This window comes from Leptidea sinapis, chromosome 1 (assembly GCF_905404315.1).
Source record: "Leptidea sinapis chromosome 1, ilLepSina1.1, whole genome shotgun sequence".
NCBI classification, from domain to species: Eukaryota; Metazoa; Arthropoda; class Insecta; order Lepidoptera; family Pieridae; genus Leptidea; species Leptidea sinapis.
This window is the reverse complement of record NC_066265.1, coordinates 19,002,445-19,553,246: the sequence shown is the minus strand read 5'-3', so window position 1 is coordinate 19,553,246 and position 550,802 is coordinate 19,002,445. Positions and strand designations below refer to the sequence as shown.

Below are 550,802 nucleotides of genomic sequence, written 5' to 3'. Positions count from 1 at the left end.
GATTAAAATGCTGAAATCCAAACAGTCTTACAACCCGTTTGGCAAGTATTTCGTTAAAGATTACTTCCTTCGTTTTGAGTTCCAGTATCAAGGAAGCCCACACGCCCATATTTTATTGTGGTTGAACGACGATCCACGTGAGACCGTGTCGGAAAATATGCCAAGAACCATCGATCTCGTGGAAAACTTAAGTTCGGTTGCTCGAGATGATGTGCCAAACAATTCTATCTACGCCAACCAGATACACAAACATACTTTCACTTGCACAACACGAGGTGAGACTACTTGCAGATTCGGGATCCCGTACTGGCCTATGCCCAAAACTCGTGTACTAGTTCCGATACCTCAATCTGATGGACGACGCCAAACGCTACAACAGAAGGCCAAGGACCTGCGTACTTCTCTCGGTGAACGTCGATACACAGGCATGGATGAGTTTCTTAATGCTAATGGTTTGACTTACGTTTCATACCTCGACACTGTACGTGCAACGTTGCGCAGACCGACTCTTGTGATCAGACGAAACTTCGACGAACTTATGACAAACATGTTCAATCCGTACCTTGCCGGCGAAATCAACTCTAATATCGACATTCACTTCATCTTGGATGAGCACAGCTGCGCAGAGTACGTCGATGAGTATATAAATAAATCAGCCCGTGGAATGGGTAACCTACATCGTGACCTTACCACGATGATGCAAGAGAATCCCGACCAGGACTACACAGGCCAATTGAAAGCGTTAAGTATAAAACTGCTTAACGCAGTTGAAATATCCTCGCAAGAAGCAGCATGGTATCTACTACGACAACCAATGAGTGAGACAAGTCGGCAAGTTGTGTACATCCCGACGGTGTGGCCGACAGAAAGACAACGCTGCCGCAAGTGTCGTCAACAAATGGACCGCGAAGGCATCGGTGGAGACAGCACTGATGTTTGGACCAAAAACATTATACAAAGATATGAAGAAAGACCTACATCTTTAGAACAAGTGTATTTGGCTGAGTTTGCTTCGTGGTATGCTAACGCTAATGATTTCATTGACGAAGAAGACGACGTGCACGTGGATGACGATGAAGATTCTGAAGCTGTACCTGAAGCGAGGATGTCGAGAGCAACAAAAGAATATCGCAGACGACTGTTCGGACGAGTCATACGATACAGGCAGTACAATATTGATGAAACTGTTAATTATAAACGCGAAATGGTTCTACTTTACGTACAGTTCCGCAACGAAATGTTAGACATTGTTGATCAAAATAAATTTTTACAATTATTTGACGACAACAAAGATACGATTATGCAACGCCGTAGCCTATACGAGACGAATTTTAACATTGAAAATGCGTGATAAAACTCTTATCCATGGAGAATTTGCAAGCACACCGAAACATATTCGTGGGCGTCGTCAAAGCTGTTTTCATCTTGAGTCCAGCTATTATCCAAAAAAATCAACTACCGGTGGCAACAGATTATCGGCATTCACGACAAACCATTTGGAGTCATCCACGTGATTCTATGCGGCGATTTCAGACCGAGCAAGTCCATGCTACGGCATGCCGATCAACCAACTTGGAGGACCAATTCTGTTGCAAAGCATTGACTAGTTTCCGCTGGTTCGTATTGTGCAACAAACTGATGGGAGGTTTTTCCCGACTCTAACCAAAATTGAGACCAAAACTGGAGACATTGGACAAAATCGGAGAGAGAACTAAAATCGATGACATCACCTTTAGAGGATCTTAAACTATCAAACATGTTTAAAAGTTGTAAATTAATTGTTAATAGCACATTCTTACTTGTTATTAATTATTTATGTAAAAATAATTTAGTAACGAGTGCTAATAAATTATAATTTACGAAAAAAAAAGGAATTTTCATTTACCCTTTGACAAAATTTAAGAAATTAATAATACAGTGATATTAATTCAATTCAAAAAGTATGCAATTTTTCATCAATGTTTCCTTATGACGTTATCACGTAAAATTATTATCCGTAGACCAAATTTAGAGACAACTAGTTTTTTTATGCTTGTTCAATCACAGTCATCGCTTCAGAGAGTGATGGCGCTTTAAGAGAGCTCTCTGCTGCAGCACAAAAACTATTACTGTCAGCATAGCCCCACAAAAAAATCGTATTAAAAATTAAATATAATTTTAACAGATTTTTATAAAACTATTTTTGACCCCATAATGATTTAAGAATACCTCTGTAGCTGTACCTACAACCAATAATATCAATTAATACAAATGTCTAATACCTAACTTGTAACGTAATACCTTCGTAGCATTATAGATCGTAGAAATATTATTCGTGCATAATAACTGTAATAAGCGTATGCCGAAAGATTCGTTCTGAAAAGAACATTTTATTTTATATAACGTAATATTAGCTCTGATAAGAACCATTTCACAATGCTGTACAACTGATAAATGATGTGAACTCATAGAATCATATAGATCACCAGTAGTCACTCATCGAAGTACAAGCATCGTCACGTTCTCCCGACGACCGCAGATATACTCACGTGATCAGTCATATGCTCCGCGTTACACAACCGCACAGCAAGGCCGAGCGTACTCGACTGACGCGTCGGGGCGTCGATCACTATTCATGCAATGAGCGACAGAGTAGGTGCCAAATGCTCATTGACATCGAATGATCGAGGTTCGACGCCAGTTTACACAAGCCCGCGCTCGCTGGCCGGTTTACTGCAATAGCATTACTTTTAGAGCGAGATAGAACACATAATATTATTCTCAATTCTTATTGAATGAAACGTTTTACTATTGGTCAAAATGTAAGATTTAGTATTGGTGTGTATTTTCTGAACTTGTAAATATTTTTTAAGTAACAATTGTAATTGGTTAACTAGTTTTAAGGATTTTGTATATATATCATGTAACTTTCTAATAAATCATTTTCCACATATTCCTCACAGTCAAACAGTTGTTTTATTTAACCGCCAAACGCTCAGTCTCTAAACCTCCCCCTGGAAGGCTAGACGCAGTAAGAACCAACCGTGACAAACAAAGCCGCCAATTAAGGTCGCGGCTAGTACCTGGGTAAGATAAAGCGAACAGAAAGCTAATTTGTTCGTAAAATACTTAGCTAGCATATTAATACTAGATTTGGCGGAGCCAGATGCTGATAACTGTGATAAAGACTACTCAGGAATCACAACCAGATCCACCAATTTGACCAATAACCCCAAACGAAATACCTACTTAGGGAAATAAAATTGGTAGATATTAAAAATCGCCAGCTTTTCATCTCATTAGGAAGGAATCAATGAAGGCAATAGTTTACATGACCTCGTAATTCAATGTTATCCTTCGAACCAAATATTAGTTTGTTTAAATGACTTAAGGAAGGTAACCCAGTGCAACATGATCTATAAACCATGTCGACTGATTAGCTTCTAGCCATGTTAGAGCTATTCGGGAATAGTGTGATGAAATATTTGTCTTTTTTTTTCTCTGGAGGATAGAAATACTGCGCTTCAGTCTTTATGGACACCCGTTACAATATTCTTAGAAATTATTTGGTCTTACCTCATAAATAGAATTTTCAAGTAAGGTAGATGGCTGTAGAAGTGAAGCAAGCGCCAGCAAATCTGTTCAAGTAAAACTTGCTCTCCGCCAGGGAAATTATCCAGGTCATAAGTTAGAGATCAAGAATCACCTCATAGCGATTTGGTTAAATATCTTGAAAAATAACTAGATCGTAAACTAACCTGAACCACACAACATTTTATGGAGAACCAGCTCAATATCAAGTATCGATGCCTTTAGTGGTTGTTGAAAGAAGATTAGGATTAAGCAAAAATAGCAAGTTGCTTGTTTTTAATGTACCTACACCGCATGAGTGTCTTACTTAAACATGATCTATACAGTGCAAAACACAATATTAAACAAAATCGAATGCGCCATGGCTTTTTAAATACTCAAAGGAATTTAAATATTGAAATTATGCATCCGAATCCACTGGCCTATGGCCGAATCCTAGTGACCTTAACTATGCTTGACCACAAAAAGAGACTTAAACGCCATTCAAGAATAGACTAAAATATACGTAAGATTTAATGAAAAAGGAGGTTTTTTGATGAAGAAACTACACTGCAGCGCCAATGCCTGTAATACATCTGCTCATAGCTATGCCAAGCTCAGCTGAAGCTGATTGCAGATACCTACCTATAATCAGAAAAAAAAAAAATTAGGAATATAATTTATTTTATTTACAGTTTCATAGTGCACAGAATCTGATTCAAATTCGAATATTTTTATTCAAAATAGGATTTACAATCACTTATTGAACGTCAAAAACTACAACCCATTCAAAAGGGACTGCTTCAGACCTAAGAAGAATGGGCGCAAGAAACTCAGCGGGCTTTTTTTTATATAAAATATGGATTACAATGTGATATCGTACAATAAACATTTATAATTAAAGAGCCTGAGGGTGTTCGCTTTAATCCCAGTCCGTGGTGTCATTAAGAAAATCGTTTATGCTATAATAACCTTTCCCACACAAACGTTTTTTAACAATTCTTTTAAATTTCGTAACACATTTGTTTTGTACATTTTCTGGGGTAGAATATTGTAGAAGCACATACATCGCCCAACAAAAGACTCACTAACTCGACCCAACCGAGTAGTAGGCATAACAAGTTTATGTTTGTTCCTCGTGTTAACATTATGAATGTCACAGTTTCTAGAAAATTCCTCAATGTGCTTATGAACATACAGAACATTATCAAAAACGTATTGATAAGCAACAGTCAAAATGTTTATTTCTTTAAATTTTTCTCTTAATGATTCTTTAGGACCTAGGTTATAAATCGCGCGAATAGCCCTCTTCTGCAGCACAAAGATGGTATTAATAATATACCATGGGACATAATACTATGAAAATAACTAAAGTATACTAATCTCGCCGTATCTATGTCAGTTAACCGTTTAATTTTCTTAACCGCATGCTGCAGAACTAAGCCTATTCGCCAATCCTTCAATATAGGGCCCCACTACAATTTGGAATCAAGAGTAATGCCAAGAAATGCAGCAGATTCCACTGGTTTGACCACCTCTCTATTTAATAAAATATTCGCATCTACATTTTTGACATTTGGCGCGGTGAATTTAATATATTTGGTTTTATGACTATTTAACAATAAGTTAATGGCGCTAAAACAGTACCTACACGATGTCAGATAGAGCATTGTTTACTTCGTTGTATAAAACTTGGCTTCGTTTCACTTTGAATATAAGTGAAGTGTCATCCGCAAACAATACCACCTTGTGTTTTTTTTCTACAAGGTTAGGTAGATAGATTAATTAGAAAAATCACAGCAAATGCTCAAAGCGTTCACTAAGGATGAATAATACACAAATAAAATTTGAAAACAAAATTTTATAAACTGTGCGGGACTCGAATCCACGACCTCTCCCGTTGCGTCCGAGTGAGGTTCAATCAAGAATCCTAAGCGGCACTGCTTTATAATTGGCACGGCGTATCAATTACGTCTTTAGTTTTTCTCATAAAAAACATACATCACTAATGGGGTAGATTTTGACCATCTATATAAAAAACCTATATAATTATATATTTTCTTAAATAGTTTTATCAAGCAATCAGTCGAGAGACTATGAATGATGATATGATGAGATGATGATGATGATGATGATTATGATGAGCTATTAAGGCTCTGTCCTTTGTGGTTTTTCCCTTATAGATCCCTACAAGAATAATTGCAGCGAAATTAGATTACTGTGTAAAATTTCCTTATTAGTTTGACATTTGGACTTTTTTGATTTAATATAGGTAAATATGGACGCCTTCTTTGATAATAAAATTCAAAATGTTGGAACAAACATTCAACCTCAAGCGCGCATAGTTATCGACAATGTGCTAACATTTTTAACGGAATTGAAAATAAATCCTACATAATTGAAGAGTGTTTACTTTAACCGAGCTCGTGAACTTACTGCCAAGATTTGTGGGGTAAGTTTGAAAACTGTTGGGAACATCAGGCGAGAGTGTGCTAATGAAGGTGCAATGTGTCCACGCCAAACAGTTTGTCAACCTCGCCCGGTGAGAAATTTAGATGATTTCAACAAATGTGTGATAAAGAGCATAGTTTCTACATTTTATTCAAGAGGTAAGTATCCCACAATTAAAAAGGTCTTAGAAAAAGCTAAAGAAAACATTAATAATCTAAAATGCAGTCATAACTCTATGAGGAATATATTGATCCATTTGGGATACAATTGCTTTGTTAAAAGGAAACGCGCTGAAATTATTCACCGAATTGCTGGGTAATTATCTTTTATCTACTCATACTTATACACATACAAATAAATATAAATCAAGGAGTTTCTAATGTAGGATTTTTATTTCTTTAATTTTAACTCATTTTTAACAATTTAAATTACTGGCAACACTTGTGATTCCTTAGGTGTTGCAGGAGACTGTGGGCGGCGGTAATCACTTACAATCAGGTGACCCATACGCTCGATTGTCCTCTCTTCGATTGTTTATGGAAAAGGACTTAAGGACTTTATGACTTCTTTTAAAGCGAGCCTTCAAAGGCACATACTCAATAATTATGAAATGTTTCAAAAACATATGTAGGTTGTTTTATGTCTTATCTATTTGCCTAACATTTAATTGCATTCTGTACCCACCATAATCATTGTTGTTAAGTACCTACTTTAATTTGTAAAATATTAATTTCTCATGTAAGTAACAATAGGTCTTAATGAGAATAAAGTTATTTAAACCTAAAGGAGGAAAAACGAGCGTAGGGGTCACCTGGTGTTAAGTGATCACTTCCGCCCACATTCTCTTGCAGCACCAGAGGAATAACAAAAGCGTTGCCGGTCATTAAGGAGGGTACACGCGCTTTTTTTAAAGGAAGGAGGAAGAAAGCTCATTCCACAGCTTTGTAGTACGTGGAAGAAAGTTCCTTGAAAAACGCACTGTAGAGAACCGCCACCCATCGAGATGGTGGGGATTATATTCTTATTTCTGGCGTGTCGTGCGAAGGTGGAATTCGGCGGCAGGAATAAAGTGAAACAGCTTTTCGGAACACTCCCTGTGGTCAATGTGGTGAAGACACACAATGAAGCGACGTCTCTACACAACGCAAAGTGATCCAGCCTTTCACAGAGCAGTCCTCTCTTCCATAACAAAAACAACAATAATTGGAAATTCTAATAAAAGTCCCTTTTATACGTCTGTGGTTTGGCTACAAATCATACCCGCGTTGTCTGCTAGTACAGCTAATACTCAAGAGTCTAAATCGATAAATTAAGAAATAATAAATATGAATTCACAATTGTCATTGTCAATTTGACTTAACGCGCGCGCCGGTAAACACGCAAATTTTGAAAATCGTTTAAATTTTTTACGTTGTTCTCTAGAAGAAGCCTTTCTAGTTTTTAGGTGTAGATTCATAAAAGTTTCTTGTTCCTACAAATAAGATATATTTATTAAGTTTGTATTTACGATGACAGATTTGCCTTACCAAGCTGAATATGCCAAGTCTGGCAGAGCTGGTTGCAAAGCCTGTAAAGAGAAAATTGACCAAGGATCTTTACGCATAGCTGTTATGGTGCAGGTATACTATTTTACAAAAAACTACAGTTTAAATTTCGTTTGAGATTCATAACATACAAGTTTACTTAGTAGCGCTATTTTCTAGTCTGCATTTCATGATGGAAAGCAACCTAATTGGCACCATGAAGAATGTTTTTTTAAAAAGAAATGTCCCAGCAGTATTGCTGAAATTGGTAATTTTAACAAGCTTAGACATCCTGACCAGAAAAGAATCAAAGAAATGCTGGGTAATTATCTATTTCTACTTATTTGAATGCTATTATATGACAACCCTTATAGCCTGTAATAAATAATAAAATATATATTAACTTTAATCTTAAAATAATTAAATAAAAGAAATTAAAAAAAAAAGTAACAAGATCATCCAGCCACGGCAATCAGCATGTCACAAGAAATCTACCAAATAACATAAGAATGATCATCTTCATATTATGTAATATTTACTAAATATCTAATATTTACTCTAATATATAATCTAATAATAAATATCTAATATTTACTAAGTATCTTGCCTCCCTGAACCTTATTTTAGGGAAGTGAACAAACCGGCCCACATTCCCGCCACTAGCAAGTGGCATTTAAGTGAGCATGTCACATGTCACAAGAAATCTACCAAATAACATAAGAATGATCATCTTCATATTATGTAATATTTACTAAATGCCTTTACTTATAATTTACCACTTTAGCACTTCTTCTCATGCTAAAATTGCAAAATGTGTTACTAAATGCGTTTTGTGAGTCATTGAATGAGTGTTAATTTGAATGAAATTGTGAGTTATTCTACATGTTTCTGATTTAAAATGAATAAGATTTGAAAAACTGACTTTTTTGCCAATTTTACAAAAAAATATTATTATTTAGCAATTTATGTAGACAGTATAAAGGAGAAAACTCCATTCACAATTGTATCTTCAATTATAGTTGATTGCACACTTTTCAAATTAATTAGTGTAGTTTGTTTTTTACATTATTATTAAGGTAGTTAGTTGATACTGAATGATGTAAATTAATTTATATAATAATTTTTTTAATTAAATAATTAATAACAGTTCCTTTATTAATCCCTAATAATCATTGTTTTTTGTTAGGTAAAACATTTGATTTACCTACTGAGAAGGGTTCCAAAAAAGGTAAAGGTAAAAAGAGAACAAATGAGACAACTGTACTGGGTATTTCTAATTACTCAATTGAATATTCAAAATCAAGCAGAGCTACATGTAAACATTGTGATATCAAAATTTGTAAGGTAAAATATTTAAACATTCAAAAGTATTTATTGTTAACCTTTTATTGATCCCAGTTCCTTAAACCTTGGCTTTACCAACCATGTTTTCATTTAAAGTATATTTTCTAGAAAATTCATATGGTTATTGTAACCTCAGTGGATCTATGTGTATTGACTATAATAGTACTAGCTGACCCAGCAAACGTTGTATTGCCGATATTAAAATCGCGATACAAAAGTAACTGTTGATCGTAAATGGGTGAAAATTTGAAGTTGTATGTATTTTTTAATGCTGACTCAAATTCAAACAAATTTAAAAATAAAATGTCAAAAAAATTTAAAAAAAAATTGTGTGGACCACCCTTAACATTTAGGGGGAGGAAAAATAGATGTTGTCCGATTACCGACCCAATATGCACTCAAAAGTTCATGAGAATGGGTCAAGCCGTTTTGGAGGAGTTCGGTTCCGCACACCGAGACATGAGAATTTTATATATTAGATTAGATATACATTTTCTTAGAGTTCATCCATTGTGTCATTGAAGAGTGGCTCAATGGCAAGTTGGCAGCGAAATGGCCTTGGTGAGTGACAATGAGAACGCAGGAGTTCCAGAGAGCAAAATGTATATTTCCCTCCAATTCTGCCTATGTGCTTTGGCTTCGCATTGGTTAAAATCCTTTTTCAAGTTTGCTGGTATTTTCTCTGTTAGATTCAACAATGTTGACCCAGGTCTCCTGAAATAAAAGCACTTTCAGCCAAAGGCCATTTTGCAGGAGTGGTTGTGACCTGCCTCAAATTGGCATTAGGCACGAAGAAGAATGGAATGAAGCATTCCATACCTTCAGCAGTGGCATCTGAATTCTCCAGCGAAAAACAAATCTGCTTTCACTGGTAGGATCGAGAAAAATAATGCATCTAAACCCAGTCTGCTGACTTTCGAGATTTAACCTTAAATTAAAAAACATACTCCTTTTATGCATGGTTTAATTCTTGCGAGTTAGATCCTATAAAGTTGTTTTATTTTGTTGTCATTTTTTTTCCACTCTATAGAGGCTTAGTCCTTGTAGTCCAGATCTCACCCTATTTTAACAGTATCACCCATTTTAATCGCCTATATCTTCCGTCATGTTAAATAAGATCCAGTATGTACTTATAGACAGGGATGAAATATAATATCTTTACCGGCTACATGAGTAGCAATTATTAAGAATAACTAGTGTGCATATTATAATCTATTTAAAATTTGTTGTATATTTCAGGATGAAATACGTATATCTAAAATGGAATATGATCCTAGATATGGTGACATTCCTGGGTGGCATCATGTTAAATGTTTTGCTGAAAGAAAGAATGAATTCTTGTTCTTTGCTGGCGGTGAACAGATTCCTGGCTTCAATAAACTTTCTAAGGAAGATCAGAAAGTTGTTAAGGATGAAATTAAGTATATCAGTTTTTGTGGCTATTTGTTTACTTATATTAGTATAATATATTTTTAATGTGTTTGATGTTGTTATGACAGCTGCATCAAAGAGGCATAGATTGTGTGAGGTATAGCATACATGAAGTATGTAGTCCATTATATTTTTCTATCAATATCACTTTTGACATACATACCTACTGAAACTGCTCTTTCTTTCATGATATCCCCATACAAACATGATTTTTCTTTTGTACATATCTGTTGCATGTACTAGGGATCAAGCTTAAACCATTTTGAAAGATTTTACTAATAGCATCTAACAAATGACTCATATTACTGTACCATTAACACAGGGTACATGCCCATTTATTGCTGATATTATCTTAACCATTGATAGATCTTAGTTCAAATTTTTAAGTCATTCTCATCATGTTAAATTTTCTTTATAAAATGTTTCATATCTGTTTTGTCCACTTCAAGGTTTTAATATTTTTCTGTTTTGTCAAACTATGTCTATCCTTCCCACTCTGCTGTACAAATTCAAATAAAGACTATAAGTAAGGAGTCAGCCCACATTTTGGACATTTTATTATATTATATATTAAAGCTTGTGTATTTTTTAAAAACTAAGCAATAGTTAAAAAATACTAAATAAAAATTGCTTATGGTTATAAAAAAAAACAATCAATAATATATCCAATAAATAATAATTTTATATGGAACGGTAAAAGATGTTTACATGATGAATGCTGAGACAATCACCATTATATTACCTAATTAGGGACACCAGGCGCTGATGCACCAGATCACAATTAGCACTAATAATGGCACATTTTTATCTACCGTGAACTAAGTGTGAATGTGTGAGTGAGTAGAACAAAGACTTACCCCCTTATTCATAATGGTCCGCTAACTTTAAACAGCCACTTAGGAGTGTTTTTTCTCATTCTGACTTAGGTCAATAGAAGAAGACAGAGTGAGAATTAGCAATGCCTTAAGCTAGCAGACTATTATGAATAAGGGGGTAAGAAAGGAAATTTATTACTATATCTACCAGCCACTCGCTATTGACCCCAGTGGCCCTTGATCATTAACGTTTAGGACAAAGCTGAATCATGATAAATGATTTCCCACACTTTCTGCTTTGGCCAATTTCTTTGACTTAGGTATGTCAATTATTCTATTTTTGTGCACTTTTTAATCTACGAAAAACATTCCTCAAGTTCTAGGACGATATCCTTCCCGTTTCTCTAGTGACTACCCTGCTTGCTTTGGGATGTTGTCATTTGTATTCGGCAGAGTATGTCCGATCCATCATCACTCCCGACTTTGAATTTTTTCGTCTATGGAGGTTTATGCACTTATAACAAGTTACGTAAACAAATACCAGGAGTTTGGCTGTTATATTTACTCACAAACTATATTATGCAACCTTACTGTAAGGCAAACTTGACGTTCAATGAGGACCTTCAAATTGTTTCCTTTATGAGTTTTGGAGGCCTAACGTGAGTATAGTTCACCTTGATGGTAAGTAATCACAATCGCTCATTCTCTTGCAACACCAGATCGTAAATATAAGCAGAACTGTGTCGAGATAAAACGGTAGCATGACTCCCCCACATTGAATAGTATAAGTTGACCAAACTTTGTCCATGTCAAAACATGCATGGTGAGTAATGATATAATAGTATTTATTAATTAGGAAAAAAAGGCATGCATTATGGATTACTTATTTCCTAATTCACCATTTTTACATCACTTCTTTCTCCATCCCGTTTCAACTTCTATTTTTAATGCTCATGAATTATTCCTCCTTGTGTTGCCTATCATAGTTTTTCTATGGTGTAAGTCATAGCAGACTATTTTTCATACCTAAACCATAATAATGGTCTATTACAACAGTACCATACAATAATTGTCGTGTAAAATTTGTATGTATTCTGATTTTTAGAGCATCAGCTGTGGATGGGGTGCCATTCAAAAAGCTGAAGGCGGAACCAAAAGATGCAGAAGAAGTGAAAAAAGAAAAAGATTTCGAAAAGAAACTCGAAAAGCAAAACAAGTTGTTCCACAAGTATAGAAATTTGTTAAGTTCACTAGGAAAAAGTGATTTACATGAATTACTTGAAGAAAACTCTCAAGATATTTTAAAGGGCAATGATGAGGTATGATCAGAGTGACTAAACTAGCCCTCATTTTACGATATAGAGGGAGTCTACAGCAACACAAGCCTGTATGGTCTTTATACTGTTATTATTGTTTACTTTTTCCTTCTAGTCAGAAATTTAAGGAAAAGATTGAAAAAATATTGCATCTTATTTTGAAAGAAAGAAAGGGAGAAATAATGTTTATTGACGTCATTATACATTCTGATAATAGTTCTTAAAGTTATACTAATGTAATTATGATCTAATGACGCCAATGGGCCCCCAACTCAGTATAGTTGTGGTTTCGAAAGAACCCACAACGCTGGTCTTCCGTGGAAACCCAGAGAGCGCTACTAACGCATAGTCCTGTCACACGAAGGTGTACGAACTATTAATTCTCCATGAGCACAAAGCACAAAAAATAGTGAAACTCGGATCTAAAATTAAAACTTACAACAAATAAAAACAATCAAACTTGATTTAAACTTCATGGTCTGGTTGTAAGTGGAAGAAAGTTCTTTGAAAACCGCACCTCCACGAGTTTACAAAGAATGCCTTAGTCAGACCCCTATGTTATGATCATTTAAGATTTTTGCTTCAATATACCCACTCTAAAAATATTTGTTATTTTTAGTGCTGTGATCACTTAGCAGATATGATGGCATTTGGGGTCCTTGAGTCTTGTCCCGAATGCAAGCAAGGACAGTTGGTGCTGGACACCTTCAACTACAAGTGCACAGGTATATTGTAATTATGTGTATGAGTATAAAATAAGTATATACAGATAAATATACGTAAAATAAGTGTAAATTAGAAATAGAATGTCAATATTCGCCTTACGCCTTACGACGAGCAGTTTATATTTAAACTACTCAGTAGTGATGACAAAATAATGGAACCTTCTATTATATCATACTAGCTGACCCGACAGACGTTGTTCTGTTCATAATAAAAAAAACTCTTGCAGGTAGAATTTCGTAAAATCATGATTTTTGAATTGAATAATCCTACCAAATTTCAAGTCTCTACGCCTTATGAGTATAGGTGGAAATCTCTTATATGTATATATAATGAAAATGTTCTTTGTTTGAAGCTCAATCACGCCTAAACCACTGTTCGTATCGACATGAAACTGGTTTATGGCTTATTTGTCGAATTCCAACGTTCCTTCATTAATTTATTTCTATTTAAAATTCCCGCTCAGCAAAGTGGGCGGGAATGGCTAGTACTATATATATAGATAATGTATGGGGAGGTTCTGGACTCGGTGAATGTGATAGTCCAGTCCTTATGTTAGTAAGAAAAGGGCATCATTGTGCTCTAACATGTTATTATTGTCTCGTAAGTAGACGTAATAGTTACGACATTCAAATAAATATATATTTTTGTAAAGGAAATTTAACCGAATGGACGAAATGTATGTACACAACGCGTACTCCCAAGCGACGACCGATGATCGTGCCTGTGTCGTATAAAGATGGCTCTGTGTTCAAGAAGTACAAACCCAAGGTCGATGAGAGAGTCTTCGAGAACCCGCCGCCGGCCACCATCATTGCCGTGAAGAAGGAGGAGTCGAATGGGTAAAAATTAAACAAAATGCTTTGCCCCTCTAGTTATTTCTAATTATAAGGCAAACGGTAATTGGCTCAACTAATGTGAAAACCAGCCGCCCATAGACGTCCGCGATATTAGAGTTTAAGAGAGGCTTTGCTGGCCTTGGAGGTGGGAGCATGCTCTAGGGGCTTGAAGGTCTCTAAGTTACATCGGTGAAATACAGGAGCTGGTAGATGGTTCTTTACAGTCGCTATCAAAAAAGTTTTTTTTTTATGAAATAGGAGGACAAACGAGCGTACCTGGTGTTAAGTGATCACCGCCGCCCACATTCTCTTGCAACACCAGAGAAATCACAAGAGCGTAGCCGGCCTTTAAGGAAGGTGTACGCGCTTTTTTTGAAGGTACCCATGTCGTATCGTTCCGAGTTTCTTGCGTAACACAGAGATACCTCATATCTCTTCGCAGCCCAATTCAAATCAAGCCGATCGCAGACATGATCTTTGATGATTCGAGCCGGTCTTCGTTGAATGCAGATTTTATGTTAACTTTATACAGATTTTTTCCTGGCAGATTCAAATTTTGGATTCTTTCTTTTGGTGGATAGTGAATGTCTGTCTAATTTTTTTCCACCCAAGGGCCGGCTCTCACCATAATACGTTAGTGTAGTGTAGTAAAGCCACAGCTCTCTGCGGTCCCTATCTTCGGCGTCCACTAAAGAACTTCATGTTTGGGAAACTTCGTATCTTTAAAAAATTTAACCATTTATTTTTATGTTTTTAATAGAGTGGTATTATCAGTGATAGGCTCCTTTGCACAGGATGCCAGCTAGATTATGGGTACAACAACGGCGCCTCTTTCTGCCTCGAAGCAGTAATGTGTAAGCATTATTGTGATTAGGTCCGTAGCTAGTGAAATTACTGGTCAAATGTCTCAAGATGACGAGCGCAATAATTGTAGTGCCGGTCAGAAATTTTGGGTTTATCAAGAATCGTGAGCGGCACTGCATTGTAATGGGTAAGGCTTATCAATTGCCATCAGCTGAACGTCTTTCTGGTCTTGTCCCTTATTGTCATAAAAAAAAAGCATACATATGGTAAAACTCAAAATGTGATGATTTTTTTGGTAAAAATTTTAGAGCGCCGAAAACGTTTCCTCTACCGCCGTTAAAGAACCTCCAATTCTTTATGTACGGAAAATTCAAGTCTCCAAAAGAGGAGATAAAGAGTCGCATATTAAAGATGGGTGGCCTCGTCACCAGCAAGTTGACCAAGACCCTGGCTGCAGTTGTGTCCACGAAAAAGGATGTAGAACGGATGCCAAGTAAGATGGAGGAAATTAGTAGTGCCGATATTGAAGTAAGTTTCTATCTAAATTGAATGCAGCTGGTATTTTCTATTATGTTCTTACTAATGAATTTTTACTTACTTTCTCTCACTTATGATAGTATATAAACATACGATGCCTCATTTGATAGTTACCTTAGCGGTTATTCACTGGTTATTCAGAATCGAAAAAATATTTTTTTATGAGTAAATATAAAGATGAGACGAACTGTCACTTGAGTGTAAGTGATGACTGTTTTCAAGGCTTCTTTGCAACACTAGAGTAAGTTGAATGTGGACGGATGTTTCTTGCATATCTAATTCCGTTAAAATAAACAATTATTTAATATTGTCTAAAGTTCGATGACAGAATAATAAATACATTTTTTCTCACCTCGATGAAAAGCTGTCTTTTTGTCCCGCGTACCAGGGACTAAACGTTTCATCCAGGCGGGGGAAAAAATCGTATACGCACCACGTAAGATAGTAGATCATTGCCAATATTCCGCGGGTGAGAATGACCTACTTCTCACCCTAAGTGCGTAATATACCATTATTGAGTATAAATGTATTTATTATTCTTTCATTTCAATTTTATTTATGTTAATGGCGCGATCGGATTGTAAAACTGTTATGATGAAACATATCTACCATATCTACTATACAAGTGGGAGGTTTGCCTGGTTGCCTGCCACCAAGCTACTGCTTGCAAGCTCTGTTTGTGTTTCGGTTAGCCTCTCTATTTGGGCTCTGGCGCTGAGTATTTTAGGTTCACTAAAGAATCCTGAGCGGCGCTGCATGTGTATAATCAGGTGAACGCCGTGCTTTTCTCTTTCATAAAAACGCTAAAAGATCGTTGGAATAACTTATTTCAATAATAATAAATGTAAATGCGCACAACTGCCAGCAAACTACGAATAAAGTTAAACTGTTGATAGGCTTTTTTCATATATAATGATTTTTTGAAAATAAAACCTTGAGGTGCACGAATTTGTCAATCAATAATTAACTTATTGCAATTTTCTTGTAATTTGTTCATATTGTAATATCGAATTTAAATTTTAAGGTGGTGGACGAAACCTTTTTGGATCTCATCGACCCCAAGACTGGGACTGTGGCCGAATCATTAGAGCTTATAAAACAACACAACATTGCGCCCTGGGGATCTGATGTACGGTTTTAGTCTTTTCTTCTTTATAGTATTTTGTTTCACTTTTTATCTCTTTTTCATAATTTTGTTTATTTCGACAGCCTACAAAGCGGGTTCCTCAAGACGTCATTGACGGAAAATCTATTCAGAAGTCTGGCAGCAACTATGCTAAATCTAAGTCTGGGGTTACAAAACTAAAAATTAAAGGTAGGTTTATAGTGTAATTACTTTATAGCTATATTTGATTTTTCATATATAGTTGTAAGTTGTAAATGTTTTAATGAAAACTATTGCTGCTAAATAAAATATATTCTCATGAACACATTTGGCCAGAATTGTTAAATTTTTGAGTAGTTTGTTTTACGGTATGGCGGTTGTTGAATGAAGTTCCTTTAAACCCGAACAATGGATGTAAGCATCCATAGTGTGAGCATACTATTTCGGTATGTAATAAAAAAAAATGAGAATAGAAGGTGATTTTCCTCTTACAGTTTTCTTTGTATGTGTGAGATTGTAGTAGGATTGTCTCCGCAGATCCTGCATCCCTGGATTCATTATATCCTTTGTCCACCTGTACCACCCCTGTGCACCCCCCCCCATACTTTGCTTTTACGAAGTTTGTGAGGTCCCTGGACTTTTTCCAGGTTTAATGAATTTCGTTGGGAGTTCTTATCCTCCCAGGTGCTACCTCCTTCCATTTAGTTAGGAGCCCATTCTCTTAGGATGTAATAAAGTGTTTCATTTTTATAGAGACAGTAACTACATTTAGGGAAATCCTTGGGCTCCATGGTATGTAGATGTTTGTAAAATCTGCGGTGGCCAGTTCAGCTCATTGCTTTTGTCTGGTATCTCTTTAAAAAGAGCACTTTTTTAAAGCATTTTGTCGTGACAGATGCGAATGATTCCTTTGCATGCTGACACTCATAATGTCAATACTAGAAATAAGGATAAGCTTGCTAGTTGTCTTGCATATCATGTAAGTTGACTTCATAAAGTCACAAATTCATTCAGAGGGTTATATATACGGTTTACAATAATGTCCCTGTTGACAAACAGAACTTACCTTTAAACAAATATAAATCAGTTCTGAAGAAAAACTTTAATATACAAAAGTGTACTAAAAATATCAGAATATCTTGAACTAAATACTCAGATTGATAAATGTAATTATAGTGCATATGAATTTGTAATAATCTGTTTTGAAAAGAGCAACCTTAGAGTTTCTTGCTTCTTCTTCGCTGGGAAATAAATGAAATATTTTGATTTGATTTAATGGTATAAAGCCATAATCAGCAGTGGAAGTTCGATACTTTTAGCTGTGTGATTAATTTAACTTTGTACTCTTCTTCTTAGTCGGACACTCTTGTCAGAGTTTGAGAGTGGTCGTGGTTGCGCTGACGAGGTGTGGTGGGGTGTTCGGTGGGTCAATATCCTTTCTGAGGGTAGATCTCCTGGCGATGTGCTTCCATTTCTGACGGTTAGAGGTGTTGCGAGTACACTGGACTATGGTGGACTCACTAGCCTTTGTGATGGCGTCTATCCAGCGGGTTGGCGATCAACCGCGTGCTCTCTTGCCTTTCACCTGACCCTGAACTACCAGTCTCTCCATCGAGTTCTCATTTCTAGAGACGTGACCAAAGAACTTCAGTATTCTTAGTTGCACAATTGACGAGTCTGTCTTTAATACGAAGCTCTTTGAAGATGGATACATTGGTGCGAAATGCCGTCCACGGGATCTTTAGGAGGCTTCTCCAGCACCACATTTCTAATGCATCGATTTTACGGCGGTCCTGCAGTCTCAGAGACCAAGTTTCGGCTCCATAGAGAAAGATTGGAAACACAAGGCTTGATCTAATACCACAGATCAGTATAATAATCCATCATATGTAGACTGAATGTTGTGCATCTAAAAGTATTTCTTTGCTGATACAATGTGTCTGAAGAGTTTTGTAAAGGTTTGTATTATGATGCAGGTGGCACTGCAGTGGACCCTGACTCCGGGTTGGCGGACGAGGCGCACGTGTATACTGACTTGAGTGGCATAAAGTATACTGTAGTACTGGCCAAGACCGATGTGGTGGCCGGCAAGAACTCCTTCTACAAGCTACAGGTGCTGGAAGCTGATAATAAAAAGAAGTGAGTACCTGGTCAAGTGATAATTGAAAGGCTTTTTGGCTACCTGATACCTCTTTTTTATTTTGAGCTTAATTTCCTTACATCTATACATATAGGTATTAACTTATAAATTTTATTTATTAGTATGTGTTAATATTTCCTTAGTTAAATAATAAAAATTGTCAGTATTGTTAATAATTTTTTGCAAAGTAAGGACCGATTTTAGCCGTAAAAACCTCCTCTATTAATTTCCACTCTTTCCTGTCACTTGCAATTCTTGTCCACATCCTTCCTGCTGTTTCGACAATGTCGTCGCTCCATCGCTTATTAAGTCTGCCTCGATTTCGTTTCCTGTTATTATTTTCTACCAGTTCATTACTACTTTGGAACCTCTTTCATTTTACTTTTAGCTTCGTTGGCATATTTAATTTCAAAAGTTATTTTCATGAAAAAAATACATGTCAAGCTTTTGCAACCTCTGTAGGATTTCTGTTATAGTTTCTTACAAAGATTTAAGATAGCTCTATAGTCTATACCATGTAATTTATGACGGCTTTATATTGGTATTTTGTTTTTTGGAAACTATGAAATTTTTGCTTGTTTTATCATTACGTTGATGCTCCAGATCTTCATGAGCAATTGTGTCGTATACGTGTCCCTAAATGTAATAATCTTCGCACACGAAAAAATAAAGTTTTCGTAGTCCCGCTGCATCGCACCGTTGCGCAAACCACCGTTGGCATCTATACTATCTTTAATTTTGATTTTTTTTGATTCATAGGACTTCCCTAGGTTCTGAAATACTAAGGTACGCGGAGAGCATTGAAATTGTATAATTCATTCATTTATTCTATAATATTTATTTTTTGTTTGAAATTTTTCCTTTTTGTGTTTCGTCTTATTAGTGTAAAGGCCGGAACGCATTACAGCGGCGCTGCGCGCTACAACTGCAGTAAGCGGCAGCTCGCGTCATTTCTGTAGCACTCTGCGTGCGAGCAACATTACAAGATGAGCGATAGTGACGAGAATTTGGTCATTATTTCTTTATTGTGTGCAGAAGAAGAACCTATTAACCGATGAGAAAAAAAAAATAAGATTTCAAAGTCAAATAATCTTTTTTCAATAAGGCTTAAACTAAGCGCTTTTGAATCGTCACTATAAATATTTCTTTTAAACTACTCTTTTGAATCGTCACTATAAATATTTCTTTTAAACTACTCTTTTGAATCGTCACTATAAATATTTCTTTTAAACTACTCTTTTGAATCGTCACTATAAATATTTCTTTTAAACTACTCTTTTGAATCGTCACTATAAATATTTCTTTTAAACTACTCTTTTGAATCGTCACTATAAATATTTCTTTTAAACTACTCTTTTGAATCGTCACTATAAATATTTCTTTTAAACTACTCTTTTGAATCGTCACTATAAATATTTCTTTTAAACTACTCTTTTGAATCGTCACTATAAATATTTCTTTTAAACTACTCTTTTGAATCGTCACTATAAATATTTCTTTTAAACTACTCTTTTGAATCGTCACTATAAATATTTCTTTTAAACTACTCTTTTGAATCGTCACTATAAATATTTCTTTTAAACTACTCTTTTGAATCGTCACTATAAATATTTCTTTTAAACTACTCTTTTGAATCGTCACTATAAATATTTCTTTTAAACTACTCTTTTGAATCGTCACTATAAATATTTCTTTTAAACTACTCTTTTGAATCGTCACTATAAATATTTCTTTTAAACTACTGAATCTATCATTATGTTTCCGAAAAAGCTCTTGAAAAGAACATACAAGGAACACAACGGCCACTCTTTTGAATCAATAGAGTATTTTATAATGGCTGTAAAATACAAAATAAATTAGTTTGTAAGGGGTAATCCAAAATAAATGAATATAATAAAATTATTAATTTATTAAATTTAACTGCAGTGCTAATTGGACAATTAAAAGATAAATAAATAAATCATTTATGCTATGATCTCTTTGTAGACTCAAAACTTGTATGCATTTACTCATTGGCATTTCATTTCATTCCATATGTTCAGGTGTTATCCTTTTTTTCTTATTACGTTATATATAGGACAGTATCGCAGATCCTTAAGGCAGGTGCCTCTTTCGTATAGATTTTGTATCGATTTCAGTGATTTTTTGTAATTCTGGGTAATTTAACTGTGGTAGTTAATTACAGTTAATTACCATGTCTTTAGTTATGATTAACTAATAAATTGTCTACTCAAAAATATTTTCTAAAAGTCATCTGTTTGAATGAAGCAACATCCTTGCTTTATGTTTTCCTTTTGTTTGTTTAGGGCGTACTTTATGAGGTTTATTGCATTCATTAAGCTGGTGCACTAAGATTTCTCATAAGTTCCCTTGTTCTTCGGTTACTATTCTTTATAACCTTTTTCTTAATTAATTTTATGACTCTAACGAAAATTCTACATGAGCTTCGTATAAATAAAACACTTTTTAAATGATTAAAACGCGTGTATTGTAACAGTTTATATTAGATTTATCATCATGATGACATCATCATCATGACATCACTCCCCCTGAAAACAAGATCTGGAAAGGTCTTGAAACGCAAAAAGCCAATGTAAATACACAATTACAATTACGCGTTAAAATCCATTAAAAGTGTTTTATTTAAATTTGTAACAATCACGTTAATCAAAGAAAATACTATGATCTTCTTGACAATATTTACTTGAAAAGGAAGAGGCGACTCATAAAATCTAAAAAGTTATATTGAAATGAATGAAATGAAAATGAATTTGAAAATGAAAATGAATTTATTTCGGAAGAAAAACTGACACATTCACACAAAAAAGTTAAAGAGAACAAAATATATGCTTAATCTAATACTTAACTTACTTAACTTAATACAAAAGAAACAAAAGCAAAACTTGATGTGGCAGTGGTCTTACAAAACTGGAGTCCACTCAGTTATAGTTGTGTCCATACACTATGAGCACAACACTGATTTTCAGTGACAGTGATATTCTTGTTTGTATTTTTGCATGCATTTTCTTTCAAATAAAACTCGTACTAAGTAACGGCGGTAATAAAGTTTTTTATGTGTAGATAATCCTCCATAATAAATTAAAGATTTTAGTATAGTAGATGTATTTGTTAAGGTAGAGTTAGGAGTATTTTACATGTTAATTTGGAAGAGTTAAACAGTGTGTTGCACTGATTAAGATCTCGTAAACAGTGATATTATAACATTTTCTAGGTTTTGGCTGTTCCGAGCGTGGGGTAGGATCGGCACACCAATTGGCGGTACGAAGGTGGAAGATTGTAAGACACTGCATGACGCTATACAAAAATTCGAAGATCTGTACATGGAGAAAACGGATAATCCTTGGGAGATGAAAGACGACTTTATGAAGGTGATGATAGTAATAACTAGCGCCTGTTCAAGAGCATGACGAATCGGCCTTCCATCTCTTCCCTAATACTTATAATATTTAATTTAATTTAGATGCCGGACGCGTACTACCCGATTGATTTGGACTATGGCGACGCAGAAGTGAAGGGCAAGGTGGAGGTCGATAAGAAGTGTGGGCTGGCCATGCCTGTGCAGAATCTCATACAGATGATCTTCGACGTCGATTCCATGAAAAGAACGCTGATGGAGTTTGAGGTATGGTATAAGCCATAATATTTATTAATGTTTGCTGAGTGTCAACCGAGATTCAAAAAGTATTTCCTTGATATGGTCTGAGCCTTATGTTGATGCCTGAACATGGTTCGTCTTGAAGCTTTGTAGCTCATGATGCTTGATCATAGATTTTATTATCACAGCAGTTCCTCCATGTGCTGTGCCACCGTGATGGAAGGTACTGTACATATCTCCATTATCAAGGATGTGTTCTGAGTACAATCGATTTTCCGCGTCCATAAAAGATTTTGATATTTTTCATGACACAGTGACAAGTCTGAAAAAAAATCTAACCGCACATTTCTGTTTGTAAATAATAATAATATGTTAGTTGATATTCATACAAACTATTTCTTCGTTATATTGTATCTATTATTGTTAGTAATCTGCTTAAAATCTTTGTTAAATTTGTAGGTCAAACTGTATTTTGTATTTAAATTAATGTCTTGAAATGAGAGTGGTGTATGCACCAGTAACTGGCATTCATACCAGATTATAAACCTATAAGACCATAATTATTTTTAATGTTTTGTATGTAATGCTGTTGGTGTGTCAATAAATAAATAAATACATATAATAACACCATTTATGTTCCAAATTATGGTGAGTGAAACTATAGGTGAGACATTTTACAAGTTTGTCAGTCACTTTTGTCATGAGCACCATTAAATTGTTTATTTATTGCTACAGACTATCTATCTTGTGAGACTGTTTAATAAATAGTTCTCACACTATTGATTCAACATTATAATAGTGTTTTTTTATTATTTATCCTTTAGAATATCTTGTCTAGGAAATAAGATCAAAAGGGATTTTTCTATAATAAATTTTAATACCACCTTTTATAAATTCACAAACAAGCTAACATTTTCATCATCTAACATCATCAAATAAATAACTGTAAAATTAAACAGTAAAAAGGTTACAATACTAAAAAAGAAACAAACTCCAAGCTTCTAAGAATAATTTACCCTCTCCTCCTTTCACTTTCTACACTTGATTATCTCCAGTGAGCTGATCATTTCCATTGACATTTGTTTTAGTGTATTCTTTGATATACAAGGCTCTAGTTTGGGACTGAATAAACTGGTTTTCTATTTATCTTTCCTGGCTAGTATCTACTTGTAAACTTCACCACAACTGAACAATCTTTATAATTGTATTTGGGCAATCTACAGTGTTGTGAGGTTCTGCACACTTTAGAAATCTAAATGATCGTACTGCATAACTTTATCTTGTTATTTAATCTTGTTTATTAAACTGTTTCACTAACCTACTGTTCCAGCTTGACACTGAGAAAATGCCGCTTGGGAAACTGTCCAAGAAACAAATAAAGTCTGGATACAAGGTACTTTCGGAGCTGCTAAAGCATCTGGAGAAGGGTGAACACAGCAATAGTAAAGTTATAGACGCCACCAACAGGTTAATTAGTTTTTCTATATGATATATTTATAGATCTACTCTAATAGTAGTAGTAATGATGAAATTTGAGGGATGGCTGATAAAAAAAATACTTTGTTAAAGAAAGTTTCTAAAACTTAACTGCCTACTACGTTCTTATATTTTAAGTTTCTTGGTTAAATTCTTTTTTTTTTAATTCAAGATAGTCATTTGTTTTAATTCGTAGAAATATGTTGATTGAAAATTGAAAGTTGAGCATCATGAATGATTAAATTTCTAAGTAAAGAAAGAAATACGAATTGATGACATATAACATTCACGTGATACGCCCTGTCTACCCTGCAGTGCTGCTCAAAATTTTTGCAAACCCAAAAACCTATTTCGCTCATCAATGTTATGATATAAGATGTTTTTTTTTAATTTCACAATAAAAATCGAATGAAAAAGATTACTGCTTAGCTGTGGAAAGAGGCCTGTTACCTTCATGCAAATATCTGTATAAACATACATCATAATTATATAAACTCTGCAGGTTCTATACGCTGGTGCCGCACAACTTCGGCATTCAGAATCCGCCGCTACTGGATAGTGTCGACGCAATTAAAAATAAACTGCTCATGTTGGACAATCTTCTGGAAATTGAGATCGCGTATAGTCTTCTACAAACGGGTAATTGAACTGATAAAATTAATTATAATCTATATTTATATAATATATATAATGAAAATAGTCATTGTTTGAGGCTCAATCACGCCTAAACCACTGATCGTATCGACATGAAACTAGCATTCTTCGATGCGAAATTTATCCTAGATGGTTTATGAAATCATAACATTACGCGGCGGCCATCTTGGAATTCAAAAATGATCGCAAATTCGTTCTCTGCACCCTCGAGAAACTCGGACCGAAATCCATTTTGTTGAAATCATAATTTTGCAGGGCGGCCATCTTGGATTTCAAAAATGATCCCAAATTCGTTCACTGCACCCTCGAGAACCTCAGATACGATATCCATATTGTTGAAATCATAATTTTTCTCGGCGGCCATTTTGGATTTCAAAAATGATCCCAAATTCATTATCTGCACCCTCGAGAACCTCGGATACGATATCCATATTGTTGAAATCATAATTAATTTTGTACGGCGGCAAACTTGGATTTCAAAAATAATCCCAAATTCGTTCTTTGCACCCTAGAAAACCTCGGATATAGCTGGGAACAGCGCCTCTATCGTCTCGCTTTTTCGATTCATCAAGTTTCAAAAAACAACTATTCCAAATAACTTTTTTACTTATACAAAAATTGTTGCAAGAATAATGAAATACGTGATGTTTTTATTAAATTCTTAATTTATATTTTATTTCTTCTTTCTTATTACATATTATAATCTAGTATTTCTTACAATTTACTGATTTAGGGAAATGTCTATTCACTTGCAACATTATTTGGCTGTCTTGTGTGCGTGTTGGCATATGTAAGTAGGTACGTAATGCACACGCACACATTAATTATAATGTTACTTCTATATTGAATTTATATATAATTGGAACTATGAATGAAACTATCGTTCTGAGCGTTATTATTCTATGGTTTATGGTATATTATTGTTTTATTGTATTTGTAATAAGATGAATAAAATTTAATTTATTTCCTTTTGAAATTCGCCCAGCCAAGCTGGCTGGAACGGCTAGTTATTTAATATGTCGAAAAAACTTACTGACAAAACATTCATAACATCACTCTTCACGTTAAACACTCTAAAAGTGTTAGAATCTTGATGCATTTTCTTTCGTAGTGCAGCTTATGTTATTCCATATGTCGAAATGTCATGGATACCTAAAATGTATTCTTCAAGCTTAAAAAAGTTACTGTCTGTTGAACTGTTTTAAAATATATTTTTTTATAGTTATATATAGTTATATTATAAGTTATATTTTACGTCTATTTATTGAAGGTACCAAGATAAAGGTGACTTATCAGTGATTTATGTTCATTACTATTGTACTATACTTACCAGTGGGAGGCTCCACTTTGCACAAGACGCCGGCTAGATTATGGGTACCACAAAGTAGTAATGTGAAAGCATTACTGTGGTTTGGTCTGAAGGGCGCCGTAGCTAGTGAAATTACTGGCCAAATGAGACTTAACATCTTATGTCTCAAGGTGACGAGTGCAATTGCAATGCCGCTCAGAATTTTTGGGTTTTTTCAAGAATCCTGAACAGTACTGCATTTTAATAGGCCGGGCGTATCAAATACCAACAGCTGAACATACTGCAGGTCTCGTCCCTTATTGTCTTAAATAAAACTGCTGCATAATTTCAGAGGAAACATTAGTGGCCATTTTTCCATACAAACGTTCTTCTTTCGGTCCTTATCCATATCCAAGGATAAAAAAAACCAAGGGTTTTCAACCTTTATCAATTTTATTATCAAATAATATCAATTTTATCATTATCTATGCTGTTTTTATGTTTTTATTTTTGTAAATGCTGGAGTAGTCCAAAAAGTGTGTAAAATACGGCTTTATCATATAGGGTGTAAACAGAGGTATCTAGTATACAAATCGGACTAAGAATACCAAAAATATTAAAACAGTCAGGTCCGACACTTCTTTCCAAAACTTACATAATTTTAACTCGTAAGAGTACTTAATTTTTGGAGGAGGAAATTGCCGAGAACGAATCCCTAGATTTAGAAATTTAAACTCACGATGTTTAGTTGCAGTTATCTTAGTTACTTATCGCACTGATTAAGCGCGACGTGTCGTCTAAATTATACTTACATTTTTAACAAAACAGGCTGAACATACATAAATCCTGGTCAGGATCAACTTAATCATATAAAATACTTATTCCAGACTCTGAAGATGGATTGAGTCCAATAGAATCCCACTACAAGAAGCTGAAGGCTGAGATTGCGCCGATTGACAAGTCCACGGATGAGTATGAGATGATAGCAGAGTACGTAAAGAATACTCATGCTGCTACTCACTCCAACTATACCCTGGAGTTGCAAGAGGTTTGTTGTGATATTAAAACGAAAGCGGAAAATATACGACCAGATAATATTATACGATTGCCATCTAGCCACTTAATGATAAATAATAGCCATATAATTCTCTACAAAAAAAATCATATTAGGTCTTCGTAAAGGATATTTTTATATTCATTATGAGTAGGGGATTAGATGCACTTAAATCCTAGGATCTATTGTGTCCCCTGCTTGCGCTAGCGCGCCTATCCTCAACTTCTTGTGTCTTCAGACAAAGTGCTTTGGTGAGATCGATGCTACTGACTAGGAGACGTGTGCCGGGATTTAAATTGTATTCTCTAGACCTATTCCTTTTAAGAAGCGTAGGATTCTCAGAGGGTCCAGGCCGGGTACGTCCTCTGCTTTGAGTGATGATGTTTTAAGACACCCCAGCCTAATTCTGGCAATGGCCTCGCATTCCAGAACGAAAAATTTGTAAAGGATAGGTAAATTTTACGACATTCCAAACAATTATATGTATTTACATGTGTAAATGTAGCTACTTAATATTTAGTGAAGACCAAATCTTTCCTATTTCAGTTTTTATTGTTCTCTTTGAGGCTTTGACTTGCAGATTATAATCTCGGTCATTGTTTAGTTGCTTCGCTGATTGAATTATTATTATAACTTAGAGCTGACCATAGACAACACGTACACAACAATAGTCTAGCATATAGACAATCAAAGTGTGCAAGAGACAAAGATAAAAAAGACAAACGAATATATTGTTATTGTAACCGATTTTGATTTACAAGTCGTAAACAGTCAATCACAATCACTAGATAACGCACACTGAAAGGGGCACATTTAGGGGTAGATATATATATATATATATTGGTTTTATGGTAAAAGGATTTATTTACTCAGGGTACTCAACTAATCTTTGTCACTTGCTAAATAACTATTATTAATGGTTCTACTTGTGAGTACGCGGATCTCTACTATTAATTGGTTAAAATGGTTACTTGGACCAGTCCTGTCGATTGATTTTTAAGATAACAGTTTCTATTATTCCACAGGTGTTCAAAGTGGTGCGAGAAGGAGAAGATAAGCGCTACAAGCCATTCAAAAAGTTGCCCAACCGTCGTCTGTTATGGCACGGATCAAGGACCACCAACTTCGCGGGAATACTTTCACAAGGTTGGGTCAATTTATTATGTAATATAATAGATTGGGGAAAAATTGTCATTTTATACGAAAACTCAAAACTTCGTTTTTTCAAATTTTATTGATATTTAATTATAGTATATATTATTATAGGCCATTTTCTTAGATGCCATAACTTAGATAGTGACATAGTTCGATTCGATCGAAGATTCGAATTTGTCAATAGTACCTAAATAAATATTTACTAAACTACAACACTCAAAGAAATTGATGGCTTAATTTCCGACACCGCCATTTGCAGGAAAATCTGTATACAGTTTTATTTTATTTTAAATTGAATCCGCTGTTCAAATTAGTGATTCCGATCGGGAGATTATGGCAAAAATTGAGTAAATAAATAATTACTATATTAATTTCATTTTGACGCATGAGATAAACTTAGGCGACATATGGGCATTCTGATTTGGTGACAAATTAAAAAAAATATATGCGGAGGGTTCTCTGAAATGCAGGTCTCCGTATCGCGCCCCCCGAGGCTCCAGTGACCGGCTACATGTTCGGCAAGGGCATCTACTTCGCGGACATGGTGTCCAAGTCTGCCAACTACTGCTGCACCAACACCAACAATCCCATCGGGCTGCTTCTACTCAGCGAGGTTGCTTTAGGGCAGATGTCAGTATTCTTCTTTCATCTCTTACTTATGAAAATTTGGACCAAGAGACAAAACTCCAAAAATTTATGTGTTTTCTTAATAGTTTGTCATTTGACGTGACTATGAAGTATATATTATAATAGGTATAGATAATTAACCATAACGGAAACGTAACAAAGGGCTTTAAAAACCTGGCTCAAAACAATGGTGGTACCCACACAAATAGTTAAATTTATTAAAGATTTGTATGTAGACAGTATACTTACAAAATATTGGACGATGAAACTATTACTTTTAAAATTTTAACTTAAATTGCATACTCTTCCTTATTTTAGGTTGTTTTGTTTTAAAGCTCTGTAAATTATGCTTTCAATGGCAACTTTTAGTTATCTCTTATTAGTAAAGAGTAATTATTTAGGTATACAATGAGTGAAATAAAAAAAATAAACAATTTATTATTTTTAAAGTGATATCCGTCACTTCTGAGATTCAAATTAAACCTTATTAATTTTAATATTTAATTACTTTTCGTTACCTTAATTGTTTGTGACCAAAATTTATGATCGATGCGGGACTCGAACTCGCGATCAACCACTCGCGCTCTTACCAACTGATCCAACTGTTCAAGTGACTCGTGGTTCGTAAAACTTGGCATGTCTTGTTCAACTCTCAGGTTGTGGCATCATTCATAAATTTTGGTTACAAATTTGTATTAAAAGAGTCATTTATGCAACTGTTGTGTAATAAGGAATATTAAAACACGAATGTGGGTTTATGATGTCATGGTTATTAGGACATTGGGTGTTTTAATGTTGGCAATATGCTAACTGTTTCAGAATCTTTAATATAGGATTTATAGCATGGGTGTAGATAAAAATACTTACACCAACTATATGTTTCAGGAAAGAATGCACGAAGAGTGAATACATAACGAAGCTGCCAAGCGGCGTGAATTCAGTTCTCGGTGTGGGGAGGACCCAGCCCGACCCGCAACAGGCCAAGGTGCTCGACGACGGACTGATGGTGCCTCTCGGGACACCCGTCTCCAATCCTGTGCAGTCTTCATTGCTTTATAACGAGTATCCTTTTTATATCATTAGGTAGCTGTTATCCGCGGAAACATAGCCCATGTGTTAATTCAGGCGATTCTATGTAATAAATATCTGAAAATATTTATGATATTAGTACCAATATTTTAATAATTATACTAATACTGGTATCAACACCGCTTTTACCAATGAGAGCCTGGTGTTCTGGCGGGTGACAACTAGGCTTGATTTGAGTAGCCGTACTGGAGCGTATCGGCTATACACATTTCATGTTTGATTCGAGGCTGGTAAACTAATTTTAGTATTTCTAGTGAGCACCTTAAAGCATAGTTTCGACAAAATGAAAACACCATTTACACGTACAATCAAAAAAGCGACCAAACTAAACACCATACACCAGTCATGACGCGTCCGAGCTGGTCGTGCCACGAAATTGGTTGCGCAACCAAATGGACACCAGCTGAGTAAGCCGGGCCGCACACCAGGCATACATTTGTAACTCGATAATTGTAGCGCTACATTTGAAACGCGACACATTTAACGCCCCCATACATTTGTACGTGAGCACGCACACCGAGGAATTATTTGTGGCGGGCGCACTTTGTAGCGAGACGTTGTCCGCGCTACACGAATTCAAGATCGAACACGTTCGTTTTTTGTGTTGCGTTGGTTTAAAATATGTAGTGGGTATTTTGTTTTGTTAAACTTAATTTAACTAAAATTAATAATAGCTTGTATGTATTTTCAGACATTCGATAATATAACTGGAACTTTTCTTCATCGGATTGTAATTCTTGCGAAATTTTAAAATTCCCGTACATTGTGCAATCTTGATTAAACGGATGAACCCAATAACGTCTTTTTTTTTCTCATTAATCGCCACATCAAGAAATCTTCGTCATCAGACGATGATGTCGACATTCTCAAAGCGGTGCCACGTTACAACTGTGTTTCCGATGTGCGCATTTACAATACATTTGTAGCGCATACAATTGTAGCGCAACGATTGTGGCGACGTAAATAACAAAATAATGTATGCCTGGTGTGCGGCCTGACTTACTCTCTATTGCGCTGTATACATTCATTTTTGGTAACGGCGAATGCTTATACTGTTGTTTCAACAGGCTTGTATGATATAAATGTTTATATCCTTTTTTAACTGTATGTATTGTTTCCACTTTCATCTTATAAACGCGTTGCATCTCTCTATTTTTTATTTCCTTTATAAAAATAAATTTCACTGGATTTATTAATAATTTGTTAAATAGGTGTTTAATTATAGTTTTGTTTTGTATAAAATTTAACTTTGTGCAAAGGATTGCGAAGCTTTTTCAAAATTGGTTATAATATAAGCAATAATGGCGACGTAGGCCGTGCCTTCTTCCCATAAAAAGTAGCTCTATTGTATGTTGTTTATCAATGAAGTAAATTTGTATGTAATATCCTGAACATGGTGACAGATTTATCGTGTATGACGTGGCGCAAGTCAACGTGAAATACTTACTGCAGACCAAGTTTAATTACAAGAAGTAAATGAAGACATTCCAGCTATTCCAGTTATGCTCATGTTACACTATTTAATGTTAAGCTAACATCATGTTTATGTTTTTTATTGGAGACTTGACGAAGTTTTTTTTTGATTTATGTGGCTGCTATAGTTATGTCTACTTCTACAGTGCCATAATTCATCGGTTCTTTAGGGGCAGATGAGTATAAGGTTTGTTCCTTTGTCATAATGCAATAAGCTAATAAGTACGAAACAGTCATTTCTGCATGACGTCAGCAGGCAGTTTTTACTATACAAACAATACTTTCAATTGGTGATTTTAATAGTCAGCTAGTTATATTACGTACTAAGATGGCGTACCCATTACTCAACGCGGGCTGTTTAACCTCTCTTTATAATTTTATACTATTTGAAATCTCACTGATTTTTATCATGTGTATTTTAATTATAATCATTAATTACAATTTGTTGTATTTCTGTGTTCGTTGTTATTATATATTCTTAAAATTCGAAAACGTTAACTTAGTAAACATAATACTTATAACATCACTTACAAGATTTGAATTGTTTTTGTTACGCACTGCTGTGGAACGTAAGAAGATTCAAGTATTTTTTAATTGCACATCACGTCGCAACATATAACTTAATTTCTTTATGAAGGATTAAAACGCGTGTATTTATAACTTAATAATTATAATTATAGTAATTCCTCTGGTGTTGCAAAAGAATGTGGGCGGCGGTGATCACTTAATACCATGACCCGTACGCTCGTTTGCCCTCAGTTCCCATAAAAAGGAGTTACTGAACAATAACAAATTAAACTGGGGTGTGAGAAATTGAGACAGATACGCAGGCGGTGCCAGGCGATTGGATGTGAGCCATCACATGAACAGAGGGCAAAGGCTACACCTATATGAGTGCAGTAGGCATAGATGTGTTACAGTTATTATTTGTACTCGTTTTAATCCTTTATAAGTATTTTATCTAATTTAAGTACCTTGCTTAATAATGTGATTTTATTTGATTATTGTTCTAGTTTTATTTCGAACATTATTTTCTTTAGTTTTTAATTTCTATTACATTTATGTTAGTACTTATATTATGATTGATTCTCAATAATTGTGTATTGAATTGGAATGTGATACAGTTGATTTTGTGTCGTTATCGATTAAATTGTTTTATATGAATGAAACTTTTTCTCATTGAGCATGTTATAACAATTATTATATACAATCCACTATACATTTTGCGTCCCAGAAGACGAAATTTGCACATGATTTTACGTCTACCTCTCATATTGTGCCCTGGGGGCATACTCCTAAAATCAATATTCGATATGTCGTGGCATTAGTCGTGTCGAATCCTACTCTTAGTTACATCGTACGTCGTATCGTCGAAACGATGATTGAACTAACGAAACATTTGATACTATCGGTTCTAATCCTACTCTTAGTTGTAAATGACAGTGACTAATATTGTAATTTGACAAATAATCAAACATCACTTTCACGATAAGCACAACGACAACTTCTAGGCTGTCGTTGCTATTATTGTTTCAAGTTGTAGTTGTGCTTTTATTGTGATTATGGAGTTAATTTCTTGAGTCTTTTGGTGTAAGCTTTAGTTTAGACGTATATCGTACTTTCGAAGTTGCCGTAACATGAACGGTATTTGCTAGTTTGCACAGTGATTAATCAAAGTATAGGTAAGTGATGACATGAGAATTACTTAAAGCAGTTGCATAATCATCGTTTTCATATAATATAAATTGTAGTAGTGTCTGTGATGAGATTATTAGATCCTGTGTTAATTTCTGTAAAAAAAAATCAGTCACAAGCAATTTTGAGATTTCTCCTAACATTAGAAGCCATCAAAGAATAAAACTTAGTTCGTAGAAGGAGAAGACAGCAAATGCGGGAAAATTTAAAATTGACTATTCCTGATGTTGACTTTGTTAGAAATTACAGGATAAATAAAAGTAATTTTATTTAGTCTGTAATTTAGTATTTTCTAAGTATATAGAACTGCCTCCTTCATAATTTTAAACGTCCAAGACTAATTGAATTAACCCGCCTAAAACTCTATACTATGTTTTGACACTTAACAGCGGCATAGCACCGATAATATTTAGTTTTTCAAAGTTTTCACATAATTCATTCACTTTACCATCCTAAAAATATCAAAATATTAGTTGGTTACGATAAACGATAAGAAATTAGGCCATATGTTAGAGTAGGGTAGGTGCGATACATTCGGAGTATTATCGTATCGTTCCGAATTATTCTGCGACATTGTCAGATATATGAAGAGAAGGACAGATTTATTCAAACATACTGTAGTGCATGTAAAGGTTCAATTCGGTATTTTTAATGCCAAAGGACAGGTAGGTACTCAATAAAACAAGAAAATTATGAATTATGAAGACGAGAGTAGTTATGATAATTTTTATAACATTTTTTATTTAAAATGATAAATGAAATTCACTGCTTATTAAAAATCAAATAAATAATGCACACAAAACATTACAAAATCGATAAATTCAAAAAGAAAAATTTAGAGAACCTTACTGTGACAACACCTGTGAATATAACTTTTGTGTTTGACATATTTATATGACGCACTTTATTACGAGCATATCATTTATTTTCCGAAAATCATTTAAGTATGTGGCGACAAGTCGTAATTTCTATCTATTTAGTTTTTGGCAAGATAAGTGAAGTAAGGATTCTCTTGCAAGTAGTACGAAGAAACTCTTGAAAAGCCCTATTAACCCGCTGTACATCATGTCTTAACAATGTAAGATATCGCAAAAAATAATCACAAGCTGTGTGCTTTTTTAAGGAATTAAGTAACCTATGTCACGAAACAAAATCGTATTATCATCAAGGCAAATAAATACTCACGGTTCAAATTGTTACAGCGCTTTTAGAAAGCATTGTGGATTTCTTCTAGGATAAATAGAAATGTTCATTTTTAAAATGAAGTGAACACATTTAAGTTGTCTGCTTAGGTATTCAATAATTTCCCTATATCTAATTGTACAGCTTTTATTCATAAATCTGTACGACTCCTGTTTTATGGGAATAAAAAAAAGTAAAATGCGAAAGGACTAGTTCCTTTCTCATTTGTTTATATAGAAGAATTGGAAAAATAATTGAAAATTATCGAAAAAAAAAACCACCGCGGAATACCAAAAATTTCAAATGGCAAAATTAAACAAATTTGTAACCAAATAAATATAACTTCTATGGTAAAAATTTAGTAGACAGTAGGGTGCTACGTTCTACATTATGCATAACGCCATTAAAAGCATTTTAAATCCTTGTTTTATCTGTCCTTTTAAGGAAGGTGTACGCGCTTCTTTTGAAGGTAGGTCATGTCGTATCGTCCCGGAAACACCGCACAAGGAAGTTCATTCCACAGCTTTGTAGTACGTGGAAGAAAGCTCATTGAAAACCGCACTGTGGAGTACCGACACACATCCGGATAGTGGGGATGATAACCTATCTTGTGGCGTGTCTTGCGAGGGTGGAATTCGGCGACAGGAATCAGATGAAACAGCTCTTCGGAACACTCCCCGTGATAAATGCGAAGAAGACACACAATGAAGCGATGGCTCTACGCAGCACCGAGTGCGTAGAGTCATCGCTTCAATCCTGCTCTGTGAATCCAGTCATTCACATAGCATTGGGTCCCCGACAATTTGAGCTGCTCTATGTTGCACGTCGTCAAAAGGTTCGAGGTGATATACTGGGGTGCGCCAGACCAGAGATAACAGCTATACTCCATATGTGGCCGGACCTGCGCTTTGTACAGCGCTAGAATGTGGGCCGGCTTGAAGTATTGCCGTGTTCTGTTTATGACGCCTAGTTTCTTTGGCTTTGCTCTCCAGATGGCCGCGGAGTTGGCAATCGCTCGAGATTACGAGACCCAGTATTCCGATACTAGGCGAGGCTGTACGGGAAGTGTTGTCGAAGAGCGGAGATACGACAAAAGAAAAGTAGATCCTGTAGATGAAGCCACAACCTGAGAGTTGAACAAAGCAAATAGAATAACGAGGCGGTACTCGAACGGATAAGTATTACGTTACCAGAAGATCACTTGCCAATCGACCATGGCGAAAGCCGTACTGTCGGTTGTTAAACAACTGGTGACCCTCTAGGTATACCAAGACTTATGCTCTCCATGATTTTGGAGAGCAGGGAGGTAATAGCGATAGGCCTGTAGTTTCCCGGATCCGAACTGTCTCCTTTTTTTTGGATCGGATGGACAAGGGCTGACTTTCATGAGTCTTTAGTCACGCCTTTTGTATATGAATGCCGGAATAAACGCGTAAGCACTGGTGTCAACTCAGGGGCACCCGTTCTACCACCATGATTGGAGACATGCTACCCGACCCGCTAGACTTCCTAACGTCCCGCGGAATGGTCGGCGGTGTTTTTCCGTCGTGGTCTAGAGTCGAGATGGAGGCAAAATGAGTGCACAGGAGTTCGGCTTTCTCTTTTGCCGTCTGGGCCAGGGTGTCATTCCTCATGTACAACGGCGGCAAATACCAAGAGCAGCTTTCGACAACGACCAGAACTTGCGTGTTCCGGTCGGGTATCTGGAAAGCTGCTCGCCGATTTTGATTTCGCACGGGCAATTTGCCGCTTAAAAAATCTGGAGGCACGGTTATACTTCCTCTATAGAACTTTACAGTTCGGATCCTTTGGGGCCAGCGCCGCAACCTTAGTTCGATACGCCTGATTTTTGCTGTCTGCTGCTTCTTTAATTGACGGATCGATCCAGGGCTGTGATCTGCCAACGATCGGTAATACAGAGCTTGGTATAAAAATATCCATGCCCTCTAGTATCACATCGGCTACTGTAACGGCGCAGGCACTAGGATCATCCGAAGGGAAACAAACCCTGCTCCAAGGGTAGGATGCAAAAAAGGAACGCATCCTATCCCAATCTGCTGACTTGTAGTGCCAAACGCGGCGGTTCGCAGGTAGTCTGCGACGTGGACATCGGATAGGCACTAGACTCCTGACCAGGCAATGGTCGGACATTCTGAGAGGGGCGTCGACAAAGACCTGGTAACTATGGGGATGTGTTGTCAGCAGAAGATTGTTGTGCCTTTTTTTCTGTAAAGCAATAATAATTTATTTACTCACAGATGACAAAGAATCATAATATCGTTCATAAATTTGCATGCATTATTGTGTTTCGGTTAGAACGACAGTTTAGCTTAGGCAATTACTGGGGTAGTGACACAGACGTACATTAAACCACTAGACCGCCTTCTAACCCAATCGCTTTATAAAGGTCGTCAAAAAATGTCTGAGTGCAGTGCCGTATACATAATAATAATAATTTATGTACTGAGAATATAATCACTATGTGATGTATTGGCTGTATGGTCTATGAACCTTAGTCTGGTTCGTATGGTACAAATTTAATAAAAAAATATCAAATAAAAATTTGGCGCCGGCGGCAGGCACTGACAGTGTTACAATTTATATTGTGCTTAGAACTTGAGACTTTAAAGTTAGTTTATCATTAATTATTTTTACTGTGTTTGTGTGGCTTACTTACTTAATATTTTCACGATTTTAATATAATTATGTTAAAATACAGCACTGGTTATGCTAAATCCAGCAAGTCTACTTGTGGCAAGTGTAATAAAAATATTGAAAAGAAAACCTTAAGAATTGCAGTTTTAAGGAAGGTCAGAAAAATTAAATTTATTTATTTGATTAAGACTTGTTCAAATATTATGATTTCTAAGTTAACTTCGTGGATATCATATATTTCAATCCAATTCCATGATTCATATTAACATTGTTTATTTGTATATTTTTTATAACAAATCTGCAGTGGCGGGAAAAAATTGGTCAATTCAAATTTTTAATTTTATACATTGTATATATTCATGTTTGTATAAGGGGTTTAGTCTAGATCTGACTATTTGCAACAGTGGTGGCTACCATTGCCATTTTATTCATGCCGATTACGGCTCATTACGTACTTCCAACCACTTCAGCTATATAGCGTATATTTTTCGTAGTCAATATACTTTCCGTAGTTCTTTCTATACCAGACAAAACATCAACATTTCCATATAGCACCTTTTTAAACTTTTTCACCTTTTATTATTATTTTTGTTCAATATGTTATGATTTTTATATTAATAAATTAGAAACTGCCAATCCATGCTTAGATTATATTATTATGTACTTACTTAAAAAAATATAGATAATGTATAAGTATGAAAATAATGTAATATTGACATTCTGTTTTGCAGATAAAAGGGATAAAAACACCAAAATGGTATCATGAACAGTGTTTTTTTAATAATGATTTTCGTGTAGGTGAAATAAATGAATTTGAATATTATAATACACTTGATAATAAAGACCAAGAAAGACTCAAGAACAAATTAGGTAAATATATTCATTTATTTAGGTTATTGTTTAAATTGTGGAAAAATATTAATTGTTTTCTCCAAGTTAATACATGAATCAACAGTTGTGGTGTTGAAAGAATTCTTAAAACACCATAGATAGATATATCACTTAGTGTTCATTCATCTTTATGTTTTATACAACATTTATTACAGGGAGTGTTTGAAATTGGGATGCCTACAAAGATTTAGCTTAGCTAGCTTTTGATAAATGTTATAATATATCCATCTTTATGTTCACATTTTTATTAAGATTTCACAGTTAATTTATTTTCTGTATGTACCCATAAGAAATGGTCTGAGGGACTATTGCTAATATATTGTTTTGTATGTGAAGTTTAGAAGCCTTATTCTGTTCTGCAATTTCAGTTGATCCTTATGAATTAAATGATAAAACAATTGAAAGAAATGAAAATAGGAGGTACCACAAAGCTGTACTCTCTGAATTTATGGTTGAAATAAGTGCAAATTATAAAAAAACTTGCAATGAGTGCAAAGCCAAAGTTCTAAAAGTAAGTATAATTGGACTTTATAAAATAATACTTTGAGAAACATCTTGTATGACAGTGATGAAGGTCAATATGTATTTCCAGGATGATATGTCATGGGTACCTTAAAATGAAGCACATACACCTTGCTAAAAGAACTACACACTACCATGTCATACCCATTTTATAGTAAAAACTAAGCAATTTTTAAAAGATGACCTTAGGTATAGGTTATCACGGGCTATTATCCGCTACTCAATGACTACAGTGCGCCTATTTTGCGTGGTGAGGTGGGCGGCTAATCCTGCCACCCCAGCTCCTCAAGGTATTGTATCAAACCTCTGATGTCACCCATGACATCGGGGAGAGTCCTCGGTGACCCCAGGTGTTTGGCCCGGTATGTGGCCACACTCCTACAGACACAGATGACCTTATAATAGGTAGGTACAGTTTTGGATAAAGAAGACAACCCTATTGTCGTCCGAATAGATAAGATTCATGTGATAGAAAGAGAAGCAATTTCTAGGTAAATAAAAATGAAGGTTAAAATGTGCAATCTGAATTACACCTTATTGTATGGCCTCATGAGTCCCTATTTCTTTAATTGATTTTACACAGTATGACTTCTGTACTTGTACTATTATATATTCTTTGCCACTGCTTACTCTTTTTTCATGTCTTCATAAATAACAGGAATGTGCCCGAGAAATCCTTTTGATGGGCTTTGACCATGTCATACTATATTCATCACCTATGGACCTAAAGATAAATTGAACAATGTTAAGTAATAGAAATAGATATAATGGCAGGACGGCCCTGGACTAACACTACATGTACAGCTAAATCTATGGCTACTATACAGTGTGTTGTTTTTTAAGTGGGACAGTATGGGGAAATCCTAAAGTATAAGAGATACAGGGAAACTATCTTAGGAAACATTAGGTACTTTTTTGTGAAAAAAAAATTTGGTATAGTCAAAGTTTTGGTCAAGTGTGAGTTGTCCCTAAAAATGATTAATTTTGATGAAATTTTTTTTTGATGCACATCTACTCAGTTTGATGAGGATTTTATTGTATGGGAAGAACCTTACCTTACAAATCTAATTAAAAAAAAAAACAAATTTTAAATTTGGAACTTCTTGAAACAAACAGTATTTTACTTGATATTTCATGGTTTAAAGTTAACATTATGTTAAGTTTTCGTCATGGAATTATCAAACTCGCATAACGTAAATTTAATTGAAGCGTATTTTGTAAATTATCGTAGCTCTGTAAATGCGTTACAGTGGTATCGGGAACGTTATCCGGACCGCGATCAACCGAACCGCAAAATTTTTGATAAACTGGTGAAAAATTTAAGAAAGGGAGGCTGTTTTACACTAAAACTGAAGAGACAAGCCACAGTAATAAATGAATTTACAACTATCGCAATCTTAGGATATTTTGAAGCCTACCCAAAAGCCTCATTGAGGGAAGCTGCTAACAATATCGGTGTGCATAGATCTACAGTACGAAAGGTATTGAAGGCTTACAAGTACAAGTGTTACATAGAAGGTCATCTTGTACAAGCATTACTTCCAGGGGACACTGACCGGAGATTAGCATTTTGCCAGTGGTTTGTAGCATGCTCGATTAGAAACCCGTCTTTTCCAAGCCGGATTATTTGGACAGATGAATGCAATTTTTCAAACAATGGCATGTACAATAGAAAAAATAAACATTTTTGGGCACGTACAAACCCCTTCCGAACTACGGCAACCCATAACCAGGTCCGCTTTTCCTTTAATTGTTGGTGTGCAATATTAGATAATAAAATCTTTGCCATTAAAATTTACCATGGAACATTGAATAGTCAAAAATATCTGGAAATATTAAACATGGCTGTGGATTTAGTAGATATGGCAATTCCATTAAATAATTTGAGTAATATCATCTACCAACAAGACGGCGCCCCTGCCCACAATAGTATCGCTACTGAACAGTTTTTAAATGAACATTTTCTTGATCGCTGGATGGGCACAAATGGCCCTATTAAATGGCCACCACGTTCACCCGATTTAACACCGTTGGATTTTTACATTTGGGGGTTAAAGGTCGAATTTATGCAGATACTTACAACTCGGTACAAGAGTTAAAAGACGCAGTGCATTATCATTTGAACAACATACATCACAACGCCTTGTCTAAAGCTACCAGAGGTGTTCTGAAACGCGCTCGTGCCTGCATGAGACAAGAGGGAGGGCACTTTGACAATTACTTTAATGTAAAATTATTTTATTAAATTTACCTAACTTCTGCTGTCCCGATTTTTTTCTTCCCATACAATTAAATGATCCTCTCATGAAACTGAGTAGATGTGCGTCAAAAAAAAATTTCATCAAAATTAATCATTTTTAGGGACAACTCACACTTGACCAAAATTTTGACTATACCAATTTTTTTTTTCACAAAATAGCACCTAATGTTTTCTAAGACAGTTTCCCTGTATCTCTTATACTTTAGGATTTCCCCATACTGTCCCACTTAAAAAAAACACACTATTTACGCTTAGTGTAATACATACAAAATTTTAATAAGAAGTATTTTCCCTCATGTTGAATTATTTTGCAGGTCCATGTAACATTTTCCTTTTTTTTTTTTAGGGTGACTTGATGATGCGTAAATTAGTGTATGATGAGAAAGTGGGTGAATTTTATACAAATTATCATGTTAAATGCCTCTCTTTAACTGATTATGGTGTAAATTTTGCATTTCATCTAAATGATTTACCAGGATTTAATGAGCTTTCTGAAGAAAATCAATCAAAGCTCAGAGAACAGCTAAAGTATGTGTTTTTGAGTAGTATTTAATAACTGTAGTAATTTGAATGTAGCTGTAATACAAACTCTAATTATTATTTTTAGTATGAATGAGGATATGCCAGACTCAATATGTAAGAAAATAAAATTGGACTATGATGTGAAGGATGAAGAGAAAGAAAATAAGACAAATTATCATTTGGTATTGTATGATAAATATCTCAGAGAATTGTCTAATGTTACAAAAAAGTCTTTTGAGCTTTTGTGCAAACAAAATTATATGAGGCTATTGAAAGGAAAAGACAAGGTAATTATTAAATATTACTGATGAGTTATGCAAATTGCTTAAATGATTAACCATTTACACAATTTGCATTTGTTTAATGTATATGACGAAGTAAGAACCTCCGTATCTATTGCTTTTAAAAAGTTTGACGTCACACTTGTTGACTTGTTGTTGGTCACTGATAATTGGGTCATCTAAATAAAACTGCTCGAGTATTTGATCACCCTCGTATATTCCACAGGCAACATAACGTCCCAAAGAGGTCCTTACCATACGACAGCTCGAGCACGAATGACTCGAGTGTCATTCAATATTGAAATCACAATGAGAGAATTAATTTATAAGAATCATTTCACATCGCAATGTTACCTGATTAAACTTAATAACTCTCGTTTTGATAATAGATGTGCTGTGTAGTATTTGCGCCGATATACATATTTCACAGTTTTAACAAAAAAGTTGAAACCAAACCTAAATAAAAAAAATAAAACTAGAGTGCCTAAATCATAAAGTAGGAAAGTGTATATTGAAATCTTTATTCATTTTAATGTCGTAATGTTCCTGCATAGGATACAGTTTCTCCAGATCTGGGTGTTTGGTATGATTATTATGACGACCCCTATAATCCAGTGGTTAGTGACCCTGCCTACTGAGCTTAGAGGTCCCGGGGTCGAATCCCGATAGGTGCAAACATTTATATGATGAATATGAATTGTATGTTTGTTACCGAGTTTTGGATGTTTATAAGTATTTTTGTATGTTTAAGTATGTATATTGTATTAAATTTATGTATTATTGTATTAAGCTATGCCAGTTTGGGGCAAGATAATTTGTGTAAGAGTGTGTCAATATTATTATTAATATCCGGACGACCGAGCCTTGCTCGGATTTTTAAGAATGTACATAACTTGAACAAAAAAAAAACTAATAGGACATCTGGATTCGAACCGGGGTCTTCTGCTTTCCGGATCACCCAATGTCCCATCTGAGCTATAATAGTCTTGTATATAGTGGCGAAATTTACCTTTGTATTCTAATGTTATTGTAGCTGTTTCTCATTCAAACATGGATAAAACCATTTTTTTTAAATTGAAACCTAGCTAGATCGATTTATCACCCCCGAAATCCCCTGCATACTTAATTTTATCCGAGATTCAGATTATATATATATATATATATATATATATATATATATATGCTCATTTAAAGATATAAGAGTACCTGGACGACCGAGCCTTGCTCAGATTTTTAAGAAGGTACAAAACTTGAACAAAAAAAAAACTAATACGACATCTGGATTCTAACCGGGGTCTTCTGCTTTCCGGATCACCCAATGTCCCAACTGAGCTATTATAGTCTTGTATAAAGTGTCGAAATTTACCTTTGTATTTTAATGTACGACATTTCTAAAATTGAAACCTAGCTAGATCGATTTCTCGCCCCCAAAACTACCTGTATACTAAATTTTATTAAAATCGTTGGAGCCGTTTCCGATATTATATATATGTACAAGAATTGCTCGTTTAAAGATATAAGATAAGATTATACTCTGAAATTTGTGAAGAAGTGATCATGTATAACTTCACTAAGATGGGACAGCCCATTTGCAACGCGCGGGATTCTACAAATTACAAATTTCTCCCAAACAGAATAGGATGTTATCTTATTACTCTTGTTAAATACAAATGTCAATATATCTAACATTGATTTTTCAGCAATTGAGCCAAATAGCAGATTGTTTGGCATTTGGTGCCCTTGAGCGATGCCCCAAGTGCAGAGGACAACTCCAACTAGAAACATTTTATTATGAATGCACAGGTACAGTACTTTTTTTAAAAGTTTAGGCACTGGTCCCACCGCCTCGCCGGCGAGAAGGCGAGTATCAGCTATTTTATCGCGCATGAAACATACAACAAAGACAGACAGACTAAGATCTTGTCTGAATAAAAGAGACGCACATATTATTATTGATCGCTGAGCGTTCACACTGCAGGCTAGGACTCCACTAGGACTAGTTAGTAGATTGTCACAGATGAAACACTTCAGTTGATCCGTGAGTGTTGAGACTGACATATACATAGATGCAGGTAAAACGAGAAGTGACAAAAGACATCGAATCCATTGATTTGATTATCGACGAAATTGAAGAAAGATATGCCATCTTAATTCTCAGGACTATTCAGATAGGAAAAACTAAATGATTACAGTTATGAACTTAGCCTTATCCAAGCAAAATTAGTTCGTTACATTCTCTTTGTAAGCAAGGAGTAGGGTAGGTTTGTCCTCACCCATGTTTCTACGTATGTAGGTATTATGTCGCAATATTTGAACTAGAGCTTCGTCCAGTAACGGCCGGTTTCAATAACCTATCTATGCTTAGTATAACTTACAGTTACTTACTTGAGTACTTAGTTTAACTTAGAGGTAGACAAATCTGTCCTTTTACGCACAGATTGGACTATTACTATATTGGACATAACTATGAATAGGTAAGATCTTGTTATTAAACGGTGATAGCAATGTATCCGTAAGTTAAACTAAGGATAGATAGGTTATTGAAAACGGCCGTAAATATACACAGTCCACAATAAAATATTTTTGTTACTTTGATCTTGTGGGGTCAAATGTTAAAGGATAAAAGTTTTTTAGTCATAACTAAATTTGAACCTGTTTTATTACTTAAGTACTAGTGGACTTTATAGTGTCGCTATAGAATTCATTATACAAATCTTTAAATATTTTCTCTTTACCTAAACCGTGATGTTTTAGTTGTTTTTAGACTATATTTTATAGCCGTTTACATTGGCCGTTCGTTGTGTTGAGTGTTATAAACATTTAACAAGATAAAAGTATGCATATAACATACAATGGACACTTATGGGCCTTATCTGGTGATTAAAAGAACTGATTGCGCTGCAAGTTTATTTATATTTATTGATTCACTGTATACTTATATATGAGCGGTCAGTCGTTGCGGAATACCTATTGATGATAAAACATTATCAGTCAGATAGCAATTCAATTTCAATTTATTTATTAAGGTACTAGCTGACCCAGCAAACGTTGTATTGCCGATATTAAAATCGCGATACAAAAGTAACTGTTGATCGTAGATGGGTGAAAATAAATGTCAAAAAAATAAAAAATAAAAATCGTGTGGACCATCCTTAACATTTAGGAGGATGAAAAATAGATGTTGTCCGATTCTCAGACCTACCCAATATGCACTCAGAATTTCATGTGAATCGGTCAAGCCGTTTCGGAGGAGTTCAATGTTTAACACTATGACACGAGAATTTTATATATTAGATTATTAAAATACAAAATAAGAATAATAATACAACTTGTACTTAAAAGATAGCTTACTGTGCCTGAACTAGGTACCTGTGTTTCAGGCCTAAAGAGCTTATATTAAAACTAAATAATCACAAAAAAGAAAAACTTAGTAAAGTAAAAAGGTATAAATTAATCTATAGGTTAAGTATATAAGTAAACAATGTCTTCAAAGTAATGACTATTAACTAATACAAATAAAATAAAGACAATGTTTATTTTAATACTATCTATTAGTAATTTTTTCTGTATCTTCATAGGACATATTTTGAAGTGCTTCATGAAGTGCCTTCTTCCAATGAATATAATTTAATTTTGATTGAAAGCATTATAATAATTATTCATTAAGTATTTTAAATGAATAATTTATTTATTATCGAGTGTCAATTCTGCTAGGTTTTGTTAGTCTACATGCAGGATGCATCACCCGCTCACGCACATGGCCTACAGTTAGGAGTTTATTTATTTATTAAAGCACACCTCATCATGTACAATACAATTTTCTTAAACTTATGTTACAATTAATAGTTCTAAACTATACCACAATTACGGTGAACATAAAAATTACAAAAAATACTCCCTAATTACTTCTGAAAAATAGAACAAAATAATAGTATCTAAGCTATAATAAAAACAAAATAAAAAATGAAAGTACAAATTATAACTTAAACTTATTAAAATAATGAAGACGAAATAAAAAAAGAAAAACTACTTATTTAACAAATGCAGATTGAGTACCAGCTAAGTGTTTAACAACACTTTCTTTAAACCTGACCAGCCCACCACCGAATATATCAAGTTCTGAATTGGTATCGTTTAACTTATTGTACTCGCGAAGAATTCGAGCGAGAGGTGCCTGAACAGGTTGGTTTTTACAGAAGGAACTTGGAAGATTCTCTTGATTTTGAACCTTGGGAATAAATATGGGACAGCAAGGTTAATATTCTGTAAGAGTATACTACCGAAGAATCGGCTCCCGCTGTTAATCAGGCGAGAATTCAGCGGTTCGGATGGTTGGATATTGAAAGGCTTACAATACATTAACTCTTAATTTATTAATTCATAAGATTTACGATTTCCGCAAAAAAACACCTTGTAGGTACACATTATTATTGATGATTTGCCGTGTTTGAATTCAATAAAAAAGAAGAAGTTAGAAAATTAATAGCGAGGACATCTTTGTTGGTTTTTTGCTGAAAGGTTGAATTTTAAATCTTAGATAATTTATACGTATAGATAGAGTCTCTTGCTGTTAGACAACCGATAAAAACAGGCCGGGAATATTAGTTTAGTGTGCGTGACAAGCTATATATAGAGGCTAGGTCTAAACTCATTTTATTTCGACGTTTTCACAGCTGTCAAAGTAGTCTGTCTAGACTATGAATGATCTAAGTTTTTTATAAACATTAAAGAAAAAAAAATGCAATTTTAATCAATTTACACCTACTGTGTCTTTAGGTGTATCACGGTACCTACTATAATAATAGGTACTTAGTTTAAAAAACTGTAATCTAATATAGATAGACGATCGTATGTTAATTGTAAGTTTGTTCCCTTTGGGTTTCGACTGCATTGATCAGATTGTGATCAAACTTTGATTGAAACTTCTGGGGACGCCCGCGACGGTTTCGCCCTAAAAATAGTTTCGTTCATGTGGCATAGCAACGAGTGCAGCTGGTTTGGTTTATAATTTAAATAAAAAAAGTCTTAAAGTAATTGTTTCCTGCATTATTTCGTTATTTATAAATAAAAATTCAAACAAAGTATTCTTTAAAATGTCTATCTTATCACGACAAAACTTTATTCTTCTTTATAATATGATGAGCTGACCCGACAGACGTTGTTCTGTCCGTCTGAATTTCGTAAAATCCGTTACCTCTACTGGGAGAAAGGTATATTCCTACCCAATTTCAAGTCTCTACGCCTTATGGTTCCGGATTATAAGTGGAAATCTCTTATATATAAGGAAATACATCAGCTAGTATTCATTCTACAGAAACTTTGACCTTACTGTTTTATGGCAGTTTTATAAATTTTTTAGGTTTGCATTATTATCCTTTGACCTCTGTGATAATATAATGATGATAATATTATTCTTTATCTCGGCGTCCTTTAAGCACACACGATTTAACCATTTCAATCAAGGAACTGTTAAGTTGCAATATCCCCAAACAAAATCATATCTTATATTCCTTTAGGTGACCCGACAGACGTTGTTCTGTACATAATAAATAAAATACTGTTTTTTATGAATTTGTCAATGATATTTCTTAACATCAAGAATTATTTCGTAAAACATGCTCCCTGTTCTTATAATGAAATTGTTTCACAGCCTGAACTGCCAAACCATGCGTCAATAAATTCTCTCATAGTAAATATGTCCATACAAAACAAATATTGGAAATAAAAATAATTATGGGTCCCAAATCGAAAGGAAAACTATCCTATCTCTCAAGTTGGACTAAACTGCACTCCACGAAGAAATCCCCATTAAAATCCGTTCATTAGTTTAGGAGTTCACTGGGAACAAACATCAGGACACTGGATTTATATAATACTAGATGACCCGACAGACGTTGTTCTGCGCATAATAAATAAAATACTGTTTTTATTATGAATTTGCCAATAATATTTCATAACACCAAGAATTATTTTGTAAAATATGCTCTCTGTCAATGGAGTTCTATATTATTTATAGAACGTGTATATTATTTATAAAACGCCATTGCTCCCTGTTGTTAAGTATAATGAAATTTTTATCATCGCGGAACTTTAACATTGTAATTATTACGACGGGTATTCACGATATATTTTTTATTAATTTGATGCCGATATTTCGATCCAATTGCATGACTCGTGGTCACGACGGAACTGCAGACTCGGCGAGAAACACTTGACACTAATAGTACATCAATCTGTCCACTTGGCGCCTAGTTCGTTTTGGTCTTTGATTCCCTAATTCACGACACACACTACTGACGACGTCCTTACTTTCGGATCTTTTTGTTGCATTCGTACTGCAGAGAGAGACCACGGGATTCCATGTTTGCGCTAGCCTTAAACCATCCTCTCTATTAAAATTGTTAAGATACTTTTTAATTTCTAAAGCTTCTCTAACAAGCCGTGGGATGTATTGGAGTTCAGCAGAAATCACTCGTGGGTTGTGCAGCTCGATCCAATTCCTGCAATTGGATCGAAATATCGGCATCAAATTAATAAAATATATATTGTGAGTACCCGTCATAATAATTACAATATAATGAAATTGTTTCACAAAAGAACTGTCAAACCGAGCGACAATAAATTCTCTAACAGAAAACATGTCCATACAAAACAAATATTGGAAATAAAAATAATGGTTCCCAAATCGAAATAAAAACTATTCTTTCTCTCAAGTTGGACAAAACTGCACCCCATGAAGTAATCCCCATTTAAATCCGTTGATGAGCTTAAGAGTCCACCCCGGACATCAACGTGACACGTAATTTTAATATATTGAGATGTACTAAACTTCATCCAAAGATGTTTAGCAATTTACACTCCCTACAATATTGCCTTCATAATATTCCGGATCTTATTTTGTAATACAATATTATTATCAACAGCTTAATCAATTTGTTTTTTAGGGTTTCAGAACGTCTGGTCAAAATGTGATTACCGAACGAAGACCCCTTCTAGAAAGTGTATGGAGATTCCCGATGAGATTCTACAGGAGGAAGTGTTCAGAAGTTATGTTCCAAGTATTGGAGTGAGATTATTTTGTGATGAGCCGATCGCAACCGCTGTTAAGCTTAATAATAATGTTTTAAAAACCAAGTGAGTATGTATATGTTTGTTATCCCACCGGGTTGTGTTTACGGTTCCGTATAGACTGACGGATGGACAGTGGACTGATCTATAACTTATAGAATTAATATTAATTATAAACAGGCGAACACTTTTTAACAAATTACTACAATGAAAGGAATACAATATTTAATTAACTAAGTAATACCGTATAACTAACTTATCAACACTTTTCACAATCTAAGACCCCGTTCACACAAAGACGATTCTATTTTTTTTACGATTCTTTTTTTTGACGGAATCAATGCCCATGTTCACACGCTTAACGAATCTATACTAATATTATAAAGCTGCAGTGTTTGTTTGTTTGTTTGAACGCGCTAATCTCTGGTACTACTGGTCCGATTTGAATGATTCTTTCAGTGTTGGGTAGTCCATTTATCGAGGAAGGCTATAGGCTATGTTTTTTTTTTCAAAATTAGGGATCCGTAATAAAATTGCTATTTTGTAACACAAGGTGTAAAATCGAAAACCTATTTTTGCGTGCGCTGCAAAAACTATTGACAATAGAACAAAATGATGTACAGGCTATAATTACTTACTTATTATTACTTATAAAACTATCGCGTGTGTTATATAAATCAATCCAGCTTGTCTGGTTGTTATGTATTTTATTATATTTATTTATTATTTAAATATGTGTTAAGAGCGACTCGGGCATCTGTGTAATTAGACGGTATTTCAGAGACCACAAACTCTGGGCTGTTATTAAACTTTTCAGTTTTTGATTACAGAGTTAAAAAGGAAGCAGTAAGCCTTCCACTAAAGAATGTTCAGTTCTACCTGTATCGTTACGATGCAGCAGAGCAGGAGGCACTTCGGCGAAGAATACTGAAGTTGGGTGGCTTGGTCACTAGTCGCATAGTGGACACTTTGGCAGCTGTTGTCACTACGAAAGAATCGCTGGAGAAACCTTCGAGGCTAGTTAATCAAATAAAACGGCTAGATATTCATGTAAGTATTTATATCCGTACGCCCGTTTGCCCTCAATAATATAATGTCCTCCATAATTCATAAAAAATATGTTTTAATTGCTTTCCTGTGCCATTCTACAAACAATATTCAAGAATAATTTGTGTGAGTTGTTTACAGTATTGGGCATTCACAGCTGACATTCTAGTTCCTACACTTGGCAAGATATAAATTCAAATTAAGCTATTGTGGTCTATGAGCATATGGGTGCCGCGAACCCATAAGATTTTCCCCTACGTAAAAATGCCCAACGCGGTTAAAGAAGTTTTCACTTCAAAAATCCACTGCATTATTAATTTTTATGCATTGTTGTTTAATTCATAATCATTAATAATAAATACATTTGACGAAGAGCGTCACTACCTGCCGGTTCGTCAAAATACTTTAAAATTTTAAATATCACATCTGAGTGCATATTATTATATTATTTTCTGATGTACAAAACAAACTAATATTACCAAAATTGGAGATATCAACATTTTTCATGCCTGCTTGACGTGGACAACGGAAAGCTATATATGTAAGAATGTTCTCAATCAATAGTTAACTTTAAGCAAATTTTATCTGAGTTGTTTACATGTCGAGCGTTTATTGCAGTGAAGACTTGTACCTTCATCCTCAGGTTAGAGCTGTTTCACCTGATTCCTGCCGCCGTAATCTACTTTCGCACGACATGCCACAAATTAGGATATCATCCCCACAATCTGGATGTGTGGCGTTCCTACACAGTGCGGTTTTCAAGGAGCTTTCCTCCACTACTCAGCTGTGGAATGAGCTTTCTTGTGCGGTGTTTCGGGGACAATACGAAATGGGTACCTTCAAAAAAGCGCATACACCTTCCTAAAAGGCCGGCAACGTTCCTGTGATTCACCTGGTGATGCAAGAGAATGTGGGCGGAGGTGATCACTTAATACCAGTTAACCCATACGTTCGTTTGTCCTTCTTTTTCCAAAAAAAGGTATTTCATTTCAGTATTACCTATGTCTTTACTCTGAAGAAATTAAGACGATTCGATTATTTTGTTCCAGGTGGTAGACGAGGCGTATTTCGCTGCAATTGAATCGTCTGAAAATATGAAAGTTTTTGATTCACTGGCACTTATTGAGAAATACAAGATAGCTGAATGGGGATCTGACGTGAGTACACTTTAGAGCTGATCATATAAAATTATTTATGTATTAAGCTACTTCGGGCCTGCGTTATAAAGCTAAAATTTGCATATGTTTTTCGTTGATATGACATGAATACCTCTCACTGCATATGCAGTTAGAAAGATTAGAGAGTACACGAATGGTGCGACCGCTAGATTAGTGTACTTCAGTTATTTTCACAGTATCATGACGTACGGTATTTTACTATGGGGTCATGCTGCTGACATTGATGTAGTGTTTGCTCTGCAAAAGAGAGCTGTTCGTGCTATATATCAGCTTGGTTATAGACAGTTTCTCAAAGAAAAATATGAAAATTTAATATACGTTCACAAAAATCGTCACCTTTTTGCTCTTAATAGTGATTTTCATTATTATAACACTAGAAATAAGGGATTGCTTGTAACTAATTCTAGTAGGCTTCATAAGATACATAATAGCTTTGAGGGTAAATGTATACACTTCTATAATAAAGTCCCAGCCACTGTTCAGGCATTATCTATAAATAAATATAAATGTTTTATAAAAAAATGGCTCTGTCGTAAATCCTATTATTCCACTGCTGAATATCTAAATGATCGGACAGCCTGGGACTTGATTGTGATTATTTTATAGCGATGGAAATGACTGTACAGTATTGTATATTTTTATTGAAAAGAGCGCAAAAAAATGAATCCTGAGAGAGTTTCTTGCGCCGCTTCTTCTTTCTCAGAGCGCCACTTTGCAAGAATTTTTTTGCCTCTCACAGCCACTATGTGGAATCAATTACTGGCAGCTGTGTTCCCGAACCGATACGACTGAGGGACCCTTCAAGAAAAAAGCATACTCCATATATACCTTAAAGGCCGGCAATGCAACTCTTTGCTGATTTCCATGGGCGGCCTTACCACTCCCCATTCCGTGAGCCTCTTGCCCGTTTGCCCCCTCTTATATAAAAAATAAATAAAAAACGAGAAGAAGAAATTTAAATGACAAATGCTTATGAATAAGAACATTATATCCATATCAAAACTGTCACTATTAGTTTTTTATATTTATCACTTTAAAAACAACAAATTGTATATTATACAAATATTAATTTGCAGGTTTACTCCCGTGTACCTGAAGATGTCATCAAGGAGAGACCGGTGAGGGTGTCTGGCGACAAATACAAAACGGGTCATGATAAACCGAAAATAGTCACTGTGAAAGTCAAGGGTATTTATTTATTGTCGAATACTGCATGCTTCGATTTGAGAGTTGACACTATCAAAAGCTGTCAAATTTTAACTTGTCACAGTTCTATTTAAGGAGATTTTTTGCCAATAGCAATTTAGGTAATTGACCACAACGGCACCTATTTCTGCCGTGAGGTAGTAATCTGTAAGCATTACTGTGTTTCGGTCTGACGGGCGCCGTAGCTAGTGAAATTACTGGGCAAATGAAACTTAACATCTTATGTCTCAAGGTGACGAGCGCAGCTGTAGTGCCGCTCAGAATTTTTGGGGATTTTCAAGAACCCTGAGCGGCACTGCATTGTAATAGGCAGGGCGTATCAATTACCATCATCTGAACGTCCTGCTCGTCTCGTCCCTTATTTTCATTAAAAAAGTCACTGCATGCTTCGATTTGAGAGTTGCTAAAATGCTAAGTTGTCACAGTTCTATTTAAGATTTTTTCCTATTAGCAATTAAGTAATTCACAGAGATTTTTCCGGAACTAGAGTCTATTTTGTGTGAAATTACCCCGGGGTTCGAGCCTTTGTATATAGTGCGAATTCTACACGTATCATAGCATCAAATGAACGTACATATGAATCTGGAAAATCGAAAACTTCCGTATCGAATGGTCATCATATCCCATTCCGTTACATTTTTGCCTTAAATATGTAGTGCACTTACTGATCCTGACCCAATGTGACAGTTCATAGAATTCGTCTACCATTAAATTTTTATACATTCAAATAAAATTTAGTACTTAAATTTTTATACTTTCAAATAAAATTTGAAAACAAAATTTTATGAACGATAGAGGACTCTACAACCTGAGAGTTGAACAAAGCATACAAGATTTTATGACGATACGCCACTCGAACGGTTAGCTCAGTTGGGAGAGCACTGGCACGGAACGCCGGAGGTCGTGGGTCCGAGTGTTTCAAATTTTATTCGTGTATTAATCCTAGTGAGGGCTATCACTTTAAAAACAATTGCTTTTGTATATTGAATTACTTTAAATAATTTATTGTATTATGTTTATTTAAAGATGGTGTTGCGTTAGAATCAGGCACTTGGCTGGAGGAAAATGCTCATGTGTACAAAGAAGGGTCGGACCACTACAGTGTCAACCTGAATCGTGTTGATGTCAGTTATAAGCAGATGGAGAACTATTCGTATAGACTGCAGCTTGTAGAACACGATTTTGAAAAAAGGTACTTTACAATGCAACAGTTTTCAGTGGACCCACTGAAATAATAGTTCCCTTTTTATGTACAATATTGTTAACCTTCCAGGTACGCTGTAACTATGTGGTGGGGAGAAACTGGTACTCTAGGAAGACTTACTGTAGAAGATTGCGATGAGAACTTAGCCCACGCAATAAAGTTATTCAAGAGGAAATTCTTTCAAAAGACCGGCAATCAATGGGACCGTCGGGACCAATTTCAGAAGGTTGGATAGAGTAAATCTTTTACAACAGTTTAACTTGTACGTAACGAAGATGGTGATCCATCAAAATATTTTTCTTGATTAGTGACCAATATATGAGAGCAAAAGTGAAGACGCATTGGGTATAGCACATAGTCCGACGAACACATGGCCGGTGGGGCAGTAAAGTCCTCGAATGGCGATCACAAGATGGACCGACGATCTGGTCAAGATCGCCGAAATACGTTGGATGAGGGCAGCGCAGGACCGATTGTCGTGGAAATCTTTGGAGGAGGCCTTTGTCCAGCAGTGGACGTCTTCCGGCTGATGATGATGATTACTTGAGAGCGGGTTATATAAGCTAAATCAGCTGGATAACTATTTATTGAATCTTCAGCAAATGGATTGCATGCACAAATAAACATATATTTATTAAAATAAAATATTAAGAAATAAGTATATATCCTACACAACTCCTGACACATGATACCTATCAGGGAACCAACTCTCTCATAATACTGCGGCATATTATGTTTTGGTGTTCTATTCTATTCTATTCTTCCTACTATGGCTCCTGTGGAAGGTATACCACAAGTTTGCCAATGTCACGTTAAGGTAGACCACCAATCTTAGAGTATTCTTTTACTAATTTTAATGGTATTGATCGGTGCTTAAGATTGAAACAAGTTTTATTTTCTTATACCTGAAACAAATATACATGCTGTTAGGACTATAAGGGACAAACACAAATATAATTACTTAAATTATTTGATATAAGTACTTAGTACTATTTACAACTTAATCTTATTTATTTTAATATATTTACACAAAATATATACAAAACTAGGGAGAGGAGACATTTAAAGGAAGTTGGGCGGGGAATTTCAGGAGGTATAAAATTGTATAAAGAAGGTTGTGTTAAAGGGCAATTGAAGAATAAATGATCCACGTTGTTGTTTAGTAGTAAGAACTACTTCTTGCGACATTGTCATTTAAGGTAGCCGCAGCAACAAAAACTCAAATACTCTTCAAAGCCATATTTTTAAATGTCTTTATATTTAATCAAACTTTAGTTATTTGAGTACTTCATAGGTACTAAATGGATTATTAAATTACTTACGTCTAATTATATAATATCTTTTAATTTTATAAAAATGTATAAATGATAACATTGTGAAACCCGACATGTTTCAGTACAACAGTAGTGTGTTGGTATTTAGACAATTTTATAACATATTTTGCATGTCAATTGACGAAACATATTGGATTATCAATAAAATTATGTTAACATCTTATGCACAATGTTTCTTGCAAATAAAATATCATTTCATTTCTGCTTAATTAGTTTGTAGACCCGGCAATAGAATTGAAATCGTTTCAACAATATGTGATCTGTTTTATATATTATATTTCGGTTTAAAGAACTTATTTTTCTCATTAAGTCTGTCGTCACTTACATGAGAACATAAATCAGTGAGTGAGAGGCGAATTTGCTCATTGCTGCTTTCCGGTTTTTAAGGCGGTGGTCCAAGTTACAAAATATAGTTTATTGTTATTATGATAAGATGTTTTTATTCATTGCTTTATAAATGATATAGGAGCCTTTTTTTGAAGATGTTGAGCGAAGTCGCTTCTCTAACAGTTTTCGGCAGCTTATTGTATAGCTGTGCTCCTGCAAATGTTATATTATTTTTACCATAGTTGGTTCTAATACTAGGTAATACAAGGTGACTGGCGCGACGTAATACGTATTTGTTGGTATTGTGTTTTGTTGTGAATGTTATATTTGAGTGAATGAGTCTATGACTTATCTTATATATAAGTATACATGTGTAGTAGTTGTAAAGTTGAATAATATCTAATAGTTTCTGTAGGAGTTAAGTAGTCATAATTATGTAAAATTTTTATTATATATTTATTTGTTGACAGCGTATGGGCAAGTACGATATAGTTAACACAGCAAAATTTGTCGATGATGAATCCGTATTGCAGTTGAAAATGAATATGCAAAGCTCTCTGCCTGCAGCTATCCAGCGATTGATGATACTATTGTTCAACATTAATGTCATCAATATGACCATAGCAGATATTAACGTAAGTTGCTTCACTTATAGCAGGAATAACAATTAATTTTATTAATGTATGAGGATGAAATATTGGGTGCTATCAAAATTCTCTAAAAACTACCTTTTTTATGACAGTAAGGGACAAGGCGAGCAGGACGTTTAGCTGATGGTAACTGATACGCCTTGTCCATAACATAGCAGTGCCGCTCATGATTCTTGAAAAAAAAATTGTTTGGCTCTAACAAAAACTACAATTGCGCTCGTCCCTTGACACATAAGATGTTAAGTCTCATATGGCGCCCTTCAGACCGTTACACAATAACGCTTACACATGTTACACAACTTACCTGTTGGGGAAAAATAAACATGATATAAATTGGGGCGGCACCACTACATCCCTCTCCACCATACGCAGATATCACTCCCAAGCTGTGGGTAAGAAAGAGGTTGAAAGATTTAGTCTAATTTTGTGCTAAGTATCTGTGTTCAACCACTTAAGAAAACCCCATTTGTTTTGTTACCTCTGTTCTAAAATACTCCCCTTGTAGGTACTTGGCCTTGGATCGGGTTACTGAGTCCTGCGAAATTTGTGCGCTTATCTAGAATAATTCCACAAACCTGAGCGTCACCAATAAAGCGAACAAGTTCTGATTTACTGACAAATTCCACCATCGCACAATATCATATAATAATACTACAAAGCTGTGGAATGAACTTCCTTGTGCGGTGTTTCCGGGACGATACGACATGGGTACCTTCAAAAAAAGCGCGTACACCTTCCTTAAATCGTGATCACTTAACACCCGTACCGTTGGTGACCCGTACGCTCGTTTGTTCTCCTATTCCATAAAAAAAAATATATGCTACAATCTTTAATATCAATCTGATCATCTGTATGTGTGGAGTTCCTCCACAGTGTGTCTTTAAGGAAAGTTCTTCTACATTCGACTGAACTCTGAATGAGATTCTTGTGCCGTGTTTCCAAATTGATCCGACATAAAAAGCTGGCAACGCTCCTGTGAGTGAGTGCTCTGGTGTTGCAAGAGAGTACAAATCCGCATGTTCGTTTGTTCGCCTATTCAATAAAAATTAATTTAACATATAATCTATTAATATAAGTTTCGTTTTGTTTAAAGGATTGTTTGAAGGTTGTAAAATTCTCTCTGAAAATAAATGACGGGGAAATAAATCCATAGGAATAAAATAATTTACAGAAACAAAACGATGCGGTAACTTTTGTTTATTGTTTGCTGTTATGGTATTTTTATTTATAGTAGATATTGTTCGTTCTAATGTTTTTTTTGCACTTGCATTTAAGATTTTAATAAATTGCCTGAATTGCATTTTTTTGTAGAGATCTATAGAAATTGGTGTCGGTTTTTTTGGGGCATTTGGTTTAAGAAACCCACTTATTTCTAAAATTCAGATATGGGATTAAAATTTTGTAAATATTGTGTTATATATGAACTATTATTGGTAGCGGTATTTAGTATGTAATTATATTTAACAACATCCTGTGTGTAGTCACGACTTTTTAATATCACCATATCGGGTTTGTAAATATAAAAGTAGTGCATTTGTTAAGAAAATAGATTTAGTGTGTGTTGTAGTATTAGGGTAGTGTAACGTTAAAATTATTTGGGCAGCTATATGTTTTTATTGTTCATATTTATTTTTCAGTATGACGCGTCAAAATTGCCCTTAGGCGTTCTTTCGCAGGAGCAAATTTCGAAGGGAGCTGAAGTGCTCTATGAGCTAAGTAGATATATTCCGAAGGGGAAGGTGTCTCAAAGTAAATTCAAGGAACTTTCTAACATGTGAGTCGCATCCCAATTCATAATAATTCATAGTTGTCAAACGATTTTTTTAAATAAAAAGAAAAGCAGAGACAGTAAGGACTGCCAACAGAAGTGAAAACTCAAAACAATGAGAGTAAGGCCCAGAACACACGGTGAAATGCAAATGCAACGAAACTGCAACTACTAGTTACTTTTGAGTTGCATTTAAGTTTCTGCCATAGATTCCTTAAAGAGACCACACATCACGCGACCAGTTTTAAACGCGGTGTAAATCAGTCGCATTGAAACCGGCGTGCAGGAAACTCGCGTTGCGTTTCATTCATTTTTTGTCTTGGCGTATTTTTTACAAAATGGCTGACGACGAACAAAACAACATTAAACTTGTTTTAGAAGTGCAAATATATCCTTGCTTGTATAATATCACACAATAAAGCTACTCTCGCAAGACTAAGACTGATGAAGCATTCTATCAGTTTCTTGTAATTCTTTGGCAGCCACAAACATACGACAGTTGATATTCTTCTCAATGTAGTGATGTATCCACATAGTTCTCTTTTTGCGCCTTCTTCTTTGTCTAAGATACAAATATATACCCACAATTTCTTCGTCACTTGAAGAACTCATTATGCACACGTATTTCTCAACGAAAACCGAAATGATTGTGGTTGCAGCGTGTGTGGAAAATGGTTGAAAGTGGTTTCAAATCAATAATTTCAAAAGGGTTTTGTTGCATTTGCGTTTCACCGTGTGTTCTGGGTTCTTACTGTTCTCTTAAAAATAAACTGCAGTCTGAATTATTTTAACTTCTTCATTTGTAAATTGAAATTATTAACATTAGTCTTGTTTTCACATAAAACTTTATAGCGATAGCAATGGCATTACAATATTGTATTTTTGATTAAAAAGAGCGCAAAAAAAGCTGGGAGAGTTTTTTGCGCCGCTTCTTCTCTCTCAGAGCGCCACTTGTTTCCGAAGCGGTAGTAGTATCTAGTAGTTATTAGAAATGACATCAAAAAGAATTCTAATGGAATCAATTTTGAGAAAATAAATGCCTTTTATGTCTTTTAATGGCACTCCAAACTCTATATAAAGAGAAATACTGATAATTTTAAATGTTTTTTATGTGATGTCATGAATAAATAATTTTTTTGCGCTTATAATGCAAACGCTGGCTGATCGTTACGACATAGATCAAAATATTTTTATTATTATTATCTATGTGTGCATCTTAAGAAGGTCTACAAAAAAGTCCGCGATGGTATTATCTCTTAGGGATAACCCACCATATGACCATTTTTTTTACCTTAATTTTACTTAATTCCCAAAATACATGTTTGCATTTAATATAGATCATTATGGCCCGTACACCGTGTAACTTAAATATTGGTATTTACATAGATTTTAATGAACTTTAATTTCATTGTTATTTTTTTATGAAAATAAGGGATGAGACGAGCAGGACGCTCAGCTGATGGTAATTAATACGCCCTAACCATATTACAATGCAGTGTCGCTCAGGATTCTTGAAAATCCCCAAAAATTCTGAGCGGCACTACAATTGCGCTCGTCACCTTGAGACATAACATGTTAAGTCTCATTTGCTCAGTAATTTCACAAGCTACGGCGCCCTTCAGACCGAAACACAGTCATGTTTACACATTACTGCTTCACGGCAGAAATAGGTGCCGTTGTGGTACCCATAATCTAGCACAATTATCATTGTTACGTTATCATATTCTTAAATTGATACTAATAGACTTATGGTTAACTGAAAGAATAAACAAATATGTTTTACATTTTTTGGAGAATTCGGTATTCACTTCAACTTCACCTTACTCATTACAAATGCTTAATTGAAAAAACAACCATCCAAACTGACTGTTATCAGCATAATTATCAATGTTAATAACTTATTTCTTATACATTTTCAGGTTCTACACTTACATACCACACAAGGGTGATATAAAAACGTTGAAAATTCTTGATAGTTTGAAAGATATCGCTGAAAAAATTGTAATGTTATACAACCTTCAAAACATACATATATCATACAACGTGCTAGTGGACAGTAAGTTCTAAATTTTTATCTTCAAATGTAGGCATAACCTCAAATTACTATACCAAAAATGAGGATCAGTAAAGTTACGGTGCAAATGCATAAAACTAATATCCATGTTATTAATTATGACATAAGAGTGATATGCCTTTATAAATTATCAAAATCGGACCATTAACTATTAAATTAATAAACATAATGCCGTTGATGTCCGGCTGAAAGTATGTCCGTGGGTGCATGTGACGTCACTGTGACGAAACGGATGCAACGGAGTGACGACGCAGTCTGTTACTACGTACATATAAATAAAGGAGAGTGTGACTTTTGGGCCTGATATTAACAAGTTGAAATATACTTTAAAAAAGGGTATATTTTTCTGATGTAAAATACAAAAAACTAGCTCAGTTTGCAATCGAAACCTAAATTAAAAAAACATTAAAGCAGTCCCATCGGCACCCGGAACGTGTTATTGTATTGCACTCGCAGATCGCTACATGTCCGCAGTGTATAGTTAACCCACAGGCTGCAGGTGTTTTATAACACCAGAAAAATCACGGGAATATTTTTTTAGGACTGTACTTTTCTTGAATAGAGCCCATGTCATGTTGAACTAGTAAATCGACGAAATATTTCTACTTTCAAAGTTTATTTGTATTTTGAGAATCACTTTTAAAAGTAATCGAACACATAACCCTAAGTTATACCCTTTGTAACCGTTCTTATTTGCGTTGATAGAAATGGAGGAGCCGATTAGTAGAATGGAATCCTGCTACAGCAGGCTGGATACCGAGATATATTCCTTAGATCCTGACTCAAGCGAATATAAACAAATAATGAGATACTCAAAGACTAACAAGTCAGAGATACATACATTCGATTTTGAGGTGGACGAGGTAATGTAAATAACTTTTATGAGTATCACTATTATTGCCTTATTGGTGATCGCTTTTATAATGAGTACTAATACTTAATAAAATGTTCTTAGTTTTAATTTAAACTAACAATGATTGCAGGTGGATCAGTTATTATATAATATCACCCATCGCCTTAAATACCTTAACAGTTTTAAAGCAAAGAGAAAGTAATCACATATAACAATAGAAAGCTAGATAGAGTTTACATTACCATTGCTTTGTTACACAAATTAAATTTGTAAACAAAATTTATGAACTATGCGGGGCTCGAACCCGCGACCTCTCGCGTTCTGTGCGAGCGCTCTTCCACTGAGCCAACCTTTCGAGTGATGTAACATTCATAAATCTCGATATTTCTTGTTCAACTCTCAAATTGTGGCTTCATCTACAGGATCTACTTTATTGCTCAACCCCAATATTTGCATATTAGGAAATTGACTTGAGATCTTGTTTTTTTGAGATCTAAACAATTTGTTATTTTTTAAAGTGATAACCCTTTAATAATAAATTTGTTTACAAATTTAATTTGTGTTTGCTCTGTTAATAACAAATTAATCTTAGTTGGTTTGTATCTTCTTGTCTAGATATTTAAAGTCGAACGTCATGGAGAATTGGATCGCTATAGCACATACAAATCATTTCATAATAGAATGCTATTATGGCACGGTTCTCGGCTCTCTAACATTGCGGGAATACTAAAGAAAGGTTAATATTTTATAGTATTTTCTTAGATTAACGCGAGTATAACACATTTATATATTACACTTTCTAAAAGATTAAAACGCGTGTAATTGTAACTGTGTTTTTACATTAGATTTTGCGTAAAAAAAAATTTTTAGCAGTCCCCCAGAAAACGTAATCTGGAATGGTCACGAAACGTCGGGTTAACTAAAATAATAATGAAAAATTAACTTTTACGAAAAATCTAATATCAATATACAGTTACAATTACACGCGTTTTAATCCTTTAAAAAGTGTTTTTTATTTAATATTTTATAATTCAATATGTGAACATCTCTTCAGTTTATTGTCTCATAAAATTAATTGTTACAATTACAATTTTTTTATTTTTGTTGATATTGTCAGTCAACATCTTTCGATATCAGTTTATTTTTTAGTATTGATTATTTCAGGTTGTGTAATTATGGATTTAAGACAGTGTTTACGTTCAGTTAGTGTAGTAGTTACATTCACAATTGCTTAATGATTCCAGGGGTTTGTCGGTCTTAGTCTTAAATATCACCTCATTTGATATTAAGTATCGAAATTTCACACATATCACTTTGATTTTTCAAATTTGATTATATTTTTTTATTAAAGTACCGAATAATATTTATGTCTGTACATCAGGTTTGCAAATAGATCCACCCAAGGTGAAACGAACAGGTGCCATGTTTGGAAAGGGTATTTACTTTGCTGACGTAGTCACCAAGTCAGCTCAGTACCTCAATACATCTCCCGAATTTCCTACAGGCATTTTATTTTTATGCGAGGTGGCTCTTGGAAAAATGTAAGTTTTGTTGCATATTCGATAAATCTTGACTTTACAGTTTATCCGCTAGTTCTGTTAGACTGCGAAATAATAGCCATAGATTATAAGCTTTTTTTATGGAAGAAGAAACCATGCATATTTAAGCATCACCGGATGGCAAGTGATCACCACGACCACGAAGCGTCGAGTAAACGTAGATTTTTAGAACTAATATCATGTAGATAAGTAAGGAATCGCAGTGTATGTTGAATTTTTTTGTCAAAATATTCCTTGCAAGTATAATATTTTAGGATTTGTACAATTCCTCCGAAGTGCGTGGCCCAGTACTAATTTACCCGATAGCTGATTATGTAGTATGTAAAACTTTGCTCCCGGTATCTTCGCAGATAAAAGTTTTGACTGTAAATGTGTAAATGACTATTTCTGGTTATAATAATTAAAATTGTAGATATTTATTAGTCAAATAAATAGTTATAATTTCAAGAAAAACGTATTTTTACTTTACTTTGTTACTTACCTATTTCTTCTTAATGCTTCTGTATTTGTATTTAGCCGTTGCTAGTATGCGACTTACCATTACTGGGAGAGTTTCTTGCGCCTTTTCTTCTCTATTAGAGCGCCATTTGTCTTTGAAATTGTGCTATTGATTTGATTAACATTGAATTGTCTAGGAATAAATAGAAATATTTAAAATAACTTCTATGACACATTTGATTTATTTAATACAAAATCTGGTTTGCACTAATTGTTGTACCTACTTGTAAACATATAGGACAGACATATCGTGTAATCATTAACTCACCTGAAGTACTGCCCCCATCAAAAAATAACTTTTTGTATTAAACTCGTTGCAGGAAGGAGTGTGTTGATGCAGAGAATATTACTGAGTTAGAAGATGGATATAACTCCGTGTGGGCGGTGGGTAAGCGACAGCCTGATCCAGATCTCAAGGAGTACTTAGCGGATGGCACTGTAGTACCAGTCGGAAATATTGAGCCCAATAAATTAAACGCAGATGTGACACTGATGCACAACGAGTATCCTTTTAAAAAAGAATTAAAAACACAACCATATCCTATCCGCATTGGCTTCGATATTTTTCTATTTAATTTTTTTTAAGAATCCCTCTCCAAGCACTCGCCTGTCTGGGGAGGGTACAGAACCGCACATGTCCGAGGACAAACGAGGCAGCAACACCACAGTTACGAAGACGTAGATATCTCGACCGAGCGATACAGCCTATTTAACATACTCCCTGTACAAATTCGAGTATTATTTTTTGCCTCATATCCAACATCCTAAAGGAGGATATCCGCTGTCGCCGTCTCAGCAATCTCAGGGTCTACGTGTGTGTGTACAAAAGTGGTAACGCACAAACGGATCATCTCATGGGCTGTGTTCAAATGGCAATAGACGACGTGCTTGATCAAATCGTAGTCTTAGGTGACTCCAATGGGCATAGTGCCGAAAGACTTGGTTACCTACCACAAACTACGCAGGGTGATCTTATGCATAATTTTGCATTGGCGTATGATCCGTCGCAATTAGTTGAGTTGCCAACGCGACTCGATGCAGATAACCAAACAAATAATTCATTCCTTTCAAATCATTGTTTAAATAATAAGATTAAGATAATATTTCCATAACTTTCAATCCAGATATGTTGTGTACAATGAAGCTCAAGTCAGCGTCAAATATTTGGTGCAAATAACTATGAAGTATTAGAAAACATTTTTTTTCTATTAAGCGGATTTTATAATAAAAATTTACGATTACCGCAGTATGCAAATATTATGACAAATACAACATATTCTTAACTAGATTCTCAACAAGCTTAGTAGAAATTTGCAGTGCTTCGGTTGTTGCTATTTTATTTTTAACTATGACAATTAATAAAAAATCAATAAAAACCATAACATTGTGTGCCTTGTATAAGGGGATTTTTACCAGAAGATATTATGGTTCTTACTTATACCTACCACTTGTATTTATCTTTTGCATTTTGCACATTGACGTACTATAAACAACTAGACCTCAATCGCCAAATCGAAAGGTCGTCAAAAAATTCCGAGTTTTTATCGCACATTTCGTCGGCGATGTATTTTGATTGAGTAATTGTAATATCATTATTTAGCGAAATGATCAAAAACTCCCAAGTTAGTTACATAATTTAGTTAATTTAAAGGGCCGCTTAACTGAAATGAAATAGGCCAACCTTTTTAAGTTTGAAGTTTTTCACTGAACATTTTGTTATTGCGTGACTTTGTATTCGAAGCGCAGTCGCAACACACCTGAACGAAAACTGTGCCTAATTGACTCGAAGGCGGAGTTTTGCTTCAGACAATTTTTGAGCGTGATTGTTATTCTAGTTGTTTATTGTTCGTGAATGATTTTGCAGAGTGTGTATTTTGCTTTTGTATTGTATTCATATAATGCTTTTTTATGTTATATAGAGTTGTCACAAGCATCGTATAGTAAAATATCTAAATTTTATTAAATATTATTATTATTTAATATTATTAAAATAGTAAGTACTAGCAAAAGTAATCAACATTATATATTTTGTTAATAACAATCGCTGAAATGGTTGAAACAGGGCACAGTCCTAGCCCCCCGTGATTATTATAAGAATTATTCTAAGAAAAAAACTCCCGAGGAAGGATTTTAGAGTGATGAAGAGATGAAGCCGGTAGTTGACGGGAATTTTCAAGTCACTTTATGGAAAATGTAAGAAATATATTGAAGTATAAGGGGACTTCATAGAAAAATATTTTATATACATTTTTAATACGGTATTCACTTTTATATTTGAGCCGCCCCTCCTAGTGTTATTAAAGTGTATAAATGGTAAAGAAGAATATGACTATATTGATGTACTTAAATCATGATCATCTTTCTTATTTATTGAATTTAAAACTTCATTCGACTTTATAAATACTCTATTTTTGTCCTAATTTTCTTTTTGTGAAACGGTATTTAACCAAGAGGTGCTTTACGGAATATAAAACGGTTTTTTGAAATGTGTAAGTTTGTACATAAAAAAATAGGGAAATTTATTTTTGCGTTTATGTCTGCGTTGGTCTGTTATCACACAAATAATTAGAACTTAATCCAAAATCGTCTCGAGAAATAGATTGTTGTAGTAGTATATACGGTTTTTCTTAAATCTTCCTTCATTTTTTATTACTGCAATTGAATTGCTTTTTATTGTGCCAAGTAATTTACGGACAGTATGCATACCACGTAGGCAATAAATATACCACTAATGTTTAAGTTGATAGTCATTGTCAGTAGATCAGTACCAAATATTACTTTACGAGTGATGTTTATGCATTTTTGAGATAACTGTGTTGAAAACTCGATTGACAGCAATTAACTAATGTGATTGTAATCAAATACAGGTTAAAGTCCGAAGAAAACAGCAACAACAGTGGTAAGCGTAGCTCCTTAGTATTTTGAATATTAAACCACTAGTTAACGCACACATTGACAAATCAAAATTGGTGACTAGGATTATGGGTGTGACTAAGGGAAAATTTTAGGTCCCACACCTTTGTCTACGTAGATTGTGTATAATTTAAATTAAGGACGCGTTTACGAATCCGACAAAAATAAGATATTTTTCGGTAGAGTTTGTGATGAAATTAAACTAAGTCTAACAAAACTAAAAATTGCCACAAATAGATTACTTCTTTATCTCCAATTAGCGGGAAATGTTTGCTTTGAAATTTTGATATTTTATGTCGTAAATACGATTATCCGTTACCTCTTCACACAAAATTGACGAAATGGGGCTTCATTCAGGATCATTTTTCTGCTACCACTTACACAATTTTGGCTCTTAAAAATTATGTAAGGAAAGCAGATATAATATTTTCAAAAACACGGGAAATGAATTAATGAATATCTAATAAATAATCTCAAAAAAAAAATAAAAATGAATCGTCTAAAATTCATATATATTTCTGATAAGCATGAGCTTTAAAGTGTGGTATTAAGGGTTATTTTATTTTGTCACTCTGTACGCATTGCACAGAAAGATCTATCGAAATAACCTCAGTCCGCGCTCGGCCGCCGTCGTGGGTAGACCCTGTGTCGGTTGTAAGCAGCAGCTCGTACTTGGAAAGATCGCTGTACGAACATGAATATTTTTTATAAGCTATACAATACTGTCTTTGATACTTTACATATTTTGTACGCAGTCAGATTTTCAATAAATTATATTGTTTCTGTATTTTTTGAAGAATTAGTGATTTTTAGGTTCATCTCTAAATATAAGGTCTAATCGAAATCCAAGATGGCGCTTATAAAATTGGCAACTTTTCTTCATGGGTGTCATTTTCATGGTTTTCGGGGTCAACAATAACGAATATCGGGTCAAAATCGAAATCCAAGATGGCGCCTATGAATTTTACCAACTTCTCTTCATGGGTGTTATTTTCATGGTTATCGGGGTCAATAATAACGAATATCGGGTCAAAATCGAAATCCAAGATGGCGCCTATGCAAATTACCAACTTCTCTTCATGGGTGTCATTTTCATGGTTTTCGGGGTCAACAATAACGAATATCGGGTCAAAATCGAAATCCAAGATGGCGCCGATGAAATTTACCAACTTCTCTTCATGGGTGTCATTTTCATGGTTTTCGGGGTCAACAATAACGAATATCGGGTCAAAATCGAAATCCAAGATGGCGCCTATGCAAATTACCAACTTCTCTTCATGGGTGTCATTTTCATGGTTTTCGGGGTCAATAATAACGAATATCGGGTCAAAATCGAAATCCAAGATGGCGCCTATGCAAATTACCAACTTCTCTTCATGGGTGTCATTTTCATGGTTTTCGGGGTCAACAATAACGAATATCGGGTCAAAATCGAAATCCAAGATGGCGCCGATGAAATTTACCAACTTCTCTTCATGGGTGTCATTTTCATGGTTTTCGGGGTCAATAATAACGAATATCGGGTCAAAATCGAAATCCAAGATGGCGCCTATGCAAATTACCAACTTCTCTTCATGGGTGTCATTTTCATGGTTTTCGGGGTCAATAATAACGAATATCGGGTCAAAATCGAAATCCAAGATGGCGCCTATGCAAATTACCAACTTCTCTTCATGGGTGTCATTTTCATGGTTTCCGGGGTCAACAATAACGAATATCGGGTCAAAATCGAAATCCAAGATGGCGCCGATGAAATTTACCAACATCTCTTCATGGGTGTCATTTTCATGGTTGTCGGGGTCAACAATGACGAATATCGGGTCAAAATCGAAATCCAAGATGGCGCCTGTGAAATTTACCAACTTCTCTTCATGGGTGTCATTTTCATGTTTTTTTAATAATATTAATTTATAATTAAATACTTTATTTGGTTCAAAAATACAGAAATCTTATTACTAATAACAATATTATGGACATTACAGAACCAAAATGGTGTCTAGTCAGCATTATGTTGGGAATTTTACTTCTCAACTCTGGTATTCTCTAGACGAGACACAGACTTTGAGAATTAAATATTTATATATTTATAATCCCCCAAGTCTACTGCTACCATAAACATTGGCAATAAATTTATATAAGTATATATATATATATACTTATATAAATTTATATTATTTTATTATTATTATTATACTTATATAAATTTTTATTATTATTATATATATATAAAATACAAAAAATAAAAAATAAAATTAAATCTGTTAGTAACTAATACACTTCTCAATTTAAGGAAAATATTAATAACATAACATTAAATCATAATATCATAACATTGGTAAGTAATCGGAAAAAATTTTCTTATAAGTAAAATAACGATAGGTATGAATAAATACTAGATAAGTCATAACTTTGACCTTTTAAACAAAATAAAATATATCCATAAGACATCAATAAATCAGCTATAAAACCCAATGATGTTCTATACACATATAAATAAATAAATTTAAATGTCTTATAAAAAATGGCTCTGTCGTAAATCCTATTACTTCACTGCTGAATATCTAAATGATAGAAATGACCGTACAATATTCTATATTTTTATTGAAAAGAGCGCAAAAAAAGAATGCTGCGAGAGTTTCTTGCGCCGCTTCTTCTCTCTCAGAGCGCCATTTGTTTCCGAAGCGGTAGTAGTATCTAGTAGTTATTAGAAATGACATCAAAAAGAATTCTAAAGGAATCAATTTTGAGAAAATAATTAATGTCAAAATTAGAATTCATTCATAAACTTAAATTATCTTATAAAAGGCCTGTCTAACAATATCCCACATGCTAAATTAATTCCTCATTACCTAAATATAGAAATATTTACGTTTCGACTTTTCACTCACAATATGTACAAAACACATTCCGTTACCAATCTAATTATTAAATCTCAAAATTTTATTTTGAAAGACCTATCTAATTGTTCTCTGCACCCTCGATAACCTTGGATACCGATACCCATATTGTTGAAATCATAATTTTTCGCGGCGGCCATCTTGGATTTAAAAAAACTGCGTTTACTGCACACGACGTCATGCGACAGAATTGCCATCTAAAATTCTAATATTTAACTACTAAATGAAAACATCAACCAATTAAAAAAAAAACATAGGTATTAAAAAAATAAAATTCAAACTTGCTAAAGTATCAAATTCATTTGATTCCCGCAATTAACTTTAAGTACGTGTATGTGTTTGAGCAGTGTCAGTGTAGTAGTGCGATTCGATACCTCTCTGTTTTGAGAACGCGTCCTTAACGTAAAATATTTGTTTGTAGACAGATAGGAATTAAACTTGTACTTAATTTAACTTGCTTAGCGTGTACAAACAGACAGGCAAGGTTACAATTTATTTAAATGTGCGTAACTGCACGTGTACGATTTTATTATAATTATATCAATAAATTAATGCATAGTTAAAAATCATGTTTGTTATATTATATTTTTTGTTGTGATTAATAAATTTTACTATTTTAGGTATTTATCTGTTAGCTAAAATCTGAAAGCGTTAGGTACGTAAATAACGCCTAATTCAATAAATTATACTGCGGTCTGCTTACCTACCTACATTTGTAACTAATTTTAATTGTAATAGTGAATAATTAATGAATTAATAAAATATTTATTTAGTGTATTTGTTGTCATTTTATTTTCTCTTATTTATAACAGCATTCCTACTTACTCATGTGATTAAATTAAACATAGAACCATGGATAATGGCTATTAAGTAATCGAGATAATCACCGTCGTATTTTCCGCTGAGATTTTGAGAAAAATTAAAAAATATATGTAGAACTGCTAATTCAGCACTACTACTTTTAAATAACGGAACGTAACAGAGAAAAGTGTATTCGTATTGAGAGTAATGTCCTAATTTATGCAACTAATACACCTATCTATTTGTTGCAAATAACAAGAGTCAGGACTGCCTAAGTAAAATGTGAAATTTAGTTTAGTATGAAATATGCAATGATTTGACATAATATGTTTGAAATAGTTATTACAATATTATGGCGACGAAGTATCTCATATATATTATAATCCGGCTAAGTTTGAAAGCGAACAGTTGCTTATAGCATATACTATAGTGGATTTCGGTTATCTCCGTTTCTGCAAGATTATAGCCGTCATCTGTCAATCTATCAATGACTGCACATTTAATACAATCGATTGAATCGCTTTTTCACAGAGAGATTCGCTAGCCGAGATTTACTGTACCGTTGCGAATAGCATATACCTACATCCAGGGTTGGGCAGTATTTGAATTACTTGTAATTAAAATACAAATACGTATTTGTAATTAGTATTTCAAATACCAGACGCTGGGGTATTTTGTAGTTAGTATTTCAAATACTTGTGGCTTCAAAATACGTTTAGCGATTCTATGGGTGCGTTCTCCATAAATGAGCGCTCGGCCGCGCGATAGCTCTAACTGACTTCTACGTCAAATACTAAATGTCAAGTATCTTGTCAGTTGTCATATTCACTCTTATGATACTCTATGATTATATCGTTATTTTTTACCTAATGTTATTATTTATTAATCATTGGTGACATTTGACAATAATTTACTCTGTTCTCTGATTCTCAGTGGGGATTGGACAGGGATGGGGTTATTATTAAATAAGTAAGAATAATTGGTTACTCAAATTTAAATCTCCGAGCAATTTAAATCACTTTCTCTTTCCGTTTCATAAAAGTATTCTGGAAATTTTATGTGCAGTTTCGATCATTGTTGTAGCATTTTCTACGGTTATCAATTTATTTAATAAGAAGTGAAAATGGATGCTGATAATATAATTAAGTGGAACAACAAAGAAGTTAATGATTTGTTATGTAAAGAAAAGATTTCAAGTGTTATTGTGGATATCTGCAGAACTCAAGACATTGATGGACAGTGTTTGTTGTCATTCATGGATAGAGATTTTTATGAATATCCGTTTGATAAATTAAAATTAGGTGAACGAAAAAGATTCATACTCTTAGTGAAAAAGTTACAAAAGGATAATAAAAATGCAATGTGCCAACTAGGATTATGTGACGAAGTCCTCAACCCTGCTACAAATATAAATTTTTTGGGCACAAATTTATCACATCTAAGTTATAATCTACACAATCAGCTGCAAAGAGAATTGTACACTCGAACTGAAGATTATGTATCCAATTACGCAGATAAAAGAGCATCTAAGTTAAGACCTGAAGTGTGGAAAACTGCTATTGCTATGGGTAAAGTCATAATTTAAACACTTGTCTTACTAGCTTTTTAGTAAACATTTCTTGATACCCTGCTGATTTCTCAGGCTATGTGTTCCTGGTAACATGGGTGACAGCAGTAGTCATGGTGATAGTGCATGATAAAGTGCCTGATATGAAGAAGTACCCTCCTCTTCCAGACCTCTTCCTTGATAATGTTCCACATATACCATGGGCTTTTGATATGTGTGAAATCACCGGATCCTTATTAATGGCAATTTGGTTGGTTGTGCTCTTCTTCCACAAACACAGGTATGATAAAATCATGTAAATCTATTATATTTCTTCTACTCAAAAGTTTCAAACCAAAGTTATTGGCAATTAGTCAAATTTCATTCCAATAATAATATGATATTTACTTTGTAATGGACATCTTTGTCTGTATTATAGATATATAATTTCATTATGTATGTACTAATTTGTGAAATAGGAATCTATTATTACACTTATTGTGTAAAATGCTTAATTCATTAAGTTTATTTAAATTGAATTTAATCATTGTATTGCAAAAAATATAATCAGTCCCAATAAATTGCTCTTAAAGAAGAGTAATTTATTGCAATTGCTTCTCAACAAGATCTCATTCTGGCCAGCTGAGGTATTAGGCTCATAGTATTTTAATTATGATGATTTTACACACTCTTATTTGTTATAAGTATAAAAAAAACTTCATTTATGTATTAATTACCATATCCTTGTTCTAAGTTCTGTGAGAGTCATACAAATTGTTATATCTACCCCATGATCTCTTTGTGTTAGAAAGCGCAAATAAACTAAAGGCTAATATAACTAAGACTACTATATATGTAATCAATTGAGCTGTAGTTAATCAGTAAGTGTCATCTTATTGTACTTTGTATTGTTAACAACACAACTGTTCTTTGTTTTAAAACATATATATTTTTGTGTATACACAAGTAAACATTGAAACAATGGATGAATTGTAAATAACTTGAGATAAAGCATATTTCATGAAATGTCTCTATCATGTAATGAGTAAAATAAGACTAACAAAATATTAAGGTGCTTTTATTTTGTAATAATAAACTAGTTAATTAATATAAATCTAGTATACAGTAATATAATAAGTAGATAGTCAATTTTGTGTGTTAACCACAAAAATACTCCACATTTATTGGATCAGCACTTTTGGACAATACTCAAGTTAATGCCTTACCTAGTATTGGAAGATTGGTTTTTGAAATCTTGTACAATTGCCAATTCTTGGATCATCCTTGCATCTTACCCTTGGGGCAGGGATTTTTTCATGCATGAAAAAGGATGAGTATGTGGAGCAATTGCTCAAAAATTGAACTTCATGTTCACTTTTTAGCGGGGAAAATTCCCCTCCTGTCAAAATTGATACAAATGTTCTAGCGGATTCTGAGAAAGTAAAATACCTGGATTTTTAACCTAAACAGAAGGCTCACCTGGAATTATCTCATTAAGAAGAAAAGGGATAAAATTAATAATAGTTTTAGAAACCTACACTGGCTTTTGGGTAGACACTATGTCTTGTCTGTTAATAAGCTTCTGATCTACATAATTTCATTTTGGGGCTCTGCCAGTAAAAGCAACATCATACTCATTCAATGTGTGCAAAACAACATTCTGTGTACAGTAAGAATTAGTGCCCCATGGTCTTCCAGAAATGACGAGATCCACCAATAGATTGGTGTTCCCAGTGTTTGCACTGAAATGGAGAAATTCAAAAGGAAATATTATGCTGATCGGCTCTTGGTCCATCCAAGTATTCTGTCCAGTTATCTCTTAAACTGTTCCACAGCAATGAAAAGGAAGGATGTATTCTAGGAAGGTAGTCCTGATAATGGTCTCTTCTAAACTCCATACTCACCTAACTCATCCGCTTCTAGTTTTGTAACTGATTGCAGATCAAACTATTAAAAGAGTTCAGAGTCCCGAAATCTGCGACCAATTCCGCTGTCATCTTCATATTCGTCATGTAATTTGGGTGCGAATATTACACCACAGTATAAGCCGAAAAAATTAATTGACGTAATGCAATGCAGAGTCCATTGCATTACGTCAATTAATTTTGTGCTTTGTGTTTGTGAACAACTCGATAGATTTGTGTTGCATAGTGAAGTCGCTTCATTGTGTGTTTTCTACAGAATTTATCACGGGAAGCTTAACGAAGAGCTATTTCGTACACGCCAGACAGTTTGACACGCCACAAACTTGTATCTTTATCATGCGTCGCACAACACTGATGCTATCTTCAGTAGTCGCTGTTAAAGGACGTCCCACACTCGGGTCATCATTGAGATTGCTACATCCACGCTTAAACTCGTTAAACCAATTGTGGCATGAGATGAGGCTTCATTAAAAAATGCTAATCGCAGCCTATCATAGCTTTGTTGTTGAGTCAAAACATAAGTCGAGACAACGAAAGTCATAATAAATCATTGACTAAAAATTTGCGTTAGGTTCATTTTGACGTGTAACAAGAGTTTCAGATTTACCGCCAATTCATAAAAACAAATGGCAAATAAATGCAATATACTACATAAGGTTACCAAAGAGTTCTAAAATTGAAATTCAAAAAAGTTTTCATTAGCAATGTTTCTAACGGGCCAGTTCTAAACATTTTCAGTGTTATCCACGTATGAACGATGCGGGACTCGAACCCACGACCTCTCCATTACGTGCGAGTGCTCTTCACTTCACTGAGCAAACCGTTCGAGTAACGTATCGTCATAACATCTTGTATGCTTTGTTCAAGCATCGTTTAAGCCACAACCTGAGAGTTGAACAAAGCATACAAGATTAAAGGCAGCAGAACTTATGCTTTAGCCTAGTCGATGTAAGAATACTAATCATTAAAATGAGTCATGATAATTAAATAAAAATGTAGAGCAAACAATAATAATACCGGTTTGTGATTTTAATTATCCTCCTTTCACTAGGACAAGTTCGCGGTACTATGTTTACGAATTTCGGGTGCTGTGTTAATTATTTTATGATATTATAAACTTGTTTTACAATCGTGCCTGGCCCTTTTTCGGAGAAATTTTACAAATGAGGTTGGTCGGTTGAAATTAAATTGTCAGTATTTTCCGGTTATTCAAATCAAATCAAAATCAGTTTATTCACGTAGGTCACGGAAATGACACTTATGAATGCCAAAATAAAAAAAAATCTTATTGAATCTATCGCTACTTCGTAAAGGGTTGAGCTAATGAGAAGAAGTAGCAAGAAACTCATTGCCACTCTTTTATATCAAGATTTACAATTACATCGATTTACAAATCACTTCAATTACAATATAATATGTAAAATGATGCAACAAACATACTCAAACGTCAAATAGTCCAATGTTAATATTATTAAGGTAGGTACCCTACTGTTCAAGTTAATGCCTTTACCACTTGGAAACACCGTCAAAGGAAGTCCATCACAAACTAATGATGGCATTTATATTATTAATCCGAAATCGTGTAATAAATACGTAAAGGTAGAAAATCGTACGAAAAATTTTCCTTCCCCCCAAAAGCCATTACTCAGAAATAAATATCCTGATGCAGGTTTTTTACTTTCACATACATGCTTTAAATTACATAACAATTAAACAAACATCCATAGCGTGGAAACAAAGACATGTAGTATGCAATTTATTTTAGCTAATAAAGTCGAAATGATGAGTATAAACGAATTCAGTAACATGATGGTAGGGATATGGCGTTTTAGGGAAGTGTGCGAGTTTATTTAAAAGTACCAATGTTTTATCCTCATGGAAATACAACGCAATGTTCTTGAAACCGCATTATGGAGGGCACCACACATCCATCTGGTGAGGGTGATAAGTTACACGCTTATCACCCTCGTGTCACTTGCGTGTCGTGAGAAGATGTCAAATAGACGCCGTGAGCAAACACTTGAATGATCGTTGTGCATGGTCTGCCGCCCTTACGATACGTAATGTATTTTTCACCTCTCCAGCACGAAAAGGGCGCTATTGCTACGTGAAAACTCGCAGCAAAAACGCTTTTTGTTGTGAGCGTGAGGCAAACTGATTTAAATTTCGAACCCCACGTGACCATACATCCGGGAATTACTCCGCGTTAAAAAAATAAACAATGCGATCCGGTGCGATCCGAAACTCATTTTAGCCTAGCGTATTATCTCATTGTCCCAAAAATTTATTATCTTAATTGATTCTGTTACTATATAACCTATAACACTCTTCTCGCTAGTCTAGTAAAGTTGTATGTTTCACAAGAGAGCAATTTTTTTTTTGTCTCGTGCCTTTTAATCACTCACTACCTCAGTAGTCTATATTAGAATCCTACTTCGCCAATTCGTGATTTAAAGTCAGGAATCAGCAAACAATAACTTTGCTCACTTGTTGAACAAATAACGATTGTCTGTATTGAGTTTAATACGTATTGTATGGAGTCGGTAGCAGTTGTTTAAAAAAAAAAAATTAGGAAAATTTTCGTTTCTGAGTAGTGAACACCCGAGTGTTTCCAGGTTCATTATCCTGCGGCGGTTCTTCGCGCTCGCCGGCACCGTCTTCCTGCTGCGGTGCTTCACCATGCTGATCACGTCGCTGTCGGTGCCCGGCTCGCACCTCAAGTGCGAGCCGCGTTTCTACCCGCCCGCCGACGACCTCACGGTGTGGGGGCGGCGCCTGCGCCAGGCCTACGACATCTGGAGCGGCGCCGGCATGTCCGTGCGGGGCGTACGTACCTGCGGCGACTACATGTTCTCGGGACACACCGTCGCTCTCACCCTGCTCAACTTCTTCATCACCGAATGTGAGTTACTACCTACCTTCAACTATGATTGTAGCACAACCCAGTCACAAAATCTTTTGTGCTGCATGGCCTCCAACTTTCTGCACCTAGATGTTATATTATGGTCTAATAGCCCGTGGACCTACGTTATTTTACAGAAGCTGAAAGTTTTTCAACGTATGCTCCCAACACAGGTAAGAACGATGGACCATTATGGAGTTTGGGTTATAGTGGATTTGGCAGGTAAACTGTACTAAAGGTGTGTATTATATATAAAAATCAGCTTTTATACTATGACGTAAGTAAAATTATTATTTCATGAGTCTGGCAAGGGGTTGCCACGATATTAAGTGTCTGGCAATGAATAACGTGATTTTTAATAATTTCGGAAGGTAATACCGAAAAATCGCACTTTATTATTTGGTGTATTTAGATCGGTATTTTACACACCTTTTGTACCGTTTACCTACCAAAGCCACGTCTGACAAAAGGTTGGCACTATCAAAAGTGTCTGGCTAATGAGGAAACATCATCTACTTATTACCTAAGTATAATATATAAAAATCAGCTTTTATACTATGACGTAAGTAAAATTACAATTTCATGAACATTAAGGGTGTCTGGCAAGAGGTTGCCACGATGGTAAGTGTCTGGCAATGAATAACGTGATTTTTAATAATATTCTGAAGGTAATACCGAAAAATCGCACTTTATTATTTTATGTATTTAGATCGGTATTTTACATACTTAGTACCGTTTACCTGCCATAGCCACTGTAACCCAAACCCCATAATGGTCCATCGTTCTTACCTGTGTTGGGAGCATGCGCTGACAGATTCAGCTTTTATAAAATAACGTAGGTCTGGGGTCCACGGGCTCTTGCCCTATTATGTCACCCCCAAAAGACTAAACTTTGTGCATTTACCACTAAAAATCCCCATTTTTCGTAACTTCTTCTCTTAATACCTCGCCTAGTACCAAACGATTGCCAATTACGCGGTCATCTGAATTGCAAAGCCAAATTGGAATTAATAAATAATAATAAATAATAAATTTATTACCAGAATTAAGATACATACAAAGTAATTAAAATTAACACAATACACTTTAACATAATTGTGAATATTTGAGTACCTTGTACGTTACATGTACTGAGTTTTGGCTCTGCACTAAGCAAAGGTGCTTGTGACACAGAAGCCGGGAAACACAGTTACTAAAGAAAGTTACTTCTATTTGACTCGCGGAACATAGCATGGAGATGGTAGAAAAATAATAGTATTAGTAAAATTAATGAAAATAAAAATAAAAACTTCTTAACAAACAATAAAGTGTGCGTGTGTGTGTGTGTGAGTGTGCGAGTGCGTGTATGTGTGTGTGTGTCAGTGATTGTGTGTGAGAGTTTCAATCCTTTTTATAAAATTGTCTGAATGATATTTCAGTTTCTTGATAATCTAGACTCGTTAAGTATAATTCAATTTTTCGTTTTGAATCGAATGGCATTCGAAGAAGGTCAATTATTTTTTAATCAAAGATGGTTTAAGTAAATTGCGTAAGTGTCCACGTATAGATAGTTTATGCACAAAACGTACTAATTATGATGCAATCTTGGTAATTAATTACGCTATGTTACGTAAACAAAAAAAGACAACTTTATTCAAGATTCCAGTTAAGTAAGTTTTTAAAAAAATGTAAGCGCTTACAATATGTGCATACTTTTGTTACAACCATCAATAATTTTATTTCAAATAAGAAATGATTCAATGTAAATAGTTTCTTATCGTGAGTTCGACTTCATTATCTATTACTCACGGTGTATTCATTTGAAAAATAAACATAAGTTATTTAACTGGAATTAAAAAATAAGTAATTATAAGTCACTCCTTAAGCTGAACTAAATTATAGATAGACTATATCCTGTTTGTAGCCTGTGGTATTTAGAACATTTTTTTTTATGAAAATAAGGGACGAGACGAGCAGGACGTTCAGCTGATGGTAATTGATAGCCCTGTTCATTTCAATGCAGTGCCGCTCAGGATTCTTGGAAAAACCCAAAAATTCTGAGCGGAACTATAATTGCACTCGTCACCTTGAGATATAAGAGTTTAAGTCTCATTTGCCCAGTAATTTCACTAGCTACGGCGCACTCAGACCGAAACACAGTAATGTTAACACATTACTGCTTCACGGCAGAAATAGGCGCCGTAGTGGTACCAGTTCACCAGTGGGAGGCTCCTTTGCACCTGTGCCTGTAGTCTGTAGTCAGCGCTCTTTAATATTGTTACTAGTAATGTTCTGTCAATAGTAAATGTTATTCAAATTCAAATTCTAATATTTTTATTCAAAAAAGGATGTGAAATCACTTATTGAAAGTCAAAAAACTACCACCCATTCCAAAATGAATGCCTCTCAGGCTTGAGAAGAATGGGCGCAACAAACTCAGCTGGCTTTTTTTTCATCAAAAATATGTTTTACAATTAAAGTAACATTTACAAAGTAACATTGTACAATTAAACTTATTATTTAATAGCCTGAGGGCGGTCGCTCCATTCCCAATCTGTGGTATCAATAAGAAAGTCATTTATGTTATAGTAACCTTTACCACACAAACGTTTTTTAACAATTCTTTTGAATAACGTAACACTTTTGTTTTGAACACTCTCTGTTATATTATGCACCTTTGAGAAACACTATATTGTGAGCACTAGGCTCTTTTTAACTTTTTGTTATTGTATTTTAAAGCATTCCAAGTATACCAGATAGATTGTGTATATTAAATTATGATTTATATTTTTTATACGTAATTATGTAAACGTAAAAAGTCTGAATTGATGCTAGTATTAGGGCAATCGTTGTGCTCGTAACCCAAATAAATTAGGAATAATAAATTCTACACATGAATAGTTAACAGTATAGCGAACTGTTAAATATTCATGTGCTAGATGTGTATTATAGAGACAGTCATAGAGTTAGTGACTAGTTTGGCCTCCTTACTGTAGAAGTATCAATATATTAAGAAATAAATTCCGCCGACAATCCGTTATAATGGCTCACGAATTTAAACAATTCCCATATTAAAATATTAACAACAGTATAATGATTATAATTGATGTAAATATTTAAACGAGTCTTTAACAATTCTATTCTAAAACATGCCATTGTTTGTAATACATTTGCGTTATTGAGTGTTTGTTTGTTTGGGTGATTGTGTGAATAAATGATTAATAAGTCCAGCCAGACACTTGGGTACCAGGCGTGACGTAACGATAATTAAACATATTTAAAATATTTATTTGTTCCTGCATTCACACAAACTCAAATAGGCCCAGTGTTCACCCACATGGTCATTTTCAAGGAACTCTATGAGATGGGAATCACCATATTCAACAGTACGAGGCTCCTTTGCACAGGATGCCGGCTAGATTATAGGTACCACAACGGCGCCTATTTCTGCCGTGAAGCAGTAATGTGTAAGCATTACTGTGTTTCTACTGTGTATCTAGTGAAATTACTGGACAAATGAGACTTAGCATCTTATGTCTCAAGGTAACGACCGCAGTTGTAGTGCCGCTCAGATATTTTGGGGTTTTTCAAGAATCTTGAGCGGCACTGCATTGTAATGGGCAGGGTGTATCAATTAACATCCACTAAACAACGTCCTGCTCGTCTCGTTTTCATAAAAAAAAGAACGAACTATTAATATCCTAGATCTGTATTATAGAGAAAGTACGTTTGTCAGCTGTCTTTCACGGGCGGACTTTTAAAAAAAAACAAAGGAAAAGTTCGTGCTTTTGTCCTAAAGGCCTCTCCGGAGAGAGAGCTTAGAAGGCAGTGATCACTCGCCATCATCTGAACTGCAGGTTCGGTTTTATACATAATTCGTTCCATGATGTAGTGCTAGGGAGAAATGGTCTGTGATAAGACCCAAGATTAGAAACCCGTGTCTCTAGAGTCTAGAAGTATCCCAACAGAGTTGCCAAAAGTGTAAATCGCAATTAAACGTCGTGATGGTACCTTGCGTGGTTGTCGAACCAGTGTTCATGTCAGTTGATAGTGACTAATCGCGCAATTGACCCACAAGATGTTGAGCGGCAATACCTCACCTTAACAGGGTCAATGGGATCCGAGTTGCGGGGCAATGCAATACGACCTAGGGAAGCGAAATGCGATGAGCCGATCACATCTCTCATGTGTCTGTAATTGAACTGGTACACTCCCACCCCATCCATCTATGCTTGAGCAGTAGTAGTTACAAATGCACTGCTCTTTGCAGAAGTACGTTTCCCACAAACTTGTCAAGAATCAAAGTCGACAACGCCACGGTTCTATTTATAGCTTTGGCTTGTATATCAAAAGTGAAGTAGAGCTTAAACCTATTAGCAATCTCATTATATTTTTTAACATAATGTACACATTTAAATAAATAATATTAAATATAAATCTCTTGTATGGGTAATATTTCACGCGTAAGGCTGTAAATTAAAGAACAATAGGTCGTCAAGATATTTTTTCTATTGAAAGCAAGAACAACAGTTTTTAATCACTCATGCGATTACCATTTAGTGAATGTATTGTTTATAAATCTGTACTTATAGTCAGAATGTAGACAGAGTGTGGCAAATATCGGCCAATTTTTCAAATAATACGAAATACCTGGACTATAAGTATCTATTGTCTATTAACGGCCGTTTTCAATAACCTATCTAGCCTTAGTTTATCTTAATAGAGGTCGACAAATCTATCCTTTAACTCTTAATTACATTTCAATAAACTATCAACAGATAACATTGGAATGTAACTTATAACTATATTGGACATAACTATGGATATATAAGATCTTGTCATTAAACGGTGATAGCGATATATACGGAACTAGAGATACGTTATTGAAAACGGCCGCTAAACGATCTTCTAAAGAGGTAAGCCCGCAGTTTGGTCTGCGTCGACTTGAATGATAAAATTTTTTTCTTCTTTTATTCTAGGTAAAATTGTGAATAACCAATTCTAGCCGATTTGGTATCTGGTGTTCCGTGCATCAGCTATTGCGGTTTATAACAAATAGCCGGACCTTCACGCGGAAATTACCCAGCCTAAGCTAAACTCTATTTTATGTTCCACCGTGTTGATTTCGTTACTTGCATCCAGCCTTAGGCATTGCAGTCAGAACCCGAGTAATGTCTAGCACGTACCAGTGCCCTGAGTTCAATTCTGTGGTGATATTATGTGTGGCAGTAAAAGCCGGCTAAAAATTCTACTCCATATTTTTATCGGATAAACAAAATAATTATAAACAATTTGTTTATCTAAAAACTGCATTTAGGTACGATTTAAATGCAAGATTGTTGCCAAGTATATCGATTATCTACATAAGCTATTGCATAATTAATACAATATTCAAAGTCGTATTTCTTGAATTCTCGTAGAACAAAACAAATGTTAAGTGGCCAATAATTAATTCTAGCTCTATCGAAAAATGGGTTTTAGTGTGTTCGAATATCACTTAAATATTTATATAATATTTTATTAGGAATTCTTCTCCATATAAACTGGACTTGAATCCTGACTAATATTAATTATTAATTCTTGAATACAAATTATTTGAAGCAATATTAGGATCCTTAGACAATATCACTTTATTTTATTCTTTCTGCGATACTCGCCCAGTTTGTGTGATACGGAATGGTAATTTATATGGGATTATAGGAGATATGTTCCTAGCTGACAAAATAAAAAACAAACATATAAAAAACAATTTAATTGAAGCTTTTGACCATACTTATTAATTATTACCTTCATGCTTAGGCAACAGCTTAAAGAATTTTGTAATTTTTTCTTGCTTGGCAATTTTAATAGGTCCTTCAGTTCAAACTGATATGCAGTACTGGCATTAGCAATTTTCCTCTAAAAAATAAGACTTCGTTCCCTAGACGGATCAATTTTCATAAAAAATCACAAAGCTCATTTGCCATTTTTAATCCTTCACTGGAACTTTTCAGAATTAAATGTCATATTTCCAGTGCTTGTTGCCTCTTCTTCAATGGGCTGTGAATTTAACATTTCCTCCAAGTCGATTTCAGTCAAATCTTCATCTTACATTTCAAGCAACTCCTGAATGTCACTTGATTCTATCTGTTCGTACCCATCTCGTCCTAATCCATTCACAATTTCGGCTATGTTGGTATTCTTTTTATTAATTTGCATTTACTATATACCGATTACATCCGCGAATAAAGAAATCTTTAGCCGCGAATATAGGAATTGGGTCACAATTTTTTAATACGCGAATAAAGGAAGCGCGAAGGAGGTGCGAATAAGGAGCTTTTACTGTAATTACCGTCAGCACCGTATCGAGTAGGTACGACGCCGGACGAAAAGGTGCGCGGCGACCACCGAACCGTCCGATGGTCTGGCCGTACGAACTTCGACCATGTGTTTAGGCCATTGGAATTGTGCCCATGTCAGCTCAATGTCATTGTATAAACAGAGGGGAATTCCGAGACGATATGTTAAGCACATGGGCTGCCATCTATATCGTTTTCGCTGCAGCCTGTTTATAATTTTATCTTTTCTGTCGGACTGCGTTGAAATTTGAGTCCTTCTGTAGGTATCAACATGTAATATTGTCTATGTATGACCAATACGAACAAAGAATACCCTGAGTATTCAATCGATTGATGTGATTTGACATCCTATGACAATAGATCTGCATTATAATTACTATTAGAGAAAAAAAAATCTGAGCAGCACTTTGCGCTTGTCACCTTGAGACGTAAGATGTTAAGTCTCATTTGCCCAGTAATTTCACTAGCTACGGCGTCCTTCAGACCAAAACACAGGAATGCTTACTCATTACTGCTTCACGGTAGAAGTAGACGCCGTTGTGGTATCCACAATCTAGCCGCCATCCTGTGCAAAGGAGTCTCCCACTGGTAAATGGATGTATGTAATCTACATTGGAAAAGATAATATGAAATATAATTAAGAAAAAATTAAACTCTTTATTTTTTCTTAATTTTGTTTTTATGCTGATATCTATTAAATAATCTAATTTAGTGTAATCTCCTAAAAAGGTCGTAAACATTGGCTCATGATTAATAATTTACGTTTGTAATATAAAATTAGTTCCATTACGATAGTATGTTTGATTTTGTCTAACTCAGATATACATTAGGGCGCTGACTATAGACATTAAAGTTAAGGCGACACTAAATACCAGCGACCTAGAGCGTTATGAGTTCACGGCTGCCGGCCCGCCATCTATGTAACAAGGCCAATATTTTCAAAATTCTTGCGTGGAAAACAGTTTATATGCTTATAATCCTCGTTATTCACTACTAATCTGAATAAATGAACCCACACAAAAAAGTACAAGCTGTATGAATAACTTTTCTGAGAGAAGTATCATAAAAATGCCTCACGCCATGCCAAAAAACTTGTTTAACTTCAAAGAAAAGTGGTAGTTCAAAAAGGCTCGGCAGTGTTAACTATAACCAACAGCAAGCATTAGCAACCTACAAATAAGACTTACGGATATGTGTAACAGGATTAAGTAGTGTTCATAGCTCCAAATGCTATACTTTCACCACAAAATTTGTCTAAAAACACCATGTTTGCGTGTTTTCTGGTTACTCTTCGCCTTAAGGGCTGACCTTTTATATTAGAGGAAAATTCCCTATGAACTACGCATAGTCCTGAATCATTTTGTAACGAATTAAATCGCGAAAAAATATTAAATAATGGCAAGTAATTTAGATTTAGAAAGGGAGAGTTAGATTAATTTGCTCGTAATTCTGACTACTGCTTTCTAAGTCTTGTTGACTTATTGCCACGAGGAAAGAGTGCGTCATAAAATAGCCCAAGGCGTTAAATATTGCGACCCCATCACACCACTCCGCGTCTGTTACTTTGAGAATGTGTTTGTAATTTATACAAATAATAGGAACTTACACGTAGGCTGTTTGCGGCAAAAATATGTGTGAAGGAAAACACTACACTTACAGATATACTGCTTGGAATTATTAACGACAAGATACGTGTCGAAAATATCGTGGGATGCTAACATTGAGACATCGGTATAATGAGAAAATAATTCATAAAAATAAATCGCATTGCGATTTTTGTCTCCCGTCTGCCTGTTTTAGGTATTTTTTTTATTGTAGAAATGTTTAGTTAAATGACTCGCAACAATTATACAGGGTTACCTCGTAAGTCGACCTTTATGGGGCTATAGCTTAGATCATTTCTGAGTGATTTGACTATGAAACACCCTATCCTAAATCCAATGGTTTTCAAGATAATCTAATTTTAAGTATTTTTCATAAAAAGTCCGTTTTTTGCTTTTTGTTGTATCTCTTTTTTGTAATCTGAGCCTCTGGTTTGTTTATACGTTTTATTTTAGAAGATGAATTGCTTTATCCATTTCAATTAAAAAAAAATACAGTTGCAGTATTCTGCATCTTTCTCGACTCATTTTATTAAATGAGTCGTGAAAGATGGAGAATCAAACAAAAATATACCTAAAATGTGTTTTTCTTTAATGGATACTTTAAAAAAAATATTATGGAAGTCTATTTGCAGATGAGCTTAAACACATTTCCATTTTGTCAGCTATATAGTTTGAAACCCGAGGTGTTTGGGCTTAGACTTTTAAAAAAATCTTGTGTCAAGGAGTAGTTACCAGGGAATTTTGCACAAAAAATGGTTATTGTTGTTTTACTATAACATTAATTTTAATTTAATTTGATTTTCTAATATTTCAGACATGAAGTTTGAAAACAAAATTTTATGAACGATGCGGGACTCAAACCCACAACCTCTCGCATTCCGTGCGAGTGCTCTTCCAACTGTCAACCTTGTCAACCTGAGAGTTGAACAAAGCATACAAGATTTTATCATGATACGTCACTCGAACGGTTAGCTCAGTTGGAAGAGTTCATGAAATTTTGTTTTCAAATTTTATTTGTGTATCCCCGAAGCGAGGGTTATCATTTAAAAAAAAAATGTTTAGACATGAAGCTCTGTATGTAATGGACTTATATACTTTTACAACGTTTTCCGTCTGTAACAAGTAACACTCGCTCTTTCCGTTTTTATAACATCGATGACTAAGACAACGTCATATTGAGAATCTAGTTTAGTCATAATTGGGAATAAGTGTTTATCGTGTGGTTGTTATTCGATAACAATCCGTTGTCGGGCTGTTATCTGTGAACCGGTGACATTATTCCTCGACGTAATAATATCAAAGCGCGCACGCGGAAGTAACGCTTGTTTGTCGTGTTCTGCTGCTGTGCCAACTAGATTATATTGCGTCTTACTTCAAATACAAAAAAATACTAAAGATTATAATCTTCGTACTTTTTAGTTAGTTTAGCTGGGCTGTTTTACGCACTTAGCCTCTTGATTGGGCCATTGAGCGTGTCCTTTCGTCCTCTTACTCCAACCAGCCCAGATAGTCCTAGAAGTTGTTTGAAATTGCTACAGGAGTGGTGATAGGACACCCCCTTGGGGACAGCCTTTAAATACTTTAGCTCTAATCGTAGTATTCACCACTATCTGGACCGCCCTTTTGCTATTTCGATAATCCATTTTATTAGCTTCACCTGTATGTATGTTTGTTGGTAATCGACTCATTTGGGCGCGATTTCGATCCACTTTAAACGGCCAGATTTCGTTCAAACTTCGTAGATTTATCGATGACCGATGACAATACATTAATTTGATAAAATTATTCCATTTTTCATTTTGCAAAATAAAATTTTTGTTAATTTATATAATATTCATCTATAAGGCAAGAATTGATGACAATTTTAAATTTCAACCATTATCTTTAATTTATTTAACTAATATTAGGCAATTTTCAATACAACACGCTATGCAGTATATATTTAGCTGAGAATGCAATTTTTTGTTATCCTATTTTTATTTATAATAATTTATTAATAAATCATTTCCGTTTTCAAATAAACCTGTCAAACATTTAGAGTGACCGCGTTATAATTTTTACTTCTTTCTGTTATTTATTAATCGTAAGTCGTATCACGCAATCCATTAACTTTGACCTCAGGGAACATTAAAGTAACGAAGGTAATTTTTCAATAATATTATAAATTTTCGAGCTTTTTTATATGCCTATTGGTAATTTGGAACTTACCAAAATCTAGTGGTTCTAGTAAAAGAAATACCGAGCCCGAAATAAAAAATGCGATCGATTGTATTATGCTATTCAGCCAAATTATAAAGCTCCACGTTCCTCAGTAAGTGTTGAGACGGGAGGGCTTATAAAGGCATAAAAGGCATTTATTTTCACAAAATTGATTCCTTTAGAATTCTTTTTGGTGTCATTTCTAATAACTACTAGATACTACTACCGCTTCGGAAACAAATGGTGCTCTAAGAGAGAAGAAGCGGCGCAAGAAACTCTCCCAGCATTCTTTTTTTTTGCGCTCTTTTCAATAAAAATATACAATATTGTAAAGTCATTTCTATCGCTATAAAATAATCACAATCTAGTCCCAGGCTGTCCGATCATTTAGATATTCAGCAGTGGAGTAATAGGATTTACGACAGAGCCATTTTTTTATAAAACATTTAAATTTATTTATAGATAATTCCTGAACAGTGGCTGGGACTTTATTATAGAAGTATATACATTTACCCTTAAAGCTATTATGTGACTTATGAAGCCTACTAGAATTAGTTACAAGCAATCCCTTATTTCTAGTGTTATACTAATGAAAATCTCTTTTAAGAGCAAAACTGGGCTCACATTTATCGCGTTCATACCGGGGATATAATATGCCATTAATAATCCCGATAAAGTTAGTCGATAAGTTACTACCATTTTAATTTGTTACCAATTAAATTGTTAATACCATTTTTATAGCGCAACGGCGAAGTGAATGTCTTAAAAAATATCGCGTTTATTGTGGCTACACTTACGCTGTACCCATTTACGCGTTAGTTGAAGGCCTTACAGTTGAAAGCCCAACAAGTTGAGCAGTGGTCTGAATTAATACATTTTCTCCAGAAACAAGTAAACATTATATATAAGTGGACTGTATATAGAAGGAGGCTCGTAATTCGCCTGTAGAACCCATACAGATAAATGCGATCGGTGATTGAGGAATTAGGAAGACAAACCTTACCTTTACTGACGTGCACGTCGGAGTTAAGATGGCCGCCTGTTGTTTTTTTCTGATACCAATCACTGTCACTCACTGGTGGTTCACTTATTTTAATAATTAGGTAGGGATCGTAAAGAGTAGTTTTCCCTGATATATCGAACGGTATGGAATGATTAATTATATATTATATTGTTTTATTTGTATATAAAGTTGTCGCTATCGTTTCCAGACACGTCGCGAAGCCTGTACCTGCTGCACATCCTGACGTGGGTGATGAACATGTTTGGCATCTTCTTCATCCTGGCTGCACACGAGCACTACTCCATCGACGTGTTCATCGCGTTCTACATCACCTCGCGTCTCTTCCTCTATTACCACACGCTGTCTAACAACCAGGCGCTCATGCGCAACGACTCCTCCAGGTATTACACGAGGTACTTCGCCATTCTGACTCATCTTTCATATCACTTAACGGCATTTGGTAACTTATTATATTTATTAATAAATGGCTCCCTCGACTCCTGTTAGATTCAATCGGTCGTGACCATGCAGGAGTTTAACACGTGAAACATCCGCATTAGTAAAAGTTAATTTTCAGCAAAATTATGTGCATCTTAATCCTTCTAAAAGTGATTTATTTAACTATGCGATACTTGTGGCAAACATTTAATTAAGCTTTTTGATATTGGCCATAATTTTTTTTAATGAAATTAAGGGACGAGACGAGCAGGACGTTCAGTTGATGGTATTTGATACGACCTGCCCATTACAATGCAGTGCCGCTCAGGATTCTTGAAAAACACAAAAATTCTGAGCGGCATTACAATAGCGCTCGTCACCTCGAGACATAAGATGTTAAGTCTCATTTGCCCAGTAATTTCACTAGCTACGGCGTCCTTCAGACCTAAACACAATAATCCTTACATATTACTGCTTCACGGCAGAAATAGGCGCCGTTGTGGTACACCCATAATCTAGCCGGCTTCCTGTGGAAAGGAGCCTCCCACTGCTGAATATGAATATTTAACAGCTTATTTCGCTACAAAACATTGTATTTATAACATTTTGCGTTTTAAATTGTAACAACACTTAATACTTCTATTCCTTCATCCTCTTTTGGCTCTGCTTTATCTTAACATTTCCACAACTTAGTAGATACCTCTTTCATTCTTTGGTTAATATTCTCCATGGTTTTTGACATTTTTCGACTAAGTATTGAAATCAAACTAGTGCGAATATTTAAGGCAAAAGAAATCACCATTTTGGGTGCCTATCACCTTTAATGGCATCGCTTTTACACACACAATCCAAAATATTATGCACTGCTTGGTATTGTTACGTTTGTACATATTTTCCGGTTAATTCATTTATTTTTTATGGGTCTCCTCTCCTACTCCTCTTTAGTTAGTATAATAATAATTTCACATTCACAAAAATCTACGTTATAAACTCGAATAATATTTGCTTTTGAGGTATTATGGCGCTTTATAGCTAAAAAGCTTTTTGTTTTGCGACAAAACTTTGTATGAAACTCGTGTGCATTGATCACGATATTCTCGGTTCTCTTGTCGTCTCAAACTTAGTGACTAATATAGAACACTAGTTTCATTATGTACTATTATGTAAATTTAAAGGCGTAGAGCATAGACTTTTGACATTTATGAGATGTTTTTAAGACCGAAACACAAAAGGAGTGATTTTTAAGAATTGAAAATTGTAAGCCAACCAACGGCGAAGACTTGAGACAATATTATGCAAACAAGGTTAATTGAGTCGTTATATCGTGGTCAGTTAACTGAATAAAGTTAAATATATGTGTGGCTTTCTAAGATCTTCATACTATCATTAACATACATCTATAAGAAATTCTCGTGTCAAGATTGTGACAGTTGCCATACTCTTTCCACACAGCTTGATCAATTTTATTTAAATTTTATATGCATCTATTTATTATTTACCAAAAATTATTTTAAATGGCAATACAACATTTGCCGGGTCAGCTAGTAAATAACTAAAAATTCAGACAGACATATACAGAGTAAATAATAGTTTACTATTATTTGTTTCAGAACCCGAATATGGTTTCCCTTGCTGTCATTCTTCGAATCGGAAGTCGACGGCATCGTACCCAACGAATACGAGAGTCCAATGGAGATAGCGAACAACCTGCGGCTGTGGCTGATTCAGCTGGTCACCGATGTCAAGACATCCGCCGTGGCGAAGATCGCGGGCACCAAGCTGCAGGAAGGAGCCGCCATGGGCGAGTACTCCATGGTCAAGTTGGTTGATGGCATCAAGCGGAACCTCAGTCTGATAGAAGAGTTCAAGAACAGTCGACAGCCTCTGGTAACCCTCGATAAAAATATTCAAGCAGGCTTACTTGACGAGATTCCCGAAAGTGAAGTAGTGGAAACCCTGAGGAGAGATTTTAGCAATCCGCCCTCTCCTGTAATGAAGAAGACCCTTTAAGGATATAAGAGGGTGATCGACAATTGTAAGGAGATGAGAACATAATGTCTGTGTGATTGTACTGCTGTGATCTTCACTAGACTAGCCGGTGTAGTTTGTGACATGATTGCAACTTGAATATGGTTCCGCAAATTGAACTTAATACCAACACACTTAAGAGTGCATATCAGATGTTTCCTCTATTATCTGGAATAAGTAAGCTGTCCCATCAACAGTAATAGTAATAACTAGTAGGATTGATAGGATTATTTCAATAACTTCAGTTCCAGCCCACTTTATGTTTCAAAAACATTTCGAGCAGATTGTTGTAAAATTATTACTTATTAATTATTAGAGGAAAAAAATAATGAATTGTAATAAGTCATCTGTGTGAAAGAAAATGAGAGCGCGAGATGTCAATGAATGATAAAGTATCATTTAAGTAACCCGAATACATTGACCATTAAAATAAATACTTCCATGTTAATGTACGATAGTCGTAATTAGTATTACATTTTTAGATACCTGAATGTTTACATTTCCATTTTAGATTTTATATTGTTATTCCATATTTATGTTAAGTTAAGAAATTAGTAAATTTTTAAAGAATTTATTTGCTCAAACAAATAATCATGAAATTATATTATTGTTTCGATTACCGCCAATATTGTTTTTTATTTCAATTTATTGAAAACAAAAATAATTTACTTTGTGAGACAATTAATCCATCATTCTTGTGTTTTGGTTTGAGTCTAGTAAAATTACTGAACTAATGAGGCATCCTATAGTGATGAGTGTGATGGCGCTTAGATTTTTTAGGTTCAATCAAGAATCCTCTAAGTGGCACTGCTTTGTAATGAGCAAGGAGAATATCGGTGCTATCAGATGAAGGTATTGCTTGTCTAGTCAATTTTACTTGTAAAAAATGGGCTTCATTGAATGTGGACTTTGACAAGTATGAAAGTAAAGAAAGGTACCAAATCAATATGGTATTATAAATGGGAATATTTATCAACGGGCGAGCAAAATGTTACCTCACTCTTTCTGTTACATCGTTAATAATCCGCCGCCAATCACTTTAATTGGTAGTAGTTGTCCAATATTCATCACATTAATTGATAGTCGTATTCAGAAAGATTTGTCATATAGTTAGAGTAAAGGAATCATGACATAAAAATGCTTATTGCATATAAGCATTTTACATTATATTTTGAAACTGTATTGGAAAAAGGAAAAAGTAAATCCCGCCTTCAGGTCTACAGTAACAGAGGTGGACACGTGCAATTCGCGGCTTGTTACGTACATTTGTGAACCGTGGCTTCTGCAACACAAACATCTCTATATGGGAAAATATCCGCCTGTTTCAAGCCATTATTCAATTCGATGACGCTTCATTGTGAGAAAAACTGGAATTGACAATGCGAAGTTGGACTGGAAAGTAAATGGGCATTTTAGAAGGTTGATAATCGAGGTGTGGGGCACAACAATTACGGTTCCTGATAAAAAAAATATCGAACACCAACTGCCTTTATCAATTGTTAAAAATTTAAAGCAACTAAAGAAAAAGCTGTCGAATGATAAACACTTAATTGGATTTTTATTCTAATTTACTTTAGTGACTCATACTAATCTAAAATTTACGGACGACTAATTATAAGTATTATTCAACCTCTATCTACATACCTATTATGGAGGCAACTAGGCACTACGATACTACTATATTAAATTGGATTAATTTAGCTGAAAAGACGAAATAGGAGTCTACTTTGTATCAATTTCTTAATTACCTTTTAAAAGGTTTCTAGAAAATTGGATTAATTAACAATTGCTAGTCAGCTGTTGTTTACCCGATATTTTTGTTGGTATTTGAACATATTGGTAAAAACTGAAATCCCAACGTTAGCATAATTCACATTGAATTAAATTTAAGTGATCACCTACCACCACCATCAAGAGGGCGTAATACATGTTGAATGAAAAAATTATGCGTGAAAGTTTCCCTCTCAGCTTCTCTCGAGCGTCATTTGTTTCTGAAGTGGTAGTAGTATCTAGTATATTAGATGTGACATCAAAAAGAATTTCTAAAGGAATCAATTTTGAGAAAATAAATGCCTTTTAAGCCTTTCATAATAAATATACAAAGAAACAGTTCTAGCAGAAATAAAAAATACAACAGTAATTGAAATTTATATAATAATAATGAAAAAGTAAATAATAATTATGTTATAAAATGTCTTCAATAATTTCACAAAATGATATACATATAAACTCATTACTTAATTTTTACAATAGCAATTTGTAAGCACTCAATAGAAATTGCTTGCAATCAGCACCTATGAGGAAGTTATATATAAATTACACATTTCATCTTAAAATAAATGTCATGAATGAAACTTGTAAAGTATAAGCAAATCGTAAAATACTTATAAATAGCAACATCATATAAACTTTCTTCACAATACTTTATTAGAATGAGATTTAGAATCAAATCCAAAACATGCTGAACTTTTGTAATAAAAGGCACAAAATTCTTACAAAAATCATTAATATAAGTTACAATCAATACTTTCAAATGACACAAGCATGATAACATTAGAATAATTAATTTTTAATAGCCATAAATGATATTTAAATTAATAGAGGCAGGCCATTTGACTATGTGTATATAATATACAAAGCTAACAATAAATTTAACAATGCCTTTGTTATATACAATGAATCAGCATTATAAGTAATGGTGAGTAATGAATTATAAATAATGAATTGAATGAGTGTTCACTTAGTGCTACATTTGAGCTGATAAGAGATGGCCAAGCATTTATTCGGCGGCAGCCTGCTCACTTTCTATAAGAGCCTCTGATGGATTCTCCTTTTTCTGATTGATTTCAATTACCTCTTTTTCATTTGACTGTTCGCGGGAGCTCAGAACACCATTCTCATTAACAACTTCATGTGATGAAGTATTTTCTTGTGACAAAGCCTTTGTTACAGTTGTTTCTTCCTCAGATTCATATTCCCCAGTATCACCCGTTTCATCTGGTTTTAGCCTATCTGGTGAAGTATCTTTTTCAACTGATGACTCTTTTTGTGAGTTTTCTGTGACTACTTCAGGTGTTTCTTCTGATATTTCTAGTTTTCCCTCATCATTTTGGTCACCTTTGTTCTCAGCTACAGGTGATTCATCATGTGATGTAGATTTCCCATTAGTTATTGATACATCACCATTTGCTACATTTATCTAGAATGATATTAAAAACATTTTTTATAAGTATAAATGGGAATTTCATAACACATATACACACATATTTTAAAAACAATACCTACCAAAAAATAAAAACAATATTATATAGGGATTATACAGTATATCAACTACAATACAGATAATATTTTATACCACACACCAAATTTTTATAAAATTTATAGTTTAACATACATCAGATAATATTTGATACCTTATCAGACTCCTGTGGTTCTTCTGTTGGAACTTCGACCTTTAAAAATTGTTCCAGAGTATCCACTTCATTTGCTAAATCAAATTGATCGTAATCCTAAAATATTAAAGGACCATGTAAAAGCTTTACTCATATGATAAAAGTAAACTTTGGTTAAATCAAGAGAGTTTTGTAAAAAACTAAATATAATAAGTTTACATAGTAATATATGAGTACAAACCCCGCAATATTCCTCATCATTGAACACCTGTGGAGGAAGTGGTGATCTAGGGTTGGGATCACTAACGGTACCACCGTTCGATTTAGAATTCGTTTGCATAAAATCTTTGTCTGCCTCTCGCCCTGGTTCTGTTATGTCAATTATTTCATACTTAATATTTTTTGAATCTAATATCATCAAGACACGCTGCTGTCTTTTTTTCACCTACAATAGAAAACTATTCGTAAAATGAAAACGAAACAAACACCGTGAATCACTTATTACAAAAGACCCTCCGACTTCATAGAATTATGAGATTCTAGTGCTCACCTCTTTATTCCCTGAAATACCACTAATATAAACTTTGACGACCATTGTATTTACGGTATTTAACAATGTCCAAAAGTGGTAAAATGTATTTTTGTAAAAATCGCACTCGACAAAAAAATAGACGGGCTTGGCTATTGTACCTACAAAGTACAATCTACATGTACAATCAAACACTTGACACTGACAGTTGACAGCTTGACACAGCTGTCTGGTAGTGGTAGTCTATTTTTTTGCTCAATCAAATTTTACCCTAAATTTCCACTTTCTTTGAAATTACGTCCAAAATAAATTCAAATATTATTTATAATATTAATATTTGAAAATGATCAACAACTATATTTTTATCTTCCTATGGATGAAAAAGAACTAAAAACTGTTGATTCCTTAAAACCAAAAATGAAAAAAATTCAGCAAAATGTAGCACGCTTTCTTGCAAAAGGTAGAGTCTGGCTATTGAAAGCTGTCCTTGGAATTATTTACAAACTTTTGACATGGCATCTCTAAGGCAACGTGACCATTTGACAAACAATATCGCGAATATAATGATCATTTTGTTTTGATATTTTGTTGAAGTATGTGCGTATTCTTGTAATTTTACCTGTAAAACTTTTATTTTGATTCATATTAATTATTATATTTCACGTATATTTAATAAATTTATTTTATATCTTTCATCATTCACCGTCTTCACACAAATCTTATGAATTTATACCTTTACATGCTTAGAATATTTAAATGGTAATATTAAATGTCAACGTCAATATTCCCAGTCATTGCTACACGGGACGAGACAGCGAACTCTCAACTCACTACACTGACACTGATGAAGGACCTCCGAATCACGACTGGTCCGAAACTAGTCGGTACCAACCATTTACTTAGTATCTTAGTATACTAGCGTAAATTATACTTGTTGATATTATGTTTATGGTACCTACCAACACCGATATGTTAATAAATAAATTTATTTATGTAGTTTAAACAGTTTAAATACCTAATATTTAAGATAAAAGGTGTTAGTTTCTCAATATTTGTATATACTGAGATTTGCACCACACCAGAGATGAGAATAATTCTCCATATTATCTGGCCAGACCTGTACCTTATAAGACGCTAAAATATAGGCGTGCTTGAAGTAAGGTCGCACTGGAAAGACACTTCGCACTACTGCATTCTTCGTAAACATTTTTGCGTTATCTTCCAGATGACTGCGAAATCAGCAGCTCAAGTGACAGGGAATGTTATCGAAGCGCGTTGATATGACACATGTTTTTTTTTGTGGTTAACTCGCAAACTTGAGACTTCTGAGAGTTTCATTGAATAAGGTTAATTCTACCACATTCGGTGACATTCTCAAAGGAGGACTGGATTATAAGACAACATTCTTTCGACACTGGTCGACAATTTCCCAAGTGAGATCTGCATAGCTGTGCCTATGAACATACATTACATTATTAAGAATATATTACGAATCAACAGTCAAGATGTTAATTTCTTTGAATTTTGCTCTCAATGATTCTTTAGGACCTAGGTAATAAATAGCGCGAATAGCCCAAGCTTCTGCAGCACAAATATTGTATTAATATCGGCAGCGCTGCCCCACAGCAATATACCATAGGACATAATACTATGGAAGTAACTAAAGTATACAAGTCGCGCCGTATCTATGCCAGTTAATTGTGTAATCTTTTTAACCGCGTATGCTGCAGAACTAAGTCTGTTCGCCAATCCTTCAATATAGGGGCCAAGAAATTTGGCAGATTCCACCGATTTTATCACCTCTCCATTTAACAAAACACTTAAGTACATCAACATTTTTGACATTTAGCACGGTAAATTTTATATATTTCGTTTTCTTGCTATTTAACAATAGGTTATTAGCGCTAAACTAGTACACGATGTCAGATAGAATATCGTTCACTTCGTCATACATAGCTTGGTTTCTTTTCCCTTTGAAAATCAGTGAAGTGTCGTCCGCAAACAATACTAGCTTATGTTTTTTCTCCATAGGAAGATTAGGAAGATCATTTATAAGGAAGAGGAACGGTCCGAGAATAGACCCTTGTGGTACCTCCATACTGAGAGGAGTTCCAGGGGATTCCTGAATTCTATTGTTTAGATATGAAATCAGAAGATCGAGCGTATGCCATAGTGACATAGCTTCCTGACCAGCGTTGAATGTTGAACACAATCAAAAGCCTTAGATAAATCACAGAAGATGCCAAGTGCATTCTGCGATTCCTCCCAGGCATTAACAATATTCTTGATAAGCTCAACACCTGCATCCGTTGTTGAACATCGCCTACTAAAGCCAAATTGTTTCAAATGAAGTAACTTATGAGAGTTACAGTAAGTAAGCATTTGGCTTAATATTATTTTTTCATAAATTTTACTAAGGGTCGGCAAAACCGACACAGGACGATAGTTTTTCGGGTCAGAAGAGCATCCCGACTTAAATATTGGTGTAATCTTACTATGTTTCAGAAGGTCAGGAAACACGGCATGATTAATACAATTATTAAAGACTATTGCAAGATATGATGACTATGACATCAATTATTGCACCTATTATTTTAACAGAAATAATAGTATAATAAAATAATATATCAGCAGTTTTTTTCATATCTAGAGATTTAAGTATTAATTTTTCTCCAGGGCTAACAAAACTAAAATTGAAACTTTTTTAACATTCTATAACATTTTCCAGAAGAAGTGACTTAGCAACACTGGTGGAGGAGACAAGATTGTTTGTGATAGAAACTGGAATCTCAGAAAAAAAAATCTCAAAAGCAACTTCCTGCTGAGATTGAATTATTGTATTGTTTACTGATAGATTGTACCTATTCAATGTTGCGGTCTTGTTATGTTATTCACAAAACAACAGGAAAAGAAAACAGCGACAATCATTTATTTATATAAAATTTATTCCTCACATTGATCGTACATAATTATAATGCATTTTGTCTAAATCGCAAAACAAATATTATCATAATTTTGCAAGGAATGTTTCACAGTCTTAATTTTAAATGTTTCTTTAACAAATAGGCCAATTATAACAGAACATTAATACAGCAAAGCAATTTAATAAACAATTTGCTTATTAAAATAAGCTAAATAATACGATTATAAAGTACATTTGAATGATAGATACATTACAAAGTGGAATTTATATACCTACTGTGGAAATTCTACAGCAGAAGTAGGGATATGTCCCACTGTATGAAAACAATACAAGTAAGTATATTTTCCCTTTCACCTCAACAGATAATATTATAAGGAGAAAAAGGCATTACGAAATAAGTATCTATTATAAAACATATTTGAAGTAAATAAGTGGTACGAAATACGGGTACAGTATATATGATATAATTTGAATATTCATCGCAATATGATATGATACCAATTCAAACAAACTAAATAGGTAGTTTTTTGTTCCAGTTTGACAGATATTAAATTAATGAACTAATCCTCTTTGATACGAGCACATAATACAAACAGATTCATATCCATGTTTTATTTTGACAAGAGGAATCATATACAGAAATTGTTAACAAGTTGATTACACAAACTTTTAAGATGCCGAAGCAATCAATTTAACTTCACTTTATTCAATACTCCGCGGCATGAAAAGACACATCGTGGACACCATTATTTAGGGTTTTTACGTCTGACAGAAATACACAAAATCTAAGTAATAATAATAATAAATTTAATGTCTCTTTGTGGTTGTAGATATTATAGTTGAATAAGGCTCAGGGGCGTAGCTACCGCTGTATCGGCCCCCGAAGTGCGTAAGCAAAAATTAATAAAACTTTTGCTGCTTGCCGAAAAAAAGGCAAGGAGAGTGTATATTTCATTCTTGTAAAAATTATGAAAAAAAAGACAGATAAATAAGTAATTATAATGAATAAAAAATTCTTTTAATTTTATGCAAAAATTTTTTTTCTTTAGTGAGAAATCCCTTCATTAGCCCCTCAAGCAAATTTTTATGCGGGGCCCCGCCAAAGCACGCTACGCCACTGACAGGGCTACAAGATAAAAAGTTAAGAATATGTCCATTCAAGGCCACAGCCCACAAAGGCATCATTAAGGAGCCTACAAAACCGTGTAAGGTAACATTTTACCCAGAATCATGAAAGTAGGTAAGAAACAAGATCATACAGACCATTATTCATTGTACGCATTTGTTGTTAGTATACATTTACATTCGCAGATCGATTTTGCGAGCTTTAAGAATTACCTATATACGTAATTGATCGTCAAACGACTTAGCGCAGTAATGTCGATCGTCGATATAATACAGTCGGAATGTAAACAGAAGTAGGTAGGTACCTACAGGTACTACGAGAGTACACATCGTTGTTAGTATGACGATTGGCCGGCGTCCAAACAGCTGTTAGCAGTTACTAAGGCGTTAAAGAATGTCGCATTCGCTTTGTTGTGATGTGTTTACGGCGACCGCTGCCTTACATATTATATTGAGTCTAAATACTGATAAAGTTCTCATCCTAACCGACACGTCTCAACTAATTCTACATTCAACTAGCATATTTTAGCCAAGTACGAAAGCTCTATAAGTGACATGATATTCTTTCCTTTCTTTTTAATATTTTAATTGACAAAAATTTTATGATCTATGAGTACAATGATTCTAAGGTGTTATCCTGAAATCTAAATGTCCTGAAACGAACTTGAAATGTAACTTAAAACGGTAGTGACGTAACAAATTTCAAATCCCTTCGAAATCCTAGCTTGCTAGGCATTTAATTAAAATGAGTAAACATTATTTTGCGATATTGGCACCGTGCGAATAACGTCATTGGCACAGGCGTGACTGATGGCTTGTCGGCAATACATTATGTGTGTGGGCGACCGTTCACACATACTATATACATGCTAATATTTATTACACTTTCACACAAATTATCTAGTCCCAAATTAAGCATCGGCCCGGTACCTTGCGTGCCTAATAATGATGAATTTAACATAATTTACATTTATAAGGACCTCGGAAACATTAATTCATATCTCATCATACAAATAACCCACTGGTTTCGGATTCGGGATCGGTAACAGGCTCACCAATCACAGGACCATATACATACAAACCTATCACAAATAAAATATCATATAAAACAATGGTATATTATAATATAAAATAATTTACAAACCGATTATTGGATATAATTAAATTATAATAAATGTATGTCTTAATATAATGCATTCGTCTAAAATTACACCGACAAAACTGTGTAAAAGCGACACTATAACTTGTCGAAAGTAAAAATACAATAATGAGTTGACCCCTCGGAATTATTGTAATAGACATAAACATATATATAATCTACTAGCTGACCCAGCAAACGTTGAATTGCCGATATTAAAATCGCGATACAAAAGTAACTATTGATCGTAGATGAGTGAAAATTTGAAGTTGTATGTATTTTTTAACGCTGATTCATAATCAAACAAATATAAAAAAAGTAGTGTAAAAAAAAAAAAAATTGGCGTGGTACCTTAACATTTAGGGGGATGAAAAATAGATGTTGTCCGATTCTCAGACCTACCCAATATATGCACTCAAAATTTCATCAGAATCGGTCAAGCCGTTTCGAAGTAGTCAGTATTTTTATGATTATTTTAATTAACCCGACGCTTCGAGACCTTTTCAGATCTCGTATTCAGGGGTACTGCGAAACACGAAAACGTTACAAAGATAAAAAAAACTACGTTTAAAACAACCGACTTCAAAAACTGAAATGTATCAAATAACTAAAAATTTAATTTAATACACCTCTTATGCAAACCTTCACCTTTAATATTAATAAAATATTATTATTTGTATGTGCTGCCTATTGCTAGGTTTTAAGTCGGTGCCGTAAAGGTAGTATTTTTTTTTATTTTTACGTTTTAGTGTCAGTTAATAATAATATATAATCAACTTGAATGAAAACTCCAAAAAAGAAACCGTACACAAAAAACAATTATGTCATCCAGGTAGACGAAAATTTTCATATAAATGTTCATAAAATTAAAACTACTGGGCCACACTAAGTAAAATTTTTATGGGACCAAATGGCATCTATTTCGCACCAAACAAAAGAAGAATTACGTAAATCGGATCATAAATCTCAGAGTAATCGGTGTACATACAGAAAAAAAAATACCGATCGAATTTATAACCTGCTCCTTTTTGAAGTCGGTTAAAAATATGTAGTATAATTTAACTAGATAAAACATAGTAGTATTCAACAAGTCTCTGTCTGCACTCGTCAGGTTGAACCTACATGATAATTATCTTTATACGGTTATTTAATTAAAGATACAATACTCTGTAGTTGAATTTGATATCGGACCACTGCCGAGCTTTTACTCATAACAATGGTTCTGATATACAATAGTTATTGTTTCATTAAGAGAGCCGGTTGGTATTCTAGAAGAGGGTAATTCCGACCAAATGACAATACTGGGCAGCACACTATCTCTAAAATATGGCGGTGACGTGAATGTTCCCCAACCGCTTTCAGATCAGTTCCGACCGCGCAGCGCTGAGAGCGAGATGAGAGTTTGTTTCGAGGCATTATTACTAGCAATGAAACTGATATCCGGTAGCTGTCCGGTAACCGGCCTATTCAAAATCACTTATTCAACGTCATTAAAAATATACTGCCTCAGATCTGAGAAAAACGGGCTCAAGAAACTAAGTGGGTTTTTTTTTATAAAAATATAGATTATAATGTAATAATATCCATTCTCCATTCCCAGTCTGGTATCATTAAGGGGGTATCATTAAGAAAATATTTTTTTTTAATGGTCAAAGGAGGACAAACGAGCGTACGGGTTACCTGGTGTTAAGTGATCAACGATGCCCACATTCTCTTGCAACACCAGAGGAATCACAGGAACGTTGCCGGCCGTAAGGAAGGTGTACGCGCTTTTTTTAAGGTACCCATATCGTATCGTCCCGGAAACACGGCACAAGGAAGCTCATTCCACAGCTTTGTAGTATGTCGAAGAAAGCTTCTTGAAAAGCGCACAGTGTAGGACACATATCCAGATCCACATTATGTTATAATAACCTTTCCCACACAAACGTTTTATAACAATTCTTTTAAATTTCGTTACATATTTGTTTTGTACATTTTCTGGGATCATATTGTTTGACATATTTATACTTCGCCCATATAGAAATCAAGAATATTTTTTTTAATGATTCTTTAGGACCTAGTTTATAAATAGCGCGAACAGCCCTCTTCTGCAGCACAAAGATGGTATTAATATCGGCTACACAGCCCCAAAACAATATACCATAGGACATAATTCTATGAAAATAACTAAACTAGTCGCGCCATTAACTGGGTGGGATGTTGAAGACGGCGATGATCTGTTACTGTCAGAAGATTTGTTGGAAGAGTTTTTTTTCTATACTTTATTATGTATTTATATTTATTCTATTTTCTGTCTGTCTTTTTCAATTTCAACTCCTAAATATTCTTATTTGGGTCTAACAAGATAGGAATTAGGTAGTTTGGATTTCTATGTAATGTATGTTCATAGGTGAATTTGCGAGAAACTGTCATAACCATAATGTTAACACCAGGAACAGACGTAAGCTTATAATGCCTACTACTCGGCAAAGTCGAGTTAGCAAGTCTTTTGTGGGGCGATGTATATGCTTTTACAACAGGATCCCAGAAAATGTTCAAAACAAAAGTATTACGTTATTCAAAATAATTGTTAAAAAACGTTTGTGTGGTAAATTTTTCTTGACTTTCTTAATGATACCATACCATAAGTTTAATTGTACAATGTTACTTTGTTACTTTGTAAATGTTACTTTAATTGTAAAACATATTTTTGATGAAAAAAAAAGCCCGCTGAGTTTGTTGCGTCCATTCTTCTCAGGCCTGAGGCATTCATTTTGGAATGGGTGGTAGTTTTTTTTACTTTCAATAAATGAAGTCACATCCTATTTTGAATAAAAATATTTAAATTTGAATTCTCCTACGGATTTAAAACGACTTCCCAATTCAGCTTTCAATGAAGCTCTCATATGAGCTAATTCCGGTGTTCTTTGTGCAGTCTCATTTTTGCCTAAATACTTTTTCTGGGCTATTCTATTCTTGGCTTATTCTGCACAGGCCATCTAAATTTGTATAATATTATATAAAGTAGGCTCAGCAATTATTATTTGTATAATTTTAATGATGGGCTGGGCGTTTCTTATCAGTTCTTCTCCTCATGTCATAGCCTCTTTACAAACTGATGTAACTTCATGACGATTACCGAGTGTTGTTGCAATATTTTATGTTATTTCTACTGCCTATTTTATTTCATTAGGAAAAGCAAACAACTACAACTTATAGAGTAGGTACATAAAGAAATAACATATATCGATGAAATATAATAAAAGTGACCAGGCGATTATTTCATTACTATTACAGATATCAAAAAACTTCAGTATAAAATCAGTTTGTGTGGGGTAAGACTGACTGATAGAATTCCGAATGCGGTAATACGAGCGCGCTGTGGTTTGAAGGAGGATGTTGTGACAAGTGACGTGGAGCGAATGAGTGAAGAAAGAATGACGCATCCAATATATAAGGCAAGAACATTCGTCGACCAAATTGGGGACGTTTTGAGAAAAGGAGAGGTCCGAAGCACCCGCAACCGGCGAGCATGTATGAAAAGAGTAATGAATGTAGAGGAAGCGCGTGAGGTTTGTAAGGATAGAAGAAAATGGCATTCTATTGTCTCTGACTACCGCGACGGGAACAAGGCGTGAGTGTGTATGTATGTATGTAACATCAGTTTAAAGTTTATTGATATCTGTAATAGTTACTTAATAATCGCATGGTCACACTTAACGATTACACCTGTATAGTTTCTTGTTATACCTAATTCTCAATTCCATTGCAGAACAACTACGCTAACGAACATAAGTATTAATATTAACACTTTAACAGCCGATCACGTACTGTGTACGGGCAGTGTCGATCAACTCGGTACGCCGATCACGTACTCCGTACGGCTTTGACTTTCCTATCGTCTGTTTAAATACCACGTGCCCGGTGCGTGAATGGCGTGTAACCCCGGTGTAGAATGACTCTTTATCTACGCACACATGTATGATTCACCGACGGGAGGTGCGGGGTGGAGACAGGACAAGCGATCTTTCACGGCGCGTCGCCAGTGCGCCCACGCCACTAACGTGAGAGTACGTCCTTGCATTTTGGCGCGAAATGGCTTCCGCTCGGCGCAGTTACCGGCTCGATTCTAAAGAAATTCTTGATGCTTTGGTAAATGATGTTGACTCAGACATTGAGGAAGACCCGGAAATTCAAATTGAAGGTAAATTATTGTATTTTATTATTGTATTTTTATTCAAATATACCCTTTTTGCGACGTATAGATTTTTATTAGTGTTTTCTCTCTCCAGAGGTAATTCAAGACTTACAAGAGGTGGTATCGGTCCAAGATGAAGTAAATGATGATGCTGACATGTCAGAAAACGTATCTGAACCAGACCAGGGACGGAGCCGGGGTCGCTCGAGACCTACACTTCGTGGCAGAACGAGATCGCGCGGCGGACGCGTTCGGTCAGGAGCGCGCTCGACCACCCGCTGTCGCGGCGGCAGACATGCAACAACTTCTATCAGGGAAATGGATGAAGGTAATGGATGGTCATACCAAGCAGCGGAGCAGCCGCCAGAAAATCCAGTATTTCAAGAAATATCTCGCGTATTAGCTCCGATTGATGAAAATTTGTCACTGTTCGATTGTTTCTCAATTTTTTTTCCTGATTCTTTTCGAAAGATGAAATGGCTTTTTGTCACCGCGGAAATCTAACTGCCTGTAAATGGAGAGATAAGCGTGATGTACTTATACTCACGACGAAACATGGAGCTAGCTGGACAGAGGTGGATGCAAGTCAAAGGTGTGGGCGTAACCAAAAAGGTGAAACCAGACTGCATCCTCGACTATAACCATTATAAAATTGGCGTAGATCTCAATGACCAATATGTGTCCTATTATTCGTTAAATAGAAAGAGTATGAAATGGTGGAAAAAAATGTTTTTCAATTTAGTAGCGCGTTCTCTGGTAAACGCTTACATTTTATACAATAAATCCAGAGAACAACGACGCCGCCTGCGATTCTCGCAGTTTCTGATGGACTGTGGTGAACAGCTGGTGGAAACTGCATCAGATGCTGAAGCAGGACCCTCCCGTGGTCCACATGCTGTCGGGACTAGCACGAGGCTCGTCGGCAGGCACTTCATGGAGAGGATTCCAAGCTCGGAAAAGAAAGATAAAGTCGCACGAGTTTGCAAAGTGTGTGCCGACATTTTAAAAAAAGAAACCGGAAAAAGGGGGCGCAAAGAGACCATTTATTACTGCCCAGACTGCAATGTTCCCCTGTGCTACTATCCCTGCTTCAAAATATTCCACACAAAAAAAAATTACGTTACATAATTAGCTCAAGTATGTAAGATTGTTTATGTTGGAGTTTTTTTTTTTTCGATTTTAGACCTCTTTTCTTAAATTTTTTTCATAAATATTATTTTTTATTACAAATGTTTTTTATTTCATCCCTAAAAATATAAAGAACAATAGTACATATAAAAAAAGAATAATAGACATATCACAGATAGTTTTTATTTTATGAGTCATAGAATATCGGCAAAAAACGCCGGCGTACCAGGGAAAGCCGCCTTTATAACGGTCGGCTGTTAAAGTGTTAAATGATTCCTGTAGAACTTTAATGATTGATTCGTTTGTAAAATAATACTTTAATAACTGATATATCGATATATTTTTAATAAATAAATAATATAAATTTATCGAAATAATTAATTTAAAAATCGTTTAGAATCCATGTTGTTGTAATCTTTAAAAAAAAATCTACAAATTTAAATTAAGATGAAGAACCTCACAAATCTTCGTGAAAAACATAGAAAATACTTAGTCTAAAAAGTCTTCAGTTCACCAATCAGAATTTTACAACCAAATTTAGTAATTTTAAACGATTGAGATCATATATGCCACAGGAATATTACTTGAAATGCTTGAAATAGAGCTTTTATAGTTCATAGTCTACCTTAGAAAATGTTATTTTTTTTCTTACTCATTATAGAATGTATCATAGAGTACTATTACCACTCTTTACCAATACCAATACTCTTTGAGACACTTGTATTATATTCTACTGAAATTATCACATATTAAAAAATATATATAAGTCGCTTGCATAGATGCTGCTCGATGCTTTTACGCAATTGCTATCTCTTTTACCTGAATGGGATATAAGGGATTGTCAAGCGGTTAAGCCACGCCTATAGCGGTTTACTCTATTTTGAATGTATGACCTTAAATTATAACACTGAAATCACAGTTTAGTTCATAGATTATTAGTGAGACGCGTAGCACTGTACAAGCTGCTGCTAAGTGGAAGGCACGCTTATCGCTTCCGATCAGTCGGCGCCGGTTGTCAGGTAACACCCTTACAGTGTGACACTTCAGACGGGAGTACCAAAGTCGGGGTCACCGTCGCCGTTGACGAGGCCGCACGCTTCCACGCGACGTGCAGATCCTATCCTGTAAAAACAGACTGTGTTGTTCAAAATGTATTTATTTTATTGAAATAAATTATAAAGAATTTAAAAAAATAAAATTAAGTGTTTATTGTATTGAAATACAAGTTCCGTCGGGTAAAAAATGCTAGCACACACGTAGTATAAAATCAGTACTGGATTTTTTACTGAAAGTTTGGATTCTTAATAATTTAATTGATGTTTAAATTTTACGGTAGGTACTTTCACTGTTACGGTAGTAACAGACCGCCGAAGGTAGTCCTAAAATTACCTAAAATTTCTCATTTCCTTTCTTGCTTTACTATCGCCATTCATTTTCATATTTCTATCTCTTGTCACTGAACTCGTCAACACTTGGGGCGTACTCGACGTTGACTTTATCACTGTTGATGCCACAGTCGCGACCGATGGAACAGCTTGTGTCGACGAAACGACAGCTGCCGTCGACGTGGGCTTCGTAGCGTTCAACGACGTAGCTGCGACGTTGCCGATTTGTGCGCTCGGCAGTAACGACGGCGCTGATTTCACTTGCGATGGCAGCACTATCACATCCGGTGAAGCGTTATTGGACTGTTCATCTAAAATGTAAATTATTATTATAATCGTTATAATAACAATAATATTGACACACTTTTTACACAAATTATCTTGCCCCGAGCCCTAAGCATATATGGCCTGTGTTATGGGTTACAAGACAATGATATATTTAATACAATATACTTACTTAAACATACATAAATACATTTAAACATCCAAGACTCGGAAACAAACATCCATATTCATCATATAAATGCTTGCACCTACCGGGATTCGAACCCGTTATATAAATGAATAAAATTTCTAATTCTTCCACAACTACTGAGGATTACAATTTAAGAATTTCCTTATTTACATTAACAAACTTAGCAACAACAGCAATCATATTGATTGGTAGTTTTTAAATTATGATTTTACAAATATGCGCCTCCGTTATATGTGACGTCTTCGTCTTCAGGGTGTCTGGCCATAATGTTTTTTTCTTCATGTAGATAGAGGAATTAATTAATCGAATTAATGAAAATTCAAACTAGCAATTTCTCAAAATCTACAGCATATTCCGCCCTTAAAGGCCGGCAACGCCTCTCTTGACCCCTGATGGTGCGGATGACCATGGAGGATTTACACATCACTTTTTAACACAAGGGCCTCTTGTTCGTTTGCCACCTATTATATAAAATAATATAGGTAAATACAACGGAAGGGGTAATTGCTATGAAGGTTTTCATTGGAATTAACATCCATCCCGCACAATTGACCTGTGTGCACGATGGTCGATGGTGCTACTTCATGCCCGTCCTCTGACTGCATGTCTCCGACGGCTGCGTACGCGCCCCTCACTCGCCAGTCCCGCGTGCGAGCCAGCTTGTCGGCCCCGTACACGGCGCCGCCACTAGTGACGTCATCCGAAGACTGAGTGTCCGAAATCGCGCTGTACGCGCCTTTCGTACGCCAGTCCTGAGTTATAATATTCATTTTTATTCCTTTAATCGGATAATATACGACATATGGTGTCTCCAATGCTGCCATCAGCATAATAATGCAAACAAAATTTGAAAACAAAATTTTATGAACGATGCGGGACTCGAACCCACGACTTCTCGGGTTCCGTGCGAGTGCTCTTCCAACTGAGCTATACGTTCGAGTGATGTATTGTCATAAAATCTTAACATAAATTTTTATTTGTGTATCAATCCTAGAAGTGAGGGTTATCACTTTAAAAACATAACAAAAACGTTCACGAGTTAAAGTTAGAAATAAAGTGAGATTTTAGATATGAACGAAGCCAGTGACTAGGTGTTAATTGTGACATGACGATATATTATTTTAGAATAAAACATTCTGCAATCAAGTGTCGCAAGGTAATAACAGGTGTTGACATGATAATTATTTATAACTTATTGGATACAAATTGTTTAAGAGTTTAAATATTGATGAAGACTTGATAAGCTACACACCTGTGCTTTCCGTTTCTTTCTGAGCGAGGCCGCTAGATGGACCGGCGTGGAGCAGGGCGTGAGACGAGGTGACAGACGCGCCATCAGAGGGGATGCGTAAGGTGACAGGTGGCTCACCTTCGCGTCCACCGGCTCGTCATCCAACTTCACCATCTTACATTGGAACAAACACACATATTATTAACGGGTCCATATTGGCTCACTTAAAGTTCTTTACCCGAAATTGTTCTTCCTAACTATTTGAAATCCGAATGACCGTAAAGTTTTCATTCATACTATTTGTAGTGCTACCGGCGATGCTCATAACAGTGATGTTTCCGAAAATTGTAATTAATAACATCATTAATGTAAATATATTTAAACTCCTACTGTTTTTTACCATAACGCTTTTATCCCTAAACATACTCACCATAATATTTTCACTCATACTCAAACCAAAATAAAAGTCTAACCTCCCCCCTCCCTAATCTGTTAATGGGGGGAAAAGCCTAGAATTTTGTTCTGGCACTCGCCGGCACTCTTATTACAACGTATTACACAGTTTTCAAGAACAACCAAAATAAAAGTCTACCCTCCCCCCTCCCTAATTTGTTAATGGGGGAAAACGCCTACAATTTGGTTCTGTTGTTTACGTTACTACGTTGGTTTAACTGTTCTAACATAACCTAACCAATTTTAATGAATTGTAGTTGATAAAATACTTGTGGTAATGTTATTCGAATACCGTCAAACCAAGTACCATTTTCTCGGCTAACATTAGATTTGAGTTTGCATGCTTTTTTACTGCATATAAAAGAGCCCACAGTCCGATTGGATGAATATACAATCGTCATTGGTTTTTTATGATGATTACAATTTTTTTGCCTTGGAATCATTCCTTTGCTCTCAGCAAGGGCAAGAGCTTGCTCGCGCGTACCCAATAGTTGATGGGTCCATTATGAATAAAAAGAAATCTAAACAAAAAAGATTTTAAATGAATAATAGTATAAACGATGGTTATATTGAAAAAATATAGGAAAACAAATAAAAGTATAATAGATGTTTATTGCTACTGACATTATGAAGTTGAATGCTTCGGAATTATTAACATTAGAGACAATTTAATTAGGAATTGTGATTGTTAGGATGAAAAATGTTAGGAAGAACATTTCAGATTTCCAATTATCGGAGTTGAAAGTTTAGGTGAATTTTGGCGCACCCATTATTAATAACATTAACAATTTCAAATCACCCATCTACTATGAAATGGATACTAAGGTGTCGTAATTTTGAGATAAGTTAATTGACAAAAGTAAGTATTCGTAAATCATGGATAGACTTTGCTTAGACGCTGCATAATACTAAAATACGATGGCGCAGTAGTGCGGGAGGAGTTACTTAATACAGGGTAGTCAAGAGAAAATTTTACGACTAAAACAAGCGAATCAAGTTTCGGATGGTACAGTCACGTATTTCGAAATGTTCAAGTGATGACAAGATACGACCTGGATGACAAATGTCCAAAATGGCGCCGCATGATAGGGAAAATAGACAACGTAGGAAACACGAAATATGTGGGAGTGGGAGGCACCTTTGCACAGGATGCCGGCTATATTATGAGTACCACAACGACGCCTATTTCTGCTGCTTATAACATTACTGTGTTTCGGTCTGAAGGGCGGCGCATCTAGTGAAATTACTGAGCAAATGAGATTTAACATCTCAGGTATCAAAATGTCGAGCGCATAGTGCCGATCAGAATTTTTGAGTTTTTCAAGAATTCTGAGCGGCACTCCTTTGTAATGGGCAGGACGTATCAATAACCATCAAATGAACGTCCTGCTCATCTCGTCCCTTATTTTCATAAAATGTATGTTGATCTAATGTTACTAAAAATTTGTTTATGTGTACCTCAAGCCTCGCTTCGATTTTGATGGAGTCATCGTCCATATCGAGTATGTTGAGATTGTTGTCGATGTTGTTGTACGGAGAGTACGGCACGTGTTGTTGTTGTAGCGGGGAGCCACGCTCGCAGTACTTCGGATAGTTCCCCTCGGCGTCGCTGCACGAACGATCATCGGACTCACACCTGTTCATATTAACATTTTAACTTGCTATACAAATGATTTGAGTTTTCTTTAGTGTTAATTCCGCCAGAGACCAGTGTCGTGCCCGATTTTGGCGAGACAACACGTCCTGAGGATGCCTCGTGTAGAAGCGAAATACGTGTCGAAATGTTTAAAGACAAATATTGGCGGAATTAACTCAAATCATTTGTATAATTATGGATTTCCGCAAAGTAACGCCTACTTCAATAAATTTTAACTTGCTTCCAACCAAACTCAACAACAAAAGAAATGCGAAGAATTTTTAGTGGTTTATGTTAAACATGTACTTTATTAAAGCCTCCGCAGACGATAGCATTTGGTTCACTGCTGCTGGCACACTTCTTTTCTTTACTTTTTGTTCAACGTTCGACTATCATAAAATATGTCAATTGAGATTTCCATGGGAGTTTAGCTAGGCTCTACTATATCTAAGAACCCGGCAATACTTCAAGACGGCCCACATTTTAGAGCTCTACAAAGTGCGTGTAGCATCTGACCCCAGTATCAGCCCGATCCATTTGACCGCGTGCAACACAGATCAGCTCGAATTGTCGGAGACCCAGTGCTCTGTGAACGGCTGGATCACTAGGCCTAGCGTAGAGACGTCGCTTCATTGTGTCTTCTACCGCATTTATCACGGGGAGTGTTGCGAATTCCACCTTCGCACGACACGCCATAAGGATCATCACCATCTGGATGTGTGGCAGTCCTCCATAGTGCGGTTTTTCAGGGAGCTTTCTTCCACGTACTACAAAGCTGTGGAATGAACTTCCTTGTGCGGTGTTTCCGGGACGATACGACATGGGTACCTTCAAAAAAAGCGGGTACACCTCTTGTGATACCTCCGGTGTTGCAAGAGAATGGGGGCGGCGGTGATCACTTAGCACTAGGTGACCCGTACGATCGTTTGTCCTCCTTTTCCATTAAAATAGCACCTGCGACACCGTCATAGAGCAACTCACCTGTTGTTATACAAGTCCGGAGTCCGCGGCGCGGTGGGCGTGACCCCAGAGCCGTCCCGTTCCTCGCAGAGGTCCGCGTCATCCGGGTACAGTGGAAATCTGATCCCGAAATGTTAAGTGTTAATAACTAATTGCACTATATAATTTAAAGATATATAGGGACAATAAATTCGAAAACACACTGTTTAGTTTTGTTACATACACATTTATTATATTCTACACTTATTTCTATTATCTTTATTATTGATTTGTATTCTTGTGTAATTTGTGTTATGTTGCCCTCCCTGTATTATTCCAACCAATAAGAGAAGATAATGCGCTGGATTCGAGAACAAGTGACGCTTAACTAATAACGGCGAAGTGCGGACTCTGGTTGCAAGCGCGAGAGGATGAAACAGGTTTTTCCTTAAATATTGTATTGCACTTCTAATAAGTGTGCCGGCCGGCTTTGTGAACTATTTATTTGGGTAATCAAACGAAGTGGATCAATAGACTAAATAATTGTTTGGTGTTGTGAACTGAAGAATCCTTGGTATCTACTATATGGTGTAAGTTTATTATAAAGTACACGTACGTGCATTCTCATTAGGAACTGGACAGGATCTTATTAATCCAGCGACCTAAAAACAACTACAAAATAATTACTATAACTAATCATTTAACACACACCAACTGGCGCACGCTACCGGCAAGGTAATTTTATCACTTATCATACAGTATTTTAGTACTGCTCATTATTATTATAATTATAGCCGTAGGTATTGTAGTTCCTTAATTACAACACCTACTTGGTTCGTTCAGTAGACACTCAGTACACTAGACAGTCGCGAATAAGCCGCAGTGATGAACGATGCAATGGTTTGTGAGCGTCTGATTTGACAATACTTTGGATACAATTGTTATTATAAACTGTTTATTCTACAGCTTCAAATATTTTCAAGTTGCGTTGATACAAAAATGCTCTAAGTATAATGATAATGATTTGACTCCGAGTTTATGACATTATCAACCGTTGATCCGGGATTATAATTAAACTACTACTGAAAAGATTAAAAAAAATTATAATTATAGATAAAATTTTAGGCTTTCGTCATTCATTTGATCAATGGAGAATAATAATAAAAAATCAATGCTCTTAATAACCCCTATATATTGAGTTATGATGAATGATATTATTAGTATTTAATCACAAATTATTCACTAAATAAATGTCTTTTTTATTGATGATGATGATAGTAAAATATTGTTGTAGCATGGTGCGGGTGACAGGTGAAAGTTTAAACATGACCGGAGATCGGGCAACTTTCAAACGAATTATTATTATGTACTGAATAACTATTCTCAGAGAGGAAAAACATATTCATAATTTGATTCGAAAATAAAATTAATTAAACGATAACACTGAATCGTCACTGGATTCATCATCTGACTGGTATAGATTAAAAAGCTCGTTAGTAACAGTTAAAAAACGATTATTTTAATAAATACTACAATGACATAAGTACTACTTGTGAATCGGTTAATATTTAAAAAAAAAATTATCTAACTCAACATAAGGTGTGTAAGCAACCTGTAGTTATCATCGGATAGCCTGTCGTCATCGTCGGTCGCGATGTACTGCACACACAGGGCACAATCTCCCTTCACGCTCTGCAAGGCCTGCACTGCCTCTTTGTGGCACGCCTGTCAATCATAATATAATTACCATTAATACAGTTTGATGGACTCATGTCATGTATGTTATATTTAATTCTAACGAAAGTACTAGATATCCCTGAACGAGATACCGTTCTTCTTACATCGCGATAATGAATGAATGGTTGGTGGCCTAGTGCCTAGGAAAATATACAATTAGGTCTCAGAAATAATGTTTTCATTAAGTTGGTTTCTTTTTCGGTACCTATCGCCGCGCTAAACATTGGTCCTTCGAGCCGGAACCCCATCCACACGGTTTCAAATTGCAAATAGGTACAAAACATTCTACCGTTGGCATCACTCACCAATTTAAACACGAAAATAGCGACACAGAGAATTTCAGAACTAGGTGAAATTTCTAGTCAATTCCGAGATGAAAACCAAATAGCTAGGTTACGGAAATTGATAGTATTGGTTTCCAAGGTTCATTTAAAACAAGATCTCGATCAATTGTCTCCTAAACAGTGTCTCCTCGAGTGTTGACATCCCTATCGTTCCTTGCGCAGAAGAAGAATTCACCGCAGAAGTGTACAGTGAAGACAGGCGTCATCCGCGCCACTTACATTTAGCTGATCCCAAATTTGGACGATCAATGTTTTGTTAGACGGAGTAGTCTCAATGAAATTCCAATTCTAAAGTTCCAATTGCGTGTTATATTACAACCTATGCGACAAAAATTATTTCGACTCGCAATATAATATTTGAATAGATTATCAACAACTATACACTAACCCAGCCCTACCTAAATTTGACAGACTATAGAGTAATCTCTAATTTTCTAGGCAAATAAAGGATACATATACAATGTTATTTATAAAAAATTGCATGGGGTCATGCTATTAGAATAAGTACCATTTATAATTGTATTCGTGACATGAAGATGCGCTACTAGTGTGTGCCTATTCTAAAAAGTTAGCAAAAGTTCCTTGACATAAAACTCTAAGGCAAGTTAACAAGTCAAACAACATAATATAAGTTTGACAGATGTTAATCAAAAATACAGGATGTATAATGGTAGCATTGTCGTTTTTCACAATATACACAAATAAGCCATCTTGAACTCAGATACTTATACCTACTAGCGCAGTTCCGCAATAAAACCGTACAGCTAACTTATATCTTTAAACGAGCAATTCTTGTATATATATAATCTGAATCTCGGAAACGGCTCCAACGATTTTCATAAAATTTAGTATACAGGTAGGTTCGGGGGCGAGAAATCGATCTAGCTAAGATTCAATTTTAAAAAATGTAGTTTTATCCGCGTTTTAATGAGAAACAGCTACAATAACATTAGAATACAAAGGTAAATTTCGGCACTATATACAAGACTATAATAGCTCAGATGCGACATTGGATGATCCGGAAAGCAGAAGACCCCGGTTTGAATCCAGACGTCCTATTAGATTTTTTTTATTCAAGTTTTGTACATTCTTTAATTTCCGAGCAAGGCGCGACCGTCCAGATATTCTATATTGGAATGGGGACTAAACCTAGTACCTTGCGGAGCCCCACACTACCTGCGTGAGATCCAGATCATCTATGGCGAGAATGGCATCTCCGACGTATAGCTCTCCTGTGAGCGCAGCCGGTCCACCATCCTCAAGCTCCGATATTAAAATAGGAACACCATGCTCACGACCTCCCTGCCAAATCAAGTGAAAATATATTATCAAATGCTGTATATAAGTAATTTTTTGTAATTTTATTATGTTAAAAAAATTTAACAAATTAATTAATATAAAATTACACATAGAATTTATTTGATTTTTATTGATTAATCTCGTAGGGAAAAAGTTGAAAGTGATAAATATTTATATATTCGTAAAGCTTTCAGACTCACAGTAACTGAGATGCCTAGCCCCAGGCTAGGGGATCGGCGGACCCGTACAGTACGCGGCCGCGAACGTTGTGGACTATGGGGCCGAGCAGGCCGCGGTGAGGTGCCCCGACACACGCGTACCAGAGTCTTATGGCGCTGAAGCAGTATCTCCGCTTCCACCTGCAATATTTTATGCATCTCTTTAATTGATACGTTTTACAACCATTCGGGTATTTAATTTACACCATCAATTGCGTTTAAAAAGAGAGTGTATTAATTGTGTTTAGGTTAGAAGAGCGCTGTAGCTAGTGAAATTGCTAAGCTAATAACGCTATGTCTATAAATGTGAATCCGGAATAGTGAGGCACTACGAGGTAATGCGCAGTGCGTATCAATTGCTCACAACACAAAAATATAGATTTTATAACCCCCTAAAAATATGTTCTAATAAAATAAACTATAGTTGTTGCTCTTTTTTTCTTCCTATTCTTCCTGAATAGAAATCAACTCTATTTTAAGTCATTTTTATTACCCACTTTTATTAATAAATATTGTTATGATTCCGAAGTCTGTTCACGATGAGAAGAACCGGCTTCTGCCATTGTCTGTAAATAGCCACATACGTTCGCTTTTGCCATTCATTCTCATGCATATAACGTTAAGACAATAATCAAACACACCTGCGCCCAGAGCGAGTCTCGCAGTTCCGACCGCATGTCGCTACCAAGCAACTGCAACTGTTGTATTCTACCCGCTAATTCTTTATCTAAATATTTTGTAGCCAGCCTGTAATAAAGAATATATTTTGTACAATTTTATACTTCCAGCTGTCCATAATAACGATTTTGAAATAAGCTTTGAAGGAGAATTTTGCCCCACTGTGGAACACAACAATTGGTAAATCAAACACTACAGTGAACGACTTAATACTCTCCTGTTTGCTTACAGTGGTCAGTAACTTGCCATATGGCAACGGCATGAGACCACTGTTTAGTATTCTGTTATTTGTTTAGCATACAAGACATTAATACTATCTATGCATTAAACGTTGGGGCCAGTTATCGTTATATCTCCAATAGCAAATACCTCCACTGCCAATCCCTAATATTAAATCAAGTCTAATGAAAGTCCTTAAAACAATCCATAAGATTATTTACGGGGCTTCCAAATTATCATATAGTTTAAGAGTATGCCATACTAATCCAGCAGATTAATACCGGTACTAGATCGTTACCTAGGATACTTATTAAGATATACTATGTAAGTATACTTAAATATACATGACTTGAAAACAAACACTCATATTCAAATACATACACATACCTCAGAGGTACAGATCATTTATTACAGGGTTATATTATATAACCATTTTACCAAATTCACTGAAATAGCCAAGATGATTGCGAAACTGAGTGGGATGGACAGACCGTCGTTGGGGCAGTAAAGTCCCCGAATGGCGACCACGTACCGGAAGACGCAGTGTTGGTTGGCCCCCCACAACAGGGACCGACGATCTGTTGGATGAGGGCAGGGCAAGACTGATCGTCGTGGAAATCTTTGAGGGAGGCCTTTGACCATCAGTGGACGACTTCCGGCTGACGATAATGATGATGATGATATAACCATTTTTAATGATATAAAGACATGCTCAACATCAGTGCAATAAGGACTGGCAGTAGTGAGCCTGACCAACCCTACGAGAGCAACATACTCGAGTGTAGTTGTCAATCACAACAGTTACCTCGCACCAAACAGTTCGGAATGCAGCGCCAGCACGGTGTCTCTGAGCGCGGCGTTCTCACGGGCCAGCTGCGCCGCTTCGGCCCGCGCGCGACTCGCCTCCGGCACGTTTCCCGCCGCGTCCCCACTGTCCTGACAACCACCTACCACGACACAGAACATACACTAAAATTATAAATATCAAGTTAACTGTAGCACTCACCACAGCACAAAACTAAGTGACGGAACCACAATATAGAATTGGAACATTACTTTAACTTCAGTCTTCATACCAGAGCGCCCGAATCGACGCACGCACACATAAATACGACTTACAAGGCCGCTAAGCAATCTTGCAAGTACAAACTTATTGATTATTGACGTGGTCGCTAACTATGAACTTCCCTGTTCCCTCGGAATTTCTCTGCATGCAATTTCTCAGAAATGCGGAGATCCTGGAGAAGAGAGAGGAGAGAATCAAAGTTACCGACATAGCGCAAATGATTGCGAAACTGAAGTGGGAGTGGACAAGGCACATAGTTCGATGGACAGATGGCCGTTAGGGCAGTAAAGTCCTCGAATGGCGACCATGTTCTGGAAGATGCTTTGTTGGCAGGCCCACCACAAGATGGACCGACGATCGCCGCAATACGATGGATGAGGGCAGCGCAGGACCGATCGTCGTGGAAATCTTTGAGGGAGGCCTTTTCCAGCAGTAGACGTCTCCCGGCTGATGATGATGAGTGCCACGCCGTACGCAGCCGAGACTGGTCGCTGACCGTGTTAAATTAGCTGCACCTCGCCGTCTACGTCGTCAAACTTTTTTTATGTAGGGACCATCCCTAGCCGTAGTATCCTAGATGTAGGTATAAATTTCAAGAAGACCGCTGAGTTACGCTACTGTTCGGGCTTATATTAATATCGCACAGTTTCAGTTTGCGAATATGTTCTCCCGACAGTTATATGAATTTTATTACTCCAAACGGGATTTCTTGAAATAATTTTGTATAAACGTTATAACATCATTGGTTGAGGATACAACTAGAGGCGACAAGAAATAACTTTTAACCAAAACATTTAACAAAATTTTAACAAAATGTTTCTAGATGCAGGTACCTATTTCATAAACACAATCCATTTTTGTTTGTAACAAGCTAACAGAATTTCGCTCTGATTATTTGCGCCAAGTAAAATGCAACACATAAATCTGACAATGTATATTTGAACAGAAATGCGCTCAAAGGCTCTCGATCCTGATCGGATAACGGCTCTGATTGCGGGCTACCGGTGCTCAACGATCAGATAACAGGGATTATATCGCCGGAGCACCAACATAATGGCTGTTTACAATACGAAATAAGGTACCCGGCTTTTTGTTGTGGATTTACAATATCGCTTGCTACATCATTCACTTTCCCTCGAAAGAGCTGTCGTATATTTATCGGAGAAATGATATATTATGAGATCACCTTACCATCACGGACTAGAAATAAGAAGGACTCCGCGCCGTGATATTAGCAAGTGAAGCACCTTTATGCTTGTGTGTGTGCGGTTATGGGGTTATACCAGTTACACAATTTTTCTCCCTTAAATATGGACAAATACTTTTATATTATTGTTTTTACACTTTTTCACAACGCACGACGTCATTTTTAAAAAAAATTATTGCGACGCAAACTGATCTGTCACAGACGATGGCAAATCTCATAATGGCGGCCGATCGGCTTATATTAGTGTAAGTGTGTGCGTGGGGCTATGTATTTGCACGTTTACCGGCTTGCTTTGGTGCCTCACTGTTATGTAAGGTGACACGGAGTCCTTATTTTTTTAATCGTCCGTGCTTACCATAAGCATTTGTTGCAGACATAAGGCTAAGCGTATGGTGAGACGCAGGTGATACGCAGCACAGCACAGTACAGTTTATGTAGGACAGGGCAGGCCAGGTAGAAATAGGCCACGAGTGTATGCTGCGACGCAACAATGACACTTTTGCGTCGTATAATGAATAAACGTGTTCTAGTTGACGAGGAAAATGAGTACATAGAATTAGGATGAGGTGAGCGAGATATGCTTTTAAAGTACGAGAAACTTTAAAAAAATATTTAAATACTCTAGGGGCAGTTTCTTTGTAAGCTGACGTGGTTGCAAGAAGTCGTTTATAAGTTTTTTATTCAACATACATAATATGAAAAACGTTTAATTTCTCGGCAATAATTAATTACCCACTATAACTCTCTAAATATATTTTTTCAATAGTCTGGATGGTTAGAATCATACAAATAAGGTTCACAACTGACAAATTTAATTAAATGATCTGTAATTGCAGCAAAATTGGACCTGCGTCTCAGCATACACTTAGGTTAAGCCTAAGCGATGAAACTTTATCACACATTTGGATTGTAAAATATCAGACAAAAGAGGGTTCAATATACCTGTATATACTTGAAACGTCAAGTAGGGTTATAATAGATCATAATAACATACCGGCTGATGCTGCTCGGGCCTGTATCAACTCGGTCCTCATATCTACCAACTCCGCCTGGAACAAATTTACCAACTATTTATTGATTCTATTACATATATAGCAGTATACTAAGTAACTACTACAGCGTTTGCGAATGATGTATTGCTATCACCGTTTAATGACAAGATCTTATCTATCCATAGTTATGTCCAATATTATTATATTATTAGTTATAGTCCAATGCTATCTGTCGATAGGTTATTGAAATGTGAGTAAGCGTAAAAGGATAGATTTCTCTACCTCTAGTAAGTTAAACTAAGGATAAATAGGTTATTGAAAAGTTCATAAAATAATAAAATTGTTTTATAATTTAAAGAATTCACTATTTTTATTAAACGAAACGGTAGCCGTCTCTATGTTACGTCATCAGGTCATGTAAGCAATGAAGTGTCATCTAATCAAGGTCTATAGGTTCTGGATTATATCAGAGCATTTGAATACATGTCTATAGAGTAACATGGTCTTCAGCACCTTCAAATTAACGAAAGTTAAAAATGTAACATTTAAATTTATTTTTATCGCGATCTAATAAAAATTTGATTTGAATTTGACTATTGAATGAAAATCCTTGTTTTTACAGTACTTTTGTATAACCTTAGGATAGAATTCAAAATCCATACGTGGACAAAAGTTTCTTAAAATCCGCAGTGTGGATGGAACAGCACTCAATCAAAAGGTATGTGACGGTGTTTTAGTTTGTGCTGTGTGTGCACACATATGTGTGATTTCAGCATTTGCGATCACATCAAATAGCTCTCCGAATACTTTGCGTGAAGAATCCTCGATGGATCCGACAATTCGATCAGAAGCATGCGGTCAAATGGTTTGAGTTGATACTGGGATGTCATGAGATCATGGATGTGAGATATATATATATTCCATAATTTAGGTAAGTAACCGGAATTTCGCTACGGCGATTGCTAGACTGTAGGCCGGCTGGAAGTAGGTATTGGTGTCCTATTGATTCCTCGATGACAATTTCATCACTTTGTCTTACATATGATATTAAGCGACCCCGTACTCTCCAATACATTCTGTTGTCGAAGAGCGACTCAAGGCTTTTTTATATACATTATATGAAGGTGCATTCGTTGTTACATTAGATTTCCCAGCCACTGTTCAGGCATTATTTATAAATAAATTTACTTAAATGTTTTAATTAAACAATGGCTCTGTCGTAACTCCTACTACTCCACTGCTGAATATCTATGTGATCCGACAGCCTGGGACTAGATTATGATTATTTTATATCAATAGCAATGACGTTACAATATTGTATATCTTATTAAAAAGAGCGCAAAAATTTGTTTCTGAAGTAGTACCTAGTATATTAGAAAGGACATCAAAAATAATTATAAAGGAATCAATTATGAGAAAATAAATGCCTTTTATGCCTTTTAATACATCTATATATAAACATAGCATTCATGAAGCCATCGTTCAATCAATGTGCTCCTCAACTAATATAAGATCGATAATAACATTAGATACAATCTAAGCTATAGTAAATTGTGATATATGGAGGATGACAGGAAGCGGTAACCCTGCGGGCGCAACGTGCGTCTACGATCACTGTTCATCAATGGTACCATGAATCCATAAATCATGGACAAATACATTCGCATTATAAATAAATGGCGATGTATATCTATATAACGTTAACATACAATAAACAACGTATGTATAATATTTTATGTAATCGAGGTTACTTTGCGGAAATCCATAATTATCCAAATATTTTGAGTGTTATTGAGTGTTAATTCCGCCAATATTTGTCTTCAAACAATTCGACATGTGTTTCGCCTCTACACGAGGCGTCCTCAGGAGATATTGACTCGTCAAACTCGGACACGAGACATCAATTGTCAATTATTGACACTCAAGAAAACTCACCACATCTGGATAAAAATATGTACAGTAACGAATTATATATTACAAGTGCTGACCCGGCAAATATTGATTTTTTTTTTATTATTTTGAGAGTTAGACCGTTTCTTGGACATTGCAACATTGCTTTATTTTTCTAAAACAAACGCAGCCTGAGTAACTCCTTATTACATCAGCTCCATGCCAATAAAAGTGCCGTCAAAATAGGTCCATCCATTTCAGAGATTAGCCGGAACAAACAGACAGACAGAGAAGAATTGTAAAAAAAGGGGTATTTCAATATTACAAACAGACACTCCAAATTTTATTTATTCTAAGAATAGATATGTAAGTCAAAAAAATATAGGTTTCAGATAAGTAATCAACAACAAATATACTAAAAAAACGTTCTCCGAAACAAGCTGCATCTTATAAGTATAATTCCGATCGGTTCATTAATTTTCGCAACATAACCGAAGGAAAAAAACAGCTTTCCATTTATGAGCGTAGATTGATTGTATTCGTTGGAAGAAGTAGGCACAGTGAATTAGTTTCACTCTCACTTTAATATCAGCTATAGGGAAGTGGCCATGTGTGCCTGAGTATACTTACATAGACGAACTTCTTAGCATTCCATAGTCAAAGTCATATGACACTGATGATGGGATACGGGCATCCTTATGACAAACTTATCACCTTTAGTGCTCACGTTGCTCTCTCTGCCTAACCAAAACTGTTGAAAACCTTTAAGAACCTATTAAGAATTTACAACAAATCTCTATAGTTCAGAAAGAAAAAAAGAAAGAAATCAATTTATTCTCCAACTTCAAGTATACAAGTAGCCTTATTTATTAATTTACATGAACATGCAGAAATGGAGTTCACCTCAGCATAATACTGATCATACCCACAGGTGATATGATCAGCGCTGGTCTTCCGGAGAACCCCAGATCAGCGGACTGTCAAACTACTCAAAGGTTATACTTTTTTTTTTTTTAATTTATTTAGTGGCACGGGATGCAAGTCCATAGGCCAATCAAAGGTTATACATATATGAAGGGTTACCATACTAAAATAATAATACCACAATAAAAAAAGTAATAACAACAAAACAAAAATTACATAAAATTTCGTGACTTGACCTAATTCAATAATTAGTACTATAATTAAGAACACACAACTAAAATAGCAATAACAAGTAATAATAATAACAAGTGAGTACTAATTGCGTGATTGAATGAGTGCTAATTCTGCTGATATTAATAAGAATCTCTCTAAGAAGAACTCATGACAAGACAAAAAGTACTTTAGTAGGATGATATGAGAGTTACTGATACTGTGTGTATTAAGTTATTATTATTTAGCATATAAGTAATCTATGTAGCCATTTCTTGTTGAGTAATCTAAAACCCAATAATAGTATCAGTAAAGTCAAGCGAATTTTGCCGCGTGAATCCAACACAAATAAATTTTTAACGATATAAGGAAAACAGAAAGGCAAAATTTAATACAATCAGTAGCTGTGAATCATTAACTGCTAGAATTCACCGAAGACGTCTTCGGGATAACGAAGTTAAACAGAGTTGACACAGCAATTAGGAAAGTGTTGGTAAGAATTGGCAAAGTACCTACTGCCTGAGTGGGGTTTTCCTAGAACCCCCAGAACGTCGGCCAGCTGCCAGTACTGTACCTGGCATGAGCATTGGGTAACAAACTAATTTCCGCTATGCGATTTAATATTCTTTTACAGTTAGTAAAATATAAGTTAAAACAGAATGGATTCTGCATAGGGAGTAAATCAAAATGGATACATCAATAAAATAAATTGTAAGTAGTACATTAACTCATTAATATTCACTATTTCACTATCTAAAATCTAAATCGTATCATTTGTTAGATCGCCAAGGAAGCACGGAAAAGCGTTAAGTATTGATTATCACACCTCTATATCCACAAAAATTGGTTTCTTACGGAGTCGATTACAACATAACGCAATGAAAATATCCCGACGCAAAAAATACAGTGCACAAAGAAGGATCTAAAGAAAAAATTTAACCGAATAGAATATTTATATATAATTTGAAATATCCATTAAAAAATTTATGAAGTTGCTTCCCAAAAATAAACTTTGGAGTCAAAAATCTCCGTATTTTCAGCGATGACAACATTATTTTTTTAAAGAATTGAATAGAATTAGTACTTTTCTAAAACTTAAACCGATCAATTTTATATGTAAATTTTATATGTAAATTTTTAATAAACAAAAGAAAATCAGTAAAATAAATGCCCATTTGCAGCTTAGCCACATAATCAACACAAATATTGTAGGGTTGGTTGTAGCGTTTACAATCCTACTAGTCAGTCCGCGCCTTAAGCTTAATCTCCTTAATTCGGGGCACACTAATCATTACATAGTTTCGATTGGGTAACAAATTACCCAACACGGTTTCACTTTTACAAGTAAATAGGGATTCGTTCGATGGATTCATGTACAGGTTCTGTGACGCAACTCTCGTTGTAATTGGGAGCTACTTGTGATTGAATGGTGCTTAATGTTTGCGTCGTCTACTCGAGCTTTCATATACACTTGCTTATAATTATTCATTGATTATTTATCGTTCGAATCACATTAAGGGCTTATGTAATCAAAACATTTAAAGGTAGTTTGTAGTTTAGTAGACACTTTCGATTTGTAGAGAATTTAGCTGGCAGTGTACCTTATTTCAATCTTTTGCCGACTGTCCCTAGCTCAATCAACGTTTCTATATTTTATGACAATAAGGGACAAGACGAGCAGGACGTTCAGCTGTTAGTAATTGATACGGCTTGCCAATTACATTAAATGCCGTTCAGGATTCATGAAAAATCCAAAAATTCTGAGTGGCTCTACAATTGCGCTCGTCCCTTTGAGACATAAGATGTTAAGTATATTTGTAAGTATACATAAAGTAGTCTCAAATACAACCTAAAAAGGTTCTTGAGCGCCTCTGCTTCTCTGAAACCTAAGAGGTTGTTGTGTATATATTAGGGAACATTATTTTCCCATATTAAGAAATTAGGCAGAATAACATTATATAATGATTAAGTGGAAAAGTATGTATGTTCGTCAAATATTCAAACTGTCTTCTAATAATATAATAAATGCGAATGTGTTATATCGCAAAATTTAAGAGATCCTCGTGTAATGTGAGTAATTCGAGGGCAGAAGCTATTCGAATGATACTTAAGATAAAATTATTATTATTAATATGTAAACTAAGCCATATTCTCAGCCTGCAGGTCTCTTTATTTAAGAAGTAATAAATAAGTTAAGTGATAATTAATTGATGTGATCTGTTCTCCATTATTTTTTAAAAAGCAATGTCAATGATCCTGTTACGACCTTAGAAAAAACAATATAATATTTGGTATTTGCGATTATACAAAATAATTAAACATAGACTCACCAAAAATCAAGTAAATGAACCAAATAAAAAACAGACACTAATACATGGGGCACACTAAAAGTTTTGCACTTCTAGCTACTTGCAACCATTTGAATTTCGAATGTTATATTTTTTGAAATGTTGCAACCTTCTTAGATTAAATAAAAAAATTGGCGGGAAATCATTTGTCAATTGTTTTTTATCACACATCAAGGTTCTATGTACGCAACGAAAATGAAATTAAGTCGAAAAGATTTTAGAGCAATGATTTTTTATGTTTTTAAAAGTTCTCTCTTTCCGCTCGTCACCCATCCTGCACAAAGCACCCTGTGGTTTCTGTATTTAACCCAAAATCAAAGATTTGATAAGAGGTTTCACTTTTACTAATTCCGAAGAGGCAGTGATAGTGTTCAATCAGCACGTAGATAACATGCCTTCAGATCTGTGGTCCTCCCGTTTTTAAAAATGGTTTGATCGCATGAAAAATGTTTAAAATTTCAAAATACCCTATTTTGAAAAGCAATTTACATAATATTTTGGTTATAATATGTTGTTTTTTTAAGTTACGCAAAACTTTTAGTGTTACCTACGTATTGTGATTTTGCAAAAACTACAAAGAAATTTACGTCAACTGTTGATTTACTCTCATTAACCAAATAAACACAACCTACGCCGATTCAAGATCATTATTGTCTATATAATATTTTGTGGGCGTCTGTTTAACGAGCAATTGTGAGTATCAACAGCGCGAACGTCCACATGCCGGCTATTCTTTCATAATAAACATTATAACACCATTAAACGGAATGAACAGTTAAATCTCGACGCGAGACAAAGACCAAGATTCATTAGAGCAGTGCTCCACCATCGAGTCAGCATGGCCGCCGGTAATTTACCTAAATACCGCAGATGACACGGCGTACTTGCTTTCATGTCGGCACTAATTAAACGACGAGTAATTGAATGTGTTTCAGAGGGAGATTTTTGAGTGTTCGACACGCTGACTGATTGAGAGTGTTCGTTCTGGCCCTGTTTGTGTGGGCGCTGCTGATCACAGATAACGTCCGAGTTAAGGTGCACGTCCATTAGGAAGTTGTGGTAGAAACACAAAAGTATCACTTGATTTACATTGATGAAAACAAAGCACTTATGGTTCAATGTATTTTGAAAAATCTTCATATATTTAAATCAAGCTTTAGTTAATGTTGAGGAGTGTGAGCGATCTGCTGATCTAGTTGCAAATCAAATCAAATCAAAATCAGTTTATTCACGTAGGTCACGGAAATGACACTAATGAATGTCAAAAAAAATTCTTATTGAATCTACCGCTACTTCGTAAAGGGTTGAGCTAATGAGAAGAAGTAGCAAGAAACTCATTGATAAGCAAGTAATCTCGTTTAGATAAGTACGTAATCTATAAAGCTGGACAATATTAACATTGCATTTTAATTTAAGTTTTCTTACGTTAAAAGAAAAGTTACTTCTAGTGCCCGTAGCAACGTCGATGTCATACACACAATGTAAATTATATTTATGTCTTTAAAGATGGATGTAAAAATTTCTCCAACGGCCAACAGTATTCTTAGTAATTCGACCAGACGAACATGCAACGTGGTAGTGATGATTTACCGGCAGGTGACCAAGCATGCATGTTTCTTCAAAGTATTCATTTAAATGCAAATGTGTTTTTTTTTCATCTATAATTATCCCTACTAATATTATAAATGTGAATGTAAGTTTTTTTGTTACGCTTTTACGGCGGAGCTACTGAACCTATTTTGATAAAATTTGGTACAGCGAAAGACTAGAGCTTGGGAAAGGACATAGGCTACATTTTATCCCGGAAAAATCCATGATTATCGCGGGATTTGTGAAAAACTGAAAATTCACGTCGATGAGCTAAAATTATACCAATAGTAGGAATAGTTTGCCAGAGCATTCTTCCTCGAAATAAGATTCATATAATATGTTAGGAACGGGAGCGAAAACGGGAACCGGAACCGGAATAATTTTTAAAACCCTTTGACTACGCGGACGAAGTCGCGGGCATCAGCTAGTGTTATATATTGTAAAGAAATACAGATTTGATTAAACCGTAACGTGTCATAAGGTAGACATAATATCTCGCAGTTCTTGTGGACCTGCACCCTTATAGCGAACAGATAGCGATTCATTGTGGCCTGTGCACATCTCGTATCTCAATACAAAAACGAGTCGACTATCGCAACGCGCTTTGTCTCAGTCGCCAACGATCGCGGTAATCTGATACAGCTTTACTACTCGTATATCAATAAATCACCCACTTTTCTACGACTTTTGTAACACGACGCTCATTACAGTGAAGTGAAAAGTTGTCACATTATTTTCATAATTAATTTTAAAGTTTTCATATGCAGTCAGGTTAACGGCCCCACCCAGGGCGACGCCGCTTATGAAAGTCATAACTAATTTATAAGAGTACTAAAAGAGATTTTAAAAGTTACAGCTAAACGCTTACATTCAATTACGTAATATGATCAAAGTAATGGAAACGGGACTCGAATCTTAATAGGATCGTTAGATATGAGAGGATTGGAAGGAATCAAGGATTCTTTACATATTTTATACTATGAGTAGAATGTTAGAAATTTTGATTAGTATCTAAATAAATATTTATAGGTAGGATTTAAGAATAGATCAAACTCGCATAAAATTACTTCTCAAGGTTGTTTTACATCCAGACAAAACAAGCAAATACATCTACCGAGGACTTTTTCAATCGGGTTTAATTGTAAATTTTTGGTGCCTTTTGTTATTAATATTTATCATTTAAAATAATTTTCGTTTTTGTTGTCCACTTACACCATAGCTTATATCATAATATATTCATTCGTATCTGCGAAAACTTTTAATTGCTCTTCTGTATTTATAACTTAAGCTGTTAGTTTGCCTAAAATTGTAACATAAATAAAAAATAAATCTATTTTGAAAGTACTGAAACTAGCCTTTTTGCTATCCATAACGACTAAAGGTCCCCCTTTATGCTTAAGCCTTAAGTTATGAACCTTTTTAGATGTTTAGCTTATAGTAAGGCCCAACAATTATTGTATAGAACACAACCAGTGGTTATAAATGAATGGACCGACATTCCACATACTCCCGAGCTACATATACGTTGAATTACTAGTAAATTTCAGTTCTGACTACCCACCGCCGCGCATGAATTCTTGCAAATACCAGAGAAATAATTAGTATTGTTTAGAAAAGGCGACATAATAAGGAATTGTTCTATTGCAGTCTTATCTATTCATATCTTAGAAGCGGTGCATTCAGCTTATTGTCACTAAGTATTAACACACATGACACGTCTCGTCGCTAACTGTTCACAAATAACATAACAGAGAGGTTAAGAACTCGCATACATTAACAAAGCCTCCTTCAAACATCAATACAGATCACGGAGACGCACCGATATTTGTTGTCAAACACAGACATTGCTTCCAATAGTGCTGCCAAATTGTTAAACGCAGAATCGTTGCTACCTACTTACCCCCTTATTCATAAAAGTTCGCTAATTTTAAACAGGCGCTAAGAAGTGTTTTTTCTTATTCTGACTTAGGTCAATAGAAGAAGACAGAGTACGAATTAGCAATTCTTTAAGTTAGCAGACTGTTATGAATAAGGGGGTTAAACTTCAACGCTATGCTAAGAACCACCTTTTTTATCTACTTGGTGTGTTCGTAGTTCATACATAGTAAATATAGATTATCCCTTAAAGCAATTGGGACTGTCATACTGCACAATAAATAACATAATAACTTTTCGTAGTTTGTTCTAGGTGCCATCTTAACCTTTCCCTATCTAGGTATTACAACGAAATAATTATTGATTTAAAATATATTGAACGCCTACCGCGCTGGAGACTGGAATCAACTCACCCACGCCGAAATCACTTGGCGCTTGTAAAATAGCTGTAGTTCCAAAACCTGCACGACAGTATTAGATGTTCTTAAGACCGTATAAACATAAACTTATTCGGAATTCATTACCATACACGCAATTGATTCGAGAGTAGTAGAAGATATGCCATAACGGGGCCTGACAATAGGAGGGCGTTTGAATGACAAACCCACCCATGGACCGTGTTCTGTCGCTGAATATGGTCAAATAACTGCGGGAGAGCACACCGCTTTCCCGTCTTTGTCTATCTACTGGCGTCAGGAGCGCTTTTCACTTTGTTCACTCCCATACATTACCATCCGTCACGATCTTCGCGAATATTTGCCTGCAAACTATGCTGCTCTAACGCAAAAGTAAGACGAAATGTCTAGCCTGCATTATTTTCAAGTTACAAAGGTTAACAATAGTGTTAGAAAATAAATGGCGCGCACAATACAATAGCAGAGAAATTATGTACACGTAATAATAGATCTGCGAATTTCGTTCAGAGAATAATAAGTATTACATACTATAATAATGCATACATAGAAACAGGATTATTCTATGATATCATTTTGAAAATTGATGTGCATTAGGATTTTGTTATTGATCGAGTAGTGACAATATATATTTCAATGTTGTACAAAAAGGAGTTCTTGTTCCAGTTAGAAATACCAGCTCAGTCAGAAAGTTTTAAAATTGAGACAAGAAAGTCAATTAGATATTTATAAATACACTTTCATCAAAAGTAGTTAGAATTTCATCCGGGGAATCGAATCGAAATCAAATCCGGAGGACAAAAATAATCCACTCATAAATATAAGTAGGAAGCTAATATTTGTATCAAATAACTTTTCTTTTAATTTGAAATCAAACTTGATAAAATAAAAATTATAGCTCTAATTGTTTTTGAAAAAAAAAAAAAAACAATAACACTATTGATAACATTATCGACGACATATACGTGAAAGGAAACAATAATTCCTCGACTCCTGTCCAGATACGCGATGACATAAATCATATGTAATGTCCATACTACACACGTCCTGTCCACATTACAATACGTAATTAGCATTCGGTGCCTGACATCGACAATCTTAGAGCATTTTATACAACGAAGACACCATGCGCATACAGTAAAATAATATAACTCCTTTCGTTCTGTTAAACTTTGCTAATAATTGAAACTAAAATGCCGGCCGGGTTTGGTAGTAAAACTTGTAAAAATAATACGACAAGAAATAAGAAAGACACTGGGGTCACATAATATCATCAGTAAGTATTTTGTGTTTCATTAATTTAGGTAAATGTAAAATAACACGAAGCGTATGTTAGGAAATTTGAAAGATGCCATTGAAAGTCACGATGCCACGCACACAAGCGTTCTTAGGTAGTGCGGTGTCTAGTTGGAGCGCAGCTAAGACCAATTCTTAATCTAACTATAAGAAAAAACATAAGGTAGTATTGTTTGCGGACGACACTTCACTGATTTTCAAAGTGAAAAGAAACCAAGCTATGTATGACGAAGTGAACGATATTTTATCTGACATCGTGTACTGGCTTAGCGCTAATAACCTATTGTTAAATGGCAAGAAAGAGAAATATATAAATTTACCGTACCAAATGTCAAAAATGTTGATGCAAGTGTTTTGTTAAACGGAGAGGTGATAAAATCGGTGGAATCTGCTATATTTCTTGGCATTATTCTGGATTCAAATTACAATGGGGCCCCCATATTGCAGGATTGGCAAACAGACTAAATTCTGCAGCATACGCGGTTAAAAAAATTAGACAATAAACTCACATAGATACGCCGCGACTAGTATACTTTAGTTATTTCCATAGTAATTATGTCCTATGGTATATTGCTATGGCCAACGCTGCCGGTATTAACACAATATTTGTGCTGCAGAAGAGGGCTATTCGCGCTATTTATAACCTAGGTCCTAAAGAATCATTGAGAGCAAAATTCGAAGAAATTAACATCTTGACTGTTGCTTCTCAATATATTCTTGATAATGTAATGTATGTTCATAGATAAATAATTGAATTTGCTAGAAACTGTCATAACCATAATGTTAACACCAGGAACAGACATAAGCTTATAATGCCTACTACTCGGCTAAGTCGAGTTAGTAAGTCTTTTGTGGGGCGATGTACATGCTTTTACAACAAGATCCCACAAAATGTTCAAAACAAAAGTATTACGTCATTCAAAAGAATTGTTAAAAAACGTTTGTGTGGTTAAGGTTACTATAACATAAATGACTTTCGTAATGATACCACATATTGGGAATGGAGCGACCGCCCTCAGGCTATTAAATAATAAGTTTAATTGTACAATATTACTAACATATTTTTTGATGAAAAAAAAAGCCCGCTGAGTTTGTTGCGCCCATTCTTCTCAGGCCTGAGGCATTCATTTTGGAATGGGTGGTAGTTTTTTTTTTGACTTCCAATAAGTGATGTCACATCCTATTTTGAGTAAAAATATTTGAATTAGAACACTTTTTCGGCAGGTGAGATATATGTATAAGGTTAAGTTACGTCGAAATATGGCAAACTTGACTTCCCGAATTACTGTCAATTCATACACATACCTACTTTTTATAATGAAACACTAGTGATTTTGTTCGGACTTCGGAGCATTTCAGTGAATCATACTTTCTGCAATAAAATATCAATGCAATAATATATAATCAGTGGCAAAAAATTGCAAGTAGCATACGAAGCCGAAGGCGGGGCTTCAATTATCAGATCAATTCAGGGTGTTTAACTAAAAAGGATATAGAAACCCGATAATGCCGTTTCCTGTTAGTTAAATACTCAAAGTGAGAACCAGAACCTCACGTCTCCGTCTCTGACTGTAATTTGCGTCATAATCGCTCGGTGTTTCGCGAGAAAATTACGTCCTGTTTGTAATTTGACGTCCCGTAATATTATTGTCAATGCCCATTTCTATGGTTCAGACGTTAATGATCATGTGATCATTAACGTCTGAAGTATGTACTACTATGGTAATGAAAAAATCAGACAATTACTAGTTGCACCGAGCCATGCGATTTTCAAGAGAGTTATTAGCACAACCACTTTGTCATCAGTCATCAGCAGCAGTATTTGTCACCAGCAAAGTATGAAATTCCCGAATTGATCCGACTACACCTCAAGACCGGCATCGAATTTTCTAATTTTCCCCCTTTTAATATCTAACATGCGACGTGAAATACTTTGATTGAATACAAATACACATTTTAGTACAAAACGGCAATTTTTACAAAATTAAACAATATTAATTGTGAGGGTAGTGAAAAACATAAGGAGGTTGTGAGAGTAGACGCTTGTGACGCGCGCATTCATTTATCATACAAATACAAATCAGCAAAGCTTACATTATTATACAAATATCTGAAGTTATCTCGAAATCATTTTATATCGTCGAAGAGACTCATTCGTTTACTATTGAATGTTTCTCTTGCAGCGACAGATCGCAGAGGTGTCCAAAGGTTGCCAACAACTTTTTCATTAAAATAAAATACTAGCCATAGTTAACCTGATATATTAATTACACAGTATATTGTTATTATCAAGATTAACAACGAAAAGTTCTACGAAACAATATTAAGTAATAAAATTTAGACGGCAGAGATAGTTGCACTTCGCTCGCGGGCGGTGCGAGAAACCATCCAAGCATCTAACAATCATCGCCGCATCAAATTATTTAGTCTAGGACATATTGCTCTGTCAGCGCCTGTTTATTTATAATGTGCTCTGTGCGATGGCGTAGAGACAGCGGGGACTACCAGAGCGCGACCGACAGTTAAAATAAACAATATGAATGTAGATAACACACAGTAGAATATATTATTCTTAAAGTTGGACACCTTAAATAAAAAAAATAACCGTATATCGACTTCTATGTTTCTGTCTGTCAAATAGTTTTTTATTTTTATAGGTTGGTCGCGCTTTTGCTGCACAAATCACAATATATCGAGCTTCTAAATGAATATTAACGGCAAATGACGAGAGTGTTTTTAATGATGAAAAAATGATTTTGTATCCGGTATTTACTTGGAGGTTTTATCAGCAAGTTAGCCTACGGATTAAACATCCTTAATAACAGTCAGTCATAAATGCATACTTCATGCGAAGCTAATCCGCTTACCCGAACCCAGAGGGAAGATATTTTAAAATGTCGTCGATTAGTCTTTACGCCACACAGTCAGTATTCTACAAGCAAACGAGGAGAAAGCATCGTTGACAAGAACGACACTATTATATTCTATGAAGCTTACTACATTAAAATATCTTCGGTTTCTAGTCTTGTCTTGACGTGTGTTCGGGTTCAATCACGTCATCTTATCTCGAGTCCCGCGGCTTCCTCGAATCGTATATTTGTGATGCGCATCGACCGTCCGATGACGACACGCGAAAGTAATGCATTCCTTTAAACAACCCGTATTCAATTACCGATACAAAGCATAAAAGACACCTGCGCTTAAATGTAGCGATCCGATGAGCATTCAAAGTAAATAAGAATATACGATAAACTGCGCCGGAAAAACTGGAAAAGTAACAAATAGCTCTCGATTGAGTTAAATTTTGACACAACGTTACTTTCGTATACTGTGTTTGTAGAAATCAGTAGTGACTAGTAACCGATATCATTTACTACTAAAAACCCAACAAAGCGCAAGCAAGTATAAATACAACAATACTTTTGTTTCATGAATGTAATGAATTTAATAGTTAGCCTTAGAACCATTTGGACGTTAGTAAAATGACTGCCACAGCTTCAAAAAGAAATAGCATTCTGAGAGAGACGGAAAGGACGGAGCACCAAGCAATCTGGATTATTTGTTTCCTCCATTTCAAAAATGGACCTGGGACTTGATATTTTGAAACTAAATTTTGAACGAGCGCACGGGGATATTAAGTTAAATGATCACCTATATCTCCAGCCTTTTCTCCCAGAGGCAAGAGTGTTGCTGGCCATTTAGGAAGAGCATACCGCACAAGGAAGATCTACAACGAATTAAAACTATATTGCATTTTGTGAAGCCTGCTGCAATTATTTTTTTTCTAGTGTTGCAAAATCAATATTTTGTGAAAAAATTGTGTCGATTTTTGTCATTTAACCCATAATAATTTAGAAAAATCTCTTATGAGATTGAGGATCTGGAGGGCGATCAAGCATCCCACGACATCTCACCAAGAGGAGACGGAGGGAGAGACAAAAGTTATATGTGGCGAAAATTAAAAACGTTTTAAAAGTGTTATAAACGACAATAATATAAATGACCTTGTAAATGATACCACACCTTGGGAATAGAGCGACCACTACCAGGAAATACTATACTAACCTACCATATTGCATGAAAGTTATATAAATGATGTAATATTATTTTTTAAGAATAGACCCGCTAAGTTCCTTGCGATCGTTCTTCTTAGGTCTGAGGCTTTAGCACCTTTTTTTTATAAAAAAGAAACTAGGCTATCGCTAAAAACCAGGTGTTTCATCTATTTAAATTTTAACGGTGGGTAGAATTCAATGCAGGTCGGGTTCAAAAATTCAACATAGTATAAAAATATTTGCATTTGAAATTGATTGACAGCGACGCGATGTCAAAAATTGCAAACCTTACTACGCGGTCTTTAAATTGACAAACGAATATTTGTTTTCCCGTCAAAATAACATTACATAGAACCTCGTTCATGACACCGCGACTTTAGCAAGTTGGTTAGTGCGACTTCAACGAATTTAGCCATGTCCTCGTAACCTCAGACATCGTCCTACGGAGAGGATATATCGGGTGAGTACTCTATGGTGCAACAACTTACGCAACGACGGATTGAACACGCGCACGCCCAAAATATTCGTAATGACTTATGACTAATATGCGTGTAATAGTTAGTGGCTGAGGATTTTATGTGTGTTTTATGGACTCAATAAATTATATTCGCAAATACTGATTCAAACACATGTTTCATGTACGAAGTGCCGGCACAGTTTATTATAATTATGTTTCCTTGTTATAATAAGGGGACTTTAAACGCGTTTAAGTAAACACCTATGGGCTAATCTAAACAAATTCTGGTCACTAGTCATTTAATAAATATTACTTTAATGATAAAAACTTCAATTATTTTTTTAAATAATTTTTATCTCTATCTTTTGAGCACACCATGACCTCTTTTCCTCTGATTACAAACGCGTTTTCTCATAGACAAGACCTTGCAAGATCGGGTTTCCACCCCTGAAACCTCAATGACGATGAGAGACGTTTCCAATATATCTACGCGGAAAAACAATCAAAATGTTTGACAGTAAATTGCGTCTAATCATCGAAGCGACTTCACGACGGTTCTAGAATAGGGGAATAGTGTTGCTAAACAACAATATATAAGATTTTTCCGAGAGAACATTTCTGTACCTTCGTTCTTATTATATACGACCAGTAAGTATAGAAATACAAGAACCTTATTAAGATCACTAAATTGAACGTACATACGAGTATTCCTATTTACGGACAGCCTCCGCGGTTTACAAATACATAAAACGATAATATGTTTGGTAGAAAATGACAAGTGTTCATTGTGAGAGCTTTCTGTTGACAATATTGATAAGTGAATCGCTAACAGACGCGATGTCTCCGAACAGGTTTGCACGTCATCTCGGTAGTTGTTGTGGTCACGTCCAACAACAGAGTCGCGGCGGTTACATCCTTCGCCACGCTTCACTGTCCTACAAAGCTTAGATACCGCGCAGTCGGAAGATATTGTTAAGTTAACCAGTCTATAACATGAATTATATTGTTTTCGAATTTTTATTATGTCAACAGTACGAACAATTCGTGCAATAGCAGTCAATCGTATGGTATGAATTACCATCATGAATAAATTTTAGGGTTCAACTTCGACTTCACAATTACGTACGTGGTTCCCGGCCCTGATCTTACATGCACAAGTCTTACAAATTATTATATTGGCTATATTTAGTGAAGACTCGTAAAATAGCCTCCGTCAAAATTTAATATTGCTTTACCTCATAACTAGGAATCCGCCGCTTCTATAAAATATTCATTGCATGTTGTATTTTAGGTCCCTAGCAATTATTTTCACACATCAAAACCCCAAAAGGAAACTTAACCGAGACCTACTTGAGCCAACATTTGCTCCAACAATGTACTCGTCAAAACAACAACCATTTATCCCTTCGCATACATCAAACGTGATACTATTGAACAAATCGTAGACAATAATGTCATACGACCCGGCACGCCTATTCAATAGTGTGCGTGCCGCGATATTTTCGATAAGGGATCAATTCGTTCAAGGTTTGCGCAATTTTCAAGTTTCGCTGCTATTTGCTCATTCAGATGTCACGTACGTTTGTTACCCACACACGTCACTTACATACAAATACTTTTGGAACATTTCTGAGGATTATAATGGATAGTTAAGATTAAAACGATAGGCTAAGATCTAAAACGCGCCGAAATATATAACGCCTCGAAATTCCGAAATATAATTCTGCTTTTTGAGATATAAATTAGAAATTAAATAAGTATATTAGTACTATAAAGTGAGCCGTCATTTACATAGCTTGGTCAGTAGATAATAACTATAAAAATGTAAAAATATACTTCATAAAGGCAGCATTTTGTCCATATTGTATGTATAAGCCAGGCCTCGTTGCGGTAAAGCTAATTCCTTCAAAACTGAACTGTCCATAAAAATTTTCATTCCCTAATCCACTCTCATAAGGAAAAATCCCAAATATACGTGTACAGTTATTTTTAACAGAAGCCGATTCGAGCAACATTCTTTGAAAATGTCAGACAGTCAGTAAGAAGACTTGTCAGAAATGTCAGACTTTCTTTAGAGAAGTGACAAATAGGGTCACATTGGCGGAAGGCGCGAGGGGAGCTCGGGCAGATCACACCTTGCCTCCACAATCAACGTTCGTTGCACGTTGAAGCTTATTACGGTATTCCACATACTTGTGTTATATCTGTTGCGAAAATCCGAGGAAAGAATAACTATAACGTTAAACTGCAATGAACAAATACACAATCCGTTGTCACAGAGCATTTGTGAGCGAAAAGCAACATTAATTAAAGACATAAAAATGAAATATTGTATAGATTAAGGTAAAATCTTATATCTTTAAACGAGCAATTCTTGTATGTATATATATATATATATATATATATATATATATATATGTATACATACATATATATAACCTGCATCTCGGAAACGGCTCTGACAATTTTCATATAATTTAGTATAGAGGGGATTTCGGGGGCGATAAATTGATCTAGCTGGGTTTCAATATAAAAAAATGTTGTTTTATCCGTGTTTTAATGAGAAACAGCTACAATAACATTAGAATATAAAGGTAAATTTCGCCACTATATACAAGACTATAATAGCTCAGATGGGACAATGGGTGATCCGGAAAGCAGAAGACCCCGGTTCGAATCCAGATGTCCTATTAGTTATTTTTTGTTCAAGTTCCAAAAATCCAAGCAAGGCTCGGTCGTCCGGATATTTACTATTTATACGAAATATTAATGTAGGTACCCCAATATTTATAACATCATGTACACAACCCTAATACAATTCCGTGACTAGATTACTGGATCATCTTGAACACTGAGCTTACAAGCATAAATACATATCACTTATTCGTCCTCAACCTCCTCAACTGACAACGTTGACCTCTCAAGCCTGCCCGGGCAGCCTGTTCAGGTTGACAAGTGAGTGGATTACACCATGTAATCGGAATTCGTTCGCAGTCACCAACTAACCGCTCGCCAGCAGTCGCGCGTACCTACATAATGCAAATAGCCATTTAATTTATTACTACGTAGGCAGGTATGTCTCATGCCGCACGCAAATAAACCGCTCGACAGTAAGGTTCGAATATCAATAGATTTCAGACTACTCTCCTGACTTCGTAGACCGCGGGGCGCTAGCGTGCAGAAACAGCTATTGTAGATACTATTACATATTCTTTGGCTATCCTTAAAACGATGAAATGCTGCGATCACCGTTTAGAGATAATTTTAGAATAAATATTTAGTTGCGTCACATGATGATGATGAAAATGATTGATGGTAAAATGTATATCTAGTACTAGCTGAACCGACAGACGTAGTACTGTTCAAAACATCGAGAATTATTTCGTAAAATATGCTCCCTGTTGTTACAATGAAATTGTTTCACAGCAGAACTGTCGCATCGTGCGTCAATGAATTCTCTCATAGAAAATATGTCCATACAAAACAAATATTGGAAATAAAAATAATTATGGATCGAAATATAAACTATCCTATATCTCAAGTTGGACTAAACTGCACTCCATGAAGTAATCCCCATTAAAATTCGTTCATTAATTAATGAGTTCACAGGAAACAAACAGAGTGTCATTTATTCGACAAAGTTATATGACCCTATACTCACTGGTAACATATATATATATATAGGTAGACATAGTAGGTATAGGTAGAGTGATTATACACCTTGATCAAAAAAAATTTGTTCTTTTAAAAAAAAACTGAAATCTTTTCTATTCGAAAAACAAAAGGGGTTCAGAGGCATAAAAATAATAATCAGAAAAGAAATTTAAATAAAATATAATAAAATGAAAAACAAAATATTATGTTCTAATAATTCAAAATTCTTTTAAAACTCCAATTACAATTCAATCTTGTTTATATATTTTATTTTTCTACATTTTTTAGACGGTCACTTTTAAGACCTATAACAAAATATACCATGTGGAGGAGATCATTGTCTACGGCTGCTGTCAACAGGTCGACTTGGTAGGTCATGAAAATCAGTGTTGGAATTGGGGTGATCCTAATCAGAATTCCAAAAATTCTGAGTAGGTGTCCTTTTTATGACACAATATTTTTAATTTGTTAATTTTACTATGTATAAATTAACTTTTATTGTAATGTGTCATGAATAAATGCTTACTTTACTTTACTTTTTAAGTACAACTGTTCTCGATTATTTTGCGGCCAAAAGGATAGATTCTACTGCAGATGCCATTTAAAAATTAAACAGTAATATTAATCTGAATTTTTCTAAGCGTAGAGTTTTCAGAAAAAGTTTTTCACTTACAGCTTTCGCTCATTAATCGATTAAACATGACATTATATTTGCTGGGACGTACTCTATTTAACAGACACTTATGATATTGCATTCACAACACATCGATTTAAATATGAATCGATTTTATGGCGTGACATAAATCGATGTCATCGTGTGTACTTATAATGGTCGTTTAGGGAAAGTTCCACAATGGTGAAACGCATTAAAGCACGCGCAGTAACAAGAGATATTATAATTTATAACATACGATTTTCACAAACACTGTTGGTTCCAGCAATAAAGGCTTTTAGGTGTGGCCTCGAGGTAGACGCGAGGAAATCTAATATAGAGTTATTAAGTAATAAGCCACTATTTAATATCTCTGAAAATTATTGCATCCTACTTCTCAGAGCTCATATATCAAATTTATATGTTTTATGATGAATTTCTCAGTAATTCTCTTAAAATTATCATTTGAATAGGTCCCTCATTCTAGGAGTTTTTTTTAATGAAAATAAGGGACGAGACGAGCAGGACGTTCAGCTGATGGTCATTGATACGCCCTACCGATTACCATTGTAATATAAGAATATATAATAAGAATCCTGAGTGGCACTGCATTCAGTGCCACTCAGGATTCTTGAAAAACTTAAAAATTCTGAGCGGCACTACAATTGCGCTCGTCACCTTGAGACATAAGATGTTAAGTCTCATTTGCCCAGTAATTTCACTAGCTACGACGTCCTTCCGATCGAAACACAATAATGCGTACACATTACTGCTTCACGGCAGAAATAGGCGCCGTTGTGGTACCCATAATCTAGCCGGCATCCTGTGCAAGGGAGCTTTTAAATATTTACCTTTATTATTATTATATTATTATTATTATTATTACCTTTACCTTTTTTTTTACTGGTAAATTTTGAAACTTTAAAAAACAAATTGAAAAAATTTCAAAACTAGTAGACGAACATTTATATTTCTTTTTAGAAAAAGACCTCAAAGGATTACCTTCTTCTAACTTGAAATTGATTTTCAATTTTTCAAGTACTTATTTTTTATTTTTATTTATTTTGATTAAAACGGTCACAAGACCAATTACATAAATCAAGTACATTGCTATTGCTAGACACTGTTTAATACATCCTGTTTAAATAGGTAGATGTGATCGCCTTAGAAGGACATTCACACGACAAGTTCTCGGGCAGACCGCAAGCCGCAGACATCGCGACAGGGTTAACAGCGTAACGGGCACGATCGACCACACGCGGGCCATGCCCCGCCGACCAATGTGCCGAAGTGACAAAATAATACCACATCTATAAATATAAAAATGAATTGCTGTTCGTTAGCCTCGCTAAAACTCGAGAACGGCTGGACCGATTTGGCCAATTTTGGTCTTGAATTATTTGTGGAAGTCCAGAGAAGGTTTAAAAGGTGAATAAATACGAAAATGCTGCTGAATTAAATAAAAACAACAAATTTGTTTTTCCTTTGATGTGTCCACACATAATTTCTATGAGAGAATTTATTGACGCACGGTTTGACAGTTCTGCTGTGAAACAATTTCATTACGACAGCAGGGTGCATATTTTACGAAGTAATTTTTGATGTTATAATATATTATTGACAAATTCATATAACACCATTATTTTTATTTATTATATACAGAACAACGTCTGTCGGGTCAGCTAGTATTATATAGAAATGCTCACTCAGCGCTTACTATTCTTGATAATATGTGTCTGATTAATGGAGCGCTTGAAGGTATCAACCTCGGAATAACTGGTTGCTTTGAATAATTTAATGTGAATCCTTCTGAATCATGTTGTATAGGCAAATACTATTTTGTAGCTATTTATATCTTAAGCTAATTGTTTTTTTTTGACAATAAGGGACGAGACGAGCTAGACCTACAACACAGTGTCGCTCAGAATTCTCGAAAAATCCAAAAATTACAATTGCGCTCGTCACCCTGAGAAAAAGATGTTAAGTCTTCTTTGCCCAGTAATTTTACTAGCTACCGCGGCGCCCTTTAGACCGGAACATAATAATGCTTACACATTACTGCTTCATGGCAGAAATAGGTTGTGGTAACCATAATCTAGCCGGCATCCTGTGCAAAGAAGCCTCCCACTGGTAAACACACATCTTGCTGTCCTCTAATTTCCTTACAAAATAATAGCTAGGGGCTATCTACTTGCAGGTCAGGAGCGATACACATTTCAGTGGTGATTTAGTATATTTTTAGATAGTCAATATATGGGGCTCACTAGTTGGCAGACGTGAACAGCCTCTACTGGCCACATACTACATCATCCTGATGAGTGGCCGTCCTCCACAGTGCGGCATTTAAAGAACTTTGATTTCCATTGATCCATGAACAATGACATGATTCTGAAGTATTCCGAATGTCAAGCAGCCTTGCAAATAAACACGTGAAACGCTATACGTCCGCATAAACCAATCATAAGGAAAATGTCTATTTGCATATTCTTGGTTTATTCTTAGGTATAACTTTACACGAAGCTTATTTATTGTAAGAAAATTTATTGAAGTAGGCGTAACTATGCGGAAATCCACAATTATCCAAATGTTTTAAGTTTTCTTTAGTGTTAATTTGCGCCGTTATTGCTCGCCAAACTCTAGCACGAGACTGACAGTCAACATGTCCTGAGGATGTCTCGTGTAGAGGCGAAACACGTGTCGAATTGTTTAAAAAACAAACATTTGGATTATTTGTAAGAGTTTCTATAGGTTACTGCTCTTAAGTCGGACTTACCATGAATGACATCAATTCAAACTTGTACCGTTTCGTACCATAAACATTAGCATCAACTAATTGGTAGCTATAAATATCACGTCAAATAATTACGAATAGCTATTAGACTGTTGGTCGCGTCGTACGACCCAGACACGCATAAACACACAAACACTTTGATACCTATTTGGTGTGCGCTCGTAAAGCTCTCGATTTGACGAAGCCGTTCTATATAGAACATATAAATCAATCAAAATGAATGATGTACTGAGCTACTTGTACTTAATATCTATCAGTGCATATATATCATGAGATTTCGTTTGAAAGACTCGCGAGGTCATTTGTGTCTTCACGGCGATAATTCCTTATAAGGCGATAGTGATGCGATGAAATTGGAGCAGGTAGCTACAGACGGTGACCATAACATATGGTTTAAATATCAGTTAAATAGATTTTTTTTATATATTATTAGATATTACCTTCGAATTATGCATTCATTAATATTTTTGAGAAATTTTTAAAAATGTAAATCATTTAAAATGTGACGCCAGAACGAAATTGACATAAAAAAAAAACGTGAGCGCAAATGCCAATCTATCCTCTAAAGTCGAATAAATAATTTTGTTATTGACAGCCACGAACTAGTAAAAAAATAAGGACTCCGTGTCACCTTACATAACAGTGTAGCACCAATACAAGCCGATTAAACGTGTAAATACATAGCCCCACGCACACACTTACGCTACTACAGGCCGATAGGCGGCCATTATGAGAATTGTCATCGTCTGTGACGTCTGAGATCAGTTTGCGTCTCAATAAAATATTTTAATGGCGTTGTGCGTTGTTAAAAAGTGTAAAAACGATACTTTATAAGTATTTGCGGCCATATATGATTATTAAAGGGAGAAAAAATTGTGTAACTAGTATCCCCCGTAACCGCATACACACTAGCATAACGGTGCTTCATTTGCTAATAATATCACGGCGCAGAGTCCTTCTTTTTTTACTCGTCCGTGTTGACAGGGAACAATTTAAAAATTCGTATATGGTGTCGGTGAGTCTAAAGTTTATTTATCACAAAATTTTACAAAAAAAAATTAATAACAGACAGACCCTACAGATTTATATGGTAGTTAGCATAGATATCGAAATGTGCAATTCTTTTACTTAGACTGTTCATAACTGTAAGAGCGCTTTCGCCCGATCCGCATCCGATTCGTACCCGTGAAAACACGGTCCGAAGTAGTGGTAGAACTATTTCTAAGGTAGTTTACGCACTAGATCCGGCTTCCGTTATTCGATTTCTTTCCGTCAACCGTTAGGAATAGTTCTACGACTACAGCGGACCGTGTTTTCATGGGTACGGACTTGGATCGGACGTAGTGCGAAAGGGCTCTAAGAATAAAATATTTATAAATAAAACAAGCTGTAATTTCTGTAAGTAACGCGAGTTTTACATATTTAAATAAAATATTTATTTAAATATGCATTAGATCTTTGCGTAAAAGTAACATTATTATTTATTTATTTAACCCAACGTTTCGAAACCTTTGAACGTCAACGATTTGAGAGGGGCGTCAGCCACAGAAATTTTGTACTACTTAGCAAAATTTCAACAAGAAGGATGAGCAAGTTGATTGATCAAAGCTCTATAGCTTCTCAATAAGTAAGCTGAGTGTAACGTGGTCCTCAGTGATGATTTGGCAGAGTGTTAGCTATCAAGGAGTGATCCATTTTTGGACTTTGAATTCTTTGACGCACAGTTGCGCCAAGATACGATTCTTTAGACGGCGGTTAAGGCTTAAGGCTTTTTTTTAATGAAAATAAGGGACGAAACGAGCAGGACGTTCAGCTGATGGTAATTGATATGCAATGCCCATTACAATGCAGTGCCGCTCAGATTCTTGAAAAACGCAAAAATTTTGAGGGGCACTACAATTGCGCTCGTCACCTTGAGACATAGGATGTAAAGTCTCGTTTGCCCAGTAATTTCAATAGTTAGCGGTGCCCTTCAGACCGAAACACAGTAATGTTTACACATTACTGCTTCACGGCAGAAATAGGCGCCGGCTTTTATGAACACCATGCTCTATAACGAGGAATGGCTTTTCAACAACAATATGCACCGGATCATAAAGCTCGGTTGATACAGACGTGGTTGGAAACCAAGGTCTCCGATTTTATTAGAGCGCCGTTATTTGATTCCGATCTTATGGTTAGTTTATTATGATTTATGGTTAGTTTAAGAGAGCATGGCATGCTCTTAATAGCATGATAATTTTTTTGAATTTAACTTTCCATACGATAAGCAGTGAAGAATTTTTTCATAGAGAAAGTGTGTTCTAATTGAGCTTCATATCTTTAAAAGCTGTTATATTGATGAATAACTAAAAGACCCTGTAGTTGAAAGACATAATCAACAATCTAATCCCATCTTCCGCCAGAGAACTAGCAGACACCACGGGAGTCTCCTGTACCAGGTATTGAAATAATATATTATTACTAACGCAATATTCCCCAAAAGGTTTGATATGTTTTATTTTTTTGTATTACAAGGGCAATTCAGCCATGAACATCTACAATAGAGGTGCGTCGCCGCTATTCAAGGTGGGAGTGTGCTTCCTAACGAAAGTTCCTTTTGGTTGCTCCCTATCTATACAGTTTGCACAAGATTCACTTCAAGGTAGGATTATTCATTAGCAATTTGAATACGTCGGAGTTAAGGATAATCTTTTCCATATAGAAGTTTATAAGAGATTTCAAAATATCCGTGATGACGTATGTACCAATAGGTACATTACAGTCAACACATGGTGTATTGATAAAATGATTAATGTTATTAAAGGAGTTTAAAAACTGGGTTGATAAGAATATGTAATGCTGATATTTGACTAAAGAGAAATAAACGCGGACAAAGCCAAAACATATTTTTAAATAAATGAAGCCTTACATACGTATCTCTTATCTTATAATACGACATAACATAACCCTCATGTATAATAACCAAAAACCATTAAGTGCAATTATTCCAATCAACAGCCCATTAACAACCACTGGATTATGTAAAACTCAAATAATTCCGAAACATACACAAGCAATGTATTAAATGAAGCTTTCGTAATTCTTATAAGCCATAAAAATAATTACTTGTATCGTTTGCAGAGTGACGGCACGAGCCGATACCAAAACTAAATCGACCAAAGATATATATAAATGCTAGTGTGAGTTACTCAATGTCTGTCCGTAGCAGTATTATTTATTGAAGAACTGAAAGTTTTTAACTGTAATTGATATTTGGCGACACAAAAAAACCTTTAGACATTGCGTCATAATACATACTGACTTTCCATATGAATACGGCTTATAAATTGCAAATCGATAAAATGGCAAAGATTTACAACCAATGTAAGCCTGCAAGTGTCTGAACTCGTAATAGTCTTAATAATGACAAACGGAATTCATTAGAATTATGGTTGCAGTAAAATTAAATGGTTTAGCAGGAAATAATAAGCTTTACCTTCAATTTGTATGATGTTTATGAACTTTTCGGAACACTAATGCTTTGCAATGCAGTAACAATATTCCTTGTGTGGCACTGCCCCATTTCTACTCAAAATGTATGTTAATTATGTATGACACACCCTTAGATTTTTTCATTGGTGATGACAATGACAAGAAAGCTCCACATAATTATTTCTTAGGCTGCTATGAAAAATAATGTACAAACAAATTTCAGGAAAAAATCATAAGAAGATTTATTAAAACAGAAAACGGTGACACTGACATGGAGTTAAATTTAGTATCGAAAGTCACAGCGACTGTCGATCGAAAGTTTGTAATAACATTGCTATTATTAAAGCGAAGTGCAATCGGGAAACATCAACGTTTATTGCCTCTATAAAAACATGAAATACAAACAGGCGTATAAGGGAATGTAAGGTGCTCTAAGTGAAATTTTCATTTTGTAACAAACGATAGTGTTTTAAAATACATTGTTACAAACACTTCGGGACAACTTGGATTGAAATAAGTCTGTGTAGCGCATTAGCGCAGGAGAATGTCGTTGCTTTTTTGCACACTATTTTTGGGTGGTACACATGGATGTACATTTTCCATACTGTAGAATAGTACTATGTTAACAATATCAATGCGCCTGTGATACTGGATAAAATATATTTCAACAAATTGAACAAGCCAGTATTGATATAACTAGAACAAAACCATTGTTTAAAAATAATGTCATTACATTATTTTTTGTTTAAATTTCACACTAATACCTACAACCATCTTCTAAAAGATTTTCGATAAATTCCTTAGTTACACTCATCTTACGCACATTTGGTTACTATAAATTGGATGAAATATTCCTCGCGACTCCACCGGGAATGGATCATCAGCATCATGCCAAGTTGTAGAATTATGTGCTAGGGTGACTCAGGCGTCGTGCATCAGATAAAAAAGCAAAATGAACTGAAAAGCGGACTAAGACGGTTCTAAGGTTGTGTGAATGTACCATTACACAAACAATAACATCTTTATTCCAAAGTAATAGGCAGAGACTCCAAGTCTCTGCCTATTACTGATTCTATTCTGATGGTAGCTCAAATAGAAATACGAAGAAAAAGTAGACATACTTGAAGATTCTCAAAGAAAAGAAAAAAAATGTGTATGGTGATCAATTTATCGTATCGGAAGAATGAACGAAGAAGAAACGGACGCTATTTGTTTCCGTTCCTTTTTAAACACAGCCAACGATGGAACCATTTACTGAAATGAATCACCTTATTAATTTCACAGTTCTTCAACTATTCGTACACAAGTCAGTGGTAGCCGCAGAAGGACATGACAATCTGCAATGGCTTTGACGTTTAATCTCATTAAACCAATTATAGATAGGGGCATGGGATGTGGCTTCATCACAACTGTTATGACAAAGTTTTTGATTGAGAGTGCTACGAAATTCGGTACAAATCATATAGCACCAGAGTCAGAGAATCCCTCGCAGTATTTTAGCTTCTCACTGAGAACAAACGAGGCAACACCACCACGACAGCTACACGCTAAACTCTACGTAGTTTGCTATGCTTGTAAATTTGCGAACTTCTTCCAGAATTTTAGAAGCTAATCTTTTTGGTTTCAAGATTTATCTAGCAAAACAGCGTTTGATCAGCGATTGAAAAAAGAAAAACGACACTGAGAATAAATAATCAATTAAACAAGAAGTGTTTAGTGAAGCCATTAATTATAATGAATATGTAGGAGAACATAAAATAGTTAATGAGACTGCAACTAAAGCACACCGCTGATTATTCACCGACAATTGTATTTAATAGTCATTTATAAACAAGGTTTAACATTTATTCGTAGTACGAGTGATGTAATTATATGCAATTAAATGACTGCAAATGTAATCTGGTTAGAATTATTGTCCATTCGGTGGTTAGAATTGCAATCATGACTTATCTATAGAAACTGATACGCTGTATTAAATTAAGGGCCTTTTGATACAAATGTTATCTCCGTCAGAGTATTTCGTAAAAGCTATCGTTACTGGCAACTTAGGACTCTGAACTCGGAGGGGTCTACATATTACACAAATTTAAATCCAGCTTAGTTCATATAAATAAACTTAAAATGTTACAAAACGTAGAAACTCAATAGATCTTTGTTTTTTTTGCATAAAATTGTAAATGGAGGTATTGACAGCATGAACTTATTAAACAGAATCAGGATAGCGGTTCCAAGAGAAAATGCACGATCACATAATATAAAAAATTTAATTGCTTTCAGGCCAAGAATTACAAAGAGTAACCTCGGTAGGACCGTAATTTGTAATGTCACATATTTTGGAACTCCGTATCGATTTTTCGAGCGTAAAATTTAAAAAACATTATATTAAATAATATCATTCATGTCTTTTTTTTGTGTACTTTATAAAGTAATTTATATAGTAAGTAAACAAGGAAATTGTCTTATTTTAATAATGATATTAAGTAATTGTAATTTAAATAATTGCATGCCGAGTTAGCCCATAAATGGTGTATACGATGTTAGACAAGTGTAAATTTAGAATAAGGGAAGACATTGTATGCAACGTGGGCTTCCTACTAAATAAATAAATAAAAAATAATATTTTTCTAATCCGTCTTTTTTTTCTCGTTCATTCATTCTCGGCTTATTTCACAAAACAGTAGTACAGTCTGTATTACCACGTCAAGCAATACAATAAACTTCTTAGAGTTTATATTTGTACCTGTGTTCGTTTCAGACTATGACTATGCGAAAGTTATGCGGTGAATGGCTGCAAAGTATCTATAAAATCTTAGTGGTACAATTTCGAACCTGAGCGTACAAAGCTCATATAATTTAAACTTCAAATAGAGTGCCCGGTATATGAAAATACAGATAATATCTCAGAAACCGCAAAGCAGTAAAACTTGCACTTCAATATCGAATAAAGGTAATAGGATGTGAATATTGAAAGTCAAAAACTACCACCCATTCCAAAATGAATGACTCAGACTTGAGAAGAATGGGTGCAACAAACTCAGCGGGCTGTTTTTTTCATCAAAAGAATATGTTTACAAAGTAATATTGTACAATTAAACTTATTATTTAATAGCCCGAGGGCGGTCGCTCCATTCCCAATCTGTGGTATCATTAAGAAAGTCATGTATGTTATAGTAACCTTTACCACACAAACGTTTTTTAACAATTCAGTTGAATAACGTACTACTTTTGTTTTGAACATTTTCTGGGATCTTGTTGTAAAAGCATATACATCGCCCCACAAAAGACTTACTAACTCGACTTAGCCGAGTAGTAGCGTTATACGTTTGTCTGTTCCTGGTGTTAACATTAGAGTTTGAATACTCAGAAAGTGCAATGGTCGATGATAGGGCCAGACTTTCCGCATATTGTAACATCTCATAAACAAGTAGATAAAACCATTTAGCTAAATTGATTTACCGCCGCATGGTCAGTCGCATGAACCGCGCTTGTCGAGCGACAAGACAATATATCACCAAACGAGTGCTGACTCCGGCCACGTGACCGCCACGAGTCACTCCTCCAATTTAATTGGCTCGTTACGCACGTCTGACACACTTACAAATCAAGTCTTAAATGTAATCGTTATTTATTAGCTAATCCTAAAATCAAAATTGTAAGCCCACATGAATAATTGGTATATTTGTATTTCGGCTGCGTTCTAACTTTACGATTATTAACGTTGGTTCGTGCAAGCTTGGTATAGTTAGTTACTAATTATAGATGGGGCTTTTTCATTTTAAAATCTACATCTACATAAATTTTACGATTCAGCCCCTGCATGCTGCTTTTTTTTACACTTAATAGTGATTCTCATTATTATAACACTAGAAATAAGGGATTGCTTGTAACTAATTCTAGTAGGTTTCATAAGATACATAATTACTTTAAGGGTAATTGTATACACTTTTATAATAAAGTCCCAGCCACTGTTCAGACATTATCGATAAATAAATTTAAATGTTTTATTAAAAAATGGCTCTGTCGTTTTAGGATTAGGATAATCCTACTACTCCACAGCTGAATATCTAAGTGCCTAGCTTAGGATTATAATTATTTTATAGCACTAGCAATGACAATACAATATTGTATATTTGATTAAAAAAGGGCTCGAAAAAGAATGCTGGGAGAGTTTCTTTCGCGGCTTGCGCTTAGCGGATGACATCAAAAAGAATTCTAAATGAATTTTGAGAAAATAAATGCCTTTTACAAGCGCAAAAGTTAGGAGCTTTCATTCATCTTAAGATTAAAATACGATTTAAAATCGATTGATTTTCTCTCTACTTGATGATCTTCAATTTTATTTAACAAGAGCGAACTGAAAAATTACTTGAATTATAATTTATGTTAAGTCGCAACCACAGGAGCGTTACCGGTCTTTTAGACAGTAGAAGCGTTTTTGAAGTTATACTTCTTTAGATGAGAAAATGATGAGAGTGAAATTTTAAGATGGGCGCGCATCACTGTAACACAAAAGTAACAAACAGATTGAAGTTGGTTCCTAAATTTTCTGACGTTTGCGTCATTCGTTATTGCTTTTTGGTTTCTTCGTCCATTATTTTTTTTAAAGAAGCCATGTCAATCGTCCTGGAAACGTCGCTCCAGGGATTCCTGAATAAGATTTTATTCTAGTTTTCCTAGTACGTAGAATAAAGTTCCTCGAAAACCGCACAAATTCAAATATTTTTATTCAAAATAGGATGTGACATCACTTATTGAGAGTCAAAAACTACCACCCATTCCAAAATGAATGCCTCAGACCTGAGAAGAATGGGCGCAACAAACTCAGCAGGGTTTGTTTTTAGTACAGTACAGTAACGCCATATTATATGTCTCTAAATACCGCGTTATATAATTATTGTTTTCCTAATAATTCTAAAATATCTCAAAACAAAGCTATTAATTTATTTGGTATATCCATAATCATGACATTTATCAACAATGACCTAATCAGCCAGCGAGAGATTGAGACACACCCTAACACGACATATCAAAATAACCTGATGTTAAATGTTAAATTCAACAATCGCTTAATCAATTAAATGCACTATTTAATTGAACAACCATTACTCTATACAAAGTTAAATTATGCGTTGAGATTGTCTTATGTAAATATTTAGTGATAAAGTCGCTACCGATTAATAGTTTTTATTTCACGATGCGGTGAGTGTGGAAATAAATTAAGTTTACGAACTGCTCCCGATAACGCCAAAAATGTGTTATTTTTTACTTCAAAATGTTTTATGATCTCAGTAAACGGAAGACATAAATATCTTATTTATTATTATTATCTATATATATCTAATATATAAAATTCTCATGTCGCGGTGTTTGTAGTTTTGCGTGCATAGTGGGTAGGTCTGAGAATCGGACAACATCTATTTTTCATCCCCCTAAATGTTAAGGGTGGTTAACACGAAATTTGTTTTTTAATTTTTTTTACATTTTTTTCAAATTTGTTTGATTATGAGTCAGCTTTAAAAATACATACAACTTCAAATTTTCGCCCATCTACGATCAACAGTTACTTTTGTATCGCGATTTTAATATCGGCAATACAACGTTTGCTGGGTCAGATAATATTATAATAAAATTGTAAACGTATAGTTTTACTTATGTAATAGAAACCAAAAAAACTTGATTTCAGTATTTTGTCTGTTTGCTTATGTACGCTTATCTCAAACATCTAAGCCAATTCTAATGAGAGTTGAAGTTGCCTGTAAATAAACCCAATTCAGGTGTTTTATAGCAGAAAATGGAGTCCTCGCACCATGTAGCAATCGGGGTCGTGTGCATATTATTCTCTCTATCTATTTATTTATTTTATCTAATTATCTATTTATTTATGGTATGTGTGGATTGATGCATCTATATACTCAATAACTCTTGTGTTTATAAGTATTAATTTACTTTTTTTCTTTTTTTTGACTTACTCGTGTAAGCCTTTCAGTTTTTGACATTTGAGTATTTTTCTTGCGTCACTTTGCATAAATATTGTAATTGAAATGATTTGTAAAACAATTAAAATGTAAATGTTGACTTAAAAGAGTGGCAATGAGTTTCTTGCTACTTCTTCTCATTAGCTCAACCCTTTACGAAGTAGCGGTAAATTCAATAAGAAAAAATATTTTTATTTTTGACATTAATAAGTGTCATTTCAGTGACCTACATGAATAAAGTGATTTTGAATTTGAATAAGTTCTACGTAATTACGTCAAATAGCGTTTATTTAATCTATCACAGCATGAGACGGAAGCGCTCTCCTCTCAGGTCTCAAGTTTTGGCGTATTAAAAGCTAGCGGAACAATCGGCCCACCCGCCTGGAATCTGAGTCCAGCTGCAACCGCAATAAAACCCACAAAACCAGTCCAAAACTTAGTTACCAGCCTCGCCGCGACACGGTCATCGAAAATCATAATAACCTCATATTTAACAAATTTAAAAAAAACGTTATAATTGTAACTAAAGCTAGTATATTAACTATTATCTGTTTCCAACTGGTTCTAAGCCTAAAAAGATAACACAGAGTTCTGTTTATACGATTTATATAAGCTTCGCCTATGTATCTATTATCTACGTATCTATGTATGTAACATAATCATAAGACGATTTTCACATGGTGTTATTGTTGGCAATACAATATATTTATTACTTTGGTCTGGTATACTAACCCGAATCACCATGGTATTAGAAAATTAGGAAAAAAGTTGACCTAAATTGCCATACGTTAAACTTCCCGCTAAGCGCATAAATTTTATCTAATCGTCTTTTTTGAGCTTTTCCAGCTCAAAAAGATAGCTGTTTTATGCTTTTGAGCTATTCGAGCTGGAGACTAGAGACGTGGTTTTAAGGTTAAGAGCTGATTAGTTTTTGGAATCGATCGGTAAAGCCGTTTCAAAATTATTCTAAGAACCCCACAACAAAAAAAAAATTTCGTAGTTTTATTGAGATTTATCAAAATCTAAGTTTGGCCTAGCCCTTACGAATGGCGCGATGAAATCGGTCAAACCGTTCAAAAGTTATCACACACACACACACATATACATACAAATAGTGACACTCACAGTGTACCTCGTGAGAGTAGTCAGGGAAGCTTCTGAGGTCCTACCTCAGAACGTCGAGATCTGATGAGATTTCGATTTGTGCAAAACGAGGTAAAACCACTAAGTTCCTTGAAAATTATCAATTTTCTTAGTTAACAAAGTCACATACGATGCAAGAATAAATTAAATATTGAAAAAAAAAAAATATTCAGTTCCAACGAATGGAAAAAGTGAAAGGCTATGTGAGTAGCCAAATGTTAAGCCATACTCGAAATTGATGGAATTATTGTCAACTTTTTGTAAATCACACTATTAGAAAAAATATATAATTTAAATAAGGTAAAATAATTGTTACTAAGGTAATTTATGAGTTTAATGAATTATTTCTATCGTTATGTTATGCAAAATAAATTATTAATGTAGTGAGCGCGGACGAAACGAAATTCCTCTCAAATGACACAAGACACTCTTATCAGAATATCAACGCTAACATTAAACAAATTACGAAAATGTAAACATGAGATAACATCTCATTTATAGATAATACCAGAGTAGTATTTCATTCTACCGAAAATTGCGAATGCCTCATAAATTACAAGTTTCTTTTAAGTTTTCTTAGGACCGTTCATAAATTACGTTCGCATACGGGGGGGGGGGGGGGGGGATTCGGCAACGTGACGTTCGCCGTTTATTATTTTTTGACATGAGCGCGACTCTAGCGGCGTTGCGATCCGTCACAACTGGTTTCTTTGTTTTTCCAATACTTGAGAGAGTAACGTTTCCACGTACCCTGCGCTCTCGATTCAGTAACAAATGAAAATACCGTTTCTCATGTATTTATTATTATTTAATTCCTTCATTCGCCATTTAGCAGTGATCTAATACGGACGCTTTTTTCATCTTCTCTATTTAATACTCTTCAGTTAATTACTTTATACTCTTTATTGCCGAAATATTTAAATTTTCAGAATTTGTGTACTATCCATCTAGAATTTATCATACTCAGCAGGGGGGGGGGGGGGGGGATCTTAGTTTTTGTGACGAAATATTTCTAGTCTAGGGGGGTCGCAGAAAGTGTGACACAGCGTGACAATAGGGGGGAAGGGGTCAAAAAAATCTGATGATTATTATATTAAGCTATGATTAGTGTGACGTATTTTATGAACGGCCCTTTATGGTTGCACCCACACACTGCCATCAAAAATGTTACTATTTGTTATATAAATAAACACTGATGCCAAATTTCCTCTTCTTTTGTCTTTCATTTGAAGCAAAGCTTTCGAAAACATAGCCAACTCAGGCCAAAACATAGAATGCCTATGAGATGTCCTCTACACTTGTGAACGCTTGTTTGTTCCCTCTCCTCGTCTCCTTGTCTCCCCGAAAGTTCTACAAAGTGACAATGACCTTGTGGCCAAGAGAGAGTACAGTTTTCCGATTATTTGAAGCGGATGTACTAGAAGCTGCCTTAGTATCATACTAGTCATCTTCAATCGAATGTCTATCTAATGGAATACTTGACCAACTGATACCCATGAAATTATTACAACTTATTATAGATTAAGTAATTATAGGCTCTTTTATGTAATGAATACCAGGATCAATTTGGGTCAAAACGGCTTGCTGTCCAGGACGTGCCGTGGACACAACAACTGTCACGATACTAGTATAGACAATTTTTCTGATTGTTTAACTAAAATTAAAAGTAATTTGTATTCAATTTTCGTAATAGTTATTAGTCTTCCATGTTTCTATTAATATTTAATCCGTATCCATACCGAGCGATATTGTTTTAACGCAAGCTGTGTTTGCCAATGCCATTTGTAATAGGGTCTGCATCTCTATTTATAATATGAATCTGAATTCTGTTCGTAACTAAGATGTAAACCTGTTGGTAAACCTTATAAATAAATAAATAACTTAACACATCCTCTGGAACCTAAACCTTTAATACTTTACCAATAAAAATAGGGTTTAGGCTGACATGCAAAGATTAAGGCGATATAATAGCGATGAAATTATAAAAGATTGCATTTGTAGAGACAGCTATTTATTATACATTGGCAGATAGGCCTGCTACTAGGGCAATAGGGCTGCCAAACCGCTTCGGTTGGAGAAAATTAATTGTAGAATATAAAAGTTGGAGAGGCATCTAATTGCAGACAAGAACGGGTCGAGAACGTAAATCATCCCGGCAGGTGTGTGTCACGCATCGGATGACTTGTAACTACGCGAAATCTGTGGTAAAACATATCCAGAGAGAAAGTTAAATACGAGTGACTGCAGAACTAATATTGGTTGAGATGATCGATGATACTATAAAGTATGTGACGCAAGCGTGATTACATATAACAACAGTGTGAAGTTATTTTCATTAGAAATGATCTAGAATAATATTATGTTTGTTTCCGAAGTGTGTGACATTACCATCCTAGTGAGCGAGTGCGAGTCTTAAGGTTGCGATGAAACGATTCCGGATTTAATTTCTAGCAGCTAAATTGTTGAAATTAATTACCAGCTAGCAGCTTCTTGTTCAAATACGTGCGACTTCATTTCTAAAGCTTGTTGATTCAGCTTACTTCATTAACCTTCAGTAAGGCAGCCATTAGCTAAATAATGTTTTAGCACATTCATGCAATTTTCATCACCAAGAGACAAAATGATTCATGAGGCAAAACCTGAAGGATATACTAAATTTCTTCTGCAACATCAAATCTACTACTGAAGGGCTTCTTTCCACAGGGTGTACCGGCTGGATGTAGTAGTGTGCAAGCAATATTTGTGTTTTGGAAGGGTGCCCTAGCTATATATATATGTCGTTTTTAACACTTTCCATAAAGTGAACATCAGGCTCATAGAAACATATTTTCTCAAAAAAAAAAATTGAATATAAAACAATAACAACCACAGACACCAAACTTTTAATTTCAATCCTTTGCCAATAATTTTCACTGGCTTGTGAAAAAATCATAAAATCCTTTTATATTTTGATTTCGACTGAATCACTCAACTCAACGCAGTAAATGTTATATTATGTATGTGAAATGCTTGAAAGTATAAAGCATTTTCAAAATGATATTGCAAGTCGGAAAAAGTTGGGCCTATTCAAATTTACATAAGGCGAATTGGTCAATAGTTAAAGTTGGCGAAAATAAAAAGCAAAAATTATTCCTTTTTTTAAAGTTCGGAAATATAAAAAACGAAACTTGACAGTTGACAGCATATTACAGGTATATTATGATCTAACACACAAAACATGTTATCATTCAAATTGATATTAATAGGTTTTACCATCAGTAAAAGGGAGGATTCTCGTATCGTTAACAAATGAGCCATCCATGAGTTGGATGAAGTTGGAGTAGTATAATTATTTATTATTAATACATAATCCACAGCTCTCAAAAAGGTTTACTAAATACATATAAATATGATCCGACAGCCAAAATACCTTACTAACATGAAATGAACTATCTTAATAAAATTATGTTTCAACTAATATTCTTACCCCCTTATTCACAATAGTCTGCTAACTTAAAGCATTGCTAATTCTCACTCTGTCTTCTTCTATTGACCCAAGTCAGAATGAGAAAAAACACTCCTAAGCGGCTGTTTAAAGTTAGCGGACCATTATGAATAAGGGGGTTAATATCTCATTTTTGAATTTGAGTTTATTGAGGTGGAAAAATATTTATATTGTAAATTTGAGATAAATCTTAATTTAACCTTATCAGAGACACATTAAAGGGACACATCTCGTCAGGTGTCACGTCTCAACACAAAGCTTTCTTATTTTCTTAATTAGCAGTTAATCAAAGGGAATCATTAAAGAGCCACAGACGGTATATGATTACGACTTTCTCACGCGATTCCCAGCCTACATTTAGATGATGGTCTTGCTTTATGGTCACTTGAGACACTGTTAGTGAGTCCATACACATTATTTTATCATTATTGTGGTCAGTATCAGTGATGTGTACAACACTATGCTACTGTATTTGATGTCAACCAATAACAGATGATCACGGGTGGCGAGACTCACTGGATGCTATGAAATCACTTCATCTGTTACATTATCCTTTCTAATATCTTATTGGATGTGTTTGATGTGTGTTTGTGATTGAGGGTACACGCAAATTTAGATAAAATAAATAAAATAATAAAATTTATTGAATTAGGCGTTACTTTGCGGAAATCCATAATTATTCAAATGATTTAAGTTTTCTTTAGTGATAATTCCGCCAATATTTGAGGTCTCGTGCCTGATTTTGGCGAGACAACACGTCCTAAGGATGCCTCGTGTAGAGGCGAAACACGTGTCGAATTGTTTTAAAAACAAATATTGGTGACAAATATTATCTATATATATATATATATATAAGAGATTTCCATGTATATAGTCACTCATCACGATATCTCTGGGACCATAAGGCGATTGATAGGAATACTCCTTTCATTTTACAATAATCCACCCACAAGATTTTTTTTATTATGAACAGTGCAACGTCTGTCGGGTCAGCTAGTTATATATAAAAGAGATTTCCACGATATCTCTGGAACTATTTGAGCTAAAGACTTGAAATTTGATAGGAATATTCTTTTCACCGAGTAGAGGTCAGCTAAGAACGGATTTTACGAAATTCCATTTTTTTTTAAATATGAACAGAACACCGTCTGTCGGGTCAGCTAATAGTAAAATTATAATTTAAGTTACAAAAGTTTAAAAACGAATACGGAGTCGGAAATAATACATAAATCGTCGCATTTGTAATGCAAAATAGTATGTGCAACTCGTGCACAATATACAATTATAACAAATCTAATAGTAACAGGACTACACTCCTGTTGTTTGTAAACAGCTGCCAAAATCAAGTGTTAATAAATCATCCATCAAATAGACATATTAGCTGGTGGTACAACGGTAAACACGATTAAGACATTCGCAAACATTAGCAATGTGACACATTTGTATTGTATACTGTCCCACGAGACAACGAACTTTATCGTCAACATATCAATACAAAATACAGTTACTATATTCTAATATATAAAATTCTCATGTCGCGGTGTTTGTAGTCAAACTGCTTCGAAACGGCTTGACCGATTCTCATTAAATTTTGAGTGCATATTGGGTAGGTCTGAGAATCGGACAACATCTATTTTTCATCCCCTTAAATGTTAAGGGTTTTTTTTTAATTTTTTTTGACTTTTTTTTTTTAAATTTAAAAATACATACAACTTCAAATTTTCACCCATCTACGATCAACAGTTACTTTTGTATCGATTTTAATATCGGCAATACAACGTTTGCTGGGTCAGCTAGTATAATATAAGACTTACACAATTGTCGATGAATGGATATGGTTGATATTATGATACGATAAAATGTTAGACTTATTAAATAAATTATGTTGTTTTCTATTCTCCGTTTTCGTTTCACATCGTTTATCTGTAATAAATGTATATTTCACATTAGACACCGATTGGGAACACTACTATAGTCATATTTTAAAGCCGAAAACCCTAGGATTAAGGATCGGTCTCCGCTGCGCTTCAACTAGATACCGCAGGCCATGTGCTCGAGCCAGTCTCGAACAATGTGTGACCTTGACGTGCCACATGTTCTGTAAAAGATTGCTAATAATTGAAACTAAAATGCCGGGTTGCCTAGTAAATCTTTCTAAAAAGAATACTACAAGAAATAAGAAAGACACTGGGATCACATATCATCAGTATGTATTTTATTAATTTCAATGTAAAATAACACAAAGCGTATGTTACAAAATTTGAAAGATGTCACGCACACAAGCATCTTATAGTTGCCGCAATAAAGAAGCTATAGTTCTTAGGCAGTCTGGTATCTAGTTGGAGCGCAGCGGAGACCAATCCTTAATACATAATAGCTTTAAGGGTAAATGTGTACACTTCTATAATAAAGTCCCAGCCACTGTTCAGGCATTATCTATAAATAAATTTAAATGTTTTATAAAAAAAATGGCTCTGTCGTAAATCCTATTACTCCACTGCTGAATATCTAAATGATCGGACAGTCTGGGACTAGATTGTGATTATTTAATAGCGATAGAAATGACTGTACAATATTGTATATTTTTATTGAAAAGACCGCAAAAAAAGAATGCTGGGAGAGTTTCTTGCGCCGCTTCTTCTCTCTCAGAGCGCCATTTGTTTTTCCGAAGCGGTAGTAGTATCTAGTAGTTATTAGAAATGACATCAAAAAGAATTCTAAAGGAATCAATTCTGAGAAAATAAATGCGTTTAATGCCTTTTAATCTAAGTCAAAGACATTGTTTGTGTTTTTGCAGGATTTGTCAATTTCCTCGGAGTTCTAAAAAACGCTATAAGTGCGAACCAGCCTGATACAATGGTAGGTTTATAACGTAGGTAAATGATGGGTCAAATCCGGAAGAAATGGAGCCCCGCCTTATTTATAATATCAGTAATAAATATTTTCATCGAGAAACTTTTTATACAAATTTATTATCATAATATAGTATGTATTGGTATACATTAATTTTAACTTATCAGTAGGTTTATTGTATTCTGTTTAATCTGACTCAAATTATTTAAAGCACTTTGTATTTTTTTTGGGTCAACGTGAGTCGACTATATAAATATATTTATAATAAAAAATGCACATCATATAAATCACTTTTCAAGTGCAACCCTTGTCTCATATAATTATTATTCCTTGTACTATAGTATTGTCCAGCATTGTATTTGTACTAACAATATTTTGTGTAACCTCTCTACGCAGGTATCGCTAAAATCAAGTCACAGGATTAATTGATAGGATAAGAAGATAGGAAATAATATTGTTTTTTTTTTTTTTTAATTTAAACAGTTTAGTTTCTTTGAAAACACCTAATATTAATTTTATTTGCCGACCCCTATAGTCCTGTGGTTAGTGACCCTGCCTACTGAGCTAGAGGTCTCGGGTTTGAATCCCGGTAGGTCATTAATATATTATAATAATCATTTACATGATGAATATGAATGTTTGTTTCCGAGACAAGTTTATATGTATTTATGTATGTTTAAGTGTACTGTATTAAATATATCGTTGACATGTACCCATAGTATATACAGGCTATGCCTAGTTTGAGGCAAGATAATTTGTGTGTGTGAATATTATTATTATATTATTTAGATATTGTACAAAAATACACAGTCTTCACAACTATGTAGAGTTTGAAAAGGACCTCAGGCTTACATTACAAAAAATTGAATAGAACCATCTCTACGTCGAGTGAAAACATTTTATCGCTAAAAGGAAAACTGAAAAGCTAGGCTTCAGCGCGAGCAGGCAGCCGTAAGCAAATGGCGTGGGGACTGGCGACCAGTGTGCAGCGTTACATATCTCCGCGTGGCCGATCACAGCGTATCGTATACCACTCGCCAGTCACAACTCGTGGTAGACGGCCGCGCGCGCGCATACATACTCGGATGCTGCGCGGACATCGCGATGTAACCGTGTGTTATTTAAGTTGCAACAAAATCAGTGCTCTGTGAGTGTGGCTACTAATTGCGTTCAGAAAGAGCTACAAAACTACCCTAGGTATGTACCTATCTGAATAGTAACAAATGTTTTAATAGTGATTTACAATTATTATTTTATTAGTACGGTCCAGAAGCTATTATCAGCAGAAGTGTTAAAAGTTCTTAATAATATTATAAAAAAATATTCGCACCGCCATTTTACATTTCAATTTATTATGTCCTTCGCTGTAAATAAAAATCTATAAAAAATATTAGAAGTTTTGTAAATTCTCTATCGATTTTGTGTCGCCTCATTCAAGGACAATGTCACTTTTTCGCATCCTCCGATGTTACACAGAACAACAGGTGAACAGTGAGCTATTTGTCGTCGGACACAATGTATTATTCTATTTCATCCATGACCAACCTGATAATTGAACAAATTTCGACGATTCTTCCTAAAACACGACTGTCTCGGATAAAGCGATTATTTATTCTGCCCTAAACATATACTACGTACGCATCTATGTAACCCACTTCAAAAATACGCAAAAGAAGATGTTTTAGGTGACGTTCTCTTTTTTTTTATGAAAATAAGGGACAAGACGAGCAGGACGTTCAGCTGATGGTAATTGATACGCCCTGCCCATTACAATGCAGTGCCGCTCATGATTCTTGAAACCCCCAAAAATTCTGAGCGGCTCTACAACTGCGCTCGTCACCTTGAGACACAAGATGTTAAGTCTCATTTGCCCTGTAATTTCACTAGCTACGGCGCCCTTCAGACCGAAACACAGTAATGCTTACACATTACTGCTTCACGGCACAAATAGGCGCCGTTGTGGAACCCATAATCTAGCCGGCATGCTGTGCCAAGGAGCATCCCACTGGTACTGATATACGTTCTCGTAATTTCTCTAGAGTTGCTACTGTCGTCTTATTCAATGAAAGAAGAATTAAGTAATGTAACCAAACCGTGACCAGATCAAAACCGAAATAGACATTCTTGCGTATCAATATATTAGCCAATGGTAATTAATGAGCGGCTATCGGAAGAACGCATCCATCACACAGTAAAGCGGTCGCGTTCAATATTCATTGGGAGTTCATTCGCACATGAAATAGTTCAAATTGTACAAGCAAGTATTTAAAGGCATAAAAGGCATTTATTTTCTCAAAATTGATTCCTTTAGAATTTTTTTTGATGTCATTTCTAATAACTACTAGATACTACTACCGCTTCGGAAACAAATGGCGCTCTGAGAGAGAAGAAGCGGCGCAAGAAACTCTCCCAGCATTCTTTTTTTGCGCTCTTTTCAATAAAAATATACAATATTTTAGTCATTTCTATCGCTATAGAATAATCACAATCTAGTCCCAGGCTGTCCGATCATTTAGATATTCAGCAGTGGAGTAATAGGATTCACGACAGAGCCATTTTTTTATAAAACATTTAAATTTATCTATAGATAATGCCTGAACAGTGGCTGGGACTTTATTATAAAATTGTATACATTTACCCTTAAAGCTATTATGTATCTTATGAAGCCTACTAGAATTAGTTACAAGCAATCCCTTATTTCTAGTGTTATAATAAATGCGGAATATATAAAAGCGGATTCCAAAACTCATTCGACAAAAATCACCAAAATGTCACGTCACGTTTATCATTCGCATTAATGATGCGCTAAAGTGATTTTTGTACATCCCGTGTTTACAATATTTCATTGTTATCAAAGTTATTACAGAAAGAGGAAAACAAGCGCCATATAATAAATGTTATTAATCGTATATTATTATTGTTCTTCAATCGCTATTCTGGTTATAAATAATAGCGGGCGTATATTTGCATATATTGTAATAAGTAACTTTGTATCTATAAATTAATTATCAATAGGAAAACCGTAGTTAAGTGCCTAAATATTGGATGTAACTTTGTATAAGGGTCAAGGGCATATTTTCATTTGATTATACCTTTACGCGTATTGAAGTAGGCGTTACTTTGCGGAAATCCATAATTATCCAAATGTTTTAAGTTTTCTTAAGTGTTAATTCCGCCAATATTTGTCTTAAACAATTCGACATGTGTTTCGGCTCCACACGAGGCATCCTCAGGACATATTATCTCGCCAAATTCTGGCACGAGTTACGTCTCGGAGCTAACACTTAAGAAAACCTACAACATTTGGACCTTTACGTCTATCTACTTAGACAGTCTATCAAATATGGGACAAGTATTTCATCAATGATTCTGAAAAATAAAAGTCATCAAAATCATATTATTCCAAAGCATAGGGAATGTCCGCTGTCTGTCCCTATGTATGCTTAGATCTTTAAAAGTACGCAACGAACATTGTTTTTTTTTATGGAAAAAGGAGGACAAACGAGCGTACGGGTCACCTGGTGTTAAGTGATCACCGCCGCCCACATTCTCTTGCAACACCAGAGGAATCACAGGAGCGTTGCCGGCCTTAAGGAAGGTATACGCTTTGATACAGTAATTTTAATAGATAGTGAATCAAGAGGAAGGTTATTGTAATGCATATTGAATTTCAAATGGAGGAATTGCCGTTAGGGCTCTGTGATTTTTAGGAGAACTTTTAGGAGAAAATGGCAAATTTATATTTAAAACTAAATCCTATAACAATTCCTCGTAATACATCAAGCCGTTTAAGAACACTAGCATCAGTTTTTATTTCATACTAGCGGACCCGACAGACGTTGTTCTGTTATAAAAAAAAACTCTTGCGGTTGGAATTTAGTTAAATCCGTTCTTAGCTGATCTTAACTCGGCGAAAGAAGTATTTCTACCTAATTTCAAGTCTCTACGCCTTATGGTTCCAGAGATATCGTGATGAGTGACTATATACGTGGAAATCTCTTATATATATAGTTCATATTGAGAAAATATATCTTACTAGCTGACCCGGCAGACTTCGTACTGCCTGTATCCATAAATGAAAGACCTAAACTATTGTATAAAATCTTAAAATGAACAAAAGGAATCCTTTTTATATTAAAACAAAAAAAAAATGCTCGGTATTAATGAAATCTTATTTTTATGTTCGATTAGTTACACATGATGTTGCTTACTTAGAAAACAGAGTTTTCCTGAAATACTTGCTATTTAAAAGGTTTCAATTTGAAATTGACAGACACACACAGTTATGACGCAGTCTGTTAATCAATTGAAATTCTTTTTGATAAACTATATTTTTTGTTTTGTTTTGTGGTGCGGTTAGGTTCAGAAATTTTATATTTTGAGAAAACTTAAAATTTATCAATCTACAATCAATCTAAAAATAATCTGGTAGATAGTTAACAACTGTTGTTAATCTACCTACTATAGTTACCTCAAATTAATATAAAAATTCTAATTGGGGGACACATAAAGGGAAAATCAAAATCGTTGTTTTTATTTAATTCCAAGCATTTTCATATTTATATTATAGCTTTTAAACCTTCCCTGGACTTCCACAATTAATTTAAGACCAAAATTAGCCAAATCGGTCTAGCCGTTCTCGAGTTTTAGCGAGACTAACGAACAGCAATTCATTTCTATATATATATATATATATATATATATACATAGATAGATGAATCATGATTACCAATATCATACATGACGATACTCGTAGGGATATTAATTGTCGTAATCAAACCGGACCGAGTACAGTTGCTCGAAGTAAGACTAAAGCAATGATCATTCAACATTCGACCAAAGAAACCAAAATGTGGGTGAAACAAGTTCTTACTCACTAAGAAACTTATGCTTTGTGTAGTAACACAAGTATAATAAAGGTTCGCATATTCGCGGAACGCTGTTTTGTTTATTTTGAACAGTCATTAAGGAAGAGACCACCGCATCGTTTCAAAACCTATTAAAAAAAATACGTTTATGAGCACAACTCAGGAGTTAATCCACAAAGCCTTTACGCCTTTTCCCACTTTATTTAAATGCGAACAATAATACGTAATATATTTTGTAAAACGTAAACTTAAATAGCGCATACCGTTCACGAGCGAGGTGTAACACGTATAACGGTTTTGCAAACATATTTGTTTTTAATGGAAGGAGTTTTGTGATGGCAAATGATTGCCGCGGCTTATCCTCCGACAACAATCGTGGACTCACATGAGCGAATCGTGCCTGAAGGATAGTCATATCATCAACTTGAAACGTCGCTGAAGGAAGTTTTTTTATGATGATAAGTAAAGATCAAGATGTTCACCTAATAGTAGGTGTGACACCATGCCTGCCACTACAATGAATACCACTACAAGAATCATTCTTCAAAGATTCTTGATTGCGCCCAAAATTAAGAGCGGCATCGCAATAAGTCTCATCAACCTAGTAATGTCACTAGCTATGGCGCCCTTCAAATGGAACACAATAATACCTGCACATTAGTGCTTTACGGTACAAAAAGGCGCCTCTGTGCAGCCCGCCTAGATGGCTTACTGTGCTAAGACGCCTCCAAAGGACCCAAAGCACTAACCAGACTTCAGGTGGTAGATTCAGTTCAGAGATGCACATAAGCATTGCGGATTAACTCAAGACTACATAATATAATAAATATAATATTGACACACTCTTATACAAATTATCTTGCCCTAAACTAGGCTTACTGGGATTTGAACACGGGACCTCTAGCTCAGTAGGCAGGGTCACTAACCACTGGGCTATAGGGGTCGTCTATATGTAAGACTAGCCGTTAAAGGAAAAAAATTAAATTTCATTCATCTTATTACAAATATTATAAAAAAATAATAGTAGTAGAAGGTAATAATAGGCCATAAACCATCTAGGTTAAATTACGCATCGAATGGTGGTAGTTTCATGTCGATACGATCAGTGGTTTAGGTGTTAGGTGTATAGATAGGAAAAAACCACAGGTTTTTTTTCTTAAAATTGGTTCCTTTCGAATTATTTATGAAAAAGGAAGACGTACTATGGAAGTCGACAACAGTCGCAAAAAATTGGCATTAAACAAACAAACGGAGTTGCTATCGTTGAATGAGATCTTTGCTAAAAATTTATTTGGTCTTGTTTCTAAATTAAGGCTACTCTACACCGGGTAAAGTAAATAATCTAATTAAATATTATCCAAAGCAGAAGAAAGACAATATAATTTACACGACTAGTTATATATTTATTGATAAATTTACTCGATAGTATCGAATGCGCATTCCGAATCGTAGATTTTATTGCAAGAAAATATTTCCAGTAAATAGGCTCCGTCTGTTGTGTACCAAGAACGCGAAACTGCAGAGACATTGCTCGATCACTTGTTCTGCGTAATAGTAAGCGATGATGAATACAAATCAATGAGATAGTGGACGGATTTACTTGAAATTGAAATCAAACTATCAAGAAGAAGTTGGCTAAGAGAAAAGCTAGCAGACTAGATCCGGGTTAATTTTTAGGGTTATTTCAGAAACTTTTCACAAAGAAAACCTGAACTTAAATTTATGTAATTAAATATACCCACACCCATATATATACCCAAATATACCTACACCTTAACAAAAGCATATTAGTCATATTTCATTTAAAACTTTAACCAAAAATTTTAACCAAAATTTATAGTATTTTTTTGTTAATTATGAAATTTGTTGAAGTTCAATCTAAACAAGAATCATTTCGGCGTTCCCTATTCTTGTAATCAAATAATGTCACAGAACTGACAAACTGTGCATCAAAAATCTATCTCATAGAATTATTCATACAGAAGTAAAGTAAGAAATTTAAAGCTTCACTCGGGACTCTTGTGTTTATGAAAATAAGGGACGAGACGTGCAGGACGTTCAGCTGATGGTAATAGATACGGCATGCCCTTTACAAACCCAAAAATTCTGAGCGGCACTACAATAAGTAATTTTACTAGCTACGGCGCCCTTCAGACCGAAACACAGTAATGTTTACACATTACTGTTTCGCGGCAGAAATAGGCGGTTTATATTACTCTATCGCTACGCTCAGGACATAGGACGACAATGACGTAAGACAGTACTCAATCCACTATAATCTAGATTTATAATAATATTAATCTTTCGCTGCGCTGTGGTTGTATTTGGTTGTACATTGTAATGGACATAATTAAATTATAACTTTTAGATTTGTGAATATATATTGTAACAAGCGTAATTATTTTCAAATAATACGTATTGGATGTTATTGTCGCAATTTATTTTAGTAATTGTAGCAGTTATACATTGTCTTAACGAGATTTATGTTATTATGTTTGTAAAAACTTTAATAGGTGTTCCTTCTTTTTCCTTGCCTCAAAGTTGTTTAAGTCGCTAAACACTTAAAACAATTCTTCTAATTAAAAACCCGTTCACAATAATAACGAACCGAACTCGAATAACCCGAAATAAAACCAAATAGCGAATTCGAAAACCATAGAAATAAATAAATGATTACTTTGTAAATGTTTCAAAAATATAATAATAATATTGACACACTTTTACACATATTATCTTGCCCCAAACTACCTAGTTTGGGGCATTAGCCTGTACTATGTATGGTTGCACCCATCGACATCGATATATTTAATACAATATACCCGGGATTCGAACCCGGGACCACTAGCTTAGTAGTCAGGGTCACTAACCATTCGGCTATATAGTGTTATATCTTGTAAAATGGTTGGTTCACTTCTTACATGAGTGCGACTCACACTTGACCGTTTTCAATTTGTTAAGGCGGTGCGGAGGCCTAGAAAGATAACGAACCTGTTTTTATAGTCATCGATGGCGAGCATGAGGGAAGCATTTATTCGTAAGTGATCACCTCTGTCCCTTGGCAACGTGCCTCACGCATCACGCTTGCGAAATTAAAACAGTGTCTTGAGAAACCCGTTTCTTTATTTGCATACCCATGTCATTATTCCGCATAAAATTTAATAAGATTAAAAAACAGTAAGTAGGTATGTTTGATTAACGTTATCAAAGTTTAATTTTTTTCTACTTTTGAACTAATTCTTTTTTTATAAAACAATTAAGTTGTTCTACTTACAAAGTACTGACGTGTCTACATGATATTACACATATTATTGTTAGAGTGACTGACCTCATCTTCAACATAAAATATTGCGAATGGCACTCAGAATAGTATTCGAGGTTATCACCTACATACAAAGAATAATCTTTACGCCTAACAATATTACACGACGGAGTATTGTAAGCATTAATTTCAAGTTATATTAGTGAAAAGAGCAGATGACTCACATTTTAGCAACACAATTTTCTTACGTTCATACATTATACTAAATAGTTAGCTAAGTTCGTATTAGAACCGTAGTCTGTGTACCCAACAAGTCTCAATGGCGCCTATTTCTGCCGTGGGGCAGTAATGTATAATCATTACTGTGTTTCGGTCTGAAGGGCGCTGTAGCTAGTGAAATTACTGGGCAAATGAGACTTAACATCTTATTTCTCCAGATGACGAGCGCAGTTGTAGTGCCACTCAAAATTTTTTTCAAGAATCCTGAGCGTCATCCTAGGGCGTATCAATAACCGGCGGCAAATATCAGCTGAACAACCTGCTCGTTCCGACCCCTATTTTCATAAAAAAACTGCGTTATTGATTTTGATGTAGACAAAAAACAAGCTGATCTTTGGACATGAAACAAGAGGAAATACTCACATGATTAATAGTCATGGAGCAAGATTTCCCAAAAAAAAATTTTTTTTGTGGCATCCCACAAAATACTTCCCCAGTCAATCTCTAAGAAAAAGGTGCGGCTTTATGGTAAAACTGGAAGAATTACAGGAGCGCCACAGAACAGTAAATATTAAAATTACAATAAAAAACATTACGATAAAGGAACCTGTGCAAATAGTAATTAAGCTTCCGTTGCTGGTGATTCACCGTCTTCGTGGCGAGCTACAGAACCTGTTTGAGGAACCTACCGATTTCCAAGGATGTTTTATACTTAGTTTTATTATGAGTGCTTACAAAACAATTTGGCGTTTGGATATGGATACAATAACTCAAGAATGGCTCGAATGATTTGATGAAATTTACGAACATGTGATTGTGTAAATAAAAAGACGGTTTTGTGATATCTGCTAATATAATGGTTTTAAAGTCCACGCAGGCGAAGTTGTGGGATAATGGCAATATATTTATTTTCTTATACAACAGGTGCTTCGAATGTCAAAGTTAAACAATTATTTATATTCACTTCGGAAACGTTGGGCTTTGATGAGAAGAAATAACAACAAACTCATTGTTTTAGTCTAGATACATTAACAGCTTCAAATTTAAGAATTATTTTAATTAAAATCTGCAGCAAAAATCCTCAAAGGTCACGTACTCGAGTAAGTTAGTAATAAAATAAATCTTAATATATATAAATTACGTGACACATTGTTTGTCCGCGATGGACTCCTAAACTAATGAATGGATTTTAATGGGGATTACGTCATGGAGTGCAGTTTGGTCCAAATTGAGAGATAGGATAGTTTTTATTTCGATATGGGACTCATAATTATTTTTATTTTCAATATATGTTTTGTATGGACATATTCTCTATGAGAGAATTTAGTGACGCACGGTTTGACAATTCGGCTGTGAAACAATTTCATCATAGCAACAGGGAGCATTTTTTACGAAATAATTCTTGATGTTTTGAAATATTATTGGCAAATTCCTATAAAAAATTTTTTTTTTTTTATTATCTACAGAACAACGTCTGTCTGGGCAGCTAGTTAATTATAAAATAAACTACAAGAGTTATTGAGTACAGTAGACGCATTGTTCCAGAAGGACTATATCATCAATATACATGTACGGATAAAACTATATAAATTTAAAGAAAATATTTCTTTAAATTTTACAACAAATGCAGGTTTCTCGATGATCAGGATCATTCAACCACCATCTTGTTATACATAATCCCCCTTATTAATAATGGTCCGCTAACTTTAAACAGCTGCTTAGGAGTGTTTTTTCTCATTCTGACTTAGGTCAATAGAAGAAGACAGAGTGAGATTTAGCAATGCTTTAAGTTAGCGGACGGTTTATGTTTAGTGTATCAGATACTAAATTTAAATATTTCTGGTACTCATAATAACATTTGTGTGACCTATCGACAAAAATGGCTTATATCTGCAGGATCTCAAGGGCATTCTACAGTAATACGGCTAATTATTATTAATTTTACATAAGTCTATGTTAACAATATAAATGAAAAAATACATAAATTATTTAAACAATTCCCAATTGTAATCCCGTCTAACTGGCTAGTAACTGTATCACTCCCCACTATATACTTAATTCGGTTTGTCGTGACGCGAGTTCAGTGCTTTGTTCACCTCATTAACAGTGCCCAATAATGGAAATAAGTTTTCAGATCAAAAATTAAAGAAACTCTAAGAATCACTATCACTCAATTTTTAAAACTAAACTTTATATTATTAAATCATGTCCAATACTTGGTAATTGGCAGTCACTAAAACATGTTGCAAACATTTGCTATTTTTTTATGAAAATTAGGGACGAGACGAGCAGGACGCTCAGCTGATGGTAATTGATACGCCCCACCCAGTACAATGCAGTGCCGCTCAGGATTCTTGAAAAACCCAAAAATTCTGAGCAGCACTACAATTGCGCTCGTCATCTTGAGACATAAGATGTTAAGTCTCATTTGCCCAGTAATTTAACTAGCTTCGGCGCCCTTCACACCGAAACACAGTAATGTTTACACATTACCGTTTCACGGCAGAAATAGGCGCCGTTGAGGTACCCATAATCTAGCCGGCTTCCTGTGCAAAGGAGCCTCCCACTGGTACTTGTTACGTTAGGTAGAAAGAATCGTATTCAAAATTGTATATAAAACCTTTTTATATTTCGTTGTAACATAAGCATTACACTCATTGAATGACCTAAGCGTTCACATCATTTTAAATAAACACAGAAGCTTCAAAAGCCCTGCCTTGAAAATCGGTTGAGTAACTTTACGCACATCGCGACACCTTTCGCGTGTTGAAATCAAAAGGAACTATCGAAACAAATTCTCATTCATAATGTACTACGCCTATTCAATTTACACGCTTTGTTCTCTGAATTGATCCCAGCCTGTGGGCAAGTAGCCATAATCAATTACATCTCAAGTCAGCCGGGGAACGAGCTTCACTTCCCTTCTGCAATATAGAACGTTCATATCAAACGGGAAATCAAAACGTATGAACATGCTGATGGCTAGTAGGGTTGCTACTTCTTGCATTATCGAAACAATTTCAGATTCACAAGATCGGAAAGGCATCAATCCTGTACGAATACTTTAGATAGTAAAAAACCATAGACTTTAATATATTCGAGATATTTAATTTTGACAAGGGTTAAATTTAAAAGAAAAGTGTAATCAACCTGAGATCATAGAATTACCATGTATCTCATACTCGCAACAAAAGGAAACGAACGTTAGTTGTCCCGGAAAATTGTTAACACGTTTTATACTTTTATTGAAGAAACTATTTTGGGTATACATCTTAATTAAATATAAACCTCCTTCATGAAATAAATTGAATAGTATATTTTTTTTAAATATAGGATTACTTCAAGGAACGTCACGAAAACTTACAAAAAGCTTTAGGTTCTATTCAGGAGTCTGTTCCTGTGCTAGCAAAAGTTAAGACGTTCACGTTCCGTGATTTTAAATATGGTCAAGAGAACGTAAGCGATAAGCTGACCGATCACCAGTATAGTACTTATCGGGGTAAAGTGGCTGTTACGAGAGACAATAACACCATCCTAGACCAACATCTTAAACTTAAGAAGATTGATTCGACATCTGCATGTACTGAGATCTGATATCTTATTCAGCAAAAATACGGTTTTATAAGGTGATTTCTGCAAATTTATGCTATAAAAGTTTGAAGGAGGAATTCGCAAAACTATCCTACATCCTAACAACTAACGGATCTTGGCAGCAAAAATTTCACGAAGCAGTAGCCCAAGCAATGGGCTTGGAAAATGGAAAGTATTTGAAAAAAATTATACGGTTTATTTGCGATGCAGTAAACCACTAAGCACTAATTCCTCTAGAAAAGCAGATTAAAAAATAAGCATTTAATAATAAATGTTATTGCTACGACAGTGTTGTTCAAGCTTTCTGGGAGTTTTCATTCTCTTTCGCCAAGTAAACATGGCCACTCACACAGCTGCTAAAACCATCGACTGTAGCACCAAATTTCAAGGTTCAAACTAATGTAACCCCATGCTTTGTACCTAGCCTCAGGCTCTAAGCTATCTGTTTGTATTACTCACACCAAGAACTCCTTCTTGGGTGAACAGCAGACGAGGTCGTCGAAGAACTTCGTCAGATTTTATGCTATTTTCTTCAAGATAAGTGTTTTAAATATTTTCAAGACTGGTTTGCTCGAATGCATAACTACCAAATATTTTGTTACTAAATCATGAATATATTACGACCATAAATGCAACTATTTAACGAACAATGGCAGTAACCCTATTGTCGTGTCCGAACTCAGTATTCTGCAATACAGAGACTTCTTGAATCCGACAAGTTCAATTTACTTTCGCCTGTAAATCTAGATTCCTCTACTATTACGCTACTTTCATTTATCAGTAAATCATTGTTCTATTTTATCTAAAACAGTTGCGTAGCCTGCGAATCATTTCATTGGGTTTCGATCATAGATTACGAACTATATGTACAGTGCTGGGCACTTTGTTGGTACGCGAAGTAAACTCCATCGGCCAATCCATCCGCTCTTTTCTTTTCTCCTTGACTATATCCAAATTTTGAGCGCTAAAAGTTAAATGAGCTCAATGAAATTTCAAGGTGGTGTAAATTGTACAATATGAATGAAAAGTCTCAAAAGTATCGTTATAAACACAATATAAAGAATTATGATCCTAACCCAAAGGACATTTAGAGTGACAAAAACCTTTCAAATAAAGTAATTGCGAACCTGTATTTTTTGTAGTTGTTTCGGGAGTTCCCCTCCACGCGTGTTTAATAGGGTGCTCTATGAGTATAAAAATTGGGTGGTATGCATGTCAACGTTGACAAATACGCAGCCAGAGACAACTTCTGTGGCGAGTGTCTTGTATTTACCCACCGCAAACATGCTCCCGGCACGTCCACACAACACACGACTCGAATAATATTTTCCTATAACATGTCTTATGCAAATAGTGTTGCACGGAGACAGATAGATTTTTTATTCATGTAAATGATACCTTTATCTTTATTATATTTGTCTTGTGGGTTATCAGCTGCTATCTAAATTAATTTTAATTAACATTCATGTTAGGGAACCGTTTGTTGAACATTTGCAGGTTATTTATTCAACTTACAAAGGTGAGGCAGATAACTTTTTTTATCATCTTTAACGTACTTTTACTATTAAACAATAAATCCTAATGAAGTACTATGGTTAAGCTGCTGCCAGAAGTAACCGAAGTATTTGTGGCAGAAGCTTAAAAGCATTCTGGCAATCTGGTATATGACGAGGCAGAGACCTCAGATCAAATCGACCACCAGGTCGACTAACGGAAATGTTGGCCATACCTTTACTTAACATCAAAAAATATTAATTGCATAATTTAACTCTAAATGAAAATACAATGAGAACTTGCAAACAACTTGGATTACACTAGAACAATACTATCAAAGATGGTAAGTAGCGAGCACGTCTACTGAGCACGAATGCAAACATTCTTCAGCTCCTGTGCGGTGTATACAGTAAACAGACATCCTCAGAGTATTTTCTATATATATTCGGAGTTATTACTCCGAGAACACTTTTACTCTATGAAAGACATAAGTACAATAATAATATTTTTCATCTATCTATGAATAAATGAAGCCTTTATTGCAAGCAAAATAGAAAGGTACATTCTTAACTTAAGCTATAACTTAATATACCAAATGATTATAATAATATTTCACCTACTATAATATACCATTTCTTATGTTAATCATCGCTCGCTTGTCCGCCGACATGGCCTATGTATCCTCCAGATCATTCCACACTTTCCTGTCGTATGCTGTTCTTCTCCATGTTGGTCCAGCAATCTTTTTGAAATCATCTTCCCATCATATCGTTTGTCTCCCTCTATTTCTCTTTCCATATCTATCTATACTACTATATTTACATGTAGCCTACTTCTTAATTACAGTTTTTGTGGTGTTTTGTGATAAATAAACGTTATGACTGACTGACCGATAATATGACTTTTGTCTGTCTCTAAGTCCTTCTATAACTCAACTCCGCTACTTTTTGTAATCATAAGAATTTAATAATTGTAACATATTGGAATATAGTGTAGGGCTGAGACAGAATGATTTTTATTTATGAAAATTCTTCTTTTTCGTTTATTTGTTATTGTTATATATTTAATGTTTTGTATATCTTTGGTTGTTATAAGATATAAATTTTGAATTATATTTTTTTTACGTTGATATTTTTTATTTACTATTACGTTTTGGTTCGTTGGTTTTCGAGGATCCATGGAGGTTATGTAAGCGTTTTATTCTATCTGTTGTTATTCGTTTATTATATTAGAATGAATTATATTAAAAAAACAGGTTTTACTTCCAACAAAAGTCGAACAACTGGGTTATGAGCACTTATTATATAACATGCTTTCTTAAATTGGTGTTTCATTTACTACTATTATCTTATCGATTAAAAGTTCAAAGTTTCAAAAATATATATGAGTGTAGTTTCAGCCCAGTACCCAAAAAGTATATAACCACAAGTCAAGAGTTCTTTTTGGCAGGTTGCAGCACATTTGGTTGTTGCATTTTATTCCCAAGATTTATCCATTAAAATTTATACGTGCACAGTTTTCGTGAGCTTATAATACGCAGTAACGATAGAAAAGCTGAAGGACAAATTATTTACATTGCCGACGTAGATTTAAGTGTAGGTAAGTTGTTTTTCGTGTTCTTAAGGCGAAGGGTAAACAGAAAACACGCAAACAAGGTATTTTTAGACAAGTTTGGTGGTGAAAATATAGGATTTGGAGCTATGAACACTACTTTATCCTGTTACACATACCCTTAAGTCTTACTTGTAGGTTGCTAATGCTTATTGTTGGTTAAAGTTAGCACTCCAGAGCTATTATGAACTACCAGTTTTCTTTGCAGTTAAACAAGTTTTTTCTCGGCATCATGCATTTGTTTAGTATACTACTACCATAAAAGTTGTTCTTATAGATTTTCCTTTTTTATGTAGGTACATTTATTTAGATAAGTAATCAATAATGAGGACTGTAAACAATTAAGCAGTTTGCGCCTGTTAAAATGTTACATTTTCGACCCAAGAATTTTGAAAATATTGGCTTTGTTACATAGGAGCCGTGAACTCATATCGCTCAAGGTCGCCGGCATTTAGTGTCGCCTTAAACATTACTCAAATAACTTAATCGAGGAGTCAATCAATTCAAAATTCAAAGTATTTCAAAATAGGATTTAAAAATCACTTAATGATAGTCCGAAACTAACACGCTTACGGAAAATATCATCTCTCAGACTAAACCTAACTTAAGACTCAAACTTCGTCATCGCAAACGAAGCATATAAAGCTAAATCTACAGTTTACATAAGCGTAAGTAAACATACTATCGCGGCCGTAAAGGCACTAAACAATTTATGGCTTCTTTAGTCCGATGTTGCAAATGGCTTAATAGGAATAGGCTAGCTTTGTGTACATATCAGATTTTGTGTTACCATGCGTACTAAGTTATGAAATTATTTGCAAAAGGAAGAGTCACCTGATGACGTCACAGATAAAATACTTTTATAACTACGGACTTGCGCGAAGCATATGGGACTTAACTATCATTCCGGCTTTAATAAGTTCTAACTCCTGAGACGAGCTTTATTCATTTGCCGAGGTAAAATATTTTTCTTCCGGACAGGCATTCTTACATTTAAATAATTATATAAGTATAATTTTGGTACACATGTCGTAAATATAGAATCCTGTCTTTTGAATAGTGTATAGAATAGTTATTTCTTTTCATCATTCCATGTATGGGTGTTCCAATATCTCAAGTGAGTCTTGTTATTTTTATAATGATGGAAATAAATCCAACAAAAATAGGTTTTTCTTTCAACAAAAAAGCAACTTAAGTCGAAAAACTTTTCTCTTTTTTTTAGTTTTTGTTTAAATTTAATGTATGTTTTGAGAAATAAGTTTGACAGTACCTTATGAACAAAATACTTCAATTAATTTATACCTCGATTTATATCCAATCATATAGATCCATTATAGATGTAGACTACATGCCCAATTATTAAACATTAAACACGTATGGCTTGGCGGTTTCGTGAATGATGCACAAACTATCCTGTAATATGGACTTAAATGTTCTGTCACGTAATATATTGGTACAAGTAGCAAGCATTAATGTATTTAGATCTGAAGGACGCCGTACCTTGAGTAATTACTGGGCAAACGAGACTTAACATCTTATGTCTCAATGTGACGAGCGTAATTGTAGGGCCGTTCAGAATTTTTGGGTCTTTCAACAATCCTGAGCGGCACTGCATTGTAATCAATTACCATCAGCTGAACGTCCTGCTCGTCTCATCTCTTATTGTCATAAAAAAATTAAAAATTATTTTAGAAAAATTATGAAGTTGAATCGTAGTGGGTAAAGATCATAAAATATCATATTATATACCTTTGAAGCCCCATTATTACCCGTAACCTTTCAAAGAGTGTTTGAGTTAAAAAGTGTATTGGAAACAATAGCTCATTTAGTAGTCAAAATATTACGCGAACGTCTCAATCTGTGATTTGAAGAAATCCGTGCAACAATAAACACGATCACCAATATTTGTGTAAAAATATAACATTGTTGTCTTAACCTCCATACGGCATACCCCGACATAATAGTGAGGCAAGAGAAAGTATCCGTCATTCAAATGTCGTACGTAACCTTTGCCACGCCAATACAAAACTCAATAATATCAGCCTTTTTAGTGCATATTAATATTCTATTATTACTATTGTCGAATTTCTAATCATGTAAACGCTTGAAGTTATGCAACTGCTATTCAATAGAATACTAAGCATTTTATTGGACAATGCCCATCAATGTTTGCTGAATCTCATAATGGATTACAAAAATCTTAAGTTATTAACCGACTTCAAAAATGGAGTATGTTCTCAATTCGTCGGTGTGTTTCTTTTTTCTTTTTTAATGTTTGTTACCTCAGAACTTTCTACTGGGTGAACCGATTTTGTTAATTCTTCTTTTATTTGAAAGCTGATGCTTCCCGTGTGGTATCATTGCAATTTGGTCCATTAGAAGTCTTAAATTTGCTATAAGTATGTGCGCGACAAATTTACGAATGACTCAATATCGCGCCAACCGGTTTCGATGATTCTTTTTTCTTTGAAAGGATATACTTCAAAGATAGTTTCGTGAGAGTTGATTCGGAGTCGGTGTCAGCCAAGGTAGGTTTGTAACTACATGCATAGGTAAGATGTGCTTGAGACGCACGCGCGACGTGAGGAGGTGAGAGACGAGAGCGGGGTCGCGGCGGAAGGACACAGATTCTAAAAATAACAATAATCGTAAATATAATTAGATTAATTCATTAGATTGTATAAAACTCACAATTATTTTTATACTTTTTAGTACATATTTTATCTATTGTTTTGGAATAGTGTTTTTGAAGTAGGTTGATTTTTTGTTAAGATTTTTTTTCAAGCTAAAAATTATTATGTATTTGTAAATATTTGTATAACGATGAAAAAAAACAAGCAGTACTGAGTGTCTTTAAACTTTGACCTTAAGACATTTCTTATGTTTATGTTACTATATAGTCAAATAAATTGATCTGCCGAGTGCTCGAGTAGACGAGTTAACATTGCTCATATTCGTTATCCATTCCCATTTAGAACGAAGGAGTGAAACACCGTGCTGGCTTATAGGCCCTTAACAGCAAACACTTAGCACGTCATAAAACTATTATTATATTCATTTTCACCAACGCTCTCTATACACAAATGCTTATAATGCCATCCTGATCACCCCTTTAAGGGTATTCTTAATTGTAAAATATCCAAATTTAATCTGTGACATAAGGTTCGTAAAATTTTAAAATAGAATAGGCGTTTTGGTATAAATTGGTTATTGGTTATGTATCGCATTCTTATTTGATCGGTCCGGTGGAAATGAGGTTCATGAGGTTACATGAGCGGTTTTTCAGCTTTTCCAGTAATCTACAGTGAAGGAATATTTCCTAAAAATGCCATAAATAAAAAAAACTACTATTAAATTATTGTTCTGGTAGTTTAACGAGAACTTAAGTCATAAATATTTTATCCTACTACCATCTCGAAACATATACAATTGCTTCACTAAGAAAAATCGTATGGAAAACAGTGCTGTACTAAATAATAGTCATACCGACGAATTGAGTACCTCCTCCTTTTTTGAAGTCGGTTAAAAAGCGATTCACTCGATTGTATGAAACGTGCAGTCAATGAATGATTGACAGATGACGGCTATAATCTTGTAAAAAAAAAGGAGATAGACGAAATCCACTACGTTATAAACAAGTAACTGTGTGCCTTCAAACTTAGCCGGATTATAATAATCGTAATCGTCTATTGACAAAAGCCTCTTCCAACTTCTTCCAGCCTAGTCTTCTTCTAGCCAGATTATACTTCGTCGCCAATCGCGATACTGTAATTACTACAATTTCAAACATACGCCAAATCACTGCACGTTTCATACGAAACTAAATTTATTTTTTTACATAGGTAGTCCCGTCTCTTATTACGTAGTATTTACATCCTCTTTGTTAGATGATATATGTTACAACGTTACTACATGAAAACTTCAGTTAGATAACATATTCTGTTGTTGGATAGGAGAACCAACTTGACGATTGTTAATAATTGCTGTAATAATAGTACAAGAGAGTTCAGAGTTGTTCGCCATTAGGAGTACGGACGCATCCAAATTTTGTGAGTTTTCTTGAGCGTAAATTTCGCTAAGATTTGTCTCTAATCAATTACACACGAGACGAAAAAACGTCTATTTCAATAAAAAAAAAAGTATGGACGCACTTTATTATAGAACTCGGCAGAGATCGAGTCATGCTAATGTTGGAATTAAGATAATGTCGCCGCTCGACAGGCCACGATGCGACGCGATCCGGTTTTGTTGGGTTATTTGACCAACACATTGCTCTCATTTCTAAAAATTTGCGAAGTCGTATGTTTTAAATAATGATGCAACGATAAGATGTAACAGATAAATTAGCTTTTATTGTAAAATACCTATACCGTGCTTACAGGGGCGTGAATATCATATAGGCAATTAGGCAGTACCTACTTCGTTATAAACCGCAATAAATATACCCCCTTATTCATAATGGTCCGCTAACTTTAAACAGCCGCTAAGGATTGTTTTTTCTCATTCTGACTTAGGTCAATAGAAGAAGACAGAGTGAGAATTAGGAATGCTTTAAGTTAGCAGACTATTATGAATAAGGGGGATAGTGTTTAAGTTAATTTAGTTTAATTTGGTTCCGTTATTTTATACACGTCCGTCATTATATTTCCGTCTGTTATTATATACCTTACGCTGGAAACTAAATACCAACGGTAAGCAATCTCTAGGTTGCATATTCAAAAGCTCAACTACGACTAGTAAGTACGCCCCAGCTTGCTATTATTTACTTATAGGTAGTACATATCTTAGGTAGGTTCAAATCCGGGCAGTGTGCGACCTCAAAGCACCGTAAAAACAAGCCCATAGACTACTTCTTCGCGTATCGATGAGATGTAGTATGTTTCTTGTATATAATTCAACATAAAGTTTGTATAATGTGGAACTATTATGACAGTGTAGGTATTCCAGGAAAGAAATACAGTAGGTACAGTACATCGTTAGTATTGCAACTGATTGGAAGGTTCAATTTAAGACCTTATTTCCTATTATGTATATACGAGCCGTTCCCGCCCGCTTCGCTGGGCGAATTTCAAAAGGAAGGAACATTGGAGAAATAAGTAGCCATAAACCATGTAGGATAAATTTCGCATCCAGGAGCGTGCATATCATACAGGCAATTAGGGAGTACATAACGATCTATGAACCTAAATAGATATAGCACTTGAATTAAACTTAATTTAGTTAAGTTATAATATTTTATAATTTAACTTCTATTGAACACCGACTCATAAAGTTTTTCCTTACGCTAGACACTGCGGTAAGTAATCTTTGCACATTCCAAAGCTCAACTACGACTAGTTAGATCCACAGTGCCTACCTTGCTAGACATCCAATGCACGCGCCTGTTCGCGTCGAATGGTGGTAGTTTCATGTCGATACGATTAGTGGTTTAGGCGTAAAAAAGCGTCAAAGAAAGACCATTTTTTTCAGTTTTATATATATTCATACGGTATGTCTCTACTTTTCTTTAAACCATATTATAGCATTAATATATTCATTCATTATACCCACAATACATCTGTTAGGAAGGCAAAAGTAGAAAACAATAACTATGTACTCGTTGAACCCAAGACAACAATGCAATCGCGACACCTGACGATTCCAAGCTGGTATTCAACGTACAGCTTAGCGTATTTCAAAATTATCTCCAGCGAACCTTTGTTTCTGGAAACACCACAGAACACTTACGACGCTGCCAGCCATTGAACCTGACTCGGCTGACCTCTGCGACAAGGCTGCCGAGCGTCCCATAAGTACACATACAGTTGCGTGTGCCTGGCTGACTACGTCATTCCAAACATAATAATGACAACGCGACAGGACAAAATAAACGCGAAAAGAAGTAAGCGTGCGTCGTAAAACTTGATTGTAAATGTCAAATGAGAAGTCTGCAGGCACGTACATTAAGATATTATGGTAAGTAAAAACGTAAGATCGAAAATACCAATTGAACTACTCTCAACAAATAGTATAAAAATAAAATATAATGAACTGGATTTCATAATTTAGGAAGATAAAAGAACGTAACATATGGGCGGACGAATCTTCATCGATCGCTAATAATATAACAGATACATTCAAATTGTGCACTCAACAACAAATACCTGTTTACGAAGCTGCTTCGGGACGATAATTTTATACAATACTCTTAATATTATCAATGACCGACAACGCTATTGTAATCTCTCTGGTGTTGTAAGAGAGCGTAGATGCGAGGTATCACAAATACCTAGTCTTGCCATAAATATTGTTACAAGGAAAATATTTTTACTCTAAACGAGGCCAGTTTTAAATTGAGTCGCACTTTCACTATGGGAATATCCTTCATTTCCAATCTTATAGATCGTTTTAGGGACTTCAAATTATCACATCGTTTAGACATCACTGACAAATTGTAAGTAATCAGCTTAAGATCGAGACCAGCCAGCCTTCGGCTATGATAAGGCTTTAGTCTTGTTAAAAGGAGCATTATTGGTTCTGGTATCTTACCTTCTCAAGAATGGTATCTAAAGTGGTATCATCAGGGTGTAGTATACCTGTGTAGATGTTTTGACACTTTTTTCACAAAAATAGGAGTCAGTCATGCTTGACAGCTTACACCCGACCAAACTATCACTCAAGTCGGATAGTGTCTATTTTGTAACAAATTGCTATATATAAAAAACTGCTAACTGCATGTATCTGATCTAATCCAACAAATTGAGAAGCTTCATACAGTTATCACTTTAAAAAATAAATTGTTAAGATTTGCAAGAGCGACATCTCAAGTCAATTTTCTAATATGCAAATATTGGGATTGAGCAGGTTATCAACTGTAAAGTAAATCCTGAAAATGAAGAACCTGAGAGTTGAACAAAGCATACAAGATTTTATCAACCATACGTCACTCTAATGGTTGGCTCAGTTGGAAACATCTCTCGTTCGGAACGCAAGGGGTCGCGTTCTCGAGTCCTGCGCCGTTTATATATTTTTTTTCGTTTTATTTGTGTAATTAATCCTAGAAGTGATATAGGTCACTCTAAAACATAAAAAATTATATGATTGTAACCAATTTATATAAAGTTTTCTGAAGTAGTATAGACATACGTTCTGAAATATGTAAATTTCAGTAGCGAAACAGTTACCTATAACAACATACTAGTATGTTACATAAGTTTTTACCATCATATTAATACGATATTCAAAATGGGCGCTGCTTTTATGGAATTTTTGTATCTATTATAAAATAAATAAAAAACATACCGTCTAGTAATAGTAGTAAACACATAACCAGTGGAAGGCTCCTTTGCCTAGATTATGGGTACCACGACGGCGCCTATTCCTGCCGTGAAGCAGTAAAGTGTAAGCATTACTGTCGCTACTGAAACTACTGGGCAAATTAGACTGAACATCTTATGTCTCAAGGTGACGAGCGCAATTGTAGTGCTGCTCAGAATTTTTAGATATTTCAAGAATCCTGAGCGGCACGGCATTGTAATTGGCAGGGCGCATCAATTACCATCAGCTGAACGTCCTGCTCGTCTCGTCCATTATTGCCATTAAAATAAAACATACATTTTTAATTTAACTTAAGTATAAACATTATTTGTGACGGAAATTTCAAATAACAGCAGGCGATTCCTGCTACCAATACTTAATAAGATCAATGTGTATTCATGAATATTGTACGCTCAATTTTATAACGCTATCCGTGATTTGTAACCATTCAAAGAAGTTGTATTCCTGCATGTTTTATCTCCTCTATTATCTGACTCATTACACGTTACATTAAATGGTTCCTCAATTGAACACGGCATCTGAGAGTGCTTCGTGTTACCTTTAATAGACTCAAAATACTCCTAAACCGTTCTATATCGCTGCGGGCACAAATTATTACGGATCATGTTTTACAATTTCTCTTGTCATACATATTTTGTTATTTACGACACTTAAGACAGGATGGTATTTGAAGGCTGATAAAAAAATGTTGTAGGCAATTAGTTTATCGTATATTTACTTCACTTGTACTTGAAACTTTTACTTTTCTTTCGGAAAATGCTTTATGCTTAACAAACAATGTTTTATCGCGCTGAAAAACCCTTGGTATCCAGTGGTTGGTTTCTGTGTATGTTGATTGTATAAAGGAAACTTCACCAGTAACACCACCAGGCATTCATACTATGGTAGTGGGTATAAATAAACTTCATTTTCACTTTAAACATTTACTTTATTTCGGAAAATGCTTTTTAACAAACAATGTTTTATCGCGCTGAAAAACCTTTGGCAGTCGTTTGATGGTTTATGTGGATGTGTAGTGTATAAAGGATACTTTGTTAGTAACTTCACAGTCAATAGACACCAGGCATTTATATTATGGTGGTGGGTATAAATTATCTACTACGATCTTGTTTTTCTTATATTTTCATTTATCGTTTTACTCTACTTAAAATAACTTAACGGTTCTAAGTCTTTTTCCATATTTTCAAGTTAATTATTTAATTTCATTAAAGGCGGAATTTTAGTCTACATAATTTTAGTGTAACTCCGGAACTCTCTGGAACTTCTGGATCTTCGGTGTATTTTGAGCATAAAAATAATATGCCTCTTTGTGTCTGCTTGAATAAATACTCGTTGTCAAACCACTGATATTACCAAACAAAATGGAAGTATTATCGATATTATGTATATGGTGTTTGGATATAATAATACATCAGGTTATAATAAATAGCACATGAATATTTAAAAGGTTTTGTCCATGCCATCACTCATGTAGCAAATATGAGACGAAAAATTCTGAATTTATTATCGATATTTCAAAACCAGTTTCACGCTCTGAACCGTGAAGTACCAGGAGAACATTTAACCGGCTCAAATTAAATTACCTCCTTATCAAGTTTCCGTACAATGTTGTGACAACGCCTGCAAGGCAGCTTATGCACGTGAACAGCTCAGTTTATCTCGTCTCGAAACAAATGAATGACGACAGCAAACGTTACCCAGTGCGTAAAACTAGTGCGTGCAATTGTGTAAGCAAAATCCACGGAGATCTAATCTCGAAACAAACGTACTCAATCTTACAAAAAATCTGTTTGCCTGTGATTGATGAAAAGTTGAAATTCGATAAAATTTTTTTCGTAAATGCAATATATCATAAAGCATATAGTCATAAAAAATCGAAGATTGGGTAATTATAATTCACAAATAAAATTTTAAACAAAATTTTATGAACGATGCGGGACTCGAACCCACGACCTCTCGCGTTACGTGCGAATGCTCTTCCAACTGAGCTACCCGTTCGAGTGACGTATCGTCATAAAATCTTGTATGCTGTGTGCAATATAATTCAATTATATTATAAACAGTTACATGCCGCGCAGTTGAGTTTTCATTTAGTTCACGAATTTAATTTTACAAAAAAAATATACTATGGGGACGTAAAGTTACCTGTAGTTATGTACTTTCATTTTAATCTTAGCAAAATTTATAAACATACAACATTGTCTTATGTGACTCCAAGTCCGTGACATTTTTGGTACCTAATTTAAGTTACTAAAACTTCAGTTTTTGGATGTGGATTATCCAATTGGTATCAAATAGATATTTTAAATCGTCCATATTTGTCTTTATTGTATTATGTTCGAGATACTACTTAACAAGTATCTAAAACCAAAAAAGCTCGGCGGAAACATTTGGATAACTATTGAAGTAAGATTGGAAATGTAAGTAGAGAAACTACTTCGTATGAACGTAAATACATAAAAAAACCGAGGCAATCATAAGGACTGTGGAGTGAAGTGCAATATCAAAATAATGAAATAACTATGTGGTTTTTTAAATCAATTATAAGTAGTCTGAATTATTAAAAAAATTATAAATTGTAAACCACTATATATTAAATTGGACTGGTTTTCACATCTTAACCAAACTACCAGTGGGAGGCTTCTTTGCACCGGCTAGATTATGGGTACCATAACGGTGCCTATTTCTGCCGTGAAGCAGTAATGTGTAAACATCAGTGTCATGTGTGTTTCGGTCTGAAGGGCGCCATAGCTAGTGAAATTACTGGGCAAATGACATTTAACATCTTATGTCTCAAGGTTACGAGCGCAATTGTAGTGCCGCTCAGAATTGTTAGGTTTACAAGAATCCTCAGCCGCACTGCATTGTAATGGGCAGATCGTATCAATTACCTGTCCTGCTCGTCTCGTCCCTTATTTACATAAAAAAAAACTATCCATGTTACCTAATCATGAAATACTTTACGGTCAGAAAATTTGACACAAAGTTTTATTAAATACTAGCTGACCCGACAGACGTTGCTCTGTATATAATAAATAAAATAATGTTTTTATATGAATTTGTCAATAATGTATCATAACATCAATAATTACTTCGGAAAATATGCACCCTGCTGTCGTAATGAAATTGTTTCACAGCAGAACTGTCAAACCGTGCGTCAATAAATTATCTCATAGAAATTATGTATGGACACAAATTTGTTGTTTTTATTTAATTTAGCAGCATTTTCCTATTTATTCACCTTTTAAACCTTACAAATAATTCAAGACCTAAATTGGCCAAATCGGTCCAGCCGTTCTCGAGTTTTAGCGAGACTAACGAACAGCAATTCATTTATATATATATATATATAGAATGACTTCATGACTCAAAAATAGTGAAGTTATAAAAATTAAACCCATTAGGAGTCGTAAGGTGGTGGCTCACGTACACAACTATGTGTCATCAGAATCATAAGCCTAATAAGCTTTAAAAGCTTTTGCCAACAATACAAAAAATTCTTTGTTTTATAGACGCACAAAACGTCGGCTTAGTGTAATGTGTGAACACTAAAAACTCTTAAGACAAAATTGGGAGCGTTTTAAAAATGAGGCTTTTACGAGGATGTCTGTAGCTGACCGACGACAGATAATGTATCATAAATTATTTAATGCTTAGCTCAGGCCAAGGTATTACTCACGTTATTATTCAGTTAAGGTTTGCCGTGGCTATTTCAAATGTTTAACATTCCGCGATTTTTCTAATTCTAAAGATTTTCTAACATTGAATAGCTTTAGGAGTTTGTCATTTCATTAAATTTCTACTTTTCCAATTATACATGGCCAGCCACAAGTATTAAGGCCGCTATCCCAAGGAATTCACCAAAATAGCGCATAATTGAAACCATTTCTTGACGGTTTATATAAAGCTTTTATTTTTACAAAAAAAAATTATATATCAGAAGAATATGAGAAGATTTTTTTTTACATTTCTATTTTTTATAGACAGTGCGAAAAAAGTCACCAAAATACATTTTACAGTTGGGGCCATGCTAATCATTCAATCTAGATAAAAATTGTACGAAAATTTATTAATTGTACACCAATACTATTTAACAGGACATAGTTATATTAGTTTTGTAAAGAAAATTGTATTATGTATGTAATAATTTAAAAATGCTTCTAATTCTGAATTAAAACTATTGCGATCTTGTGCGAGAGAGGTAACCTAGCTCTGCTCGATTGGTCAAGGCCATTGGCTCGGTCCCCAGCCTTAAGTTGTTTTCTTTATATGAATCTTTTATTGGATCCAAGTCTAGATCTGTTACTCGCGACCTGTGGTGAACAAGTAGAAGCCGCCAGGCTGTCTGCCTCGCCCGCCTCACCTACTTTCGTGAAACTCGCGTACAATACAATTGCATCTTAATCACAGTTGTATCAGACGATAAATCATTACATACCGTTATTTTATCAACGAGTGACATGAAAAATAAAGCTAAAGAGTCCATCTTGATTATTTGTGACTGCTTAAAAATAATCGATTTGTAAGTAGTGGGATGTGGAATGATTTAGCTTTCAAAAAGAGACGTCCGTATAAATACATTTTGAGAGACCGAGACGAGTCTATATTTACCAACTTAATGAAAACTTTTATAAAATTACTAGCTGACCGAGTAAACTTTGTATTGCCATATATAGTAATAAAAAAAATTCAATAATTAAAATCTTTGGGGTATAAAAAATAGATGACGACCGATTCTCAGACCTATCAAATATATCATCGTACATAAAATTTATCATACCTACTACAATAATTATTGTATTCGATTGCCATCATGCAACCCTATTGCGGATCTGTGGACATAATAGAATAATATAAAAATCGTGATACAAAAATAGGTGTTAATCGTAGAGAGGTGAAAATTTTAAGGTGTTACGTACACCTTAAAATTTTATTAAATGCTGAATCAAAATAAAAATAAGTATCAAAATAAATATTTAGGGGTGGGTGACCCGTATCATTTAGGGTTATGAAAAATAGATGTTGGCCGATTCTCAGACCTACCCGGCATTGTACACAGCTGTTTCGGAGGAGTTTGTATCAAACACCGCCCGGGACACGAGAATTTTATATATTAGATAATTTATTGAAGTAGGCGTTACTTTGCGGAAATCCATAATTATATAAATGATTTGAGTTTTCTTTAGTGTTAATTCCGCCAATATTTGTCTTTAAACAATTCGTCTCTGGAGTCTTGTGCCAGATTTTGGCGAGACAACACGTCCTGAGGATGCCTCGTGTAGACGCGAGACACGTGTCGAATTGTTTAAAGACAAATATTGGCGGAATTAACACTAAAGAAAGCTCAAATCATTTATATATTAGATAATAGTTATATTTAAAACAAAAAGAGCTGCATGCGATGACAGCACACTGCTCGGAGCTATGGTCGTATCATCAACTAATTAATACTAAAATACACAAGACAAGCTATAATTACGGCGCGGAGTGATGGGCGACTGATAGAGGAGTCGGAAACAATAGGCCTCCTACAGGGAGGTCTCCTCGTTCAATATTCCAAGCAGTGAGTCACGTGAATTGCAGCGATAGTACAAATTTATAATCAGCCACCCGACTACATTCCATCGATCGTTTCGCTGAGGTCGACGAGCCTTCTTGCTCTTTTCTGCATTCATAACGTAGTGACATCTCATTTAATTCTGTTTTAAAACGGTTGAAGCAGACACCTAGCGCCTCATTTAAGTCTGTCTTTTCTAAAACGTTAATAGTCACCGTTTTAGTAGTAGTCACCGTATATTTGGAGGTATACAGGATGTTCCTAGCAACAAATGATTTGAACGGAATTCATTATTTTCAAATCATCATATTTCTTCTTCTTCTCAACCTATTTATAACTTGGAGATATTTTAACAAACTCGTAGTTTGTTTAATCACCAACATATGATAATAATCTTATATCTTTAAACGAGCAATTTTTGTATGTATATAATCTGAATCTCGGAAACGGCTCCAACGATTTTAATGAAATTTAGTATACAGGCAGTTTCGGGGGCGAGAAATCGATCTAGCTAGGTTACAATTTTAAAAAATGTAGTTTTATCCGTACGTATGTTTTAATGAGAAACAGCTACAATAACATTAGAATACAAAGGTTAATTTCGCCACTATATACAAGACTATTATAGCTCAGATGAGACATTGGGTGATCCGGAAAGCAGAAGACCCCGGTTCGAATCCAGATGTCCTATTAGATTTTTGTTCAAGTTTTGTACATTCTTAAAAATCCGAGCAAGGCTCGGTTGTCCAGATATTGTTATTAATAAGAACAATAAATGAACCTAAGTTTTTATATTGTTTAGCTTTACACGTTTTCGTAACTTACGAAGATAAAGAAATTTCAATAATCAATCTATCCGTGAAAACATATCTCAATACCGATTTCTTTTCACGATCTCGAAATTACCTTGGAACTACAAACGATTGCACACGACTACTTCATAATGCTTCGTTCCAGTTAAGCCTATATTTGCATTTCTAATAAACCACAAACTGTTTCAATGGCCCCATTTCTACATCATTGACTTTAGCGCAAGAGGACATTATCATGTTAATACGAACCGTAAGGACTTAACGAGTTGTAATGCGACTTAAATATACAATAATTTATCTATATTAACACGCTGTGACCGCCATAGCACAAAACGTAAGTCGGATGTGGGCTAGCTTGAGGATCATGTAAATTATTATTGTGCAACTTGCATAACTATCACTGCCTTGAGAGTTTGAATGCCACTGGGCCTAGTTTTGGTTAACCGAGTCAACCGAGCTGGTTATTAGATGAAAAATATTTATTAAATTAAATATGTCAATATATATATATAACATATGGGTTGCCTAGCAAACTTCAGTCAGGACATGATTAATTATTAATTAAAGAAATATATTTCACCGGTTTGTTTAATGGACAAATTCTATAACAATCGAAAGTATGCAGTCATCAGGCAGAATGTATGCATAAGTTAGGTTGCCTATTTTTTTCAGGTATGAACATGCTAATCGATACCAGTAACTTGCACCGATCTGGTTATTGAATGAAACTTAAATAAAGTTTATTTCATTACAAACACGGTGATATAGGGTTGCCTGCTAAAATTCAGTCCTGAATACCGGTTGCCGAATTTTTAATGATTAAATATTGCTCCGAGTGAAAATGTGCGACTGAGAGGTCCCTACCAACTGCTAGTATGTATGGCATCAAGAACTGCACTAACGCGAATGATGCGAGATATGCCGTATGCAATATTGACATATTAAATTTCATAAAAAATATCTTTCATCTAATAACCAGCTCGGTGAAGGTTGTTTTATATCGGGATCTTAGACTATATATTCTAAGGTAAGAGCGTCGGTACGCAGGCAGCTCGATTAGCCACTGTTTACTGCAGGAGACGAAACGCAGAACTGAGTTTAGTCTCTTGAAGTCAGTCTATCCTTTCACCAGCCATATCGCGTATTTTTATGTCAGACTCTAAGGCTCAAGATGCGGCCGTACATAATCTTATTCCCTCATAACAATGAAGTAACTGGACGACCGAGCCTTGTTAGGATTTTTAAGGAGGTACAAAACTTGAACAAAAAAAAACTGGATTCGAACCAGGTTCTTCTGCTTTCTGGATCACCCAATATCTCATCTGAGTTAACGTCTTGTATATAGTGGCGAAATTTACCTTTGTATTCTAATGTTATTGTAGCAGTTTCTCATTAAAACACAGATAAAACTACATTTTTTAAAATCGAAACCTAGCTAGATCGATTTCTCGCCCCCGAAAGTACCAGCATACTAAATTTCATTATATATATATATATAATATATATAGTTCTTCTATATATATATTTATATACAAGAATTGCTCGTTTAAAGATAACAATAAATAATGACAAATTTATTAAACATTTCATTGAGACTGGTAATACTTTCTTGAAGAGAAGAATATATATAGCGAGAAGGCATATCAGTACACAGTGAGACAGAATCCGATCGTTTATCTAATTAATTATTCGAGAGTTCGATCTTTCTTTGCTTAAATACCACGGACAGGTATGTTAATAAAGGACACAACCAAACATTTTAATTTATGACAAGCAAAAAACGTTGAGCGTAGAGAATGCAATACAATAGGTTGATACAATTATAGTTTGATTCATTCCGTCTCTGGTAAAAAATTAAGTTGATTTGAATTGAGTAAAAAACTGAACGGCCGCTACTACAGCTTCAGCTGCTACGTTTCAAATTAATTCGGAAGCCGCGTGACTCGGCGCTAAATATCCGATTTATTCTGGGTCTTCCAATCCTGTACCATGATTTGCTTTAATATTGTATATGAAGCCAAAACGATAAATCATACTTTAATTATTATGCAGATAAACTTTTCTTCCGACGATACTTTCATGCTACCGAAAAGAGAAAACAAAGGGAAAATGTAGACTTTTAGTTTTTTGCCACTAAAAGAACCCTTATTTTTTTCCTTTACATACTGTAATGTAAAATTAAGTTCTTCACTTTTTCGGTGCTTTGAGATTGTCTTTTTCCTTGAGTTCCTTGTTTATTTTTCTTTTATATTTAAAACTATTTTAAGACAAAAATGTCGGAACCAATTTGGATATTTCTATGTGACAAATATGTACGTATTAAAGTAGCCGAGATAAACGAGTGAACATTAATTTATAAATGCCTAACTTGAGAGTCATTTAATATCTTTCGTTTGATATCCTACCTCTATTTTAATCCTTCTTAAATTTAACATTTGAATCATTTAATCATTAGTTGTAGATGTCTTTTGAGATGAGGGCAATCTATTGTCTGACAGAAGTTTTGTCTGCATGAATGATATTAAACTTTTCAAAAATTCGGGAAGTTATTGGTGATTATCGAAAATCGAGTTTTCATCAAATCTCAACATTTTAAGGTCCTAGGAAGCTTCCCTGACTATTCTCGCGATGATGTCCGTACGTCTGTATGTGTATGTGTGTGTTTATTGCCATTCAAAATTCATAGTTAATAATAAATAGTTTTAAAACGGCTTTACTGAAAACTGCGTAAAAATCGGTTCATTAATTCAAAAGTAATAGCGGTTTAAAATTTATTATATTTACACTTTGTGAGTGAATGATTTCGATGATAGAAATCTAAATGAGACTTTTATTTAGATTTCTATAAAACTACATAAACACTTGCATCCAGTGGAATCACAGGAGCATTGGCGGCCTTTCTCACAAATAGCTTGAATGGCGAAATAAAAGCATATTTCAATAATGCAATTTCCTAAGATATGTCTCGGCTATAAGACCCAGTTATAGATAAATGAAAATAGTAAGGAAGTCTCTACTTGTCATTTTTGCTACTAAAATTTTTATGACACTACATGTCGCTTCCTCGTGTGGACATTTTGGACGGTGTTCAGTTCGTTATATTTGATCGTAGACCGATAAAAGGAAAAATGTAACGCCTAGGAGTGAGTGTAAATCTGAATTGTTGGCTGATGTCCAGCCCCACTGAACTTTGCGACAACTTACGCTGGAATAAATACGCGGTTTATATTGCTTACTTGGTTATAATTAACTCCTCTCCTTTCAATGTACTTTCTATAATAAGTACTATATACCCATAGGTACTTTTAAATTGTAATTAATTATACTATTTAATTGTGGAAACTTTTATTGGTCAGTGATTTATATTTTATGCTTTATTTTTTAAGTGTATTAAGTTGTGCTGTTTGTATACACATATAAATTCTACTCTACTTTAAAGGTTCAGGGACGAAACAAATAACTTTATCAACCTATGACCTAGAATACTGAAATTTGGTCAATAACCTTGTTGTTGTTGTTGTGTTGACTTATTATGTCCACCTGGTGGTAAGTGGTACTGCCCACTACAATGCAGTTCTGCTCAATTCTGAATGTAAAATTTTGGGCAGTCGATTACGGCCCATATTCCGTCTCTTATATGTACAGTTACGAACGAAGACAGTGACAAAAAACACTTGAAATGCATTACGTATAGGAATTCTTCTGGAATACGGGCATTTTAATCATAATACTCCTGAGCATTACATTCGATGATAAGCCCAGTAAGTATGGTAACGCGCTCGAGACTAAAAGACAAATAGTGTATCCTGTGATTAGGATCCTTCCACTGGTATAATATGTATAGGATTTCACATTGATGCGTGGCAGCTCTATGTCTAATCCAACGTCAATTAACAGAAGCGATACAAATCAGCAGACGAGGGCGTACCGCAACGAATCCTAGCCAGGAACGAAACGAGTACGTGACGACTCGCTACCGACACAGACTTCAAATAATTTATTCACAATATCTTTCAAACGGAATCAGTAAAAGGCAGACAACGTCAACATTAATATTCGATCCCGTGTAACCACGTCGTCGACATGCGCTACAAATTGACCATTATAACGAGCGATGAATATAAACAGATATTCGTGCAACGAAACGATTTGATCGGGCCCAGGCGCTATGACTGACGTATAATAGGTGGGATTACGAAAGAAGGCTGGACTCACGAAAGTTTGACCCCGGCGGTGTGTGGGCGACGAAAGCACACTGATCATAATCTTTAATAGTATCTGCAGTTATACCTACACACAGATGGTGACACGCCTCTATCCTGAAGGAATAGGCAAAGGCCACACTCATGGTAGGGTCATAAGTTGATAATTTTTTTTAGAACATCTTTATTATTTTAACTTCCCCTGACTTACGGTAGCTGTACCTATCTCCATTGTCATCATCATCATTCTTTCATCTCAGCTGTTCTTCGTCTTTTATTTTTTTATGACAATCAAAATAAGCGACAATAAAAAATGCAATTATTTCTAGTTAAAATATGATGACACGTTCTTCTAAGGCCTGAGGTCGTGGCACGCGTTATCAAAATGTGCAGTGGATTCTGACTTTTAATATGTTTTGGCAGAATCCAATAATACATATAAAATATGAAGGTTTGTTTATCGATTCTTGCCTCGTTAATTCTACTGTTTAATTTAACCCTCAATTTGAAGGTACTTACTGCATAAATAAATAAAATTGAGTGATGAAAGCGCACCTGCTGTTTTCCAATGAAATAAACAATGCGAAACGCAAACGTCGCAAATGATAATGCACATATTACATTAGTCACGATTAAAAGCATTTCTTCCGGATATTCGCCAGACGCTGATGTGGCGAAGCTTTGTTCAAACAAACAATACAGCAAGGTGATTCAATGTTAAACAATTGGACTATAAAAACGTGTTTCATAAAATAAGTTTCTATTACTAACCATTTAGTATCTATAACTATTAATTACTAGCTGACCCAGCAAACGTTGTATTGGCATCATAGTTAACAACTGTAGTTAGTTAATCTACCAATTATAGGTAGCTTAAATTAAGCTATTTTTTTTTACCTCCTGAGAAAGTTAGAAAGATATAAAGATTCTAATTAGTTATTCATTTTAAACTATTCTATCAATTTGATTTCTGAACGACGGAGCACACGTCAAAGGAAAAACAAAATTGTTGTTTTTATTTAATTCCGAACATTTTCATATTTATTCACCTTTTAAACCTTCTCTAGACTTCCACAAATAATTCAAGACCAAAATTAGCCAAATCGGTACAACCGAACAGCAATTCATTTATATATATAGAAGATAGATTTCAGTATTTTTAGAAGCTACTTTCAATTCGCAACGTTATGAAGTGTAAGAAATTTAAAATGAAAAAAAAAATCTCTGCTTTTATCAAATTTATTTAAGTAATAGGTCTTGTCTAATCATCAGCAATAAGTGCTTCTCAATAAGTGTTTGTAATCAAGTTTGTTTGTAAGTGAAAATCCAACTTTTCAGCCGATATTATCTGTTGTTATTATATCTACAAAGAACAGAATAAATGTAGACCTATATAATTTATATGACATTTACCATCAGGAGAACTTGCTTGTCTAAACACTTATTATAACAAAAAAAAAACCCGACCATAAATATTATGTAGATACTACATAATCCGCCTAAACTGAAGTATAATATGGTAAAATTGAATAAGCATAATTAAGGACCCTCTCACAAACTGTTAAAGGTAAACAGGATATTTAAACCTACTTCTACTTTCCATATATAGAATTAATAATCTATAATTTCGTTCGTGGAAAACCGCAACAATACAATACAGAAGGATATATTTAAAAGTAGTTGCGTGTGGACGTTGAGTATTTAACTAGGAGAAAAGACAACGCGCGGAACATTAAAAAAAGTTGTTTTATCTTTCCAATCTAACTAAACACAGTAAAAGAAGAAACACTGAGAACACTCGCTAAATAAATGATATAGAAAACCGCATCGTTAGATAAAAGACAATCATCACGGCCGATTCCTATATAAGTTTTTGTGATCCCTTTTTCCAATCCATATATGAGATTATGCATTGGTAGGTATATGTATGTACGGGACTGAGAAGTGTTTCCTAAAGTATATGATACGCATATTGAGATGCAGATTCAGCGAGCTAATATTCGAAATTGAAGAATAACATACAATCTAATTTCTTAATAATCTTAAATTAGAGATAATTTATTGAAAGCGCCGTAAACATCACACAAATTAATCTGAAGCGTTATACCATCCATATTCAAAGGGAAGCGTTATACATGATAGTCTAATTCTCAATAAAACTCCTTCCACACATCCTTTGCTTCAAAGCGCTCTAAAAAGCGCGAAATGCAGCAGACATATTTATTGTAAGTATTCTTGGTATTACAAAGTAGGGGTGATTGATCACTAGGTAGGTACTATTTACTTCCACGAAAGAATAAACATTAATGAAAACAACAAAACTAAATTATTACACGCATTACTCAATGTTACACTCGTGAGCCATGCTACTTTTTAAAATGGGCTTCATTCGTCAATGCCGTGTCTGCCTAGTTCAATACTCTTTGGTGACAATGTTGCTTTTTCTGTAATTATAGACACGATCGAACCAGGACTAATAAGGGTCGCATCTGTGAGATTGGCTACAAAATCAAAGGCTTGAAATATTTTTTCCACGAGAACGTTGTTCGAGCGGTAGGTATGAGTATATGCGAGTAAAAAACCAATCTACAAGCCAATTTAAGCAAGAGATGATATGTCATTACATAATATTAAAGAAGTAGCTTTCTGCAATCTGTATTTCCTGTAACTGCTAATAAACAACGCAACGGATGAATAAGACTTATACTTAGTATTGATTAATCCTTATCCAAATAAACTATGATTTTTTTGTTAAGCATTAAATAGAGATTACAAATATTGTCATTTACAGTTTATCATTATATTATCATGGACCTAGTCCTTACATGCTTCACTTGCAAAGATTCGTATTGTGTAGCGAAAAGTCAGCTGCAACACATAAAAAATTCACATATTATATTTTTTTCCTAAAGCACCGGTGCAAAGCGGGCGTGTAACCAGAAACGCGTTCTCAGAAACACGAATACACAATAAATCAATATTATAAGAAAATATTTAGCAGATTACAAGTTTTCAACAATAAAATACTCAAACATAATAAAACTTTTTACTCAATATAACCGTCAGCAACACCAAGAGTGTTACAAGTTTACAAGTAACTTGTATTAAAAGAGAATACGGGCCGTCAAAGTAAATAAAAAATTATCCACTTTAAAACTTTATAAGATATTTAGTGCAATTCAGGATGAAGTAGAAAAGTTACAATAGCATTCAAATGAGTATAACAATATTCATTAACAAAATTTAGAAACATTAATTCCAACTATCTTTATCAATCAAATAATCTTTATAGGCCTTAGATGTTAAATTATTTTTTACGATACATTTAAATATTTTTAAAGGTAAAATTTAATGACGTACAGTTTTGACAGTTCCACTGTGAAACAATTTCATTTTAACAATAGGGAGCATTTTTTACGAAATAGTTCTTGATGTTTTGAAATATTTTTGGCAAATTCCTATAAAACAGTATTTTTTTATTATCTACAGAACGTCTGTCGGGTCAGCTTCAGTAACATTATAAATGTAAGAGTATTTCCAGACAGGGCGATGTTAAGTGCGGCGATAGCGGCGCTGGCGTGCCTATGCTTGGCGCGGACGTCGCCGCCCGACACGCATCCGTTCCGAGCGTACGCACTGTACACACCAAAGGTAAAAAACCCCATTGATTCACTTATAAATAAGTACGCCCCAACGCGGCAGTCGTTATAATCAGCTCGCATAAACAAAATTACACGCTGTAAGTTAAGTAAGTGGTTCAACAACTAACCATTTTGATACTGCGGATGTTTTGACGCTGCCTCAACGAAAACAAAAATTAAATCTTCATTAAAATTTGATAGTCAATAAATACACCGAAGCGAGATATATGAGTACCTAAATCTAAAATACCAACATCAGTCTTTAATAAGGAAATGATGAAATAGACAGGGCGATGTCATAGGATTCTTGTTATTTAAAAGGTATACATTGGACAAGGATTGTGATCCTCGTGTTGTATTGCCAGAAGGCCTTGATCAACATGACCTTGCATATTATTTTGATATTTTTATTAATTTCTGTCATTAATACTAGTTTCAATAACATACGAATATTCAAGATCAAAATTTGTAAGGATTTGTGTGTTCCGATTATTTTACCTCGATGATATAGTATTTTACTGCAAACATAGGATATGAGGAAACCGTAGTGTCTACATTGCGGTTTCCTAGTAGGTACTAGTGGTCACATTAATTTCAATAAAAACTTTGTAAGAAATTGTAATAAATTCAACAACTAAATCATTGGAATTTTTTTCAGGATTTATCTAGCATCTTAGCAAACATTGACGAGAGACTGCGAATGCTTGATACTATGAGTGCAGTTCAAGCGAAACAGGCGAGGAAACTCGACGTTATACAAGACAAACTTGGTAAGCACTATTTTAGACTTTTCATTGGCAAATGGCAGTAACAACATTAGTAATTATTTACAATTAGTTTATAACAACGAGTTGTTCAATACCAATTGTTCTTTTTTTTGTTAACAGGTTACTTTCCTCAACAACGCATACTTCACTTTCTTTATATTTGGAAACCGTTATTTTTCCTAATTATGCACCTTTAATATGATGAATCAGAAGTCAGATAAGTGTCAATTGAAAAAATTGGTTAGAAAATGGAGATAAGCGTTACATAGACAGAGCAGTCAATAATACAATAAAATAATTATATGTACCAATTTCTTTATTAGTGTGAATAATTTAAAGTTGAGTTAATCAATGTTCAGTTTAAGATTACACAAATGTGTGACCGGAAGGTGTAATTTTTTTAATTGATTTAGCAGTATGATGTGGTTTCATGAAATTGGCGATAGTACATTAAGTAAAAGGAAACTAGGGACCCGCTATTTTCAAGCCAGACTCTGATACCAATCGACCAAGGAGCTCGTCGGCCGAGCCTTAAAACTTCACATACATGCTATTGACACAAATCCCTTTGAACATCGCTTACATAAACAGCAATAGACACTTTTTGATGTCCTGACCCAAATCTTGCACTAGCGCTTAAAACTAACGCATTTCCCAATACGCAACGATGATTCACGCCGATCTTATTGTGTCATATCCTAGTTTAGTATATCCGTAGCATTATGACAAGTTTCGCAATGTTGTGGACGGTTCGACATTACCAATTGACAAAACGGGAACATCACTTAATCATTATTGAATCTAAGGCACAAAAATTTAACAATTCAATTTGGACACGGGGAAGGGCGCCGGTGTGGGACGCGACTTGCGTCGACACTCTGGCTCCTTCTCATGTCCAAGTTACGTCCATTGTTGCTGGTGCTGCTGCTTCGACTGCCGAAGACGTCGCAAATATGTCGGTCTTAGTGAGTTATACATATGTATGCCGTTTGGTTTCGAGACACTTGGCCCGTGGGGCCCAGAGGCGCGCAGAATGTACAAAGTACTATCTTTGCGCCTCAATAAGGCTACTGGAAACTCCAGCGCTGCCAGCTATTTTGGTCAATGGATCAGCCTAGCTATCCAACGCGGAAATGCTGCCAGTATTCTTAGTAGGCTTCTACGTAATGATAATTTTAATTTTATTTAGGTAGACATAGTATTGTAAATATAGTTATAAGATTTATATTGTTTCAACAAATAATATGTATTTTGAATAAAAATTTAACTGGTTCATACATAATTATATATTTAGGCTTATAACAGCGCATACATATAATTGTCCACAGACCGTGTGGAGACCACATTATCGCTGAGGCTTGAAAGAGCACAGTTAGCAGCAGAAAGATTAGAACACAGATTACACATGTTGCAGACAAGTATACAGGTAATTGTGAAGGTTATTTTGATATTGCACCGAACAGATTTTCAAATGAAACACTCTTACAGGCTTTTATTTAAGGATTCTGTTCTAGTTGACAGGTTGCATAAGATTAGGAATAATATGTTCAAACACTTATGATTTGAATTCAGTTTAGAAAATATTTAAAATAGATAATATTACTACTAGATATAACTATTAAAGAAATTCTGAAATAGGCCAAACTTTAGATGTTTCATTATCCTTGTGCCCCAATTGCACGGTTCATACGATACTAAATGAAAATCACAATATTTTCAGGCTGCGGTGAAAGAGAGCAGTGAAAAAATTGAACGAAGCCAGGCGAAGATTGTCGAAATCGCGAGCAACCTAACCAACCATATCAATTCGCACTCTCGTTTACTGGATAAGGTAAGGCCTTTTTCTTTATGAGTACCCAAATAAATTACAGGTTTGAAAAAGCTCAATGTTCGCGGGATCAGAATAGGATGTCAAAGTAAGACACGTTTTTGATTATTACGAATGAACTTACGTATGTCATTTTTTATTCCATCTATCATTTAAGTCCATCTTGATTATATCTGCCTATGGGTATTATATTTTTGTACGCTGTGTGCGGCTACGAAAGACATGGAAGAAATGTGATTCACGTTCGTTTCAGCTGTCATATATAAAATAGTAACTAGTCTTAATGAAAACAAACCGAAAGTGGTCAGATTTATTCAATCCTTCATATTTGTTTCAAATCTTTTAATTAACCACATTGTCTATTTATATTGAAGGTAAGCGGTACTTATGCAGATACGTGGCGACGGAGTCTGCTGCTAGAATCCCTGATGAGGGACGGCATGTCACTCGTGAACGCGACGCGCCGAGAGCTGGCGGACGGGCTGCGAGCCCTGGCGCGGCGACAGAGAGACGCTCGCCTCAACTCTGCAGACCTGGAGGCAGCCTTCACGAGACGCCTCAACGACAACACTTTCAAAATAGATTTAAAGGTAACTATTTTATATTTTACGGAATAAAAGAAAACGATACCTTTTGTATCACGATATAGAGAGAATAGAAATATTTTTATTTAACATAATATAGAGTGACAATAACATAACACACTGCTACAACACTTCGCTATCGTCATGAACCTACATCAGTGCGGAAAGGGGCTTTGACATGCAGAGAAGAACTTATAAGAAACTTCCAGCCCAGCTTTTAAAGCATAGAATAACAAAATTACAAAGCCTACTCAATATACAATTATAGGTGAGCTGCGCAGAACCAGTCAAATACCTTGCAATGTTATCTTCTATAGATATAATCTACTACACTACAGTAAGACATCGTTGTCAAAGTAGCTTAAATATTATATTTTTTAAATTTGTGCTCAGTGAGTCCTAGTAATACTGAGTATTTTACCCCTTTACTCTAGCTAACCGGCACAGTTTATTTATTCTTCTTGAATTGAATGAATTAAATTTTTCTTGATTGAGTATGTAACATTATGTTCATGTATAATAAATATATACTTTTTTTAACCTATTTATGTCATGTAATACTGTTTGTTTTCCTAATAAAATAAAATAAATAAATATTTCATAATAACCTCACGGGTATGGAAATTGATTGCCGCCTCCCATTCCTTTTTGCTGCAGCAACTGAATGATTTTTAACATCATCATCATCACTTCACCCGAAAGACGGCTAATGCTGAACAATGACCTTCCCCAGATTCTTTTAACATGACCTTAACTTACTTATATACAAAACAAAATTTTAATTATTATTATTGTTTTAGATGCAAGAGGTACTAGATACACAAAAGAGGTTTGTCGACTCTTGCCAGAGGGTTCAGCTAGACGATCCCACCCATGTGGCAGACGTTTTGGATAAACTTATAGATTCACTTATAAACAAGTAAGTATTATTATAAAAAAGGAGCCGCTTTCAGTTTTTTACGGCTTCATAATGTAATATCCGACAATAATCACCAATAAGCTTTTAACTTTAATAAGGAAAGCTTGCTTACTTTACATACAAACGCCGCACAAACTTGGAAATTTCCATTAAAAATAAGGAACATGATACAAACATGCCAGGGAGGCATTGAACAGTGGACAATGAAAATCTTTAAAAGATAGATATACTATAATTAGAAATGAAACAAAAACGGTAACATCACAAATAATGCAGAAAACTGCACAAGACAATAATTCTTGCTTAGTGAAATTTATATTTTATACTAGCTGACCCAGCAAACGTTGTATTGCCTATATAAATAATAGAAGTAACCGATTCTCAGACCTACCAAATATCGTACTACAATTATTGTATTCTATTGCTATCTTGCAGCCCTGTAGCGGTTTTGTGAATGGAACAGAATAATATAGAAATCGCGATACAAAAATAGCTGTAGATCGTAAAAGGGCGAAAATTTGAAGTTGTGTGTAATTTTGAATGCTGAATCATAGTAAAAGAAAAAAATACAATAAATTTAAAAAAAATTTAGGGGTGAGTCTTATCAATTTAGGGGTATGAAAAATGATGATAGATAGATTGATATTGGCCAATTCTCGGACTTAGCCGTTTCGGAGGAGTTTGGTAACAAACACTGGGACACGAGAATTTTATATAGATAGCTATATAAGATATTATCAAAGAAGTCTACTATGATAATGCGATGACGCAAGAAAAGGAACACGACAAGCATTACTATGTTCGCATTAACAGCTGATCATACCTAAGGACCATAGCATTCATGTTCCATATCCGTACAACTGCCGTTCAGTGTTGTTATACTTTCACTGTTTTCATCGGAAAGAGCAAATGATCATTTTTGCTATAACTACCTATAGTCGGCTGCTAGAAAACTGCTCATCGGAGAATTGGAATAAAACAATAACATTGTAGATCAAAAATACACTTCACCCTGCTTTAAAAAAAGGAAAGTCAAGGGAGAAAAAGTACTGGACTGGACATTTTTCAAGCAATTACTTGATGATGTACTTCTAGATTATTTTAGTTGCTCACCAATTTGTGTCTTTTAATCTAACGTATAAAATTCTCGTGTCGTGGTGTTTGTTACCAAACTCGTTTGAAATTTTTTTTGTGTAAGTATATCAGATAGGTCTGAGAAGGCCAACATCTAATTTTCATACCCCTAAAGGATAAGGGTGACTCACAACTAAATGTTTATTTTTTTGACAATTTTTTTATTTTAATTTTTTTATGATTCAACATTAAAAAATACATCTAACTTCAAATTATTGCATTGACGGATGAACCGTCTACGATCAACACCTATTTTTGTATCGAGATTTTTATATTATTCTCTACCAGCCACAGATGCGCAATAGGGTTGCAAGATGGCAATCGAATATAATAATTATTGTAGTACGATATATTTGGTAGGTCGGAGAATCGGTCGTCATCTATTTTCTATACCCCATTGTAATTATTGTTCTTTTTTTATTATTTTATATAGCTATACAACGTCTGCTGGGTCAGCTAGTAATCCATATAGTTGGATGTTTTCAATAAAAGATGTTCTAAGTTTCATCCATAAATTGATTAACACGTGCTTAAAAGGTCTTATATTGCTTAGGTAACAAACTATAAAGTTAATGATCTTCTAGTTAATATAATAGCTTTTTGACGATTCTTTGTTTTACACAAATTTAACTTCTAGTATTTTTAAAACTATTTCGATTTTTATTTATAACTAGCTGACCCGGCAAACATTGTTTTGCCATATAAAGTATTTTTAGTGTTCGACCGTTTGACTTACGATTTAATTCTAGTATAAAGTTATTAATTTTTTTATTTCGTTTTTATAATAGGTGTGTTGTAGTATTTGAGCCGATATACATTATATGTATTTTTGTAACTCCTGCGGGCTTTGCGGAGCAAACTTGAACAGCTCGCAAGTTGCAGTTATTTTTTCCTATTTCTTGACATACAGAATATCCTTATGAATTGTAGCCTATGTGTTATTCAGATGTGTAAGCTTATATTATTGTAAAGTTTCATTAAAATCCGTAAAAGACGTAACAAACATACACACACACTCACAAACTTTCGCATTTCATTTATAATATTAGCAGGATATGTATTTTATGCTTCAACTATTATATTTTACAGAACTGCGTCCACTTTTCACGAACTGCAAAACATCCAGAGCACAATGCGTAATCACGATAACAGAGTTATGAAACTACTCAACAGCCGACCAACTCAGGTAATACTACAAAATCGTATTAAATAAAACTTTGAATAAACTGTTTCTTCTTCATATCAATGAAATATTGGACTCCTCCAACTAGATGCTGGCTAGATTATGGGAACCACAACGGCGCCTATTTCTGCCGTGAAGCCCTAATGTGTAATAATTACTGTGTTTCGATCTGAAGGGCGCCGTAGCTAGTGAAATTACTGGGCAAATGAGACTTGACATCTTATGTCTCAAGGTGATGAGCGCAGTTGTAGTGACGCTCAGAATTTTTGGGTTTTTCAATAATCTTGAGCGGCACTGCATTGTAATGGGCAGGGCGTATCAATTACCATCAGCTGAACGTGCCTGCTCGTCGCGTCCCTTATTTTTTTTTTTAAGTACTGATGATGCCGTATACACAGGCCATGCCGGTCACTCGTCGGGAAATCGTCGACCAGTAGCATTCCTCCACAGCGCGGTTTTCAAGGAACTTTCTTCCACGTACAACAATGCTATGGAATGAGCTTCTTTGTGCGGTGTTTCCGGGACGATACGACATAGGTACCTTCAAAAAAGGCGCGTACACCTTACTTAAAGACCGGCAACTATCCTGTGATTCCTCTGAGGTCTGGTGTGCAAGACAATGTGGGCAGCGGTGATCACTTAACATCAGGTGACCCTCGTTTGTCCTCCTCTTCCATAAAAAAAAAGAATAAATAGATATAGCAAGGAATAAGACGAGGCGCAAATAGGATCTGTTGACATAATTTAACCAAAAAAGCCATGTTTTCAAAAACAATAATTCGGTCAGCACATAGACGCTTTTTGTTAGATATTCTAACTAGAGCCTACAAAGCTCTGGGATTAATTGTTTGCTCATCTAAACGAATATACGATAGTTGAATGATGGTTCGACTCCCGGTAGGTGCAAAAATTTATATGATGCATAGATATGCAATATGCAAAATGAAAGATATGCAAACATATTTACATATTTTTTTTTAACTTTTATTTGGAACAATTTAACAATGATAATACAAACAAGTAAAAACGATGATAGCTGCAAAAGTATAAACTGCAGCGCAGCTAACAACGCCCTTCTCCGAATACAATAAGGAATGATGTTCCATGCACAAATATCTAAATAGTAAACGGTACGGTAATTTATAACAAGACATTAAAAAATAGTACAGGACATGTGATTTGAAATATTTATATTATTATATTATGTGTTTAGTTTTGGGTGAAGTGTGTGGGTGAGTGTTAGAGATATGTATATAGTGATTGTGAAGTTTGTTACATTTGTGCTGTGTGTGGTTTTCTTAGGTGTGTGAGGGAGTGATGAATATTTTACACATCCACAAGTTTCTCTGTATCTTCATAATCTAATGTTTTTAACCAGGAGTCAAGTTTCGCTTTACATTTCCTCTTGGTGGGTAGATGTTTAAGCTTTTGTTGATTTTGTTATAAATTTTAGAGCTTATGTGTTTGTAATGGCGACTTGCAGCTATGGTTCTACGTGAATCAATATTACATACCCTATTTGAGCGGCGTGTGGTACAACATTTAGGGTCAAAGGTAATTTCGGAGTGTTTGCGAAGAGCAGTTTGAAATATAAATAGCTGCCTAACTGAGAGGACCTGGCAAAGGGAATACAAATCGGTTGTCGGATATCGGATTGGTTTCCTTGCTAGCACTTTCAGAACTGCTCTCTGCGCACGCTCGACCCTTAGCATGGCTGTTTTACCGGCACCACCCCATACCGTAAGGCAGTACCCCACAACAGACTGGGCAAGCGCAAAGTACACAGTTATTAAACAGCTGAAATCGGCTGCGGCTCTGAACTTTTTAAATATATATATTAGTTTTCTTACACGAGCTACAGTAAAATCAATATGTTGCTTATATATATTGCATATATGTTTGTTTTCGAGACATGGATGTTTATAAGTATTGATGTATGTTTAGGTAAGCATACTGAATTAAATATATCATGGTCTTGTACCCATAGTACAGGCTGTGCCTTGTTTGGGGTAAGATTATTTGTGTAAAAATGTGTGATTATTATTATCGTTTATTATTGAAGTAGGCGTTACTTTGCGGAAATCCATAATTATACAAATGATTTAAGTTTTCTTTAGTGTTAATTCCGTCTTAGTTAATTAGTCTCGTCCTGAGGATGCCTCGTGTAGAGGCGAAACACGTGTCGAATTGTTTTAAAAACAAATATTGGCGGAATTAACACTAAAGAAAACTTAAATCATTTGTATAAATTATCGTTATCTCTATGAACTTGTAATTGGCCCTTGGTTATGTTTTTTGGCATTCTGTTACAGCAATAAAGTTCATTTGTAATAATCGAATGAAACCTTGGTATTCAAAATATTATTTTTACATTGCGATAGAATGGATATGCGATAAATGACAGCGGATACCAACCAATATAACAATAGTTGTACAAAGGGTGGACGTAAAACGTGACAAACAATAATTTACTAAAACCAATAATATTATGATAAAATCGGAAACTATAACATGGCTCCAACCCAGCCTGTTAGCATGTCTTGACTTCATATCGCAACTTAACTACTTACTGTAAGAATCTAAAGGTCTTAGCAGATTTTTGAAGTTTCTATTAAATACTCGATAATGTTTCTAATTGATTATCAATTGGAAGGATAATAATAATTCTCTATCTACCTACATCTTTATATGTTTTATATTATGTACTAACTATACCACCACTAGTATCAGTAGGTTCCTTTGCACAGGATGCCGGCTAGATTATGGGTTACTTACCCACAACGGCGCCTATTTCTGTCGTGAAGCAGTATATATGTAACCATTAATGTGTTTCGGTCAGAAGGGCGCGGTAGCTAGTGAAATTACTGGACAAACGAGACGTAACCTGCTCGTCTCGTCCCTTAAAAAATTTCACCCCAAAGAAAATTCCTGATCCTTTGCAGAATTTATCAATAAATAACGAAAAATCTTATCAATGTATCCATCCAGCTTCGATTTTTATATATTGGACCTCATTATACTAATAACGATTCGCTTTTCAGAGTGACGCAACATGCAAACGTCTCGAGAACGCATTACGGAACACAACACACGTTTTCAATGAGAAAGAACTGCAACAGCTGACAGATAAGTTCATAGGACTCACGAACCGAGCTGATGCAGCGCTACAGAAGTTAGAAGGGCGCTTGAGTGACGAGGCAGAACTTCAACTACCAGAGTCGGATATTACAGCCGCAGCAAATAAATTGATGCAGAAGTTGAATGGTATCAAGTACGTAGGATCTGACTGGGTATTTCTATATTATCTTTGTAACGCAAAACACCTAGATAAAATACTTTTTAATGGATTAAAAGGCGGGTAGTTGTAAAAGTCCACGTGCCCCAAACGTGTTCGGAAAAGGTCTCCAAAAGTCGAGTTAAATATAATAATAATAAAAATATAACTTTTACACACAAACCAATGTAACAATGCTGTTACAATTACATCCTTTAAAAAGTATTTTATTTTTATATCTTTTTATTCATGCTTTCTTTATAAAGGCCACAAAACTACCATAACCATGACAACTCAGTCAAAAGTGTAATAATTATTTCCATCCACACACCTCTGAGAGCGGTTGCGAGGATCTGTATATTCTGCTGGCGCATTCCCGCTTCGCACAACACGCAATAAAATTAAATATTATCCTCAGTCCGCACCATCTGGATGTTTGGGCGTTCCTCTTTAGAAATGTTTCCACGTACAACTAACGAACTACGGAATTTGGCTTTGCAACAAGAGTGCATTCAAAGAAAATAAAAATAACAGGACAACACTCCTGTGATTTCTATGGTGTTGCTCTTGACTAACAAGTATGGGTGGCAGAGATCACTGATCATCAGGTGACCCATCATGAGGAGTCTAGTATATAGAAGAATCCTCGTATTTTAGAAAGTAAATACATAAAATGTTTATTGAAGACAGGAATAATAACGTAGGGCTCACATGAAAAGGCACAAAAGGCATTTATTTTTTCAAAATTGATTTCGTTAAAATTCTTTCATTTCTTTAAAATTCAGTCATTTCTAATATACTAGACACTACTACCGCTTCGGAAACAAATCGCCCTCCAAGAGAGAAGAAGCGGCGCAAGAAACTCTATCAACATTTTTTTTGCACTTTTTTTAATCAAATATACATGGATCTAAGTAACCAACAACATCAGGTGAATTTCAAGTATTAATCACTGTAGACTCACTATGGAAATGAAACTCTCATAGATTCATATTTTTAAGAAATACTAAACAGATGAAACCATAGCCATTTTATTCAATTGATGTGTTATTTCAGAGGTGAGGAAGACTCTGGAGAGATTGATTGGGGAGATGATGAACAAGATATGGGATATTTTGATGGGGGCGGTGATGATTTCATGGATGAAGATGATAATGTCATCACTATAACAGAAAAGCCCGAAACAACAACAACAACAATGAGAAATGTGCCTGTAAGATCTCCCCATCGGAGACATCTGCACAAACATCCATATGACCGTGGTCCATCATTGAAAAACATTCCTGGTTTATAATAATTGTAAGCTTGTGATATATATTATACACACTATAAATAACTTTGATGCCATAACAATTTCTTTTATTTTTCCTGAAATCAGATCTCTCAGGCCCCAGTCTTTTTATATTATGTGCATGATCATAAGTACAGTAACCATACACTACTCACATAATAAACACCTCTATTTTATTCATTTATCACATTCATTAACAGGTACTCATCATGATCCGTATAACCGGGTCAACTTCAAATACATAAACTATTGGGAATTAAAAAAACCTAAGAATTGCAACAATAAATGTTTAAAATAATGAATAACTCTATGTCATTAGTATCACAGCTACTTCTAGAGAGCAGAGCAGGTCTTTCAATGGATGCCATATGTCAGTCATTAGCAAATAAAAAACTGGTTGCTTAGTCCAGGCATATACATTGGTATAACAATCTTGTGACACTCTGTGATCACTATACATCAAGGAATAGTTAAAAGAAGTAGAAGTAAACTTCCTTAGAATGGGAACCAATGTCACTGAAACTCAGACATTTGCAAAGGTTTTGAAATTTTGTTGAAATTAACTTTTATTACAACTTGTGAAGATAGAAGTTTAGCCGCTCAACACTAGGTGAAAAAATTTATACATTTACCCTAATAGATGTGAAATAGATTCTGATTCTAATGAAGACTGATTTCGACTTTTCAATAGCGGGCGGTTAGAGTAATAACTCCAACTTAGCATTCTATAGCATGTTACAAAAAGTAGCAAGTTCTACCTGACCCAACATTGTGGACCTCACTGTTATTAGTGTGGCAATACTATTTGTGTTTTCTATTCCTTGCAACACTCCAATTAGCGAGGACCTGAGGATTTCTGTGCTTCTGGTCAGGGTTGCAGTAGCACAGATAACATTTAACACACAATGGACCATTTATAAAACATATACCTACCAGGTGCAAATAATTATAATCAGCTTTAACTTCAACAATCTCCAAAAGTTGAATGCTGTTTAAATTATGATCAGTTTGAATTTTTCAAATTGCTATGATAACTAAACAGGGTAATTATTAATTAACTGATGTTGAATAATAGTTTCAGCATTGTATTGCCTCAAAATTTACAAATTGCTGTTCCTAAAGGCCTGTATTCACTTTGATTAGTGCGAGTGCAACTGATTAGTTATTGAGGATGATTAGTGCAGGTGTATAGTGCAAGTAGTGTCCAATTCTTGTTTAGTGGCTCTGTTTAGTAAATTCAGTTGTTAGTTGTCGATAAGTAAGTATGGACGCACATACGTACTTCTAGAAGTATTAAACGCGGTGATATCTGAAACTGAAGAACTTTTGGAAGCTGAACATATAAGACGAAAAATATGGGTTCGAAAATGGATTAATAGAATATTCATGGCGCAAGCTGAAGATACGACGGAATATTACTTTGCTCTCGTGTTTATTGGCAGGCACGCTCCGAGTTAGGGGAAAGGAAGGGCGCGCGGGACGTGGCTACTCGCACTCCACTCGCAAAAAATTAGAACACGCTTCTAATCACGTTACTACGCAGCCAACTAATCACCTGCACTAATCAGTCGCTGTCCATACTTGTTATCTCCTAATCACTAATCACTAATCAAAGTGAATCCAGGCCTTAATACAGTGGACCCCCGGTAATCCGACATGGTCTATTATTATTTATTATGTATTGACAATCTTCAAGAACGCATGATTGAATAAGTTATAACTTGTACACACCACTATTATTGTGCGAGACACATAAGGTATTGTTTTGACTCTGATTGCTTAGTTTGAATTTGAAGTTTGAAGATGATAGCGGTGTGGTCCAGCGTGTGTTCATTTTTTACTGTTTATTCATTGTATATCATATATTCGTACCCAGTAATGTCGTCACAAGCTCAAAAGCGAAAACACAAACCACTAACAAGAAAGAAAAATGTGATATTTTAGACCACCTAAATTTGTCACATTACAAGGTAATCTTTTGTAAATATTTCCGGACTATAGGGGGGCCCCATGCAGCACATTGATAGTCCGACACTGCTCTGCACAATGTTTGTCAGATTACTGGGGGTCCACTGTACTATGTTTATAGTTTTTGGTGAGTTCATAATCATCTGTAAAACCAGAGGTCAAAAGGTGTGATAAGAGATTCTTAAATTAAGAAGTACCTAATTAATTAGATATATATCAGTAGTTAATTTATTACTTGTCTGCTTGTGGAATATGTGGTAAACCTAATAGGTAATCTGTCCAGGTATATTGGTTTCATTATACTTTCTATAGGATATCTGTTACAGTGAGATGTTTTCAACCATGTGAGTACTGTGTACACAGTACTCACATGGTTGATAGTTCAAAGTGTACACTTAAGGTATGGAGTGAAACATAGCTGCGTACACAGTAGACATTAAGTTGAGGAAAAAAGACCATCAATATGTACTTAACATTACTTACCACATATGGGTGTTAATGATGGTATTCTTGATAAAAATAGATGGAAAAAAAAAATCATGGTCTAAAATTGAGCACCCTTCAACTATTTTCTAACTAGCAACCATCAACACCTGAGTGTAGAGCTTCCTTAATCTATGTTCAACATATCCACTGGGAAGGCTTTGTTTCTGAGGTGCCAGCCCACACTCCTGAACTACTATTTGTTACTTGAACCATCAAATATGATATGCATAATTCCTCTTCAGTCATAGTCATTGGAATCAACTACTAGGACTTGATACCTGCTGGAGACCCCAACACCCACACTATAGGCCCAAACTGACTTCAGTTCTCAAGGAACTTTCTCCCAAAAAAAAAAATTAGGAACAAACCTAAATCCAAAATGTTTACGGGTTATTGTGACATGGTTATTTTAAAAAATATTATGGTACCACTTCATCAAGTGTTAAGGCTCAAAATATTCTTATTTCAAAGAGGTACATGAGGTGACCTCAAATCTATTTAATCCTCCAATTCCATAGAAAATAATACATATTCTATAAAAGGAAGTACTTACATATGTACATTTCATATTTAGTAAGAAGATTATTTTCTTTATGTACGCACATTCTATTTATTTTTTTTTAAATTCTCTATTTAAATTAAACCAATAATTTGATTAAGGTGAGCCCTGCCCTCTAGAACTCATATTATTTAACAATTATTGTTCATAAGTAGGAACATCATATCCAATTTTATAAGTAATGAGTAGTAATAATGAACATTAACTATGAATCTAGACTTGGGGGATATCAGAATTTCTCAAACTAGGCACTCTAAATTTAGGACAAGAATAATATTATGTTTTGCTTCCTTACAACTAGGCACATACCTCAAGTTTTGCACTATGTTGAAAAATAGTCAATGCCTTGTGAGTTAATTGGGAAAAACAGGAACTAAGTGTTGCAATCTTTTGACGAGCGGCAAACACTGTCTCTGGTTCTTCAGTTTCGAGATCAGCTAGAAAGACCACATAAGTTAAGGTTTAATAATGTAAATAATAAAAACAAAAACAACTTTTGTAGACAAGTTTTATTTTCAATATATCCTGTTTTATAGTTGCGGGAGCGTGGTAAAAAGAACTGAGATAGTAGATCAGATCAGGTGTTACTTACTTAGCGAAGTATCCAACCCGACACATGCTTTATCAAATTCTTTTTCCAATAAGTCTAACCATCGAAAACCAACCCCAGTCGTCGCCATCTTCACAATAAACTATACTAATGTAATTGACATATGACATTGACACAACTGTCTTTTGATTTAGTAGGGCCTTAGAGTAAGATAATGAAAGGTGAGGGAACGGCAAGGCTTATTTGACACTTGATAGTATGAAAATTTATAATTGCTTTGAGGAAAAATATTATTTTTACAATAATAAAAATTAATGATTAGAAAGTTAATATGGTTCAAATAATTTACAGAAAGCATATAAGTAATAACAAAATGAACAACAAAGAACCTGTAGCTGTACCTACCTACAACCAATAATATCAATTAACACAAATGTCTAATACCTAACTTGTAACGTAGCATTATAGATCGTAGAAATAGTAATCGTGCATAATAACTGTAATAAGCGTATGCTGAAAGATTCGTTCTGACAAGAACATTTTATTTTATATAACGTAGTATTAGCTCTGATAAGAACATTTTATTTTCTATAACGTAATATTAGCTCTGATAAGAACCATTTCATAATGCTGTACATCAACTCATAGAATCATACAGATCACCAGTTTAGTCATCTCAGTGAAGTTTCAAGCATCGTACTTTCTCTCGACGATCGCAGATATACTCACGTAATCAGTCTCTAAAGTGGTGACCCCGAACAAGAACACCGACGGAAGGAACTCGAACAAGAACACCGACAGAAGGAACCCGAACAAGAACACCGACGGAAGGAACCCGAACAAGAACGCCGACGGAAGGAAGCCAGAACAGAATACACCGAACCTCTGCCCGGCTACACATTGAAGAACAGCTTCACCAGCTCGCCGAAACGACGAATTCCTGTTCGACGAATCTCTGCTCGAGGAATATCAACCCGACGAAGAAATGGAAGACACAAACCAGGCTCAGCCACTCCCAGCGCCAACCGCGACAGAAATCTCCAGCATTTCACTGTCGATGCGCATACCACCATTTTGGCGGGAAAATCGTGTATCACAGCTTTGAAGCCGCCACCGATGATCTCAAGAGGAGTCAAGCCCAGCTGACACAGATGGTGCTCGTCCAATTAGAAAAGGCTGACATCGAACAAATCTCCGACATCCTATTTAACATACCGAGAGACAAACAATATTCAGCAAAATTCAATGTTTTGACGCAAGCGATCGTTTTCAGCATATACACATAGATATTGTTGGACCTCTACCTACCTCTGCTCAAGGACATCGTTATCAGATAACAATGATCGACAGACATACTGGTTGGCCTGAGGCAATCCTTAGCGACAATATTACAGCCGAGACAATTGCAGATATCATATACAATAACTGGATCTCAAGATTTGGATGCCCAGCGACACTAACAAGCGATCAAGGTCGACAAATCGAAAGCTCTCTGTTTACCAACCTCATGAAAACTATGCGAGTTAAACGGATACGAAGTACTAGCTATAACCCAAAGAGTAACGGAAAGGTAGAACGCTTTCATCGTTGCTTGAAGACAGCTCTTCGTTCAAGGTTAACGAACACCTGTGCATGGGTCAATGAACTACCAACCGTATTATTAGGCCTGCGCGCAGTCCCACGATCGGACACAGGCGTTAGCGCCGCCAAACTAACATACGGCTATAACCTTCGTCTACCAAGTGATTTCTTCGACATAAACACACATACATCATCTACCTCATTGGATCATACCTACGTTGATAAATTACGTACCCATATCGCAGCTAATAAACCACACTCACCTACTTCACATCGTAATAACAAACACATATTTGTTCATCAAGACTTACATACATGCAGTCATGCGTTTATTAGAATAGATTTAGTAAAACCACCATTACAAACACCATATGAAGGACCGTACCGTGTTATCAAACGAAGAATTACCTTTACCTGTACAAGTTACCCAAAACCTTACCGATACCATACCTAACAAACATACCACCAATACCCAAAATACCACGTTACCGGACCCTACGAACAACTTGACGTCCCAGCCTATCAAAATGTCAAGGACAGGCCGACACATCAAGTTGCCGGTGCGTTTCACTTGAAGGGGACTCCTGTAGCTGTACCTACAACCAATAATATCAATTAACACAAATGTCTAATACCTAACTTGTAACGTAGCATTATACATCGTAGAAATAGTAATCGTGCATAATAACTGTAATAAGCGTATGCCGAAAGATTCGTTCTGACAAGAACATTTTATTTTATATAACGTAGTATTAGCTCTGATAAGAACATTTTATTTTGTATAACGTAATATTAGCTCTGATAAGAACCATTTCATAATGCTGTACATCAACTAATAGAATCATACAGATCACCAGTTTAGTCATCTCAGTGAAGTTTCAAGCTTCGTACTTTCTCTCGACGATCGCAGATATACTCACGTAATCAGTCTCTAAAAACCAAAATGGTGTCTAGTCAGCATTATCTAATGTAACTATTTTATATTACTAATAAGTGGCATGGGATACAAGTCCATAGGCATTGTGACAAATAATTATTAATTAATAACTAATTTAAAGTCATCCGTATAATTTCATTTTCTTTATTTTGCCTTTCCTTGAGCTCGCTATCTTTTGTTTCAAATTTATTACATGACGATGAATAATCAGTATGCCTAAGCATAAGGTACCATGTTTGCTTTCGTATCATACTTCTTTGTTCGAGTTATTAAAAGTAATATTTATTTCATAGGTCAAAACAACAGAGTATAAAACTACGTATTTTTGACAAACCTATTTATTTATCACAAAATGCTCCTTTGGAGACAGAGCGTTTGGAGATTAAATAAAACAACTGCTTGAGTAGTATGAGGAATATGAGAAATAAAATCCTTAAAACTAGTTAACCAAATACAATTGTTATATTATATTATTATAAAACTAGTTAACCAAATACAAATGTAAAAATATTTACAAGTTTAGAAATTATACGCAAATATTAAACCTTACATTTTGACTAAAAGTTAAATGTTTCATTCAATTAGAATTGAAAATAATACAATGTGTTCTACATCGCTCTAAAACTAATGCTATCGCAGTAAGCCGGCCAGCGAGCACTTGTGTAAATTTGCGTCGATGCTCGATCGGCGGGTGTCAATGAGCACTCACTAATGTGGCTCATTGATTAAAATTGAATGAATAGAAAACTACGCACTTTAGTAGAGTACGCTTAGCCTTGCTGTGAAGTTGTGTAACGCGGAGCATATGACTGGTCACGTGAGTATATCTGCGGTCTTCGAGAGAACGTGACAACGCTTGTACTTCTACTGAGATGACTATTGGTGATCTGCATGATTCTATGACTTGATGTACAGCATTATGAAATGGTTCTTATCAGAGTTAATATTACGGTATATAAAATAATATGTTCTTTTAGGAACGAATCTTTCAGCATACGCTATTACTATTGTTAATATGCACGGTTTCTATTTCTACGATCTATAATGCTACGAAGGTATTTTTACGTTTACGTTAACGGTTAGATGTTAGACATTGATATTAATTGATGTTATTTGTTGTAAGTACAGCTACAATACGATTCTCTAGTTTATTGTTTTACATAATTTCATTCGTACCGTCAAATGAGTAATAATAAAACTTTTTAAACAAAATTTTATGAACGATGCGGACTCGAACCCATGAACGCTCGCATTCCGTGCGAGTGCTCTTCCAACTGAGCTAACCGTTCGAGTGACGTATCGTCATAAAACCTTGTATGCTTTGTTCATTGTTGTATTGGCGAATGGTCTCTCCCAATTGTATGAGTCGCCAATGCGGCTTCCAGATGTGGATAGCCAAATGCCATCCTTATAAGATTCTGCTGACTACACAACCCGATAATTACCAGGTCTCTGTCGACGCACCTCTCGGAACGTCCGACCATTGCCTGATCCCGAGTGTAGTGCCTATCCAACGTCCTCCACTGTGCGCTTTTCAAGGAGCTTTCTTCCACGTACTACAAAGCTGTGGAATGTACTTCCTTGTACTTGCGGTGTTTCCGGGACGATACGACATGGGTACCTACAAAAATAGCGCGTACATCTTCCATAAAGGCCGGCAACGCTCCTGTGATTCCTCTGGTGTTGCAAATGAATGTGGGCGGCGGTGATCACTTAACACCAGGTGACCCGTTCGCTCGTTTGTCCTCCTTTTTCCATAAAAAAATTGAAAACAAAATTTTGTGATCGATGCGGGACTCGAACCCACGACCTCTCGCTTTCCGTGCGAGTGCTCTCAGTTGGAAGAGTTAATATATTATATTAAATGTTACTTTTTTGAGCAATTCGGTCAGATTTTAGACGGTTAACGAAAAACAGCATTTATTTTCATAGTAAACATTCTTGTTAAATATCGATAAATTTGAATCAATTACTACCGTACAATGTATTGATGCAAAAATTGTTCACGAAAATCATATAAATTATCAATAAACAGACCTTTATCTGTACAAAATATTAAAATTACCACAAAGAATGACATACTTTAATATTAATGATAGAGCAAAAGACAAATTCTAATACAATTAAATGATTTAAGTAATGACGACGTCCTAAGTATTTAAATATGAAATGTGCAATTTTCAGGATTATTCTTATGGTTGCATGCACCACCATGGGCGTAGTGAGAATTCCATATAAAGACGAAGGTTTTATAACATGTATCTCACATTAGTTATAGTGGAGGCGAAGTAAATTTTTTGAAACAAAATAGACCAAGAAATATCTTTATTTCTTATTACAGCAATCTACGCGGTTTTTACAAAATGTATAAAAACTTCTCGTACAATTTAGTTACGCTTTGGTTATAGGTATTGTAATTCTATTTTTAAGATCAATAATATAAGAGACAGAAAAGGTCCTAAAATCAAAACCAAATTTGAAAAATCAAAATCACTTATTCTTGTAAATCAAGAAACTTATAATAGCTATAGTGCTTAAAAGGAGGCTCCAATCATGAGTATTGATATATGTACATACATGATAATAAGAAAATAAACATTGTTTTTTTATAAGTTTAAAAAGTTTTCTCTCTTTCTACATTTCCACTACTTCGGAAGAGGTTGAGATTTAAAGATAAGAAGTGTTAAGAAGCTCAGTGCCACTCCTTTAAATCAACATATACAACTTCATCGTTTACAAATTATTTCAATTACAATATATGTAAAATACATACATAGACATTCACGCCTTGTAAAATGTAAAATGATGCAACAAAAATAATCAAACATCAAATACTCTTAAATGACTAACTGAAGGTATATATACAGTTAGTCAAAAAAGTAAACGTAAATTAATAAATAAAAACACAAGAGTTAACGAGTACTTACATACAGTATATCATCCACACACAGCGTTAGTCGTCAAGATAATAACTTTAATTTGAACAACATGAAGCATATTTTTCATTACTTTATTCACCGTTCACAAGAATGAAGCATGGACCAGCCATCGCCTCCTACGACCATATTTGAGGGAAAGGAAAGAGATGCCCCAGGTCGCCGTCACAAACAGTGACATTTAAGCAATTGATCTAGAAGATAGCTTTCAATTCATGTCTAGGAATAGGTACCACACTATTTAAATAAACTCTTAACAAAATATCACGTGTGTGAAACATCTCAACGAATATATAAATTTATATAAAAACCAAACACGAATTAAAAATCAAAAGCTCATATGATTGGCCTCAAATTAGATGTACGGAGTATAGAGGCAGATAGATGAGTAATCCTATAATGGTTGCAGAAAATATTTTCACTCGGTCGAACGGAAAACACATTAAAATTCATATCTATTCACTGGTACTACCAGACTGAAGCAGTGGATCTATTCATCAGGTCAAATATTTACACACGCCGGCGACCATCCCGGGATACGTCGGCGTATGCCTGAAGAACAATTCAGACAGAAGTGTAAAGAGAGCGTCTCTCCCATCGTGCTCAGAACGTGAACCCCTGAGTTGACGCCGGTGCTAACGCGTTTATTCCGGCGCTAATAGTCAAAAGGCCTAGTGATGGACTCATGGAAGTCAGGCCTTATCGATCCTATCCCTTAAGAAGATGATAGCTCGCATCCAGCAAACTGTAGGCCTATTACTAAAACACCCTACTCTCCAAATTGATGGAGAGCAGCTGGTCAGCTATTATTCCTAGAGGGTCTCCAGCTGTTGATCAACGACCGACACAGCTTTCGCAGTGGTCGATCAGCTGTCGTATTTCATCAAAGGCGATCGTTATTAAAATCAAGAACTTGGCCGCTTGTCTGGCTATATCGAAGGCCCCGGCTGAGTTTTTGCAAGACTCACTGGGTGCAGCGTTCAGGTCGTGGTCGAACTTGTTGCTTAGATGAAAATATGTTGGATGAATCCAATATGCATGCAAGTTAAGCCAATATAGTACTGGAGTTGCCAAATAGGTATATTACCGGCCAGCATGACTCTGTGAGGAAATCGTGAATAGCTTGTAACTTTTAACGAGTCCTCCTCCTAATTGTTAATTTTTTTTTTGCTTATTTGTGCGTGTTAAGTAAGAGTTTTATGGTAATTATTAAAACAAAACATGCGTTAGAAGCGATAAACCAGCATTTTTAATAAAGATTTTAATTACATGATGTGTATCTAAAGTTAACACATTCACAAAATATGCCATATATGCAGAACAAATTTAATAGAAATTCGAAGTAGCAATATTAATATCGGTAGGTTCTATAATACTTATAAGGCTATATCCACATATAACATAATGAACCCATTTGCAAAAAAACGGACACCCAAAACTTTTCTGTACAACTCAGGAAATCTTAAATAAAAGAGGTTTTATATGCATTAAATTAATTAGGAACAATTGTCTACAATTATTAAACTTGTCTATGAAAAAGTACCTACTGGCAAGTAAAATAAATTGTTCCAAATATGAAAATTTTAAAGTTATTAAATATTCTATTCGATTCGACCGTTTGCTAGCAGTTTGTGTTTAGATCAAAGAGCATAATAATATATTGTGATATAAATAAAAAAGGATTTTTTGTTATTTTAATGAATTATTTTGACGTTGAATTATTTGAATTGGTTTTTCGTAACAAATTTTCAGCACACTTACTCGTAAAGTGAGCCTTATTACATCGGTCTTAGGGCCATAAACCGGACTATAATACACATGTGCATAATAATATTACACACAAGTGCATAATAGAATTATCTCTACAAAGTTAAGTACCAAACGGCAAATTATATGAGAAACAGAACAATTTCAATTTAGCCGGGTAATACAGTTTCTTTTTGTTACAACAAAGAGGTTTTATGCCGCTGAAAATATATTTACATTTTTAGAATAAATAAATCTGTCCCTTATTAAATAAATCCCTAAATAAATTAATAAGATACATAATAGCTTTAAGGGTAAATATAATACACTTCTATAATAAAGTCCCAGCCACTGTTCAGGCATTATCTATAAATAAATTTAAATGTTTTATAAAAAAAATGGCTCTGTCGTAAATCCTATTACTCCACTGCTGAATATCTAAATGATCGGACAGCCTGGGACTAGATTGTGATTATTTTATAGAAATAGAAATGACTGTATAATATTGTATATTTTTATTGAAAAGAGCGCAAAAAAAGAATGCTGGGAGAGTTTCTTGCGCCGCTTCTTCTCTCTCAGAGCGCCATTTGTTTCCGAAGCGGTAGTAGTATCTAGTTATTTTTTTATGGAATAGGAGGACGAACGAGCGTACGGGTCACCTGTTGTTAAGTGATCACCGCCGCCCACAATCTCTTGCAACACCAGAGGAATCACAGGAGCGTTGCCGGCCTTTAAGGAAGGTGTACGCGCTTTATTAAGTGTAAGTTATTAGAAATGATATCAAAAAGAATTCTAAAGGAATCAATTTTGAGAAAATAAATACATTTTATGCCTTTATTAAAAGAACAAAACATTTATTATTATCAAAGTATTTACAATTCACAATAATATGTTACAAAATATATGCATTTTATCATAAAAATAATAATTTAGTATAGCTTATAAGTAATCAATAAGTAGATACCTAACATTAAGCGCGTGCAAAAAAAAAGCCTTGCGCGGCATTTCCCGCAATTTTCATATTGTTTGTACCTATCGCATTTGTTGCTTTGTGGCACATAATTTATTAATCTAAGCTGTGTGGTAAATAATTGAAAAAATATCAAGTTTTAGTGCACAAGATGAACAATTGATAGATTTAATCCCGCAAGAAATACTAATTGCACAAACTGTGAAATTGCCGCCAAAAACAAGCCAATATAAATAAATAAATATAATATTGACACACTTAGGCACAAATTATCTAACCCCAAACTAGACAAAGCCTGTGCTATGAGTTGCGACGATATATTTAATACAATATATGGACTAACTATAAACATATGATTTGAAAATTGTACATTCACCAATTGTTTTAGTAATTAAACGAATTACGTAATACATACATGTTTTTCGTCGCAAGTGTGTTGAAAAAGTGCGTATGAAACTCGTGAGCATCTTGCTCACTAGACCCTCGGCTGATATACGCCCTAGCCTACGGCTTCGGCTGCAACCCACAGCCTCGTGTATAATGAGCCAATTACCTCACTTATTTGAAAATGTATTATAAAACCTTAACATGACAGACAAGACAATTATCGCTGATAGATAATAACAATAATATAGTGACTTATTTTTGCATTTAAACTTTTCAATAACATGCTTGACCGCCCTCAACTTCTGAAAAAAACTGATTATATATTTTCTTAGTCTAATACTATAATAGTTTAATATGAATATAAAGTACAATTAACTATTAATTCTTTGTTTTTTTTTGTTCTCCTTGACTCTTCTTCAAAAAGGCTGTACTCAATGTTGTGTGTCAGCACATCGTGGTGTTAGTCGTTCCACTGTTCAGAGGGCCTCGACTAGGTTTCAAGAAACCGGTTCCTTGAATAGAAGACCGAGATCGGGAAGAAAACGGTGGACCGAGTCCAGGTAGTAGTATCTAGTATATTGGAAATGACATCAAAAAGAATTCTAAAGGAATCAATTTTGAGAAAAATATATCGCACTCCTAGAAGAAAACTCCTTTAACTCGAAAAATTCCAATTTGCAGACCTTTTCGTTCGCGTATCGAATACCTACACGGCGATATAACTCATGTAACAATACTGCCAATCGTTTAAACAAAATAGCGCGGAACATGACTTTACTTGAATGAGCGTATCCCAAATCGCGCGTAAACTAGTTCGCCATCTTTACTTATTTTCCGAACGATGCAAGCGAATGACATTTGAATAGTGGCAGATTTTGAATTGTTGGAGTTTACGTGAAATTGTAAGGTATGTTTCATTTATTATTTCGAGTTGATTAGGTTTTGCTGAAGATTAATTGATGTTACTGTTTGTTCATTTTGACATGCGGGGGTTTTGATGATATTATATTACAATTTTTATTTTGCTATTTTGAATTACTCGCATTTACATGAAAGTAAAAGAAAATTTCGATTTACGTTAGTTTTATTGAATGAAATTTTAACTTTGTTATTTTTTGTTTGTTTACTTAAATACATATATAACATAATTTGAAAAAGAAAACAATTTTTTATGACATTTGCAATACGGTTCATTATTTGTTACAGATATTCGAAAGCTAATTTGTGATATTTTTGTGTTTTTTTAGTTGTTTGACTTTACTTGAGCTTGACTTAATATGAACATTATTTTTGTTTTAGAATAATGAAAGGCCGAGGAAAACTAATGTTAGAGATGCTGAACACTGAAAAAGAGGAACCTGATCCGCCAGCAGCATTGGAGAAGACTGTGAAGCTTGTCCCCGGGCATGGTAATAAACTCATCACCGAGCCTTTTAGAATCTTCGTCTTTCTTAAATGTTGATCAACGGCCTACACTGCAACCTGAACAACCTATCCCCGACAGACTACGAAGAGCTCCTGAAGGTCAGTATATTGTCTTATCACCAACCCATAGCAACAATGAAAAAAATCAAATTAGGAAAAGAAATCCCTGCTCGCAAATTGCAACCACCTTATAGAGGAAAGTGCCGATTGAAATGTACTACCAATCTCAACTTAATAATTCGTCAAAAGATTTTTAATGCATTTTGGGAGCTCGGTGATCTTCAGCGACAGAGAGAGTTCATTGTGCGTCATACCCACGAAATAAAACCCAAGTACCGATATTCAAGCACACAAAACTATCAGGCTCTCAATACAGCCTTCTATTTTGAAAAGAACAACTCACGCATTCGTGTTTGCAAAAGTTTTTTAAGGCCACGCTTGACTTAGGGGATCAAGTAATTTAAACAGCTTTAAGTAAAAAGCCAGAGGCTGGAATTATAGAGGTTGAGAATGAGGTTGGAATTAAAGAGGAAAACATAAAAATTATCCTACGGTAGATCCTGCAATTAAAGAAAGCGTTGTTCAATTTATTAATTCGATTCTGGGGGTAGAATCACACTATCTTCGAGCTCAAACTACACGCGAATACATTCAAAGCGAAAGGTTTGGCTTTACGCCAAGCTAATAACTTGTCTTTTGCTTCTGAATCGACCTTTCAACGCATATTTAATTTTCAATTTATTATTGGTTTCTTTAGCCCAAAAAAAGACTTGTGTGACTTGTGCGAGAGTTATAAGAATGCAGATCCTGAAAACAAATTTAAATTATAGCCAACTTAGCGCGAAGTGAGAAAGAAAAGGACAAGAAAGAATCAGATGCCATAGTTGTAGTTTACGATCTCCAAGCAGTTATGCAAATTCCCAAAGGACAAGTGTCTTCGTTCTTTTACAAGTCTAGAATAAATTGTTTTAATTTTACTATCAGTGATTTGCATGCTAAGAACGTAGACTGCTTTTTTTGGATGAGACCGAAGGGAAGCGTGGTGCAATAGAAATTGGTACCTGTGTTTTAGCTTTTATAGAAATGCAGCTAAATATCTATTCTAATGCAGATATAGATTTGATATTTTATTCAGATTACTGTTGTGGGCAACAGAAAAATGAGTATTTATTGTCTGCTTATATATAGTCTATAACACATAAGTTTTTAATTAGAGGACACTCTCAAAACGAAGGAGACTATGTGCACAGTGTTATAGAGAAGCAAGTGAAAAGGCATATAAAATCAGGCCCTATTTACACACCACAGCAGTATATAACACTAGTTCGGACTGCCAAAAAAACCGGACCAGCATACAAAGTGCATGAAATGACACATGACCGCTTTTATGATTTAAAAACGTTGCAAGAAAGTTGGGGTACGAACTTCAATACAGATGAAGATAACAATCAAGTCAAGTGGCACGATATAAAAGTCCTGAAAGTTGAAAAGGAGTCCCATGGCCTTTTTATATAAAACATCTTTTGCAAAGACTGAATTAAAAAAATGCTGGGTGAACAAGAGGAAGACTAGGCGTACAACAGAATCTACGCGTGACAACATTGATATAAATTTGAATAGAGCATACACAGAAAAACTAAGTTTGACAGAAGCAAAAAAGAAAGACATTAAAGAACTTGTAGACAAAAATGTGATTCCAAAGCCATGATAGCCAGCTATGATAGTTTTTATAAAAATGTTTTGTGATTAGTTATTTATATTAGAACTTTAATTTTTATTTTGTAAAAATAATTGGTAAACCGATTATTATTGATTGAAGGGGTACTTATAACAGACCAATAATCAAACTGTGATTTGCTGACCGTTACTATTATTTAGGTAGATAGCTAAGTAACACTAATAGCATTAAAATGCTAGCAAAAAATGCCTTAGATTTTTATAAAAAACAATACAGTACTTAATTTTATTATTGTTAGTAGTGTTCTTTTCTTAAATTTATTTTGGTTAAATTTTATAATTATAAGAATACTCAAATTTTATAACTAGACTAGCTGACCCGGCAAACGTTGTTTTGCCATATAAAGTATAATTCACGCGATAGTTTTATAAGTAATAAAATATTGCCTATATTATAGCCTGTACATCATTTTGTTCTATTGTCAATAGTTTTTACAGCGCACGCAAAAATAGGGTTTCGATTTTACACCTTGTGTTACAAAATAGCAATTTTATTACGGATCCCTAATTTTGAAAAAAAAAACATAGCCTATAGCCTTCCTCGATAAATGGACTACCCAACACTGAAAGAATCATTCAAATCGGACCAGTAGTACCAGAGATTAGCGCGTTCAAACAAACAAACACTGCAGCTTTATATATTAGTATAGATATAAGAGATAAAGACTGTTTATAAAGATTTATTAGTGCTGCGATTATAAAAAAAGTTATAACAGTAATAAAGATCTCAATATCATTAAAAATATGTTCCTACGTGCCATTTTTTCTTTGATTTATAAATTAAACATTTTATTCTCATTCTCATAACTCAAAAATCCGCAGCATAAAATTATCTTATTTTTGGGGGTGAAAAGTAACGTAGTTATTAAGTAAGTTATTATTAATTTTTATTTCTAATAAAGTAGACTAATTCTTCTTAATACTTTAAAAAAATTATTACTTCCGCTACAAAACTAGAGTAACTCAAAAAAAATTTTTCAGGTTTGTAACAGTTAATATAGCCATAAGTTAATCCAACATGCTCCACAAAAATATTAACTTCGAATATGTATTGTTATTTTTTTTATATCTGTCATGAATATTTAGAAATCAGTTTTTCTCAATTTCTGAAAAAACTGGTTTTTTGAGTTACCGGAGTTTTTATCTAGGGGTGTGATATATATGTCTTTATGCCTTATGTCAGGATTGATCGAAATATTGTGAGCCAAGCTCGAAATCGGAAGCCTACCTACAATAACAATCTTGAACATGTTAGAAATGTGAACGTTAGCGTATAGACTGTCAGGAGGAGACTTCTTGAATTCGATATACACACTCGAAGACCAGCCAAGGGTCGTAAATTACTCCTTAGGCACCATATTGCAAGGTTCAAATTTTCAAAAAAATATGCGACGTGGAATGTATGTGAGATGTAGAATGGACCATGATTTTATTTTCCGACGAAGCCAGAATCTCTCTATTTGTTGAGGGCCCACGTCGTAAAGTGCTAAAAAGACCAGGAGAGTGTTATGCAGAGGTATGTTTTGAAGAAATCACGTCTTACGGTGGGTGCTCTATCACGTTTTTTGCTAGCATATAACATCTGAAGATCGTACAGACTTAATTTTCGTAGAAAATTGCACAAACTCCACAACGCTATGTCACGGAACCTTAATTCCTCATGCACAACCAATGTTAGCTGTTACATGAAGTGGTACTGAAGTCGGGATCCGTTTAGATTGGCCAGCACGAAGTTCCGACCTCAATCCCATTGAACATCTATGGGACTTTCTAAAACGACGTGTTAGAACACGTCGTCATCGAAAGTACACCCAGCCCCACAGAACATTCGAGAACTTAAAATTAACTCACAAAAAACCTCGTCGAAACATGCCATGAAGAATAGTTTGTGAGTAATTTCCTAAAATCAAAATAAAAACTTATTAAGTTCGACGTAATTACCAAACAAAAGAGTTTTTAAATCATTTAATAATATTTATTTTATTTGTTACATCATATCCCTTTTACAATTAATTCTGAAAGTACTCAAATTAATCAAAAGTGCCCGTTTTTTTTTTGGCAAAGGAGTTTATAATTTTAAAAAATTTAAATAAAGTGTAAAAAAATATATAAAAAAAAAAACACTGAAAACTGATTCTTGTGGAATTATTTTTGATGTCATTTAAGCACCGCTTCGGAACTAAACTACGCTCCGACAGAGAAAAAACATTGGTCTTCAAGAATAAACTAATAAATATTAATGTATTATAATTATTCAAAACTCAGGATGAGGTTAGCATAATAAATTAAAATTATTCTACAAAATTGTTTATCATTTTTATAGTAACTAATAAATTGAATTTTATGATATAAACACAATGACTATGTTATAGGAAGTTCTGCGCCATCTCAGTTATCGGCTAGAAGCGGTCTACCTTAAATATCAGCATGCTAGGGGGACATACAAGACACTCCAATGAACTCTCTGGGAGAATGCAGGTCGCGGCAGGTTCTGCAGAACTTGAGAATAAACTGTCCTCAAATAAGGAGATGTGACAGGTTGGGCCAAGTTGAGCTTTAAAAGCATTCAGTGACAATGAGGTAACCCGAGTATGGATATATGGAGGAGCAGGATCCGAATGGAATCCCTTTCTCCCAATAAAATAATCATTCTGTGGTGTAACCACCATCACATCATTACTGTGATGGCCCAACTATGAAGATGGTTAAAGGTTTCATCTACATCACCAGCATGCAATGCACTGATTCAAGAGCCTTAGATGAGGTATGGCAACATATGTGAACTCTCAAGGCTAAGCTGGTGGTAAGCTCTTTCTAAGCAATTTTGAGGAGGTAAGAGCCTGCTTTTACATCAAAGGAAACATACACCCTCTTGTGGATTTCTGTTCTTACACAATAGTTTGTTACTACTGATACCTAGATCACAAAAGTGTATGAAATAAATTAATATTTAAATAATTTTAATTTTTGTTATAAAAAAATTAATTTTTCATGTTATTCATTTCTTCAAGCTACAGAATAAATCAATATTGTATGATAGTTGAGGGTATCATGATAATAACTATAAAACTGTACAAAATAAATACAAAATTATCAGTGTACCAACAAAATATTATATAATCTCTTATAGTTATATATTACACCTAAACAAACAATGCCCTAAATAAATGTACAACCTACTGAGATAATCAATAATTAAATTCCAATAATAAACTAAAAATGCATTAAAACTGATGAAAAATAATAAAAATATGGGAAGGTGAATTACTTAACAGAAAGTTTGTTCTTAAATGAACTATTATGAATCACAGTTCTTTACATTCAACAGTGTTTATCAACATTAACATTATCATTGCCCTTTGACATGTTCAATGATTAGCCAGTCCCCACTGTAATCCGCAACACATAAACCAGCATGAATGAAACTTGACCTTTTTACAAATTAATTCGTTAAAAAAAACTAAATAGAAATTCAATTTAAAAATTTGTGCACCTGGCTAATTTGTGTCAAATTTTATACAAACTCACAATATTAATGCTGGTAAGCTACTGTGACTTAAAAATAAAAGTATAGTTGGTTTCAAATAGCATGGCAAGACTACATGTCTTCTTAACTACTTTCTTTGCCCTAAAGCTGTCTATGACAAAATAATGGCTGATTTTTTTGAGAACTATAAGAATACATCATTGTGGCAGTTATGTAAGAATTTTATTCCTTAAAATGTATCTAGACTATCTTTAAAAACTGTAACTTTAGAATTTCTTGCACAATTAAGTATGCAACAACCCTAAAAATATGTAATTGGTGATGACACCTTAAGAAAACCACAAGTGCTTCAATAAATTAGAATTATAATGCTAAAATAGTAGACTTCACTTCTAAGGCATCTAGCTATGCTATTTGTAATCAACTACATAATATGAACACAGCATACTTTATAAGACATACAAGTCTACAACTAACATTAATTAATATATTATAATATTATGTGCACTCAACATTTAATCACAATAGCTCAAGCACTTTGTTTCTTAATTAGCAAATAGCACATCCACTCTTTTCTGGTATATGACCGTCAGATCTTTCTATTTCTGACAGCATTGCATGAAACATGTCCGTGACAGACTGAAACATTCAAATAATGTTAAGTTCACTCAATTCAAATAAATTAAAACTCATTCAAAACAATCAATAATACCTCATTCCGTTTGGCACTTGTTTCAACAAATGCTGCATTCCATTTCTCAGCTAATCTCTTTCCTTCTTCTGTACTTATTTTCCTTTCTAAATGAAGATCTGTTTTATTTCCAACCAATACAATGGGTACACTGTAAGTATAAGATCAATATTTAGATAAATAAGCTTTGAATATATTATTTATGTTTTACCAATGTTAAGCCATAGACAATTTTATACAATACTAACTGTATTTTTCCAATCATATCCAAAAGTTTGTCATAGATGATTTGCACTATTTGAAAACTTTTGCTTGATGTTATAGAATACACTAACACATAGCCATGAAAATCCATGCTATATTGTAAAGGGAATATACTGTATTCATCCTGTCCAGCAGTGTCTACTAATTTCACCTCATACTCTGTTGAATTAAGTCGAATGAACTTTGTAAAGGCTAAAACAAAGACAATGATCAATACACCAAATATAATCTTTCTTACAAGAATCAGTGGGGAGAAGTTAAAAAGGACGAATATTTTTTTTTGCATTATTTCACCATAAACTTTAATAAGAAAACTCAAATAAGTAGTGCAATATATGCAACATTATTTATAGAAACAAACTACGACGTTACTCACTGTTTTCAATTGTGGGGTCATATGAATCTACAAACTGCCCTTCTACGAATTGAATAATTAAGGATGATTTGCCTGAAATATAAGATTGTAGGTATTACTTATAAATATTTATTTTTACTATGATATTAGTAGTAGGTAGTAAAAAGTAAACAACTTTACCAACAGATCTATATCCCATCATCGCAATTTTTCTCTGTTTTGAGGGCATTATTATAATTATATGATCCCAATACTGCTTCGAAAAGAACGCGATTTTGTTTTAGATATGGTGCTAAACTCGAATTGCAACTCCTTATTCGTTGCTAATAGAAAATTTACATTAAATTTTCTAACTTTTTATCCACTAAATATCCAACCAATTCTTCTTATGACATTTAAGTGCCAAAAAATTGGCATATCGATTTATGGCAAAGAGGATGTAAGTACTACGTGATAAGTGGCAGGCGGCGGGATTGCCTAAAGTAAAAATTTAAATTTAGTCATAATTACAGGGTTTCGTTAGAGCTATCGCTCTCTGTGAATTTTATTCGCGCGATTTTTCCCGCAAAAATCTGTGACATCTGAAATTATGAATCTGCTCGCACTTGCGGAAAAACATCCGCGCGAATATTTTACCGCAAGCAATCCGCGCTAGGTACAACAATCATCACTCTTTTGAGCCTAACTTCTTGCTAAGTCGTTATTTGGAGAAATAATAAAAAACCGTTGCTAATCAGAGTCCATGAAAACTTAAAACAACATTCTATTAAATCCATTAAAAAACTTCATTAAACATGGATTGATAGTTTGGATTTGTCAAAGATCTATGTACCTACGACTATAGAGGAGCTAAATATGCCTAAAAGAAAATGTAATAGAGGGAACATGATTTAATACTGTGATCCTATATTATAGATATTATCATATTATGATAAATATAGTAGTAGTATGTAGGAGTCACCTTAAAATTTAAAATTGAATCGGATACCAACATTATGCACACTGAGCTGATTGCAATATCTGTATGCCTGTCTTATATATTGTCACTCGAATGTGATAAGTTTCTGATTTTATATGACTCAAAGAGCGCTCGTCTACATTTAACTCGGCTAACCTCGAACATTCAAGGATACCCGATAGCCTACGTATTAGAATCCATATGTGAAATTAAAAATAAAAATAAAGCAGTCATAATTCAATGGATACCCTCCCATGTAGGGATCATGCGCAAGGAGGAAGCAGTCACGGCAGCCAAAAGCGCCATTGGCGACGGAGTTCCATATGACCTTGTCCCGTTACCAAATGAAATTATGATAAAATTTAAACAGGACTGAAACTAGATTGGCAAGAATATTTTGACGAAAGATCGCGGGAAAAGGGAAATGGTATAAAACAATAGTGTGTCAGCTCCCTCGATGTCCATGGTTTACAGAATCCAAAGTTAATAGGACCGATATCGTAACAATGTTAAGACTTCGTTCCGACCATATTCCATCAAATAAATTTAAATTTTTAATGAAAATATCGCTAACACAAAATTGTATAGACTGTGGAGACACAAGAATCGATGATGTTTTCCATCTTTTGATGGAATGTGTTCGGAACTATTCAGAGCGGCCGAGACTCCTTAAGAATAATTACAATGTGGGTATGTGTAATAGCTTACTAGCCACTCCACTATCAATTTCACTAATATTAAATTGATTGCATTAGCGGCGTCGGTTTCTTCTATGTTCTTCACGTAGAACAGCATTAATAACATTCTTGAAACCATTTCAATCCAATTTGCAACAAAATACAAACGCAAATCATTCTTGAAAAAAAATCTTTGATTTCGTCAAATTGACGTTAAAATTCCGAACAAACAGCTGTCATCTTCATATTCGTTCGGAGCGTAAATGAATTAGAGTAGGCTTATAAATTCGAAATGTCAAGCAATGACGTTCGGGACGAAATTTCGAAACAAATGGAACCGTAGTAGGAAACATTCGAAACTTCAATCGAAACTTCGTTTTTCGTTGAATTAGAGTAGACCTACTGCTACTTTATACGAAAGAAGAAAAGAAGAAGAAAATAATGGGTGAATTCATAGACCAAGTATAGTAACAAACCTGGTCTATGGGTGAATTTAAAAAAATCACTTATATCTGTCATCTGTCACTGTCACCGGCCGCAATTATTTGTATCGACATTTCGTTTCGATAATTCTAGTTGCAATTTTCTCAATTCTCAAATTAAATACTTTATAATGTAAAAATATTAATCCTGCTGTAATCTCGATTTTTCTCGGTTATAGGACCTACATCTGTGATCTACATCCAGCGAAAATTTAGGAAAGAAGTAAATAACTGTTGCTGCGTAGTAAAATTCACTATCAATAATTAGGCAGCAGTTAATATGAGTAATAGAAGAGAATCTTTTAAAAAATCTTTGGGCATAACGGCATACCCTTGGAGTTCAGGTAGATAATATAAATATTATATACCTTGTATCCTCAATAAATTGCAGTCTGTATATAAATAAATATATTATTTATATCAATTTTAAGACATTTAAACAACAAACAATTTTTTAGATGATGATGAAGATAATCCAATTGAACGTCGGGGCAATCAAGCACCTCTTATCGGGGGGCTACCAGTACCCGGGGGGTGTGTAGACAATGGGAATATCCAAGGTATCCTAATAGTTTCATATTACACATTTTTGATGTTACAAGGGGGATATTTTAGAAGCATAAAAAAATCTAAATTGCACTTCAACTCAATTTCATACAATAAGTGATTGGCATAGTTTAGTCACTATATTTATTTATGTCATGTTTCAACTGATGAGTTCAGTTGGCCCATGACACTAATAATAGAATGCAATAAAGTATTTTACATATGCAACAACTTTCTTAGTATGGCTAGCTTTTCATTTCTTTGCTATCAAATGTTGTTGTTTTAGTATTTTTCATTATGAACAAATATATATTTTTACAGAACCATCACCAGTACGCAACCGAACAGAACCATCACCAGTACGCAACCGAACAGAACCATCATCAGTACGCAACCGAACAGAACCAACTCTACTTTTTAAAAAAAATGTAGGCCTTCATAATTTACTAGTAAACAGGTATGATTATAAAACTTAATGCTTTATACATATTAGGCATGTTGTGATTCTAGTACTTAGATTTCAAGACAAATGTTTTGTAACCCAATACGAATTTAATAATTACACATTTCTACCGTTATTATTATTAGTAGCATTTTAATTGGAGAGTTCATCATTTGTAAATATGTAATCATCTCATGTCTGGACATGCAGAAATGGAGAAAAAGAGATATTGTCAGTTGGCAAAAGCCTCCTCCAATCTTGTATTGCCTTTCTGTGGCTACTCTACCCCAAGACTTTGTATAGCATAGGCTTCATATCAGACACATGTTATTTGTGTCAGCCCTCATTGATGCTATCCCAACTTAATTTTTCGAATGTCTAAGGTGATAAGCACCTTAATTTTACATCCGGTAGTTGTGTTACATCTTTTTTTTTTTTTTGGAATAGGAGGACAAATGAGTGTACGGGTCACCTGGTGTTAAGTGATCACCGCCGCCCACATTCTCTTGCAACACCAGAGGAATCACAAGAGCGTTGCCGGCCTTTAAGGAAGGTATACGCGCTTTTTTTGAAGGTACCCATGTCGTATCGTCCCGGAAACACTGCACAAGGAAGGTCATTCCACAGCTTTGTAGTACGAGGGAGAAAGCTTCTTGAAAACCGCACTGTGGAGGACCGCCACACATCCAGATGGTGGGGATGATATCCTAACTTGTGGCGTGTCGTGCGAAGGTGAAATTCGGCAGCAGGAATCATGTTAAACAGCTCTTCGGAACACTCCCCGTGATAAATGCGGTAGAAGACACACAATGAAGCGACGTCTCTACGCAACACCAAGTGATCCAGCCGTTCACAGAGCACTGAGTCCCCGACAATTCGAGCTGCTCTACGTTGCACGCGGTCAAATGGATCGAGCAGATACTGGGGTGCACCAGACCAGAGATGACAGCAATACTCCATATGTGGCCGGACCTGCGCTTTGTAGAGCGCTAGAATGTGGGCCGGCTTGAAGTATTGCCGTGCTCTATTGATGACGCTCAGATTCTTCGAAGACAATTTGGCTTTGCCCTCCAGATGGCCACGGAATTGGCAATCGCTCGAGATTTCGAGACCCAGTATTCCGATACTAGGCGCGGCTTTAAGTGAAGTGTTCTCGAAGAGCGGTGATGCGACAAATGGGGTTTTTTTAGTGGTAAACGCGCAAACTTGAGTCTTCTGGGGGTTAAATTGGACAAGGTTCAATTTACCCCATTCCGCGACCTTCTCGAGAGAGAACTCGATAGAAGTCACAAGTTTCTCCCGGCACTGGTCGACGATTTCCCGAGAGAGACCTTTATTGCCCCTTGTATCACCAGTGCTGTCATCTGCATAGCAATGCATGTTGGAGGTGTCCAACATATCATTGATATGCAGAAGAAACAGCGTAGGAGATAGCACACAGCCTTGGGGCACTCCAGCATTCACGGGCTTCGGGTTTGAGCAATATCCGTCGACAACGACCTGTATGCTACGCCCAGTGAGGAAGCTGGAGGTCCACTTGCACAAGCTCTCGGGAAGCCCAAATGATGGAAGTTTTGAGAGGAACGCCTTGTGCCATACACGATCAAAGGCCTTCGCTATATCCAGGCTAACTGCCAGGCCTTCCCCCTTGCTTTCAATAGCCGCCGCCCATCTATGTGATAGGTATACCAGAAGATCACCTGCCGACCGTCCATGGCGAAAGCCGTACTGTCGGTCGTTGATCAACTGGTGACCCTCTAGGTATATTAAAAGCTGGCGGCTAATTATGCTCTCCATGATTTTGGAGAGCAGGGAGGTAATAGCAATAGGCCTGTAGTTTGCCGAATCCGAATTGTCTCCTTTTTTTAGGATCGGATGGACAAGGGCTGACTTCCATGAGTCAGGGACTATGCCTTTGGAATAAGAGTGCCGGAATAAACGCGTTAGCACCGGCGTCAACTCAGGGGCACACGTTCTAAGCACGATTGGAGAAATGCCATCCGGCCCGCTCGACTTCCTGACGTCCAATGAAAACAGAGCTCGCCTAACAGTTTTCTGTCTGAACTGTACTTCAGGCATAGAGCTCTGACACCGCGGGATGGTCGGCGGTGTTTTTCCGTTATCGTCAAGAGTCGAGTTGGAGGCGAAAAGTGCGCACAGGAGCTCGGCTTTCTCTTTTGCCGTATGGGCCAGGGTGTCATTCCCCATGTGCAACGGCGGCATGGCTGGTTGAAGTTACCAAGAGCAGCTTTCGACAACGACCAGAACTTGCGTGTACCGGTCGGGTAATTGGAAAGCTGCTCGCCGATTTTGACGACGTACTTAGACTTCGCACGGGCGATTTGCCGCTTAAAAATCTGGAGGCACGGTTATATTTCCTCTTAAGAACTTTGCAGTTCGGATCCTTTGTGCCCAGCGCCGCAACCCAAGTTCGATACGCCTGTTTTTTGTCGAACCAGGGCTGTGATCTGCCACCGATCGGTACTACAGAGCTTGGTATAAAAATATCCATGCCCTGCAGTATCACATCGGCTACTGCAATGGCGCAGGCACTAGGATCATCCGAAGGGAAACAAACCTTGCCCCAAGGGTAGGATGCAAAAAAGGAACGCATCCTATCCCAATCTGCTGACTTGTAGTGCCAAACGCGGCGGGTCGCTGGTGGTCTGCGACGTTTGCGTCGGATAGGCACTACACTCCTGACCGGGCAATGGTCGGATGTTCCGAGAGGGGCGTCGACAGAGACCTGGTAACTATCGGGATGTGTAGTCAGCAGAAGATCTAATAAGGACGGCATGTGGCTATCCACATCCGGGAGTCGCGTTGGCGACTCAACCAATTGGGACAGACCATACGCCAATGCAAAATTATGCACAGATCGCCCTGCGTAGTCTGTAGTACGTGATCCAAGCCATTCGGCATTGTGCCCGTTGAAATCACCCAAGACTACGATTTCAGCGGAGGGGATCTTTGCAAGCACGTCGTCAATTGCCGCTTGAACGCAGCCCATGAGATGATCGGTTTCTGCGTTACCACTATGGGACCTGTAGACACACGCATAGATACGGACGCGGTCGTCTAAATCTACGCGGAGCCAGAGAGTAGACAGGTCCCTACCCTCAAAATTGCCGAGACGGCGACAGCAGATATCCTCCCTAACGTACACACATACCCCGGCATGAGGCAAAAAGTTGTGCTCAATTTTGTACCCGGGGTACGTTAAATATACGTCATATTTATATATAGTCATATATCGCTAGGTCAAGATATCTGCGTCTCCGTAAGGAAACACAAGGCCGGCTGCGCCGTCTCAAGGTGGTGGTGGACGGCGTTTATATTGGAGTGGATTCCCCTAATATTGCAGAAGTCCACGTTGAGCGTGGAGCGGGGTGCCGTGGTGTTACTGCCTCGTTTGTCCTCGGTCATGCGCGGTTCCGTGCCCACCCCAGAATACGAAGGGCAGCCCGAGCGAGAGTGCTCGGGGAGGAATTCTCCGGCTCTGGTAGAGCCGGTACCCTCCTGGGGTAATATCTTTTTCCAGACCGCTCTCATATTTTGTTGGGGCAGGGGGGAAGGGGGGGGGAAGGGATGGCCTCCGGTCCTCGACAGAAACCTATGCGAAACATAGCGGCACTAGGCCGCTACTTCACGCCGGTATTCTGTGCGAGTGTGGTAATTCTGTCGAGTCTGGCCCGATTGTGCTGACGTCATAAGACGGCAGCGTGACTCTCCCATGTCTAATCTAACATCTGTGTGTAGTTGGTATTAACATGTCAATTAGAATTATTATTTGTAGTTTCAAAATTGGGTTCCTGTTACTAGAACTATAAATTGATTTGTGTTCTTTTGTAGACACAAAACATTCAATATTAAAATTACCTATCATTTCAATTTCATAAAAATAAATAAAGTTACTAAGATATGTATCATATTTCTACAGATATAGGTCTATTGTTATTGGTGTTATTATATATTATAGATCAACAATTATGTACTACATATTTCAGCTAATTTCACGACATTCATACTTTACTTCGTGCATAGTGAGAATACTATGCGCATGTGCTTGGCATCTACCGACTCACTCTCTTTGTCTCTCCTACTTTCTACCTTTGTGTATCATTCCTTCTCTCTCCCTCTTGCGTTGGAATATTGGACGCTACTTGTTGCTAACGCTCGCGCTGGGCTAAAACAGGTATACTACGCGCATGCGTTCGAGTGCCTCGCATTCACTATCGCTCTGTCTCTTTGTATTCCCTCTCGCCAGGAGCGTCAAAAGTTTAACGCAACAGTGATTTTATGCCCCCCCACGGTAGCGTTAAACGTTTAACGCAACCTTGTGGGAAGTCACATTAGAACTTTCACTTCAATAACTGATCTACATAAGTGAAGAAAAAGGGCTAACCCTGTGTAGTTCCATGAATAGGCACCTTGTATAGTGTACATTCCAATTGACACCTAAACCAAAGTTGTAATATTAAATGCTATTAGTGGCCTTAATAATAAAAAAAAAAAAATGGGAGAAATATGAACCATGAATTCTCATCAAAACAGTATTGAGATTCACCCCGAGATCTTTTACTTAAGCTACCCTGATAGTCTACGTGTTAGTTAATCAATCTTGAGTAACAAGTCCTAGAGTTGCTGTTGAACTGCAACATATTTTTATATCACTGCAACTACTCACAATCATTTTTTTTTATATATTTTGGTAATGATAGTCACAACACAAGTAGAGCATGCCATTTTTGATATGAGGCAAATTAGCTTAGAAAATCTAAATTAATTCCTAATTTTAGCTTCATGCTATCATCCAAAAAAAGGTCACTCAGATTCAATAACCACTGTGCAGAAAAAAAATTACCACAAAAACTAGATATCCCACCGACAAAACAACATTGTCCATAATAATACTTGCCAGTTATGTTATGTTTGTTTTCGAGTCATGGATGTTTATATTTATTTATGTATGTTTATATGAATTTATGTATGTTTAAGTAAGTATATTGTATTAAATATATCATTGTCTTGTAACCCATAACACAGGCTATATATGCTTAACTTGGGGCAAGATAATTTGTGTAAAAAGTGTGTCAATATTATTATAAAGCAATATAAAATAATTATTGAAATGTCTTACGCACGTATATACAAAAGTTTTTTAAGGGTCTTTTGTCCCTTTCCTGCCCTCTGCAGTGCTAACCCTGGTGGATATAACGTCGACGACTACTACAGACAAAAGTGGCATGTTACGTGTTTTTCATTGTACCTATAGTAGGCATAAAATGTACTGAGAAATAATGAATATTTCAATGGACCCCATTGTATCCAATGTTACGAAATAAATAGCGCAGTTACGTAAATTCGTACTCCTATCAGCTTTTTTATGTTTGGATTTACATACATACTTAGATTTTTTTTTGAATTAGGCTCTATTTTGCGGAAATTCATAATTATTAAAATATTTTTTCCGTAATCAATTCGACACGTACTACGCCTCTATACGAGGCATCCTCAGAAGATGTTGACTCGTCAAATTCTAGCTTGACAGGACGTAGAAGACAATGAATAGCGGAATTTACACTCAAGATAACTTGAAAAATTTGGTTACGGGTTTTAATGGTTTAAAGTCTCTTTTCTATTTAAAAATTAATAATACATATATAGGTATGTTACAACTTTGTGAGAAAAGCGTTATTCAAATGTAAAAATACAAACAAGCATATCTATCGACAAACTCAAGACAAACTAGATAAATCGCAAGCTTAGAAAACCCAGAGTTAAATGACAGATGCTTCCTATACAAATCTTTACATATAAAAGAGATTTCCACGTATATAGTCACTCATCACGATATCTCTGGAACCATTAGAGCCGACCGAGTAGAGGTCAGCTAAGAACGGATTTTACGAAATTCTAAGTTTTTTTTATTATGAACAGAACAACGTCTGTCGGGTCAGCTTGTTATTTATATTGCAATTCTTGCACAAACTTATTGATTCTAAGCGTCATTTAATTGTAATATTGCGAAAATAATTATTTTCGCCTACATATATGCAACAAATTTTTTGCTAAGCGCCATCTTGTGTCAATAATTTTATTTATTTATTAAGGCAACAAACAGAAATAAATATTAACAAAACTTAAAACTAGCACTTTCACTAGTGAAGTTTCCAAAATTACTTTTAGTTAACAGGTACTAATAATTTAATAGGTTAAAAAGTAACACTATTAAACACTAATCAAAAAAGGATATTCAAATCAACATTATAATGTCTAAGCTAAGTTACAACACGACTTTTATTACACACTCCTATTATACAACACCACAATAATATAACACCGATACAACACATTCGAAACAAGTGTAGGAACAAAGTAAAAATTTTTTATCTGCACCTATGCTTTAAATCCTCCATTAAAGATTCTAAAAAAGTTAGCATATTGCCAACTTTAAAACACCCAATGTCCTAATAACCATTACATCATCCAAACGAGTATTGTAATGAAATTCAGTACAACATTATATCATCTGTCATCTGATCACTTAACACCAGGTGACCCGTACGCTCGTTTGTCCTCCTATTCCATAAAAAAAAGCTAACTGTTTCAGAATCGTTTATACAGGATTCATTTAATAAGGTCTTTTATGCAACTGTTGGTAATTAGGTATTAATAAAACTCATGTGATAGTATTATGATAAACCCACATTCGTGTTTTAATACCCCTTATTACACAACAGTTGCATAAATAACTATTGTGTTAGTTCGTGCTGATCACCACTGTCGCTGTTGTAATGTTCCTTACGTTAGTTTCATTTATAGTATGGGAGCTGTCTTTCTCTTAATGCGTAAGTATCCATCCATACTCTGCGCTTATTGTGAAATTACTTTTAGGCTTCCTGCCAACTATGAACCTTCTGAAAATGTAAGGGCAAATATGCATAGAATGATAGCCATAAGTGCTCTCAGAAGTATGCGTCGTCCAAGTGAAACCGGGAGCACTTCACAACGTAAGTAATTGAACCATGGTTAAAATAATTGTTTATGGATTCATTGAGCGTCTTCGAGTACATTTTTATTGAAATATGTAGTTTAAAAAAAAATTCCAGCTGGAAACTGTCTTTTATTGGAGGTGCGATAAAAGTAGAGCTAAGCAATTATTTTTCAAAATTCTTTCTAGGGAGTTCTTGTCTATATCAATTGGGTATTTTTTTTTATTATTTTAATATAAACGAAGATAAAAATTGCGATGTAGGTATGTCTTCTGTCTGTATCCCGCAAAACAAAAATTTTGTATATAGCTACTACGAAAAAACAAGCAAGTCACGTTTTATTTTTCCTTGTAACTTTTTGTTATTGGGTTACTTTAGTAGAGTTTTTAAATTTTTAGACTTGACCGACATCATCAGAAAAACTTAAAACAATATCTAAACTGAAATTGTTTCTTAAACATTTTATAATTTTTTAGTCTCTCCCAAATCCTATTTAAAACTTTTGTCAATATAAGATGTTCTTTGCAGTGTATTGGTGTTTATTACCACCACATAGCAGCTCTGATACGTCTACAGCTGTAATAACGCTGCATAAAGCTGTGTAATTAGTTTTAATATTGTTACAAGAGCCAAAGCTTATATACAGCTTGTAATTCTATCTGGGAAGTATTCCAATTTGGATATATTTTAATAGCAGGTCCATCGGGCTCCCGACGTACATATGTAGCAGACGTGGTGGGACCAAGAAGGATTTATGCAAGGAAAAGAGGGAGTCGAGTACTTCCACCAAGATCAAGTATGAATTAGTAATACAGGAATATTTAAATATTATTCATGAATTTAGACCTATCACAGATGACACGCTCTTTGTGGTATCGAGTCTCCGGCACACAAAAAGTCTGCATTGCGCGCAAAATGTCTTTCACTTTCAAAACAATAACTTGACAAGAACACGAACACACGTCTTACTTACACGGCGTACGCACGGCTATTGAATGGAGGATTTGCAATAGCGACATCTCAAGTCAATTTCCTAATATGCAAATATTGGGGTTGAGCAGGTTATCAACTGTATAGTAGATCCTGTAGATGTAGCCACAACCTGAGAGTTGAACAAAGCATACAAGATTTTATGACGATACATCACTCGAACGGTTAGCTCAGTTGGTTAGAGCACTGGCATGGAACCCCAGAGGTCGTGGGTTCGAGTCCCGCATCGCTTATAAAATTTTGTTTTTCAAATTTTATTTGTGTATTAATCCTAGAAGTGAGGGTTATCGCTTTCAAAACATAACAAATTGATTAGTGGCATCATTAAACATCTAATATTAATTTGCTAGTCAATGTCCTTAACACATAAGGTAGTTGGAACTTGGATTGTATCCATGTAAATAATTATAAATCTCCGTTCTGTTCTCCAGGTGTACCTACGCTGTTTTCCGGAACCACGTCGAGCAGTGTATTTGCTATGATTCCACTGAGCACCTCCATAGATCGATCAATTGATCACGGCCACAATAATGATAATCGTGAGTTATTAAAAATAATAATGTAACACTTTTTTTTACAGCTTCTTTACTTATGGGTTTGTTTAAATGGAATGTTACAATACCTCTAAGTAGATTTAGGATTCTAAATTAGAACACATTTAGCCTCGCCATAAATAAGATAAGATATATCCCTTATTTAGCCTTTTGGGGTCTGTTTAATAGTTTCTTTTTTCTCATTCTTTTAGTGGAGAATGACACTTGCAACAGCGCCGGGCTTCCGGCTTTTTTACCATAAGGTGTATTTAACCGCATAACGTTTATTAAGTCACTAGTTAAGATACCATATTAAATGCCTCATGAGACCCGAACTATTCTGTCAGGTTCAAAAAATCAGCTATATAGCTGTAACCAGAAAATCATGCCACATTCTGAGCGAGCGAAGTACGCTCCACCACATAGCGCACCGGGATCTTTGAGACACCTTGATGAAAAACTCGCTTTAAGTCCCTGGTACAATGGACAAGTGGCCTATTCTCTCGGCAAGACTTCTTTTGTCCCTCGTACCAGAGACTTAAAGCGAGCTTTTCATCCAAGTGGGAAAAAAAACGTAAACGCACCTCGTGAGATAAGTAGGACATTGCCAACTAGAAAATGACCTTCTTTTCTCCCTAGGTGCGTAATATACTATTAATATATTGAACTATAAACAAGGCGGAAAATGCGAATTATCAAGTTCTTCTAGCGATAAAAGTCAAGAAGAAAGAAAAGATTGAGGGTATAGTGAAATTACATTATTGTGATTGGTGTGAACGTAGCAGATTTATTGAACAATTAATAACAATTTAATTGTGAAGTATTTGTATACTTTTTTTATATATATAAATAGACTCGGAAACATCGCAGTTCATTCTATAGTCTGTTGCTATTGTGCTGCTTGTTTCTCAAGACACTATTGTGTGCAACTCTTTACAATGGTATTATTTCCTATCGTAAATAATAATTACGGCTGTATCTTTTCAGAAACGGAGAATGATCAGGAACAAAGACGGAGTGTCTCACCAGAACCCAGTGGAAGTGGATCCAATGAAAGCAATGCTGTGGAAGGTATTTTAAAATTTTTATATAAAACACACGTCTCGATAATTACCAGGTCTGACATATGCCTGGTTAGGAGTGTAGGCGTATTACATGCCAACGTCCGCAGAATATAGGCGAAACACCGCATTTTGCATTAAAAGTAATGTTTACCTTTTTTGCATCCAGCATGGTTGGTTTCGCTTTACATTATGCTAGTGCTTCTGCTGTTGCAGTTGCTGATGCTGCATGTTATGGAGTTTGCCCATAATTCGATTTTTTTCTTTATATAGTTCTCAGGGTGTTGAGCATTCCAGCTTATCGTTGAATTTTGGGACCCGTTGCATAATTTATTATCAAAACCGCGTTCCAATTTTGGAAGGATCAATATAATGGTGCTTATCATTAAATCGTAGGTAGGTAGTTATTTTAGGACAAAGAAATGAAGAGATTGAGAGAGATTGTCAATGAGTCCTTAATTGGAATGTCCAATGGGTATTTCAACTATTTTTTTTAATAGCCCGGCCATCGAATTCGCGACAATCACATTCTACAGCAGCCTCAAGAAGAATCCAATCGACGAGAGGAAATCCATCACGTTAGTTTGAAATATATTTTATATACTTACTTCAATGGAATAGGGGGACCATAGAGCAACACGGGCCATCGGCGGTAGGAGAGAAGTAGCCATAGCGTTTATTCTTCGCTCAAAACTAGGTGTCATTTCATCAGGGGGGGAATCTGCGTCGCGCAGAATTTTTCAAACTCCCACACAAAAACAATCGTCTATAACTACGAAACTCACACGTGTGACAAATTCTCACAATCATGATTCTGGTGTATAATTAAACTGCTTGCTTCGTGACAACTATTATATTATATAATCACTCTTGCTTATTCTTACACAATTATTAACAATTACACAGCTTAATATTCAACGTCTGTCTCCGACCAGACGCTCCATCAGAATGCCCCAACTTTTTAAAAAGAATCGACTACATACCTTTCGTTCTCCATAGACTACCAATATAACGGCATTTCGAATCGAAAAACTTACTAATATCGATTAAAACATATGGATCAATTACAGTCATCGAATAGAGTATTATTATAAATCTAATTTGAATTAAAACATTAATACATAAGTGCATATTAAAAACAAATAGGGCTTTATTTATTTCTATAATGACGACCCTTATGGCCCAGTGGTTAGTGACCCTGCTTACTTAGCTACATGCAGGTCCCGGCTTTGAATCCGGGTAGGTGCAAACATTTCTATGATGAATATGGATGTTTGTTTCCCAGTCACGGTTTAAGTAAGTATATTATATTAAATACTAGCTGACCCGGCAGACTTCGTACTGCCTCGATCGATAAATAAAAGACCTAAACTTTTGTATGAAATAAAATTAAAACAAACAAAAGGAAACCTTTTTTATTAAATCAATTATCATACAGTCTGTTAAAATTTAAAGCTTTCTGATATGCACGAACTCGTTGCATTCTAAGCCATTCATCATTGCGGTTAGCACGTGAGTTAGCTCTATAAACAATCTGATAGATAGTTAACAACTGTAGTTAAGAGAAAGTTATAAAAATATAATAATTATAATCAGTTATTCACTTTAATTTTTAACTATTCTTTCAATTTGATTTTTCAACCACGGGGTCACATCAAAGGAAAAACAAAATTGTTGTTTTTATTCATTCCGAGCATTTTCAATATTGTTTCACGTTTTAAAACTTCTCTGGACTTCCATAAGTAATTCAAGACCGAAATAAGCCAAATCGGTCCAGCCGTTTCGTGAGTTTTAGCGAGACTAAAGTGTAGCAATTGTTGTCTTGTACCCATAGTACGGGCTATAGCTAGTTTGGGACAAAATAATTTGTGTAAAAGTGTGTCAATATTATTATTATAAATATTAATTATTAATTGTCCAGTTAGTACTGTTTCCACAATACATGATCACGCTAATGTTGTTTTACAATTTACACCAGTAAGAAAATATACTAGATTGTCCTGAGTTACTTTATTGCATTTATTGAGCTTTTTCAGTAAATTGAGTTTTTATATTTAGTGCATGAGTTTAACATAGTAGTTAGTTTCCGGTACTTAGAGAGTGTTATGAGTGTTGGACTCCGATGTGAATAAATTCTACGATATATATAAATTAATATAAATAAATTTAATGGTATATATTTTACTAACCACCAACAGTAGTTTTGTCTAGTACTAGTTTTAATAATGGATTAGTTTTATCTCACTAAACATGACGAATACATTTTTGTGAATGAATAAAATATTCTATATTAAGATATGATTTCTTGTAACCGTAGTTATATTTTTGATACTTATCAATCTTGTCAGTTCTAAATTGTTTGTTGTAAACAACCAATTCGGAACTGACAAGTTTTATAACTACGATTATAATCACGAATGGAAAAGGATGTCATGATTCGCTGGAGGAAATCCTTTATGGACGCATAGGTAGCTATATATCTGTGGCCTGGTGCTAATAGGGCCAATATCAATAATCATGATTTTCAGTAATGAGCGTTATAACAATCTATCACCATACAAAGTTATTATTTAGGTGTTATATTATAGTATGGCAAAAATGTTTTACTTTTATTTGATTAATGTTTTTAAGCAGATTTATGAATTAAATTCTAATTTAAGAAAAAAATTATATTATGGAAAATATTAACCACTTAAGCCCCTTTAGCACTGATAATTATTATTATGTTAGTTCCCAATTATGTGTAAAATTAAAAAGGCCAATGTTGTTTTTCTAAGATATATTATTATGTAGCGATTACAATATTTTTAAATTTCTTCATCAGAACATGACCTAATATCCTCCATTTCGGGGCCAGTCTCCAAAGACTCATAAAATGGACGGCTGTATGGTTGGAGGTACTCCAGAAATTGCAGGTCTCTGACTTTTGGTGCAGGGAGTTTAATAGGTCTCTGATTGAGGGGCATGAGAGGTGTTACTGGTGCAGTATCTTCCGATTGTGGACGTGCCATATTTCGTCCTTAGTAACATTTGGATATTATAGTAAAATATTAATGACTTTGTGCAAAATGGATCAATGTATACATTGGTCTATTTTGCTTTAATATATAAATAAAGCAGCAAACTAAAATTACGAGTATATCACAAAAAGGGCTAATGTTAACTTTGATCGTTTTAGTTCTTACTCTATTACTAGGAAAGTGAACAACAATAAGTTTTAGCGGCTTAAGTATAATGCAGCCCTTTTATGATTTTTTTTTACTTAACTGTATGAAAGTGCTCGCTACATTGGCCTTTTTTACATAGTAACTTTTGAAAGATTGTTAATACACTAACGCCCTTTTAGCACAAAAAAATATCATACTTTTACAATAAACTGGCATTACAATCTCGTTTCATACAAAAACGTACTTTGGCCCTTTTACGTTTTAAAACACATTTTAATTTTCTTAGAAAAAGACATGATTTAACATAGTTAAACGAGCTATGAGGATCTGCAAGGAATTCAAATCTAGAAGTCGAACAGAGATATGGTAATGCAGAACAAACTGCAATGCGTATTCCAAGAAATAAACACGTAGTTCTGAAATATATCTAATTTAACCGTACAAAATATTTATATTAGGGGTTAAAATATGAAATTGGCGACTTGTATTAAAAAATTGAAAATCGTTTTATTTTAAATTTAACATATTTATTTAATCAAAATTATTTCCATTATTATCTATGCATTGCAATTTAATAGGAAGGTCATTTATGCCTTTGCGTCAGAACTGTGGTGATCTAGACTCGACAATCTATGAATAACACCATACTGAGACTACCAAACAGTTACCATTACCTTTTTACTTGTAAGCTTTGTTTTAGGACACTGTTGCGGGGTTTGACCTGGGGTCAGCTATTGCATTGTTCGCCTCGGAACTCGTATAAAAAATCACTCGATATTTCTAAGCATCCATCTTTCTTGTCTTAGCTGAATAAAAAAAACCACTAATCGAATGTTGCAATTTTTTTTCATCATATCTAGGTTGCATGTGTAAAAAGTTTCACTCAAATATTTCAAACCAATGAAAGTTCTATGTCAATTCGAAGAACCTAAAGGCTCAAGCTCTCTCCATAAAAAGTATCTGACTATAATTATTGCCTGAATATATTCTGACCATGCTTAATAAAGCACTCGTTTCATAAACGTCAAACGAGATAAGATTCGATTATGACTGTTTTCTTTGTAGATAGAAAATGTAAGAATTACTTTTATGTTAATCCTACAGTTTGTTGTTAAGGTGATGGTTGTTACTCAAGCCACTGCTGTGTGATTTTTTTCCTGTTGTATTAATTACGGCTGTATCTTTTCAGAAACGGAGAATGATCAAGAACAAAGGCAGAGTGTCTCACCAGAACCCAGTGGGAGTGGATCCAATGAAAGCAGTGCTATGGAAGGTATTTCAACAATTTTTAAATATTCAATTCAACATTCGGCCTGAATCGCTGATATTTTTAACAGAAGGACAAACTGCTTACTTTTTGTTAAGTTATCACCACCATTGTCACTCACCAGCTTAGCGTGGCGCTACCGGATTTACCTTGAAGATGGGAGTTCCTAACGCATTGCCTAAATTTAAATATTAGATGTGGGTTCTCTCTGCATTTATCGCCATCATTTATCTTCTACCGCATTTATCACGGGGAGTGCTCATAGGAGCTGTTCGGGTTGATTCCAGCGGCCGAATTCCACCACCGGACATTACGTGCAAAGTACCATCCGCATCACGTAGACGTCTGGCATTCCACAACCGCGCGTTTTGTTCGAAATTTCTTGCCTCGCACAGCCACTTTGTGGAATCAACTACCGTCAGCGGTCTTCCCGAACAGATACGACTTAGGGACCTTCAAGAAAAAAAGCCGGCAACGCATTTCTTGACACACCTGTTGTTGCTGATGTCCACGGGCGGTTGCCTCACCTCTCCCCATACCATGAGCCTCTTGCCAGTTTGCCCCCTCTCATATAAAAAAAAATATTTAATCGACATTTGATTCTTTTATTCAGATGAACAATCGCGTCGTTCAACTCCGACAACAGGCTCAAGAAGGCGGTGTGTTAAAACAAAAACTCGATCGATAACTAAAAGACCTAAACTTTTGTATGAAATAGAACTAAAACAAACAAAAGGAATCCTTTTTTATTAAATCAATTATCATACAGTCTGTTAAAATTTAAAGCTTTCTGATATGCACGAACTCGTTGCATTCTAAGCCTTTCATCATTGCGGTTAGCACGTGAGTTAGCTCTATAAACAATCTGATAGATAGTTAACAACTGTAGTTAAGAGAAAGTTATAAAAATATAATAATTATAATTAGTTATTCATTTTAATTTTTAACTATTCTTTCAATTTGATTTTTCAACCACGGGGTCACATCAAAGGAAAAATAAAATTGTTGTTTTTATTAATTCAGAGCATTTTCAATATTTTTTCACCTTTTAAAACTTCTCTGGACTTCCATAAGTAATTCAAGACCGAAATAAGCCAAATCTGTCCAGCCGTTCTTGAGTTTTAGCGAGACTAACGAACAGCAATTGTTGTCTTGTACCCATAGTACGGGCTATACCTACTTTGGACAAAATAATTTGTGTAAAAGTGTGTCAATATTATTATTATAAATATTAATTATTAATTGTCCAGTTAGTACTGTTTCCACAATACATGATCACGCTAATGTTGTTTTACAATTTACACCAGTAAGTAAATATACTAGATTGTCCTGAGTTACTTGCAATATATATAAGTTAAATGCAATATTTATTGAGCTTTTTCAGTAAATTGAGTTTTTATATTAAGTGCATGAGTTTAACATAGTAGTTAGTTTCCAGTACTTAGAGAGTGTTATGAGTGTTGGACTCCGATGTGAATAAATTATACGATATATATAAATTAATATAAATAAATTTAATGGTATATATTTTACTAAACACCAACAGTAGTTTTGTCTAGTACTAGTTTTAATAATGGATTAGTTTTATCTCACTAAACATGACGAATACATTTTTGTGCCACCAGAACCCAGTGGGAGTGGATCCAATGAAAGCAGTGCTATGGAAGGTATTTCAACAATTTTTAAATATTCAATTCAACATTCGGCCTGAATCGCTGATATTTTTAACAGAAGGACAAACTGCTTACTTTTTGTTAAGTTATCACCACCATTGTCACTCACCAGCTTAGCGTGGCGCTACCGGATTTACCTTGAAGATGGGAGTTCCTAACGCATTGCCTAAATTTAAATATTAGATGTGGGTTCTCTCTGCATTTATCGCCATCATTTATCTTCTACCGCATTTATCACGGGGAGTGCTCATAGGAGCTGTTCGGGTTGATTCCAGCGGCCGAATTCCACCACCGGACATTACGTGCAAAGTACCATCCGCATCACGTAGACGTCTGGCATTCCACAACCGCGCGTTTTGTTCGAAATTTCTTGCCTCGCACAGCCACTTTGTGGAATCAACTACCGTCAGCGGTCTTCCCGAACAGATACGACTTAGGGACCTTCAAGAAAAAAAGCCGGCAACGCATTTCTTGACACACCTGTTGTTGCTGATGTCCACGGGCGGTTGCCTCACCTCTCCCCATACCATGAGCCTCTTGCCAGTTTGCCCCCTCTCATATAAAAAAAAATATTTAATCGACATTTGATTCTTTTATTCAGATGAACAATCGCGTCGTTCAACTCCGACAACAGGCTCAAGAAGGCGGTGTGTTAAAACAAGAAGTGCGTCACGTAAGTGTTAATTATACAGGGTGGCGCAATAGAACGTGCATATTGCATCATCTTTTTTCGCGGGGTAGAAAGTGCGCGGGCGGGGGGAGTCTGCATCGTTGGGTAGGCGGGCTTATGGAGTTTTAGTCACTATGAGTCACTTCGACGGGAAGCGTCGCGCATTTTGCGTGCGCGCATTTTACGAGAACTCTCGTTCATACATCGTTACTAGGCGTTTATATTGTTCTGAATATGGACTACGGCAAATTAGTGAAGCTCCGAGTGCTAATTTAATTAAAATATGGGTACAGCGTTTTGAAGAGACTGGTTCAACGTTTAACCAGAAGCAAAAGGTCGTCCAAGAACATCTAGGACCGACGACAATATTGAGAGAGTTATGCAGTCTGTACGAGGAGATCCACAAATGTCTACTCGCAAGAGATCGTCTGTCTTACACTTATCGAAACGAAGTTTAATCTTGGATCTTAAACTGCATCCTTACAAGCTGCAGTTAACACAAGAATTGAAAGAGTCTGACTTCGGAGCAAGGCTCGCATTTGCTAATGAAATGCTTAATCGATTTTCCAATTTTGACAATATCCTTTTCTCAGATGAGGCCCACTTCCATATCAATGGGTTCGTAAACCGTCAAAATTGTCGTTACTGGAACGGTGAGAATCCCAAACTCAAGCACCAGAAACCACTGCATAGTCCTAAAGTGACAGTATGGGCAGCAATCTCTGGTAGAGGAATAATTGGACCGTTTTTCTTTGAAAATGCGCGGGGGCAAAACGTCACTGTTAATACCGAACGCTATGTTGCGATGTTGGAAGGTTTTTTGGCTCCAGAGCTTGAAAATTCAAGAATAGTGAATTCTAGGACTTGGTTTCAACAAGACGGAGCTACCTGTCACACATCAAATGACTCCATGGCGGTTGTGAAACAGATGTTCCCTGGCAGACTGATTTCGAAAAGAGGTGATATCCCATGGCCCCCACGTAGTCCAGACGTGACGCCTCCTGACTTTTTTTGTGGGGATACCTCAAGAACAAAGTCTACAGCAATAATCCGAAAAACATCGATCAGCTCAAGGAGAATATCCGTGGTGAAATGGCAGCAATTACACCAGCATTACTGAAGAAAGTTTTTAATAACTTCCGTTTGCGATTAGAGGAGTGTCGTCGTAGAGAGGGTCATCATTTAGACGATGTTATTTTAAAAAAATAAACTTCAGTTATTTCTTAATAATACCTCAGTTTTATATTTTAAATATGCACGTTCTATTGCGCCATCCTGTACTATTACTCGTCTAGCAATACGTCCTATTCACGAATTAATATGCATTTACATATTAAAATTCATGAAGTTAAGATATCCTAACAATTTCCTATGCTCCTCACGTATTTCTGAAATATATCTTATTCAACCGCACAAAATATTACCTAATATTAGGGGCTACAGTATGAAATTGTCGGTTTGTACTGAAAAATTGAAAGTCGTTTTTTAATTACACATATTTATTTTATCAAAATAATTACCATTATTATCTTATACATTTCTGCCATCTAATAGGATGGTCATTTATGCCTATGTGATATAACTGTAGTAATCGCGATTCGATAAACTGTGTGAAAGCATTTTGTACTGCCTCCTGAGAAGAAAACTTTTTATCGCGTCAAAAATTGTCCAAATCACGAAAAGAATGGAAGTCCGTTGGAGCAAAGTTTGGCGAATATGGAGGGTGATGAGTGGTTTCTAAGTTCCTGTAGAGTTTTAACGGTTTCTCGTCCTGTATGAGGTAACATGGAGCAATAATGGTGACTTCAACATTCTTGCTCCATGATAACAGATTCAACTGTGTCGGTCTTCCACGTGGTTCGTTCTTCAAATCAAAGTTTCCATCACGAAAGCGTTTAAATCAAAATCGCACGGTGCGTTTAAATCAAAATCGCACAGTGCGTTCATTAACAGTCCCCTCTTCAACCGAAACATTGATATTGCGAGCTGTTTTTGCCGTGTTAGTTCCGTTTCGAAACACGTACAGTAAAAGCTCTTTATTCGCGGGGTATATGTTCCGCAAATATGCCGCGAATACAGAAACGTTGAATAGGGAATGGTAATTTATATGGGTTTATAAGGGATACGTTCCAAGGTGACAAAATAAAAAACAAACATATAAAATAACAATTTAATTGAAGCTTTTGACTATACTTATTAACTATTATCTTCAGGCTTAGTAAACGGTTTAAGGAATTTTGTAATTTTTTCTTGCTTGGCAATTTTTAAAAGGTCCTTCACTTCAAACTGATATTCAGCACTGGCATTAGCAATTTGCCTCTCAATAATAATACTTCGTTCCATAGACGGATCAATTTTCATAAAGAAATCACAAAGCTCATTTGCCATTTTTAAGCCTTCACTAAGATTTATCAGAATTAAATGTCACATTTCCAGTGGTTGTTGAAGCCTCATTGAAGAATCAATGGGCTCTGAATTTAACATTTCCTCCAAGTCGGTTTCAGTCAAATCTTCATCTTGCGTTTCAAGTAACTCCTCAATGTCAGTTGATTCTATCTGTTCGTACCCATCTCGTCCTATTCCATTCGCAATTTCGGCTATGTTGGAATTCTTTTTATTATTATTCATGTACTATGTACCGATTACATCCGCGAATAAAGAATGAAATCTTTAGCCGCGAATATAGGAATTGGGTCACAATTTTTTAATCCGCGAATAGTGAAAACGCGAAGGTAGCGCGAATATAGAGCTTTTACTGTACTCAAAAATCACTAGAATTTTCGAAGTATCCATCTTTCTTGTTAAACTGCTGAATTTAAAAAAAACAACTGAAAGTCGATAATTGAATGTTGTCATATCATTTTTTTAAAGAAGAACTACATAGTATCCACGTGAAAAAAAAGTTTCACTTAAAAATCTCAAACCATGAAGGTTCTATGTCAATTCGAAGTACATATTACAATAAAACGGCAATTTAATTAAATCATACTTTAATTCCAATTATTTATAGCACCGTGCTTGCAAGGCTCAAGCCCTCTCTTTAAAAAGTGACCTCAATTTTTGCCTGAATGTATGGGATTATTTCCTGATGTATTAATTATTATGCCTGGATGTATCCTTTCAGAAACGGAGAATGATCAGGAACAAAGACAGAGTGTCTCACCAGAACCCAGTGGGAGTGGATCCAATGAAAGCAGTGCTATGGAAGGTATTTCAACATTTTTTAAATATTCAATACTCAAGTCGCCCTGAATCGCAGATATTTGGAACAGAAGGACAATCTGCTTAGTTTTTGGTAAGTTATCACCACCATTATCACTCACCGCCTTAGCGTGGCTCTACCGGATACACCTTGTTTCAATTTCATTTAATCGAGATTCAATTCGGTTACGTTAACTAATCTTTGACAGTATCTCGATTTACCATTATTTTCTCTTTGTTCGAGTGATGCTGTTATGTTCGCGTCCCCCGCCACAACTCCCTCGGCAGGTAATAATAGACAATAATGAAGTCTTTTGTCAATTAAAGAGCCTTATGCATCGGACACGCGCAAAGCGTCAACCAACGAAGAGACAGAAGTAGCGCGGAAGACAAACAACCACAAAGCCTTCATTGGTCGACCCTTCTTCAACCTTATTCTTTAAATAGGACACACATTCATTTATTGATTGAAATAGACGTCGGGGCCCGTTGGTTCTTTCTACCAACAGTGCTCCGAGTGCCACGTGTTCAATTTCTCGGCAGGGGCTGGGGAACCGTTTTAACAAGAACCCCTCTAACAAGCACTTTTTTTCTTTTATTCATTTATTCTCCTGGGGTGGACAGAGACACGGGGATGGCGCCCACCTATTAGTTAATTTTATTCTCGTAAGCCATGGTATGTCAGGGTTACCTAAGCCGACCACCACGCTCGCTCTAAATCTAGCCAGGTTGGCTTTTCCTTAAATTTAATACTACACTATATGTAAATCTAAATTATATATATTATTAAGTTCTAATCAATGACGTTCTATACATTTGGACATATCATTCGCAGTCTGATAACGGAACGGCAAAAGTATGCTTAAAGACAATGTAAGCACACTTTTCTCCTTAGTCGTGTGTCAACTGTGGGTCAATCAACAATCCTAAGTGTGCTGTAAAAAGTGCTAAAATAATACAAATGGTGTGACTTATCATCGGTAAGGTTATTTTATTTGTATAAGATTGATATGCAAAAAGCGTAAGTAATTTAATAAAAACGAATATTTTTTCATTAAATATGGTACAATTATTGACAAGTCCCCAGACAAGACCCGCTTTTCAGAATGGGACAGATGAGAGGACACAGTCAGAAATAAAAACAATAGAGTCGCTTTTTTTAACCGACTTCAAAAAAGGAGGAGGTTTCTAATTCGTCGGTATGTTTTATTTTATGTTTGTTACCTCAGAAGTTTAGACTGGGTGAACCGATTTTGATAATTTTTCTTTTATTTGATTTTTTTTTTAATTTTTTTATTGAAAGCTGGTGCTTCTCGTGTTGTCCTATGGCAACCATGAGAAAACCATAAAAGTCTTAAATTTGCTATAAGTATGTGCGCAATAAATTTACGAATAACTCAATATCGTGCCAACCGATTTCGATAATTAGTTTTTTTATTTGAAAGGATATACTAATTAGCTTGTATAAAAATACGCAATTATTTTAATACTTTTTAGTGCATATTATATCTATTGTTTTGAATAGTATTTTCAAAGTTGGTTATTTTTTTGTTAAAATTTTTTAAAGGCCTAGTGAACAATGATTACCAATATTGTATTTTGTGTAATAACGGCTTACAATAACGTGATCAATTACATACTAGCGCTATTTACACGTTACCACGAAGTATTGTTACCTACTGATAATTGATACTTATTTACGAACGAATGAAAGAGTCTAGGCTCTAGTTGATAGCAAGAGAAAGATTTGGAGAAATTTAGAAACCAAATGAGCATATTTATATTTCACCACTTAGTATTTAAGTTTTTTAGATTAAACCACTTTTAAAATTTGACAAAATCTGTCATACAAATATATGTTGATCTCCGTTTAAACCAAAAAGATACCCTGGAAAAGATATGTAAGTCTAAAAGACAAATTTTATTTCATTCAAGAATCCTATCATTTAAATAACCAGTTTAACTAATTATTTTATGTGAATAAAAATATTATATTTGAGTATTACTTTCTCTCATTAAAGGTTACCTTAACATATTAAATCCAAATCCCTTTAGAACGTAAAGAAGTAACAAATATAAACACAAGCCAATAAATAAACATACAAACTTTCCCCTCTATAATATGAATGTGATTTTTGATTAAAAACTTAAAAAACCTTTGACGTAAAAAAAGACTGAACAGATCGTGATCGGAAAATAGGGACAGACTGACGAACGAAAAACTTAAAGTATTTTTTAAACCCAGGTGAAAAAGAGGGTTCCTCTTTTTCGTCTGGGTTTAAAAAAATACCTAACTGCTACTCCACTGATGTTACTGTCCAAATCGGGTTCTAAATTCAAATACGTAGCTGAAACTGTGAATAGTGTTTACATTGCTGCCTATTGACCAATAATATTTTAAAAAACTGGAGTAAACGCAGAAATGTATAGACATAGCAGTCGAAGTCTTTCACGATTGACTTCAAGTCATATTATGATGTCATTTGTTGCAAGTGCCATATTTCGGCTTTGATTTTGTATTAGATGCATTGTCTATATTATGTATAGAACGTCATTGTTTATAATAGATACCTCAAAAGAGTAGAACCAACTTAGATCTTTTGATTGTCAACTTAACAAAAAGTAATTAATCGACTATTAAACTTTGAAGACAGTAAATTAATTGTAACTTTTATTATTATTAGTATACTATCAACTAAACTGAAAATGTAATTTAACTTTCTCATTGAATTAAAGTACGTAGTAATTAAGTATGTATTAACTTTGTTTCTTGTATCCTTTTGTTTAATTTCTTAATTCTAGAGAGAAAGAAATTTTGTTTGTGTGTATCAATACCAATAATAAATCAACAGGCGACCTCCTCAACATCTGTTTTTAAAGGTATGATTTAGGGAATTAAGCACTACCATTCATTCTTTCCTGCATTTCTTTTTTGAAGGTGTTACAACCTTAAATATAGAGTGCCTAACGCATTGCCGAAATTTAAATATTCCATTGACATTTGAATTTTTTATATAGGTGAACAATCGCGCCGTTCAGTTCCGACAACAGGCTCAAGAAGGCGGTTTATTAAAACAAGATGTGCATCACGTAAGTGTGAATTATAATTATAAGTAATACGTTCTATTCACAAATCAATATGCATTTTTAGGCCGACCGTTTATCTGAGCCCTCGCCTGCGGGGTACAGGTGTGCGGGGGTATGACGACAAAGGGGACTGAGACAGGTGCGGGCGGCGGGGGCGCTTAGTGCCCCCGCGCCCCTGTACCCCGCAGGCGAGGACTCAGATAAGCGGTCGGCCTATACATATTAACATTTATGAAGTGAAGTTATCCTAACAAAACCAACATTTTGTGTATATTTGCGTTATATGCATTGGGCATAATCTATGTTAGTCAGAATTAATGTAGGTTTAATTTGAACGTACATACACTGGTTTAAGTGTGGTGATCATTTAAAATCATATAGTCAGTTGTTCAAATGATAAATAGCTGTCGGTTTAAGTCGGTGCACTCCACCATTATAATGGCAACACAGACTTAAAGGCTTGCAACGCATCTCTGGACCGCTGGTGTTGCAGATGTCTATGGGCGATTGTCACCACCCATCACGTTAGCCTCTTGCCCGTTTGTCTCCTCCTCGTTTGGACGACCTCTATAGCCGAGTGGTTAGCGATCCTACTTACTAAGCTAGAGGTCCCGGGTTCGAATCCCGGTAGGTGCAAGCATTTATATGATGAATGTTTGTTTCCGAGTCATGGATGTTTAAATGTATTTATTTTTGTTTATATGAATTTATGTATGTTTAAGTAAGTATATTGTATTAAATATATCGTTGTCTTGTAACCCATAACACAGGCTATATATGCTTAATTTGGGGCAAGATAATTTGTGTAAAAAGTGTGTTACTATTACTATTATATATTTAAAAAAAAGTATCATAATTTAAAATATGTTGTTTCTGTGTCTAACACTACTTTCAGTTTACTCTATAATATAAATAATAATTATTTATTTTTACATAGTAATACTAATCAAATTGAAACAAACTTACGACTTCAATTGTACCTGGATACCTAGGCATATTATCTTTTAATTATTATTTATATGCTTGAAATAATGTGTATTCTTCTGTGCAGATTTTTCGCTGCCATCATTTGCAAGCTCACGAAATGTTTATCAAAGGATTCCTCGAAGCACAACTTCCAGAAATGAAGCAGTTGACGAAGTTCAGATTGACGACGATGGTGAGTAATATAATATTTCCAAAAGTTACGTTATACCAGACTACTAAATATAACAAGCCGAATTCATTTTTTATGAAACCATCATCGCCTACTCAAATAAATAGTATCATAAAAACACTAAAAAATACAAATAGCAAGCCAACAAGCTGGGTTTGATGAAATTTGTACCAAAGCAGTAAAATATGTATCTGATATAATATCGCCAGTTTTGTGTCATATTACAAATATATGTGTAGAGAATGGTGTATATCCAGATAATTTAAAAACTTCAATTGTGAAGCCACTCTTTAAAAAACAAGATAGGGAAGACATGGACTATTATAGACCAGTTACCATACCAATTTTCTCAAAAATAATAGAAAAGTATATTTGTAATAACTTAAACGATTATTTTGAAAATAATGAAATATTAACCGAAAAGCAAAAAGGCTTTAGAAAAAATAAATCAATTAATTTAGGAATATACAATTTCTTGAAGGAAGTCATTACTAATGTAGATAAAAGAAAGAGAAAAAGCTTTGACTATATCGACCATCAAATATTATTGGATAAGCTAAGCGTGTACGGGGTTAGAGGAAACAGCTTATCACTTCTAAAATCATAACTAACGGGGAGGCAACAAATGACACAAATAGCGAGGTTAGTACGGCATGATAAAACAGAAACACCATATATATCGGAGTCAAAAACCGTAACCACTGGAGTACCGCAGGGAAGTATATTAGGTCCATTGTTGTTCATAACATATACAGGGTGTCCCGTAATCAGTGGACCAACGGGATACCCGTGATAGGGGTGGTCATCATCTATCGAAAACACCAAATTTTACTGTTCTAGGGCCAGTAGTTCAAAAGATATGATTTTTTAAGCATTATTTTGAAAATTCTACCCTTATCAACACAAAAGTTGAAAAAAAATATTTTTTATTTTTATTTTGCCCTGTTTCTTAACTTAAGGTGGCTGAGGAAACATGTGTCTTCACAATTAAATCCATTTTTGTGAATAAATATTGCCAAATTAAAAATTAAAAACCAAAACATGCGCAAATATCAAATAACTAAATTTGCAACGTGATGTTTGAAGCAAGCTAGTGCAAAAAAAATGTATGACAGCCTTGCGGACCATTATTTAAAAAACATCTGCAGTTCATACTGATTCCAAAAAGGTATAATTAATCATTATTGTGAAACAATAAAAGACAATAATTATTTTAAATCAACATTAGATAGCAATTTCTTGGCGGAATTTACAATAAAACAAAAGTAAATAGTTAGAATTTTTTTATTTATTTCTTATAATAAATGTTCGAAATGTCTTCCTCTTACTCTAAGGCATAGCCGGCATCTTCTTATAAAATTTCTTTTTAAACTTTTTAACGCCCTTTCATTATTTTTGACTTTTTCACTCACCACATTCAGTTTTTGTCTTAGCTGTCTTTCGTTATCGTTAACGGTTTCATATACGGATTCTTTAAAATATCCCCATAAAAAATAATCCAATGGATTAAGATCAGGTGATCGAGCTGGCCATGGGATTGTACCTCCTCGTCCAATCCACCTACTTGGGTAAGACTCGTTTAAATATTCCCTCACTTGTCTGCAATAATGAGCGGGTGCGCCATCATGCTGTAACCACATCCTCTCACATACCTCCTGTGGTACATTTGCTAATAAATTACTTAAGTCATTTCTTAAAAATTGCAAGTACCGAGCACCATTAAGCCTCGGTGGGAGCTCAAATGGACCAATAAGTTTACCATCTAAGATTCCAGCCCACAAATTGACTCCAAACTGGTGCTGGAATCTATCTTCTCGTACAATACGTGGATTCACAACAGCCCATTCATGTAAATTATGAATGTTAAACACTCCAACTCTTTTAAAACACGATTCATCGCTCCATAATATTGAATTGAAAAATAGTGGATCTTGTCGGCATCGGCGAAGCATCTCTGCACAAAAATCTATCCTCCGTTGATAATCAGCAGGTAATAGTGCCTGCACTCGTTGAATATGATAAGGGTATAAACTGTTTCTTTTTAAAATGCGATGTACTGTTGTTTTTGCTATACCAGTACGTCTTGAAATACGACGAACACTCGTAGAAGGTTCTTCTGTCACTTCGGCCAGTATTTGAAGTTCATCGACTCTTCTAGGTCTTCCCACGTTGTTTGCAGCTCCGGGAATTCTGCCTTCTAAATACGCGTTATTTACACGGAGAAAAATTCGATGATCCGGATAGCGGTCGCGATTAGGATAGCGCTCACGATACGTACGGGCTGCTTGCCGAGCGTTTGCATTACACAGACCGTAAATAAAATACATCTCAGCATATTCACGAGGAGTATAGGTATTAGGCATTTTATAAAATCCGGGCAAACAGTATCCAAATCACAAAGACAAACAAGGTCCAATTCAAGCGTCAGTCACCAAAAAAAAGAGTCGTAATGGTAGCGAAGTAAAAAACACGTGTGCAGCTACGAGCTATGAGCAAGTCTCTGATGAAACTAAGAATAATTTGAAAAATTAGGGTGTGGGGATCATAGGCGTCGGCCAATAGGACCCCGTAAACGAAAAAGGTACCTGAGCGAGAAAGAGATAGCATATTGTGTTATCTCTCTCTCGATAACAAAATAATTCTCAGAATAGATAGCGCTTAAATGTTTCTCGCAATTGGAGTCTAAAATTGGTTATTAAGTTATTTTTTTTGTAAAATGTAATATTGTTATACCTTTTTGGAATCAGTATGAACTGCAGATGTTTTTTAAATAATGGTCCGCAAGGCTGTCATACATTTTTTTTGCACTAGCTTGCTTCAAACATCACGTTGCAAATTTAGTTATTTGATATTTGCGCATGTTTTGGTTTTTAATTTTTAATTTGGCAATATTTATTCACAAAAATGGATTTAATTGTGAAGACACATGTTTCCTCAGCCACCTTAAGTTAAGAAACAGGGCAAAATAAAAATAAAAAATATTTTTTTTCAACTTTTGTGTTGATAAGGGTAGAATTTTCAAAATAATGCTTAAAAAATCATATCTTTTGAACTACTGGCCCTAGAACAGTAAAATTTGGTGTTTTCGAGAGATGATGACCACCCCTATCACGGGTATCCCGTTGGTCCACTGATTACGGGACACCCTGTATAAACGATTTCCCTACGGTAACCAACCATGAGATGATTTTATTTGCTGACGACAGCACAGTGATATTTATAGGTGAAAATTTAATTTTTTTTGAGAGTGACATTAATAATACTATAGGCAATATTATAAACTGGTTGACATGTAACAATTTAGTCATAAATCTTGACAAAACTAGCATAATGACATTTGTAAATAGACGCAATAAGATAGCATTGAAAATGTTCAATTTTCAACTTAGATAATTAATGAATTATCTAAGTAAAAAAATATCTGAAATAACACAAACAAAATTTTTAGGCCTACATATTGATGATTGCCTAAATTGGAAAACCCATATTGAAAATTTGTGCATGAAGCTAAATAGATTTTCATTTGCATTGCACATGCTGTCTAAAGTAGTAAACCAGTCCGCAGTGTTAGTCGCTTTTAACGCATATGTCACATCAAATATTCGGTACGGTATCATATTTTGGGGAAATTCCACAGATAAGGATAGAGTCTTTAAATGTCAGAAAAAATGTATAAGAGCTATATTTCATTTAAGCCCTACTGATTCCTGTAAACCATATTTTGATAAATTTAAGATACTTACTTTCCCGTGCCTATATATATATGAAGTGCTAGTATTCATTAGAACAAATGATCAACTATTCAGTTACTCTGATAGTAAACGCAGAAAAAATGATATTATGAATAATTTGGTTTTTATGTTGTATGTTTTTCACGGTAAACTTAGAGTAAGAATTGTAAAATATTATTTTTGCATGCCTACCCGGCAGATTGTTAGCACCTATGATTATAATGGAACACCAATGTACCCACTCAATCTATGCAATTAAATGACTTGATTTGATTTGATATTATTGAAAATTTTAGTAGATTTTAATGTTTTTTTTTATAAATCAACTTAGATGTGGCTAAAAGCCATTGTGCACAGTTTCAACAGCAAAGTACAAACCCGGTTTTCAAATTGTAATTAATTTTAAATTAAAATTTACCAGTTCATCTTTTTAAAATTATTTAAATGTTTTACATATTTGTGTAAATTAAAAATAAAAATTTTAATGCAAGAAAAAAATTACATGCCGGTGACACGGCGCTGACTGAGGGTAGTTTAAACTAATTAAAACTAGTAAGCAAGCAACCATTTGACAACGAGGACAAATCGTTGCCAATCCATGAATCGTGTGACCAGAACTTGTATTTATACCAAACTCGAGAGTTATTATAAATTTTTCAAAAACAGTTTTTAAAAATTATTTTTATATAAAAAAATAGTGGAATCATTTTGATTAAAACTAAAATTTATTTTAAATTTTAAACTAACAATTTTAGCTTACTAGTAAAATACAACTTTTAAGATAACACTATTTGAAAACTTAACTGAAATTATTAGTGGCTTAAGTAAATATCTTATATCTTTGGGACTAGCCGAGCGGCAACATGTTTGATACCCAAGTAATATCGACTCGTGAGACACAGAATGTTCAGTAGCTATCTCTCTCAAACTTTAATAAGGATTTTCAGTCACTATTCCCTTCACTTTTACAATGTCAACTTCAATTGAATATGTTGATGGTGATGAGAGGCATACCTTTCAGTATATTTCGACCGCTTTTGAACGATCTACGTACGTACGTGTTTTTGATAAGGTCGATTCACTGTAAGCCTTTTATAATATTTCCAGTGTCTCCGAACTCAAAATTTCATTTCTTTGTCATTAATTATTAAATTCGTAACACACTAGATATGATCTAACTAAAAACAACACTGTATTTAATCTAAATTACAGATACAACACAAATTCCGCACTAAAATGTATAGTTGTGCCAATCTAAGAACAATACCAAACTGAATTTAGTACCTTATGCAATTAATAATCCCTTCCGGATCCTTTTTTTTGACTGAATGTATACCTTTTATTGTAAGGTTTTTTATTTAATCAGTAAGTAACCTTCAGTACGCATGTCAGTATAGTACTTGTCCATTTTATATAAAACTAGCTGTGACCCGACAGACGTTGTTCTGTTCATTATAAAAAAAACTCTTGCGGATGGACGCTGACCTCTACTCGGTGAAAAGAATATTCCTACCAAATTTCAAGTCTTTAGCTCTAATGGTTCCAGAGATATCGTGATGAGTGACTATATACGCGAAAATCTCTTATATATAGATTCTAAATATCTCCTTTATTTCAGAACAAGAAAATGATGAAGAACCAGAACGGAATTTCTCACCAGTAGAAGAACTCGGCGGTTCCAATGAACACAGAGCTATTGAAGGTACTTCATAGTTTTATTAATTGGCGTCAGCAAACGCCGGTGATTCGAGTGTGTTAAAATGTAGATGATATTTAGTTGTGATGTATCAGATCATGTGTCAGTTGAAACTATTTAGATATATTACACCTTCTCGACACTATCAACAATATACCAGTCAAATAAAATTACGGCTTTAAGTATAAAATTGCTGTTTCGTTCTTAATTTAATCGAAGTATTTATCCTTGTCATCTATCGGCTGCTCCCAATATACTATCTACAGATAGAGATAAATTACTACCTTCTACTCTCAGTAATTAGATGTCAATAATCTGAAGCTATCCCAATATACCCGATAAGTCATACTTACCGCCTTATATTGGGACGCGTGAATTGCAATTTCTATACAAACTTTTATCGCTGGTAAGTTATACGTCCTCCCAGTGACGGACACCGACGGATAAGGTGAGCTACCGTCGATAAGATGCACAGAAAAGTCAACGATAGTTACGATTTTTATCTCAAGTAAGAGATCGACTGAATATTGGTAACGGCCGTATATCATTTCTGCCATCGAACGGGAAAGGGATCTTTTCTCTCTTGTATATTTTAGTAGTCTTGTCGTATTTGTTGTTAGGCATTTTCTTGGTTCAGTTTTAGATATTTACATTAAATTGTATTCGGGTTTTTATGCTGTTTTCTACCCAGTTGTATTTTACGTACCCAACTTCTTTGTGTTAGATTGAATTATCTGTGAATGTACCAGATAGTTAGTTATTTGTTCTAAACGATGTTTCCCCAGCTTTACATTTCCTGGGCCTCGTCTTGGTCTAGACTTTTTTTGGTTGGTTTGCTTCCTGTTCTAATAAGTAGTTTAGTAATTATCAATATGTTGATCACGGAAAAGTTAGTGAAGTAGGTATTTCTGGTAGTCATTATAAAATCAATTTGATTTCTTGAGATCCAGATCGATATGTTTTTCTTGAACATAGGATAAGTTATGATGGTTAATATGGTAAGTCTTATAGAAACATAGTTATGTCAAATATAGTTATATTATTAGTTAAAGTCCAATGCTATCTGTCGATAAGTTATTGAAATGTAAGTAAGCGTAAAGGATAGATTTGTCTACCTTTAGTAAGTTAAACAAAGGATAGTTAGTTAGGTTGTTGAAAAGGGCCGTTAGAATGCAAAGTTAGTGATATGTTCTCCCTTTTTCTACTTCTAGTTTTGTTACCATATGTGTATACAGAACATATCAACAACAATACTGTCATAGTACCTTTTTTTCTCCTGGGCGTCTATCCCCGATTTGACCATTTCAGTCTCCCATTATTATAAGGTTTTTATGGCTATGCTCTTGGATCGCATTGTTTCGATCAAGGTAGAGTTTATATATAATGGATTAGATTGTTCGATTGGAGAGTATATTTGTAGAATAGACCATGGGTTTTTATATCCAGGTAATTTCAAATTCAGCATAGCAATACATTCCGGAATAACTGCAAATCCTTCCTAAACTATGCGACCCCATCAAGGACCGGACTTAGGGAAGGCACTGGTAATTAATGTAGGTATAAGTAATTGTTAAAGAAATCACTTCGAAATATGAAGCATTTATAAAATTTCAAAATACATTCTCTCAAGTCATTACTTTTCAGAATTAGTTCCTATTAAAGTGATTGATATGCTCTCTCTGATACAGATCAGACGGTGTAATAATGCAGTGTATGCTTTTTTTCATAATCAATGGGCTCTGTTCCTGGCTAGAAATATTTTATATCAAAAATCCAATGATGCAGTTTTGAATTTCATCAAAATCTTAAAGTAGTTTGTAGGATTCCTCATAGTTTCGAGTTTGGCCATGCACGCTCACTTAAAAATATCAATGTATTGTCATTTTGTATCATTATATTTTTATTTTATTTTATTTGGAATACTGACAGTGTTACAATAACTTAATTACCATACAATAGTGTGAACATTTTACACCATTTAATAGTTTTCGCATATTGTTTCTAATAACACATAGCATTATACAGGTACATCTTTTTTTTATACAAGTATTATATAAAATATGTTAATAATTACATAGGTATTACATTTATTATGTTCAAAGAGAATTTAACCACTTTGTTCAATTTTACGTGAAATCAAAAATCATGCCAATTCTTCTCATTAAAGCTTAACTTTTGCAATGTGATATGTAATGATGTAAATACGTAGCTCATAAAATTCATAAAAAATAAATAATTTAAAAGAAATCTACTTATTTTTATATAAGTAAAATAACTAATTATCAAAGTACTACCAAATCTTTTACTTAGGTATTCGGTCGTATTTGATGTCAAAAAGTGAATATGCGTTGTAAGTCAAATTTCATTAGTAATTAAATTATCTTTATTGTTTAAGTGGAACCCACAGCTAGTGTAAATCTTGAAGACGAGATCGTCGAGATTGAAGACGAAGATGGAGTCATCAACATTAGTGAGCACGACACTGCTGATGTGGCCACGGTATGATATTTTTCAATATTATGTAGCTCCACTGCCAATTTATCATTACATCGGTATTGTTACAGAAATAGACCATTAGGATTATTTTTTATTATAAAAAGTACTAAAATATAGTAGTAGGTACAACATACCTGGTTGCGCCAATTAGCTTCATTGCGTAGAATATAAGGGCTAACTTGGATCGCGACGAAACTTTTTATTTAATATTTTGAGCTCTTCATAATTTATATAAATTTGAAAAGAAGTTGTGTCTGTGGTGTAATAAAGTGAAGGACGTCCTTGCGAGGCCTGCAGAAGATATCAAGGTTAGTCCCTGGAAGTTTTCTGCATTGAGCTAATTGGTATTACAAGGAGACGAACCCCTCGACCTTTTTTTCCATACAGTGCACTCAAAATAATCTTTTAGATTACCCATCGCGACCATTTTTGGTCCTTCGAGCCGGATCCTAAATCCTTTTAATATCCTTAGTAAGAAGACTTATTCTGTATATAGTGTTCACAATATGTTTCTTAATTTTATTATAGTTTAGAATATGTTGTCTATAACAAATATAAAATATCTTCCACGGTTGAAATTCGCATGGGTTGGTGGTTATTACATAATATAGAATTAGGGAATATTTCGTTATTGCAGATAAGTTTGAACTCGCATATGATCATCTTTCACGCCTACAAAACACACACGAGGAATTAGTAACAACTTAAGTCTTTGCCTCTCTCGTGATACGTCAGCAAAATGATGACGAGGAACAGGTCTAGCTAACCCTTGTGGAGCTAAAAACGTACAAGGGTCAGTATGTACAGCTTCTAAGAGAAAGGGACGACAATGAAATCGAGGTTATAGACATTATGAATAAAAATAAAATTTCAAAGCTGATCTATATCAATTGCACTTAGAAAAATAGAAGATGTTAGTTGAAAAACACAAACTTGCTTGCAATAGTCAATTGGTTTGAGCAGTATAGAAGTGAATATGAGAAAACCTTAGAGCTGGTGGTAAAACTACAGTCCCAGCTATATGAGGCTACACAGCCTCTGTTATCTCTATGTTTTTGATCTTATAACATTAAATTTCGAGAGTACAGTCCCCAATTGTTATGGGAGTAGGTGTGACATGGACATTTGACAACCTTCGTCTTCTCCATGTTTATTTTGAGACCTACTCTTTGGGAAGCTGTATAGAGGCCATCGAGCATATGGCCTAAGTCTTCCATGATCACTGCCATGATTACGATGTCGTCTGCGAATCGAGGGTGAGTGATGGATTCGCATAGGAGCATACAACGGCTTTATAATATGTAATCATGATATTTTCTTGTGTATGTGAAAAAAAAATTTAACGAAAAAACAATCGACTTCAAAAAAACTATTCCAAAACAATAGATATAATATGCACTAAAAAGTATAAAAATAATTGCGTATTTATATACTATCTAATTAATTAATCTAATTCTAGTTATTATTATTATTTTCTCTTCTCAAGGTGACGAGCGCAGTTGTAGTGTAGCGCTCAGAATCTCTTGCAACACCAGAGGAATCACAGGAGCGTTGCCGGCCTTTAAGGAAGGTGTACGCTTTTTAAATTTAATTTAATAATAACTTTTTCTATACTTCTGTGGACCAGTATGACTTGTATTTTCATTTATTTCATATATATGCAAACCATACTGTAAAAAGACTACACCACTGGTGATGTAGACGCGGGCCATGCGGGAAATTGTCGATTAGGGCCGAATGAAACTAGTGTATTCTATCGAGTCCTTTCTTGAGAATGTCACGGAATGTGGTAAAATGAACCTTGTCTGATTTAAACACCCAAAAGACACAAGTTTGCGCATTTACTACAAAAAATCCTCATGTGTCGTATCACCGCTCTTCGACAACATCTCAAGCAAGGCCGGACAAGGTCCGGCCACATATGGAGTATTGCTGTCATCTCTGGTCTGGCCCACAACAGCATCACCTCGATCCATTTGACCACGTACAAAGCAGACTGGCATCCAGTGCTCTGTGAATGGCTCACTTGGCTTTGCGTAGAGACGTCGCTTCATTGATTTCTGCCGCCGAATTCCACCTTGGCACGACACGCCCTAATTAATAAGAAAATATTATAAATGGGAGAAGGAGGATTTGGAAAGGGCGTTGTAGGCATTACTAAGGAAGGGTATGAGTTTGAACAAGAGATCTGCAAAATCTTTCTGTTATAAAACCAAATACATACATACTCAGGCCATAAATACTGTTACAATTCAAAATAAACAAACATTTGAATTTGGAATCTGTCATTTTCATATGATTGTTCATTGAGATTTCTCGTTTTGGCGCCAATACATTGTACAATATTTTGCGATATTAAAATGGAGTGGGGTGATAAAGAGAACTGAATCGCTGTGATTGCATTAGTAGGTATGGAGCCAAATGCAATTTTAAAATTCTACATACGCTTGGTATTAGTAAAATGCTTGTGTACCGGGCTATTAATAGGTACAATGAGACCTCCTCTGTTTTTGACAGGAAAAGATTTGGCCGTCCACGTAGTGTTCGAATGAAAAAGGTGGTCAAAGCAGTAAGGGAAAGAATTCGAAGAAATCCTGTCTGAAAGCAAAAGCTTTTATCCCGGGAGGTGAAGATAGCACCTAGAACCATGTCGTGTATTTTAAAAGATGACTTAGGACTTGCAGCCTATTATAGACGTACATAAAAAAGAATAGGGTGGTAAAATCGAAACAACTACTGAAGTGGTATGCAAAGGGAGGTCACAGAAAAATTTTGTTTACGGGGGAGAAATTTTTTACAATTGAACAACATTTTAATAATCAAAATGACCCTATTTATGCTCAAATCTCTAAGGAAGCTTCCAAATTAGTTGATAGAGTGCAAAGTGGGCACTATCCGACTTTAGTGATGGTTTGGTGGGGAAAGCTATGAAGGAGTGACTAAGCCATACTTTTGAAAAAGGTATCAAAACATCGGCACAAGTGTATCAAGATACCATTCTTGAGAAGGTAGTGAAGCTCCTTAATAACACCATGTTCAATAATCAAAAATGGTCCTTCTAGCAAGACTCGGCGCCGGGTCAAAAAGCTCGGTCTACGCAGTATTGGTTTTTTTTTCTTTGTTTCAGTATTTATGGCAAGAAATTATTGCCAATGATTATATAACTATACATAAAGGAGGACTCACTACTGTCGACTTAGAATTGGAAAATGTACCAGTCAAACACGTTTTAGACTTAGAAAAGACTTATCTTTGATGTGACACAGCAGAGGAACATAAAATATCTCATAAATTTAATACTTAAAAGCAAAAAAATATCTGTCTCAGCTTGGTTTTTCTTGGATTTAAAGGCCGTCCTGAAAGCGTGTCCAATATTATATAAGCCTTTAGTATATAAAATCTTATGATATCTATGACCTTAAGAGATAGACATAATATGCCCTCGTGTACTTTTCTGTAGATCAATATAAGATACACAATTACACCATACATTAATTTGTTATAATATCTCAAAGGGTTTAGACATCGTTTTCGTTGAAAGCTCTCGTACGACTTATTTTTTTTTCGACACCTCCAACAAATATCATTAATGTATATAAAACCTTAACAAATTATGTACTTAAACATTCCTCGTGGACTATGCTATCCATTGGTGAAAACAGCATGAAAATCGGTGCAGTAGGTTTTGAGTTTATCGCGAACAGACAGAGAGACAGACACGGCGGGGGACTTTGTTTTATAATATTTAGTGATAATTAAACGAAGGTGAATTGAACGCTCATATTACTTGAGAGAGGCCGCAGCGTCTTACTATAGATAAAAAAAAATTCGGGTGCGAAATTTTTTTCGACCAATTTCCCTGCCACATATCCAATGGCGAATAATTGATTTACCTAAATTGGTTGAGTATTATTCAGCAGAAATTGTGGAATTTTAAAATTAAAACTACAAAAATTTCATTGGAAAAATAGAAACAGATGTTCTCTCTTTTTAATATTAGTGTAAATAGATTCTTAATAATAGCTTTACAGTGAATAGTTGTCACCATAATATTGTAGCGGCGTTAATTGAAAAAGGAAAACGTTATGAGAGAATTTATTGACGCACGGTTTGACAGTTCTGCTGTGAAACAATTTCATTACGACAGCAGGGTGCATAGGGTACTTTTTGATGTTATGATATATTATTGACAAATTCATATAAAAACATTGTTTTATTTATTATAAACAGAACAACGTCTGTCGGGTCAGCTAGTCTATATATATAAAAATGAATTGCTGTTCGTTAGTCTAGCTAAAACTCGAGAACGGCAGGACCGATTTGGCTAATTTTGGTCTTGAATTATTTGTTGAATCTTGAATTATATGAAAATACTCGAAATTAAATAAAAACAACAACTTTGTTTTTCCTTTGATGTGTCGTTAAGAAATCAAATTGAAAGAATAGTTTAAAATGAATGACTAATTAGAATCTTTATATCTTTCTAACTTTCACAGCTGGGTCAGCTAGTATTATATATAAAATTATATAAAGGAGTGTTTATTGCTTGCGGCTAAGGAACTTTTGCAGTATAACGAAAAATTTTTATCTACTTACATAATGAAAAAAAAAAAAAAAACCGACCACCGACCATGACGTATTAAAAAATACTTACTAAATCTCGTTCAAACCAATTTTCAGTGAAAGTTTGCATGGTAATGTATAAAATACAAAAAAATAATAATTTGAGTTTCAGTTCTAATTAACTATGGGGAACCCCCAAAATTTAATGTTTTTTTTTTTCTATTTAAGCGTGAAAATCTTGATGCGTTTCACAAAATACTTGTACTTCCCAAGTTTCAACAGTATAGTTCTTACATTTTGGGAAAAAAGTGACGCGTGACATACGGACGGACAGACAGACATGACGAATCTAAAAGAGTTCCGTTTGTTGCCATTTGGCTACGGAACCCTAAAAAGAAAGATATCGACTCTTGAATAGTATCGTATACATAATTAATATTTTTAGTGATTACTAGCTGACCCGACAGACGTTGTTCTGTATATAATAAATAAAATGATGTTTTTATATGAATTTGTCAATAGTATATCATAACATCAAAAATTATTTCATAAAATATGCACCCTGCTGTCGTAATGAAATTGTTTCACAGCAGAACTGTCAAACCGTGCGTCAATATATTCTCTCATAGAAATTATGTATGGACACATCACGGAAAAACAAAACGTGTACTTGGCTTGAGGCACTATTGTGCCTCCGGATTTGTTGTTTTTATTTAATTTAGCAGCATTTTCCTATTTATTCACCTTTTAAATCTTCCGTGGACTTCCACAAATAATTCAAGACCTAAATTGGCCAAATCGGTCCAGCCGTTCTCGAGTTTTAGCGAGACTAACGAACAGCAATTCATTTTTATATATATAGATAATAAAACGAACTGACGTCAGTTGTTAAAACACAGAGCTTTGCATCATTTACAACTAAAATGAGAGTGTAAGCATTTAAGAGTACCTACCTATCTTAGTAAAACAAAATAATAAGACATTGTACAAATATTATTGTTTTGTGGTCTCGTAAACACGATTACTGGTTAAGCGGGTTTGCAAGTACCTACCTTCCTTGCACATATTCAGTTTATTTTTATCTTACGTTCAAAGCCAAGGTAATACGATAAGTAGTTCGTATTTAACATTGCGAAGTATAGTTTTGCGCATCGGTTACTGTTATTTTTTAGTTTTGTTTGATTATTATCACTAATTATTAATCTATACAGCATACAAGTGCATAAAGTGTTCGGATAGTACCTACTTAGTGAACGCTTTGTTTAAAAGAACGGAGGTAACACATATTTTAGCAACACGTACCCCCTTATTCATAATAGTCTGCTAACTTAAAGCATTGCTAATTCTCACACTGTCTTCTTCTATTGACCTAAGTCAGAATGAGAAAAAACACTCCTAAGCAGCTGTTTAAAGTTAGCGCACCATTATGAATAAGGGTGTTATACTTTAAAACTTTTTAGCGCACCGAGCACTTCCGCGCCATCGAGGGTAGGTGCAGTAAATATATACATTTTTGAAACATTATTCAAAAACCAAGGAGGTATTGTATGTGTAATATTATTAATGTTTGTTACGTGTCTACTACGACGTAAATGGAACTATTTGGATTTTTTGGTTATAGTTTTAGATTGGGAGGACCTTATAAAGAAATTCATTTGATGATGAGGTTTTTTTTGGTTTTTTCAACTACAATTCGAGTATTTGTGTACAGAAAGTATTACATTAAATGGAATTTATATAAAAGGTCACAAAATATGGCTGCCGGAAATTTACAGTGATAAGTATGTAGCGGGTGTTTTTAAGATAGATAAGTTACTACAACCAACCAATATTACAGGGTTCCAATGAAAGCGTTCCAGAAAACAATTTCTATTGAACTGATCTGGTGAGGTAGCTAACAGGTAGGCATCGGTATTCCTCAATGAATCCATGCAAACAATCTGTTTTAGAGCTTATTAGAATGGTCATGACGAGCACTACCTGTTTATGTAAATAAAATGTGTAATGCGTAAAATGAAAAAGATACCGATTTAAAGATTCGTAACTAAAATAAAATAAATATTTTTTTCAACTTTTAACGAACTTAATTGCTACCTGAGACCAATATATTTCGCATAAACATTGCAATAAACCTATTGTCTTAATATTCTAATATGTGATTGACGGTGTTTGTTTTAAAAAAAAGTTTTTAGTTCATAAGCGCGTACACCTTATTCCTCTGGTGTTGCAAGAGAATATGGGCGGCGGTGATCACATAACACCAGGTGACCCGTACGCTAGTTTGTCCTCCTTTTCTATAAAAAAAATAATAATTTAAGTGTAACTTATGTAACTGAGAAGAGTGCTCATGTATATTACAATTATGTTATACAGCAAATACCTGACATCCCGCCGGACGGACAGCAGCAGCACACGCAGCGCAATAAGAAGAAGAGAGATGGTACTTATTTGTTTGTTTGTATGTATTAATAAAGAGAACTAATAGACACGTAACTTGAACTTATCATCAGAGGAATTATGACATTTAAATGTGCATATTCTGTTTTTCATTTCAGTATATTTGTGAAATTTTGCTTTATTTTTATTATACATTTATGTATTTATCTATCTCTTTATAACTCAAGAACGGTTTGAACAATCTTGATGAAAGAGAGAAAATGAGCTCATGATTACCATAAACACACACACTCACGACATTTTCCCGTCGGGGTAGACAGAGACAACAGAATACCTCTTGATTGTATCCTTACAAACCTCACGAGCTTCCTCTATATTCATTACTCTTTTAGATATATGCTCGCCAGTTCCGGGTGCTTCGGACCTTTCCTTTTCTCAAAACGTCCCCAATTTGGTCAACGAATGTTCTACGAGGTCTCCCGCGACCGACTTGCCCACACACACTTGCCTTATATATATATGATACGTCATTCTTTCTTCATTCGCTCCACGTGCCCATAATAATTGCCATAAAGTGTATACTTCCAGTATATTTTAATAACAATTTAATTAGCTTCGGTTAGGTCGGCATAGTTTTATTTTATTATTTTTAAGTGTTCACGTCTATCTATTAGTCGCTTCACGTACTATTAACCCCTAATACCGTAATTCAACTTCAAGAGGCACAGTTAGTGCCCCGACCTACCGTGCCTCTTGAAATTTATTTATTTATTGGGTTTATTTACAATCACTTACAATAATACACACAAATATAAAAAGTAGAACTAAAAACTAGGTACTAAATTTAGTGATTACTCACAAATAAACACAGCATGCACAGAAATAATTAATTTTAGGTATTATATAGAATAAGTTACGAGTTAAACATTTTTTTAAAATTAATGGTCATTTTAAAGATGGCCTTTCTTTGTAAGAAGAAATTTTCTTGGCTTTACGGGCACTAAAAGCCACATGCCACAGAAATCGCTTCTGAATACGTTCCAGTCTTAGGATATGCGTAGCATAGAAAGGACGCCAGACAACTGAACCATACTCCGAGATACTCCTAAGCAGACTGAAATAAAGGAGCTTTTTTATTTTTAAGCTTTTAAAAATATTTGTGTTACGTATAACAAACCCGAGCATTTTAGAAGCACGTTTTACTATGTTTTCTAAATGGGGAAGAAAAGTCATTTTTTTTATCGAAAGTCACACCAAGATCCTTAATAACTTCCAAAGTCTCTGAAGTATGTTCTTTTATATGGTATTTGTATGTAACATTGCTCGATTTTTGAGTTATTTTTACTTGGTAAAATTTTTCCTTATTTAAATTTACACTATTAATTTCACACCATTGCATAAGTCTTTCTAAGTCCTCCTGAAGAAGCCTACAATCAATCAGGGAATCAATCAATTCAAGTCATCAGCATAAATGTACACAGAAGATGTCAAAAAATAATTGAATACCTATATACCAATTGGGACCTAAATGTGAGACCTGAGGGATGCCAGATGTAATTTAACATACATTAGATTGAAATTATTAGCAACAACAAAGAATGAGCAAGCCTGTAAATATGATTTCAACCAAGTAAGGAGAGAGCCAGTAAATCCATATGCTCGTAATTCACAGAAGAGAATATCATGTGGGACAGTATCAAACGCCTTAGTAAAATCGGTATATATTACATCTACTTCCTTACTTTTATCTATTGCATTGATTATACATTCAGCAAAAGATACCAGATTCGTGCATCAGATCTAGAACAAGAAAATCCATGTTGATCGGAGGAGACATAATTCTTCATATGGTTCTGAAACAAAGGATAAACAGTACATTCAAAAACCTTAGCGAATATGGTGAAGTTATTATTATTATGATTTAAATTCTTTTTCATAACGTAAATATATACAAATTACATCCTCGTACAATTAGTATTTAAAATTTAATCACTCCTTGTTGAAATTTTTTGTCAATTAAAATTATTTTATATTTCAGATGATGATGACATTAGAGAGTCCGCGTCTGTGAAGGACTTTAATCAGGTATTATATTTATTTTAGAGCTAGTCACTACCAGCCGTCGCTCCCTATTTTTATGAAAAAGTTGCTACAATACATATGTTAAATGATATCACAGAAACTGTTGCGCCTGTTGGAGTGCCCCGTGTGCCTGGAGTGGATGGAAGCGCCGCTGCCGCAGTGCGAGCGAGGACACCTGCTGTGCCGCCGCTGCCGGGCGCGCCTGCCCTCGTGCCCGCTGTGCCGCACGCCCTTCTCCAGCGTGCGGAACCGGGCCATGGAGGCGGTCAGTGAGGCGCTCGTGTGTTAGCCGTTTGATAGTCCTCGGTCCGCGCACGTGGTAACACTAGTTGCGTGCAGGTCGCCGAGCTGGTGCGCTACCCGTGCCGCCACGGCTGCGGGCGCGAGACCCGGCTGCGGCGCCACGCGGCGCACGAGGCCAACTGCCCGGCGCGCTGGTACCACTGCCCCGCCCACGCCTGCTCCGCCAGGGACCCGCTGCCGCTGCCGAGCCTGCGCGACCACTTCCTGGTGAGTCCCTAGCTCCGACGCCGCCGCATGTTATGCCATTTTAATGAGCATGACGAATCGTGCTATGACATACGTATACGAATACCAATGTGTTTAAAGTGATTTGTAAGGAATTCTCTAAAATTCAGATTATAGATGGCCCTTATCCCTTTGTGCATAACAAATCATCATTGGAGGCCTTTGTTCAACAGTCGACGTATTCCGGCAAAACAAATATTGTTTCGAGATTAGCTGCTTTTCCCCATAGCAAAATTCCATATGACATAATTCTATGGAAACGCTATGCTAGTAACAGATTTTTTTTATTCTTCTGATAGCAAAATTAGCAGCACTGACTATATTTGAGGTTGCCCCAATAATATGAGCACCCCTTTGCAGATTTTCATCCCGTGAAAGTAGAGTGTACAAGTTGTAAAGTAATATTTTATTTCTTGAAACTAGGGAGAGTTCAATATTTTTTTACTGGCGTTAAGTGACAAATTATTCACCCATTTTCTTTATTAATTATATTATATTATTCAAACCATTTAGATATGTTTTCTGAGGACTGGTTTATTATGTTATATTATTTAAATTCTGTGACTTTTCAATATTTAATAATAATAACTGTATTTTCCCAATTATTAAAATAATAGTATTACAAGTTAAAAGTATGTTTATAAATTATATTATGAAATATTTACATACAGTACAGGCAGCAAAGACAGCTAAACTAGTATGAACTGTATTTCAGCTGCCAGTTACTTCTCGGTACCGGACATAATTACCTACATAGTCAAATCAAATTATCAAAATCAGATAAAATAAAATTACTTGTTGTATTGATTGTCTTTCAATATTATAAACTGATGAGGCTGCAAATGGCAAATCATTAATGTAGACGAGGATTAAGAAACGTCCTAGGATTGAACCCTGAGCAGCTCCTGGCGAATGTTCATTATTAATTACTAATTTTTGAGTTCTATTAGATTAGCTAAACATCCATCCTATATATTTTCAAATGTCACAGCAAAAACATCCGACATGGATAAAGGTCGGTCGTCCTCAGAAGATGCACATCAACTTGATACCTGAACAAAACGAGACGTGGATACTGATGTGTCACGAAGAGTTATTCCATCTGAAGGTGGACGCCCACCAGCGTCATGGCGTCGTCTTAACCGTCGCATACATCGGGCCCATGTCGAAAGCCAAGAAGTTCATTTATGAGGTAACACTTATAGTATCTTATCAACCAGTCTGCACTCAATTTTGTCGGAGAATTAACGCTTTATAAGTGCATTTTATTCATTGTTCGTTGTCACCAGTGTTTATGAATTAAATATCGCTTCCATCGCAACTTACAATTAATATCTTAAAAATTATCCAGAAGAGATCCAACCTGAGCACTGGGGCAAGTCCCAGTTCGTAAACTCAAATTTAAATACAAGTGGTCGAGAATAGGTAAGAAACGACCAATCTGTCATGATTATTTTCGCTTGAATCCAATACGTAGTTATGAGTAATTGGCGACCACTCTCTCTTTGTCTCGATTCGAATTCGAACACTCTAATCGCCTTCCTGTTAATAGATCCGCACAGACTTCTAATTTGGCCGTCGGGCTGGTTACATTCGGGTTGATACCTTCAACAATAAGTGACAAGAAATCATACTCATCGTGGGAGTGTATACTTTTGATCAGGTTTCAAACTCAAGCTGGTTTGATATACAAACATAAGTGAAGTAAATATATTACAGGTAACTGTAGTCGGGTTGCACAACTCAAGAATGATCGTGTACAGACGCAACGTGCACTCGGACCTCGAACTGTCGCAAGATTGCGTGAGCCGGAAGGACTGCTTCCACCTGCCGCCCGAGCAGGCTCTCAACATGATGCGCATCAAGAACCGGCCCAGCGAGCCGCACGGGTCGCTCCAGTTCACCGTGGACGTGACCCGCAGGGCGGCCGCCCCCGCTCCGCTGCCCTCCTGATCGCAGTGCGTCGTGTACGTCAGCGAGGGCCGCGTGGTGCGCTGCGAGACCGCGCCGCTGCGGGACCAGTGACGTGTGCCTGTGGAGTGTGGACTTTGGGCTCGAATCCTTTCCCGTCCTAGGGACAAGTTCGAATTCTGGAATAGTCACTGTCTGACTATATATTCGTAGAGCCTATTTTTACAAAAAACACAGAATTAAATTTTTGGTAGAGTTAACACAACTTCACAACAATAATAAAAACGTTCCAAACCACAATCATGTCGAGATTGAGTTAAGAACCCAAAACTGGTCACGAGATCAATAACGGACTGACAAAAAATGACAGTCCTACTATCACTCTTTAAATGACATCATGACTTAGTAGCCCAATCCACATGTATGGAATACACTAATATTTATTTAACTTCCAAACATGAATGTGATGTTTGTGACTTGGAACGTTTTTCAGGAACTACATCCAATTGTATTGTTGGTTCACGTTCTATTTTCGAATAAGACTTGATTGCTTTTTCAGCGCACTATACCATAATTAAAATCCTAAGATTTTAGACGTTTCTGATAATGGCGGTAAAACGATTTCCAATATGGTTATAGGCCATTTTCTCATTTCTCCTCATTTTGTACAAATCTCTAAATAAACCTAAAGATTGTAAACAATAACTTACGACTAACACAAAACAACTGAAAATGAAATTGCCATTTCACACTTTTTTAGGTTTTGATCATTAGATCAGATCTTTTATAGATGTTTGTACAGTTTACTTACTAAACAATTTGTTTACTTCCGTAAATATGTAAAGTGTAATTATAATTAAACTAGCAATTTTGGAAGACCATGCGTCGCGGAAATTTATTCTTAATCATAATTTGAGCTATGTAGACTTCAATTTACGTGACTACTATATATAGGGCTTTTGAGCCCACGACTTCGCCTCGTGCCAACAACCTGAACTCATAGGAATGAATAACATTCTGTCCTTGGTGAGAACATTCAGTATCTTCAGAATACCTTTATTAATATTGTTATACTTTATTGCATGGAGACATAATAATTGGAAGTTGGATAACCTTGAGACAGATGAAATTAACTCGCGGACCATTAATTTTGGCCTGCCTCGAATATACATAAGCATTTTATTGCTACAAGTTGCCATCTGAATTACCATTTAAAAATTTGCTTGTGTACTGGGTTCAGAACATATATAAATTAATGATGATATGTCGATGTACCCAAAATGTTCTCTCACATCACTCAGAAGTCATGCTTGTTACTTCTCGAGTTTGATTCCTGGTGAATAAAGAATTCCAAATATTTTTAACATGTATATACTTTTGTGTCTAATGTGTATTTATGTATATGTGCAGTTTTTAATTAATATTTATAAAACAAATTCTGGTTAAGTAGCTTGTTATTTTAGAGGGTGCAACGCTAAAATAACCTAAATCCTTACAAATAGTGTTGATTCAATAATTGTATGAGGCTTTGCTTTTCGAAAATCTATTGATGTTAGAGACTGGAGATGTTCGATGGATCTGGAATCGCACTCGTCTGTATGTGGACAGTGCTTAAGAATCTACTGATTATCTTGTGGAACACTTTGGGTGAAATATATTTATTGTGATTTCACATGTCTGGAATACTTAGTTATTTGTAGTATTGGTGTAATCATACATAAAATATAGTATTTGTAGTATATTGTACTCTCATGAGAATTATATCTTAGGAATAAGATTTTGATTAAAATATTGTAGATTGATGGTAATTGGTTTTAATTTACTCCATGACAGACATTACACATAATGGCCGATATTTTGACAATAACCGAAGTACATCTACTTATCGAGTATGGCTTAAATACTTATTTGGCCATTTTCTCGTGATAACATGTTATGTCTTTCCTGAATCCGTGGCAGATAATATTTCCTCACCTCTAGCTGCTCGCACTGCGGCTGTAGTTCAGGTACATCAGGTTGCGGTAAGGTAAAACGTTCTATGTCAATTCAATCCTTTTACCACATTATATTTATTCATTCTGGACCCAGGGTTCTTTGTTGAATAAGCTTGCCTCAGAGCAAGCTTATTTGAGACGTACTTAATTTTTTGTCAGGCTCATTTTAGCTCTCGGCGAGTTTTTAATATAAATATATACGATTTGGTCTCTAGTACATACGGCACATATAATGTGTTTTTGGATCAAATTACTAGAATTACTATTAAAACTATCTTTACGTGCTCGGAGCAACTGTTTTTGAATATGTAGCTGTTAAAAATCCCGTACAATGTTAAGGCGTATATTGGTATCAAATTCAAATATTTTTATTCAAAATAGGATGTGATTGATATCACTTATTGATAGTCAAAAACAATCACCCATTCCAAAATAGTGTATTTGAGCGATATCATTTCAGCCGGAAGACGTCCACTGCTGGACAAAGGCCTTCCCCAAAGATCTCCACGATGATCGGTGCTGCGCTGCCCTCATCCAACATATTTCGGCGATCTTGACCAGATCATAAGTCCATCTTGTAAGCGGCCTACCAAAACTGCGTCTTCCGGTACGTGGTTGCAATTAGAGGACTGTACTGCACTACTATTTGCCCTACCCACTGCCAATTCAGTTTCGCAATCATTTCGGCTATGTCGGTGCCTTTGGTGTCGACGACGTCTGCGTACCGTAAGTCATCACTGGCAACACAGACTGGTTGAAAACCTTCGTTTTCAGACACTGTGGTATTTGGGACGACATTTTAAGGAGCTTCCCGAACGCTGCCCATTCGAGTTGGATTCGACTAGTGACCTCTTTCCCGAAATTGGACCTGCCTTACTGGATTGTTTTTCCAAGGTAGACGTGCTCGTTAACAATCTCGAGAGAACAGTTCCCAACTGGTACTTTTATTTTAGTGGTAGCATATTCACATTTATTTTCACGAAATTTACCCTTTTAAAAAAAGCGAGAAAACACCTCCCTTCTACCTTCGCGTGTCACACTACTACATTCAGCGTGGATATCATCCCCACAATCTGGATGTCTGGCTCTGGCTGTATCCTCTACAGTGCGGTTTTCAAAGAAATTTCTGCCACATACCACCAAACTATGGAATGAGCTTCAACGCTCGAGGGAGCGTTGTTTACAGGACAATAGGAAAACCTTTAAGAAAAACGCCGACACTTTTCTAAAAGGCCCGCATCCTTCCTGTGATTCCTCTGGTGTTGCAAGAGAATGTGGGCAGCGGCGTGTTCACCTAACATCAGGTAACCAATACGCTCGTTTGTGCTCTTCTGTAAAAAATAAACAAGCTGTTAATAAAATTTGCTCAGTGTTATTTCCACACAGAAGACGTCTTGATGTAGTGTAGAATAAAATCTTTAATGCAGAAAAATGATACACATTATTAAATTTTATAAATTTATTTTTGGAATATTGTATAAAAATCACCTGTTGATGTCGGCGATTTAGAAACTGTTTGTTTTTGAATTAGTTAAATTCAAAGAAAGTGTCGATATAACAAGTAATATGTAGGTATTTAAAACAATAAGTATGTAATTTTAAGAAAGCTTAAGAGCTTAGTCAGCTAAAGAAGTTTATGCTCTACACATATCACATGTAGATAAACCTTAGAAACGTTATTCACGCCATTTAACATCAGTGACATAAAACAATGGCATACTCTTTATGAAATTCACAAATAAAGATGAAAAATTTACGTTAATTACTTTTAAAAACAGTATCAATATTTGTATGAAAATGAACACTTTCCAATCTTATATAAGATACATAGACATTCACAGAACTTATAAAATTATGGTATACAGTGTGTTCCTTAATTCTCTAACTGTAATAGCTACGAGTCACTAATGTGCCAAAATACAAATTTAACAGATATATTATAGTATGGTATAGTCTGGCCATAAATACAGTTACAATAAAAAATAAACAAAATATTACAATTGAATTTGAAAACTTTTAAAACGTACTGGCCATTTCTTACTGATAATTTAAAAAAGAATAGGGTGGTAAAATCGAAACAAGTAGTTGTTTACGTAGAAGCGGTACGCAAAGGGAGGTCGGAGATAAATTTTGGATGACAATTTTTTTATAATTGAGCAACATTTTAACAAACAAAATGACCGTATTTATGCTGTAAGGTAGCTTCCCAATTAGTCGACAGAGTGCAGCGTGGGCACTGTCCGACTTCAGTGATGGTTTGGCGGGGTATTAGCTATGAAGGAGTGACTGAGCTATTGTGAAAAAGGTATCAAAACATCGGCACAAGTGTATCAAGATACCATTCTTGAGAAGATAGTGAAGCCCCTTACTAACACCATGTTCAATAACAAAGAATGGTCCTTCCAGCAAGACGGCGTCGGGTCATAAAGCTCGCAGACTTGGTTGGAAACGAACGATTCGGACTTCATCAGAGCTGAAGACTGGCCGTCGTCTAGTCTCGATCTTAATCCGCTGGATTATGATTTATATGATCAGTTTTAGAGAATACGGCTTGCTTTTAACGCCATGGTAATTTGGAGTCCCTAAAATAATCCGTACGATTGGCTTCTATTGATAACAGCTGGCCTCAACGTTTAAAGGACTGTATTTTAGCCAATGTAGACCACTCCGAATAAGCTTTTTATATTTTAAATTGTTTTATATTTATGTATTAAACACACTGTAAAAGTGATAAATGTTATTTGCAATAGATTTTATTTTTTGTTTCAGTATTTATGGCAAGACTAGGTATATACAGAATCTGTGTGAAACGTACCACATCGAGGCGCCCACAGGAACAGCTACGATTTTACAAAGGGCGTCGTACTGCGTCCCGCGGCAAGAGACGCAACAACGGGACATTGATCATTGTGTTCAAGTTTTTTCAGCCATAAACTGATAGCTCCCGATAATTCCACATATTAAATCCTGGCCATCACCTATAATCAAGTGAGACCTTTTTTGAGGATTGACATGAACAATTATAAAAATGTATTCATGGTTTAATCGAGATGGTTGCCAATTATTTTTATAAATCATATTGTCACGGGACATCCTAAGCTATCAGCTGCCGCGACGCCATGGTCTGCCGCGCGTACTCCGTGTCCTCGAGGCCGCGGCACACCAGCGAGAACTTTAGAATCGACTCCAATACTCGTCGTTTGCTGCTCTTCTCTCTGCATAACAAAAAAAAACGTTACGTTATTATTATAATAGTTATTTATGCAATTGTTGGGTAATAAGGGGTATTAAAACACGAATGTGGGTTTAAAATGAATGGTGATAATAGTATCACATGAGTGTTTTAATACCTAATTATCAACAGTTGCGTATAAGACTTTATCTACGTCCATAATATGAATCCTCTATAAAATATTCTGAAACAGTTAGATTACTGCTAACATTAAACAAACCAGTAATATAATCCCAAGGAGTGTTATTATGTAAACGTATGATATAATGTTGTAGTGAATTTCATTACAACACTCGTTTGGATGATGTATTAGGACATTGGGTGTTTAAATGTTGGCAATAAGCTAACAGTTTTAGAATTTTTAATAGAGGATTTAAAGCACGGGTGTAGATTAACATTTTTTCCAACACACTCGTAAAGTGAGCCATTTCATAAATGCGTAATAGAATTATCCCTGCAAAGTTAGTTAGTACCTAACTGCAAATTATATGTGAGTAAACAGAGCATTTTCAATCTAATCGAGTAATACAATTTATTTTTGTTACAACAAAGAGGTTATATGCCGATGAAAATCCATTTACATTATTGGAATAAATAAATGTGTCCATATTTAAGACAGCAAAATCATTCATTATTATCAAATTATTTACAATTCACAAAGATTTCTTATAAAATGCGTATTTTTTTTATTTAAAAAAAACATAATATATGAGTGAGTTATGCCATATTTCCATCAAATAAGCTTAAATAATCATTTAAATCTTGTTCGCTCAGTAAACTAAGACCGGTTGGTAAACGAGACTAAGGTCGTTTGGTAAACCCCTGCTAGGACTGGTCGTGCGGACGTACCCGCGGAACGATACCCTTTGGTTACGAGAACCAACGTGGTCCGCTTTTACTTCGTGATGCTACATGCTTGCCGTATTCCATTGCTTGCAGGTGAAATGTATGTCGTCCTGTATAGAATTTTTACCATTAAACAGATTCTTAACCCATTAGTTTCCACGTCAATTACCCTACTGCGAACATTCCAACCCATAGATTGACAAAGTATGGCAACAAAGTGTACATGTTAGGCAGGCCAGCCGACCTGCTTATATTCAAGCAGTACTTTTAGTCTAGTCAACAAGTGCCTTTTAATATATATATTTAAGTGTTGTGAACCTCTGTTTCAGTGAAATAAAGTTTGTTATTATTATTATATTATTATTTTGCAAGTGGAACTTCATTTTGAAAACCATCTAAATGCCATTCCGAATCGTATGACAGCTCAATCATAATTTTCGAAGACTGCTGAAAAAAGTTGACCAAAAAGGAACTCGTTGACTAGACTATTAAGGCCATACGAGTCCTAATATGTCACGTGTTCTGGTGGGGCACCCACTTGAGCACGGCGTCGATGAAGTCCTGCTTGTGGTGGGGCGCGGCGAGGGCCGAGGGGAACCCGGGGGCAGCCAGCGAGGCTCGCAGCCAGCCCGCCAGCTCGCCCGGGCCCCAGGCCGCGCGGTTCATGGACAGCATCAGGTCCGCCAGGGGCTCCATCTGGTTGCGCGGACTGCCGCCGCCTGCGCACACAACCGACAGCTCAAAGGTCACATATTTTCATATCATTTGCGTAAACTTAACGCAAAAAGTCGATATACTTAAAAACAGAACGCTTGGGAATTTCAGTTCATTCGTTCGAACCGCGTCTAACCAGTGGGAGGCTCCTTGGCACAGGATGCCGGCTAGATTATTGGTACCACAACGGCGCCTATTTCTGCCGTGAAGCAGTTTATCAGCATTACTGTGTTTCGGTCTGAAGGGTGCCGGTGACGTGGTGACGGGTGACGGTGCTGAAGTAATTTCACTAGCTATAGTGAAATTACTAGGCAAATAAGACTTAACATCTTATGTCTCAAGGTGACGAGCGCAGTTGCAGTGCCATTGAGAATTTTTGGGGTTTTTCAAGAATCCTGAGCGGAACTGCATTGTAATGGGCAGGGCGTATCAATTACCATCAGCTGAACGTCCTGCTCGTCTTGTCCCTTAATTTCATAAAAACAAAACATCCGCAGTGCCCCACTTATCGCTTCATTAGGCTAAAATAAATAAAAAAGCCTTTTATTTCAGACCTAATGATTAACTAATGCATTTTTCACATTATTGAATTTTTTGTGTAATTATAGTATACAAATATAATAATAACTCAATATATTTAAATGTAGAACTGAAAAACATCATGCATGATATTATTACATTCATTTTAAAAATTGTTATTATATTATTTTTCCCCTTGCCTAAACCTCTTTTAATTGGAATAGGGATTCCAGTTGTCTCTAGCTTCACTCTGCTGGTGCTGTATTTATAGATATATTTTAACACTTTGATGTATTTAGCCTCTAAATAATGAGAGTTTAGGGCTTCCCATACTGATGGATGGAGTATAGTGTCGAAGGCTTTTTGGTAATCTATAAACCCTATATAGGGCGGTCGGTGGAATTCCGGGTATTTCTAAATAAGTAGCTCTATTCAATGAATGTGGTCAAATTTAGAGTAACCTTACCAAAAGCCTGCTTGCTCTATTGGCTGGTATCAAAAAAAAATCAAACAAAAAAAAAAATAGCATTTTAGTTAATAAATTGTATTTGAAGGAATTCCCTTTTAAGTTTGCAGAACCTGTTAAAGGGAAGACCGCTCTTTCCAACGGATAAGAATGCTTACACATTTAACAAAAACATAAATTATACTTTAATAAACCAATCTTAAGCATAAAATAAACAAACTAAAAATTGTTTCAATATTGAAGGTAGATTAATATTTGCGTGGCTCACACTAAACTTGTTAATAACTACATAAAAACACTTGTCATCGTCTCAAGAATGTGCGACCACTGTAACTATGAACTAAGGTAATTTGTAGTTTTACAAATATTTATAAAATAGTAAAATGTTCAAAGTACGATATTTAGATAACAATCAAATTACAGCAAGCGAAATTTAATTATCTATTCATATAATATACTATACTATAATTACAACAAAAATTAATATAATATATATTTTTTTTTAGGTATGAATCAAGTGTTGTGCTAATTATATTTTTTATAATTACCTAGATAAGTTTATATAACGACGAAAGAATGCTGATGGGTCTTTATATAATCGGGGATCGCCCTTTTAATATAACAAAATAATGTCAGACTCTTACCACTGCTGAGGCGTTGTAGAGGTGGCTAGTATTTTGTTGAAAAGAATTATTTATTTAAGATTGTTCTATTGGGATTACTTCAATTGGCAATTTTTTTTTATAATCTGAATATCAATAATTATCTTAATTATATAATAACTATTCAAATGCATAAGCTGTGGTATAGAATTTAGAGACGGTGTGCAGTGCTCCAATTGAAGTCATCTCGATTGATTTAAATATAGCATATATTGTTAGTGACAGTAATTATAAATTAATTTAACTGTAATTTAACCTGTGTAAGTCTCATAGTTCTATTTATAGCATTCTAATCTACATTGATAAGAGTTTGATAGTTCTTAAAATATGTCTCAATTTTTAAAATTTTAATTATTTTTTGGAGAAAAAATTGTGTAACTGGTATGCCCCGTAACCGCACACACACTAGCATTAAGGTGCTTCACTTGCGGCTTCAATCACGGCGCGGAGTTCTCCTTTTTTTACTAGTCCGTGACTACAACACTATCTATTTAATTCAGCTTAACTTCAACTTTAATTTGAAATACTTAAATTACAAAATTTAAATTACGAAATATTGATACGTAGTTTTACGTAGTCGGCCTCTGCCATGATTACTAGTTACGCCAATATAGCTGGCATTCAATGTGTTAACTAATTGTTTAATTTAAATCTGAGAATAACGTCTTAACAGTCTCTTCTCAACTACCAAAACCAAGTAAGTGTTACAACATATTATATCTTTTTTACAGATTTATTTCCAAATTTTTTGAGTTTTCTTTAGTGTTAATTCCGCCAATATTTGTCTGTAAACACAAACACACGCCAAACTGTGAGATAGTGATGAGACTAAGGCTAGGGTTACTATGGATGCGAGTTCTGAAGAAAATTTGTTCTGACAAGTACGTCCGAAATCCTCGTCAGAACAAGGCGTTTACACTGTGCGCGTTTTCTGTTATTCTGATAGTCAGTTCGTTTCTGCCATTCAGCGAAGATGGACGAATTTGACGAATATGATTTGACATCGATAAAGAAGGTCTTACTTCCGTTGATATTCCCGAGGTGGACTTTGAGTCCCTACACAATAAGCCAGTTTCACGCAGATATAAGCACTACGGAAAAAGCGCGAATGAGACTAGAGAAACCTTGAAAAATTATTTTGTTAGTCCAGCAGGTGAAATTCCGTTTCAATACAACCTACTGTAATAATCTATAGCTCTACAAGTCATGTTCTTGATAGATAAAATGTAAACATTAATTCTAATTGCTCATGTACCTAATTAATGTAAACCCCACAAAAAATTGTACTTACTGCTAGTGTTGAGTTCTGTAGCAACTTTCTCCCACTTTTACCGAGAAAATATCACTGTTGTGATAATTTTTGTCTCTGATATCCCTGTTCTCGTACACGAGACTGATCAATTTATCGTTATCCATGGTGGAAACCAAATCACTCGAAATTTGCAGACGCAGGTCGTGCGAAAAAATTAAAATCGTTTGAACGCTCGAGTGGTTCTGACGACGTCATGCATGTTCTGACGCGTTCGTCGTTGCCAGTGTAAACACTGTCATTGGATACTAGGCGTTTGTTTCTTCTGACGAATCCGTCAGAACTCGTCAGAACAAATTTTCGTCAGAACTCGCATCCATAGTAACCCTAGCCTCAGTCTCGTGCCAGAGTTTGGCGAGTCAAAATTTTCTGGGGATGCCTCGTGTAGAGGCGTAACACGTGTCGGAATTAACACTAAAGAAAACTCAAAACATAGATTAGATAATTAGATAATTATGGATTTCCGCAAAGTGACGCCGAATACAAAATATTTTTTTTAAATTTATAATTTACTTTGTGATATATCCAACACACACTCACCGATACAGCGCAGGGCGGCGTGTGTCACGTCGGGCGCGATGTGTTTTATCAGCTGCGGTCGTTTGATGGCCAACGAGCCGAGCCAGTGACACGCCTCACGCGCCACACGGATCTCCCACACGTGCATGCACCAACAGGCTGCAACACGCACAATCATTATCACAAACTCATGTAACAGGAACACTTCGAAAGTTAGTCACCCACCCTGCGAAGCAAACGGCGTCGTGGAATCAAACGGGGAACGCAGAAAAACGCAGTCAAACAGACAGCGAACCGATAGCGTGGCGAAGCGTTTTATTGTGTTTTGGCTTCATAATTTTTTATTTATTTATGAAAATAAGACGAGCAGGACGTTCGGCTGATGGTAATTGATACGTCCTGCCCATTAAAATGCAATGCCGCTCAGGATTCTTGAAAAACCCCAAAAATTCTGAGCGGCACTACTACTGCGCTCCTCACCTTGAGACATAAGATGTTAAATCTCATTTCCCCAGTAATTTCACTAGCTACGGTGCCCTTCAGACCGAAACACATTAATGCTTACACATTACTGCTTCACGGCAGAAATAGCCTCCCACTAGTATTCTCCCATTATACGTCTAGATAGGCTATGACACCTGTAAAAACGCCGAAAAAAATTGAGTTTAGAGTATACCTCTATTTTGAGCAATTCACGCACACTAACGCAAAGTATCATAGAAATCGCGAGTGTAAGACGTAGCTTGTCACACACACTAAACTAATATTCGTGGCCTGTTTTTATCGGTTGTCTAACACCAGAAGACTCTATCTAAACGTATATATTATCTAAGTAATATGCACAGTATCGTTTGAAACTAGTCACATAGAAAAGGCGTGTCACGCCAGAACAAACCAAAGGCGAGCATGCGATGCGAGGCGTGAGCGAGATAGTTGTATTAGCTGATCAAAGCGCGACGGTTGTGTTAATTTACAAAACTTTGAGTGTTTTAAAAACCTTCACTCGTGAGTGAGTTCAATCTCTACTTCGATTCGCATTCTCCATGCTCGGTTCGGTTCGCATTTATGTTTAACACTATCTTAAATGTTATTTTTGCAATTTATTTGAACTTTTCCATATCTTTTTTATTGTGTCATGATTATGTAAAAATACAAATAAAACATAAAGGTATGCATATTCCCTATTGCCGACTTTGTTTTTAACTCACCTAACTGAACAAGTTCCGGTATCACATTCTCAATTGCATCAAAGTAGATTGGCTTCTTCTTGCTGAGCAGTTGCAGCATCACGAAGAGCGCCTCCATGAGGTCTGGTCGGGAGTATCGCGGCGGAGAGTCTGTCTTCATGGCGTTGGCCAGTTCCGGCGCCAGGATTTGAATTGTTAGAACCACGCTGTGAGTGAAGATCCTCCGCACTTGTGGACACTCATCGCCAATCATCAGAACTGTCTGTTCAACAAATGGAAAATTACTCTTATGAATAATTATGTCATTTTTATATCATCATCATTAGCTGGAAGACGTACACTGCTGGAAAAAGGCCTCCCACAAAGATTTCCACGACGATCGGTCCTGCGCTGCCCTCATCCAACATTTTCCAGCTTTCACGGCCATATGTCCATTGAACTATGTGCCCCCCCCCCTCCCACTGCCACTTCCATTCCGCAATAATTTGGGCTATGTCGGTGACTTTGGTTTGGTCTTTCAAACTAATAAAATATTTGAATATTTTGGATTTTTAAGTCCCTTAGTGAAAACATCTAACTTATAAATATTACTAAATAGAATGGCGTAGAATCGTTCGTCGTTCGACGTGCCCACTACTGCTCTGTCAAGAGTAATCTGACCAAGAAGTAGATAACTAAATATTACATTTATAATAAACAATCACAGCACATATTCCAAGTAGAACCATACACAGAAATGTGAAGTGAAATTAAAATCTAGCATAGCTTCGGAAATAAACGACATAAGTAACTCTCTCAAGAGTCAAGAGTTTGGCTGGGAAGGGCTGATGCATCCATCATGTATCACCTTGCAATTTCCATCTGTTAGAATTCTTTAGACAGTGGCACAAGTTTTAATAGAGTAAAACCAAAACAAACAGTTGCGTTTTTTGATTGGAAGTCGCCAAATTTCATATAAGCCAAATTACATTGAACAAAATGGCACATATACAAGGTTGTTTCAAGTGGGCGAGGATGGCCAAATCCGAAACTATGAAGGATAGCGAAAAGTACTTAGTCTCGGGACCGATTTTGATAAAAATTAAAAGCGCTTCAATGGTTTTTGGAAAAATCAGTAGCCAGGAATCGCCGTACCTACATTACTAAGCTACTAACACTTCATATCTTATCGCAATTACGTTCGTCACAGGCATCAGATAGTTTCAGGAGCCCAGTGATGTGACATCAACGGCGCCCTTCAACGAACCACAATTTTGAATATTAATTGAGTTGGTTAGTTGAAATATTAACCATCATGTCGGTACAGGTGTGTATACTTTAAAATTAGAAGCAGTTTATTCATATTTAGAAACATTTTACTTAAGTTTACCGTATGTCATATTACTTCCCAGTATTTAATGAAATAATGTAAAAAACACTTGAATGTTCATACAAAATACGAAGAAACTCTTTTCACAGGTAAATAATAATACCAGCAATAAAGCCAAGAAGTGATTATATTACCAGTCCTTTGCACAAGATGCCGGCTAGATTATGGGTACCACAACGCGCCTATTTCTGCCGTGAAGCAGCAATGTATAAGCATTACTGTGTTTCGGTCTGAAGGGCGCCGTAGCTAGTCTAATATCTTATGTCTCAAGGTGACGAGCGCAGTTGTAGTGCCACTCGGAATTTTTGGGGTTTTTCAAGAATCCTGAGCGACACTGCATGGTAATGGGCAGGGCGTATCAATTACGTCCTGCTCAACTCATCCCTTATTTTCATAAAAAAATATATATATAAGGACTGACCAGTTTGACCGCGTCGAGGGCGGTAGCGGTGGGCTCCCCCTCTAAGGCGATCAGGATGAGGGCCACGAGATCATCAGCGAGCGGCGCGCAGTCGTCCATTAGCGACATCACCGTCTGTTTCACCACCACGAGCATCGACTGTCAAAAATAATTGACATCATCCCATTATTACTTGAAATACGAACAGTGATCACTGATAACTTGGCAACACTGAAACTGTCTTATTAATAAACGCAGTGAAAAGTTACTTTATGTTTAAAATTACTTCTCCCTGTCATATAATTCTGTAGGATTTTTTTATGGAAAAGGAGGACAAACGAGCGTTAGGGTCACTTGGAGTTAAGTGATCGCCACTGCCCACATTCTCTTGCAACACCAGTCGAATTACGGAACGTTGCCGGCCTTTATGGAAGGTGTACGCGCTTTTTTTGAAGGTACCCATGTCGTATCGTCCCGTAAACACCGCACAAGGAAGCTTATACCACAACTTTGTAGTACGTGGAAGAAAGGTAAGAGATAAAGACAAAACTTGAAATAACTTTACGTCGCGTTTTTTAATAACACAGTGTTTAGAACAGTCTCATCATCATCATCAGCCGGAAGACGTCTACTGCTGGACAAAGGCCCCCCCCCCAAAGATTTCCACGACCATCGGTCCTGAGCTGCCCTCATCACACGTATTTCGACGATCTTGACCAGATCGTCGTTCCGTCTTGTGGGGGCCTACCAACACTACATCTTCCGGTACGTGGTCGCCATTCGAGGGCTTAACTGCCCCAACAGCCATCTGTTTGTCGAAATATGTGCCCTGCCCTCTGCCACTTCAGTTTCGCAATCATTTGGACTATGTCAGTAGCTTTGGTTAGAACAGTCTGGTTAGAAACAAATCCAATTTAAATGTTGATTGAAGAACTTTAAGTAACCTAACCGCTCACGCATTTGGCATTGGCAGCAAAATATTATTTTGCTCCATGCATAGAACAGGAACTGCACAACGAGTCATTTCACTATAAATTCAAGAAAATTATTCACCACCATATAAATATTGTTTTGTTATGATAACAAGCCATTATTGACAGTTTCCGTCCCCGACTATATTTTTTTTTATATGACTATATTTCAAGTATAAGTAGTAGAACATACAAGAAAACTTCCAATGTGAATCGATGAAAGAAAACTTGAAGCTGGCGGATGCATGGAATGTGCGTGCCAAAGTCTCGAAAAAGGAGTGAAATAAAAAAAAGTGAAAGTAAAAGTACTCTGTGGTCAGAGTAAGTAAAATTCAATAACAAATGTCATTTAAGTTAAAGATAAAAAATATAATGAACGAAGAATGGATGAAATCGGTGTTGCAACGTAAAAATACCATTTATGCTTGTGAAACGGCAATATCGGTTTGTCTACGCGGGAAGGCTACGTCTTCGACGAGAATTTTGTCGCTCGTGGTGGTAATGGTAGTTAGGGTAAACGAGAAATGAACCGATGTCGATAATTTTAAGCTCTCGCGTTGCGCATGCTGGTCCAGCAGAGCAGTTTAGATTTGATATAATCGTGAATATCATTGATACAACGACGAACAGGAGTGGTCCCAGCAGAGACCCTTGAGGAAAGCCGCTAGAGATAGCTGTCCAGCTTGCAATGTAATTGCTGACGACAACTGCTTGAGATCCATTGTCGACATATGAAGCAAACCAACGCCTCCTGCGTTGATTATTACCTCTGAATCCTAGGGCACAATTTATAAGAAAAATGGAACGGTCGAAGGCTTTGCTATATAATCTCTGTAAATTACGTCTACCTGGTAACCTTGGTAAAAGGTGTAATGAATACTTTGTTCCATATAATTGGCCCAGCATCAATGGATTTAATAAGTTCAAGAAAACTTTAGCGTTGGAAAAGACAAAGTCGTAGAACAGTTGATAAAAAAACAAACGCAAGCCATCTGGTCTAGTAGACTTTGAGGCATTTCGTTTGTTTCTTACGCAATAAAAATAATTACCTCGATGAGCCCCGAGTTGGCCAGTAGATAGAGCGCGGGCATGAGCGCACGAAACAACTCCACTGCGAGGGCGGGCTGAGCTCTCAGCGAGGCTATCAGTGCGGCGCCGCACCCTCCACCCACGCATGTGTCCGACGCAGCAGGTTGCTCGCCTCGCTCCTTTGTCTAAGTGCAATTATATAGATCTTATTACATCGCTTTAAAGCACATTATCTGACATATAAAATACGTTCATTCACTTAACTTGCAACAATATCCCGAACACCAGTGAGAGGCTCCTATCCACAGGAAGCCGGCTAGATTATGGGTACCACAACGGCGCCTATTTCTGTCGCGAAGCAGCAATGTGTAAAACATTACTGTGTTTAAACGTTTCGGTCAGAAGGGCGCCGTACCTAGTAAAATTACTGGGAAAATGAGACTTAACATCTTATGTCTCAAGGTGACGAGCGCAATTGTAGTGATGCTCAGAGTTTTTGGGATTTCAAGAATCCTGAGCGGTACTGCATTGTAATGGCTAAGGCGTATCTATTACCATCAGCTGAACGTCCTGCTCGTTTCGTCCCTTATTTTCATAAAAAAAGAACACGTAACGTTTGTACTTTCAACACAGTTTAGGGTAGGTTCCCAATATTTTAAAACGGCAATAGATTGATAATAAAGAGAAACAGAGATTCGATACATTTGGCACAGTAGATAGTTCCTTATACCTCAAACTCCTCATAGCTTGCCATTTAAATTTAAACGTGTAGTTTCTGTGGGCTCATGTTCCTCGAGTTGCATCTATAAAAAACCTCAAGGACAAACTTTTTCCATTGCAAACTTTATAGAGTTGATTTTCGTGCTCTTATACATTTTGCAAATAAATTCTATGCACATATTCTTAGTGTTACTTTAAAGGTAGCATTAGTCGCGGTGTAACTAACGCAGATCCAGTCAAGTTTCGTTTTAACTTTTTATAATATGCCGAGACAGATTTAAGTCTGCCGAAATAGCGGGCACAGCTAGTCAATAATGATATTGTCTTATTTGACATCAATAATATTGCGTATAGTTTTCACGGAACACGTGACCTTCATAAAATAGGAGAGTATAATAATAGTTATTTATGCAACTGTTGTGTAATAAGGGGTATTAAAACACGAATGTGGATTTCGATTCCATTTTGAATTGATCCGTAAATCACATGAGTGTTTTAATATCTAATTATCAACAGTTGCATACAAGACATTATCTACACCCAGAATATGAATCCTCTAAAAGATTCTAGAACAGTTAGCTAACTGCTAACATTAAAACACCAGTCCTAGTAGTAACCAAATATCATTCATTACTGATTATATACAAATAAACTAAGTATTAATGCAACAATTATTTATTTTAGTAGTAATTTACATTTTGTATAGTGCAATAATTAAAATTCACTCGAATATTCAGCGTTTATAAAGAATCGCTCATTTTTTGTAAACAAAACAATAAAAATATCGGAGATTCGAATAACCTACTTTTTTTTACGGCGCGCGACGTTCTGGTAGTGAGGAACGCGCGTAAACGAATGTTCTTTTTTTGAAATTCATACAGATACCACGCATCGAGCAATAAGAATGTGGCTGTCTGTTGAAACTCTTTGCGCATGAAGGGATCGAAAAAAAAACATAGGAGTGTTGTTATGAAATCCAGTACAACATTACAACAATCGTTTGGATGATGTAATGGTTATTAGAACATTGGGTGTTTTAATGTTGGCAATAAGCTAACTGTTTCAGAATCTTTAATAGAGGATTTAAAGCATGGGTGTAGATAAAACATTTTAATTGTCACTTACATGGGTGGTGATTTCACGCACGATTTGCTCCGACAGCTGCCTCAGATAGGGCGCCGCCACCTCCGGGGGACACGCGGCCAGGGCGCCGCCCGCTGCCGAGTGGAGCTGTCGCCGCACCCAGCTGTCGTGCTTGCCTTCCGCACTCTGTGACATTACATTATCAAGATATAATCGCAGTCTATATTATATTCTTCCTACAGTTCATCATGGGTGTACAGAAAAATTCTGAAGATATCGTGGACGGATAGAATATAGAATGAAAGAGTTTTACAGATGATGAACAAAAAGGTAGAGATCATGAATACTGTCAAGACACGCAATCTGCAGTACTTTGGTCACATAATGCGTAATAATAATAATAATAAAAAAATATTAGGCATTACTTTGCGGAAATCCATAATTATACAAATGATTTAAGTCTTCTTTAGTGTTAATTCCGCCAATATTTGTTTTTAAAAACAATTCGACACGTGTTTCGCCTCTACACGAGGCATCCTTGGGACGTGTTGTCTCGCCAAAATCTGGCACGAGACTCTGGTCAGTGCCAGTTTGTCTAAAGAAGACTTAAATCATTTGTATAATAATATTGACACACTTTTTACACAAATTATCTTGCCCCAAGTTAAGCATATATAGCCTGTGTTATGGGTTACCAGACAATGATATATTTAATACAATATACTTACTTAAACATACATAAAGTCATATAAACATAAATATAAACATCCATGACTCGGAAACAAACATCCATATTCATCATATAAATGCTTGCACCTACCGGGATTCGAACCCGGGACCTCTAGCTTAGCAGGTAGGATCGCTAATCACTCGGCTATACAGGTCGTCGTAATGATAAATACGACCTTCTCCAACTCATCATGCAAGGGAAAATCCAGGGAAAGCGTCCAACCGGAAGAAGGCGTACTTCGTGGCTTAAGAATCTCCGAACATGGTTCAACTTTAGCACAGAATCCCTGTTCCGAGCTGCTGTGTCAAAGATAAAAATAGCACTAATGAAAGCCTACCTCCGGTAGGAGATGGCACCTCAAGAAGAAGAAGACAGTTCGACGACGGTACCCATCTATTTAGTCTAGGCATTGCAATCGTACCTCACCACGCCGTCAGGACCGACACATTATATAAAAGTGTCCGACTGAATGATCATTTCGTATAAATAAGAATTTGTCGTGCTCTTAGTCCTACAATACAAGGCAAAGCCAAAAATTTTGGAAAATTCAAAAGTGCACGCCTAATTCATTCTAAGGTGAGGGAAAAAATACTATAATAAAATATATAGATACACTGCCAGTACATAAACGAGAACCTCCCATACGCACATAAGCATATTAACCAATTTAAAAAGATTGACTGATTGATGTACCTACATATTGTCAATACTCAAAACAAACATAAACTCGCAATGCCATCTACTAGGCTCCGTAAAATTTTTAAATATTTTAAAGTGGATTGTGTTATATTTTTTATCTACACCCATGATTTAAATTCTGTATTAAAGATTCTAAAACAGTTAGCTTAATGCTAACATTACAAAAGCGAAGTCCTAGTAACCATTACATCATCCAAACGAGTGTTGTAATGAAATTCAGTACAACATTACAACACTCGTTTGGATGATGTAATGGTTACTAGGACTTGGCTTTTATAATGTTAGGTGTTTCAGAATCTTTTTATAGAGGATTCATATTATGGGTGTAGATATGTAAAGTCTTGTATGCAACTGTTGACAGTTAGATGTTAACGCTCCGCCTCGTATGATAAATCCACATTCATGTTTTAATACCCCTTAAAACATGAATATTTTAATATCATCCCAAATGATATTAAAATATTTTTTGAATTTGATAGAATTTGAATTTGATACATATACAAAAAAATATATAAAATGCTGTATCTGAGTTTTTCATAGATTATATTTAAATGACCGTGAAATGAGTAACCCGTTCACAGCGGAGTAAGTAGTACAGTGTCACCAACTAATCTGTGAACTGATGGGTGTCGTCATCGTCGTTTCAGTGTTGCTAATTAAATCCAATGTGCACAAAAGTCGGGAAAGTTGGAACATTTTATCGTATCGTAGTATCGCAATAAAACAAAAACGAAAGTAGTAGACACTGACAGTCGAAGTCGGGTACGACAACGGCTCCTATTTCTGCCGTGATGCAGTAATATGTAAAAGATTTACTGTGTTTCGGTCTGAAGGGCGCCGTAGCTAGTAAAATTACTGGGTAAATGAGACTTAACATCGTATGTCTCAAGGTGACGAACGCAATTGTAGAGCCGCTCAGAATTTTTGGGGTTTTCAAGAATCCTGAGCGGCACTGAAGTGTAATGGGTATCAATTACCATCAGCTGAACGTCCTGCTAGTGACGTCCCTTATATTCATAAACAAAGAGTACTCACGAGCGCGGCGCTGACGATGTCGGCGACTACTGCGGCAGCGGGCGCGGCGCACTCGGTGGCCAGACGGCGCAACGCCACGGCCGCGGCCGCCGGGCTGCGGCACAGCGAGCGGCCCGCCGCACGCACGCAGCACTCGCCCAGCGAGCGGGCCTGCGCCACGCGGAGCGAACTGATCCACGACGAATACGTGCCTGGCATTCAAATATTTGTATTGAAGTGAAACTTCTTTAGAATCGTTGTGATTTCAAACCGGATGCAACGGAAAAAACGACAGGTAATAGACACAAATACAAAATGTGTAGGATGAAGCCGGCAAAGAATGAGACAGAAATATGCATACTATTTTATTTTTATGTGTGACGCGAGTAGGTATACCTTAATATATTCTTATGTCATCCGCCCGACTTATAACTGCAGACGCCAGGAGAACATAAATATGGTAGCGGTGTTAGTAATGTCTTTCATAGCGGTTGAAATCATGTGTCATCCTAGCAATATGTACCAGGACTTCATATGCAGTTCAGAGGTTCATGCACAATGCAAGTTTCACTTCTGACATGTGTACTTTGTACACACGCAATTTTTTTCAAAATAGGATATGACATCACTTATTGAAAGTCAAAAAAAACTACCACCCATTCCAAAATGAATGCCTCAGGCCTGAGAAGAATGGGCGCAACAAACTCAGCGGGCTTTTTTTTTCATCAAAAATATGTTTACAAAAAATATTCTACAAATAACTTATTATTTAATAGCCTGAGGGTGGTCGCTCCATTCCCTATATGTGGTATCATTAAGAAACCTTTAATGTGCCTTTACCAAAAGTTTTTTAACACTTCTTTTGAATAACGTATTACTTTTGTTTTGAACATTTTCTAGGATCTTGTTGTAAAAGCCTAGTAGATACCCAACACAAACAAAACGTTAGAACTTCTTTCTGTCCGAGGTATATTTATCTTGCGTGTTGTGACAAGCATGCATAAAGCGGTCTTGAATTCTCCCAATTATAAAAACCTACTAGATTTAACCTACTTTCATACAAGGTTCCAATACCAACAATAAATACAACATTTGCAAGTAAATTAAGCCCATTCTTATATACGTATACATACAACAAGGTAAATTTAAAATGTTCTATTAAAAATTGCTCGGACCATCAGGTCAAATTTAAAATACAGAGATGGTTACACACACTCACTTACGTAGACATGAGAGCTAGTCTTAAAGTGATAGCTTAGCATTCATATAATGTTAATACTTTGTCACATTGATTAATCAGATACACACACTCACACACACATACAGAGTGCACTTTTTGACCTTTCGGTTCATATTGGTAACCATAGAATGGTTGCCTACAGGACAGGCTATGCCTAGTGTAGGGACCAAATATTATGAGATAAAGTGTGTGCATATAAAATAATAAATAAATTTATCCTCCCGCTTCCCCCCGTTATCGTTGGGGGTCACCGCAACATAAAGTCCGAATGAAGCCCGCTTTTTGCGCACCCGCATTGTACCTAACCGCTTTTTTATACTTTAATACTTAATAATTATTATTTATTACTGTGACAAATTAATCACTAGTTTATTCTTGGAATTATTTACTGTATGTTTATATTATATGCATATATCGATAACATCACCTTCGGTTATCTTTTCAAATAAAACTGCTCCATTACAGGTTGCCTGGTAGAAATCGCTCTTAAGCGATAAGGCCGCCTATTGCTTTTTGTAGTAAGCAATAAAGATATATTTCATTTCATTATTAGGACAATTGAACCACCAGTGAGTGACAGTGATTGGTGCAAGAACGCTAGTGATTAACCCTGTCTCGTCATCATCGAGCTAGAACCGTAGGCGGCCATCTATTCCTCGACCTGCACGTCGGTAAAGATCGTGTCTATCTATCGATCTATCTATCTATCCGTATGCTTCTACAACTACAGGCGAATCACCAGCCTTCTTTTGTATACAGTTCACTTAAAATCTGTATACAGGGTGTCCCAAAGTTATGGGACATGAAGGGAAAGTACCTTAAATATCGAAGATAGGCTATTTTACTGAAAGAAGACTTTATGTTATTTTTAAAAGTTAGTACTTCTGCATTCCAAGATTTTCTAAAAATTACTTGCCTCGTCTGAGAATCGAACCGACTGAAATGTAAAAAAAAACACACCTACTTTTATAATACCAATTGAAAGAAAAACTAATAACTCTTCTTAAGTAACATAGTATTTATATAATGAAAATGGTTTTCTTAAGCCATCGTATCAACATGAAACTACCACCATTCGATGCGAAATTTATCCTAGATGGTTTATGGCTACTTATTTTTCGAATGCCAACGATCCTTCAATAATTTATTTCCGTTTAAAAGTCGTCTAGCGAAACGGGCGAGAGCGGCTAATTTAAATTAAGACCGCCTTTTTGCAAATCGCCTAAATGAATGGTCCTTATATCCTCCAATCAAGGTAAATTGGCTGGACGGACGTTAGTAAGTGACGTTTGAAAACACACTTCAAAATAGACATTATCAATCAATCCAATTCTTTATTTGCGTAAAAAGGTATGTTACGATGGCACAATAATAATAAAATAAAATAATTAGCTGTTAATAAAAGTTTCACATTTTCATGTCATCATACATTACTCATTCAGAGATTCAAGTAACCAGAAAGTAATTACCGATGCACTCGAGCACTGTGTCCAAAGTGCGTTGGTCGGTGGTGGCATCCACCAGTTCAACAGCTTGTTGCAGCAAGTCCAACAAGGCTTGCGGCGCGCACCCTCTGCGTGCCACGTCTGCGAGTGCACAGAACGCGTGTAGACACGCCTCTCGCCGCCGCTCGCCCACGCTCGACTCAAACGTCTGCTTCACTAGCTCAAAGCACGCTTCCCCGAGGATGGCGTAACAATAGACCTGAGTATTTTAATAGAAATTTGCACCTCCATCATTTAAAATGAAATCCATGTCCGAAGCTTACATGTAGTATACAGGATGACCCAGAAAGAATGGATAATCCTTGAACCCCGCACTGTACAGTTCTCCAGCGCTCAGAAAATAATATCTAAAAAATATTATTCCAAGTGATACCCAAAATATGATTTTTATTATTCATGTGCACAACGCCCACTAAGTAATGAAATTTCTGGCGTTTTTGGTGTCATCTTATTCCTAAGAGACTATACTACTAGAAATACATTAAATAACATAAGTATCTATGATACTTTTTCAAAAACAAAATAAGAGTTTTTGACATGAAATTTGATACCAAAATAATTCTGGCATAGTTTGAGAGTGTTTCATGTAAAAAAAAAGTATGAAAACGTAAGTGGCCAGCTCTTTTAAAAAATGCGCAGTTCATACAGTTTACAAAATGGTATAATACATCATTTTATTTAATCCAATTATTGCTATTGAGATGCAAAAAGAGTAAATACGACTAAAGACAGAAAATTGTAAAATGATATTTTATCTTGTCTTAAACAGTAACATTGCCAATAGGGTTCCCTTTTTATTGTACTAGGGATTACTATTTACTACCTGAGCGTGGCCCAAGCCCATATGTTGTTTACACGAGACAAGAATAGGTTGATTTTGTAGAGTATGAGCAAGTGAGAGAAAAGACTTTTTTTCGCTCGGTACACCGGTTTGGTCATTATCGGATCGGTTTCAGATACATAGTAAAGACATTTACGTAGTCTAGTTATTAAGTGCGTCTCTCGACTTGTTCGGGATACCGAACATGCGATAGCATGTGTGCATTCCTTTTGCATTTCTCCGTTAGTTTGAATCAGTGTTATAACGACGATTTCTGGCTATTTATTAGACTACTCGTTTTGCTTACTGATTTGGACTTTGTTTGGTGATTTTACGACGACTTGGCTCGTATTTGGACTGATTCAGTGAATAAAAATGCCGCGGATTCAATACGCCAACATGCACTTCATCTATGCTGAGTGCAGGAGCAACGCAAGTGCTGCTTCCGCCCTTTATAGGGAAAGTAATCCTAATAATGCGCGTCATCCAGATTACAGTGTATTCGTGAGAGTCCACAGATGTTATTCGGAAGGCAGAATACCTGGCAGTAGCATTGGTGGTACGAGCTCCGGAAGACTAGAGAATATCAATGCTCAAGACATTGTGGTTGAAGAAATTCAGCAAGACCCGTCGACCTCTGTAAGAACAATATCACGGCGTACTGGAATCCCGAAAACGACCGTGCACCGTGTACTGAAAATAAATAAATATCATCCTTACCATATTAGACGCGTCCAAGCTCTGCAACCGAGAGATTACCATGCAAGATTGTTTTTTTGTCGACAAATGCTTGCAAAAATAGAAGAAAATCCAATTCTTTGGAAAAATTCTATGAAGCGACGAATCAACTTTAAAAAAAGATGGATACTTTAATACGCATAATCTGCACAGCTGGCAACTGTCGAATCCAAATTTAATGCGAGAAGAGAGGTCTCAATATTCTATGGAGCGACGAATCAACTTTAAAAAAAGATGGATACTTTAATACGCATAATCTGCACAGCTGGCAACTGTCGAATCCAAATTTAATGCGAGAAGAGAGGTCTCAATACCAGTTCAAAGTAAATTATTGGACTGGTATATTAAACGGGATAATTATTGGTCGTTTCGTACTGCCGGGAAATTTATCTTCTCATAGTAATTAAATTTTTTTGTAATATGATCTCCTGAACTTAATGGAAGAAGAGCCTGAGGAGGTAAGGGAATCTCATTAGCTACAGAATGATGGCTGACCTGCACATTATGATACAAACGTCCGTGCTTATTTAAATGCCACGTATCCAAATAAATGGATTGGTCGTTTGTGGCCTCCTCGATCCCCGGATTTAAAACCACTGGACTTTTTTTACTGGGGCTGTCTAAAGGAAAAAGTGTACTCGAAGACGATTTCAAATTTAGAGGAATTACGCAGCCGTGTTCTAGAGCCCGTTTCAAAAATAAATGAACGACGCTATGCACGTTATCTTAGTAGAGCCTTTATTAGAAGATGTCGAGCGTGTATTAGAGTCGGTGGCAGACAATTTGAACTCCTGTTGTGAATAAAGCTCGATTTATGTACACCCGTTGTTTTTATTATTATTAAAATTTATTAAGTCTTATCTTTTCTTTTTTAGTCGTATTTACTCTTTTTGCATCTCAATAGTAATAACTTCGTAGTGGTATTATATAAAATGATGTATTATGCCATTTTGTAAACTGTATGATCTGCGCATTTTTTTAAAATAGCTTGCCACTAACGTTTTAATACTTTTTTTTACATGAAACGCTCTCAAACTATGCCAAAATTATTTTGTAGTATAGTAGTATAGTCTACTATCAGGAATAAGATGACACCAAAAAACGCCACAAATTTCATTACTTTGTGGGCGTTGTGCACATGAATGTGGAGTAAAGAAAAAAAAAAGGTTTTACGTTTTTCTAAAAAAAATCATATTTTGGGTATCACTTGGAATTATTTTTTAGATATTTTTTTCTGAACGCTGGAGAGCTGACCCATGCGGGGACTCGAGGATTATTCATTCTTTTTGGGACATCCTGTATACTTATATTGTCATGAATAACTTATTGGTTTCTTGCAAATGTAATAGTGAAAGCATTGTCGTTTTTATTATTATTCTCTGCTATTCGAAAAAATATCACCCCTTTTCTAGTCTGAGAGCACTTATAATGTTATGAGTTTAGTTATGTTTCATTCGCAAATCACAATTTCATTATTTGAACCAAAAAAATTTATAAAATACTAGCTGACCCGACAGACGTTGTTCTGTACATAATACATAAAATACTGTTTTTATTATGAATTTGTCAATAATATTTCATAACATCAAGAAATATGCTCTGATGTCAAACCGTGCGTCAATAAATTCTCATATAGAAAATACGTGCATACAAAACAAAAATTGAAAATAAAAATAATAATGGGTCCAAATAAAATCTATCCTATCTCTCAAGTTGAACAAAACTGCACTCTATGAAGTGATCCCCATTAAAATCCGTTCATTAGTTTAGGAGTTTTCTGGAAACAAACATCAGGTCACTGGATTTATATATATGATAAAGATTTTGACAGTAAATTTTATGTCTTTTTATTTTAGATATCGAAACAAATAAATAGTCTAGAATTTTTGCATATGCACGACTTAAAAAAATTTAAGGATTTACTTCTTTCTTATCTTTAATATTTATTATATAGACACCAACAGGTTTTAATTCACAAAAAAAGACGGTCAATGTAGAATACATTCACAAATAAATACATTATTACAAAATTATTAAAACATTCCAAAAATACTGTCTTCGATATTGACATACCGTTTATTAAAATATATTGAATTGGCGTTATTTTGCGGAAATCAACAATTATTGAAATGTTTTGAACATCTCCTGAGGATCCCTCGTGGAGAGGCGAAACACGTGTCGAATTGATTGAAGACGCATCTTAGCGGAATTGACACTGAAGAACGCTCATAACATTTGAATAATACTATTAATCATTAATGAATGTGTAAGCGAAGTAGTACGGAGTGAAAATGCCGAGCTATTCATCCATTGATTCATACGCACATATTTCAAGTGACGTCACCCTATCAATGATGTTTTGGGATCAACATCGTCGGTATTTATTGAAGTGAAACTTCTTTAGAATCGTTGTGATTTCAAACCGGATGCAACGGAAAAAACGACAGGTAAGAGACACAAATACAAAAATGTGTAGGATGAAGCCGGCAAAGAATGTGACAGAAATATGCATACTATTTTATTTTTATGTATGACGCGAGTAGGTATACCTTAATTTATTATTATGTCATACGCCCGACTTATAACTGCATAGACACCAGGAGAACATAAATATGGTAGCAGTGTTAGTAATGTCTTTTATAGCGGTTGAAATCATGTGTCATCCTAGCAACATGTACCAGGACTTCATATGCAGTTTAGAGGTTCATGCACAATGCAGGTTTCACTTCTGACATGTGTACTTTGTACGCACGCAATTTTTTTTATTGTTTCAAATATGTGTTTAGTAATTGTAGCTGCGTAATCATATTTTTGGTAATTTAAAATGTAATATTGACTAAAGCTCTTCGAAATTTATGTACTATGATGCAGCATCTTGTGCAGTACGATTTTTAAGGGTAAAGTCGCCCCTTTAAAAATGGTGTAGAAGAATGAACCCCTCATTCTTTCCAACTTCCCTGAATTGCATTTGAAATTTGTGCAGCCCGAGTCGTATATGACAGAATAGAATAGAAATAATAATAACATAACATACAGCAACAACACTTGGTAAACGTCATGAAGCCACGTCAGTTCGTTGAGGGCTTTGACACGGGGAGAAGAACACATATGAAACTGAACGAGATGTGTAATTAATTTGGCAACTGTTATCACCTCTAATATAATAATAATAATAAAGCCTTTATTCAGATAGTAGAATTTACATATATACTTACATACTATTCTTAATTAAGTACCTATAACTACCTGTTTGTCCATTGACAAACACCTCTTCCAACTTCTTCCACTCTTTTCTATCTTTAGCTAACCTACACCATGTTTTGCCTGCTATCGTCCTAAGTTCGTCTGACCATCTCCTGTATTGTCCCCCCAGTTTCCTTTTTAGGTTTCTGGGGTACCAGTCTGTGATACATTTGCTCCATGTCTATTATCCCCATAGGGTGTGTCCCGTCCAGTGCCATTTAAGTTTTCTTATAGCATTAGTGATTTTTGTTTTCCCTCTTAAATCTAAGTTTCGAACTTTATATGTTTTATTTTTACTCTTTGGCAAGTCTCTAGTTTTTAAATCTGTCTTTGCGTTGGCGACTAAGTCTGACAACCATAGGTCAATACAGGAAATACACAAGTGTTATAAAGTTTTCTCACCTCTAATATAACAATATTGAAACAACACTTACAATAGTGTCAGCAATATCCTGTCTGTAGCACCGCAACAGCTCCTCATCATCCTTTGTCAACTCAGAATCCGGCGGTATTTCTGACTTCATGATTAAACTCGACAGGAGTTGCGAAAACAGTTCCTTCCACATTGGGTGCATTTTTTTACCGCCCTCAGAAAAATGTATCACCTCATCCTAGAGAACAGCGGAAAAAGACTGATTGTTATAATGAATATGCGTATCCCAAGCCAAACGAAGTCATCACTACTTATTTTTAAGGGTATTTCATGAATTAAATTAAATTTCTTTCAAAAAAGAGCCAGCTGAGTTTCTTGCATTCTTCTCGAAGTCTGTTGCATATGGATATCAAATGGGTAGTATTCAGCGACATTTAATGAAATATTTGAATTTGAATATTGTGAGGCTTCACTGAACACTTATACCGAAATATAAGATTCTGCTATCTTGGCGAAAACTTTTTTATTAAAATAAGGGACGAGACGAGCAGGACGTTCAGCTGATGGTAATTGATAAATCAAATCAAAATAACTTTATTCATGTAGGATTTTTGAAATGCCCAAAAATTCTGAGCAGCGCTACAATTGCGCTTGTCACCTTGAGACATAAGATGTTAAGTCTCATTTGCCCAATAATTTCACAAGCTACGGCGCCCTTCAGACCAAAACACAGTAATGATTACACATTACTGCTTTACGACAGAAATAGGCGCCGTTGTGGTACCCATAATCTAGCCGGCTTCCTGTGCAAAGGAGCCTGTAAAAATTTACTTATCATACATTTCTACCACTATAAAAATAGATATGAATAACCCTTATGAATGTAATAATTCAACAAGCAGAAGTAGACCCAGCCATAGCATATTGCTGCATAGGCCAATAACTAATATTGGATGATAAGTTAAGCGTGTTTAAATTATAAGGTATAAGTGCTGAGGAACCTGCAGTGTGTACCAGATTCCAAACAGCAGGTTGGACCTCATCTCCTGGATGGGGTAGTGGCCTGGCGCCGCCTGCGCACCCAGGAGCAGCTGGAGCAATATCATAACTCCCTCGCACTGCCCCTCGGGGGTCACGGAGCGAACCAGCGATGCCGTATGACATTCCGCCACCGACACCAGGCATGTTATCATTGCGCATATCAGCTCCTGTAACCGATTAGGAAATGTGGAACAGTGGTAAAGGCTCATAATAAGCAAGATTCTTCCACTCCCCCTTAACAGAGCATGTTTTTTTTATGGAATAGGAGGACAAACGAGCATACGGGTCACCTGGTGTTAAGTGATCACCGCCGCCCACATTCTCTTGCAACACCAAAGGAATCAAAAGAGCGTTGCCGGCCTTTAAGGAAGGTGTACGCGCTTTTTTTGAAGGTACCCATGTCGTATCCACAGCTTAGTAGTACGAGGAAGAAAGCTCCTTGAAAACCGCACTGTGGAGGACCGCCACACATCCATCCAGATGGTGGGGATGATATCCTAATTTGTGGCGTGTCGTGCGAAGGTGGAGCATTACCTATTGTGAGTTAGCCCGGCAGTCTGTGAAGCCTGACCGATTCATGTTCAAAGTAACTTTTATGTCTTCATACATTACACTAGCCCCACCCTTTCCATACCAGAGCATAACATTATAAGTACATAACTATTAAACGGGAGTGCAGCCCCTGACGAACGCAGTCAAGAAAGTTAATTGTACTGCAGCTAGGATTACTTTCCACTTATCACATTGATAAATAATAATATTGACACACTATTACACAAATTATATCTTATTTATAGCCCTGTACTAAGTGCAAAAGACAACGATTTATTTAATACAATATACCTACTTAAACATACATAAATACTTTTTTCCAAAGGAAAATGAGGGTCGAGACGAGCAGGACGTTCAGCTAATGGTAATTGATACGCCCTGTCCATTACAATGCAGTGCCACTCAGGATTCTTGAAATGCCCAAAAATTCTGAGCGACACTACAACTGCGCTATCACCTTGGGACATAAGATGTCAAGTCTCATTTGCCCAGTAATTTCAACACAAACTTATACATGGATCGGAAGCAAACATTCATAATCATCATATAAATGTCTGCACCTACCGCGATCTGAACCCGGAAGGTCTAGTTCAGTAGGCAGGGTCACTAACCACTGGTCTCTATATAGGTCATCAATTATGTACCTCGTTGGCAGAGTCCGGCACGTTGTAAGCGGCGAACAGGGGCGAGGCCAGTGACACCAGGTCGGTGATCAGCTGCAGGGCGGCCGCCTCGTACCGGTGGGCGTCGCCCGCCGTGGCGGCCGCTCGCACGGCTCCCAGGCACGCCTCGCATGCCTCCAGCGCCGTGCCGCACACCGGGTCCGCACATCTGTAGCAGAAGCGGCCGGGCTATATACCACCGGGGTATACCACTCATACAATAATACTTATTTATCTACACCCATGCTTTAAATCATCTATTAAAGATTCTGAAACAGTTAGCTTATTGCCAACATTAAAACACCCAATGTTCTAATAACCATTACATCATCCAAACGAGTGTTGTAATGATGGACTGAATTTCATAACAACACTCCTATGTTTCTTTTTCGATTCCTTTATGCGCAAAGAGTTTCAACAGACAGCCATATTCTTATTTTTCAATGCGTGGTATCTGTATGAATTAAAAAAAAAACATTTTCGTTTACGCGCGTTCGTTATTCTGGGTGTAAAGTCTTGTATGCAACTGTTGATAATTAGGTATTAAAACACTCATGTCCACATTCGTGTTTTAATACCCCTTATTACACAACAGTTGCATAAACAACCAGAATATAAATCCTCTAAAAGATTCTGGAACAGTTAGCTTACTGCTAACATTAAAACACCAGTCCTAGTAGTAACCTAATATCATTCATTGCTGATTATACAGTTGCATAAATAACTATTATCTACAGTCATGCTTTAAAACCTCTAATCAAGATTCTGAAATAGTTAGCTTATTGCCAACATTAAAACACCTAATGAACTAATAACCATTACATCATCCAAACGAGTGTTGTAATGAAATTCAATACAACATTCGTGAGGATTTAAAGGATATTATGTGTAGATAAACTCTATTTTCAACACACTTGCTCGTAAAGTGAGCGTTATTACACCGTTGTTAGGGCCATAAACCGTACACGTGCATTACAATATTACACACTACTGCACTAGTGCATAATATGGTCGTCCCTACAAAGTTATGTTAGTACCAACTGAAATAATTCAATACATGATCTGCCTATGCATACAAACTGTCAAATATGTTCTTCATATAATATAAAGGCATTTGAATAAAGTAATACAACACGTCGATTTTATTCGCAAAAAAATAAAACCATAAAAAGAAATTAATTTGAACTTGATTTTGCAGTGTACTCTGCAAAATCTGTGTTTTAAGTTAGATATCTCATTACAGTCTCAATCTCAAAAACAGAAACAAAGAGGCACCTTTAAATAAAATTCCTCTGGATGGCTCACTAGGAAACCCTGTGCAGAGCCAACCAGTGATTACCGTCTGCTATGTAGTTTTATATAATGTTAATAATTAAAGAATAAAACTAAGACTGACACTTAAACAATATTTATCTAACTGTAAATCATACCTACCTCATAATAAGAACTGTATTAAATTAATAATAATAGATAAAGCAAAGTTATAAACAAATATTCATAATTAAATACATAAAGTTATATTAATTTTGAGTTAATAATTTTCTCGGTTTCATCATAGCTGAATTGTAAAAGCCACTCTCGTACTGTAGATCTTACTCTGTAAGAAGAGAGGTCCGCAATTTTTATTTTATTATTTACTTGGTTATATATTGAAGGTCCTAGATAGTTAGCATGATTTCGACACATGACAAGATTGAACTTCGGAACACAGTAAATATTTTTGAATCTAATTAAGTGTAACTCATTACTTACGTATATAAAACATGGACAGCTGTCTGCAAAACTCTCAAGAGAGGCCCTCGGTCATTGAACGATATCACAGAGTCCGCCTCCTCATCGTTACCCAATGTGAGCCAACTGGTGACACATGTAGCCGCTGAAGTCCATGAATTTATTGTCGCGTCACTTGGTGGCTGGTCACTGCTGTAGTCACTGCAAAATTGTTAGTCATTATATTTAAATTAAAGTCATTACATTGCTTTGGTGCAAACAGGGGCGTGCATATCATATAGGCAATTAGGCAGTGCCTACCGTTATGAAGTTAAATAAATGTAACACTAGGTGTTAAAGTTAATTTAGTTTAATTGGGTTCCGTTATTTAATTACTAAAATTCTATTTAACACCCACTCATAACATCTTACAATCTTTGGATATTCCAAAGCTCAACTACGACTAGTTAGATCCACAGTGCCTACCTTGCTAGAAAACTAATGCACGCCCCTGGGTGCAAACATAATTTATGGAACATGCACGACAAAAACAATTAAACAACGTATATTATTTACCCCTACTACATGCTTTTAACTTAGAATAGTTGCCGAAATTTAAATTTGTGAGTCGCCCATATTTGACAAGCGATAGTGCGCCCTGTGCGCGCCCCATGAAACAATATTAAATAACACTTTTTATTGGACTTAACACGACACGACATCGTGGCGAAGTTAATAATATAAAATACATCATCATTTTTATTTTATATTCCTTACGTAATAATATTCCCAACGTATATATAATTATAAGCAACATTAATTTTGACCTACGGTTTGTATTTAGGGCCAAAATTTATTTAATTTTATTTAGGGGAGTGCGCTCGCAAACTAGACTCGGCCCATTTTGCCCAAAAAGCATTAAACACCTACGGAATAAAACACTCGCCTCGTCATAAAATAATTTCCAGTGTTTTAAGGTATAAGTGTTTATCGGCATCTCAGCAACGTAGAGTATAAAGGAATTCTGATTTAACTGATGAATAATAAATTTTAAAAAATGTAATTGAATAATTGTTCAATGTAGGAGAAATTTTCGCCCAAATTAAATTTTGGATATTATATAGAAGTGAGAGATTTCACATGAGAGATGATAATTTTATTTTTTTCGCTATTTTTTTATTGTTTATTTAACATAATGATTCACATACTTGTATACAGTATTAAGTATCCTGAGCATGTCATCTAGCACCATAGCACAAGCTTGATTCAGTGCGGAGCGATTTTTGGCTCTCAGTGCCGTCCCCATGGTCATACTGTTGTACTAAAAATTTCAATGTTTGCTGAATTTTTTATAAAAGTAATAGACGGATACAAGCAGTTGGATTACCTTACATTTAACAGTATTATTTAGAACTAAAAACGATAAAAGTATAGATAAGCCATTGAAAAATTAAAATCAGCTGCAGTACTGAAACTAATCGGGACAAACAAGCAATATTGATACGGAAAAAAATACGGTGTAATGGAGGTAGGCACTACAAAGTTATTGATTTTGAAAACAATAGTAGATTTTACAAAGAGTGCACAAAACCATTTTTATCCGAGACTTTTAGTAATGTCGAGGATAAAATTATTTTGTGGACGAGCTATAACTCTGCGTTTCATTTCGATTGCAAGGAAATAAAACAGTAGTATAAAGTGGAAATTTTTAAAATTTTTTGCAAATTTGATGAAATTAATAAGCGCATGAAGTAGCAGGACCTGTTTCCCGCCACTTTTTTTTTAATCTTACGACATTGATATTGAGGCTTGGGCTCCAGACCTATATTTTCTTAATTAATTAAATAACCTACCGTTTTTTAATTTCAATTTTAATATCTTTTATGTCTTAAAAAACACTTGAGGCAAATAATTTAAGTAAATATTATAAAATAACAAATTCTATCTGTGAACTTTTTATTGTGTTTGGCTGTATGGCTCATTTTCTTTGCCTTAATATAGACACATTTATGAGTAGATAGTTTTGTGCACTTGTGCACAAAAATCGATTTTGTGCACAAGCCTATATTCAATTTCAGAGCATGAGAAGTGAAAAGTTTATTAGTTTATTATAGTTTAAAGATAACTATAATTTACTGATGTAAAAACACTTTTGTTTGGTATCTAAGTCGATCTTAATTTCTTGAAATTACTCATTTTAACAAAAATATAAGGTAACTTCAATTGACTTTCTCCTTTATTTACTAAAAGTTTCAAACAATAAAATGAAAATTGAATATCATGTGTGGCTGAAACGCTTCGCTTTGCATGCCGCTTTGGCCGAGGTTTTTATGAGTTCTTGGGGAATATCGCTTCTATTTGGCCGTAATAGCAATTTTTAGTTCTCGTGGGGCTGGGTGTACAAGTATGATACCTCGTTTTAGAAAGCCCCATAGAAGCCCAATGGGATTGAGGTCGGTACTTCATGCTAGCCAATCTAAACGGCGGATCTCGACTTAAGTAAGAGTCTACGTCGCCAGCTTGGTTTCTCTGAGCATTGTCATCCATAAATCTTCCTGTAACAGCTAACTCTGGTTGTTGTGCATGAAGAAATAAGAGTTATATAGCGTTGTGCATTTAGTGGGCCATTTTCTTTCTAGGCACTACGACATTGGTCCTCACCAAATAAAGAGATTCTGGCTTCATCACAAAATAAAACCTTGCTCCATTCTCCATCTGTCCACATCGCAGAATTGCTCACGGAGTAATTTATTACCCCTAGCTGGTCTTTGACTGTGTATCTCGACTTCTAGCAGTATCCTCCTGACAGTCCATATGCTAACACTCACATTTCTAATATCTCCAAGATTGTTATTTTAGGTAGACTTCCGATTTCGTAAAACTTGGCTCACAATATAACAATAGACCCGGGGCTTAGTACATCGCTTTTTTCCTGATTTCGGTTTTCTTTTCATGGAAGCGGTTTCTTAATACCAAACCGTTCCAACATCTTGAAGAAGAGTCACTATATTATCAGCGAAAATTGTCTTGTCTATATTGCGGCATAAAACTAGTCTCGAAAAACCAATATATTATTTTTTACATCAACCTCAATTCATTAAAATTACAACAAACCCCTTAAGGGAAGATATATCTACCCTTAAGGGATACGAAAAATTATTGATTATAAAATAGTAATAGTATGATGTATTTAGTATTTTATAAAACATGTATGCAGGAGCTTTGCATTCAGAAAGATTTCTAACAGTAAAATTACAAAAAATATTATGTTAATGTGGTGTCGGAATAGTGTAATAAATTTTGAGTGTATCATTGATGGTTTCAATGTGTATTGTAATTTATGTAAAAGTGTGTAAATATTATTATTATCTACCATTGTAAAATTCAATTACTATTCCTATAATAATAAACTTAAATATATACCAAAATCAGTTAGCTTACTACAAATTTAACATACCTCTTCTGGTATCACAGTCAGAACCTCTAATAGCAAATAAGACTTATCCTCAGATGAAAGAGGTGTAAGTGTACCAACCAAATCTATTGTCCCTTGCTGTAGAATGAAAGCTGCCAGCTGGAAGGATAAAATTTTTATATAAACAAATCATATACTTAGTCTGGATCATTTTAGTCTTGAATTATTTGTGGAAGTCCAGAAATAAATATGAAATTTTTTGGAATTAAATAAAAACAACAATTTTGTTGTTCCTTTGATGTGTCCCCCGTCGCGTCGCTCAGAAATCAAAGTGAAAGAATAGTTTAAAATGAATAACTAATTAGAATCTTTGTATCTTTCTCACTTTCTCAGGAGGTAAAAATCAAACTAAATTTTAGCTACATATAGTTGGTAGATTAAATACAGTTGTGATCTATGATGGCAATACAACATTTGCTGGGTCAGCTAGTCAAAAATAAATACAAAATATTACATTTGAATGTGGAATCTGTCATTTTTATATGATTGTTCATTTTGGCGCCAATACATTGTACAATATTTTCCGATATTAAAATGGAATGGGGTGATAAAGAGAACCGAATCGTTGTGATTGCATTACACAAAGTAGGTATGGCGCCAAATGCAATTTTTAACACTCTCCAAACGCTTGGTATTAGTAAAATGTTTGTGTACCGGGCTATTAATAGGTACAATGAGACATCCCCTGTTTGTGAAAGAAAAAGATCTGGCCGTCCACGTAGTATTCATACGAAAAAGGTGGCCAAAGGAGTAAGGGAAAGAATTTGATGAAATCCTGTCCTAAAGCAAAAGATTTTATCTCGGAAGATGAAGATAACGCCTTGAATCATGTCGTGAATTTTAAAAGATGACTTAGGACTTGCAGCTACGAGAGACATAGGTACTGGTCATTTCTTAACTTTTAGATAATATTTTTACAAATGTTACTATTACTAGTAAACTTCTGATTAATAATCTTCAGGCCGACTATAGTGGGCAACATATAAAAGTAAATACAAGATTGGACAATGTCAGACCAAAAAAGGTGACGATTATACCAGTTACGGTAGCCGTGTAGCCGTCTTGAGAGCCTTAGAAATAATTTGGTAAATACCATACCATTTTTACACTGTGGTGAAACTGCTAATTTTCACTATAACTTAGTCTGCAATTTGACAAGATTTTTACTCCAGTAACGGTAACAGTAAACAACAAATATTGTTTTAATGATTGGGCAACAATGGGTATCCACAAAAGTCGTAAACGCTTATTTGACCTTTATTACGAGAAACATTACAATAATAGTGAAGAATTTAAAATATATCTAAAAAAAATACTCCAAGCTCTTTAAAGTAGTTTGCCATGAAGCGAAAACATGTTTCATTGCAGATAAAATTCAAAACAGTAATAATAAAATAAAAGCGACTTGGAATGTAATTAACAATGAAACTGGTAGATCGAATTGCCGTAACACCTCTATCTGTTTAAATATTATTAATCGCGTTGTTAATTCGGAAATAGAAATTGCAAATGAATTTGATAAATAATTCTCCGAAATCCCGTTTATCACGACTAAAGACCTTAACTCTACCCCAAAAGCAGCACATGATATGCTTAAATTACACGTACCAGTATCTTCCATTGATTTGAAATTTAACTATGTTAAAGGTAGAGATATAATAAAAATCTTCAAACTAATGAACCTAAAAAATACAAAAGACCTATGGGGCCATTCGACTAATATTGTAAAATACATTCTTCACATTATAGCACCTGAATTAGCAATAATATTTAATGAATACATAGATGAGGGTGTGTTCCCTGACCTCATGGAATACAGCAAAGTTACCTTTGCTTAAATCGGGCAGTTCTTTTGACCCTGCTAATTTCAGGCCTATTTCAGTGCTGGCTGTTTTTATGTAAAATTTTTGAAAAACTTTTGCTTCAACAACGATTACAAATGCATTTTTTTAAATTAATGAACAAAAATTAATTTGGTATTAGGGGCTTATCAACAATTAATGCGGGTACTAGACTCATTGAGCACATGTTTGACGCCTGGGAAGAGTCACAGGATGCATAGACCATTTTTTGTGATTTGTCCAAAGCATTTGACTGCGTCCACCATGATACTTTACTGCTAAAACTAAAGCATTGTGGAGTGAAAAATAGAGGCCTAAATCTGTTAAAATCATATTTAAGCGAAAGCGTTCAGATAGTCGATGTAAATGGCAAACGGTCTTCACTTATTTTTAAAGTGAAACGACGTGTACATATTGATGACGAGGTAAACAATGCACTCTCAAAGATAGTGCGTTGGTTTGAGACGAATAGACGATCGTCACCTTTTTGCTCCTCATAGTGATTTTTATTATTATAACACTAGAAATAAGGGATTGCTTGTAACTAATTCTAGTAGGCTTCATAAGATACATAATAGCTATATATGTATACACTTCATACACTTCCCAGCCACTTTAAATTTATTTATAGATAATCTATAAATAAATTTCAATTTATTTATGGATAATATATAAATAAATTTAAATGTCTTATAAAAAAATGGCTCTGTCGTAAATCCTATTACTCCACAGCTGAATATCTATGTGATCGGACAGCCTGGGACAAGATTATGATTATTTTATACCCATAGAAATGACTGTACAATATTGTATATTTTTATTGAAAAGAGCGCAAATAAAGAATGCTGGCTGAGAGTTTCTTGCGCCGCTTCTTCTCTCTCAGAGCGCCATTTGTTTCCGAAGTGGTGGTAGTATCTAGTATATATTAGAAAGGCCATCAAAAAGAATTACTATTACTAATTAAAAATAGAGTGGTAAAATCGAAACAACTACTGCTAACTAAGCGGTACGCAAAGGGAGGTTAACGAAAAAATTTTTACAACATTTTAATGAATAAAATGACTGTATTTATGCTCAAAGTTCTAAGGAAGCTGCCCAATTAGTCGACGCAGTGCAATGTGAGCACTATCCGACTTCAGTAATGGTTTAGTGGGGTATTCGCTATGAAGGAGTGACTGAGCCATACTTTGTGAAAAAGGAATCAAAACATCGGGACAAGTGTATCAAGATACCATTTTTAAGAAGATAGTGAAGCCCCTTAACAACACCATATTCAATAACCAAGAATGATCCTTCCAGCAAGACTCGACACCGGGTCATAAAGCTAAAAGTTGGAAACAGACTTTTCGGGATTCATCAGAGCTGAAGACTGGCTGTCGTCCAGTCCCGATCTTAATCCGCTGGATTATGATTTATGGTCAGTTTTAGAGAGTACGGCTTGCTCTAAACGCCATGATAAATTAGAGTCCCTAAATCAACCTGTATGATTGGCAGTGAAGAATTTTCCCATGGATAGAGTGTGTGCTTCTATTGATAACTGGCCTAAATTTTTAAAGGACTGTATTGCAGCCAGTCATTCAATCATACAAGAAAAAAAAACCAAAAATGCAATTAAAAAATCTTGAACAAAAATTTTACCAAATGGAAATAGATAAAAGAAAAAAGAATTAAGTATTTTTCGGAGTTGAAGAAAAGGTAAAAACGGAACCCAAACTGGTTGACTTGCTTATATAAAAGAAATTGTTACTAGAAATCTAAAAAAAAAAAATAGAAAGAAAAGAGAGGGAGACGAATTAGTTTTAGGCTCTTATACCTCCGGTAAAAGGGCAAGAAATGGAGAGAAACTAATTCAATTTGCTTATGAATATAATTTAAAAATACTAAACAGTCAATATAAAAATAAAGACAGGTACATAGACACCAAAGAATTAAAGGCGAAAGCAACAAAATTTTCAGATAATAAGACTTCATGGACATTACCAAAGAACTTAACACTCAGGATAAATACAACAAATTTGTAGAAATTTTCGAATCAAAATCAATCAAAAATGCAATACACATTTAGCAATCAGGAAAGAACTATTTAGCAGGCCAAATAAGACTAAAGAAATTAGAAGGATCATAACCGAAACTAGTAAACAAATAAATATAAACATCCGAAAAGATAGAGAAAAATACAGATTAGAAAAGTTAGAGACATGTATTCAGAAAATAGGAGGAGGAGGCAACCAAACAACTAATAGAAAAGTGAGACTGGATACCTAAAATGAAAACCTTATGTGGCAAAAACTTGACCATAAGACCAGACATTTACAAATTAGCAAATTTCTTTGATAATTTGTATATAAGTCAATATAACAAAATTCTGCCAACAGATCTAGAATGAGATGAAATAGTACCAGACATAATGCTCATTGAAGTAGAAACGGCAATAGCATCACAAAAGAAGGACAAAGCTCCTGGTTCAGACCTCATTACAAATGAATTTCTTATCGATAATAAGTATCATCACACCCATTCTTACATACATATTCAATGATGTTCTAAAGAGTGAGATGATCACAGAACAATGGACAACATCAACAATAGTCTTACTGTATAAGAAAGGAAGCAAAGATGACATAAACAATTATAGACCCATTAGTCTTCTGACCAACATCTACAAAGTTTTTGAAAAAGTTTTGCTTAACTGTTTTTGTAAGACAATGGATGAAAATAACCGAGAGAGCAAACCGGATTTAAGAGTGGCTATTCAACTCTAGATCATATCTCTGTAGTCAAGCAAATTTTTGAAAAAAGTTGGGAATACAACACTACCTTCTACTGCTGCTTTATTGACTACAGTAAGACTTTTGACTCTCTGGAATATGAGGCGATATGGAGAGCACTGAAAAATTAGAAATTAAAAAACATGTATGGTAGTAGGTAGAAAGTAAAGAAATAAAGCTAAGGAGGAGTGTCCGTCAGGGTGACCCATTATCACCAAAATTATTCACTGATGTTCTTGAAGAGATTTTCCACCCTTTAAACTGGGAACAATGAGGTCTGAAAATAAATGGCGATAATCTGTCACATTTAAGATTTGCAGATAATATTGTAATATTCTTGCAAACAAAACATGAGATTGAGATAATGATAAATGAGCTGGCTAAAGCAGAAAAAGAGAGATTAGAAATGAACACCCAGATAACCAAAATCATGAACAATGGAAGAAAAGAATCTATATACATCAAGGAAAATATAATTAAGTATTTTGATGAATTTGTATATCTGGGCCAAATAATAGCAACAAAAGAAATAGAAAGACGCATTGTATGTACATGGAATAAATTCTGCAGTTTGAAATATGTATACAAAAATAAACAAGCTAGTATCGCTATCAAAAGAAAACTCTTCAACACCAGTATTCTACCTGAATTGACATATAGCTGCCAAACTTGGTCCGTAACAAAACCACAAATAAAAAAAACTTGAAACATGTCGGAATGCAATTAATAGAAGCATGATGGGGAAGAAACTTTTAGATAGATTTAAAAATATCAACCATAAAAAAACACACAGGAATGAAAGACATATCTATAACCATTAAGAAACTTAAATGGAAGGGGGCAGGGCATACAATCAGAGGACAGGCAAAATGGAGTAAAACATTAATGAATTGGTACACAGGTCACATGAAAAGGAAAAGGGGTAGACCTTTCCAACATGGACTAGATCTGCTGGGCCAGCAATATGCAAACAGACAAGGTTATTGAGGGAGTTTAAATTTCATTTCAAATATAAATATTCCAGGTTAAGTAAAGCACTTTGTATAACTTGTTTGAACAAAGGCATAATTATATCATCTCTCTCATCATCTCAATCATGGCCATAACCAGCGATAAACAGCCTTTCTTCATGGCTGGCGGACACTGGCATAACTATATTTTATGGAAGAAGAGGGCAGACCAGTGTACGGGTCAACTGATTTTAAATGATCACGACCACCTTCTTCTGCAAGACTAGAGGAATCACAAAAACATTGCCGGTGTTGTAAAAAGGTTGTCTTGTATGCACATTTTTTGAAGGTATTTTTTTTTATTTAGGCATTAAATTTGTAAAACAATCTGATAACATGAATAAAGAGATAGAATACTTACACTAATGCATAATCTATTTGAAACAATTTTAGGTCCATGCATAAAGGTAATAATAGCTTGCAGTATTTTGTTTTTAAGTTCATCATAACTTTCTGGGGGCAGCTCATACCAGCACCTCAAAATTTTAGTATGTAATGTTGTTGCTGCAAAGAATTGTATTTCTGTGCCCTGCCATAAACAACAATAAAATTATTAAGTGAATACATTTACAATAATTATCTAAATAAATGAACATGAAAATTCAAGAAGTTTTTTATTTTCACCTTAGTAGGATGAAGTAAATCCCACACGAAATTCCAAGCTTCTGGAACCCTTTGAGCTGCAGTAAGCCATGTGTGTGCTTTTGCTCTTTCTGTTGGTTCGCCGTTGTAGAAGACAGACACTGCGAATTCCAAATTTTGCACTGTGTACTCCATTAGATATAATTTTAGTATTGGTTGATTTGGTTTGATTACTCTTTTTACATTCAAAATGATTATTTACGTATCAGAGGAAAAAATTCGCTCTATTACTTTCCACTCATATAAGATCTAGGCTATAAGCCTATCGTAGGTAGTTAATTTTTAAATCTTCAAATACTAAATTTGGTAAGTAAGTAGTAAGTCAATAGGTAAATTCGGTAAATGTTAATATTATTCACATTTCACAATTCACAACACAAATTCATAAATAAAAATAATACAAAAGTATATTTTTTTACGGCTTTTGACATAGGTAAGTCTTTTAAGTTGTAAAGAGCTTGCTACATTATTCAATCTGCAGAAAATCTACTTAGGAAATCGAAAGATGTATAATGACATAAGGTTAGTACAAATGAATAATTAGAACATGTTGGATCCAATTTAGTCATGTTGGAATGCTCCGACCGAACTTTTTCCATAACTAAATTGGAACGACTTAGGAAATGTGTAATCGCTCTCCGCTTCAATTTAGTTGGCGTCCGCACTTTGTTCGTGACATACGTCTAGGGGAACGTAGTGTTTAAATTCTCTTTGGTCTGGGTATTTTTTTTTTATAAATTTATTTCATCATAAATATATGCACAGTTGGTACTTAAATTTTACATCTCGCCAAACTGTTGCAACAGTTTATTGGCGAGTTTACGCTCTTAGACAATATTATACTATTGTGCATCTATAATAAATTATACCTAATTTGTTCGTTTTATTATACACTATTACTAATACACATGTAACATTACACACATATCATTACTTAGTTATCAATTCATAATATTCCTAAAAACATATTAAAATCTTACCTGTATACATATAACTAAACTATACTACTTTAAATATTAAGGCTTATGTGGAGACGTTAAGAAAGTGCTCTTTTAATTTTTTCTTAAGTACTACTCTACTGTCTTTTTTATCCTCTCTTAACCATTCTATACTATTAAAAATGTTTGGCACAACGTATTCCCTTAATATTTCCCCATAGTAGTTACATATTTTTGGTATTATATATATATTCCTGATATTCTTTCTCAAATTTTCCCTCAGATTAACAGGGTTTTTAAATCTATTTGAGTAATAAACTGGCAGTATTTTTAAGTCTTTAAATATATTGTCATAATTTTTTCCATATTTTTCCTTTTCCTTGCTTCCAATTATTAGTTTTAATAGTCTAATTTGAATTTTTTCAATCTCGTTTAAGTAAGTCTTAAACGTTTTACCGTAAATATTTAGACCATAGCTTAAGACTGAATCAGCTAGTGCATAATATACTACCAGTTTTGTATGTTTATTCAGCACGGGCTCGAGATGATAGAACTGCCCTAGAACCGATCGTAGTTTATTGCATACCGCTGTCACATGTGTTTTGAAATTGAAGTTACAATCGATATGCAATCCCAAATACTTATAATTTTCTACATATTGAATATAGCTACATGCGCACGCATATTTATCTCTGTGTAGGCAGTCGTAGCTATGCCCCACTATACCTATATCCTTGTATTGGACTGTCTTAGCGCGTCTGTTATATGGCGAGTAAATATGCATGCATTTTTTTTTGTCCATATTAATAATAATGCCATGATCGTGTGCCCATTTAGTTAGGCTTTCAAAATCTATTTGGATATTATCACGCGCCTCTTCCACGTCGTTAGACGCGTATAGCAAGCACATGTCATCTGCATACATAAATATTCGACATGTCTTAATCACATTAACTGCACTATTCACAAGCATTAAATATCCCACTGGTCCATATATCGAGCCAGTCGGTACTCCTAAGGTTACCTTTTTTTTTTTTTTTTTAATTTATTTATCATATTACATATACCGATATAAAACTAGGTCAAATTAGCATCTAAAAAAAAACCACAAACAAAACAACAACAACTTATGCTATAAATTAAATGAACACAGTGAACACACACAATATTTTAAAAGACTTAAAAACGAATAAATATAACTTATAAATATGACTTAGCAGGTTCAAATTCTCTTAGCTGCTATAATTTATGTAATAGGTAATCCTTTATTCTATAATTAATGTTTTTAGTATTTAAATTTTGCCGCTCACTGAAGGGCAGCTCATTTAGCAAGCGAGGTATTAGGTAATCGGCAGTTCGTTCGCCGTACCTGACACTCGTCACCCACAGTCCCGTCAATACATGTGGGTATTGTTCGTTCTGACGGGTAATTACGGAACCAGTTATAAGTCGGGCCCTCAATGCCACACTCTTTCATTGCCATTAATAAGACGTCTTTTTCCAGGGTGTCAAAGGCCTTCTTATAATCAATAAAGAGTGCCAAAATTTGTTTCCCGCTGTTAAGATTTAAATTAATTTCATCTCAGAACTCAGTGAGGGCTGTTACAGTGCTTCGTCCTTTCCTGAACCCGTGCTGTGCATTACTCAATATATTATGTTTCTCCAAGAACCGTGATACTTGTCCTACTACTAATTTTTCGACTATTTTATTTATTACCAATAGTATTGCGATTGGTCTATAATTGGTGTATTCAATGTGGCTGCCACCTTTATGTATCGGGCGTATAATTGCTTTTTTTAGCTCTTTTGGATATATACCCTGTTGAGCACACAAATTCACAAAGTGAGCTAAAATCGATGCCAACCGGTTTGCTATAAACTTAACGTCTTGAACCCTTATTCTACCATAGCCGGGAGCTTTGTCGCTGCTTAGATTCATAATATTTTTTTTTTACCTCCGTATGATGTATTTTTTTGAATTTAAAGCAAACGTTAGATTGATTAACGTAAGTTTTTCTTTCTAAGAATTTAACTGAACAGTTGTGCTTAATTTGAATTATTTCTTGAGCCAATGTTTTTGAGAAATCATTACATATACTATACATATTATTATTTATTTGTCCTAAGTATTTCTTAATTAAACTATCTACACTTGGCTTTATCCTACCTAACCAGCTATTAACAGTAACGCATACTCTTCTATAATCACCCATACAAATTTTTATTTCTTGCCTTATAGTTATTTTTTGCTGTATTTATTAGTTTGTTAACTTTATTTCTAAACTTTGTATATTCTAAACGTTTATTTATATTATGCGGTGAAGATTTCCATGATCTAAACAATTTATCACGCCTATTAATTAAGTCATATAATTTTTTATCAACCCATTGTTGAGTTATTCTAATATTTTTGACATTTTTTTGTATTGTACTTTGCCTATAGATACTTTCGAAAACATTATATAATTTACTATACAATAACAATGAGCAATGAATATCTAAAAAAGAATTCCAATCATAACTATCTAATTTTTCGTGAACTAGTGTATCACATAACACAGACTTTTTACAGTACCTGTCCTTGTTGCACTCGTTTAACTCACAATCTAGGTCAACAGAGACACCTATCATATGGTGATCCGAGATACCGCACTCAATTAAAAACGATAATATGGCCGGTGTATTCTGGTACCTCCGCCGCTGACCGGTTCGTATCCAAGCGTGATCAATGCATGACTGGTTGATTCGCCCGTCCACAATCGCTTCGCGAGTCACCTCTTCGGTAGGTATAGCACATTATAGGCCGTGTTCACACATGATATTTTTGTAACTAGTTACAGTTGTATTTAATTTGGCTTCTGTTATATCTATGTTCACATCTCCTATTATACATATGTCTGCATTTTTGGGAATTCTTTTCAGTAAAACGTTCATTTGCTCTAAGAAGTGCAGCTTATTCTTATTAGGCGGCCTGAACAACGCGATAATATGTATAAAGGTATTTTTTATATTGAGCGTTCCGTAGATTGTTTCAGCAGCCATGGTATTAACGTCTTTCACAATAAAGCTAAACTTATCTTTTACATACAACAATATTCCCCCACCCTTACTTGTCTTGTTCTGGCATAGGGCGTGAATCCCTTTATTTTAAATATGGATACTTCATCTTCTTTAATATGTATTTCTGATAATATTAATACATCTACTTGATACTCAATTTTTTCAAGCAACACTAACAGCTCATTGAAATGTTTTAGTATTGATCTTATATTTAGGTGTATTATTTGTAGGGTTTTTTTACAATTACCCTTGTTTTTATGCCAGGACTCGATGTTGTTATATCTCGTGTATTCTATAATTATCTGGTGAGAAATCTATAGGATCGTTGAATTTTATATATTATAAAATTATTGCGTGTGTACGGTGCCTTAGTTGCATATTGTGATTCATACTACTATTTTGTCGATGTCTTTTTCGTTTTTAATGTTATAAATTTTTTTCTCATCTTGTTTACGGGCTAAGATATTGGAGTTTTGGATCCAGATGTACTTACAAATCCCTCTCAACTGTGTTTTTGCTGTCCAAAATAGCTGTCGTTTGAAACGTGGCAAGTCCTCATTAATGTAGATGGGCTTGTCACTGTTGCTGTTTTTATATATCTCCTTGTTGGTTATTACTGTTTTCCTTGAGTTTATCCATTGGTCTCGTGCAGATTTACTTTTTAATTTTACGATAATGGGTTGCGGTTTCTTATCATTAGGTTTTTCCCGTCCGACCCTAAAAGCATCTTCAATGTTGTTGGGGTCCAGCTTTAATTTCTGGGCAATTCTTTTAACTGCCTCTGTTGTGATCTCATTCTCTTGCTTTTCCAATCCAACAATTTCTACGTTACTCGCTTTCACACCCTGTTCCATATCCAATACTCTCTCCTCTAATGCCTTGTTGCATTTATCTAAATAGACGTTAGACTGCTCCAATGACTTTATTTTCTTTTCAGATTCTGCCTTGAATTTAACCATTTCCTGGTACTGCTCAGCATAAAAGTCCACTGCTTCGCTTATATCTTCTAACTTCTTTTCCATCTTATATATGATTTCTAATTTTTTATTTAATTCTTTTAGCAGCATGTCTGGTGAGGCTTCATTAAGGCTTGTTTCTGTCTCTGTTCCTTCCTGCTTTCCCTTGCAGTCACTACAAATTCCCGTCTGCAAGAAGCTCTTACTACGAACACATTTTCTGTGGTACACCGTATCACATTGAGCACCTTTACATTTCACTATTTCATCTTTGTTTAAAGATACGAATAGTTTGCACTTGTTACACTGCGCCATTTTTAATTGCTTCGTAAGCAGCTCACGAGTTCACACGAGTAGGTATAATTAACGCACCGTTTACGCACGTCCGATCGCAGAGCGCACGCGTTCGAAACTGACATTCATCGTTTAATATATTACGTAGTAGGCAATGATAAACACGACAAATTGAGCAAAGGCGGCAATTTCCGCTACAAAAGAAGTTTTAATGCAATTGATAGAAATGTATGTAGAAGAAATCTGGTAAAAAATAGTAATAGTGTTCGTTATGGAATAACAGTTTCGATAAGTATATTTTATTTTAAAAATAAGGTAGGTAGGTATATTTTTTTAACGTAGGCAGATTATTACCCAGTGCACTATGTTTTAAAATAAAGCACGGCAATACTTTAAGCCAGCCCACATTCTAGCGCTGTACATAATCTCTGGTCCTTCTCACCGCAGTATCATCCATTTGACCAAGTGCAACGCAGAGCAGCTCGAATTGTCGGGGACCCAGTGCTCTGTGAAGGGCTAGATCACTTGACGTTGCATAGAGACATCGCTTCATTGTGCGTCCTCAACCGCATTTATCATGGGGAGTATTCCAAAGAGCTGTTTCACCTGATTCCTGCCGCCGAATTCCACCTTCGCACAACACGCCACAAGTTAGGATATCATCCCCACCATCTGGATGTGTGGCGGTCCTCCACAGCGCGGTTCTCAAGGAGCTTTCTTCCACGTACTAAAAGCTGTGGAATGGAACTTCCTTGTGCGGTGTTTCCTGGACGACACGACATGGGTACCCTCAAATAAGCGCGTACACCTTCCTTAAAGGCCGGTAGCACTCTTGTGATTCTGGTGTTGCAAGAGAATGTGGGCGGCGGTGATCACTTAACACCAGGTGATCCGTACGCTTGTTTGTCCTCCTTTTCCATAAAAAAAATAGAATAAAATAATTACCATAACGTAATAAATTATTATTATTTAATCTTTTTACGATTTATTTTATTAGGTACAATTAGTATTTATTAAAAAATATTTGGTTTCCATGACGGATATTTTTAATCTTAACACAGAGTAGGGATAGATACTTACGTATTATAATAAGTTTTACAGATTGATACCTAGGTATATTAAAATATAGGTAGGTATTTACGGTTCTAACATGTGCGGTGATCGCTGCTACAGAGGAATTCACAAATTACCTTTCCTGTCGCCCAAAGTAATACACTACTACCTAAGTTCACTGCTTTTACTTTTATGTTAAGTAACTGTATATGATTTTTAACAGGATTGATGTATAAAGAAGTATTATATTTAAGTAATTAAATTAATTAAAAAAAATGCATATAGCGATTTCACCTTTAAACCTAACACCTATATATCATGAAAATTTACATCATTATCATCAGAAAGAAGTCGTCCTCCCCTAAAGATCTGTACAATGATCAGTCCGGCGCCGGCGTCCTCAACCCACCTATTTCTGGGGATCTTGACCACATCATTGGTGTCACAATGTGACCACAATGTTTATTTATTTAAGCAAACTTTACAGCATTTCTATTCTACAAATTTATTTATAATTTATATTTATAAAATAACATTTATATATAAAAATCCAAGCATTCTATAAGCTTTTTGTGTTATTTAATCATAGTGACAAGTGTACAAAAGCTTGCTATCCATCATTACTCCAAGATCACGGACGTGCTCAACTCTGGAAATAGCGGTACCATTAAGAGAATAGTTGGGAAGCATAAAATTGCGTTCTCGGGTATAAGTGATTGTTTGGCATTTGTTGACATTTAACTCCAGTCGATTAATTCTTCAGTAATCTGAGAGTCTATGAAGGTCTGATTGAAGCTTGTCGCAATCAGCCAAATTATTTTTAAATATTTTTTGATCTTCGGCGAACATTAAAATTTTGAAGTAGATGAAGCAAGTCTCAACATCATGCAGATAAATATTGAAAAGCAGGGGCCCCAGGTGAGATCCCTGTGGTACGCCAGAGGGTTACTTACTACTTCTAATCTGTCCTTTAGATAAGAGAGCAACCATCTTAGGGGGTCACCATGTACACCTACACCCATTAATTTCGTTATTAAGATATCATAATCGGTGTATATAACGTCAACCTGAGAGCCCCCATCCATGTATTTAGTCACGCAGTCTGTGAATGCAGTGAGGTTGGTGACGGTTGATCCCTTTCTCATCCATGTTAAGAGGATGAAATATAAGCTGCAACAGCTGGATACAGCTGGTCACGGACAACGGACTCGAAAAATTTTGCAAAAACGGACAATATTGATACAGGTCTAAAATTTTCACCTTTTTGTTGTTATCCACTATTGTGAATGGGAATAATGTGAGCTTCTTTCCATTTGTCAGGAAGGACTCCTGTAGTAACGGATGGCCTAAAAATTATAGCAAGAGGTATTGCAAATACCTCTGCACATGATTTTACAAATAAAGGAGGAATAACGTCGCTTCCAGCCCCTTTGTTAATATTTAAATTACACATATATTTCAGAACTATATTTTTAGAAATTTCTATGGAGCCAATTATTGTGTTAACAAAATTTGTCTGCAAAGTAGGAAAGTTAATATTATAATTGTTGGAGTTATGAGGTTGATTGTACACTGAGAGAAAATATTCCGAAAAGCTGTTACAGACCTCTTGGCCACCGTTAGCCACAATATCGCCGTATGTTACCTAAGTTGGCGGCCCCTTATCATTGCGCAAAGCGTTAGTGTATGACCAAAACAACTTAGGATTAGTTTTAATTGAATTTTCACATTTTTCAATGTATCGAGTCCAGCATTGTTTTTGAATATATGTTTATCGTTTTCTTCGTACGGCAAATGATCATTATCTAACTTATTACTAAACCTTTTCCATAGGCGATGGTATTTTGCTTTTTCTTTAATTATTAACCGGCGGTCATTAGACATTGCTTTTGGAACCTCGTTATCAATTATGTTCTGTATACCTCATAAAGGTTGTCCATGTCGTTAATATTGGCGCATTTAAGTAAAAAGGACCAATCTATAGAACATAATCGAGATTTATTGACGTCATAATTAGCCTTTTTAAAGTTGTAAATTTTATAGACTGGATCCTTTAATACATTTTTGTTAAGTAAGTTAGGTATTTCTAAGTCTAATTCGGGATGATATGTCTTATTCTCACGCTCGCTACTAGTGCATAGTACTTTCAAAGTGCAAAAAACAAGATCGAGGAATCTATTGTTACCATTTATAATCGTGTTATATTGATCTTAACCAAGATTAGAGAGACAATTAAAAAAAAATTGCTGCAACTAATTACATACAAAATATTCAACAAGGCGCACATTATTCTTATTGTTTCCGAACGGAAAAAAAACCTAACTTTCGGTTCGGTGCGTTCGGTTTGTAAGAACGGAAAAAACTCAATGACGTCATCCCGAACGCAGCTCTCGCGTACATTTCGGCTCAACCGCCGCACACGCACGGAAATTTTAATTCAGATTCGCGCGAGCATTGTAGCGAGTGGACGTCTGTAGACTCGTCGCAGATAACAAATTTAATTTTCTCTCGTATGCCATTATGAAGTTCATCAAATTATTTCACTGACATACTGTAATATTTGAAGAATTCATCTTGGTGTTCTCGTCATCTTGCTCTTTTGAGATAAAATTGACGAATCTGTTAATCTCCGAGTATTCAACGGGTGTACCCAGTAATGACCAGTCCTCTTCTTGTTTAACGCCAGTAAAAGTGTAATAGTAATCAATTCGTCTTCGTCGTCCATGATAATACTTGCGTGTGCTTTCACAAGCGTCTCTATTCGTACTGGTCGTAAAAAAAACCGAACAAAAAAACCGGACGTTTGCGCTAGTCTCACGGAATTCCGAATCCGAATTCCTGATCAGGAAACCTAATCCGGTTTCCGAACGTTTGCGCCCAGCCTAAATGTGTAGATTTATTAATATTATTTAGCCTGAGTAATTGTTCCAAATTGAAGACTCGTGTAGCGGGAGCCTTGTCGTGTAGCCTTACATATATTTTTGCATTTCGTGTCCATACGTACTGAAACCCCAATTCTTTACATTTGTTTCTGGTGGCCATAAGCAGTGCTCTATTCATGGGGGTAAGATGTTCGTTGACAAAATAATATAGGTTTACTTTCACCAGCAATCAAACCAAAAATCATTAAAAGAAGAATAATTATAATAATTTTCAATATACTCGATCACAAAAAAAACCCGTTAGGTATTAACCATAGACCATATTGTCAAAAAAAATTATTGATGTCGGACCCTCATTTTATGACTGACTTAAACTGACAATTTTTTCAATTCATGTTAATTGTGACTGTCAAATGTCTAATTGACATTTGACAGTGCTGTTTTGTGTATTCTAAATTCTAATTCATGATTTTAGATTTGATAGGTACTTCATGAATTCGGCTTGTAAAAGCGAGTGAACGTAATGTTTTAATTCTCTTTGAAGCGAGCAGTTAGGGAATTAAATTTATATTAAATAAGTGTTTATTAATAACGAAAATGAAGATAGAGGAAGTTAAAAGTACAGCCAAAACTCAGAGAATATCAGCACATAGTCATATCAAAGGTTTGGGCTTAGATGAAAATGGGGTACCGATTCAGATGGCTGCCGGTCTCGTGGGCCAGGAATCGGCTAGAGAGGTTTGAATTACTATAGAATCAGATCAGATATTACTATCACACTATTTTATAAATTATAAAATGTGCACTAGTTAACAAAAACGTTATATTATAATGTTACTTTCTGTATTGATCAAACTTTTAGGTTGTTTTTCCGTTACTATAGTATTTTGAGTTATTGAAGTGTTTACGACATGTTCAAATATTTCTTGATATAAGAGAAAGAAAAGCTATTTGTGTTTCGACAATGAAACCCTTTTATTTTACTACTCAAAATAAACAAAATAAGCGAATAAGCCTTTATTGCTGTTTACAAATATTTTAAATATTATTTTACTTCTGACTCTAATTAAACTTTTTTCTATACCATTCTGGCTGTTTTTCCATTTGTGCCTATGTCTGGCAGCTATATGTCAAGCAAGTTTAGTTACACATACTGTAAACATTTTGTTTCTCTTTAATTGACATTCCTTATCCTCCATAACTTCTTGGATTGGAATTATAATGCCAATCGAAAGAATGGCCAAAACCTAATAACTCTTCTTAAGTAACATAGTATTTTAAAAGAAAGGAACAACATAAAATGTATGTTTTCCTACTTGGATTGGGACAAATGGACCGATTTGATGGCCGGCCAGATCCCCGGACCTTACACCATAACATTTCTTCTTTTGGGGATACATGAAAGATATGCTATACAAAAAACGATATGAAAACGTGGAGTAACAAACAGAATTGTACCATATCATATCGAGTATTCATCATAAAATGATAAGAAAATCAACAGGCAGTGGTCTCATTAAAATATTGGCGATTTGCGTAAGACAAGAGGGATCACATTTTGAGCATTTAATTAATTAATTTACAAAAAAATACCCACTTAATTGACTACTTTCTTTTAAAATACTATGTTACTTAAGAAGAGTTATTAGTTTTTGGCCTTTTTTTTTGATTGGCATCATAAGAGTACGGGTGTTTTTTTTTTTACATTTAAGTCGGTTCGATTCCCAGACGAGGCAAGTAATTTTTAGAAAATCTTTGAATGCAGAATTACTAACTTTTAAAAATAACATAAAGTCTTCTTTCAGTAAAATAGCCTATCTTCGATATTTAAGTTACTTTCCCTTCATATCCTATAACTTTGGGACACCCTATATAATCTGCAAAGTACTTAATGTCTCTTTGTTTAAGTGAAGTCCATATAATATCCACTTCACTCTCAATCCTTGAAGATATTCTCTTAAACTGTTAAACACAGTGATTTTTGTCTATTGTAGAGGATATACTGCATAATATCTTTGTGATTTTTTTTATATAAATATTTAACATAAAGTTACTTGAAAAGCCATGGTGTTTTTATTTTTGCTGACAATACTTCTCTATTATTCTCAGCACACACCTCAGAAAATGACATGAAAAGAGCCAGCCAGTTCTTACCTACAATAAGGTCTTCAGATGATAGCAAAATAACTTATTAACTCTGTATTATAAAAGTACAACTACCCTCTAATTTCTCCATATTAATACTTACTCTTCCTGCCTATGCAATTAATGTTAATATCCTTTGCATTGTTTCTTATTTTAACATCTTAGGACAGATTACCCACTTTTGGGCTTTTTAATTTACTTTCACTTAAAATGTCTGTAAGGCATTTGCGGTAATACAAATGTTTCTAATATTCTGTGGCATCATTGATTTTTTCATCTCTCATGTAAGGTTTCCAGTTCTACTGGTCAACACTGCACACAAAATGGACAAACTAAGTCTTTTATTTGTGCATTACAGGAGCCCCTATACCATATACCAATGTGTCTGGTTTTCTTTCTAACTTTTGACAAGGAGACCCAGATATTTCATATTATTCAATTTCTTAAAGGCCATCCATTTTGCCCTAGTTCTTTAGATATGCTAGCCTGTATTTACTGTCATGATTCTATGGCTGTTGCATCATATTGTTGTCACAGAGTAGAGAGTTCTATGTTTTTCTTTTTAATAAATGTAAAAAAAACATCTGTTTCTTCCATAAGTGTGTATCTGACCCCCCATTACTGACAATTGTTTAGTAAAAATACTTAAATAATATATTTCTGTTTTATTCAAAAGCAAAGAAAGCTAGGTATTCCTTTGATTTTCTCAATATTATTAACTGGTCCCTTTTTGATAATAAACCCACTAAATGTCCATGTTCTTCTATTCTATCTTTCTAGTCATCTACTGCAATGATGTCTCATTTGCAAGGACCCATTCTCTCAACAGTTTCCTCAAAAATATTATTTCCATAATAAATTAAACTGAGTTATATGCCAACCTCAGTCCATTTTGCAAAATTTCACACCATAAAACTAATATACTTTAAATTATTTTTGTCCCAGGCTGCTGGTATAGTTGTAGACATGATTCGCAGCAAAAAGATGGCAGGCCGTGCTTTGCTACTTGCAGGTCCCCCTGGTACTGGTAAAACTGCTATAGCATTAGCAATAGCTCAGGAGCTTGGTAATAAGGTGAGTGATAGTTTCTTTCAACAGTCTATTTTGTATAATCATTTGTCATGATGCTCTCAGAAAACCACACCACAGTCTTTTGCACCATTAGAGGAGACCATTCCAACTTATACACTGTCCCTGCCCAACTACCAAATTAGTGTTGAACATACTCTTCTAAAAAAATTACTTAGAATTTTTGCCTCATGTTGGTGCATTAGATATTGTCGATAGATATTGCATGTACCTGAGGCCCATGAACACGACAGACGGACATCTCTCTCGAAAAATAATCGACAAGTGCGGGAAGAAACTTTTTCTTTTTTCAAGACTTCTATTGAGAAGGTTGCGGAATGGTGTAAAATATACTGTTTTTAATATTACCTCTAGAAGCCTCAAGTCTGCCCGTGAACTACAAAAAAAATATATTTTTTGCTACATCATTGAACCCTTATCGCCTAGCCTATTAGCGGAACTTTCAAAATAATTTTAAATCTAATATAATATATAAAATCTAATATATATAATAAAATCTAACACTTAATATGACTGAAAAAAGTAATACACTTTACCATTTACTTCGGAAAGGGTTGAGCTTTAATGAGAAGAAGTGATAAGATATACATTGCCACTCTTTTAACACAACATTTACAGCTTCATCATTTTAATAATAATTTTATCTATAAGAAGCAGAATAAATTTATGCAAGCTTTTTTTGCTGCAAGAAAAAAACCTTTAATTTTCATCTTTACTTTTAACGCCGGATGAAAAAAATTAGAGGATATATTATTGTATGTTTACATTAGCACTGAGATTTTTAAGTTTTAAACAGCCTTGAGCTGCTTGATTCTTGAGCATCTTGCTTGTCCCAACATTCTATTCATTAGATAATAAGTTTATAAGCCACATATTAGCTTATTATCACCGCTCTTCGACAACATTTCCCGTAAAGCCTCGCCTAGTATTGGAATATTGGGTCTCGAAATCTCGAGTGATTGCTAATTCCGTGAACATCTGGAGGGCAAAGCCAAATTGGCTTCGAAGAAGCTGGGCGTCATAGAGCACGGCAATACTTCAAGCCGGCCCACATTCTAGCGCTGTACAAAGCGCAGGTCCGTCCACACATGGAGTATTGCTGTCAACTCTGGTCTGGCGCACCCCAGTATCAGCTCGACCCATTTGACCGCGTGCAAGGTAGAGCAGCTCGAATTGTCGGGGACCCAGTGCTCTGTGAACGGCTGGATCACTTGGCGTTGCGTAGAGATTTCGCTTCATTGTGTGTCTTGTACCGCATTTATCACGGGGAGTGTTCCGAAGAGCTGTTTAACCTGATTCCTTCTTCGCACGACACGCCACAAGTTAGGATATCATCCCCACCATCTGGATGTGTGGATCCTCCACAGTGCGGTTTTCAAGAAGCTTTCTTCCACGTACTACAAAGCTGTGGGAGCATCCTTTCGCGGTGTTTCCGGGACGATACGACATGGGTACCAATTCAATTCAATTCAAATATTTTTATTCAAAATAGGATGTGAAATCACTTATTGAAAGTCAAAAAAACTACCACCCATTCCAAAATGAATGCCTCAGGCCTGAGAAGAATGGGCGCAACAAACTCAGCGGGCTTTTTTTTTCATCAAAAATATGTTTTACAATTAAAGTAACATTTATAAAGTAACAAAGTAACATTGTACAATTAAACTTATTATTTGATAGCCTGAGGGCGGTCGCTCCATTCCCAATCTGTGGTATCATTAAGAAAGTCATTTATGTTATAGTAACCTTTACCACACAAACGTTTTTTAATAATTCTTTTGAATAACGTAATACTTTTGTTTTGAACATTTTCTGGGATCTTGTTGTAAAAGCACCTTCAAAAAAAAGCGCGTACTCCTTCCTTAAAGGCCGGCAACGCTCCTGTGATTTCTCTGGTGTTGCAAGAGATTGATGCGGGCGGCGATGATCACTTAACACCAGGCGTTTGTCCTCCTATTCTATAAAAAAAATAGCTTTATAATAATTTCTGTTACCATTCCTCTTCCACTAACATTTACAATAATGCTTTCTCTCTCTAATTTTTGCTATATGGGGTTGCATCATTGATGAGGTATTACTAAACCAGTAAGATCTAGAAGCGAGACCAGAAGTCGTAGGTCAATTTGATGTATTACCTGCATGAATGGAAAGGAATAATTTTTAGGTTCCATTCTGCCCTATGGTGGGTAGTGAAGTGTACAGTACCGAAATAAAGAAGACAGAAGTATTAATGGAGAACTTCCGGCGTGCTATTGGATTGAGAATCAGGGAAACTAAAGAGGTGTACGAAGGAGAAGTCACTGAACTTACGCCAGTCGAAACAGAGAACCCTGCTGGAGGTAATGACAAATTAATATAAATGTCTTAAATTGGTGGCAAATAATACCACTATTTGCCACCACTACCACTTATAAGAAAAAGTAGTAACTTGGCGCTCGCTGTTGCGGTTGATAAAGAGCCGTTTGCCCATTTTAAAATTACGCATGAGTTTTTTCGTAAGCGAAACTGTTGTTTGAGTGCGAATAGTTTACCTGTCGCACGCAAATTATACTTGGCACATTCAAATTTACATAAAATTTCTAAAATAAAATAATAACAAAAAATAAATAAAATAATAACAAAGAAAATACACAATCGACATATCAAAACTGAATTGATTTTGACGCGTCTGACAATTTAATTTAATAAATAAAATTATAATTTATGTTATAAAATTTTAAAAACGAATATGGAGTCGGAAATAATACATAAATCGTCGCATTTGTAATACTAAATAGTATGTGCACACTACGGACTAGTAAAAATATATGGACTCCGTGGCACCTTACACAACAGTGTTGCACCAAAACAAGCCGATGAACATGTAAATAAATAGTCCCACGCACACACTTACACTTCTCCGATAGGCTGCCATTATGAGAATTGTTATCGTCTGTGACAGATCAGTTTGCGTCTCAATAAAATATTTTAAAAATGCCGTCGTGCGTTGTGTAAAAGTGTAAAAACGATACTATATAAGTATTTGTTGCCATATATGATTATTTAAGGGAGAAAAAATTGTGTAACTAGTATCCCCCGTAACCGCACACACACTAGCATAACGGTGCTTGCTAATATCACGGCGCGGAGTCCTTCTTTTTTTACTCGGGCTTGGTGCACAATATAACTACTACAGTGGTATATTAATGTAAATAAATATACTATACTACCAAACAAATTGTTTCATATTTAACAGGCTATGGCAAAACAGTTTCTCATGTGATAATTGGTTTGAAGACTGCAAAGGGCACCAAGCAGCTGAAGCTGGACCCCACAATATATGAATCATTACAAAAAGAGAAAGTAGATGTGGGTGATGTAATATATATTGAAGCCAACTCTGGTGCCGTCAAGCGACAGGGGAGAAGCGATACATTTGCTACTGAGTTTGATTTAGAGGTTCGTATAGTGATCTATATTTATTTCATAACTAGCTCACCCGACAGGCGTTGTCCTGTATATAATAAATAAAATAATGTTTTTATATGAATTTGTCAATAATAATATATCATAACATCAACAATTACTTCGTAAAATATGCACCCTGCTGTCGTATTGAAATTGTTTCACAGCAGAACTGTCAAACCGTGCGTCAATAAATTCTCTCATAGAAATTATGTATGGACACATCAAAGCAAAAACAAATTTGTTGTTTTTATTTAATTTAGCAGCATTTTCCTATTTAATCACCTTTTAAACCTTCTCTGGACTTCCACAAACAGCACAAATAATTCAAGACCAAAATTAGCCAGATCGGTCTAGCCGTTCTCGAGTTTTAGCGAGACTAACGAACAGCAATTCATTTTTATATATATAGACATATTTATGTATATGTACTTAAATTAAAATCAATATTTGTTTTTTAATGTGTGTGTGCCTTCTGAAGTCTAGACGCGAAACACGTTAATTACCCCTTCCCACAACACTAAATTAGGATATCAACCCCACCATCTGTATGTGTGGCGTTCCTCCACAGTGGGGTTTTCCGTACAACGTACAACAAACCTGTGGAATGAGCTACCTTCCGCGGTGTTTCCGGGACGACACGAAATGCTTAAAAAAAATCGCGCACCTTTAAGGCCGTCAACGCTCCTGTGATTCCTCTGGTGTTGCAAGAGAATGTGGAGGTGATCACTTATCACCAGGGTACGCTTGTTTGTCCTCTCTTCTATAAAATAAAACGTTAACCATCTATTACCATTCTCAGTCACTCCCGCGTAAATATAATGCGTCTCGCTCGCACAGATGCAATGGCCGCCGTCAGGGATTGTTAACCTTTTACCTGAGATTGTAAGGTTGCTTTTATTTAATCTTTATAAATGTGACAGGCGAGACGTCGTCTAGTTAATAATTATAACTCAATTTTTATAACTATTTTAAAATCAAAATAAAGAATTCATATAATAACAATAATTTATTTAATAAGTTAGTATGTTAATTTTTTCGTCCTTCTTAAATTTCATGTAAGCACTTAATACAAAAATGTTTATGACTACTGTCAGAAGACAAGGAGGTCATTGTACGAAATTCTTCCTTCTCCGCGACTGGACTATATGCCAAATTTGGATAGATCGGATGATTGAGATGAATGTTTGCTTTTCATGGAGAATTATCCTGTGGTATTCATTCCTTCGTCACAAGATGGATTTTTAGCACATCAGTTTACTTTTTATTATTTAGTTTATATATTGTGTCAAATCTTTCACCATTAAAAGTAATATAGGTATTACAAATTGTTATACAAAGCGGCTTAGCTGCTGCTACTTACTGCAATTCTGTTGTCTTTATACCCCACTCCTTTTTTAATTATTATATAAAAGGATTTTGTGAAATGTTAAGTTTGCAACATAATTTTAAACTTATACTATATATATATTATTAGGTGCGTTATGAAAAAATATGAGAGTGAAATTTTTAGATGCGTGCGCATCACTGTAACATAAAAGTAACAAGGTGAAGTTGGGTCCTAAAATTTTCCGACGTTTGCGACATTCGTTTATTTTTTTTTTTTGCTTTCTTTATCCATTACTAGGACAGGCAAAGGGTTCAAGCCAATACAGCCGTATTCGTTATTTAATAATTAATTGTCAAAGCCATCTTTGCAAGATTTTTACAATATTGTCGTTTGTACAAACGTAGAATAGCAGGAGCAATAAATAATTTTAAGGATTTTTGCTTTGTTACGCCAAAGAAGTATACATACACACACTTTTTTCTTTTTAAAATTGAATACAGAAATAAAACAATCGAGAAGTTTATAAGTTGTAACAATATTTATATAACAACAGGCTGAAGAATATGTACCACTCCCGAAAGGAGATGTCCACAAGAAGAAAGAGGTAGTACAGGATGTTACGCTTCACGACCTGGACTGTGCCAACGCGAGACCGCAGGGTGGACACGACATTATGTCTATGATGGGACAATTGATGAAACCTAAGAAAACTGAAATTACAGGTGTGCTATATAAGAAATTTATTTTAAAATCATGATGGAGGGACCCACTAGTTTTGGCATATTAGTTGCGAGACTGTTCCCGATGTTGAAGGACTCTGGATAGGTCCGAAGTTGATCTCTATTCTTCCTACTATGGCTCCTGTGGAAGGTATACCATACCATAAGTTTGCCAATGTTAAAGTAGACCACCAAGATTGGAGAATTTTTGTATTCTAATTTGATTGGTAGTGATCGGTGCTAAAGATTGAATTTCTATTGTTTGACATTGTCATCAGACTGACACGGATTAATGATTTGACGTTTAGGAAAATAATAGTTGTAAGAAATCTATATAATTACATATATATGAAAATGGTCTTTGTTTGAGGCTCTTTCACGCCTAAACCACTGACCGTATCGACATGAAACTACCAACATTCGATGCGAAATTTATCCTAGATAGTTTATGACTTATTTTTTTATTGCATAATTTATTTCCTTTTATAATTCGCCCAGCGAAGCGGGTGGGAATGGCTAGTTTGTTATAATTGTATAATTAAATATCTTCAATCCTGTTACAGATAAGCTGAGAAAGGAAATAAATAAAGTCGTAAACAAGTATATAGACCAAGGTATTGCTGAATTGGTGCCTGGGGTACTATTTATAGATGAGGTAAGGCAACATAGATTTTTTTATGAAAATAAGGGTATGAGTCGAGCAGGACGTTCATTGAAGGACGCTGATGGTGTTTGATACGCTAAAGCAGTGCCGCTCAGGATCTTTGAAAAACCCAATAATCTGAGCGGCATTACAACTGCGCTCGTCACCTAAGATAAGATATCAAGGCTCATTTCATTAGCTACGGCGACATCCAGACTGAAACATAGTAATGCTTACACATTACTACTTCACGGCAGAACAAGGCGCCATTGTGGCCCATAATTAAGCCGGCATCCGCTGCAAAGGAGCCTCCCACTCGGTTATGAACATTGATGAAGCAGTAAGCTACCTCTCAGTCATAGCTAACAAACGTTCTTCTCGATATTTCAGTGTCTCACAAGAACGTGAAATAGGAGATCTATATTGTGAAAGGCACGCGGAAGCTTTCGTAGGCCTACACATAGCTACTAATATATATTTAATATATGACAGAAAAGCAACGAAATCTTATAGTTTACCTGATTAACACTGACACTAAAATGAAAGAAATAAAAAGAAAAGTACTTACCAACTTTGAAAACTGAAAAGTATAGAATAACTAAATAAAGATTTAATTTAATACATCTGTAATGCATGACTTAAATCTTTAATATTAATAAATTGATATGGTTAAGTCTTGGGTAGGTAGCACGTACACATAACAGTAATTTATTAATATTAAAAATAAATAAGATTGGATAAAATAAATAATATTAAAAAAATAATAATAAATAAATAATAATTATTATTATTATTAATTAATAATATTAAATAAATTTGGCTTCGAAGAAGCTGGGCGTCATCAATAGAGCACGGCAATACTTCAAGCCGGCCCACATTCTAGCGCTCTACAAAGCGCAGGTCCGGCCACACATGGAGTATTGCTGTCAACTCTGGTCTGGCGCACCCCAGTATCAGCTCGATCCATTTGACCGCGTGCAACGCAGAGCAGCTCGAATTGTCGGGGACCCAGTGCTCTGCGAACGGCTGGATCACTTGGCGTTCCGTAGAGACGTCGCTTCATTGTGTGTCTTCTACCGCATTTATCACGGGGAGTGTTCCGAAGAGCTGTTTAACCTGATTCCTGCCGCCGAATTCCACCTTCGCACGACTCGCCACAAGTTAAGATATCATCCCCACCATCTGGATGTGTGGCGGGCCTCCACAGTGCGGTTTTCAAGGAGCTTTCTTCCGCGTACTACAACGCTGTGGAATGAGCTTCCTTGTGCGGTGTTTCCGGGACGATACGACATGGGTACCTTCAAAAAAAGCGCGTACACCTTCCTTAAAGGCCGTCAACGCTCTTGTGATTCCTTTGGTGTTGCAAGAGAATGTGGGCGGTGGTGATCACTTAACACCAGGTGACCCGTACGCTCGTTTGTCCTCCTATTCCATAAAAAAAAAAATGTAAGGTTTGCATTAAAAGTGTTTCAAATTAAATCTTTATTAAGTTATTCTGTACTTTTCAGTTTTGGAAGTGGGTTTTTTTTAACGTAGTTTTTTTTATTTGAAAATTAGATAAAACTTCCTATTTATTATTTGTTTGCAGGTACACATGTTAGACATTGAAACATTTACATATCTACATCGTGCACTAGAGTCAGCCATAGCACCTATTGTTATATTTGCGACAAATAGAGGCCGCTGCCAAATAAGGTTTGTATTATATTTAAGTGATTCTTGTATCAATTAAGCAAATTATTTTATTATTGCTTCAACATTTTTCTTTTATCTCGCGGTGTCACTTGGAATTGTTTGTTTTCTAAAATCTTGTGCAGCAGTGCATTTAACAGGCATCACCACAAGTTTACCATCACTTCATATTGTATCGTAGAGCCAATGCTAAAAATATCAAATTTATTCAAGGTGGTCAAAAGATGACCCTTATGAAGGGCACAAGCTGTATATTTACTACTTACACCAGTAACCACCACATCGGAAACTTTCAAATTTAATGAGAAGGAGTGTTAAGAAACTCATTGTCACTCTTTTAAAGCAGTATTTTAAATTTCATCATTTAATAAATTGTTTAATTTACAAAGCATGAGAAATAAGAAGCTAATCGTGTAAATTATTAAAAAAAAAATGTAAAAAATCAATTTTGAAAAAATTAACAACATGAAACATTTCTCTGGGTGATACATGCTACAGCCACCAACAAGCCTAGAGCTCGCTCAACAGTAATTTCCCACAATGCATAATAAATTGCATGCAAGCAATACTTACTATGCTTAGATTAATATTACGTGACGGAAACGTATCATTCGCTCGCTTCGATACAGAATACATCCGTGTCATGTCTCAATATCAAATTAGACGGGGATCAACTACAACGGCGTCAGCGAAATCGACCATGGCTCTATCCTCATATATTTATTTCCAGAGGTACTGAGGACATCATCTCACCGCACGGAATTCCCCTGGATCTGCTAGACAGGCTACTCATCATCAGAACGCTGCCTTATAACAAAGCTGAACTTTTACAGGTATTACCTATTTCTGAAATATTTTCTTAGAATTTGTAATCCAAATGGTTTGAGTTTTCTTTTGTTAATTCCGCTAATATTTGCCTTCAAACAATTTGGCACGTGTTCCGCCTCTACACGAGGCATCCTCACTGAATTAAATGAGCCGGAAACCGCTTTTTTATGTGCGCTGTGATTGGTCGGCTGTTGTGACGGTCCCACGGAGGAGATACGTTACAATGGTGAATAGACCAAATTTGTTTATTCATTCAACAATGTTCAACATGTTATTTTTGTGTTTTCTTTAATTAATATAATAAGGTAATTTAAATTAAAGTTAATTTAATTAATATAATATAATATATTAAAGCGGAACCTTTTTTCACGTGACGTATGTAAAATTTTAAAATTATTGTTTCCGAGTGAGTGACCGGTGGAAATTAAATGTTTCGCGAAGTGTGATTTGTCGGGATGATTATTTCTAAATGCGGCAAGTTCTTTTTATTTAATTTCGAATTTTCGACCTCTTCGAATTTGAAGAAAAATTTCTTAGTAAAAAAAAGTATATACATTTTCTTTTGGCTGTCAAATCCATGTAAAACGTTAGTAAGAGGACACGTAAGAAACACTCCATTTACAATCTTTACAAACTGGTAGACGAATTATAACGAATCACAAATGGAGCAAGAAAGGATAAATGTATGGTTTGAAAAGAAACAAAAACAAAGATATGCACTTGATGATATCAAACATCTAGTAATATTTTTTTTGTTTTATGAAAATAAGGGACGAGACGAGCAGGAGTTTCACTTGATGGTAATTGATATGCCCTGCCCACTACAATGCAGTGCCGCTCAGGATTCTTGAAAAACCTCAAACATTCTGAGTGGCACTACAATTGCGCTCGTCACCATATTATTATAATACTGTATCTGATTTAGAGCCTACGTACAGGTATATTGTTTTATTTTATACCATTATCTTATAAAATTAGGTCGAGGTCGTGGGTTCGAAACCCGCATCGTTCATAAAATTTTGTTTTTCAAATTTTATTTGTGTACTTTAACAATTTGTTAGCGTTACCAACATATTTATAATTTTAATTCATTTAATTTTGTATATTTGGTTGATTTTATTTAATCAGCATGATTTATTTAATAATCAATCTTATTGTTAAATTGTAATATTCTATTCAAATTTAAAATATAGACAGCCAACTGACAACAGCATTATGACGTTGTCAGTTGGGCAGGAATACATTATAGAGGCATTCAAGTTGTAGCACCGGTACGGGGTGGTCGATTAAAATGTTTTAAATACGATCTTTAAAATGTAAGGTTTGATCTCAAAACAGGGAACAGTGCTAATAAATTTGTCTATTTATTATTATTTTGTTGCGGTTTAGATATTGAAGCTGCGAGCGGCGACTGAAGGCATCTCTATCGATGATGACGCTCTGGCCGCGTTGGCTGAAATTGGAGCCAGTAGCACGCTCAGGTGGGTAGTACAAAAATTACTCCTCGCAGAATTTGTTAGGCCAAGGATTGCTGTTATTGTTCGCCTCAGACTAACATTAATGTTGCGCCGTCAACCACGATAACCTTTGAGCACTAGAAGATTCCAGAAAGAAGCCAATTTGGCTGCAGTGTGCGAATCTTGTTTTAATTTTTTTTTAATGAAAATAAGGGACGAGACGAGCAGGACGTTCAGCTAATGGTAATTGATGCGCCCATTACAATGTATGTACTCAGTACTCTTGAAAAACCCAAAAATGCTGAGCGACACTACAATTGCGCTCATCACCTTGGGACATAAGATGTTAAGTCTCATTTGCCCAGTAATTTCACTGCTTCACGGCAGAAATAGGCGTCGTTGTGGTACCCATAATCTAGCCGGCTTCCTGTGCAAAGGAGCCTCCCACTGGTAGTGTACCATTGTGTTTTCGGTCTTTGAATTCGTATGTATGTTTATTCGACGAGTATGACCTGCAGTGATAACATACCATCAGATGACCCTTATGTGTCTCACTCTGCCATAAAATAAAAGTACCTTTTAATTGCTTTTCGTGATTCTTTAGATTATTAGACAAGAACTCTGACCGAACCATAGCTAAGCGTAGGTGCTAGGTACCAGTCGAACCCCCTTATTCATAATAGTCTGCTAACTTAAAGCATTGCTAATTCACACTCTGTCTTCTTCTAGTGACCTAAGTCAGAATGAGATAAAACACTCCTTAGCGGCTGTTTAAAGTTAGCGGACCATTATGAATTAGCGGGTTAGTGTACACCACTTCGACTACTACCTACAATACTACAAAAATATTTCATAATTTCATTCAATTCAATTCATTCAAATATCCAGCCGTTTACGAGGAGGCTTCGCTTCATGAGGCTTTGTATATTAAAGTATAGTATCAGATATGATAATAAGATAATAGTATAAGAGTATATTTGTTGCATCACTTTACATATTATATTGTAATTGAAATGATTTGTAAAACGATGAAAATGTAAATCTTGATTTAAAAGAGTGACAATGAGTTTCTTGCTACTTCTTCATTAGCTCAACCCTTTACGAAGTAGCGGTAGATTCAATAAGAAAAAATATTTATTTTGACATTCGTAAGTGTCATTTCTGTGACCTACATGAATAAAGTGATTTTGATTTGATTTGATTTATTTGGTATCACGTGGTCAGGTATGCAGCGCAACTGCTGACCCCAGGTGCGTTGACGGCCCGTGCGGACGGTGCTGCCAGCATCACCCCCGCGCATATGCAGGCCGTACACGCCCTGTTCCTCGATGCCAAGTCCTCCGCACGCATACTGACGCAGCACTCCGACAAGTACATGATGTGAATACACACACAGACACACCGCCACGGCAAGACACATTACTTTTATGCTCATACTGTTCAACGCAAGGCTTGGTTTTAAATTTAATGATTGTTACCAATTAAAAGTTTCCGAATATTAACATTGAGTTAATAATATATAATAATAAGCAGTTGCAACTGCACTTGATATTGTTAAACAATTATTAGATAGACCTAATAATTGTTTAACAATAGGTAAACCTAATAATTGTTCCACAATCTAATCACTAAAATTAATATTGTGACCTGAAAAATATCGCGGCGATAGAAAATAAATCGGTTGGTTGAATAAAAAATTGACAAAACTTTATCAGAATATAGTATAACCAAATACCGTACAATTTTGGTCAAAAGTAAGAGAGATAAACCGAATTAAAGTACTCTATGGACATAAACTGTTTTTTTGGTATCCAAGCCTTGGTTCCGAAATGAAACGTCTGATAAATGGCGCATATAAGATGCAGAAAGAGAGGAAGAAGAGAGTCCTGAGACCTTAAGATAAGGCTCACTTTCTTCCCCTGGTGGCCGTGAGAACAACCAAAAAAAAAACAAATTATCAACAAAGTTTTTCATCAAACAAATTATCTGAGAGGCGAGTTTTAGTTTCCAAGAATGAACTGTGATTTATTTTTAATATCCATTCATATTTCTATTTTCAGAACCAATTGAAATGTTATGTTAATTAGGATAGTAAAACCATTTTTTTAATAAATAAGTTTAATATAAAAATTGTCTTATTCTACCTACCTATATACATAGCATCTACATTATTCATACTAAAGATTTTTTACAATAGGTTTCGTAAACAAGTAACAACAATATGTACAAATAAATTTAACTCTACACAACTACGATTGGTCTTTTTTTGAATTGTGGAATGGTACAGGAATGTATCTTGGGTCAGACTCTGACTTGACCGATGTCGTAGCCAAAGTAGTAGTGGGCGGGGGGAACGTTGGCAAGTCAACCCTGACTGCTGTGGGCTCCGCAGTGTGTCGGTAAATAGCTTCGAACTGCATCTCCTCTGGATACGAATGGGAACGGATCTTTTTTTCTTCTCTAGCGTTCGTCGGATATACAATAACAATTTTTTCCCCCTTCGAGCGTAAAGCCACCGGTGGTAAAGCTGTACTGGTTGAAATTGCCGGCCCTTCGACAACTTGCAGCATCTCCGTCGGCGCCGCTCGGATCTTCTCCGTTGTCGTAGTGGACGTCGAAGTGGTTGTTGTGGATATCACGACGGGAATGTCCGGGTCTTCCGGAGTCTCAAACTCTCGCTTTTCTCCCGGTGGCCCCATCGTTTGCAACATTTCTATTTTCATTTCTAAAGTTGGCGTCGGAATAGGAACAGAACTTGTCGCGTTCAATTCTTCTGTTGGTATAAATCGGGCTATGGTTTTTGGCACTTCTCTTGAACCGAATATAGGTAAACGCGGCGTATAAGCGGACACTAGAGGCAGAAGGGTATCCCTGGCGTAGCGTTCAGCTCTGGAGATGAAGGATGCTAATCGCGCTGGTAAGAATTGTACGGCGAAACTTGTATCCTTCTCGGCCCTTTCGTCCGGTATGGTGTTAGGCGGTGAGGTAACGTCGTAGTTTTTCGCTTTGCGTATCAATGGCGTCGTTCGGGGTGCTTGTGTGGGACGCAGGAGAGGTTCAGATATTTCTTGTTCATCCGGATTGTCAGCTCTTTGTCTGGGAGTTTTGCGCAGCCGAGGCCTGAGGACCGGTTCGGCAATTTCGACAGCGCCACTCGGGGCAGTTTTAGTATTGGTCATGCCGAAGGCACGACCGGTTTCAGTATTGGTGTCCCACTCGTACGTGTCCACAAGCTCGAACGGTTTTGGCGGCTCCTCCGGAAGTTCGTTGTCGTGCGGGTCGCCTAGTATTCGTGTGGAGTTCTTATCTACAACAACGTCTTCTATGTTCGTTTCATTTGTGATTTCATCCTCCTAAAAGTACCAATAATTGAGTTCAACTAATTATAATATTATTACAAATAATATCATTTTTATATATGATAAAAATATTCTGCAAAACACTAGCTAAAAGATGTTATTTAATGGTTTCTATAATAAAACAAACAATAGAAAGAGCTGATACCATAGTAGATTGCGACACATACCCCACGCAAGACGATCAAAATTTACTGGTGTAGCTGAGAAAAATGTAAAATGGAAGACTAAATGACGTCTCTAAAGAAGTATTGCCGTACCAGCACCTTAGAAGCCAATTAAGATTTGTGTGCCACATGACCGCGGAATTTGTATGTTTTTTTTATATCATTTGTGAAAACCCATGGATATGTGCAACATTCAAGGTCAATAAGTTAAGGCCGTGGGCAAATAATATAATATAATAGTGTACTATTAGGCACGTACAGAAGGCTAACTCCGCAAATTCAAAGAATCGAGAAAAATCAAGAAAGATCAAAGCGCACAGCGCTAATAACCTACATTTATATATTTACCTAGAAGTTGCCTCTCTTTCTATCGCGTGGCTCTTACCTTTTCTGACGACGTTAGGGTTACCTATCTTCTTTTAAAAAATATTTTTACTTGAATATTTATGTATTTAATTCTTACACATTAAATAAGTACGGAAATAACAAAACTAAACCTGACACAGCAAATATTACAGCTGATACATTCAAATATTTTTTTTATTGTTAGTACCTATTAAGTGATATTTATCATGACAAAAATAAAACATACCTATAAGTAGATGTAAATAAATATCCACTTCGACACAGGTACTGAAATGCGTAGCAAAAGATAAAAAACTGTACCCACCTAGTATGAGGTCATAACTTATAAAATAGCTCAGTTTTTGGTCTCTGTAAATAGGTATAGTATCGCAATGTCAAATCAATATTCTTTCGTTGTCAAACCTACATTAATTGAAGCTAATATTTTTGAGTTCTTGGTCTCTGTAAATAGGTATAGTATCGCAATGTCAAATCAATATTCTTTCGTTGTCAAACCTACATTAATTGAAGCTAATATTTTCAATCAATACAAAACTACTAGTTGAACAATGTACAGTCGACGGCTTCAAATAGTAAGGAGCATGTAAGGATTCTAAGTTATGTATTACATACCGGCCGAATTTCACAGTTGCCGGGATGAAGCGGGAGTTGAACGGACTCGTCAGACCCAACCCGCACCACATTGCAGTTTGATGAACTGGAACCAATAATTGAATAATTATAATACAAGTCGTAAACAGTCAGCCACGCTTGATATTACATAGTAGGTACATGTTTCTCGAGGTCAAATTGTCTTTGAGTATGACCGCGGAATTGGCAATTAGTTGTGATTTCGGGACCTAGTATTCGGATACTAGGCGAGGCATGTCGAAGATGGATGATATGTCTGCGGGTTTTAGTGGTACCGCTTCATTCCGCAAACTACTCAAGAGAGGACTCGAAAGAAGTCACAAGTTCCTTCCTGAACTGTTCGATAATTTCCAGAGAGAAACCTGCAGACCCTTCTAGGACATGACATCTCCAGTAGCGTCAAATATATCATTAATACGCAGGAGAAACACTGTAGGAGGTAGAACACAGCTTTGGGGAACTTCAGGAACACGATCGAAGGCCATCGCTATATTCAGACTAACTGCCAGGCTTCCTCCCCCGATCGTTGTATTACGTATACCAGATATATAGCCAGCCGATCGACCATGGTCTGCTCATTTTCTAGAAGTAGATTCCCCTAATGGTTCCTAGTAGGTATGTATATAATGTAGGTATATTACCGGGTGGTTACTTATAAATGATGTTTAAAATAATTTCAAACTACATAAAGGCCAATACAGTAAATCTACACTGTTTCTAATTACTACACTGCTGATTAAGATATAATTCATCACAAATAGCACACCGATAGAGCCCTTAATACTAAACATATCAAGGGGAAAAAAACATGTATCGATGTTACCACTTATAGACTTACGTTTTGCCAAAACTGTCAGTGATGAGAAGCTTATCGAAGTGAACCCGCTTGGCGCCCGCGCTTAGCCAGCCGTTGTACGCGGCGTAATGCAACGTGGCACGCAGCGGGACGCCGAGCGCGGGGTGCGGCACCAACACGCGGCTCCACCGAGATGGTGCCGCTTTGTCCTCGCGTCTGACAAGTTAACAGTCAAACATAGGCATATTATCTACGTAGAGCATTGGGAAACACAAACTATGGGAATTAGGATGATATGAGGATAGATACTGTTGTTTGCCCTCAGTGTACTGATGGGCTTGGGTTTTAATTGAAATTTATTTATACTGTTACAAAGGTTATTCACCAAATCAGATTTTAACGGATCTTAAACTTCGGTTTTTACTTTAATTGATGATTATAATTTGCTTAACAAAGGGTTGAATCGTCTTCAAAGCTTGAACAACTTCTCAAATACCAATAAATAGTGAAAGATTTATTAAAACAACTAAACAGGATTCAGTAATGGGATACTAATCAACAAGTTTGCGTGAGGTTTATAGTAAAGGCTTACAGTACTATCGCTTACTTGGGCATTGGAAAAGTCTCATTGAGACCAGAATCTCCGTGCAGAGTAAGAGAGACTCGACCGAAGTTGGTCTTCTCGCCAGCCTCGATACCTCCCCACACTTCTACGTGGTACTGATGAGCTGTACAATACAATAAATTTAATTCAGTAAGACTCAGGAGGCGATAGTTATTTTTATTGATAGTCATTACTTTAACTAGATTCAAAAACTTATTATTCTGAGCCACAGATAGTCACAATTTATCAGATCTCGCCATACCGAAGGCTTCAGGCTAAATGAATGCTTTAGCCTGTACCCTTCAGTAAAGTATACGAGTTTGCAAAAATATGCGTAATCAACAAACCACAGAATGGTTCCTCTTCTCTGGTCAGCAAGTACAGTTGCCCTCTACCGAGCGAGCGGTCTGCGTAGTAACCCATGTTGCCGCATCGACGATCGCTGTCGCACGGGAAGCATCGACCCTGAAAACGATGGGATCCTTCAGACATTCACCAATATTTAAAATAGGAGTAACATTAGTTACGAGATAAGCTTAGAAATAATTATGATGAGCCTTTTAATTTTCTAAAACTAAAAGTTTACAATAAAAAATAAATATTTTTCACAATGTTAGTAATGTTAGTAGGCAATAGGTTCCATTCTATTATCTTATACTTTATTAGTGCGCTTAACATGTGAATTTTTGATATGGCATACTACCTGGTTTAAAGCCTACTCCATCTTTTCCTATGTTTGCTCAAAGCACTCAAAGAGCTCAAAGAAGGAGTCTACTTCAAATTTTCAAATAGGTACTTACAACTAGAAAATAACATGTAACGTAATAACATGACTAACTTCTAATATGATAAATTTGTCTACTTTATTATACACTTGAAGGTATATATATTATGTGAAGTTTTATGTATGTATAACAGCCAATTACAGGTTTCTCTATACAGGATGTTAAAAAATCCTGTAGGTACTATCTTAGGGCATAATATATTATTACTACGTAGTATATTGGTATCAACAACATATAGATATTGATTTTCAGGAAGAAAGCACATTAAAAAAAGAGTAATAACGTACCCAATTATAAAAGTTTTTTCAACTTTGCCTGCGGCCACTAATTTTTCCCCGCCCACACACCCATTTCATTCATGTAGGTACCTACGAATGTAGCGCGAGCGGTGGCCGGGCGGTGATGAACAACGAAAATTTTGTATTATTACATACTTCAATTCGTTATTATGTCTACAGCCTCAGGTTCAGCTCTGCTCGAGGTGCCGCCACTAAATCCGATACATATAATGCAACCTTTCACGACATTGGCAGGGACCCGTTGTAACACCGCCGTGTCAGTCTTTATCGTATTAAATTCTGTAACGATCCGGGCTCTCATTTCCTCCTCAATGTCACAAATTTTTCTGAACATGAATTCCTTCACCTGTCCCTAAAAGTAAAAGTCGATCGGCGTGAGGTCCGGAGACCACGGCGGCCAAGCGACAGGACGCGAGCGCAAACTTTCACATCCAATCCAGAAGCAAGTTGACGGGTGAGAGTCATCTGAGTGAGTGTAAATTTTAATTTCCGCGATTGGCGGCATTGGTCAAATGACAGCGGCATGCAACCACATACAACGCTGTGAGAGGGCCCGCCTTATTCGTTTGAGCCGCCGATCAGCTATGCTAGTGATACCTAGCTACTCGCCATTGGATCGAGTTCAGGGCGATGACCTTAGTTTACTGGTAGAATAAATAAGTCAGGGGTTCTTAAGATTTTTGAAGACAATTAATATGAAATTTTCCTTTTACTGCAGAAATTAATCTTAGGGATTTTTTATTTTTTTAAGTGCTGTCTCCGCACTCTACTTCATATTCACGTGAATTATCGTACAGGGGGTTTTTCACACAGTGTATAAACAAAAAAAAACAACTTATGAATATTCAACTTAACTTTAACATAATGATATATGTAGTTTAAAAACATTATTAGAACTATATAATGCGGTTGTAATTTATGCATTATTATATGTTAGCATTGGTTATTATTACACATAAGAAACAAAACCATTATACAAGTACCTACATATATACATACCAACACACTGCTACACACGGTAGCACGGACATTAATTGCACTAAGTACAAAGTACCGTTTAAATTGACACAGGTGCAATATATTGATATTTTTCAACTTCAATCGATACAGACGTCCCAGTACCAGTGCGCGAGTCTATATTCCCATCATTACCTCAAGGTAGGCGTCATAATCAGCGCAGGGGAACGCCGGGAAGTGACACTTGGGAGAGACCGAGTCCGTGAAGAACTTGTACGCCCGCCGGTGGTTGCACAGCGACCGACCCTCGGGGGAGGCGGCTGCCCACGGCAGCACCAGGTCTGACACCGCTCCGACAAACCTAAAAACGAAAGCTTTAAAGAAATCCATCGATACACGAGTATAGTCTGGCAGAAAGTCACAGTTTTTATAGTATAAATAGAATTAATGGTATTTTTTACACACACACACATGAGGAGTTTTCGTACCTCGCCGTGATATTTTGGATCATATTATATATATAGCACTTAATGTTTCCGTCACTTATTCGCATATAGAGCCATTTTTCAAGTCTGCACTAAGGCCGGTAAGTGTGTGATTCATGTTCGATGTATTATTAATTTATTGTGAGTGGCAATTCATTGCCTTTTCGAGATAAATCTATAATACCTTCCTTCAACCCAGAAGTAGTCAGTTTCAAGTTCAAATTGCACATTTTGTAAATATAAATAGGTATATTTATGTTGCTCTTACGCTTGCTTTGACTACGTTTTAATTAAAATACCATTTTTATTCTAACAACAACACTACTACATAAGAAACTTGCAAATCAATTATTCTCTTTAAATTTCATTATCTTATTATATTATCATAACTTCGTATTCCTAGTAGTTAATGACCTCTTCTATCACCATCATTCCATTGTCTACTCTATACGCCCTGCCCATTTTGTAGTGCCGCTCGGGATTCTTGAAAAAACCCATTAATTCTAAGCGGCACTACAATTACGCTCGTCACCGTCAGAGATAAGATGATAAGTCTCATTTGCCCAGTAATTTCACTAACAACGGCGCCCTTTAGACCGAAACACATTAATGGCATACATATTACTGCTTCACAGCAGAAAAAGGCGCCGTTGTGGTACACATAACCTAGCCGACATCCTGTGTAATCTTCGACTGGTATATAGACTATATCCAAAAGTGATGAAAATTAGTTTAAAACACTGTACAGTGTCCCATACGGTTCTATGCAAGTCATTCTTTAAACAGCCAAAACATTTGATGGAGATTAGACTTACAGATTGGAGCATCCATGTTGCACACGACCACCGTTGGGGTAGAAGTCCACGTGTCCCAGCGGCTGGGCTGCCCCGAGGCCCCCCAGGATCAACGTCTCGCCGTTCGAGTGAATGACGTCCACAAATTTTGCATCGCTCTTGTCCAGTCTCGCGCGAGGATCTTGAAACTCGAAAAGAGGGCCGGCTGGGTCAAGGCCTAAAAATTAATTATAATTTATAAATAAATCATTCATATAGCCGAATTGTTTGTGACCCTGACTACTAAGCTAGAGGTCCCGGGTTCGAATCCCGGTATCAATCATTTATATATGTTGAATATGGATGTTTGTTTCCGAGTCATGGATTTATATGTATGTTTAAGTAACTTTATTGTATTAAATATATCGTTTTCTTCTACATAGACCGTCAGTGTCTTCTACCCATATTAAGGGCTATGCCTAGTTTGGGGCAAGATAATTGGTGTAAAAGCGGGCCAATATTATTATTATATTATTTGTAGGTAAGTAGGTACTATCAATTAGATTACAAATACAGTATGCATCTACACAATATGTGTCTACAGAAACATATTACAATCTACAAACATGTAACGTAAGATGTAACAATTAACTCAATTATAATTCCTAATATGATTGAATGATCGAAGTTTTATCAGCATCAAAAAAAAAACATAAAGTTACCTGTTATTCTGCTAATGTTCTTTAGTTCAGAGCCCGCGAAACCGGCCACGTGTGCGCCCAAACTGAATCCGATTAGGTGTATGTCTTCGTAGCGGACTTCGATATGGTCAGATAGTCCTGTAATCAATTATATTATATACATATAAGATTTAAATACGGAGTAAAAATACAATGAATAATTATTTATAGAGGTTTACATATAGATTATAGGCCCTAAACCATCGCGGGTGTCCCCTGAAAATATAATATAAATATATCAAAGATTTATCACAATCTGATAAATAGTTTCGGAACGCAGAGGGAACAAACATACAAACATTGTTTTTTATTTATATAGATAGAATGAGAGTATTTTACAACTTATCAATAAAGTAATTTTTAAGTACCTACATTCAACAACAAGTACAAGTCCGACGACATTTAAGATTTACATAAAAAGAAATAATTATTATTTATATACAAAAAAAATATGAATTGGAAGTGAATATTCAAAATTTGGTGGTGGTGGTACGGTAGCAGCCATATAAGCGACGGGGCAGGGGGTGCTAAAAATCCCCGGGTGCGGTGCACAAACCCAGTGTTGTGGGGGCCTACCACAAGATGGACCGACGACGATCTGGTTAAGATCGCCGGAATACGTTGGATTAGGGCAACGCAGGACCGATCGTCATTTGTCCAGCAGTGGACGTCTTCCGGTAAAGATGGTGATGATGATTCAAAATATTAATATTGTCATATTAAAAAAGTGATACTATAGTCAGAGACTATGATATAAGACTTCGATGTTATCTCAACTCGATATCTTAACACACACCACCCGCAAACACTCCTCTTACCCAATACTTACGTCCAGATTGAAGAACAACGAACCCAATATACATTTCTAACAGAATTAACACAGGTTGGAAGAAAACCTGAGGAGCTAGTTTTAACATATTCAAAAACAAGGTCTTTTCTTTGATTAACGCGAGTGTTACTACACTTTTTAAACGATTAAAACGCGTGTAATTGTTACTTTGTTATTACTTTAAATTTTGCGTAAAAGTTAAATTTTTATTATTATTTCAGTTAACCAGATGTTTCGTGACCTTTCCAGAGCATGCTTTCAGGGGACTGCAGATGAAATGAGTCAAGGTAGTATTTGTCATAATTGTCATTATAAAGTTTAGCGCCATTTCTTGCCTCGGAGGTGGTATTTGCTGTAAATAGATGGTTTTTGGCAAAATTTACTGACTAGTTACTTACTGAGTGCCCTCTTCTTTTTTGGTGTGTGTAGTTTTAGGTTTTAATTTAGAGATCTAATGTTAAAACACAGTTACAATTACCTACACGCGTTTTAATCCTTTAAAAAGTGTTTTATATTTAAAAAAACAAGGTCCATAACCACCAAGAAACTATTCAAAGAGCAATTGACCACAAATAGAGGCATCATAATATGTTTAAATACCGCCTGCCTGAATTACTTATCTACAATAAAAATAATGATAAAGTTCTAAACTACGTTACGAACTGACCGCACTCAATGTTGTGTCGTCATTGCGGTAAGGCTAATGGCCGTGATCAACCAGTAGACAAACCTTGCGGTGACATAACCGTGGCTGAGTGCGGCAGCCCTAGAGTAGACATCAAACAGAAACCTTGCAACAGCATGGCGAGCTGTTTCCCGACGAGCCTGGTGTTGGCCGCGGCGCGAAGATAATTCGGCATTGAGGCTCCTCCTTCCCAGTCCACACATATCACGTTGCATTCCTCCTGGAAACGACATCGAAACATAAAAAAATACTCGTTCCGTAATATAAAACTGCCCATGCATTGGGACCAGGGGACCTTGTCGTATTAACGACTGCGTGTCGTCATCTTGCAAACGGTACGGTTTGATTGGTGACCGTACTAATTGGCGGACTATCCCCGTCTTATCATCTATCATCGTGCATTATCTTTACACCAAAACCCAAGCTTTTGGTTTTTTATTTTTTATCTTTTACAAAAAAATATATTTTTTTTTTCAAATTCGAAATTTAGTGTAACCTTTTTTATGTCCCAAATAAACTGTAATTTATTTGAATTGAAATATTTATCTTTTTACCTTATTTTCACTCAAATATCCAAAAAGAACTCTTATTTTGAATCGAAAATTCACCCGTCAAAATATCAGCATTTTTCAAAAAGTTGGTGTGCTTTCTGTTCGTTGAAATCTCTACTTTCCGTTGGTGAAAAACAATATACATTACAATGGTAAATATTCGGAAAATTCAAGCCCATCAAAAGGCATTTCATAGAGAATTCATACTATGTTATTTCGTAGCAGCAAAGATATAGATTACACGACGACTTTGGGACCTCTAACAGACATTATCTTAACTACAAGACTTCTGTCATTGTCGTTTGCCCCTTATAATATAAAAAAAACATACAACAGCCATAAGAGCCGAGCGCATCTCGTAGACCCACACGTTGTCGCAGTTGGAGCCGAACCCGTGCACGATGACGCGGGTGGGTCGCGCCGGGTCGAAGGTACGCGCCGCCCAGCTCCACGCTGCAGATAAGTTTCCCGCAGACACTGCCAGCAGGGGCTGGTCTCCTCTGAAATATTAAAATTACATATACGGATACATTATATTATTATGAACAGCATCTGCTGATCTGGAGTGCGTTTAGATGTTGGAACACGGGTTTCAGTCGGTTTCCGAGGGGTGACATAAATGAAAATTGATTTTGGGGGTTGACGGGGCCTAAAAATCGACTCCCAAAATCTAAAGTATTTTTGAATAATTTGTATTAAGTAATAATGAATACTGAGACAAACAGATTATATTCGTAGGTAGTTATTTATAAATTTGAAATAGACTAGATCTATTATTAATTAAATATTTGAAATGACATTCTCGTACCTGCTAATTGTGGAATAAAGTAGAAATTGTGTGCCGACTTCGTGTGGTGGGCTGGGCAGGGTCTCCAGGTAAGCGAAAGGGCCGGCGTCTTCGAAACATCCGAAATCACCGTAACAGACACTCCCTTGGGACCTCTTTATCCTGCAATAAACAGTTTTAACTTTTTTACAATTCTTACCAGTGTGTGTATGTATGTTCAACTAAAACTCAATAAGCGTTAGCCCAATAATGAAACATAGCACACATATAAAGGGAATAATAAGCTCCGACGAACATAGTTATGCTAGTGCCGGATAGGTGGCGCATGTGGGCTGTGGCAGCATTGAACACCAACTTATATGGTTACACTGATACCAAAATGCGGACGAAGTCGCGGGTAACAGTTAGTTCCACAATAAGATTTGAGTTGACCAAGAATAAGACAGTTTGTCATAGTCATTTCTGTATGGGTTGGGTAGGCGGATATGTACTATTGATATATTTCTTTGACTAGCTTACTAATAACTAAGTATTACTTTTAAGTTTCTTCTCTTATCACCTCAATAAGCCTCCCTCCCAGAGTAGCAGGATTTCAAATTGCCACAATTGTAACTAACTTGTCCAGTTTCGTCCACTACCATCAAACCATGGAAACTTACTTTAAGTACCTTCTCTTAACCGGGCCCTCTCTTAATCTCACTTCGATCATGATCATGGAATGCTAGTCTAACTCGACCTTTCTCAACATTTCCATTCACACCAGGTTTACAAGTTTGTGCAGTCAATGAACTCGGCATGACCAAACCACCCCAATGATTTCATTCCTATAAAATGTGATTAGGCGTGATTCCTTCGTGAACTCTTCACCTCCTATTTTGATCATGTTTTTATGGTAAACAATTTCATTGATTATTATTATTTTTTGGCAAAACAGTAATTAATATTCATGAGGGTTGCTGCCAGTGAAAGTCGCATCAAAATCAGCCCCGCCTTTACGGAAATTTGACGGGGGAAACAGACAGTTAGAAATGGTACAACAGATAAAAAACAAACGTTTCATTATGACACTATCAACAGACAATTTTAGTGCTAACATTACATGTTTGTTGGATCCTGATTTTTACAAATTAATTTGTCAACTTTACGCGGGAAACATCAGAGGGGGTTGTAGAAATTAAATAAATTAAATACCATAATAATGAAATGAACTTCGATCAAGATAAAATTCACAAAGCATCCAATCTAACAACATGTTTTCACATTGTCGAGGCGGTATCGTGAGAGAGCCATCCATTCGCGAAGGCTGTACCTACTCGAATTGCATTCAAGTGAGAAATTAATTTTGTACAATAGAAAGTCTTTGTAGAGAAATACTGAGTGAAAGCATGATTAAACTTTTAGATATTATGAATGTCCTTTGATAAGTGTCTCTGTTTATTTTACTTTCTAAATATATATCTAATATATAAAATTCTCGTGTCACGGTGTGCGGGACCGAACTCCTCCGAAAAGGCTTGACCAATTCTCATGAAATTTTGAGTGCATATTGGGTAGGTCTGAGAATCAGACAACATCTATTTTTCATCCCCCTAAATGTTAAGGGTGGTCCACAATTTTTTGATTTGTTTGATTATGAGTCAGCATTAAAAAATACATACAACTTCAAATTTTCACCCATCTACGACCAACAGTTACTTTTGTATCGCGATTTTAATATCGGCAATACAACGTTTGCTGGGTCAGTTAGTTGTATTATATATTTGTTATTATGTATTATCCCTATATATGTAGGAACTTCTTCTGTACGTGTGTTGACAGTGAACTCCTCCTAAACGGCTGGACAGATTTGAATAATTTTTTCTGTGTGTGTTCAAGTGGATTCGAGGATGCTTTAGATTCACAATTGAACCACCTCCTGACGTTTCGTAAACTTTGCAGTCTCACGTTTTCAGGGAACTGAAACACGAAGGACAATAAAGTACCTACTGTTACAAGCGTTTTAATAATTTAAAAAGTATTTTATTTAAATAAATGTGTAACACTCGCTCTACTGTAATTGATAATATACTCATGTTAAAATTAATTTTACGTATATGTTAAATCATTAATAGGCAAAGTAATTTATGTAACCATAAAGTAGATAACAACTTGCCCCATGACGCCGTTTGATATAATAAAGCCATGTGAAGATAGGACTAGAAATATTAATATAGAAATACCTACCATCTTAATATTACTAAAAGTACTAAAAGTCAATATTAAAGTAAACAATTATAATTCTATAACATACTATCTTCGCGCCTCGATAAGGCTACTAGAAACCCAAGCGCTGGCATCTATTTCGGTCAACGGATCAGCCTTGCTATCCAACGCGGTAATGCTGCCAGTATTCTTGGTACGCTTCCACGTAATGATAGTTTTAATTTTATGTAGTCGTAGTATTGTAAATATAGTTATAAGATTTGTTTTGTTTGAATAATAACATACTTAGTTACTATTGACGAGGAAATAAAACAAAGGCATCAGTAAATCATCCTACTTAGGTACGTATTAGTGGTAGCGATTAATCACACGGTTGATTGTAGTGTCAAAGCGAAAGTCGTAAACAAACAGCTCACTAGGTTAAATCCTATTCACTATGGTTATGTGCAGTCACGATGATTGACCTTAAGTGATGTATAGCGAAATGAGGTCAATCGACAAGCTTGAAGTTAGCTTTGATTGTTTTAATGTAAGTCCGAAGTCGATTTAGGAAAGATTGCACGCAACTATTGCAGGTAAGTATACCATTTCGATTTAGAAAGGCAGGCGAAGAGTTTGTTAGAACCAAATTTTTGCAAAGGAAGACCTCAGCGGACAAATTGTGTAAAATATATATTGTACGTACAATATCCTGTTGCTGCGTAAACTTTTTTCCAAATTTAAAACTTTTGTCTTTATCTTATCTATCACTTTAGAATTACATGACAGGTAGTTATTTTAAACTTGTAGTAAGTTAACATTGCGTTTATTAGTAAGAGGGTTGGTGATGATTCCATTCGGATAAGTTATAATAATGATAAAATATTGAATGATTTTGTTTCAAGGTTTGGATAAAAGGAGTTTACCTGGTCCGTGTTTTCTTCTGCTCCCACTGTTTGACGGACGAGCGGACAGCAGCCAGGATTTCAGCATCACTCTTCTCATCTTCTGCCTCTTGTGCCGCTGACACCGGAGGTCCAGCGCCGCGCCATGATTGCAACTCTGCATCTGTTGCAACATAATTATTATTGAGTAATACAGTTTGCTTAAACAAAACTTAGTAGTACTTTTTTTACTCATGCGGCGACATAGTCGGTAAAATACTATTTTTTCAGTTTATTATAAGCATTTTCGATATTCTTGTTTTATGAAATGAAATTGATTTATTGCGTCGAATACAGTATACATAATAGATATTAAATTTATTGTAGTGTCTTCTATTCGGCTAATTTAAATTAGCATGCAAAACGTTTAGTTACTTAAAATTTAAAAAATCCTTAACACTATCATTTTTTTTGTCTATTAACCATTTAAACAGGAGTTCAGTAAATCATTTCTGTGGTAAGTTTCTTATTTCTAGAGGTAGATGATTAAATAATTTTCACATTTCATAGCTACTATTGAGGTATAATGTTGTTCTGGGACAGTGGCCATAAACCAGTCTATCCGCTAATCTGGTAGAACGAGGATGCAATTGAATGGCCCTTTTAAATATATGATTATTTTGTTTTATAAATATAAACGCTTCAAATATACACATATTGGGCAATGTCAAAATATTTAACTTTTTAAATAAGTCTTTAAATGAATAGGTCGGACCAACCCCACATATACAACGAATACATTTATTTTGAGCAACACATGCTTGATGTACTCCTGTACCATTTCCCCAGATGAGAAGACCGTATCTGAGTACTGAAGCGACATATTCATGATACGCCATTAACGATAACTTATTAGAAGCAATTCTCCTGAGTCTTCTAAGTACATACACAAATCTATAAATTTTAGAGCATAATTTATCAATGTGATCAGAGAAATTAAAGTCCTTATCTAAGATTTCACCTAAAAACATAGAACTGTCAACTTTTTCAATATTTATTCCATTATAATTAATATTTAGATCAGTTTATCTACGTCCTTTTACACAAAATTGCATATACTTTGTTTTCAATAAATTCACAACAAATTCATAATTATCAAGCCAATTAATAAGATTGATATTCATTTAAATTATCAGTATTAAAGGACATGAGAATCGATATATCATCAGCAAACATAAAACAACGGTGTTGAGTTATTTTTTCAAAGTCATTGATGTAAATGATAAACAACAAAAGACCTAAAACAGTTCCCTGAGGAACTCCACTTTTACAGTTGGAATAGGATGACTGATGAGTTGTTACTTCTTGCTTTATGTTTACCACGTTTATTTGCGTACATTGCCTGCGTACAATTAAATATGATTTAAATCAAGATAAAGCAGGGCTTCTAATGCCTCACCTTTCCATTTTTCCTAATAAAATATCGTGACTTACGGAATCGAAAGCTTTGGACATGTCATGATATGGAACAGTTGCCTGTTTTTTGCAATTAAGATTCTCAGTAACTGACTTCAATAGGTTAAAAATGGCAAGGAAAGTGGACTTACCCTTTTGAAATCCATATTGATTTGGTGAAATAATATTAAATTTTAGACAATAATTCATTAGTCTTAAGTACATAGATTTCTCGAAAATCTTAGCAAAGATAGAGATAAGTGGTATTGGACGGAAATTAGATATATCTGATTTATTTCATTTATTGAAAAGTGGTATTGTACGTAACTCTTTCAACACGTCTGGAACATGTAAGTACCTGTTTCGAAGGACCAGATAAGTCAAAACACTTAGGATCGCAATTCCAGACTTTTTTAATATCTTTGTACAAATTTCACCTAACCCACAAGCATTGGTATTCTTTAGTGACTTTTTACTACTTCTGCAATTTCTAGCTCACTGAATGGCATAACAAAGAAAGAGTTAGACACTAAGTCTACAGCCCTAGCAGCATCAGCTGGGGAACTTTTGGATTTAGGTTTGATTGGTAAATTACAAAAATAGTTATTAAATTCTGTTACCATTACAGATGGATCAGAAATCTCAATATTTGAGGTTTTCAAGACTGAAACATCAATCAGAGGAGGTGCATAAGAGCTTCCTTCTATTATAATAGACCAAGATGTTCTATTATTCTCAAGTGTAACATTGTACCATGTTTATTTGTAAGGCCGTATATGTTTTTACATGACTTATGTTGTCTGACTGAATAAAAATTACCTTATACATTATTATTACATACCTACATAATCTTTTCTTTTAAAAGAGTACTATACTCCCAATATGGGTGGGTCAATCTATAAGTGATTGATAGAACTCGTCGTGATAAATAGGCTTACAAAGAATACAGAAATTATACATATATTATATCCATTATAGGAAATATTTCACATGGCAAATTAATTTAGTACATAATATCATGGTAGGTGATGATATGATATCTATGACTATTCAGGAGTAAATTAAAACAAAGCCATTTAAAATTTATTATAATGACAATGGCGTGGCTTACATTTTTTGTATTAATATTTTTTTACAGTTTTAACGCACGACTGTAAGCATTTCAAAGTCAGTCGAAAATATTAGAGAAATTGTATTTTTATCCACTGATATGCAATTATTTATATCACATTAAGTTAATAAAATTCACAACAGACAAATTGTGTGTGTATTCCACACGCACTCAAGAATTGCGATTATCTTAAAGTTTGGTGTCAATTCTATAAATTATGAATTCAACATATCAACAGTAAGTAGGCAACTAATGACAAATAACTACAGACAAATAATGATAATTTTTGATATACATAAGTGTCATTTCTTTGAACTAAATGACTAAAGTCATATGGGCATAGATCTAACTTGATTAGACAGATTCGGTCGGGGTTCGTCCAAATGAAATTGTTTCATAATTAATATTGTAAAGGTTTAAATTAGTCGCACATCGCAGACAAATAGTACGATGCAACAGTACTTTATTCCTATTAAGGAAAATAATTCTTAATTGCCCGTGGCAATCATAAAGGTTATTTAGGGCCATTATCACCAACAATCAAATGATTTATTGTTCCATTTCGATTTTTTTATCACCGGAGGTCCATTAAAAAGATGTTAATGTAGATGGAATTGCTATTTTTTTTACTAGTTACTATGGGAAAGTTGGAAATGTAAACCGCAATGCTCCACAATGACACAAGCGTTGAATACAAACGACAATGAGAAGAGGACACTAGTCACTAGGTAACCTTAATATATCTACTGTCTACCGAGTACTCAACATTCCGGTACACTTTTTGCGACCTTGATACAATCTTGTTGCAGAGCTATGGTGACACTGTGTACTGAGGCGAGTAATTATAAACAGACAAACGGGCTTATACGTGAGTGAAGTTCGTTCTCGTGCAAGTATAGAGGAATCAAATATTTGCGAACCTCATATTGAACCGGATCGGTTTCTGTAGTGGTTTCATGTCATGGTGAGGGCACGCCGATTGAGATCAATGTTTGAGGATATTTGAATTTCGAAAATGAGACCGAACTATACAAAATGATAGCCATCATATTTAGGGACATTGAAATTGAGACGGAGCAAGTACTATTTGATTTTCATTTATTTCAAATCAAGGACTAGTCAGATGGATACTGACCTGCCGAGTCGGTTTATTTGTTATATAGAGAGTGTATTTATCTTAATTGTTATTTTAATAGTTTCACCAATTCTAAAATATTCGGATACCTAGTAAATATTAGTCTCCGATTGGTAACTTGCTAATATAAAATGAAAAAGTATTTTTTTATATATATTTCCGCATCAGTCCGTGGCATTACACTGTGTCTTACTGGGAATGCATGAAAGCAGGCCGCTCCTACTTGTGAGAAACCTGCACGTTTTTTGTCACGTCGTACTGAGATTGAAATATAGATCAAAGTAAACTGGATCGTGTCTGCTCAGCAGAGTATGTTGGCCAACTAGTTTTTTGCAGTTACTTCTTTTTATAAAAGAGAAGGATAATCCTTGCGGAGACGACGATATCTCGACCTAGCGATACATTATACTTAACGTACCCCGGGTATAAAATTAAGCATAATTTTTTGCCTCATGCCGGAGTATGTGTGTACGTTAGGGAGGATATCTGCTGTCTCAGTCTCGGCAATTTTGAGGGTAGGGAGCTGACTACTCTCTAGCTCCGTGTAAATTTTGAGGACCGCGTCCGCATCTATGTGTGTGTCTACAGGTCCCTTAGTCATAACGCAGAAACGGATGATCTCATGGGCTGTGTTCAAACGGCAATTGACGACGTGCTTACAAAGATCCCCTCCGCTGAAATCGTAGTCTTGGGTGATTTCAACGGACACAACACTATAACGGTCACGCACCAGACAGCGCTGGGCGATCTGTGCATAATTTTGCATTGGCGTATGGTCTGTCTCAATTGGGTGAGTCGCCGACGCGGCTCCCGGATGTGGATTTCCCTTCGGTTGATCCCAGTGCCAGCGCCGTTGCAGTAGCCGACTACTACTATTTTTATACCAAGCTCTGTAGTATCGATCGGTGGCAGATCACAGCCCTGTTTCGATGCGTTAGTTAAAGCAGCATCTGACTGCAGATAACAGGCGTACTGAACTTGGATTGCGGAGCTGGGCTCGTAGGATCTGAACTGCAAAGTTCTAAATAGGAAATATAACCGTGCCTCCAGATTTTAGAAGCGGAAAATGGCTCGTTGTAAATCGAAGCACATCGTCAAAATCGGCGGGCAGCTTTCTAGTTACCCGACCGGAACACGCAAGTTCTAGTCGTTGTCGATAGCTACTATTGGTAACTTCAACCAGCCGTCTCTATCGCCGTTGCACATGAGGAATTACACCCTGGCCCATACGGCAAAAGAGAAAGCCGATCTTCTGTGGGCTCTTTTTGCCTCCAACTCAACTGTTGACGACAACGGAGAACAGCACCGACAATCCCGCGGTGTCAATGCCTGAAGTACAGTTCAGACAGAAAACTGTTCGGCGAGCTCTCTTGTCGAGCTTAGAACGGGTGCCTGAACGGAATTGATGCCGGTGCTAACGCGTTTATTCCGGCACTCATACTCAAATGGCGTAGTCCCTGATTCATATAAGCCCAGTCAGCCCAGTATGAGTATTATTTTACCATATTCCTACATCAAATCAAAGTGACATCCTTGAGATGTATCCTAATACATTTAAAAAATCAGACCAGCCGTTATAAAGTGACGGGCTTACAAACATCTTTGTAATTTATTCCATAAAAATGTTTATTGGTTAAGGTTACTATTTCTATTAAGGGTATCTAAAACTGTAATGGTGTGGTTGACATTGATTTTAAATATATTTCTCAGGTGCGCCAATACCACGATATTTCTGAGAGACTATAGTTTAATGTCTTGTACTGGCGTTATTATAAACGAGTATAATATAGAATTTTCGAAGGCGACCTGCTTTTTGTTTGTCACGTTTTAAAACGAGATTGTATCTCACTCGAGAACTTATTTATATTCTGCTGCAGTGTCTGAAAAAAGATTATTGAAGAATCCCAGTTACAAAATTTATGTTTTTAGATACCTAGTCATATGCTGACGATCAATGAATGTTTAAGATAGCGTTAGTTTTAATACCCATTATGTATTTAAAGTTGTTAATTATTGTTATATTATTATCCTCTGGAAAACTACGCTAAGAATGAAAATACATCTTGTTTAAATTCTATAAAAGCTATAGCGTTGATATAGTTAACAACTATATCAACGCAAGGCCATGCCCTATACTATTTCTAATGTATATCAATGATATGCTGCAAATCGGCGTTATTCTGTGCAGACGGCAGCAGGGCGTATACATCTTTTACTGACCGTGCCGACATCTCTTGGGATAACGATGGCGAGAATCGGATTGAATAAACGAGAATAGAGGCAATAGTTTGAGTGAAAGAGTGTGTGAGTCTCAGTCTTAGACTGTGGTAGACTTCATTTTGTCAGAAGACTGTTCTGTACATTCATGTTAAGAACGAATTTCCATCCTAAATACTTCTTAAAAGAAATCTTTTCACTTTTGGTATTATTGATGTCCATGGGTGGTTTTATGGCTGGTTTTAAATTTCTATTATGTAACCACTAGTCTGTTTCCCCCTCTAACAATTTGCAACAGTTGTTTTAAATGAATCACTTACATTTAGCTATGACAGACCCCGAGAGCAGCAGGAGCAAGGCGAGAGACCGCCCGGTGTGCTGCGCCATCCATACGTCGCCGCGGCATTCACGTACACCTGCGAACAACACATACAACTTGTCAAATATATCATTCAAGGCTTCAAGTCTGGGAGGAAGACTACTCCATTTCAGGTCTTTTCTGGCTGGCATCGAGGTCGACACTTGTAGATGATCATTGCTTTTGGGTAATCTTATATTTATGTGGGACTTCATCTTCGTGATCGAGTGCGACTTCGTCGTTTGCAAAACAAAAAACAACCAACTTCAAAAAAGCTATTCCAAAACAATATATATAATTTGCACTAAAAAGTAAAAAAAAGGTGTATTTTTATACAATCTAATTAAGTAAGCAAAGTCTAGTTGCAATTATTGTAATGTTTGGAATTGGTGTCCTCCCACCGCGGCCCCGCTCTCTCCTCTAGCCACGTCCTGTCGCGCGTGCTTTTTAAGCACATCTCACCTATGTAACTATGTATGTAGTTACAAATCTACCTTGGTTGACACCGACTCCATGGATGACACCCTTGCAAATCGTTAAGGAGTTCCATGATTAATCATCATATTCGGATACGACAACTACTTGACCATAACGACGTTACAGTAGGTGACTCAAATATCCGGATATCTTATAAAAGGTTCAGCTGAGTATCGTTAATTCGTTCCTAAGAAACAAAAGAAAGCTCCGTTACTTTTCATGGATCCCATCGTTAGAACATTAACAAACTCTCATTAACCTACCCTTGAAGTTATTCATCCATTTGTCGCGCACATACTCCCATATTGCAAATTTAAGACTTTTATGGTTTTCACGTGGATGCTATTGTCAGAACTGGACCAAATAAGAAAGGGACAACATGGGAAGGAACCAGCAATCAAATAAAAAAAGAATCTTCAAAATCGGTTCACCCAGTCGAAAGTTCTGAGATAACAAACATATCTCCTTTTTTGAAGTCAGATAAAAAAGGCTACATTTCTCAAGCAGACCAGAATCATTCCATATAGTACCTATGTTCAGAAAAACTATACGATGAATTTACGACATTGTTGCGAATTTAAACAATAAATCTGACAATGAAACGATATAAAAAATATATTTACGCTTGTATCGCTTGCGAAACAATGGAAGACGTAAAAACACAAACAAAAGAATTAAAAGTGGGCCGAGTTCCCACTTTGCTGTCACTTGGAGTCAACAATTGAGTAAATGAACGTAAAGTGACTGTTAGGCAGACGTTATGGTTCATAATCTTGTGATTTGGCTTCTGTGAATGTTCAATTATGGGAGTTAAGTGAAAGAAAATTAGTTAATGTCTCAGCATGCTCGCTAATATTTGTGTTATTTCCCGAAGTCATGATAGCAGCTAGACTTTTATTACAATTTCTTATTGTTGAATTTTTGATAAATAATATACTTATATATAAAATAATGATCACCAACTAATGATCACTATTGATGATTGGATGTTAGAACATTACCAGCAGAACTAAAAGAATTTTGTAAATTCTTTCACATATAAAAAAGAACAATTATTAAAAAATTATTAAAAAATTTAAATGTATCGTAAAAAATAAATTAACATCTAAGGCCTATTATAATGTGAAAGATTATTTGAATGATAAAGATAGTTGGAATTAATGTTCTAAATTTTGTTAATGAATATTGTTATACTCATTTGAATGCTATTGTAACTTTTGTACTTCATCCTGACTTGCACTAAATAACTTATAAAGTTTTACAGTGAATAAAGATTTTTTTGACTTGACAATAATGTACATAGCTACTGCCCAATAAAGATCTTACTACTTACCCATTATTAGTATTGGCTTGTCCGATGATTTAAAAAGTCAAAAAATCATTCTGGAACTAGTAATTTATTGTATTTGTGTTCAATCTATGTAGGTATATCATAATAATATTTGCCTGGTCGCAAATCGTTCTGAATTAGGTAAATATTATATTGCTAACAAGAAGGTACGTACGTCTCAATCTTTCACTTCCCTAATAACATCTTTTGTGTAATATAAGTTATGTAAATATCTTAATATTTCATGGCAGTACGAGTAAGTACTCAGTAAGCTATTGTATCCTGCATAATAAAACATTTATGACCCAACACGATATTAGTCTGGTATTCGATCTTAAATAACCGCCTTAACTTTCTCTTCACCTCACTGACTCATATACGAGTACAATGTTATGGAGTATAAAACTTTGAATGTTATGGTTAAACAGAAATAGTGGTTAACAGACTATAATTTTATTAAATAGGTTGGCAGGTCTACAGCTGTCGTAAGGACATTTCACTTACGGCCGTTCCCAATATTCAGTCTATCTCTTACTTGTTGACTTTTCTGTTCCAATAAACTTATCGACGGTAACTCACCTTATCCGTGCACGCTGTCTGTTAATGGGACGACGTATAGCTTACCAGCGATATAAAGTTTGTGTGGAAATTGCAATTCACGCGTCAATAAGGCGATAAGAATGACTTATAGGGTATATTGGGACAGCTTCAGATTATTGACAGCTAATTACTGACAGTAGAAGGTAGTAATTTATCTCTATCTGTAGATAGTATATTGGGAACGGCCGTTAAACCTCGATCTGCTTTACACAACAGAAATAAATAGGAACTACAACAATTACACCAACATACTACATTACAACGTAATTTATACATAATTATAATAATCTTAATTTGAAACTAATCATTCTTTATTATAATATATATAGCAACGAATACAGAATATAGCCTTGATAAAGTTTTCACTTCATACAATTTTAAGCAGATAGCGTTTTTATTTTCTTAAAATTACGCTGCTAGCGAAGTAATGTGTATCTTGCACTGCACATAGGGCGGTCCTAACTGTTCTCAACTTTAAAACACTTCTCAACAAATATATAGTTTAAAGCAATAAAGATTATGAGCATAATAAAGCTTCAGAGGACAGGCAAAATGGAGTAAAACATTAATGAATTGGTACACAGGTCACACGAAAAGGAACAGGGGTAGAACTTTCCAAAGATGGGTGGACCAAATAAAAACTGTGGCAGGTGGCACATGGACTTGAACTGCGGGGCAAAGAAATTCATGGAGGAAATTGGAGAAGGTCTTTGCCAACAATAGGCAAACAGGCAAGGTTGTTGAAGGAGTTTACACTTCATTTTTTATATAAATAGTAAGGCACTTTGTATAACTTGTCTGAATAAAGGCTTACCATGGATGGACTTGAACAGCGGGGCAAAGAAATTTATGGAGAAAATTGGAGGAGGTCTTTGCTAACAATAGGCAAACAGGCAAGGTTGTTGAAGGAGTTACATTTCATTTTATATATAAATAGTAAAGCACTTTGTATAACTTGTCTGAATAAAGGCTTACCATGGATGGACTTGAACTGCGGGGCAAAGAAATTTATGGAGAAAATTGGAGGAGGTCTTTGCCAAAAATAGGCAAACAGGCAAGGTTGTTGAAGGAGTTACATTTCATTTTATATATAAATAGTAAAGCACTTTGCATAACTTGTCTGAATAAAGGCTTACCTATAGTATTATTATTATTAATAAAGCTTATATCAGTTTGGAAAGATCAAGATCAATCTTGGAATATGGAATAGACACAAACAGCAGCATCGTAATCGTAGAAAATGCAACCAATGTGTATTGACTATCTAGGATGGCGATATCAAATCGAATAGCCAGTTTGTACTTTGGTCTTACTCTTAGTTTCTGGATTCTCATTAATGAAGCCTTTCTTATTATTAATTCTCTTTAATTATGTTAATGATATATTTATTATTTTTTCAGTATTTACATCTTTTTTGTCACGGACGAGTAAAAAAAGAAGGACTCCATGTCACCTTACATAGCAGTGAGGCACCAAAACAAGCCGGTAAACGTATAAATACATAGCCCCACGCATACACTTACACTAATACAAGCCGATCAGCCGCCATAATGAGATTTGCCATCGTCTGTGACAGATCAGTTTGCGTCGCAATAAAATATTTTTAAAATGCCGTCGTGTGTTGTGAAATAGTGTAAAAAACAATACTATAAAAGTATTTGTGGATATATGATTATTTAAGGGAGAAAAAATTGTGTAACTGGTATACCCCGTAACCGCACACACACTAACATAAAGGCGCTTCACTTGCTAATATCACGGCGCAGAGTCCTTCTTTTTTTACTAGTCCGTGCCTTTTTGTATTCTTTTGAACCACTGTACCAACACAGCAGTCGTACCAGTCTTCCCTAGGTATGTCTTGAAAGGCCTCTTGGAATGCATTCACAGCCTCTTAGCTCATCTTTAAGTTTCTGAGCAAAAAATTCGCAAGGTCTAAGGCCTGGACCTTATGATGGATCAGTTCTATGCGGATGCGTTGTCATGATCAAGGATGACTTTGCTGCGAAGATGTTTATACAAACTTTTTTAATAAGTAGGTAACTCTGAGTGAGCACGTATTTACACTAATACGTTTTATCTTGACATGTATTTATTTTTATTACAAGATGGAGCTCTATGACCAAATGTGATTTGAAGTTTCTACCAACTTTATTGTCGACTTAAGCCACAATAAAAATCATGACGAGATAAATTCATTGCACTGCCACCACACAATTTTCAAAAACATGCTACAATGTAAAAACAAATGACAATCACACAAATTCCAATGTTAGCAACTCTCTGAGTGTTCGAATTTCAAACACCGTAATTATATAATAATAAGTAATATAATTAATATAATATAAATATAAAATATAATATAATAAGGTGGAAAATAATGGTGTCAATATTCCTACTTATGCATTAGTAGTATTTTGAGTACTGACTAAGAATTTTTAAGATTTTTTAGATATTAATCAATAAAAATGCTATTGGAGTTTTATTGGACGTCTAGTTAGAACAAATTAAATTTATAGAATTCTAGGAGGAATGGTAATAAACTGTATTTATTGCTTTGTAAATTCACAAATGTCTCATTAATGAATTGACATTTGTGACATAGGTCAACAACACGAATATGTAAAAGGCATTTATTTTGTCATTCATTGTATTAAAGATGGCAGTAACATTGTTTTTTTTTTTATGCCAATACGGGACGAGACGAGCAGGTCGTTCAACTGATGGTAATTAATACGCCCTGCCCTATACAATGCAGTGTCTTTAAGGATTCTTGAAAAACCCAAAAACTCTAAGCGGCACTACAATTATTGCGCTCGTCACCCTGAGACATAAGATATTAAGAGACCGAAACATAGTAATGCTCACACATTACTGCTTCACGGCAAAAATAGGCGCCGTTGTGGTACCCATTATCTAGCCGGCATCCTGTGCAAAGAAGCCTCCCACAAACGTTTAACGTTGTGTACTAAACGTGAAACATGAAATCTTTTTGGTAGGGTCTTCTGAAAAGTTTTATGGAGCATAACGTGCCTACATAATATAAGGAAATCCGTTCACAAAATATAGCAACAGGCGCAGTGAACAACGAACTTCAATTATTACAAACAATACTTAGTAAATAACGAGCAATTTTGCAACGCTCTGATCCAGTTGTGGGTTGCCAACGCACTAGAACACATTTGGTCAAAATATACCTTATGTAACTTTTGGTGATTATGTATGTGTTGAAACCGGTTCCGAAATTGTTAAACTTAACATTAAGTTAACAATTGAGTATTAAGTAACGTGTCCGATGGACTACCTTAAGCCAATATTAATTGTAAAAGTCACTGGTTTACCCTTTAAATTAGTTGCATTAAATGTCAGAATGAATGTTTTTTAAGTGAAACGTTTGGGATATTAATAAATTTATTTTATTCATATATATGAGCGAAAGATGTGGGCAGATTATCCAAGTCTCTCGGCTGTTCGGGTACTTCCAAAAGTAGTCAGGTTTTTAGCTTCAGACAAAGCCCATATTGATTCGTCTGACAGAAGAATCCTACACTATTCACTTTACTCAACTTTGGTCAATTCGCGAAGGAGTAAGGGCGCAGATCTAAGCACATTAAGATGCGGTCAGTGTCCTACGTGACCTCCGCGAATAAGGCGCTATTTTTGAGTGTGTTTCTTGCATTGTGTGTACTGTGCATTGAACCACTCAGTATTTTTTTCATGGACGATTTCTACTCATATTTGAACATATTTATTTTACACACTTCATAGAACAACTTATTTTGTTCCATAAAAGGATATGTAGAAGGGTTTCCAAAATAAAACCTATTCAATATTAGAGAACTGTAAGATCCATTAATGTTTGTATTTGGATGACATGTTTACTAATGTGGGTATTCAAATCAACAATTGTTTCTTTGATCGATTCCTTAATTAGTCTCCAAGCCAACAAAACAACAACTCAGTCAAAACTCAAAGAAGCTTTCGCTGTAGCTAGAACAGTTTGAGGAATTGAGGGATATTGAAGTTGTTATGCTCTTTATAATCGTAGCTCCCAGTAGCAGAACAATAGCGATTGACATTAAACTTTTATGTTTTACTTGACACACTTTACAATATGTCCTGTTATTTTTTATTAAGGGGACAAAACAACCGATATTAAATACTATCTTTGTGTGGTAGAAGATAGAGTCACGCCGTTAATTATACCTAGGACCTAAAGAATCAAAAAAGAGAAAATTTAGAAGAAAAACATTAAATGTTGCCTCTCAATATATTCTCCTTAATGTAATAGGTACATAGGCACATTAGTAAATTTTCTAGAAACTGTGATAATCATAATGCTAACACAAGGAACAAAGATAAAATTATTTATGCCTACTACTCGGCTACTATAAATCTAGCTAGTAAGTCTTTTGTTTTGCGATTGTTTTCATAACATGATCCTAGAAAATATACAAAACAAATGTGTTGCGAAAATTAAAAGTTTTCACTCAACTACTGTAGCAAGCTCACGTAACATTTAGTGTGTGTTAATTTTATTAATAAGTTATAGTTTTTATAATTAACATGCCCAAATCTACATAGCAAAATTTGCGGGCCCCCGCAAGTTGAAAATATATTTGATAATTTCTTCAATTCCCCAGAAACGGTATGAGGTAACTGTGCATTTACACAAGTAAATACCGGAAGCTCTCATCAAAATGTAATGCACGACGACCTCAGTTACGTAAGTGGATTCAATCTGTTCCGCCACTTCTATATTATTTGACATTGGATATTGATACAAATACTTTACAATTTTTATTTAATTTATCTTTACTTTATTTATACAGGTATTCTAACACCGCAGCGCCTTTCTCTACAGCCTAGAATTAGTGCGCAAGGACGAGTTTTCTTTCAGTTTGATGGGCGCCTTGGCTAGTAAGCTACTGCCTATTGGCCACAGGGACTGGGCCACTCGTCATGTTTCAAGGGAAGCATTTTCAAGAATTCTTAGTAGTACCTCATTATAGTTTGGCATATCTTCGCCTCGTCACACTTTAACCTAAAAATAGCCTTTATTTCTCGTGTAGGTTCCTTACAATATTGTACCTACCAACCTACTTTTAAAACGTATGGAAACTGCCGTTGAAAGTTTTCGTTAGGTAGTGTGTTCAACAAAGCAGATATTACATTTTTAAATCTAATTCTTTTTTATTATTATTAAGGGTGAAGTTGATTTTTTATCTTAGCTTTAGTCTTACTGAGAAGGACTTCTTTCCTTGAGCCAGGTGATCGTTTATAAATATTCATCCAGCGGGTCACAACGCAACACAGTCAGTGGGGGCGGTGACATATTTTTTGGCTGCAGCGACTAATTCATCCTTCACATATTTCACTTTTATATTATTTCTTGTAGGAACCCTGGCTATGTAATATTTTTTTCTTTTGCGAATAATCCAATTTTTGCAAATTTCATCGAGTAAATTTTCGGAGTTTAGAAGAGGTACTTGCTCCCTTGATGTTAAGTGTTAAGTCGACATTTCTTGTCATTTTCCTGTAGACCGTCGTCTAAGTTTCTGATGTAATGACTCAATATCAATTTTAATAAAATATATTTTCTATCGCAATGATTTTATTCAATGACATACCCACTCTACTGTTAACAAAATCTAACAACTGTTTATTTATTTATGTTTTTATATGAGGCAAAAGCTATGACTAGCAATTCAGAATAACTTTTTACCTCATGCAGTATCTGTTGCTTTTCGTGAGGAAGGATATCGCCGTCGCTGCCTCAGCAATTTTAGGGTATAGATTCGTAGACTGTCTGGCTGCGTGGAGATTTGAGGACCGCGTCGGCATCTACGCGTATGTCCCACATTGCTAACGGATCATCTAATGGGCTGCGTTCAATCGGCAACTGAAGACATGCTTGCAAATCTTAATATATAATGTATATCCACTAAACTTTTTGTAAAATAAAGACAAAAAAGGAGACAAAAATGATGCAAATGATTATTGTATAGAAATTATTAATTACAGTCTTCTACATACGGAACCCATGCGGAGCGTCTTCGATTCACACTTAACTGGTTTATGCCCGTTTAGGTTCAGTTAACATTGAACACGTAAGCACAATTCCGTCATCTTCGTAATAATTATAATATTAATAAGGTACACAAGCTGAGCAATTTTTGGTAATTTATTTTTAACACAATTACGCACTTGTGACTAATATCACAATAAAGTTTTATCTACCTTAAAGTTTATGCAATGCATTATGAAATATTTTGTGGACTAAGAAATTATGAAATCTGTTGAACCCTCTTCCATGCTCATAACGGAACGAGCTTCTTTCGGTGCTATATATTGCTAGGTACAGGTCACCTAGTGTTAAGTGATCACCGCCGCCCACATTCTCTTACAACACCAGAGGAATCACAGGAACGCTGCCGGCCTTTAAGGAAGATGTACACGCTTTTTTTGAAGGTACCCATGTCGTATCGTCCCGGAAACACCGCACAAGAAAGCTCATTCCACAGGTTTGTAGTATGTGGAAGAAAGCTCCTTGAAAACCGCACTGTCGAGGACCGCCACACATCCAGGTGGTGGGGATGTTATCCTAACTTGATAAATAATATATAATAATATCCTCCTTTATATCCTATCTATTTAATTTCGGAGAGTAACGCCTGATTAAAATCTATGAAAAAATGTTGACTTTTGAAATTTTCAATTAATGTATAGAATTCACATTAATGCAATTATATCTGCTCAAAAGTATACAATTGAATTACATACAGTCTAATTGTATCGATCGGTGCCAGCTATGAGGTCAGTGGTTACAGAGGTACAGTTTGGAACATGACCGACATGTCTACTGGAATGGAAACAGTCTAGTTTTGATAGTCTATATGTAGTATCAATAATTATAGATGTGTTTTTGCAAGTGCTAAACAATGTTATGTTTGTAACGGTCACCTTAATATAATTACATGAAGTAAAAACTATCACTGCGTGGAAGTGTACCAAGAATACTTGGCTTCATTTCCGCGTTGGATAGCTAGGCTGATCTGTTGACCAAAATAGCTGCCAGTGCTTTTTTTCTATAAAAATACGGGACGTTCGGTTGATGGTAATTCATACGCCCTGCCCATTACAATTAAGTGCTCCTCCGGATTCTTGAAAAGTCCAATAATTCTGAGCGGCACTACAATTGCGCTCGTCACCCTGAGACAAGATGTTCAGTCTCATTTCAAGGATAAAGATTAATATCATGCTATCAATGGGATGTACTAGATCTACACTTTAAAACCAGGACATTAAAGTAAGTAGATTATTAGACAAAAAGGATGAGATAATTTGTTATATTAAACGAAGGCAGGCTTCACATCAAAAGGAGCCGACGACAGAATATAATTTAGGAGGCCTGCGCGGAACCAGACAAGAACCATGCATCATTATCTTATAATCTTACTATAGTAAGATTTCTTTGTCAATGAAGCTTTAATATATTTCTTGAATTTGTGCTCAGTGAGTCCTTGTATTCTGTCTGGTATTTTATTGTAAAATTGTACATATATCATCATCATCTGCCGGAAGACGTCCACTGCCTCCCCAACAACGGACAAAGACCTCCCCCAAAGATTTCCACGACGATCGGTCCTGCGCTGCCCTCATCGAACGTATTCCGGTGATCTTGACCAGATCGTCGGTCCATCTTGTGGGGGGCCTACCAACACATCGTCTTCCGGTGGTCGCCATTTGAGGACTTTACGACTTTAATGCCCCACCACTGCCACTTCAGTTTCGCAATCATTTGAGCTATGTCGGTATCTTTTGGTCTCCTACATAATATATAATTGTAGTAGAATTTAACTAGAGCAGAGACGCTCAACTTGCCATAATTCTGAGCATCACCGTAATAATTGTACTCCAGTAGCTCAGTAATTTCATTAGCTGTAATCTAACCGGTATTGCTTGCAAGGAAGATTTCCACTTGATATTTTTTTTAAATTGTAACACGACTTAATGTACTTCTCTTTCAAATTTCTTAAATAAACTAATAACAAATAAGTAAGCAAGCAAGTTCAGCCTTGATAAGTCTCGGCAACAATTCAGAAATAAAGTGTATAATTTGATGCCGAGTAAGTTCAGTCTTATCTTGCGCAGCAAAATATTCCTACGGGGTGTAGTTATATTTTTTGTGTAATAAAAACTTAATGATAGGCGGTCTGCCTTGATGCAATAAAGAGAATGGGCAGTTTGTCTTTGTTAAAGTTAAACAAGAAGTTTTTATTTCAACAAGAATACAATGTTTTAATAATGAAAAATTGATACCTGACAAAAATAGTTGAGCCTACTCTCCTTTTCTACTCTAACTCCTACTCGATAGATACTCGGATATATTACCGACTGAAACCACTGTCTCCTGGTCTTTTTCTGACAAATTCATCAAATTATAAAAACATATTTTTATTTGGACATAACAACGTCTGTCGGGTCCACAAACAAATATTTTAAAGGACCGATCGCCCGTGACTTTGCTTTCGCAAATTTCACTAACGTGGCAATCTAGCCATTCAATCAGAGTTTGCTAAACTCATTATTTTCTGATTTTCAGCTTATAACTAGTATAGGAGGTATTTAGTCGTTTATGGATTTCGATCTGAGTGCGTCATATAGACCATGTCAGCGCCGACGAAATACGTAAATATATTTTCCTCTTATCAAAAGAAAATGGTACTCATTTAAAAGTCTGATACGTAACCAAGGTACAAGAGAAGAAACGTTTGTCATTATTAACCTTTTTATTTGAATTAAAACTCCTCAAACCTAATTAAAATTAATTGATAGCAACACCTGGGGATGCAGGGCAATATGCAAAGTTAGAGTACCATACCATTAGGTGTCACAACTAATCTGGCATTACTTAGCAAGTACACTGATTGTTACAAATCAATTGCAGCAAGCAAAATGGTTGATGTTTTAAAATGAATGGCACTTTCTCTGTTGTTTCCAGTTAACCTTGTTAATTCAATGATAGCTTTGTTACGAACATTAAAATATTAAATTAACATTTTTACAATTATTTATACTAAGGTAATTAAAAATAGGTAAATATAATAACTTAACACCATACATGGAGTAATATGAAAATACTATACAAATACTAATGGCACATAGTTCGACGGACAGAAAAGTCGTCGAATGGCGACCACGTACCGGAAGACGTATTCAAATTCAAATATTTTTATTCAAAATAGGATGTGACATCACTTATTGAAAGTCAAAAAACTACCACCCATTCCAAAATGAATGCCTCAGGCCTGAGAAGAACGGGCGCAACAAACTCAGCGGGCTTTTTTATTTCATAAAAAAATATGTTTACAAAGTTACATTGTACAATTAAATATTTCTTATTATTTAATAGCCTGAAGGCGATCGCTCCATCCCCAATCATTAAGAAAGTCATTTAAGTTATTTATATTGACCTTTACCACACAAACATTTTTTAACAATTCTTTTGAATAACGTAATGTTTTGAACATTTTCTGGGATCTTATTGTAAAGGCATATACATCGCCCCACAAAAGACTTACTAACTCGACTTAACCGAGTAGTAGGCATTATAAGCTTCTGTCTGTTCCTGGTAAATTATGGTTATTAAACCACATTATGGCTATGACAGTTTCTAGCAAATTCGTAGTGTTAGTAGGCGATGGACAGACGACACCAGATCGTACAGAATACGTTGGATGAGGGTACCGCAGGACCGATCGTCGTGGAGTACTTCGGGGGAGGCCTTTGTCCAGCAGTGGACGTCTTCCAGCTGATGATGATACATAAGATATTTTACGGAGTAATAAAATATTTTTCAAAATGGGTAAGTTTAATATTTAATCACGTAAATGATGTTACCATTCAAATTTGTAAAATGCTTCCAGTGGGCTTAAGTATTTACTACTAACACTATGGCACTCGGGAGCATAGTCTATCGTTGGTAAATCACAGCCATAACACTACGACAATATCCACGGACAAATATTAAATAGCTAGTAATTATTATGGTGATAGAACTATTAAAAAAAGTCATCCATATTTGCTTAACGGCTTGCCCCAGGACATTAGAAACGAGCCTAAAGTAATAATTCATATTTTATCTATACTAATATTATAAAGCTGCAGTGTTTGTTTGTTTGTTTGTTTGAACGCGCTAATCTCTAGTACTACTGGTCCGATTTGAATGATTCTGTCAGTGTTGGGTAGTCCATTTATCGAGGAAGGCTATAGGCCATGTTTTTTTTTTTCAAAATTAGGGATCCGTAATAAAATTGCTATTTTGTAACACAAGGTGTAAAATCGAAAACCTATTTTTGCGTGCGCTGCAAAAACTATTGACAATAGAACAAAATGATGTACAGGCTATAATATAGGCAATATTTTATTACTTATAAAACTATCGCGTGAATTATACTTTATATGGCAAAACAACGTTTGCCGGGTCAGCTAGTATTTATATATATTTAATATTAAAAAAAAACTTTTGGAAAGTAATTGTTGCTAAAATGTTTATTTTTTGATACAAAATTAGTAACTACTATTAACTAGGTACTACTTTCTTATATTCATTTATTTGGTGGTAGTGTTTAAGTTATCTACTTACACCTTATATAAAACATGTGAACATAGGAAAGGCTATCATTAGGTTGCTTATTACGCAAACTATTTTTAATATATTAATAACATTGACCCTAAAACAATGACATTATTTTGTAATTTATGTGTTTTTAAGTAATGTTTAAAATTTTGTTTACGATGTCAAGGCAGACAAGTTTTGCATATTTGGATATTTATTAAAAATGTAAATAATAGGCAATTGGAAATTCTCTTACGGATTCCTAATGCTATATGTGTTTACTATATGCTGTGTCAGTTCTAGTAACTTCTTATTATGATTTATATGATGTCTAACGGCCGTTCCCAATATTAACTCTATCTCTTACTTGAGATAAAAATCGTAACTATCGTTGACTTTTCTGTCCAAATAAACTTATCGACGGAAACCCACTTTATCCATACACGCTGTCTGTCAATGGGACGACGGAAAGCCACAGTAAATATATGTATGGTCTACTGTGGTTATAGCTTACCAGCGATAGAAGTTTGTATGAAAATTGCAATTCACGCGTCCCAATATAAGGCGATAAGAATGACTTATCGGGTATATTGGCACAGCTTCAGATTATAGACAGCTAATTACTGACAGTAGAAGTTAGTAATTTATCTCTATCTGTAGATAGTATATTGGGAATGGCCGTTAGTCGTATTGAGATACAAGCTCTTTTTATGGAAGGATAGACAAACAAACGTACATATCACCTGAGGTCAGTAATCTCAGTACTCTCGTGCACTACCGCTGAAATCACGTAAGCATTGCCTTTGATTGCAAGTGCTTTTTTGAAGAAAACCATATCTATCAGAAACACTTCAAAAGGAAACTTATTACACATTTTGTTTGTTCGGGAGAAAAGTTCAAAAAGTTGATGTGGGAATTTTTGTTTAAGAAAAGAATCTTGCAGTCAAATGGTGCGAGCTGATACTGGTATGCCTCACATCAGAGATGAAAGCTTTACTCCAGAGATGCATCTCTGGAGTAAAGCTTCTCATAAGGTGAATGGAGCGCTAGAAATGTTCGCCAGATTGAAGTTATTGATGATACCCCTCCTCCTTTGCAATTTAGTTTGCCTTCCAAATTGGCAATCAGTCGAGATTACGAGACTCAGTATTCCAATACTATATGACTCTTCCGGAGGTAAATCTCGATAAGTTTCACCGTATCCCATTCCGCGACCTTCTCAAAAGAGGACTCGATAGCAAATACAATAGATTTTTCCATCCAGTCAACGATGTCCCGAGAGACCTGCATGGCCGGTGTATGCTACACCTTCAGTAACCTTGTCGGTAAAACAATGATGTTTATTGGTAACATCAATTTCTAATAAGCAGGGTGATCACCTTCAATCGAATCAGCGTAATATTGTTTCCATCGCCAGGGGTCAGGCATGCCATTTGAAATACAATATCTTATAATATTACGAGAACCGAGCGATGGCTCGATGTCCAAGTGAAAGCGATGAATGCACCGCACGGAGCGACTTCCACACCGCCCGCGCTCCGCACACTTGCGTAACCAGTAATTATCACCAACTTATTATAATATGCTTTGTTGCATGAACAACGACGCCAGTGTGAGACATAGATCGTCATATAGCAGTTAAAGAATAACTTTGTTCAAAGAGGCTTTTATTAGGGCCATTGGAGCGGGTTTATTATTAAAATTACTGATTTTTCCAACAGTTTGGAAGAAGCAGAGTCCGTGACAAAAACATACGACTCACTCACCGGCCACTGTTTTAAATTAAAAAGTATTTAACAATCATTTTAGTATCTTAGTAAGTAAGGTACTGCATCAATACATTAATACATTTTAAATATCAATATTTTATATATATTTTATTTAAACAAACAACAACTTAATGAATTTATCAATGAATAAAAGGACAACAGGAGTCCAGAAAATTCTTTCTGTGGTAGGTTTTTTAACTCTAGCAGTAAAAGCAGTATATAACGAATTTAAAATATTTTGAAATTCGTTGCAGAGATGGCCAGCTGGATAGGTTCTAATATTATTTAAGTAGATAAGATTTTAAAGTGAAAATTTTTTAAGACACGCTGTCCACTTTGTTATTATGGTACCTACTGAATAAGACTGATCCACCACGCTCGACATGTTCATTCGGGTAAAGTCGGCTCGACTGTGAAGTTTTCATTTTTGTCGTGTTGTCTCAAGCACATACAATTTATTTGTGTATTTATTTCTAAATTCAAAAATAACATTAACTAAGTACTTGAAAAAAATAACTTGTGAAAATTGTGGGCTACCTAAAAAAAAGAATTCTGAATCGTGTCTTTTATAGAAACTTTCAAAATAAACACACAGGTGTGTTGTATAAACTTTAACATACCAAAGTGATAGTTTACAGACTTCACATTTCACACAAAGGTAAATGAACGCTAGCTCTATAAATTAAAACAACAATCAATTGACTGTGGAAACCCAACAGCTGTGTACAAAAATAAGTAAAGGATCCTTAAATATTTGAACTTATCCAGGGATTGTGAATATCACACGAATGGTATGCATTGGTGGTTGTTATGACAATTTACGATAGTGGAACAGGCTAATTTACGATCGTGATTTTTTTTTTTTTCTATGATAGTAAGGGACGAGACGAGCAGGACGTTCAGCTGATGGTGATTGATACGCCATGCCCATTTCAATGCAGTGTCGCTCAGGATTCTCAAAAACCCAAACATTCTGAGCGGCACTACAATTGCGCTCGTCACCTTGAGACATAAGATAGTAAGTTTCATTTGCCCAGTAATTGCACTAGCTACGGCGCCCTTCAGACCGAAACACAGTAATGCTTACACATTACTGCTTCACGGCAGAAATAGGCGCCGTTGTGGTACCCATAATCTAGCCGGCTTCCTGTGCAAAGGAGCCTCCCACTGGTATATATATTGCCTGTAAGACCACAATTTTTTACCACATAATGCGTTACGCTTGGCTATATTTGACGACCTGTATAGCCGAGTGGTTAGCGATCCTACCTACTAAGCTGGAGGTCCCGGGTTCGAATCCCGGTAGGTGCAAGCATTTATATGATGAATATGGATGTTTGTTTCCGAGTCATGGATGTTTAAATGTATTTATGTATGTTAATATGTATGTTTATATGAATTTATGTATATTTAAGTAAGTATATTGTATTAAATATATCATTGTCTTTTAACCCATAACACAGGCTATATATGCTTAACTTGGGGCAAGCTAATTTGTGTAAAAAGTGTGTCAATATTATATGCTCGCTTGGGTCAAGTGGAGTTGAGAGGGGATCACTTCCGCCTATTATTTGATTTAGTGATTTACCGCTGATCGAATTTATTGGAGTGAGAACTTTTTTAGGCGCATAATATATACTTTGGCATTAAGTTATTTTTAGTAAGCCGGCCGCATCACCGAAACGAGGTTGCGTAAGAAACATCTGACGTCATAAGTTATGTTTAATAGTAAGTAACTATGTACAGCTATGAGCTTGAAGTGAAATATTTGTTCTAATTTGTTTTGCAAATTATGAACTTTTTTTACACATAAAGTAACTGATTAAAAAAGTATTGTTGGTATTATCGGCAGTCATTAATATTGATTTCAAATCAAATTATCAACTAAAAATAATGTGACAGTTGCTTAATATTGGTTTTATTCATAATAAAATAATTGCTATGCAGAACGCGATTCACCTTTCATACATTAGACATCAACGCGCCACTTGTTATATCAAGTAGTTACATCATTCAAACTAAAGTGGCACGCTTAATACAGAAATGTGCCATACTATTCAAATAAGGATAAAAAGATTCTTAAAATCTATATATTTTAAAAGATCCTTCCGCAAATTTCGAATAGAGTTTAGATAGACAAGAGTTTACAAGAACCACAATGCAAACTTTTAAAAAAGTGGCTTTCGATTCAAATTAGACCAATCAATATAATTGGGACAAAAATAATTTAAACTAAATAAATATCTTTTAAATCAGTTTGTTTATTTGTTTTGTTGCTAATTCTTAATCTATGTATATATATATATAAAAATGAATTGCTGTTCGATAGTCTCGCTAAAACTCGAGAACGGCTGGACCGATTTGGCTAATTTTGGTCTTGAATTATTTGTGGAAGTCCAGTGAAGGTGCAAAAGGTGAATAAATAGTAAAATGCTGCTAAATTAAATAAAAACAACAAATTTGTTTTTCCTTTGATGTGTCCATACATAATTTCAATGAGAGAATTTATTGACGCACGGTTTGACAGTTCTGCTGTGAAACAATTTCACTACAATTCGATATATTATTGACAAATTCATATAAAAACATTAATTTATTTATTATATACAGAACAACGTCTGTCGGGTCAGCCAGTATTTAATAAATATACTAAACAGCCGATTTATTGCCTTATGATTATGTCTTAAGCGCAAAGCGCGTAGGTATGTTCTAGTAGGGCCTAAAAATTAAAACTCCCACGTTTTGTCGCATAAAATCGTATTTAACAATAAAATTTATATAAAAAACACGTCGCAGGAAAATAAATTTAACTTATTAGAATATTAAGTCGATTAATTTTACATAAAAAAAATGTTTTTAGTGGCTTATGGTGTGGATTTATAGAGTCCGCATGGCATGGTAAACTTATGAAAATATATGTTTTTAACTCAATCAATTTTTTAATCCCTACATTAATTATGTGGGAAGCCATGCAATGTAAATGGCAGTATAATTTGGTTTTGTTTATTTATAATTAATTTTCTTCGACTGGAACATACCGAAATTTTTGGAAATTGAGCAGTCAAATGTTATATTTTATTTCTAAATAGACCTTAAAAACAGCTGATACTATACACACTTATTTATTTTTTTGCTTTATCAATAATAAAATTTGAATCCTACAGAAAGTAAACAAGGGAATACACTTGCGCATGGGCTTGGTATCATATTAATAAGTAAAGCCAAGTAAGTTATTTAGATATATATTGATGCGTAGAAGTACAAAGTAACAGGCTTGATCGGGTTACCATTACATATGAAGTTACCGTTATTCTTAAGCCACTTTCGTAAAGCCGACCCGATTGATACCAACATCACGCACTGTTTCGTCACCGCCCATCGACATTCACCGTGCAATCGTTGCATATGTGGCCTTTTTGTATACAACTACCAAGAACGTTGCAACACAAGCTATTGTTTGTGCCTGTGAAGCGGGAATAACTTTTTACTTCTTGATTCCGGTGTAATTTGCGCTAAAGTCTTTTGTCTTCACCTATTTGATAGGAAATAGGAAGTTTATCTTATAATTGTTACAAATTAAGGTGACAATTGAAATTGTTAACGGACCTAGGACCTAGTAACAAAATAGAAAGACCTAGACCTAGGAAAATGAACAGTTTGGCACGATATTCTAGCTGCAGACAAAATGCGACAAGCTAATTAAATCTAAAGCTAAAGATTTATTTAATATCTAAACAGTAATTAGTAATATCATGCCACAACTTCCTCCCGTAAGATCCAAGTGTGAGCGAGCGCGCAACAACGGCAATACTTCTCCATCGTCTGATGATTCTGCTTTCAACATTGAAGATAGCCTAAAATATTAATTTACACATACCGATTGCTTATGCAACAATCAATACATATAATTTGGATTCAGGTTTTCTTTAATAATACCAATAGCCTATTTCAATAGAATTATCGGACTTAGTTCTGATCGTAATTAGCGTTAGTTGGTATTGTTGGTACTTACAGATTAAGTTATATAACTAAGTAGTATTTATTTGAGTGAGTGAACATGATAATTTTAGGCGTAAAATTTGTATATACAATATTATTTTTGGCTTAAAAATTGGCTTTTTATACTCCACTAGTTTATGTGTTACCAATAAAAAGTCGGGCAATGTTACATAATACTTTTTTTTAGTATTATACACACACACACATATATATATACTAGCTGACCCGACAGACGTTGTTCAGTAGATTATAAAAAGAATACTGTTTTATAGCAATTTGCCAATAATATTTCAAAACATCAAAAATTATATCGTAAAAATAGCGCCCTGTTGTTAAAATTAAATTGTTTCACAGTGGAACTATCAAACCGTGCGTCACTAAATTCTCTCGTAGAAAATATGTCCATACAAAACAAATATTGAAAATAAAAATAATTATGGGTTCCAAATCGAAATAAAAACTATCTCTCAAGTTGGACCAAACTGCACTCCATGAATTAACGGATTTTAATGGGGATTACCCATTTACCCATTTATATATATTAAGATATTATTACACGCTTTATACGTTTAGACGGGAAATCAGAGTCTGTATCGTAAATAATATGCAGCCTTTACTTAAACTGGAATATTATAACAGAATTTTTATATTTTCAACCTTTCAAATACCTACCTCAAATGGACATAATACTTTTTAATGAAAGTGTATCAATTTAGGAACTCTACCAGCGGCAGGGAGTATTTTTTTTTGGAATGTTTTAAAATAATATTAATAAAATCTTAAAACATGCACTGTGCGTCATAAAAATACTTTATAGATTTTTTGTCTGTGTATCTGTTTGTATGTGCTGAAAAGATTTAATTTAAATTTTGCACGAATATTTAACAAGAGGTTGGGACAATATAAAAGCAACATACTGTCACGCTAGATGCAGGCATAGTATTTTTATATACGACGTCGCCGGCAGCTAATTTTAAATTAACGGTTGTTGTTGTTTTTTGCAGTATAAACATAATATTATGTATATGAAAGTATAATAACCTTGCTGTCCAATGTTTATGTGATATTCGCCAAAACAAGAACGTATGTCGTACGAACTAAACCTTATAATGCTATATATAAAAAAGGTAATTATTTCTTTAAAGTTACATTTATATATTTTATATATCAATATATTAATTACATACATTTAGAGGTTTTATTTTACGAACATCGAAAATTGTTGTAAGAATCATAGATTAAAAAAAATTACCATAGTTGTCAATTTCGCTGGGATCACAAAATCATTTAGACAAGTATTTCGTCTCTACTCGACAAACGTGAGTCTCTTTGTATATTTAGTGAAACCTAAAGCTGATTATTAATAAAATTTTAAATAGCAATATAGATTTCCGCAAATTAACGTCTAATTCGGTTGCTTTTTATAGTAAAAGTTTTCATACACATTTATCTAGCTTTAACCTTCTTTTTCAAAATTAGCTCGTAAATCTTACTGAATTATTGCAAGTCGTGAAATATACTTATATTTTTTGATATAGTGTATATTGAAATAATTATTTTTTTATAATTCTGATTCTAGGTTTGATTTAAATTAATAAAAAAATACACAGGTGCAAGGTACTTTTCTTTTGCAGGTTAAAAATAAGGTAATATAAAATCAATTTAATTAAAATTTGAATATTCAAGTTTGTGATCTTAACAAGGGATAAAACGAGACAAAAAACTTACATAAGATCTGTTCAAGGCCTGCAATGTCATATTTTTCCATCAGTAGGTATGTTCAACCGTAACCTGTTTTAACTCTTTATACCCGAGTATATTGTATGTTTATCTACATTTGTCTTATAATATATGTCAAGTATCTAAGTCATGTATTATTTAAATACCATATTCAATGTTGAAGCACTTTTTCAAAAATTATCTTGCTCCAAACTAGGGATGACCTGTGCAACACAATGAGCTATTTAATACGATATAAATCAATCAAAAATCAAGAATAAATTAAAGATCAAGAAAATATAATATTTAGTCATTCCCTTTGATACCTACACAAATTAATTACAATGGGAAGACTAAAGCAACTGTCTACATCAAATGGCACGAGGGGAAAACCAGTGTTGTGTTGGTGTCTTCTGCACTGACCAACAATATAATGAGTCAGCTCCTTTTAGCAGGGAATCACGCTCACGCTATTATTTTTATTTATTATTTTTTATAATATTGGTACGTTATTTAATTTAATACTTTAAGATTTTAATTAATATTGTAAATTGTTGTGTTTTTGTGTGAGTGTTTTTTTGTTGTTAATAAAGTGTTTCTATATACATACTTATTCGTTTATACAATTAAATATGATGAATCGGAATCGAACATCTATATTCATCATTCAAACGTTTGCACCTACCAGGGACCTCTAGCTCAGTGGGCAGGGTGACTAAGTATCTATATGGGTCGGCAAATCTAATATTTAACAATAATTATTAATGATTCATTACACCAGGGTAAACAAAGGAAACACTTTTCCATATTCTGATATCACCTACAGATTTACTCGTAAAAGAAATGTCTTGTAGGCACGATTACTGCACATCAAACATTTAAAATTTATTTGTAGGTAACACCTTCACACGGATAATAATTAACACCATAAACGTTAGTAATTCTGTATTTACGTAACGCAACAGCGTTTATTATTATAGACACGTTTTTAAGGATTTAAGTGTTGTCAATAATGACAGCCGGTGTAGGCACATCAGACAATCCAACGACAAGTCTCAGCGTGACGGGTGCAGACTTGGTCGTGGGTTCTGCTACGTCATAGCTTCATCTGAGATTCGTTGCGAGACATACTATAAGTCTGCCGCTCTACATCTTCTATGTACACAAATAAAACTGAAAACAAATCATCTATTTGTACTGTCAGTTCCTTAAGTTAATTCTATTAATTATTGAAGATTGAAAGAAATTTCTTTGATTTGCAACGGTAAAAGTTGACTGACAAAAGAAATTTATTAATGGCCGTTTTCAATAACCTATCTATCCGTAGTTAAACTTACTAGTTGATACAACAAACAAACTATATTGGCCATAACTATGGATAGATAAGATCTTGTCATTAAACGGTGGCCGTTTTTCCGTAACTAGAGATACGTTATTGAAAACGGCCGTAAAAGTCACAAGAACACGTTGTCAACAGGTACTTGCTCATATGTTCCGTTTCCGTGACAGATATATCATTTTCAAATAGGCACCGAATAAATTAATGCGGATGAAGTTCCAGCACAATGGATGTTAAATGGACGTCGCGACCTTAACTACACCATAATTCGACAGTAATTACAAGTCATTGATTACAAATTCGCTCACGTTAAAAACCGGCCGAGGTCTGACGCATTGCGAATTCCCGATATGTATTTATATCCATGAACCTCCTCTATTATTGGTACCTATATATATGTGCAGGGGCGTGCATTGGTTTTTTAGCAAGGTAGGCACTATGGTTTTAAGTAGTCGCAGTTGAGCCTTGGAATAAGCAAAGATTGCTTACCGTAGGTATTTTGTATCTAGCTAGCGGAAACATTTTATGAGTCGGTGTTCAATAGAAATTTGGTAATAAAAAAACGGAACCAAACTTAATGAACTTTAACACTAGTGCTATATTTATTTAGGTTCATAACGAGGTAGGCACTGCCTAATTGCCTATATGATATACACGCCCTTAGGTATGTGCAATGCACTCCACAATAAATCGGTCTTTGTCTTGTTTTCATATAAAATATGAAGTAACTTTTTTCCAACCTTATAAATTGGTTGAAAAAATTAAAACACTTTTTAAAAATCGTTTTTGTGCTAAAGGTTACTTAAGCATTATGACTTTAACCATACCACACCTTGGGATCGGGGCGTTTGCAAGCTCGCCACCAGGCTATTTCATGAAATAAATATTTTTGTAATGGGGTCTCAACGTCAAATACTTAATGCCTTACACGTGTAAGTCATAAAACAATTAAATGTAAATTATTAAAATATCTTATGTCTCAAAGTGCCGAGCGCAATTGCGAAGCCGTTTTGGGTGCAATCAAGTATCGTGAGCGGCACTGCATTGTAATGAGCAGGGCGTCACGCTTACTGTTAGGTGGACGTCTTGATCAGCTCTTTATTTATGCTCATAAAAAAGATGTCTTCTGATTGCATCGATTTAGAAGTTTGATTTTGGAGCAGCCTTAAGCCATCAATGTACCGGTATAACAAACGGAAAACGAAGGGCTCTTATGAAGGAATCTACCTTTACTCGAACCTAATAGACCCGCTGTCCGAGTGTCCGTCGGTCAGCGGCTGTATTCAGTGCTGTAGTTTATAAGTCCATCATCGGTCCATCTTTTCGGGCCTACCAACTCTATCTCTTCCGGTACGTGGTTGCTATTCTAGGACTTTACTGCCTCAACGGCCATCTGTCCGTCGAACTAACTATGTGCCCTGCCCACTGCTACTTCAGTATCGCAATCATTTAACATTCTAGTTGCCAAATAATACATAAGAGTCTAAAACTTCTGCTGAAAATAAGATGTAATCAAGACAGGGTTCCCCTCCAACAAGATGTGAATTGTGGTGTTTGGACCAGTCATGTATAAATCAAATAACTACCAAGAGTAAATTTAAATGGATTAAATAAACAGTTTTATGGCATTTTCTTTCTATGTTTTAATCGAAAATACGATTAAAACTTAAACGGTTTTAGTATGACAATTTTTTGCTGTATAATAATGCCTATTATGTGCGTTCATATTTCGATGCCAATAATTTTAATTTTTGATAATAGATTTTCATATTAAAATTTTTTTATTTATTTTAGTAAGCACTTATAGCAGTGTACTTAAACTGAATCTAACATTGCATTCTAGCTAATGAATCATAGATATAGGTTGATTTATTTTTAATATTTACGTTGATTTAAAACGGGAAATAAAACTTATTATTATATTATACAATTTAATCCCTATGTTGTTTCAAAGAACACAGACAATTAACAACAAAACAATTATCAACACAAGCACAGATCACTATTGGAATATTAATTATTAAAACAAAAACTTACAGTTATATCGGAAGGGATCGCCAACTCAGAACTCACAGTTTTCTCGGACACTTACAGGTAAAACTCACTCACAATAATTTTCACTCTGTCACTGTTTGGGGCTACGAGAACTCGATTTCGTTTATCGAATTTAATTCGTATTAGCGCGATAAGTTACGTCTGAAGAGAGGTGCACTGTGTGACCGACTGGCTTGCTGTTTGCTAGTGGCTGGCTGTTTGGCTGCGAGCGTGGAGAAATCAAGAGGAAAGTAGCTTCCCCTGTAACATAGTTACATCAAAAGGTTTTTTAAGTTTTGGGCATAAGTTGCAAACTTCCTCGTTCCGCGCATTGACGTAATACTGGTTAATCGCTTGTAAATCATTGAGTTACGTTCTTAATAATAATAAATTGGAATATTTCCTTTTTTGTGTAACCATATAGGTTGTTATGTATTTTTGTGGTTTTATGTGTTAATATTTCAGTGAGTCGTAATAAGGCATGTTCAGAATACAATATTCATTTACTTTTTATATATTTATATAGTTTCGAGGCATACATGTTATGTTTCTTTACTAACATTAAAAAGAGGTGAAGTTTGTGAGGTTGTAGAGGATAATGACTCGATCTACTGAACCGATTTTGTGGGTGTCATATGCTTTATCAAAAGTATTATTTTACTCTTTGGGCTTTATATAAATTAACCCGAATTAGAATTATTATTTTTTGACACTCTTTTGGTCTTTTAAGAAAAACATTAAGGCTTATTCACATAAATTATAAATATTTATTAAAAACAAAACAAATCTTATAACTATATTTACAATACTATGATTATATTAAAATATTAATATCATTACGAGGAAGCGTATCAGGAATACTGGCAGCATTTCCGTGTTGGATGCTAGGCTGATCCGCTGACCGAAATAGCTGCAAGCGCTTGGGTTTCCAGTAGCCTTATTTAGGCGCGAAGATAGTTCTTGTACATTCTCCTCTGGTCCCCACGGGCTAAATGACTCTACGCTAAACGGCACTAAGAGTAAGACTCATAAATTGTATATGAATTGTAACTGGCCAATATTGTTATCAGTCAAAATATTCAATAGTCAAACAAAAAGAAATGAAAACATGTTAGTTATGGAATTCCATAATTTTTTTTTGCCTGCGTTTGCATTGTACTTATCCGGGGCGTAAAAAGCAGAGGGAAATACCTATATAATAATAGCACAATAGCACCCTGGTCCACGTCGAATGGGGATCTTTGCAAGGTAAGGGAAATCCATCTCAAGGTAGTGGAGACGACGCAGACGGCCATGTCATTCCATGAGGACATACAAGTATCTTGACCAAGACAGCGGTTTTTTATGGAAGAGGAGAGCAAACGATTGTCAATATGGGTTAGCTGGCAGTATGTGACCACCACGGCCGATGTTCTGGAGGATATCTGCTGTAAACGTCTCGGTAATTTTGAGAGGACGTGTTTTTATTCTCTGGCTTAATGTAGATTATATCCAGTAAAGGATCGTCTCATGGACTGCGTTTAATCGGCAATCGACGACGTGCTTTCACAGGTCCTTCCGCTGAACTCGTTGTTTTGGGTGACTTCAATAAGCATAATATAGAATAGCTTGGGTCGCGCACCACAGACTATGTAGGGCAGGATGTGCGTAATTATGAGTTGGCATACTATGGTCTGTCCTAATTGGTTGACGCGGCCCCTAGATGTGAATAGCCACCTGTCGTCGTGATTGTCGTTATCGAACCTTCTACGGTCTACATATCCTGCTAATTATCATGTTTCCGTCAACGCACGTCCTAGGACGTTCAACCATTGCCAGGTATAGTGCTCACCCCGCAGAACACCCGCGATACTCCACGCTTTAGCACTGTCGTTGTACAAGCTAGCGGATTGGAATAGGATGCGATCCTTTTTTGCATTCTTCCCTTCGGTCGGTCTTTGTACAACTTTATATGATCCCAATGCCTGTGCCATAGCAGTACCCGATATTGTGTTACAATTCATAGATATTTCAATACAATGGGTTTTTTAACAATTTATTGAATGTTCTTCTCACGAGCTCTACTTTTTCTGCACATATGATAGATTCAGTTAATAAAAATAAATTTTTATAGTTTAGGTTTAAGCCTAATTAAATAAAGTTTATTTGGCTTTGACCAAAATCTTCACAAGGTCTTAGATATTTATATTCTTTTGATTTTTACGATAAAAAGGCATAAATATTTTCTCAAAATTGATACCTTTAGAATTCTTTTTGGTGTTATTTCTAATATTCTAGATACTACTACCGCTTTGGAAACAAATGGCGCTCTGAGAGAGAACTCTCCCAGCATCCTTTTTTTGCGTTCTTTCTAATGAAATATACAATATTGCTATTGCTATAAATTAATCATAATCTACTCCCAGGATTTACGAAGCCATTTTTAATAAAATATTTAAATTTATTTATAGATAATGCCTGAACAGTGGCTGGGACTTCATTATTAAAGTGTCTTATGAAGCCTACTAGAATTAGTTACAAGCAATCCCTTATCTCTAGTATCTAAACTACAAATCTAATGAAAATCACTATTAAGAGCAAAAAGGTGACGATTTTTGTGTCCGTATATTAAATTTTCATAAATGTACTGACAATGCACTGTCATAATATTTATTTATTTAAATTTTTCTTTGAGAGACTGTCTATAACCAAGATGATATATCAGCTTGGTTATAGCACGTACAGCTCTCTTTTGCAGAGCAAACAATGTCAGGAGCATGACCCCACAGTAAAATATCGTACGTCATGATGCTGTGAAAATAACTGAAGTACAATAATCTAGCGGTCGCATCATTCGTGTACTCTCTAATCTTTCCAACGGCATATGCTGCGGAGCTGAGTCTTTCTGCTAGTTGGGCAATATGTGGACCCCACTGAAGCTTTTTATCTAACGTGATACCCGTGAAGACAGTAGTGTCTACAAGTTCCAATCTCTGGTCATTTATAAGTACGTTGGTTTGTACCTCTGCTGTGTTTGGTGAAGAACCGTAAATACTGTTTTTTACTATTTAAGTGCAGATTTATTCGTCTAAAAACAACGCACTATCTTTGAGAGTGTATTGTTTCCCTCGTAATCAAAAGCTGCACGTCGCGTCACCTAAGAATGTATCCTCATCTATGCATTCGTTAAATATTATTGGTAATTCAGGTGCTATAACGTCAAATATGTTTTTTACAATATTACTCGAATGGACCCATAGGTCCTTTGTATATTTTAGGTTAATTGATTTGAAGTTTTTTAGTATATCGCTAACTTTAGCATAATTAAATTTCGAATTAATGGAAGGTAGTAGTACGTGTAATTTACGCATATCCTGTGTTGCTTTTGGTGACGAGTTTAGGTCTTTGGTCGTGATGGGATTTCGGAGAAGTATTCATCAAATTCATTTGAAATATCTATTTCCGAATTTATAACGCGATTAATTATAAAATAGATGGAGGTGTTACGGCAACTCGATCTACCAGTTTCATAGACCGATCATCAGCCGGAAGACGTCGCTGGACAAAGGCCTCCCCCAAAGATTTCCACGACGATCGGTCCTGCGCTGCCCTCATTCAAAGTATTCCGGCGATCTTGACCAGATCGTCGGTCCATCTTGAGGGGGGCCTACCAACACTGCGTACTTTTTTTATGGAATAGGAGGACAAACGAGCGTAGGGGTCACCTGGTGTTAAGTGATCACCGACGTCCACATTCTCTTGCAACACCAGAGGAATAACACGAGCGATGCCCCACATCCAGATGGTGGGGATGATATCCTAACTTGTGGCGTGTCTTGTCAAGGTGGAATTCGGCGGCAGGAATCAGGTTAAACAGCTTTTCGGAATACTCCCCGTGATAAATGCGGTACGCAACGCCAAGTGATCCAGTCGTTCACAGAGCACTGGGTGCCCGACAATTTGAGCTGCTCTGCGTTGCACGCGGTCAAATGGATCGAGCTGATACTAGGGTGCGCCCCTGTTCCAGCATTCACGGGCTTCGGGTTCGAGCAATATCCGTCGACAACGACCTGTATGCTGTGCCCAGTGAGGAAGCTGGAAGTCCACTTACACAAGTTCTCGGGAAGCCCAAATGATGAAAGTTTTAAGAGGAGCGCCTTGTGTCATACACGATCGAAGGCCTTCGCTATATCCAGGCTAACTACCAGACCTTCCCCCTTGCTTTCAACAGCCGCCGCCCATCTATGTGTTAGGCATGCCAGAAGATCACCTGCTGACCGACCATGGCGAAAGCCGTACTGTCGGTCGTTGATCAACTGATGACCCTCTAGGTATACCAAGAGCTGGCGGTTGATTATGCTCTCCATGATTTTGGAGAGCAGGGATGTAATAGCAATAGGCATGTGGTTTGCCGGATTCGAACTGTCTCCTTTTTTTTTGGATCAGATGGACAAGGGCTGACTTTCATGAGTGAGGGACTACGCGTTTTGAATAAGAGTACCGGAACAAACGTGTTAGCATTGGCGTCAACTCAGGGACACACGTTCTAAGCACTATTGAAGAAATTCCATCCGGCCCGCTCGACTTCCTGAGGTCCAACGAAAACAGAGCTCTCCTAACAGTTTTCTGTCTAAATTGTAGTTCAGGCATAGAGCTCTGACATCGTGGGATGGTCAGCGGTGTTTTTCCGTTGTCGTCAAGAGTCGATTTGGAGGCAAAAAGAGCGCACAGGAGATCGGATTTCTCTTTTGCCGTATGGGCCAGGGTGTCATTCTTCATGTGCAACGGCGGCAAGGACGGCTGGTTGAAGTTACCAAGAGTAGCTTTCGACAACGACCAGAACTTGCGTGTTCCGGTCGGGTAACTGGAAAGCTGCTCGCCGATTTTGACGACGTGCTTCGATTTCGCACGGGCGATTTGCCGCTTAAAAAATCTGGAGGCACGGTTATATTTCCTCTTAAGAACTTTGCAGTTCGGATCCTTTATGCCCAGCGCCGCAACCCAAGTTCGATACGCCTGTTTTCTGCAGTCAGATGCTGCTTTAACTGACGCATCGAACTAGGGCTGTGATCTGCCACCGATCAGTACTACAGAGCTTGGTATAAAAAGATCCATGCCCTGTAGTATCACATCGGCTACTGCAACGGCGCAGGCACTAGGATCATCCGAAGGGAAACAAACCTTGCCCCAAGGGAAGGATGCAAAAAAGGAACGCAACCTATCCCAATCTGCTGACTTGTGGTGCCAAACGCGGCGGTTCGCTGGTAGTCTTAGACGTTGGCGTCGTTGACCAGGCAATGGTCGGAAGTTCCGAGAGGGGCGTCAACAAAGACCTGGTAACCATCGGGATGTGTAGTCAGCAGAAAGTCTAATAAGGACGACATGTGGCTATCCACATCCGGGAGCCGCGTTGGTGACTCAACCAATCGGGACAGACCATACGCCAATGCAAAATTATGCACAGAACGCCCTGCGTAGTCTGTGGTACGTGATCCAAGCCATTCGGCATTGTGCCCGTTGAAATCACCCAAGACTAAGATTTCAGCGGAGGGGATCTGTGCCATCACGTCGTCAATTGCTGCTTGAACGCAGCCCATGAGATGATCGGTATCTGTGTTACCGCGTTACCAAACTATGTGCTCTGCCCACTGCCACTTCAGTATCGCGATCATTTCGACTATGTCGGTTACTTTGGTTCTCCTACGGATCTCCTCATTTCAGATTCGATCTCGCAGGGAAACTCCAAGCATAGCCTTCTCCATTGCCCTCTGAGCGACCCTGCGCTTTCTCATGAGGCCCATAGTTAGCAACCATGTCTGCGTACCGTAAGTCATCACTGGCAACACACACTGGTTGAAAACGTTCATCTTCAGACACTGCGGTATTTGGGACGAGAAGATTTTACGGAGCTTCCCGAACGCTACTCATCCGAATTGGATTCGACGAGTGACCTATTTCTCAAAATTGGACCTGCCTTACTGGATTGTTTGTCCGAGGTAGACGTACTCGTCAACAATTTCGAGAGTACAGTTCCCAATTGTTATGGGAGTAGGTGCGACATGGATATTTGACATGATTCGTCTTATCCATGTTCATTTTGAGACTTATTCCTTGGGAAGCTGTATTGAAGCCATCGAGAATATGGCTTAAGTCTTCCATGGTCTCTGCCATGATTACGATATCGTCTGTGAATCGAAGGTGAGTGATGTATTCGCCGTTGATATTGATGCCCGGTCTGTTCCAGTCCAGAAGCTGAAAGACATCTTCCAATGCAGCGGTGAACAGCTTTGACGATATGACATCGCCTTGTCTGACTCCCCGCTGCAGTCGGATAGGTTTCAAGATCTGATCCTGGAGATGGACAGACATGGTAGCGTTTCTATACAAACACTTCAACGCTTCGACATATCGGTAAGCAATGCGGCACCTCTGGAAGGACTGAAGCAGCGCCCAGGTCTCAATCGAATCAAAAGCTTTCTCATTGTCTACGAATGCTTGGCATAGTGGCTGGTTATACTCCTCTGTCTTTTGTATAACCTGCCGCAGCGTATGTATGTGGTCTATGGTGCTAAAGCCTTTTTGGAATCCGGATTGTTCGGGAGGCTGGAAGTCGTCGAGCCTGCGCTCGAGACGATTCGTGATAACCCTAGAAAACAGCTTATATACATGGCTCAGATGTGATATGGTCCTATAGTTCTTCAAAAGCATTTTATCGCCCTTTTCGAAGAACAGCACCACTATACCTCTATGCCATGCTTGCGGCGTTTTGCCCTCGAGGATGACGGAATTGAAAAGTTTCTGGAGGGTCTTTTAAGTACAGAGGGTACCACCAGCTCTGAGAAGCTCAGCTATAATTCCATCATTACCCGGCGCCTTGTTGTTTTTAAGCTGTTTTAGGGCCATTCTAATCTCGTACAAGCTGACGTGTGGGATATCTTCGGTATAGTGCCGGGTTAATTTGGCTCCTGGGTCTTCAGTCTTGTTGGTAACAGTTGCCCGTGCGGTCGTGTATAACTGGCCATAGAACTTCTCGTTGTCGTCTCTTCTGTCAGTTGGCTCTGCCCGATAGACAAATCTCGTGCGAATACTTTTGAGCCTTTGTTACGCTCTATGGCCGCCTTCACACAGTCTGTATAGACAGATAGATCATAACTTCGGAGTTAAATCACTATACATTGGCGACATTATCGTTTCAACGCAACCTGATAATACTTATTTGAAAGTTTTGATTTATTATTACAAAAGATAAAAAATAATAAATTAGTTCTAGTATATCAGAGTACATATTGAAAATAAATATAAACTCTAAATGAATCAAATGACGTAGGTTAGGTTACCAAAATTTTTGTCTACATCAACAATAGACAATGAAAGTGTTAAATTAACCAATTTATTTACAAAGTACACGTATTTTTTTTCTAATATAGTTGTTAAAACTTATGGTGGCCAGTTATATATTCTTCGCTAGGTAGATGAAAACGTTAAATTTTTGTATAAAATATTATGTATATAAATCGCAGATACAGTAATTTTCATACAAATTTAAACGTTCCAACTAGGTACTTTTACATTTCACGACATACCTTTTAAATGAGAGAAATTAAGTAACAATGGAGATGTTATAAATTTGGTCGTAATTCGACTTACAAGAGCATTTAGAGTTTTCCATAACCGTCTTGCTATTTGCATCATTGAGCAAGCACTTTCTCCGGCCGCTAACTGGAATGACCAATGTTTGTGTTGTTGTCTGTGGAGCTCTGCCAGTGTGAGACTTGTGATGTAACGTTATATATATACGTTATGTATATACACTCAGTTATACTTGAATAGTCATATTGCTTGATGCTTTAATTTATAGAGTGATTGGACCATACAAGGCTTTGGGCTATAGCAGGAGGAGCGGTATAAAATGATTAGGTGGATTTACATGGAATGGGATGCTAATGGGATGCTATACATACGTATAGCAAACTGATTTCGATAATTCTTTTTTTTTGAAACGATATACTACAAAGATAGTTTGGTTAGGTTCTGATTACGGAATCCATGACAAAGTAACGGAACACTGTCTCTAATTAAATTGCAAAGCACTTACGTTCATTGCTGCATTGAAAAATTTGGTATATCTACACATATTTAGACAACTTGTTAGTTAGTGTACTTCAAATTCACAAAAAATCGAATAATAAAAAAAATAACAAAAAAACAACCGCCTTCAAAAACTCTATTCCAAAACAATAGAAATAATGTGCACTAAAAAGTATAAAAATAATTGCGTACTTTTATACAATCTAATTAATTAATCTTATTTTAGTTACGATTATTTTAATTTTTGGAGTCGGTGTCATCCAAGATAGTATATGATAACTATGTATGTAGTAAGATTACTACATACATAGTTATAGGTGAGATGTGCTTGAGTCGTGAGGAGGCGAGAGGCGAGAGCGGGTCGCGGCGGAAGAACACCGATTCCAAAAAATAACAATAATCGTAACTAGAATAAGATTAATTAATAAGATTGTATAAAAATATGCAATTATTAAGGTTTATTGTTATCTCGATTTTAGGTCTAGATTTAGGTCTTATTAGGAGATTCTCAATGTTTAACGGCTTTTAACGGTATTTTAATTTTAAATGTTTTTTACCTCAGAACTTTCGAGTGACAAAAGTCTCCTCATTACGGCGAGACTAAATTTAAAATGTTCATGTTTGATAGTTTTACACATGTATTAGTGAGTTAGTGAAGTGTGTAGTATTTTTTAGACAATCTCTATGACAAATATTGAGAAACGGCGTCATATTCACGCTTACAGTATATTATTTTCTAACTCTTTTTTTTTAATAATATCATCTTTAGAAAAAAAGTATTTACTGCGAATACAATACATATACAATGTAATACAAAATATTTAAGTGCATATGTTCTACGAAAATTACATCACGAAAGTAGTATTGAAGAATCAGTATTTACCTTTGAAATATTTCTTTAGTTGGATTGTTGCTATATGTTACAACACAATCTAATACAAAACACAACACCATTATATTTTTTAATTAATATCCGATTAAATACAAAACAATAACGATAAAAACACTAAAACACGGTCCAATTTGACAGGAGACTAATGGACACTTTTGTTATGTCACCTACCGTAACGTCGTTATGGTCGAGTAATTGTCGTAGTCGAATATCAATGGAACTTCTTATTGTAAGTCGTTAACTTACAGTAAGAGAGAGAGAAAAATTAACAAAAAACAACTGTCTTCGATAAAATTATTCCAAAACAATAGTATAATATGCACTAAAATGTATAAAAATAATTGCGTATTTTTATACAATCTAATTAATTAATTTAATTGTAGTTACGATTATTGTTATTTTTGGAGTCGGTGTCAGCCAATATAGGTTTGCATCTACATAGTGCATACATAGTTATAGGTGAGGTGTGCTTGTGTCGCACGCGCGACGTGAGGAGGCGAGACGCGACAGCGGGGCCGCGGCGGGAGGAAAATCTTCGATTTGAACTTGGTAGGGGTGGACAATCAAATTCATGTCATAATACTTATTAACTTTTACCGCAATTTACCTTTCCGTTAATCAACTGAAATTAAAAAATTCATAAACATAAACCTTATGCATAAAGCGTGAACCATTATCTAATTCTACGGAACCCTTTATGGGCGCAGTTGGCCGCTTTTTATAACAATTATTTATTTCGTAATACATTTATTTTGAAAATTTTCTGGGATCGTGATGTAAAAGCATATACAACGCCAAAAGACTTAGTAACTCGACTTATGTCCGTTCCAAATATTCAGTCTATCTCTTACTTGAGATAAAAATCGTAACTATCGTTGACTTTTCTGTCCCAATAAACTTATCGACGGTAACTCACCTTATCCGTACACGCTGTCTGTCAATGGGTCGACGTATAGCAGCTTACCAGCGATAGAAGTTTGTATGAAAATTTCAATTTACGTGTCCCAATATAAGGCGATAAGAATGACTTATCGGGTATATTGGGACAGTTTCAGATTATTGACAGCTAATTACAGCCAGTAGAGCATAGTAATTTATCTCTATCTGTAGATAGTATATTGGGAACGGCCGTTAGCCGAGTAGTAGGCATTTTAAGTTTGTTTGTTCCTGGTGTTAACATTATAGCTATGACAGTTTCTAGCAAATTCACTTACGTGCCTAAGTATATACATAACATTATCAAGAATATATTGAGAGTCAACAGTCAAGATGATTATTTCTTTAATTTTTGCTCTCAATGATTATTTAGGACCTACGTTATAAATATCGAGAATAGCCCTCTTCTGCAGCACAAATATGATGTTTATATCGGCAGCATTGCCCCATAACAATGTAGTTTATAATCCTTAAGAAATCGTAAATAAATTTAGTTTTTGACGAGATGATTATATCAAGCAGTCTCTTGGAGTGCATACGATTGCTTACCAAGTCTTGAAAAATTAAGGCTTTGTGTTTATTTAAGGAATTCTGTATGTCATTGAACAGAATCGAATTGCCATAGAGCCAAATAAATTCTCCTGGTACTGTTTGGTACAGCGCTTTTAGAAAACGTCGTGAATTTCTATATTGGATAAATAAAAATCTTCATCTTAAATTGAAGTAATCACGTTTGAGATGTCTTGTTATGTATAATTAGTAATCATTACCATATCTCTAATTGAACAGCTTTTTATCCATGATAACCTTGTCTTATAGGAATCTAAATTAAAAATAACGTGACATAAGAAACGTACACATTTTATATAGGAAGAGTAGGAGTCGAAAAGAAAGTCAACATTAGGTACCGCAAAACAAAAAAAATACAGCAGAATACCATCCCACAAAAAGACTAAAAATCAACCAATTCTGTTAGTTACTAAATAAAAATTTTATAATAAAATGTTAGTTATATGTGCTAATGCATAATGCCATCCCTCAAATAAAATACATTTTATTGAATTTTTATATATTTATTATATACTAGCTGACCCGACAGACGTTGTTCTGTATATATTAATAAAATAATGTTTTTATATGAATTTGTCAATAATATATCATAACATCAAAAATTACTTCGTAAAATATGCACCCTGCTGTCGTAATGAAATTGTTTCATAGCAGAACTGTCAAACCTTGCGTCAATAAATTCTCTCATAGAAATTATGTATGGACACATCAAAGGAAAAACATTTTTTTTGTATTTATTTCATTTAGCAGCATTTTCCTATTTATTCACCTTTTAAACCTTCTCTGGACTTCCACAAATAATTCAAGACCAAAATTAGCCAAATCGGTCCATCCGTTCTCGAGTTTTAGCGAGACTAACGAACAGCAATTCATTTTTATATACATTTTATGTCCCAAAACAAACGATAACCTGGTACCGGGCGAGAGGCCAAGGTATACCAGTTATGAATAAAATAAGAAAAAAAATCTATGTCACTTAGTCAAGCAATGATAGACATTTTTCGAAAATGTTAAAAATTTGACACCCTTTGTCGCATTTTTAGGTACTGTGATCGCAATTTTCACAATTTTACAGTGATTTTTTTTATAATGTTATCTCAAATAACAGTGTTATTAATGGTAACCACAAATGAAAGTAATAATCATTGTTAACTAAGTAAAATAAATTAAATTTTGACGAGTTATGGTTTATAAAATTTATGTCAGTCAACTTTGACACTCTACGTTGGAAAAAAATGTACTACACTACCTATGGCAAGTTTTTTTAAAAGATAGATATCAAAATAGTACAACACTTGCCACTTTTCTTTCCAATAAAACTGCTATTTCGTATGCTACGCGTAGGGATCCCACAGTAAAAAAAATACCTGATATTCTTTTGTTTGAAAAGTTCGAAGTCTCCATTGTTTGTAATGAACAAAAGTGATAAAAAGAAATGGGTAGTAGTTATGGTATTTGTCAAAACGAGACGTCACTATCCGTCTCACTCACTCACTCAATTCATTCTAAATGTACATCTCTATAGTCAAACGTCAAAATCTTAGGTTTTGTCTGTCATTTTTCAATTTTAGCAAAAATAATGCATTCAAAACATTAAATAATAGCTTTCATTAGTGTAATTCATTGCGTGTGTGTTCCTGAAATAGTTATAAATTACGTAAACAAGTCTGAAATGTGTGATTGAGCGAAAATAAGTGAATTTCATTAAAGGTCGTCTTTGTTTACTATACAAGACAAGTGAGGAAAAATAGACTATAGATGAGGTTGGTTTTTTGAATACTTATTCTGTGGAGGTATGTAGCATCACAAGACGTATTTTTGTAGTAAGTAATTCTCTTTGATGCTTATTTTGACACCTGTCAAATTTACCAAGAGGATATGGCAAAAGTTTTTAATAAAACTTTATAAAGATGGCAGCATCCGCTGATCGCGGGTTGTGCTGCAGAACGTCGTGTATTGCGCGAAAATGGTGAATTATGTGAAAATATCATACATTTTAGGAATTTTAAGTGAAAAATTGTGTCGTGCAACTTTGTGATAGTGTGCATATATATATGAATGACAGTGCATAACGTGGATAAAAATAACGATACTTTGGGATATTGGATTACATTAAAAATAAAGGTATTTATCGCCTCCTACGCCAAGTCTCTTGAAAATTTTATTGTTTTATTGTATGTCCATATGAGTGTTCACACATACTGGAATTGTTTCATTCAATTTTAAATTGTGCCGATTTTTACATAACATGACATCACTGTCCACAAATGCTATAAAATTCGAGACCTACGAAGTAGACATAATTTAAATGCGGATATTTATCTAATATTTCTTGAGCTGTTACTCGAACTAATAATATATATTTAGGGATCTATTAGTGTGGTCTATAAAATCTTATTTAATGCAGTTGTACTAGCTAATTCAAAACATTTCTTCTGTCCTTGGTTGAATGTGTGAACCATATTAAATTATATACTACAATGAAATCTATATTTTTTAATTTTTATTGAATCAAATTCAAATCTTATTAGAATTTATTTACTTTACTTACACACTAAAAGTTCATATTCAAGCCAAACTTCTTAATTTTTTTATTAAACCAATTTTTATACTGTATTTACGTGTCGCCTAATGCTGCTAATAAATAATGATTTTATATTATAGAAAAAATATTCATATTTTAATTATCATACATAGTTTTATATACCTAACTGTTAAAGATCTTTTATAACATTCAAATGTACACTTAGGTTTCAAATGATTATATCTATTATGCATAGATATTTATTATTTATCATTTGTTATTACATACACTCAAACTGTTCTCTTAATAAATTCCCTAAAATTCTGTGACAAATTTTATGAACTGAAATACTGTTACAACCTTAGAATAATACAACTTAAAAACTTCTAATTTTTATTTTATTAAATTCAAATTTGGAATGTGTTAAATTATATTAGACACTGGTAATTTCCCACCATTTCATATATTTAAATCACACAATTATAGAATATAGTGATAAAGTAGACAGATTTAGAGTGATTGCCTTGCACGAAGTGGATATGTAGCCGTCATTTATTTTCAAGATTCATCCAACACTATATCAGTATCAGTTGTATATATTTGTAATGTATATATCATACTATCAATTGATATACCAACACACCCTCCCTTGAAGACCATACAAATTTGGGGAGGCCTCATGCTGTTGCAAACTCTTCCTCCCTGTGTCGTATTCCTCAGTACTGAGGGTCATCCTCCTCCCTTCTGTATCACTTTCTCTCATATGAACATAAACTAAAAGGGTGGTAATACTTTTAAAGCCAGAATAGGCCAAACTCCTATAAGGGAACAACAAATGTTCTTAAACAGATTAAATTACCGTATTGGTGGGAGGCTCCTTTGCACAGGATGCGGGTTAGATTACGGTTTTTACAATGGCACCTATTTCTGTTGTGCAATTCTTCCTTGTTCTGTTAAGCATTAATGTGTAAACATTATTTATTTATTTTATTTATTACACTTTTTTGACACCACATATAACTTAACTACTAACAAACATGATTACATCATATGGTGCAAAAAACATAACTGTGTTTCGATCTGAAGGGAGCTAGTGAAATTACTGGGCAAATGAAACTTAACATCTTATGTCTCAAGGTGACAAGTGCAATTGTAGTGCCACTCCGAATTTTTGGGTCATTATGAATCCTGAGTGGCACAGCATTGTAATGGGCAAAGTGTATAAATCATCAGCTGAACGTCCTGCCTCGTCTCCTCCCTTACTTTCATAAAAAAATGATCAAAAAGACATGAATCTTAGCGCTTATTGTCAATACAGGATATGCATTTAATTAATCCCTACATTTAGATATTGGCTTGATCAAAATGCTTGCTGTCCGCATATGCAAGTCAAAAGTACCGAAATATCCTATTCACAGCAAATGATTGATTACAACAATTTATTATTGATTAACTCTTACTTTGTTTAAACTATTATAATAAAGATTCTCTTTATATGCTTTGGATTAAAAAATGTAAAAGAAATCACAAATCACAAATATATCTTATCAAATATCACAAAATGTTGATATTTGATAAGATATATTGATGGATGCCATTTGGTATATTCTTGGCAACATTACTAATCCCGACATAATGTGAGCATGCTTAATGACATTTATTATTATAGGAAATTATTTAAAGCACTTCATTGAAATGTTTATGAGTATGCAGTTCCAATATATATATATATATATATACAAACAATAATTCTGGCTCTATTTTGCCCTTTATCTGTGTAACAAATAGAAAGTTATTCTACAGACATGTTTTTGTAATGGACCTGACATGAGGGAGTCTTAGGATGTCATGTATATAGTTCATTTAACTTTGTTTTTTTTTTTAATCATAATAATTTAGATTTTGTGAAATTTATTGTATAGTAATCTTCATTGAATTCTCGCTTGAAGACTGAATGAATTCTCTGAACCAAATCAGATCATCAGATGTATTTATAAATTTGGTTCAGTGCTATGGCCTATAATAAATTCTCATGATGTTAAAAACTCAAAAAAAAAAAATCAATTACACCATCATCAGTGTTTCAACATTTTTTGTCTTGGACGTAAAAACATTAAATGTTGTGATTTTGCACTAACTCTGTTCATAGGATTTTTCATACACTAACCTCAATACATATTGCCAAATTTCATTTGCAAATTGCTTCCTATCAGATTATTGGGAGCTTTTCAACACATAAAGTGCTGTCTAAATTCTTTCCACAAACATATTATTAATTAATATTACAGTGTTATGGTTACCTACAATTTAGCTTGCCTGGTTTAGTGTAGACTGGGTGGTTGGTACACAGGAGCTTTTGTGTTGATATATTATTGGCATATATAAGCTAATGTATCAAATTTAATTGAAGTAGCTATTGTAGTAGGCCCATTCTATACTGAGGCATGGACTATTAAAGCTTTCGAAATGGGAGCGTATAGAAATGTTGGGCTCGCAAAGACACTTATGTGGAAGGTCTGTGGCGCGTCAATAAAAATGTGAACTCATGCAAACCATCAAGATGGGGAATGTCGCATATTTGGGGCACATGCCCTTGATGGCCTTCTTGATGGGAATAGTAACAGGAAAAAGAGGAGTATATCGCAGAAAAAGTCTTGTCTGCACAACATCCGAGATTGGACAGGAATCGCGAATTCGACAGAATTATTTCGCCTCATTGATTACCGATATATCGAAGCGATGAAGTGTTTGTATAGAAACGCCACCATGTCAGTCCGCCTCCAGGATCAGATCTCGAAGACTATCCGGCTGCAGCAGGGAGTCAGACAAGGCGATGTCTTTAAGCTTCTGGACTGGAACGGACTGGGCATCAACATCAACGGCAAATATATTACTCCCCTTCGATTCGCAGACGATATCGTAATCATGTCAGAGACCATGGAAGACTTCAGCCATATGCTCGATGGCCTCAATACAGCTTCCCAAGGAGTAGTTCTAAAAATGAACATGGACAAGACGAAGATCATGTCAAATGTCCATGTCGCACCTACTCCCATAACAATTGGGAACTGTACGTCTACCTCGGACAAACAATTCAGTTAGGCAGGACCAATTTCGAGAAAGAGGTCACTCGTCGAATCCACCTCGGATGGGCAGCGTTCTGGAAGCTTCGTAAAATGTTCTCGTCCACAATACCGCAGTGTCTGAAGACGAAGGTTTTCAACCAGTGTGTGTTGCCTTACGGTAGTATTGACTTACGGTACGCAGACGTGGTCGCTAACTATTGGCCTTATGAGAAAGCTCATGGTCGCTCAGAGGGCAATGGAGAGGGCTATGCTCGGAGTTTCCCTGCGAGATCGAATCAGAAATGAGGAGATCCGTAGGAGAACCAAAGTAACCGACATAGTCCAAACGATTGCGAAACTGAAGTGGCAGTGGGCAGGGCACATAGTACGACGGACAGATGTCCGTTGGGGCAGTAAAGTCCTCGAATGGCGACCACGTACCGGAAGACGCAGTGTTGGTAGGCCCCCCACAAGATGGAGCGACGATCTGGTCAAGATCGCCGGAATACGTTGGATGAGGGCAGCGCAGGACCGATCGTCGTGAAAATCTTTGGGGGAGGCCTTTGTCCAGCAGTCGGACGTCTTACGGCTGATGATGATTTTGCCTCGCGAAGAACAAAGTTGAATATACAAAGCTGACTCCCAACCTTCGCTAGTCGGAAATACACGCGAAGAAGATGAGTAGAAGATAGAATCTTGACAAACAAATGATTTGTTATTATGGAATTATAAACATATGGATCAATGGCAGTAGCACGAAGTAGGGATAATATTGACTGGTACAGCTGGCCGTCTTCCAATGTAAACCTTTCCTCTCAATATTGATTAGAGGAATTTTGTTAATATAACCTTACATAACAGTGTAGCACCAAAACAAGCTGATTAACGTGTAAATACATAGCCCCACGCACACACTTACAATATTACAGGCCGATAGGCGGTCATTATGAGAATTGTCATCGTCTGTGACAGATCAGTTTGCGTCTCAATAAAATATTTTAAAAATGCCGTCGTGCTCTGTGAAAAAGTGTAAAAACGATACTATATAAGTACGAGGGGCGGTCAAAAAGTTCGCGGAATGGCGGGGTTGGCGGGGGTGAGGTCGCTCCTCCAGGTAGCCGCTACTTGAGTAACTCATAATTACTATATATGCCAATTTCTAGCCTAATTGGGTCATTAGCTTTCGAGTTACAAACGAGTGAACAAGTAAATCGGGAACAAACTAGCCACTATGGAGAAAATTGAACATCGCGCCGTCGTAAAGTTCCTCACCAAACAAGGAAAAACGCCTCAAACTATTTTGCAAGAGATGTTAGCTGTTTACGGAGACTCTGCTCCTGGTAAAACCATGATTTACAAATGGCACGGCCTTTTCAAGCAAGGAAGGGAGTCAATTGAAGATGATCCTCGACCTGGACGGCCCATTGAGGCCACTACGCCGGAAATCATTGAAAAAGTTGAAAAACTTGTATTGGAAGACGGAAGGTTGAAGAAGAAACAACTTGCAGCATCAGTTGGAGTATCAGAAACCACAATTTTAAATATTCTTCATCAACATCTTGGCATGAGTAAAGTGTGTTCAAGGTGGGTCCCGAGAATGCTCACGCCGCTGCAAAAACGTGAGCGCGTCAACTGTTCCCGCGAGTATTTGGACCGCTGTGGAGAAGTTAGGGAAGAAATTATGGCCCGAATTGTAACCGGTGATGAAACTTGGGTTCACCACTATGAGCCTGAGTCAAAGCAGGAGTCGATGCAGTGGCACAAAAAAGGCACACCACCCCCAAAAAAATTTAAAGTGTCGCAATCGGCCGGAAAGATCATGGCGACTATTTTTTGGGATACTGAAGGTATTCTTTTGATCGATTATAAAGAACGTGGTGTTTCTATAACGGGAGAGTACTACGCTTCCCTATTGGACCGATTAAAAGAAGCTATTAAAGAAAAAAGAAGAGGAAAACTGACAAAAGGTGTACTCCTTTTGCACGACAACGCGCCCGTTCACACGAGTCATGTTGCGACGGCTGCCATTCATCGATGCGGTTTTGAACAACTACGCCATCCACCCTACAGTCCAGACCTGGCCCCTAGCGATTTTTATTTATTCCCAAAGATGAAGAAAGAGCTGCGTGGAAAAAAATTTAGAGACGATGATGAAGTCAAGTCGGCGATTTCGGCGTATTTTGACGCCCAAGACAAAACCTATTTTTTCGACGGTATTAATAAGTTATATGCCAGATCCCAAAAATGTATTCGTGTTAAGGGGGAATATATTGAAAAGGAAAAATAACATAATGTATCATTTCATCTTTTTTCCCAGTCATTCCGCGAACTTTTTGACCTCCCCTCGTATTTGTGGCCATATATGATTATTTTAGGGAGGAAAAGTTATGTAACTAGTATCCCCCGTAACCGCACACACACTAGCATAACGGTGCACCGCTTGCTAATATCACGGCGCGCAGTCCTGCTTTTTTTACTTGTCCATGATTAACGACAATGATTTACACAAATATTTACCGCGGATCATGGAATTATATATTATACTCTATTCGTGTTGTATGTATCGGAACCGCGCTCTGGTCTCTCTGCCAAATTATAAAGTTTTATGACGGAACATGCACACATTACTACGCCAGCCCGGTCTCTGTAAATTATCGTGGACATTAATGGCACAAGTGTCGACCTTTTCTCGTACTCTATCCTATGTAATACCAACATAAATATAAAATCGCACAGTGTGTGCCACATTAATTTATCCGGATTGTTAAGTAGCTACTGTTAATGCTGCAGGCCCTTATAGTTTACGAAATGTAGGAAAATACTAAGGGGCGTCTCTAGAGACATAATCCTTGGCCTACTACGGCTTAGGAAAGGGGTAAAGTAATCTGTTTTTACCTGGTGTCTCGCTATCTTCTAGTGTTTAGTTTGGGTCGCCACAAAAGTGAGTCCTCGTGAGCGATAACGGTATATGGTAGTGTGAGTACTGTTGCTAAGCGTGGGGTACTTTGGTATTCAATATTTGTAAATAGGTCACCGTTTGTTCGTAATCCCCGATGTATTAAGACTGACCTGAAACGTAGGCCTGTAATAAGCCGCAGTAACGTTTTTTTATGGATAAGGAGGACAAACGAGCGTACAGGTCACCTGGTGTTAAGTGATCACCGCCGCCCACTTTCGCTTGCAACACCAGAGGAATCACAGGAGTGATGCCGGCCTCTATGGAAGGAGTACACGCTTTTTATCGTGGTGTTGTGGAGAGTGGCTGAAAAGGACCATATTTTGCTTGTAAAGCGAAGTATAAATATAGTCATATAAAAAATAGTCATCTCTGATAATAATGACCTTTACCCTAAAAGGGTAACCGTCTCTAACTTCGCCCGCTTACATCTCGTTTACGTGTTATCTAATTTAATACTTAACTTCCAAGAACAAGATATTGAAAGTAAGGTAAATATAATTATTTTCCAAAAAAAAAATGTATTATATGGATAACTTGCAGACACTAATGAAATAATTATTTTGTTATAACTACACAATTAAGTGGCTGGTAATGTGCATGTCACGTGACCGAGTTATTAGTTATTATATTAATGGTTGTTGTAAGTGTAAAATAGCGACAATGTGATTAATTAATTACTTAATTATATTTGCGTGATAGCTACGGAGGAACGTTTTCCATTCCGACAATGACGCCGGTAATTATGGCATTTCTAGATTACCGGACTTTGTTCAAGTTCTCGATCAAATTAATTACCAAGATATTTTACATTAATTACTATTATTATGTGTATTAAAACCTATAGCCCTCTTGTTATCAGTGATCATATTATAATATAGGGTCAATGCGCTAGTTTCGTCCTTTTAGTGGAGTAGTCAAGTTCGTATAGTTAAAAATAAATATCTAAGCTATTTTGCAGTTAGTATAGTGCTTTTTTATTAACTTGTGAAAACTCTCCAAATTGCAGTTTTCCTACTTCTTCTTTATTATTTGAAAATTCTCGACCGGTTGTTAGCCAGTTTTCGATTTTTAACTTGTAATTAGGTATTAAATAGGAAAATGCCTATCTTTCATAACACAACAAAATAGCGTCTACATCAACATTACTTTTCCCTATTATACGTCAATCGAAATAAATTAACAAATCGGAAAACCCATTTGTGTTTGAGAATTGTGTTTTAGTTTCCCGTTAAGCTGATTCGCCATATTAATTAGTGGTTATAAGTAAATTAGTTAAAATTTTTTAGACGGTTTCACTACACTAAGTGGACAATTGATATGGTTGGTATCTATAGTATTTTAAATTTCGTTTAATTTATCTTAACTTATCCCTTTCACTACACCGAATATAACTGATTTCCCCTTCGAATAGGACTCTTCCCCCAAGTTCCTTTAAGCACTCCTATCTCTTACAGTTCTTGACCTCTCAATTTTCATTTTGCTTACACCATCTGTCATCTCGTCATCGTTTGAATTACCTCCCGGTTTTTTTTCCCGCCGCATCATATTAATACACTAATAGCTAGGTATAATATTAGAAATATTTTCATATTGAGACAGGACTACATAGAATTGTATTAAGACACTTTACAAACCATAGCAATACTAGAAAATATCATCGACACTTATAAATCGACAAGACTAGAACTAAACGTGTTTAAATATTTAAGCTAAACTTTTGAATAAGTTTTAGTACCTCGAGTTTGACTCAATTACTATATCAATGCAAAGACTTCATGACGTGGTGTTGCATCAAAATAAAATTATAAGATATGATAGACTAGATAGTGTGTCCATCAAGTATTACAAGAAAAAGATCTTTTTTCTATAGCATCCATTGGTATGGTTTTAGGGTTCCTGTTTCCGATTAATCCTTTTAGTTGGGTCCATTCTCCATGCAGTGTTGGACCGTTACTCAAACCAGCCCAGCTTCTACCAAAAGTTCAGAACATTCCTGGAGTGTTGAAATGACCTTTTTTCTATTGCATACAATGTTTATTACTGCAGTGTCCGTTAGGTTAAATATGCACATTAATATAATAGCATTAAAAGTATGAGCACATTCAAATTCATTTTCAGTGGCCGTAATACATTAGAATTCCTTTAGACGTGAGGGCCTTGAATTAGATTTTCTCCTAGGGCAAATTCTTATCGTGTCGTTGAGAGCATGCCATACTCTTTAAAACTGGACCATAAACCCTACACGAGCCGTTCAAGCCCGGGCATAGATGACGACCAGTCTTCATCTTTTATGAAGTCTGAAACGTTCGTTTTCAACGCTTTTGTGTACCGGTTACCCCGTAGCGGGTGTACGGAGTCTTGTCTTTAAGAGGCGTCTCTGTAGACGTCTATGTACGACGTACGTAGACGTATGTATAAAAGACTTAAAGGCTCTCACCGTAGCAATAGCCACATACTTGAATTATGTACATAATAACTATTTTATTAGGCTGTGTTGAGGGAGTTCGTAGTAGAATCTGCGTAGACTGGATTCCTTAAGGCCATCTTGGCTGGTTGCCCATTTGGCTTGCAATGGCCAGAAATTAAACCTGCGTTCTGTATCTAATAAATAGCCTTGCCTTGTACAATAATCGGCTTGTCGTCATAACGTCTATGTTTAAATTTTCACCGTTCAACGGGCGTCACACAGCTATACTTGTATCTAATTATCCTACTAATATCTTCCCTTTCTTGGCGTGCGTCCGTGCAGAATGGGATGTCGCTATGTCAACTTAATGGCTGACAGACTTGCCCTGCATGTTTCAGTATGACAACTCTCTCTGTTAATGATTATTCTCATATTAAAATGTTTTTTTATTAATAGAAAACCTTTAGTTGCGAATGCAACGGGCAACAAGTAGTAATTCTATAAACCTATTGCTATTATGGATATAGAATTCCGCGACTGACAGACAAACAAAGTTTTTTTGGTAACAGACTATTTGCGATACAGCGAACATAAAAAAATAGGTCCGGTCGCGCATTTCGTGTTGTACAAATTGCACAATCAATACTCTTAAGTGCAAATGTTGGTTGGTTTGCTTTGACATAGTTTTCTCTGTATTTTAGCAACCTACTATGTAGAGGACAATAAAGAAAAACCGTATACATTTCATCAGTTAACACATCTAGAGATAATATTTTAAATGACGGTACATCGTAATATTATAGATGGCTATATTGTTTCATTATTAAGGCATTCTTGGCGTGGATTTGAAAGAGCTGTTGAAAGACTCGAAATTGGGCAACTCTTCAAGCGTCGGAAATTGTTATCACAATAGATTTATACACGGTAGTATACTGTGAAGGTGCTAGCTGATGCCGTGGGCGAAGTGTTAAGTGCAAATACATAGTTGATTGGAGGTTATTCAACTGGTGACTAGACAGAAATAGTCCTAGATGTTGCGCTGCCCGCCGTCCGCGCCCGCCTCTGATGACGCCGAGGCTCGCTTCCGGGATCTTAAACAACACCGTGACACCATAGCTTTCTTATTGACTCACTGTTGTAATGACGTCATCTTGCCAGCTCCTGCTGCTCTCTGCTTTGACACACTGTGCTTAGATAAGTGTAAATGTGTAGACACGAGCTGTTTTAGAATCCTGTGTACTACTTAATGTACTATTTATGCAAGTAACAGTACTGTTTATTGCTTTGGTGTTTTACTAATGTGTTCTTTGGCTTGGAAAGTATTATGAGTGGCTGCAAGCGTCAAAATAAAATCAGAAGTTAATCCACCTTAGACCTTAACGAAATCCATACTTTGTACAAACAAAATAATACGGATTTGTGAAAGTCAAATAATGCGTGGGAAGTATTCCTTCAATTCGAGATGTGCTTCGAGTGGGTTGTTTCTGACAGAACTATATTGATGACCAGGTCCTAATAAGTCATGCCATTCTGTACTGCTTAGCATAGAATGTTATTTTTTATACGAATATTACTTATTTGAACCGAGATTAGAAAAGTAAATACTTAATTTTTTATTGTTCGTCACACTGCGCGGGTCGAGACTTTAAGATTATCTTTTCGAATTATAAAAGGACTGTATCAAAGTATTCAAGGATATTATTTTAAAATTGTTTAACAATTTAGTTTGCACACAGTCGAAACAATATTGAAGGAAAAATACCAGTCCAGGAATTATAGCTAGCGCTGTAGGAACACCTTTGAAGTTTCGCCAAATTAATGTACAGCTGGCAGTTTATTTGTTCCTTCTACATAGTTTATGATACCTAGGTATTGTTTTTTTCTGATGGAACTGCCGTTAATAATAATATTATAGTGAGACCGATTAGAAACGGGGCCAATTGACATGCGATATTACCCGTGGATTCTTTTCTCAGAGAAATTTTAGCTTGTTTATCAAGTATTGATTTTGTTCCGTTGGGGTAACGAATCACTTATGGACGTATCTTAATTGACGACTTGATTTCAATCACCGTTCATTAATTGAAAAGGTCGAATCGTAAGTTTCAACATGGTTGATGTACATTGTACGTAGTGTGATGACCATCAAGTAAGCCAATGGGTTCCTCCATTGATGATTTGTATAAAGAAGCTTAAGACTACACGACAGAAGCGATTACTCTGTACTCTCTACAAGTTAAGGATAAAAATATAATTATAATTGTGTTTTTGTTAATTAATATATTTATCCCTGTGACACAGTTTATAAGACGTGTAAAAAGCAGTTTGTTCATTAACAATGCCTATTTCAGAAGAGCTGAATATGGTGCACATTTAATGAAATGAAATGATATATTTGTATGAATCGTGGTAACATAGTTGTTAACAATTAATTGGTGTACAGCACAATTCGCCAATATATCGCCATTAAAATATTTGACTGTCAATATTGGAATTTTTATATTTATACGTCATTAATACACATTACATAGCTTTAATTCAATAATATAATATAAAATAAACATAAGTTTGTGGGTACCTCTCAAAAAATTACATTTATATACTATTATTTTTGGCTAAAGAATTGTTTTAAACTATAAAGCATTTATCTATTGGCCATAATTTTAATTTTTTATGCATTAATGTTTTAGGCATCTCTCTAATATTCTTTGGAAGGTGGTTATAGACCCTAATACACATAACATTTGCGTTATTTTGATGAAGCGCTGTTCTACAGTATGGCATCAGAAGGCGAGTTGGATCTCTAACTTGAATATACAGCTTTTGGTCCGGTGCTCCGTTAATTAGGCTTAGAGATGCTCGATATTTCTTTGGGAACTGGTGGCCTGTCAACAACTGGAACTCTTGAGCCTTGTATCTAAGTCATCCAAGAAACCATCGTTCTAAAAAGGCAGGTTAGGTTGTTTCTGTTTCATATTTTTGCCGCCACGTTTTGATAACCGCACACCTTGTCACGTTATAATTAATGAACGTCCTATGTATCGTACTTAAAACTCGTCACTTAGAAGCACAGTATTCTCCCTGAGCACTCTCTGTCTTGCCTTGTCTCCTGCCCCATTCTAGAAGGAGACTCTGACCAAGATCCGTTATCGTCAAATCGGCTTTCTCTCGCTTGGGACGTATTGCTAAACGTGCTCAATAAATAGTGGGAATGCGTTTGTTATAAATAAATAAAACTTTTATTTGGAACAATTCAACAAAGATAATACAAACAAGTAAAAACGATGATAGCTGCAAAAGTATAAACTGCAGCGCAGCTAACAACGCCCTTCTCCGAATACAATAAGGAATGATGTTCCATGCACAAAGATCTAAATAGTAAACAGAGTACGGTAATTTATAACAAGACATTAAAAAATAGTACAGGATATGTGATTTGAAATATATATATTATTATATTATGTGTTTAGTTTTGGGTGAAGTGTGTGGGTGAGTGTTAGAGATATGTATATAGTGATTGTGAAGTTAGTTACATGTGTGCTGTGTGTGGTTTTCTTAGGTGTGTGAGGGAGTGATGAATATTTTACACATCCACAAGTTTCTCTGTATCTTCATAATCTAGTATTGCCGGTTACTTGTATGAAAAGTCTTCATCCTGCACACCTAAATCTGTACTACAGCAACTATGGTTTCGTAATCTTCGAAACATAGACCCTGGCCTAACCTGGGTGAATATGAAGGACGCTCAAGTATTATGACTTAGCCATAGCAACGGCGGACCTGTGAACCGAACATTGTCTTGATGGCTCAAAACAATTCCTGTTAGATTTACGTTAGGCAGTTCTTATATGTTCACCGTATAAAGAGCCAGTAACACTACGAGCTCAATCATGACCACCAATTTACTATCGCAGAAAAAAGAACCCATGACCTTTCTTAAATTTCTTAGGAAATGTGGTCTCTTCTAGGACTGTAATTTTGTTTCTGGTTCATAATTTTTAAATCTAATCAGTATTCCAGATTTACTAGCCAGCATTTACTTGTTTTGGTGCAAAATAGTCTGCACCTCATTATCACTACATATTAATTGAACGCTCGCGTATTTTAATACTACATATTTTTAAGAATCTGGTAATTTGAATAGTGCCCATTTGGGTATTGAGGAAGAAAAAACGCCAATTTATTTTGCTGAGCACTGGTTATCCCTTGCAAATAGGGCACTGTACTCACAAGCACGAATCTTCCATAGGTTCAATCTGTTTAAATACTTGTGGAACAATAATGGCAGAAACTTAATGTGAAAGAATGATTTTTGACCGTCAATTTGGGTTATGAATAGATACTTTATGAAATAAAAATACGTGTTAACAAAAAATATACCGACTTCAAACATGCATAATTCAAAAAGGATGGCAAAAACCTAAAAACGAAAAAAAATATATTTACAAATAAATATACTGTATGTAAGTAAGAAAATATGTACTATACATAATAATCCTATTGGGTTGAATTTGGTAAGTTAGAACCTTTGTTCAATGTATCTTTGCCCGATTTACTATGCCTTCTTATGAATTATTTATTAATGGTATAAAACAATTTATATGCTCTCTTTTATCTGTCTATACTATTGTTGTGTTAACCGTACCACGTCGTGACGTCACGGAATCGCGATACACTCGCATGTCTCGTCGACATTATTCGACAATGTCGTGTCGGGCGTACGGCGGCTTCACTGTCGTTTAATCTCCACATACCCACATAGAGTATAGATAATCGCCTCAATGTAGACTATCAGCAATGTTGGAGATATTAACAATAGTAGATTGTTAATCGAGGGTCGAAAGAATCAATTTCCGAGGTATTTAGACACCCGAGCGCAGAAAGGGCGACTATAGTCCGAGTAGGAATTGATTTTTTTACCCGTGTTAAACACTCTACTTTTCATTTCGAATATGAGGAAAATAATACTATTTGTTTATCTAACACTATTCATAGATAAAATAATATTAGTGGTACCTATTTAAAATTAATTGTTAAATCAGGACAATTTATGAAGACGTTTTGAATTTTAAATATGGAACTCACCGCGTAATTGTTGCGGCTTATTCCGCTCAAAGAATTTGCGCTAAGTTCACACTGGCGGTTTAGAAAATCACATGGCTGCAGCATTTTTTTTTATTCGTTTTTCTTTTACATAAAACTCTTCACAGCTGACAGCAGTTCTATTTTAAAAGTTCATTCCGGCCCTTAGGTGGGAAGTAATTTGTATGAGTTATTCCGTCTCTGTGGAGGGAAGCAGCATTTTCTACCCAATAATCAGATCAAAATAAAAATACTTACCGAGTATGAGAAATTAAAATTTACCAAATTTATTATTTACACGAATTAGGTTATTTGTGGTAAAGTCAATCGCATTACAAAAAATATGTAAGCCTAGTTATTGGTTGTATACTTTGTGTATATAAATCATGTATAGTGGCTATTGCAAATGTTGAACATGAGATTGGTGCAAATAGGTACGTACATAAGGTAAATATTAAGCTGTTTGAGTTACATTGTATGAAATTTGGTATTCTTGACAATCTTAATAGCATTTTATTTGGGGATGGGCCGAACTTCGTTTTACATTCGGCTTAAACGAACTTTAAGCAGTTCCAACAAAACATCTGCCGAAATCGATTTAAATGGGGTACTTCTAAGAAAAAAGTGATTAATAGAAAATAAAAGCTGTCTTATCTGATTCAGTAGATAAGCCATTTACATAATTTTATAGTCATGGTAACTTAACTATCTGTTAATCAATTTTAGAATAAAAATTAAAGGCAGTAAGTTCTTATTCAGAATTAAGAAGTCTTATGAATCCAATAAAATATGATTTATTTTATGCGGACACAACGTATCGCTACCATGTACCTAAAGTAAAATAAAATATTAATTAATAAAATTGTTCAAGAACGAAATGCAATTACAAAAAAAAATCACCGTTCGCGTAACGCTCTCGTCACGCATTCACCAGCTTTCTTCCCAGTCAAACGTCCGTAATGAAGTTTTACTAGAAATACCGAAGTTTGGCTGTATTTTAATTTTTACCGAATATTCAGCAGAAGTGTGCATTCGGTTCAAACCATTTTTTGGCCTATCGTAAATTAGTAAATTAAATTAAATTTGTTTTAATTAATTGTTTTTAGTGAAATTACGGGCTAAATGAGACTTAACATTTTATGTCTCAAGGTGACGAGCGCAATTGTAGTCCCGCTCAAAGTTTTTGGGTTTATCAAGAATCCTGAGCAGCACTGCATTGTAATAAAAGGCATTGTAATGGGCATCAATTACCATCAGCTGAACGTCCTGTTACATGTGTGCGTAGCTTAAATATATTTTGTTAAGGATATTTTGACGTAGTTCCTGAAAAACGTTCCAAGCCACAAACATCACATTCTAAGGAATTCGTGTTTAATGTTTAATAAATATTAGTGTATTCCATACATGTTGGGTTGGGCTACTAAGTCATGATGTCATTTAAAGAGTGACAGTAGGGCTGCCATTTTTTGTCAGTCCGTTAATATGAATCACGCGACCAGTTTTGTGTTTTTAACTCAATATCGACATGATTGTGGTTTGGAACGGTTTTCTGGAATTACGTCCAATTAAGATGCATAAAATTCACTATTAAGTCTTGTTGCCAGTTCCTTTTTTTGAACTAGGTATAATAATAATAGCCTTTAATAACAATCTTTACATAGTTTTAGATTTACATTTAGTTTGCAGTAGACATCGTCACGGATTGTTTTTCTTTCGCATAGGCCTCCCCTAGGCTCTTCCAGTGTTCTCGGTCATGACATGATCTGCTCCAGGTCACACCAGCGGCATCTTTTAAATCGTCGCTCCATCTACGACTCGGTCTCCCTCTCTGTCTTTTTCCTTCTCTAGGATACCATTCTGTTACTATTTTGGCCCATTTTTCTTGTTTGCCTCGTATTAGGTGTCCTGCCCATTGCCATTTGAGTTTACTAATAGTTTATGATACGTCTGCAATGTTTGTCCTTTTTCTTATTTCTTTTAAGTTTATTCTGTCGCTTTTCTTAATCCTTAGTATACTTCTTTCTATGTTATGTTGACATGTTTTTAGTTTGTTGAGATTATCGTTGGTTAGTGCCCATGTTTGACATAACTACTTATTGAACTAGGTGTAACACTGCCTAATTATTGTGACGCCCGCTGCGACGGGGTTCGTATCCAACGGGCAATGTTCGCCGCCGAGTGACAGGAGGCGGGCGGCGACGCACGCGGGTTTATTTATAGCGACGTAGACGCCAGCGCCCCGCGCTATTCCGCCTTCCTGCATCTAAATACTTGTCTGCTTACATCGCTTTTACTGTGCGCGTTCGCTTCTTTACCATCTCAGATGGTATCAAGAATTTTGCACCATGATCATGGCAAAAAAATCTCTTTATTTATTTATTTATAGGACAACCGGTAGTTGTTACATTCTAATACGCTTCAAATAAATCGAATATTAACAAAATATTAGTTGAATGTACAACAAATTAAGGTGTCACAACATGCGCAGTCTTTACTTCCGAGACACCAAGAACACAATAATATAAAAAACAAAAAGTATGCGAATTTGAAAAGAAAAAAAAAGAAGAAGTAGTAAAGAAGAATCTAGTAATATTTTTTAAAACGCAGGTAAGGATCTTTAAAAATTACTACCTCACCACAGATGGAGCTGTAAGTCTTGATAGACGTGGTGTGGGAGAAGATTGCTTAAGGTTACTTTTGGCAAATGGCTGATGGCACAGGCCAGCTCCGACCTGCGCATGTCTTAATGTCCTTTATTGCCTTTAGTGTGCTAAAATTCCCGATATCATTTAGTATATATAGTGTTCGCAGACTAAAAACTTTGTAATTCATTTGCGCTTTTGCTGATGAGATATCAGCTAGCCTTAAATATAAAAGTTAATAATTCTATCAATCTTGATAAGACCAAGCAGATACTTTTGAAGAAGTTTTATCTATGTGATATATTCTCTTACGTTATAGAGAGCTATCACAATTATTGCGGCAGACATATATCGTTGATGCCGCACACTGAAATGATATCGTACATCCAAGCAAGGTACTACTCAGTTGTAACTCTTGTCATATTTTTTTGGGATAAAATATGGGACGAGGCGAGCAAGAGGTACAGCTAATGGTAATTGATACGCCATGCCCATTACAATGCAGTGCCGCTCAGGATTCTTAAAAAACCCTAAAAATCCACTGCTACAATTTCGCTCGTCACCTTGAGATGTTAAGTTTCATTTGCCCAGTAATTTCACTAGCTGCGGTGCCCTCCATACCGAAACACAGTAATGTTTTACATTACTGCTTCACGGCAGAAATATGCGCCGTTGTGGTACCTACCCAAAATCTAGCCGGCATCCTGTGCAAAGGAGCTTCCCACTGGTAAATGTACTGTAATGTAATGTCATACTGCGCGACTTCGATTTCGTTGCCCAGACCGCGATACCGACATGTTGAGTTACTTGAAACCTAATATGGTGGAAATACTGATATCGATGTGCACAGTGCTACTGTTACATTACAGATGTTTGTTATAATAAATCTTGCAACTAGTAGAACTTAAAGACCACGTATAACATATTATGTATATTTAAAATATAAATATTAAATATATTATAAAGAATGCATATTTCACAGTAAATCGTAAAACATGTTGAATCCAATGAAATCTTAAAGGTAAGGCTAACCGTTTACGGAATATTCCTCTTGGTATGATCGCAGTAGCATCCCGATATGTTTACTTGCTTCTCTGCGGCATTTTTCCCAGAATGTTTAAATATAAGTTTTTTTTATGATAATAAGGGACGAGACGAGCAGGACGTTCAGCTGATGGTGATTGAATCGCCCTGCCCATTACAATGCAGTGCCGTTCAGGATTCTAAAAAAAAAAACAAAAATTCTGAGTGCCACTACAATTGCGCTCGTAACCTTGCGAAATAAGATGTTAAGTCTCATTTGCCCAGTAATTTAGTAATTTTTACACTTTTTGCTATTGCTTCACGACAGAAATAGGCGCCGTTGTGGTACCCATAATTAATCTGTGCAAAGCCGGCATCTTGTGCAAAGGAGCCTCCCAATGAAATAAGTAATTAAGTTTATTATCTACATAATAATATACGTTAGTCTTGCACTTTGAAATCAGTAGCTATAAATTAATTTTATGTCTTCATACGAAAGTTCTGGTCTCATTAACATGAACTTAATAAAAGTTTAATATAGACTGCAAAAGCGAAACAAATAAAAATTGTTGGCAGCGGAATTGGAAGCCGTAGTTATTGTTCAATCAAATTCTTAATACGACTTACATAAATATAAATATATCTAGATTTGTATCGATTACAAAACACGTTCAAACAACAAAAAATACTATAGTAAGTACTTACTTGAGATGTACACACCGGGCGTGCAAAGCTTTGGGGAAATCGTTGAGCAGTGCCGAAAGAAACTTTTACCCTCTTTCTTTTGGTGTAGGTCGCTGAGTGGGATAATAAACTGAACGTACATTTTTACCCCCTCGGACTAGCGAGATTCAGTTTGCGCGTTAACCACAAAATAACCCCATTTGTCGTATTACCACGACTCTTCGCCAGCAACAAGAGTCATTGTTAAATACTTCGCCTAGACAGGCGAATGTCTAGGCCTTGGATTAGAGCGATTGCCAATTCCGTGAACATGTGGATGGTAAAACCAAATTGGCTTTGTAGAAACTGGGGTTTATCAATAGATCATCTACTTTGTATACGGTGCAGGGCCAACTACGTAAGGAGTATTGCTCTGAGCTCTAGTATGGTGTACCCCGGTACCCAATCTGAATCAACGCCGATTCTGAGCTAGTTCAATAGATTTTGGTTAAAAGAAAATTATGAGAACCAAGGTGTGGATGAAAACGGCCGATCTAATTTGGTTATGGATATAATATAAGTGCAATCACACGATATTTTCAAGATCAACGCCATAAATAATATATACTTTGAAAATGTTGAACTAAATAGTTATGTGTTGTTTCCAATAATATACAGTCTGTACGTGAAATGAGAGCGAGGACGGAAATAGCCGGGAAAAAGTGAGGGTTCGTGACGCACTCCCCGCGACAGGTTCGAGCTGAAGTGAATGATGACTTGGATAAATACTACTTCGTTAACCCACAACTGGTTGTTATTGATGAGCTAAAACAATTTGCAGGAATACAAAACAGTGCACTATTGCCTCGTATAGTAGGGAAAAGCTTCAGGTGTTGAGACAATACTGGATCCTGGCACAACCGTTGGTGGCGCAGATTTCTTTGACTCACCTCGGTGCCTCCGGTTCGATCCTCGCACGCCATGTACCAAAGAATCTTTGGTTTTTGAATTCTTATGTACATTCAGTGGATGTTTTATCAGGTCTGCAATGCTCTTGTGATTCCTCTGATGTTACTAGAGAGTATGGGTAGCGGTGATTACAAACGTGCTTGCTTGCTTGCTCTCTTCTTCCACAAAACAATCATTTCCGGCGGCCTCTAATTTGTATGCGATTCGTGGGTTCGAGTTGATACTGGTGTATTCTAAATTATAGCTTATGTTATATTGTTTAGAGAGCATAATAAATATTTACTAATAATTAATCCATACTAATAAATAGAAAGCGGTTTTTCCTTCGATTATACTGCGAAAACTACTGAACCGATCGAAATTATACTTATACCATAAGATGAATCGTGTTTCGGAGAAGATAGGTACTATTATAATATAACTTACTGTTATACTATATATATATAAATCCTACTTCATGGAGTGCAGTTTAGTCCAACTTGAGATATAGGATAGGACTTTTTACCTCGAGTTGGGACCCATAATTATATTTATTTCCAATATTTGTTTTGTATGGACATATTTTCTATGAGAGAATTTATTGACACACCGTTTTGCAGTTCTGCTGTGAAACAATTTCATTATAACAACAGAGATCATAATTTACAAAATAATTCTTGATGTTATATGCTCATAGAAAAATAGTATTTTATTTATTATGTACAGAACAACGTCTGTCGGGTCAGCGAGTATTACTTATAATCAGGGGCGTGCATATCATATAGGCAATCAGGCAGTGCCTACCTCGTTATGAACCTAAAGGAATATAGCTTATAATATATGTTAAAGTTAATTTAATTTGGTTCCATTATTTTATAACCAAACTTCTACTTAACACCCACTCGTAAAATTTTTCCTTACGCTAGATACTAAATACCTTCGGTAAGCAATCTTTTTATATTCCAAATCTCAACTACGCCTCGGTAGATTCCTAGAAAACAAGTGCACGCTCCTGCTTATAATATTTGATAATAAATAATTGAAGCAAATGTTCAAAACTATCATAAATGCGGTAATAATTCATGTGTGCCGGATTCCTATGACGCGTGACCCGTTGTTCGTCGGGTAGGCGGTTGTCTTTAACACCAATCCGTTCTATTTCTGTTACTATCTTTTTATCTCCACACTCACTCGCTGTTCCTGCTCTATTTTTGAGGATTCAATATATTGTACTCGTTCTCAATGTTTAGAGGATATTTCAAACTTTTTACACGTTTAAATTTTAGATGCTAAGAAATTTATGTATAATACTTGCTGACCCGACAGACGTTGTTTTGTACATAGTAAATAAAATACTGTTTTTTATGAATGTTTCAATAATATTTCATCATAACATCAAGAATTATTTCGTAAAATATGTTCCCTGTTGTTATAATGAAATTGTTTCACAGCAGAACTGCCAAACCGTGCGTCAATAAATTCTCTCGCAAAATATGTCCATTCAAAACAAATATTGGAAATAAAAATAATTATGGCTCCCAAATCCAAATAAAAAGTATCCTATCTCTCAAATTGGACTAAACTGCACTCGATGAAGTAATCCCAATTAAAATCCGTTCATTAGTTTAGGAGTCCATCGCGGACAAACAACGTGTCACGTAATTTATATATATGAGATTTGCACTACATAATCTCACGTTGAATAACATTTATAGTATGTTTTCGTGCTCCCTTATTACCTATAAAACTAATCTTAAATAAATATTCAGATCTAATTTAGTTAGAATTATTTAGCTTACTTTTACCAAGTTTTACTTACCTTTGCTGAGTTTAACTTTTCTTGTAAACTGCACGCTTGCACCAAAGCAGCTGATGTCTCTTATCTCTTTAACATCTATGTTCGCACTTCTCAGTGAGACGTTCCAAGGGAACAATTGTAATTATTTTAGTTAGTTTTAATTTGTATTTGTATGTAATCTTCTGTTTTTTGTTTTTGTCTCGAATAAAGTAAATAAATAAATTATCGATTTTTTTTCATGGTTGTTTTGTCTCAAAATTGAAGACGGGTTAATTTTATCCCTGATCCCGTGCCTCGCTAACATCAGTTATGTTTTTAATAATAATAGTAAAGACATATTTAAGGCACTGTTCCTATATTATATCGTTCCATAATCTTACAATAATTGCTTCTCATGGCTATGTGTAGGTAGGTTTGTAAATAATAAAAAGCATTTATTATCTCAAAATTGATTTCCTACCATTCATTTTTTATTTTACTTTAACCTATATTCAACATTGCTGTAAGATATCTTTAAACTTGTCCGAGGATGTCTGATCGTTTTCATAGTCTGCTGTTGAGTAGTAAGATTTAAAGCAGCTACTTTTTACACGTTTTTTATTAGCTTCACCTGTATGTATGTTTGTTTGTAACCGACTTATTTGGGCGCGATTTTGACCCACTTTAAACGGATAGATTTCTTTCAAACTTCGTAGATTTATCGATTACCGATGACTATACATTAATTTGATAAAATTATTCCATGATTCAATTTGTAAAATAAGATTTTTGTTAATTTATAAAAAAAAATATCATCTATTGTCGATAAGGCAGGAATTGATGTTCGTTTTAACATTCGTTCATTTCAATCATTACCTTTTGAACCAAAGTGTGTATTTAGTTTTTTAAGCTATTTTTATTTTTTAAAAAACCTAAGTCTGAACAGCGGCTATGGGGTCAACTCCTCCTCGCGTCGTTTTCGTCATTACTGAGGTCGTCGTGACTGCCCCGCTGCATCAGTTTCTCCCGTACGATTCCCCTCCATCTGCTGCGATCCTTAGCCTTATGAAGGGGGTCAACTCTTACAGATATTAAAGCATCTTATTTATGGAGTACCGAGTAACTTCTTTATTATTGATCCAAAATATGTAAGTATACAATTACCTTTTATTAATGAAGCTCGACATATTTTTGGCAATTGTATGCTACTAATAAGGTGGTCAACGTTTAAGTTAAGGTGTACAAAGATTTACTTATTTGCCTTATTTTCTGGACTAGCTAGATTAAAATTACAAATTCAAATATTTTTATTCATAATAGCGTGTCACATCACTTATTGAAAGTCAAAAACTACCACCCATCCCAAAACGAATGCTTCAGACCTGAGAAGAATGGGCGCAACAAACTCAGTGGGCTTTTTTTTATCAAAAAATATGTGTGCGAATAAATATTGTACAATTAAACTTATCATTTAATAGATTGAAGCTTGGCGTTCGCCCCATTCCCAGTCTGTGGTATCATTGAGAAAGTCATTTATGTAATAGTAACCTTTACCACACAAATGTTTTTTAACAATTGTTTTGAATAACGTAATACCTTGTTTTGGGATCTTGTTGTAAAAGCATATACATCGCCCCACAAAAGACTTACTAACTCGAATTAGCCGAGTAGTAGACATTATAAGTTTGTCTGTTCCTGGTGTTGACATTAGGGTTATGACAGTTTCTAGCAAATTCAATGTGCCTATGAACATACATTACATTATCAAGAATATATTGAGAAGCAACAGTAAAGATGTTAATTTCTTTAAATTTTGCTCTCAATGATTCTTTAGGACTTAGATTATAAATAGCGCGAATAGCCTTCTTCTGCAGCACAAATATTAATATCGGCAGCGTTTCGTAGAACATTAAAGAATCCATAAATGATGCAATATAGATATTTGTCTTAAACTGTCTTAAATGCTGTAGTTTTATAATAGGATTTTATTTTGTTCTAATAATACGCAAGCTGTTCCAATCGTTTCAACTTTCACGGTGCTTCAAACTAGCGACATTGACACAGTTCTGGTCCAATAATTTACATTAGTTCCTACGTTTGTGTCTGTTACAAGTTCACGTCACCTCAAACACTTTTATATTTTGACTAGCTTCTGCTTGCGACTTCGTTTCTATTAATTCGCGCTTATTCGGGAGAATATTTAAAATTGCAGAATAAAATGTACCTTATTTTCTCTTTTGTACACTTGATGGTCGTCGGTTGGGAAGTTTTAATGAGGAGACAAACGAGTGTTACTTTAGATGCGGACGTGATCCTCAAGATCTACACGCAGGCAGAGAGTAGACAGGTCCCTACCCTCAAAACTGCCGAGGCGGCGACTGCTGATAATCTCAAGGAACGCACATACGACGGCATGAGGCATAAATTATGTTCTATTTTGCACATGGGCTATGTTAAATATTCTGTGTTACTCGGTCGAGATATCTGCGTCTACGTATGGAAAAACACGGCCTGCTGCGCCGTGCCGTCTCAAGGTGGTGGTGGACGGCGTTTAAATTGGAGAGGATTCCCCCTACTCTTGTTAAAGTCCGTTATAGACGTGCCATTGATGGTCATTGATAGCGTGGTATTGATGCCTCGTTTGTCTTCGGAAGTGCGCGGATTAGTGCCCTCCCCATAATACGACGGGCGGCCCAGCGGGAATGCTCACGCCGGTTTACTGTGCGAGTGTGTTTTTTTTTTATGAAAATAAGGGACAAGACGAGCAGGACGTTCAGCTAATGGTAATTGATACGCCCTGCCCATTACAATGCAGTGCCGCTCAGGATTCTTTTAACCCCCAAAAATTCTGAGTGGCACTACAACTGCGCTCGTCACCTTGAGACAAGATGTTAAGTCTCATTTGCCCAATAATTTCACTAGCTACGGCGCCCTTCAGACCGATACACAGTAATGCTTACACATTACTGCTTCACGGCAGAAATAGACGCCGTTGTGGTACCCATAATCTAGCCGGCATCCTGTGCAAAGGAGCCTCCCACTGGTACTTAATACGGATGAGTCTGGCCCGTTCTTGTTGACGTCATAGAACGGCATCGTGACTCTCCTAATTTTAAAAGCCCTTATCTTGAAATATCAAACCATTTTCTAAATTGTTGAACTTTTTTCTGAGATGCTTAATGAGGATTTCTACGATTCATATTGTCGGGTCAAATGAATGAGGCTCGACAAATCTCAACAGACCCTCCACCTCGACTATACTCGAGAGGTCGGGCGCTATTTCTGTGCAAGTTTCAATCACTTATAATTATTTGGAAGAATGCCACTTCACAATATTGAGTGTCCCCATCTGGCAAATAATTTATTAGATTTTAATGATGGTTTTCTTAGTTAAGTGAAACTGCTTAATAAAGTTTGACTTAACTAAGAAAATATGGGCGACATTTTAAATTATATTAATTGTGCACCTTTGCAACAACATAAATATTATTTACGTTTTGACGTAAAAACTTATATTAGCTTCCCATTGCCGAGTACCAAGGTGACACACCAGTGGAACAGTAGTAGGGTGAACGTAACCTTACTTAACCTTGAAGTGACTTACCTGATGGTTGAAATGCCTTGCCTACAATTTTTATATTGGAGAGGAAACCTGGTGAATTGGCTTACCTGATGGTTGAAATGCCTTGCCTACAATTTTTTTATATTGGAGAGGAAAACTGGTGGAGTGGCTTACCTGATGGTTGAAATGCCTTGCCTATTTTTTTATATTGGAGAGAAAAACTGGTGAAGTGGCTTACCTGGTTGTTGAAATGCCTTGCCTACAATTTTTTTACATTGGAGAGGAAAACTGGTGAAGTCACTTACTTGATGGTTTGAATGCCTTACCTACAATTTTTTATATTGGAGAGGAAAATTGGTGAAGTGGCTTACCTGATGGTAGAAATGCCTGATGCAGTAAAAACACCCCCCCCTGGATATTAGCAGAACCAGAGGTCATAAGTTGCGTTATCGGCCTTTGATTGCTAATGTAATTAATTTTGTACTGTTCCATTAGATTCTATAATATAATCATTGGTTAAATATACATAACATACTTAGCCAACATACAATAAACATTCATACAACTATTAGGCTAGCTAGCTCCAAAGTAGACATAGCCTACTATGGGTGAAGCCAGACCACGATGTATTCAATACAATACATATGCACATACTCAGGATGTAAAAAAATCCTGCACTATATGTTTAGGCGTATATTGGTATCAAGTAGTGAGAACTTATAAATATTGATTTTCAGGAAATAAGCACATTTAAAAAAGTGAAAAAGAAAGAGTCCTAACGTACCCAATTTTAAAAGTTTGGATACCTCTGGACAACAAAGATTTTTTTTATTAATACACACTTTAATTCACTATTATGTCCACTTGTTCAGCGTCTCTCAACCGCAGGGTCTTCTCGACGTGACCGCCATTGATTTTGATACACATATAACACCGTCGTGTCAGTCTTCATTGTATCGAATACTGTAACGATCCGGGCTCTAATTTCCATATCAGCGTCATAAATTTCGTGTGCCCCAAGAAAAAGTCGAGCGCCGTGACGCGGCCAAACGAACGGCGTTCGAAAAATGTGGTGGAGTCCCGTCATGTTGACCCGTGGTGTACTGTCGTATATACATTATACAGGCGCTGGAAAACATTGCGTTGCAAGTGCATAACTTTGTTAGTAATGCCTACGGGCTGCACTTAAATGCTCTTCACTCGTGTACATGACCCACAAAATCTGTCCCAAGCACTAAATTATACTAAAAATCACGCAAATGTCGCGAGCGCAAATTTTGCACATCCGATCCTGAAGCAGGGGTAATGGTTGACGGGTAACGAAGTAGAAGAAATAAGTCAGGGGTTCTCAAGATTTTGGAAAAAATTTAATATGAAGTGTTTCTTTTACTGTAGCATTTAATCTAAGGGGTTGAGATTTTTATTTTATTTTATTTTTAATCATCATCAATAATCATCATACTTATGTATGCATCTTTGACACCCTGGATTCGAACCCTGAACCTCTTAACTATGAGTTCAGGGTCACTAACCACTAGGTTAAGTAGTCGCTTTCCGGTAGTCCAGTTATTTAATGACTTTAACTCGATTAATAGTAAATACTTCATGGCTTGATCTCCATCTTCTTGTTCGCATTCCTCATTTCTGAAGGTCGTGTTCAAAGTTTTCGTAACATTGGCGAAGCCTTCCACTCCTTTCGATCCTCGGTTTTCCTTATTGCAGTCGTAAGTGGTGGGCCAGTGACTGGGACGAGCATTGGTTTTCTAGCAAGGTAGGCAAATCTGTAGCTACAAGTACCTAATAATATAATAGTAAGAAATTTATGTATTGCACACATCAATTACTGGGTGAGTGTTCAATAGAAATTTGGTTATAGAATAACGGAACTAAATTAACTTTCACAGTAGTGGTATATACTAATTTAGGTTCTAATTATGGTAGGCAATGCCTAATTGCCTATATGGAATGCACGCTCCTGGCCAGTGAGTGTCTTGATCTGGTCCGATAAGCGGCTCCATTTTTTTTATGGAATAGGAGGACAAACAACCTGGTGTTAAATGATAACCGCCGCCCACATTCTCTTGCAACACCAGAGGAATCACAAGAGCGTTGCCGGCCTTTAAAATCCTTAGGTGATCAAAAGGCGATACTATTGAACTAGCTATATATTCGCCTATTCGCCGTTTCTTTGTTAAACGTTCTTCGAATCCGAGTCGAAATAATAATTCTAAGAAACTGAAATGTTTGCATCACGTGGAGAGTCGCCCGCAGCTACGTGTTGGTGTATTTTTGTCAATCGTCATTATGTTATTATTCGTATTTCGTATGTTGTATCGTGTGTGTGCGTGGGCGACATCGGATATCATTTTAATGCAATTTTACGAACAGATAATTGTATGAATCACGGCTTTCTCTTAGTGCTCTTTCTCTCTTTAATGTTTTCGTTGAAGTGCCATTTGGATCTTTAATGGGAGTACATTTCGGTGGTTACGTGAAATTGCTGTTGTTAATTATGGCTACTTATGACTCTCTCTGCGCCATTTAAATGCGTTCTTTGATATATATTTGAAATACTTAACTTTGTGGTTTGTGAACAATAAATACTTGTAATGGTTAAGGTTTCGATAGGCACTAGAAAATTGGGTCCGAACATGGTAATAGGTAAGTAAGTACTTATTAATTGTATAATTTGATAACGTTTTTCAACAAATCCTTTTGAGTACGCAGCGTCCTGTAGATTTCGATCTGTTAATTTCGATATTTGATTCGATATGTTAATTTCGTTAATCATAGATACGTAAGTAATTAGAAAGGCACATACAATAAGACACTGAATGAAATTTAATTATAAGCAACTTTTTTAATTGATGATATGCATAAAGTCTCATTTTTTCTATAATGTATGTACCTACGTGACGATAATACATTATATATTATATTAAATAAATTAAATTAAATACTGTAATATTTTATCATTGTTTTTATTCTAAGTAACAATGTCAAATGAAGTTTCAGAATGTCAGATAAAGGGTAGATGTTAAAATTCAGTAGGAACCTAACGATTAAAGAGGCAGATATTGATGAATAATAAACCTCTCATTCATTTAAAATAATTATTTTGATTTGTCGACGAATTATGACCAACAGGCGACCTTTCGTATGTTGTGTAGGTATTTTTAAATCGAGTCTGCTATCAACAGATGAGCCGCGGTTATCGCCTATCCGGTGGTAGGTCGCCTACCTCTACCAGCTTTTAAAATTAAAAGCATAAAAAGGCATAAAAGGCATTTATTTTCTCAAAATTGAATCCTTTAGAGTTCTTTTTGATGTCATTTCTAATATACTAGACACTACTACCGCTTCGGAAACAAATGGCGCTCTGAGAGAGAAGAAGCGACGCAAGAAACTCTCCCATCATTCTTTTTTTGCGCTCTTTTTAATAAAAATGTACAATATTGTACTGTCATTGCTATTACTATAAAATAAACATAACCTAGTCCCAGGCTGTCCGATCACTTATATCTGTCGAGTAATAGGATTTACGACAGAGACATTTTTGAATAAAACATTTAAATTTATTTATAGATAATGCCTGAATAGTGGCTGGGACTTTATATTATAAAAGTGTATACATTTACCCTTAAAGCTATTATGTATCTTATGAAGCCTACTAGAATTAGTTACAAGCAATCCCTTATTTCTAGTGTTATAATAATGAAAATCACTATTAAGAGCAAAAAGGTGACGATTTTTGTGAACGTATATTGTAATTAGTCTGCTGGTCAAGTTTATAATAACGTCGAGCGTTTTTTAATGATAATAATAATTTATTGTTCTTAAAAACATAGGTTTACAGCAGCTAGTGGCCGGAGTCACCTTTTAGGCAAATAATGCTAGTACCAGGTGTCTCCAGCTCTTCCCTTTCAGCAATGTGCTACTTTTAACTAAAGTTCTTATTGACATGGTAATGAAATAATAATAAAGTTATGAAATGAATATAATAAGGTTATGAAATGAATAAAAATTTACAATTTAAATATTTGGAAAGTTATTTTGGAACACCTTAACAATACAGCGACATAGATTTACAAATATTATGAAAAAAAAATTCTTAAAGAACAGTTAAGTACTTTTTTTTAGTAAATTATTATTATTACCTCGAGCGTTGTTTGAAGATACTCACAAACTCAGGCTGAAACGTTCAACCTTACGTTTGTGTCTGTTGGTTCCTTGCCCTTACTTATATCCCTAGTAGGGCTTTCACTCGAATTAATAAAATATTAACCCCCTTATTCATAATAGTCTGCTAACTTAAAGCATTGCTAATTCACACTCTGTCTTCTTCTATTGACCTAAGTCAGAATGAGAAAAAACACTCTAAGCGGCTGTTTAAAGTTAGCGGACCATTATGAATAAGGGGGTAAGTGTATATTATAATGGACGTACTGAGCTTGCAAAGTGTACACCCCTAAAATCGAGGATGGCTGATCTTAAGTGAATAAACGAACTAACCTCGCATAGCCACGATGAACATCATACCCGGATAATGATAAAATGCTTACTTGTTTGTATTTCCTGTTATTTGAATACAGTAAAATAAATCCTACTTCCTTACATTCACACTTTCTTTTGTAAATATGTTGGCTTACTTGAACTGAATGACAAACACTACGTGTGCCTTCATTGCTACCTCATCACGATCTCATTAGAATTCACTGTGTTAAGTGGTGTTCATATTCACTGTGGGGAGTGAGAAATAACGTAGATACATACACACTTGCGCCTTGTTCCCGTCGGAGTAGGCAGAGACAATAGAATGCCACTTGCTTCTATCCTTACAAACCTCACGCGCTTCCTCTACATTCATTACTCTTTTCATACATGCTCGCCGGTTGCGGGTGCTTCGGACCTCTCCTTTTCTCAAAACGTCCCCAATTTAGTCGACGAATGTTCTTGCCTTATATATTTGATGCGTCATTATTTCTTCACTCATTCGCTCCACGTGTCCAAACCATTTCAGCATTCCTTTTTCAGTCCTTGTCACATCATCCTCTTTCACACCACAGCGCGCTCGTATTACCGCATTCGGAATTCTATTAGTCAGTCTTACCCCAAACATACTACGCAGTGATCGCATCTCAACAGCGTTAATTCTGCTTTTATGTTTCTTCTGCCATACCCAATTCTCACTTCCATACATTAACGTGGCGACAAGCACTCCATTATGTACAGCCATTCTCGCTTCTATTGGCACAGTCTGACCGTTTATAAACATAAAAATATAAATAACGTATGATGATGAAGATGAATAAACAAATTTAGAATTAAGATTTTACTATTGCATTATTCTGTCGCTTCTTAATATTTTTTTATGAATACAAGAGACTAGACGAGCCACTCTACGGAATAAATTCCAGCTGCTGTTTTCCCGAACTTATGCGACTTAGGGACCTTCAGGAACAGCATACTCCCACCTTAAAGGACGGCAACGCACTCTTTGACACCTGATGTTGCAGATATCCATGGGCGGTTGCCTCACCTCTCCCCATCAAATGAGCCTCTTGCCCGTTTGCCCTCTCTTATATAAAAAAAATTACTGTAAAAGAAACAGATTTATTTGTCTCATTTGTCCAATAATTTCACTAGCTACGGCGCCTTTCAGACCCTACCACGATAATGCTTACATATTACTGCTTCACGGCAGAAAAAGGTGCCGGTGTGGTACCTACCCATAAATATAACCGGCATCCTGTACTATGGAGCCTCCCACTGGTAATATGATATTAATGTGTAATGTTTGTGTTGTAGACAAGATGGTGGTCGGAGAGAACAAGCGCACAAACATCATGGACGGTATCGAGAACACGGGCGACGTGCGGCTCCACGACCATCGGCTGCGGCTGAAGCAGAGGTAATAATGACAATAATATCTTTCATACCTGAGCTATAACCGGCGGATATTAGATAGTATAGAACGATAAACGTTTCATGAAAGCCTAGGGAATACAAATATGGACAAATAAAATTTTATTAACGATGGGCGACTCGAACCCACAGCCTCTGTCGTTCCGTGCCAGTGCTCTAACCAACTCAGCTAACCGTTCGAGTGACGTATCGACATAAAATCTTGTATGCTTTGTTCAACTCTCAGGTTGTGGCTTCATCAACAGGATCTACTTTACAGTTGATAACCCGCTCAACCCCAATATTTGCATATTAGGAAATTGACTTTAGATGTCGCTGTAAATCTAAACAATTTTTATGTTTTTAAAGTGATAACCCCCACTTCTAGAATTAATACACAAATAAAATTTGAAAAACAAAATTTTGTGAACGATGCGGGACTGTAAAGTACGATAAAGTAGATCGTGTAGATGAAGCCACAACCTAAAAGTTGAACAAAGCATACAAGATTTTATGACGATACATCACTCGAACGGTTAGCTGAGTTGGTTAGAGCACTGGCACGGAACGCCAGAGGATGTGGGTTAGAGTCCCGTCATCGTTCATAAAATTTTGTTTTTCAAATTTTATTTGTGTATAAATCCTAGAAGTGAGGGTTAACACTTTAAAAACATAACAATACAAATATGTACATACACATAGTTACAGACCATTTAAAAAAATATTGCGTATTCTTCTACAACTTAATCTAATATATAAAATTCTCATGTCGCGGTGTTCGTGGTTAAACTCCTTCGAAACGGCTTGACCGATTCTCATGAAATTTTGAGTTCATATTGGGTAGGTCTGAGAATCGGACAACAACTATTGTTCATCCCCCTAAATGTTAAGGTTGGTCCACGCCAATTTTTATTTTTTTATATTTTTTACATTCTTTTTTTGATTATTATGAGTTTTTTGTTAATTATGAGTGAGCATTAAAAAATACATACAACTTCAAATTTTCACCCATCTACGATCAACAGTTACTTTTGTATCGCGATTTGAATATCGGCAATACAACGTTTTTCTGGCTACATCAAACTACCATCCTTTTATGAAGTCGGTTAACAAGCAATAGTGCGGAAAAGAATACACACACACATGGAAATATTTATTTTTATGATTTTTTGTAAATGACAACCTTTATCGGTTGAACACGTGCTTCGGTATATAATACAAAATGTACGGTTTATTTAATATGTTAGACAAAGTGAGACACTGATACAGCAATTTATATGTTACAAGCTGCCCAGACAGACGTTGTTCTGTAGATATTAAAAAAAATCTGTTTTATAGAAATTTGCCAATAATATTTCAAAACATCAAGCATTATTTGGTAAAAAATGCTCCTTGTTGCTTTAATGAAATTGTTTCACAGCGGAACTGTCAAACCGTGCGTCACTAAATTATCCCATAGATATTATGTCCATACAAAACAAATATTAAAAATAAAAATAATTATGTGTCCCGAATCGAAATAAAAACTATCCTATCACTCAAGTTGGACCAAATTGCACTCCATGAAGTAATCCCCATTAAAATCCGTTCATAAGTTTAGGAGTCCATCGAGGACAAACAACGTGTCACGTAATTTATATATATTAAGATAGCCAATTTGTAAGTAAAAAGATTTTCTTTGCTACTCATATTCTGGTACAGCTTGGCTCAAATATCTCTCATTTGATTATTACCTTTGCGTAGTACATATTTTAATATTATTATATGCTAGCATAACAATGTAACAATAAGCTAATGTAATTAGAAGTTGTAAGAACGCTGATTTGCTTTTTGATTACAATTGAATTAGACGAAGCCGTGTGCTATCACTTCGGTGACACACGCATATCGCGAGCCGTCGTTAAGCCTCGTATACACGCGCGATCATGCTTGTCTTGTGGCTCGAATTTACTATTCCCCATATTATCAACGAACTCGAGCGGCTCGACCCTTGCTATTAAATCAAATCAAAATCATTTTATTCACCAGTGGCAGGCTCCTTTGCACAAGATGTCGGCTTATGGGAACCACAGCGGCGCCTATTTCTGCCGTGAAGCAGTAATGTGTGAGCATTATTGTGTTTCGGTCTGTGACCGCGGTAGCTAGTGAAATTACTTTGCAAATGAGACTTGACATCTTATATCTCAAGGTGACCGCGCTGTTGTAGTGCCGCTCAGAATTTTTGGGTCTTTCAAGAATTCTCATCGGCACTGCATTGTAATGGGCAGGGCGTATCAATTACTATCAGCTGGACGTCCTGCTCGTGTCGTCCCTTATTTTCATAAAAAAAAAACATTTTATTCATGTCGGTCAAGGAAATGACTCAATCAATGTCAAAATTTCTTTTCATTTTGTTTTTACCGCCACTTCGGATAAGGTTGACATTTAATGAGAAGAAGTCACAAGAAACTATTGCCACTCTTTTATATCAACATTTACAGCTTCATCTTTTTACAAATCATTTCAATTACAATATTTGCTATTTTTTTATTTAATTTAATTCTATGTTGTGAATATTCTTTTACTCATCTCGTTTACGGTCTAAAGGGAATATATAATATTGTGAAATAACCACACCTACAAATTAATTCAAAGATTGTGTGTGAAGTTAACCATCTCACGTTGCACCAGCGTGGTCGACAATTCCATGCAGCGCTCAGTACACGTGGTCTTTAAATCTGACATCACCATAATTTTGCGATCGGTCGTCGCTGCACGGCCTAACATTCCTCGTATTGTTGTTGCAAGCATATCGCACCGGTATGAGTAATACGATTGTATCGCAACAACACGTCGCACACGAGCCGTGTTTATTTTGACTATTGTAATGCTGTAAACAGTGGCCGGCTCCTTCAGCGACCCCGCTGTGGAAAGTTTAATGTTTGTCGTTGAATATAGCAGTGCGGTCTATTCACCGCGTCTATCATGCTGTCAGTTTGTCACAGACTTGGTAGTCACGTTTTAATGCAACGGTTTGGGTCTTGCACATGTCTATAGCATCTTCTTCACGAAAACCTTCATGAGATTCATGATTTGTTCTGGTAGACCTTATCATCAGCCGGAAGTCGTCCACTGCTGGACCAAGTCCTCCCCCAAAGATCTCCACCACGATCGGTCCTGCGCTGCCCTCATTCAGAGTATTCCGGCGATCTTGACCAGATCGTCGGTCCATCTTGTAGGGGATTGCGACCTCCGGTACGTGGTCGCCATTCAAGAATTGCCCCATTGCCACACTGGCCATCTGTCCGTCGAACTATGTGCCCTGCCCACTGCCACTTTAGTTTCGAAATCATTTGGGCTATATCGGTGACTTTGGTGCTCCTACGGATCTCCCCATTTCTAATTCGATCTCGCAGGGAAACTCCGAGCATAGCCCTCTCCATTGATCCCTCTGAGCGATCATGAGCTTTTTCATCTGGCCCATAGTTAGCAACAATGTCTGCGTCTGCTAAACCTGATTAATGGTAATTGGAATTATTTATTGATATGCAGCTTTTCCGTGATCTAAACTACAGTGTTAAGCTGCTTATTTTTCTGATTAGTCACCTAATTAAGGTCCTTTTGACGTGAGGGCTCACTGGTCTACAGTGTTTGTTCTCCCGCCTTTTAGCTATATTCTTAGGACGCATTCGTTCACATATTGTGCCCAAAATGTTCAACGCGCACTAAATCAAAATATTTTATCGGTCTAATGAGTTCTTATCACGGACGACCATTTGGGGTCCACTTGATGCGATGTGATCATTCCTTGTATCAAAGTTGGACCACCGATCCAAATTATATTAGACTTGGGTATTGAATTCTTAGAATTAAACTATTTAACGAACATTAATTCTACTACCTTAAAAAGCAGATTATTTACAAGCATTCACGCGACCTACATCAATTATATTAATATGTTTTAATAATGCTCAGAATTCTATGGAGAAATTATCAATATTATATAAGCCATTAGTATATTCGCGGGCGCCTGCTATCACATTATTATTATGATGACATACACATTGGTATCGGTAGGGCAACCGAAGTAATATTTGCGGTGAAGCGCGACATTTGACCTCATTCTGTGCTTGTTGCATGTTGCGACATTTTGTGTGCTAATTCTAGACATATCAACGTCTAATAAGTATATTTAATTTGTATTTTACAACATACTAGCCTATGGCCCCGACTTAGTGCGGATTAGTATCTATAAAATCTTGCTCTTTGAGGAAATCTTTGATATTTCCCATGTAAATTCATGTTGGTGCGATCGTCAACCGGTTATATCCGGTTTCGCCGCGTACTCAACAAGCGGCCAGTGGACTCTCACACATACTCTGGATCATTGTAGTAGTGCAATAATTTCGCGTGGTTGTATGAAGCTTAGTCTCTGTACCTTCAATTTACTCATGTGGACACAGTATGTTCAAATTTTCAGGACGGTCGGTTGAGTCGTGGAAGCGTAAGAAATAAACGACATCATATTCGCATTTATAATATTTATTAGCTATGATTCACGTGTGACGGTTTGTAATATTTTTCGAGCTCTCCTTGGAGATCCGAATGTAAACTTGACTTGTTAAGTTAAAGGCTGCACAGCGCCAGTTGACTGCGCGCTTCCGTTTCAGTCCGGAAGTGTCAGTAAGTCAGTGCAGTCCAAGCTTGTGTCATGGCCTCCACAGTAGTCCAGTCTTTTTGCTGTCGACAATAGAGAGGAGAGAAATTCTATCTCTACTTGATTTCTCAGAGCATCTCCTCTCGTTAAGTAAAGTTTTTGTTACGTTTTAGGAATTCCATTTTTTAATAAAATGAGAGAATAAAACGACAAACAATTAAATTATAAATGAAACTTGAAATCTTGGGTGGTGTTGATTTGTTTTATGCCAATACGGGACGAGACGAGCAGGACGTTCAAGTGCCGCTCAGGATTCAGGGACAAAACAAATGTGTTACGAAATTTAAAAGAATTGTTAAAAAAACGTTATGTTGGAAAGGTTACAGCATAAACGATTTTCTTAATGACACCACAGACTGAGAATGAAGCGAACACCCTCAGGCTCTTTAATTATAAATGTTTATTGTACGATATCACATTGTAATCCATATTTTTATATATAAAAAAGGCAGTATTTTTTGAATGGGTGGAAGTATTTGACGTTCAATAAGTGATTTTGAATCCTGAGACATAAAATGTTAAGTCTCATTTGCCCTGTAATTTCACTAGCTATGTCGCCCTTCAGACCGAAACACAATAATGCCTACACATTTCTGCTTCACAGCAGGCTCCGTTATATATATAGGCTCCGTTGTGGTACTCATAATCGAGCCGGCATCCTGTGCAAACGAGCAATCCGTTGATTTGTTGCAGCACACAAATGCACGCTTACACTGTGTGTCTGTGGTTATTAATTTGGTTCTGGTGTGGTCACTATTCAATAATGCGATACTTCTGTGCGACATTACGATCGAGTCGTTAAATCAATATTAAATATAATCTTTGTTTGTTTAATGCGCTGCCATAACATGAATTCAATTGAGATGAAACTTTGCCAACTTTTTGCTTGCATTGCTTGGGCTGGCATAGACAAAGTCAGAATTAATTTGAACTTTGAGTTGAAAAGATTTCATGAAAATATTATATTTTTTGTTTCTGATGTTATTATTCAGTGCCTGGACGACCGAGGCTTTTTAAGAAGGTACAAAACTTGAACTTAAAAAACTAATAGGACATCTGGACTCGAACCTTGGTCTGCTGCTTTCCGGATCACCAAATGAATCCCAATCTGAGCTATAATTATAGTCTGTCTTCTAATGTTATTGTAGCAGTTTCTCATTAAAACACGGATAAAACTAAATTTTTTTTTAAATTGAAACCAAGCTAGATCGATTTCTCGCCCCCGAAACTAATACTAACTTCATTAAACTCGCTAGAGCTGTATGTAGAGAAGAATTGCTCGTTTAAAAATATAACATTAATAATCCTCTAGATGTATGAACGGTGCCATAACGGAAGCTTGTCTTAGCAGTAGCACCCGTTGGATCTTTCGTTGGAGACTTTCTCTGGAGACGCAAGTTCTATTCGCGCTGGGTCTACCGTAAAATTTGATAGTTAATTTTGAATAATTAATTGGTTTTAAAGCCAAATTCATTGATGTGAGCTCGGATTGGACCCGTCTATATGTGTTAATCACATTACCACCCACGCTGCGTCGAGGCCCAGAGGAAGTGGTGGGTGTTAAGGTTTCGATGACGTTACCTTCATTCATGCCTCGCTTTCGTTCGTTCTAGTAAGACCACGGTCAGATGGCAACAGCGTCCACGCGCGTTCAATATGGCCACATGTTGCGGCACTAAGATCATTTATAATACGTCTAGATAGACTGTGACAGCTAAAAGTTGAAGTGGACAGTTAACCTCTATTTTTAGGAATAAAGGGATATACAAATCGCGAGAAACGTACCTTATCACGTACACTGAAGTACTAAACCGGGTCTATTGTCATCGGTTGTCCAGCAGCAAGAATCTGGACTTAAATTATTTAAGTTGCGGGATATCCCTTCTAATATTATATATGTGATTGTAAGTTTGTTTGTTACATTTTCACGCCTAAACCACTGAACCGGTATTGATGAAATTTTGTACAGAGATAGACAAGAGCTTGGGAAAGGACATTGGCTTACTTTTTTCGCGAATATGAAATAATGGTGGAAGTTCATAATTATCGAAGATAACACCATGAAACTTTGTATTTAAGCAGTTGATAAATAATAAATAAATAATTGTTCTAGCGTTTTTAAAATTTACACCTGTGTGGGGATGAATGTTCTATAGTTTGTAGCTTATAAAAATGTATTAACCACAGCAGTTTTATATGTTTACTAGCTGACCCAGCAAACGCTGTATTGCTGATATCAAAATCGCGATACAAAAGTAACTGTTGATCGTAGATGGGTGAAAATTTGAAGTTGTTTGTATTTTTAACGCTGACTTATAATGAAACACATTTAAAAAATATGTCAAAAAAATTAAAAAAAAATTGGCGTGGACCACCCTTAACATTTAGGGGGAAGAAAAATAGATGTTGTCCGATTCTCAGACCTACCCAATATGCACTCAATATTTCATGAGAATTGGTCAAGCCGTTTCGGAGGAGGTTAACTACAAACACCGCGACATGAGAATTTTATATATTAGATTATTTGCAAAGCGAGAATATATTGAAAAATAACCAATGCTGCTCAAAGTAACTATTGCACGCGGACGAAGACGCAGTTAAAAGATAATACCTAGGTAACACTGAAAATGTTAAGAAAATTAAAAACGGCTTAATGTAGAAAGTTGCCAATACTTTTAATTGTTTTTCGAAGTAATCCACGTTAAGCAGTGGGCCCACTCTTCCTTTGGGGTCTATTTTATGACATTTTCGTACGCTTTCACCACATCTTCAGGGCTCGTAAAGCGAATACCTGGAATATTATGTTTAGTTCTTTGGAATACCAGTGGGTGGCTCCTATGCACAGGATGCCGGCTAGATTATGGGTACCACAACGGCGCCTTTTTCTGCCGTGAAGCAGTAATGTGTAAGCATTACTGTGTAGCTAGTGAAGTTACTGGTTGCTAATGGACTGCATTAGACAGTTATATATTATCAGACGATGAGTTGAGAGTTATGCTCTTATCTTGGAGGTCCCTACATTGTTCCGTAACAGGAATTTAATCTTGTCGGGAATGCCTTTAATCCCGGTGCTCTTTTAAATTTGTTTTACTCATCAAAAATTTCATTCAACAGGCATGTCGATGTTATTTTATGTGAACATACGACGTGCGGATATCGATCCATAATATTATGAAAGTTTCTTGTTTTTGTTTTACTAATTCTAATATTTAGGTAATAATTACTCAGAGGAAATACATTAAATTATGCGCATGAAAAAATATTACAAAAGAATGAAAAAATATTAGACTCATAATAATATTATAGTAATAATATAGACACACTTTTCACACAAATTATCTTGCCCCAAGTTAAGCATATATAGTCTGTGTTATGGGTTACAAGACAATGATATATTTAATACAATATACTTACTTAAACATACATAGATACATTGAAACATCTATGACTCGGAAACAAACATCTATATTCATCATATAAATGCTTGCACCTACCGGGATTCGAACCCGGGACCTCTAGCTTAGTAGGTAGGATCATAACTACTAGATCAAAATAATTTGTTATTTCTTAATGTAATAACCCTCACTTCTGGGATTAATTACACAAATTAAATTTAAAAACAAAGTTTGATGATTGATGCGGGACTTGAACCCGCGAATTCCCGCGTTCCTGGCGAGCGCTCTTACCACTGAGCCAACCGTTCGAGTGACGTACCGTTGATAAATCTTATATGTCTTGTCAAACTCTCAGGTTGTCGCTACTACTTATAGGTCAGCCAACCACGAAAGTGGTTCGCATTGAAGATCTCTTATCATGGCATGTCTATTCGCTGGACCTATTGTAATTCTCTTGGTATCTATATTCAGATGACTTAAGGATTAAAAAGAAGTTTTAAGGAGAACAGCCTTGGCATATGGGGCTTTTTATTGACTTCTTTGAACGTGGCTATGATATGGCTAGGGCAACGCAGTGCAAGTACCTAATATAAAAACTAAATCTGCCTCGCAGATATTAGCAGTGCCCCGGCATCACTCAACAGCGATCAGGGTTAGTTTTCGATACAGTGTAGTAAGTAGTAGTTAGTAAGTGTTGGCACTATTTACCGCCACCAATTAGACAATTGAAAAATATTAAAAATTTTACATTTTAATATAATAATAAAAGTTAATTTAGTATTTTAAGATTTGAATTAATACTTTAAATTGAAGTAGTGTGTTTTTTATTGCTACTGGAGTGTTTTCTATTCTATTTTATTTCAAAATGGTGTGTGTGACATGTAGCATATTGTGTTATAAAATTTGTGTATGTTAAAATACGTGATTTACTCACTTCCTTTTTTTTTCTCTCTCTGAGCGCCACATGTGTCCGCTATGGTAGTCCTGTCATAAAAAAATAAAAATTAATGATGATACGACTCTTAATTTTTAACTATTTATACGAATTAATTAATGACACTCTTTATATATAAAATAATAAAATAAAACTTAAATAGTCCATTAAAAACAATTAATTACACATAGTATACTAGACTTATATCTATATATATCGCGAAGATCGCGGTCGGCAGGTAATGTGTCTATGAAGCTGGTAACGTTGTATGGCCAAACTTATCCCCTGACAGAGGTACGTACCAGACCTTGGGTCACCTGTCAAATTGGTTAGACGCCTGGATAACTCTCCTATGATTTTTTTTGCCGATGAACCCCAATGACCTATCTCTCCATCCATCTCTATGTCTCCACTCCAAAGGGAACAAATATGTATTTTACCAGAGGCTCCTTTGCACAGCATGCCGGCTATATTATGGATACCACAACGGCGCCTATTTCTGTCGTGAAGCAATAATGTGTAAACATTATTGGGTTTCGGTCTGACGGGCGCCGTAGCTAGTGAAATTACTTAACAAATGAGACTTAACATCTTATGTCTCAAGGTGACGAGCGCAATTGTAGTGCCGCTCAGAATTATTGTTTTTTTTTTTAAGAATCCTGAGCGGCACTGCGGGCGTATCAATTGCCATCAACTGAGCGTCCGGCTCGTCTCGTCACTTGTAAAAAAATGTATCCAATATATACGACTATGAAAATGAGTGTATATTAGGGCAATAAAATATACCCTCGATTATCAGGGGATTCGATCGTATGGTTCCGTGAAGAAGCTGTAAATAAATAAATAAAATAATATAAAAAGCCTTTTATTTCTCTTACTATAAAAAGTAAAATTACAAACTCTTTTTTTTTATATTAGCTATGAATTAGTGACGTAAATTCACCCATCAGCGAGAGCACGCAAAAAACCTAACTATGTGACCTTTTGTGGGCGGTGTTCGATACGAGATGGTGCCTTCAAAAAAAAAAACACGTACAGGTGAACTTTAAAGGCCGGCAAAAGCTCCTATGATTTATCTGGTGTTGCAGAAGAAAGTGGGTGACGGTGATCATTTGATATCAGGTGAACCGTACTGACACTGTTTATAAATAAATACGGAGACACTCCGGGTCACGTTGAAAGGTCATATTGACAAGAAATCAGTATTAACGTTATCCATTATCTAGACATTTTTGTGCGAAAATAGTATCTTTTTTTTATGGAATAGGAGGACAAACGAACATACGGGTCACCTGGTGTTAAGTGATCACCGCCGCCCACATTCTCTTGCAACACCAGAGGAATCTCAAGAGTGTTGCCGGCCTTTAAGGAAGGTGTACGCGCGACTATAAGAAAGATGTACACCTGTATCTAAGCGGCTTGTACATTTTGAATTTGTTTATATTATTAAATATTTTTTTATGCCAATACGCGACGAGACGAGCAGGACGTTCAACTGATGGATACGCTCTGCCCATTGCCATACAATGCAGTGCCTTTAAGGATTCTTGAAAAATCCAAAAACTCTTAGCGGCACTACAATTGCACTCGTCACCCTGAGACAAGATATAATGTCTCATTTGCCCAGTAATTACACTAGCTACGGCGCCCTTCAGACCGAAACACAGTTATACTTACACATTACTGTTTTACGGCAGAAATAGACGCCCTTATGGTATCCATAATCTAGCTGGCATCCTATGCAAAGGAGCCTCCCACTACTAACCCAAAAGTAGCGTCAACATCCTTTGGACTAACGTAACGACCCAAAAACGAACAAGTGCGAATCTGACTATGGCTTCCGCACTGAGGATGAAACAAAAGCAAAATATCAGTACTACGATGTATATTATTTAAGCCCTGGTCATGGTTTCACACTGCAATACTTGTCTAATATATAAAATTCTCATGTCGCGGTGTTTGTAGTTAAACTCCTTCGAAACGGCTTGACCGATCTCATGAAATTTTGAGTGCATATTGGGTAGGTCTGAGAATCGGACAACATCTATTTTTCATCCCCCTAAATGTTAAGGGTGGTCCACGCCAATTTTGTTTTTAATTTTTTTGACATATTTTTTTAACTTTGTTTGATTATGAGTCAGCATTAAAAATACAAACAACTTCAAATTTTCACCCATCTACGATCAACAGTTACTTTTGTATCGCGATTTTAATATCGGCAATACAACGTTTGCTGGGTCAGCTAGTTATAAATAAATATTTTTTTAAAGTCAAGTACCAAGGGACATAATATGACAGTAGAAGAAGCTGAAGATCTGAATACCGTCCCCTACTGGCGACGGCTGTAACTTGTATATAATATATCTTAATATATATAAATTTCGTGACACGTTGTTTATCCTCGATAGACTCCTAAACTAATGAACAGATTTTAATGGGGATTACTTCATGGAGTGCAGTTTGGTCCACCTTGAGAGATAGGATAGTTTTTATTTCGATTTGGGACCCATAATTATTTTTATTTCTAATATTTGTTTTATATGGACATATTTTCTATGAGAGAATTTAGTGACGCACGGTTTGACAGTTCCGCTGTGAAACAATTTCATTATAACAACAGGTTGCATTTTTTACGAAATAATTCTTGATGTTTTGAAATTATTATTGGCAAATTCCTATAAAACAGTATTTTTTTTATTATCTACAGAAAAACGTCTGTCGGGTCTGCTAGTAGGTATATAATTTGAAATGTCCACGTATAAATGTCCATTGAAGTGTGTGCAGGTCGCACCCGCAGGTCAATCACAGCGGTCGACGGTTCATTGTACTCGTAACAGGCTATTTATTATTAAAGAGTCGTTGTTGTGTCGCGTGTGACACTCGAGACATTCGCTGAGACATTTCGATGTCCATGTCTCGTCAAATTCGGGGTTCGGTCAAAGTTATAGTCAAATACTTAGACCACTTAAATACTCGTCCGTAAGTGGTCTTTTATTATTTTTATTTTTAAACTTTATAATTGAAAGTTTTTTAGTTTAAAGCCTTCCATGCTAGCCTTATTTGATGATTAAAATAATTTTAAACGCCTGCGTTTTCCCAAAAAAAAATAATATCACTAATATTAAAAATCTAATTTTTATGGTTATTTATGAAAAACCAGATAAATTAATAAAATATAATATATACCATGAGTAACAGAAGACAGAGTGTTTCCGGGTTATTGAAGCAAAGCTATATTTTATTTAGGACAAAACAACAGTAACGCCTATGAAAAACCAGATAAATTAATAAAATATATTTTATAATTAAAATATATACGCCAGGTCAGGCTTCTTTCTATATAATCATCAAAAGGACGATTGGCAAATCGACCGGCTGATGAACATGGCGAGAACCTTGTTTTGGTTCTCTAAAGCTCAGGTGTTTTTAGTACAGAATTATATTTTACAAATGCTATCCACATCTTCGCATTATCTGTATGCGGGTAATCGTCCTAATTGAATTTTGGATAACAACTATATAGTAACAGTACCATAGGTAGGTACTGATGGGAAGTGTTATCAACCAGGAAACACAGCTGAACAAAGTTTGTTTCACAGTTTGGAGTAATGTGGAAGACAGTACCTTGAGAACCGCGCTGTGAACGACGAAACCAGATTGCGGTGAACGACGAAACCAGATTGCGACGATTATAATTATAATTATTTGAATTCTGCGGCAACAATAAGGGCAAAAAAACCTCCAAACACTGTGCAGCGTTATTTACTATTAACATCATAAAGACGGCTTTTGTTGTAGAAATTTAAATTTAATTTCTGTTCATTCCAGGTTCGATATAGTGCGCAAGCTGGGCCAGGGCACGTACGGGAAGGTGCAGCTGGGCATCAACAAGAAGACGGGGCAGGAGGTGGCCATCAAGACCATCAAGAAGTGCAAGATAGAGACCGAGGCCGACCTGGTGCGCATCCGGCGCGAGGTGCAGATCATGTCCTCCGTCAGGCATCCCAACATTGTACATATTTATGAAGGTAAACGTCATTTTAAGTTGGCCAAATACTAACAAACGGAGATTAAATATCTATATATCTTTATATATATAATTCTTGTGTGCGTGTGTATGTCACTGAACTCCTCCTAGACGGCTGGACCGATTTTATTGAAACTTTCTGTGTGTCTTCAGGTGGATTCGAGAATGGTTTAGATTCACAATTGAACTACCTCCTGAACGGCTGGACCGATTTTGATGAGATTTTTTTGTGTTCCAGTGAATTTGAGATTGATGTGTGTCTTCGGGTGGATTCAAGAATGGTTTAGATCCCCAATTAAACTACCTCCTAAACGGCTGGACAGATTTTTCAAATTTAAGACGTGTGTACAGGACAACGTCTGTTGGGTCCACTAGTATATGTATAAAAATGAATTGCTGTTCGTTAGTCTCGCTAAAACTCGAGAACGATTTGGCAAATTTAGGTCTTGAATTATTTGTGGAAGTCCAGAGAAGGTTTAAAAGGTGAATAAATAGGAAGATGCTGCTAAATTAAATAAAAACAACAAATATGTTTTCCCTTTGATGTGTCCATACATAATTTCTATGTGAGAATTTATTGACGCACGATTTGACAGTTCTGCTGTGAAACAATTTCATTACGACAGCAGGGTCCATATTTTACGAAGTAATTTTTGATGTTATGATATATAAAAACATTATTTTATTTATTATATACAGAACAACGTCTGTCGGGTCAGCTATTCTATCTATATATATATATATATAAATGAATTGCTGTTCGTTAGTCTCGCTAAAACTCGAGAACGGCTGGACCGATTTGACTAATTTTGGTCTTGAATTATTTGTGGAAGTCGAGGGAAGGTTTAAAAGGTGAATAAATATTAAAATACTCGAAATTAAATAAAAACAACAATTTTGTTTCGCCTTTAATGTGTCCCCCGTCGTTCAGAAATCAAATTGAAAGAATAGTTTAAAGTGAATAACTAGTATTAGATAAATACGAGCTATTCATTATTAATTACTCTATGAGGTAGCAAATATATGAATAGCATGATGAATTTAAATAAATATATTAATAATAATTTCTGTTGGAGTATTGAAATCTTCATGTTTTTTTTCACGTATCTCAGTTTAGCTTAGGTAATATATTAATTTTCATCATACGTTTTATTTTCAGTATTTGAAAATAGTGAGAAGATGATATTAGTTATGGAGTATTGTTCCGGTGGAGAACTTTACGATTATCTTAGTCAGAAAAAAGTATTAGAAGAAGAGGAAGCTAGAAGGTTTGATGTTTTTTGGTTGTATTGTTGTTACTAAGTAATTAAGAAACTAACTACATTCTAACTATGATTCATAAATCATAGTTAGAATGTAGTTAGTTTCTATGATCATCCATCTTAGCGATGATCAAGAGGATGTTAATACTACGTAATAAGAGGCGGAACAGCCTAAGTAGAAATTGAAATTTAGTGCAGTAATTTGACATCAGTTTGAAATAGTAGTAATTACAGTATAATTGGCGACGAAGTATAATCCGGCTAAGCTTGAAAGCGAACAGTTGCTTATAGCGTAGTGGATTTCGGCTATCTACGTTTTACAAGATTATAGCCGTCATCTGTCAATCTATCAATGACTGCACGTTTCATACAATCGAGTGAATCGCTTTTTTCTTAGAGAGTTTCGCTAGGCTTCGTGGTACTACCATATTGAAAAGAGATACTCTGTGAACGGCTGGATCACTTGGCGTTCGGTAGAGACGTCGCTTCGTTGTGTGTCTTTTACCGCATTTATCACGGGGAGTGTTCCGAAGAGCTGTTTAACCTGATTCCTGCCGCCGAATTCCACCTTCGCACGACACGCCACAAGTAAGGATATCATCCCCACCATCTGGATGTATGGCGGTCCTCCACAGTGCGGTTTTCAACTAGCTTTCTTCCACGTACTACAAAGCTGTGGAATGAACTTCCTTGTGCGGTGTCCGGGACGATACGACATGGTACCTTCAAATAAAGCGCGTACACCTTCCTTAAAGGCCGGCAACGTTCCTGTGATTCCTCTGGTGTTGCAAGAGATTGTGGGTGGCGGTGATCACTTAACAACAGGTACCGTACGTTCGTTTGTCCTCCTATTCCATGTAGTGCCGCCGAACTTTTGGGTCTTTCAAGAATCCTCAGTGGCACTGCATTGTAATGGGCAGGGCGTATCAATTACCACCAGCTGAATGTCCGGCTTGTCTCGTTCCTTATTTTCATTAAAAAAAATAGTAATTAGTACCATTATTTGTTGTGCTTGGCGGAATATTAAATACTAGTATTATGTTAATATGTTTCAGGTTATTTCGTCAGATCGCGACCGCGGTGTATTATTGCCATATACATAAAATCTGCCATAGAGACTTAAAATTAGAGAATGTACTATTAGACGATACGGGAAGTGCCAAGGTTTGTATATATATTCGCATTAATTTTACAATAATTGTGAATAGAATATCGATGGATTTTATTTGTACGAGAATTGTTATATACTTTTGAGAATTCTATACCTACAATGAAGGTACAAACTTTTCTACCAATGAGCTTGCTTCTCAAACTTGTTTTTTTTTTTAATATTTTAATGAAAAGGGGAAGGAATCTTAACTGCGTGTATTATAACGCCACACATGCAGATTATGTAATGGAACTTATATAAATCTGTGAGATGTAAATCTGTTATTGTTGTTTTATATTTATTTAAAGAAAAACCTAATATAATTTGTCTTTCACTTAATACAATATATTTTATTGTTATAAGTAGTACCTAATTATGAATGTTTCATTGACAGATAGCTGACTTTGGTTTGTCGAATGTGTTCAAAGAGACGTCGTTGTTGTCAACGTTCTGTGGGTCCCCGCTGTATGCATCACCTGAAATCGTGAAGGGAACACCCTACATCGGTCCAGAAGTAAGTAACTCGGCACCTGCTTAGAGTGCTCCTCTGTACTAAGTAGTGCAATTTATAGTGATATTTGATTTGATATCAGACATTTTTCATAGTGTGGCTGCACTGTATTTAAGTGTCATATTTTAAAAAGGTTTCTTAAACTATTATATTTTTTCTTTGTTTTGTTTTGGAACGACGTTCGAAGTCCTTTATCGCACGGTACGGGCTTGGCGGATGGGGGCTAGGGTAAGGGCGATCTTCTTCTTCTTTTTCATACGGGCGCTTTCCGCAACTCGACGTCATATGCGCCTTTTGCGTGCGAGGGTGGAAGTGGCTACTCCAACCAGCCAAGCTCCTCCAAGAAGTCACCAAACTTCTTAACGTCTCGGGAGACTTCCCGAGAAGCGCCTGGTGACCCCAGGTGCTTCGCCCTGTAGTTTGCCACCTCACTGCATTCCAGCAGAACGTGAGCGGCTGTTTCCTCTGCCCCCAGGCAACCTCTGCATAGAGGGCTGTCCGTAACACCTATATTAAAGAGATGCCTGTTAAAATTGCCGTGACCTGTGGTCGCACATAATATTAATCTTAGTCGACACCGATTAAGGTGTAAGATTTCCCTGGTAAAACGCAAGTCGGCGCAAGGTAAAGCTGCTTTGGCTTGCCTGCACTCCTCAAGGCTATCCCAGTATTGTTGATGTAGTGCTTTTATCTTTTGATTTAAGTGGTTCCTGAACCAACTATGTGGCAGAGGCAGGAAAGGCTCTGGTCCAACCGGTTGGGTCTCAGAACCCCTACTAGCTAGTTGGTCGATGAAGGGCGATAGAAGCGAAAGTGTAAGAATTTTCCGTCACGACGCTTTCTATAATGTACACTGTAGACGGCAGTGGCGTAGCGTGCCTTGGCAAGGCCCCGTTTAAAAATTTGCTTGGGAACCCCAAACAAATTAGGAATTTAGGAAGGATAAAGATTTCTCACAAAAGAAAAAAAAATGCATAAAATTAAAAGAAATATTTATTCATCACAATTACCTGTCACTTTTTCCAAAATTTTATAAACAATTCAAAATCGCTTTCTAAAAAATTCTCGTTGTTTTTTTTTTCGGCAAGCAGCAAAAGTTTTTATTAATTTTTGCCTAATTGCTACGGCAGATACGGCGGTAGCTACGCCCCTGGTAGACGGTTACACGTAGCGTGTATGCTATTGGCTGTGCCCAGTCATAGGTGCGTGCTGATTGGTTCAAGGCAGCCAACACACTGGCCGCGTAGGCAAATTAGGCACGACATTCGCGTTAATTTTTTCATCAATATTTGGGAAGTAAAATACACATAAATCCTAGGATCTATTGTGCATGTTGCTTGCGCTAGCGCCTGCACTCAACTCCCTCTACTTAAAAATGAAATGTAGAAATCGAGCTAGAAAACGTGTGCCCTTACTGTCCGAAAGTTTAAATTATATCTTCAAGTCCTAACTTGTAAGAGGCGTAGGATACTCAGAGGGCTTAGGCAGGGCACGGCAACTGCTTTGAGTAAAGGTACTTTAAGACACTCCAGCCTGATTCTAGCAATGGTCTCGCAATCCAGTTTGAGGTCTTCAGTGGCTTCACAGCAGAATCTGCACAGGTTTGGTTCACTGAGACGAGAGCGATACGCGTCAGTTGCTTCATACTTGTATTTGTGCAGTTGTACTTATGTTTATTTTCAATAAAACACAGGCTGCGTAACCATTTGCTAATTGTTTGTAAATACTTATGTTAGTTGATAATAACTCTTATTATAAGTTAATATACATCAATAATGCATTGTGATAATTACAATGGCGCTAAATTAATGTCAAGAATTAAAGTGTGACGATATATATTTAAATTTATTACAGTGTCTTGTATTATGTATTATTTGCTGACGGTCCCCGCTTTATAGCCTTGATTGTCACTCCTTAAAAGGGGGCACAATATATCTTAGAATTTAAGTACTCGGTAATGAAATTTTTTTCATTAAACGATATAAATAACCAGACTCAGGGGCGTGCATTAATCTTTATCTTTATTATAAATCCTTCATACATTACTTAGTTCCCTTAATTCTACTTAATATTATTATACTATAATAACGATACAAGTAATGGAACATACACGACATTTTTCTGGACAAACAACACCAAATACATCAAAATAATTTTCAAATATTCACAATGCTTTTGAAAATAATCGCACCACTAATCCTGTAGGATAAGTAGTGTTTCTAATAGTTAATTAAAATATTTTATATTATTTTAGTTGTCATTAGCATTAAACTAGGCCAGGCCTGTATTTTAATACTAGTTACTTCCAGATACATTGTTTTTTACAGATAACTTCAATACATAAAAGCGTATATAAGAATTTAACTTATGGAAAAAAAAAATTAACAGTTCTACGAGAAAATAAATAACATTTGTCTATCATACATATTACTGGTTAGTACTTGAGCGGTCAGTAATAAAATTGAGGGTATACTTAAAAACATTTGGGTTGACTACAAAGACTGTTGACTTGGGCTATTTTTCATATAATAATATAGTAAGGTATTATTGATTGGGTTTATTATTAAAGGGATTAAATTTTAAAGATAAATATATAAGGGTACATGTATACATATAGATAAATAGAAATTTTAATTTATTGTAGATGTGAAATATAAGCTATTATTATGCATACTATAATTTTATAAGATAATGGTATAAAATAAACAATGAAATTTAAATTATAATTATTATTATTAAGATATTTTTTTTTTTCTGTATGTTGTGCGTATATTGGTAAGGTAAGTAAGGCTGGATAATTAATAATTTAACGTATAGCTATAAACAAATTTTCAATTTCATCATACTTTTTATTTTTTAACCAAACAGTTAGCTTTTTTTTACAGTTAAATTTGTTTTCAGAGTAGATATTAATAATTTTGTTTAATTTATTATAGAGCAAGGGACCAAGATAGCATTGAAATTTACGTATAAAGAAAGTTTTAAAAGTGTTTGTAGGACAGACTTTATCTTTACGTCGTTTTGTTACTGCTTCTGGAACAAATATAAGTTTTGAGTGCTGTGCCTTTATAGTGTCCCTAATAAACAATTGTCTTACAGACAAGACATCGCATTTAGTGTATAGTTCACAAGTAGGATACCGAAAGGGTTTGCAAATAATAACCTTTAAAAGAGCACGTTGGGCCCGTTCAAGCTTCAAAAGACATGATTTTCGAGCGCCACCCCACGATTTAATACAATAAGTTAATAAGGATTGTGCTAATGCAAAGTAAACATTTCTCAAAAGAGTGAAATCAGCAATCTGACGTAAGGTTTTAAATATGAAAATAAGTTTTCTAGTCCTTTCTGACAGTAGATCAATTTGCGGTTTCCATGATAGGGTCTCATCTATAAGAACTTCTAGGTATTTAATTATTTTCGTTTTATTAAGGTAAACACAAGAGCATCCTTTATTTTGAGTCAAGACTTTCTTACAATTATGAACTTGTACGGAAAAATTTTCGTATGAGGGAATTTGTCTTGTAGTAATGCCAAAGGTGATATATTTTGTTTTAAGAATGTTTAGAGTTAACAAATTCTGTTGAAGCCATTGAAAAGGTTTTTGAAGTCCTATTTTAACCTTGGTTTTGACATCTGCCCAAGAATCCGCATGAAAAATTAAGGCCGTATCATCGGCACACATAAATGTTTTGCAGTTAATTGGATTAAGATGACAAAGGTCGTTCACATAAATCAGAAACAAAGCAGGACCGAGCACACTGCCCTGAGGTACACCGTGAGTTACTGGATGAAAAGAGCTTACATAATCACCTATTTTTACACTTTGCTTTCTGTTTGTAAGGTAATCCTTAAAAAGTGAATGCACCTTTCCTCTTATTCCAATTGCCTCCATTTTGTCTAAAAGAAGTGGTATAGAAACGATGTCAAAGGCTTTCGCAAGGTCAAGAAAAACACCCACGCATTTTTGTTTAGCATCAAGACGGGCTGCCACAAATTCTGATAGATCCGATACTGCATCCCCTGTTGATCTTTCTGCCCTAAAGCCATACTGATGCTTAGATAAGATATTTTCTTTATCTAGAAAGGACATAAGTCTTTTACTCATAATTTTTTCAAATAATTTGGAAATAGTCGGTAAAATTGAAATAGGGCGATAGCTATTGGCACATGATTTTTCTCCTGATTTATATATGGGTAGAATTATATTAGAATTATATATATAGTTATTATTAAAAGTGGAACAAGGATGTGTCTGCTCAATTTTATTATTTTTGGTGATATATTGTCCCATCCAACAGCTGAGTCATTTTTAAGGTTCGTTATTAAGTTTTCTATTTCTTTTTCTGTTGTTTTCAACATCACCATAGAGTTTGATGGCGTCATTGGTTTTTTATTAGAACAATTTAAATCTACGGGACATTGAACGTGAGGAATTTTGTCTGCTAGGTCCTTGCCAATACCAGCAAAATAGTTATTAACTTTCTTAATTGCGTTTTCAGGCAATAGTGTCAATCCTAATTCATTTTGTTCATATGTTCTTTTTAATCTTTTTAATAAATCGTTACAGTGGTTTTTGTATCGCTTGTAAGTAATACTGAGAATTTGATTGTCAGGTTCTTTTTTAGACTTTGTATGCATTGGTTTTCTAGCAAGGTAGGTGGATCTCACTAGTCGTAGTTGAGTTTTGGAATAAGCAAAGATTACTTACCGTAGGTATTTTGTATCTAGCGTAGGGAAAAATTTTATGAGTTGGTGTTCAATAGAAGTTTGGTAATAAAATAACGGAACCATATTAACTTTAACACTAGTGTTATATTTATTTAGGTTCATAACGAGGTAGGCACTGCCTAATTGCCTATATGAAATGCAAACCACTGGCCAGATTATAGAACTAATTAGGGATTACAATTAATCAAGTCGGAGCAATACGATGAATAATATTGGATTTAATAATATCTATGAGAATTTGACACAACACAACTGTCAATAATGACAGATGACATTCTATACAATGATTTCAAGGGCTAGCTTCGGGCATAAGCCCACCATAAGGTTCTGCGTTCATATTCACTTGGACTCCAAATTCTTTAATAAAAATACAAAATATACTTTTTTTATTCCCCACTATCGGTATATTTATTAAAAAAAAAAGAAAACGTGTTGTATTCTTATACCTTAAGAACAAAATATTATTTTTCACATTTGCAGGTAGACTGCTGGTCTTTAGGAGTTCTGTTGTACACCCTGGTGTACGGGGCCATGCCCTTTGATGGATCAAACTTCAAGCGACTGGTGCGGCAGATCAGCAATGGGGACTACTACGAACCGAAGAGTCCGTCAAGTAAGAGCTTTTTACTACAAACGAATTGTGAAGTTAGGCCTTGTAGAGTTAAAAGCTTGACTCTAGATGAGATCTCATCAGATCTCTTTGTCAGTGCGAGTCATATATGGTCTCGCCTTGTCAAATTTAACTTGAAAATGTTTTGTTAAATGTAAAAAACTATGAAGCGAAGTTATTTTTTAAGTTTCCTATTGCCTACATAAAAGATAATTACAATACACACACTTAAAAGCTATATGAGGCTTACTTTCGTGACTATAGCGTAGACTGGACCATTAAAAAAGCTACTTATAAAGTCGCGAGGCACTAATACGCACGACAGTGTCGTAACTATACGCAGATTACAGACACTGACGTCCACAATCCCGGCTAAAGTTGGCGTGCGTTTCATATTTTCCCCTTTTTATCTCTTGTTGGCTATAAGTGATGTTCTCTATTTCAGGTGCGTCACCTCTTATTAGGGACATGCTGACGGTGGACCCGTTGAAACGTGCAGACATCGTGTACATCTGTGATCATCAGTAAGTGATGACTTACTATTACTATTTAAACTATATACAATTAAATTAAAACTAGATAATTACATATATATAATTACAAATCAATGTCACCAAGTGGGGCTTACTCAGTGTTTGCTGCACTAGTTATAAGAGGTTCCTAAAAAAAGGTCCACGGGCCGCCAGTGGTCCGCAGGAGTCAGAATACGGTCCGTGGACCGTGAACCCATTTCAATACGTGCACGCTGCACATTGTAAAAAAATATTTATTTCACGAGAACTGTAACAACTTCAAAAGGTGTCGACGTTATGAACACGATATCAGAATATTTTCAGTAACATAACATTAGCTGGGAGAAACTCATTGGCTTCTGTATGGATGGCGCTCTTTCACATTAGACATAGTACATATTATGTGTACTGTGGCCAGCATTAGTATTTTTGATTAAGGTTTATTTTCGGATTGATTCACTTTATTTTTATTGTACATTGTGGTCCCTTCTAACAATAAAGAAATCGATGTGGTCCGTGGCCAAGAAAAGGTTGGGAACAACTGAAGGGTCAAGACTCCCGAAATAGCAATTAAACTGTTAATATGTACGTATATATAAGTAATATACTTATAAATATAAATTTAAATATTAGTGATAGTTTTTTTTTATAAAATTGGATTAAATTGAATATTATTTTTTCAAAGATGATCCCTTGGGAATTCTTTTTGATGTTATTTAAATCGATACCAACGCTTCAGAAATCTTGCTCCGAGAGAGAAAAACCGGCGCAAAAAATTAGGCAAATTTTCTTTTTATGGTGTCGTACCCAAAAGGTAAAAATGGGAGCCTGTGTTACTAAGATTCCACTGTCCGTCCATCTGTCACCAGGCTATATGTCATGAACATAGACAGTTGAAATTTCCACAGACGATGTATTTCTGTTGCCGCAATGACCAACACTAAAATACGACAAACATGATTTTTTTGCTCGATTTTGATAACGGCAACAGAAAGACGCTTGAAATATTCACAGAATATTAAGTTATATATTCACGTTAAAAATAAATATTTGAAATTAAAGAAATATTGAAGTGCAGCAGCTCCCAAACAACATACATAATTTATATGCCGTTTTTATAGATCATGAATGGTAAGGAATCCATTGTGCGTTAGTGTGACTCGCACTTGGCCGGCTTTTCTTGCACTCTTTTAACCTCCTATTTGCTAAATGATCTTATGAGATAAAGGGGGACTTTTATTTTTAAATTACAGATGGGTGAACCTGGGTTGCGAGGCGTCGTGTCTGGAGGTGGCGGAGGCCCTCGCGGCGGAGACCCCGGTGCGGCTGGACCTGCTTCTGTCACTGGCACCTCCCGCCAGCACCCACACCAATAGTGTCGTGGTCCCGTCACAAGTGAGTGACACTGACACTAGTAGCTGCAGCAGTCAATGTTATTAATTATTGTTAATCATCATCATCATTTCAACCGGAAGACCTCCTCTGCTTAATGAGGCCTCCCCCAAAGATTGCCATGACGATCGCTCCTGCTCTGCCCTCATCCAACCTATTCCAGCGACCATGACCAGATCGTCGGTCCATCTTGTGCGGGGCCTACCAACACTACGTCTACTAGTCCAGCCGTTTGGGAAGTAATATTTAAAAATAAACTTCTTGGTAACAGTTTAACAGCGTGTAAATTTTTTATTTGAAAAACATTTAATGTACGTTTCATCATCATCACATCAGCCGGAAGAGGCCCACTGCTAGCAAAGGCCTCCCCCAAAGATCTCCACGACGATCGGTCTTGCGCTCCCCTCATCCAACCTATTCCGGCGATCTTGACCAGAACACTGCGTCTTCTGGTACGTGGTCGCCATTCGAGGACTTTGCTGCCCCAACGGCCATCTGTCCATCGAGCTATGTGCCCTGCCCACTGACACTTCAGTTTCTCAATCACTGGGCTATGTCGGTGATTTTGGTTCTACGGATCTCCTCATTTCTGACTCGATCTCGGGTTGTACGTTTATTTATTTTTAAATATTAAAGTTAAAGATTGTTTATTTGTCAGGGGGGTGAGCTGGGTGCCGATGAGAGCTGCACGGACCTCACGAGCTCCACCTCCATGGCGGTGGAGCCCAGCAACTCCGCCGAGAAGAGGATCTTGGACCTAGTGGCCGGTATGATTTTTTTTAAGAAAACGAGCATACATGTCACCCACCTGAATATCTTCGCAATCACCGCACCCTCTCGCTACAAAAAAATCACGTAACTTTTGTTGAAGGTACTACTAAGGTAGTCCTGAAACATATTCATTTTATAGTTTACCCGGGGCGTAAGCGGCGACTAAGGTCTTTTAGAAGTGGGAAAATCACGCTGTCGTCTTATGATGTCAGCACGTATGGGCCAGTCTCGTCCAGGTTGATTACCACACTTGCAGAATACCGACAGAAGAAAAATACTACAATAATATACCGCTATGTTTAGCATAGGTTAGTCTCGAGGACCGGAGCCACCTCCAACATACAATGCTGTGCCACGGGCCATGCATTTCTCTCTCGGGCAATCGTTGACCAGTATCGGGAGAAACTTGTGTCTTCTATTGAGTCCTCTCTTGAGAGGGTCGCGGAATGGGGTAAAATGATGAACCTTGTCCAATTTAACCCCTAGAAGACTCAAGTTTGCGCGTTTGCCACTATAAACACCATTTGTCGTATCGCGGCTCTTCGACAACACTTCCTTTAAAGCCTCGCCTCGAACCGGAATACTGGGCCAAAATCTCGAGCGATTGCCAATTTCGCGTTATCTGGAGGGCAAAGCCAAATTGTCTTCGGAGAAGCTGGGCGTCATATTTAGAACACGGCAATACTTCAAGCTGGCCCACATTCTAGCGCTCTACAAAGCGCAGGTCCGGTCACGAAAGAACTATTGCTGTCAACTCTGATCTGGGCCACCCTGGGGTGCGGTCAAATCTATTGAGCTGATATGGTATCAGCTCAATCCATTTGACCGCGTGCAACGCAGAGCTGGTCGAATAGTCAGGGACCCAGTGATCTGAGAACGGCTGGATCACTTGGCGTTACGCAGAGACATCGCTCCATTGTGTGTCTTCTACCGCTTTTATCACGGTAGTGTTCCGACGAGCTGACTCTCTTGATTTCTGCCGCCGAATTCCACGTTCGCACGACACGCCAAAACAGACACAACAAAAACTTTAAAATACGGATTGTTAAAATGACGATTGCCTGCTGATGTCACGCAGTCAATACCCATATTCTTAAATGCATTTCACTCTGCTCATATATCTGTGGTCACAACTAGTGCCGAGCCTGTAGCGGTATGCGTGTGGTTGTAGAAGGCGGTGAGGATGCCATCAAGCCATCCCCCACGCGCACCATCGTGTCGGCCGGAGACAACAAGCGGAAGCTGGAGCTTGCTATGTCAGCCAGCGGGCTGCAGCGGAAGAAGGAGCGAGTGGCCAGGTACCTCTAATGTATCACTTATTTGTACTTTTCCGTGTCTGACGGCTAATCAACAGGAACTCTTATTATAAAGACTCCGGCGTCCTCTCTCTCTCTCTGGCTCTCTCATAAACTGCAATAGTTCGTTGTAATTTTGGATACACTATCTACACAGTACTGTTGCCACTATAAAAAAAAAATGATGTTGCAAAATAGTTGCCATGCAGATTAAAAAAGTTTTTACCATCGCGTGCACCGCGGAATGCATCCAAAAAATATATTTATATTTATTTTACGGTCGTAGAAAAAGTATTGTATGCCATTGCACGTAAATGCTACCAGGTGAAATAGCATTCATGTTACAATAGCACCGTTTACTTGACCGTAGCATCAATAACTACATATATATATATTTTTGTTTTACATCTTTATTTCCTTCCTAAATTTTACAAATTATTCTTATAGGGTAAAAACATACCTGTTGAACAAAACACGAAACCTAGAGAAGTTAATGTATTATAAATATTTTTTTTTTAATCGTATAAATTAAACGTAAAACTCATTCAAAACTACACTACAATTTTATTGATGAGAATCTTATTTAATAGTTGAGAATATTTTTTTTATGTCTTGCAAAACTGTTAGGTTTCGGTTGCTCTTCTGTGTTATTAATCTTAAGTTAAGTGTAACTTATTATTGACAGTGTTGCGAGTGTTGCCAGTGTGCTCCCTGAAGAGACCGCGCCCGCGGATGACGACGAAGAATACGACCAAGAGGTATGATCATATACCTACTAATATTATAGAAGTTAATGTAAGTTTGTTTGATACGCTTTTACGCCGGGGGTACTGAACCGATTCTGATGATATTTAGTACAGCGATAGACAAGAGCTTGGGAAAGGACATAGGCTACACTTTATCCCGGAAAAATCTATGATTTCCGCGGGATTTGTAAAAAACTGAAATTCACGTCGATGACCTATAACTATGCCAATAGTAGGTTTAGTATTAGTTATGGTTTAGTTTAGGATTCATATAATATGTTGGGAATGGGAGCGAAAACGGAACCGGAACTGGAATATGATATATAATATATATAGGCTTAGTTTGGGGCAAGATAATTTTTCTAAAAGTGTCTCAATATTATTATTATTATTAAATTCATAGAAGGAGCAACCAACTCTGAAGTCTTCGGCCACCATCACGATAGCTCCGGCCCCGGTCGAGCTCACCAAGAACCTGACCGTGGACATCAAGGACGTGCGGCGCGCTGACGAGACACCTGAGGCCCGCAGGCAGCCCGCCTCCCACCACACTGGTGTGGACACCAAGCAGGAGGCTCCCAAGGTATGGGGTGTAAGGGTTTGTTGACTGCGGACAGCTATAATAGATATTTTTTTATGAAAATAAGGGACGAGACGAGCAGGACGTTAGGCTGACCATTACAATGCATTGCCGCTCAGGATTGTTGAAAAAAACCAAAAATTCTAAGCGACACTACAACTGCGCTACAGAGCGACCATGAGCTTTCTCATCAGGCCCATAGCGATCACGTCTGCATACCATAAGTCATCACTGGCAACACACTTTTGTTTATAAATGATGGTAATTCGTTACTATATTTCGCGTTTCTTTCATTAAAATGGCATGCATTTGTGTATGGGCCCAGTGGCGCGTGATCAAAATGTGTTTTTACATCTTTCTTGTCTTTATCTTTAGTGCTAAAAGTGACGCAAAAGTATTGAACAAAAGTGCTTTCAAGGTGGTTCAATCGTTTAGCCTATTTAAACTCACAGCTACTCAAATTCTTTAAAGATTTACTAACTGACCCAGCGAACGTTGTATTGCCGATATTAAAATCGCGATAGTAACTGTTGATCGTAGATGGGTAAAAATTTGAAGTTGTATATATTTTTTAATGCTGACTTTTTATCAAAAAAAATTAAAAAAAATGTCAAAAAAATAAAAAATAGATCGTGTGGACCACCCTTAACATTTAGGGGGATGAAAAATAGATGTTGTCCGATTCTCAGACCTACCCAATATGCACTCAAAATTTCATGAGAATCGGTCAAGCCGTTTCGGAGGAGTTCAATGTTTAACACCATTTTATATATTAAATTATGATAAAAATAATTAGGGATACTGTTACGGATAAATGGACAGTGCGTTACGTTGTATGGTGTATTTTGGGCATATGTGTGGAAAAATATATTTAGAATAAGTAACTGATATATTTATTTTACGTTATACATGTATAGATATCATTATTATCCCAACGTGGACATACAATAGAAAAATAAAAACAAACTAGTGACCTGCCAGAAAGCGATGGAAAGGAGTATGTTGAAAATTAGAAAAATTCAAAAGATTAGAAGTGACAGCATTAGGAAAAGCACAAATTTGATAGATGCTCTTGAGTACGCTTTAACACAAAAGTGGCGCTGGGCAGGTCTTGTGATAAGATTCATGGAAAAAAGATTGACAGTAGAAACGACAATTTGAGAAGGACCAAAATCTTTCTGGCAAAAGAAAAAGAGGCTGCCCAAAAAAACAGATGGGAAGATGATATAATAAAAATGGCAGGAAAAGAATGGAGAGGAAAAGCACAGAAGAGGGATACATGGAGTAAGCTGGAGGAGGCCTATACCCAGAGTGGGATTCCAATAACATAACTTTTATATTATTCGCGTAGTCTTTTTTTTTATGGAATAGGAGGACAAACGAGCGTACGGGTCACCTGGTGTTAAGTGAACACCGCCGCCCACATTCTCTTGCAACACCAGAGGAATCACAAGAGCGTTGCCGGCCTTTAAGGAAGGTGTATGCGCTTTTTTTGAAGGTACCCATGTCGTATCGTCCCGGAAACACCGCACAAGGAAGCTCATAAGTCTTAAGATTATATTATGTATTTGAAGGTTGTTGGAATTAATTAAAGGCTATATTATAATTATCCCAGACGGATGACTCGAAGACGTCCAGCCTGGTGTCGTCGGCGGCTGACAAGTTGACCTCTCTGTCGCTCGCGCAACAGCCGGCAGCGCCCCATCCCGCTCACACGCCGGCACCCGCACCAACGCCCAACAAACCTAAAAAACTGTCCATACCAGGTATGTTATTACTTACATCATAAACTCAATTTTATAGCTCTACTAACAACTCTATTGTTGTATTTTTTTTTATGAAAATAAGTGACGAGACGAGCAGGACGTTCAGCTGATGGTAATTGATACGCCCTGCCCATAACAAAGCAGTGCCACTCAGAATTCACAAAACCCCGAAAATTCTGAACGGCTCTACAATTGCGCTCGTCACCTTGACATATAAGATGTTGTCTCATTTGCCCAGTAATTTCACTAGCTGCGGCGCCCTAAACAGTAATAGTAGTACACATTACTGCTTCACGGCAGAAATAAGTGCCGCTGTGCCATACCCATAATCTAGCCGGCTTCCTGTGCAAGGAGCCTCCCACTGGTAAAACACGGCCTTTTGCCCGTTTGCCCCCCTCTTTTAAGAAAAAAGCAATAACTTGAGTATTTTATGATTAATTAACTTACCTATTCAAGTAAGTCGAAACGTCTGAGTATTTGTGTTGCATCATTTTGTATTCAAAATAATTTGTAAAATGACTAAGTTGTAGATATTGATTTAAAAGAGTGGCAGTGGGTTGCCACTTTTTATTTTTTTTAACGTTCTGATTGGGTGATTAATGATGACCTAAAGTTGAATCGTCCATTCATTCGTTTATTTACCATGTATTAAAAAAGTAAACCCGATAGATTAACATGCTAAAAACTCCCCGATTAATCTTAAGTTGACAGCTATTTGCAATTTTAGTACTGTGCTACCTATCCGACATTAACGTAACTGTTCGTCGGAGTGATTATGTCGCCCAAGTTTCATTGCAATTGGGCTAATGTTTAACGAGTTTTAGTTGAAAATACATACACACATACAATCTCTTTTTTTAATATAGATATAATAAGATCTATAAAACTTAATATTGGCTGCTTATATGTACATTTTTGTTCTTCAATTGGCAAAATGACAAATATTTTTCTATAATTTAATTTTCTTGTAAATGATATTACAAACTCAACTATAATTTGTAGGGTATGTTTTTTTATTTTTTTTTTATTCCTTGTACAGTTTGATATCTTTAATAAGTTAGCTTAGAGCTAAGAGCTCCTTCGTGGATCTTGGTATTCAATTTTACAATAATATACCACACAGTATACTAAGACTCACTGAGTACCAATTGAAAAAATATATTAATGCTTCTTTGACAAAGAAGGCAAAAGCAAAAAGATTATGGTATGCCAAGAATGACAAAAGAGATCTGACCAAAGAGTATTTAATTTACCCAGAACGCCGTTTTTTCCAAATTCAAAAAACGCTCCTGCAAAAGATTTGATTTTCTTTGTCCGAAAATTCGATACTTCGCGTGTTCTTTTTCATATTATATAATCATATAGAGGATAATGATGCATGGTTATTGTCTGCGCAGGCCACCTAAAATTGTATAATAATATTATAATAAATAGTTGTTATATAACAATAATTGACAGCATTGCCCATATATTGTTAGTATTAACTTATTCTAGGATTAGTAATATTACAAGGATTTATTTTTAGTTATATGATATACTAAATAGTTGTTAAGTTGTTATATGATTTAAAAGATGGGCTAGGTATTTCTTATCAGTTCTTCTCCTTATGTCATAGCCCCTTTATGAACTGATGTAGCTTCATGACATTTACCAAATGTTGTTGCAATATCTTGTGCTTGCCACTCCCTATGGTACGAGTAAATAAATATATTCACAAATAAAATTTGAAAACAAAATTTTACGAACGATGCGAGACTCGAACCCACGACCTCTCGCGTTCCGTGCGAGTGCTCTCCCAACTGAGCTCACCGTTCGAGTGACGTATCGTCATAAAATCTTGTATGTTTTGTTCAACTCTCAGGTTGTGGCTTCAAAAAAATATTTCTATTTCTAGTGTTCAGTCGGGTAATATGTAGTTTAATGTGTTTATGGCAGGCGGTCACGTGGGCAGCTTCAAGGAGCAGTTCGAGAGGAGAGCCTCGCTGACTGCGGCGCCCGAGGTCAAGCGCAATCTGTCTAAACCGGGTATGCTTTCTACAACATGAACACTATCAAACGCCAAATGATTATTACTAGAATATTCTCTTTTTATTTAAATTCTTTTAGTGGCTAAAATATAAAGCTTATGTGGTGCCATAGTAAAGGGAGGTTGAAATCTAAAACGTATGTGTTTTACATATTTGGAATATTTACAAATATATGATAAAATTGCATCCCGCTGTTAGCTCTGAAATATTTGAAATTAGAATCCTATTTGCATTTGGAGTGAATATCTTTCAAATGCCTCCCCCTTCACTTGTGTGGTCAAATCATTTTATCAAAGAGAAATAAATCTATAACAGGATAACGAATGACAATAATGTAATTAATAGATTCCACGTTCAGCCTGTTTCTTGTAATGCGCAATTTTTTATTGTTTTCATTTCGTTTTACCAACGAAAAAAGAGCAGCAAACTTGTAGGAGGAACAGCAGAATTACAGGAGCGATGCGGTCTTCATTATAATTATTAAAGCGCTTCATTAGAACTGCACACAGAATGATTATCTTAGTTGAGAAAATTAATTTTACGATATAATATTCTCGTATTATTTTCAGTGGTATCCAAGATAGCGAAACCCAAAGCACAGAGTGAAGATCGCGAGTTGACCACCAAGCCCACCGACAACGGCACCGTGAGGCTGCAGCAGATCGGCATCGAACCCCCACTCTCTCCCGTGAGTTACACATTACTTAATTAGCTGTCTTGAATCGAAAGAGATATAGCTAGGTATAGGTTATGACAGGCTACTTACTATCCGTAATTCGATGCCTGTTTTGCTTGGTCAGGTGGGCGGCTAATCCTGCCATCCTACCTTCTCAACGTAGTTTATGAAACCTCTGATGTCACTCATGATCTCGGAGAGAGTACTCAGTGACTCCAGTTGTTTGGCCCCCTATGTGGCCAGACCCCTACACTCCAGAATGATGTGTGTGACCATCTCTTCTATCTCCATTCAAGCCCTGCACAGGGGGGACTGTCGGTGACACCTACATTAAACAGATGCTTGTTAAAGGGACCATGATCATGAGTTATTTTACGTAACCTCAGGTGTGGGCGTTTACTAGCCTGCGAGAGAGCCTGCAGTCTATTTGGGGTAGGTGTAAAGATATACCTATATACTAATATACAATTAATAGTTACCAAAGTATATCATATCGTTATCGTATTTTTTTTATGACATTAAGGGACGAGACGAGCAGGATGTTCAGCTGGTGGTATTTAATACGGCCTGCCCATTACAATGCAGTACCGCTCAGGATTCTTGAAAAACCCAAAAGTTCTGAGCGGCACTACAGTTGCGCTCGTCGCCTTGAGACATAATATGTAAAGTCTCATTTGTATTAGCATTTTTTTTTTAATTTATAAGAGTAACCACGCTACCGCTTGATATCCTACAAACCGGTCACATTTTAGTTTGTGTTCTCGTAAAAAATAAAAAACTTAACGTGTTTTTTCATTTTTTTTAGAGTGAATCGGAAGAGAGTGAATTGAACCGCGGTGGAGTGAAGAAGACGGAGAGTGAACCGACACACGCGACCGCTGTAGACCCCTCGGTGCTGCTGCAAGACGCTAGGAGGTGCGTTTATAATACTATGTTGCCTCATATCATCCCAAAACTTTTTTTAATTAGTGTGATTTGCACTTTAGCTCGGCTTTATTTGGCACCATAAACTTAAATTTCATCGTGCGTTCCGGATTTGTAGCGATGTTTCACATTGCGGTTCACGCACACGCTCTGTGGTACGACATTTGTAAATAAAAGTGTGTATATCCACCCAAATCCATAAGAGGAATCCACAGGCAACGACCCTGTGAGTCGTCTTGTGTTACAAAAGAGTAGAAGGTGGTGGTGATTGCTTACCATCTGGTGGTCTGTACGATCATTGGCCCACTTATTTAAAAAAAATGAACCACCTTGAAACGCTAGAGTAATTAATTAAAATATCAATAGCTATATATGATTTTAAGCTACAAATGCTATCTATTTAATTAATTAAGGTTGAGTATCGTTTGTCAGGAGTCTTCAAAATTCTATGGCAAAGTTGGTGGAGGAGCGCGCCGGGGAAGAGAACCGCCGCCGCACGGCCAGAGACATTATATCTACAGCTATACGTACTGGTATTTATTGATGCTTGCCACTCTATGATTTATGATTGCTTTTATCATAGCCGTGATGCTTCTTTACCATTCAATCTACTGATATCAGAATATGTTTATAAATTAAAATAACTCAATGTAAATTACATGCATCAATGCATTATGTTGTATTCGTTATTACTCTTCCACATCAATAACCAGTGGCAGGCAGCTTTGCACAGGATGTCGGCTAGATTATGGGTACCACAACGGCGCCTGTTTCTGCCGTGAAGCAGTAAGGTGTAAGCATTACTGTGTTTCGGTCTGAAGGGCGCTGTAGCTAGTGAAATTACTGGGCAAATGAGACTTACCATATTATATCTTAAGGAGACGAGCGCAATTGTAGTGCCGCTCAGAATTATTGGGTTTTCAAGAATCCTGGGCGGCACTGCATTGTAATGAGCACGGCGTAAATATTACCATCAGTTGAACGTCCTGATCGTCTCGTCCTTTATTGTCATAAAAAAAATGACGGGTATAATGAAATAAAAATGTAATTTAGTTTCAATGCTAGAACTAAATATACATAATTTAATAATTTCTTTCAAGCCTTGTTATTTTTTCATTGCAGTATTAATTAACTGTAATGTTATAATTTATTTATAATAAAGCTACTTCATATTCTGTTAATTATCACATAATATGTTTGTTGTCACTATTATTTGCGGCTCAGTGGATTAGAAACGAAATGAACATTAGTATTTTTTTTAACAAATTATTAAAAATATGTAGGCAAGCCTCCCGTCCCGTACGGTCGCTCGTCGTCTGCGGGCGTGACCGCTGTGACGTCACCGCCTGCGTCCCCGTCGGCCGCGCCCAGTAAGGTGTACCGCACTGAGGCGCATCACCGCGTCGAAGACCATCGCAACAGGTAACGTTACTATTGGATTTTCATTTATTACATGTGCTTATTAGTTATTTACTTTTTAAAGACCGTGTAGTATGGAAGAAATGGAAGACGCCTTCACCCTAAAAAGGACCCATACTACTTATTAAAACATTAATTATTACTTAAATAAAAAAATAAAGCCTCAACCTGAGAATAGAAACAAAGCATACAAGGTTTTATGACGATACGACTCGAACGGTTATAGCTCAGTTGGCAGAGCACTGGCATGGAACACCAGAGGTCGTGGGTTCGAATCCCGCATCATTCATAATATTTTGTTTTCAAATTTTATTTGTGTATTAATTCTAGAAGTGAGGGTTATCACTTTAAAAACATAATAAATTGTTTACACTAATTGTTAAGAAATAAACAAAAACTTACTAACAAAAAACTTTTCTCTAATATAAGCTTAAGTTAAGGTTACTAACAATAATAATTAGTTTTTTAATTTTTTAATTTAGTTTAACCATCTAATTTAGTGTGGTATAAAAGGCTTTCTTGTTTTATTTATTAGTTATTTAATTCCAAGGAATTAAGTGACTGAATAAGCAAATGATCCTCATGATATGAAGCTGCATCATGTACCCATAACAGAGTCAAAAATGCGTAGCATACTGCGATATGATAACGATCACGTCAGTGTGCGCCCAGCACCCTGAGACTCATCTGCTTATGATTTTGTCGGTAGATCTGTTTTGCGGCACAAACTATGTCTGATGGTTGTAGTTCTCCGTGTACTAAACTGAACACTCACTGACCTCTATTATATACCACAGGACTGGTGTCTGTCAAAGTGCTCTTGTGCCTGTTTGATATTCGCTATTTTGGCGCTGTTGGCCATGTAGTGAGAGTCTGCGGTACTAAAACTAGCGATGACAACCTTAGCAAACATCGATAGATGATGGCAAACTATTTAAAAAAAATTGTGTACGTACGTTACCTTAATTATTGAAGTATAAATAGCACGGAAAACGATCGAAATAAATTCAAAATGCAAAAATACTTAAGAGTATTGTACGATCCTTCGCAGCCATTTGTATTATACGTCAAAATTAGTTCTCTGGACGCTCACGAGTGGCGCTTCAAATAGACACAAAAAATTTGATGACAATCATATGGAACAGCCTGTACAGTGGTATTTATTATGCAGATCAGTGTGAACACTGCACGTACAGTTAGTTTTAGTGCTACTAAAGTTAGTTTCGTCTCATTTCAGTGTTATTTTCATTAAACTTATATTATGATTGTACCAGGGGCGTGTCAGTGGAACGTATAATACCGATCAGCGTGACGTCAGAGGAGCCCGCAGGCCCGGCACCTCCTGTCGCGGCCCCGCTACCGAGGCCCTCCCCGCGTCCCGCACACCCGCCGCTCAGGTCCGTGCACAGTACTCACACTAAAATCAGCCTACCCACATTCGATTTGCATATGTTCCAAATTGAGCACACGTTTCTTTTTCTAAAATTTAGGCGATCACTGAAATATATTTTTTAATGAAAATAAGGGACGAGACGAGCAGGAAGTTCAGATGATAGTAATTGATACGACCTACCCATTACAATGCAGTTCCGCTCAGGAATCTTGAAAAACCCAAAAATTCTGAGCGGCAGTACAATTGCGCTCGTCACCTTGAGACACAAGATGTTAAGTCTCATTTGCCCAGTAATTACACTAGCTACGCCGCCCTTCAGGCCGAAACACAGTAATGTTTACACATAACTGCTTAACGGCAAAAATAGGCGCCGTTGTGGTACCGATAATCTAGCCGGCTTCCTGTGCAAAGGAACCTCCCACTGGTAAAAATGTATTTATCAAAAAGTAGTACTGATACGAAATTCCTATTAATTTTTCTACTACCAACTATTGGATGGTGCTAAAGATGTATTTCGTAACAGCAGTAAAAACTAAACAACAATCGTTATCTCGCCTCTATACTTACATTCGCTAACACGCACACAGCCAGCCTTAAATCAGTAAATTGTAAGAAATACTAGATTATAATATGTAATATAGAAAGAAGAAATAAAGTATAAATTAAGAATTTAATGAAAACATCACGTAATTAATAATTGTTGCAACAATTTTTGAATTGTAAGTAAAGAAGTTCTTTAGAATCGTTGTTTCTTGAATCTCGATGAAACGAAAAATCGAGACGATTTACGAACGCCGTTCCCAGCTATATCCGAGGTTTTCTAGGGTGCAGAGATCGAATTCGGGATAATTTTTGGAATCGAAGATGGCCCCCGTGCAAAATTATGATTTCAACAACATGGATATCGTATCCCAGGTTCTCGAGAACGAATTTGGGAATTTGAAATCCAAGATGGCTGCCGTGCAAAATTATCAGTATCAGTAATCAGATTATTATTCTAAGGTAACAGTATTCATGGCCAGATTGAGTATTATTTCCGTTTTGTATTGTGATTGTTAGTTAACTGAGGTTAACTATGACAATGTGGTAACAAGTTGTATTTCACCATTTACCTGCGATAATTTCAAAAACAGCTTATCCAAACTATTCAAAACATTTCACGGTATTATTTTACGCGATGCATTTGGATTTGATTTGAACTTATTGGGGTGATTGTGACTTATTTGACAGTCAGGATAAAACATCGCTTACCAAATACCATTTATATCTCACGTTACTTCAATAGTTGAAAGTATCAGTCAATACTTAATGTAATTTAGGTATTTGTTATTTATAAATCTCTCATAGTATTGAGTCCAACAAATGAATAAAATATGATGCCTTTTGTGTTGTACAGACGACTAGCATCAACGGAGTCGAATGCACCAAGCGAGCCGAGCCCTCGCACCGGAGAGCCGATCAAGAAGTCTGCGCGGGAGTTCATCATCCCGATAGCGGTGGAGGGCAAGGGCTACGTCACTCCCCGCCAGCGCAGCTTGGAGCCCGAGGCCTCCTCGCACAGCGTGCCCTCGCGGTCCAGACTCACGCCGCGCCGCATCAGGTAAACTGGCTTGATAATGTGTTGGTCGCTTTGAGCTGATGGCCCATCTATAAAATAATACAATAATAAAGTAAATCAAAATCATATTAAAATATCCTAGTCGTCATTCGACCATTAGTCATACATTTTTCAGATTAACGTTATTTATGTATGTCTGAGAGAAAGATAACGACCTGGTTTATCGTTTTTTTTTATGGAAGAGGAGGACAAACGAGCGTACTGGTCACTTGATATTAAGTAATCACCGCTGCCCACATTCTATTGCAACACCAGAGGAATCACGATCTTTTGAAGGAAACACCGCCCAAGGAAGCTCAGCACAGCTTGGTTGTACCTTAAACTACGATATTCATTAACAAATAAAATTTGAAAACAAAATTTTATGAACAATGCGGGAGTCGAACCCAAGACTTCTGGCGTTCCGTGCGAGTTCTCTGCCAACAGAGCTAACCGTTCGTGTGACGTATCGTCATAAAATCTTGTATGCTTTGTTCAACTCTCAGGTGTGGATTCACAATCGCACGTTAGCTCAGTTGGGAGAGCACTCGCACGGAATGCGAGATTCGTGTTTTCGAGTCCCGCATCGTTCATAAAATTTTGATTTCAAATTTTATTTTTGTATTAATCTCAGAAGTGAGGGTTATCACTTTAAATCATAACAAACTGTTACGATATTCATAATATTTAATACTGAATTTTCCCATTCACCTGAAATTGGTATTATTATTCGATGCTGTCAAAAATTACGGAAATAATTACTGTACATTTCTTTTCCATGTCAGCTTATAAAGGTAATGAAAATTAGGTATATAATCTCATTTTAATAGTTGAGTAAGACAGATATATATCCGTGTGTGTCGTTGATTGCAGCAGCCTGGTGAGCGGCGGCGAGTCCGAGGACGAAGACGACACACACATGCATCGTCTGAGGTAAATATCCGAAAATGTACTTAACGCGCCCGTTTTTTGCTAATATTACCAAAGAATATGTTAATACTACGTAATAAGAGGTACTGCCTGAGTAAAATTTGAAATTTAGTTTAGTATGAAATGTGCAGTGATTTGAAATAGTAATTACAATATGGCGACGACGTATGATCCCGTTAAGTTTGAAAGCGAACAGTTGCTTAAATCGCGGTGGATTTAGGCTGTCTCCGTTTAATTACAAGATTATAGCCGTCATCTGTCAATATATCAATGACTGCACGTTTCATACAATCGATTTATTCTTAGAGAGTTTCCTTATATTACAACAATAAAAAGAGGTGTGAAATGCATAACTTTAACACAAAATTTCCATATCCTGTTTTAGAACCACGAAGGCAAATAAATAATTTTTGGGAAATTCTGTTTGATTGTAATTATAATAAACTTTCCACGACCATATAAGAATTGCCTGACAAAGCATTCAAGACATATGTAGCTATAATATGTAACAGTAATAACAAGGGGTTATTAATATTAATATATATAATATTAAGGAGCGGTCATACCTCAATATCAACAAAAATTGGTTTCTTACGGAGTCGATTACAACATAACGCAATGTAAATATTCCGACGCAAAAAATACAGTGCACAAAGAAGGATTTAATGATAATTTTTAACCGAATAGAATATTTATATATAATTTGAAATATCCAATAAAAAATTTGGAAGTTGCTCCCCAAAAATAAACTTTGGAGTCAAGAATCTCCGAATTTTAAGCGATAACAATATTCTTTTTTTAAAGAATTGAATAGAATTAGCACTTTTCTAAAACTTAAACCGAACAATTTTTCAATTTATTATGTAAATTTTGAATAAACAAAAGAAAACCTGTAAAATAAATGCCCATTTGCTTAGCTTAGCCACATAACCAACACAAATAATGTAGGGTTGGTTGTAGCGTTTACAATCCTAGTCAGTCCGTGCCTTAAAGAGTAATATATATAATATTAAAGAGTATATTGAGGATGAAGAAGTTTGACGTAGGGTTCCTTGCACATCGCGAGTCTTCGCGACCGCTTAGCATTCACTAAACGCATTACTGACGTAATTTACTTCATCTACACCCATGCTTTAAATCCTCTATTAAAGATTCTGAAACAGTTAGATTAATGCCAACATTACACACCCGCTGTCATAATAACCATTACATCATCCAAACGAGTGTTGTAATGAAATTCAGTACAACATTACAACACTCGTTTGGATGATGTAATGGTTTCAAGGACTGTTTTTTTTAATGTTAGCAGTAAGCTAACTGTTTCAGAATCTTTTATAGAGGATTCATATTATGGGTGTAGATAAAGTCATGTATGCAACCGTTGATAATTAGGTATTAAAACACTCATGTTATACTATTATCACACTCGGCGTCGCCTCTTGTGATAAATCCTCATTCGTGTTTTAATACCCCTTATTACACAACAGTTGCACAAATAACTATTTTGACGCTTATGCGCACTTGTTTTTGTAAACAATTTATGAATTTTTACAATTGCTTTTAAAACATATTCATTTTCAATCCTTATGAAAACACTAAGAATACAAGATATACCGACGTTTCCTTAATTCCAGAAAGTTGTAGAACTTAAATGTTTTAAAATATGAGTATCGTCGTTATTGTAGGTCGAGTCGCCTGGCGCGCGCCGAATCCGTGAGCTCGGGCGAGGAAGATGAAGAAGACGAGGGCTTCCACCTGCTCACCGCTGAGAATCTCTTCTCTACTCTACTGCACAGGGTAACGTTATTGTAACAGCTGTACTATCAAGTTGGTATAGATCAACGTGTTTGTTATGTGAAAAGTACATGTTCACCACACAATCATATCCAGCTGATATTGATACCAGTTTTTGTGCCGCAAAAAACACTACTATTTACGATATTTATAACTTGGTAGATGTAATGGTTCCGTAACAGGATAAGTAATAAATATATTTTAGTAGTTTAATAACGTATAAAGTCATTTATTATGATTTAGTAAGTCTTTTGTAGGGCGAAGTATTTGCTTTTGGCAACATGATCTCCGACTATGGACATAAATAAATGTGTTGCAAAAATTGAATTTATGATTTAAAAAAACTTTTTATGTGGTAAGGGTTACTAAACAATTTAATATATATAATCTTAGTAAATGATACCACTCCAGACTTTTGTGGGTCTCAGGAAAGTCGGGATCTCGCTGGTGCAAACATTTTTATGATTATTTCGATCCCTTGCACCTGTAGATACATGGCACTGGATTTGCGTAGTTTGTCTAGATAATGTGTGTGAAAATTCGCCAGTAAAGAATGAGTTACACCTTATGTTTATCTATTGTTATATATTCGTTTAAATTCATATATTTTTCCAAAATAATAACTCATATATTTCCCATTCGAAAATTTATGACTCAGGCCTGAGAAGAACGGGCGCAAGAAATCCGGGGAGGTCGTTTTTTTGTCTGTGGTTTCATCAAGATAGTCATTTATATGTATATATGTCATCATTTGATATAATATTATTATTAAATGTTGTTTATCATAATTATAATATTACCTATACAGTTCTAATAATTAATAGAAATAATATACTAACTAACAGTATCGCGCATCATTTTCAGGTCCGAGCGCTGACCCAGCGTCTAAATGGCGAAGAAGGTCCCGGCTTTGGCCAACACCCGCACTCCCTGTTCAACAATCTGCACTCAAACTTCTTTAACAGGTAATTCGTAAATCAACATAAATAAAACAAACAAACATTCAAACTTCCAATGTAGTAGTGACAAGCTATTACCTAATATTTAACAGTGTGATTGTTCTGTTATTTAAAAAAGAATGTCTTATGTGTTTTATTAAATTAAGGGGCTGTTTCACAATGTCCAAATAAAGTAGCCGATTGTCATAGGCAAGATAAATGAATAATGACTACATAAAAGTTCCAGATATAAAGGATTGCGTTTCACAATCACTATATTTATTTTCTAGATGACTTATCTGACAGATCGGTCTGGCAACTTCCCACTCAATAGTTACGTTTGACGAAATTAAAATATTAAAAAAAAACTGTTCATTATACGAAATAACGCAACACAAGCCTAATTAATGGCTATTAATTAAAATTTTATTAATGTTTTACAGTTTTCTATTTGTATATATTTCTAAATAGCACTTCTACTACTATTTTCACAATAAGATGAATAATCGCGTAATTGTATTCCGCTTCCAACGCAAATGATGTCTTTATTCGATAAGTAAGTAGCAAGTAGCGTATCAGGAACTTTATTTGGACATTGTGAAACAGCCCCTAAGAATAACTAAATTTCACAACAATATTTTGACAAAGATACTCTAGGACAGGGGTGCTCAAACGGTCGATCGGGATCGACTGGTCGATCGCGAGTGCTTTTTGAGTCGATCTCGAGAAAAAAATCCGGTATGATAAACTAAAATCGGTAAATACGTACCATCTTATGAAAAGTATGCTCAGGACATGCAGATTACAGAGACATACAGATCCAAAGTCGCTCTTTAGTTAAGCTTAGAACTTTAGAACGCGATTGTTTTGTAAAAACCAATAAACTTGCAATTTTGAATAATAATTATGAGTTTTTTCATTGACATTTAAGAGCAGACCTACACTTACCTTGACTAAAAAAATGCATATTTTGCGCAAAACTAATATTTATGTCATCGTGACACTCTACCTAGACGACAATCCTTTATCACACATACTTGAAGCCTCTCAGAGCCGATCGATCGTAGTCTAACAATTTTGAGGTAGATCGCCAGCAGTTCAAGCTTGAGCACCCCTGCTCTAGGATTTTTTAAATTAAAATAACTCATGAATCATGCAGAAATGTCGACTTAAACCTATTAATATATATTATGTTACCGGCCATTTTAAACGAGGTAGAACTAGGATAGACTAGGGCTAGGGCAAACCAGTTCATCCTTAGGTGTACTTATTCATGTTAGGTTCAACTAGCTCAGCCTAGGCTAAGCGGGTTTGTCCAAAGGCCGACAGGAGAAACTAGTTTAACCTAGTCTATACCGGTTTATCCTATCGCCTAAAGGATGAACTGATTTGGCCTGGGACCTTGGGCCTAACTAATTACCATAAAATTTGTTTGTGCGTTATTTTAAAGTGCGTTAAAAGCGCGTACACCTTCCTTAAAGGCCGGCAACGCTCCTGTGATTCCTCTGGTGTTGCAAGAGATTGTGGGCAGCGGTGATCACTTAACAACAGGTGACCCGTACGCTCGTTTGTCCTCCTATTCCATAAAAATCGCACGGTCGCTGAGAAGAAAATGATTGGACAGTGTATTTGAATAGCACTAGCAAACAATAATAAACGGATGTGGTACTATGTCAGAATTTGTTTATATAATTTTTAATATCGAGTACACATTGAAATTCAGTTATTTAATTACACTAAAAGTCTGAAATTATTTCTTATCCGCGACCGTCCTTCATCATCATTAACGGCCGTTTTCAATAACCTATCTATCGATGTTTAACTTACTAGAGGTAGAAAAATATATCCTTTTACACTTACTTACATTTCAATAACCTATCCGCAGATAGCATTGGACTATAACTAACGGCCGATCCCAAAATACTATCTACAAATAGAGATAAATTACTGCATTCTCCTGTCAGTAATTAACTGTCAATGATCTGAAGCTGTCCCAATATACCCGATAAGTCATTCTTATCGCCTTATATTGAGACGCGTGAATTGTGAATTTCCATACAAACTTCTATCGCTGGTAAGCTATACGTCCTTCCATTGATAGACAGCGTGTACGGATAAGGTGAGTTACCGTCGATAAGTTTACTGGGACAGAATAGCCAACGATAGTTACGATTTTTATCTCAAGTAAGAGATAGACTGAATATTGGGAACGGCCGTAAAAATATAACTATATTGGACATAACTATGGATAGATAAGATCTTGTCATTAAACGGTGATAGCAATATATCCGTAACTAGAGATACGTTATTGAAAACGGCCGTTAGTAGACTAGAATCCACGTAATCAACATTAAGGTTGTAATTTTTTTAGGTAGCTGTATAAATTTTGTTGCTAAGTGTGTATATAGATAGATAGATAACATAGTTTAAGAGCCAGCTAATTATTAATGATGTTTTTGTTGCATGCAGCCCTCACTTACCGCGGAGACATTTGTTGTAAGTATATTGATCCTCACCATACTATTTATCTTTAGTTTCATTATTGACCATCGTCTGGGGATTCTGTACCGACAGATACAGAGGAAATCGATTCTCAAAAGAAATTCTTTCTTGAAAATTATGAAATTGCCATCAAAAATAATTATGTAGGAATCAATTTTGAGAAAATTAATTGAGTTTTTAGTTTAGAGTGATTTGTTCACGAAATGCCTTGAGCTCTCGAAACTCTCCCGCTTTAAAGACCAGCAATGGCCAAGTTGTTGCAAACAAAACGGTGCTTTCTTATTAGATACCCCGCAAGCTCATTTATAGTATTTTTAATTGAATCGATATGATCCAAATGTTTTGAGTTTTCTTGAGTGTTCATTCCGCCAATATTTGTCTTCAAACAATTCGTCGACACGTGTTTCTCCTCCACGCGAGGCATCCTCAGGAGATGATGACACGCCAAACTCTGGCACGAGACATCAGACAGAGAGAGTCTTATAGTGAACACTCAAGAAAACTAAAAACATTTGGATGATTATGGATTTCTGCAAAGTAACGCCTACTTCGTTAATTTTTTTTTGAATAGACGTTCACAAAATGTGAAAAAAAAAACGAAATATTATTAAAAAAAATTAAATCTCACAATCCAGTATAACTTTAGCTAATAACCAACTAAATGACACAAAAAACGATTTTATTTGTGGACAAATGTAGTATGGTCAGTAATGAACCGACTAATCTGATGCTAAAGGTTCACATGTTAATCACGTTACATGCAGCACTCATAAGTACACGGAAAGCAAACGGAGTGTTTCTGATACGTAAGTTGTTATGGAGTTATTATCTTGTTATATTTAAGTGATTACCTTCACACTTCATTCAATTTATATGCTAAAATTTATGGACTGTTTTGAATACGCTCCAGCGCTTTAATTACTTAGCCAACCGTCCGATGACGAATTGGTATTTTTGTGTAAGTCTAAACTAAATTATTTGGTAAAAATTAACTAAATTTATTCATCGCAACATTTTAACATTAAAAAGTATTCTATTAAAATGAATAAAAATAATAATAGGAAGGAATAAAAAGAATGACTATCAGTCATCTCGCAGTAGACTTACCTGACCGAGTTTCTTAGCTGCGGGATTGGATTGTGCATTATATCAAGTTTGTAGTCCTTTCGCAGTAATAACATTCGTGATCATACAAAAATGTAATTTAGTTAATCTTATTGCACAGGTTCCGATTTACAATTAATTATTTAATCATGTTAAGTGACAGTTTATTTTACAATCAGTAGGGCAAAAGAGCTTTCAAATGTGTACAGACAATGGTGTGCATAGAAATTAATATTATATTTTACTAGTAGTTGCCCGTTGCATTCGCAACTAAAGGTTTTATCTCAATAAAATGTTATATACAATATATGTAAAAGTAGGGATAATAGAGAGAGTTGTCATACTGAAAAAACATGCAAGCCTGTCAGCCATTAAGTTGGCATAGCGACATCCCATTCTGCACGGATGTACGCCAAGAAAGGGAAGATATTAGTAGGTTTGCATTATGTTATTTACAATGAATGAGAGAGCTTGTATGAGAGGGTAGATGCCAGTGGGAGAAGTGAGGTGTAGAATGTGAAGGTTCATAATCTCTGCTAGGAGACAGGCGCATTTATATTTTAAAGGTGTATAATAAAGGTTGCTACAACAATGTGTATGTCTGGCAGACGCGACGGCTGGGGCTCCCGCGACATGCACGCGCCCTTCGACTCCATGTTCAACAAGAGCCGCGCGGCGCCGCGAGGTGAGTCCCCGCACTCTCACACACACACCTGCATCCGCTTTCCGCACGGGGAAAACGTTGCCGATATCACGCCTAGACCGCTTGCGAAACACCGCATTAGCATCACGCGATATCATACACCGTGTCATACATGTCTACACATACCTATTATATATACTGTTTAAAAAATATTAATTATTGCTTCAAAATTTTTTTAGCTTGATTTCCAATCAATTCCGTAAATTTGTCAGTTTTTCGTTTTCTAGCCAACCATCATTGTTTCATAAATGGCACAATTCATCGATCAATTGTTTAGTAGCAGCACAGCTATCACTCACAATACAGCTCGCTTCACTAAACAAATCAATTAACTATCGAAGTCATACATAGTCCGGACTCTACAATAATACCGTGGAATCATTCGAACTGATATTAGGAGCGTTTTCCATCGTTTGATTTTAATAAACATTGAACCCGTATATTGTCGACTCAGTAATATTCTAGTCCACAATATACTTACTTCAATGTTGTGTTCAAATAAAACTCTATTAACAATTAATCATTTTTTTTGCACCGTAGTGTTAATAATATAATATTTAATGCATTATTTGTGCAGGTATTGATTTTCTCCTACCCGCTAACAATAGCAGGAAAATGTTGCGTTGTAGTTTACCGTGATCATTTGAATGTAGTTTGATTTGCATGATGTGAACGCCCCGTTCACGCGACCCATTCATACTGAGGCTGCGAGCGACACACGCGACGCACGGACAGAGAGACCGACTGACGGACCGATGTTAATTTATTTGTTTGGAATGTCGTCGTCAATGTGTAGATAGTGGATGTGGTAGCACTCGATGTATCGACACGTGCTCGGCGGGGGCGGGGAGGGTAGCAGCTGAGAGGCGGTAGTGAGGTTGTGTTGGTGTGGTTGCAGTTGGGTTGCGCGTTACACTGCATGCTCCGACCAAACCGACACCCGACTCCGGCACCAAGGCCAACAAATCACCGCCAAACGCGACACACGAATAGGTACTGAACTATATTTATTTATATTATACATGTGTTCTGTGAGCGCTGCGCCTGTTCACATGCCTAGGTCTCGCTGATGCAATTATTGCAATGGAATGCATTTTGAATCGAATTTGTAAAGCAACATTTTAATGCATATTTTTTGGTTTTCTGTTGCATAAGCTTTCTGTTTTATCTAATACATGTTTTATATTTGTTTAGATTTTTCATTAACATTAACAACTCAGTGTCGCCGAACAATAATATTACAATTGATTTAATTTTAACATCTCAAAAATAAAATATAAATTTACGCAAGTAAAATATCACATCCCAGACACGCTGTAAATATTTCATAGATGCGAGCGTTATGCATGATCGAAATCGTGTGTTTTCCTGTCACGTTACAGGTAATAGTAAGAAACCTGGCAAGCACCGTACCGAGGAGACGGAGAAGGCCGACACCAAACTCGATCTGTCCGACCTGGACTTGAGCTCGATAGAGTTCTCGGAGCGCGAGCTGCGGGCTCTGTCCGGGCTGACGCCGGCGCTGTCGCGGCGCCTGCAGCAGCAGCTCCTGCAGCACCTCCCGCCGCACGCGGCCCGCACGCTGCGCCGCACGCTCTCGCTGCACGCGGCCGCGCCCGCCGCCCGCACGTGCCAGCGCACGCACTCCGCCAACGACGCGCTCCGGACCGACCCGCTGCACGAAACAGATACCGACACCACACCGGACGATGTGCCCAAATCTAAATCTCCAGAACCGACCAAACAATGCACATCGGACACTAAACCGTCGGAATTGCAAGACACTAATCTATCTGAAGTGTCATCCGCGTCGCAATACTGCACACTACCACGCTTGCGGCGAAAGTCGGCAACGCGAGCTCTATCGCCTGTTTCACCACTCACCGATGTAGCAACTGATGCTAGCAAGCTTAATTTGCCTCCGAAAGACTTAAACCGATTGAGATTCAACGCAAGGAGTACTCCAGAAAGATCCTTACTTAGCAAATATTTAACTCCGGATAGATCGATCTCTCTGGACGAATCATCAGACACTAGTATACTATCAGAACCAAGTTATATTGCAGCGTACGGCGCTCCAGGTTTGGGAGGTGCGTCAGGCTTTAGAAGGCATTCTCTCAGACTGACTGGGGATCAACCGAGAAAGCGAATATCTAGGTTCCTTCGGTCCGATTTCTTTGAAACTCCACCCGATGAAAGTATATATGCAAAACATAAAAAAGAAAAAGAACTCGAGACACAAAAAATATTAAAAGAAATCAGAGAGAAGAAAAGTAAAGCTTCGGATACGGGGTCTAAAATTCCGTTAGATTCTAACGGCATTCGGTCGCCTTTACCTGATGATGAAACGTATTCTCTTCCAAAGTGCATGTCGCCTACGAGTAGTTTACCTGGAAAGGATAGAAGTAGATCAACGACTCCGTTCTTACCAATTTTGGATAAAATAAAAGAATCTAACATAGACTCCTCATTATTACCTTCATCTCAAAAATCATCTCAGGGCTTTAGCCACATTCAAACTGTAGAAAAGTGTCATGACAATGGACTGAAAGATACAAAACTTGTGAGACCAAAAAGTTATCCTGCAAAGAATTTAACCATGTATGATGATTCTAACAAAGCAATGTTATCAGAACATACTACTCATAAAGAACATGAAAATCCTGATTTGAAACAAGGTCAAACCAAAGGGTCAAGATTACTACGTCCTAAAAGTTACCCTACAAGTTCAAATAGTCCGGAAAAAGGATATATCAATCAGCACAATGCAAAGGACGAGTCAAATCTCAAAACAGTAAAAGAACAAGGCGATACGAACGCCGGAGTTGACAGCAAAAATGACATAGAAGTTAGTTTTAACGTTACTTTGCCTAAGAAAAAAGGAGTTGGAGGTTCGGCTAATAAGACAGATACATTGGGAAAAGATGAAATAAACAAAAAATCTTGTGAATCAAAGTTAGTTTTAAAGAAATATAAAGTAACTGATAGTGAAAGATCTCAAAAAGAGGATAAAACTATAGAAAACAAAACCGAATCCTTGGTCAAACTATCCGATATTGACACAAAAAATAAAATTGTAAGTAATGGAACCAATACAGATGCAGTCAAAAATATTAATATCGAAAATAACGAATCCGAAAAGAAAGTGGTAAAAAAGAAAGTATTAAAAAAGGTATCTTCTAAATCTAAAACTGACATGGGAAATAACCAGGAAACTAAACCAACTGGTGAAAAAAAGAAAGTTTCAAAAAAGGTAAAAGAAAAATCTCCCGAAGAAAGTTCAAAATTACCGAGTGTCACAAAGAAAAAGTCTGTTTTACAATCTATTGGACATAAGCTTGAAAAATTTACATCTTCAAAATCGAATTCGCCGGAAAAGTCGCAAGAAAGTAAATTAAGCAATGAAGCAAAAAAAGCTAACAGATTACAACGAGAACATTCTGTTCCTGTCGATCCTCCTACTGAATCTAAGCTTATCAAACGCGCTATCACAATTACAGATATGCCTGCTTTAGACACTCAAAGTGCTCCACAAAATAAAACGACTGTTTCCAAAGTACTTGGCCTGTTCAAAAAATTTGAACCTAAAGACAAATCTAAAAGTTCGCCAGAAAAATGTACTAAGAATTTATTGCAGGAAGATGATTCTCAGATTAAGACTAGCTCGCAGGATAATGAATTAGAACATGAAAACGATAAACCTAAACGACCGACATCGCTATTATTGAACGGCTTTAATCGCAAAAACAAATACAGCCGAAAGAGCAGTGATAGCATTAACGCAAATACTGTGTTAGAAAGCAACGAAAATACTTCGAATAGTGAAAACGAACCTGTAAAAGTGCGAAATAGTTTGAAATTAGATTTTTCAAAACTTCCTAGAGTCAAGAAAATAGTTCCTAGTGATCCTGTGATAGAACCCCGAATAATGGATACGTCTGTAGACGGGGGAAAACATATTCCAGAAGAAGAGAACAGTGTACTTACAGATAGAGTAGTCAAATTAGATTTAAATGATACTCAGAGCAGGAGTCGGTCGCGGAGCCGGTCAACCTACTCGAACTCTGACGTCAAGTCAGAAAATAGTGCCGACATTAAAGACAAGAATCCGCTGTCCCCTAGCATATTCCATACTCTACGTAGCCTTGATTCCACGTCTCCAGAAAAGGAGGATGTTGGAGACAGAATCCGTCGTAAAAGTTTCTACTCCCGATTCAATGAGAAAAAACAGAGACGGAAAAGTAATTTGGTTGGACCCGGTGCGATTGAGTATGACCCTGTAGCGAGAATATATTCCCAGCCCACAGACACTAAATACGAAGTGTCCCCGACGTCTCCTAGCGGCTGCGATGTCTCGCCCGGCTTCTCTATCGGCTCTGACCTCTCGCCGTCCACCGAGCGATACCGGTCTCTGCTGGCAGATCTACCAGTCAACACGCGAAGTAATCGACGCTACGATGGGATGAATGACAAAGTAGATAATTACAGATCTCTCGACAGGAATGAGTTTAGAAAGTATCCAGGTTCGAGAAGTTACCTTGACTACGATCAACCCTTGTCTTACACACAAAGTAGATACTCTAGGACTAAATCTCTCTTAGACAGCTCAGATCCCACGGAAAATCTAAGCCTTAGCTTACTAAGGGAGCCTCACAAGTACAGCAGGACTAACTCGTTATATTCGCCGGGAAGTTACGCGACGTACCGGCCGAAGCGAACGTGCAACCCTGCCATTATACTTAAGGAAAGCGAAAAGGAACCGAGCCCTGAAAATATCCTTGACAAGATAAGGCAAAGAAAGATTTCTATCAGCGTGACTAGAAAGCCTGACTCTGTAAAGGATTCACTCACAAGGTGTGTATTAACTTGTTAATATTTTTTGTAACGTAAATAATAATTAATAACTTTCCCATTAAAAGGATTTTACTCTTGTGCACGCTTCATGCTTTTGTATTAAATTTGATTAGCACTAATAAGCCTAGATATAAAGAATTTCTTCGTCTGTTACTTTACTTTCAACAATTTCGTCACGTAGATAGTTTAATATTCATCATACACTATTCTTTGTCGAGTAGAGATCTCTATCACACATTAAAATGATTGAGAATAAAATAGAACTATCAATATTGTACCATATTATAGTACTCAAAGGCATCATTCAATTAACGATTGCGACGAAAAAGTATTGAGTAATAATAGTATTTTGAATTTTCAGACTCACTGGCTCACCTAAAGGCGAAAGCGACAGTACAGAACGCTCTGAGAAGGGCGACTGAGAAACGCTTTTGAGATCTAGTTTCTAACTTAGTTAACTCAAGACGCATTTGGAAACAAAATGTTATATTTACCTACTGTTTCTGTTTGTACTCCTCAAGTTATTGAATCTCAAATATCTTTTATTTCCTAGTAGTAATGATCTGAATTGTCATCTTGCCAATGAGAGTAGTTAACGCATAACGCATTTCATAGTTAGTGTCGGCACAAAAATCTCACTAGTGACAAATTAGAATAATATAAGTTTTTTTAGAATCATTTTCATCAATCGTATTAAGTTGGACGAAAGTGCGAGCGCGTTTGCTTGCTCTTGATACGGCCAATCGATCTGTGACGAACCTTTTGGAATTTAAATGATCATTGTCAAATGAAACGCCAAATATATTTTATTAATATTGACGATTACATACGTGCTATGTTTATTAAAGTTTTAATATTTATTTGCTAAAGATTTTATACAATGTGAATTGATTAATAAGTACGTGCCTTTTAACAAAACGACTGGATTTGTCCATTTTATATGAAATATGAATTGACACTGTGTACTGTTTGTGTGTTTGCAGTTTGCACAAATTATATCAATATTTATTAAGTTTACTGTACAGAAAGATCTTCCCGCAGTCATTTAAGTTTTAAATGTATCAGATAGTATTGTTTTGCTAAGTCATGTAACAATTATCGAATAGAATGGTGCTTAGATGAAGTTTAATGTTTTGTTAGAGTTAAAAAGAATTAATACTTACGGCGGCGTAGTTACGGAACAGGACGGTCTATATTGTTGAATGTTAAAGTATATTTTAAATGAAATAGTTTTACTCATAATTTGTTGCCATTTTCATTGTTTTTGTGACATCAAGTTCGTGTTCCATGCAATAGGTCGACATCCATGTACTCATAAATTGAAATTATTTATTAATTTAATAATTAGTATAGAAGTTATTTATTTGTGTGGTTATTAATAATTATTTTCTTTCATAGTGGAACGTGAGCTGTGATTGTGTTGAATAATATTGTAATCGCTGTCACGCGTTTTGTATTGAATGTCAATAAATTATAATATAGTTGAAACGTTTGTTTTACTGACGGATAACTGATAGTATACTACACAAATAAAACTGAAAACAAAATTTGATGATCGATGCGGGATTCGAACAAGAGATGATGATGAAGATGAGAGTTGAACAAAGCATACAAGATTTTATGACGATACGTCACTCGAACGTTGGAAAGAGCGCTCGCACAGAACGCGAGAGGGGGTTCGATCCTGCATCGTTCATAAAATTTTGTTTTCAGTTTTATTTGTGTAATTAATCCTAGAAGTGGGGGTTATCACTTTAAAACATAATTGTTTTGATAACATACTGACAAATTTATCTGTACAGTTATCAATCGAATAAACAGTTGCGATTTTTAGTTTATTGGTTACCAATCAGATATAGATCAAGGTTACTTATGTTTTTTATATTGCCCGCCTCATAAAGAAAGCGTTGAGGTAGTGCTCTACTTTCGACATGTTTTTATCTTGGAACGAGACACCCTTATGAAAAGTTACTTTACATGGCAGACACCGCATTATATACTTCTACTATTTGACATTGACTGCAACATACAACTAGATATCAAAATAATTTCATATATATCACACAACATGACCTCGTAAATTACAAACGGCAATTTGTTTACGGATATAGATTGTTACTACGTTATTAATAAACACGAAGTAAAGTTATTCCTTAAAACTTCGTCTATCTTACCTTTGTCACTACAAAATTACATGACAGAGAGAAGTACTTTTAAACTTGGAGTAACTTTATACTGCGTTTATTAATAAGTCAGTTTGTGTTATTACAAAAAATTTAAACAGGCGTTGAACACTTGTTTTAAAAAAGTTCTATTACTAATCTGTGTCTTTCTGTTGTTTAGACATTACATTATATTTAAATACGAGTCGAAGCTTGGCCAAGGTATGTCTAACGGATAGATCATATTCGGAAGATTTAGATTATTTGATGACATATCTGTCATCAGATCATATATCTATGACAGCTGCCAAAAATTGCGTTCCGTTCCTTTGATTGTTTATGTACGCTTCAGTTTATGTTGTGTTTAACAACTTTTTAGTTAAACACAAGCTAAACACTGTTTTGTAATAGAAAAAGATGAACTCCATTTTAGACGTCGTTATTGTTAGGTCACTGCCTAACAAAACACGTGTCAGGCATGTTTATATATTTTTTTTTGTAATAACACCGTTAATGTTTTAGTGCTTTTGATAATTATTTAGTAATGATGAAAGAAATCAAAAACCAGGAGTGTTAATCCAATTTGTGAAAAGTGAAGTGCGATAGCTAGAATTGTTTGCGAAATATCTCACAATAATTATTGAAAATAAAGAGACAGATCCTTACATACACATTAACATATTACATAATATATTTAAAGATAAGAAAGTTTCAAAATATTTAAAAATGTTTCTTGTACCTCCTGCTGACATCCCAAGTAATCTGTGGTTAATGGTTGAGATTGGATTTCAGGCGGTATTTAAAGTTAGAAGGCTCTGTTTCATTTCTGCTTCAAGCTGATAGAATGCTTAGTGAAAGCTTAATGTCACCTTTCTCTAAGTGCACGAATGAAAGTAGTACTTAAACGTGGAAGACGGAAGACATTGTGCATGTTACATCGCTATATGAATGAGTTTACGATTCAATCTACTATTCATTCTAACATCACTCAACTATAAATTCAAGTAGATGAGTTTTTATTCACTTCGGGAAATATCCAAGTAAATGCTCTTGGAAGTTACAGGCTATCCTGCCTAAAATTCGGAGGTCGTATCAGTGGTCGTGCCAGCATTAATGAAGTCATCCCCAGGGCATTTATCGCTCTTAATATACCAGCTGTTTTAGAGACAAATAGTATTTAACCGCCGCGATGGCAAGCGTTCTGTTGGAATGACCGGGTGGTTTGGGCACAGGGAAGTGGGATGCTACTTCCATCGACACTTCTTCCTTCTCATGTCCAAGTTACGTCAGTTGGTGCTGGGGCTGCTGCTTCGAACTGCCGAAGACAAAAACGCAAATATATTGGTCTCAGTGAGTCTTACATCTTTGTGCCATTTGGTGTCAAGACACTTGGCCCGTGGTGCCCAGAGATCGGAAGAATGTACTAATTACGCGCCTCAATAGAGCTCCTGGAAACCCAAGCACTGGCAAAGGATTATATATACTCGGCAAAGGATCAGTCTTAACTATCCAACGTGGAAATGCTGCCAGTAGTTCGGAAAATATTAATTATCTGCGGTAGCAAATCCGACCATGAGACAGTTTTTTATTGCATTATTGTTAGTCCAATAATTTTAATATCGCTTGACTGATTGATATCACTTGAGCCTCGAGTCGACTATGTACCCACTTCTGGTAACTTCCGGTTTTTTTCTTCCGTAAGTATAGTTATACAGTGCCTGGTTCACCATTAAAAACCAACCAAATGAAATGGTTACATGAGGTTAGTTTAGTGAATAAAAAAAAAAAGGTTGTAAAAATAACTTTTATTGGCAATAAAGTTCATGGGTACAGTAATATTGGTGTTATATTACAACATAGAGGATTCGTTAGAGGGTTATCGGTCACAATATTTTACACATCATAGTCATCAGAATAATTTAAAAATTTAAGCTTCGAGGTCGAGGAAAACCGAAATGAGCTCATATTTATTATCAGCTGGTATAAAAATTATAAATTTGATCTCAAAAAAATTTTGTCTAACGACTTATGTTCTTGATCAAAAATCAAATGCCAGATTGTTGCGTGCAGCCTCGACACTCATAACTAAACAAATACTGTGGCGCTTCTCATACGGCCAGTGCCTCCAGCTCGCAGTAGTGGCGACGGTCCTGGTCAGCCAAGGTCTCCAACACGACGTCCACACTGGTGTCGGGGAACCTCTCCACCCAGGAGGACACCATACCCTCGGCGCTGGCCGCGTACCTCCTCAACTCTACATTATTTCCTGTAATATTTCAACACCCATATATGAGGAAAATCGGATCAAAACAGACTTTGTGTATGGCTAGCACATCAACAGTAGACAAACTAATGTTAATTAAACTGGATGCTTAAGACATTTTAATATCAATGTAAAATTCAGCAATTATATAAGTTTTATATAAGAATTTAACTATATGGATACACTGTTACTAGAACTATAGAATTCATTATTTGTGAAGAGTAATTATTACAAAATGACTAAGAAACATACAAAATGCACTTCGCCCCCTAAGGTTTCCGTAACCAAAAGAAATTTGAAATTGGATCAGCTTCAAATTTTGACAGTCTATATTACTCACTATTGCTGCAATATCAAAGATTAATAAAAGCTCCGTTGACAAGTTCCAAAATGGCGGCCATAAAATTAAAATGTTTCTTTTAAACAGTACTTAGTGTAAGGGAAAGATAATCGCGGACTATATTCCTATGCAGCTTGAAAGATTGTAAATCCAGTCGTATGTTAGAAATACCAAGATATTTAAATTTATTTAGATTAACGGACCTGGAATTGATGTATAAAATACGAACCTTCAACACGTGTATTGGGCTGTACAAAGATGTTCCTGGGCTGTTTGTGTAACAGCACGATGTCCCTCCAGCGGTTCCAGGGCTCCTGAAGCTCGCTGTAGCGCTGGAACAGGGCTTCGCCCGCCGCCACTTCCCCTGTCGACTTAATCGCCTGGAGCTTCACCAAGAAATCACCTGCAAACAAGAAGCAAGAGCACAGATTATTATTACAGAAATACTCACTAAGGAAAACAATTAGAACCTCAGAATAACCATTGATGAACACGTGTATTAATAAGATATTGGTATGACCATAATAAAAAACACTTAAAAACTCTCTTGATATTATGATACTGTAAATGAAGCATAGATGGCGCAGGCGGTTTAGATAGTAAATTGATTATTACTATTTTCATGGGCTACGGAGACTGACACTTGTCTCAATCAAACTGACTTCTTTTTTTATGAAGGAGGACAAACGATCGAATGACAACCTGGTGATAATGGCCTCCGCCCAGTACCGGCTTTTCACTTTGTCGTGAATATACCGCGCAAGGAACCTCATTCTACAGTTTTTAAAATAGTTATTTATTCCATAGCCAAATGAATGCCATTATAAGTAAATCTATATGTATAAAAGAGAATGTATGTTCCCTAATAACTCAACTATTCGACCGATCTCAATGAAATCTTTTGTAATAGATTTGTTGAAGCTCAAGGAAGGTTTACATATATAATTTTATATGTCAAAACAACGTTTGCCAGGTCAGCTAGTATATATATATATATATTAATTAGGTGCAAATAAAAATTGTAAATAGCGAGAGAATAGTCGTCAATGACGCGTAGTCAGCCACCAACATTGCGCAGGTCTGTGCGCTTATTGTATGGAAGAGGGGGACACACGCGTACGGGTCACCTGATGTTAAGTGATCACCGCCGCCCACATTCTCTTCCAGAAGAATTACTGGAGCGTTGCCGGCCTTTTAGAATGATAATAAATTTTTGAAAGTACCCATGTCGAATCGTCCTGGAAATCAACAGCAGTATTCAGATCAAATAGGTCTTCAGAACAGTCCCCGTGATAAATGCGATAGAAGACACAAAGAGGCGACGTCTCTACGCAACACCACGTGATCCAGCCGTTCACAGATCACTGGACAATTCGAGCAGCTCTGCCTTGCACGATACTGCAGTTGATAATTGGGTGAGCCAGACCAGAGATGACAGCAACACTCCATAAGTCGCCTGATCTGTGCTTTGTAGAGTGCTAGAATGTGGGCCGACTTGAAGTATTGCCGTTGACGAATTTGAAGTCAGTTTGGCTTTGCCTTCCACTTGATCCCGGAATTGGCAATCGCTCTAGATTTCGAGACCCAGTAATATGGTTACTAGGCGAGGCATTAATGGAGGTGTTGTCGAAGAGTGGTGATATCACAAATGGATTTTTTTTGTGGTAAACGCGCAATCTTAAGTCTTCTGGGTGTTAAATTGGACAATGTTCAATTTAACCTAATTGAATTTTTGAGAATCTTGAGCCGTTCTGTAAGCCTCTGCTATAATAAACCATTAAAGTAAAGTGTACCGATGATCCTCTTGCCGTCGGTGGCTAGGCGGTCCCTCTGCAGCGACAGCAGCAGGTCAGCGCCCGGCACCGTCTCCCTCACGCTCAGCAGGCCGTCTCCCTCCAGCTCCAGCAGACGCATCAGCACGAACCGCGCGCGGGCGTGAGCCTACACCGATGTGACCACAATGTAATGGAAACACACCAAATAGGAGAGTAACGATCATAACCGAGCCGTAGCTTGTGTGAAATTACTGGGCAAATGAGACTTAACATCTTACCTCTCAAGGTTACGAGCGCAATTGTAGTGCCGCTCAGAATTTTTGGGGATTTTCAAGAATCCTGAGCGACACTGCATTGTAATGGGCAGGGCGTATCAATTACCATCAGCTGAACGTCCTGCTCGTCTCGTCCCTTATTTTCAGAAAAAAAAACATTGTGTTAACTTTTTTGATAATATGAGCACAAAAACTTGGCTAAGCATAAAATTTGAGATATCTTGAATATATTATAAAAGCATTGTCATAAGATTGAAATAGTTTTAAGTATCTGAAACTGTTCACGGATACAGAATTTCAATTATGACAACCTTAAAACAAAGTCGTGTTTGTAGTAGTTTTTAGAAAAAAAAACATCCTGATTAGTAAAAATATAGTCTTATAAAGGTTAAAAAGTGAGAATCAAGATGACTGGTTCCATTAAACTAAATAAATGTAAATGATGTATCAAGGCCGTCGGAGCGATAATATAATAGACTACTGGATGTTAAATAAAAAAAGATAAAGTGTTAATACTCATTCATCCTTCTTTAAATAAAATAAAAACATTGCTAACAAAACACAGATTTGAAAGAGATAAAAAATAATTGATTTCTTTGTGTAGTGTCTATTACCTACGCGCACATAAGCACACACTCATCACTTCAACTAGTTTATAAAAGGTATAAAAAGGCATTTATTTTCTCAAAATGGATTCCTTTAGAATTATTTTTGATGTCATTTCTAATATACTAGATACTACTACCGCTTCGGAAACAAATGGCGCTCTGAGAGAGAAGAAGCGGCACAAGAAACTCTCCCAGCATTCTTTTTTGCGCTCTTTTAAATAAAAATATACAATATTGTACTGTCATTGTTATTGCTATAAAATAATCATAATCTAGTCCCAGGTGTTCAGGTGTGTAGTATAGTAGGATTTACGACAGAGCCATTTTTTAATAAAACATTAAAATTTATTTATAGATAATGCCTGAACAGTGGCTGGGACTTTATTATAAAAGTGTATACATTTACCCTTAAAGCTATTATATATCTTATGAAGCCTACTAGAATTAGTTACAAGCAATACCTTATTTCTAGTATTATAATAATGAAAATCACTATTAAGAGGATAAAGGTAACGATTTTTGTGACTTATGTAATTTATACAAATACTCCAAAAAATGTAAATTTGCTTAGGTAACGTAATATTAATTAAGACAATTACAACAAATACGGAACATCTTCATGGTTGAAGATCTTCCGCTATGAACGTCGCCCATCCAAGTGGCGTAAAGATATTTATTATGGATCGTTACAGTAAAAAGTCATTTAGAGTTTGTATATAATTTTGTTAATGAACAGTTTTATGGTATATACTGGTGTGGTGGTATAATAACGACAAAGTTGTAGAAAAGTCTGTCCTGTCAATTTTACTATATAGACAGGTTCCAGTACTGTGAACGCCTAGAACGCCAAGAATACTACTGCATTTATCACGGGAAAAGTTACGAAGAGTGGTTTGAGCTCACCTTTGCCGCTGAATTCCACCAACAGCACACGCCACAAACGCGCAAATAATTCTCACATCTAAACGTGTGTCGTTGTTGTGTGGTATTCGATTTCGGGTTCGATGTTATCATGTCGATAAAACATGGGATCCAATGATACCATGCAATACTCGCTCGTCCACTCTCATCTTCAATTCGAATAATGTATCTGTCTAAATTTCACCAGGTGATTTAAATAAGGTATCTCTCTGTGAATTTAATTAAGAGTTCTGGTTATAATAACTAAATAATTTCGAAATACTCGAGACTTTAAATCCACCGAGTCGCTAAAAATACTGAATTCTTTAGTAAGACCTATCCTTGAATTAATTTGGTGTCCATACTACAAAAAATACAAAGCTCGAATAGAATCAGTGCAGAAAAAATTCGTGTCTAGACTCAGTTATATCGATAAAACCTATCATATTTATGATTACCAAAAAAGGCTAATTAATCTTGAAATTGATTCCCTGGAAATGCGTAGAAAGGCGGCCCAGTTGATTTTTCTTTACAAACTCATAAACAACCTAATAGACTGTCCAGATATTCTTCAAAATATTGGCATTTGTGTACCGTCATTTAATTGTCGAATAGGTACTTATTCCCCAATATTTATTAAATTTTATAGAAATAACTACGGATTAAACTCTCCCATTCAACGCATATGTATAAGCTATAATAAAATATTTAAATTAGATAATTACATCTATGTATTTTCAAATATTAACTTTTATAAAAAACAGGTGTCCTTGTCATTAAAAGGCTTAAATATAGATTAGTAACTATGTAATTAGTATTAGTATTAGTAGTAAATTCATTATTGTTATTTTTCTAATTTGTTTTTAGCATTAGTTTTTTAGTTTGGTAATGATGTGCATACCTTTAATTTAGATATGTAAATAGTAACACTTATTAATGTTTAACTTTTCGTATATGTAAAATTATGTATCTAGTTGGTAAGCCTTAATAAATAAATAAATAAATAATAACCTGAAGCCAGGTGGCAGTGGACGGCTGATACATCTCCGTGGCCTTGGCAGCTCCGTTCCAAAGCAGGCTCAGCCAGTTCACGTACATCACATCCTCCGCTTCCTTGCCTTCATAACCGAAAATCCTGTTGACAAAGTGTTGGGCAGACGGGAAACATTTTCGCTCTGATTGGTCAATTTTTTTATAAATTGTCCTCGAATGTCCACGTAACGGAAGATGAAGTGTTGTCTCCCCACAAGATGGGCCGATGATCTGGTCAAGATCGTCAATCGGAATACGTTGTTGGATGAGGGCAGCGCAGGACCGATCATCACGGCGATCTTTCGGGGAGGCCTTTGTCTAGCAGTGGACGTCTTTCGGCTGATGGCAATGATGATGATGAAATGGATGACAAACGAAATTTGCATTCTTATAATAATTAAGGCCATTACAGATGGACAATCAGTCATGACCAGAAGTCTTACACTTTTTTTGCAAAGAATTATGGAATGCCTTATATTTATGTTAGGTGCCTGGTTGTTCAAAGATTTTGTTAAGATATTAAAAGGTATCGATATCAGACGGAGAACACCCCCACTTGCTTCAAATGTTTGGGTGTTACTTTATATAATGACGTAGGCAAGTAACAAACACTTACGTACGTAGCTGTACTTACTTGAGTATCTCGGGCTGCAGCGAGAGATACAGTCCCACGGCCTCGGCGCGGCACTCCTCGAAGGCGGAACCCAGTGTGGTGAACTTGCTGTCGTACGTCTCGCCCTCCGTGTACCAGGACTCTATCGCTTTACCTGACAATATTTACTGAAAATATAAACTGCGCCTCGGAGTCTGAAGCACCGCCACAGGCTTCGCTGTGTTGCTCCGCGGCTTTCAGCGATAATACCTACCAGTGGGAGGCTCCTTTGGACAGGATGCCGGCTAGATTATGGGTACCGCAGTAATGTGTAAGCATTACTGTGTTTCGGTCTGAAGGGCGCCGTAGCTAGTGAAATTACTGGGCAAATGAGAGTTAACATCTTATGTCTCAAGGTGACGAGCGCAATTGTAGTGCCGCACAGAATTTTTGGTTTTTCAAGAATCCTGAGTGGCATTGCATTGTTATGGGCAGGGCGTATCAATTACCATCAGCTGCACGTCCTGCCCGTCTCGTCCTTTATTTTCATAAAAAAAGCGCCAATCAGCGATTAATTTTAAAAACCTTACATCTCATATTTGCCAACAATCTAAACATCATAATTGGGATTACAAAAGTTGACACTTTTATGAAAGATGTTTCGTGTATTCATATCGATATCACTCCTTGTAATGGCCAGTAATGGACCTCATGTGGAGGTGATCACTTAGCATCAAGAAATCGTAAATAAGCTTACGTTTTCAAAAAATAAAATTAGCTTGTGGATAGAAGTATAATACACGACCAATAAGATAAACAGAAAATAAATTTTTTCGGCGGGTTATTCGGAACATCTTCCAGGAATTGAAATAAATCTGTGAATTGGTAATATCTAGCCATCAAACTTAATTATAAACTCAGGTTCGGTCTTAAGAGTGGAGCTAAAAATTTCTTTAATCAATTTGTTATGTTTTAAATATAAATTTTATTTCTGTATTAATCCCTGAAGTGAGGGTTATCACTTTAAAAACATAACAAATTGTTTACATTAGCAAGAGCGACATCTCAAGTCAATTTCTTAATATGCAAATATTGGGGTTGAGCAGGTTATCAACTGTAAAATAGATCCTGTAGATGAAGCCACAACCTGAGAGTTGAATAAAGCATACAAGATTTTATGAAGATACGTCACTCGACCTGTTAGCTCAGTTGGGAGAGCACTCGCACGGAACGCGAGAGGTCGAACCCAAGTCCCGCATCATTCATAAAATTTTGTTTTCAAATTTTATGTGTCTATTTGTTTAACTTTGAGTCAGAAACGCATATTAGAAATACCTGTGAGTGGATTTTTGACGTTATCTTTGTCAAAGTTGAAGGTCCCGTCCGCGTTTTGTCTCAACAGCTTACCACTGCCGTGACCCAACAACTCGTGCAGACCAACTTGCACCTATTAATAAGTCCGGAGAAAAAAAAAGTTGTAGTATTAATTAAAAATAGTCAATAGGGCTATTTCTGCCATTTTAGTACATCTGCAATAAACTAAATGAACGATACACAAATAAAATTTGAAAAACAAAATTTTATGAACGATGCGGGATTCGAACCCAAGACCTCCGGCGTTCCGTGCCGGTGCTCTAACCAACTGAGCTAACCGTTCGAGTGACGCATCGTCATAAAATCTTGTACTAATCCTTGTAATGTAATTAAATCCTAGAAGTGACGGTTATCACTTTAAATACATAACAAATTGTTTAAATGAACTATAATAAAATAATAATTGGATCTAGCAGCACATTTTATTTATAGATGTTGTCACTCTTGTAACTGGTCACTCGTGGTAAGCTATCGGTTCTATTTAGGGGTCAGCTTAAGTTTCTGTTCTTCATCCTGCTCTTCACATACGAAAAAGGAGAACTGAAGTACGCAAGACGGAACAATCAAGATTAGATATAGTCTTAGTCCGATGTTATATAATAAAATAAACAAAATCATTAATTTACACCCTTTGACATACAATGACTGTAATAACATACTTTCTAAATTTCTTCTTGATTTTACATACGACGGAGTTGAAGAATTGATTTAGTTCATACACTGCTAGTAAACCCACATATACACACACATCACACATTCACACACACACACACCCTCGCTTAGTTTAAGTATTCTTGTATTGTATTCTGTTTATTATTGTAAGCATAATCAAAATTGTCTGGAGTCTGGGCACTGATAACTGCGACACAGTCCGAGAGACTAATGCGGCTGTTAACGTAATAATGTAAATAATGACTAGTAAAAAAATAAGGACTCCCTGTCACCTAAAATAACAGTGTAGCACCAAAACAAGACGATTAACGTGTAAATACATAGCCCCACGCACACACTTACAATACTACAGGCCGATAGGCGGCCATTATGAGAATTGTCATCGTCTGTGACAGATCAGTTTGCGTCTCAATAAAATATTTTAAAAATACCGTCGTGCGTTGTGAAAAAGTGTAAAAAGAATAACATAAAAGTATTTGTGGATATATGATTATCTAAGGGAGAAAAAATTGTGTAACTGGTATAGCCCGTAACCGCACACACACTAGCATAAAGGTGCTTCACTTGCTAATATCACGACGCGGAGTCCTTCTTTTTTTACTAGTCCGTGTTATTATTATTATTTTAGTGAACAGGCGGACAAATGCATACGTGTAATATGATGGTATGTGGTTATCGGTCTTTTAGATGAGTGGACACTATGTCTTCGAAGGTCCTGGATATAAGACGCAACAAGTTCAGTACCAATGGGAGGCTGCTTTGCACAGGATGCCGACTAGATTATGAATACATCAACAGCGTCTATTTCTGCCGTGAAGCAGTAGTGTTTGCATTACTGTGTTTTGGTCTGAAGGGCGCCGTTGCTAGTGAAATTACTGAGCAAATGAGACTTAACATCTTATGTCTCAAGGTGACGAGCGCAATTGTAGTGCCCCTCAGAATTTTTGATTTTGTCAATAATCCTGAGCGGCACTGCTTTGTAATGGGCAGGGCGTATCAATTACCATCAGCTAAACGTGTTGCTCGTCTCGTCCCTTATTTAAATAAAAAAGTTCACATTATTCAGTTGTCCGTGGAAAAAGAGTTTGTTGAACAATACGCTGCGGTTAGTTGTCACTCACTTCGAAGGCGGCCACGCGGTACTTCTCGAGCAACTGCTTGTCGGCTTCACTCAGGAACGGTATCACGGACTCCTTGTACGCCGCCGGGATCACGTTCCCGAGGGATACGTTCTTGAAACCTTCGTTCTGCCGGATCTCGTCGTCTGAAATTAATAAGGTACTGTTTTGTTTTTGCAAACATACATATACAATACGTTGAGCGCCCCTAGAACATGGAAATATATGCCTTCAAATAGTCTCAAAAGTTTAAGATACAATATCTGGATGACCGAGGACTTTTAAGAATGTACAAAACTTGAAGAACAAAAAACTAGTAGGACATCTGGATTCGAACCGGGGTCTTCTGCTTTCCGGATCTCCCGATGTCCCAACTGAGCTATTTATAGTCTTGTATATGGTGGCGAAATTTACCTTTGTATTCTTATGTTATTGTAGCTATTTCTGATTGAAACTACATTTTTTAAAATTGAAACACAAACCTAAAATCGTTTCCGAGATTCAGATTATATATCTAGTGGACCCAACAGACGTTGTCCTGTACACACGTCTTAAATTTGAAAAATCTGTCCAGCCGTTAGGAGGAGTTCACTAACATACACATGAGCAGGAGAATTATATTATATGGACGTAATTGAGAATCTAAACCAATCTCAAATTCACTGAAACAAACAAAAAGTCATCAAAATCGGTCCAGCCGTTTAGGAGGTAGTTTAATTGGGAATCTAAACCATTCTCGAATCCACCTGAAGACACACAGAAAGTTTCAATAAAATCGGTCCAGCCGTCTAGGAGGAGTTCAGTGACATACACACGCACACAAGATTTATATATATAAAGATATATATATATATATATATATACAAGAATTGCTTGTTTAAAGATATAAGATATTATTGCTTAACATCAACATAAACTTTCAGCTTTTAGAGTGAAGTGGTACATCAATAATGTAATTCATATAAAACAATAGCTTACAATTAGGAATGTTAATGCCAGCCGGTATCCCACTGCCGGAGAATGTCAACACATCTAGACTCGTGAAGTCAGGCCTCAAGAAGGAATCCTTTTCAAGATCCTGCCCCCAGGGCAACAGCTTGATGAACCCTTCGGCATTCTCCACCAAACTCCCGAACTTCTTGGACATCTCTTTGTTGACCATGGCGACAAAACCTTCGAATTCCCCCCGCTGTCCGCTCGGGTCACGATACGTTTCTATAAAGCCTTGATACCTAAAATATATAATACTTTTATATATTATGTATATTGTATAGCAGTGCTAAAATGAGTATGCTTATATTCTTTTGTCACGGTTAAGTTTTATTTGAAAAATTTTAATAATGATAGTTCTTTAATACATCTAATGCAGTTTGTTCGCTGAGGTGTTTCTAGTCCAACTGGTCCAAACTCAAGTTGTATTATATCTTTACACGCCACAAAACATCTTACATCTCCCAGTCATTTTACAATCCACAACATATTTACTACCTTCTTGATATACCAGAGGAAACACATGAGTGAATCAATTGCCATGAGTCATGTAAAGACTATACATATTTTTTTATTTTTTTTTGTGGGAGGCACCTTGCACAGGATGCCGGCTAGACTATGGGTACCACAACGGCGCCTATTTCTGCAGTAATGTGTAAACATTACTGTTTCGGTCTGAAGGGCGCCGTAGCTTGTGAAAATACTGGGCAAATGAGACTTAACATCTTATGTCTCAAGGTGACGAGCGCAATTGTAGTGCCGCTCAGATTTTTTCGTTTTTTTTTAAGAATCCTGAGCGGCACTGCACTGTAATGGGTAGGACGTATCAATTACAATCTAACGAACGTCCTGCTCGTTTCGTCCCTTATTAACATAAAAAAAACTCACGTCTCTATGATTGGTCCCTTGTCTCTGATCCAATACCGACTGCCCTCTTTATGTTCATTCAAATCTCCTTCTCTGAAACTGTTGATGTAATGTTTGATCATATTCTTCTCGTTGTCATTTGCCGCGTACTCCATTGCTTTCGAGAGGTTCTCATTGACCAGCTTCAGTAACGGTGAATAATCTCCCCGAGTCACTTCAAAGTAGGCACCCTTGTATTTCTCTTTATCCATTGTTAGTGGAGGCTTTGGTGACGTTTCCACACTCGCCAGGTGAATCGTGTAGATTGGTACTAAAAATAATACAATATTTTATATTATCACTAGATGACCCGACAGACGTTGTTCTGTATATAATAAATAAAATGTTTTTTTATGAATTTGTCAATAATATATCATAAAATCAAGAATTGCTTCGTAAAAATGCACCCTGTTGTTGTAATGAAATTGTTTCACAGCATAACTGTCAAACCGTTGCGTCAATAAATTCGACGGGGTAAGTTCAAAGGAAAAATAAATTTGTTGTTTTTATTTATTTCCGAGCATTTTTCTATTTATTCACCTTTTGAACCTTCCCTGTTCCACAAATAATTCAAGGGCAAAATTAGCCAAATCGGACCAGCAGTTCTCGAGTTTTAGCGAGACTAACGAACAGCAATTCATTTTTATATATATAGACTAGATGACCTGACAAACGTTGTTCTGTAGATAGTAAAAAAAATACTATTTTATTTTGAATTGGAATTTGCCAATAATATTTCGAATCATCAGGAATTATTTCGTACAAAATGCTCCCTGTATTATAATGAAATTGTTTCACAGTGGAACTGTCTAACCATGGGTGACTAAATACTCTCATAGAAAAAATGTGCATACAAAACAAATATTGAAAATAAAAATAATTATGGGTCCCAAATCGAAATAAAAACTATCTTATCTCCCAAGTCGCGGCTAAAGAAGTTTTACTTCACAAACTTGACCTACATAATTAAAATAATTTTGATTTGATTAATGTTGTATGACTCTTTTGAGAGCACTACGCTCGGAGTTTCGATGTGAGATGGAGTCGGAAATAAGGCTCGACGATCTGGTCAAGATAGCCTGAATAGTTTGGATGAGGCAGCGTAGGACCGTTCGTCATGGCGATCTTTGGGGGAGACTTTTGTCCAGCAGTGGACGTCTTCCGGCTGAAATGATGATAGTATAAACATGCCAACAAGCTGCTAACAAAAAGGAGATAATATTTCGAACATTATTTACAGAATATAACCTACAGGCATGCACAATAATGCATGTCTTAGAATACTTCGTCATTTCGGCAATTTACGTAAGCTAATTCAATATTAAAAATGCTAAGGAGCTAACTCACCAATGCGAGGCTCCATTGCACAGGATGCCGGCTAGATTATGGGTACCACAACCGTGCTTATTTCTTCCGTGAAGCAGTAATATGTAAACATTACTGTGTTTAGTTCTGACGGGTAACTAGTGAAATTACTAGGAAAATGAGACTTAACATCTTACGTCTCAAGGTCACGAGCAGAATTACTATTGTAGTGCCGAGTGGTACTCTGCTACTGCATTGTAATTGGCAGTGCGTATCAATTACCATCAGCTGAACGTCGTGCTCGTTTCTTCTTTTCATAAAAAAAAGTTCACCTTTTAACCCAAGGCTTTTTGATTTATTTGATAATATAACAAAGAAAATTTCTTATCTCTGGTGTTGCAAGGGAGCTTGGCTGATCACTTAGCACTGGCATATATTTACATGGTAGTTCTAATTCTAAACAAGATGTTATACGTACAGCCATCTTCAGCAGTTGTCTTGAATGTCCGGCACATGTAGGCCTCAATTCTTTTGGTTTTCATCCAGTCATTCACTAAGTTGGAGTCACTCTCAGTGCAATTACTAGAGAAATACGTCGTAACACCCTGTTATATAATAAAACAATATTATATAATAGTTTAAAAAAAAATAAAAAACGCAAAATTCTCTTCGGTATTAAAAAAATTCCTAATATTAGATAAATCGGTTAAAGATAATGGACCATATAGACGATTTATGAATTTTAAATAAATTAACCAAAATCTTATTTTGCAAATAGAATAATGGAATTATTTTATCAAATTAATGTACCTATTGTCATCGGTCCTCGATAAATCTACGAATTTGGAACGAAATTTATCCGTTTAAAATGGCTCAAAATCACGCCCAAATGAGTGGGTTACAAACAAACATACATACAGGTGAAGTTGATAAAAAGCGTGTAAAAAAAGTTGTGAGTTTTCAATCTGAATCACTAAGATATGTAGCGTTCTTTCACAGTGTGATTTTCAAGAAACTCACTTCCACATACAAAGAAGCTGTGGAATGAGCTTTCTGGTGCGGTGTTTCCAGGACGATATGACATGGGTATCTCCTAAAAAGGCCGGAAAGCCCCTGTGACTCCTCTGATGGTGAAGGAGAATGATCAATTAACATCAAGTGATCTATACGCTCTTATTTCCTCTTCTGCTTTAAAAAAGAGCGGAAGATATTGCAGGCAGTTCGTTCGTACAGCACACTCGCAAAAATTATTCCAAAAACATTATCCTATTATTAAGCCTCGCTTGTAAACTCTGTTAACAAACACTGGTTGACAGGAAAAACCATAAGAGACAGAATATTAATAGAATTTATAAGTAAGAATGGATAAGAATATAAGTTAAAGTTAGTATTGAATATCTAGTTGGTTATAGGTTGGTCATTAACAAAATTGTACATTTTAATTTGTTATCAGATAACTTTATTAAGTTCTAATTTCGTTTAGACAAAATAACAGCACATAAAACCACGAATGTCACATAATATATAATTGAGCTACTTATAAATTGGCAAATTTATTAATATAACATTTCTGTTTATAGAAAACACGGCTTTAATTTTGCACTTATAGAAAACGAATTTGATATATGCACCATTAGTAATAATAAAATATTTGTACATTACAATAAGTTTATTAAGTTATATTAATAACGGTGTACTTGTACATCAATATAATAAGCGTCGTGATATGGTTTCATCAACAAGTGTTAAAATCGCGCCATGGCTTTTCTTTATTACCAAGTTTTGAGGTCATGTTGCATTACAGCCAGCCACGAATTTCACTGAGTTTTATTGAGATTCCCACAACGCTTTGCTGGCATTTTTATAGGATTTTCATGACATGGGTTTTTTGCAGTGACCACGAGTTTTGTTTGATATTTTGTCGCCTAAGTTTTCGGCCTTTAACCATGATTCCTGCGACTCGCCACAAATTAGGATATCATCCCCACCATCTGGATGTGTGGCGGCCCTCCACTGTGCGTTTGTCAAGGAGCTTTCCTCCACGTACTACAAAACTATGGAATGAGCTTCCTTTTGCGGTGTTTCCGGGACGTTACGACATGTTCACCGACATGAAACCTTCAAAAAAAGCGCGTACACCTTCCTTAAAGGTCGGCAACACTCCTGTGATGGCTCTGGTGTTGGTACTTAACACCAGATGACCCGTACTGTCGTTTGTCCTCCTTTTTCCATAAAAAAATGTATTAAAAAAACCTACCAAACCCCGAAAATACTCGGACAATAACTATAAGTGTGTGCCTGTTAGTAAAGCTAATCAGGGATTTAAGGCTGAATCAGACAAATATTTCAAATGTAATAAAATATGTAAGTCACGCAATAACTTTAATTACTATTTAGATTACTTACCTTATCAGCTAGGCCGAGACTTGTTAGCCTTGGTGTAATACTGTAAATGGTACTTCGTGTGTTTTGCCATAGCTTGCTTAAATGTGTGCTGTCATTTTTGTATGCCTTCGATGACTTTACAATCAATTCAAACGAGCCATCAGATAGGTTTGGTATGAATTTTGTGTCTCCGAAACCTTTATAGTTACCGCTATTTGCAAATACGCCACCAGCGTATACTAGAAATGCCTGAAATTCGATAAAATAAATAATCATTTAAACAATTTATGTCACTTATTTATGGAACAGCATCAGCCCTGCTAATAGTATTCCGTAATAAAAGGCCTTGTGTTGAAAATAAGAGAGCTATCAGGATTGAATAAATATGTCTTGATAATGTAATAATGTATTTTCATAGGCACATGAATGAATTTGCTGGAAACTGTTATAACTAGAGACCGGATTACATGCAAATGCATATTGCATAATATGCTTTTGCATATTTAGTACCTTTTCAGCGGTAGTTGCATATTTTGGAAAATTGAAAATAATTATGCATATTTACGCTCGATCTTGCTCATCGTTCGATGCTTTTCATAGTTTGACATTCGACAAACCCTATAGCCCAGTGGTTAGTGACCCTGCCTATTGAGCTAGAGGTCCCGGGTTCGAATCCCGGTAGGTGCAAACATTTATATTATGAATATGAATGTTTGTTTCTGAGTCATGGATGTTTATAAGTATTTACGTATGTTTAAGTAAGTATATTGTATTAAATGTCGTTGTCTTGTACCCATTGTACAGGCTATGCCTAGTTTGGGGCAAGATAATTTGTGTAAAAGTGTGTCAATATTTATCATTATTATTATTATTTATAGTAAGCCCAAAAATTGCACCCAAATTTAAATTCTGCCCAGTAACCTCAGTAGACGTAGAACGCTCCTTTTCCGCTTACAAAATTTAATAAGCGATCGTAGACACAATAAAATTTGTCTACAGAACATTTAAACAGTAGTTAGTAGTACATATTTTTAAATCATAAATTTAATTGTTACCTAAGTAGGTATATCTTGTAACAGTTTTTGTCACAAATACGATTGTCAGTACAAGCTTTTATAAAATAAAAATATGACTTTTTATTTTTTCCTATTTAATTGTATGCATATTTTGGCCCTTTTTATAGATTTTCTTTCATATTTTAGCTATTTTACTTGCATATTTACATGCATATTTGGGCATTTTTGTAGCATATAATCAGGTCTCTAGTCATAACCATAATGTTAAAACCAGGAACGGACATAAAATTAAAATATCTACTACTCAGCTAAGTCGAGTTAGCAAGTCTTTTGTGGGCGCTGTATATGCTTTTATAACAAGATCCCAGAAAATGTTCAAAATAAAAGTATTACGTTATTCAAAACAATTGTTAAAAAACGTTTCTGTGGTAAAGGTTTACTATAACATAAATTACTTTCTTAATGATACCACAGATTGGGAATGGAGCAACCGCCCTCAGGCTATGAAATAATAAGTTTAATTGTACAATATTACTTTGAAAACATATTTTTTTTTTTTTGATGAAAAAAAAAGCCCGCTGAGTTGTTGCGCCCGTTCTTCTCAGGTCTGGCGCATTCGTTTTGGAATTGGTGGTAGTTTTTGACTTTCAATAAGTGATGTCACATCCTATTTTGAATAAAAATGTTTGATGAACAGACGAACAGACGAACTTTAAAATAGTATAATGCTGCCTGAAGGTCCGAAAAAAAGTTACTGTAGAAGGCAAGAGTTTCCAAGGAAATCTATGTCAGACTGTCATTCTGTTGATGACTCTCTAATCAAAAGGAGAAAATGATTACAACTCATCCATGCTGCAGCATAGCGCCGTTCTTAAAGCACTTTTCAACTTGGACAATCATAAATTGATGGCCCATCAGCATTCCCCCGATCGTGCTGCGGACATGAGCTCCTAAATCGGCGATTGTTTACTATAATTACCTAGACGGAGAGAATTAGTGGATAGTCTGGACAGCGCAAGCTTTGCATACAAAAAAAGAGATTTTTGACGGTTTTTTTGAAAGAGAGATTCTTTGTCGTATTTATATAATGCAAAGAGTACGTACCTAAATTATTTTATACGTAAGTTATTGCTGTACAACTAATTAAAACATCATACTATGTGACGTACGGCATTTTTTCAAGTGTTAGGAAGATATCATATCATGTTAGGATATCATCCCCACCATCTGGATGTGTGGCGGTCCTCCACAATACGGTTTTCAAGGAGCTTTCTTCCACGTACTACAAAGCTGTGGAATGAACTTCCTTGTGCGGTGTTTGCGGGACGATACGACATGGGTACCTTCAAAAAAAGCGCGTACACCTTCCTTAAAAGCCGGCAACGCTCCTGTGATTACTCTGGTGTTGCAAGAGATTGTGTGGTGACCCGTACGCTCGTTTGTCCTCCTATTCCATTCCATAAAAAAAAAGATATGAAACACTGAGAACAGCGAGAAGTGTAACAGAATTTTATCTTCACATTAATATTATAGAAAAAAACAACGTATAAAACAAACTGCCTATCATTACATAGACTTATTTGACCACAACTATGATTTCTGATAACTGTGAGGATGTGGTTTTGATATTGCAATAATAGTTTAATAACGTATTGAATTATAAAGCATTATAAATAATAATTTTGGGTCCATAATGTAGATAAAGACAAAATTAATTAGTAAGGGATAAAGACAAAAAAAAACGTGCGAGAGAAAAGACAATCTTTAACGGAGATACAGCAAGAAAGAAAAGAAATGCAATACATTCGCTTTTCTGTAATCTATTTTGATTGACAAGTGATAAACAGTCAGCCACCCTTGGAGTTTGTTTTTTTATGACAATAAGGGACGACACGAGCAGGACGTTCAGCTGATGGTTATTGATACACCCAGCCCATTACAATGAAGTACCGCTCAGGATTCTCGAAAAACCCAAAAATTTTAAGCGGCAGCACAATTGCGCTCGTCACCTTGAGACATAAGTTGTTAAGTCTCATTTGCTCAGTAATTTCACTTCGCGCCCTTCAGACCGAAACACAACAATGTTTACACATTACTGCTTAACGGAAGAAATAGGCGCGGTTGTAGTACCCATAATCTAGCCGGAATCTTGTGCAAAGGAGCCCCCCATTGGTGATTTAGCTCCTTAACATTTTATAATATTAAACAAGCTTACGTAAATTGACGAAGCGACGAAGTATTCTAAGACATGCATTATTGTGCATGCCTGTAGGTTATATTCTGTAAATAATGTTCGAAATATTATCTCCTTTTTGTTTACAGCTTATTGGCATGTCTATATATATCATCATTTCAGCCGGAAGACGTCTACTGCTGGACAAAAGCCTCCCCCAAAGATCGCCATGACGAACGGTCCTGCGCTGCCCTCATCCAAAATATTCAGGCCATCTTGACCAGATAGACTTTACAGCCCCGACGAGCTATGTGCCGTGCCCACTGACACTTCAGTTACGCTTATGTAGGTGACTTTGGTTCTCCTACGGATGTCCTAATTTCTGACTCCATCTCACAGCAAAACTCCTCTCAAAAGAGTCATACTTACATCAAATCAAATCAAAATACTATTATTACTACTCTGTGAACGGCTGGATCACTTGGCGTTGCGTAGAGACGTCGCTTCATTGTGTGTCTTCTACCGCATTTATCACGGGGAGTGTTGCGAAGAGCTGTTCAACCTGATTCCTGCAGCCGAATTTCACCGTCGAACGACACGCCACAAGTTACGATATCATCCCCACCATCTGGATGTGTGGCGGTCCTCCACAGTGCGGTTTTCAAGGAGCTTTCTTCCTCGTACCACGAAGCTGTGGAATGAGCTTCCTTGTGCGGTGTTTCCGGGACGATACGACATGGGTACCTTCAAGAAAAGCGCGTACACCTTCCTTAAAAGCCGGCAACGCTCTTGTGATTCCTCTGGTGTTGCAGGAGAGTGTGGGCGGCGGTGATCACTTAACACCAGGTGACCCGTACGCTCGTTTATCCTCCTATTCCATAAAATAAAAACTTTATTCATGTGAATGACACTTATGACTGTCAAAAGTGTGAAGTAAAACTTCTTTAGGCGCGACTGTAAAATTTCCTATAGAGTCTTGCCACGAAAAAGAGTGGCAAAGAATGTCTTTTTTTTTAAATTTCGAATTTTTTTATCTTTCAACATTTTCCACTACTTCGGAAAAGTTTGAGCTTAAGTTAGCCTGAGTTATGGGTTACAAGACAACGATATATTTAATACAATATACTTAATTAAACATACATAAATTCATAAAAACAATGCATAAATACATTTATACATCCATGACTCGGAAACAAGCATCCATATTCATCATATAAATGCTTGCACCTACTGGGATTCGAACCCAGGACCTCTAGCTTAGTAGGTAGGATCGCTAACCACTCGGCTATACATACTTATAAACATAATATATGTATTATTAGTACAATAAGCAACCATTCACAAAGTAAATGGGGAAAGCAGAGGAGAACAAGCATGGATATAATTTAATTTTAATAAAAAATATATTATACCAATTAATATTTTCTTGTCATATCTGCAATATTATAGTACATCCTACTTTAAGTTTTATTTACACTTGCACTGTTGGTTTGGTCAATGTTTATTATAAACTATAAATGTAAAATTTTGACATTTGTGAGTGTACACAAATAAAATTTGAAAAACAAAATTTTATGAACAATGTGGGACTCAAACCCACAACCTCCGGTGTTCTGTGCCGGTGCTCTAAACAACTGAGCTAACTGTTCAAGTAACACCTCGTTATAAAATCTTGTTTTCAACTCTCATTTGTGAGTGTCTTTTCCTTGATCTACATGAATAAAGGGATTTTGATTTGATTTAATTATTAATAGTATAAAATCCACAATGGATTTCGCACAAGCACACAAGTGTTATACCTGAGATGGTCTCATCTAGTAGATGTACTTAGATTAGATTTTCGCTTACAAAAACGAGATCTAGTAAATTTCATTCTAATTGTTACAGCCATTTCCGAGGTGATCGACAAATTATATTATTATTAGCATTATTCAGCAATATAAACATTCAGTGTTTACATTTTATTTTTTTGTTATGATAAATTCAATAAGTACACATACCTGAAAATCATCCTCAGTAACACCAGAGGCAATAGCATTTCTTTTTAAATCTTCAAGAGGTTCTCCCACAAATATTCTGTGAAGTAATGAGAAAATTCTAGGAGACTCTGGACTTGTTTGCATAAGCACTATTAATCCACCATTCCATGCTGCCTGCAATTATGTTAACAGATTAGGGATTTGTGTTTTTTTCTTTTTTTTTATGGAATAGGAGGGCAAACAAGAGTACAGGTCACCTGGTGCTAAGTGATCACCGCCGCCCACAATCTCTTGCAACACCAGAGGAATCACAGGAGCGTTGCCAGCCTTTAATAATTAAACATAGAGTGTAATCCCAACTTAAAGGCCAGCAACTCATCTCTAAGCCCCTGTTGTTGCTAATGTCCATGTAGGGTGCCTCACCATTTCCCATTATATGAGCCAATTGTCTGTTTGCTTCCTCTAAAATAAAAATAGAATATGGTGCTGGCCACCACCTCCTTTTGTATGCTGCTATGGTCCACCTGCATCCTTCCATGCAATGCCACTGAGTAGAGATGCAAAGATAGTTTAGATAGGATTCAGCAGTATTTAATTGAGGTGGTACATCCACCTCAAACTGTCGGAGGCAGCCTAGGCTGGTTGAAGTAAGAAAATAAACTGACACAAACAATGGCTCAATCAAGAGGCTAAGTATATATATGTATATATAGCCCCAACTACAAAACTAACTCTTGCCAAGGACTTCTAGGTCAAGGTTTTAAAGAGATTTTAAAAAGAGTGTATATAGTTTGGAATTAATATTAACAGTTATGGATTTTTACAAAATATTTATATATTTATTAAATTAAATTTATTACAAGAAAAACTAACTTTAAAAGGTTTCAACTTATTTCAGTAAGTTAAAAAAAATTATAATTTGGTGATACTGTATAAATTCTGTTTGTTACATTTGCTATTTAGTTATAACAATTACTAATATTTTAGTTGAAAGAAATAACATTCACAAGTTTGTGTAAGATGAAAAAGTATTTTTTTTTTTTTTATATGAGAGGGGGCAAACGGGCAAGAGGCTCACGGGATGGGGAGAGGTGAGGCAACTGCCCATGGACATCCGCAACAACAGGTGTGTCAAAAAATGCGTTGTCGGCCTTTAAGGTGGGAGATGCTTTTTTCTTGAAGGTCCCTAAGTCGTATCTGTTCGGGAAGACCGCTGCCGGTAGTTGATTCCACAAAGTGGCTGTGCGAGGCAAGAAATTTCGAAGAAAACGTGCGGTTGTGGAATGCCGGACGTCTACGTGATGCGGATGGTACTTTGCACGTAATGTCCGATGGTGGAATTCGGCCGCTGGAATCAACCCGAACAGCTCCTCTGAGCACTCCCCGTGATAAATGCGGTAGAAGATGCAGAGAGAACCCACATCTCTACGCAATGCTAGAGAATCAAGCCGATCGGAGATGACTTGATCGTCGATGATTCGAGCCGCTCTTCGTTGTATGCGGTCAAATGGAAGAAGCTGGTACTGGGGAGCACCCACCCAGAGGTGAGAACAGTACTCCATGTGAGGCCGAATTTGCGCCTTATAAAGTTGCAGGCGGTGGCTTTTAGTGAAGTACTGTCTCGCCTTACTGAGTACAGCTTTTTAGAGGCCAGTTTGGCCTTCTCTTCCAAGTGACCACGGAACTGAACGTCGCTCGATATATCGACGCCAAGTGTGCCAATACAGGCTGTGGCAGTTAGAGGAGTGATCTCGAATCGAGGGGAAACGACAAAGGGAGACTTTTTAGTGGTGAACGCACAAACTTGTGTCTTCTTGGGGTTGAATTGGGCTAAATTATGTCGGCCCCATTCCGAGACTTTGCAAAGCATAGTCTCGATTTCAGACACAAGTTTGTTCCGGTTCTCGTCGACGCTATCCCGGGACATGTTGACACGGCCGGTGTAGGAAGCATACCCTGTGCTGTCGTCTGCATAGCAATGAATATTGCTGATTTGCAGCATATCATTGATATGCAGAAGAAACAGCGTAGGGGATAGCACGCAGCCTTGCGGGACACCAGCGTTTATGGGTTTTAAGTCGGAGCATGCACCGTTGATAACAACCTTGATGCTCCAATCAGCCAAAAAGCTAGTGACCCATTTGCACAACTTCTCGGGAAGCCCATAGGATGGCAGTTTCGCTATAAGCGCTTTATGCCACACCCGATCGAAGGCCTTCGCTATGTCCAAACTCACCGCCAACGCCTCTCCCTTCGACTCAACCGCTTGCGCCCATTTATGGGTGAGGTATGCAAGAAGATCACCAGCTGAGCGACCCTGACGGAAACCGTACTGGCAGTCGCTGATCAGCTGGTGCCCCTCTAGGTATCCCAAGAGCTGGCGTTGATGATCGACTCCATTACTTTGGAGAAAATGGAGGTAATCGGGCCCGTTCGATTTGTGAATGTCCAAGGTGAGAAGCGCCTTAAGCACGGCACTATGCCGGATTTTTACCTCCCGCATATATGAATCGCACCGCGGAATATGCGGTGGTGGTGCACCTTGGTCATCCAGAGTCGAGTTGGACGCGAAGAGGGAGCCCAGGAGATCAGCTTTCTCTTTCGCGTCATGGGCCACCGAGTCATCATCCCTGTGCAGTGGCAGAATGGCTGGCTGGCAGAAGTTTTCTTGGACAGCATTTGTGAGCGACCAGAACGCACGAGTTCCTGAGGGAAGGCGTGCAAGTCTCTCGCCACTTCTGCCAATGTGCTTCAGCAATAACTCTTTTGAAGAACCTGGAGGCATGATTGAAGTGTTTTTTAAGTTCGCTGGATTTCAAATCCTTAGATACCACTGCATTGACCCGCATTGATTGTTTGTAAGTTGAGAAGAAAGGAAATAACTAGAGATTCAGAAGAAGCATTCTTAAAGCCCTTCATTTACATGCCCATGTCCAGGACTCATCTACTTATAATACACAATTATTTTCAAAATATAGTGTTGAAATCACTACTAATATTTTGCCCTTATATTTCACAATTTTTTTTTTTGTTATTTTATACTATTATATATTGGTTTGTTTTTTTGTTTGCAAGTAACACATTTAACAAAAGAAACTAGTAGAATAATATATTATTACTGTGTAAAATAGGCTGTATTTTACTTTATTAAAACTACAGATCTATAAGTAAATACCAATAACTTAAAAAAAGATAAACATCAGAACAAATGTTTCTATATTCTTATACTATCAATGTAATATAAAAAGTTTATGCATACTCACTTGACTTAAATAATGAGCATAGAGCTTCTCTTCTCTGCTTAAATTTGTAAAGGCCTGTGAACTATCTAGTTCCACAAATCTTTGGTTATTTGGCAATAAGAAGTTTGATTTCTCCATGGCTGAAATAGAAAAACTGTACTCTTATTTAGTTAAAGTTATTATTTAACATAACACTAAGAAGATTTCTGAATAGGATTAATTATTATTATGATTGATCGCTATTAATTATTTATTTAAACTGAGAAATGGGGAATTATTGACTGTTTTGTGGTCAAAGATAGACATAATAAGTTAGTTTACAACAAGTACAAAAGTGATCATTGTACTGACCATTAGCAAATTTCAACGGGATAACAGAGTTCATCTGTGTACTTCCTGACGAGTATTGGTTAATAATTTTGTTTTTATAAATAGGTGAATCAGCATAATTAAAACGCCGGTACAACAATTGTTTTAAGGACCGTAACATTTTCAATTTAAAAAATACGTTATGTATGCTTTTAAAGGTACGATAAGTTGACCATTTACTTACTAAATTAATAATATATTCCACAAAACTCAAAAGACAAAAAAATTGCAAGTTCACGATAGGTTATTACATTCAGCAACTCAACTAGAAGTTAGAACAAGTAAGAACAACTTGAACGTTCAGCGTAGTGTTTAAATTCTCTTTGCAAGTAAGACTTTGCAAATTGTCAGCAGTCATTAGTCAATATAATATTTTTTTTGGGATTATATGACCTGGTAACTAAGACTTTAAGACTCTGTTTTGACAGAGACTAAACAGAGTGGACACAGATTACATTTTATTATATGTATACGGATAAGAGTATTGAAGCACAATTCGGAAATAAACCGGGATACAAATATTTGATTGTCAATATTATATTCAATATCTTATATCTTTAAACGAGCAATTCTTGTATATATATCTATATAATCTGAATCTCGGAAACGGCTCCAACGATTTTCATAAAAGTAAGTATGCAGGGGATTTCGGGGGTGATAAATCGATCTAGCTAAGTTTCAATTTAAAAAAAATGGTTTTATCCATGTTTGAATGAGAAACAGCTACAATAACATTAGAATACAAAGGTAAATTTCGCCACTATATACAAGACTATTATAGCTCAGATGGGACATTGGGTGATCCGGAAAGCAGAAGACCCCGGTTCGAATCCAGAAGTCCTATTAGTTTTTTTTTTGTTCAAGTTTTGTACATTCTTAAAAATCCGAGCAAGGCTCGGTCGTCCGGATATTATATTTTATACATCATTAATACACATTACAAAGCTTTAATTCAATAATAACATAAAATTAATATTAGTTTGTAGGTACCACTCTCAGATAACTAATTTAAATATTAGTATTTTTAGCTAAAGAATTTTTTTAAACTTTTAAGAGTATGTGGTGTTCCTGCACATTTTTTGAGAGCGCTAGAATGTGGGATGGCTTGATGTATTACCATGATCTAAACACTATGTTGGCGTATTTTTATGATATTTTACAAGACTATTCGTAAATTTGTGACATTTACACTTAAACATAAGAAAAATAAGTTCCCCCTGGTTTGGTCGTAGTCAATCATCTTGCAAGGATGAATTACAATGTCTATATTAATAATATCGGACAAGGTTTTGTAAGAAATAGTAAGTTATTTTGATCATTTACTAAACAGACCGTGATTTGAGCTTGTACCCGGCAAATATGACTGACAGAGTTACAGAAACGTCCAAAGGCATCTCGATTTGCAAAACAATTTTCTTTGAATCTTCCGCATATATAAAACACCTAAGTGATAACAGAATTTCTGTTATAGTTCCTACCATGACTAGTGAGGAAGTACTAAAACTTTTAAAATGTATTGATCCTAATACGGGTGCAGGTCCAGCTGGAATATCTCCACATTTTATCGCATCTTGTGCTTCACCTCTAGCTGTACCATTATGTTCTATTTTTAATAAATCACTGGTCTCTGGCACTTTAACGGATAAATGGAAATCAGCTATGGTGGTAACTGTATATAAATCAGGTAGTACTAATCTAATCTGTAACTACAGACCCATCTCATTATTTTGTCCACATTGGCTAAGGTTTTTGAATGTGCTGTTTATCCTTAGCTTCAGAACCATATGAAGAATTATCTCTAATCCGATCAAGATTTTCATATTCTAGATCTACATGCTTGAATCTGGTATCTTTTACTGAAACTATAATCAATGCAATAAATAAAAGTAAGGAAGTAGATGTAATATGTACCGATTTTAGTAAGGCGTTTGATACTGTCCCACATGAAATTCTCTTATGTAAATTACGAGCGTAGGGATTTACTGACTCTCTCCTTACTTTGTTGAAATAATATTTACAGGCTCGCTCGTTCTTTGTTGTTGTTAATGGTTTTCAATCTAATGTATGTCAAATTACATCTGGCATCCCTCAGGGCTCACATTGAGGTCCCATATTGTTCAATATGTTTATTAATGATATATTCAATTGTTTTTTTGACATCTTCTGTGTACATATATGCTGGTGACTTAAAATTCGCAAAGACTATTGATTCCCTGAGTTACTGAGGCTTCTTCAGGAGGACTTAGAAAGACTTATGCAATGGTGTGAAATTAATGGTGTAAACTTAAATAAGGAAAAATGTTACCAAGTAAAATTTACTCGAAAATCGAGCTATGTTACGTACAATCACTATATAAAAGAGCACACTTTGGAAGTTATTTATGATCTTGGTGTGACTTTAGATAAAAAAATAACTTTTCTTCCCCATTTAGAAAACACAGTGAAACGTGCTTCTAAAATGCTCGGGTTTGGTATACGAACAATTTTTTTTTTTAAAGATTAAAAATAAAAAAGCTCCTTTATTTCAGTCTGGTTAGGAGTCTTGGAGTATGGTTCAGTTGTCTGGCGTCCTCACTATGCTACCCATAACCTAAGACTGGAACGTATTTAGAAGTGATTTCTGTGATATATGGCTTTTAGTGCCGGTAAAGCCAAGAAAATTTCCTCTGACAAAGAAAGGCTGGCCTTCTTTAAGATGACCACATTGGATGAACGTAGAGAACTTCTGGATCTTCCGTTTGCTCATAAACTATTGAACGGCTTTATCGACTGCCCCGAATTCGCTGCGGCGTATATTTGAACGAAGCGAGGTAAACTATGTCTGTGTAAAAACATAACAAAATTCATCAAACAAGATTTGATCAATGGGCTCAATTTATAAATAAATATGAATAGCGCGTCCACTTTAGAATAATTTTGTGAATCATGTTTGTTTTTAATTATAATAATTGAATCAAGTCGAAATTCAAAATTCTGTCTCAACAATAACCTAGCAAATTTCGAAAGCTTTCTGTGTCCAGAAATTTTTAAAATCAGTCCAGAAATGGCCGAGAAACAATGCAACACAGAAATCAATTAGAGTCACCCGGTGGGAGCTCCACTGAGCTTCATTTCGGTTCGCTTTGCTTCGCTCAATAAATCTATTGATAGCCCTCAGTCTCTTCGAAGCCACAACTTGGCTTCCTTGACACCTTCCAGGTGACCTGTAGACACGACCTAGCGTGGTCCTCAAAATCTACACGCAGCCATCTCTGGCTGTAGCTCTCGCTCAACCTACCCTCGAAATTGCCGAGACGTTAACATCAGATATCCTCCTCAACGAACACACATACCCATATTATGGTTTACGCCGGTTTTCTGTGCGAGTGTGGAACTTAATCCGAACGAGTCTGGCCTGATCGTACTCTCGTACAATGGTTCTCCCACATCTAAACACCCGTGTAGTACAAAACAGTAGTTTCGTACGTTAAATGAACTTGTTGTACCATATAACAAGTTCATTTAACGTACTAAAGAGTCCCTATTTCTAATTGATTTGGCGGACTGAGCCTTCTGTACTTGTACTATTATATAATCTTTGAATGTGCTTTAAAGTGACATTTGACAAAGTAATAAAGATCAATAGCAAATGTCAAAACTATCGTCACTTATCTGTGCTAAAAATTATGATTAGTAATCACAGAATATTATATTCTCTGGTATTACTCCTGAGGTAAACATTCAACATGGATGGAAGGATTTATTGATGATATTTCTTAGTTTTATTTAATTTTTAGGGATTATTATGTAGTTGTATCATTGGAACATAATTTGTAACGATGGCTTCAGAAAGGTACGTACCTCTAAAAGTGTGCAGTATATGCATTATGAATTAGGAAAGATTTGTTAAAATTGCAAAATCAATAAAGTAGATATACGCGGAAATCGCAAATGTCACGCCCCGAATTCTTAAGTTCCTGTTGGGGTTCAATGTTCTAAATATCTACAATGTTTTATTCTAGAGTGGAATGGGTGGAAATAATAGAACCCAAGACAAAGGAGCATATGTACGCTAACCTAACCACTGGCGAATGTGTATGGGATCCACCTGAGGTTTGTTTCCTGTTTTTTTACTCAGCTTATGAATTTATTTTATTCATAGTTTTAAATTTTTATCTAATATACTTATAAAATTTATAATAATTTTTTTTTGCAGGGTGTTAAAGTTAAGCGCACAGATTCATCACAATGGTGGGAATTATTTGATATAAATACTCATAGATTTTATTATTATAATGCATCCACTCAGGTATGTCTACATATTGAATATTATTTATTAATGGTATTTGTTACATATTGATAAAATAGCACCTCAGATGAATTTGAGGCAAAAGTAATGTGATTAAAGCCACTCATATTGGTAGATATAATTTGTTCTGTAATTCCAAACTTTATAATCCTCCTAGTAGTTTACTAAACATCTTTTTGTTTACCAGTGGGAGGCGTCTCTGCCCAGGATTCCGGCTAGTTTATGGGTATCACAATGGTGCCTATTTCTGTCGTGAAGCAGTAATGTGTTTCCTTCTGAAGGGTGGCATAGCTAGTGAAATTACAGGTTGACTGTCTCAATTTTTTCAGTCAACAATATTGCTGATTGTATTTGATATGTCCTGCCTATTACAATGCAGTGCCACAAAGGATTCTTGAAAAAAACAAAAAATTCTGAGTAACAGAACAGTGTAATTTCTGAACGGTTGGACAATAATACAATAAAAATTCATCTTTGGTGATATCCCTCAATCATGTGAGCCCTATAAAAGTGCTTGAATAAAAAGTAAGAGTAGAATTTTTTTTGTTACAGACAACAGTATGGCACAGGCCTACAGATTGTGACATTATTCCATTGGCAAAATTGCAAACACTAAAACAGAATACTGATCCGCAAAAAAGAAGAGAAACATCAACACAGACTAATTTAGCAGTCCCTCAGGTATATTATTACTTATTGATTGTTTAATATGCATAATCAGACTTTGCACACCTATTGTAACTAACTGTAATATTATTTGACGACCTATATAGCCGAGTGTTTAGCAATCCTACCTACTAAGCTAGAGGTCCCGGATTCAGATCCCGGTAGGTGCAAGCATTTATATGATGAATATTAATGTCTGTTTCCAAGTCATGGATGATTATATGTATTTGTATATGTTTATATGAATTTATGTATGTTTAAGTAAGTATATTGTATTAAATATATCATTGTCTTGTAACCCATAACACAGGCTATATGCTTAACTTGGGGCGAGATAATTTGTGTAAAAAGTATGTCAATATTATAATTATTATAATAAATTGCCCTTAGCCCATACATCTTAATTCAGATCTGTAATTTATTAAACAATAACTTTATTATATAGTTATCTTAATGTGGAAGATACAGACTATTAAGTTGAAAATAATGTAAAGGTTTCAATCTTCTTATGTTTTTTACATCTGTTGTATATTTTTTATAAATTAACCTTTCCGTTCCGGGAAACACTGATTGTGATGGTATGCCTCAGATGGGAGTGATTTTGGAGCTTGCAGAGTGTTCTGTCAATGCATATTATTTTATGTGTATTAATACATTGCTTATAATTAAGTTGATTTGAGTGAATGTATATGAAAGCTATTGAAAAAAGCTATAAGACCATTCAAAATAAACCATCTTATAAACAAAATAAAGGTCAGAACTTGGAAGGAAATAGTGTGCTGTACAGCACTCTCCATTTTAGTGTATCTGACAATCTAATGCCCTGGAGTATTGTTGATTTCGGAAGGTTAAACCAGCTCTCTTTATCAAAACAAATTAATAAATAACAATAAATACAAAAAATCATATTGCCCTAAATACATAATATTTAATAAGAAATTAAAATAATATTTTAATAAACACATTTGATCATTTTGCTGTGGATACTCTTTTCAACTTAACCTGCTTTATAAGTGAGTTTTTAAATGAATGTTTGATGACTTGGCTGTGTGCCAAATGTTTTAAAATTGTATTCAACAGCCTTGTATAACTGCAGTATGGATTTGTAGAAAAAATTTAAATGCAAATTCATGTTTCATGATTCTTTAAAATGATGTACACTTAACTGGTTTTCAAATAAAATAAAGTGAACATTTGCCACATGAAGTATAAAGCTTATCAAAGCTGTTAATTTAAATTCCTGTCTGAATATTTTTTTTTTCACTACGACTTTTGTTACTGTGTACGGTGTCCGGACGGAACCCGGGAGGTCGAGGGTTCGAATCCCGCATTGTTCATATAGGAGGATGGCGAGAGTGCATGTATTTTGGGATCCACTAAAGAAGTGGTGATCATCATGGAAACTTATTAATAATTGTAGAACGTAACAAAACTAAGAAAAAAGCAAATTGTAATTAAGTCTAAAAAGTGGATGAAAAAAGATAAAATATAAGCTATAAAAATATGCCTAACAGTAATATATAACCTAAAATTATTAATCAATATCTATTGTTCAATCAATAATTTGTATCTAATGTCTATGCCTAATTACTGTCTGCTAAAAGATAATATAATATATATGCGGAAGGTTGACCAGCAGCTAATAATTGAGAATTCACATTATCGAATCTTTTAAAGATATTTACCTACTGATTTTAGTATCAAAAAACGATAATAGTCTTATTGAATCTTATTTTGAATTACTACAGAATTACTGTTTTGAGTAGGTATAGAAAGTTTGATGGTGTCATCCATATAAATAACGACAAGGACTGTGATATTAAAAAAATGTAGATGTCAAATGCGTAAAACATTCCGTTAGTGCAAGATGACTTATTTTTTGAATAAATCATACTAATTTATTTCTTTTGACTCCCATATCTTAGGGCCTCAATAATTTTTATATAAACATCATATAAACTTAAGTTTATAATTAATTATAGTTTAATTGCGCCAATATTTGTCTTAAATAATTCGACACATGTTTCGCCTCTACACAAGGCATCCTCAGGACGTGTTGTCTCGCCAAAATCTGGCACGAGACTGACACTAGCACTAAAGAACCGTTAAGAAAACTCAAATCATTTGGATAATAATGGATTTCCGCAAAGTAATGCCTACTTCAATATTTTTTTTTTATAATTAATATAAACTTGTACATGTATGATGCTTCCTTAATTTTTAAATTATGTCGGTCCATTCTAGCTATCCTCCTTTTGTGTACAAATTTAATTTGTAATTAACTTTTGTTTCAATACAGCTAACATCAACAATAGATCCAATTAACAGCAATGGAAATAGTTTGGCTAGTATCAGCAAAATATCACCGAGCAACACTAAAAATGTTACAATTATGCAAACCAGCCCGGTGAGGACCAGGAGATCTCATTATCATCACAGGTTTGTGCTTTTATATTGGGTTTCTAGTTACAGGAATACATCATCGCCACAAGTTAAAAAAAATATTCAAGGGTGCTAATGGGTCCACATTATAAAATACATAATTTAATTTAAACACAATCATTCTCCATTTTTATCTAATGTAATTTAGTATGTAGTACTAAACGGTGGTCTCATTGTCTCATTGCCGTAAAGCAATGGCAGCAGACAGGAGGCTTAAGGAGTGAACCACCACAAGTGCTGTTCAAGCAACCAGGTTTAATCCCTTGCAGGCCAGGCATTTCAATTTAATTTCTCTCTTGGTTTGCATGCTATTCAAGTATTTATCATTAGGAAGGATTGCTTAGTAAGATTAGTGCATTTACATTTAAATACTGAGCTTTTTTTTAAAAAAAAGAGCTAATACCTTTTCAATGGGCTGGCTATGAACCTGTGAGTACTCAGGAGAGTGTGTGTGGTGGTGATGACTTAACATCAGGTCCCCTTACGCTTGTTTGACCTCCTCTTCTATATTTATAATGGTTGTTGTGTTGTGTGTAGTGTTGTAAATGTTTGCATATATTACTTTTTAAATAATATTACACCATGGGAATAGAGTGATTGCCTCCACACAATTTTTTTTAATGAAAATAAGGGATGAGACGAGCAGGACGTTCGCTGATGGTAATTGATACGCCCTGCCTATTACAATGCAGTGCCGCTCAGGATTATTGAAAAACACAAAAATTGTGAGCAGTTCTACAATTGCGCTCGTCACCTTGAGACATAAGATGTTAAGTCTCATTTGCCCAGTAATTTCACTAGCTACAGCGCCCTTCAGACCGAAACACAATAATGTTTACACATTATTGCTTCACGGCAGAAATAGGCGTCGTTGTGGTACCTATAATCGAGCCGGCTTCCTGTGCAAAGCACACTCCTGTAACAAGCAATACATTTACCACTATAATTTAAATCTGAGTTTCTTGTGCTGGTTCTAAAGCATATCTTGTTTTTACTCACATCCGGACGAGGTATAATAAGGCCTTATACAGTCAAATCCAGCCTGAAAAAAGTTCGAGGTTAATAATAATAATAATAAATTGTTTATTTCTTTAACAAAAAGTACTTAAAAACTAGGGGCAGGTGTCTCCCGTTAAGCTTATCGCCCGTGTTGGGAGTCACCGCTCTTTAACCTTTATTTATAACAAACAAAATTACATTATACTTAAGAGTTATTCATACATGTAAAAGTTAACTAATAAAAATATAAATTTTGACCTTTTTTTTTTTACAATGCAAATTACACAAATGAAACAATATGTACTTTAAAACTATTTATGAAAGTTCTACCGTTATACGTAACGTTACTAATATATATAAAATAGACATGATCAGAGAAGGGGGAAAGAAGGGAAATTAGTGTTTAGTGTGCAAGTGTGTGTGTGTGTGTGTGTGAGGTTAGCGAGTAGTATTCAAGTTCAAATAAGAATGTTAATATGAGTTTCATGTTGTAACAAGATTGACCTATTAACGGGTGACATTAATATGCGAGCTTATGCGATAAGATAAAGCTGTACCCGGCACACCAAGTAGACAATTCAGATGCACTTCGAGTATACGCGATAACTTGAATATTGTTCTCTCATACGAGATAATAGATAATTTGCAGAGCCTTACATATTTGAAGTAACCTAATAGCTTTACGAAACATAGATATATAATCTAAATAAAAAGTAAACAGTTGTATCATTTTTAAAATTAATCCCTACTTATATTATAAATGTGAATCTGACTTTGTTTGTTACGCTTTCACGCCTAAAACCACTCAACCGGTTTCGATAAAACTTAATACAGAGATAGAATAGAGCTTCGAAAAGGACATAGGCTAACTTTTTTTGGGAAAAAATAAATGAAGGGGTTGAAATAGGGGATGAAAGTTTGTATGGAAGTTCGTCATTATTGAAGATGACTCATGAGTAAATGATATATAAACTCTATTGTTTTTGTTTCTTAAAATTTCGACCTGTGTAGGGATAGAATAAGGGATAAAAATTCGTACTATGGGGTCATGCTGCTGACATTGATATAGTGTTTGCACTGCAAAAGAGAGCTGTTCGTGCTATATATCAACTTGGTTATAGACAGTCTCTCAAAGAAAAATTTAAAGAAATAAATATTATGACTATTCATTGTCAGTACATTTATGAAAATTTTATATATGTTCACAAAAATCGTCACCTTTTTGCTCTTAATATTGATTTTCATTCTTATAACACTAGAAATAAGGGATTGCTTGTAACTAATTCTAGTAGGCTTCATAAGATACATAAAAGCTTTAAGGGTAAATGTATACACTTCTACAATAAAGTCCCAGCCACTGTTCAGGCATTATCTGTAAATAAATTTAAATGTTTTATAAAAAAATGGCTCTGTCGTAAATCCTATTACTCCACTGCTGAATATCTAAATGATCGGACAGCCTGGGACTAGATTGTGATTATTTTATAGCGATAGAAATGACTGTACAATATTGTATATTTTTATTGAAAAGAGCGCAAAAAAAAGAATGCTGGGAGAGTTTCTTGCGCCGCTTCTTCTCTCTCAGAGCGCCATTTGTTTCCGAAGCGGTAGTAGTATCTAGTAGTATAAGAAATGACATCAAAAAGAATTCTAAAGGAATAAATTTTGAGAAAATAAATGCCTTTTATGCCTTTCGCATGTATGAAAGTCCAAACAACGTCACGCTTTTGATATTGATTAGATTTGGTAGAAAAATAGACCAGACCTTCGGAAAGGACATAAGCTATCATTTTTTGTAAAAAAAAGACATGAACGGGTTGAATTAAGGGATAAAAGTTTGCATGAGAATTCGTCCTTTTTGACCATGAAATTGTATTTAGGCACTTGATAAGAACTAATTTACAAACATTTGTTCGAGCTTTTTTGAAATTAAGACCTACATGGGGATGAAATAGGAGATTAAAGTTCGCAGGGAAATACTATTAAACAGACTGAATTATTTGAAATGTATCCTAACAATTAAAAAATACACGCGGACAAAGTCGCGGGTAAAAGTACTAGTATTTAATATAAAAAATAGTTTAATAAAACTAAAAAACAGAAAGTTCTCTTTGGTCATCGGTCAAAGATATTGGTTGAAATTTTAAATTAACATGATTTCCTGACTTATCAACGATAGATGAGAATTATATGAATTAACAAAAATCTTATTTTGCAATTGGAAAAATGGAATAATTTTATCAAATTAATGTATTGTCATCGGTCCTCGATAAATCCACGAAGTTTGAACGAAATCTGTCCGCTTAAATTGGGTCAAAATCCCACCCGAATGAGTCGGTTACAAACAAATATACATACAGGTGAAGCTAATAAAAAGCGTGTAAAAAGAACTGTATTAAATGTTCATTCAATACATCGCGATCATATAAGCCCCTGTATTTTAACACTTTGCAGCTAAATCAAACCTTTTTCATTGACCTAGATTCTAGAACAACACAAAATTTCGCGAAAAGCGAGTTTAAGTATAGATTTTAATCCGTAAAATTGCTGGTTACTAATTACATGTTTGTACGGAACCCTCATTGAGCGACCCAGATTTGATGTAAATGGTTCAGTATTGTATGCTGATGTGAAACCTTGCCGCTAATTCTTTGGTAGTTTGGTACGAATCGGATTCTACCATCGCATTCAATCCATTATTATTTACCTTAGTGACTGATCTTCCTCGGGGTTCATTCGTCAAGTCGAAGTTTCGTCTATAAAGACAATTAAACACGAAGTGCGTTCACGAGCCGTACCCTTCCCCAAACACCACAGTATTGACATTGCGGTGAGGTGGGTCTGCCTAAGTAAAAATTGAAATTTAGTTTAGTATGTAACGTGCAGTCATTTAACATAAGTTTGAAATAGTAGTAATAACAGTATGGCGATTGGCCACGAAGGCATATAATCCGGCTAAGTTTGAAAGCGAACAGTTGCTTATATCGTAGTGGATTTCGGCTATCTCCTTTTTTTTACAAGATTAGCGGTCATCTGTCAATCTGTCAATGACTGCACGTTTCATACAATCGAGTGAATCGCTTTTTTTCTTAGATAATTTCGCTAGCCTGGTATCCATGTTTACATTCAGTAAAATTTAAAAAAATACATATTTTAAATTTAGAATGTCAAGTGAAAAATGTTTGACTTTGAATCTTGCACCAAGCATGTTTAATTTTAATTCAAAGTAGCCAGTACGCCAAAACGGCATTTGATACTTAGCCCCCTATTGTATTGAAATTTTAAAAGAAATCAGAACATTATCAATAGTACACTAGTTTCTGTATTATGATATTATGTACTCGAAATACAATCGGAGGATTGTGTCGGTGTTGCAACACTCGTTCCTGAACACGTGGCCAACGTTGAGCGCGCCGTGGCTCTGCTCGACTATCTCTAATGTTGTTTAATGGGCTATGATAATTTTTATTGAAGGCAACTTTGTTGATTACTTTCCTCACGCTATTTTTTTATTCTATTTAAATATATAAAAATGAATTGCTTTTCGTTAGGCTGGATCATTTTGGCTAATTTTGGGCTTGAATTATTTGTGGATGTCCAGAGAAGGTTTAAAAAGGTGAATAAATATGAAAATGCTGGGAATTAAATAAAAAACAACAATTTCGTTTTTCCTTTGATGGGTCCACCGTCGTCAAGAAATCAAATTGAAATAATAGTTTGTATAAATGTATAAATAAACTCATTATAATTTTTATATCTTTCCAACTTTCTCAGGTGGTAAAATATAAACTTAATTTTAGCTCAAATAAAATTTCAAATCAATTTTTTTATGAAGCATGAATCTTAAGTTTTGTCATAAGAAATAAAGATTTTTACAAGTACTACGTTAAAGCTTATTCATGTGTGTACGCGGACGAAGTCGCGGGTATCAGCTAGTAAATAATAAATGTTAAGTTTTGAATTCAGCCGTTGTTAAGCATTTTACTAAACAACTGACTATATCGAGCATGCTTCTATAGTATTGTATAATAAGTACCACATCAGTCTATTGTGTGTGTGTATGTACTAGTATATAGTATGTACAACTCCATCGTACCATTATTATTACTATCTGGACGACCGAGCCTTGTTCGGATTTTTAAGCATGTACAAAACATATGTGGAAGCTTGTAATTAGCATTTATTAATCTATTTGTTGTGTCAAATTTGTAAAAAGGGCTGTAAGTTTCCCAAAAAAAAATTTAATTGAAAATTCCCAAAAAAAATTGAAAAGAGCGCAGAAAAAAGAATGCTGGGAGAGTTTCTTGCGCCGCTTCTTCTCTCTCAGAGCGCCATTTGTTTCCGAAGCGGTAGTAGTATCTAGTAGTATAAGAAATGACATCAAAAAGAATTCTAAAGGAATCAATTTTGAGAAAATAAATGCCTTTTATGCCTTTTTATGCCTTTTAATAGTAATAGGACATCTGGATTCGAACTGGGGTCTTCTGCTTTCCGGATCACCCAATGTCCCATCTGATCTTATACAGTCTTGTATATATATAATGGCGAAATATACCTTTGTATTCTAATGTTATTGTAGCTGTTTCTCATTAAAACACGGATAACTCTACATTTTTTAAAATTAAAATTAAAAGATCGATTTTTCGCCCCCGAAACTAACTGTATACTAAATTTTACGAGAATCGTTGGAGACGTTTCCGAGATTCAAATAATATATATACAAGATTTGCTCGTTTGAAGAGTTAGGCGCATTATCTGTATAAATGTATAAATGAATATAATAAATAAAAATTGCTGTTCGTTAGTCTCGCTAAAACCCGAGAACGGCTGGACCTTTTTGGCTAAGTCCAGGGAAGGTTTAAAAGGTGAATAAATATGAAAGTGTTCGGAATGAAATAAAAACAACAATTTTGTTTTTCCTTTGATGTGTCCCCGATTTTTTTTTTGTATGGACATATTTTCTATGAGAGAATTTATTGACGCACGCACGGTTTGACAGTTCTGCTGTTAAACAATTTCATTACAACAACAGGCAGCATATTTTACGAAATAATTCTTGATGTTATGATATATTATTGACAAATTCATTATTTTATTTTATTTATTATATACAGAACAACGTCTGTCGGGTCAACTAGTTATTGATATAATGTTATCAAGTGACAATGTGACTTAAAATATATTTAAACCACGTTGGGTCGCAACTATAGCTCTTTCACACCTGAGTAATTACGGTAACGGTGGCAGGTGCATCCATTCTACGCCGGAACCGCACCTCGTTATGTTAATCAGCACCCGAGGTCATTTAATTCATTCATTTCTATACTCATTGGCTATATTATAGACTTCAGCACCTGTTGTATTTTTTTTAAAGGAAACCAACGGTGTTGCGCACATTGCACTGGCTAACTTTTTTTTTTATGAAAATACGGGACGAGACGAGCAGGACGTACAGCTGATGGTAATGGATACGCCCTGCCCATTACAATGCAGTGCTGCCCAGGATTCTTAAAAACCCCAAAAATTCTGAGTGGCACTACAACTGCGCTCGTCACCTTGAGATATAAGATGTTAGGTCTCATTTGCCCAGTAATTTCACTAGCTACGGCGCGCTTCAGACCGAAACACAGTAATGCTAACACATTACTGCTTCACGGCAGAAATAGGCGCCGTTGTGGTACCCATAATCTAGCCGGCATCCTGTGCAAAGGAGCCTCCCACTGGTAACTTTGCAGGTCCAATGTCTAATAATCTATACTTGTATTATTACGAGGTTAAGTTTGTGAAGTTGTAGGAAGTAATCTCTGGATCTACTGAACCGATTTTGAAAATTCTGTTGCAATAGAAATCCACATTATTTGTGAGTGTCAAATGCTATATTAACCCGAAAAATGAATAGACTTTCGTGGTTCGAAATAAATAAAATTTTATTCATCTTATTACAAATACAATAAAAAAATAACCGTAGTAGACTTAAACCAGCAAGGATAAATTTCGCATCGAGTGGTGGTAGTTTCATGTCGATACGATCAGTGGTTTATACGTGAAAGAGCCTCAAACAAAGACCATTTTCATTATATATATATATAGTACTAGTTGACCCGACAGACGTCGTTCTGTATATAATAAATAAAATAATGGTTTTTATGAATTTGTCAATAATATATCATAACATCAAGAATTATTTCGTAAAATATGCTCCCTGTTGTTGTAATGAAATTGTTTCACAACAGAACTGTCAAACCGCGCGTCAATAAATTCTCTCATAGAAAATATGTCCATACAAAACAAATATCGGACGACGGGGGACACATCAAAGGAAGAACAAAATTGTTGTTTTTATTTAATTCCGAACACTTTCATATTTATTCACCTTTAAAACCTTCCCTGGAGTTCCACAAATAATTCAAGACCAAAATTAGCCAAATCGGTCCAGCCGTTCTCAAGTTTTAGCGAGACTAACGAACAGCAATTCATTTTTATATATAAGTATAGATTATTTCTCTGACACGACATGACATCCTGACAACAGATTTGTCTAGGATTTGATTTGTCTAAGATCAGTGTTTTGCTGAGATCTGCGAACCGCATCATGAGATGAACAATAATATTAAGGCACACGATATTGTGAAATTGCTTTTAAGTTATAACACATAATATTTTTAGATGGATCGAATTACAAGTACAATTGTCTATCAGTGCCATTACAATTGGTTATTTAATAAATCACAAAGCCAAGTGCCAATTACAAAACTATCTTGAATAACACCCAAATGCGTTGTTACTCTGTTCAATAGTTGTCAACTTTCGTTTGGCTGCGGGTCGACGTAACGCATTGCATTTTCGTGCGGTAATTAAACACGACGGTGTAATATCATGTTTCTATATTAGGCAGGCGTGTTGCGTGTCTTAAATCTCTGCTTCACTTAACTTACGAATTTGATTTTAGAAAACTCTGCATACTCGTTGATGCCGCTTATTATAAAATAGATTTTCCCTGCAATCAGTTATTACGAAAAAAAAATATACTGTAGGTGGCTGTTGTAAGTTTAGTTTTTTTTTTAATTTATTTAAATTTTTACATGTGGTTGATTTTATTTAATTATCATGATTTATTTAATAATCAATCTTATTGTAATCAATATGTTGGTCTCAGTGAGTTATACATCTTTGTGCCGTTTGGTGTCGAGACACTTGGCCCGTAGGGCCCAGAGGCGCGGAGAATGTTCAAAATGCTATCTTCGCGCCTCAATAAGGCTACTGGAAACCCAAGCGCTGGCAGCTATTTCGGTCAACGGATCAGCCTTGCTATCCAACGCGGTAATGCTGCCAGTATTCTTGTTACGCTTCCACGTAATGATAGTTTTAATTTTATGTAGTCGTAGTATTGTAAATATAGTTATAAGATTTGTTTTGTTTTAATAATAAATATTAATCTTATTGTTAAATTGCAATAATCTATTAAAATATGAAATAGAGACAGTCAACTGACAACACCAATATGACGTTGTCAGTTGACCACGAATACAGGCTTTCAAGTTGTAGCATCGGTACGGTGTGGTCGATTAAAATGTTTTAAATTCTATTATTACAGTAATTTGTTACTAAATACGTTTTTTAATAGTTATAAGGTTTGATTTCAAAACAACAGTGCTAATAATATGTTGTACTGCTGTCAACATTAATAGTCTATATTTTTGGTCACCTTCTTTAAACCAAGGAGGCGGTTTTTGAGGGCCGAGCGCTGGAATGCAAAAAGTGCAGGTCGATTTTGGCTTTAACACAATTATAAGTACTTATTATAATATAATAAGTATTTATTTTGGGTCTATGTGACAGTTAATCTTGACCACTTCACTCTGAATTCCATCGCTCAAAATTCAAAGGCTCACCTTTATATGAAGTCCTATAACCGATGTGTTGTAGGACTTCATACGTTCATAAAATATATAAGGGATTTGAGATACAGATTGTATATTTCAACACAATCTAGCCGAACGAAAGCCAGTTAAAGGCCTTTCTTCTCTTCACTCTTTCTTTCGTCATCGCTCGTCTTAAGTGCATTACACGATGTTTGCTTAAAGCCGAACGGTTAATTATAGATATTTCGCCGTCTGGTTTTTTTTATGGAAGAGGAGGACAAACGAGCGTACTGTTCGCCTGGTGTTAAGTGATCACCGCTCACATTCTCTTGCAATACTAGAGCAATCACAGGAGCGTTGCCGGCCGTTTGTTCTCTAACATTCTGTCGAATTTGGGGGCTATTTGTCTGCTTATGGCTACTACAGGAAAAATGGTAAAAAATTGGTGATTGAGGGAAATTGTGTTGTACAGAAACAGCGGCGAGAGTCGTCGCACGCGGTTGAGCGAGGACGGCGCGGTGGTGTGTCGCCACACAGACTCAGGCCGCTCCTCCGACAGCAGCATCAGCAGTGCACAGCAGAGGAGGAAGCAGGTGACGTAAATGGGGTCGTCTCTTCGTCTGGTGGGATGGGGGTAAGAGTTCAGGCATGAAAGACAGTTAGATTCTTCTCAGGCCTGAGCTAAATCTTTACGAATTGGTGATTGAATTTGACGTTCAATAATTGAATTTTAATGCAATGGATTGAACTACACATACAATATTAAATATTATAAACACACTAGCTGACCCAGCAAACGTCAAATTAATAAAAAAAAAATGAAAAAACAATTTTTGGGCTATGAAAATTTGATGTTGGCTGATTCTCAGACCTTTCCGATATGCACACAAATATCACAAAAATATCGCTTAATACGTTTCGGAGGAGTTTGGTGACAAACACGAGAATTTGACATATTAGATTTTCATCGTTTTTAGTGGACCAGAAGCTTACCAAAAAAAATAGCTCCTTAACTGTACCCCTTTTAGAGCCCCGACAAGAGCACCGTGATAGTCCCCCATGTTGTACAATACTCAACAGTGTACCTGAAAGAACTTTCAAGGTGTGTTCTTATTAAAATACATAAGTATTGCCATTATTTAAGTAGTATGTCATTATCTCATCCATAATTTAAAAATAATTGTGGATATTTTTTTTAAATGAAAATAAGGGGTTAATTGATGTTATAAATACATTGTTGATATTATGAATATATTGAATGAAAAAATATATACATATTATTATTTTTTTATGAAGATAAGACACGAAACGAGCAATTGATATGCCTTGCCCTAAAGTTCGGAGCGGCACTACAATTACGCTCGTCACCTTGAGATATAAGATGTTAAGTCTCATTTGCCCAATAATTTCACTAGCTGCGGCGCCCTTCAGAACGAAACACAGTAATGCTTACACATTACTGCTTCACGCCAGAAATATTCATCGGAGATAGGATATTGTGTATTCTGTGGACATATTATGTTATAGTAGGTATGTATGTTTCAATATTCATTTTTTTTTAAATATTTTTTAGGAGCTCAGTGCAGCGTGCAACCCACCAATATGCACGCCCCAGTTGAAGAAGAGAAGCAGCGTCCAACCAACTCAGACACATGAGAGTGAGTATTTTTTTTTTAATGAAAATAAGGGACGAGACGAGCCGGACGTTCTGATGGTAATTGATACGCCCTGCCCATTACAATGCAGTGCCGCTCAGGATACTTGAAGAACCCCCAAAATTCGGAGCGGCACTACAACTGTCGTCACCTCATTTGCCCAGTAATTTAACTAGCTGCGGCGCCCTTTAGATCGAAACACAGTAATGCTTACACATTACTGCTTCACGGCAGAAAGAGGCGCCGTTGTGGTACCCATAATCTATCCGGCATCCTGTGCAGAGGAGCCTCCCACTGGTAGCCCAGTCGTCCGTAAATTGTGGAGCGAAAAAAATTTTCTATAAGTTACTATACATTCGTTCAATATGCTAATGATATAACTTTCACAGGCCTCAACCGGAGCGGTAGCTTCATATCGCCGCGGAAAGATGCCTCGGACGATTCCATGCACGAGAAGTACTTCAAGTCTGTCGAGAGCACGCCCTTGACGAGGCGGAAGGTGAATACGTATTACAGATTGAAACCTTAGATTATATAAACGTCATATAGACTGTGACAGCTGTGAACACGTCGAAAAAATTGAGGTTGACGGTTAATCTCTATTTTGAGTAATGAACGCATAATAACACAAATTGACATACAAATCGCGAGTGTAACGTAGCATGTCACGCACACTAATGTAATAATCCTGGCCTGTATTCATCGATTGTCTAGCAGCAAGAGGCTCTATCTAGAATTATCTTTATTTTTTTTTATATTAGGTTTAATAAACGGGATACACTCTAAAACAAAAACAGTAAAATACTTTAACATATAGGGCACACTTTAACATATATAGCATATAGGGGCGAGTGCCACCTTCTGGAAGTGAACACAGCATGCTTTTAAATGTGTTCTAGATTTTATACAATAATAAGAAATCTTAATAATAATAATAATATTGACACACTTTTTACACAAATTATCTTGCCCTAAGTTAAGATTATATAGCCTGTGTTATGGGTTACAAGACAATCATATATTTAATGCAATATACTTACTTAAACATACATAAATTCATATAAACATACATAAATACATAAAAAAAACTTTAATTTAAAATTTTTAATTTTATTTATATAAAACTAAAAACAATAACTTAAGGTATAGAATTCAACCTTTTTTTATTTATGGTTTATGTGGATGATGCAGCTACTGTACTCAGTAACTTTTGTGTTAATTTACTTTTACTGATTTGACTTACTTGTGTAACGTGGCATTGACTATTTGACGTTTGAGTATGTTTGTTGCATCATTTCACATTATATTGTAATTGAAATGTAAATATTGATATAAAAGAGTGGCAATGAGTTTCTTGCTACATCCGTGACCTACATGAATAAAGTGATTTTGATTTGATTTGATTTAAACGGTATGTTGTTCGGCAGCTGAAGCAGCCGTCGGGCGGCGGGTCGTCATGTGAGTCGGCGTCCCCTCAGAGCCCCAGCAGCCCGCTGCAGAAACCGCAGCCGACGCCCTTCCTGCAGGTCTGTACTGCACGACCGCATATCTGACCATAATCATCAGCTGGAAGACGTCCACTGCTGGACAAAGGCCTCCCCCAAAGATTTACACGATGATCGGTCCTGCGCTGCCCTCATCCAACGTATTCCGGCGATCTTGACCAGATCGTCGGTCCATCTTGTGGGGGGCCTACCAACACTGCGTCTTCCGGTACGTGGTCGCCATTCGAGGACTTTACTGCCCCAACAGCGATCTGTCCGTCGAACTATGTGCCCTACCCAGTGCCACTTCAGTTTCTAAACATTTGGGCTATCGGCGACTTAGGTTCTCTTTCGGATCTCCTCATTTCTGATTCGTTCTCGCAGGGAAACTCCGAGCATAGCCCTCTCCATTGCCCATAATCTTAATGTATATAAATCCGGTGTCCTGATGTTTGTTTCCAGTGAACTCTTAAACTAATGAACGGATTTTAATGGGGCAAATAATTACTTCATGGTTTGCAGTTTAGTCCAATTTGAAAGATAGGATAGGTTTTATTTCGTTTTGGGACCCATAATTATTTTTATTTCAAATATTTGTTTTATATAGACATACTATGAGATGAGAGATTTTATTTCTGCACTAAATTTCATAATAACAACAGGACCATATTTTACGAAATAACTCTTGATGTTATGAAATGTTATTGACAAATTCATAAAAAAAAACAGTATTTTATTTATTATTTACTGAACGTCTGTCGGGTCAGCTAGTTCGATTCAATTCAAAGTCAAAGTTAATGTGCGGAAAATTTATATTAAATGATGAGCCAAAAGAGCTTCATTTATACATGGACTAGTAAAAAAAGAAGGACTCCCCGCCGTGATATTAGCAAGTGAAGCACCTTTATGCTAGTGTGTGTGAGGTAACGGGGTATAACAGTTACACAATTTTTTCTCCCTTAAATAATCATATATCCACAAATACTTTTATGTTATTGTTTTTACACTTTTTCACAACGCACGACGGCATTTTTAAAATATTTTATTGCGACGCAAACTGATCTGTCACAGACGATGACAATTCTCATAATGGCGGCCTATCGGCCTGTAGTAGTGTGTGTGCGTGGGGTATGTATTTACACGTTAATCGGCATGTTTTGGTGCTACACTGTTATGTAAGGTGACATGGAGTCCTTATTTTTTTACTAATCCGTGCATTTACATATATAATAAGAGTTGTATGTTTGGTGACAGACGTCGGCTGCTCGACCCTCGCTGGTGTCTTCCATCTCGCTGGCCACGGAGGCAGCCAGCACACGCCACATGCTGTCCCTGGAGCGACCGCACCACCTGTCCCGACACTCGCGCGAGCGGTACTCTGACAGGTTGGATCAACTTCTTCTTCATCTTCGTTACACTCTTGGCAGAGCGGTCGTGGTCATCACGAAGTTGTAGTATAGGCTATGCCTAGTTTGGGGCAAGATAATTTGTGTAAAAGTGTGTGAATATTGAATATTATTGTTCCAGACATCTAGACAAGGATCGTCTGGCGGAAATCGACCGGATAGAGCGGTACCCGGAGAAGCAGGCCGTGTACAGCGTGGACAAACCGTTCCGACAGACGAGCCTCGACCTTCGGCACAACGTGGCCTCTAACTGGCACCAGCCCAGGGAATATACCAGGTTATTAATTTGTATAAGTCGTAAGAGACATTTGATTCTTTAAAATTATGAGTTGAATATCGCGCGTGTTAGAGATCGGTCTCTTAAGTTGTAACAATACTAGCCGTATTAGTTAGAATTACGTTAAAAGTTGAAAAATCCCAAGGCAATACGAGTTCATGTTCTACCAGAGATATATTTAGTTATCACCGATGCGCTAAGTGTGGAGGAATGCTACACATCACATAGGTGGTTAGAATGATAGCATCTTCCCTGTTGTTTCTCAACGTAGTGTATGTACATAGGCACTTAAGGGAGTTCGCTAGAAACTGTCATAACCATAATATTAACACCAGGAATAGACATACATTGGCTACTAATCGGCTAAGTCGGGTTGGTAAGTCTTTTGTGGGCTGATGTATATGATTTTACAATAAGATCCCAGAAAATATTAAAAACAAAAGTATTTAGATATTCAAAAGAATTATTAAAAAACGTTTGTGTGGTAAAGGCTACTATAACATAAATGACTTCCTTAATGATACCTCAGATTGGAAATAGAGCGACCGCCCTCGGGCTATTAAACAATAAGTTTAATTATACGATATTGCTTTGTAAACACATTTTTTATGAAAAAAAAAAAATGCCCGCTGAGTTGTTGCGCCCGTTCTTCTCAGGTCTGTGGCGTTATTTTTGGAATGGGTGGTAGTTTTTGACTTTCAATAAGTGATGTCACATCCTATTTTGAATTAAAATATTTCTATTATTTTTTAAAAAGGCTGTCAAAAAGACTTCGTCTGTGTTCAATGTGATATGTTTAACAATAATTGTTGTTTGTAGACGACAACAGGCAGAGCCGGAGCGAATTACGTCGAGCAAGACGTCCGTGTCGTCAGGCAGTAGCAAGCACCGCGCGCCGCACGAAGCCGCTCTCGTGGCCGCACAGCACGCCACGAGGCTGGCTGGGGCCAACGACGCGGACAACGTGGCAGCGGGTGGGTTTGTTGATGATTTAGATGTTAGTGGGGGCAACGGGAAAGTTAAAGCTGACGGACATCACACTACGGCCCCAATACTAACAGGTAAAGAGATGTCACCGGCTTTGTAGGAGGAAGATGCTCTTAGAAAATCCTCATAGGTACTAATATATATATTCACTACGTGACCCGTTTAAACGTAAATAAACGTTTTTAGCCCCATTTTATAGCCTAAGTTACTCCTTATTATATAAGCTATCTGCCAATAAAAGTCCCGTCAAAATCAGTTCAGCCATTTTTTTTTATGGAATAGGAGGACAAACGAGCATACGGGTCACCTGTTGTTAAGTGATCACCGCCGCCCACTATCTCTTGCAACACCAGAGGAATCACAGGAGCGTTGCCGGCCTTTAAGAAAGGTGTACGCGCTTTTTTTGAAGGTACCCATGTCGTATCGTCCCTGAAACACCACACAAGGAAGCTCATTCCACAGCTTTGTAGTACGTGGAAGAAAGCTCCTAGAAAACCGCACTGTGGAGGACCGCCACACATCCAGATGGTGAGGATGATATCCTAACTTGTGGCGTGTCGTGCGAAGGTGGAATTCGGCGGCAGGAATCAGGTTAAACAGCTCTTCGGAACACTCCCCGTGATAAATGCGGTAGAAGACACACAATGAAGCGACGTCTCTACGCAACGCCAAGTGATCCAGCCGTTCACAGAGCACTGGGTCCCCAACAATTCGAGCTGCTCTGCGTTGCACGCGGTCAAATGGATCGCTCGAGATTTCGGGACCCAGTATTCCGATACTAGGCGCGGCTTTAAGAGGAGTGTTCTCGAAGAGCGGTGATACGACAAATGGGTTTTTTTTTGTGGTAAACGCGCAAACTTGAGTCTTCTGGGGGTTAAATTGGACAAGGTTCAATTTTCCCCATTCTCGATAGAAGACACAAGTTTCTCCCGGCATTGGTCGACGATTTCCCGAGAGAGACCTGCATGGCCAGTGTATACGGCATCACCAGTGCTATCGTCTGCATAGCAATGAATGTTGGAGGTGTCCAACATATCATTGATATGCAGAAGAAACAGCGTGGGAGACAGCACACAGCCTTGGGGCACTCCAGCATTCACGAGCTTCAGGTTCGAGCAATATCCGTCGACAACGACCTGTATGCTGCGCCCAGTGAGGAAGCTGGAGGTCCACTTGCACAAGCTCTCGGGAAGCCCAAATGATGAAAGTTTGGAGAGGAGCGCCTTGTGCCATACACGATCAAAGGCCTTCACTATATCCAGGCTAACTGCCAGGCCTTCCCCCTTGCTTTCAATAGCCGCTGCCCATCTATGTGTTAGGTATACCAGAAGATCACCTGCCGACCGACCATGGCGAAACCCGTATTGTCGGTCGTTGATCAACTGGTGACCCTCTAGATATACCAAGAGCGGACGGCTAATTATGCTCTCCATGATTTTGGAGAGCAGGGAGGTAATAGCAATAGGCCTGTAGTTTGCCGGATCCGAACTGTCTACTTTTTTTTGGATCGGATGGACAAGGGCTGACTTCCATGAGTCAGGGACTACGCCTTTGGAATAAGAGTGCCGGAATAAACGCGTTAGCACCGGCGTCAACACAGGGGCACACGTTCTAAGCACGATTGGAGAAATGCCATCCGGCCCGCTCGACTTCCTGACGTCCAACGAAAACAGAGCTCGCCTAACAGTTTTCTGTCTGAACTGAACTTCAGGCATAGAGCTCTGACACCGCGGGATGGTCGGCGGTGTTTTTCCGTTGTCGTCAAGAGTCGAGTTGGAGGCGAAAAGAGTGCACAAGAGATCGGCTTTCTCTTTTGCCGTATGGGCCAGGGTGTCATTCCTCATGTGCAACGGCGGCATGGACGGCTGGCTGAAGTTACCAAGAGCAGCTTTCGACAACGACCAGAACTTGCGTGTTCCGGTCGGGTAACTGGAAAGCTGCTCGCCGATTTTGACGACGTGTTTTGACTTTGCACGGGCGATTTGCCGCTTAAAAAATCTGGAGGCACGGTTGTATTTCCTCTTAAGAACTATGCAGTTCGGATCCTTTGTGCCCAGCGCCGCAACCCAAGTTCGATACGCCTGTTTTTTGCAGTCAGATGCTGCTTTGCATCGAACCAGGGCTGTGATCTGCCACCGATGGGTACTACAGAGTTTGGTATAAAAATATCCATACCCTGTAGTATCACATCGGCTACTGCAACGGCGCAGGCACTAGGATCATCCGAAGGGAAACAAACCCTGCCCCAAGGGTAAGATGCAAAAAAGGAACGCATCCTATCCCAATCTGCTGACTTGTAGTGCCAAACGCGGCGGGTCGCTGGTGGTCTGGGACGTTGGCGTCGGATAGGCACTACACTCCTGACCAGGCAATGGTCGGACGTTCCGAGAGGAGCGTCGACAAAGACCTGGTAACCATCGGGATGTGTAGTCAGCAGAAGATCCAATAAGGACGGCATGTGGCTATCCACATCCGGGAGCCGCGTTGGCGACTCAACCAATTGGGACAGACCATACGCCAATGCAAAATTATGCACAGATCGCCCTGCGTAGTCTGTGGTACGTGATCCAAGCCATTCGGCATTGTGCCCGTTGAAATCACCCAAGACTATGATTTCAGCGGAGGGGATCTGTGCAAGTACGTCGTCAATTGCCGCTTGAACGCAGCCCATGAGATGATCGGTTTCTGCGTTACCACTATGGGACCTGTAGACACACGCATAGATGCGGACGCGGTCCACTAAATCTACGCGGAGCCAGAGAGTGGACAGGTCCCTACCCTCAAAATTGCCGAGACGGCGACAGCAGATATCCTCCCTAACGTACACACATACCCCGGCATGAGGCAAAAAATTGTGCTCAATTTTGTACCCGGGGTACGTTAAATATGACGTATCGCTAGGTCGAGATATCTGCGTCTCAGTAAGGAAACACAAGGCTGGCTGCGCCGTCTCAAGGTGGTGGTGGACGGCGTTTAAATTGGAGTGAATTCCCCTGATATTGCAAAAGTCCACGTTGAGTGTGGAGCGGGGTGCCGTGGTGATACTGCCTCGTTTGTCCTTGGTCATGCGCGGTTCTGTGCCCTCCCCAGAATACGAAGGGCAGCCCGGGCTAGAGTGCCCGGGGAAGGATTCTCCAACTCTGGTAGAGCCGGTACCTTCCTGGGGTAAAATCTTTTTTAGTACCGCTGTCATTTTCGGGTGGAAGGGGGTGGGGTTTGGCCACCGGTCCTCGACACTAGTTCACTATTTCAGAGATTAGCCGGAACAAACAGACACACAGACAGACAAAAAATGTAAAAAAAATATTTTGGTGTATGTACCGTGTAAATATTCATAAAAATGTAGTAAAAAACTGTTATTTCAATATTACAAACAGACACTCCAATTTTATTTATATGTATAGATTATGTATCACGTATTATTCAGTAAATTTTCCTCTTGATTTTATTTTTATACTAAATAGAATTTTGTGTTTTCCAGTCAACTATAAACTGAAGAGTATAAACCTTGAGCCCTCCTTGACAGAACCGAATGTACAGAGACACAATCAAAGATTGGAACGGACGGCGCCGCGGGATAGAACTAAATCAAGACGTAAGTTTATTTAAAAAAAAATATCTGTATAACATTGTGTATCTAACATGTGAAGTCTTATATATATACAAAATATATTTGTACCCAAATTTATGAACGATGCGGGACTCGAACCCGTGACCCGGGTTCCATCCGAACACCCTTACCAACTAAGCCAAAAATTCGAGTGACGCATGGATCGTAAATCCTTTTATGTCTTCTTCAACTCTGAGGTTGTGGCTCCAACACTACAAGTTACAGATCTTAAACAATTAGAGAAAACTTGTTGAATCCAGTCAAATGGCTAAATCTGATAGTATTGTGCACCAAACCAGATGGAGTAAAAACCGATTATCATATTTCACCGATAATACATATTTGTATAAAGTCAAGCATGACACATGGACGGCATTGATATAATTTACTAGTGAGAGTCTTCCGGCTTCGTTTAGCCGGCTTCCTTTGCACAGGAAGCCGGCTAGATTATGGGTACCACAACGGCGCCTATCTATCTGTCTGCCGTGAAGCGTAAATATGACTATATTTCGGTCTGAAAGGCGCCATAGCTAGTGAAATTACTGGGCAAATGAGACTTAACATCTTATGTCTCAAGGTGATGATTACAATTGTTTTGCCGCTCCGAATTTATGGGTTTTTCAAGAATCCTGAGCGGCACTACATTGTAATGAGTATGATATGAGCGTATTGTATGAATTACCATCAGCTGACCGTCCTGCTCGTCTCATCCCTTTATTTTCTAAAATATATAAAAATTTGAATGATTATAGGCCACAAGCGACCCGTTGAACCCGAGGAGCTTGAAGACGAATGCGAGGATGAGGATGGTGGCTCCCCGCTCTACTGCAACTGGGACCTGCGTGGCATGCAGCATCTGCTACCGCTGCAGGACTACATCATTCAGCAGGCCAAGATCTCCAGTCAGTATCCCACTTGTATACAACCTCCTGCGGTGCTATTCTCATTATCAAAGTCGTTAAACACTAAGTTCCGATCCAATCCACGTCATTTGAACGACATGAACACGACATTTCAATAATTTAAAAGTCCTTTAGTAAGTAAAAATATATAGAAAGTACATTACTTGACACAGTCAAAAGGCATAAAAGGCGTTTATGTTCTCAAAATTGATTCCTTTAGAATTCTTTTTGATGTCGTTTCTAATATACTAGATACTACTACCGTTTCGGAAACAAATGGCGCTCTGAGAGAGAAGAAGGGGCGCAAGAAACTTTACCAGCATTCTTTTTTTTTGCGCTCTTTTTAATAAAAATATACAATATTGTACTGTCGTTGCTGTTGCTCTAAAATAATCATAATCTAGTCCTAGGCTGTCCTATCACTTAGATATTTATTTCTTTAATTTTTTCTTTGAGCGACTGTATATAACCAAGCTGATATATAGCACGAACAGATTTCTTTTGCAGAGAAAACACTATATCAATGTCAGCAACATGACCCCATAGTAATATACCGTACGTTATGATGCTGTGAAAATAACTGAAGTACATTAATGTAGTGGTCGCAACATTCGTGTACTCTCTAATTTTTCTAACGGAATCTAATAAAGAAACAACAGTCTTAAATTTAATACATTTTAACGGCGACATTGCTTATAGAAACGATGTGGTCTATGATTATGTTTTAACATCGGATATTTTAGTATGTACCTTTGAACGAGAAGCTCGCACGAAGATACCAAAGTTACCAATATTGTTCCACGTTCCATTGTTGGATATCTATGCTCTATTATATGATGTTTTAAATTAAGTTACTTGATCTTGTCATCATACGATTTCCTTAAATCGGAACGTAATTTCATCAAAATCGGAACTGAACAGTCAATTTGTGTTACAAGAATACCAGATTTAACTTTTTGATATAAGGTCGCTTCGATCCTATTGTCGTTTTGCTACGAAAATAGGCCTACAGTGTTTGCGAACTTCAAATTGCTACAAATCCCGAACCATCTTTGCGCATTCAGGTTACCACAGAAATATGATAGCTGTGTGCATCTGTAACACAGTTTGCGCGATCTGGGTGTGTTTCACTGATATCCAGAAGGGTTTTCGTTTTCTTAATTTATTAATAAAGGCAAATTTAAATATGATATAAAAATATTCAATTTTTCAACCTTTGCATTTCTCATAGAAATATTCAATATTTATTTCTAAAGCTAATTCGATATAACAAACATTAAAAGTTAATAGGATGTACGTGTGTATACAGAAGTACAGATTTATATTAATTAAAATTGATTGGTTGCTGTGGCTTAAATATATTATCTCTCTGCTATACGTTTACCTTTTTTTCGGTATTCAAACGGGTTGCGGTTTAATTCCTACCTTGATTCACAGTAAATTTGCAGTTTTAATGATAACCGTCAACTGAATCTTCGCCCGTTATTATCTGACTTAAAGATACACCATTATTATTTTATTACACTTAATTATAGGTCGCGGTCGCTACGTGCACGGTTCGGATTCGGAGAACGAATCGAACTCTTCGCGGTCCCGGTCCGGCTCGGAGTCTCGGTCGCTGTCGGGCCACGAGCCCGACAACGAGTCGTCGGACGGCGGCGCGCGCACGCCCGACGACGACGACGGCTCGGGCGTGTACCTGCCGCACGCGTACGCGACGCGGCCGCCCGACGTCGAGTACGTGAACCACGGCGTGTCCTACTACAACACGTTCGTGGGCTTCGAGCGGGACCGACAGCCATCGCCGAGTATTCACAGGGTGAGACTGATCATTTTATCGTCACAAACTATTGGTAATTGTTCGTTCTTATATGGCCTAATTCCCATATGAACAATTTGATTATTTGTGTCAAAATCCTTCACATGTGGCTTTAGTGTTTATGGAGGATTGGAAGAAATAGACAAAGATTAATCGATATGATATCGGACTGTTAGTTAAGCGGTAACGCCGGTACGGTAATTATCAACAGTTGCATACAATACTTTATCTACACGCAGAATATGAATCCTCTAAAAGATTCTGAAACAGTTAGCTTATTGCTAACATTACAACAGCCAGTCCTAATAGTAACTTAATATCATCCATTACTAATTATATACAAATACACACATACACTTACACACACTCACGCCTTGTTCCCGTCGGGGTAGGCAGAGACAATAGAATGCCATTTTCTTCTATCCTTACAAACCTCACGCGCTTCCTCTACATTCATTACTCTTTTCATACATGCTCGCCGGTTGCGGGTGCTTCGGACCTCTCCTTTTCTCAAAACGTCCCCAATTTGGTCGACGAATGTTTTACGAGGTCTCCCGCGACCGACTTGCCCACACACACTTGCCTTATATATTTGATGCGTCATTATTTCTTCACTCATTCGCTCCACGTGTCCAAACCATTTCAGCATTCCTTTTTCAGTCCTTGTCACAACATCCTCTTTTAAACAACAGCGCGCTCGTATTACCGCATTCGGAATTCTATCAGTCAGTCTTACCCCACACATACTACGCAGTGATCGCATCTCAAGTGCGTTGACTCTGCTTTTATACTTCTTCTGCCATACCCAACTCTCACTTCCATACATTAACGTGGCGACAAGCACTCCATTATGTACAGCCATTCGCGCTTCTATTGGCACAGTCTGACCGTTTATAAAGGCATGCAGCGCTCCATTCACACAATTTCCCGCAGTCACTTTCCTTTCAATATCATCTTCATATCTTCCGTCTCTTGTAAACATGCTACCCAAATATACGAATTCTGTAACTTGTTCTACCCTTTCATCTTCAATCGTGATCACTCAGTCAACCTTTCATCCTTCTCAAATACCATCACTTTCGTCTTTCTTGCATTTACTTTCAAACCTCTATCTTTAAAGCTCCCGTTGAAGCAGTCCATCATTTGTTGCAACTCATTTACCGATGATAAAAAAATGACTTGATCATCGGCGTACAAGAGGCATTTAACACACAACCCTTCCATATTGATTCCACATTGCATTTCTCTCACATCATTCATGCATCTATCCATGAATAGGTTGAACAACCAAGGCGACGCTACACAACCTTGTCTGACACCTTTGGAGATATCAAACCAGCCCGTATAGGCACCATTAATACGAACACAGGCTTGAGATTCCCTGTACAGAGATTTCAGAGCCCTTATCAGAAAATTGTCCACCCCATAAATAGATAAGACCTTCCATAATTCCTTTCTATTCACCCTATCATATGCCTTTTCCAAGTCTATAAACGCGCAATATACTTTCTGGTTTTTTGCCAGACATTTTTCAGTTATGCAGCGTAAGGAAAAGACTTGATCCGTACATCCTATTCCCTTCCGAAATCCCGCTTGCACATCCCATACCTTGTCATTAGTCACATTCATTACTCTTTCAATCAATATTATGGTATACACTTTTCCAACAACACTAAGAAGGCTGATCCCGCGATAATTTTGACATCCTGCTGCGAACCTTCGCCTTCATAAATTAGGACAATCACTGCCTTCGTCCAATCGTCTGGAACTTGGCCCTGTTTCCAACATAAATTAAATAGGCGATGCACCAGGCTCACTATTAGTCCATCGCCAGCCTTCAACATTTCAGTCGTCACTCGATCATACCCAGCAGACTTTCCTGACCTCATACCTCTTAACGCTTTCATAATTTCATCCAAACCAATTTCATCACTCGGGTCCACAAACATACCTATTATCTCTTCTTGCTCTTTTTCACTTACATCTGTCTCGAATAAGCTCTCAAAATATTTCTTCCAGCACTCTAGTATCATACTTTCTTCATGTATGACCTCACCTCGTTCATTCCTAATCAGGTTCATAGATGAATTTATATTTTTTCCCCGCGCTTCTTTCACGAGTTTCCAAAACAGTTTTATATTATCTCGGAAAATTGCGCCGAATTGTTCCTTATATTTCACCGTTTTCTCATTCCTTTTCTTCTCTATACATTCTTTAACTTTCGCTTTCACGCATCTATATTTTTCCTTGATTTCTTTAACATTATCTTCATTCATACCGCCACTCACTCTATTTGTTGCTTCTATTGCCAAGACATCCCACCAGTCCGCATTTTGGTATTTCTTTTACTCACACCGCATACATCTTCAGCACATTTAATAATGTTGGTTTTAAAAACCGACCATACATCATTCACACTTTCTTCCTTAACATCACTTCAGCTTTTTTCTAGTCGTTCACTCAATTGCTTTTTATACATCTCTTTTACTCGCTGATCTTTCAATCTTTCCACTTTTATACGTTCTAATTCAGTAGTTGACCCTTTTGATCTGTGCCGCCAGCGTATATACAAATAAACTAAGTATTAATGAAATAATTATTTATTTTAGTTGTAATTTACATTGTAGCGTTTAAAATATCTGGCGGTGTGCTGTTAAAACCTGAATCGCTTATTTTTTGTAAACAAAACAATAAAAATATCGAAGAAAAATGGCGGTGATTCAAATAACCTACTTTTTTTTCCGGCGCGCGACTTTCCGGTAGTATGGAACGCGCGTAAACAAAAATGTTCTTTTTTTCATAATATTCATACAGATACCACGCATCGAGCAATAAGAATGTGGTTGTCTGTTGAATCTCTTACCACATGAAGGGATCGAAAAAAAAAACAAAGGTGTATTGTTATGAAATTCAGTACAACATTACAACACTCGTTTGGATGATGTAATGGTAATTAGGACATTGGGTGTTTTAATGTTGGCAATAAGGTAACTGTTTTAGAATCTTTAATGGAGGATTTAAAGCATGGGTGTAGATAAACATAGTGAAAATGCCGGCAACGCACGTATGATACCTATGGTGTTGTTTCGTTTGTACTCCTATATCATATAAAGTGCTATCATATACCGGCAGACATCGTCGGTGGGCGGGGCCGGCGAGGGGGCGGAGGGTGGGCCGCTGTACAGCCCGGTGCGCTCGCACGCGCCACTCGCGCCGCGGCCGCACGTGCATGCGCCGTCGTTCCCGCACATGCCGCCCGCGCCGCCCGAGCAGGATATCGAGATATTCGCCAAGGACAACCTCAACTTCAACAAGGGAATATTCAGGAGAAAGGTTCGTTAATAATCAAAGTTCAGTTACTTGTAAAAACTTTCCTTAAAGCCTTGCCTAATATCGGAATTCTGGGTCTCGAAATCTCGAGTGATTGCCAATTACGTTGTCATCTGAAGGGCAAAGCCAAATTGGCTTCGATGAAGCTGGGCGTCATAAATAAAGCCCTGTGCTTCCCCGGGGCGTATAAAGAATAGGGTAGTCCCAGGCCCATGGGTGTGGTAAGAGGCGACTACGAGCTTTTCGAAAGTGGGAGAGTCACGCTGCCGTCTTATGACGTCAGCACAATCGGGCCAGAATCGTCCGGGGTACTTACCACACTCGAACAGAATACCGGCGTGAAAAATATGAGAGCGGTCCTACAAAAGATATTACCCCAGGAGGGTACCGGCTCTACCAGAGCCGGAGAATCCCTCAGCTGCCCCTCGTATTCTGGAGAGGGCACAGTACCGCGCCACATTTTACAAGACAAACAGGGCAGCAACACCACGCCACCCCGCTCCACGCTTAATGTGGACTTTTGTAACATCATCAACTCCAATTTCAACGCCGTCCACCACCACCTTGAGACGGCCCAACCGGCCTTTTTATTCCTTACGGACACGCAGATATCTCGACTGTATATGTGTATGTTAGGGAAGATAATTGCAATCGTCGTCTCGGCAATTTTGAGGGTAGGGACCTGTATACTCTCTGGCTCCGCGTATATTTAGAGGACCGCATCCGCATCCATGCGTGTGTCTACAGATCCCATAGTGGTAACGCAGAAACGGATCACCTCATGGGCTGCGTTCAAGCGGCATTTGATGACGTGCTAGCACAGATCTCCTCCGCTGAAATCGTAGTATTGGGTGATTTCAACGGGCACAATGCCGAATGGCTTCGATCACGTACCACAGACTACGCAGGGCGATCTGTGCATAATTTTGCATTGGCGTATGGTCTGTCTTAATTAGTTGAGTCGCCAACGCGGCTCCCGGATGTGGATAGCCACATGCCGTCCTTATTAGACGCCCCTCTCGGAACGTTCGATCATTGCCTGGTCAGGAGTATAGTGCCTATCCGACGCCAACGTCGCAGACCACCAGAGACCCGCCGTGTTTGGCACTACAAGTCTACAAGTCAGCAGATTGGGATAGGATGCATTCCTTTCAACATCCTACCTTTGGGGCAAAGTTTGTTTCCCTTCGGATGATACTAGTGCCTGCGCCGTTGCAGTTGCAGATGTGATACTGCAGGGCATGGATATTTTTATACCAAGCTCTGTAGTACCGATCGGTGGCAGATCACAGCCCTGGTTCGATGCGTTAGTTAAAGCAGCATCTGACTGCAAAAAACAGGCGTATCGAACTTGGGTTGCGGCGCTGGGCTCAATCGATCCGAACTGCTAAGTTCTGAAGAGGAAATATAACCGTACCTCCAGATTTTTTAAGCGGCAAATCGCCCATGCCAAATCGAAGCACATCGTCTAAATTGGTGAGCAGCTTTCCAGTTACCCGACCGGAACACGCAAGTTCTGGTCGTTGTCGAAAGCTGCTCTTGGTAACTTCAACCAGCCGTCCACGCCGCCGTTGCACATGAGGAATGACACCCAAAGGAGGCAAAAGAGAAAGCCGATCTCCTGTGCACTCTTTTCGCCTCCAACTCGACTCTTGACGACAACAGAAAAACACCGCCGACCATCCCGCGGTGTCAGAGCTCCATGCCTGAAGTACAGTTCAGACAGAAAACTGTTCGGCGAGCTCTGTTGTCGTTGGACGTCAGGAAGTCGAGCGGGCCGGATGGCATTTCTCCAATCGTGGTTAGAACGTGTGCCCCTGAGTTGACGCCGGTGCTAACGCGTTTATTCCGGCACTCTTATTCAAAAGGCGTAGTCCCTGACTCATAGAAGTCAGCCCTTGTCCATCCGATCCAAAAAATGGAGACAGTTCGGATCCGGCAAACTACAGGCCTATTGCTATTACCTCCCTGCTCTCTAAAATCATGGAGAACATAATTGACCGCCAGCTCTTGGTATACCTTAAGGGTCACCAGTTGATCAACGACCGGCAGCCACCGGTCGGTAGACTGGCGATCTTCTGGCATACCTAACACATAGATGGGCGGCGGCTATTGAAAGCAAGGGGAAGGCCTGGCAGTTGCCCTGGATATTGCGAAGGCCTTTGATCGTGTATGGCACAAGGCGCTCCTCTCAAAACTTCATCATTTGGGCTTCCCGAGAGCTTATGCAAGTGGACCTCTAGCTTCCTCACTGGGCGGAGCATACAGGTCGTTGTCGACGGTTATTGCTCGAATCCCAAGCCCGTGAACGCTGGAGTGCCCCAAGGCTGTGTTCTATCTCCCACGCTGTATCTGCATATCAATGATATGTTGGACACCTCCAACATTCATTGCTATGCAGACGACAGCACTGGTGATGCCGTATACACGGGCCATGCAGGTCTCTCTCGGGAAATCGCTGACCAGTGCCGGGAGAAACTTGTGTCTTCTATCGAGTCCTCTCTGGAGAAGGTCGCGGAATGGGGTAAATTGAACCTTGTACAATTTAACCCCCAGAAGACTCAAGGTTGCTAGACTAGCTCCACTAAAAAAACTCCATCCAGAAGTTTAAAGTGAAGATATCGTTACAGATAAATGTAAAAAATGCCATGCAACCAAAATAGACTGAGTGAAAAAAAATACAATATACATATAATTAATAAATAGATTCAAAAGGGTGGTCCTATCTATTTTTATAAATTTATTTATGGAGTGGTTTTCCTTTTTGCACCCTATTTACTGTAACTCTTGATAATACCTTAGATAATTTATACGTCTACATAGACTGTGAGAGCTGTTAACACTTCGAAAGATATAGCGGCGAACTGTTAGCCTTAATTTTCAGCAACGCACGCATACACACCAAAAAAGTAACTAACGTATTGCAAGTGTTAGATGCAGCTGTCATGTACATTAAAGTAATAAATCTGGCCTTTTGTCATGCGTTGCCTAATAGCAATAGAGCCCTATTTAGATGTTTAAATTATCTAAGTAGTTTCCGTTGCAGGCCAATAATGTTGTAGATTTCTATTTTGGAGAACATTTTTTTAGTTTATATTCATAGATTTTTAAGCTTTAAGCGTTTTAATAATTTAAAATGTGTCTTTTTTTTCTAGAATTGTATGAAAGTTACTAAAAATGTTATGTTTCTCTGTTAGATGTAGTCTGTATGAAAGTAACCCCGTACATGATATGTTGATGTTTACATGAGAAATAATATGAGGGAGAATCTACTCTGTCTGTCTCTCTTATATTTATATAAATATAAAAAACTGATGTAGTTTTACCTCTAAGGGTTTATTTCTCGATATAAATTTATGTATAATATTTTAATTTATTTCGAATAGTTACTTATTGTTGGATGGCACTGTACAAATCTTTGGGCTGGTAAAAGAATGATACTAAAATTAAAATCTATTTGATGTGGTGCATCAAATAACATAAAGTGTATACATATCAGGCGTCAGTTCGTGACATGCTGTCGTGGACGTCTTCGTCGATTAGCGCGCCGATGGTGGGCGCTGACTGGGACAAAGGCCACAAGAAGGCGGCCATCGACCTGTTCCGGCTGGTGCAGATCTACATGGGCGACCGCAAGGCCAGACCGGGCATGACGCTCAACTCTGTGGCGCAAGATATCTTGCACGCAACCTTTACTAATGAAAAGTAAGTACTGCCTGTGGCTTATTATAATATCCTTTATCTTTCAACGAGCAATTCTTGCATATATATATATATATTTCAAATCTCTGAAACGGGTCCAACCATTTTAATAAAATGGTATGTAGATTTTGGGGTGAGAAATCGATCTAGCTAGGTTTCAATTTTAAAAAATTTAGGTTTAACCGCGTTTTAATGAGAAACAACAACAGAGGTAAGTTTCGCTACTATATACAAGACTATAATAGGATGGGACTTTGGATGAGCCGGAAAGCAGAAGACCCCGGTTCGAATCCAGATGATCCGAGGCTCGGTCGTCCAGATATTGTTTATAACTCCAGTGTCCTGATGTTTGTTTCAGTGAACTCCTAAACTAATGAACGGATTTCAATGGGTATTACTTTACGGAGTGCAGTTTAGTCTAATTTTAGAAATAGGATAGTTTTTATTTCGATTCGGGACCCATAATTATTTTTATTTCCAATATTTGTTTTGTATGGACATATTTTCTGTGAGAGAATTTATTGACGCAAGGTTTGACAGTTCTGCTGTGAAACAATTTCATTATAACAGCATGGTGCATATTTTACAAAATTGTTTTTGATGTTATGAAATATTATTGAAAAATTCATAGAAAACCGTATTTTATTTATTATGTACAGAACAACGTCTGTCGGGTCAGCTAGTATAACATAAAAATAGCAATTTGGAGGTTATTAGAATTGAATTGCATTAAAAATAAAGAAGGGTACGGATAATGCTGATGTCACACTAAACTCTACAGGAACCACCGTGGTATTCAACAATTGAAGGTAGGTTGAGAACGTCTTGGACAGTATAGATGGTATCTTCTCGTACGACGCGGGCGGTCGCAATTGGAAGAAGGGGTGTGTAGGCTATTGTCCAACGTCCACACATACGTGACGTTAAAGGTCGTGCCTAGCGTCACCGATTGGCTACCGGTTTCGACTTGAATTGGGTTGAGGCACAGCACCGATAGATGCATACCTTAGATTGTACGATCTACAGAATTGAAATTAACCGGTTCCTTATGAAACAATATACAGTGCAGACAGAAGGAACGGGTAGTGAGGTGCAACAATTGATTTCGGCGAAACTTGTGATTTTATTGAAGTTATACATCTTTAGGCGTGTTATGAAAAAATGATAAGAGTGAAATTTTAAGATGCGCGCGCATCACTGTAACAGGGTGAAATTGGTTCCAAAAATATTCTGACGTTTGCGACATTCGTTATTTTTTTTGGTTTGTTCCTCTATTATTAGGATAGGCAAAGGGTTCAAGCCCGTTCAGCCGTATTCGTTATTTAATAATTAATTGTGAAAGCCATCGTTGCAATACTTTTTACGTATGCAATTGTTCTTTCTAAAAAAGTAAGAATAGCACGAGGAATAAATATTTTCAATCAACTTCAAAAAAAGAGGAGGTTCTCAATTCATCGGTATGTTTTTTTAAAAGCGAGGGCACTTGGGGGTCGGTAGCATGTGTCAGTTTGTAGCGGGCTGTCTGTGCAGGCTGCGCGACGAGCTGTACGTGCAGCTGTGCCGCCAGAGCACGGAGAACCCGCTGCGGGACTCGCTGCTGCGCGGCTGGGAGCTGCTGGCCGTGTGCCTGGCCTTCGTGCCGCCCTCGCCCGCCTTCCAGCCCGCGCTCACCAACTACGTCAACCGGCATCGGGACCCTGCCTTCGCGGACTGCTTCCCGGAGGTACTACGTACTACAACAACCACAATGTTGACTTACATGTGTTATTATACATCCAACGAGAACGCTCTCATGGTCGCTCAGAGGGCAATGGAGAGGGCTATGCTCGGAGTTTCCCAGCGAAATCGAATGAGGATATCCATAAATAACAAAAGTTACCGATACAGTCTAAATGATTGCGAAACTGAAGTGGCAGTGGGCAGGGCACATAGTTCCGCGGACAGATGGCCGTTGGGGCAGTAATGTTCTCGAATGGCGACCACGTACCGGAAGACGCAGTGTTGGTAGGCCCCCCCACACGATGGACCGACGATCTGGTCAAGATCGCCGGAATTCGATGGATGAGGGCAGCGCAGGACCGATTGTCGTGGAAATCTTTGGGGGAGGCCTTCGTCCAGCAGCGGATGTTGTCAGGCTGATGATGATGATGATCACGATATATCCAACGTGTGTATGCCGAGCCTAGAAAGACGAAAGTGTGTTTAGATAGCTAAGTCTAGAATGTCTCATGGCGCACTTATTTTGCCGGCAGTTAATGATTTTTGGTAATGGCATCTACTAACAATAATCCAGTTAAAGAATACTTACTTACTTCTTCTATACAAAATAAATGGCAGCCGGACATATCTTTGAGGAGGCTGTTCTTAAAAACAATTGCCGAGAATTCGCGAAATATCTTCACATCGACGCCACTCTTGGGACGTCCGACTAGCAGTGTATTGCCCAACAAATGACAATTTTGAATTCTGTCAATTAAATTCTTACATTATCACAGCTTCTATTGCTTAGAAGAATAAGCGAGAGAATCAATAATTGCTCTTTTAAAAGAATATACCACAAATAGCTGTTCTATATGACAGATCGAAGTCAGTCCGGGCAGCTAGTAAATAAATGCGAACTTTTATCGTCTTTTGAAGTATTTTGAAATATATAACTTTAAATTTAACATCAAAAACAGAGTTTGCAATGACAGGATGGTCTCGCCAATATTGTTAAACATTGTACTGCAAAACCTAACAATATTGTTTAACATTGTACTGCGAAACCATGGAATTTCCTTGAATGTACGTGGTAAATATTTCAATAATTTTTTTTTCATAACAATCATTGTATGAGTTACACCTTTAATGATTATTATGATGATAATTAAAGTCCGAGAGAAGTAAAGGTCTTTAATAGTTGTATAAATGATATATTGATAGAAAGATAAAATAAACTGATAGATTTTAAAATGATATGTTTATGAGTTACGCGCGGCGTGATTGATTGCCGATGACGAACTGACTGTCTAAATGACCTATGTGCTGAAATAACAAATGTACGTGCGTTGGCCCGTACAATCATCAAAGACTTTTAACTCTTAACGTAACAATTTCTTATATCGTAATTTTATAATTTGTAGGTTGGCAAATGGCCTATTCATGTCCAAGTGTCTCACTACGCGAGTGTGGCGTGCAAGAGGCTGGAGAGGATAGGTTTCGGAGGAAAGAGGCAGCCCAGGAAACCCACCACCGAAGACATCGACCAAGCAAGGGTTAGTAAACATGTGAGGAATACGCCTTAAAGTAATGAGTATCACAATAATAAGTGACTGCTCTACTTGGTAATGAATGTTGGTTATGGCAGAAGAAGAATGAAAGCAAAATGATGATGCATGAAAGATGCATCCAATAAACGATAATGTATATTTATATACTTAATTCTTTGTTATTTTTTATGAAATAATTTATATTATGTTAACAAGATTCATGAATTGGATTCAGCACCTTACAAACTACCTAGACCAGCCATAAGTTCTATTACAAATGAAAATGCATATTTTTGAATGAAGTAATGTAGCTTCTATACAGGCCTTTAATCTGTTTGGCCACGAATCTATGGATTTACGCACTTTTTCCAAGGGAAATTTCGCCACTGCTTGCTTCAAATATTTTTTAAGAGACTCAATGTCGCCGTGTCGTTTAGAGCAGGCCTTGTCCTCTAAAACTGACCATAATTTGAAGTCTAAAGGGTTGAGGTTTGGTATGGATGAGAGACAGTCTTCAAGTCTTATAAAGTCCGCAACGTTTCAAGCCAGGCTTGGGTAGTTCGTGTCTTGTGACCAAGTGCAGAGTCTTGCTGGAAAGTCCACGGTATATTTTTATAAGTATATTATTATAATTTATACGGTATATTATTATAAAGTGTATTGCTGAGAGGTTTCACAACATGATCCAAGACTGTATCTAGATACACTTTGGCTGAAGTTTTCACACCTTTTTCACAAAAATGTAGTTTTTTGACTCCTTGATAAGACACGCACCACCAAACCATCATTGACGTAGACAACTTGAGCAGCTTCTTCAGAACTGTGAGCGTACACTTTATCATTATTGTAGTGTTCTTCAATCGTGAAAACTATTTCATCGGTAAAGAGGATATTTCTGTGCCTTTCACCTGCATATCGCGACAGAAGGCGTTATGATCGATCCACTCTCTTTAATTGTAAAGATTGATTTAGGGCATGTCCTGTATATCGGCGATAAGCATATATTTATAATATGCCACAGAGTCCTAGCGGGAATCTTCATTTCTCGCGAAGATTTTTTGCTTCCTAATGGGGACGAATTCTGGCTTTAACAGCATTAACAAATTAAAATTCAAATATTTTTATTCAAAATCACTTATGGAACATCAAAAACTACCACTCATTCAAAAAAGACTGCCTCAGACCTGAGAAGAATGGGCGCAAAAAACTCAGCGGGCTTTTTTTTATATAAAAATATGGATTACAATGTGAAATCGTACACAACAAACATTTATAATTAAAGAGCCTGAGGGTGTTCGCTTCATTCCAAGTCTGTGGTGTCATTTAAAAAATCGTTTATGGTATACTAAGCTTTTCCACACAAACGTTTTTTAACAATTCATTTAAATTTCGTAACACATTTGTTTTGTTTTTTTTTTCACAATTTTCTGGGATCATATTGTAGAAGCATATACATCGCCCAACAAAAGACTTACTAACTCGACCCAACCGAGTAGTAGGTATAACAAGTTTATGTTTGTTCCTCGTGTTAACATTATGAATGTCACAGTTTCTAGAAAATTTCTCAATGTGCTTATGAACATACAGAACATGCAACAGTCAAAATGTTTATTTCTTAAATTTTTTCTAATAATGATTCTTTAGGACCTAGGTTATAAATCGCGCGAAAAGCCCTCTACTGCAGCACAAAGATGGTATTAATATCGGCCGCACTGCCCCATAACAATATACCATAGATCATAAAACTATGAAAATAACTAAAGTATACTAGTCGCGCCGTATCTATGTCAGTTAATCGTCTATTTTCTTATGCTGCAGAACTAAGCCTATTCGCCAATCCTTCAATATGGGGGCCCCATTGCAATTTGCCAGCAGCCTTTGTAGTCCACCTCGATCTTTTCTGGTCGACAGACGAAGTGTTGCTTTATCTGTTGATAATACGATATACATCTGGAATATGATCGACGGCTCCATACCCACTTTGTGCAAGGCGATCACTGCAATCCTATTTTCTTTAACACCCCATTCCATATTGTAATTTGATAATGAACACGAAAAAAATATGTGAAATGGCGCAAAATTGAATTAAGTTTTTAAAATATTATATATGTTCCAATTTCAATATAATTAAGCCTAATTGAATAATGTTTGAGTTTGACTTTGAGTGATAGATAGAGAAATAATATAATCAGAGAGTGAGCAAGAGTGGAATAAATGGAAGTTAGACACTTAAAAAAAGTGAATTGAGGTGATTTGATCAAGTGGAAAGGAAGGGTGAGAGTAATTAATTAACTTAATGCACAACTTAATGCATCGAATGTGAAGACGCACTTCCTAACTACTTTTTTGGAGGTGTGGAAGTCCTGGCTTACATACAGGAATTAACCTAGCTGTGGGATGATCATTTGGGGGTGGACTGGAGTGGGAGCGCTTTTAGACCTCGACTTTAGGCCGCCTTCTGTCTTCAATCAATCTCATAATTCTTCAAGTGTCTTCGGATTAGGGATTCGCCAACACCCCGGGGCTAAGGGTGACCCTCAAGTGAAGAGGGAAGTACAATTTTCTTTAGCTAACCCGTTAGTTGTCTCATTTCTTTGTATGTAATGTGTGAACAATCAAGTGGCATTCGGATTGATCAAGTTCAAGATTACTGTAAATTAGAGCTATTGGGGTTGATGCTACTGTACGAAGCCAGGCAAGTATGTATGTTGTGACTGTGGCAGAGGTAATATCTGACATCATTGTATATGTAAGGTAAATGCTGAGGTTTCATAGTAATTATTGCTTATTATAAATATTACTTTAAATTCCCAACATGATATGGTATTTTCAATTATCGCTTACAGATACAAATATTCCGACAATCAATGTTTGGTAATACGTTGCAAGAGGTAATGACGCTGCAGAAAGAACGGTTCCCGAACCGGCAGCTGCCCTGGGTGCAGGTGGCTCTGTCCCAGCAAGTGCTGGCGCTGAACGGGAAGGAAACCGAGGGAATATTTCGGGTCTCTGCGGACGTGGATGAAGTCAATGCGCTCAAGGCAAAGATAGATAATTGGGAATTACCTGATGCGTCCATGTTAACAGGTGAATAGAAGATGTATTAATTGCCATATAAATTACTGTTTTCGTATCATATTTTGTCAGTTCGCAACGGATGTGGCTCACTTTATGGTAAGAGTTACATATTATTGATGAACATGCCCTGAAAAAGGTTTAGTTTTACATTAATGCATGAGACTTCACAATGGACAATCTGTTACCTTTAAATGTGTCTACTGCCATGTCGAAGTATATAAAAAGAATTCAAATAATATGGAGGATAAGAAAAGAATCACTGAAGAATGTCTTGGTAATTATAGAGATTTCTCGTTTAAAGATTCTAACTATTTCTTATTCGTTTGATTCCGCCACGTAACTCTTGCCTGTTGTTGTATTGTTATATCAGTGTTGCTCCTGCTTCAGACGCTCATGCACCGGCAAGTCTTCTCAAGCTGTGGTACCGCGAGCTATACGAGCCGCTGATCCCGGACGCGCTGTACGCCGCGTGCGTGGCGGCCGGTCAGGACGTGCCCGCCTGCACGCGAGCGCTGCAGAGACTGCCGCCGCTCAACCGACTGGTAACTGCTCTGTGTACAGTGTACCGCACCTGTGTACCGCGAGCTGTACGAGCCGCTGATCCCGGACGCGCTGTACGCCGCGTGCGTGGCGGCCGGTCAGGACGTGCCCGCCTACACGCGAGCGCTGCAGAGACTGCCGCCGCTCAACCGACTGGTAACTGCTCTGTGTACAGTGTACCGCACCTGTGGACCGCGAGCTGTACGAGCCGCTGATCCCGGACGCGCTGTACGCCGCGTGCGTGGCGGCCGGTCAGGACGTGCCCGCCTACACGCGAGCGCTGCAGAGACTGCCGCCGCTCAACCGACTGGTAACTGCTCTGTGTACAGTGTACCGCACCTGTGGACCGCGAGCTGTACGAGCCGCTGATCCCGGACGCGCTGTACGCCGCGTGCGTGGCGGCCGGTCAGGACGTGCCCGCCTGCACGCGAGCGCTGCAGAGACTGCCGCCGCTCAACCGACTCGTAACTGCTCTGTGTACAGTGTACCGCACCTGTGGACCGCGAGCTGTACGAGCCGCTGATCCCGGACGCGCTGTACGCCGCGTGCGTGGCGGCCGGTCAGGACGTGCCCGCCTACACGCGAGCGCTGCAGAGACTGCCGCCGCTCAACCGACTGGTAACTGCTCTGTGTACAGTGTACCGCACCTGTGGACCGCGAGCTGTACGAGCCGCTGATCCCGGACGCGCTGTACGCCGCGTGCGTGGCGGCCGGTCAGGACGTGCCCGCCTACACGCGAGCGCTGCAGAGACTGCCGCCGCTCAACCGACTGGTAACTGCTCTGTGTACAGTGTACCGCACCTGTGGACCGCGAGCTGTACGAGCCGCTGATCCCGGACGCGCTGTACGCCGCGTGCGTGGCGGCCGGTCAGGACGTGCCCGCCTGCACGCGAGCGCTGCAGAGACTGCCGCCGCTCAACCGACTGGTAACTGCTCTGTGTACAGTGTACCGCACCTGTGGACCGCGAGCTGTACGAGCCGCTGATCCCGGACGCGCTGTACGCCGCGTGCGTGGCGGCCGGTCAGGACGTGCCCGCCTACACGCGAGCGCTGCAGAGACTGCCGCCGCTCAACCGACTGGTAACTGCTCTGTGTACAGTGTACCGCACCTGTGGACCGCGAGCTGTACGAGCCGCTGATCCCGGACGCGCTGTACGCCGCGTGCGTGGCGGCCGGTCAGGACGTGCCCGCCTGCACGCGAGCGCTGCAGAGACTGCCGCCGCTCAACCGACTCGTAACTGCTCTGTGTACAGTGTACCGCACCTGTGGACCGCGAGCTGTACGAGCCGCTGATCCCGGACGCGCTGTACGCCGCGTGCGTGGCGGCCGGTCAGGACGTGCCCGCCTGCACGCGAGCGCTGCAGAGACTGCCGCCGCTCAACCGACTGGTAACTGCTCTGTGTACAGTGTACCGCACCTGTGGACCGCGAGCTGTACGAGCCGCTGATCCCGGACGCGCTGTACGCCGCGTGCGTGGCGGCCGGTCAGGACGTGCCCGCCTACACGCGAGCGCTGCAGAGACTGCCGCCGCTCAACCGACTGGTAACTGCTCTGTGTACAGTGTACCGCACCTGTGGACCGCGAGCTGTACGAGCCGCTGATCCCGGACGCGCTGTACGCCGCGTGCGTGGCGGCCGGTCAGGACGTGCCCGCCTGCACGCGAGCGCTGCAGAGACTGCCGCCGCTCAACCGACTGGTAACTGCTCTGTGTACAGTGTACCGCACCTGTGGACCGCGAGCTGTACGAGCCGCTGATCCCGGACGCGCTGTACGCCGCGTGCGTGGCGGCCGGTCAGGACGTGCCCGCCTGCACGCGAGCGCTGCAGAGACTGCCGCCGCTCAACCGACTGGTAACTGCTCTGTGTACAGTGTACCGCACCTGTGGACCGCGAGCTGTACGTGCCGCTGATCCCGGACGCGCTGTACGCCGCGTGCGTGGCGGCCGGTCAGGACGTGCCCGCCTGCACGCGAGCGCTGCAGAGACTGCCGCCGCTCAACCGACTGGTAACTGCTCTGTGTACAGTGTACCGCACCTGTGTACCGCGAGCTGTACGAGCCGCTGATCCCGGACGCGCTGTACGCCGCGTGCGTGGCGGCCGGTCAGGACGTGCCCGCCTACACGCGAGCGCTGCAGAGACTGCCGCCGCTCAACCGACTGGTAACTGCTCTGTGTACAGTGTACCGCACCTGTGGACCGCGAGCTGTACGAGCCGCTGATCCCGGACGCGCTGTACGCCGCGTGCGTGGCGGCCGGTCAGGACGTGCCCGCCTGCACGCGAGCGCTGCAGAGACTGCCGCCGCTCAACCGACTGGTAACTGCTCTGTGTACAGTGTACCGCACCTGTGGACCGCGAGCTGTACGAGCCGCTGATCCCGGACGCGCTGTACGCCGCGTGCGTGGCGGCCGGTCAGGACGTGCCCGCCTGCACGCGAGCGCTGCAGAGACTGCCGCCGCTCAACCGACTGGTAACTGCTCTGTGTACAGTGTACCGCACCTGTGGACCGCGAGCTGTACGAGCCGCTGATCCCGGACGCGCTGTACGCCGCGTGCGTGGCGGCCGGTCAGGACGTGCCCGCCTGCACGCGAGCGCTGCAGAGACTGCCGCCGCTCAACCGACTGGTAACTGCTCTGTGTACAGTGTACCGCACCTGTGGACCGCGAGCTGTACGAGCCGCTGATCCCGGACACGCTGTACGCCGCGTGCGTGGCGGCCGGTCAGGACGTGCCCGCCTGCACGCGAGCGCTGCAGAGACTGCCGCCGCTCAACCGACTGGTAACTGCTCTGTGTACAGTGTACCGCACCTGTGGACCGCGAGCTGTACGAGCCGCTGATCCCGGACGCGCTGTACGCCGCGTGCGTGGCGGCCGGTCAGGTCGTGCCCGCCTACACGCGAGCGCTGCAGAGACTGCCGCCGCTCAACCGACTGGTAACTGCTCTGTGTACAGTGTACCGCACCTGTGGACCGCGAGCTGTACGAGCCGCTGATCCCGGACGCGCTGGACGCCGCGTGCGTGGCGGCCGGTCAGGACGTGCCCGCCTGCACGCGAGCGCTGCAGAGACTGCCGCCGCTCAACCGACTGGTAACTGCTCTGTGTACAGTGTACCGCACCTGTGGACCGCGAGCTGTACGTGCCGCTGATCCCGGACGCGCTGTACGCCGCGTGCGTGGCGGCCGGTCAGGACGTGCCCGCCTGCACGCGAGCGCTGCAGAGACTGCCGCCGCTCAACCGACTGGTAACTGCTCTGTGTACAGTGTACCGCACCTGTGTACCGCGAGCTGTACGAGCCGCTGATCCTGGACGCGCTGTACGCCGCGTGCGTGGCGGCCGGTCAGGACGTGCCCGCCTGCACGCGAGCGCTGCAGAGACTGCCGCCGCTCAACCGACTGGTAACTGCTCTGTGTACAGTGTACCGCACCTGTGGACCGCGAGCTGTACGAGCCGCTGATCCCGGCCTGGTAACTGCCAATTGTTTTTGGTGCGCTAAACAGCAGTGCATCCCTTACTATTTGTGCTATGGTACAGTGAGCCGAGGAATCTTTAGTACCACAAAAAACATCAATTAATAGTCTTCTAAAACTGGAATACCAGGACGGGTTATGGCATACAGCCGCAGATTTGAGAGGGAGTATGAGTTTTAAACTTTGCTTAAGAATAATTCAAGTTAAAATTATCAATTTGTATTTGAGTAGCCAGTACTTTATATTTTATAAATATATATTTAAATTACAGGTACTAACGTATTTAATAAGCTTCCTGCAACAATTTACCGCGCCGGAAGTGGTGAGTCAGACAAAAATGGATTCCGCAAACCTGGCGATGGTGTTCGCCCCCAACTGCCTCCGCTGCACCTCGCACGACCCCAGGGTGATCTTGGAGAACGCGCGGAAGGAGATGACCTTCCTGAAGACCTTGATCACGAACCTGGACACATCTCACGTGAGAGATCTGCTGTGACCAATGAATCTCAATTTCTGTAATAATAATGTTGTAGAATGTCGACTTAGCCGGTTTACGTAGTTCATTAGTCTATTGCGGAAATCGGAATCGACGGTATTGTTGACTTGTCGTCATTAGGAAACTAAGGAACAGGAAATTAGGTGTTTGTGTTGAACCTTCCTGTTGATAGCATTCCAAAGAAGATTTATCAATGTTATACAAAACTGCCTAGTAATCAAAGATCTCACAGCACTCCAGAAACCTTACCCCGTAATTTCGATCGCCGCAGTAGACATGAAGAAGTATATATAGCTTAGATATTTAAACGATGATAGTTTCGACAGTGCTTCTGTTTTGCAATGGTACTAATTACATACATATTATGCATATCAGTTATCTTGTCTATTGTAGATAGACATCCACTAATATAATAATTTTTGGCGGAAATTATAAATACTTATAGGTTAAATCTGTGGCGGAACAAATCACTAACGTGAAATAACACATGGACCTAAAGCAAGCTCTATTTGTAATAGCCATTTTTTTAATGTCAAAACCAACATATCCATCGTAACTTTGTAAAATGCTGTGTTATGCAAAAATTGCAATAAACTTTATAGTTCTATTTACTATTTAATTTCATATAATAAAGAATTTTGTTATTATTACACGAGAAACATTCGCAGTTTTAAAGGAGTTAGTTATGTACACAGTAGGTGTAATATTCTCAAGGGTATGTTGGTATATGTTTTTGGTATTGTTGAACTCAACCAAATTGTATGATATTTATATTTTTTTTTTTATTTAATTTGTTCGGCATTTTTGTCAATCTACTCTAACAATTTCCACATTCAAAGATGTGTATAGTTTTGTATTTTTGTACGCTATTATATTTTTATTTGGTTCTACCCAAAGATATTTAACGGATGTGATTGAATAGTTGAGCTTTATAAAAGTAAGTTTTTTTTGAGCACTGAAATTGCAAATTTGTGTCCATTCAGTAAACAAGAGAATGGCTTGAATCTAAAGTTTTTCAACTGGTTGCGTAGTGTAGCCGGATTTACACTTTTCTTTCTGGAATCTTGGTTTATAATAAAGCGAGCTCCCGAGGGAACCTACGCACCGCGCAAAACGTGTCCGTAAATGACGCACGATCATATTTAGTGGTATTTGGCTTTAGTAATGTACATTTAAATAAATATGAAAAGTATTAATATGCAGCTAACTTGTGACAACCCTGAAAATATAAATACATTAGTGAATTATTTTAGCGAGTACGATGGCAGTGGAGAAACATATTGTTATTGTAAATTATATTCTGTAACAGCCATGTTGTCATAGCTAACATTGTTAGGAACTGACGGTAAGAAATCTGTAGGCGTCGCCAAAAAGAGCGCAAGAAAATTAATAAAACAAATTCACGCTTCATCGAGCTATATAATAATCATAAGTACATAAATTTTACAAATTTAATTAATTTTTTTACTATAATATAATATGAATTATTTGAGGTGAAAAGTTATTAATTATTCGAAAATAAAATTATAATATGTTGAATAGACCTTCTTTGCGTAGCATTTTTGCTTTGCAAATTGATCGGTGAGTTTAAATTTTATTTCGAGAAAATAACTGCCTCATATGAATTTATGTTAGCATTATTGTACGTCCTTAATTGTTTTCTAGTATGTGTTATAAGTTGTATAATTTACAATTACTATGTCTATGAAATATATTATTTTAGTGTTTATAAGTTCAGTGCTATTTTTATACAGTATGACCGGTGAGACACTAACGATACTTAAGGAGAGTACTCGGTATTAGATTCTAGTTCTAATTACAAATACAATAACCCTGCAAATAGATGACGTGGGAATACACCACCGCACGCGACTATTTCGTTAGTTAAGCGCAAGCGTCGACACGTTCGTCTCTTCGACTCCGCGTTTCCCACTCCCACGCACTGTGATTAGCGTGAAATCCGTGCGTCCATGCATTGCGTAAATATTTACTTAACCTTCGGTTCAGTTTAATATGTAGACAATTAATATTACTTTTTTCTTCATCTACAGTGAACTTAGTATACTAACGTTATAGACAAACTCTCTCCTTATTACGGCGCGACTATAAAATGTTCATGTGTGCTAGTTTTACAGTTGTGTCATAGGTATTGACCAAAAGCAAAATAATACACACTTCAGTAACATATTGATAAACGGTGTCACGTATACAATATTTTATTTTCTAACACATTTATTAATATAATCTTTAGAAAATAAGAGTGTTTGATGCGAAAATAAGCACCACGCAACCAGTATTGAAGAATCAGTGTTTAGCTGTGAAATGTTTCTTTATTTGGATTGTTGCTGCAATAACAACACAAATTAAAACAGAATACGACACTATTATGCTTTTTAATTAATATCCGTTAAAATACAGAACAATAACGATAAAAACACTAACACTAGAATGCAGGCCAATTTGATAGGAGACTAAATTGTTTCCGAACGGCTTTACGGTACATCTATTCCGTCTCTTTCTCACACCTAGGTTTTTGTGTAAGGATAGTTATCTCACTCTCACACAGGGTTTGTCTATTACGCTAGTATACTAAGTTTATGGTATCCTCTGTCATACTGTATAGCGGGAGATTTAACTTACTACCCGAGAAGAATACCGAGTTTTGTTTCAAGTTTAGCATTAAATATTGCTGACATCATGCAATTGCAAGTGTCAAGTGTGACAAATATCAAGTGTGGTGGTCACGTTGCGAGGTTGTTAGATTGAGGGCATTGGTTTTTTATGAAAATATAGGACGAGACGAGCAGAACGATCAGCTGATGGTAATGAAAATGCAGTGCCGCTCAGGATTCTTGAAAAGCTAAAAAATTCTGAGCGGCACTACAATTATTGCGTTCGTCACCTTGAGACGTAAGGTGTTAAGTCTCATTTGCCCAGTAATTTCTCTAGCTACGGCGCCCTGCTGACCGAAACACAGTAATGTTTACACATTACTGCTTCACGGCAGAAATAGGCGCCGTTGTGGTACCCATAATCTAGCCGGCATCCTGTGAAAAGGAGACTCCCACTGGTAAATGATTGATTAATGTATAAGTGTTAAATGGCGCTAACTTTAAATGCTTGCAGATGTTTTTGCACACTTGCAATCGTGTCCATGGCTTTCCAATCTTTAGTTTAAGTCCGGTATCTTGTGAATATGACTGCCAGAAAGCCCTTATATATGTCAGTGAATGTAGAACTTTGCAAAATACACATATGCGCGACATCAGCGGGGTGCCGTCAGTTTGCAAACGATATATTTTGAATAGGGATTGGTGAATTTATTTACCTTTACCAACTACCTGTTAGTTCTACTATAAGTTAATTTGACTGATCATATTAACCGCCTCCATTTATTTATGTCACAAATTCGTACCTTTCGATATTCTCGTTATAATTAACTAAGTTGCATTTAATATTTGTTAGATATTATTTTTATATAATTCTTTTTTTTTAATATAATTAATCCAATTAATAATGTAATACATGTTACATTCCAAATGCATGCGGAATGGCATCAGTGAAGTAACCAATGATCAGATATTTTTATTATATTATATTTGTGTTATGACCTAAAATTTTGTGTCGTTAGCTGCGTAATTTACGATGATCTACTGAAAGTGTGTGTGTACTTATATGCACGCAAGAAGTTATACTTCTTTGGCCTAACGGAGCAAAAATCATTAAAGTAATTTATTCCTCGTGCTATTCAACGTTTTTAGAAAGAAAATTTTTGTAAAAATCTTGCAAAGATGGCTTTGACAATTAATTATGAAATAATGAATACGGCTGTATGGGCTTGAACCCTTTGCCTGTCCTAATAATGGACGAAGAAACCAAAAAAAAAAAAATAACGAATGATGCAAACGTTAGAAAATTTTAGGAACCAACTTCAACCTGTTGCTTTTATGTTACAGTGATCTTGAAATTTCACTCTCATCTTTTTTTCATAACGCGCCAAAAGAAGTATAACTTCAAAAACATTTGCGCATTTGGCTTAGCTCTAATTCTTTATTTAAAACATTGCTGTGTGATATAATATTAAAATGGTAAACGAAAAATATTATTATTAATAGTTCCTGTATTATCCTTTCAGGAACAAGTTCTTGTTACGATAGTGCTAAATCTACTATATTGTAAAATATATATGATCAAAATATATAATAAAATGACCATTTTATATAGTTGTTTTAAGTAATAATCTAGCTTTATGTAAACCGCAGAGGCCTTTGCCTAGCTGTGGTAAATAGAGATACCGTTATATGAATATTACCTCACATGCATTATTTGGGGCATACCGATCGTTACCACTTGCCTCTCAGATACAAACTTCCGTTTTAAAGTTCATAATAATTAGTCGTGCCATAATAATTAGCAAATAGTACATTGACATCAAATATATAAATTTATAAATTTTAACGCAATAATATTGTTATTATTTATTTTGGTGTGAGATGTACCTAACAATTGTTTTTACACACTCGTAGAAATAAACTTGGAAAATTGTAAACTGACATTTATGACCTTAGATAATTTATACGTCTAGATAGTCTCTTGCTGTTAGATTACCATTAAAAACAGTCCGGGAATATTAGTTTAGTATGTGACAAGCTACGTCTTACACTCGCTATTTGTATGACACTGTGTTAGTTTGGGTCAATTGATCATAATATAAAGTTAAATTTTTGTCGACATTTTCATAGCCGTCATTGCCTAGCATGGTAGCATCTGGTATGAACATATCTATTATTGCTCTTTGATGTTTCGGATTGTAATAATTATGAAGTTTTTTTTATATAAAGTAGACCCACCATAGTTTCTTAGGAAAAAAGTAACTATAATGCAGCATGGATGGCATTATGCAATAAACTAGAAACAATTATAATGTTGGGCTTCGGTATTACACTCTCGTATCTAGATAAAATTATGTGATGTCGCTTATTTTGAGAAATTTTTGTGTAGAATTTATCTGTAGAAGAAACATAACTAGATGTGAAAACGCTGAAATGTACTGCTGGCTGCAAAGTAAACGACCATAGCCAGACAGACAGACAGTAATATAAAATGTCTACGTACTGAAGAAGGTATTCTGCACACTGACACATCACATTCATTCAATTTTTATAACAAGTTGCCAGTTATGTTGATACCAGTTAAATAGACAAAATATAATTAAATTAATATCACTCACTCACTTTACTTTTGTATTTTGTGAGTTATCAAAGCAGTATGTTCTTAATGCAAACTTTTAGCCCCGGACGAGCAAAAAAAGAAGAACTCCACGCCGTGGTATTAGCAAGTGAAACACCGTAATGCTAGTGTGTGTGTGCGGTTACGGGGGATACTAGTTACAAAATTTTTTCACCCTTAAATAATCATATATGGACACAAATACTTATATAGTATCGTTTTTACACTTTTACAACGCACGACGGCATTTTTAAAATATTTTATT

The 550,802-nt window shown here is 36.2% G+C and overlaps 14 protein-coding genes, 1 long non-coding RNA gene and 1 other non-coding gene across 40 annotated transcripts; 9 read left to right on the top strand and 7 right to left on the bottom strand.

The window, feature by feature from the left end:
- Positions 1-7,367: 7,367 nt before the first annotated feature.
- Positions 7,368-32,178, top strand: LOC126970318 (poly [ADP-ribose] polymerase). Its single transcript, XM_050816166.1, has 20 exons — positions 7,368-7,619; positions 7,704-7,845; positions 8,710-8,867; positions 10,107-10,288; positions 12,219-12,432; positions 13,049-13,154; positions 13,808-13,994; positions 15,104-15,323; positions 16,357-16,461; positions 16,542-16,647; positions 18,414-18,576; positions 21,810-21,966; positions 22,059-22,220; positions 23,524-23,660; positions 24,172-24,308; positions 26,499-26,659; positions 27,691-27,811; positions 28,291-28,450; positions 29,333-29,509; positions 30,940-32,178. The coding sequence occupies exons 1-20, from the start codon at positions 7,509-7,511 to the stop codon at positions 31,010-31,012; spliced, it is 2,979 nt and encodes a 992-aa protein (XP_050672123.1). The 5' UTR covers positions 7,368-7,508; the 3' UTR covers positions 31,013-32,178.
- Positions 32,179-32,533: 355 nt separating this feature from the next.
- On the top strand, positions 32,534-64,594 carry LOC126970326 (poly [ADP-ribose] polymerase-like). 5 transcript variants are annotated; one of them, XM_050816196.1, is made up of 21 exons: positions 32,534-32,691; positions 36,606-36,696; positions 37,273-37,411; positions 37,801-37,943; positions 40,561-40,742; positions 40,822-41,023; positions 42,718-42,820; positions 47,962-48,151; positions 48,916-49,135; positions 50,182-50,289; positions 51,387-51,498; positions 52,543-52,708; positions 52,790-52,946; positions 54,852-55,016; positions 56,669-56,805; positions 58,719-58,855; positions 59,579-59,736; positions 60,342-60,462; positions 61,108-61,267; positions 62,104-62,286; positions 62,908-64,594. In XM_050816196.1, exons 4-21 carry the CDS (start codon positions 37,881-37,883, stop codon positions 62,972-62,974), a joined length of 2,631 nt encoding a protein of 876 aa, XP_050672153.1. In that variant the 5' UTR covers positions 32,534-32,691; positions 36,606-36,696; positions 37,273-37,411; positions 37,801-37,880; the 3' UTR covers positions 62,975-64,594. The 5 variants fall into 5 exon arrangements, with proteins under 5 accessions (XP_050672153.1, XP_050672162.1, XP_050672137.1 ...); XM_050816205.1 differs by lacking the exon at positions 32,534-32,691 and adding an exon at positions 56,125-56,217 and having other exon boundaries at positions 36,488-36,696; positions 61,108-61,271; positions 62,108-62,286; XM_050816180.1 differs by lacking the exon at positions 32,534-32,691 and having other exon boundaries at positions 36,488-36,696.
- A 4,711-nt stretch (positions 64,595-69,305) lies between these two features.
- Positions 69,306-88,982, top strand: LOC126970525 (ceramide phosphoethanolamine synthase-like). 3 transcript variants are annotated; one of them, XM_050816501.1, is made up of 6 exons: positions 69,347-69,363; positions 69,478-69,962; positions 70,037-70,241; positions 74,481-74,767; positions 86,099-86,303; positions 87,939-88,982. In XM_050816501.1, exons 2-6 carry the CDS (start codon positions 69,518-69,520, stop codon positions 88,336-88,338), a joined length of 1,542 nt encoding a protein of 513 aa, XP_050672458.1. In that variant the 5' UTR covers positions 69,347-69,363; positions 69,478-69,517; the 3' UTR covers positions 88,339-88,982. The 3 variants fall into 3 exon arrangements, with proteins under 3 accessions (XP_050672465.1, XP_050672449.1, XP_050672458.1); XM_050816508.1 differs by having other exon boundaries at positions 69,306-69,962; positions 86,099-86,291; XM_050816492.1 differs by having other exon boundaries at positions 69,307-69,962.
- A 1,511-nt stretch (positions 88,983-90,493) lies between these two features.
- On the bottom strand, positions 90,494-92,468 carry LOC126970730 (SH3 domain-binding glutamic acid-rich protein homolog). Its single transcript, XM_050816826.1, has 4 exons — positions 92,299-92,468; positions 91,990-92,193; positions 91,770-91,865; positions 90,494-91,555 (listed from the first exon to the last, which is right to left on the bottom strand). Exons 1-4 carry the CDS (start codon positions 92,341-92,343, stop codon positions 91,136-91,138), a joined length of 765 nt encoding a protein of 254 aa, XP_050672783.1. The 5' UTR covers positions 92,344-92,468; the 3' UTR covers positions 90,494-91,135.
- Positions 92,469-103,042: 10,574 nt separating this feature from the next.
- LOC126970439 (uncharacterized) lies at positions 103,043-206,979 on the bottom strand. The gene is made up of 14 exons (XM_050816325.1): positions 206,891-206,979; positions 206,608-206,735; positions 116,653-116,707; positions 114,191-114,332; positions 113,130-113,235; positions 112,471-112,629; positions 112,148-112,273; positions 110,503-110,615; positions 108,933-109,031; positions 107,774-107,951; positions 105,884-106,036; positions 105,185-105,383; positions 104,161-104,467; positions 103,043-103,893 (listed from the first exon to the last, which is right to left on the bottom strand). The coding sequence occupies exons 1-14, from the start codon at positions 206,976-206,978 to the stop codon at positions 103,815-103,817; spliced, it is 1,932 nt and encodes a 643-aa protein (XP_050672282.1). The 5' UTR covers position 206,979; the 3' UTR covers positions 103,043-103,814.
- LOC126970587 (uncharacterized) lies at positions 156,750-203,347 on the top strand. Of its 2 annotated transcripts, none has more exons than XM_050816591.1 (10): positions 156,750-156,931; positions 192,206-192,315; positions 192,964-193,075; positions 194,401-194,498; positions 194,793-194,903; positions 195,275-195,490; positions 196,285-196,403; positions 198,627-198,723; positions 201,762-202,010; positions 203,051-203,193. In XM_050816591.1, exons 2-10 carry the CDS (start codon positions 192,214-192,216, stop codon positions 203,054-203,056), a joined length of 1,110 nt encoding a protein of 369 aa, XP_050672548.1. In that variant the 5' UTR covers positions 156,750-156,931; positions 192,206-192,213; the 3' UTR covers positions 203,057-203,193. The 2 variants fall into 2 exon arrangements, with proteins under 2 accessions (XP_050672548.1, XP_050672542.1); XM_050816585.1 differs by having other exon boundaries at positions 156,752-156,931; positions 201,762-201,991; positions 203,051-203,347.
- Trnay-gua (transfer RNA tyrosine (anticodon GUA)) lies at positions 180,019-180,091 on the bottom strand. The gene has a single exon. It is a non-coding gene; the product is annotated as a tRNA-Tyr (tRNA).
- Positions 206,980-216,100: 9,121 nt separating the features above from the next.
- Positions 216,101-218,431, top strand: LOC126970884 (uncharacterized). The gene is made up of 2 exons (XR_007730713.1): positions 216,101-216,312; positions 216,705-218,431. It is a non-coding gene; the product is annotated as an uncharacterized LOC126970884 (long non-coding RNA).
- Positions 218,432-220,517: 2,086 nt separating this feature from the next.
- Positions 220,518-223,748, bottom strand: LOC126970802 (GTP-binding protein Rheb homolog). The gene is made up of 5 exons (XM_050816922.1): positions 223,545-223,748; positions 223,386-223,457; positions 222,994-223,201; positions 222,767-222,896; positions 220,518-222,693 (listed from the first exon to the last, which is right to left on the bottom strand). The coding sequence occupies exons 1-5, from the start codon at positions 223,591-223,593 to the stop codon at positions 222,604-222,606; spliced, it is 549 nt and encodes a 182-aa protein (XP_050672879.1). The 5' UTR covers positions 223,594-223,748; the 3' UTR covers positions 220,518-222,603.
- A 1,777-nt stretch (positions 223,749-225,525) lies between these two features.
- Positions 225,526-271,476, top strand: LOC126970416 (uncharacterized). Of its 6 annotated transcripts, none has more exons than XM_050816281.1 (20): positions 225,529-225,825; positions 225,940-226,041; positions 226,376-226,484; positions 233,367-233,482; positions 234,159-234,260; positions 234,886-234,993; positions 235,975-236,058; positions 240,405-240,488; positions 242,757-242,828; positions 245,950-246,033; positions 249,045-249,116; positions 250,165-250,272; positions 255,619-255,702; positions 258,092-258,195; positions 265,129-265,195; positions 267,191-267,237; positions 267,332-267,499; positions 267,574-267,744; positions 268,754-268,954; positions 269,482-271,476. In XM_050816281.1, the coding sequence occupies exons 1-20, from the start codon at positions 225,762-225,764 to the stop codon at positions 269,713-269,715; spliced, it is 2,181 nt and encodes a 726-aa protein (XP_050672238.1). In that variant the 5' UTR covers positions 225,529-225,761; the 3' UTR covers positions 269,716-271,476. The 6 variants fall into 6 exon arrangements, with proteins under 6 accessions (XP_050672258.1, XP_050672267.1, XP_050672249.1 ...); XM_050816269.1 differs by having other exon boundaries at positions 226,349-226,484; XM_050816301.1 differs by lacking the exons at positions 242,757-242,828; positions 245,950-246,033 and having other exon boundaries at positions 225,526-225,825; positions 226,349-226,484.
- Positions 271,477-273,108: 1,632 nt separating this feature from the next.
- On the bottom strand, positions 273,109-311,135 carry LOC126970358 (importin-13). 2 transcript variants are annotated; one of them, XM_050816216.1, is made up of 17 exons: positions 310,739-311,135; positions 310,476-310,643; positions 304,478-304,594; positions 302,229-302,341; positions 301,063-301,242; positions 299,293-299,479; positions 298,057-298,263; positions 297,117-297,293; positions 291,846-292,080; positions 289,158-289,348; positions 286,736-286,879; positions 284,911-285,075; positions 282,912-283,049; positions 281,143-281,383; positions 279,956-280,093; positions 276,284-276,464; positions 273,109-274,882 (listed from the first exon to the last, which is right to left on the bottom strand). In XM_050816216.1, exons 1-17 carry the CDS (start codon positions 310,889-310,891, stop codon positions 274,762-274,764), a joined length of 2,856 nt encoding a protein of 951 aa, XP_050672173.1. In that variant the 5' UTR covers positions 310,892-311,135; the 3' UTR covers positions 273,109-274,761. The 2 variants fall into 2 exon arrangements, with proteins under 2 accessions (XP_050672173.1, XP_050672177.1); XM_050816220.1 differs by lacking the exons at positions 273,109-274,882; positions 276,284-276,464; positions 279,956-280,093; ... (4 more) ...; positions 289,158-289,348; positions 291,846-292,080 and having other exon boundaries at positions 297,147-297,293; positions 298,070-298,263.
- Positions 311,136-320,417: 9,282 nt separating this feature from the next.
- LOC126970568 (ruvB-like helicase 1) lies at positions 320,418-335,240 on the top strand. Its single transcript, XM_050816549.1, has 10 exons — positions 320,418-320,677; positions 323,030-323,158; positions 325,338-325,512; positions 326,409-326,611; positions 328,501-328,669; positions 329,230-329,321; positions 330,898-331,004; positions 331,732-331,834; positions 333,219-333,310; positions 334,511-335,240. Exons 1-10 carry the CDS (start codon positions 320,537-320,539, stop codon positions 334,668-334,670), a joined length of 1,371 nt encoding a protein of 456 aa, XP_050672506.1. The 5' UTR covers positions 320,418-320,536; the 3' UTR covers positions 334,671-335,240.
- Positions 335,241-335,372: 132 nt separating this feature from the next.
- On the bottom strand, positions 335,373-379,536 carry LOC126970395 (uncharacterized). The gene is made up of 14 exons (XM_050816222.1): positions 379,326-379,536; positions 355,400-355,495; positions 349,204-349,345; positions 346,118-346,258; positions 345,641-345,809; positions 344,864-344,978; positions 343,227-343,343; positions 342,547-342,742; positions 341,442-341,607; positions 339,553-339,670; positions 339,209-339,329; positions 338,644-338,817; positions 337,788-337,872; positions 335,373-336,639 (listed from the first exon to the last, which is right to left on the bottom strand). Exons 2-14 carry the CDS (start codon positions 355,464-355,466, stop codon positions 335,536-335,538), a joined length of 2,715 nt encoding a protein of 904 aa, XP_050672179.1. The 5' UTR covers positions 355,467-355,495; positions 379,326-379,536; the 3' UTR covers positions 335,373-335,535.
- A 12,145-nt stretch (positions 379,537-391,681) lies between these two features.
- LOC126970148 (serine/threonine-protein kinase MARK2) lies at positions 391,682-473,067 on the top strand. 10 transcript variants are annotated; one of them, XM_050815917.1, is made up of 28 exons: positions 391,682-391,911; positions 422,248-422,350; positions 435,197-435,396; positions 436,555-436,663; positions 437,713-437,821; positions 438,202-438,321; positions 443,527-443,659; positions 444,102-444,180; positions 445,422-445,563; positions 446,219-446,327; positions 447,503-447,629; positions 448,312-448,384; positions 448,776-448,955; positions 450,568-450,718; positions 452,654-452,743; positions 453,315-453,433; positions 454,227-454,336; positions 454,778-454,872; positions 455,629-455,767; positions 457,039-457,161; positions 458,554-458,757; positions 459,628-459,687; positions 461,370-461,481; positions 462,343-462,443; positions 464,886-464,912; positions 466,631-466,707; positions 468,108-471,579; positions 471,941-473,067. In XM_050815917.1, the coding sequence occupies exons 2-28, from the start codon at positions 422,253-422,255 to the stop codon at positions 471,999-472,001; spliced, it is 6,420 nt and encodes a 2,139-aa protein (XP_050671874.1). In that variant the 5' UTR covers positions 391,682-391,911; positions 422,248-422,252; the 3' UTR covers positions 472,002-473,067. The 10 variants fall into 10 exon arrangements, with proteins under 10 accessions (XP_050671874.1, XP_050671866.1, XP_050671892.1 ...); XM_050815909.1 differs by having other exon boundaries at positions 454,778-454,878; XM_050815935.1 differs by lacking the exon at positions 468,108-471,579 and adding an exon at positions 467,624-467,718 and having other exon boundaries at positions 454,778-454,878.
- Positions 473,068-475,531: 2,464 nt separating this feature from the next.
- Positions 475,532-499,391, bottom strand: LOC126970403 (dipeptidyl peptidase 3). Of its 3 annotated transcripts, none has more exons than XM_050816246.1 (14): positions 499,240-499,391; positions 498,708-498,826; positions 495,466-495,618; positions 490,298-490,525; positions 488,370-488,496; positions 486,569-486,857; positions 485,669-485,922; positions 484,694-484,836; positions 482,862-482,973; positions 481,569-481,701; positions 480,914-481,037; positions 478,138-478,285; positions 476,574-476,747; positions 475,532-476,007 (listed from the first exon to the last, which is right to left on the bottom strand). In XM_050816246.1, the coding sequence occupies exons 2-14, from the start codon at positions 498,822-498,824 to the stop codon at positions 475,850-475,852; spliced, it is 2,160 nt and encodes a 719-aa protein (XP_050672203.1). In that variant the 5' UTR covers positions 498,825-498,826; positions 499,240-499,391; the 3' UTR covers positions 475,532-475,849. The 3 variants fall into 3 exon arrangements, with proteins under 3 accessions (XP_050672203.1, XP_050672212.1, XP_050672194.1); XM_050816255.1 differs by having other exon boundaries at positions 498,708-498,840; positions 499,240-499,385; XM_050816237.1 differs by lacking the exon at positions 499,240-499,391 and adding an exon at positions 499,038-499,200.
- Positions 499,392-502,740: 3,349 nt separating this feature from the next.
- LOC126970310 (rho GTPase-activating protein 39) lies at positions 502,741-546,886 on the top strand. Its single transcript, XM_050816154.1, has 22 exons — positions 502,741-502,887; positions 503,057-503,147; positions 503,251-503,343; positions 503,896-504,024; positions 506,309-506,448; positions 515,785-515,905; positions 516,886-516,970; positions 517,357-517,466; positions 518,395-518,493; positions 519,706-519,836; positions 519,979-520,134; positions 520,954-521,108; positions 524,603-524,716; positions 525,484-525,633; positions 527,169-527,452; positions 530,585-530,785; positions 534,282-534,487; positions 536,015-536,207; positions 537,607-537,738; positions 540,579-540,819; positions 541,198-541,352; positions 545,084-546,886. The coding sequence occupies exons 1-22, from the start codon at positions 502,874-502,876 to the stop codon at positions 545,306-545,308; spliced, it is 3,225 nt and encodes a 1,074-aa protein (XP_050672111.1). The 5' UTR covers positions 502,741-502,873; the 3' UTR covers positions 545,309-546,886.
- The last annotated feature ends 3,916 nt before the right edge of the window (positions 546,887-550,802 follow it).

Coding starts and splice junctions, on each gene's coding strand:
- LOC126970318 (XM_050816166.1), top strand. CDS start 7,509: ATGACAGATTTGCCTTACCAAGCTGAATATGCCAAGTCTGGCAGAGCT. Junction 7,846..8,709: donor AAGAATCAAAGAAATGCTGG/GTAATTATCTAT, acceptor GTTTTTTGTTAG/GTAAAACATTTGATTTACCT. Junction 21,967..22,058: donor TGAAAGACGACTTTATGAAG/GTGATGATAGTA, acceptor AATTTAATTTAG/ATGCCGGACGCGTACTACCC.
- LOC126970326 (XM_050816180.1), top strand. CDS start 36,592: ATGTTAAAATACAGCACTGGTTATGCTAAATCCAGCAAGTCTACTTGT. Junction 37,412..37,800: donor AAGACTCAAGAACAAATTAG/GTAAATATATTC, acceptor CTGCAATTTCAG/TTGATCCTTATGAATTAAAT. Junction 51,499..52,542: donor AGTCACTGTGAAAGTCAAGG/GTATTTATTTAT, acceptor GTTTATTTAAAG/ATGGTGTTGCGTTAGAATCA.
- LOC126970525 (XM_050816492.1), top strand. CDS start 69,518: ATGGATGCTGATAATATAATTAAGTGGAACAACAAAGAAGTTAATGAT. Junction 69,963..70,036: donor GAAAACTGCTATTGCTATGG/GTAAAGTCATAA, acceptor CTGATTTCTCAG/GCTATGTGTTCCTGGTAACA. Junction 86,304..87,938: donor TCCTCCAGGTATTACACGAG/GTACTTCGCCAT, acceptor TATTTGTTTCAG/AACCCGAATATGGTTTCCCT.
- LOC126970730 (XM_050816826.1), bottom strand. CDS start 92,343: ATGGTCGTCAAAGTTTATATTAGTGGTATTTCAGGGAATAAAGAG. Junction 92,194..92,298: donor GTATTTCAGGGAATAAAGAG/GTGAGCACTAGA, acceptor TTTCTATTGTAG/GTGAAAAAAAGACAGCAGCG. Junction 91,866..91,989: donor ATGATGAGGAATATTGCGGG/GTTTGTACTCAT, acceptor TTAATATTTTAG/GATTACGATCAATTTGATTT.
- LOC126970587 (XM_050816585.1), top strand. CDS start 192,214: ATGTTAAGTGCGGCGATAGCGGCGCTGGCGTGCCTATGCTTGGCGCGG. Junction 193,076..194,400: donor CGTTATACAAGACAAACTTG/GTAAGCACTATT, acceptor AATTGTCCACAG/ACCGTGTGGAGACCACATTA. Junction 195,491..196,284: donor CTTTCAAAATAGATTTAAAG/GTAACTATTTTA, acceptor TTATTGTTTTAG/ATGCAAGAGGTACTAGATAC.
- LOC126970439 (XM_050816325.1), bottom strand. CDS start 206,978: ATGGCGACGACTGGGGTTGGTTTTCGATGGTTAGACTTATTGGAAAAA. Junction 110,616..112,147: donor ATGATCTGGATCTCACGCAG/GTAGTGTGGGGC, acceptor TATGATTGACAG/GCGTGCCACAAAGAGGCAGT. Junction 104,468..105,184: donor ATCGACCATCGTGCACACAG/GTCAATTGTGCG, acceptor TTTACATTTTAG/ATGAACAGTCCAATAACGCT.
- LOC126970802 (XM_050816922.1), bottom strand. CDS start 223,593: ATGCCCTCAAAACAGAGAAAAATTGCGATGATGGGATATAGATCTGTT. Junction 223,458..223,544: donor GATGGGATATAGATCTGTTG/GTAAAGTTGTTT, acceptor CTTATATTTCAG/GCAAATCATCCTTAATTATT. Junction 222,694..222,766: donor CAAGTGCCAAACGGAATGAG/GTATTATTGATT, acceptor TGAATGTTTCAG/TCTGTCACGGACATGTTTCA.
- LOC126970416 (XM_050816269.1), top strand. CDS start 225,762: ATGAGTAATAGAAGAGAATCTTTTAAAAAATCTTTGGGCATAACGGCA. Junction 233,483..234,158: donor AACCGGGAGCACTTCACAAC/GTAAGTAATTGA, acceptor ATATTTTAATAG/CAGGTCCATCGGGCTCCCGA. Junction 246,034..249,044: donor TGAAAGCAGTGCTATGGAAG/GTATTTCAACAT, acceptor TTTTTTATATAG/GTGAACAATCGCGCCGTTCA.
- LOC126970358 (XM_050816216.1), bottom strand. CDS start 310,891: ATGGAGTACACAGTGCAAAATTTGGAATTCGCAGTGTCTGTCTTCTAC. Junction 302,342..304,477: donor TGACTGTGATACCAGAAGAG/GTATGTTAAATT, acceptor TGAAATTTTTAG/TACAACAGTATGACCATGGG. Junction 285,076..286,735: donor TGCGTGAAATCACCACCCAT/GTAAGTGACAAT, acceptor AATTGCACTTAG/ACAAAGGAGCGAGGCGAGCA.
- LOC126970568 (XM_050816549.1), top strand. CDS start 320,537: ATGAAGATAGAGGAAGTTAAAAGTACAGCCAAAACTCAGAGAATATCA. Junction 320,678..323,029: donor GCCAGGAATCGGCTAGAGAG/GTTTGAATTACT, acceptor TTTTTGTCCCAG/GCTGCTGGTATAGTTGTAGA. Junction 333,311..334,510: donor GGAGCCAGTAGCACGCTCAG/GTGGGTAGTACA, acceptor TCACGTGGTCAG/GTATGCAGCGCAACTGCTGA.
- LOC126970395 (XM_050816222.1), bottom strand. CDS start 355,466: ATGGCGCAGCACACCGGGCGGTCTCTCGCCTTGCTCCTGCTGCTCTCG. Junction 339,671..341,441: donor ATTATGACGCCTACCTTGAG/GTAATGATGGGA, acceptor CATCGTTTTCAG/GGTCGATGCTTCCCGTGCGA. Junction 337,873..338,643: donor ACTGACAGTTTTGGCAAAAC/GTAAGTCTATAA, acceptor TATTGGTTCCAG/TTCATCAAACTGCAATGTGG.
- LOC126970148 (XM_050815909.1), top strand. CDS start 422,253: ATGGTGGTCGGAGAGAACAAGCGCACAAACATCATGGACGGTATCGAG. Junction 454,337..454,777: donor CTGCTGCAAGACGCTAGGAG/GTGCGTTTATAA, acceptor ATCGTTTGTCAG/GAGTCTTCAAAATTCTATGG. Junction 462,444..464,885: donor CACTCAAACTTCTTTAACAG/GTAATTCGTAAA, acceptor TGTTGCATGCAG/CCCTCACTTACCGCGGAGAC.
- LOC126970403 (XM_050816237.1), bottom strand. CDS start 499,176: ATGTTACGGTCCTTAAAACAATTGTTGTACCGGCGTTTTAATTATGCT. Junction 490,526..495,465: donor TTACTGAGGATGATTTTCAG/GTATGTGTACTT, acceptor ATCGAATTTCAG/GCATTTCTAGTATACGCTGG. Junction 484,837..485,668: donor TGGCATTAACATTCCTAATT/GTAAGCTATTGT, acceptor TATTAATTTCAG/ACGACGAGATCCGGCAGAAC.
- LOC126970310 (XM_050816154.1), top strand. Junction 503,148..503,250: donor GTGTATGGGATCCACCTGAG/GTTTGTTTCCTG, acceptor TTTTTTTTGCAG/GGTGTTAAAGTTAAGCGCAC. Junction 515,906..516,885: donor CACAGCAGAGGAGGAAGCAG/GTGACGTAAATG, acceptor AATATTTTTTAG/GAGCTCAGTGCAGCGTGCAA.